Here is a 576,716-nt window from a genome sequence, read left to right as displayed (position 1 = left end):
CCCTATCCTGTGCAAGCTTCTTCATCTCCCAGTACTTACTCCAACCTACATCCTTCTGAATCTGCTTAGTGTATTCATCTCTTGATCTCCCTCTACGATTTTTACCCTCCACGCTGCCCTCCAATGCTAAATTTGTGATCCCTTGATGAATCAGAACATGCCCTACCAACCGATCCCTTCTTCTCGTCAAGTTGTGCCACAAACTCCTCCTCTCCCCAATCGTATTCAATACCTCCTCATTAGTTATGTGATCTACCCATCTAATCTTCAGCATTCTTCTGTAGCGCCACATTTAGAAAGCTTCTATTCTCTTCTTGTCCAAAGTAGTTATCGTCCATGTTTCACTTCCATACATGGCTACACTCCATACAAATACTTTCAGAAATGACTTCCTGACACTTAAATCTACACTCGATGTTAACAAATTTCTCTTATTCAGAAACGATTTCCTTGCCATTGCCAGTCTACATTTTATATCCTCTCTACTTCGACCATCATCAGTTATTTTGCTCTCCAAATAGCAAAACTCCTTTACTACTTTAAGTGTCTCATTTCCTAATCTAATTCTCTCAGCATCACCCGACTTAATTCGACTACATTCCATGATCCTCGTTTTGCTTTTGTCGATGCTCATCTTATAGCCTCCGTTCAAGACACTGTCCATTCTGTTCAACTGCTCTTCGAAGTCCTTTGCTGTCTCTGACAGAATTACAATGCTAATCCGTTACATCCGGTTCCCGACTCCCTGTGACCGCCACTGCAGCTACATGCGGTCTATTGCGACACAAGCAGCTGCAGCATGGACGTGTACAGCAGTTCTAAAAGATTCCACCCCGACAGTTTAAAAAATGTACTTTACCCAATCTGAGGCAGCGATGTTGTTGACTATACAACTCGAATTTCTTTCGCAAAATATAGATTTCTTCCTTTTATACGAGTTATTTCCGAAGGTGGAAGAAATCGGACCATACAAGCATTTTACATCACTAAGTATCGTTACTTGTTGTGGAAATCCTGTACAGGATTGTGCATAGGCTATATTCTCTCTAAGTATTCTCTCATCAGGTAGAAAAATATCTTTTCTTATTAGTCATGTCCTGCATCAAAGGACTAAAATATTAAACTAATTTTTGGCTGATGGAGTGCTAAGACCTACCACTCTCACACGACACCTATCACTTTCGTCCTCTCTCTTAAGGTAACAGCAAAGAGAAGTTGTAAACATGAGGTTTATGCTAAATATCACTTTATAAATTCGGTAATACATCTGATTTTATTATCTGGCCGGTGTGGCCGAGCGGTTCTAGGCGCTTCAGTCTGGAACCGCGGGACCACTACGGTCTCAGGTTCGAATCCTGCATGGATGTGTGTGATGTCCTTAGGTTAGTTAGGTTTAAGTCGTTCTAAGTTCTAGGGGACTGATGACCTCAGATGTTAAGTCCCATAGTGCTCAGAGCCATTTGAACGATCTGATTTTATTACGATGGCCATGTCTTCCTGTGTAGGTGAGTGATTCAAATATCGTGAAAAGATATCGCTACAACGAAAAAAAAAACGCCAGGTCAGGAATCATATCCGTGGTGCCCTCCACCCACCAGGCGGCATGTCACTGATACCAAATTGATAGGCTAATTAATTAAATTGATCATGAAAGTCACTCTGCATTTTTCTTTTCCAGTAGTCGGATTATACTCACCATGTATATGAAATGGGAATCCTTGGAGGGAACACGACGTTCATTTCAAGGAACACTGTAGAGAACCGACGTTTAAAACTGACCACAGAAGGATTCTACTGCCAACAACATATATTTCGCGTAAGGACTACGTTATTAAAAACCGATCACACTGGGTTACCATCACCCTGCATAAAAAGCGGTCTTGGTTCTACAGGCACCCACAAGAGTCGCTGACAGCGTTATATCTTATGGTAGAAATACTGTCTGCGATTTTGAATCAAGTCTTTCCATTCAAACAAATACCTGCATTGGATGCTATGGAAATGTCTTTTAATGATTGCAGCCAACAGTGAATCATACTCGTTCCACTCTTATATCTAGAAAGGAATCGCCTTTTTCGAACCTATCTGCTACAGTAAAATTCCGATGTGGTTTTCTAGGCAGCCCCACGCATCTTGTAACTGTTCCTCAGTGTCTGCCCCGCCCTCCCTGCAACTTTGTGCATGTGATCAGAACAGAGCAGACGTCAGAGAGCTCTCTGTCTCCCACCTTCTGCATCCCATGTAGAAATAGGTTGAGCTGAGTTAATGCGACAGGATCGTGTTTTGACCATTCGATGCAAATGGGAACATGTTGTAGTAGCTCCACCAACAGTGCAAGATGTGTAAGGGCAATGCCACATGAAGCTTTCTCCTGCAAACACTGCAGTTGTAGAAAAAGACGAAAAAAAAAAAAAGGTTCAAATGGCTCTGAGCACTATGGGACTTAACAGCTGTGGTCATCAGTCCCCTAGAACTTAGAACTACTTAAACCTAACTAACCTAAGGATATCACACACATCCATGCCCGAGGCAGGATTCGAACCTGGCGACCGTAGCAGTCCCGCGGTTCCGGACTGCGCGCCTAGAACCGCGAGACCACCGCGGCCGGCAGAAAAACACAGTGTGGGAACTGGAAGACGGACGAGGATTCTGCTACCGCAATGTGGTGCGTCTCCAAACTACAAACAGGTACTACAGTCCGAGATGCATCCATCAAGGTACATTCATGTCTGTCACCCAAACATTCTCTCTGTCATGGTTATTTTGTACCATCCCACACAGAATAAAAAACTACGAACTATAATAACTTCGCTAATGTCAGCCACTAGAGAACTCGATAAGATCTTACTGCGTCTCTGTCTCCTGACACATATATCGAAAACAGATACTGTCTGCGTGCTGGCATTGAGCATATGCGCTGACCTGCATTAAATATACAGATATGGATCCACTCAGTAATACCAAGCGAGGTGGCGCAGTGGTTAGACACTGGACTCGCATTCGGGAGGACGATGGTTCAATCCCGCGTCCGGCCATCCTGATTAGGGTTTTCCGTGATTTCCCTAAATCACTCCAGGCAAATGCCGGGATGGTTCCTCCGAAAGGGCACGGCCGACGTTCATTCCCATCTTTCCCTAATGCGATGAGACCGATGACCACGCTGTCTGGTCTCCTTCCCCAAAACAACAAACCAACCAACCAACCACTCAGTAATAGAAGTCGCCTGCACAGACCAGTGTAAATCGTCATCGTCTGTACTATAGGAGGACCATTTCCCGCAGACTATCAGTCGCAAGAGAGGCTCCCTGTTTTGTTGTTTGATACATTTTTTTTTCTATTGTGACACGTTCGAGCACCATAAGACACAGCTTTGTATTCCACCATACATTTTTTCTCCCCCTCGATTTCGCAATCTGTGTCAGGTTCTAAACTAGCATTAACACGATTCGATCCATTGGCCCTGACAGCAAGCTGGATATCGCACAGTGTAAATTATGCTGCTGTTCCCACAACTCAATTGCAGGATGATTTTATGTAAAAGTCTGTCACAACACATGGAAACTGGACGAGTTTTGAGGTATTGTGAAGCGTTTTCAGACAGCTGTAAGAAGGTGTCTGACAACCTCTACATTTAAACTCATCCTTCGCAGTGACGGGATAGCAGACGGTTCAGTGCTCCATTTCGATTGGTTCCTCATATTACACTCTGGTACCCGATTGCTGTTTCAGTCTAGCAAAGTCCGGAAAGTGTTGCCCCTCCGCCAAGACTCTTTCTCCATCTCAAACAAGCGACGTCAGTCAATCATTAAGTAGTAACCAGCATACCTGTGGATCGATTGGATTCAATAGACACCATTGATGTACTTTAATAAACATGACAGTTGATAGTGTGATCAATTTTAGCAATTTTGTCAGTTTTTTCATAATTTCAAAACCGAGTAATGACGTTGAAGCATGTTTTCCAGTTTCTGTATAACCGCTAAACCGCCCCTCCATTACTTTTCGAGTACCATATACTAGATTGCGAATGTAGATAGATGACTGTACAGCACATTCATTCATTGTTAATTCCTGAACATGTACACCAAAGTAAATAAGACAGCAATCTACATACTTTCTGGTACTTCGGCCATATTGCGTAATTTACGATTATGATTGCACATCTTTTCCTATGCAGAGCATTCTCGCATTCTTAGGATAATCGCCTATCAGAAGTAGACCGCTACATTCCATGTCTCATAAAGGAGCAGAGTGAGCCGAGTCTGTAATTGTTGTTCTGCACCAATCTTACTCACGACACTCATCCAAGTGCACAAGATCTCTTCAGACGCGCGCATGTCGAAGAGGCTAGCATCCCTTATCGGTGTGTAATAGATATGAAAGTGTTGTGATGGTATAACAGACGGTTATGAAGAAGAAATGAGTGGTTTATGCATGATGGAAATCCAGACGGACGTAGTTTGAGGTATTTTACATAAATCTACTGCGCTATCGATTTAGAAGTATTGTTCTAGTGTCTGAGGTCAGTACCAACAAGGTTTCAATAAGAGAGAACAGAAACAGATGCATTTTAAGGCTACATGGCTCTGCACTTAACCACCCTATAACTCTAGAACGGTGCAGCTTCCGAGCTACTAGTTGTGGGGAATGCAACACTGTTAATACTGAAATGTAAGAAACGTGTCTCCAGTGCATGACGTACATTCTCCATGTAAATATCTCTACGTTAAACTGTGGCGACAAACTGTAAAGTGATAAAACTGCTACCTTGCACACTACAGAAAACATCGTTTCTTTGTAACACAAACACTACATAAGTTTCCAGAGGTGTATGACTTGCCCTCTCTCCGATGATCCACCTGCATGCATTTAGGATAGGAGGAACACGAAAAGTATAGTGACAGTCGTTTCAAACCTGTATGAAACTGAAGAATCGATTTACGTCCAAGATGTGACAGAGAAATGGGGTACTTCGCGTACATCTTTGTTCGTCTAGAGTATTGTACTGAAGCAGGTTTTCCATCGATGGGCATGTTTCATCACACTTAGTGATGACTGTGGTTTGGAGAGGTTCGCTGTAACTATCACATATAGATAGTGCTCTAAGTCACACAAAGAACACACAACTGTATACGGGTCGATCGATGGTTATACCACACGACTGATGCACTCCGAGAGAACAACGGGAAGATTGGCTAAATACTTGATAAATGACCCGCAGCAACATCAACACCTCTCTCTCTCTCTCTCTCTCTCTCTCTCTCTCTCTCTCTCTACCGATCACTCCAACTACTTCCGATCCTCCTTTAACGCAGATCACGTGTTTCGAGGCAGATCGCTATCTCTTCCAGGAAAGCATCAAAGACAGCAATCTAATTACATGTATCACTATTACGTCAACAGACATACAACAGAATGTTGTCATATAGCAATCGTTGTTAGTAGACACCGAAAGGTTGTGACTGGCGGAGATTACAGAAAACACACTGTAAATACTGTTTGTGAGGGTTTAAAACACCTAAATAATCCTGCACAGGGTCAAACACACGATCCATTCTGTAGGTGTCTACTGCCGTCACCACAGCCGGTTATACAATACTCTTTAGCTAAGGACACTTTATAAAAATTTATAAGGCGATTGCCGATAACTTTGGGGTCACGCCTGCGCTTGTGATCCGACATATATAAATTATTACTCTCCATTTGGCAGTCATCCGCGTTCAACAATCTATTCCAACCGTCATATCGCTGTCGATGAAGAATGACTGTTTCCTTTGTTCCTGGAACATCTAATGTCAACGTTTTCTCGTAATCTTCTTGCTGTCACCTACTCGTTCCCATGTGCAAGAATTGTCCTGCACCAAACACAAGACATGTAAGTACTCCCCCAATATCTTCGCATTTTCCCTCTAGTTACACGTATTTTCCGTCATTTTCCGTAATTTTATCGATTTTATGTCATCAGGAAATCACCTCCACCACATATTCTACCTTCGGAAATAACTCGTATAAAAGGAAGAAAAAATGTTCAACGTGTGTGAAATCTTATGGGACTTAACTGCTAAAGTCATCAGTCCCTAAGATTACACACTACTTAACCTAAATTATCCCAAGGACAAACACACACACCCATGCCCGAGGGAGGACTCGAACCTCCGCCGGGATCAGCCTACCCTGCAGTTGACAGACAGCGCGCTTCGTGGTCGCGAGTTTGTATGATCATCAGGATTTTTTCTTCACCAAATACACTCCTGGAAATTGAAATAAGAACACCGTGAATTCATTGTCCCAGGAAGAGGAAACTTTATTGACACATTCCTGGGGTCAGATACATCACATGATCACACTGACAGAACCACAGGCACATAGACACAGGCAACAGAGCATGCACAATGTCGGCACTAGTACAGTGTATATCCACCTTTCGCAGCAATGCAGGCTGCTATTCTCCCATGGGGACGATCGTAGAGATGCTGGATGTAGTCCTGTGGAACGGCTTGCCATGCCATTTCCACCTGGCGCCTCAGTTGGACCAGCGTTCGTGCTGGACGTGCAGACCGCGTGAGACGACGCTTCATCCAGTCCCAAAAATGCTCAATGGGGGACAGATCCGGAGATCTTGCTGGCCAGGGTAGTTGACTTAAACCTTCTAGAGCACGTTGGGTGGCACGGGATACATGCGGACGTGCATTGTCCTGTTGGAACAGCAAGTTCCCTTGCCGGTCTAGGAATGGTAGAACGATGGGTTCGATGACGGTTTGGATGTACCGTGCACTATTCAGTGTCCCCTCGACGATCACCAGAGGTGTACGGCCAGTGTAGGAGATCGCTCCCCACACCATGATGCCGGGTGTTGGCCCTGTGTGCCTCGGTCGTATGTAGTCCTGATTGTGGCGCTCACCTGCACGGCGCCAAACACGCATACGACCATCATTGGCACTAAGGCAGAAGCGACTCTCATCGCTGAAGACGACACGTCTCCATTCGTCCCTCCATTCACGCCTGTCGCGACACCACTGGAAGCGGGCTGCACGATGTTGGGGCGTGAGCGGAAGACGGCCTAACGGTGTGCGGGACCGTAGCCCAGCTTCATGGAGACGGTTGCGAATGGTCCTCGCCGATACCCCAGGAGCAACAGTGTCCCTAATTTGCTGGGAAGTGGCGGTGCGGTCCCCTACGGCACTGCGTAGGATCCTACAGTCTTGGCGTGCATCCGTGCGTCGCTGCGGTCCGGTCCCAGGTCGACGGGCACGTGCACCTTCCGCCGACCACTGGTGACAACATCTATGTACTGTGGAGACATCACGCCCCACGTGTTGAGCAATTCGTCGGTACGTCCACCCGGCCTCCCGCATGCCCACTATACGCCCTCGCTCAAAGTCCGTCAGCTGCACATACGGTTCACGTCCACGCTGTCACGGCATGCTACCAGTGTTAATGACTGCGATGGCAAACTGGCTGACATTAACGCGGCGGTGCACAAATGCTGCGCAGCTAGTGCCATTCAACGGCCAACACCACGGTTTGTGGTGTGTCCGCTGTGCCGTGCTTGTGATCATTGCTTGTACAGCCCTCTCGCAGTGTCCGGAGCAAGTATGGTGGGTCTGACACACCGGTGTCAATGTGTTCTTTTTTCCATTTCCAGGAGTGTATGTTTAGTAGAAATGTTGTGGGTGCGTACAAGACCTCTGATATATTTAGCGCAACAGCTGTGTGTAGACGAAAATTTCATTACCTGATTGGTTACTGGTGCATGGTGCGGCCACTGACAGACAATCGCGACCTGCGCATACGGTAGTGCAAGCTGCACTGGATGCAGGATGGCGGACATGATAGAAAGATTTTTAACAGTGCAATTACGTGTGATGGGTGTTTCATGACTGTAATCTTTGTGCGATCAGAATGAAAAAGCATAGCAGTTGTTTAAATATTCCATATATAACTCCTTCTATCCCATAAATTGTTTAAATAAACAGTAGTCCATGAATTGTCTAAACTGTTTACGCAATATTCCATATACCACCATCGAAATCCCGCGGACCGCCAATTTCTTTACATAAATAAATAAACTATATTCTATACACAGTCTTGTATCACACAAATGGTTTAAATAAACAATATTCCAAACATTTTCTAAATTTTTTAAACAGTATTCCACACACTGCGATCGATTTCCCACCAAATCCTTTAAATAAATAAATAAACCGGATCGTCTAAATTATTTGAACAATATTCCATACACTGCAATCAATTTCTCTCCAAATGGACGAACAATTGAGTCTTTTTCCAGCCAGTTTTCGGAAGGGGGAGGGGAGAGGGAAAGTTGGGGGTTTTCCAAAGTGGGATGGGTTAATTAATTGATCTATTTAATTAATTAGTCAATCAAATTTATACCAAAAGTGTGCTTGTATTGGTGTGAGGAGTTCCTAGCGGGATGAGGACGAGGAGGCAGAAGGGGAGGGAGAGGTGGGGGGGAACAATAGATTAAGGACCAGTCAACTAAAAGGAAGGATTATCACCTGGGGGTCATAACCTGTCAATCAAAAGGATGGATTACCTCATGGAGTCTTAATCCTCTTGGCAGAACAATACGTTAAGGGCTTGTTAGTCCAAAGAGAACAATAGGTTTGCCCCTGAATGTATGCTTGCCACTGATGAAGGCAACGTGAACTAACTAAGCGCCCTGAAACATACTTTGTCCTGTTACTCTTGTGTGTATACTTGGTCAAGCTACTGTCACTGTGTAAACTCGAAAGACTTGTACAAGGCGAACGGTCTGCCTGATGGGAGACCCTAGCCACACGGCATTTCCACTGTGTAAACATTGCAACTTCCACAAGAAATAGTTCGGTCATGATCCATTTATGCGATCTGTCTGCTGTTCCTTTAGCAATCTCCTTCTGAGAAAGAGCCCAATAGCGTCCCACACTTGTGCCTACCATCGCATTATCGGTCACGTGCACCTGCAAATGACAATGCTCACCACCTAACACAGTATTCCATGCTCCCAGCGGGGAATTCTGTGGAAACATGTAGCGATATAACACCTCTGGCCAGGGACCATAGACCTCATGTCTGTGCTCTGGAGCAGAGTTTGGACCTCATTGCCATTTGGATGTGTCTCGTATTGTGTGTGATAAATAAATTATTATCATACCAAAATCATCTCTTACATCATTGGGAGAACAGTTCCTACCACACCACAGTCCACTCTTCCTATACATCAATAAAATAACAGTTCCAATTCGACATTCATTACTTGCTGAAACACACGCTATTTCCTCAACACTGTCTTAACAAGAACAATTTCTGAATGTTTTGTGAATGGAATTGATGCATACAGTAAACAGTCCCCTTTGTTGCTGGGTCTACCATTGTCTATCTCTAATTTCAGATTGAAAATGACTCTTACTGTGATGTTAACTTGAAATGTGACTGCAACTGACTTCATATAAAGCATTTGAAAGGTAAGTACAAACCGCAATTCCTCATAATCCAGTGCACATTGTAGCTCATTGTGGTCAACTCCCAAATATATCACATATTTACTCAAGAATAGGATTAGGCATGGTTTCCCTTCCAGCACTAAAAACAATTTCGATATGTTAACTCCATTTCGTATGCAGCAGTTTAAACCATAAAATGCACCAATTATCCAGTAACTATATTATCCATTGTACACCTGTCAAAACATGCACCATAATATTATCATAATAATTACAACCAATATTAAAAAGTGAACCAGTTCATTATCACCCTGCAATAAGGTAAAAAACAGCCAATATCTTAATCGAATACTGTCCTCAAAATCGAATGAAAAAGACTGCATAGTGGAGAAAAAAAGAAAATACCAAAACAGTCTTTTTTTTATTTTTTACATGAACAGTCAAAGTTTGATTGAGGGAGTAACTACAGAGATGGATATAGCTTTACTTCATTTACATGAAACATTAATATTAAGTTGACTGAATAGAATGACTTCTCCATCCAAAGAAGACACAGTGCCCACATTACTTCTACTAGTGTCAAGACACATGCATGCCATGCCACTGTCATGTCATGCATCATGTCATTTCACGTCACATCAGTGGACTATCTGTCTACACCCATACACCACCAGCTGTACCATGAATGTTGCAGTAGCTTCAGCTTACTGCATGAGCTACTCAGTATTGTGTAAGCACACTGGCTCCCAGCACCATGCATAACATTCATTGGCATCTGCTGCTGTTATGCCATTATGAAGACTTTTGCATCAATGGCAGGCTGCCTACTAGGTGAGAATGTGCGCCTGTCTCTACTCTAGCTTATCAGAATAATAAAAAGTTTTCCTGAATGCTGCCTATCGTACTGCAGCCACTATAACCCATGACAGATTCATGTAGTCTTTCTGACCCATCAAAACCACAACATCTAAGAGGAAAAGAAGAAAACGATGCTGAAGAACCATAACAACAGCTCCACCTACACTTGCCACTTGCTGTAGAGGTTACCACATCCTAGGCCTTTGCAACTAGTGTCAGAAATGGGATTGGTGGAGACATGACGATATCATCAATGTCATTGTGAGTAAGTAGTAGTATGAGTGTATGGTAACTGCTTGAGGCTTCCTGCTTGTGGCTTGTTCTTGGTATTGATTCTGTCCTACTTCCCTGTCGAAATACACCATAGTTAATGTGTTAGGAATTTGTGGCTGATGTTTGTTGGAAAAGTATATATGAGTGTAAGTAGTGATGAGGGTAAGTGTAATTTATAAATAAAATAGTGTTTTAAATTTAAGAGTCCCCTAGGTTCTAGTTAGTAATTATATGGTGTGACATCCAAAGAGTGCCTGAGTAATGCGTTGAGTTTTCCTCTTGATTTCCATTTCTGTGCCATACCCCTTCTGCTTCTATCAGTGATTCCTTTCTCTGGTAAGGTAGTTGGAAGCCATGATATAATGGTGGTAGAGCAAAAAATAGACCAATGTCACAACAGTATTTTGTAGTCTGGGTAATTTGTCTTCCCATCATACAATGCTGATTCAAAGCAGCGTCGTTGGGCACTGAGATACCACATGGATTTGAGATGGGTCATTGGTCATGATGTCATCATTACACTACTCTGGGTCTTCGAATTTCCATCGGATGATAGCAGAGAAACTACCTGTGATAACTATCGGAATCAATGTATTAATGCAGGACTTATAATGGGAGAGGTATTATGTTTTGGGGGACAATAATAAGGCGGAAGTGTTACGTGAGTAATAGAAGTTAAAATAAGGCTGCATAGAGTGAAGCTGGCCCAGTACTTTGGTTAAGTAAATATATCGCCAGTATTACAAAGGTTACAGAGCATGATATGCTGATTAGGTCTCTATGAGAAGAGAAACAAAGTTTTAAGATTTGAGATTTTTTTAACATTCAGTATTTTCTGTTATTTTCTTCCTGGTGAATTCTGGTACTTGCACTTTAAGTAGCAGATTTTATGACTTAGTGGCGAGATGTAATGGGTTAAGAGAATGATGTATAAAGAGGGCAATAGGACAAATGCATTGGTGAGAATGGGTGATATATTGATGAACCAGGAATAGATTTCAGGGGATTTCATGGAAATGAGCGAGTATGGAACTGTATTTTTTTATATAATTGTGGATAGTTCAACCAGGAGTATTGTCCCAGAATATCAAAACTCTATCTCTTTGAGATAAATTATCACTGTTATTGAATGGGCAAGTGAATGTTGTAGACTATGTTTTATGGTCTAGGTCTTTCTACATACTCAGTTATACAACACAGAGAGTATTGCATAAAGCAATGAGTGAATTACACAAAAGTGAAGCCAAGCATAGATGTGGACAAAAGTAACCGTTAGACTCACAGTATAGGAAGAAAGATCAGGTATCCTAGTGTCTGTTTGTCAGACTTGGGCAATTTTCAGAACCAACCAGTGACCAGAACTATAGACAGTCTTGTCGTTCCTAATTTTATCAGTGTGTCTGTTGTAGCTAGCTTTCACTGCACCAGCACCAGTTAAATGTACCATTGCGTTGAAATGGCGTACGTTCATGTCACACAAGTTGTATTATGGAAACAGCAAAATGCATTGAATCTAATATGGAGTCTCGAAAGTAGTGAGCAAGGAATGCTATGTGACCCATTTAGGATTTCAGCCAAAGGCCAACCACACACTGTGGCACATCCCCATTTCAGTCACTCGTCTTCAGGGTCCTTACAGATGCAGCTCACGGTATCTGCATTTCTCTAAACATCTTCCTGAGACCATTAATTTCGAGTTACACTATACATCACAGAATGGAATGGAATATTAAAATATATGACCATGCTCTTTAAATGGTGTCATTCATATAGACTGTCAGTGGAAAAAGATAGAATAGATAGACATTAAAGTTGGTGGACTGATGGTTGTGTCATCTGCTAAAGAAAGAAGTTAACGTATTCTTGTCTCGCTCACTCGTTTTATGGTAGTGTATTTTGTGGTTTTCTTATCATCTTAGTCTTCATTTAATTGGTTTCTTGTTTTTGTTACACGTCACGAAGTATTTCATGAGGATTTTACATTGACTGTTCTTCCATAAAATACGCCAGATAAGTGAAAGCAGAAAATGTTTACTGTTTTAGAGTATTTTGACGAGTAGAAAAACTATGCAGTTCTTAAACGTGGACATAATCAGACAGAATAAGTTCCACTGAAAAATCTTTTTCATCAGTGGAATATCAGTTCTATTGTAACACAAAAGTACAGCTACATTTACGTTATTTTATATTAAAAAGAAATAAAACAAAATATTACTGCCTTCTAAGCCTTCGTCCACACATTGGTGCCAAGATTGGCTCCAACATTGGCCAATATTTATGGGACAGCACTCACATTTGAGCCACCATCAGTTGAATTCATATAGGGCCAATGTAAACATGTCTGACACACAGGTTGCAGCTGGTGGAGCATGAATAATTATATTTTGTCATTCCAAAACAAAACAAGGAAGAAGCTGGTGGGCTACAACATTCACACATTCCAAAATAAATCAGTTTTACATGAGATATAATTTATCAGTTACAGTACTGGTACCACAATTAAAATTTCATCATCATGATTTGTAATTTTATACCTAATTTTTGTTGGGGGAATGACATACTTTACTTTTTAGGCCATTTGATACATGAACCCTCAGTACATTTTGACAAGCTTCGTCATATGTCAACAACAGATTCTGAGCTGCTTCTTCAAATGATTGAACCCAGAATAAAACAGAAAGATATGTTTTGCGGGGGGGCCCACACTAGAAAAAGTTTGTTAAGCAGTGATGCTTAGATTTCTTGCTATGGGAGACAGCTTCAAGAGCCTACATTTCCTTTTTAAAATGTCCATGTATGTGATATCACTGATAGTGCCTGAAGTTTGCAATGAGTATACGAAGCCTTGAAGTTAAGGTAATGTTCATTTTTTGAGTTATATTCAATTAGAGAGAGTTTCAAAGCATGTTAAGTTTCAAAAGCCTACAATTCGTTTATAAAATATCCTCTCATGTGATACCACTAACAGCACATGAAGTTTGTAAGGATAATATTTCATGCAATGTTAAATTCCATCACACAGTTTAAGGAAAATTTAAACTGCAGGGCTTAGATAAGTGGAAAATATTTATTAATTGAAAAAAGCAAACATTATTAGAAAATTCACACATTATGAATGTTTATTCCATCAAGTCTTTTGGTGCTATCATACCTTTTGATTGTTCAACTGAGGTCTTTGTGGCCGTTGTTGCACATATTGTATGTTGCATTACTGGTCCTCAACAGATTGATTGTGGTGCACTGTCACATACTGTTAACTTATCTTTTCTTTTCTTGCTTACAAAAAAATATCTGTTACATGCATTATTTCATCCCTCTCATCTTTATCGATTTTTAAAATTTTTTAACCAACTGTTGGCAATATAAATCTACTTTATTCGGTTCTTGCACCTTTTTTCTGACAAGCTTCTCAAAACGCAAAAATGCTAGCTGTGTCACTTCTCTTTTTGTTCCATCTCCACCAATCAATGGCATTTGTAAAGAACAGGCATTACTTGGAACCCTTTTCGCACTGTTTCACTATCTTCACTATTGACTTGATTTTCATTGAGATATGTCTGAAAGAAACACATGTTATTAATAAATGGAAACTATATCTCATAACTAATAATGTGAATCACAACCATTTTAACTACTGTAGTGAAAATACTAATTTCCTTTCAGTTGCCTGCAAGTGGTGAACATTGACTTCTTGTGGCACTTGTCAATTCTCACATTGTTTGAGAGGCTTTGGATGATATACATTTCAAAATACAGGCTCCTAGCATTATTAGATTAGAGTTCTTTTTAATTTTAAAAGTAGTTTGAGTATAAGAGTACTAGGTCTTTCCGACAGTGACTACAACTTTCTGGTTGCAGATATCAGTACCCATGGCCTGATGCATAATTGTGGAGTTTTCCATGACAGTTTGCTTTATCATGTGGTTGATGTCACATTTGCATTATCAGAAAGATTATGAAGCCTTACTTTGGACTACCACTTTCTAGTAATCAATAGAGAATATTTAAACAGGAGTTACCACATGCCACAGTTGTTCCTGAAAGTACATTTGCTACAATGACATCTGTTCTTAGAGTTTATTAAAAAACCAGTGAGTGTTTACCCAAAAAAACAACTTCAGCAACATTCACATGTGTAATGCAGCACAGCTTCTTAATGAGAAGTGGATCTTCATGTAGCATGTACGTACATGTCTGAAGTGCAGTACAACGTATTTTAAAGCAAAACCATACTTCCTACTACGACTGACTAACACACCAAGGAGGTTAACGCAAAATGCCAGAGGAATACTTGTAGAATTTGCAGCTCTCTTTTATTCAGCCAGATATTAAATACGAAAACACACAGAAACGCAAAAGAAACTGGTGTAGGCATTTATATTCAAGTATAGAGATATGTAAACAGGCTGCAGTCAACAACGCCTATATAAGATGACAACTGGTTGGCACAGTTGTCAGATCGGTTAATGCTGCTACAATACCAGGTTATCAAGATTTGAATGAATTTGAACGTGGTGTTATAGTCGGTGCACGGGTGATGGGAAACAGCATCTCCGAGGTAGTGATGAAGTGGGGATTTTCCCATATGACTATTTCACAAGTGTACTGTGAATCTCAGGAATCAAGTAAAACATCTAATCTCCGACATCATTGTAGCTGGAAAAAGACTGAAGAGAATCGTTCAAAGCCACAGAAGTGCAACCCTCCCGTAAATTGCTGCAGATTTAAATTCTGAGCCGGCAACAAGTGTCAGTGTGCGAACCATTCCGTGGGATATCATCAATATGGGCTTCCGGAGCTGCAGGATCACTCATGTACCCTTGACGACTACACTACACAAAGCTTTACACCTCGCCGGTGCCCATCAACACCGACATTGGACTGTTGATGAGTGGAAACATGTTGCCTCGGCAGACAAGTCTTGTTTCAAATTGTATCACATCAACACATTTCTATCGCATCGATACAATTCAAAGAAAACTTGAGTTTGATTTCAAACAAGTACCCAATTCCAACAATTGTAATTGGTGGTGACTTTAATTTACTCTCAATATGTTGCCGAAAATACGTGTTTCATTCCGGAGGTATACATAAAACATCATCCAGAACCGTGCTAAAGGCATTCTCCGAAAATTATTATGAGCAGTTAGTTCATGAGCAGACTCGAATAGTACACAGTTGTGAAAACAAACTTGACCTCTTAGCAACAAATAATCCTGAGTTAATAACGAACATCAAAACAGGTACAGGAATTAGGAACCCAGGGTTGTAATATTGAGATTGAATATTGTAACACCAAAATCCTCCAAAAATAATCGAAAATAAAACTATTAATAAAAGCAGATAAATATTGTCTTGACGCCTTCCTTAGAGAAAATCTCCGCTCCTTCCAGATTAACAAAATAAGTGTACACCAGATGTGACCTGAATTCAAAGAAATAGTATCGGCAGCAATTGAGAGATTTATACCAAATAAATTAACATACAATGGTGCAATCCTCCTTGGTACACAAAACGGGTCAGAACAATGTTGCAGAAACAACGAAACAAACATGACAAATGTAAACAGATGCAAAATCCTCAAGACTGGCTATCTTTTACAGAAGCTCAAAATTTAGCGTGGACTTCAGTGCGAGATGCTTATAACAGTTTCTACGACGAAACTTTGTATCGAAACCTGGTAGAAAATCCAAAACTGAAATTGAAGGTAGCAAAGCAAAGTTGAAATGTTTAACTGTGTTTTCAGATGTTCCTTTACAAAGGAAAGCCCAGTAGTATTGCCACAATTTAATCCTTGTACCACTGGAAAGATGAATGAAATAAGTATTAGTTTCAGAGGTGTTGGGAAAGGTTGAAAGCGCTAAAATTGAACAAAGCTCCAGGCTCCATTGGGATCCCTGTCAGATTCTATACTGAATTTGCAGCTGAGTTAGTGCTTCTTCTGACTATAAACTATCGTGCATCACTCGAACAAAAAGCAATGCCCAATTCTTGGAAAAAGGCACACGACACATCCGTATGAAAGAAGGGTAGTAGAAATGACCCACAAAACATCTGTCCAATTTCCCTGACATATATTTGTTATAGGATCTTACAATTAGAACATATTGTGAACTCAAACATGAGAGGTATCATGAAGAGAATGGCCTCCTCAGTGCCAATCAGCATGGATTTCGAAAACATCGATCAAGTGAAACCCAACTTGCACTTTTCTCACATGACATACTGAAAGCTTTTGATCAAGGAAACCAGATAGACACAATGTTTCTTGATTTCCAAAAGGCATTTGACTCAGTACTGCACCTATACTTATTGTTAAAAGTATACTCATATGGGGGTATCATGTGAAATTTGTGTCTGGATTGAGAACTTATTGGTATTGAGAACACAGCATGTTATCTTGGCTGGGGAGTCATCACCAAATGTTGAAGTAACTTCCAATGTACCCCAGGGAAGTGTGGGACCCTTGGTGTTCATATTGTATATTAATGGCCTTGCAACTATATTAATAGTAGAATCAATGTTTTTGGAGATGATGTAGTTATCTATAATGAAGTACAATCTGTGAGAAGCTGCAGAAATATTCAGTCAGACCTAGATAAGATTTCAACATGGTGCAGAGATTGCCAACTTGCTTTAAATGTTCTGAAATGTAAAATTTGGCACTTCACAAAACGAAAAAACGTAGTATCCTATGACTACAATATTGATGAGTCGCTGCTGGAATCGGTCAATGCATACAAATGCCGGGGTGTAACACTCTGTAATGATATGAACGGTAATGGTCACATAGGTTCACTCATAGGTAAAGTGGGTGGTAGAATACTGGGAAAATGTAATCCGTCTATGAAAGAAATTGTTTATAAGTCACTTGTGCTGTCAGTTCTAGAATATTGCTCAAGTGTGTGGGACCTGTATCAGATACGACTAACAGTGGATATCAAATGTATACAGATAAGGACAGCTCAAATGTTCACACATTTGTTTAATCCATAGCAGAGTGTCACAGAGATACCAAAGGAACTGAAGTGGCAGACGTAAAGTATCCCGAGAAGTCTATTAACAAAGTTTCAAGAACCATCTTTAAATGATTGCTCCAGGTATGTACTACGACCACCTGTGTATCACACACTGTGATCATGTGGATAAGGCTAGAATAATTACTGCATGCATAGAGGCATTCAATGTATCATTCTTCCCAGACTCCATACAGGAATGGAACAGGAAGAAACCCTAATAACTGTTACGATGGGACATCTCTCTGTCATGCACCTCATGGTGGTTTGCAGAGTATAGACGTAGATGTTGGTGAAATTAGGTACATAAATTAGATACAAATTTTCATGTGTGATAAGAATTATTCTCGTAATTTATGTGAGTTGAAAAGCACTGAGAACCTTTAAATTACATTATGGTAAAGCACATGGTGAAGTCATATTATTATAAAATTGTGTTAATTTTACTATTAATTATTGAATGTAATGGGAGAAGCGTAGGAAATTTGGCGCTTTTGGCGGGGAGAAAATAAAATGCATCAGAAAAATGGGAAAATGAAATGAATGACGAGAAATACGATTCTGTAACATGAAATCTGGACAAACTGACAAACTAATCTATCTAAAAGAAATCTACAAAGAATAACAAATACTGGAATCGATAACTAGAATTAACACATATAGGTAAATTATACTTACCGATTCCAACATTTCCATTATTCATGTGTAAATTGTTTGCAGGGATTGAAGGCACTGAACGTTCTGGCATTTCTACATTTGTAATAGCTCTCTAGAAGTATTGTGATGAAATAACAAAAAATGGAATAGGTAACTAGAATTGGTCTCCTATATATGCTATATATGTCAATTATAGGTACTGATTCCAACCTTAGTAACTTTTTTGCGGTAGTTTAGAGAACAATTACAAGGGCAGAAATTCTATTAGCCTACATTTTGGTGCACACACCTGCTGAAAAAATGATTGAATTAATGAACCATTGAATGGTTGGAATCGGTAACTGGAATTGACCTATATAGGAAATCAATTCTAGTTACCGATTCCATGTGTTCGATGGTTCATAATTTTGGACTTTTTGCAGTAAATATGTGAACTGTGTTTTTTTAGGATTTCTAGGTTTCTGATTGATCACAGAACTACTACGAAAAGTAGCGGATATTGCAGGTACAACTTCCAGATTGTTTTCTTTTTCACTGTAGTGTCGAGACTATTACGAAATGTTTAAATCCTGTAACGCTTTAGTGCGCACACTTGTTGTTAAATGGTCTAAATAATGCTTCTTGGAATGGTTGGAACTGGTAACTGGAATTAGCCTATGTTAGTTAATTCTAGTTACTAATTCCAATTTTAGTCATTTTTCTATAGATGTTCAGAGAGCAATCATGTTGTATTTTAGTACACACACCTGCCGTAAAAACGAGATAAATTATGAAACATGGAATGGTTGAAATCGGTAACTAGAATTGACCTATATATAGCTTAATTTTAGATATCTATTCCAATGTTTTAAGACCCTGTTCTTGCGGATTTTCGTTACTTGTCTACTAGTCCATTAGATTTAATAGTTATTATCAAAAATTATCCGTACTTCACAGTATAATGACATCATCATGCGCTATATTGTAATGGATTTAAAGGTTCTCTGTACTTTTCTTACTAGCATAAATTATGATAGTAATTTATTGCAGACATGTACACTTCTCTTTTTCTGCTCTCATTTTCGATATAATATGTGGCTAAGTAATTAACCACATGACTGTGGTTGTAATTTTATAGTATGCCACAATCGTTTGTTTACAAACGTGCTCAGCCGCCTGTATATAGCGTCTCTACCTTAGCTATGACATCATTGCTCAAAGCCGACGAGTGGATCGGTCTGTAGAATTGTCCCATGTGTCCTCGTCCGGTAAAGGACGTAAGTTGACATTAAAGACCCTCTTTTTCTTTTTAATTCAGCTACGGTACGATCCATACGTCTTTGCTGGACGCATCTGCAGTGGCATTGCGAGTTTTGTGGTTCCCCACAGTAGGATTCCACAAGTGTATTTCTTGCTACTAAAGTGCTAAACACTCAAGAACTTGCATCTTACTCCACTGTTCTTGAGACACTGTGATTTCTAAAGTCCAGCCTGGAAGTAAAAGCGACAAACCATCTCAGGTTGCTAAACGACATTCAGTCTTAGCGCCAACTTGTGGTCGACGTATCGATGTTTGGTCGAAATGCCGATAAGCAACAGAAATGTGCCATTGTTGGTTCCAATCACTGGTTCCAGACATGGACCATAGAGAATTATGGTCTATGATTCCAACGCTATTTCATAGATCGACACATGGCATCATTTCTGTCGACGGCAATGTTGGCCCCTGTGTGTGAACCCGCCCAAGTATGTGTATAAACATATTTTCCTCGGCAAATAACTCGTTAAACGATACTTTTCTAATTCTTTCATTTCTCAGAAATGTGAAAAATTTCCCATGAGGCCTTTCTCAAGAACATTCATCATTAATTTTACTCCCACTCTAAAGAAACGCTATCAGTGTTAGTTCTCAGATTGTGATACTGGATTCTGATCTTTCCTAGCACGGTTGTTATCCTATAATCTCACAAATACTACACTGTACTTTTAGTTTTATTTTCTTTTTTGCAGAATAGATACCCAGTACAATTGCTTAGTTATGTTCACGGAAAGAACTAATTATTAGGGATGCATTTGTTTTGTACATATGTAAATTTACAAACCGTTAATAAAGTTACCATACTTTACAGTAAGGTTCTGATATGCATTAATACCCTCGTGAATCGAGAAAATATTTAGAATTTACATGGTTTTCTTCATGAAAGTTGGGAAGTGAATTAAGTATTATGCTTTTTACTCTTTGGTCCGTCATATCTGTAAATTATGTCACACTAAAAGTCTTTGAGGCGTGAGCTCCTTGGAACGAAGCGAAGTGTTAGGCGTTAAAGTGCGCGCTCGTATTTTTTTTAAAATACGCCTTTGGCAAATTCTTGTGGTCTTGGCTGATTCATATTAGCGTAATATCAGCCATACTTTGTATTGAGTAAATAAGCTGTCTTACCTATACGTTGGGTTTGTTGTGGAGAAGCAAGTTTTAGTGAATTTCGTCCGGGTAGTGCTTTAGTAAAAATGTCAGAAGATAAAAAGGTAAGTCACATGTTAGTCTGTTTTTACGTAAACTGGTTGTAGTGTGTTTTGAATATAAACTTTTTTCTTTATTTAGGACGTGAAAGGCTCAGAGTCTGAGCATATAAACTTGAAAGTATTGGGTCAAGACAATGCTATTGTGCAATTTAAGATAAAGAAGCACACTCCTTTAAGAAAATTGATGAATGCATATTGTGATAGAGTGGTGAGTACCGAAACGTATGAACGTAATTCATTGTTATTTTGTGTAATTAATAACAGAGCCGTATCACTAAGAGCTATTCCAGTGGCTTTAAGATCTTCGGTGAGAATTACACTTACATGCATATCTGCTATAGTTTGTATATGTGTATCAAAGCAAGCTGATTAGCTTCCAAGTGTGATTGAAGGGTGTGGTTCCTGTAATTTTATCTGTCGATAAAATTTTCAATTTGCATTTGGACATAGCTATGCTGGTGGTGTAAAGCGTAGCACAAGCGATGTTGTCACACGAGTGATATTTTTATATTGATCATGGTTTCTCAATTTCTATTTGTACGGGCTTTATATATACTTGAAGCAATGATTTTTGTAATGTAAACATTGTCATGTGCAGAGTTCGTATTTGCGCTTTTATCGTGCTTTTTGGCTGCCAACCATACCGAAGATAGACGTCTTTTCTTTTACATCTTTGTCTTGCTTGTAGCTAAAGAATACTTTCATTTATAAATCACGAGAACTAATAATTTCTTAACATGTGGTTTTGTTTTGTGCTTTTGTTTGTGGGTACACTGGGTTTGTAAATAGGTACAGCTCTAAACAAGTAATAAGATAGACGGTGTATAAATATACAAGCTAAGGTCAAAAAGTACCTTTTCAACAGGCTTCTTGTCTATTAGTAATGTACAGTACTTAACAATATTATTTTCCAATAAAAGATACAATGTGGACCACCCGTGCATTTGTCTTGTTTAACTATTATATACAAACATAATATTAATCAATATATTAATATTATCACCACCTTTCAACCTGTGCGGGACATTGGGCTGTGCAACAGATCAGTATATGGCCACAATCGAGACTTCAGGGGGGGTCCAATTTCACACTGTAGCCCATTTTTCAACTTACTGTATTCTTAATATAGTTCTTTCATCATCACATGAGCTTGTACGATGAAAATAAAGATTTTGGTTCGGCGCAGCTTCCTTCACTGATCGGAGGTGAATGCGTGGCCTTTTATGTGGACAAAACAAATGCAAATCAAATGGGGAAAAACCAAGACTGAAGGATGCTCCAACACATCGTAATGCATATTATGAATAGTGTGTGTGCTCCGGAAGGTGACAGTGTGCTAAAGTGCTCTTACAATGTCTGTGTTCTATAATGTACTGCTGTTGGCAGTTTTATGTCGTAGCCAATTAAGTGATATATGGTTGCCTTTGAGGATACTCAGTTGTCTATGAATATGACAAATGTGGCTAATGTGGGTTGATTCTGTAACCAGAGCATAATCTCTTAGCTCAACTTGTCAGTCACTGACGGTACCATAATTCGTTGTGTGTTTGCAGTGTGAAAAGGACTAATATTACCTTCTACTAAAATGTGGAATCTCTAAAGTCTTTCTGCCATCACTTAAAAATAAATTCATCTCTCATTAAAAAAAAGTTGTCACAACGTTGTTCTTTGAGCTGCCAGACCATTCCTTTTTTCCCAAAAATTCAATATCTATAAATTGCTGGAAATCTGTATGTAATTGTGATAATCCAAACAGAATTTTGCCGCGTTTATCTCACACTTTTGTTTCAGCTCCCCACTTCAAAACTACTGTAGAAGAATCTGTTCTTGAGATCTGGTATGCAAAACACACATGCATATCTTGTAGTTTATCTAAAAAATCTTCTGTAAGAGGCTTTGGTAATGGTCTTCCACTGTAATTTTCTTTTCTGTAGTCTATACTGCATTATGCTTCCCATTTTTCTTTTTTACTGTTCATACCTGGCTAGCACATTCAAAAGAAAATGACTCACCTGTATTTGGTTGGCAAGGGTTTCTTCCACTCTCAGCCATAATCATCTGGATCTGTTATATTCTGGTTGTTCTTAACTCACAACAATCTTCATTCTGACATTGGTGGACTTCGTTGAAATGTTATGAGTCACTGTATCTCTGGTATTTTGCTGTTTAGTGACTAATGGAGCTTTTAATACCCAATTGTGTTTTGCTGTTCCACTGATACATATCAAATGAGCTTCACCTTCTGTATTCTTAATACAATCTAGACAGTACTTGTAAAATACCTGTTGTGGAGCAACAAAGTTTTTACCAAATCCTGTCAAGATCTGTGTCTCGCAATCTTGCACCATCCATTCTCTGGTAAAGTCATAATAAATTGTCTGCTGCAGTCCTTTAGTACCTTCAAATCTCATTTACATATTTGGACTGTTTTAAATTTACAATTGTTAATACTCTTCTTAGCTGCTTTTGGACTGTCGCCATTAGATGATTCTTGGCTTCAGATTAAATTTGGCCAAACTTGACTTGTACAACTGAAGCTCATTTCATTGCAATCACTTCACTTTTGGTGTTTTGATAGAAAATAGGAAAATATAAATGTTTAGCATCTCTGTTACTAAAGTTTCTGAAATTTTCATTGATTTAATTTCTTTTCAGCAATATCGTCACATTAAAAAGTACTAGTTTTGTGTGTGAATCATTTTTTTAAATCATCTATCACAGTTTGCATTCACAAGTTACCAGTTTCTGTGCAGCTGGAAGTCTGTCTCATTATCAGAAACCAAATGAGGTGGTGCAGTGGTTAACACACTGGCCTAACTTTTGGGAAGTCAGCAGTGCAAATCAGCCTCCACCTATCCAGATTTAGGTTTTCCATGATTTCCCCAAATGCTGGGATGGTTCCTTTAAAAGAGCACAGCAGATTTCATTCCGCGTCCATAACAAAAACAATTCAAACTTGTGTAATCTATAACGAACTTGTTGTCAGTAGAACATTGAACATAATCTTTGTTCTTCTTTTTCATCATAAGAAATTATTCTTGAAGAGACTTTGCTCCTTTCATCAAGATGGCAACTTGGGTATTCATGAAGAATTCTTATTGCAAATGATTTGTAGTGGAGCCTATGGTGTAGGACTCTCATTCTGAATAAAAGACTTCTTTAAATGCTGCTTCCCTCAAACCCCAAGGTCCAGTTTTTTAAACTGGATGTTTCTCATTGCCACTAAGGGCACAGTCAAAGAACACACAATGGCAGGAAAAATTTGCATTGATACTGTGAACATTGTGACAGTTCGGCTTCGCTTTGTTGTCTGTTTCAGAATATAAATGTGTGTTTCTCTTTCCCAGTAATTTATTGTATTATTGTTACCATTTTACATTTGTTCTTCACAGTCTGTGCCATAATTATTTTTCAATTGAAATTTGTCAGTGTTGAATAAATAACAACAAATTTGTCTTCATTCCATTTTCTGTCCCTCTGCAGCTGTTTACTCCCATCTTCACTTCTAAAAATGGCTCTTAAGTAAATGACTCCTTAGCTTCATGTTCACCCACTTTTAATTGAAAAGTACAGCTAGATAATCCTCTTGGGTGTTCCCAGTGTTTGGTCACTTGTGACTGTTTCAGATATTAACTTAGTTACAGATTTAATGGCTTTAATCAGCAGAGAGTTTATATTTTTATGTACTTTCCAATTTCGCCTAATATTGCCGTTTCTAAATAGTTATCTTCTTGTCTAGCTTGTCAGAAATAGCCAAAACAGGTGTGCTGTAATTGCTCAAGATTAATGCGTAGGTAAACGTGTAATTTTGCAAGTTCTGGCCTCGTGTTCCATGTTCAATCTTATTTTGAAAATTTTCTTTTTCTGTCACAACGTATAAAACTTCTCCTTGTGTCAAACCACTGTTAATCATTCTTTGAATGTGAATCAAGTATGTACACATCACTACATTGCTGCAGGCAAAATGGCACTCAGAAAAGTTTGTTATGCGTAAAGGGTCAAAACTGCATTGTCACTCGTTCAGTTCGTGCAAACAAAGCCTACAAAATTTGTAGGAAAAAGTGTTCTATCTTTGGCATAATCTACTTATCACCATTATTACAAATCCCTATTAAGTAAATGAAATGACAGTGCAACTCACATTATCTTCATGAGTGTAATTTCTCTGTATTATTATGCGTTATTCAGCTTCTCTGGTGCCTCTCATCTTGTCAGCAGGAAAACATCCAAATCGTTGATCTTAAACTGTAGTTAACTTTTTGTCAGTGTTTATTAATAAAACTAGTCTGGTGCATTGGAGTTATCTGCAAACTGAGGAGATGTGTGTGATATAATTATTAAATTACAACTGAAACAAGCAAACTACATAATTGAGAAATGATTTCAGCTACTATTGGGAAAATAACTTTTCATGAAGGGGCAAAAAATCATTTTCTGTTTGTCCAGCATTCTGTTTGTTATGTACATACTCAGTTGTGTTTATTTTATTTCCATTTCACTTTAAAGCCAGATGGATACACTGTTGTATTTAGTCTTCCATTACTGTCTTCCTCTTATTTGGCACAGTTCTGTATTATCCACATTTGCAACAGTTGTGTTATGTTTAATGGTGTGCCTGATAGCTAGTGGCATAGAAGGGTGGTTTTTTAAACACTTTCTCATGTATAGCACTGTTGGGAAACACTTCCCTTTTACAAAGGCCGTAAAGAAGACATGTCAAGTTGCAGACAGACACGATTAAAAGATAGTCATGTATAGCTTCCGGCCACATCCTTCATCAGTAAACACACGCGCACACACACACACACATGTGACCGACCGACCGCAAACTCCAGCATCTCGGGCCGAAATGCAACTATAAATGGAATGCAAGCAGCAATCTTGAGGGTTGGGGAAGGGGAAGGAATAGTAGTGTACTGGTGGGGAGAGAGATGAATGCTGTGTGGTGGAGTGTGCAGGGAGCAGACTGCCAACATGCATCATGTCAGGAGGTTGTGGGGGAGGGAGATGAGGAAAAAGGAGAGGAGCAGGGAAAGGCTGCATTGGCAGAGGGCTGCAAATAAACAGCGTGGGAGACAAGAATGAGAGGAGATGGTATTACAGAGGAGATGGAAACTGTTGAGTGGAGGGTGTGGGGACAGTATGTATATAGGTGTAGGTGCATTCCGGCCCGGTGTGTGTGTGTGTGTGTGTGTGTGTGTGTGTGTGTGTGCGCGCGCGCGCGCGCGCTTGTAATGAACTGTCCTTTTATTTTCTGGGAATGAATTACGTAAGCTAAAAGAATTCAAGCAATGTTCACAATGATTGTGGATTTTTTCCAGCCCATTGTCCCGTAATTGCAGCAGCCTATTGATTTCTACAGAATATACCTCAATGATGACATCTGCACTACCATTGTTAAAGTTGTTTGCATTTTCTGTAATGTGGTACTCTTACATGAAGTCCTTGTGTGGTGTTAAGAATTTAAGCTTTGATCTCCATGTATGTGACTTGTAATATTTATTATTCTTAACCTGCATTGATGCTTTTCTTGAATGTAACATTTTACATTCTAAATCTCAACATTTTAACATTCTGTTTCACAATAATTTTACAGGGGATTGCAATGGCTACAATGCGCTTCCGATTTGATGGGCAGCCAATCAATGAAACAGATACTCCTCTTTCATTGGAAATGGAGGAAGGTGATACCATAGAAGTGTATCAACAGCAAACAGGTGGAAGAGCATAGAAAGAAACTGTGTTTATTGAAATGGCTTTGTGTTATGCACCGAGAGAAGTGGAACTCGAGTGAATATGTGAAATACAAGCACACTTTTTCTATTAAATGTGACAACTTCAATAGTGAATGTAAGTGTTGGGTAATCATGTGAAGTATTCCTAAATATCACTTTGAATTTGGGGAGCCCATTTGTGATTGAGTGGAAGTAAAATTTGTTCTGTTGTTTTGGACTGCTAAACTTGTTTTTCTTGTGTTTTTTTTTTTTCATTTTTTTTTTTTTAATTCCTCAAAGTCTGCATTGTACTAGAAGAGAACTTAACAATTCCAATGGCCTTGCATTTTTCTGTTCATTCCAACAAGGAATTGAGTGTTCTCCAGTCTATATTTTGTTATGTAGAAGTGTTCAAACTAAGGATTCCACATTGTTTAAATGTACTTACATGATAATGGCATGAACATTTAAGGAATTAAAATATGCCATTAATAACTTTCTTAAAAGGAGTATTTATTAGCTTAGTGGCCAAACAGATATGTTGTGTGGGGCTCACATGTTTGGTCGTAGACCTTGTGGTACATTTTTTGTGGTTCTGATTCCACAAGAGGCGTAAAAGCAAGCACTCAACCTGTGGCTGTATGGTTTTCTTATGTGTCTAAAAGTTGTATGAAGTAATAGCTGTATACCTATCCTAAAATGTAAATAAATGTTTTTAATAACTTATGCATTTACTTATTTCAGAATGAAACTTACTGGAACATATTAGCATATTTTTGACGAATGAACGTTTTGTATGAAGACCAGCAATGTTAATACGTTTGGGTAATAAAATAGTATCTTTCGAGGAATACTATGTAATTTTTTAAGTAGCAGTAACTAACTTTAAACATAAGAAAGGCGTCACACCAGTGGGTAAAATAACTGTGTTTATAGTGCTTTGGAAACAGCGTTTAACATCATATAACCATAAGTTTTTCACAATCTGTTTGTTGTATATCGTTGGTGAAGAAACAGTACCACGTAAGTAGCAAAATAAGAATTTTACACAAGAGACAAAGAACTGTGTAAAATGCCTAATACATTTCACAGAGGCACCAAATTTGCATCGTAGCACTACAAGGAAATATTGGATCAAATAAAAATGTGAAACAAAAATAATACGCTTTAGAAAACTTTGCTACAACACATACACGGAATTCTCTCTTTTATGCCATGGTCTGTTACTTATGTGGTATTTGTCAGTCTCCCGGAACGACTTGACACATTGACGTTGGTATTTGGTGCTGAGAAAGCCAGTGAGAACACGTTTTGGAGCATTGATCATTTTTATTGAAAGACTTCATAGAAACGTTTTAAATAAATATACTGTTCAGGGCTGCACAAGGTGCATGCACCGGTGCATCGCAGAGTACAGAAGACTGCTGCCCTATGTTGACGATGGTGCAGACCCCCCCCCCTCCTCGGCTTTGAGCGACAGCGCTGCCTCTCACTTCCTTAGCTTGTGTCGCTCGCACCGCCTGTCTCGACCTGTTTCAAAGCTTTTACCATGTTGTCTTCGTCATTGCCAAATACTAATGTACACTAGGTGGAGAGCTTAGTCTGGTGTACCGGTACAAAAGAGATTTATATAATAACTGTAATGGTAACAATTTTAAATTTGGTTTCAACACAAATGTATCTTCCTATGTGCTCTTTATTTTATTTGCGATTATGCTACTAAGATCTGGAACAAGAGATTGGCTGACAGCAATTCTGAGAGAATTTTTTAAATTACAATTAGAAATACTCGCACGCAATCTAGTTTTCGTACAAGACAAAACAGAAAAAAACATTTCACATACACAAGTAGAACCAAACATAGAAATAATCTTCGCTTCTTCTCTGTGTAACTTGGGAAATTCTTGCTTCGGCAAATTCTGGTAGAATTGGAGCAAACCTTTTGTACTATAAAACACATCCTTTCGGTGAACATCACTTTTCAAATCAATTAGTTTGAAATGTAAATCTGAAGTCGCACATTCAATATCCATCGAAAAAGGTTTCACAAAAACATCAAGAATTGGCTGCAGGTAGGTAATTTCCCGAAACAATAACAAAGGCAATGTTAATAAATGAAAGTAATGTAAGCCGTTGTTTCGAAGTACTAAAATGCGATAGGTTTTAATAAACATGTATTGTGTACTATTGGTTTTAATGTAATGTTACTCTTGCATATGTTACACAATCTCCTTTATTTAGCTGTATGTCATATACTGGCACATTACCTGGAGTCGGTTGTTAAACGCATTTTCAAGGGATTGTAGCATCTCAACATATTTTTCAAAGCGCGCTCCTTCCTGCACAGGTGCTGTCAAACAAAAACATAGTATCGTTTTGATTAGAGCGGTTATAAAAATCAGGCTGTTTTAATAAAGGTACAATTTATATCTTGCTTACGTAGTTCAGGAAAGTGTTGTGTATTTTTCTCTGAAAGGTGGTTTTTGAGGAGCTTCAGTTTATACTGGAAAGTGTTTATTTTGCTGATCATATCGTTTCTTTTTGGATTTTCAGACTTAAATCGTTTAGAAGAGCCATAATGTCTGCTAAAAATCCTAAATCAGCTACCCAATCAGGGTCATGAAAAAGTGGCTCCGGGCGTCCTTTGCTCTCCAAAAACTGAGGCACAGTGTGGCGTAGTCGAAAAATTCGGGAAATCACTTTCCCTTTGCCCAGCCAGCGCACGTCAGCGTGGTAGGAATATCTGGATATTCCTCTTCAAAGGAAATCAAAAATTCTTTGAATTGATGATGAGTGAGTCCATGAGAATGAATGTAGTTCACAATACGCACCACTAGCTTCATCACATCTTGAAGGCCGATAACTTTCGCACAAAGAGCCTCTTGGTGCGCAAAACAATGAACGGAAGGTAAATTTGGCATGTTCAGTTTTTTCCGCAGTAGACCAATAAACCCTTTTGCTTTACCACACATTGCTGGTGCCCTGTCTGTGGTTACGGAAAACAGCTTTTCGCAACGGAGTCCTATTCCTTCAGCTGACATTTCAACAGCTGCTAAAATATCCGCCCCTGTAACAGTGTCCCTCAACGAAATCATATCCAGGAGTTCTTCCGTTACTTGTAGGTCGTCATCCACGCCACACAAAAATATTGCTAACTGAGTCGTGTCGTTAATATCCGTGGACTCAAGTGCGATGGAGAACGCTAGGAAGTTTTCAGTTTTGGCTGCCAGTTGTTAATGCAAATTCTTAGCAATGTCGTTGATTCTCTGATGTATTGTCATTCTGGAAAGTGGTATTTTGCTGTATGCGGGAGCTAATGTGGGATTCATTGTCTCTACTATGTCCAACATAATGTTTTTTATTAATGGCCTCCCAGCTCTTGCTAAACGTAGAGCAACTTTGTAACTAGCTCTGAGAGTTCTTTCGCAACACCCCTCATCTTCTTCACCCTAAAGTAGAGAAAAAACGACATGTTAGAAATAATTTATGCGAAAACGAAGACTAAGGTATCTAAACAAATGTTATTTCGTATCGCATGACCTTTAACCAAAATATACATGCTAAAGTACTTGCAACAAACCTCGTTTGTAGATACAGAATTCTCTTCTGCAAGAGTTTGCAACTTCCGTAATTCTTCCTCTCTGGCATCCCCTGTTATATCACTATACTTTTCTGAATGCAATTTACTGTAATGCCTTTCAATAGACGATTTTCTGACATGTAATTAGTGTACCGCAGATTAGACATTTGGCTTTATCGTCATAACGCCCAAAAAAGTAGGAGAGTTCCCATTGCGGCAATTTTCCCTTTTTTTGGAGCAGATGGTTCCATGATTCCGGTAATTATCTTGCGCTTACGTATTTCATTGTTGACTAAGCCGTCTGGCAGCGCATTCGGCAGCGCACAGCGTCGGCCTCACCTAGCAAGCCAAGTTGAGGCGAAGTATGCCGAGTTGAACCGATGCACTGTGGAGGCACTCACTGCACCTCACTTTGCACGCGTGTGGTTTTCCGTGTTTGTGCGGCCCTGACATAGTCTGATAATGTCTTCACATTTCTTCAAGAAAAGTCCTAAATGTCACTCAAAGCAGCAACAGAGAATTACACTACACTGATACTCATCACACAGTTACCTCCAGTAAAATTTTCATTCATAAGGAATATTGTCATAATAACTATGGCAACAGATTTAATTTGTTGTAAATGATCCAATTTCCATTTCAGTCTTTCCTTGTACAGTTTCGGGAAGCAAACTTCTCCAAGAATTTTCCTCGGACACCTTGGTAATTCTTGCCACATCTCGTTGAAAGAGCACTTGTTGTAAATAATACAATTTGGGCGGTACTGTATCGCCCTCAGATTGGTAACTGTAGGTTCATTTTTTGTACAGCTCTTCCAGGTCTAATTGAGTCGTACAGCCACAAACTTTTCTCTGAGTAGTTGATGAAAAAGGTAATAGACTTCATATAGCTGTGGCTTTTTTCTCGCTTCTTTAGATAGCATATTGGCTAGGAAGCGTAACTTCACGTCCTTTAAGCTTGCACTCAATAGAACTGTGAATTGAGTCACATTCCATCTGAGTATAGCCTTTCTCCAAAAACTTTTGTGTAACCAATACTCCAGTATCAATTGCTAATCTTAAAAGACCATTTGATAATATCACATTTCTGTTCTGATATGTGCAGCCGTCAGAATACAGAATGACTTGAACGGGATTTTCCTCAATTGTTCTGAATAGGGGGTCCACAATGCATGAGGCAAAACTTGATGCAACCAAATCACCATGCGTTTCATTGAACCAGTAACATACTGCATCACGACTTTTTAAATTATACATTGTAAAGTTATGAACAGCCAACTTTGTTTTATAATAAACTGCTCTTGCACTTAAAAATGAAGCTGCTTTGATGGCATTTAAGTGTCATTAGATGTTGCAGGAACAGTAACTGAGAAACCCATATACAAAATTAATTCTTCTTCAGTAAATGTAACTTCTGCGTTACAACTTTTGTCACCTGTTGTTCTGCATTTATGGGAGATCCTACAAGAAAGTGGATAGTCTAGAAATCTTTGGCAGAAATGGATAAAGCACAGAACGAGTGAAGTGGGGGCATTCTGATTTATAACACAATAAGACACTTGCGGTGCTACTAACACTCAAAGGTGAATAACAAAACAATTTTCTTACTGCTGACAGTCACTCTCAGGAACGATAAAGATTGTCATCTATATCGCTGTCCATTATCACGAATGAAGCTACAAGCATAGAAGCACTGTTAAGTAAGTAATAAGGCTGTAACAATGTGCTTTGGCCGCGCACGCTTTTTTATTTACGCAATATTGTTTACAGTATCCATAGATTGTTGATAGGCGGTATTTAATTCTCTACAGTTCTGTGGTATTGCCATCACACACACACACACACAAAATTTTCTGCAGACTCTTTATTAACTGAGTCAGAATTGTGTGAAGTTTGGGTCTGCTAAAACAAGATCATCCACTTAATTGTGAACGTTGTTCAAATAAGAACAGAGTCTTGTTTGAACAGGCGTCATTTCTAATCCACACTTCAAAACTACCAGGGTTCTAGTCATCAAAGAGACTGTGGAATTTAGAATGTGTGTCAACAACTTAGTAAGATATATAGGATTCATAGCAATGCATGGAAAGTGAGCACTTGACAATGTGAGGCTGGATAAAGGGAGTATGTTCCATATTATATATACACTCCTGGAAATGGAAAAAAGAACACATTGACACCGGTGTGTCAGACCCACCATACTTGCTCCGGACACTGCGAGAGGGCTGTACAAGCAATGATCACACGCACGGCACAGCGGACTCACCAGGAACCGCGGTGTTGGCCGTCAAATGGCGCTAGCTGCGCAGCATTTGTGCACCGCCGCCATCAGTGTCAGCCAGTTTGCCGTGGCATACGGAGCTCCATCGCAGTCTTTAACACTGGTAGCATGCCGCAACAGCGTGGACGTGAACCGTATGTGCAGTTGACGGACTTTGAGCGAGGGCGTATAGTGGGCATGCGGGAGGCCGGGTGGACGTACCGCCGAATTGCTCAACACGTGGGGCGTGAGGTCTCCACAGTACATAGATGTTGTCGCCAGTGGTCGGCGGAAGGTGCACGTGCCCGTCGACCTGGGACCGGACCGCAGCGACGCACGGATGCACGCCAAGACCATAGGATCTTACGCAGTGCCGTAGGGGACCGCACCGCCACTTCCCAGCAAATTAGGGACACTGTTGCTTCTGGGGTATCGGCGAGGACCATTCGCAACCGTCTCCATGAATCTGGGCTATGGTCCCACACACCGTTAGGCCGTCTTCCGCTCTCGCCCCAACATCGTGCAGCCCGCCTCCAGTGGTGTCGCGACAGGCGTGAATGGAGGGACAAATGGAGACGTGTCGTCTTCAGCAATGAGAGTCGCTTCTGCTTGGTGCTAATAATGGTCGTATGCGTGTTTGGCGCCGTGCAGGTGAGCGCCACAATCAGGACTGCATACGACCGAGGCACACAGGGCCAACACCCGGCATCATGGTGTGGGGAGCGATCTCCTACACTGGCCGTACACCTCTGGTGATCGTTGAGGGGACACTGAATAGTGCACGGTACATCCAAATCGTCATCGAACCCATCGTTCTACCATTCCTAGACCGGCAAGGGAACTTGCTGTTCCAACAGGACAATGCACGTTCGCATGTATCCCGTGCCACCCAACGTGCTCCAGAAGGTGTAAGTCAACTACCCTGGCCAGCAAGATCTCCGGATCTGTCCCCCACTGAGCATGTTTGGGACTGGATGAAGCGTCGTCTCACGCGGTCTGCACGTCCAGCACGAACGCTGGTCCAACTGAGGCACCAGGTGGAAATGGCATGGCAAGCCGTTCCACAGGACTACATCCAGCATCTCTAGATCGTCTTCATGGGAGAATAGCAGCCTGCATTGCTGTGAAAGGTGGATATACACTGTACTAGTGCCGACATTGTGCATGCTCTGTTGCCTGTGTCTATGTGCCTGTGGTTCTGTCAGTGTGATCATGTGATGTATCTGACCCCAGGAATGTGTCAATAAAGTTTCCCCTTCTTGGGACAATGAATTCACGGTGTTCTTATTTCAATTTCCAGGAGTGTATTATGGAAATATAGGTGCTGCAAGTGACAGTTCATTATTGACCCAAATTTAATCTGTTACATCCATGTGATTCCAACTACTTCAGTTCTGCAATGGTTAGTTGCTTCTGTGATAAATACAATGGTTGATGTTGAAAGCTTGAATTTTCATTGAGTGAGGTAAATGCACTTGGAACATTATATTAAATGGTTAACATCATTCTGCTTTAGAAATAAAAAATAATCTTTGAGTTGCTGCCCACACTGCTCTTATTTTCTTCAACTTATCATTTTTACTACTGAACACAATTATTGTAGGATCTTGAAACTAATAAAGAGGAGTGGCCTTTCGCTCAAGATTTCAGGGTTTTGTATCTGCTCATGGTTTAGTTATAAATGTCATACACTGTAAATGCAAAGTACTGTAGTATTTAATGTAGCAGTCTTCAAACTATTACACCTCATTAATTCTTATATGAATATCCTAATGGGCTAGAGGCTGGCATCATTAGCATGGAACAACAAAGAACTAAACTGTGAACTAAATGCATTACCTTTGAAGAGCTGTGTAGAAATTCCATCCCACACTCATGCTGCTAATGCTCTTCCTGTTACTTTGGCATGACTCTATCCTAAGTTTTCTAAAAGTTTATAAGCTCATTCATCAGGTGCTTTTTGCTGTTATTGACAAGTCATCGCTAGAAATGACACTGTAGTCATCATAAGTACAGTATTTTTTTGTTCCTTTGCTTTTCATAGACTAAATGATAGTTTTGCTCAAGGATAACTTACTAGAGAAGTCACTGTCAGTGTTTTGTGTATAACAAAAGCTGCGCTGGTTTCAGTTTCTTCACGGCTTTGTGTGTCTGATATTTTGATCATTGTAAATGATTTCCTTACAAAGTTTGCTTTTTGGATTTCATACAGTGGTTATTAGTAACTTTCTGTGACCTTAGGTTAGTGGTGGTGTGAATCAATGCATTCTTAAGGAAAAATATTTTTAACTCTTATAATATTCAAAAAAAGAAAAGATGTTATTTGTTCGTAATGCTTATAGCTTCTGATTTTGCTAAAAAAGCAAATTGCTTTCTGTGAATGAGCTGCTTAGTTTGCAGTCTGCTTAAGACAGAAAAACAAAAATAGATGCAACTCCTACTATATTTATGATGTTGAGCCTACAGTTGGTCCATTTTGCTGTTCATCATAAGCTGTTGTGCCTGTTAGCAGATTCGTGCCACCAATCCTGTTGAAGGTCAACAGCACCACAGTCTGTTATTTTCCTCTTATTTACTTCATCAAGCATTTTTGTTCTTCTTCTTATTCGTAATTGTTTTCCGTCCTTCCACTGTACCTTCTATAGTTGTTATAATTCCTTTCTTCTCACGGTGTATGTCTTACCTAGTGTTCTTTTTGTTAACCAAGTTTAGGGGAGTTTTTTTCTTGTGTTCTTGCAACCCTCCCCCCCCCCCCCCCCCCCCCCCCCTGTGTTAACATGTGTGTGAGTGAGAACAGCATTAACTGTTGTGGAACTGACTTCTGGTTGGTGCAATGATTTCCGAACAGCAAACAACTTTAAGTGATAGTATGTAACTTTGACCAACACTATCTAGAGTTAATATTTTATTTACAGTGTTGGTGTAAGATGTTTTAAATTTCCCAGTACATCTGTGTTGACGGGCTGCATTTGAGACTGGTGTGTGGTTGGAACTTTGTTGTTGCCTCTTAATCTGCTTATGCTGAGTCAGTGACAGGTTTTATGATACGGGTTCCATGGTTGTCCACCAGGAATAAAGCAGGCTTTTCTGCACTTGGCCTTATGTGAGCAATGTTATTGCAGTGGCCTTCAGTCCAAAGAATGGTTTGATGCATCTCTCCATGTTAGTCTGTCCTATGCACATGTATTCCGCTGTAAATAAATACTGCAAACAACATTGGTCTCCCTCTACAGATTTTACCCTCCACACTTCCATCCATTATCAAATTGATGATTCCTTGGTGGCTCAGGATGTGTCCAATCAACAAATCCTGTATTTTAGACAAGTTCTGCCATTAAAATTCTTTTCTCCCCAATTTGATTCAGCACCTCCTCATTAGTCACTTAACTACTCATTTAATCTTCAGCATTCTTTTTTTGTAAGATGGAGATTCTAAAACCAGATTTTAAATTATAAGACATTCTCAAGTGCGGAAGTGACTCAATCCATAACTTCTGTATGAACTACAGATCAAAACTGAATCAATTACAAAAAGGTATGAATTTGAGTTGGGACCTGGATAACCTGAAAGAACAAGAGGTTATTGAAAGTTTCAAAGAGAGCATTAGGCAAAATGGACTGAAACAGGAATGGAATAAAATACAATAGAAGCTGACAGGCTACCTTTGAGAGATGAAAAATTGAAGGCAGCACAGGGCCACATAGATAAAAAGACAAGGCCTAGTAGAAATCATTAGATATCCCAGGAAATATTTAATTTATTTGATGAAAGGAGAAAACATAAAAATGAAGCTAGCCAAAGGGGCACATAAGTCTAAAAATGAGATTGGCAGAAAATTCAAAATAGCAAAGCAGGAATGGCTGTAGAACAAATTCAAGGCTGTAGAAATACGTGTGACTAGGGGGAGGATAGATGCCACCTATAGGAAAATCAAATAGACCTTTGGAGAAGTGAGAAGCAGGTGTATTGTCCACATTTCACTTTTGTGCAGGACTACACCCAAACCATTAGAAAAATTTCCTAGCACTTAAATTTATATTCAGTTTTAACAAATTCTTCTTTTTTTAAAAAAAAAGTTCCCCAATAGAAAACTTGTCTACTACTTTTGGTTTTCCTTTTCCTAATCTAATATCCTCAGCATCGCCTGATTCAATTTGGCTGCAATCCACTGTCCTTATTTTACTGTTCTTGATATTCATCTTATCTATTTTAGAGATACTACTTATTCCTTACATCTGCAGAAAGAACTGCAATCCACCATCTAAAAACTGATGTGGTGGAGCATCGAATGACTCATATCCCTAGGAACACAAGACGGGTGAGTGAGCTGCAGAAATTTTCTGAGGATGTCTGCACGATCCAAGTTTTACACTGAAGAAAGTGGCCTGCTGCTACTGTCCTGCTATCTTCAAAATTGTATCTTTGTCTATCAGTGTTTGTGATATCTGCAAGCAGCTTGTGGTATTCAAGGAAATCCGCACCCAAGGTTGGCTCGTTGAAGTCAGACACACTGAAAGTCCACAGGAATGTGTGATGCAGTCTGCGATCTAAATTTTGTTGGTGTGTCGTACATTTTGACTGTCAAATGTTTTGGAGCCATGAGAGATAGTGCCTCTGCAGTTCTGTGACCACCTGCCATGGCTCGTGGGAATATGGAAAGGTCAGAAACCATATCTACAAGGTGTCTGACACTGCCAACGTGTTCCACCATGAAGAGATGCTTTCATGTGGCACTGCAGCCAGCTGTGTAACCTCAGTTGCAGCTGGAATTTGAGTGTGAGCAGGACATTCAGCACTATATTGTGTTGTTTTTGAAGAGGGCATGGCCATTTGGCAGCTGATCTGACATCTGCAGCATAATAACACTGGAGCAGCTAGTGGTGCATTGTCAGTTGCATGAAGCGGATTGACAGTAGCTGTATCGGTTCGTGGTATGGTGCTTGCTGCCCTCTGTCTGTGTGTGCACCAATTGGTCGACCTGCATGCTGAGAGCTATCACCTGGGCAGCTTAGTTCTGAACTAGCTGCAGCAGGTTGGCATCTGAGGTGGTGGTTGCGGGAGGTGTGTGCCACTGCGGAGGTAGGGGAATTGTCATAGGCTGCAGCAGCTGTGGTACAGGGCACCAGTGTCAGTGTGCTTTGCAACTGATCAGCCAAGGCGACAATGGCATCTGGCTGAATGTCTGTCTGAGTGGTTATCACTGCTTGGACTGTGCTGGGAGGCTGTGCACCCAGATAGCACACACTACATTTTTCACACGCTCAATGGTGATTACAGCATTGTTCATTCGTTGACAAGGAAATGTTTGCATACAAGGACATCAACACCAATCCTCTCACAGTTCCATGCCACGTGAGCCAAGGAGAATTCGTGATCACATGTGTAGCCTACAGATCACATTGGGGTCACCTGTGAAATGGGAACGTGTAGGATCACCACTTGCAAGTTAATGGTGCAGTGGGAAAGTTTATTGCTGCATCCATGCACTTTGCTTAAGATGTTGGACATGATGATGGTAATCGACAAAGAGCATGTCTGCACAGTGGTACATTTCATTGTGGCAAAGGAATACGCAGTCAATTGATAATATTTTCTAATAACGAAAGCCTGTGCTCTTGCAGTTGCGTGGCAGCTGTAACAGGCATTGCACAATAGATGTGCTTTGATCACTGTTCTTGTAGGGGGTGCACTGCTCACAGACTGAGCACATGGCCCAATCACATAACTGCAGGAAAAATTATGGATGTGTGAGCGGACGAAACCAATAACTGTCCTCCAACCTGTGGGACACCATGTATTTCGAGTTTGTGATGCAACAAGACAGATGAACAGATGGCATTGTCAAAAATATGCTGCATGTTGTGGGGAGCTCGACCCTTGTGGCCCATGGCAAGCAGAATCACTCATGGAGAAGTGTCTACACCATTCCATTGTTCACCTCACTCAGATCTGAGCTTTGTCTAGTCCATGCCCATACATGTCATACTGTTGCCAAAATTCGGCCTAACCGTAATTCTGTGGGCACACTGGCAGATGATGGGCACTGCTAGCCTCTGCTGACTTAATTATGGCTTATCCATTTCTCAGCGCAGCTGTCACAATGGTTATTTCCAGTTTCAGCATTTCAGACAGTCGCCTTCACACTTTCAACTATACTTTTTGCTAATATCTGTGTAATAAACATTGTTTGCAAGTTTGAGATTGAATTCTATTTCAGTTGCTTTACCATTTTTAGTCACAAGATTAAGTAAAAATTCCAAACATGATAACACATGTAGTTCTCAACATTCAGACCAAAAATGCAACTCCATTCTAAAACAGAGACAAGACTGTTGTGTTCCATTTCCAAACCAACTCTTGCCACTTCCATTTCCAAAACAAGACTTCCTTACTTGAAAGCTAATCAAAGACTGTAACTCTTTGGTGTGTAACAGCAACAATATATTTTACAGCATTGAGATCTCAATCTTTTTGAAAGTTTGTTTTCAACTTACTGTTTAGGGATTTCAACATTTTTCTATTACCAACGTAAGTTCGCCACTAATTTATGTGTTGTTATGAACTGTGATATCTGTGTTACCATACAGAATGGTTTTAGCTTAAATGATCCTTTAAAATCAACCAGCGGCATGTCACATAATTGTAAAAGTCAAAAAATGATTGGTTTCATTGATGAAAAATTGCTAAATATATTGAAATATTCAGGTTTTGTTTTATATAATCTGCAGTTCTTCATGTTTTCTGACAAAGAATATGTTTTTATGGTGGTGGTGGTGATTACATTGGTTAGTTGATTTTAACAGTAACAAGTTCAGTAGGCCTTATGCAGATGTTTATCAGAATGCAATCATTGTGGTTTAGTATAGAGATGGGCAATCTGCTACTGACCTGATTCAAAGAGCCAGGCCCTCCTAAGGAGTGGGTGATGCAGAAAAAATGGATGGTAGCTCATCTGATTTTAAAATGCATCTCTGGTGAGTGTAATGAGCAGGATAAAAATTCTCCAGTAGGTTGCTGCAGCGGTATTCGACATCACAGCCTTAAAAAGCGTTTCCCAAGCTACAAAAATAAAAGTGTTCTAGACCATGTGCAACATGTGGATCTGCATACCTTGTTGGTATGTGAAATTTTTGCTCATCCATGACAACAACAGAAGATAAAACAAGCTTATTATTATTATTATTATTATTATTATTATTATTATTATTATTATTATTGGCTGTCAGGCCGTACCCAATCAGCTACGGTATCTCAATAGTAATGCCAATTAAGACTAAACATCCAATAAGTGTGTGGAAAAGAAATTGATGCAGCTAAGAATCGAACCCAGGTCCCTTCCCTTTGCAATCCGCAGCACTGCTACCAAAGCTCACAACATGTTTGCTCTGTAGAATGATAGATTAATGAGAGAAAACTTACAGCATCATGTTTCTGCAATTCATTTGAAAAGAAAACCTCAGATTTCAGAAGCTCAATAAGCGTTTACATACTTTTGAGGGAGTTGTTACTTTTTATCCATTGACTTAGCACTGCAATCAAAATGTGTCAGCGACCATATAATCTGTGGTCTTCAGCTACCACATGGTAGGAGTGTCTTGCAAGGCTGCATTCCCCTCCCAATAACTGGCCTCTCCCACCACTCTCATCACTCGGACTGTAAGCTGTCCACTAGCTCACTGCTCCCCATCATTCTCAGGGGCCGGATTACAAGGTAGCTCACTGCTCCCCACCACTCTTACGGATAGGACTGCAATGTGGCTCACAGCTCCACACCACTCTCATCGATGAGATCACAGCAACTTGTGGTGTCACTTTTTTCTCTGCACTCTGGGCACATTCATACAGCTTACAACTCGCTTTCCTGACTGAAGACCTCGCCATCTGAGTTAAGCTTTTTATAAAAATAACAGTATGGATAACACATGATTATTTTAACACATATGATTGTCCATGCACACAGGTTGTCTCAGAAAGAGTGGTCAATATTCAGGGATATGACAGGAATGATCATTTGAAACAAACAACTAAATATGGGCATACATCCTATTCCAAAGTGTTTCTGAAATGGAACACATTTAAAGTTACTTTTGTACATTTTTTTTAATAACTCAAAATCTGCAGCCTGCAGGGAAAAATGTGTTGCGGCCCAAAATTAAACTATATTAAATTTCCTATAAGAACATCCTATTCATTCTTTCTTTAGGACTTATAGTTTGTGAGAATATAATAAAAATCTTGTGTGACATGCATGTCCTGAGATGTACATCTTTTGTAAACCAATTTGGGGTAGTTTCCTGACTTGATAACTCATGTGTCCTATATTGAATTACTTGACTTCATCTACATTACTGTGGTACATTGTAAACAATGACCATGTGCTGAACAATAAAGAAAATAAAAGACATTGTACATTAAATAAGTTCTGTTTCAGAAACCATTCAGAATAGAGCATATGTCCATATGAAGTTTTATTCTTCATATGATCGATCCTGTCACCCTTGAATATTGACCATTTATCCTGAGATGACCTTATGTTATGTTTAATTTTTTAATTATTCTTTTAACCTGAACAGATTAATGCCCTCGGGACCCCTGTCACATCAGACCACAGTTTTATATGTAATTACAGTACTTATTAAAATCACAGTTACTTTAAAAAATCATAATATTTTTAATATGATATGTCATCATCATCATCTTCTTCTTCTTCTTCTTCTTCTTCTTCTTCTATATTCTGACGTAACTGTCACAAGGAGTGTGACCAAAATATAACTTAAATGTTTCTTTGACACTACAATAGTGAAGCCTTAGTCACAGTACATAATTTTTTTCTTTTTAAAAAAATTGTTACACTACAGGTTTCAAAGAATTACATCATCATTTTCAAACGTAAAACATCAGTTGGAGAACATATCATGGGAGTGATGACAATACATCTTACAAAAATTACGAGAAATAATGAGAACAGGCAACTGAGGCAATAGTGACACAACCAAGTCACTACTAGCTATGCCCATGCTTGCCCAAATGTTCATTCCATGATCTAATGTAGAATTGATAAAAACTACACCAGCATAAAAATTGCCAAGAATTCTTGCAATGTATCCTGCTGTGACACAACTATTGTGTGGCTGATATAAATTCAAAAGTCTGAAAATTAAACACATATTTGTATATTTAATCATTGTCATGGTGCAAACTCCCATAACATAAACACATATAACAACCTCATCGTAAGTGTATCAAGCACAGAACGCTTCCATGTGGAATGCAGCACATAATTTTACTATGTTTTCTTCTTCTGTCTGCATGTATTAGGCAGTTGACTGTTATGCCCTCTTAGTTGAAACTGTTGATTTGATTCGATCTTCTGCTCTCTGGGTAATAATATCATCAAGAAGCTACTCTTCTTATCCATTGGATCTCTAGTGTTTGTATGCTGATGGGAACAAGTGCTTCTGCTGTGTTGTCCAGACAAGAGCTTCAAGGTTTTGGAAGCAGTAGTTATTGTGAGCAGTAGTGGGTCAACAATAAGCTTAATCATTTGGACTGTGATGCCATCCTGTATGGTAAATGCTGATCTGAAGGATTTTTTGACAGCGTTTTCACCTCAAGGAAGAAAGAATTTTTCATGACTACAATCATTTACCTCTGTGAAATAAACAGTAATTCTATGTTTCATTTGCGGTTCAATGATGGTTATTGCTAAAGTCAAGTACTAGTCTACTTCCTTGCAGGTTCTACTTGGTCTATACTTGTACTGATCACACAAACTTTTCCATAGAGCATCTGGTCTTTGTTTTAGATTAATGTATTGGCATACCTTAGTTATTGTTTCTCTTAGATTGATTGACTTTGTTTGCATTTTGCTGGTAATCAATTTTATTTTCAATGGAAGAGGTCGTTTGTAAGTCCAATATGCAGTGTTTCCAAGAGTCATGAATTGTTTTAGGTCTTCCGTTCACCAAGGTACAGGTTTCCAGTCTTTGGAAGAGTATATTTTTTGTATAATCAAGTTAATTTGGTAGTAAATGTGTAAAACTTGTCTTTCAAGTCAACGAGTGGCATGGAAGTCTTCCGCCAATTTATCTCTTGCATCTCCAATGCAAATTCAAGTACACTGATACAGTTTCTTCCCTGGATATTTTAGAGAGTAAGCCATGAATTTGATGATGTGAGCTGATTCAAGTTAAAAATTTCTTTTCTTGTGGATTTCGTGGCAAATATATGTATGCGAGTGTGACTTTAGGCTGCATAAAGGTAGGTGCAAGCTGGTTGTTTGGCTTCATTATTATTTGATGTGAGTAGCACAGCCAGTAATAAGTCAAAGCATTTGTGTGCCACCACTTTGCCTTTTCAACTCTCAGTTCTGTTGTACCTTAGGACAATGGAGTCTGTGTTTATGGAACTGGAGAGCATGCTTGGCTTGAGCCAGGTGTCCACATTCATTAGAAGAAAGGCATGGATGTCAACATTCTGAAATATATGGCAGAGTTCATTGAAATTAGTTGGAAGTGATGGTCAACTATGTTCTACAGTAACAGTACAGAGACACTTATAGAACCTGTGGCTGCATTATTAGAAAAGTTCATAGTCTTAACAGTTCATTTGAACTGCTTTTTTCCTTTATCTGCACAATTATCTATGCAATCTCTTGTTCACATGCTATGTAACCCAAGTTCGGATATCACATTGTTCAAATTTTTTATCTTTCAGCAGTGAATCCTTGCATATTTGTCTTTGCGACTTCCTTAATCACTTTGACTGTTTCAGACCTTTTTGTATATGATACAAATTTCATGTAGTGGCTCTAGATTTTGCACATCTTAATGTCTTACATCCTCACCTATAATTTCTGATTATAGAACCTACTGCATGTATATTTATTTTCACTTTAGCTTCTACAATTTAAAATGTCTATGTTAACAACAAATACTTCAATTTTTCCAGTATACTTTTCAGTGTTGCACAATAATATGTCAACCACATTTCCTTCGACTAAAAGAATTACAAGTGATGTACAGTACCATTTCACCAAAATGAGGGAAAAAAAAATGCCACTACTGTCAGCAGATAATATCCATGGCATCCGGCTCACCATCAACCTGAAGGGACATCTAAAATCAAAGCATCGCACAATACCTCTGGAGTGATGTGGGTCAGGAAGCTGATCAAGATCCCCATCAATCGATGCAGAAAATCAAGAAATAATTTCCCGTGAACTGTCCTCACTGACGTCTGCTTCTACCTTGGATGAAGGTATCCTTGAGAATGGCAAATTGGGCAGCATACTCTATTCAGCCCGTCAGGGTCATTAGGTTCTGGACTAAGTCCTGATTTGTTTCCATTTGTGATGCCCTTACCCCCAACAGCTTTTCATTTACAATTACCAATAAGTAAATGTTTTGATACTATAAAGCTGCTCACATTAAATAAAAGTGCGGCATTAGATGTGCAGCATTTAAAAATAATATGTAGAGAGTGTAATTGTTTCTCTGCATTTGAAAACACAGAATTTAAAAAAAAAAGTATATATGCTTTACCCAAAATTTTAATTTACCAAGTCGAAAAACTTGTCAAACTCTCTGATTCCTTGTTTGTATTGTGAGTACTTCGATAAAATAAAATATGATTTGGCCACTGAAAAGGCAGTGTGCCTTATATCTGATCTGTGGATGAGTATAAATAACTTCAGTTTCTGTTCTCTCATCCTTTTTGGCGTTTAGGTCCCTGCTTAAGGTTTGAACTTCACTTCAAAATTGCCTGTTTTTAGTGCGAGCCATTTGGGGAAGAACTCCCTCCCTAGCATCTACGGTGTGGATTCCTCTCCCCTCTCCTTCCCTTCCATACTGTATCCCTCTTCCACCCTGCTAGGTCACCAGCACATGTAACCAGTCGATTTGATGGGGCTGTTATGTATTCATATGCCTCAGCCCTCTGACAACACAGGGATCACACTACTGATACCGGAGCTATTCACCCCCCCCCCCCCCCCTTCCCCGATGTATGCCAAGGGGTGGTTGCTTGTTGCTTGTCTTCTTGAGCATCGGAACGCCCAGCAATGGCCGCCGTGCCAGACAGCCCTTGCTGTGGCTGGGTGACGCCCGTGGGGAGAGTCCCGGGTCAGAGTGACTGGTATCAGGCCAGATGATTTGTGCATGAAACGTATCAAGCTGCAAAAATCTGGTTGTTTTCAAATGGCTGCCTTTGATGCTTCGTATGACCCAGCAACCTTCCCTTCCCTGGACCAGGCCTGCTGTGTTGGGATGGAACACTTTCCCTGCTTCCTCATTTATACTAGGACGGATGGGGACACAGTCACTGACACAAAGCCATTGTTTTTTGTGGAAAATATTGAGGACAAATTTGATGAAGTGGAGTTGGGCTCCCTGTTGATCAAAGCTGCTTCTGCCACCCAATCCACAGCTCTTCGTGCCTGTGATGATCTTAGCAATGTTCCAGTGTCTATTACTCCTCACTAATCTCTGAATATGGTCTATGGAGTGATTTTTCATAGGGACCTCATTCTGCAAACTGAGGAGGAACTCCAGGTTAATTTGGAGTGGTGTGGCATTCATTTTATTCAATGTGTGCAGAAGGGTCGCAAAGACACGTGCATTGACACTGGTGCCTTCATTCTGGCTTTTGAGGGGGATACCCTCTGGGAGGAGGACAAGGTTATGTACTAGAGATGTGACTTGAAGCTGTACATCCCTCCACCTATGTGGTGCTTTCCATGCTTGTGTTTTGGGCTTATGTGTTCCCTCTGTACGGCAGACCCTTTGTATGGTGCCTGTGGACACCCACACCATGAGGGAAGCCCCTGTGTTGTGCCACCTGTGTGTGTGTCAATTGTGCTGACTGCCACTCCCCTCGCTCACTGGATTGCCTAGCTTACAAGAGAGAAAAGAAGATCCAAGAATACAATCGCTGGATCACCTGTCTTATGCTGAGGCTTTACCAAAAGTACGAGAGATTCCAGCCCCAGTGTCATCATCTTCAGCTTTTGCCTCAGTTACTTCATTTCCTCCTCCCACCTCTTCCTTACCCCAGCCTCGTCCCCCTCTCCCCACCCCTTTCCCTGCAGTTTTCATGACCCCACGCCTGGTACTGTTCCCCTTCCCCGGCTGAAGAAGTGGCCCCCTTCTTTGGCACCTGCCATTGATTGGGCTCCCTGCTGGGACCCCTCTGCCCAGCATCTCTCAGGTCAGAAGACTCCTACCACCACTTGTCCATGATTCGCACCTTATGTGCACCCCAAGGTCGCCCACTCTCTTTCAGTTCCAGATCTTACAGATGCCTGTACTCCCTCTGTGCCCTGCCCTCCACCACCTCTGAAAGAGAAGAAGAAGAAGAAGAAGAAGAAGAAGAAGAAGAAACATAAGTCCCAAGACAAGGACCCCCTGGTGCCCCAGAGGTGCCATCTCCCCCCTCACAGCCTGAGTCTGACATTTATGGATGTCACCCCGTCCTCATCAGTGACGGCTACTGACCGAGAGACATGACCTCTCGTCTTCTTTATGCCTAACCTGGACTCTCATCACATGATCGTCCAGTGCAATTGCAGTGGATACTAACATCACCTACCGGAAATGAAACATCTTGTCTCCTCGTATTCTGTGTTCTGCCTTGTTCTTCAAGAAACACATTTCCATGATGACCAATCTCCAACATTTCTTGGTTATCAGGCATTCTGTCAAAACTGTGCCAGCCCCAGGGTAGCATCTGGTGGAGTCTCCACTTTGGTTCACTCCGATGTCGTTAGTGACTGGATCTCCCTATGTACCAACCTCGAAGCAATAGTGGTTTGAGTGCAAATGACTCTGACAATCACCATTTGCAATGTCTACCTCCCTCCAGGTAGGTCACTTCCTTACGTTGCACTGTCTACCTTAATCCAAAGACTCCTGCCCCTATTTCTCCTCCTTGGGGACTTCAGTGCCCACCACCCACTATGGGGGAGTGTCACTTCAATGAGGAGGGGTCTTCTAATTGACCAACTTATTACTGACTCAATTTGTGTCTCCTCAATGATGATTCTTCTACGCACTTCAATGCTGCTCACGGCACCTTTACTACTATGGATCTCATGATCTCCTCCCCTGCCCTTGTGGCTTCCCTACATTGGTCATCCTATGATGACCTTTGTGACAGTGACCACTTTCCAGTGATTCTATCATTCCTGTATATGTCTGCTGTGCACGTCAACACCTCCCTCTCAAATTACATTGACACAGTCATGCAAGGCATCTCTGCCACTATTCTTCATGCTGTCCCCCAAACCACAGGTCCCCCTCACTGTCGACCCTTACTGTGGTGGATCAAGGATTTCACAGTCACTGTCCAGGACAACTGAAGGGCACTGCAGTGATTTAAATGACACCCTTCCAGGCCAACCTCCTCACTTTTAAGCATGTCTGTGCTAAGGCTCATTACCTTATTAAGCAGATTAAAAAGGAATGCTGGGAGTGCAGTATTTCCTCCTTGTGGACATATGCCTCTTCATCACAGGTTTGGTCCAAACTCTGTAGCCTTCTGGGCTACCAGCAACAGTCAACTGTCCAGGGTCTTAACCTCCAAGGTGCTGTGTGCACTGATTTGCAGAATACCCCGCAACACACTTTGCGACAGCATCGGTGTCCTCTTTCCATCCTGCTCCCTTTCTCCGGCAGAAACGCAGAGTTGAACAGATACTCCTCTGTTTCATCCCACACCATGCTGAGCCCTATAATGAACCCTTTGCTGAATGGGAATTCTTGCAGGCTCTTACCTCTTCATGAGACATGGCCCCAGGCCTGGATTCCATCCACAACCAGATTATCCAACACTTGGATATTCCCCAGAGGCTACATCTCCTCTGGGTCTTCAACCACATTTGGCACACGGTTGCTTTTCCATCACAGTGGCGAGACAGTATAGTTATCCCCTTCTTTAAGCCTGAGAAGAACACGTCTCTCAACAGCTACCTCCCAATTAGCGTGATGAGTGTACTTTGTGAACTGCTCAAGAGGATGGTTAGCTTCAGATTATGTTGGGTACTCAAATCTCGGGGCCTTTTCTCCCCGTATCAGTGTGGCTTCTTGGCAGGACTATCTCCAACTGACCATTTACTCAGATTGGAAGCAGCCATTCGATAGGCTTTTACTCACTAGCACCATGTCGCGGTCTTCTTAGTCCTACATAAGGCATACGACATGCCTTGGCACTATCGCATTTTAGTTACCCTCCATGACAGAGGCTTTCATGGTCCCCTTCCAATTTTTACCTGCATGTTTTTATCTAACCGGCTCTTCCGGTTTCAAGTTGGCACTTCACTCAGTGCCCCTCAGATTCAGGAGAATGGTATCCCACAGGGTTCTGTGCTAAGTGTCACACTCTTCCTCATTGCTATCAATGGGTTGGTGACCTCTGTTGGGCCTCTGGTTACTTCGGTGTTGTACACCGACAATTTTTGCATAAGTTGTAGCTCCCACTCAGTAACATCTGCTGACCACTGGCTCCAAGGCACCATCCGACAGGCCTCTTTGTGTGGGCCACCCCCATGGCTTCCAGTTTTCTCCCTCCAAAACGCGGGTCATGCATTTTTGTTGGCGACCCACAGTACTCCCCGATCCAGTTCTTTGATGTTGTAGCACAGTCCCATTTCTTGGGTCTCATTTTTGATAACAAGCTGTCATGACTGTCCCATATTCACCACCTTAAGACTACATGCATGCAGAAGCTTAATGCTCTCCGCCTTCTGGTCCACACATCTTGAGGTGCAGACCATACCACTGTTCTTTATCTTTATCATGGTCTGGTCTTGTCCAGACTAGATTATGGTAGTCAGGTTTATGGCTCAGGGGCTCCTTCCACATTGAAACTGCTTGATCCTGTTCACCATTGTGCGGCACATCTGGCCATTGGTGCCTTTTGCAGTAGTCCTATTGATAGTCTTCCCACAGAAGCAGGGATTCCCCTCCTCTACACATACGACCAGAGCCATCTCCTGGTTTCTTATGCAATTGCCATTTGCCAATTTACTGACCTTCCTGTGCTCTATGCTAATGAGGGATGTGTCCCCTATGACACCCACCCATGGGTGGTATTGCTGGTTGGCAAGCGTCTCACATCCTTCTGTCAGGATCTTTGTCTCGACTCACTGGAATGCACCCCATGTCTTTCCTCCCATAGCCCCCCTCCCCCATTAGGTGATGCCTAGACCACGGATTGGGACCAATCTATTCCAGGGTCCTAAGATCTCTGCCGCCCCTATGGTTTTCCGGCATCTTGTATGTGCCATCCTTGCAGAGTTCCAGGGTATCACCATCTTTTACACTGATGGTTCTAAGACAGTCGATAAGGTGGGATACGCTTTCACATCTCCTACTGGCTTAGAACACCATTTATTGCCAGGATCATGTAGTGTGTTCACAGAAGAGATTCTAGCCATTCACATAGTACTCCTTTTTGTTTCCCAGGCCTCCCTCCACAGTGGTTCAATTTGTTCAGACTCAATGAGCAGCCTGCAGGCTGTCGACCGTTTGCTACTCATGTTACCCTTTGGTTTCTGCTATTCATGACCTTCTCTCTGCTCTTGACCGTGCATCAAGCTCAGTTGTCTTTCTCTGGGTCCCAAGTCATGTGGACATTCCAGGGAATGAACTGGCTGAATGTTTGGCTAGAGAAGCAGATAGTTACCCCCCACTCCCCATTTCCTTTCATGATTCTAGCTGTGGATATGCGGATCTACGTCAAATCTCTCTTTGCCCAAAAATGGAATGGAATCTGGTGCACTACTGGTTATAGTAATAAACTCTGCACAGTCATGGAGTCTACTGCATTTTGGCACTCTTCCACTGTTTTATGTCGTCTACGCACTGGTTATACCAGGCTTACCCATTGTTTCCTCCTACATAACACCCACTCTCACAATGTGGTTGTGGAGCCAGGCTGACCGTGTCCCACATATTGGTGGAATGTACCCTTCTTTAGGCCCTTCATCCTAAGTATAGTCTTCCTGATTCCTTAAATTTAATATTAGTAGATGACTCATGGATGATTGAACAGGGCCTCAGTTCATCTGTGAAAGTGGTTTTTATTTCCAGATATGAGATTCTATTTTAATCTTGGAGCAGGGGCAGGATGGTTGTGGTTGGGACCTCTTTTCTGGTCTTCTCAGTCTGGGACCCCATGACCACTCCCCCCATGGAAAGACCGCCCCCTTTGTTCTCCAGTTTTTAGATTTGGTCTCACCTTTTATGTCTTTTACTGTGTATGTTTATGGAAAGACCACCCCCTTTGTTCTCCAGTTTTTAGATTTGGTCTCACCTTTTATTGTGTATGTTTGATCTTCATTATTTTATAATTTGTCTCTCCTGACTGGATCTGTCCACTTTTAGCGGACCTTCTTTCTTCTGTGACTAACTTCGAAATCGCAGGACTGATGACCTCGTCGTTTGGTCACATAACCCCTCTCAATCACATTTCTTAGAAGAGAAGAGGGAACTAAAGTCATACCTCTTATAGTGCTCACAATCAGAAGAAAGACGCACTGCAGAAAACATCTCAAACTGGGTAAAGTCTGTTATTGCCATATACAATATCGATCTTAAAATCACCTCCACAATAACACACAATGCATCAAATATGAAATTAACTGTCATGTTTCTCAAACTTCCACATATCCCACACTTTGCACATTGTCTAAACCTCCCTGTGCAACACACAACTCAGAAGTCCATACAGAAAACCGTTGACCAAGTCAAAAGAATTATTAAGGAGAGACCCTTTGCTTTAAGCAAACCTGAAATGCAAGAAAATTTTAAAAATGACTGATTGAAATTGCAACATGGTGTCCCAACCAGATGTAACTCTGCTTATGAAATGTTGCAAAGATCCAATAATTTCTTGCCTCGTTATTTTAGATGGAAACTCACTCACCTTAAACTTAGAAGATACAGACTGGGAGACAAGGCAACAGGCTGTACAGATTTTGAAAGTTTTCAGTGAGTTAACCAAAGAGGTGTCCTCAGAGAAAATAGTCTCACATTGAAAAATCTTGCCTAGTTTAATGGGATAGCAATTGAAATCTTTTAAAGACAAAAATAAAGAATGTCCTCAAGAAATAGAGTCATTGGTTTATAATTTTCGTAAAGGGTTATCTCCAGGAACGAATTGATTGGTCAGGCAACGTTACTGGACTTCCGATACAAACAGCTAGGATTTCCAGCTCACAAAATATTTCAGGAAGTCACTACGTAGAAACTGCAGCAATTGTTGAATTGGACAAAGATTTAGCAGAGGGATATTTGCCTAGAAAAAATGATCCCTTAAACTAGTGGGAAACAAGAAAATTGCAGTGGCCAACACTGTATCAATTGGTTCTAAAAGTGTTATATATCACAGCAACATTAGTGCCCTGTGAACGAATATTTTCAAAAGGAGCACAAATATCCGTTGAGAAGAGAAACAGACTCACATGGAGTAAAGTGGGTCAGATTTTACTTCTAATGACAATGTTAATTAATTTTTCCTTTTTGGATACATATATGGTAACACTGACTGTATATGATGACTGCAGATACACTTTAATTACAGGAAACTGTTAAAGAAAGTGTATGACCTTACTAAGAACTACCAACTAACATCCTTCATTGGCACCTTCCTTCAGAACAGAAGATTCCAAGTTTCATTACAGGGTAAGAGGAGTAGATGGCGAATGTGGAAGAACAGTCTCCCCCAAGGCAGTGTGCTTGCTCCAGCGCTGTAAAATATCTACACAAATGATCAGCCAAAGCAGTGAGTACTAGGCTCTTTCTTTGTGCCGATGTCACAGCAGTAGCTGTTTGGCGGCCAACCTTTACAGGAGTAACTGTCTCTAGCATTGGATGAACTCTCTGTACTTTGATGCCAACCATCTGAAGTCCAATACCAGTAAAACTCAAGTGAGTGCCTTCCACTTATGAAACAGGGAAGCGCAGTGTTGTAACTTCGACCAGGACGGCCTCGGGGTAGCAATTACAGAAAGCGTGGCGGGACCCGTGGAAGAGGACAGACACGACCAACGAAGGACAGAATGAATACAACAAGACCGAACAACAGAGTAACAAGGAAACAAACATGTCCACTCGTACACGAACCAGGAAGTAAGCAGTCTAGCGCAAAGTGAGGTGTAAACCGACGTAAGCGAGATTAGACTGGCTGAGCGAAAAGTCAGCACTTAAGTACGCTATCGGGGGCACCGCTATTGGCCGTTGTGACCACGTGTGGCGTCCTCACACTAAAAGCGGGCCAGGAGGCGCGCACCACCACAGCTTACAGCGCGATGGAGCAGAGACCGCTATGGGTCTTCGATGTCCATGACGTCTGGGGCCGATTCAAATTCCGCAGCGCGTGGTACCATATGCAGCCAAAGCTGGACGTCACATTGTGAGGCGAACAACTGAAACATTGCACAACACCAGTCTACCTAGGTGTTACACTGGACAGGTCTGTAAAGTACAGGCAGTGATGTCTAAATGTGAAACAGGAAGTTGTTGCTCATAATGGGATACTTAAGAAGCTGATTGGCAGTAGCTGGGGAGCCCACCCACACCTCCTAAGAACTTCTGCACTTGCACTTTGTGTGTCAGCTGTTGAGTATGCTGCTCCTGTGTGGAACACTTTAGCTCACACTAAGCAAGTCGATATTGCAGTCAACGATTCTGCAAGGATCATCTCAGGATGTTTGAAGCCAACGCCAGTGCACCACTGCTGCAAATAATGAGAGAACAAAGCAGGAGAATGACCACTGACATCCTCTGTAGGGTCATCAGGCAGCAAGATGTCGCCTTAAATCCCGCAAGAGCTTCATGGCTAGGACTGAGCCACTAGAGGGAGCACCAAGGGAAACTCATCTTGCAACATGTAAGAGCTGACTGCCCATAAACATATCACCAAAACAAGAACTAGCTCCTGGCGAAAACCTACAATACCCTGTATGGAGGTCCCTCAACCTTCCCTGATGCAAGACCAACCTGAAGAAAACGGGAATCCTTGAAGCGAGCACGGACACCTCTTGTGACTGCGGGGCTGAAAAAGATCCAAGCAACCTACTTGTATGCTCCATCCTGTACAACCAGTGCATAATACAAGATGTTTACGAAGGAAATGACTGAACTATAACAGCTGCTATTTTTTGGAAATGCTGACGACATGGAAATGAATGAATGTTATAATTTTTATATTGTATTTTTTCCAGTAAATATATCAAAATATAACAAGAATCAGTCTTCATTCTAAAAAACTTTTTTGCTTGATAAAGAATTTTTAAGATTTTCTTGTAATATTTATAATTATTTCAGGAAATGATATTTAAAACATTTATATCCCGAAATTAATAGGGACTTAACACAAAATTATTACTCCTCTTTATAAGTTCTTTAAAAATAGGACCAAACCAGATAAAAATATCGGTTTAGTGATCTGAATGAAAAAGGCAATGTGCCTCCCTTTTACTTACAGGTATTTTGTGAGTGAGTGATGTCATGAAAAGGAACTAGTTCATTCCAGTGAATGACCAGTTCTGATCCGATTTCTGATCCATCTCTAGAATGGTACATCAGTGGTAGTCATTTCAGCATTTTTAGGTAAAAGAGTATTGAAGTAACTGGAAACACAAGGAAAATCAGAAATTTCAGGATAGTAATTAAAAACTAGTGAATCAGGCAATGCTTTGTAATTGCTAAATATGTTTGGGAATTGGATATATGTCTTGACCTCCATCTCCCCCTCTATCTTTGTCCATCTCCTCCTCTTCCTTCTCTTTGCTTATCTCATCCTTCTCCCCCTCTCTCTGTCCATCACCTTCTTCCCCCTCTCAATGTCCACTCTCCACATCCGTCTCTGGCCACTTTTCTACCCCCCCATACTGACCTTTCAACCAAAGCCTTCTTCAGAAAAGAAAGAAAAACACACACACAATTGAACATACTGGCCACTATCTCTGGCACATTTTCTGAAGAAGGCTTTGGGTGAAAACTCAATGTGCAAGAGTCTTTTCATTGTGCCTGTTTGCAACTCACTGTGCCATATTTACAGTGAGCAGCAATCTATCTTTTTCATAATTGTTGAGATTGAGCCTTCTTTGTTGTTATAGCCAACGAAAACTTGATTGGGAATTGAAGTTGGGAACATAAATGGATAAATTGGTTGCAATCTATGGTTTATGGGGTATGAGAGACCTCTCATGCTGCTGGGTCTGTGAGGACAGTAGTTTCAATGACAGTACTTTGTATAAGAAATACAGGCAGCTTTGAGGAATGAAGTAGTAAAGGCAGCAGAGGATCAAGTAGGTAAAAAGACGAGGGCTAGTAGAAATCCTTCGGTAACAGAAGAAATATTGAATGTAATTGATGAAAGGAGAAAATATAAAAATGCAGTAAATGAAGCAGGCAAAAAGGAATACAAATGTCTCAAAATTGAGATCGACAGGAAGTGCAAAATGGCTAGGCGGGGATGGCTAGAGGACAGATGTAAGGATGTAGAGGCTTATCTCACTAGGAGTAAGACAGATACTGCCTACTGGAAAATTAAAGAGACCTTTGGAGAAAAGAGCTCAGATGGAAACCCAGTTCTAAACAAAGAAGCGAAAACAGAAAGGTGGAAGGAGTACATAGAGGGTCTATACAAGGGCGATGTACTTGAGGACAATATTATGGAAAGGGAAGAGGGTGTAGATGAAGATGAAATGGGAGATATGATACTGTGTGAAGAGTTTGACAGAGCACTGAAAGACCTGAGTCAAAACAAAGCTCCAGGAGTAGACAACATTCCATTAGAACTACTGACAGCCTTGGGAGAGCCAGTCCTGACAAAACTCTACCATCTGGTGTGCAAGATGTAGGAGACAGGCAAAATACCCTCAGACTTCAAGAAGAATATAATAATTCCACTCCCAAAGAAAGCAGGTGTTGACAGATGTGAAAATTACCGAACTATCAGTTTAATAAGTCACAGCTGCAAAATACTAACGCGAATTCTTTACAGACGAATGGAAAAACTAGTAGAAGCCGACCTCGGGGAAGATCAGTTTGGATTCTGTAGAAATGTTGCAACATGTGAGGCAATAGTGACCCTACGACTTATCGTAGAAGCTAGATTAAGGAAAGGCAAACATACTTTTCTAGCTTTTTTAGACTTAGAGAAAGCTTTTGACAATGTTGACTGGAATACTCTCTTTCAAATTCTGAAGGTGGCAGGGGTAAAATACAGGGAGCGAAAAGCTATTTACAATTTGTACAGAAACCAGATAACAGTTATAAGAGTCGAGGGACATGAAAGGGAAGCAGTGGTTGGGAAGGGAGTGAGACAGGGTTGTAACCTCTCCACGATGTTATTCAATCTCTATATTGAGCAAGCAATAAAGGAAACAAAAGAAAAATTCGGAGTAGGTATTAAAATCCATGGAGAAGATATAAAAATGTTGAGGTTCGCCGATGGCATTGTAATTCTGTCAGAGACAGCAAAGGATTTGGAAGAGTAGTTGAATGGAATGGACAGTGTCTTGAGAGGAGGATATAAGATGAACATCAACAAAAGCAAAACGAGAATAATGGAGAATAGTCGAATTAAGTCGGGTGATGCTGAGGGTATTAGATTAGGAAATAAGACACTTAAAGTAGTAAAGGAATTTTGCTATATGGGGAGCAAAATAACTGATGATGGTCAAAGTAGAGAGGATATAAAATGTAGACTAACAATGGCAAGGAAAGCATTTCTGAAGAAGAAAAATCTGTTAATATCGAGTATAAATTTAAATGTCAGGAAGTCGTTTCTGAAAGTATTTGTATGGAGTGTGGCCATGTACGGAAGTGAAACATGGACGATAAATAGTTTGGACAAGAAGAGAATGGAAGCTTTCGAAATGTGGTGCTACAGAAGAATGCTGAAGATTAGATGCGTAGATCACATAAGTAATGAGGAGGTATTAAACAGAATTGGGGAGAAGAGGAGTTTGTGGCACAACTTGACCAGAAGAAGGGCTGGTTGGTAGGACATGTTCTGAGGCATCAAGGGATCACCAATTTAGTATTGGAGGGCAGCGTGGAGAGTAAAAATCGTAGAGGAAGACCAAGAGATGAATACACTAAGCAGATTCAGAAGGATGTAGGTTGCAATAGGTACTAGGAGATGAAGAAGCTTGCACAGGATAGAGTAGCGTGGAGAGCTGTATTAAACCAGTCTCAGGACTGAGGACCACATCAACATACTTCGTATAGTTTTTATCTGTGAATAGGTAAGATTACAAAGTTTCCGACAATTCAAGTTCCATAGTAGTAATCTAATCATAGGCCGATAACTCATAAATACAACTTCCTCATTTTTCCATAAAACTGAGAGCAAGGAAGAAAACAAAACATCACATTGCTGTGTATACAATTTTTGTTTGAAAAAAATATACAAGGAGAAAGAATATAGATTGGGCAACAGCTTGTCTAATGGTTTACATACTCTCCTACAGCTGAAACAATGTGAGAAAGAAATAGAAATCACATATTTTCACAGCATAGTGCAGCATTTTCTATCTCTCAATTAGATGTAACGGGAAACCTATATGTTGTCATTTAGGAAAATATATAACCCACATCTGTCTAAATGTTTATTAGAGCGTTGAGTAAAAAGTTGAAGTGAATCAGTCAAGAACTTTTTGATATTGTTGCCAACAATATATCCCCTTCATAACTTATGCATGTAAGCAAAATACTGACATGAACTCTTTATGGAAGAATGGAAAAACTGGTATAGGCCAATCTTGTGGAAGATACGTTTGGATTCCAGAAAAAATGTAGGAACATGTGAGGCAGTACTGACTCTATGATTTATCTTAGAAGATAGGTTGAGCAAAGGCAAACCTATATTTGTACTATTTGTAGAATTAGAGAAAGCTTTTGACAATGTTGATTGGAATATTCCCTTTGAAATTCTGAAGATAGCAGGGGCAAAACAGAGGGATCAAAAGGCTATTTAAAACTTGTACAGAAACTGGCTGGCAGATATTTAGAGTCAAGGGGTATGAAAGGGAAGCAGTGGTTGAGAAGGGAGTGAGGCAGGGCTGTGGCCTATCCCTGATGTTTTACAATCTGTTCATTGAGAAAGCAGTAAAGGAAACCTAAAAAAAAAAAAAAAAAAAAAAAAAAAAAAAAAAAAAAAAAAAAAAATCTGCAGTAGGAATTGTAATCCAAAGAGAAGAAATCAAAATTTTGTGGTTTGCTGACTGCATTATAATCTGTCAGAGACAATAAAGGACTTGGAAGATAAGTTGAATAGAATGGACAGTGTCTTGAAAGGAGGATATGAGATGAATATCAACAAAAGCAAACAAGGACAATGGAATGTAGTTGAATTAAATCAGGTGATGCTGAGGTAATTAGATTACAAAACAAGATACTTAAAGAGTAAATGAGTTATGTTATTTGAGCAGCAGAATTATGATAATGGCCGAAGTAGAGAGGATATAAAATGTAAACTGACAGTGGCAAGAAAATATTTCTGAAGGAAAGAAATTTGTTAACATCAAATATAGATTTAAGTGTTAGGAAATCGTTTTTTAAAGTATTGGTATGGAGTGTAGCCTTGTATGGAAGTGTAAAATAGCCAGTCTACAGTTTAGACAAGAAAAGAATAGAAACTTTTGAAATGTGGTGTTACAGAACAATGTTGAGGATTAGGTGGGTAGATCACATAACTAATGACAAGGTACTGAATACAATTTCAGGAGAAAAGAAATGTGTGGCACAACTGGACTAAAAGAAGGGACTAGTTGATAGGACACATTCTGAGACATCAAGTGATCAGCAATTAAGTGTTAGAGAGAAGATTTGGAGTAAAAATTGTAGAGGGAGACAAAGAGATGAATTAGCCTATATCTGTTCAAATTTACATTAGTGTATCGTGTAAGAATTTGAAGTCAATTTTTTGAAAACATTTTGAGTGTTGTGCTAAAAAATTTCACCTTTATATATCACAGATGTATTTATGTACTATATACAGGGTGTTACAAAAAGGTACGGCCAAACTTTCAGGAAACATTCCTCACACACAAATAAAGAAAAGATGTTATGTGGACATGTGTCCGGAAACACTTAATTTCCATGTTAGAGCTCATTTTAGTTTTGTCCACTTACGCTCTATGGAGCACGTTATCATGGTTTCATATGGGATAATCTACCTGTGCTGCTAGAACATGTGCCTTTACAAGTATGACACAACATGTGTTTCATGCACAATGGAGCTCCTGCAAATTTCAGTCGAAGTGTTCGTACGCTTCTCAACAACAGATTTGGTGACTGATGGATTGGTAGAGGTGGACCAATTTCATGGCCTCCACGCTCTCCTGACCTCAACCCTCTTGACTTTCATTTATGAGGGCATTTGAAAGCTCTTGTCTACGCAACCCCAGTACCAAATGTAGAGACTCTTCGTGCTAGTATTGTGGACGGCTGTGATACAATATGCCGTTCTCCAGGGCTGCATCAGCACATCAGGGATTCCATGCGACGGAGGGTGGATGCATGTATCCTTGCTAATGGAGTACATTTTGAATATTTCCTGTAACAAAGTGTTTGCAGTGACGCTGGTACATTCTGTTGCTGTGCGTTTCCATTCCATGATTAATGTGATTTGAAGAAAAGTAATAAAATGAGCTCTAACATGGAAAGTAAGCGTTTCCAGACACATGTCCACAAAACATATTTTCTTTCTTTGTGTGTGAGGACTGTTTCCGGAAAGTTTGGCCGTACCTTTTCGTAACACCCTGTATACTATTCGCGTATAACGTATGTCCATCTGAATGTTAATTACAGTTGTGTGTAAAAATTTGAAGCAAGTCAGTCAAGAACTTTTAGAGATTTCTGGAAACAACATTTTCCCTTTATAAATTACACTTGTATTTATACATCATAACCACTAAAAAAATTACAGTCTTTGTCTCTCCAAAAGTCCATTACAGTATTGAGTAAAAATTAAGAAAAAACTGTGCAAGAACTTAGTGATTTTTGGTAAGAATGTTTTCCGTCTGTATAAGTCAAGAACTCCTTGAGTTTTTGGAAACAACTTTCCCCTGTACATATTACATACATATTTATACAGTATATACTAAAATAATATATAGTCTACATGTCTGAAATTTCATTAGAGAATTGTGTAAACAACTTGAAAAATCTTGGTCAAGAACTTTTCGAGATTTTTGGTAAGAATTGCATATTAGATATATATTTGTGTATTATACATATTAAAATATGTAGCCTATGTTGGTCCAATTGAAGTATCGAACAAAAATTTGAATTAACTAGGTAAAGTACATTCCCTTTTATATATTAAATATATATTTATATACCATACATACTGTGAAAATATGTAACCTGTGTCTATCCAAATATTCATTAGAGTAATGTGTAAAAATTTGAAATAAGTCAGTCAATAACTTCTTGAGATTTTTGATAACAACTTTCTCGTTCATATATTACATATGTATTTATATATTATACTTGTTAAAAATATGTAGCCTACATCCTTGCAAATGTTCGTTAGAGTATCATGTGAAAATTTGAAGGAATTGCTCCAGAAGTTTTTAAGATTTTTGGAAACAACATTTCCCCTTTCTGTATTACATATATAGTTGAATATTCCATGCATTAAAAAATATGTAGCCTATGTCCGTCAGACTGTTCATTACAATCTTGCGTAAAAATTCACAGCAAGTAAGTCAAGTTCTTTTCAAGATTATTGGTAACAACATTAAATGATCACATGTCTTCATACGGCAGTACTTGCAAACCTAGCAGTGTTCCACAACTGCAAAATATGCATGGCAATTGGATATGTCTCCTGATATCCTTCTCATCCTCCTCCTCTCTCTCTGACTCTCTCTTCCTTCCTGCTCTCTATGTAAATTCCCACACCCCTGTCTCTGTCCATTTCCTGTTCCTCCCTCTCAATGGCCTTGAGTCTTGTTTGTTATTATAGGCAACAAAACCTTGATTAATGTAAATGAGTAAATCCTGCTGCTGGACCTGTTAAGGATAGTACTTCACACAGTTTTAACCTGCAAGTGGGTAGGATTACAATGTGTTGGATGATTCAGATTCTGTAGTAGTATTCTAATCATAAGCCGCTAAACCATAATTTTAAGTTTACATATTCCTGTTAAAACTGAGTCCAAGGATGAGAACAAAATGGCACATAGTCATGTGTACAATTTTTGTTTAAAGTTATATATAATGAGAAAAAATACATATGGGAGAAATAATTTGTCTAATGTTTTACATGTGCTGCTGTCATAGTTAAAATTGACTGTAAGAGAAGAAAACAAAACAGTAAATCTTCGCAGAATAGCATTTTCTTTTTCGCATTCACTTTTAAGAGAATATCTGCACACATTGTTATTTAAAAATCACACACACACACACACACACACACACACACACATACACACACACACACACAGAGAGAGAGAGAGAGAGAGAGAGAGAGAGAGAGAGAGAGAGAGAGAGGTGCTGCAACACGACGTGGCATGGACTTGACTAATGTCAGAAGTAGTGTTGTAGGTACTGACATCATGAATAATCCTGCAGGGCTCTCCGTAATTTCATAAGGGTATGAAGGGGTGCAGATCTCTTCTGAACAGCACATTGTATGGCACCCCAGATATGCTCAATAATGTGCATGTCCTGGGAGTTTGGTGGTCAGCAGAAGTGTTTAAACTCTTAAGAGTGTTCCTTGAGCCACTCTGTAGCAATTCTGGACAAGTGGGGTGTCGCATTGTCTTGCTGGAATTGCTCAAGTCTGTTGGAATGCACAATGGACATGAGTGAATGCAGCTGATCAGACAGGATGCTTACATATGTGGCACCTTTCAGAGTCACATCTACAATTATCAGGGGTCCCATATCACTCCAACTGCACACACCCCACACCATTACAAAGCCTCCACTAGCTTGAACAGTCCCCTGCTGACATGCAGTGTCCCTTGATGCACGAGGTTGTCCCTGTATATTTACATGTCAATCAGCTCAATAAAATTTAAAATGAGACTCGTTTGACCAGGCAACATGTTTCCAGTCATCAACAGCCCAAAGTCAGTGTCGACAGGCCTAGGCGAGGCATAAGGCTGTGTGTCATGCAGTCGTCAAGGGTATACAAGTGGGCCTTCAAGCTCTGAAAGCCCATATTGATGATGATTATCGTTGAATGGTTCACACGCTGACACTTGTTGATGGCCCAGAATTGAAATCTACAGCAATTTGTAGAAGGATTGCACTTCTGTGACATTGAATGATTCTCTTAAGTCGTCATTGGTCCCGTGCTTGCAGAATCTTTTTCCAGTTGCAGAAATGTCAGACATTTGAAGTTTTACCAGGTTCCGGATTTTCACAGTACACTCATAAATGGTTGTATGGGAAACTCCCCACTTTTTCACTACCTCGGAGATGCTGTGTCCCATCGCTCACTTAAATCTTGATAACCTGACATTGTAGCAGCAGTATCTGATCTAAGAACTATGCGAGACACTTGTTGTCTTATATAGACACTGCAGACCGGCAGCACCATATTCTGTCTGTTTACAGATCTTTGTATTTGAATGTGCATGACTACATCAGTTTCTTTGACACTTCAGTGTATTTGTACCATCATAAGGGGAGCCAGCACCGAGATATGCAAGTGTCACCACCTGCTGGCGAATGTTTGCTGCTGAGCCTATGTCTCAGTCTCATGGTGCGGTCACTCCCTGCTGTACTTTGAAGCTGTTTGTATCACACCACTTCACAGCCTAGTTGACTTAGTTTGATTCCAGCCTCGAGTGGGTACTGATTTGGAACTGCTATATTGCTATGCCAACTTCACTATGTTTCAGACTTGTTAGTGCTTCATTCACTTAATGAACTCAGTCTATTGTGGGCTCATAGGAATGCACATTCATTTCCCTGTGGTTTGGTGTACCTACCAAAGTGAGTGACCAATTGTTTCTAGCTATGTCAAACTAGATAGAAACATTTTCCTATTATGTATATCTATATTTACGTATTATATATATTGAGAAATATGTTGCCTATGTCTGTGTGAATATTTATTAGAATATCATGTAAAAATTTCAAGTAAATTGGTATTTGAATTAAATTGGTCAAGAACTTTTTGAGATTTTTGCTAACAATGTGGCCTGTGTTCATCTGAACTTTTATTAGAGTATTTGCATAAAAATTTCAAACAAATTGGACAAGAAAATTTTCGAATTGTTTGGTAACAACATTAGATATCAAACTGTCTTTATGCCAGTCAGCATTTATTAGAATATTGTGTACAAATATGAACATTGGAAGGCATTGTCTGGCATTAAAATAAACACTATATAATGCATTTGGTGCAGACCAAGTGAAGAATTATTAGAATGTTCTTGACACATTTTAGATGTTATGTTGAGGTGGAGGGAACAAGTAGTACATTTGAATTGTTATTGTTGTCATAAGCAGCAGACTAGGGCAAGGGCCTACTTCTCACACAAACTGGACCTTCAGAGTCTGTGAATTTGTCAATCCAGCCATAGCTCCAAGTAGCCGTAGTATAATATTTGTTCCAGAACTGTTAATATTTTTCCAAACTTCTGTTAAGGATGTTTTAAATTAAGGCCTTTGCAAAATTGGATCTAGTCATCTTTCTTAACAGTTGTGATAACAGTCTTACTTCATGCAATAACTTATTTGTATTTCTATTAAATATCAAAGTTACAGATATTTTGATAGTCTTTAAGTGCCAATATCTTTCTTCGCCTGCTGCTGAATATTTTTCAATCCACCAGGCCATTCCATATTTTTTGTTGTGACAGTTGATATTTGAATGGATATGGCCTTTCTGGCAATACATCTTCTGATGGAGTTTGTTCAGGATATATTTCATTTTCTAGTATACTTCAACCTATCACCTCATGCAATTTTCCAACATGTATTTCTTGAGACACTAATGCTCAGATCTCATCTGCCTGAAGCAAGATTTAAATTGGAAGGTAATCAAAGGCCAGAGTGTCACATTGAAATGACCAGGAAGAGACAGAATTAAAAGATGCTGATGCTACTGGCAGCCATGGCAGAGCCTCACACCTAACCCCCTGTGCCTCGCCTTGCCTGACAGTGAAACACCCATCATTAATGTAGTGGTACACACCGTTATTTAACATACTAACTTTTCTCACTTCTTCCTGCTACACTGATGAAAGTTACTCATGGAAAAACCTGATTTTAATTAGCTGTGTAGGAAGAACGACTTGCTATCCATACTTTTTTTTTTAGATTTATGTGCAAGTATGAAGGGCAACATGTGAGCACAGTGAATCCACAAGACACAATGATGAGCAAGTGTCTTTACATGTGATGAAGAAGTCATTTACACATTGCAGTCACATTTTGGGTTTGCTGTGGACTCCAGAGAAGGAGACTGACGACAGTAGTCTAATCCCAGAAAAAATGAAGCTATATTATGTAATGTTACTTTCTTATTATCTGTCATTCAATGATTTATCATATCTATAGTGGCTATGAGCATATTGTCTATAAGAGATATGTTCACTTGATGTTATCATGGTTTATGATAAATGTTAAATGCAAGAGAGTTCTTTAAAAAGTGGCTACATGATTTTGTAACTATCTGCTAGAAAATACAAGCTCTCTCTCTCAGCTTTTGATCTACTGCAGTTGGACTGGACCACTGCATCTAGAATTGGCAAAATTGTGATTGTAAGAAGATAGTCGAGTTAAATGATATTATGAACAATGACAGGGGAACAGATCTCTTCAGAAAGGCACACATAAATCTGAGTGAACTGTACCACTTCACTAAGTGTGTAATAATCAGTGTGCTAATGGTGTTAAGCCTGGAACACTTATTTTTCCATGAGATGTAAAGAAAGGTTGCCTTGTTTTTCTGTCAGTAGTGAGCTACTTCACAACTATGGAGTTACTTTGTTTGTTGGTGCTATATTCATGTCAGTGATATCATATGTTTACTATGATACATGAGATGGTATTGTGAGTGGTACAAGTTGATTGGCAAGATATTTGCTGGGAGATGGGCAATTGTACCAGTGTCATGGTTGTGGTACAGCTTTTCAGATACCAGGATGAGGCAGCTACTGTTGCTTATGTGTTGATTCAATGTTGTTTTTTTGGCAGAGTAGAAAACTGTTTAAGTTATAAGACAGGTTTGTCCTTCAACCATTTCTCAATATGTGCATATGACAATGTAATGTTCCTCCTGTGTTGTCGTCAGGACGATGGAACCTGGCTGCAAACCCGTGAAAATCATCATTATTTGATACGCCGGGAAAATCCACGTTATCACATCAAGAACCTCTACAGGGAGGAGATGGTTATTCTTGTGAAGAAATTTTATAAATTACACAAGAAGAAAGGAAAATTGCTGAATGCACTGGTGTTCTTGTTGAGATGCAGGGATGAAGGTATCATTCCGAAATTTGCTAAAATTTCTTATTTTATTGATACTGACATGGCTAAAAAGATAATGAAACATGCTAGTTTTGCTTTAACACATGAGAGAATTCATTTCACATGTCAACAATTGGATTCAGTATCCAAATATTTGTATTTTTTACATTTGGAATTTTCTTCACGCCTCTCTCCTGGATCCTGGAATTGGTTCGACGAAGCCTCATGGGCCTATTCGGAGTCTACGCAGAAGAATACTGTGAAGAAACAATCTTCTAAATTTCATCGACTTCGCCAACAACCATCCACATCTGATGACATCAGTCGCCGCTGGACTGTTATTAATTTTACCGACAAGACATTGGACAAAGCCACTTTGCCGGTCTTGGAGAAAGGCTTGAATTTCATTCCCACGCCAAGACATTTGCCTACTGTCGATATTATTAGTGCTGTGGAGCAGCCATCGCCCATTTTCCCGAAGATCGGGCAGAAGAAATTAGACAGGAAGTGTCTCATCATCTTCGTCGAGCACCACCACCACGGAAAAACATTTCTTCTAGTGAAAGGAAGGTCATTCGGTCACTGAGGGAAGATAAGGATATTTTAGTTCTTCCTGCTGATAAAGGCAGTGCCACTGTTCTTCTTACTCATGAAGATTATCTGGCAAAAATGACTTGTTTGTTGGAGGATTCTTCATACCGAAAGCTACGGAGTGATCCTACCGATTGGATAAAGCAGAAGACCATCTCTCTTATTAAGAAGAGCTCTTTGCCTGAGGATATCATTAAAAAACTTCATCCAGGGGTGGTAGTACCACCCAGGTTGTGTGGTCTACCAAAGGTACATAAACCTGAGGCACCTCTTCATCCAATCGTTAGTAATCTGGGCACCCCTACTTATAATTTGGCTAAATATCTTGCTTCTGTTCTGAGCCCACATGTTAGGAAGTGTGAACACCACATATCCAACTCGTCTGATTTTATTCAACGCCTGACGTCTCTATGCCCTGGAACATCTGACCTTCTAGTGAGCTTTGATGATGTTTCACTTTCCACTCAGGTACCTTTGGAGGAGTCTTTATTGCTAATTGGTCAGCTCTTGGATGATAGGACTAGTGAGCTGTGCCACCATGTATTGACATTGACGTATTTTTTATTTAATGAAGCAATTTTTGAACAAACTGATGGTGTGGCTATGGGGAGTCCTCTTTCCTCTATTGTCACCAAACTCTTTATGGAAGATTTTGAGCACACGGCACTTAGGACATCTTCTCTTAAACCAACATGTTTTTTGAGATATGTGGATGATATTTTCATTGTTTGGCCACATGGAATGGAATCTCTTCATCGATTTTTAGATCATTTTAATTGCCTTCATCCATGAATCAAATTTATGATAGAAATTTAAAATGATGGCAAATTACATTTTTTTTGATGTCATAGTATATAAGAAAGAAAATGGGACTTTGGGCCACAGCGTATTCCAAAAACCTATGCATACGGACCGCTATGGTGGACATTCCCAGATCTGTTGCTTTTTTACCATTCGTGGGAAGTATTTCTTCAAAACTTTCAAGAATCCTCAGGAAATATGATATTAAAAGCGTCCTTATGCCTTTGGCCAAAACTAGATCCCTTCTTGGATCAGTTAAAGATGATTTGGGACCCAGGAAGCCTGGTGTATACAAGATTCCCTGTCACTGCGGCAAGGCCTACATCGGACAGACTATTCGTACAGTTCAAGATCGATGTGTGGAACATCAATGGCATACACATCTGCTCCAGCCGGAAAAATCAGCCGTTGCTGAACACTGTCTTAATGAAGGGCACAATATGTCATTCAAAGAGAGACAAATTATTGCCTCGGCTTCCCTTTATTGGGATTGAAAAAATCAATTGAAATACGTCTGTCTGATGATATTATTAATAGAGATAAAGGTTTTCCTTTAAGCAAGACGTGGCATCCTATTTTATCACAGATAAAACAACAACGGTCTGGTTTCCAACCGGCTGAATTTTAATTTTGTGATTCCTTGCTTTTGACAGTTTTCACCGCTGGCACCACTGCAATTCTTCGCCTTACAGAGGGCAGCTCTTCTGTAGCTCGTGCAAGCGAAACGGCCAGTACCCACGGTATAAAGGAGCTGCCGAATCTGAGGTCTCTTCAGTTCCAGCGTGATTGTGCACTCAATCTCATCTGAAGATGGCGGCCAGATGGTCTGCGGAAATATCGTGTTGTTGTCAGGACGATGGAGCCCGGCTGCAAACCTGTGAAAATCATCTGTGGTGCATATGCTTGTGCAATTACTGAGTAATTGTCTTGGTTTGCTTAATGCTGTGAGGAATGTTTGTGCATAAGGTGGTTAGTAATGTGCCAATATTGTTCACAGTCACCTCTATGTGATGAATGTGTAACACTTGTTGAAGGCAATACTAAATCCCAGCTGCAACTAAGGCATGCATGAGTTACACAAGCAAGGAAAGTAGCAGAGCATAGCTCTCATGGGGGGGGGGGGGGGGTGTCATATGTGGTTTTGCTTCAAATCCATTGCATATTGCAACTACAGCACATTTCTGTCATGGGGGCCATTGTGTCGCTCGTAAGGCCACACTGACATAAAACAGAAATAGCAAGTTTTGAGCACCAGCTACCCTCTGCTATTTGTGTAAAGGGGTACAGAAACAGCACAGCTTAGCTGAAACTTCCTGGCAGATTAAAACTGTGTGCCAGGACGAGACTCAAACTCAGGACCTTTACCTTTCGTGGGCAAGTGCTCTACCAACTGAGCTACCCAAGCACGACTCCCAGCTTTAATTCTGCCAGTACCTCATCTCCTACATTCAAACTTCACAGAAGCTCTCCTTCCAGGAGTGCTAGTTCTGCAATGTTCGCAGGAGAGCTTCTGTGAAGTTTGGGAGGTAGGGGGCGAGGGACTGGCAGAATTAAAGCTGTGAGGACGGGGCATGAGTCATGCTTGGGTAGCTCAGTTGGTAGAGCACTTTTCCGCGAAAGGCAAAGGTCCCGAGTTCGAGTCTCAGTCTGGCACACAGTTTTAATCTGCCAGGATGTTTCACACCAGCACACACACTGGTGTAGAGCCTAGCATTCTAGCACAGTAGCTAATTAATGGCCTAATTTGGCACAGCTACCTCCTCCAAAACCTTTCACATATTTTTCCATATCAGAGTCCCCACTCCATCACCTGAACCTCATACAAAGCTCATTTGAACATGTGAACATTCGTTCATAAGATCTAAAAGTGATTAATGACATTTCATCTTAAAATGATTCAATTATTGTTCAGTTAATAAATACTGTTGGTGGCAACTCTCCCAGTTAAAGTGAAGTGCTCAACCAACATGTTCAAACATGTGTTCACAACGGCAGTTCAAACAACTCCAAAATAAAATCTGAATATTTGTACCCTGAACAAAATTTAGAAGAAAAACAAATAAAATGAGAAATCTTAATAGTATTCTAATTAAGATGCTAGATAATGAAAAACAAGAGGCTAATCTAATACTGGAATGCTTTTGGGTCATTCATTTTCCAACCACATGAGTCAAAGAAAAGAACAAAAACTTTAGCCTAATATATGCAAGAAAGATGTGCTACTACTAATATGTCATTTGTCTGTGATGACTAGCAATGGAGATTGTTCATTCCCAGAAGTGTTTCACATGGCTTATTCAATGCAACCCAATAGACTTGTGTGCTATCATAAATTCTAATTCCAGCGAGTTTGCATGGGCACCGTGTGCATGGAATGGGCCGTTGTAAATGGAGATGAACTTATGGCATTTGCACTGGGCCTTGCTGGGTAGTTGGAAGGATTTGTGTAGGACTTTTTTTGCCCATGTGAAACTCTGTAACATGTGCCTTCTTATCGGCACACGACATCCTACTGAGTTCTGCTACATTTATTCTTTTGAGCATTAATTCAACAATAGTGTTGTGTTACTTTCTGTCCCTCAGTGGCAAATCCACTAACTTTCTAATGAGGTGGACGGGTTGCTTGTTCCTGACCACAATTAGAGGGGCAATGTGAGTTACACCATGTGGGGTATTATTTGGTACGTTCTGGAAGTCTGGAAGAAAGACATCTCAGAATGTGTGTTGGTTGGAGCAATATGCCCTACACAGGTTCCCAAGCTCTTTCATGATGAGCTCCAACAGGTTTGAGTTGGGGGATGGTGGGAGGATATGTGTACAGGCCTCACTCTGTGTATTCATAATGTTTACTTCCAGAGGTTAGAGCAAAACTGTGGACCATTGTCCGACATCATCTCATCAGAAAGTCCAACTTGTGACAGAAAGTTCCTTTTAAAGGCTTTTGATACTATTAATGCTGTTGCACATTTCAAGGAAGTTAAGGTAACAAATTTTGATGCTCATTCCAGAAGCATAAGTATGTAGCAAAATCCTCATTTCTTATGTGGCAATGTTCCCGTGAGGTTTGTTGTGGTGATGCTTAGATTTCTGGCAAGCCGATAGTACTCGTCTAACATGCCTCTCCATATTGTGAAGTACACGACGGTCCTCAGCTTGCGGAAGCACTTCCTGGCACCAAAGTGGCCATAGCCCAGGTGCATATGCAAAATGACTTTCTCTGCAAGTTGTTCAGGAAGACACAATGTCCAGGGTGCATTGTCACTACACTCACAGTGGAACAGTACACGTTTGCCAAAGGGGTAATATTGTCATATATTCGCCTCCCATTTGTCCTTGTATTTTAATTTGAGAGTGCCCATTTTAGTATCCTTGTCCTGTTGATTGCAGGTATTGCCTTTGATGTGTATGATTTGAAATGTGTACTCTTGTAGGAGCAGTACCCAACAGGTTAGGCACCTATTACTGAGTTTATAAGTTAACAGAAACTCAACAGCCTTGGAGTCTGTGTACACTTTTGTCCTTCTACCATATAAGAAGTAGCAGAATTTCTGGAACACCTAGACAACAGCGAATGCCTCTGACTTGATAGCTGAATAGTTTCTCTCACTTTTTGTAAGGACATAACTGCCAAAGGCAAATCATCTTTCAGGCCATGGTTCCATTTTCCATAAGTTGTTGGAACATCAAGGCACCTAAGCCTACGAAGGAGTTATCTGTCACTATGCAAAAATCCTCCTCTGGGTTAGGGTGCGACAGTATAGGTGCAGTAACTAACACAGATTTTAGTGCTAGAAATTGCTTTTCTGCTTCTTCATCCCACTGGCATGGTGTATTCTTTCCAGTGAGTTTACTGACTCTTGGGCTGCCGAAGGTTGTGGTATGTAGGAATTTTTGGTAAAAATAAAAAACCCCAAAGTATGTGTGTAATTGATGCTTAGTTGTGGATCGTGGAAATTGTGCTATTGCTGCTGTGTTCTCAGGATTAGGAGAAATTACCTCCTTAGTAATTATGTGGCCAAGGTGATGCCAAAGCATAATTTCTCGATGTTCACCGTAACCCTGTGATCCCTGAATGAATGGAGCAGTTCAAGTACACGTAGTTGTGTGCTTGTCCGATGTCCTTTCTGCAATTAAGAAGTCATCAAACATCTAAGTAACTTTTTCCTGGAGAAATTCACTGAGTGTCCCGTGTAATCTGAAAATAAAAGTGGTGGAGGGAATATTGAGGCTGAAGCAAAGTCATCAGAATTGACAGAACTTTCTGAATGCCAAAAGGGCAGTGTACTTCCTGCAATCCAGGTGAAGCTCATTTTGCCAGAAGCTGCTGCGGAGGTCAATTGACGTAAAGATTGAACTGCCATGAAAGTTCTGCAGCAGTTCCTCTAATCTCTCGGGCCTGTTAGTTTCAGTGAAGATAGTGACTTAGTGTAAGTCTAATATGAGCCTAAGGAATCTGCTGTTTTTCTCTACGGGCTTACTGGGATTTTTGTATGTTGGCCAGGTGGGTTCAATGATGCCATTATCAAAACATTCATTTTATTTCATTCACAACCCTGTCCTGGAATATATGAGGTACGAAATATGTAGCTACAAAGAATTCCTCATGAGGTTTGATCTGATTTTTTTTAAAAAAGTTTTTCATTGTGCCAGGTTTGGGCATGAATACCTCAGAATTATCCCTTAGGATATTATGTAACTGTCATACTCCTGTATATGTTTCATCCTTCTCTGTTATGACTTCTTGTATTGTTTTTGCTCAGTTGTCCTGATCCAGACAGCTGTCTTCATTTTGTTTGATCAGCTGTGATGTCTGATCTCATTTTTTTAAATTTATGTAGCTATTCATGGGTTAGTGCGTTTTGATGGGTTGTCAATGAGAGCTATATGGTCTCGCAGGAAATTCATCCCCAATATCATCTGAAGGGACCGACTGGGTACCATGAGAAAGTTAGGCAGAGAAACTGTAACCATGTTTGTAGGCACACTTCCATGGTCTTTCCTGCAATTGCACCTTTAATACAAGCTTTTTTCTTCACTAAGGTTGGACCAAGGCTTGTCCACATTCCACATACAGAATGCATTCTCTGATTTGTGAGTTATGTGGCTGCTGCTGCCAACAATGGCACGTAAAGAAAAATGGTTCAAATGGCTCTGAGCACTATGGGACTTAACATCTGTGGTCATCAGTCCCCTAGAACTTAGAACTACTTAAACCTGACTAACCTAAGGACATCACATACATCCATGCCTGAGGCAGGATTCGAACCTGCGACCGTAGCAGTCGCGCGGTTCCGGACTGAGCGCCTTAACCGCGAGACCACCGCGGCCGGCGGCACGTAAAGCTATTGACCATGCTGTTATGGAGATGACCAGATGTAGTTTAGCACTGCCCTCCTCATCCCTCTCAACTGTGGGCACATACCGTATGCCCTCATAGGATGAGATTAATGTTGTTTATTTGTCTGTAATTATGGATATTACGGGATGTTCTCGCACTCCTGTGGTGTCAGTTATGGTTGTTGCCATTGTTATGGGAACTTGAGGATGGGTCAGGGCCGTGCAATTCAACTCACTCATCATTTTGGTTTATGAAGTGCTGGTCATTTATTGCTGTTGTTAGATTGTTGAACTTGTCCCTGGTCCTGCCAATTAGTGTAGGTCCTGTCATCATTGTGACTATGGCAGTCATCGTAGCAATCCTTGTGTCTACTATTATTTTGGTAGTTACTGATTTGCTTATTTTGATTATCACATCATCCATTGTTCCCATGCAACTGACAAGTAGCTTATCTATTTGATCAGTTATTTTCATACTTGTTGTGATCTCTATGGCCATCATCACGACTTTGTGTAGTAGATGTCTGAAAGCATCTGTATTAGCATTCTACCGACTGACCAAGGCTTGCTGGTTCATACAAGGAAGTTTAGAGTAACAGATTATCACAATATACTCGTCTGAATATGGTGTATCAAGAAACTGATTTTTTTTCTCATTAAGCCTTTGAGCATTTTTACAGGTGTTTTGTACTGTGATGCCTCTAGGTCTGGACGCATGGTGATTTCATGTTTTACACAAGAGTGTTCTGCTCGGAACCAGTATATCGACCTGAATATTTCTATAGATGCCTTATAAGTATTACTCTGCAGCAAATCAAATTTTGTCAGCCACATTGCCATCCATGTGTGTATACAAGAATTCAACTTTTGTGTGCAATGGCCAAGATGCAGGAAACATGTTTTGAAATTGTAAGAAAAGGAAACAGTTAAAGCTATCCTTACGATGTCATTTATTGTGTAGCTACCAGTTTTGGCACTTCAATGCACCATCTTCAGGCCTTAGTTGATGCTGAAGAGATTATCACAATCCATATATATGATGCATCAGTGGCCAATAACGGGTTTACGCAGGCACCCTGTAACTGTGATGGTTGGGAGACAATTTCACAGTTACAGGTAGTCTGTGTAAACCAGTTGTTGGCAAATGATGCATCATATATATGGATTTTCATAATCTCTTCAGCACCAACTCAGGCCTGTAAGTGGTGCACTGAAGTACTGAAACTGGTAGCTACACAATAATTGACACCAAAAGGATAGCTGTAGTTGTTTCATTTTCTTACAATAGTGAACAGCTGTAGTTCCCTGGACTTCCAGGCACAAGGATGGACATACAAAAACATTCTGAAATTGTCTGTACCAGGCAATGGGATGAAGTGGACCATCTGCTTTGAATGTAGAAAATTTATGGATCGACAGATGATGTTTGAAGTCAAATGATAGGTCCACTGATATAGTAAGATATTGCATGGTTTGTCCAGATTGTGTTAGTTTAACAAGAAGGGTCAAAGTGTGCAAATCGAGACAACTCACGGGAACAATACTAGCACTAAAATTCATTGGTGTGGCCTCTCGTGTATTCCCAACATGAGGCAGTGAGGTCGCACTGGATGGTGGTTGTCCTGACATGTTTGTGTACTGCAGGTGGTAAGCAGGTTTTGGACAACAGGTAAACTGTTGTGCCATGGGAGCACATTGTTGAAATGTGCATTTCCATTTGTGATCACATGCTCAATGGCTTTGATCCTTTGATCAACTCAACTGTTTTGAATTTATCTGTATTTTCTTCCCAAAAAGCAATGAATTGTTCAGAAACTAATTCTAATTTTACATCAACTTTCTGTAGATGGGTGGCATTCTGGCCAAATATTTGTTTACCTGTGGTATACCCATTTGTACCTACCTGTGATACTTTTGTGACAGTCCAAACAGCATATTTTGCTCATTTGAGTGATATGATTGATGTTTTCTAAGCTACTGTACCATCTGATAGTGTTAAACGGGTTTACCTCTTGGCAGATATAGCCATTTGTTTGACTTCAGAGATGTCTTCATGGAGTGAATCTAACTTCGTAGTCACCACTGCATGGTTACCAACATTTTGCTGACACAATTCCTCATTAATCTTACTCAATTGAGCTCCAAGTTTTTCGTATGCCACTTTACATTTGGCTAAATCTGCTCTCCATTGCTGTTGTCATTTTTCATCTGCCATTTTATGTTCAGCTAATTCTGCTTCCCATTATTGTTCTTGTTTTTCTCCAACTTTTTCATAAATGCAATGAAGTTGTAACCCTCTGTGTTGAATCACTAATTAGGCAAGCATAGTAAGTTGACCCTTGACTCTGGTGCACTGTAAGCATGACAGGTGCTTTAGGAATGGATCAGGGCAAAATCTTGTGTGTAATTGTCAGCAACTGGATTTACGATTTGTGGCCAGTTATGATTATCACATGGGCTGTTGTGTTCTTAAATGTGTAGCCCAAGTCTGCAGAATCTCAAGACTGTGAATGACCTTCACAAGAAAGTGTGACCTCATCACTGTGAGTCATGCAGCTGACTGACTGTTCTGATAGTAGATTCATAGTCTGCAGTCTACATAACTCCTCATCCACAAATTCAATATTGTCACTTACGAATTCTTTGCTCCATCTGTCAAGTTTCTTCACAATATCTGGCAGATTTGTTTGATTCCCCTGTCTAAGGAGTCTAGCATGGCTCTGTGTCAACATTCAGAACTGGCTGGCATTGCCAGATGTGTGACACATAGCATTGGGACAGACTGTATTTCTTATGAAAACACATCAAAGGACCTAACCGTGTACTCTCACACCCAATACACCTTGGATATTAACAATGCCAAGCTGATGCAACGCATTTGTGCCAGAGAACTTTTTTCACTGATGTGACTCAGAAGCTACGAAGGTAATACCTGTTGAAAAGTAAATGAACCAGATTAGGAAATTCTTGCAAGCAGTTAAGGTAATGTGGGTCTTCACTCAGCTAGTTATGAGAAACTAAAGTAGTGAAAAATCAACAAATCGGAATATTTTGTTTTTGTATCAGAAGATCTCAGGATACAATTTTTAAAAACAGGATTACCATTTATGGGAAGCAACCTTTGAGTTCTCCTTTGCTACCAAGAGGTAACATGCAAACTTACTATTTAATGAACTTTGAATCCTATTAGGGGCACTTGATGACATATAACTATGCAATCCAGGATTCTGTTGAAGAATTGGATTGGGTGAGGTCACTTGCCTCTTAGGAAGTAGTTATGCTTGTAAATTATTAACATAAAGTCAATCGCACCAAAATTTGTGAGTTGGTCATAGGAAAGGGTTGGTATGTAGTCTGACATATCAGGAAAATTAATCAGATTTATTCTGTTTGACAATTTACATATAATAATGAATTGAACTAATGAGGTGCTGCCTCTTGAGCCTAGGCATATTAATATCTTACTAAAGAGAAAGCAGTATAACACAAATCTACAACTATAAAACCCAGCAATGCATATTAGCACTTTTCTTAACTGTGTGAGAGCATAAGATTCTAGGTCACATTCTTTCCATCAGAGTCTAATCACAGAAATAAATGTGAAAATGTGCTGTGACGCTTAATGGGTCAATGGATAGCCATCTAACTTCTATAAACTGCAAGGCTGATTGTGCTATGGCTGGAGCTGCATATACAACCTGTTCTGCTCAATGACAGGGTCCCAAGCCGGCTGTCCTCATCATACTGTTATGCAGATCAGGTGTGATGTCGCTGCAACTACTGCACCATGCATACACGAGACAGTTCTGTGATGTTATCTGGAGTTCCGGATAAGGTGTGCAACTACTCTGCAATTACTCCATATCAAGCAGTACAGAATGCTGCACCCTAATTGAACAGATACTGAAATGCGAGTGTCCCACTTCTACCAAAATATAGTGCAGCTTGTCGCTCCACTGATGTGGCTGTCTAATCGCAACATTTTAACCAATGAGCACCTCTCCCACCCAAATGCGGGTGCACGGGAAACACTGCTTACATTACATTGATCTGGTCAAACGTGGTCACCCTTGGGGATACTGCTCTTCCAAGAAAACTTTCCAGATGCTTCCTTGGTAGCAGCATCTAAACAGACACATTCTGCTCCTCTGTCACACACTAAAAAAATAGGGAGTGAGTGATTCACAGAGGTGCATTCCTTTCTGGCAATGTTACTTGTGACACTTTTGTGAGCCTAGCTTGACGTGGCTGAGGGGGAAACAGCATCTCCCTGCATTATTAATTTTGGGGAGAAGTTCTTCATGCCTCACAGCATTCTGTCAGAAAAGCCGCCTCCCTGTTGGGCAGCATCGATGCCCTGCTGCTGGAGACTGGCCTGGCGGGGCCAGCAACTCCTGGGGTGCTGCAGGTAGTAAACTTTAACCTTTGTGTTCACATACCGCTTGCTTCATGCCATTGGCTCCCCGAGTAAAACCCCACACAAAACTCTATCCACAAAATTATGTGCACTTAACGCAATGCAGTACATTCTCATTGCTCAGCCTTTAGACACCTCTGTTAGCACAGTGTGATGAACAGTCAATTTATCCACATCAATGCTGCTACATGTCATTACCATCCTAATTACTTATTCAAAAGTGCAAAGTGGCCATTGACGTAGGTCTTGCGCTCCCTGTGCATGGCCCATATAGGTTGCCACCTTGTAAGTGTTACAATTTCAATACCTCTTCTCTAGAACTTCATCTAGTGGTCTCATAACAGTTGCTGATGATATTGACAAATTGAGAGGCATTTTCTTAAATGAGGAACATCTTCCATTATGTGAAAAGGCTGCGTACTTCCTGCAATCTTCATCTAAATGCAGTTTCAGTAACTACTTGTTAGGTTGGGGCTCCTTAAGAGTTCCACTTCTGTATAATTTGTAAAAGACATTCCAAATTCTCTGGTTTCTCACATTGTGGCAAAATGATGCAGTTCACTGCATAAACATTAATAACAGTACACATAGTGCCATTCTTTTCTGCTATGGCATGAGCTGGATTAGAATATTCAGAATGTGAGAATTCAATTATCTGATTGTCCAACATCCTCTTAATTTCTTTGTTAATGTCTTCTCTTTTGGCCTAAGGCAAAATGGCTCATGATTCATGACTTTAATTTTACAAGCATATCCTTTGATCAAGCCAGGTGCTTTCAGTAACAGATCAACACAACATCTCAGTATTTCTATCAGTTCATTCAATTTACTTTCAGTCAAGTTCACTAACATTTTAATATTGTTTTGAATATTAGTCAGAGCATCTTCATCAGTATTATTCTCTACAGACCACTATCTCCACCTGAATTATTTGAAGCTGCAGTTTCCTCTTCTCCTTGAATGTGCATTAATCTCATGTTGGCACACAAAGCACTCCTATGGCCTCCACCCATGATTTCTTTGAACATCATTCCTTTCTCTCCATTATTCAATTTCATGCATACACAGACCTCTTAAAATCAATCTTATACTTCTGTCAACCAGTCAATTCTGAGAACTAAACCAACACAAAGAGATCCAAAAATCAATAGAGTCTGCGTGTATTCATCTTCTTGAATTCTGAACATTAACAGAGCCTGATCTTTGATGGGTTTATTTTGATTACCAACTGTGCTGACAATACATGGGCCATTATGTGGAAATGTTGAAAATGAAACCAAATTATTTAATTGCGAAAATAATTTTTTTGAAATAGCACTCATCTAAATTATTGAATTCACTAAGGCAGCCACGATTATTCCGCATATTTTTCCACTTTTAAAAAAGGCATTAAAATCTCATTATAAATCTCTTCTTCCCCTCTCCAAAGATCTTACATCACATTGGTGACACATTTGCACTGAGTAACCTTTGTAACAATACCTGGTCATAAGTTAGGTTTTAGTTTTTGGTGGCAACAATCACAGCGAAAAATTGGCTGTAAATATGTGTGGCCACAGCACTGTCTACATCCAATAATGTGACTGACACACAAATATTTTGTTTCAGAGTATTAACTTCCATAAACATCAGACACCCCCCCCCCCCCCCCACACACACACACACAGAATTAGTTATGGGCAGCCCATGTCTTTATTGCATAGTTCAGTCTCATTTACCAAGTATACACATACTGCACTTTCTAATTATACGACAACAGTCACTGTGCAATATAACGTAACCGACCTACATCAGTCTCAGGGAGATGAATGATAAGTGTGACATTTTTATATTAAAGTTAATCAGTAATCATTGTTTACTGTTGTACTTCACTGTCTGTCTTCTTATTTACAACAACAAATCAGCACACTGATTTGAACAACACAGGTTCCATGCTTGAAACTTCAGAACAGACTGACTCAAAAATGACTTCAGACCCAGAGCTTATATAGCTTTGCAAAAATGGCCACTAAAGTTTCAAACTGTTTGTTGAAAACCTGAATTTGATAATTTACAATTAGAATTTTACATCTCAAATTAATTTAATAGGACAGAAAAATTGGTTTTGATCTGAAATCCATGTTACAATAAGAGTTTTGACTGAAATAAGCCTCCTTGATGATGAAAACTGCAAAAAATAGCTAAATAAACAATTCCATACATAAAAGTTTTAATCATCCTGAACAGTACCACCGACTACCTTAAACAGCAATCGACGTTAACGTTATACCTCTGTGAAATATTCTTAAGTAGCTGTGACTGTGAGATAACCTAATGGAAATAGAACAATCAAACTGGGATTTGTTTCCAAAACACTCCAGCAAAGTATAACCAACTGTAAATGGTGGATCAAGAACAGACATTCTCCCAGCACAAGAGCAAGTTATAACATTACATATTAAAACAGGTTGCGAACCTAATTTGGCATTCTTGTGTCAGTGCTAAGGCTAACCTAACATTCCTTGACATGTACACACTACACTCTTTCCTTATAATTGTTCATACTACAACACTATAACCTAACCTTGCAGATAAATGTGCTACTAACAAACAAATGGCCAACAGGAACATATGCATGCCTTTCAACAACACATACCTTAAATGAACTAGGTGTAACACTTTACAAAAACAATAACTGACACACATGAAACTAGTAGCAATACTGAAAAGGGAAAAGCTTGAAATGATTCTGAATTTAAATCAGGGGGACTGCTAACAGTCATAATCTATAACTTCACTGCTTAGTACAGGGTCTCTATGCCTGTACATTAACCAATGTGCATTAGCATAGCTAACACAGTAAATAGTTCTTTCTGAAACCCAGTTTGATGCAACTAAACAGGATGAAAATCTAACTACACTGGCTCTCAAGGAGTCTTTGCATTGCTTCATTAAGTAACTAGCCTAGTACACGAGGACCTCTAAACTTTCTTGGTTTAAAGAACCATGCTCATTAAGAGAATTACACCAGTATGTAAGAGAAATGGTAAGTATTCTTATAATCAATTATCAATTAAGGAAAGCACAACAAACTATAACTCATTAAATAACAAATGTGCTTTCATAAGCAGACTCCTGACCAACTCAGAATTATAATTGGCTGTGTAACTGACAACATAACATTAAATTCAAGTTCAATCACTTTCTCATAATAAATTAGGCTACTCGAAATTAAATTCACTAGGATAGAATTACTGTCCAGGTTTGTGATCTGAGATGATCATGGGAGTTTTTAGGAACACCACGATTATTATTAAAATCAACCAAATTTCACAAATACCTGGTCCATTTACAGAGTACCAAATATACACAATGTAGTGGAAGTCTAGTGGGACTGGTAGAGCAATTAGCAGTGGCTATTAACCTAGTGGCAATGCAATCATAGCAGTACTTTTGGTCTCACCCTGTTACATATCATCCTGATGTCGAAATTATATTTTTATAGGGCCAAAAACCATGCCATGATAATGGTATCACCAAATGCAGCATCCGAGGCCCATAAATACTGCCCTTAAGCTCTTCTGGCCCCACAACTCCAGCAAAATGAGCCACAATGATCCGCTACTGCTAGTGAGGTGTTAAACAGGACACTGCTCAGCACAGACTCCTTACCCATCACAGAGGACGAGTTGTCACTTGCATGCCAACCACACCATTTGCACTCCACCAGGCTACTTGCTGGGCTTCCCTACATATTTTACATTCTACCCTAACTTCCCTTTAACTATGGACCAAGTAATTTACTGTACATTACATAACAATCATTTCAGTAGTTATCTAAATTCACAAGCATAATTTAAACAACATCGTTCAAAAGGTCAAATAACTGAAATATGTATACATAGGCAAAGGATTTCCATGACAGATACAACATTACACACAAGCAATACTACAAAAGGGCATAGAAATATCAATACAGATACAAAATAAGTTGAAAACAGGTGCTAAAACCTGGAAACTAATTAAGTGCACAGTTTCCTATCATATTATGGAAATTAGCTTCATGAATAGTTTAAGGATTTCTATGGGTTATTTTCCTGACTTCAGCAGTAACATAGTAATTACATCTGCCTGTGTACATGTCAACAGTGTGACTGCAATAGGAAACAATTACTGTTAGTTAATTTAACTGAACCTTAGCAAAACTAGTACATACATACATTAATCCTTGTTCCATAGATCATGAATACGACATTTCGTAATGATGTGGAATGTGTCACTTTAACATAAGTTTTCTTTACACAAAATAATTAATTAATTATTTTTTTCAGTTACTACTTCATATATAAGAGTTCATCTATTGAGTAGGAGGAGTTGTCATTCAGAAATTCTTTTACTTATCTTTTAAATGTTGGTTGGCTATCTGTCAGACTTTTAATAGTATTTGACAAATGACCAAAGATTTTTGTGGCAGCATAATTCACCCCTTTCTATGACAAAGTGAGATTTAATCCAGAACAGTGAATATCATCTTTTCTTCTAGTGTTGTAGCTATGCACTTCACTGTTATTTTTGGATTGGGATGGGTTATTAATGACAAATTTCATAAGTGAATATATGTATTGCGAAGGTACTGCCAATATTCCGAGTTCCTTAAATAAATGTCTGCAAGGTGATCTTTGGTGGGCTCCAGCTATTATTCTGATTACACGTGTTTGTGCAATGAATACTTTCTCTCTTCAACCTTCAGCATTCTTCCAGTTAAGTATGAATTAAACCATTTGTACACTGTCCCACTCATACCATAATAATTAAGCTTATTCAGAAGAATTTCAAGATTCACACAATCAAAAGCCTTTGAGAGATCACAAAATATCCCAATGGCTGAAGTTTGGTTATTCATTGCATTTAATATTTGATCAGTGAAAGCATATATAGCATTTTCTGTTGAAAAGTCTTTCTGAAAACCAAATTGACATTTTGTTAGTACTTCATTTTTACAAATATGTGGTGCTTCTCTTGAATACATTAGTTTTCCAAGAATTTTGGATAAAGCTGTCAGAAGTGAGATTGGGCGGTAGTTGTTGGCATCAGATCTATCCTCTTTTTTATGCAATGGTTTAACAATAGCATATTTCAGCCTATCTGGAAAAATTCCCTGTTTCAGTGAGCTACTATATATGTGGCTGAGAATCCTACTTATTTGTTGGTAACAAGCTTTTAGTACTCTGTTAGAAATACCATCAATTCCATGTGAGCTTTACTTTTGAGTGAATTTATTATTTTCCTAATTTCAGTAAGAGAGATGGGTTAAATTTCAATTTTATCAAATTGCTTAGGTACTGCCTCTTCCATATACTGCTTTGCATTTTCTAATGAATAGCTGGAACATATTTTCTCTACAACACTTAAAAAATGATTATTAAAAATGTTTTCTACTTCTGACTTCTTGTTAACAAACTTCTCATTGTGTTTGATAGAAATACAGTCTTCCTGTGCTCTCGGTTGCCTTGTTTCCCTTTTCACAATATTCCAAATTGTTTTAATTTTGTTATCAGATATGCTAATCTCAGACATAATGCACATACTTCTAGACCTTTTAAAAAATTTTCTTAATACAGTGCAGTAGTTTTTATAATGTTTTATTGTTTTGGGATCATTACTCCTCCTAGCTATAAGATACATTTCCCTTTTCTGTTTACGAGATATTTTTATCCCCTTAGTAAGCATGGCTTTTTACATGGTTTCTTACAATTATATTGCACTGTTTTCTTAGGGAAACTGTTTTCAAATATATTCACAAAGGTATCATCAAATAGGTTAAATTTTAAATTAGCATTATGCTCCCTGTACACCTCATCCCAATCTAACTGTTGCAAGCTTTCTCTAAAATTTTGAAGTGTTAAGTTGTTAATGGAACACACTATTTTGGGGGACTGTTTTGCACTACTGTATGGAGCTATATCATATACTGTAACTAGCTGTGCATCGTGATCAGACAGACCATTCTTAACAGGAAAAGTTTTTATCTGATTGAATTTATCTTGGTCTATGAAAATGTTATCTATCAGTGTGCTGCTTTCCTGTACCAACCGAGTAGGAAAATCAGTAACTGATGTCAGATTGAAAGAACCAAGTAAGACTTAAAGATCAAGCTTTCTATCTGACTCTTACAGAAAATCTATGTTGAAATCCCCACAAACAATAATTTGCTTTCCCTTGTACGACAGTTAGCACAACAAAGAATCCAAGTTTTTCAAAAATAGTTGAAAATTTCCCAATGGGACCTATACAAAGCTACAATTATAAAAGTGTCTTTATTTACTTTAAGCTAACAAGCACATGCTTCTATGTGTTGATCTACGCAAAATTTTTTAGTTTCCATGTGCTGAAAGCTTATATCCACCTACATTTACCATTTCCATACCTGTGACTATATGATGTTCAGACAGGCATAGTACATCTATTCCACCCTTAGTTTCTAAATCTTCTATACGAACAAGAAGCTCATCTACTTTATTTTTTAATACCCTGATAGTCTGATGCAATATATTAACATTATTTTTCACTGATCTTTTATGTGAATCTTGTGACATACTAACATTATTTTTCACTGTACTGTTATGAGAATCTTCTGATATTTTCACATCACTAGTTCCTGCCTGCCTGAACTTTTCATTAGACTTAATTTCAACCAATGTAGGATGATTGGATACTGATCTTAGCCTAAAAAAGTACTCCCATGAGTTTCAGTGCCACTGCCCCCCCCCCCCCCTCCCCCTAAAGATTTTGCTATCAGCCCAGCCAGTTTACCCTTCCCTTTCCTATTGAGACCCAGATACTTGCAATGGTCCAAATTAATTAAAAAATTATTGTAATTAATGTAATTTATCCAAATTGGGCCTGATCTTACACTCAGAATTTCAGTTGTATCTTACTGTTCATCTCTAACTAATACTAACGATAATTTAAAAAAAATCAAGGGAGCAAATAACAAAACAAAATGGGAATGGGTTCCAGCTTGCTTTGCTACATAATCCCCTCATTGAGCAGAGAGATGTTGAAAACAGCTAACTGGGAATTTCAATGACCAAAGACAAAGCTAGTTTCCCCTCGGGCACAATTATGCGTTTGAGAGAGTTGAACATTTCAAGTACCTGGGCTCGACAGTTACACATCTAAATGATACCTCCTATGAAATTAAGCAGAGATTAATACTAGCCAATAGAGCCTATTTTGCCTTAACAAGACTTCTATCCTCCAGGCTCCTGACTCGTATCACTAAATTAACTATCTATAAATCACTTATACAACCAGTGCATACATATGCCTCTGACGCCTGGGCATTAACAACTAAAGATATTGAAACACTGGATGCATTTGAAAGAAAGGTACTTACACGAATTATCGGCCCAATCTGTGAAAGAGGAAGATGGAGGAGGAGATACAACCATGAGTTGTGTATCATATACAAAGACCAACCCATCAGAAGGATAGTGAAATCATCCAGACTGCGGTGGGCGGGACACGTGGCTTGCATGAATGATACAAAAGTACCAAAAAGAATATTACAAGGAAAGCCAGGAGGGCAGACAGGTCGTGGTTGACCAAGAGCCAGATGGAGTAATTTAAGATTTTAGGAGGATGGATTATAGAAACTGGAGAGTATTGGCAAAGGACCGAGAAAAATGGAAGGAAATTGTAGAAGAGGCCAAGGCTCATCATGAGCTGTAGAGCCAAGAAAGAAGGAAGAAGAAGAAGAAGAAGAAGAAAAACAAAGCATGAAGAATATACATAAGCTTACAAAACGTATAATACATGTATAGAAAAACTTTTTTTACAAAAATACAACATACACATTAAATATTAATATGTCATATAAAAGATGAAACATTGCATCAGAAATTATGTGCCTTTAAAGAAATTACATGCCTTTGAAGAAATTTACATAGCGTTAAAAAAAAAAAAAAAAAAAAAAAAAAAAAAAAAAAAAAAAAAAAAAAAAAAAACACTATAATACATCTACGGAAGGAAAACCCTCTTTCAGTTAACTGCATATTTCATTTTACTCTTCATTAGAAAACTACCCAATTATACAATATTCAAGGAAGGATAGCTTCACTTCCAGTTTGCATTACACTCTATCACTTCACACCACCCCACCTTTCACACTACATAGCACTTAGCTCTACCAGTGAGTCCATACCTTTGTCAGATCCAAGTGGTAGTGGGTGTGGGTGGGGGTAATTTCTGTCCGTGTCCTTGGAGACGTTTCTTCTCTGCCACAATACACGAAAAACAAAATATTGCACTTTAGTACACTATTACAAGAAAATATGTTTTCATTCTTATAATAACCTATGACCATACCCAATATTAAACACATTTATATACACTCCTGGAAATTGAAATAAGAACACCGTGAATTCATTGTCCCAGGAAGAGGAAACTTTATTGACACATTCCTGGGGTCAGATACATCACATGATCACACTGACAGAACCACAGGCACATAGACAGAGGCAACAGAGCATGCACAATGTCGGCACTAGTACAGTGTATATCCACCTTTCGCAGCAATGCAGGCTGCTATTCTCCCATGGAGACGATCGTAGAGATGCTGGATGTAGTCCTGTGGAACGGCTTGCCATGCCATTTCCACCTGGCGCCTCAGTTGGACCAGCGTTCGTGCTGGACGTGCAGACCGCGTGAGACGACGCTTCATCCAGTCCCAAACATGCTCAATGGGGGACAGATCCGGAGATCTTGCTGGCCAGGGTAGTTGACTTACACCTTCTAGAGCACGTTGGGTGGCACGGGATACATGCGGACGTGCATAATCCTGTTGGAACAGCAAGTTCCCTTGCCGGTCTAGGAATGGTAGAACGATGGGTTCGATGACGGTTTGGATGTACCGTGCACTATTCAGTGTCCCCTCGACGATCACCAGAGGTGTACGGCCAGTGTAGGAGATCGCCCCCCCACACCATGATGCCGGGTGTTGGCCCTGTGTGCCTCGGTCGTATGCAGTCCTGATTGTGGCGCTCACCTGCACGGCGCCAAACACGCATACGACCATCATTGGCACCAAGGCAGAAGCGACTCTCATCGCTGAAGACGACACGTCTCCATTCGTCCCTCCATTCACGTCTGTCGCGACACCACTGGAGGCGGGCTGCACGATGTTGGGGCGTGAGCGGAAGACGGCCTAAGGGTGTGCGGGACCATAGCCCAGCTTCATGGAGACGGTTGCGAATGGTCCTCGCCGATACCCCAGAAGCAACAGTGTCCCTAATTTGCTGGGAAGTGGCGGTGTGGTCCCCTATGGCACTGCGTAGGATCCTACGGTCTTGGCGTGCATCCGTGCGTCGCTGCGGTCCGGTCCCAGGTCGACGGGCACGTGCACCTTCCGCCGACCACTGGTGACAACATCGATGTACTGTGGAGACCTCACGCCCCACGTGTTGAGCAATTCGGCGGTACGTCCACCCGGCCTCCCGCATGCCCACTATACGCCCTCGCTCAAAGTCCATCAACTGCACATACGGTTCACGTCCACGCTGTTGCGGCATGCTACCAGTGTTAAAGACTGCGATGGAGCTCCGTATGCCACGGCAAACTGGCTGACACTGACGGCGGCGGTGCACAAATGCTGCACAGCTAGCGCCATTCGACGGCCAACACCGCGGTTCCTGGTGTGTCCGCTGTGCCGTGCATGTGATCATTGCTTGTACAGCCCTCTCGCAGTGTCCGGACCAAGTATGGTGGGTCTGACACACCGGTGTCAATGTGTTCTTTTTTCCATTTCCAGGAGTGTACAATATATATTTCTCACAATGTTGAAATAGCTATTCCTCATCTGGCTATAGTAAGAAAATGGGATCTGTTCCACAGTAAGAAAAAAGAAAAATGGGATCTGGTATTCATTACTTTTCTCTTGGCCTTAAATCTATCTCAAACTAATTAATTTTGAAAATCAAGTCTCTCCATTTTATTTGTAAAATTGCTAAACGATACACCTCCAAATTACATTTTTTAAATTTGTCAAACCTGGGCTGTGAAACATTTCTGTTTATTCATTCCAACAGTATTAATTCAATTAATAGAATTTTATCCTTTCAAAACTTAATATGCTCACAAAGACACAAACATTACCCCTGGCAATAGATCAAGATGTGCAGCAGTACAAACTCATCATTCATTGTATTATCAAAAGGAATTAAATCCTGGTCATAACAACATTACCTAATTACTAATTAAATTAAACTATGAGGGTGTAAGGTGTTTCAAATCATTACATTACTTCACTCAAGTCTGAGTGCTAATTTCATCTTCAACCAGAAATTTATATCCTCATATAATGCTCAAAATGTCACCAAAAACGTGACCCTTGTCAAAATATGCACATTACTTTTGAACACTGTTATCAGTTAATTAGCAAAAATATTTTCTCCGATTCACTATCACTATCTTAAGGAAATCAATACCAACAAACACAAATAGAAGTTACCAATAGCAAGTAAAACCCTAATTTGCTGTAGTATATAACCAATATTTCATTAAAATATCGCTCTTTCAGTTAACCTTCCAATCACAGTGTCATGAATAGCACACAGTACCAAATGTTGCCTAGCTCAAAAAGATTTTCAGTGCAACCAAACCGTACATACCTGTATATAATTAGCATTACATTACTCATTCATGTCTATTAATCCTACCAAAAAGATAGACTCCCTAACATTAATATCCCAGCATCTTTTTCATTTAATTCTCATTGTTTTATTATTTCACTGATGCATCATTATATTCCAGTACTCCATTAACTAAGAAATAACACCAGCTTTACTTCTCGAATGCAAGAAATGAACTTACAGAACTACACTCCACAGTTAACAAATACTAATATTATATGCAAACTTCACTCTCATTACATAACAGACAAAACATCAACTGAAAAAATCATTACTTCATTCTATTCTCTAATACTACTTGAAATTCTGGCCACATCACTCTACACATATAAATCTTAGTTTCTCATTCCACACATTACTGTAGGCAACTGAATGTTAACTTTACTCCATTTTATTAAATACTAGAATGACTATATCATGAAATTTTCACACAGATGGACAGTTATTTCTAATACTAATTGCACGGAGCCCAGACATTTTTTTTTTTATGTTACCACAAATAATACCTAACCATTTTTCAAAATGTTCTCTCTTTACGTTACTTCTGCTGCTGCGCACCAACTCCTATGATTCCACACACCAGCTGATTACTTTCGATCTTAAATATGACTTTCAAATACTTGCACATTTTTCACATGTCCTGACACACCTTTCATTTTCCATTCTTCTTGCCTTTTGGCTGACAGAAATTTACTAATGATGAAATAAAATAATTTTCATGATCACTTTGTAAACAAAAATAAATATAGCAGCCCATCAATTTTACCAAAAGCATAGATGTCTTGCACAATGCCCTTGCTTCCATCCTCTTACAGCTCCATTACCTGTAATCACTAATCCAGCAAACTACTGTCACTGAAAAAGCCTTACTGAAATGTATTACTGTACAAAGAAACACAGAAAACTTGAAGCAAATTACTGATCCAATTGCAAGTTACAGACAGGATAGCAGAACAGGTTGAATGTCTCAGGAAACAGGAAGGATGATACAACCAGCTCAGGAAAGCATTATTGCCACATAATGAATTCAGTACAGAGCACTGTATCACCCACTTTGTGTGTCTCATTCTTGGCTCAAAACACACTCCACCCTTTTTGCAAAGGGAGTGTTGTCTTACCTTTCAAATATTTTAAACTGCAGTGTGTCAACTTTCAAACACCTAAGTGGTAGTACATCAATGGCGTTCTTTAAACCAAAAATTCTATTAGATTTCGTATAAGCCTAGTTTGTAAGCATTGTCATCAGCAATGGGAACGATTCTGAATGGACCATGGTACACATGCAGAAACTTCTTTATTTCATCATTTACCTTGCTCTACTTTTCATTGGTTTTAGCAAGAACTAGGTCACCCATCTTAAAACTAGGTGGATTCAACCACTGGTCACGTCTTCTATTTCTTCCCGATACTTTCTTTTTCATCATTTACTTAGCTAACTTTATCTTTTTGTTTTGTGCTATCTTTCTCACCTTTGGAAAATCCACCTCTTCTCTGATGATGATGTTAGGTTTTTTTTTAAACATAAGCTCGCACCGAGAATATCCTATTGATTCATTCCTCAGACTGTTTATGATGCTTTCAAAGTGTTGGATTATTCCCACACTCTAAAAATAGTCAGACTCTAATTTCTCAATTATGGTTGTTGTATTTGCCCTCTTGACTGGGTACAACTTCACATATTTGGAGAAGTGTCCAAAACTACTAAAATATGTCTACAACCTCTTGTAGATGCAGGTACTAAGCCCAGTAAATTGACTGCAATTAGCTCCCTTGGCTCACTACGAAGAACACAAGGCATCAAACCCTTATATGGCACCCCAGTTTTTTTTTCACTCTCTGACACTTGTCACACCTCTCCAGCTTCTGTTTTACCCTTCTACACAAGTTTTTAAATGTCACTGTCTCTTGTATCTTTGCTATTTCCCTAGTTCCACAATGTACATACCTCTCATGCAGCTACTCAATAAATTTGTTGATATTTTGGTTGTGAAAACACAACTCCAATCCTGAACATCAGGCAACGGGAGGCTGGCCGGTGTGATCTGCCTCAGTACACCCTGTGGTCCACGTACACAGCGCTGTCATGTTTCTTCTTTCTTCTCACCCCAGTGTCTACTTGCATATGTGCAGCAGTGCCGAATCTCCAATATTCAGTCTCTTGAAAAAGATGCACAACTACAGTATATATAGAGTTAAAATACACAGATAAATAAATACAGAATAGGTAAAGTTTACATTTCTTTGGTCCTGATAAATAGTAATATGAGTTTAAAAATATACTATCTACACAAGAAATTATTTCTTTCCATTTGATTTCATGTTATTGAAGAGATCTGGACATTGCCCAGTGCAAAAGTACAGCTTGAACTCAGTCAAAACTGTTTTTTTAATATATATATATAGCACATTGTTTTTCTACAAAAGCCAAAAGTTGATACGTTCACACGCATATTATAATGAATCCATAGGGTGAGGATGACCTTTTACAGTTCCTGGAATATCTGAATACCTTGTGCAAGTTAAATTTCTCATGGTCCTAATCCGAATCCCATACTACTTTATTTGCCATTGATCTCGTCCTAACCAAAGGCCAGCTATATACTTCTGTCCACACTAAGCCTACTAACAAGCATCAGTATTTACATTTTGACAAATGCCACCCCTTCTGTGGTGTCACCGCCAGACACCACACTTGCTAGGTGGTAGCCTTTAAATTGGCCGCGGTCCGGTAGTATACGTCGGACCCGCATGTCGCCACTATCAATGATTGCAGACCGAGCGCTGCCACACAGCAGGTCTAGAGAGACTTCTTAGCACTCGCCCCAGTTGTACAGCCGACTTTGCTAGTGATGGTTCACTGACTTCTACGCCCTCATTTGCTGAGATGATAGTTAGCATAGCCTTCAGTTACGTTATTTGCTACAACCTAGCAAGGCGCCATTATTAGTTACTATTGATATTATGAATCGTGTACCGTCAAGACCGACGTTCGTCATTAATGGATTAAAGTTAAGTATGCCACCAGCTAACTCCGTTTTTCTAAATTCTAATTCCCTTGTCATGTTCCAGACCTCACTCCAGCCTGCGTGAGCTAAAACACGTGCATTTCGGCCTACTTTAGTAACACGGTGTTGGCTCTCTTGCCAACCACAACACCTTCCATGTCAAATGTTCCCTCCCATACAGCCTTGGCATTTGATGCAAACTATTTGTTTGGATGAAGACTCTTTACAGCAATACACTATCATATTCACCTCAGCCTTCACTGGATGTAATTGTCCTACCAGCCTAGTTCACAAGCAGATCTTCTGGGCCATCACATCTAATCCTGGTACTGCTGATCCCTCCAAAAAACAACTTCAGAACAGACCACTGGTCACTCAGTATTATCATGGTCTGGAATGTATTAATCGACAAGGCCATGACTTCCTAAAATCATGCCCTGAAATGAGATCCATTCTGTATGAGATTTTGCCCACTACACATAGAACAGCTTTTTGTAACCCTCCCAGTCTTCACAATATTCTTGTCAGGCTTTATGCTCCTTCTGCACCCATCTCCTTACTATATGGATCCTATCCCTGAGACCGTACCTGCTGCAAGACTTGCTGTATGCAGCCTCCTACCACCACCTATTCCAGCCCCGTTACTGGCAAAACACATACTACCGAAGGGAGACCACACATCAAAAGACACATCATATACCAACTGTTATGTAAACACTGTTTGTTCTTTTACATTGGCGTGACTACCAACAGATTATTAGATCTACAATGTGACCTCACTGCCTGCTTCACCACATGTGCCATTTGGATTCTTCCCCCAGACACCAGTTTCTCAGCACTCCGCAGGTGGTAAATAGTGCTACAACATGTCCTTGGTTCTCATCAACCACTTGGCCTTAATTTATGTAATTTTTTCGCTCTCAGTCTCTATTGACAGCAACTACTCTTTTTTAGTTTTCTACCATCTTTCCACCCACCCCTGTTAGGTAGATTAAAACTGAAGAAACTGCAAAAAGGTGGGAATTTAAGGAGATGGGATCTGGACAAACTGATTAAGCCAGAGGTTGTACAGAGTTTCAGGGAGAGCATAAGGGAACAATTGTCACAAATGGGGGAAAGAACTACAGTAGAAGAAGAATGGGTAGCTCTGAGGGATGAAGTAGTGAAGGCAGCAGAGGATCAAGTAGGTAAAAAGACGAGGGTTAGTAGAAATCCTTGGATGACAGAAGAAATATTGAATTTAATTGATGAAAGGAGAAAATATAAAAATGCAATAAATGAAGCAGGCAAAAAGGAATACAAACGTCTCAAAAATGAGATCGACAGGAAGTGCAAAATGGCTAAGCAGGGATGGCTAGAGGACAAATGTAAGGATGTAGAGGCTTATCTCACTAGGGGTAAGATAGATACTGCCTACAGGAAAATTAAGGAGACCTTTGGAGATAAGAGAACCACTTGTATGAACATCAAGAGCTCAGACGGAAACCCAGTTCTAAGCAAAGAAGGGAAAGCAGAAAGTTGAAGGAGTATATAGAGGGTCTATACAAGGGCGATGTACTTGAGGACAATATTCTGAAAATGGAAGAGAATGTAGATGAAGACGAAAAGGGAGATACAATACTGCGTGAAGTGTTTGACAGAGCACTAAAAGACCTGTGTCGAAACAAGGCCCCGGGAGTAGACAACATTCCATTAGAACTACTGACGGCCTTGGGAGAGCCAGTCCTGACAAAACTCTACCATCTGGTGAGCAAGATGTATGAGACAGGCGAAATACCCTCAGACATAAAGAGGAATATAATAATTCCGATCCCAAAGAAGGCAGGTGTTGACAGATGTGAAAATTACCAATCATTTTAATAAGCCTCAGCTGCAAAATACTAACGTGAATTCTTTACAGACAAATGGAAAAAATAGTAGAAGCCAACCTTGGGGAAGATCAGTTTGGATTCCGTAGAAATATTGGAAAACGTGATGTAATACTGAACTTACGACTTATCATAGACGAAAGATTAAGGAAAGGTAAACCTATGTTTCTAGCATTTGTAGACTTAGAGAAAGCTTTTGACAATGTTGACTGGAATACTCTCTTTCAAATTCTAAAGGTGGCAGAGGTAAAATACAGGGAGCGAAAGGCTATTTACAATTTGTACAGAAACCAGATGGCAGTTATAAGAGTTGAGTGACATGAAAGGGAAGCAGCGATTGGGAAGGGAGTGAGACAGGGTTGTAGCCTCTCCCTGATGTTATCCAATCTGTATATTGAGCAAGCAGTAAAGGAAACAAAAGAAAAATTTGGAGTAGGAATTGAAATCCGTGGAGAAGAAATAAAAACTTTGAGGTTCGCTGATGACATTGTTATTCTGTCAGAGACAGCAAAGGACTTGGAAGAGCAGTTGAACGGAATGGATAGTGTCTTGAAAGGAGGATGTAAGATGAACACCAACAAAAGCAAGATGAGAATAATGGAATGTAGTCGAATTAAGTCGGGTGATGCTGAGGGAATTAGATTAGGAAATGACACACTTAAAGTAGTGTGGCCATGTATGGAAGTGAAACATGGACGATAAATAGTTTGGACAAGAAGAGTATAGAAGCTTTTGAAATGTGGTGCTACAGAAGAATGCTGAAGATTAGGTGATAGATCACATATGTAATGAGGAGGTATTGAATAGAATTGGGGAGAAGAGAAGTTTGTGGCACAACTTGACTAGAAGAAGTGACTGGTTGTTAGGACATGTTCTGAGGCATCAAGGAATCACAAATTTAGCATTGGAGGGCAGTGTGGAGGGAGACCAAGAGATGAATACACTAAGCAGATTCAGAAGGACGTAGGTTGCAGTAAGTACTGGGAGATGAAGAAGCTTGCACAGGATAGAGTAGCATGGAGAGCTGCATCAAACCAGTCTCAGGACTGAAGACCACCACAACAACAACAGCAACAACAGTTATGTAAAATGCACTTCGCTTTTCACTCTTACAGGGTGTCCAGAAAAGGAATCGCTGATTTCAAAATTAAATATCTCGAAAACAAAGATCGATAGAGGAATGCAGCAAATGATATGTTTATTGTGAAAGCTGTAAGAAGTTTATACAGCAGTTTGAATTAATAGTTACAAAAGCTGCTAACAGATGGCGCTGTACGCTGTACAGCTCATATCAGCATACATAAGTGAAATAATCGTATGAAAACAATCTTTGCAATCAATCACATCATAATGTTTTCAAAATGTTGACCATTGGCGTTACAGAGGTGGCACAAACAAAGATTGAAATTCGCCGTCACATTTCGTAGTGTCTCCACCGAAATGGATTCACATGCCACAGAGATCGCCGATTCAAGCTCGTCCAGTGTGGCGGGATGCTTCGGATAGACCATGTCTTTTTCTGTGCCCCACAAAAAAACATCACAGGGAGTCAAATCCGGCGAATATGGAGGCCAATCCATCCCTGCACCAGTAAATTTAGGATATTCCAAAGCAATGACTCGATTCCCGAAGTATTCCTCAAGAAAGTGAAACACTTGTTCGGTCTGATGTGGTCGGACTCCATCTTGCATAAACCATTCAGTACCTGGTTGATCCTGTAAAGCTTGCTGTGTGGCGACAAATTGTTCCAAAATTGCAACGTAACATGCACCAGTGACCGTTTCTCGACTGAAAAAAAAGGCCAATAGTGCTACTGCTGCATACTGCAGCCCACACAGTAACTTTACGAGAATACAGAGTTTCGCTTCACACCAATATGGCTTTCGGGAACCCCAAAATCGCCAGTTCTGCTTATTCATGTATCCATTCAGGTGGAAGTGTGCTTCTTCTGTAAACCAGATGCAGCTAACATCAAATCCTTCACTATCAATCATTGTGAGCATCTGATTAGCAAAGGCAGCCCTTTGTTGCACAGCTCATACGAGTATGGCCTGGTGCGTTTGAATTTTGAATGGAAACATGTGTAGGCTCTTTCTCAGTATTTCCTACATGCTCGAACACTTCAAACCAGTCTCAGATGTAATTCTACGGACGGATGACACTGGATTTCGCTGAATAATTCCATAAACTGTGGCGATATTTTCAGGCGTAACTGCGATTTGCTTGCGGCCAACATGCCCCACTACATCATCAGTTACGCTGCCTGTTCATTGAAATTTTGCGAAGAGCGTACAAATGGTTTTTGCATCGGGTCATTTTGGAACATTAAATCATGCTTGAAAAATTCGCCTTGTTGCCGTAGGACTCTCTTCTAACCTGTGGTACTCTAGCACCATAAAAACGCATCGTTCAATGGAGTATATGTTTTTAATCTCTTCCTTCGGTACGCTAAGCTCCTTTCACGTTTCAATAGTGGAACTGATCCCTCTGGGCTTCGGATCACTATTTATACTAGGCATTATGTATGGCGATTACAGCGCCATCTGTTAGCAGCTTTTGTAATTATTATTTCAAACTGCTGTATAAACTTCTTACAGCTTTCACAATAAACATACTGTTTACTGCATTCCTCTATCGATCTTTGTTTTCGAGATATTTAATTTTGAAATCAGGGAGTCCTTTTCTGAACGCCCTGTATTAACTCTGTCTAAGCAGTAATCTCTGTCTTGCATATTACCCAGTCTTTCACCTTTAAGCTCTCAGGTTTTCAAATCTCGTCCAATGCAGTCCCCAACAATCAGTCTTTCCTTCTCAATTTCTCATCTCGTCCAGTAAGTCTTCCATGACCTGCAGTTCTGGGTGACTTACCTGAAATTTACCCATTTTCTTAGATCTCTCCAGTCCTTTTCCTTCACCTCCTTTCCTTTCCCTTCAACTCTTCTGCCTGAAGGAGCCACTGGCCATGAAAGCTTGTCTAATTGTAACCTCCTTTTATGTGCATGTTTTGCCACAGCTTGGTGAATATGTATTTCAATCTATCCAATTAAATTATTTTCTTGAAAATTGATTGTTTTCATTGTTAACTTCCACATGTGGTCAGATATGGACTGACAATATCAACAGTTGTTATTTCAACAAGTTTGCTAGACAAAATAGACAGAAATTCACTCTTACTAGTTTTCTTGCTCGATTTTGCTTTCTGACAGATGACAATTGCTTAGTAATCAATGCACCTTTTGTTGCATATTTGGCTAGTAGAAAACTACGATACATTAATTTTACTTATGCGCTTCGTGATACATTAGTGTCCCCAGGCACAGTGTGTATACCACATAAGTTTTTCTACACTTTCAGACAGTATGCATATGGAATGAGATTTTCACCCTGCAGTGGAGTGTGCACTGATATGAAACTTCCTGGCAGATTAAAACTGTGTGCCGGACCGAGACTCGAAATTGGGACCTTTGCCTTTCACAGGCAAGTGCTCTACCATCTGAGCTACCCAAGCATGAATGGCAACCTGTCCTCACAGCTTCAATTCTGGCACTACCTCGTCTCCTACCTTCCAAACTTCACAGAAGCTCTTCAGCAAACCTTGCAGAACTAGCACTCCTGGAAGAAAGGACATTGCAGAGACATGGTTGAGCCACGTCCTGGAGGATGTTTCCAGAATGAGATTTTCACCCTGCAACGGAAGGTGCACTGATATGTAGGCAGGAGATGGGGTAATGGCAGAACTGAAGCTGTGAGGATGGGCTGTGAGTCGTGCTTGGGTAGCTCAGATGGTAGAGCACTTGCCTGCGGAAGGCAAAGGTCCCAAGTTCCGAGTCTTGCACACAGTTTTAAACTGCCAGGAAGTTTCAGTAGGCAAACACACCAAGAGTTAACGTTGGGATGCCTTCTGTAGAACAATATGTTTTGTGTACACTGTAATATTATTTCAAACTGCTTACATTATCCTGTTTTAGCTGTGTTCTAACCTACTGCCAATATGATTCTTGGCTTGTAGTTCTTTCAAGTTTCTACACATCTCAGTATAGTATTTTTGATAGTGTTTGCCTTTCATGAGTAAAATGCATTAGCCTGTTAGTTGTTCTAGAGTTCCGGCACTTTCGGTTAGATCTTGTGGCGATCTACGCAAGACGTCAGCTACAATGTTTTCTATAGTCCCTCCTATATGAATTACTTCAAATTCTACTAAAGACAATGTCCACACCCTAGGTGAGCAGGAAGTAGGCAGTCATTTTACATAATGGAGGATGTTATCAATTTAAGAAAATGACATTTGATTTGTCAATATCAGCAGCAGATTTTATGAAACCCCTAGATGAAGTTTTAGAGAATGTAATCGGCCTGTTAAATTGTTAAAAACTTAAGTCAGCCGGCCTTGTAATTTTGAAATGAGAGTTAGTATGAATGTTGCGTGATAAATATTTCGCGTGAAGTGCTGTTGCAACACAAAGGTCAATTGTGGAAACTAAGCCACTGAATATTAAAAGTAACGTTATTAACAAATATACCCGACTGACTACACAAAATAAGAGAGCACCTACATTCGGTGCCACTGGTTCAAAATAAGAATCCATACGGCAGGGGAAATGTGTCATAAGTATAGATATGTTGTTACACACTCAGTTGTATGCGGATATACAATCAGAATAGAGGCATGTTCATTAAGTACTATCATTCCCCTGTGGCCTGGGTAAAAAGGATTGTGGTTAAAGTGCATTTATTCACCTGAGAAAGAAAATAATCGGACTTCGTAATTAAATGAAAAGAAATATTGCAGGTTCTGAATTTTGTGGCAAATATGACCTAAATATTGAAATTGACATTGGAGGCCACGAAGGGAAAGAGATAAACACATTCACGTACTTCTACTGTTGATTAGCGCCATTGTGAAGACCGTCGCCTCCATGTAAAATCTCCTTACAAACTTAAAATAATAATGACCTTCTAGAGTTACAGGAGCTGGGATCCATGGTACTGGAAATGAGGAAATAGTATTGTTTCAGAAGTTGCTTTCATTATTTAGCAAAATTTCACTTGAATTTGATGAGGATTTCATTTACACATCTAATCACCAGGAGATGAGAACAACGAAAGGTAACTATTACTAAAAGTAGTAAATGAAGAGCGTAAATCGTCTTTTGTCCACCAGTGTTAAATACTTTTCCTATTAATCTTTGGTATGAGAGTCGAATAATTATCTATACATTTATCAATAAGAAAAAAATTATTAAGTTCCTTTATAAGAAGAATTATTTAAGTATGTGACACTCTACATAGACAATATTCTAATTAGTACCACTTTTTGGGTAGAACACTTAAAATTGTAAGTCAAGAGCCAGATGCGTTTAAAGGAGCTGACATAACAATCAATTTGGATAAATCAGAGTTTGCCAAGCTGCAAATTAAATTCCTAGTACACACAATTTCTGTGTGTGAAAGTAAACTCAATCCAACAAAAATTAAAGCAATAAGAATTTTTCCTACCCCAAAATGCCATAAACAACTTATGGTTTTATCATGTTCTGCAATTTCTACCATTATCATCTTCCTGGATGTTGTCCACCTTCACCTGTACATATGGAACTTATGAAGAAGGATTCTACTTGGAAGTGGAATTTAGGTCCATCAAGAAGAATTCAAATTAATCAAAAAAACAATTATGTGAGGCACTGATGCGTTATCATCCTGAAGAAAGCGAAACTTTCTATCTTGACACAGATTCCAGTGATTATGCCCTTCGTGGAGAATTGTATTGATTGACTGAAGTTAATGATGTCATTTGACATCGTACAGTGACATTCATGAGTCTTGCAGTTGCTAACTGGGAGAGAAAACACAAAGTAATGGAGTGAGAAACACTTGCACTGTTTTTACTTACTAGGAAGACATACTACCATTGTCACAGATCATACAGTAATTTCATTCTTACTAAAAAGCAAACTAATGGGTAACAGACTAACTCATTGGCCATTAGCACTTCAAGAATATGATTTTGAGACCCAACATATAGCAGAATGGCAAAATATTGTACCATATAGTCTTTCAAGATTACTAGAGGGAAATAAACCTGTCAGTATTGAGCATCCAAGGCAGAACAACATGAGGATTCATTTTATGAGAGTTGTAGAAGGTGGACATTTTGTACTGAAATTTCTACATAATATCATATGGGATCAGGAAGCAGTTGAAATTGTTAAGATAAAAGTATGAAGATATAAAATATGACTAAATGTAAAATATGAGAAGAGAGAAAATATGCAGATGGTGATGACAAAATACATCATTATTATTTAAAATGTGACGGTGTGTTCTATAGGAGAAGTAATATGAATTCATATAATTGGAGGCTTTGTATAGCCAAACACATTGTAGACAAAATGCTAACACATGTGGAAGTTGGCTACGCACAATTCAGACTGCCAAGTGCACGCTGAAGTTCCAAGACAGTGTCATTCTTGATAGCATGGTTCAGAAAGTCATATTGATATTGAAGTCTTGTGATCTATGTCACAAATCTGAGGCATCTACTGTTCAGCATAAAGGTTTTATGCACAATACTATACCTCAGAAATCTGGTGATATTCCAGTCCTTGACCTGCACAGTCTGTTGCCATGAGCTAAGGAAAACTCTACACAAATTCTTGTTGTTTTGAGCTCTATCCATTAAGATAAGCGACAGCAAAATAATAATAAAAACTCAAGTGGTGAGCACTTTGTAAATATAATCAAACCAGAGTGTATTTTGTCAGACAATGGTACTCAGTTACATTGAAATCTGTGGAAAAGTTTGATGTTGGATGGCGTAATTCACCACACATTGAAAACTCCTTACAGACCAACATTGAAACCACAGCATGAATAGGGCACTAGTGGGACACCTAGTGGGTCGAAGGGCTGGGAAACTTTCAAACGGTTTATCAGTAGTCTGTGTCATGACTCAACTGGTTACCACAATGTACTGTTCTTTTTGGTAAAAAAACAGACAATATTTTTGATGAATACATTAATTTTTATCGAAAGATGACCTAAAGCGAAAAGAATGACTTAAAACAGTGTTATATATGATGACAAAAAGGTCAGAAGAAAGAAAATCTCCATGACAAAAAGTAAAGCCAGTTATGAATAAAGCAGTTTACTGGATCCTCATCCAAACACATACTGAGTCAGTTCATATCAGTAAAGAAGATCATTCACTATTGTTGTTGTTGTTGTTGTTGTTGTTGTGGTCTTCAGTCCTGAGACTGGTTTAATGCAGCTCTCCATGCTACTCTATCTTGTGCAAGGTTCTTCATCTCCCAGTACCTACTGCAACCAACATCCTTCTGAATCTGCTTAGTGTATTCATCTCTTGGTCTCCCTCTACGATTTTTACCCTCCACGCTGCCCTCCAATACTAAATTGGTGATCCCTTGATGCCTCCGAACATGTCCTACTAACCGGTCCCTTCTTTTCGTCAAGTTGTGCCACATACTCCTCTTCTCCCCAATCCTATTCAATACTTCCTCATTAGTTATGTGATCTACCCATCTAATCTTCAGCATTCTTCTGTAGCACATTTCGAAAGCTTCTATACTCTTCTTGTCCAAACTATTTATCGCCCATGTTTCATTTCCATTCATGGCTACACTCCATACAAATACTTTCAGAAATGACTTCCTGACACTTAAATCTATACTCGATGTTAACAAATTTCTCTTCTTCAGAAACGCTTTCCTTGCCATTGCCAGTCTACATTTTATATCCTCTCTACTTCGACCATCATCAGTTATTTTGCTCCCCAAATAGCAAAACTCCTTTACTACGTTAAGTGTGTCATTTCCTAATCTAATTCCCTCAGCATCACCCAACTTAATTCGACTATATTGTTTTGCTATTGCTGATGTTCGTCTTATATCCCCCTTTCAAGACACTGTCCATTCCATTCAACTGCTCCTTCAAGTCCTTTGCTGTCTCTGATAGAATTACAATATCATCGGCGAACCTCAAAGTTTTTATTTCTTCTCCATGGATTTTAATACCTACTCAGAATTTTTCTTTTGTTTCCTTCACTGCTTGCTCAATATACAGATTGGATAACATCGGGGAGAGGCTACAACCCTTTCTCACTCCCTTCCCAACCACTGCTTCCCTTTCATGTCCCTCGACTCTTATAACTGCCATCTGGTGTCTGTACAAATTGTAAATAGCCTTTCACTCCCTGTATTTTACCCCTGCCACCTTTAGAATTTGAAAGAGAGTATTCCAGTCAACATTGTCAAAAGCTTTCTCTAAGTCTACAAATGCTAGAAACGTGGGTTTGCCCTTCCTTAATTTAGCTTCTAAGATACGTCGTAGGGTCAGTATTGCGTAACGTGTTCCAACATCTCTACGGAATCCAAACTGATCTTCCCCGAGGTCGGCTTCTACTAGTTTTTCCATTCGTCTGTAAAGAATTCGTGTTAGTATTTTGCAGCTGTGGCTTATTAAACTGATTGTTCGGTAGTTTTCACATCTGTCAACACCTGCTTTCTTTGGGATTGGAATTATTATATTCTTCTTGAAGTCTGAGGATATTTTGCCCGTTTTATACATCTTGCTCACCAGATGGTAGAGTTTTGTCAGGACTGGCTCTCCCAAAGCCGTCAGTAGTTCCAATGGAATGTTGTCTACTCCGGGGCCTTGTTTCGACTCAGGTCTTTCAGTGCTCTGTCAAACTCTTCACGCAGTATCCTATCTCCCATTTCATCTTCATCTACATCCTCTTCCATTTCCATAATATTGTCCTCAAGTACATCGCCCTTGTATAGACCCTCTATATACTCCTTCAACTTTCTGCTTTCCTTCTTTGCTTAGAACTGGGTTTCCGTCTGAGCTCTTGATGTTCATACAAGTGGTTCTCTTATCTCCAAAGGTCTCCTTAATTTTCCTGTAGGCAGTATCTATCTTACCCCTAGTGAGATAAGCCTCTACATCCTTACATTTGTCCTCTAGCCATCCCTGCTTAGCCATTTTGCACTTCCTGTCGATCTCATTTTTGAGACGTTTGTATTCCTTTTTGCCTGCTTCATTTATTGCATTTTTATATTTTCTCCTTTCATCAATTAAATTCAATATTTCTTCTGTCATCCAAGGATTTCTACTAACCCTCGTCTTTTTACCTACTTGATCCTCTGCTGCCTTCACTACTTCATCCCTCAAAGCTACCCATTCTTCTTCTACTGTATTTCTTTCCCCCATTCCTGTCAATTGTTCCTTTATGTTCTCCCTGAAACTCTGTACAACCTCTGGTTTAGTAGTTTATGCAGGTCCCATCTCCTTAAATTCCCACCTTTTTGCAGTTTCTTCAGTTTTAATCTACAGGTCATAACCAATAGATTGTGGTCAGAGTCCACATCTGCCCCTGGAAATGTCTTACATTTTAAAACGTGGTTCCTAAATCTCTGTCTTACCATTATATAATCTATCTGATACCTTTTAGTATTTCCAGGGTTCTTCCGTGCATACAACCTTCTTTCATGATTCTTAAACCAAGTGTGCAAATTTCTCGACCTCCGCTATCGGGTGGAGAAATGTAGGGTCCCCCTGAATAGGTCAGGCGTGCACTACACGCCGGAAGCGGCTACGAGGGTAGCGGAGTACGTGTGGAGTGCACATGGGGTTTTTTTAGGTTAGAGAATTCCCTCCCTAGGCCCGACAAGACGCCTCCTGAGACGCGGCAAGGCAGGAGCAGGCAAAATGCAACAAGGAATAACAATATTAATGTGCTAATAGTAAACTGCAGAAGCGTCTATAGAAAGGTCCCAGAACTGCTCTCATTAATAAACGGTCACAACGCCCATATAGTACTAGGAACAGAAAGTTGGCTGAAACCAGACGTAAACAGTAATGAAATCCTAAACTCTGATTGGAATGTATACCGCAGAGATAGGCTGGACAGTGAAGGGGGAGGCGTGTTTATAGCGATAAGAAGTGCAATAGTATCGAAGGAAATTGACGGAGATTCGAATTGTGAAATGATTTGGGTGAAGGTCACGGTTAAAGCAGGCTCAGACATGGTAATTGGATGTCTCTATAGGCCCCCGGGCTCAGCAGCTGTTGTGGCTCAGCACCTGAAGAATAATTTGGAAAATATTTCGAGTAGATTTCCCCACCATGTTATAGTTCTGGGTGGAGATTTTAATTTGCCGGATATAGACTGGGAGACTCAAACGTTCATAACGGGTGGCAGGGACAAAGAATCCAGTGAAATATTTTTAAGTGCTTTATCTGAAAACTACCTTGAGCAGTTAAACAGAAAACCGACTCGTGGCGATAATATATTAGACCTTCTGGTGACAAACAGACCCGAACTATTTGAATCAGTTAATGCAGAACAGGGAATCAGCGATCATAAAGCGGTTACTGCGTCGATGATTTCAGCCGTAAATAGAAATATTAAAAAAGGTAGGAAGATTTTTCTGTTTAGCAAAAGTGACAAAAAGCAGATTACAGAGTACCTGACGGCTCAACACAAAAGTTTTGTCTCAAGTGCAGATAGTGTTGAGGATCAGTGGACAAAGTTCAAAACCATGGTACAATATGCGTTAGATGAGTATGTGCCAAGCAAGATCGTAAGAGATGGAAAAGAGCCACCGTGGTACAACAACAGAGTTAGAAAACTGCTGCGGAAGCAAAGGGAACTTCACAGCAAACATAAACATAGCCAGAGCCTTGCAGACAAACAAAAATTACGCGAAGCGAAATGTAGTGTGAGGAGGGCTATGCGAGAGGCTTTCAATGAATTCGAAAGTAACGTTCTATGTACTGACTTGGCAGAAAATCCTAAGAAATTTTGGTCCTATGTCAAAGCGGTAGGTGGATCAAAACAAAATGTCCAGACACTCTGTGACCAAAATGGTACTGAAACAGAGGATGACAGACTAAAGGCCGAATTACTAAATGTCTTCTTCCAAAGCTGTTTCACAGAGGAAGACTGCACTGTGCTTCCTTCTCTAGATTGTCGCACAGTTGACAAAATGGTAGATATCGAAGTAGACGACAGAGGGATAGAGAAACAATTAAAATCGCTCAAAAGAGGAAAGGCCGCTGGTCCTGATGGGATACCAGTTCGATTTTACACAGAGTACGCGAAGGAACTTGCCCCCCTTCTTGCAGCGGTGTACCGTAGGTCTCTAGAAGAGCGAAGCGTTCCAAAGGATTGGAAAAGGGCACAGGTCATCCCCGTTCTCAAGAAGGGACGTCGAACAGATGTGCAGAACTATAGACCTATATCTCTAACGTCGATCAGTTGTAGAATTTTGGAACACGTATTATGTTCGAGTATAATGTCTTTTCTGGAGACTAGAAATCTACTCTGTAGGAATCAGCATGGGTTTCGAAAAAGACGATCGTGTGAAACCCAGCTCGCGCTATTCGTCCACGAGACTCAGAGGGCCTTAGACACGGGTTCACAGGTAGATGCCGTGTTTCTTGACTTCCGCAAGGCGTTTGACACAGTTCCCCATAGTCGTTTAATGAACAAAGTAAGAGCATACGGACTATCAGATCAATTGTGTGATTGGATTGAGGAGTTCCTAGATAACAGAACGCAGCACGTCATTCTCAATGGAGAGAAGTCTTCCGAAGTAAGAGTGATTTCAGGTGTGCCGCAGGGGAGTGTCATAGGACCGTTGCTATTCACAATATACATAAATGACCTGGTGGATGACATCGGAAGTTCACTGAGGCTTTTTGCAGATGATGCTGTGGTGTATCGAGAGGTTGCAACAATGGAAAATTGTACTGAAATGCAGGAGGATCTGCAGCGAATTGACGCATGGTGCACGGAATGGCAATTGAATCTCAATGTAGCGAAGTGTAATGTGATGCGAATACATAGAAAGATAGGTCCCTTATCATTTAGCTACAAAATAGCAGGTCAGCAACTGGAAGCAGTTAATTCCATAAATTATCTGGGAGTACGCATTAGGAGTGATTTAAAATGGAATGATCATATAAAGTTGATCGTCGGTAAAGCAGATGCCAGACTGAGATTCATTGGAAGAATCCTAAGGAAATGCAATCCGACAACAAAGGAAGTAGGTTACAGTACGCTTGTTCGCCCAATGCTTGAATACTGCTCAGCAGTGTGGGATCCGCACCAGGTAGGGTTGATAGAAGAGATAGAGAAGATCCAACGGAGAGCAGCGCGCTTCGTTACAGGATCATTCAGTAATTGCGAAAGCGTTACGGAGATGATAGATAAACTCCAGTGGAAGACTCTGCAGGAGAGACGCTCAGTAGCTCGGTACGGGCTTTTGTTGAAGTTTCGAGAACATACCTTCACCGAAGAGTCAAGCAGTATATTGCTCCCTCCTACGTATATCTCGCGAAGAGACCATGAGGACAAAATCAGAGAGATTAGAGCCCACACAGAAGCATACCGACAATCCTTCTTTCCACGTACAATACGAGACTGGAATAGAAGGGAGAACCGATAGAGGTACTCAGGGTACCCTCCGCCACACACCGTCAGGTGGCTTGCGGAGTACGGATGTAGATGTAGATGTAGATGTAGATTAAGTTGTGCTCTGTGCAAAATTCTACCAGGCGGCTTCCTCTTTCAATTCTTAGCCCCAAATCCATATCCACCTACTACGTTTCCTTCTCTCCCTTTTCCTACACTCGAATTCCAGTCACCTATGACTATTAAATTTTCATCTCCCTTCCACGCTCCGATCTGTAGAACGCCAGTTTTTTTCCTCCTGATAACGACATCCTCTTGAGTAGTCCCCGCCCGGAGATCCGAATGGTGGACTATTTTACCTCCGGAATATTTTACCCAAGAGGATGCCACACGTTTGTCTGGCCTCTCAACAGATACCCCTCCGTTGTGGTTGTACCTACGGTACGGCTATCTGTATCGCTGAGGCGCGCAAGCCTCCCCTCCAACGGCAAGGTCCATGGTTCATGGGGGGGGGGGGGGGGGCATTCACTATTATCATGAACTGTTTAAAAATGAGAAGACTGTTCGCTCTGTAGAAGTGGAGACGGTGAAATCTGGAAAATATCACAGTCTTCAGCATGCTGAAAACATAAAACCCTACCATCCTTAAAACATATTGCAAAAATGGGTGGAAAACAAACAGTTTTTCTGTAATGAACACGTGACTTACTGTAGACAGGAATAAACAGACAATAGTCAGTGGGTATTGGGAGCTTAAGTTAGTAGATAGTAGTTGTTAGCCACAGTGAGTTATAATTTTGTATCAAAGTATGAAGAGGATGTTTTTAAACAGTGTACCTTGCAACACGCTACAGCAAAACAAACACAGTAGTGCGCACACATTATATTTGTGAACTAAGTTGACACTTGGCCACTTGGCATGGTCACCCACCACAGCTACAGAACATAGTGTCAACCTATGCGAGTGAATGGGGGAAAAAGGGGGGGGGGGGGGGCACGGTTGGTTGTATGTTATAAAACCTAGTGCGGTATTTCAACTGCTGCTTGCGCACGATATGTTTCGCTGTGTCGGATCTGTCACTCACCTTTATATTAATTTGATTATGTATGGTTGCCTTTATGATTTGTTCTGTTGGTCCAGCTCCTCTGTCCCACCTTCGTGTATGCACTTTCTCTTATTATGAACTTTGATCATTTGCAGGGTGATGCTGAAATATGAGTTCATGATGACTACTTTGAGCTATGAAATAAACTTTGAACTTTTAAGTTTCACTTTTCTATATTTTAAATTCTTCCTTTAACATGACAGGTCCCCCTAATTACAACTCAAAAAGAGTCTAAACCTTCAATGCAGTATTATACATGTCACTCGTAGGCCATTCATCAAAGTTATATCGTTTTACATCAGAAAGTGATTCATTCGTTTTAGGCTCCCGTTGACATTTTCGGTGACCCTCATGCTCCAAGTCATCCATGACACTGCCAACTGCAAGTGTCAAAGCATACCTATATCTTTGTGCAGCAAGTGAGTGGCACTCATCCCCTGATGACTCGCCGTCACTCGTTAGTGTTCATGCACCCTCTGGCCAATTTTAATTTATGTTGTATCAACTAACACAATAATCTTTAGCTAGTACAAATATTAATAGTGGACCTGGGTATTTGATAAAATGCCCTGTTACACTACATATCCCAGCACTCAACCTAAAGATGTCATGCCAAAGTACCTGTTCATAGTTATCTATTTTATATGCTCAACATGTATTTCATTTGTGTGTCTCATTATTGACTCTTACCCATTTCATAATTAACTCCAAACAAACCATATTTTAAAAAAAGAAAACTAACCATATGTTGTTCATTCTGAGTATCATGCGTCATATTTAAGCCTCACACCATGTTGTGATTCATTTTCTTGTACAATGCTTAAAAACTTATTTCCTTGAAACTGCTTAAAAACTTGTTTCATTGAAACTGCTAACTTCTCAGTAGGTGGGTATAGTTTCTTGTCTTCGTATGTTACCTCATTTAAGAGACTGATTTGCTTTAACTTAGGTGAACCTTATGTCTTTACTTATATATTCTCTTATACCTATTTTTATTACAATTTGTAGTCTTAGAGGAATCATAGTTTGACTGTATGTCCTTTGTTCCGAGGACACAGCCATATTTCAAAAACTTCTGCATGAATACACACGGAGACATAAAAGGTCTTCATACACTGTAATTAAGAAAATTATCTATTTTAACTAGCTTGTAAACATCATCTTTGGTTTGATCAGTTGTCAATCCAGCCCTTTAAATCATTTCACTGCACAACTGCTGATCCCCTTCTGCGGGTAAACACTGCACAATCTTATTTTCAATCATGTGAAAGTGCTCCATACAAATCTCTTACCAATACATAGTATAGGCCATTTACATCTTGAATGTACCTTACCCTTGGCATAGTTCATTCCCTTTCATGGATTTGTATATCTACCCCTTTATTTCTACCGTCTCCTAAGCAGGTGCACTTCCCCTTTTATTTTGAAACAAATGTACGGGATCTCCTCAGCTTTTCTCCTATTTTTCTAATTACATCAGTTTGAAGACGTTCCTTCACTTGACCGTACCCAGAAGTCAACCTATTCTCTTCCTCATTTCATATTTGTTTCCTTATATTCTAATTATCTTCTTTTATTGAAAGCAACTCCACATATTTCAAATATTTTATATAATAATTTCCCATCCTATGTATTTAGTTGAAGCTCAAAGCTGTATCTCTACTTTGTAGTACCTAACATGGCTCACGCTTTTCATTATTTAACACTACTATTGACATTATTCAGTAATACATGTGTGAGCGTGTCACTTTGTGTTCACAACTAGTGTATGTTCTTCAGTCAACACGTCTGCTGCTCAAATGAATGACACTTCAGTCACCATGTTTTTAGCACATCTTCCATGCATATTCTGCTTCGCTCCTGTCTATTCCCCCAAAAATTTTTGATGTGCCTAAACCTATTGGCACTTAAATTACTTGTAGTTGTCAACATCTTAGGTGAAACAGGTGTAGTGTAATCTCAGCAATCCCGTGAAAACTGGTTAACGGTAAACAGAAATAAGAAGGGTTCCACAATGGAGACTATATAGCATGGAAAGAAGGAAAATAAGACCAGACCTTCTCAAGGAGAAGGAAAGGAAAAATAAGAATGGATTTGTTGAAATCAAAGAAAAGAAGACAGACCCTAAAGACAGATTCCCATCCTACCTACCACCACAAAATTTTCTGTACAAATTGTAAATAGCCTTTCGCTCCCTGTATTTTACCCCTGCCACCTTCATAATTTGAAAGAGAGTATTCCAGTCAACATTGTCAAAAGCTTTCTCTAAGTCTACAAATGCTAGAAATGTAGGTTTGCCTTTCCTTAATCTATTTTCTAAGATAAGTCGTAGGGTCAGTATTGCCTCACGTGTTCCAATATGTGTTTGTAAAAGTATAAACTGCGTAAAAATGTGATGACTACTTACCTGAAAAATTTTTAAGTTGGTTAAAATTGTGTTGGCTACAATCACATGTGACAATGAACTGACAAGGCAGTTTTACAGAACCATTGATGTGGTCTGCAAGAATTATTTCCAAATTTTCTTTGTTCTCTAAAGCATCAGCTGCCAGCAAGCAGGAACATACATGTACAGCATAACTAAACTGATATGTGAGTAGCTCCATCAGCTGGTGGAAATATATACAGAAGTAACACCAGCCTGCATACACAGAGCTGCTATGACAGCCACAACATTAGAGTGGTGAGGGCAGCAGGCCCTACAAAGCTTCGTCCTAGCAACTGAATTTCCTTGATGTGAATCATCACCAAAGACAAAAAAGAGGGATCATTAAAGCCTTGATGGACAGAGCTAAAAAATTTGCAAGCCAGTTTATTTATGAGATGAGTTGAATCACTTATGGTTGGCTTTCAAGAAAAATCATTACTCAAGTAAGGCGGTTGATCAAGTACTCTTTCCAAGAATAGAGAAAGACAAGACTAAAGAGGAGCAACAGCTGTCAACTGGAAAAATTTTCCTCCCATTTATCAACGAAATTGTGTTTCACACCAGGAAAGTGTTGAACATGTTTTGGGTGGAATCAATCTTTAGAACCACCAACAAGATGAAAGAATATGTAAGAGTGGCGGAAGATGTATGGTATCACTAGCAACTCCTGAAATGTCTTAAATTCCACACAGTCATGGACAAGTATACATTGGAAATACAAAATGAAGTGTTAAGACCTGCTTAGCTGAACATAAAAGGAACTTTTGTCTGGGACATACTGAAAAAGCAACAGTAGCAGAACATGTTTGCAATATGGAAACCATGTATTAAAATTGAGTGAAATGACTGTTTTAGTGAAGAAAATGCATTATCATGCATGCATGTATAGAGAGTCCATAGAGCTTCACAAAGAGCATAACTATTTTAATACAAAAGAAAAAGTTAGATAAAATATGGATGTCAACTTTTCACCAACAAATGACAATGAATTACTTTTAACTGGTAATGATGGTGCCAGCCAGAGATAATGCACATTAAGCATTATGTGGCAAATGGCAGTGTCTTCTACTCTGCTCTAAAAATATGAGGCATCACCCTCAAGCTATGGTTGCAGTTTCAGATGCAGCTGTCTGAATGCAGTTGCTGATGTCTCATACAGTCAGAGGTGAAATGTTGTGGAATAGTTTTATATATCAACTACAGCCCTTCAGCCTGGAAGTCTTCACTGAAATAAAATGCCTGTTAAATGAAACTAGAAAAAGTTGAAGGTTCTTAATCAGCTTACTGTGAAGTATATCTTTGGTTTAAACTCTTTTATGTAAGGATATACAGTGAAAAAGAAAACCAACAAAAATAATTTGCCAAGACTACTTTTGCATAGTATCTATTTATTACAGCACATAACAGCAGAAACATAAAAATATTTTTTTCAAAGTTTTCCAAAAATACCGTTATTGGTAAGTTATAAATAAAATCGAAATAGCAAATATATCAAAGTATTAAATGTATGAGAAACAATTTGCACTCTTATCTTTATAAAAAGCAATCTAATCATCTTTAACAATGTCTTTCAAGGTTGAGTTCAGAGCTCTGGTGAAATGTGAACCACACCAGTAACACCTCCCACAGTCATCACAAATAAGATATTCTTTTTCTCTCTGCAGAATTGGTTCAGGTATTATACCAATCTGAATAGCAGCACCTTTTTGTGTCTTGCACTCACTCATTATAATTCCATCCTGTACATTCTGTACTTTTGCTTCTGTGTAACATGGTGGTCTTATCAACTCAGTATACATGTCATCTTCACTTGAAAAGCCTTCAGAGTCAAAACCCACTTCTTCATCTTCATCTTCAGCTTCAGCCTCTTCAGGTACAGAGTACGAAAGGCGGCGATAATTTTCAGCCAATTGCTGCATTGTATTCCTAGTTACTTTAATAAACGTGTCTCCATTACAAATCTGCAAATATTATAAATACCAGTGTATTAATTAGTGGAAAGCCTATTATTCCAGTGGGGAAAATAGAACAACTTCAAGTAATAATATGTTATAATGGACAATTCTAATCAAAACAGCTACATTTTTTTGAAAACAATTCTCATGTTACTTTTATACAATTTTGTACCAAAGAGAAAAGATTCATTACAACAAAATATCATGTGGAAGTAAGATCAACAGCACCACATGTATAAGCCAATTAATTTCACACAATCACACTAAAGACTCTAGTGCTCATGTGTTTCAAAACTGTAAAAAAGTGAGAAGAAAGAAATATTTTAAGATACACACACTCATTCCTGCTTTTGATTTCCAAATTTTTAAATAAAAAAATGCAATAAAACACCTGCAGTCTTTCTTCACAACATGTTGCCCATATAATTACCTTTTGGAAAATGCTTCTAGAGGGAAGATAAGATGAATCCTTATAAAGGTTGTATGTACACAATTGTACAAAATGATGAAATTTTCAGAAAGTAATGGACACTGCTTCATAATTAGTAATGAAGTAGCTGTAACATATTTTAAATGTACGTTATATCACAGAAGCACCTTTATTTTCTGTTTAACTCACTTATTCACATGGAATTTATAAAAATAATGTTTTATGTGGTAATAAAACAGTTATTGTATGGGGACATGCTGGAAAGTAAATTCAGAGAATGTTTTGTGTGTAAACTCTTAATGCTTTTTAAATAAAATAAACTTTACTAATATTCCACATGTTTATTATTCAAGGCTATATATTTATTTCTGAACATAGTCACCTTGTAATGAAAACATTTCTCCCAATGAGACACCAGTATATTGCACTGCAGAATGTGTGACTTTGCTGACAGAGCCACAACCTCACCTCTGCTTGCATTACTTCATCACTGTGAGAGTGAGATTCTCAACAGTGTTCTTTAGGTTTTGGAAACAAATAAAAATCAGATGGAGCCACATCAGGACTCTATGTAGGATCATTAAGGACTGTGAACCCACAATGTAAGATTGTTGCAGCACCTATCTGTGATCTCGCATTGTCATGCTGAAGGAGATGGTGTTCAATGTGTGCATGTTGTTGATGTGGTCTTCAGTCCCGAGACTGGTTTGGTGCAGTTCTCCATGCTACCCTATCCTGTGCAAGCTTTTTCATCTCCCAGTACTTACTGCAACCTACATCCTTCTGAATCTGCTTAGTGTATTCATCTCTTGGTCTCCCTCTACGATTCTTACCCTCCATGCTGCCCTCAAATGCTAAATTTGTGATCCCCTGATGCCTCAGAACATGTCCTACCAACCAGTCCCTTCTTCTTGTCAAGTTGTGCCACAAACTCCTCTTCTCCCCAATTCTATTCAATACCTCCTCATTAGTTATGTGATCTACCCATCTAATCTTCAGCATTCTTCTGTAGCACAACATTTCGAAAGCTTCTGTTCTCTTCTTGTCCAAACTATTTATTGTCCATGTTACACTTCCATACATGGCTACACTCCATACAAATACATTCAGAAACGACTTCCTGAAACTAAAATCTATATTCAGTGTTAACAAATTTCTCTTCTTCAGAAACACTTTGCTTGCCATTGCCAGTCTACATTTTATATCTTCTCTACTTCGACCATCATCAGTTATTTTGCTCCCCAATTAGCAAAACTACTTTACTACTTTAAGTGTCTCATTTCCTAATCTAATTCCCTCAGCATCACCTGTGTGCATGAACTCTTCAAATTTGAAACTCTATTACAGCATGCTCTTTTTCACACACCAACACAGTTGTGTTAGGCACCAGCATGTTACACACAACAATTTGGAGCCCTTTAGTGGCAGAAGGTCGCAATCTTTGTCAACCAAATGGGAAAGTTGACTGAGTAATCTGCACGACATGTAATATCTCAACCAATATTGAGAACAGAATAAGAAATTCAAAAGCATTACTTTTCAGCAAGAAGCTCTTGTTGGAGTTCTGGAAGCTTATGACTAAGAATACAGAATTATAGGAGTAGTTTAGCCAGCTGTGCACATCTGCCTTTATGGCGCAATCAGATTCTAAGTACAAGTCACTTTTAATGACCTTAAGGCAGTCAAAGCTAACACAGCTGCCTTGCCTTGTGCCACTGCTAGTGCCATGCTCACAGTCATTTTCATTTCATGCTTTTTTGGACTACTCAATGAGAACGTAAACATATTTTTTGCAGACAGTCCGCGATATGGGTCAACCCTGCTCGTGGCCAAGCGTGTGTGTGTGTGTGTGTGTGTGTGTGTGTGTGTGTGTGTGTGTGAGGGTTAAAGTTGTACAGAAATGCACATACTTTTGTCAAATCGGTTGATGCTTTGAAAAATATGGAGAAGTTTGACACCATAACAAAGGGTTTAGCACAGTGGCATTCCAATAAAAGAGGCACAAGTTATTACTGTGACTAACTTTCTACCTTTGGGTAACGCTTGAGTGAAGATTTTGAGGCATTTGCAAGCAGAATAAGGGCTATCTCACGCAAAACTTACGCCCTTGGCCAGGATGTGACCAATCATGAAGTGCTTTTGCAGAAGGCATAAATGTGCGCGGTTGATGTTTTCATTCATAATATAAACCTGCAGATTCCTGGTGAAGTTAAACTGCCTTCCCCAACCTCTCTCAACAAAGTGATATATTTGGAATTGTTACGAGAAGAAACAAGGCAAGCAGCAACAAGCCATGCTATGTGTTTGCTAGCGATACCGTTTCAGAAGATGTAGGTCAGATGGCCGCACGCCCAATAAGTCCTTGGCTTTCTGGTGCCCTAACTGTCAGGGGTTGGACACTTATGAGTGTACTGCTCATGACAGTCAAATAGGCAAGCCTTCTTTTAATGACTGCTATGCTAAATGGCATATTGTTGTGATACTCTCCCACGTATTTCGCAATAATACCTTCGGACTTACATGACTTTTAAAGATGACTTTTATCCTAAGAAATGCACCTGCTACATTTCAAATATTTGTCAACTCCTTATCACAAGGTTCAAAACCCAAGACATGCTTGGTGCATTTAGATGACATTATCATATTTACTTGAAGCACTGAGAGGCACAATGAGTGATTAAGGAATGTGTTGGCGAGATTACAGAATGCCAACTTGAGCTAGAATTTGGATAAATGTTCTTTTGCAGAGTCACAAGTTCAGTACTTGGGACATCTTGTAAGCTCCATAGAAGTGGAGCCAGATCTGCGGCTGATGGCACCTGTGGACTGTTTACCTGCTCCTACTGCTGTAAAAGAGTTACAGTTTTCTAGGACCGGTGAACTATTATTGTCATTTTGTAAAAGGCTATGAGTTTCCACAAAGCTTTTAAAAGGCTACTGAAGAAGGGAGTACCCTTCGATTGGTCTGAAAACTGAAAAATTGCCATGCAATGAGTTCTTGTTTTGCAATGCCTCAGATTTTGCCTTACATGCATTTTATGCCAGGAACAATGTGGTGGAATTGGTTATGCTTCTCACTAGCTTATCAAAGCTGAAGTTGTCATAGCAAAACAGGAAACGAATTGTTAGCCTCAGTGTTTGGAGTTAATTATTTTAAATCTTATTTGTGTAGTGGAAAATTCACTTGGTAGCTGACCATACTGCTCTTTTATGGTTCTTGAATTTAAAAGCTCCCAGCCACTGTCTGATAGCTGGGTTTTGAAACTGATTGATTATGATTATGATGTACACTATAAACCAGCCAAACGTCATCAAAATGCAGATGTCTTGAGTAGAAATGTTTGTGTACTGTAGGTAAATGACGTACGTATCACATAGTTGAAGGAAGCACATCAAATGAAAACAGTATGCCACCCTTGCAGATTTTTTTATATGAATATGGTATATTATACCCCACAATCCCTCTCGGAACCTGAATGGTAATACCATCGCCTATACAAACTCTTGGAAGTCCTAATGCCATATTAAGGGACCAGAGAACATATTTGATGTCTGCATTATTTGTATACGTGTGCAAACTGTTTAGAATTAAAAAGTGGAGAACCACCCCCTTCCACCCCAAATCAATGGCTGCACTGAACAGATGGTCGACTTAAGTAATAGTCCATTTTGACATTTTAAGCCCTGTCAGGGGAACATTGTGCAACCCCTGCCTGCTACATCAGTAGAACTGCTGAGTTTAAAACTTGCATTGGTAGAAGAGTGCCAAAGATGATGGAGCCGGTGCCTCTGTCATGGCCCAGGTATGCCCTACGCTCCAAGCATCCCTATTCACTTTTCTGTTGTTTTCAGTCTCCTGCCTTTCTTTACTTGAGGATGGGCAATATGATGCCACCATATGTCTTGTTTACCCTCCCATGCAGCATCTGTTTACTTGTTGCACATTATTTGATTGTTTCCGCCTGTGTACATGCCTGCAGTTGTTATTTTTTGTCATATTTGTGGAGGAGGTGGTGAACACAGAGGCTACCTGTTTAATGAGAGCAAACAGTCCTTAGACCAACTGGAAGAAAATTATGGCAGTGAAGAGTCTTTAGCTTCACCAGCAATGAGTACAGAGTGTAAATCTAATTAACCTATATGCCAGGAAAGCCCCTTATTGCCACTAGTGTTGAATTATTTAAAGAAGTTTCTGCTCACTCTCCCAGGGTTCTAACAGTTTTGGCAATACTGAGTCGAATGTATGCACCAAAGGCCCATGGTTACTGGCATAAGAATTAGAGCCAGGGTGTGGGCACTTTCACTTCTGTCCAGTTTTTAGAGTTTATTACTGTAATAAATGTCATGCCAAAAATAAGCATCATCAACTGTCACTTAACAGGAAGTGTGTAAGGTTAATTAACCCACAAAAACATAAACCACTGACCTCTTGCTTACTGGTGAGGGAATCTGCCACGGCTCGCCTGACACCATTCATTGCCTGCACGTAAAAGTACAACTACCACCGTTCATTCCACAGTCCACTGTTCTTGCTTGTGGTCAAACCTCTATGTGGCCTTCCAGGTATTAACCACCAAAACAGTTCATCCTACTGGTCAGCTACTCCCTTCCTCATCTAAGCTGAGCAACAATCATAGTAATTTGCTGTAATCTCTCGTTAAATAAAAGTGGAGGAGAGGCATCCCTGCAGCAACTGAGCTTCTCACCCTGGAATCAGTTATAACCAGCCATCCAGCTGCACCATTGTAAAATGGCAATTCTCACCTGTAATCCCAATAACTGATTAACGTTATTCATTGTGTTTTTATGGAAGACTTTATGTCCCACTAACTGCTCAGACTCCAATTAGGGGGTTAAACCAGTGAACCACATTTTAGTAATTGTAAAGATTAGATTAGATTAGATTAGATTAATACTTGTTCCATAGATCATGAATACGACACTTCGTAATGATGTGGAACGTGTCAGGTTAATAAAAGATGTCTGTACAAGAAATTACATTACACAAAATATTGCATGACACTAATGATTAAGTTTTTTTTTTTTTTTTTTTTTTACTTACTTTATATCTAAAAATTCAGCCAATGAGTAGAAGGAGTTGTCATCTAGAAATTCTTTTAATTTATTTTTAAATGTTAGTTGGCTATCTGTCAGGCTTTTGATGCTGTTTGGTAGGTGCCCAAAGACTTTTGTGGCAGCATAATTTACCCCTTTCTGTGCCAAAGTCAGATTTAACCCTGCATAGTGAAGATCATCCTTTCTCCTGGTGTTATAGGTATGCACACTGCTATTACTTTTGAATTGGGTTGGATTATTATCAACAAATTTCATAAGGGAATATATATACTGTGAGGTTACTGTGAGGATCCCTAGATCCTTAAATAGATGTCTGCAGGATGACCGTGGGTGGGCTCCAGCAATTATTCTGATTACACGTTTTTGTGCAATGAATACTTTTCTACTCAACGATGAATTACCCCAGAATATGATGCCATACGAAAGCAGTGAATGAAAGTAGGCATAGTAAGCTAATTTACTGAGATTCTTATCACCAAAATTTGCAATAACCCTAATAGCATACGTAGCTGAACTCAGACGTTTCAGCAGACCATCAATGTGTTGCTTCCAGTTTAACCTCTCATCAATGGACACACCTAAAAATTTTGAAAATTCTACCTTAGCTACAGACTTCTGTTCAAATTCTATATTTATTACTGGAGTTTTGCCATTTACTGTACGGAACTGTATATACTGTGTTTTATCAAAATTTAAAGAGAGTCCGTTTGCTGAGAACCACTTAATAATTTTGTGAAAAACATCATTTACAATTACATCACTTAGTTCTTGGTTTTTGGATGTTATTACTATACTTGTATCATCAGCAAAAAGAACTAACTTTGCATCTTCATCAATGTGGAATGGTAAGTCATTAATGTATATCAAGAACAGTAAAGGACCTAAGACCGAACCCTGTGGGACCCCGTGCTTGATAGCACCCCAGTTTGAGGAATCAGCTGTTTTAACATTACACGAACCACTTATTTCAACTTTCTGCATTCTTCCAGTTAAGTATGAATTAAACCATTTGTGCACTGCCCCACTCAAACCATAATGATTTAGCTTATCTAAAAGAATTCCATGATTTACACAATCAAAGGCCTTTGAGAGATCACAAAAAATACCAATGGGTGATGTCCGGTTATTCAGAGCATTTAATATTTGATCAGTGAAAGCATATATAGCATTTTCTGTTGAAAAGCCTTTCTGAAAACCAAACTGACATTTTGTTAGTACTTTATTTTTACAAATATGGGAGGCTACTCTTGAATACATTACTTTCTCAAAAATTTTTGATAGAGCTGTCAGAAGAGAGATTGGGCGGTAGTTGTTGACATCCGACATATCCCCCTTTTTATGCAATGGTTTTACAATGGCATATTTCAGTCTATCAGGGAAAACACCCTGCTCCAAAGAGCTATTACATACGTGGCTGAGAATTCTACTTATCTGTGGGGAACAAGCTTTAAGTACTTTGCTGGAAATGCCATCAATTCCGTAAGAGCTTTTACTTTTCAGTGAGTTTATTATTTTACTGATTTCAGAGGGAGAGGTTGGTGGAATTACAGCTGTTTCAAACTGTGCAGGTATCGCCTCTTCTATTAATAGCCTTGCCTCTTCTAGTGAAGATCTAGATCCTATTTTCTCCACAACATTTAAAAAATGATTATTCAAAATATTTTCAATTTCTGATTGTTTGTTAGTGCACTTGTCATTCAATTTTATTGCACTAAAGTCTTCCTGTGCTCTTGGTTGCCCTGTTTCCCTTTCAATAATATTCCAAATTGCTTTAATTTTATTATCAGAGTTACTGATCTCAGACATGATACACATGCTTCTGGACTTTTTAATAACTTTTCTTAGTACCGCACAATAGTTTTTATGATATTGAACAATTTCGGGGTCAGTACTCCATCTTGCTGTTAGATACAGTTCTCTTTTGCGGTTGCAAGATATTCTTATTCCTTTAGTTAGCCAAGGTTTATTATATGTTTTCTTGGAATTATGTTTAACTATTTTCTTGGGAAAACAATTTTCAAATACCCTTAAAAATGTATTGTGAAATAAGTTATATTTCAAGTTTGCATCGGGTTCCTTATACACTTCATCCCAGTCTAGCTGCTGTAGGCTTTCCCTAAAGTTTGCAACATTTATATTGTTAATTGAACGCACTGCTTTGAAAGTCTGATTTATTATACTGCATGGAGCTATGTCATGTACTGTAACAAGCTGTGCACTATGATCTGAAAGACCATTCTCAACAGGATAAGCATTTATGTCCTTAAACTTATCTTGGTCTATAAAAAAGTTATCTATCAATGTACTGCTGTTCTTTGTTATCCGAGTAGGAAAATCAATGACGGAGCTCAAATTGAAAGAACTGAGTAATACTAAAAGGTCATTCTTCCTATTACACTCTTTCAGGGAATCAACATTGAAATCCCCACAAATGATAATTTGCTTCCCCCTGTCTGACAGATAGCACAACAAAGCATCCAAGTTTTCCAGAAATAGCTGGAAATTCCCTGAGGGGGACCTATACACTGTTACAATTATGAAAGTGCCATCCTTTAGTTTAAGTTCAGTGGCACATGCTTCCATATGTTGCTCTACACAAAATTTTTTAGTTTCTAAATTTTTTGCACTGTGGAAGCTTTTGACATATATGGCAACTCCTCCTCTCATCATATTATCTCTACTTACATGTGCAGCTAAGTTGTACCCATTGATGCTAACCTTTTGCATATCAGTGACAATGTGATGCTCAGACAGGCATAGTACATCTATTACATTCTCAGTTTCTATATCTTCTAAACAAAGCAGAAGCTCATCAATTTTATTGTTCAATCCCCCAATATTTTGATGAAATATACTAACATTTTTCATTTTACTTTTGCAACTATCTTGAACTTTTTTGACATCTTTAGTACTTGCATGGCTGAGTTTCCCACTGGACACTGATCTTACACTAAAAAAGAGTTTCCACCATGAGATGTAGTTCCTCCCCCCTTTAAATTTCCTGCTATCAGCCCAGCCAGTTTACCCTTCCCTTTCCTGTTGAGGTGTAGGCCATGTCTAGTATAGTCCCACCTACAGAGTGAATCAACACGAACCACACCAATGTGTGACCCCGCACCAGATCCAAGTAGCCGTTCCAACTCCAAATTAACTCTCCTGACAGAAGAGGTCAAATGAGGTCGGTCGTGGCGTTCCAGAACCGACACAAACCCAACACTGGTATGATTCGATGCCGATGCAATCTTTGCCAGGTCACACTCTATGCTGTACCCCGGATCTCTGTCAATACTGTTGCCCGGCCCACCCACAATAACCACGGTGTCTTCCTTAGTAAAACCTTTACATAGTGAACCTAAATCCTCTGTAACCTGCCCAAGTTCAGCACTAGGTTTGAAAAAACTTGTGACCTGGTAATCCAACCCTAATTCATCCTGCAGAAGTTGGCCCACACCCCTAGCATGCGAACTACCTAGCAACAAGACTTTCTTTCTCTTTGCAGACTTCCCTACATTCTTAATCAATTTGCTGCTGAAAGCTTGTTGAGCCCTGTGTACATCTACTTCTGTGAGAGGCTCATCAGTTTCTGACTGAGGCAACAGGTCAAACCTATTTTGTACATTAATAACAAAGCGGTCAGAAGAATTTCTTGGCCTGTTCCTCGTGCCTGTTGCCACTTCCCACCCCTGTTTACCCTTCTCCCCCCTTAACCTGCCCAGTTCTCGCCTAGCCTCATCTAACTCAGCCTGAAGGGCAGCAATTTTCCCCTCCTGTTCCACAATCTTCCTATCTCTACTGCATAGCCTACAGAACCACTGATGAGTCTCGCTCATTTTCCCAATTCCCACGCCACTACAGTCGCCCCAATGAAAAAAGTTACTACATCCATCACACCAGACCCCGGAGCTAACGATCCTACGGCACGTCAGGCACTTTACACTCATGGTACAAATCTATTTTAGTGACAGAAAGACAATTAAGTTACCGGAAAACAATGAAAATACGTGTACGAAAAATTAGGCCTACTCGCGACTATGTAAACAGTGGTTCAGAAGTTTTTTACTGGAAATTACTTAAGAGATGACGATACTCTACAGATATAAAGGGGCAGCAAACGTATTTAGCACACTAAACTATCAGTAAATGCACTTAAGATTGCGGTATGAAGTTTAATCTGAAAACTCAAAAGTTCGGCCTGGCCGCGATATGTAAACAAAATGAACTTTACGTGATTACTGTGAAAATACGCGAGTAAGACAAAAACCTTTAATGGTATGCTTGCAGAGCACTATAATTAACGTAATAAATTAGTTTAAAGTGTTAAAAAACAGTTTATTACTACTTAAATTACTTATCTTGTACAAGAGCTGTGACTCAGACGTCCGTGTAGCAGGCGCAGGGCACACACATTACAATTAGTATGGACCTGAGACACACAGCTGATCTCCGAGGACATTTGTCTGCCATTATCACAACTCTGTTTCTCACAAATGCAAGCGGTGGTACAAGTGGCCACTCGGAGCATTATAACATGACTGCCCTTAGTAAGATAACTGGATACGTGATTATTATACAAGAGCTGAAATAATTTGGTATAGTAATGCTAATATTACTTGAAAATTCTGAACACACACTATTCACATAAAGATATCCAAAGATATACATGGGAGAGACCATTATTACAGCAGAAATCAATAATTGATTACATAATTACCAAGCAACGGCCAAAAATGGTAGTTCAAGACCTTAGAGTCATGTGGGGAGACAACTGTGAGTCTGGTCACTACTTAGTTTTAGCGAAGTTGACATACCCATTTAGGAGAAAACAATCAACAACTGGACAAGTGGCTGACCATAGCTAACATGAAAAATTAGAGCAGGCAAGGTATAAGCTCTTTCTCCTGAAGCAGTTCAGCATCAAGGATTTATTTCAACATACATTAGAAAACGAATTAAAAGTAATTCCAGTATATGACAATCTTGAAGTAGAATATGAAAATATTAAAGCACTTAAAATTTTTTTCTAGAGGTACTAGGGACTGAAAGTAAAAGTCTAGGTAAACGGGATCATCCATGGATGTCCAATGACCTGAAAATGTTGATTAGGGAAAAGAAAAATCTCTTCAAAAAATGGTCATCAACTAAATCACTACACGACAGGCAAAACTACCAGATAACAAATTATGAATTAAGAAACAGAATTAAATTAGAAAAGAACAAGATGTGGGAACAGAAATGTATTGAAACTGACAGTCTAATAGGTGGATCAGAAACAACAGAAGTGTGGAGGACAATTACCAGTATGACGAAAATGCAAGTAAACAAAGCAGTAGACAACCCAATTCCCTTAAAGGAATGGAAAAAACATCACACAGACCTTTCAACTGAAGACAGGCCATATTACACAGAAGGGAACAAAGAGAAAATGGAAGTAACTGATCGAAATATAAACATTGCAATACAGGAAGTGAATTGTGCATTAATTAAAATGAAGAATGGCTTATCACCAGTCCAGGAAACATTCCTGTTGAATTACTGAAGGCTGGAGGAAGATATCTGAAGAAACAAATAACCTGCCTGATGAACAACTGTTGTAAAAAGATTGAAATTCCCTCAGAATGGAAAAAGTCATATATGGTTTCTATTTTCAAGCAAGACAATAGAAAAGACACAAACTGCTATAGAGACATTAGTATCAACTGTACAATGAACTGCTTATTTGGCAAGATAATGTTTGAAAAAATTAGACAAAATGTTGGTCACCATATTGGGGAAGACCAGAACAGGTTTAGGCAGAACAGATCATGTACAGATAAACTATTTATTTTACAACAATTAATGGTGAAATTTATAGTAGTATGGAAGGAGCTACACATTGCCTTTGTAGATTTCGCAAAGTCTTACAATAAAGTCCCTAAATCTAAGCAGTGGGAAGCTATGAAAGATATAGGTATGGATGGTCACCTTTTACAAATTATCATTGAAATGCATGGAAACAATGTGGGACAGATTAAACGAGGTTCAAAGTTATCAGTACCTATTAATGTCACTAAAGGTTTGCGACAAGGTTGCAGTATGTCACCAATCTTGTTCAATTTATATGTGGAAGTGGCTCTCTGAAATTGGAAGAACAGCTATAGAGGAATGGGAACCACTGTCAACAATGTAAAGATATATCCATTAAGTTTTCTGATGATCAAGCTAATATAGCACAAGATGATGATGACCTAGAGTTCATGATATGATGATTATATCAGGAATACAACAGGTGGGGACTACAAATGAGTCTAACAAGAACAGAGTATCTGGTGGTGAATAGTGATACTAAATTTGAAGTACACATCAATGACAAAGCAGTTATGAGACAGGTAGAGAAATTTACATATCTCGGGGCACATAATGAGAAAAATGGATTGCGCGATACAAAAGTAAAATACAGAATACAGCATAGCAGAAAAGTGTTCGGGTGTATGAATTCTTTTTGGTGGGATAAGAATATTTCCAACAGCACTAAGAAAAGAGTAGGTAAGATAATGGTTGAATCAGTGCAATGCTATGGATCACAACTGTGGATCTCAAAAGAAGACTAATAGCTGTGGAATTTGCGTAGGAGTGCCAGAATACCAAGAATTGAAAGGAAAACTAATGACGAAGTAAGAGCTAGAATGAAGGCAAATGATACAGTGACAGATAGCATTGAAAGAAAATCATTAAAATGATATGGCTATATGATGAGAATGCTAGATCATTGGTGGCCAAAGAAGGTTTATGAATGGAAATCACCCAGCAGACGTAAGTGCGGAAGACCATAATGTTCTTGGACAGACCACATAAATGGAGTAATGGAACATCGCAGCATTGACAAGGAAGGTGTGCTGGATAAAGAGGCTTGGCATAGGATAACAGGAATACAACAAGATGATGTTGTTAATCATTCTTTGTATTGATTAATACTGTAATACTAAATAAATGATAGCTGCTATTAATCAGGTGCAGTGAAACAAAGGGAAATCTATACGGACAATGTTTTAATAGGTCGGTATGCTACAATTTCGAAAGAAAATATTAAGTCATGGCATACAAATAATTTACTTAAATGACATTGGAAATTGCAAAAACACATGACTATCTTTGATGGATTAAACGTATTCCTGTATTGTACATTGGGCACATGTGAGCAAAAGTTGGAGAATAACTTACGTCTCCATTATTATTTTATTGACAGAGAGGGGAATAGTTATTCACCTTCATAGGCCAAAGAAAACAGTTTAGACCATGGTGAGATTCTAAAGCGTGGAAATGGAATAGATAGTACTCAACATCTGACCCAATAATACAATTTCTATCTCCGTAAGGGACATCCTTCACTCTTAAAACATTCCCGTTTCAGTAACTTATTTTCCTGGTTGTGCATCACTATACATTACCAGCTCTTCTGTAAACACCTGTGTGTCTCACTGGTTAATGATAATCCTATCACTTTGCACCATTTAAATGGCTGCTTTCCCACAGCAAACCCAGTTCTCCTGCTCTATTGGTATTCCACAGAGTGTCTCCTCTATAGTAAATCTTATAGCCTCCCCACTTACTAAGATATTCAGAAAGCGGATGATCTGTGTTCTCACTCAGATTACCTGTAGGAGATTTCCAGACTTCAAGGAGAAATTAAACGCTATGGAGAGAAGTAAATTTTTGACTTGTAGATGTTAAATAAATGAGGCCAATTCCAGAGAGGTTCTTTCTGCAAAGCCATGGGTAATTATTTGTTAAGACCACTCAAATTATCACTGTATGAGTCTGCTTTTCCATATTAGAGAATGCGACCAAGAAGGAACTTTTGCTGGCAGAACAGCTGACACATTCTCTGCCCATGGTCATTCAGCCCCACAGTGGTTGCCATCATGAAATAAGGAATGGCTTACAAGGAGAGGTCCCCAGCAGTGGGATTGGGTTTTTGAAACCATCTATGTGGTTATGTAGGTTAAGATCCCAGGAATCTCAGCCTGCAGCCATTTGACATGATGGGCCCCAATTTGTAATTGGCAAAAAATAAAAAAATAAAAAATAAATAAAAAATAATGGAATTTTGTACAGCAAATAGCCTGGTTTGTGATGTAATGGACAGTTTAGTAGTTTCACATGCAGGAGGTTGTGGGTTCAAATCTTGTCAGGTGCAGTAACTTTTTTTATGTTTAAATCTTTATCGAAATGACGTGTGATTATCATTTTTATTTAGTTAACTGATTTAAATGTAATTTTTTATTTCAGTTCCTTTGTCACATCATTTTCATCATAATATTAACTTCTTCATTTGCTCTCTTTTTTCTGCCTATTATCTTTTCTCCACTTGAAATCTTTGTTCATGTGTTTCTAATTAATTTTGGTTGAATTTCTTTTGTTCAATCACCCTGTTTTTTCATCCACATAACTGCACTCATTATATCTATTTCTCATTTTGTTTGAACTTCATTACACTTATAAACCCTTCTAAACCCTTCTTTCATTTAAATCTTCTTCAGCATTATTATATCCATAGTGCAATAGGTATTTAAGTTAAGTTTTAATATTTGTATGATGACGCCATGAAAAAAATTACAGATCAGGTAGCGAAAAATACATTTTTCACATCAGTGCACAGTCAATATAAATAGATTGTTTGGTCTTTTGTTTACTAACTGATAGACTGGAATTTTCAAATAACTGAATATTATAATAGAAAAAATGTAATTAAATTCATCTTCACAAAAATTCCGAATGGAAAGAAAATGATATAAAGACAAAATGAAACAAATGAAAACAGATCATATGGTGATTAAAATAATGTAACAAAGGAAGAGGAGAAAAAAACACAATTAAACCAATTAAATGAATAGAAATGGTGATCAAAGTTATTTCGACAAAGAATTGAAAATTACTACACCTGTTGAGATTCAAACCCACAACCTCTTGCTTGTGAAGCTATTATCCTATCCAGTACACCACAAAACCAAATTACGTAGTTCAAATTTTTCAATGTTACTGACCATCATCCAAAATTTGGAATTTTTTTTCAATGACTCACAAATGTGGGCTCACCAGGGTGAACGGCTGTAGGGCGCAATATATGGGATCTTCACCTACAGCACTGTATATTTGGTTTCAAAAAGTCGATCCCAGTACAAGGGACCTCTGCTTGTTAGACGCCCTTCATCTTCCAACTACAGCCAGCTGTCACCTCATCACTGAATGGAAACACACACACCAATATTGTGCATGGCACACATGGATGCCATCTGTCAAACCTGTGTCACTTTGGAACGAGGGGTTTCCTTGTCTTATTATCACAATGCATGAAGTTTCTTTCTCAATGGTTTTTCCTCTTTGGTCCCTTGAATAGCTCATCTCTCAAATGTTATGAGCACAAGCCAAAGGAGAGTCAAAGTGTGAGATATGAATTATTCAGAAACAAGATACATGTACTGCCAGTTCACCTTACCATACCAACAAAAAGAGTACCCATCCACCCTTTCACCTTGCATCTGCATCTACCACACAGGCATACAAAATTACACAGTTAGCTGTGTCAAGATTCTGTTAATACAATCCCACTTCTTAGACTGGCTTTCACAGCTGAGCTCTGTCAATAGCATCCGTTGGTTCTGTGTCAGGACTGTTTGGCAAAGTACACATATATGGTGTGCTAGTCACTATAGTGTAATCAACTGCACGCAGCCTGCTCATATGCAAAAAGAGAGTTTCAACAAAACTGTGGCCATGAGAGTCATTAGATGCCTACCCACGTTGACGGTGGCACCTGCTTTGCCATTTGTGTGTCATAAGGCCCACAGTTGGCTTAGTAGTACCTGTAAATGATTATCCCTGTGTGTTAAGAGTCCTTGAAGATCCAGCATACTTTCACCCGGCAACTTACTGGTAAACCAGATCATACGAATACATTCTCGGAATAGCAAGTAGGAGAGTCTCTGTGTGGTAACATCCTAAGAACATAGTTGGAAGTCATAACCTACTCACACCTAAGTATCAGGTTATATGAGCTATGCACTTTCAAAATTTTGAGGATTGTTGCAAGAACCATTGATGTCAGGATGGACAATTTCTTTGAAAATGGAGTAAGAGGGTGTCCAACATTGGCTGATTGTGTATTCCCACTAAAAATTGAAGAACCCATTTTCAGGCAGTTTTCATTTATCAGTAGCCTCCACCAACTCTACAGTCTTCCTAATCTGTAGTTCCTGCTATACTTGTGCCAATTACAAGCCATCACACTTTTTATAGAGAGACCTCAAATAAACTAGTTACTACAGACAGTATAGGCATCTGCAGGCTCATTCACCTAATCCCTTAATAGACCCAATCTCTCACAGCTTCAGTAGACAATAAACTCACACAGACATCATTGCACATTAATATTTCACTTCATTTGCTTCCACCACTTTTATCCAGTGTCAAGATGCTGAATGCCACATTTATGATAACTATGGCGACTGTACTCCCTCTGTACTTACAATCACCTATTTGTTTTACCTAAGTTAAATCTTCAAAAATGAGGAAGCAGTAGATTCTCCAATGAAACCTGCTCAATATGCTGTAACAGTTAAGTCAAGGCAGCCAACTGCTGGCACTGACTCACCAGATATAGTGTATCAGCTTGGATCCTGTACATCATCACTGTGGAGTGTGCAAGTCAGATGCTGTACCTGCATTTGGCAACACCACTGCCTCACGCAGCCCCACCTCTTTTTGCTACTATTCTGCTCTTCTGTGGCCTGGAAATAACTTAGTTTCTAGATCCTTCTTCAACACCACGTTAACTGTGAAAAGTACAACTTCTCTTCTTGCAGCACAGAAGACCTAAACACTTACGTCTAGTTATCATGTAATCAAACGCCTTATTGCTTACTTTCTTTTATCTTGCATTGTGCCACTGTAACCAAAAGGTGTGACTAAGGGATTTTCAGTTACCTGAGTTGCACAGATGTGGAGACTACTCATTGATGATAATTTACTCTTTATTGCCAACACATGTGTTTCATTTATATACACACAGGCTTAGGCCAGTTACATAATGGTGAATTTGTGGGAGGAGTCTCCACTTGGACTTCATCCACTGCATTTTTACACTATTCTGGGGAATAGCTTTCCACTGGTTTGAGTATCCCCTGGTACGAAAGGCCAACACCTCTCTCACACACTTATTTATCATTGCACGAGTACATTCTAAATGTTATGGGATCAGTGGAATATTATTTTTTGATGAAAACTCTGAAGAAATCACGTCTAGTGTCTGTGTTGCCTCTTGCCACATTGGTAAGCAACATCAGTTCACCTTGCTTGCCACACTGCTGTTGTGCATTTCCCTCACCATCAGCACTTGCCACTGTCTCCAGTTTATAGTGTAAGAACATGATGTGTTCCTTACCTATTATCTACCTCTGCCCTGCATCTGAACCATAAAGTAGCGACTGGTCTCACTTGCTCCTTCTCTGTGAATCCCTGTTTCCAATCTGGTTCCAAGCCATCATTCTTACACAGTGTGTAAGATTGACTGAGATGATATGGTTTGGAGGGAAAACCAAATATTCTAGCTCTATTCAAAAGGTCTCTTCAGATTTCCATGTAAAGCCCTTCGTAAGTTAAGCCATATTTTTGCAATTTCACTCACCCTAAAGTCTAAGACCAGACTAATCAGCAGTAGCCCTCACCTGAAGATAAATGCAGACACTAGTCTCATATTTCACTCCCTTCCTTACCACCTGAAAACTTGTCTACACTGAAAATGGCTCAGATCATCTACATCGATTCTGGATCCACAAGAAAAATAGGACTTATTCCAGTCGATTGTACTCTGTGCCTGTAATGTTAACCATTGTCAAAATGGTTCAAATGGCTCTGAGCACTATGGGACTTAACATCTTAGGTCATCAGTCTTCTAGAACTTAGAACTTCTTAAACCTAACAAACCTAAGGACATCACACACATCCATGCCTGAGGCAGGAATCGAACCTGCGACCGTAGCAGAAGTGCGGTTCCGGACTGAAGCGCCTGTAACCGCTTGGCTACCGCGGCCAGCCTAACCATTGTCATAGCCTGTTAGGATCACACACTCTTTCTTCTAACCTACTGGGTGTAACTCTGACCCACAGCTAGTATTGTTTAATGGTTCCCATTGTGATACAATCACAACCACATTTAGGATGTAGAAATGCCTGTTATATGATCTCATTGTAAGCTTACACTCGCCCCTGCTGTATTTACAGAATTACTTTCAAAGGCACATTCCCATGGCAATTGGTCGGTGTCGCTATCTATCAGATGACCATCTGTTGCAATCGTTTGACAAACACTGCATGCGTGTAAGGGGACAGATCATTATAGAGCACTGTACTGTGCATATCAATGACTGCCACCATTTAAGAAATATGTTGGTCTTAATGCTACATAACTCCGTTTCAGATACACTACCTCTAGTTTTTATTGCGGTGGCCATATGGCTCTCATATCAAAATGGCTAATGTACACGACTTAGTACGTTGCCTAAGAAAGCGATACTGGAGCCTCAGCCACCATGTCACTACAATCAGTGAAGGATAAGAAAATGCATTGACCCTCCCTTAAGTTTTATGTTTAATTGAAAGAATTACTTACATAAACTGTGGCGACAAAGGATGTGTAAGTTGAAGATTTGAGTACATAGTGAGTTGAGACAAGGTCAATGTGAATAGTATCGGCTTTTTGTGCGCTATTAATGCTTTTGGTTGAGCTATGTTAAAATGCCCCCCCCCCCCCCATGAACCATGGACCTTGCCGTTGGTGGGGAGGCTTGTGTGCCTCAGCGATACAGATGGCCGTACCGTCGATGCAACCACAACGGAGGGGTATCTGTTGAGAGGCCAGACAAACGTGTGGTTCCTGAAGAGGGGCAGCAGCCTTTTCAGTAGTTGCAGGGGCAACAGTCTGGATGATTGACTGATCTGGCCTTGCAACATTAACCAAAACGGCCTTGCTGTGCTGGTACTGCGAACGGCTGAAAGCAAGGGGACATGCAGCTTTACTGTATGATTAAATGATGATGGCATCCTCTTGGGTAAAATATTCCGGAGGTAAAATAGTCCCCCATTCAGATCTCCGGGCGGGGACTACTCAGGAGGATGTCGTTATCAGGAGAAAGAAAACTGGCGTTCTACGGATCGGAGCGTGGAATGTCAGATCCCTTAATCGGGTAGGTAGGTTAGAAAATTTAAAAAGGGAAATGGATAGGTTAAAGTTAGATATAGTGGGAATTAGTGAAGTTCGGTAGCAGGAGGAACAAGACTTCTGGTCAGGTGACTACAGGGTTATAAACACAAAATCAAATAGGGGTAATGCAGGAGTATGTTTAATAATGAATAGGAAAATAGGAATGCGGGTAAGCTACTACAAACAGCATAGTGAACGCATTATTGTGGCCAAGATAGATACGAAGCCCACACCTACTACAGTAGTACAAGTTTATATGCCAACTAGCTCTGCAGATGACGAAGAAATTGAAGAAATGTACGATGAAATAAAAGAAATTATTCAGATAGTGAAGGGAGACGAAAATTTAATAGTCATGGGTGACTGGAATTCGAGTGTAGGAAAAGGGAGAGAAGGAAACATAGTAGGTGAATATGGATTAGGGCTAAGAAATGAAAGAGGAAGCCGCCTAGTAGAATTTTGTACAGAGCACAACTTAATCATAGGTAACACTTGGTTTAAGAATCATGAAAGAAGGCTGTATACGTGGAAGAACCCTGGAGATACTAAAAGGTATCAGATAGATTATATAATGGTAAGACAGAGATTTAGGAACCAGGTTTTAAATTGTAAGACATTTCCAGGGGCAGATGTGGACTCTGACCACAATCTATTGGTTATGACCTGTAGATTAAAACTGAAGAAACTGCAAAAATGTGGGAAATTAAGGAGATGGGACCTGGATAAACTGAAAGAACCAGAGGTTGTACAGAGTTTCAGGGGGAGCATAAGGGAACAATTGACAGGAATAGGGGAAAGAAATACAGTAGAAGAAGAATGGGTAGCTTTGAGGGATGAAGTAGTGAAGGCAGCAGAGGATAAAGTAGGTAAAAAGACGAGGGCTGCTAGAAATCCTTGGGTAACAGAAGAAATATTGAATTTAATTGATGAAAGGAGAAAACATAAAAATGCAGTAAATGAAGCAGGCAAAAAGGAATACAAACGTCTCAAAAATGAGATCGACAGGAAGTGCAAAATGGCTAAACAGGGATGGCTAGAGGACAAATGTAAGGATGTAGAAGCTTATCTCACTAGGGGTAAGATAGATGCTGCCTACAGGAAAATTAAAGAGACCTTTGGAGAGAAGAGAACCACGTGTATGAATATCAAGAGCTCAGATGGCAACCCAGTTCTAAGCAAAGAAGGGAAGGCAGGAAGGTGGAAGGAGTATATAGAAGGTTTATACAAGGGTGATGTACTTGAGGACAATATTATGGAAATGGAAGAGGATGTAGATGAAGACGAAATGGGAGATACAATACTGCGTGAAGAGTTTGACAGAGCACTGAAAGACCTGAGCCAAAACAAGGCCCCCGGAGTAGACAACATTCCATTAGAACTACTGACGGCCTTGGGAGAGCCAGTCATGACAAAACTCTACCAGCTGGTGAGCAAGATGTACGAGACAGGCGAAATACCCTCAGACTTCAAGAAGAATATAATAATTCCAATCCCAAAGAAAGCAGGTGCTGACAGATGTGAAAATTACCGAACTATCAGTTTAATAAGTCACAGCTGCAAAATACTAACGCGAATTCTTTACAGACGAATGGAAAAACTGGTAGATGCGGACCTCGGGGAGGATCAGTTTGGATTCCGTCGAAATGTTGGAACACATGAGGCAATACTGACCTTACGACTTATCTTAGAAGAAAGATTAAGAAAAGGCAAACCTACGTTTCTAGCATTTGTAGACTTAGAGAAAGCTTTTGACAATGTTGACTGGAATACTCTTTTCCAAATTCTAAAGGTGACAGGGGTAAAATACAGGGAGCGAAAGGCTATTTACAATTTGTACAGAAACCAGATGGCAGTCATAAGAGTCGAGGGGCATGAAAGGGAAGCAGTGGTTGGGAAAGGAGTGAGACAGGGTTGTAGCCTCTCCCCGATGTTATTCAATCTGTATATTGAACAAGCAGTAGAGGAAACAAAAGAAAAATTTGGAGTAGGTATTAAAATTCATGGAGACGAAGTAAAAACTTTGAGGTTCGCCGATGACATTGTAATTCTGTCAGAGACGGCAAAGGACTTGGAAGAGCAGTTGAACGGAATGGACAGTGTCTTGAAAGGAGGATATAAGATGAACATCAACAAAAGCAAAACGAGGATAATGGAATGTAGTCAAATTAAATTGGGTGATGCTGAGGGAATTAGATTAGGAAATGAGACAGAGTAGTAAAGGAGTTTTGCTATTTAGGAAGTAAAATAACTGATGATGGTCGAAGTAGAGAGGATATAAAATGTAGACTGGCAATGGCAAGGAAAGCGTTTCTGAAGAAGAGAAATTTGTTAACATCGAATATAGATTTAAGTGTCAGGAAGTCATTTCTGAAAATATTTGTTTGGAGTGTAGCTATGTATGGAAGTGAAACATGGACGATAACTAGTTTGGACAAGAAGAGAATAGAAGCTTTCGAAATGTGGTGCTACAGAAGAATACTGAAGATAAGGTGGAAAGATCATGTAACTAATGAGGAGGTATTGAATGGGATTGGGGAGAAGAGAAGTTTGTGGCACAACTTGACGAGAAGAAGGGATCGGTTGGCAGGACATGTTTTGAGGCATCAAGGGATCACCAATTTAGTATTGGAGGGCAGTGTGGAGGGTAAAAATCGTAGAGGGAGACCGAGAGATGAGTACACTAAGCAGATTCAGAAGGATGTAGGTTGTAGTAGGTACTGGGAGATGAAGCAGCTTGCACAGGATAGAGTAGCATGGAGAGCTGCATCAAACCAGTCTCAGGACTGAAGACAACAACAACAACATGTTAAAATGGATCAGTACTGTGTTAAACTATACTTTACTGTTTAAACTCCAAAGAAGATTTCAATCAGTTACCACTTTTGTCAAAATAAGAAGTGGAAAGGGGAAGAATTGTGCACAGTCCACCCATTTGAAGGAAATAAGGACAAATTATTTTAATTTTTTTATTTTATAGTAAAGTTTTGTGCTTCAAGAGGCAACTGTCAAGACCATTCCCAGCCTGTCCTCCATCTCAACACATGATGTTGGGCTAAGCACACTTCCCACATTAAAGAACGATGACACAGGAATGCCTCGGCTACAGCATCAATAGCAATTCTCCACCAACAGGAGTAGGAAAGGATCACTTGGGCACTTGGATGCCAGCACCTAATACCCAAGGTGGAGAGACTTCTCTTTCTCGGTCTATAGCTTCCTCTCTGCTAACACATTCCTCTGTTGCTCCCTGGAACTTTGGTCATTGTGAGCACCTCCTAACAGATGGCAACTTCCCTAGATGCAACATCTGTACCCCTTTACTGTGAATAAACACTTTACAAAGTTATTTTCAGATTTTCACTGTCTTGTTTGTAAATGCAACATGACCTGAATGCGCACCTGCCTGTTCTATTCTGATCATTCCTGTACAACAGATTATCATCCCTGTGAAGACTTCCTTCTCTGTTCCCCAGATTTGAACTTTAGAAACCACTCCCTCTCAATTCTACATTAATTAAGGGAAACTCTCTTAGAACACAACTCAATTGTGGTGGTGGAGGCGGTGGTGGTGGCGGCGGCGGTGGTGGTGGTGGAGGGGGGGGACTGAAAGTTTTGTAACCATGTTTAAGGTTAGTTGGCAATTGGTAAGTGCTCTCGTTCACAAATTCTGGGTGAATATAGCTTCAGTAATTTGCGAACTGTTATATTACTTCAAGACATATGCATAGTTTTTTAACTGTAATACGTGGCTTACAGTATTAAGCCTCTTTATGAGCAGATTATGACAGAATTTAAAACTTTTAAATTTGGTCAACAATTAAACAAGAGTCTGAAAATCAAACTTTTTCTGCTCCTCGAAGCCATTAGACAGGCATCATGAACCATGTTACCAGTAATTTTGATCTTAGGTGCAACATAAAAGCTTCATATGGAATTATACAAATTTCTGTGTCACTTTTCTTGGTCTCGCAGAAGTTACAACTGACCCATGAAATGAAAAAGCAATCAAGTTTTAGAGAGCACCGCGATGAAAAAGATAGACTAATATATCTAGTACTTTCAGAAAAAAGCAAATTGAAGATTTCACAAATAAATCTTCAAAATTCATCTTTCTTTCACTTGCTCCGAGGGCTCAGTGAACTCCAACTTGAAGGAACTCTTGACTTCTTATGCTCCTCAGCTGTTTCTTCAATCACATGACGGTGCTAAATGATTTTTCAGCTATGCACATTGTTGGTGAAATTGTCACATAATTCAACAAGTGCCCCCTCAATGCTGGGAAAAAATGTAATTTTCAAAAGGATATCACATGATTTTTCCAATGCAATCCTTATTTCTTTATAGTGTATACCAGCTCCTGTCTAAAGATCTTAAATGCAATAAAACTCAAGTATCTCCTCCATAAATTTTATAAAATAATTATTTTTAAATGGACTGTTGTTATATTTATTTAAATGGGACTTCTACTGTGCCAGTCTCAAGCAATAGCTCACTATGACAAACATCAACATTTATTCATTCTTTTTAAGAGGATATTTTCCTCGTGTCAACCAAATTTACATATTTCATGTAATATGCATAAGAAAACAGAATTCCTCGTCACATATAAAAAAGGAGGTAGCATTTCATACAATAATTCCAACTGAATTCATGTCATTATTGCACTCTTATTTGCTAAGACAGGCATCTCGTTTGATGTAAACCTATGTAAGGATTAAAAATAACTGTCCTGCATTAATCAAGTGGAAGAGCCACAATAATGTGCAAAAATAAGTCATGTTTCTTGCAGTAGTTCTCAATATTTTGACGCCAGTTTTCATCACATATATTTTTTCCCTTAATGAATATGTCAACAAAATCCTCTTCTGATTTGATACTGTGCTTGTGAAATATCTTCAAATGTTTCTTTCTTATATGCTTGTGTACAGAAAATATGTCAAAAGCCACAGATTATACGCTGTCACTACTGTATCTAGACACAAAGAATATCTGTTTGATCTTGAGAACCACGATGTATGTAACAGATGATGATGCAGCATCGAACTTGAAGGATTATGAGTGTTTTTCTAGTTTCACCTCATTATCAATTGAAAGACTACAGTGAGCTCTCTTGATTGTAATGAAATTTTTAGAAAACTGTCTGTCTATTTTTCAGACCATCTTTCCCTCACAAACCCTGTGTGTGTGTGTGTGTGTGTGTGTGTGTGTGTGTGTGCGTGCAGTTTTCTTCCTTCTGAAAGTGCGTGCTCTAAAAGATTACATCACTCAATTTATTCAATCTCTCACATTTTTTCAGTGTGGTTGATAAACAGTGTGCTTTCAAGTGTTAACTGATTTTACACACTAAATTTCAATGAATGATCCAGTCTTATAACAGTACTGAGAGCGGTGTCATAAGATGTACTTCCTACCTGAACTCCATTCAGAGGTACTGTTGGTATCTCACCACCTTTTGTAGCCCAGTTCGATACTCTGCTATGCGCCTTGATCAGTTGTTTCTTTGGAGCCAGTACTGTAATTTATGGAATGTAAGTGTTAGCCCCTAAAAACAAATAAGCATCAAAATGCATAGCAGTGTGTCGAACTGGACTATAAATAATGGTGAGATACCAACAATACTTCATAGCCTGATTGGAGTCGCCGGCCGAAGTGGCCGAGCGGTTCTAGGCGCTACAGTCTGGACCCGCGCGACCGCTATGGTCGCAGGTTCAAATCCTGCCTCGGGCATGGATGTGTGTGATGTCCTTAGGTTTGTTAGGTTTAAGTAGTTCTAAGTTCTAGGGGACTGATGACCTTAGAAGTTAAGTCCCATAGTGCTCAGAGCCATTTGAACCATTTTTTGATTGGAGTCCGAGCAACAAGTACACATAGTAAAACAGCTTGCAGCACTTGAAGAGATGTACTGGGTCAGTAAGTGAAATGTACAGTAGAAAAACCGAATCAATAACTCAGCCGAACACCTGAAAGCACACCATTATCTGCTTCATCATTCCACTTGGGTTTCTTTATTGGGGTTCATTACTGAGGTCACTGCCCTCTACATTCAACTGATGGGGAAACACAATGAAAATATGCGGCATTTATAAATTTATATCTAATCCTTGTTTCTGAAACAGACCTGAGTTTGGTTCTCTTGCTTTTAAAAATTCTAAATTGGTTGAGTTCATATACATTTCTTTTTTGTTATCTCCACAGAGTTACAAAACATTCTGGAATCAGTTACTACTCCTTGTTGGCAATGGGATATAGAATATATTCTTGCTTCTTCATGGAAATATTTGAAGTGTCCTTTGGACCATTACTCACAAAGTCTCAAAACCATTTTCTTCAAAGTTAGTTTAAACTACACACAATATTTACAAAGTTCTCCTCTTTTAGAATGCAAACATTCCAACTGAGCTCTGCGTCTAACCAACTATTCTCAAACTGACAATTTTATCAAGTCTGGCTACAAGTTAAATAATAATAATAATAATAATAATAATAATAATAATAATAATCCCTCATACAAAAAATAATAATACACTTAAAAAGAGAAAGAACAAAGCCCTGGGGTTTGCACGAACAGTTCTTGGTTTAGTTACCATGCCAAATTCAGATAAAATTCCAAGCTTTCGATCAATGCCTCCACCATCATCATCAGGATCTAAAACTGTCTGCCGTGAACTCCTCTTATACCGGCAGGATGTCATGTGATAGGTTGCAATACATCCTGATTACAACATGGAAATGGCTGAGGTGGTGCCCTCTACGTCCACAGATTTTGTTTGTGCTGTATATGCAGTGTTACTTGCAGCACCCAGGCAGTGAACTGTGAGAAGTCTTCCTCTGTGCTTTTTATTTATTAAGTCCATTCTTCCTTTCATTGCTAAATGGATAGCCAGTGTATCTATTGAATTTGTTTTCAGGAAGTGTAATTACAACTGCTTTCTTGGCAACAATGTCCCAGTAGATCAATGTGTGAGCAAGTATTCTCGTTTGTTCAAACAAAAACTTGTACTTATTTAACAGGCTGTGCTCTGCCACTGCTGATTTATCTGAATACCTGTATTTAAGGTGCTGCTGATGCCCAATGCAGTGTCTGTATAGACTGGCCCATATAACTTTTCTCAAGGCTAACAATATCCTTTTCTTCTGTTTGGCTCAAAGACTGGTCTGATTCCATGCCTATGTAGGTCTTTACCTATTCTGCTAGTTGTTGCACAACAGAATGGAAGCTGTACAATTTGTTGTTCTCTTAGCTTGTTTGAAATGTGTCATGTCTTGGTTTCTCCGAAAGTGTTGATCTAGCATGATGAAAGGAATACCTATTGCTTCTGAACACTGTTGTCAGATGATTAATTTTGCAGCCAATGAGGTCCTTGTTTGAAATAGTTCTGGCTCTGTGTACTCAGGTGTTCAGCACACCTCTCTTCTGAGCTGGATGGTGAAAGCTACGCCCTTTGAGATACGGATCTGTATGTTTTGGTTTCCAGTACACAGAATGGCCGAATCATCCATCTGATTTCCATTTGACCGACACATCTAAGAAACGTATGTCCCATCCTCCTCCACTTCCACTGTTAATCTGATGTTAGAATGTATACCACTCAAATGGTCAAGAACTTCTGCCATGTGGCCAGATTAAAAATATGTTGTCAGCATATCTGAAGAAGCAGGATGCCCAGAAGGCAGCATTGTTCAATGCTGTGTTCTTCAGAATTCTCCATGTCAACATTAACTATGGCTGGTGATAGTGGAGAACCCATGACTGTGCCATCAGTCATTCCACCAAACAGGTAGTAAGTGGTTGTCAAAGAGTGACCAAATAATTTCATAATACCAGGGGGAAATGTTTTAATGTGTTTTCCACTGAATGCCTTAGTACACAGAGCCAGGGCTAATTTGGACAAGGACCACTTCACTTCTGAAATTAATCATCCGAAGATGGTGTCAGAAGCAATGGGTATTTTGTCCACATTACATCAAAACTGTAGAGGAAATCAAGATGCGACGCTACTCAAGCAAGTCAAGGAGACCAACAAATTGTGTGACATCTCCTCTATGGTGCAACAACTAGCAAAATAGAAACATTCTTAAACAGGCAACGAATCAGACCAGTTTTCCAGCCACTCAGAAAAATTAAAGGAATGTTGTGACCACTCAAGGATAACCTCACTCTGTGAGTGCCAGGAATTTATAACATTACTTGAGAGTGTGGCAGAAGATATGTGGGGCAGTCTACACAGGCTGTTGCCAATCGCTGTGTTGAGCATCAACATCATCTTAAAAACAGGTATTTGGATAAATCAGTGATGGCAGTGCTCTTCATCAAACTTCTATTTTTCTGCAGTTTTCTTACTAATTCTAGTAAAAACTTTTATAAATTCTCTGGTATCCTGGCCCAACGAGTTCCAAAGCCCACCAGAACGCATGGACCTTGACGACAGCTGCTAGGTGGAGCTCCTAATATTTGTGAATGCTGCTGTCACTGCTTCAGCATTAGGCACGAGTTAAACCCTCCTCCCCCCTCCCCCACCAGCCTACTGGAGCCTGCAGCCAAGCTACGAAGCTAGCAGAGCAAAGGCCCGGACCTCAGTCCTGTTCCAACTGCTCTCTCCTATCATTCATTGAATGCTGCATTGCTTGGTTCCTGATATTGATACGCCTAGGCTCTTGATTTAGTTACACTCTGGACTTGCCTTTCTGTTATTTGTCTTTGTTGGTTGTTTATCACTGTCATTGTCTTCTGTGGTTTTCAGCAACTGACCATCAACGCCCTTGGTTGGTCAGCCAGTGTCTCCTGGTCATGTCTGATTCCAGTTACTACATACTCATGCTACATAGTTTATATTCACAGCTATAGTTATGTACATAAATGAGCCCACACACAGCTGTGAATCACTAGCACACTTCAAAGAAGTATCTTAACACAGCCTGTAACAGACTTTAATAATTTCAGCAAGGAGAAATGACTGCACATGGATCACACAATAAAGCAACTAAAAATGGCTTCTCTCTTCAGAAATATTATCCCTTTTCAGATTCATCACATCCTAATAACACTGGGACAACAAGAGTGGATTGTTAGGTGAAAATTGAAAATAAGAAGCACATGCTAGATTCAACAGTTTGCACACAGCTGGAAGACTGACTGTCGCAAGTTGCATCAGGCCAGCCACGGCATTCTTTGTGTAAACTGAACGGCAACATCTACAATGGGCAGGAGCAAATATTCCCTACTTCACATGAGGGTACAGAGAGGTGCCAAATCATAGCAGGTGGTGTTACCCATTTCATACTTTGGTATTTTTCAGTTCAAATATCTTTTGACACACTGAAGATATTTAAAATCTAGTTTTGCTTGGCAGGGTTAGTCACAAAGGGTTCATAAAATACTGGCCAGTGAGATTTTGTAACCTTAATAGTTAATAACATACAAGCATCAACTTTTGTTTTAATTGGAACTTCCAGTTTTATTGTCTCTGGAGTACTAGAGCTCTTGCTTGGTAGTCATGCAGTTCATGTTCTGACAATCTCTCACAAATATGGAATTTGTGAAAACCAGGACCCTAGTTGTACATAGTCAAGGAGTCAATTTTATTTTAAGCACCATTTTTCAATTCAAAACTAAAGTGCCCAGAAGTCTGAGTACACCCCTGAACAAACTGCCTTACATTCTCACTAAAGCCACTAAGCCCAAATATGACCAACAGAGGTGCTGAGGTGTATCCCTTCTTTCTGTTCAGTAGATGTTTGTCCTCTGTGAGAATGAGGCATTGTACCTGATTTGAAGTGCTTGTGCTTGTCTGACAGGACAATGTTCAAAAAGTATTATTACATTACATGAGCGATATTCCTGTAAAACAGTTAACAGATTTCAGGAATTTTTTCCAAGAGATTTTCTTGCTGTCTCTTATGATCATCTTTGGAAGACTGCAAGATTTCCTGCTGATGGACAACATTTTGAACTTGCCCACAGCCCCACACCTCTGCATCTGCATCTGCATCTACAGCTACAGCTACAGCTATAATACACCAATCCCTGAATGCTGGTCAACGCTCTCCGCTCCACAAGACAGGTTGTCTATAAAGCTAAAAGGACTATCTCAGAATGGCTGCGCCAGTAGCTTGGTGAACCACACAGGAATTATGATCTACAATGCTGTAAGGCTATAAAGTATCCAGTTAATCCTGCAAAGCATTCATCTAGGTGGCGAACTTCCAGCACAACTCTTTCAAAAACGGGGAATCCATAATGGGAAGTTGACACTAGAGTGGAAATCATTACCAACTTCCCACTGAGCAGTATTCACAAGAGCAGGCATGCATAAGGAGAGATCAATGACCTATCAACCCTATTACAGCACTGAAGTGAGTCCCTTCCCCTCTGGTCAGTAGATGTATGTCCTCTATGAGGACGAGGCTTTTCACTCAAACTGAGGACTGGCGTTACAAGAACCTCATGGCTCATAATGTCAAGAAGAAATTTGGTATTATGAGACCTTTAAATCAACTCTGATTACCAGGCACATACATTACCACTATCAGAGCTGATGCCTTTAGAACCAGTCATTACAATGCACACTAGGCAAGTCAGATGGTCATGTCTCATGACAATAACATAAATACCCAGGAGTGTTTCACTGGTACTAAGTGAAGTTATTGAATAAAGCATTCAGTAATGTGGTATCCTAATTCCCATATAATGGGGTGGCATTTTCTTCTTGTTTTTATTCACAGATGTGCAAATTAGTATCATGTATTAAGGGTTTGAAGAACTTTGTTTTCTAATCACTCTATGAACTTTTATGCCAATAACAACCAACTGTATCAGTGGAAGGTATTAAAGTAGCCTTGCTACAATATGACCAACAGGTGCTGCCTTTTCACAGGAGCATGTGATGCATTGTCACTACCATCATGACATGAAAAAACTTTTAACCTAAGACCAGTACATTTTTCAATTATGCTCTTACAGACAATGTGATCAAAGTCATTTATGCGTGCCAAGGAAACAGTAAAATGGCATCACTGAAACAGAGTAAACAGTGCAACAAAATGTAATGTACCAAAGGTATATGTGTGACTGGGGTGAAGAAGTAGCAGGATTGCAAAACACACAAGCTGTGCAATTTGAAAAGTGCGATCTACTGCACAAACAGTTAGCACAATTGTCATGAAACAATGCTTAATCATGTTACAGGTTTGTGACCAGTAAGCGTTATTGCTTCATTATAAGTGTTCCACTTGTGTATGACTCGAGCGTCTCCCCTCCCCCTCTCACTGCACAAGCAAACACAAACCAGTGCTGCTATCCCCACATCACATCCTTCAGTGAGCTTGTATGCACTGTCTGCTTTGTACTACACCACCACTTATACTTTCTCATTGCACTTGTTCTCTCTCATTTGTGAATAGGTGAATCATGTGTTCACAGAAAAGAAATATTAGCTTGTTGAAATTAATTTTGTGAATAATCAAATCCACAAACAATAAAGGGGAAAACAATACCAAGGGAAAAGTGTAGTTCTCTACAAGGCAAATTTGAACATATAACTGTTTCAGACATCTGAAAACAAATTGTAGAGTAGAAATATATTAAAACTGGGGTTTTATGTTGTTTTTGCGGTGGGTTGGATGATGGATCACTGGGAAGCTTCCATTTCTCACAATAGTAAAATGTTTCATGAAGATAACTGTTTGATCAGTTGGTGGATCTGAATGACATACATAGGCCTAAACATCTACATGGATTAGTTTTATTTTAGTCTTATAGCTTCATTAATAATTTGACTTTACCAATGACAAGCTAAGGGCTTGAGGCTTGATGTCTTCACATAAATTCCATCTTTTGTCCTCATTGCATCTGCATTTTTCACACATATCTTTTCTCAGTCTACTTAGTTTTTCAGCACCCCCCCCCCCCCCCCCCACACCATCTATGATTCAATTGCAGACAATGCTGTGCTCCAGACATATGTTCTCAGAAATTTCTTCCTTAACTTAGGACTTACATTCAACACTAGAAGACTTCTTTTAGCCTGGGCGAGTCAGCTTCTTGTATCCTCCTCACTTCATTCTGCATGTATTATTTTGCTTTCAAGGCAGCAGAATTCCTTCACTTTGCATACAAACGTGCTCCCCAATTTTGATGTGAACTTTATCACTGATTTCATTTCATTTCCTTTGGTTTAACAATTGACGACATGGTAAAGCATTGCATTCACAACACCAAGATTAGGCATGTTTGTTCCTTTGTATGCAGCTACTATGTGGAAGAATCTTCTTAGCTGGGGTGTTAGAAAGGCAAAATCAGAAAGAGCTTGTCAGATCTCAGCTGGTGACCTGAATGAATTTTATCTACACCTGTAAACTCCCTTCAATGAAGAAATATGGCCCTTAAGAAATGCAAAACTAGATAACTAACCACAACACATCCCAATTAAAACACACAACAATAAATATAACAAGAAAAGCCATAATGAGAATCTCTTCTGAAGCAGCACCTGTCTGAACAGACATGCCATTTAGTTTTTCTCTTGTGAATTGAACATTTGGAAAAGAAGTATAGTCTGACCTATCCCTAAAATTGGACACCTACCATCACCTTGTGATAACTGACCAATGACAATATTACCTGTGGTTTCCTAAGCCATGGAATATAATGATCAAGATCGAAGTACTGAGCACTTGCACAACTTTAACTTATACAACAAATGTTAGTTTGGCTTTCGTAAACACTATACCACAAATTCGGTACTAATCACGGTAACTGATTATCTAAAATATGCCACCGACACCCCTTATGCCACAATACTGACACTAAAAAACTGCAGCAAAGCTTTTAATACTATCAACACTGACATTCTGCTCAGAAAAAAGTGACAGCTAAATTTCTTAGATAGTGAGCTGAAGTGGTTTTAAAGATAACTTGAAAAGCAGATAGCTATGCGTTGTCTGTCGGAATGAAATATAATTCTAGAAACATTCTCTCAAGACTGTCACAGGGGCAAGTTTGCTACCTTTGTATGACAGTAACATTTCATCAGTTCTGTCCTGTAAATATCATTTCTATGTCCAAGATGACCAGCTTTACTTAAGTGCCAGACCCAAAAATATTGCGATCATCTAGATGATTGTCTAGATGACTGTCTTCAGCAGTCACATGCGCAACAAACCTGGAGCTGAAACTTAGTGCAAAAAATCTGCAAGTACCATCAGAAACTAATATGCTCTGAATTCCATGAATAATTGCTGCCTATTGTATTTGGCAGTATTTTCAATACCGTACCAGATAACAGCTAAGAATGTGGGTGTAACTTCAGATGAGCATCCCAACTGGGCAGAGAATACTGTCAGAAGGCTTCTGCTTGCCCTATGCCCTCAAAAAAAATTTGGAACGTATTTCCACAGGATGTCAAATATAAACTCGTGCAATCACTCATTCCATGGAACCTCAACTACTGTGATGTAATTGGTACGACTAGTGAAAACATATGACAGTTTTACCCATGAATGCTTGTATGCATTACATCTGCAACATTCATCAATATAACCATATCCATGCTTCATATGAATAGTTAGGATGGTTGTGGCTAGATACATTACCTGGCCATTACACACTGTGTGTACTTCACCAGCTCCACAGTATCCTAGTACCTCATATCAGAGATGAACACCTTTCATGTCATCATATGTATCATAAAATAGGTCCCACTCATCTAGTATCCTAGCTGTGCCCATTCATGGAATAAAAATATCTGTGAACTCCTTCACTGTCGCAGCTGTCCGCCTATGGAACCAACTGCTCTGCATTTAGCAGACAATTCAATGCCCAGCTTCCAGTTATGCTTCTCTCTCTCCCAGTCAAACCACCTTGTTCTCCTGCTATATGGACGTCTGAGTCATAGCTCTTGTACAAGATAAGCAATTTAAGTAGTAGTAAACTGTTTTTAACACTTTAAACTAATTTATTGTGATAATTATAATGCTCTTCAAGCATACCATTAAAGGTTTTTGTCTTACTCGTGTATTTTCACAGTAATCACGTAAAGTTCGTTTTGTTTACATATCGTGGTCAGGCCGAACTTTTGAGCTTTCAGATTAAACTTCACACCACTATTTTAAGTGCATTTACTGATATTTTAGTGTGCTAAATACGTTTGCTGCCCCTTCATATCTGTAGAGTACCGTCTTCTCTTAAGTAATTTCCAGTAAAAAACTTCTGAACAACTGTTTACATAGTCGCGAGTAGGCCTAATTTTTCATACACGTATTTTCATTGTTTTCCAGTAACTTAATTCTCTGTCTGTCACTAAAATCGATTTGTACCACGAGTGTAAAGTGCCAAACGTGACGTAGAATTGTTAGCTCCGGGGTCTCGTGTGATGGATGTAGTAACTTTTTTCATTGGGGCGATTGTAGTGGCGTGGGAATTGGGAAAATGAGCAGGACTTATCAATGGTTCTGTAGGCTATGCAGTAGAGATAGAAAGATTGTGGAACAGGAGGGGAAAATTGCTGCCCTTCAGGCTGAGTTAGATGAGGCTAGGCGAGAACTGGGCAGGTTAAGGGGGGAGAAGGGTAAACAGGGGTGGGAAGTGGCAACAGTCATAAGGAACAGGCCAAGAAATTCTTCTGACAGCTTTGTTATTAATGTACAAAATAGGTTTGACCTGTTGCCTCTCACTGAAGTAGATGTAGACAGGGCTCAACAAGCTTTCAGCAGCAAATTGAGTAAGAATGTAGGGAAGTCTGCAAAGAGAAAGAAAGTCTTGTTGCTAGGCAGTTCGCATGCTAGGGGTGTGGGCCAACTTCTGCAGGATGAATTAGGGTCAGAATAGCAGGTCACAAGTTTTTTCAAACCTAGTGCTTGACTGGGGCAGGTTACAGAGGATTTAGGTTCACTATGTAGAGGCTTTATTAAGGAAGATACCATGGTTATTGTGGGTGGGCCGGGCAACAGTATTGACAGACTTCCGGGGTACAGCATAGAGTGTGACCTGGTAAAGATTGCATGAACATCGAGTCATACGGGTGTTGGGTGTATGTCGGTTCTGGAGCGCCACGACCGACCTCATTTGAGCTCTTCTGTCAGGAGAGTTAATTTGGAGTTGAACGGTTACTTGGATCTGGTGCAAGGTCACACATTGGTGTGGTTCCTGTTGATTCACTCTGTGGGTGGGACTATACTAGACATGGCCTACACCTCAACAAGAAAGGGAAGGGTAAACTGGCTGGGCTGATAGCAGGAAATTTAAAGGAGGGGGGGGGGGGGGGGGGGGGGGGGAACTACATCTCATGGTGGAAACTCTTTTTTAGTGTAAGATCAGTATCCAGTGGGAAACTCAGCCAGGTAAATACTTAAGATGTTAAAAAAGTTCAAGATACTCACAAAAGTAAAGTGAAAAATAATGTTACTATATTTCATCAAAATATTGGGGGATTGAAGAATAAAATTGATGAGCTTCTGCTTTGTTTAGAAGATATAGAAACTGAAAATGTAATACCGTATTTACTCGAATCTAAGCCGCACTTTTTTTCAAGTTTTTGTAATCCAAAAAACCGCCTGCGGCTTGGAATCGAGTGCAAAGTAAACGGAAGTTCTGTAAAATGTTGGTAGGTGCCGCCACAACTAACTTCTGCCATTGAATATATGTAGCGCTACACAGGCATGCTTTGCAGGCACAAAGATAAATACTGGTGCCAAAACCTCTGTGTCAGTAAATAAATTTTTTAAAAAAAGGTAGAAGACCAGATTTTTCTTCGTCCCGAGTTTCGACCACTGCATTTTCATACATTATCCAACGAAGTAAATACAAATTCCGTATTGTTCATCTTCGGATGTAGCAACCTTTCAATGTACTACGAAAATCCAACTGGCAAGACTGTTTGGGATGTAGGTCAATATGGCCAACGCTACGTTCTGAAATTTTTTCTACCTGTGACAAGAGATGGTTGCTAATAGGAACTTTTATGAATTGTGAACCACATGTAGTATTCTCTTCACCATAAGAATAATATGAATATAAACATTTTGCTACGTACTCTTTCGTGTTTGCTGCTATCTCATTTAAATCCTGTCTGCTAAATAAACCACGAAACTAGAGTGAGACAACAGCAAACGCGGAATAATATACATATCATGCCATGTTTATATTCGTATTATTCTAACGCCGAATAATGATACAGTCAGGAATGAAACACGACAACAGACTAGATTTTTAAATCTAAGAGGACTCTAATTTCTGTGCAGAATGTAATGTACTGAAGTGGCATCTGCAAAGATTTTCAAATGGGAAAAAATTTTCGCTAAACTCTCCTTCACAACATCTGTCATACGCAGTCTATTATTTAGTTCTTGTTGATCATTATCAAAGAAAGCAGCAGTGTAAGTAACAACAAATACCAGTCTCTTGCCATTGTTTCACTAATGAGACAATTCCCCGCTTTTTTTAAAAATTGGAAGCAGTGGTAGCGCGCACAAAAGCAAGCCATGCCACGAGCGGCGACAGCTCGTAAACACTCATTATCAGAATGCGACAAACAATGCATGACACAGTACAATAATGCATTTTCAGCTTAGACGTAAACACCTATAACAAAGAGAACGGCACTTATCAGATCAAAGAAAAATAAGCAATCAATTCAAACTAGACGAAGCACGTGAAAAAGGAAGGGTACCCGTATAAATACAGATGGAGCGCCTGATGCATAGCAATGGCTACCTGGTAAAGCTTAACTGCTAAGCTTACGACTCGAACCAAACTACTGTAGCTGTATCATCATTCATTCGACCTAAATTGTGTCTCATATTACAATGGACCAACTTTGTTTCGATTTGGAGGTGCGGCCTAAAACTTTTCTCTCCCCTTGAATTTCAAGTCTCAAAGTTCAGATGAGGCTTGGATTTCGAATTTTTTTTTTCCCTTGATTTCGAGTTTCATTTTTCAGGTGCGGCTTAGATTCGAGTAAATACGGTAGATGTACTATACCTGTCTGAGCATCACATTGTCACTGATATGCAAAAGGTTAGCATCGATGGGTACAAATTAGCTTCACATGTAAGTAGAGATAATATGATGAGAGAAGGAGTTGCCATATATGTCAAAAGCTTCCACAGCGTAAAAAATTTAGAAACTAAAAAATTTTGTGTAGAGCAACATATGGAAGCATGTGCCACTGAACTTAAACTAAATGATGACACTTTCATAATTGTAACAGTGTATAGGTCCCCTTCAGGGAACTTCCAGCTATTTCTAGAAAACTTGGATGCTTTGTTGTGCTATCTGTCAGACAGGGGGAAGCAAATTATCACTTGTGGGGATTTCAATGTTGATTCCCTGAAAGACTGTAATAGGAAAAATGACCTTGTAGTATTACTCAGTTCTTTCAATTTGAGCTTAGTCACTGATTTTCCTACTTGGATAACAAAGAACAGCAGTACATTGATAGAAAACTTTTTTATAGACCAAGATAAGTTTATGGACATAAATGCTTATCCTGTTGAGAATGGTCTTTCAGATCATGGTGCATAGCTAGTTACAGTACATGACATAGCTCCATGCAGTATATCAAATCAGACTTTCAAAGCAGTGCGTTCAATTAACAATATAAATATTGCAAACTTTAGGGAAAGCCTACAGCAGCTAGACTGGGATGAAGTGTATAAGGAACCCGATGCAAACTTGAAATATAACTTATTTCACGATACATTTTCAAGGGTATTTGAAAATTGTTTTCCCAAGAAAATAATTAAACATAATTCCAAGAAATGTATGAAAAAGCTTGGCTAACTAATGGAATAAGAATATCTTGCAACCGTAAAAGAGAACTGTATCTAACAGCAAGAGGGAGTACTGACCCCGAAATTGTTCAATATTATAAAAACTATTATGCAGTACTAAGAAAAGTTATTAAAAAGTCCAGAAGCATGTGTATCGTGTCCGAGATCAGTAACACTGATAATAAAATTAAAACAATTTGGAATATTATTGAAAGGGAAACAGGGAAACCAAGAGCACAGGAAGACTTTAGTGCCATAAAACTGAATTACAAGTGTACTAACAAACAATCAGAAATTGAAAATATTTTTAATAATCATTTTTTAAATGTTGTGGAAAAAATAGGATCTAGATCTTCACTAGAAGAGGCAAGGCTACTAATAGAAGAGGCCATACCCGTGCAGTTTGAAACAACTGTAATTCCGCCAACCTCTCCCTTTGAAATCAGTAAAATAATACACTCACTGAAAAATATAAGCTCTTATGGAATTGATGGCATTTCCAGCAAGGTACTTAAAGCTTGTTCCCCACAGATAAGTAGGATTCTCAGCCACATATGTAATAGCTCTTTGGAGCAGGGTGTTTTCCCCGACAGACTGAAATATGCCATTGTAAAACCATTGCATAAAAAGGGGGATACGTCGGATGTCAACATACCGCCCAATCTCTCTTCTGACAGCTCTATCAAAAATTTTTGAGAAGGAAATGTATTCAAGAGTAGCCTCCCATATTTGTAAAAATAACGTACTAACAAAATGTCAGTTTGGTTTTCAGAAAGGCTTTTCAACAGAAAATGCTATATACGCTTTCACTGATCAAATATTAAATGCTCTGAATAACTGGACGCCACCCATTGGTATTTTTTGTGATGTCTCAAAGGCCTTTGATTGTGTAAATCATGGAATTCTTTTAGATAAGCTGAATCATTGTGGTTTGAGGGGGGCAGTGCACAAATGGTTTAATTCATTCTTAACTGGAAGAATGCAGAAAGTTGAAATAAATGGTTCATGTAATGTTAAAACAACAGCTGATTCCTCAAACTGGGGGGGGAGGGGGGGGGGGCTATTACAGGGCCCACTAGGTTTGGTCTTAGGTCCTTTACTGTTCTTGATATACATTAATGACCTACCATTCCACTTTGATGAAGATGCAAAGTTAGTTCTTTTCGCTGATGATACAAGTATAGTAATAACATCCAAAAACCAAGAACTAAGTAATGTAATTGTAAAGGATGTTTTTCACACAATTACTCAGTGGTTCTCAGCAAACGGACTCTCTTTAAATTTCGATAAAATACAGTATATACAGTCCCGTACAGTAAATGGCGCATCTCCAGTAATAAATATAGACTTTGAACAGAAGTCTGTAGCTAAGGTAGAATTTTCAAAATTTTTAGGTGTGTCCATTGATGAGAGGTTAAACTGGAAGCAACACATTGATGGTCTGCTGAAATGTCTGAATTCAGCTACGTATCTGAGTTCAGCTACGTATGCTATTAGGGTTATTGCAAATTTTGGTAATAAGAATCTACGTAAATTAGCTTACTATGCCTACTTTCATTCACTGCTTTCATATGGCATCATATTCTGGGGTAATTCATCGTTGAGTAGAAAAGTATTCATTGCTTAAAAACGTGTAATCAGAATAATTGCTGGAGCCCACCCGTGTTCATCCTGCAGACATCAATTTAAGGATATAGGGATCCTCACAGTATATATATTCACTTATGAAATTTGTTGTTAATAATCCAACCCTGTTCCAAAGTAACAGCAGTGTACATAGCTATAACACCAGGAGAAATGATGATCTTCACTATGCAGAGTCAAATCTGACTTTGGCACAGAAAGGGGTAAATTATGCTGCCACAAAAGACTTTGGTCACCTACCAAACAGCACCAAAAGCCTGACAGATAGCCAACTAACATTTAAAAATAAATTAAAAGAATTTCTAGATGACAACTCCTTCTACTCATTGGCTGAATTTTTAGGTATAAATTAAGGGAGGAAAAAAGGACAACTTAAATACTAGTGTCATGCAATATTTTGTGTAATGTAACATCTTGTACAGACATCTTTTATTAACCTGACACGTTTCACATCATTACGAAGTGTCGTATTCATCATCTATGGAACAAGTATTAATCTAATCTAATCTTACCACTTTCCTTTTTTACCTCCCTTCCTCCACCCCTTTTTCTCATGCCTGTTGCTTTTAGCCCCCACAATTTAAAACACACCATACCATAATTTGTAATTATTGTGGTACTTATCAGGTACAAACATAATCTCTCTCTCTCTCTCTCTCTCTCTCTCTCTCTCTCTCTCTCTCTGTGTGTGTGTGTGTGTGTGTGTGTGTGTGTGTGTGTGTGTGTGTGTGTGTGTATTGGTGTGCATTTGTGTACTATTGTAATTTTTAATTTCATACACGTGCTTACTGTAATGTGCGGTGTAATATATGTAGAATACCTGCTTAAATGTAAGGGCCTGATGGTCATAGTCTTGTCACATTCAATAAATCAACAAATTAAAATATGTAAATTAAGAGAAAGACAAATTCAAATCTTATTAAAATATCTTTAGTGTAAAAGTGAAACAGTACATAAGAAGACTGCATTCCTGTCTTACATTCTTTTTAATCCACACCCTTCCACCTTGGCCTTATATTCTTATTGTGCCCTTTCGTGATTATTGTACATATTGCATATTATCAATGTTTTCCTAGAGCTTATTTCTATTTTTCTGAGAATTCCAAATATCTCACGCTATTTTAGGTTGTCAAATATTTTTTTCTCAGTCAATTAATCCTACAAAAGCTGTCAAACACACTGCTATCTGGTGTCTCTACCTTTCCTAATGTCAAACTGATATTTGTCTAACTTACTTCCTGGTTTGGAATGAAATTATATACATCAAAAATCTACTCGGCAAATGGTAGCAAGAGAAAACACACATAAAATTTCAGGAAATGTGTAAACTTTTGGAGCAGTGGCTCCTTCTTCTGCATAAGGTTGAAGGTAAAGGAAGAGAGGTGACAACTGTTGCTGCTTAATATGCTATACATTTAACACAATTCATGGTAAATATTAGACTGATTTTTCCACCTAAAAATGAAGTAAAAAAAAGAGTAAATTTCAAACATTGAAATCGCAACTAACAGCACAATAAAATATGTGCTAAGCCTATTGAGCGAAGTAAGACCCCAACTGAAGCTTCTTTTTGAGGAAGTTACAGAACTGCATTAAAGTGCAAACCTTTTTCTCATGGAGAATTCAACAAGGAAGTTTTCAAAGTAGTGTCAGATTTGCTGTTCATGAATTTCAAAAATAAAAGTGAAATTGAATGAGCTATTCATGGTTTACACCTGTTTGAAATACTGTGATGCTCCTTGTCAGATCAATGACTGAAGACATAAATGAACAACTACAGACTGATATTGTCCACAACGTTGCTTTTTCGCTACAGCTTGACGAGTCAACAGATATCACTGATACCCCTCAATTAATTTTTTTTGTTCAGATGGTCTTCGAAAATTTGTTGATGAAATAAGAACTGCAAAGTATGATTTCCTTAAAAGGAAAAACTCTTAGCCTTGTTATATTCACTGAATTCAAAGCGGATATTATCAGGATTAAGCTACCTTTGTACAAATTCGTGTCAGTGGCAACTGATGGGGCACCTGCAATGGCAGGCACTCGTAATGGTTTTATTGTTCTTTGTCACAAAGACAGATACTTTCCAGACTTCATTAGCTTCCACTGCATAATTCATCAACAAGTACTGGTTAGTAAGAGGCTAAACACAGAACATGTAATAGATATTTGTTTCAAGATTGCGAATTAGATAAAAGAAAATTTCCCCCAAGGCAGCTCTTTAAGCAGCAGTTTGATGAGAAGGAACAAGATTTGGCATTGCACACTGATATGAGGTGGCTGAGTTGAAGGAAGTTTTCACAAAAATTTCGAGATATATTGGAAGAAATAGCAAAATTTCTGGAAGAAAGAAGTGATCATTATCAGCAACTGTATGAGTTAGACTGGCAACGTGATTTAGCATTTTTAGCAAATTTTACCAGAAAACTAAGCACATTAAATCTGGAATTACAAGGCAAGAACAAACGAGTAGCAAAAATTATGAGTTCCATTGCAGCATTCTAAAGCAGACAGCGCCTGTGATAGTTGACATTGAGAAGAAAAAAGTTCAGCAATTTGTAAACATCAAGGATCATATGGAAAATCTTCCCTACTATTTCATTCCTGACAAGTACATGGCAGAAATTAAGGCAGTGGTATGAGACTTCAAAACTTGCTGTAGTGATCTGAAAGAAATTGAGAAGTTGATACAATTCAGTATTTATCCGTTCAATAATTCCATTCATTGTAGTGACACCTGTGACATGGCTAAACAATTTGCAGATACATTTCAGATGGACCATATGATACAGCAAAATGAAATTATTACTCTGCACTGCAGTTTATTTCTAAAAGCAAGGTCATCCTTTGGTCTAGATTTCTGGGCATTGGTATCCAGTGAGAAATACCGAAATTTGAAGAAATGTGGTGAAGCACTACTTTTGTTTTTTGGTTCGACATATTTATGTGAACCAACTTTTCCCTTCTTAAAACAAACAAAAAGTAAACACTGTTCTCGCTTGACATACTCCCATATATCAGATTCTTTAAGGTTGGCATTTTCCAACTACAAACCTGACTCAGTTGATCTATCGGAAGAAGTTCAGACACAGTGCTCACACTAATATGAATAAGTAGTTAGTAAGAATAAGTTTAAATTTTTGGTTTTCCTCTTGTTGTTGTTGTTGTTGTTGTTGTTGTTGTTGCGGTCTTCAGTCCTGAGACTGGTTTGATGCAGCTCTCCATGCTACTCCATCCTGTGCAAGCTGCTTCATCTCCCAGTACCTACTGCAACCTACATCCTTCTGAATCTGCTTAGTGTATTCATCTCTTGGTCTCCCTCTACAATTTTTACCCTCCACGCTGCCCTCCAATCCTAAATTTGTGATCCCTTGACGCCTCAAAACATGTCCCACCAACCGATCCCTTCTTCTCGTCAAGTTGTGCCACAAACTTCTCTTCTCCCCAATCCTATTCAATACCTCCTCATTAGTTACGTGATCTATCCACCTTATCTTCAGTATTCTTCTGTAGCACCACATTTCGAAAGCTTCTATTCTCTTCTTGTCCAAACTAGTTATCGTCCATGTTTCACTTCCATACATGGCTACACTCCAAACAAATACTTTCAGAAATGACTTCCTGATACATAAATCTATATTCGATGTTAACAATTTTCTCTTCTTCAGAAACGCTTTCCTTGCCATTGCCAGTCTACATTTTATATCCTCTCTACTTCGACCATCATCAGTTATTTTACTTCCTAAAAAGCAAAACTCCTGTACTACTTTAAGTGTCTCATTTCCTAATCTAATTCCCTCAGCATCACCCGATTTAATTTGACTGCATTCCATTATCCTTGTTTTGCTTTTGTTGATGTTCATCTTATATCCTCCTTTCAAGACACTATCCATTCCGTTCAACTGCTCTTCCAAGTCCTTTGCCGTCTCCGACAGAATTACAACGTCATCAGCGAACCTCAAAGTTTTTACTTCTTCTCCATGAATTTTAATACCTACTCCAAATTTTTCTTTTGTTTCCTTTGCTGCTTTTCCTCTTAATAAAATAAAAAAATACTACATAACTGTTTACTGAACTATACAGTTTCATTTAAAATTTCAAGAAATATGCGAGTGGTAGATCCCACAGGGTTTCATCAGGAAAAAGTAGATCATAGGTATAATCAAGTTGACCACAATTGCTCAACAGCATGACCTTGGTGCCTTTTCACCACAAAGGACATACAGATTCTTCCCCAGTTTCTCAGAACTTCGCAGGTGGGAACTGGTATTACATTTTCTTGGTTTTCGCCACCCACTTGGTCTTAATTTATGTTAATTTCTTCAATCTCAACATTTTTTCTCATGAACTATTGCTTTCTTTGCTCCTTTTTAGTTTTCAATATATTTATTTTCTAACTCCTGCCCTGTCTATTCCACCACCACCACCACCACCACCACTACTACTTTCCTCTCTTATTAACTCTTGCAATTTTTTTTCCATTAATTTCTGCCTTGCTCAGTACCATATCTTGCACATTTAAGCACTCATGTTTTCGAACCTTGTCCAGTGTAGTCTTCAACAGTCTATCTTTCATCCTCATCGCATGCAGTAAGTCTCTCCTGATCGGGGGTTCTGGGCAACTTGTCCATAACTCTCTGTATTTCCTAAACCTTGACAGTCCTTATGTCTTCAGTCATTGATCTGACATGGAGCATCACAGTATTTCAAACAGGTGTAAACCATGAATAGCTCATTCAATTTCACTTTTATTTTTGAATTTCATGAACAGCAAATCTGACACTACTTTGAAAACTTCCTTGTTGTATTCTCCACGAGAAAAAGGTTTGCACTTTAATGCAGTTCTGTATCTTCCTCAAAAAGAAGCTTCAGTTGCGGTCTTACTTCGCTCAATAGGCTTAGCATATATTTTATTGTGCTGTTAGTTGCGATTTCAATGTTTGAAATTTACACTTTTTTTTACTTCGTTGTTAGGTGGAAAAATCAGTCTGATATTTACCATGAATTGTGTTAAATGTATAGCATATTAAGCAGCAACAGTTGTCTTTCACCATAGTAAGGTAGTAGTCCAGTTCCCATTCTTGATGAAAGTGATAAGTTTTCTATTTCTTTGGAGCACATTTTTTGAGAAACTACAAAAATACAATTAAAATGTGGGTAACATAAGCTGTATAATAGTAATGGAATAGATATCCTACCACTAAATGTGCATTAAATTTATTTTCGTAATAATGGCAAAAAGTTAGTGAGGGAACATTGTTTCTAGGTTTTTATTTATTTACGCTTTTGGTCGAGTGGGACGAGTTCTGGCACCTGAGGGATTTCGGACAGTAAAGTTTATCTTCTTCCTCCCCCTGCATAGCGGCAAATTGCCATTAGCTGTCACCTCCGCGCACTGCTTATTTTAAATACAAGATTGTATTTCCCATGTTCCGTGACTTGTACGTGGGCTCAATTGTTTACCTACATAATTACCTGACAAGCAGTCTGATGACTGTTGAACGGTAATGAATTATTATGAAGTAGAAACTTTCTATTACTGTGGCCACTGGAAAACTATTGTAGCTGCAGTTGTCAACTAGACCAGTGATCTAGGGCTCTGTGACAAATGCTGTACAAAAGTGTTAAGTTTTTCATGTAAACTTATAAAATAATGGCAGTTTTCACAAAATTGTGTACTGTGTGGGGTGATTTCATTATACATACACCTTACTACTTCTGTAACAAACAGTGCAATCCAATAAAACTGTGAAAGTTCTGGTGAAAATAATCTCAAAACTGTCCAAAACCATACCATTTGACTAAGCAGATAGATAATTTTCTCGGTCTACTGAGTAAAATAATATCTAAATATTGTCTTACTTTATTTGAGGAACCTTCAGAAGCATTTCTTTTTTCATTTGAAGTTCATTCACAGTTTTTCTTCAACTACTTATACATAGTGTATGATGCACGATGCAGTCAAATCATGATTTACATCAGTACTTGTAGACATATTAACTTCACTAGCCCCTGTCATCAACCAAAGGACTGACACCAGTCTCACCCCCGTGTCCCACATGCTTCCTGCCTATTTCTATCATGTGCTGAAAACAACAGAAAGATACTGCGTGGAACGGAGGATAAATGGCATGATGGAATTGCAATTAAAAAACAATACAAGATAATGTGCACAGCAGTTATTGATTATGTTGCGCAGTGTGTTCTGTGTATTTTTTTGCATGTAACTATTATTATTAGGTATATTAAACTACACTTTTTTGCATTGCCACAATCGACTGGACTAACAGCTGCAACCAACCAGTCGATCACAATCGACTGATTGCTCACCCTGCTGTAGAGCATACTCAGGAACAGTGTGTGTTGCCACTGTACACAACTGTTTAAGCCCATTTTCGTACCCAATAACTTGATGGTAATCATAACAATTAGAAGACTAAATAGTGTTTACATACGTCTAGAACATGACGTGTCATTTCACAAATGGCTTTCCCTTTGACTGTTATATGTTTTGCCAGTTGTGGGGCTGGTAGGGTAGGAGGGTGCACAGGGCAAGTCTTACAGTGGGGACGGTCACAGGGATGGGAGCCATATGGCAGAAAAATGGCTGCAGAAGTAGTATAAGGCCTGACCAAGATACTGAGGAGATTTGGAGTGGGGATAGGGAAGGTGGGGGTGACAAAAAGCTATTCTAGGTGTAGTGAGCAAAATGTCAGACTGAATGGACCTCATTTCAGGGCATGATTTTAGGAAGTCATAGCCTTGACACAGTAGCTGATCAAGACTTTCAAGACTAACAATAAGATAATACAGAGTGTACTCCTAAGCTGGTTTTTGGAGGAAACAGCACCACCAGGATTGGTTATGACGGCCATGGGATCTGCTTTTGAACTAGGCTAGTGAAGTAATTACATGCAATGATAATGGTTGTAAAGTGTGCATTTAAACAAATATTTTTGCTTCAAATGCCAAGGCTGCATGGCAGAGACCATTTGAAATGAAAAGAATGGCAAGTGTCAAACTGTAAGTATTGTTGTTTGTGAGTGGCTGTAATGTAAACAAAAGTGTGTAGCTGGACCTCGGTGAGGATGAGCTCAACATCAAGGAAACTGAAATGGGATTCAAAATAGGACAGGGTGAAATTTAATTGGGAGAAAGAATTAGAGATTCCAAAAATTTTCAACAGCTCAACCTCACCATGAGTCCAAATGGCAAAGACATCATAAATGTATCTAAGCCAAACCACAGGCTGGAGGCTTATGGATTCCTAGAAAGCCCCCTCCAAGAGACCCATGGAGAAATTGGCGTTGGAACGAGGCATACTATAGTTGAATTCTTTTATCTTGGTGGCTCGTGCATGCCCGCCCAGATGCGGGAGATTGCTGTGTTGCCAGTTGCAAATGATGCACGTGACAAGAGAAGCAGCGCCATAGTATAGTATAGTTCGCAAACTTACGTGTAGGGGGGAGCGCACAGTTTATGAAGTAGAGCCACCACGGCCGCATTAAACCTTTTGCTGCTACAAAGATGTGCTCCTCGCATTCTGCGATGTACGTGATTTTGTCATCACTGCACTGCTCGCCTGTGCTGACACATGGTGTTCCGACTGCTTTGACATACATTGTCAGTTAGGCGCAATGTGCAAAAAATTTGTGTTTGTCACAACGGACAGAAAATACTTGCCAAAACATAGATCAGTTGACAAAGACATTGAATATGACGATGATGTCAAAGCAACAGAGCAAAGAATTGCGTCAATCAAGTAGCTCGGCAACGTACGAGTTGAAATTCTGCTCTAAATGATACATTTAATACTGTCGCAAAGAATATATTTCAATACGAATAGTAAAACAGCAACTGTGGAAGAGAAGATATACAAACAAAACAGATAACATGAATATTGTATGTGTGCCTTTTCATTGTTTATAACTGCTGTGAAAAGAAATATTGGAGGACAAAATTAGAAAAACCGAAAACTTATTATGATTATAATGAAGAGATAAAGAACGAGAAATTTCAAAAAAATTACATTCAAACGAATAAAATTCATGAAGTAAGACACTTTGATATTGTTTTTTAAATAAACAAAATGTTAAGCACCAAACAAGGTTTGAGCTCGGAAGCTTTCATTTAGCAGTCAAACACCTTAACCATTACGCTAACGCAGCTCGTAATACAAATACTCTCCAGGAGGACTAGAAAAGCTCAAACAAAATACCGATAAACACTGTTGGTATGACTATTAATGATTCGTGTTTTGTCGAACTACAATAAGAAATAAACAATTACCGCTGTTCTTTATTGCGAAAAAGCAGTTCATGAGAATGATACAAACACCTTTCCTTGCTATCGCCTGAATTAGGAGGCTTATTGCTTGTTCGGGTTAATTAATTAATAGAATATGAAGCAATTGGTATAAATAATGCTTTTCCCAAACTTTCAATAAAAGAAAGTCTGCTATCAAGACATTGCTTTTGTTCAATTACTTTATTTATGACTGAACGTTTCTAAAACTGAAGCCACTTGTCTGTACTCTGCACTGCAGTCGAGCTCCGGCAACGTCATTCTCTGTTCATTGGCTGACTAGGTTCGTTCTGCACATCTGTAGTCACAAAACACAAACTCGGCCGCCGTTGTAAATGACGTGCACTATAGTTCCCATGGCGTGTCCCCAATCTGTTTTTGTAACTGCCCCTCAAAGGTAAAGTAGTTTTGGAAGCATAAAGTTGATTAAGATGAGTGGGAAGAACATCGTAGGGATGGAATTAGGTGGGCACTGCTTGAAGTAACGTCCAGCAGCAGACAGACCATACATAGGGGGATGATGGTATATAGGGCAGTGGCATCAATGCTGACAAGCAAGGGGTGTGATGGAATAGGAATAGGCAAATATTTCAGACAATCTATAAAATTGTTGGTGTCTTAAGTATAGGAGGAGAGTCTTTATATTATAGGTTGCAGGTACTGATCAACTAAAGCAGATATATGTTCAGTGGGTGTGTTAAAGCCAGAAACTATGGGATGGCATGGTTTGTGGACCTTAGGAAGAAGTAAAAGGTGGGAGAGCATGGCTTGAGTGAGGCGTCTGAGCTTTTAAGGAACTTTTTATCAAAGGCATAGGATCTAGATGGCAGGTGCTGCACAGTAGTAGATCCCTTATCCACTAAGAGAATAATGATGGAATCGTCAGTTTTTAGGGAATGAAGATGGAATCATGGGTGGGACTTTTCAAGGCAGGGTTCAGTGTTAGGTTTGCTGTTGGGAAGGTTTTGGGACTGGGTAGCAATGTATTATTTCAGTTGGCATTATGTGTGACGGTACGTAGGTCCTGCACTAAAGTAGCATGATTAAATACAAATTTAAGACTTGGAGTAACATCCTGGATAATACAGGTAATTCAGGAAGGGAGAGTGCCTTGGTTGAGACGTTGAGAAAATTGTACTGTTGTGACTGTTTCTTATCATCATGAGTTACCACTGGTATGGGATGCAGTGACGAAGGCTAGAGTGTGTTAAGATAGTTTAGATAGTGCACAAGCTTGCTTTCAAATGAACTGAATATAATATGTGATGGGGTGGAAAAAAAGGAGGTTTTGATGGGTACTACAGATGGTAGGAGCAGAAAAAATGAAGCGGAGGTGGGGGGGGGGGGGGGGGGGGGGTGGATGAGGGAAAACAGGAACACAAGCAAGGAAAAGGATTGGCAAAACAGAAAAATTCACATGAAAATTCTGAGAACAGATCAGGCTTAACAACAGGCAATGACTGCAAGAATTTGTCTTGAAAAATGGACTATATGATACAAAAAAATTATGATGGGAAAAAACTTACAAAATAATTTGTGATTGATAAAGTTTGTGGAAAAGGCCTGAAAACAGACAAAGCTTAATATCGGAGCAAACAAACATGAAGTAATCAGAAAAAATGGAATCCACTGTGTTTGGGAAATAAAATATGTAGGAGAAGGCAGCAACAGTCTATCACTGCCGTTTGGCAAAAAGCTAAGGCGCAAAAATGTGAAAGAATTGCATGAAAGCAAGGTAAGTGATGAGGAGCAAATAAAAGAAAAGTACACTGGTGAAAGTTGATTGGGAGAAAACCCTGCAGTGTAGAGAAACCGTAAACAAAGAGTATATGAAAATTCATAAATAGCAATGGTTCTGACTAAGTGCATGGAAATCAATACTAGAAAAGATGTAGGGCAAGATGATGGTTAATGTAGTTGGTTCAAATAAAGAAATAAGTGAACTAGCAAAAAAGATTGAAAACAGACAAGTTTGAACACAACAGACAACAACAAGGATTGACAAGTGGATTACATAAGAAAGAATGAAGGCTACAAGAGCTCATACATTATTGAGAATAATCAGTTTCTTACTGAGATCACAGAAATTAACAAAAAATAAAGGCCGGGAGGGTGGCAAGAACGTAATACATGTTATAACGCCAGTTCCCACTTGCGGAGTTGGTAGAAACTGGTGTCTGGGAGGGAAGAATCCAGATGGCATGTGTGGCAATACAGCACCAAGTTCATGGTTCATGGCTGTCAAGTTTCTTTGGTCTCGGTAACTATTCCTTTCTTCATTTCATTTTAGTTTTCGATATCTTGTATTTTCTGACCTGTTGATTCCTCCCCCCCCCCCCCCCCCCCCCCCCCACCACCACCACCACTTAAGATGCATTAGCTGTCCACCTTTCCACTCTTAATAACTCTTGCTTGCACAATGTTTCATCAAATAATCTCTGTCTTAATCTCAGTCTGGCTTATTACTCTATCTTTCATCTTTAAGCTCACAGGTTTTAAAATCTCATCCAGTGCACTCTCCAACGATCAGTGTTTCCTTCTCACCCCAAACGTAAGTGTTCCCTGATCCAGGGTTTTTGGTGACTTTTCCATAATTCCCACCATTTCCTAAACCTTGCCAGTCGCTTTCCTACAAACCTTTTCCTACATTCTTCTTCCTTAGCCTTCAATCTTTCTGCCAGAAGAAGGGTACACTGGCTTGCACTTTCCATTAATTTTTTATGTGTGTTTACTTCTGCCCTTGCTTGCCGAGTAGATTTTTATTAATACAATTATATTACATTTTCAGAAATGGATTACTCTCATTGATTCATTCACACAAGCAAGCACACCTCACGCACACAAGATGCCAACTCCGGCAGTTCGGGCTGATTCTAGGCCAAGCTGCCAGAATTGGTGGTCATTGGTGCATGAGATGTGCTTGCTTGTGTGAATGAATGGTGTGTGTGTGTTTCTCTTTTTCTGGAAAGCTGAGGCCGAAAGCTTATATGTTTAGTGTCTTAATTGTGACTGTCTGCAACTTAGCATGTTATCTTTATGGTAAGTAGTAATCTGTGTTTTCCTACATTGTCAATATTCCTACCTGGAGTTTCCATTGTTTGATCTTGTATTATATCCTTTCTTGAAAAACCTGACCATCCCGTAAAAGTCTCTTACACTGCCTGCTATCCAATGTTGTTCTGCCAGTGTTATCTTGCAATCATAATCTAACAGATACTCAAATTTGTTTTCCAGTCTTGCGATATCATTCCTGTCCATAACTTTGATGCAGAAGCTGTTAAGCTGATTGTGTGATAGTTCTCACATCTGCCTGTCTTTGCCATTTTGGAATTGTTTGGATGGTAGACGTTCATTCAAAGGTATGTGTCCAGTCTCGTAGATGCTATACACTAACTTGAATATTTGTTTTGTTGTCACTTCCCCAGTGACTTCAGAAGTTCTGAAGGAATGTTATCTATCCCTCATGTGTTTTCCAGAGCTCTGTCACACAATAACTCTACTACTAGATCCCCTATGTCTTCAACATCAACACCCATTTCTTTTTAATTATGTCAGCATACAATTCGCCCAACATAATGCACCCTTCCACCAACCCGCTCTCTCCTATACGTTTAACAGTGGAATTCCTTTTGCACTCTTAATGTTAAGTGCTTGTCTTTTTATTTCACTAAGTGATTTAGACTGTCCTACCAGCTGCAGCTGTCCTTCTGACATTAATTTTCTTTTTCATTTCTTTACATTTATCCAGCAAGCATTTTGCTTTAGTTTCCTTGTGCTTTAAATCCTTTGTAGCTTGTTTTCCTGTACACCTTTATTTTCCTGGACATTTCTGTATTTTCCCTCCTTTATCTAAAGCTTCTTCACAGTTACCTTCTTTTTATTTACCGGGTGATCAAAAAATCTGTATAAATTTGAAAACTTAATAAACCACGGAATAATGTAGAGAGAGGAGTAAAAGTTGACACACATGCTTGGACTGACATGGGGTTTTACTAAAAATGTCCGACAGATGGCGCAACTGCTACCATGACGGGTGAGAGGTACGCCGATATGTTACAGAATCGCATCATCCCCAACCTGGCTGATAAACACCTGCTGGAATGTACGATGTTTATGCAGGATGGCGCTCCACCCCATATTGCTAGACGTGTGAAAGATCTCTTGCGTGCGTCGTTTGGTGATTACCCAGGGTATATTTGTCTGTCCAATTTGATTGCCCTTTTTAGAGGTGTCCATTCCTCTCCAGTTGAACTGTTTTCTGTGATATTTAGTACTCGCAGTATCTACAGCCTCCGAGAACTTCACACCCACAATTATTATCTGCTAGGAAAATCTAAATTCATGTACACCATCATTCTTGATTACTTCAATATCCCACTTCTTTATATGCTGATTTCTCCTGACAATTCTCTTTAGCATCAGACTCCTCTTTATCAAAACCAAATTGTAATTTGCGCCTATATCTGCTCTCGAGTACACTTACAAACCAATATTTAATTTTGAAATCTCTGTCTCACCATGATGTAATACATCTGGTACTTCCCTATGTCTCCATGCTTTTTCCACCTACATCTCCCTGTTCTTATAATTCCTGAACAGTATTTGTCCTATTATTAGCTGAAATTTACAGCAAAATTCTACTGTGTGAGTTTTAGATTCTTGGACTGACTCCCATGCCACATCTTTATCCTGTCAGGTGCATGTACAAATGATGGAAAATCATTCAACAAGAGCTACCAACACGAGTCTAGTGGTTTTTTCCTACTTATGTCTTACAGTCAAAGTGGTGCATAATGGCCTCTAGTGTACTCTTCATCATAGTCTAGCAACTGCTTGTTTGTTGCAGACAATCAGTAAAAGACATCTTCATGATATGTATCTCAGTGTTAAACTTTCAAACAAGAAATTTGTACAGTAGAATGCTGCCCAACAGTAATATCCCTTTTACCATTTTTCCATACATGAACAATATTACTTTTGTTGCTACTTGGGATGGAGCAACTAGTAGTATTATCTCTTAACATATCTGACAAAATGCATAATACTGAAAAATGTAAAATCTCTCTCTCTCTCTCTCTCTCTCTAACACACACACACACACACACACACACACACACAAGAAAGCACTGTGTAACACTTACTTTACACCTGCTAAAAACATCTTTCTTTGTAACTGTAACATTGAAGTACTCCAACACCTCTTTCAACTGTTTCTCTAAATTTCCTTCAGAAACAAGATAACAGTGACCCATAGGTAGATGCTGGCTCATCTGCAAAATGTTATTACAGAGTATAAAAGAATTTTTTTTTTTTTGTATTTTGATAAACTGCTAAATATGTTTGAAATTCTCTACATAATACCAAGCATCATTTACGAAAGAGCTTCTGGAAACCACATGATATTTAAATGGATAAAATTTGGAATAACAATTCCTTTCATTTAACTATGAAAATAATCAATTATTGATAATATAATATAAACAGATAGATAAAAATCTACTTACCAAGTGGTGGCAGGGGAACACACACACAAAAGGATTTAAATTTTTGCAAGTTTTCGGAGCCAGTGGGTCCTTCTTCTGGCAGAAGAGTTGAAGGGGAAGGAAGAGGGGTGAAGAAAAAGAACTGGAGAGGTTTAGGGACTGAGGGTACAGTTCAGATGTCAGAACTTTACTTTAGTATCTGACCTCTTCAGTCCTTTTTCTGCACCCCTATTCCTTCCTCTTCAACTCTTCTGCAAGAATAAGGACCCACTGGCTCTGAAAGCTTGCAAAAATTTAAATCCTTGTGTGTGTGTGTGTGTGTGTGTGTGTGTGTGTGTGTGTGTGTGTGTGTTCCCTTGTCACCCCTTGGTGAGTAGATGTTTATCTATTATTTTACACTAAATTCCTTGCATTTGGTTTTCAACTATTAAAACCAATATAACATCCACATGTAAGTGAAATGACAGGTTTCTAAACTGAATAAAAATAAGAAAGGAACTTACACTCAAATTGTAATACAAATAATGATTTCAATGCTGATTTTCTTGAAAAAATAAATGATTAAATTAAACTTTACTTGTCTGTATATGTTTTTTCCTCTAGTGATCACCATACGATCTTCATTCATAGCAATTCTGACACACTGATCATAGTTTTGACCAGCTTTGAGTATTACAGTATCTATTCCACACATACGGAGCTGTAGTCCTAATCCAGCAACCATCATATCACACACGATTCGCAAAGAACGTGCAGGAACTGGTTCCATAAATGGTGGTGGTCCCATTATCAGTGGTGATTCTGCCTGTAATAATAAATGTTTAATTGTAAACTTTGTATGTACAGCTAACCGAGTGATTATGGAATTCTGGTAAGATGGTTTACTCATATTTCATACTGTGTATATATGTTGTTTTACGTCCACATAAATTGGTACTACCTGATCGTAATTACTTGGACATAGAATGAGTCACTACATGCAGAAATGACAGCACATGGACCAGAGGGGGAGGGGAGGGGGGAGGTACCACAAATTCAGGAGGATAAAAGTTCATAATTTATTCAAAAATCAAGTATTGTGAAGGAGCTCATTCGAACAAAACACTTTTTTTGACATTAGAATATCCACGTAACAGGGTACAAGATATGGCTCGTAGAATAACCGAAAACATCCATCACGGCACCTACTTTACAGATATATATGGAAAATTATAGGGCATCATTTATTTTGGAAGGACAGTTTAATGTCTCAACGTTGGTACATACGTATTCCGAAGTTAATGGAGGATGAGATTGTGTGGCATGTTCTATGGGATATGTACACTTTATTCTAAAGAAATGTATAGCTCATATGAATAAGTTCAATTTTTTTTAAGAAGCTATGACAGAAGGTAGCATCTTTAATTAGGACTTGTGAAATCTGTCAGAAGGTAAAAGTAACACTCATGTTAAATACAAAATGTAGCCAATCATTCCTAAGGCATTACACGATCTTACAGCAGCAGATTTCTTTGGACCAATTCCGAAAGGAAAGGGAGGAGTGTCATGCATTTTTTTTCTCACATAGTGTTGGTCGAAGTATGTTAAACTATATCCTATTAAGAAAACAAATACACCAACCGTGATTCACTGCCTGCAACAATACTTTCTGGAGGCAGGAAAACCAAAATGGTTTCTCACCGATAATGGACCACAGTTCGCTAGTAAAGATTTTAAAGTATTTCTAGTTTAGGAAGATATCTGTCAAGTATTAATCTCCAACTATAATCCATCTTGTAACACATGTGAAAGGGTTATGAAAGAAATTGGAAAATGATGCCGCACCTACCGCTATGAAAAGCACACGTCACGGGCAACGAAAGTTACAGACTTTCAACTTATTTAAAATGAATTACCACATTTATCAACAGGATTAACATCTTTGGAAGTAATAGGTAAACCCTTTGTGGGAGAACCCTTTATTAAATGTTTTACTAGGCCGAAACAACCTCAGGGTGTATACGGGGACAAGGAAAAAAAAATTCCCGATTTTCTCCCGGATATCCTATTAGAAAATATGCTTTTTCCCGGGCGAAAATACACTTTTTCCGTGCTAATTGACAGTACGTTTTCTTAGATTTCCCCCCGGAACTGTAAAATTTACCAATCCTTTGAATGGTTAACGTTTTATACAATCGCGTAGAACTTTCCAGGAAAAGAAAGGAAAGACGGGGTAGAGAAGTTTTGGAAAGACCTTTGTTTTGCAGCAACATATTTTCGTATTACGAAAGTATAAATTCGAATTGCACCAAACACAGTGCATTAGCTTCCGGAGCGTTGAAACCGAGGTTGATATGTCCTTTTGTAAGCGAGTCACATCTCAAGCCACGAGATCTCACCAGCCGATAACAGCAGCTGTTCAGAGCATAGGACACGAGTTTTAGTCAGCCAATAGCAACATCACTTGTTACATAGTGTGAACACACAAGACGAAAAGTTAATGGTTTACATTAATGTATACAGTACCATATATCTACAAGAAAAGCTAAGCTTTCACATATAATATTGATCTTTTTTTGCATATGTTATACATTAAGATACATCACACAAATGTGCCAGTAAATTTAAAATTATGACATAAATGTCTCGTGGCTCAAAATTTTTTAAGTGGCTGGTCCTCAAACTGTTCAGTTTCAAACGCTCTGTTATTTAGATATCCATCTCACTTTCTGACACATAACATAATTCATCTTGGATAAAAAGAAATTTACTTCGAAAGTAATGCTTTTCTAACCACCGTTCGAAATACTATCTGGAGACTGTTAGAAATAGGTCCGATTTACCAGTTGCCAGAGAGCGCCAGAAAACACACATTATTGTGCGTGTGCAACTGCAGTGGAGTAGGAAGCCCACATGTTCGTGTGAATAAAGCACTAAGAGAGCTTAGATTACACCATAAAAGAAACAGGGCATCAGAGGATATTCCAAAGATCATCGGAATTTCGTAAACCATACTAAAATGCATAATTCAGGTTGAAGTGCAAATTGGCTTTTTCCAGATTCACAATGAAGCAGGTCCCATTTAATATTAAGCTTTTGAGTGTGGTTTTTGGGATGTAAATTGTATTATACGATCTCATTTTTGGTTCTTTATTATGGCATAATGCCATACATAGCAAAAGATGATAACGGGCACTTGAAATTCAGTGAACAGTTGGAACTAGCCAATACTGTAGAATGAAACACTTAGTTTCAAATAAAATGATCGCCTCAGCGGAAAGATTAATCAAGCCAAATTTCTTTAGCAAGCTTGCAAAAATAACTTTTTGTTCTGCTAGGCGATTAATGCTTGACTGCTAATAACTTGGAAATAAAATAAAATTAGAAAACTGAAATTAATAATATATTTTTGCCCTCCGTAATTATGTGAATGTATTTTAATTCACTTGATAGCTCACGGACATAGAAATCCGTTTTGTTTTCATTTGACGTGGGAGCTGTAAACGAAGGGAAACAGTGAAATCACTTAATGTAAACACGGGTCACGTGCAGATTAACCCCCTCCCCACTACAACTCAGACAACTCTGTGCAAGCGCGAATTTTTCTCGTTTGCATCTGGCTGCTTGCAGCTACTACCGATACAGCAACAGCCAAACTACAAGTAGCGCTGTAGTGGGAAGCGGGAGAAGGTACTGCTTATACACGAGTCAAACGTGCATGCGCAACAGACCGCTGGCAACTGCTCAAACGAACCTAATGTGAACAGTTGTGACGTCATGCTCATAGCAAGCAGTTCATTGTTACAAAGAATTACAGTCTGCACCCTAAGGCCTTTGACATATTTTTGCTATTTGCAGACGCTTGTGCGTGCACGGGGTTTCGTTGTAAATTGCACATTTCCTTTGCCACTAAAGTTTTACTTTTTTCCCTCTCGTTTATATTTTATTGCTGCAGTATCATTCTCCAGCAGCAGGATACAATAACGTTCTTTGCTAGAAAATCAATTCTGCAGTCAAAATTACAAAAATTTAACCAAAAGCTAAAACAATGAAAAATTTCCGGAATTCTGAAAAATTCCCGGTTTTCTCCCGGATGTCCCGGGTCGTATACACCCTGTACCTACTGTTGATTACTAACTTAATCAAACAACAGTTTCTAAGAACTTGGTTGAAAAGGCACAACAATGAGTAAGTCGACATAATAAGAAAGCTATCAAACCTCAATACAAGGTCGATGACCTAGTTTCGTAAAATAGCATCTTCAGAGCTCTGCCCTGAAGGAGACACACAAATTTTTCCAAAAGTATGAAGGACCTTATCGAATACAAGCAGTAATACATCCTAAAGCCTTACTTTTAGTAGATCCTATAACAGGATCAGAAAAAGGAAACTACAATGTAAAAGACGTTTTGTGTTAACAGGCGGAGTGACGACTGTTGGATCCCGAGTTGTTTTCATTGTTTCTTCTGTGCTATTTTTTCCTGCACCGAATTCCTTTTAAATCTTAAACTATCCTGTAATCTATTCTTGAATTCTTATACTATCCTATTACCCACATTTAGAGGAACATATCCGCGTGGAACTGTGATAACATCACCCTATGCCTGTCTTTGATTTGGTGTTACACTGGTTTATGTTGCAATATCTTTCACTCTAAAATCATTTCTCATTTCATCAGTAATTCCAGTCATCAAGCACAAGTCAGGTATGAGACATATAAGCTGTTCAGTTTCCTCTTGGTTCTGCATCCTTTCCTTTACTTGGCTGACAAGCAATGAATGCCCCAAGTCATTGATATCAAGGCCATACTGCTTCTTGTAGTAATAGCAATAACTGATTGCATCCCCACTGGTTGTCTCAAGTGTATCATGTGGGATTCTGTTCCACACTATCATCAACTCGATAAATTTTGTTGTTATATTGAGTCAGGACTGAAGCACTTATTATTGGTTTTATAATATGCTCATTAAAAGCAGTTGGATTCCGATTTGATATATCTGCAATTACGTCCAGAACAGTCTGTGTTCTCAGTGCTCGGTTGTTAGAAGATCGTGCCCGATAAGTATTTAAGTCACCTTCACGCTCCGCTCTAGTCAGCAGTGGTCTCGATTGTAATGCCTAGCCAGCCAGTCTTCCCTGCCATCAGCGGACAGTTAGGTCTTATTTTTGCCTAAGCTATTCTTTGAAAGTAATCTCTTATCCAGTTGGTCTATGTAAACCTGGGTGCAGATTAATAAGCTGCAAAGAATATCAGAGTAATAGAAAATGGGGTTGTATGTGAATCATTACACAATTGTGGTAACATGATACATAATTTTACCTTTATGAGATGTGATGTGTAGGGAAGGATTTATATTAGTTTTTGGAAGGGGTGGGTAGTGTAAGTACGAACATGGCTAACACAGAATACCCACCATACCTTCCAAATGAACGTTGCAAACAAGTGTGACGATTCTTCACCATTTGCCATTCAATAGGGTTTGCAAAGATTTTTTTTCGGGGACTTCAAAGTGAAGGTGAGAATGTCCGTTCTGTAGGAGATGTTTGACACCATACCTCTCCCGGCTTCTCACTCAAGTACTGGCGAAGTAGGGATCCTGGGGAAGGGGTATGGGAAGGGTTTCCTGTCTTTGTGGCTATCTTCATTATCTTCTTTGATCTTAGCAACCATTTCTACATTTTCCTTTCTCACTTCTCTTCTGAATATCCATCTATCTTTTCCTCTTTCCACATTCATATACTTCTTTCACTGAAGTCATCCTCATTTTCCGTGGTTTCCAATAACCTACAACTTATATTATACAAGTAGGCCGAAGAATCAGGCTACGCAAACACAGTGACACATATACACAAAAAATACAATTACACAAACAAGGATCTTAAACATCAAAAGGGGAGAACCTTCAAACGTTGTAGGAGAGGAAGATGCACACATTGTCATTTATTGTGACAGTTCCACATTGTACATACACACACTGTTGTTTATTGTGAAGGTTCTGCATTGCACACGTGTATAGGGGAAAATATGTATACTTATAAGAATTATGACGATTCAGTGTCATAAGCATAAGAACTGTAACGATTTCTTAGTATACATAAGAAGGAGGCATAAATAAGACAAAAGAACATAAGCCATAGGGAAATCAATATTGGTAATTAGTAAGGAATGTTAGTCTAACAAATATTCAGACGATTTGTAGGATAGTGGGACTCTTATAACCTAAGTAAACATATTATATATTGAATGGTGTATAGAGACATAGTATATACCAAGAACGTTAAGTTGGAATGTTGGGGAGAACCCCGGGGACTAAATGAAGTATCAAGAAGTGGAGTTGAGGTGTAAAACAGATTTGTAACATAACCAGAAGACATGTGATTATAGTGTACATAAAGATGTATACTACGGAAATGAACCATGAGGCCTACTCAAAGGATAAGGAGGGGCACACCCAGCATTTGTTGAATATAAGAAGGCAGGTAGGCAGACCTAAGAAAGGCTGACCTGTATTGTGTGGACAGGGGCACCATGAAGGGGATTAACCTGTACCATAAGAAAGTAGGAATCAAGAGAGGCGTATCTACCGAAACGGAAGGAGAGAGTGCACTCATAGGGTGAACCCATACGCAAGGTATAGGTACGGTTCCAGAAGGGGAAATGGACAGTATCGTGACAGAAGTCACACATTTTACAGGGATTATTCTGGTAAGTTTGAATTCTATATACCACTAGCATTATTATATTTTATGAGTGTCGGAAAGTCCTCAAGAATACAAACGACTATGAATAATGACACTAATCGGTACTGAGGAAAAATTGTACAAAAAAATTAGAATACAGGATGAGAATGTGGATACTAGGTACATTATTAATGTACATAATGGTTATGTATAAAATACCGTGTGTTCGATCTGAGGAGAGGGATATGTAGTGCTTTGAGAATTTACACATAAATTTTGGAATCACTCAACCTTCTGCTGCCTACAACAAGCGATATTTTAAAGATAAATGTGAGAGAAAGCCTATTACTGTGCAACACATGTCTGTGTGTGCAAGATTGACGTTTATCGAGCGAAGACAGGAGCTGCATCAGACGAGCGGCACCGACAAGTGTTTGCTGCCAGCGTCACGGAAACCGTGATGAAAAGCACAAAGAATAACTAAGTATTATACTTTGATGTGTTAATGAATGTGATTGTTGTAAAAAATGAACATTTGACTATAGACTTTTAACTTACTTCATATCTCAGCTCTGAACGAAGCAAGACACAGGGGACGTCTATATATTATTCGGTTGTTAAAACCAGGCAATTGTGATTAGGTTTAATTGTATCTAACGGATGTTGTCGTAGTTGACTTACAAGAATTTGTATGTTTATTAGAAACTTGTGGAGATGAAAATATACCTGAACAGAACTTAAAGTATGAGGTTACTGAGTTATTTCTAGTGAGAGAGAGTATCTGTTAGTTCCTTTAACCAGCATTAATTCTTCGGAGAAGAAGTTGAGGAGATTGACGCAGCTGCATATTCAGAGGAGAAGATCAGCTAAGCGTTTCAAATATATCAACTGTAATAAGGAAAGTGTGAAGTTCTTAATCTAGTTTTGCACCGCTTCTCTTGTCACCAAAACCATTAGAATGGACGTGTAGGTGCATAAATGAAGCACCCATAGTCAAGGTTTGAACGGACGGGACTGGTACAAACAGAAGAGGATGGTTTGATTTGCAACCCACGTAGTAACATTGAGAACACAGAGGATATTCAGGGACCGGATACAGCGGGCTGCTAGGTAATGCGCTTGGAAGGACCAAGAGTGTTTCCTATCAAGCATGAGACCAAGAATTTTGTTGTTTCAATGAACAGAACAGCAACAGAACCAAGATATAAAGATGCTCGTAGAAACCAATTTCGCTGCCAAAAAATTCATACAAACGTCAGAGGAAAAACAAAGGCAATCGTCGACACTGCACAAGTAAAGACGAGCGAGAAATTGCTGAAGATGCCGCTCGGAGACAGTTCTGTGGAGAACTGTAACAGATGACAAAAAATGTCAGCAAAAACGGAGCCGGAGATGCCCTACAGGAGACAGGCCATTACAGAGTTAATGACGATAGCAAAGAGGAAGATGCACAGGACAGAACCCTGAGGCACGCCGTTTTCCTGGATAAAGGTGTCTGACAAGGCAGAACACACATGCACCGTGAAAATTCTGTCTTTCTGAAGGGAACGGAGCACTGGTCACAGAAGCCCCACATGTAGTACAGAGGATACCAAATTGAAAAACACAGCCATAATCTGGGGTTTCCGCACAAAAGGATTTGTGACATGGGTGGACCCAGTGATGAGATGGTCAGTTGCAAAACACTGCACTCAAAATCCACACTGTGCAGTGGTTAGGAAATTGTGATGCAACGGTATGTATGAAAGAGAAAGTGCCTTGCCTACAAGAGAAAAGGGCTGCAACATCCGAATATGAACAGTGGAGGAAGGGGGAATCGAGATCATGACTGGGCTCCCGCATAGTAACGGCGGCATTGTTAACACTCACAATTCTGAGAAGAAAAGGGTATCATTAGAGCCGCCTCTGCTCGTTTCTGATGGAGGAAGGCAGGGTGATAATCGCAGGAGCTCGAAATATCTGCAAAATAGCAGCCCAAGGTGTTGGAGATAGTAATATGATCCACAATGACATTGTCTGCTAGTATCAGGCTGGAAATGACCACAGGAAGTTGGCCCACATGACGGAAGAGGGAGTGGAACTGTTAAAAGAACTCTTGAATGTAATCCAGCTAGCTTTTTTGCTATCCTGAAAAGCACAACGACACTGTGCACACTTCTTTTTTATAATGAATGCAGTTTGCCATCGTAGGATGAAAGTTAAAAACATAGAGAGCATGTCTCCATGCACGAATTTTGTTGTGGCATGCCTCATTCCACCAAGGGACCAGGACACACTGCGGTAAAGAGGAAGTGCGAGGAATGGAATGTACTGCGGCAGTAAGGTTAACGTTTGTAAGATATTGCACCTAGTCATTGTGACTGGGGAAATGTTGTCATCAAAGGTCACCAGGGAGGAGTAAAACCTCCTGTCAGCATGAGTAAGCTGCTATTTTGGTGTGTACATAGGTGGGGGTGGAAGGAAGCAAAAGGATAGCACACAGGAAATGGTCGCTCAAGTATGAGTCAGAGAAAACGGACCACTTGAGATGATGGGTACACTGGGCAGTATGAAAGGATAGGTCCATACGGGAATAGGTGTGCATGGATTCAAAGGAACATGGGTGCTCCTGTGTTAAGGCAGAGGAAGTTAAGCTCATAGAGAAGCTCTGACAAGACGCACCTTTCAGAAATGTTCAGGGAGAAACACAAATGTGATGGTGCATGTTAAAGTCATTAAGCAGCAGAAAGTGGTCGGACATCTGCCCAATAAGCTGGAGGAAGTCTGCGCTGGTGGCATTGGATGATGGAGGGATGTGAAAGGTACAATGGGGCAACACCATGTGAGGGACGAAAAAGCAAACTGCAGCACCTTGATGAAAGGTTGTGAGGATGATGGGCTGACTATGAGCGTCATCCCGTATGAGCAACATGACTCCCCCATGAATGGAATGCCGACCTCGGAGGTAAGGTCAAAACGGACCGGGACGAAATTCAAGAGCTCAAAGCAGTTGTGAGGATGAAATTTTGTCTCCCGATGGCAGAGAACAAGTGGAGCTGCAATTCTAAGAGTAGCTGTAAATTCTCTTTGTTGGATCAAAGGCCACATACCCTCCATTGGAGGAGAGTCCTGGTGTGTGTGTGTGTGTGTGTGTGTGTGTGTTTTGGGGCTTATGGGCACTCAACGTCGAGGTCTTCAGCGCCCTGACACACATTAAAAGAAACGAATATGGACAAACTTAGTAAAATGGAAGCATAACACAAAGAATGCAGGAAAAGAAGCTGTATAAGAAAATAAAACATAAGGAAAAAGAGAAAGGCGCATCAATGATGCCACAGGAAATTGTCACTGACTGGCCACTTACTTAAAATATGGGCGAGCCTGTCAACCTGCGAACAAAGTAAGACCCTCTCCCTAAAATCTTGGTAAAAACATTGGACAAGTAATAAAACTTTAAAACTTTAACCACATTTGTTTGAGTATGTCCTAAAAGAGATGGCAGATCCGTAGTCAAGTCAGCCGCGGCCCACTGGGCAGAAAATAGAACGCAATCTAATAAAATTTGGCGCACAGCGACCTGGATGCCACAAGCACCACACATTGGAGGGTCCTCTCGCCACAGCAGGAAGCCATGCGCATAGGACTGTGTCCTATCCGAAACTGAGCGAGAAGAACCTAGTCCTGCCTGTGGGGCTGGGAGGAAGTACACCACACGCAAGTTGTGGGCTTGACTAAACGGAGCTTATTGTCAGTCAGCCCTCATCCTCCCATTGACGCATGCATGACACGGGAGCTCAACAGTGAGGTGAGTGCATGCACAGGGATGGCACACTGAAAGACTTGTGGATCAAGACACACCTCCTTGGCTGTGAGATCTGCCCTTTCGGTCCCAGCAATGCCAAAGATCCCTGGAACCCAGCAGAGAGCCACCTCCTTCCCAAGTCGTTTTAGTTGGTGGAAGGCATCCTAGATGGTCTGGACTATTTTAACTGTGGGATATAAATGTTGCACTGAGTGAAGGGCACTTAGTGAGTCAAAGCAGACAAGAAATTTAGGACAGGAAGAACATCTCATCTGCTACAGTGCCTGCAAGATTGCAGACAATTCTGGATCAAAGACAGTAAACGCTTGAGGCAGTCGGACCTTGAGGACATGTTCTGGAAAGGCAACAGAGCAACCAATGGAATCCCCGTTTCAGCCTATCCATAAGAAACAGCCACATAGCCATGGTACTCAGATAAGATGGTAGAAAATCAGAAAATGTAGCATTAAAAACGGTGGAAGGAGTGCAATCTCTCTTGTATCACACCAAATCTAAAATCACTCTGGGCCTCTCCAGTAACCAGGATGGCAGGCGGTTAAAACCCTCGATTTGAGGCTGTACGGGCTCCACACCAAGGGACTCCAGCACATGTTGCACACAGATCACAGTCATGATGAGGAAAACATAAAGGGGTGTCACCTCGTTGGCTGCTGAATGCCAACTTTTGATGAATTGCTGCTACAGGGCACAGAGACAAGAGGCTCCTGCTCCATGAGATCTACAGGAATTTTGGAGCTATTCTGGTGTCAGCCTGTGCAGCAAAAAGGTTAGTGGTGCACAACGGCTACATGGAGGGTGGCCAGGCATGGGTATCATGTGGCAACACCATCGAAGAAGATCTTCAAGTCGGCGAAGGAGAAGACTGCCTGCCTTTGTTTGACTTCTTCAAGCCTTTCCGGTTAGCAGAGGAAGACTCAGATGTTGGGTGGCCAGAGGGACGTATTAAGTCTTCATGGCAGTATTACTTCTGTCCTTTCAGGCCTACCATTTATGTAGCTCGTGATCAGAGAGGTGCGTTTGGATTTTTGCTTCTGTCAGACCATCGAGCACCCTAGTGTAAATACCTCCACAAGAAGAATTCCTTGTTTGATGGGCCCTGACATGAACAGGATAGCCATGAAGGAGTGATGCTGCGAGCAGTTGTTGCTCTTGAGAATCAGAAGTAGTCTCCATAAGTAAAGTATCATTGCGTTAACGAGATCAGGGTTTCACAGTGCTAGCAATTGCATCAACGCCTTTCTGAATAATACAAAGATTTACCACTGCGAAGGATTGACTGTCTTCAATACAGGAAACCACGAGGAAACTTGGTGGAGCTGGGAAAGTCTCTGAATTGTTGGTCTCATTCCATTTACATTTTGTAGCCACTGACTGTAGATGATTGGCTCATTGTGAAAAAATCCCCAATACTGCCTGTGTCTCCAATGGCACACTCCTCCCAACTGCGGGCCCCCTTCAGAAGGGGGCGCACCTGCCTTAGGTGACTATTCACTTCTCCCAAACACAACAGAGGGCCCAACCGGCAACTTGGAAAGGCAGCAGCTCAGCCTATCACCACCCCTCTGGCCTGTACGTGCAAACAATACCTGTTGACCTGGGCCTGGGAATTACGCATTACCCAGTCACCTGTCAAGTGTCAAGTGTCAGACGTATGGACTGGCCTTCAGGGGCACACAAGGAGGAAGAAGAAAAAGAGGAACCTCGAACGCCGAAGCGGAGGAAGGATAGCAAAGGTGAATGGAGAAACAAAAAGCAACGAAAAACAGTGGCGAGACTGTTCTGATGTCACCCACTGAAAATGTGTAACACATTCTGAAAAACATCCCAGATATATTACCCAAGAAGGGGAAAAAGAACAGCAGGAGGAGATACATGCACGGAAGGGAAAAGATGCTGCAAAGGCTGGTGACCCGTGGTAGCCAAGCACGAACCCACCAAAGAGCGGTGAGCCACCTGGGCGAAGGGAGCACCAGTGGTGATGCCAAAGTGACAGCACCTGCTGACAGATGGCAACAAAGAGATCACTGGAGGGAATGGAAGTACTAGCAGCCTCAGACACATGGACTGCAGCCTTGGCAGCAGCATCAGTGGCATCATTTCTCATCAGAGTGATGTGACCAGTAGCCCACATAAAAATCATAGTGACTCCATTAAGAGTGAGCACTAAGAGATGGTCGGTGTACAGCACACACACAGGCAAATGACGCAACTAAAAAGTCTGTGTATTGCGTGGCCCGATATTGGGTGAAGAGCTCTGCTGTAAATACTGAGCAGTGTTGAAGAAGCCAGTACCAAAAATCATCAGTGCCAATGACGAAGGCACACCCAACACCATGGTCAGCCTGAGAGCCATCAGTGTACATTATTGCGAAGTTCTGTGTAAAGGTCAAGAAACTTCCAATAATAGAGTTAGGCTGTAGTAGAGTCCTCAGAAAGCAACTGAACGCCAAGGTGAATAGAGGTCAGCACACAAAGTCAAGGTGGTGAAGGATTCACACCCACCAGGATAGTGGTAGGTAGTGTGAAATTAAGCTGCCAGAGCAAAAGCCAAAAGCAAACTCCAAGAGGTAACAGAGGAGAGGGACTGGTCCCATACTGGCAATCAAAGGAGTCATTGAAGAAGGAAGCATAGGATGGCTGGCCAGGCACGGCAGACAAATGGCACGCATATTTGCTGAGGAGAAAATCATGTCGATATGACAGCAGTAGTTCGTCAGCTTCTGCATACAGACTCTCAACTGGCTAGTGTAAAAGATACCAGTGGCCAAATGGATGGCACAATGGTTGGTTGGTTTGTGGGATTGAAGGGAACAGACTACTAGGGCCATCAGTTGCTTTTTCCATGAACTTGAAACCCCCAAAAGAAGTAAAAACAAACAATGGAGATGACAAGAGACAACACAGACAGAGACCAGACAAAAGGGATTAAAATCACATCAAGTGTGACACAAACACTTAGATCAAGTGATAAAAAACCCCTGCACGAATAAAACTCAAAACTAAATCTGCCATTGCAATGTCATCTGATAAAAGTGCAGGAAGCATATCACGAAGTGCAAAAGTCTGCCCAAACGGAGTTAAAAGCGCGTAGTCCAACAAGATGTGGACCACAGTCAAAGCTGACCCACAGTGACAAAGGTGGGTCCTGTGCGTTATCCAGGTGTGGTCAATGCACAGCCGGCAGAGGACAACAGAGTCCTCGCGAGAGACCCGCAATGAGGAGTGCCACACACAAGTAGCCTCCTTGATGGCCTGAAATTTGTTGGGTGAAGGCGGGGGGCGCGCCATTCTTCACCCCAGGTGCGAAGTGCCTTCTGCCGCAAAACTGACCTGAGGTCACTTTCTGAAAGGCCAATCTCCAAGGCTGGTGCACCGACAGCCTGTTTGGCCAGCGTGTCCACACATTCATTTCTCAGGATGCAAACATGACCCGGGGTCCACACAAAGAACACAGAGCAGCCGCATCAGGCAAGAGTATGGAGGGACTCCTGGATAGCCATCACCAGATGAGAGCGAGGGAAACACTGGTCAATAGCTCGTAAACTGCTCAGGGAGTCATTGCAGATAACGAAGGACTCACCTTAGCAGGAGCAGATATACTCTAGGGCGCGAAAGACGGTGACCAGCTCGGCGGTGAAAACACTGCAGCCAGCCGGCAATGAGTGTTGTTCATAATGAGCATAACCGACATGACCAACAACAATTGAACAGTCGGTATAGACAATGTCAGAACCTTGAAATGCGGCAATGATTGAAAGAAAGCGCCATCAGAGGGTCTCAGGAGGGACTGAGTCCCTCGGGCCCTGCACCAAACTGAGCCAAAGGCACCGGCGGGGCACACACCATGGGGGTATACGCAGAGGGGCCCAGAAAAGAGGTGGAAGACGGAAAACCTCAAGCCCAGAGAGAAGAGCTCTGACGCGAACCGCGATCGTACACCCTGACCGGGTCCACTGTTTGGAAGATGGACGACCGACTGAGGGAACATGAGACGATAATTGGGATGCCTGTGCAAGCTACAAATGTGTGTAGCATAAGCAGCCAAAATCATAGGTGCCGGAACCACTATGTAGGGACACCTGCCTCCACAAGTATGCTGTTGACAGGGCTTGTCTGGAAAGCTTCAGTGGCGAGTTGAATCCCGCTGTGAAGGATGGGGTCCATCAACCGAAATGCGAAAGGGGATACCAAACCATAAGCCAGGCTCCCATAATCTAGACAGGACTGAATTAACACTTGGAACAGCCATAGAAGGGTAGACTGATTGGCACCCCTGCTGGTGTGACTCAAGCAATGAATATCATTTAGATGCCACCAGCACGTTTGTTTAAGCTGCCGAATATGAGGCAGCCAAGTCAACCGGGTGTCGAAAACCAGTCCCAAAAACCTATGCGTCTCCACCACAGGAAGAGGTTCGCTGTCAAGATAAAACCGTGGCTTAGGGTGAACAGTGCCGTCAAGATAAAGCCGTGGCTTAGGGTGAACAGTGCTGTCACTGGCCGAAATGCATAACGCAGGTCTTGGCATCCGAAAACTGGAAGCCATGCGCTACAGCCCAAGACTGCGCCTTTCGGATAGCGTCCTGCAGCTGCTGTTCAGCAGCGGGCAAAGGCCGTACGGGTGGCAGACTCCAGGCACATCAGATTATTGGCAGCAGAGTGGCCCTTACGGAACCCACCCTGAGATGGAGCCAGAAGGCCCTGAGACTCAAGTAGCCAACTCATCTTCCGGCTCACCATGCATTCGAGCAACTTGCAAAGAACGTTGGTGAGGCTAATGGGGCGGTAGCTGTCCACCTCCAGTGGGTTCTTGCCAGGTTTCAACATGGGGATTACGACGCTTTCCCACCATTGCAATGGGAACTCACCTTCAACCCAGATATGGTTGAAAAGGTCTATGAGGCGTCGCTGGCAGTCCACTGAGAGGTGTTTGAGCATTTGACAGTGGATGCCATCTGGCCCGGGAGCCGTATGAGGGCAAGTGGCTAGGGCACTTTGGAATTCCCACTCACTGAAAGGAGCAATGTACGATTCAAGGTGGTGCATGTGAAATGAAAGGCTCCAAAGTTCCAACCACTCTTTCAGGGAGTGGAAGGCCAGTGGGTAATTCACAGAAGCAGAACTCTGAGCAAAATCCTCTGCTAAGCGGGTTGTAATTTTGTCAGAGTCAGCACAGACTGCTCCATTCAGTGAAATGCACGGGTATGCTGATGGGGGTCTGATAGCGATAGTCACCTAATCTTGGCCCAAACCTGCAATGGAGAGGTAAAGAGGCCAATGGTGGAGACATACCTTTCCCAGCACTCCTGCTTGTGTTGGCGAATGAGGCAGTGGGCTCGCACACAGATCCATTTAAAAGTGATGACGTGTTCAAATGAGGGATGCCGCTTGTGACGCTGGAGTGCCCGCCTGCAATCTTTAATCGCCTCAGCAATCTCTGGCGACCTCCAAGGCTCAGTCCTCTGCCAAAGGGACCCAGAAGAACAGGGAATGGCAGATTCTGCAGCAGTAACGATCCCGGTGGTGACCGAGTGAACCACCGCATCAATGGTGTCACTGGAAAGAGGCTCAAATAGTGTCAATGGAAGTGAACAAGTCCCAGTCATCCTTATTCATAGTCCATCTGCAGGGGCGCCCAGAAGAGTGATGCTGTGGCAGTGACAGAAAGTGGTCACTACTGCACAAGTCGTCATGCGCACTCCTTTGGACAGATGGTAATAGGCTAAGGTTGCAGATTGAAAGGTTGATGGCTGAGTATGTGCCATGCACCACACTGAAAAGTGTGAAGGCACCATTATTTAAAAGAGAAAGGTTGAGCTGTGCCAACACTTGATCAATGATGCTGCCTCGCCCTGTTGCCACTGATCCACCCCACAGAGGGTTATGGGCGCTGAAGTCTCAGAACAGAAAAGGTGGTGGCAATTGACAGCCAGGACATGCTGCAGGACGTCACCATCTGGTGGAAAATAGTGACTGTAGACAGTAACAGTCCGAGGCATCCACACCCAAACAGCGACAGCCTCTAAAGGTGTTTGTAGAGGGACAGACTCACTGTAAAGGGATTGAAGGAAGTAGATGCAGACGCCACCAGATACCCTCTCATAAACTGCCTGGTTCCTATAACAACCCCGACAGATATGGAGGGTGAGGGTTTACATCGCCGGAAACCAAGCTTCCTGAAGAGCAATGCAGAGGAAAGGGTGCAGGCTGAGAAGTTGTCAGAGCTCAGAAAGATGGTGGAAAAAATTGCTGCAGTTCCATTGGAGGATGACATTGTCCATGGCTGAGAAAGGCGTGAAGGAAACGAGGAGGCAGATTATGCCACTGGGTCACTTGCTGCCACTGATTGAGTACCTGTGTGATTGACATCTATTGGGTCTGACAGTCTGGTGAGATCTAGGTCCTCAGCGGACACCAGAATCTCTACCTCACCCTCAGACACAGAGCTTGTAGGTTGCGGTGGGGTGGGTGCCACCACAAGTTCCTTCATCTTAGAGGTCTTCTTCTTGGAATTTTCTCACTGCTTCTTGGGTTTCACTGGCTAGGAGTGCTTCACCATTTCAGTCTCTGGGATGGAGGTGGATCGCGAAGCCCTACGACCAGCTGCTTGTGGGCACTTATGCCACTGCCGGGCATCATCCTTCCCACTTGTGGAAACCTGGGAAGGGAGGGACCCAAGGGACCCCTTGCAACCGAGAGGTGCCAAAGAAGGTGGACGCTTCTCTGGCTTAGAAGCGGGGACGGACATCCTTGATGGGTTGGAGGGGGTGGGGGGGGAGGTGGCTCCTGAGGTAGGTGGCACAGCAGGAGCAACAGGGTGGGTAGTGCCCCCCATGGGCAAGGGGGCATGTGGAGTTGTACGGCTCAGTGAGCTGACTGGAATTCACTGGACTAATGGGGCTATCATGGTTGTTGTAGCGGCGGCATATGAGGAAGTCATGCGCACAGGATGAAGTCAATCATATTTCCTCTTAGCCTCAGTATAGGTCAGTCGGTCCAGGGTCTTACATTCCATGATTTTCCACTCTTTCTGTAAGATCCTGCAGTCTGGTGAGCAAAGTGAATAAAGCTCTTCGCAGTTAACACAGATGGGTGGCAGGGAACAAGGAGTATTGGGATGTGATAGATGTCTGCAATCTCGACATGTGAGGCTGGAAGTACAACAGGAAGACATATGGCCAAACTTCCAGCACGTACAGCACCGCATCGAGGGAGGGATATAGGGCTTGACAACGCAGCGGTAGACCATCACCTTGACCTTCTCTGGTAGTGTGTCACCCTCGAAGGCCAAGATAAAGGCACCGGAAGCAATCTGATTATCCTTCGGACCCCGATGAATGCGCCGGACGAAATGAACACCTTGACGCTCTAAATTGGTGCACAGCTCGTCATCAGACTGCAAAAGGAGGTCCCTATGGAAAATAATACCCTGGACCATATTTAAACTGTTATGGGGTGTGGTGGTAACTGAAACATCCCCCTAACTTGTCACAAGCAAGTAACCTTCGTGACTGGGGGCAGAGAATGTTGTTTTTATTAATACTGACCCAGAGCACATTTCAGACAAGCCCTCCACCTTTCCTAACTTGTTCTCTAAATGTTCTGTGACGAATTAAGGCTTTGTTGACATGAAAAACTCCTTATCAGCTCTTGTAGAAGCTAGGAATCGGGGTGAACAAGTGTCACTCCCATCCTGAGCCTTACGCTCCTCCCACGGTGTGGCCAGTGCGGGAAACGATTTGGGATCGTACTTCTGAGCATTGAATTGAGCCCGAGAACGCTTAGAGACTGCTAGCGGCTGGCCACCAGCAAGAGATGATGAACCACGTTTCATTGCGGGTCATCTGCCCTGATGCCACCCACTCCAACGAAGGGCCCTCCCCACAGGCGCCACCCAACCTCAGCAAGGGCCACCTGGCAGGATGGCCATTGCTGGGAGTCCTGATGCCCCAGGGAGATAGGCATCTGCTCCTTGGCACACGTGGGGAGTTAATGGTGAAGGCATCAGAAGAGCGATCCCTGTATTGTCTGCAGACTACAACTATCAGGGTACATGGCGGCCCACCACAACGGACTGGCTACCATGCTGGATATTAAGTGCAAGGAAGTCCATGGTCGTAGTGTGTGTGTTTGAGGTTTACGGGCGCTAAACAGCATGGTCATCAGTGCCCAAGCACATAAAAACAGGAACACATGCACTGAAGGGACTAAGACGAACAACGATCAAGGAGAATGGCTAAAAGACGCAGACCTGACGCAGTTCCAAATCCCCACATACAGAGGCAAAACAAGAGGAGAAGGAACACACTAAAAAGGAAAGGAAACACAAGGAAAAGAAAACAGAAACCGAAGGGAAACAAGGAGGTAATCGTGACTGGCGGACCTCTTACCTAAAACCCGGGTGAGCCAGTCACCCAGCAGCACATTAAAACCCTCTCCCTAAAATCCGAGGCAACAGATTGGACAGGACACAAACCCGTAAGACCTTAACAACAGTCGCTGTGTCGTCTTGCAAAATAGAGGGCAAATCCGGTGGCAAAGAAACCACCGCTCTCTGGTCAGAGAATAAAGGACAGTCAAGTAAAATGTGGCGGACAGTAATCTGGACGCCACAAGCACTGCAGATTGGGGGGTCCTCCCACCGGAGTAAAAAACCATGCGTTAAGGGACTGTGCCCGATGCGGAGGCGAGTGAGGAGAACCTCATCCCGCCTGTATGACTGGTAGGACGTACGCCATGGTCGCGTAGTGGCCTTTACCAGACGCAGCTTATTGTCAAAAACTGCCAGCCACTCCTCTTCCCATTGATGCATAACACGAAAAAGCAAAAGGGAGGTTACAGCATGGAGGGGGAAGGCACATTCAAGAACATGAGGGAGGGAACATGCATCTTTGGCAGCCACATCCGCCAGTTCGTTTCCCCTAATACCCACGTGCCCCGACACCCAGCAGAAAGAAACCACCTTCCCCTGCAGTTGCAGGTGGAGTAGGACATCATGGATGTTCTGGACGACCGTATCTGCTGGGTACAAGTGTTGCATGGTCTGAAGGGCACTCAGGGAGTCAGAACAGATGAGGAACTTAAGACTGGGAACACATCTCATCTGCTCCAATGCCCGCAAGATTGCAAACAATTCAGCATCAAGGATGGTAAATGCCGCAGGAAGCCGTAACTTGATGACTCGATCAGGGAAAACAACAGCACAACCAAGAGTCCCCCTGTTTAGAGCCATCTGTGAATACAGGTACATGGTCCGGATGCTGGTTTAAAATATTGTAAAATAAGGAGGTAAAAACAAACGCTGGAGTGCAGTTCCTCCGGTTCTCCGACAAGTCTAGAAGGATGCTGGGCCTCTGGAGCAACCAGGGAGGTAGGCGAGTAAAACCTTGTTGTTGGGGGGCCACACGCTCCACACCAAGGGACTCATGCAAATGCTTGGCACGAATCCCAAATGGTCTCGTTGCCCTGGGACGACTGGAAAAAGAGACGTTCCATAGGCGGTCGGGCAAAGGTAGGGTACGCAGGGGAGGTAGGACAGGCAAGGAAATGACACACCCGTCGCACCATGAGGAGTTTCCGCTGGATGGCGAGCGGCGGTTCCCCTGCCTCAGCACACAGGCTGGGGATGGGACTGGTACGGAAGGCACCAGTGGCCAGCCTGATACCCTCATGGTGTACTGCATCAAGGATCTTCAGATACGAAGGCCTTGCTGACCCATACACGGTGCAAGCATAGTCAAGACGCGATCGGACGAAAGCCCTATAAAACTGCAGCAGACGCGCCCGATCTGCTCCCCAGGACTGATGGCTCAGACACTTCAAAATATTCTGTGCCTTCAGGTGAGGCAACCACGACAACTTGGAATTAAAAGTGAGGCCCAGGAACCTCACAGTGTCTCTAAAAGGAAGAACAGTGTCAGTCAGATGCAATTCAGGGGAGGTAAAAAGACGCCGAGAATGATTAAAATGAACACACACAGATTTGTCTGCAGAAAAGGTAAAACCTGTCTTTGTAGTCCATGCCTCTAAGTGCTTTATCGTAAGCTGCAACTGCCGACTAGCAGTGACCAGACTGGAGGAAGAACACAGTAAAATCGTCCACAAACAAGGAGCATTGGGCAGGACTCCGGATAGTGGACGTGATACTGTTAATAGCGACGGCAAAGAGGGTGACACTTAAAATGCTGCCCTGAGGAACACCATTCTCCTGCACGTACAAATCAGATAGCACATTACCAACCCGATACCGAAAGAGGCGGTGAGAAAGAAAGGACAGAATGAAGATGGGGAGACGGCCACGAAAGACCCACTCATGGAGTTGATTGAGGATAATGCGGCGCCAAGTAGTGTCATACGCCTTATTAATGTCAAAGAAGACCTCTAGGAAGGCCTGCTGGATGGCGGCCTCAAGCAGGGTCAAGTTGTCTATAGTGGAACGACATCTCCGAAAGCCACACTGAGAGGGGCTAAGGAGCTGCCTGGTCTTGAGCAGCCAAACCAGGCGCCGGTTGACCATGCATTCTGTCTTCCCAACACAGCTCGTCAAAGCAATACTGCGATAACTACTGGCATGCGTTCGGTCCTTCCCTGGTTTGAGGAGGGGAATCAAAATCGCCTCCCTCCACGAGTCAGGGTACGTGCCGGATAACCATATCATATTAAAACAGTTCAGGAGAACTTCCTTGGATGGCAGCAACAAGTGCCACAGCATGCTGCACTGGATTTGATCATGGCCACGCGCAGTATCATGAGCCACAGACAGTGCAGAATCCAGTTCCCACATTGTGAAGGGGCAGTTGTAGGGTTCAGAATTTAGAGACCGGAAGTCCAAGTGCGGTAGCGGCAGAAATCTGGATCACAGTTAATAGTGGCGGTAGAGTCCGCAAAATGCATGGACAATGTCTGGGCAATGTCTCTCGGCGCCGTGAGGAGACATCCCTGATGCAGCAATGCCATGACAGGTAGTTGGCTGAGTTTCCCGGAAATCCTCCTGATGGCTTCCCATACTTTGGTAGAACTAGTGGAGCGAGAGAGAGAGAGTTCAAGAACGATTGCCATGACCGTCGTTTGCTCTCTTTAATCACTCGCCGCACTTTGGCCCTTGCCACCCAAAAGGCCGCAAGATTGTCAGCTGAGGGACGGCACTTGAAGCGGCGCAGAGCTCCACGGCGGACTTGGATGGTTGAGCAGCACTCAGTGGTCCACCAGAGACAGAACGCCTCTTGGGATGACCGGATGACCGTGGGATTGACGATTCAGCAGCACGGGAGATCACGGCTGTAACATGGTCTACCCATTTGTGGACGCTGGCACGGTGTTCCAAAACAGCCAGTTGGCTGAAAAGTGCCCAGTCAGCTCTGCAGAGGTGCCACCGGGGCGGCACTGGTAATGCCACAGCCTCATCCAGGAGGCGAATCCAAAGGGGGAAGTGGTCACTAGAATCGAGGTCAGCAGCAGCCTCCCACAGAGAAGAATCCGCGAGTGCTGGAGAGCAAAAGGAAAGGTCAATAGCCGACGACGACCCGGAAGCAGTACAGAGTTGAGGATGCACAGTTCTTCAGACACCATGAGGCTTTCCAGAATGCGACCCCTGGGGCAAGTAGTCGGAGAGCCCCATAAGACATTATGAGCATTGAAGTCACCCAGAAGAAGAAATGGGCGGGGGAGTTGGCTAATAAGGTCTGTGAGAGCCTCAGAGTCCATTGCATCCTGAGGTGGTAAGTAAACTGAACAGACTGTGAGCCTCCGACCCACAAGAATGTCAACTGCAACTGCTTGCAAGTCGGTGACGAGAGGGAGCTCAGATGAGGGGTGCATGTCACGGACAAAAACCGCTACACCACCCTTTGCCCTTTCCCCCATCAGATCATCTTTCCGATATACGGTATAGCCCCGTAAAGAAGGAGCATCAGTGGCCCGAAAATGTGTCTCTTGGAGAGATAAGCACAGGGGGCACTCTCGTATAAGGAGTTGTAATTCAGCCACATGCGTCCTGAACCCATTCAGGTTCCACTGTAATATGGGAGCAGTGATCAGGGTGGCTGAACTTTCACCCTGCCTCTGTACTTTGGAGGAGAGCCCGTACTGGCCGGAGATTTATTCCTGGGGCGAGAAGATCGCCCCCGGTCGACATCAATGTCCATAAGCTCCGATGACGACCCACGGGAGACGTCAGACAGTACGATGGCCTCGTCATCGGACCGACGCTGACTAGTCTTCTCAGGTGGCAAAACCTTCACCTTCTGCGGCTTTGTCTTGGGGGGGCTTAGAATGCAGAGCCTTGTCAACAGTTGGAGCTTTACTCGCCTGGGCAGAAGGCACCATAGGAGGAGAAGCAGGAAGTACCCCAATGTCAGCAACCACGGCCTTGTCCGACGTAGCGGGGAGAGCTGCAGGTTGCAAAACAACCGCAGCAGCACAAGTGCACTGGCAAACGCAGGTATTAGTGCTAACACTAGCAACCTACGTTTGCGTAGCAACAGTGGCCATTTGTACCGTTTTTTTCAGAGCGGAAGCAAAAGATGTTGAAAACACAGGAGGTTGCATGGCCTTAAAGAGCTTCTTGGCCTCACCATAGGGGATGCGCTTAGATGTTTTAATCTCCTGTACCTTCCGTTCTTAGAGATAGATGGGGCAGATCCGGCTCCACACAGGGTGACTCCCAGAGCAATTCACGCACTTCACAGGCGATGAACAATCGGCTCCGTCATGGGCAGGCTGACCACATTTACCACAAGTGGCTATCCCATTGCACCCCAACGTAGTATGCCCAAAGCACTGACATTTAAAACAGCGCATTGGGTTGGGGAAATATGGCCGTACTGGCAAACGTAAGAACCCTGCTTTAACATGCTCTGGGAGTCTCGGGCAACTGAACGTGAGAATAAACGAGTCAGATTTGACGAGGTCCCCATCGACTCGTTTCAAAATATGCTGCACATCAACAATACCTTCGTCAGCCCACTCAGATTTTAACTCGTCTATGGGGATATCCACCAAGTCCCTACACGTCTCAACACCCTTACTATAATTCAAAGTGGAGTGGAGCTCGGTCTCGATAGCGTACTCTCCTAGACAGGTTGCTTTCTGAAGGGAAGCGACTTGACGGGAACTGGAAGTCTCAACTAACAGAGACCCATTGCGCAGTCGCTTCACAGATTTCAGTGTTCCTGCAATTCCCTCAAGACCCTTGTGGATGTAAAAGGGAGAAACCCTCTCAAAGCTACCCTCTTCCCTTTTAATAATTAAAAACACATTCTGATTATCAGCATGTGCTCCATTACTACAGTCTGTTAAATCTCTAGCAACACCAGGCGCTGGAGGACTCGCAGCGCGTAGCCGCTTTTTCGATGGGGTGTGTTTTCCTACCAGTGGCCCACCCAAGCCACTGTTAGGGAGAAATGTAGAGGTCGAAGGGTCCATTGCGGTCCCACGAGCAGCTAGGGAACTAAAGGTCCGCTTAGACAGAGCCCCGCGTGCCTGAGTAAGCCTTATACAACTGGAGTGCGGCAGGTGCCCCAGAGGTTGCCCGCTTGCGACTGTTCCACCCCAACAGCCATGCATCTTCTAGGTGCAGAGCACACCGAAAGATTGAGGGGTTTTTATAGAGGTTGGTCTTCCTAGCAATCCAGGCGATCAAGCCAAGATTACCATTCCCCGCAGCACACAACATTTCACCGCCACGCCGTACGGTGGTCGCTGAAGCATGTCCGGGGGTTACAGTGACAGGAGACTGGCGGCGCTAACCAGTCCCCAGCTCAGGACCTCGGGGCCGCCAAGCCCGTACTCAGCACGTGAATGCTGAGCCCCTGGGGGGGTCCATGGTCGTAGTCTCCGCAAAAAAACAACACTGCACAGTGCATGGTGGAAATCACACCCAGAAATGTATCCTCGCCCAAGAGATGGAGAACGAGCAGGATGGCAATGTGACAACGAGAAAGCTGAGGTCTTGATGCACAATGGACACAATGCACCATGTAAGGCGCCCTTCCCCAATTGTCTCGCTCTTCGGAAGAATTTGGAAATATGGAAGTCAAATCCGAGAGGGGACCATCACATATAGGCTGAAACGTATGAGACTCCTTTTAGTCGCCTCTTACGACAGGCATGAATACCACGGGCCTATTCAAACCCACGGAACACGGAAGGGGGGGGGGGGGGTGTCACAATGGTGGATAGTACTGAGACAACATAAGAGGTACAGGCAGGCAGATGCATAAATGAAAGACCCATATTCTAGTTTCGAACGGAGAAGGGACTGGTACAAATGATGGAGGGTGGTCCGATCCACTCCCCAGGAAGTACCACTGAGGACACACAGGACATTCAGGGACCACATACAGCAGGCGGCCAGATAAGACACGTGAGAGGACCCAGGAATTTTGTAGTATCAATGGCCGGGAGAGCAACAGGCCCAAGATGTTAAGATGGCAGGAGAAACCAACTCGCCGCCAGAAATTCATACAAACTGTTTTATCAGTGGAAAAACAAAAGCCATTGTCACCATGAACAAAGCCAGTGAGATATAGCTGAAGACACCGCTCAAGGAGACAAGTACATGGAGAGCTGCAATAGAACGCAAAATCATCAATTAAAAGTGAGCCGGAGATGCCCGGCGGGTGACAGACTGTTATAGAATTAATGGCGATAGCAAAGAGGATGATGCTTAGGACGGAACCCTGAAGTACACTGTTTTCCTGGATAAAGGTGTCCGACAAGGCAGAACCCACACGTACCTTGAAAACTGGGTCCTTTAAAAGTTTCTGAAGGAAATGTGGCATCCGACCACAGAAGCCCTACCTGTAGAGAGTACAGAGGATATTAGTTCTCCAGCAGGTGTCTTAGGCTTTCTCCAAATCGAAAAACATACAGGCTGGTATTTCTGCAGAAAACCATTCCTGACATGGGCTGACATAGTGATGAGATGGACAACTGCAGAACTCTGCGCTCAAAATCCACAATAAGCATGACAGAAGAGGGAGTGGAACTTTTAAAAGAACTTGTAAAGGTAATCCAGCTACCTTTTACGCTATCGCAAAGAACGCAACGGCAATCTGCACGCAACTGTTTATAATGAATGCAGTTTGCCACAATTGGACGTCAGTAAAAAAATGTGGAGAGCATATCTCCATGCGCAAATTGTGTCGCGGCACGCCTCAGTCCATCAAGGGACTAGGACATATTGCAGTGAAGAGGAAGTGAGAGGAATGGAATGTTCTGCGCGGGTAAGGAAAATGTTTGTAAGATATTCTACTTGGTCATCACAAATGAGGAAATATTGTTTGTCGGAGGATGCCAGGGAGTAGTCAAGCCTGCAGTCAGCCTTAGAAAGCTGCCATTTGGGTGTGCACATAGGTGGGGTAAGAGTCAGAAAAGGATAGCACACGGAAAAAGGTTTCTTGAGTACGTGTCAGAGAGAATGGACCACTCGAGGCAATGTGCAAGGTGGGCAGTGCAAAAGGAGAAGTCCAAATGGGAATAGGAGTGCGGGGAGCCTGAAAAGGACGTGGATGCTCCTGTGTAAAGCAGATGAGGTTAAACTGATTGAGATGGTCAGCAAAGAGGGCACCTTATGGACTGTTTATGGGAAAACCCCAAAGGAGATGCTGTGCACTAAAATCACCACACATTAGAAACAGTGAGGGTCTTGTCCAATAAGCTGGAGGAAATCTGCCCTGGCGACACCAAATGGTGGCGGAATGTAAATGGTACAAAGGGAAAAGGTCAAGTGAGAAAGGTAAACGGTGACTCTAAGAGCCTGAAGCTGCCTAGACAGGGATCTGGGTTCACTATAATGTCATCCTGGATGAGCAACATGACTCTCCCATGAGGTGGAATGCCGTCCTCGGGGTAAGGGGGGAGGTCAAAGTGAATCGGGAAGAAATGCAAAGGTGCAAAGTGGTCGTGAGGACACAATTTTGTTTCCTGGAGGCAGAGCACAAGCGGACACTGCCATTCCACATCCAGTTGTTAGTTCTCTTTGTTGGATTGGAGGCCGAGAACATTCCATTGGAGGAGAGACATGATGAGGAAAGGAGAGGAGGGAAATACGAAGGGGTGGCACCTTGGCAGCTGTTAACTACCAGCCTTCGAAGACTCACTGCTGCAGGGTGCAGAGGCTGGAGGATCCTACTCCACGGGATCTACAGAGGCATCGGCATTCTACTTCTGTCAGTGTGCGGCGTCTGGGGCACAAAAACGGTTGGTGGTGCACACCGCCAACACGGAGGTCAGCAAGGCGAATGTATAACGTGGCAACACCATTGAAGAGGATCTCCTGGTTGGCAAACAAGAAGACCCTTTGCCTTTACTCGATTTCTTGGAGCCTTTCCAGTTGGCAGAGGAAGACTCAGATGTTTGTTGGCTGTAGGGTCATAAGAAATCTTCCTTGTATGCTTTCTGGCCTGCCAGTTGTGTAGTAGGTGACTTCACCCAGTGAGGTGAAAATCTGACAGCTTGTTGCACAGCTGGAGGAGGAGACAGGATGCTACCATGACACTGAGCTAATTTACAACTGCGGTGGTGAATTTGAGGTTGGTGTCTGCGTGGCCATGTACATTGTGGAGCGAGATGAAGCTAGAACAGTACTGTAAGTGCCGAATGGTAGAACGCAAGGTTTCCGACTAGCCAAAAACTTCCGAGGTACGACACTTTTTCCTTCACCCGGATCTCCTGGATGGCCCACTCATCAAGATATGCAGGACACTCTCAAGAGGCGAAAGCATAGTAACTGCAGCAACTGATAAAGTGAGGAGCAGGCAGCGGACAATCAGACTCGTGAGCATCCCTACCATAGATTACATATTTGGCAGGCTGTCAACAGGACATCAGAATGGTTGTACGATGAAACTGGTGGCAGTGCATCGGGTTTGCAATGTACAGTCAGTCTGTTATAACTTCACAGCCTGCTTTATCTTTGATGGAAGCACTACTATAACAAAACTGAGAAGAAGAAAGTGTTTTTAAGGATGCATTACCTTTTTCATCAACCAATGGACTGCAATGACACCTGATCAGGAAATTGGATTTCTGCCTCTCTCAGACCATCGAGCAGCTTGGTGTAAATAACACCATGTGATGAATTCAGTGTTCAATGGGCCTTGACACGAACACGATAGCTGGGGAGCTCCATAAGTGAAGTGCCATTGTGTAAACAAGAGCAGACATCACAGGGCCAGCAATTGCATTAACAGCTTTCTCAATAATAAAAGGATTTACTATAGCAAAGGACTGACCATCTTCAGTAAGTGAAACCATGAGGAACTGTGGTGAAGGCTGGGAGGATCTTTGAAATGTAAGCCTCATTCCGTTTACATTCAGTAAAAGTTGACTGTGAAGAAGATGACTGGCTCAGTGTGAGAAAATCCCCCTTGATTGCAATGTATCCGATGGTGCGCTTCTTCCCCTCGGAGGGAGGCACACCTGCCTTAGGCGATTGCTCACACCTTAGGTCACACCTCCCGAACACCTACAGAGAGACCATTTGGCAATTTGGGAAGTTAACAGCTCACGCAATCACCCCTCCCTGGGCCTGGAAATTACACATGACAGTGTCACCTGTTATGTGTCAGACACATGGGCCGGCCTTCAGAAGTGCACAGGAAAGAAGAAGAAAAAGAGGAACCTCAAATGCCGATGTGGAGGAAGGGTAGGGGAAGGGGAACAAAGAAACAAAAAAGAATGAAAAACAATGGTTAGACTGTTCTAAAATCAGCTACTGAAAATGCAGAACATCCCAGACATGTTCTCTAAGGGAGAGGAGAAAAAATAGCAAGAAGATAGACGTGCAACACAGAAGAGAAAAGCTGCTGCAAAGGCTGGGGACCTGTGGTAGCCAAGCACAAACCTGCCACAGAGGGGCAGTAGGGGAGCACGTGTGCAGAGCGGGGTGGGGGACATGTGTCCTCAGCTTTCTTTTATACATCTGAAATACAACCAGACAAGAACAGGACACTGATGCTGTTGCAAAGTGGGTCACAAAATGATCGACAAGATATGACACATCGGTATGTACACCACTACGAAGCATGCACTCGGGATGTGCATAGATCTTTGGTAGCCCAACAAACTACAGAGCCCATACCTCATATGAAGAGGCATATGATCCCAAGGAGGAGAAGTAGCATTTCCCAGCATTTTTTCTCCTGTACTTAATTAGATAGTGAGCCTATAAATTGAGTGGGGAAAGGGGAGGGGTGGGGTGGTGCAGCAACGACAAAAACGAACATAGATTAGAAGCCCAATGGCATGGGACAATCTGGCATCTCCACATCACTGGAGTAGTCTCCTGTCAAGATTTATTCTTTTCGTCTTCAACTATTTTAGAGGGCAAGACTCTTCCGAGGGCTTATCCACTGTGTGGGTAGGAACAGAAGAGGAGTGGGCAGCCCCGGGACCCACAGTCTGCTGCACCTTCAGCTACTAGTTGGTTTTGGGATGCTAGGCTGTCGAATACTAGTGAGAGAGTTCCCTACAGGAAGCCTTCCCTACTGAGAGCCACGAGGAGGATCTTCCTCTGGCTGGATGCAGTGAGTCAAGGTCCCCGAATATGGTGCTGCATGAACCATACGATGGGATGGCCTATAACTCTGAGGGCTGATTTATTGGCATGACTACCAGATGTCAATGTTGAGGGTGAGGGCAGTGATAAGAAATCTGAAATGAGCAGGAATGTGTAAGAACTAAAAGTTAGATGCAGTTTATGAAGGAGGACAGATACCCCTTAGCAACGAGCCAGTAGACCCAGTCCAGGCCTTGAAGCCAAAGAAAGAATCCATGCCAAAATTATGTTTTGTACAAGTTGAATCAAGGGAAAATCGTTTGAAGTAGTGTTCCAAAAGAGTTTTCACTGTAGGAACTGATACAGGACACAATGTTATTGAAAGGAAAAATTTCAGTAAAGTAGCTCATCTGACAACACTGTTGTCCAAAATGCCATACATAAAGGTGACATGTCATTGTGTACAGGAGAATGTGCTGTGTATTAGCCGGGGTAGAACCTGTGTCAAATGGTAATTCCTCCTCAGTTAGGTAATAATCTTTGCTCATGTTCATGTTATGTCAAAAAAGTCTGAATATGAACAGTTGCATAGGCAGTGCTTTAATTGGCGCCATTGAAGTATATTTTGACTGTGACAATATTTACAGCCTTAGACAAAATTAGTCTGATGAACAAAGCTTATGTCACATAATGTGCTATCACTGAACCTACAGTCAGTAAGTTGGGCAATATTTATTATCTAGTTGAGATGTTAATAGATCACAGCTGATGAACTTCTGGCCACAACTGTGGGTAAGTTACTGCCAGCAGGTCCAAAACTGTCCTGGAACATCATTTCTAAGTCCTGCATGGCAGAGTAGCAGTGTTATGGTAATTTTATCTTTGGGTAGCCATTTCAGTAAAGGCAGAAGTATCTAGTAATTGGAATTAGTTTTCAGCTACATAAGCTCTGTGAATTCTGATGAGTGCCTCTTGTAGCTTTGCAAAACTGTTACAACTGTGTAGTCCAACCAGACTGGAAGACACAGGGCCTCAACAGTATATTAAGATTTTACCAGCCTATCTTGTTATTTATTATATGGTGTACCACTTCACACATGGGAGTGCCACATGTGAACAACAGCGTAAGATCTATGAGCAGATAAGGTTAACAGGTCCAGTATGTGCGGCTGGACTGTGAGTAAACTGCATAAGAAGTCAGTCTGTGTTGCCATGCACTCCTGTTAGGCCCCCATTTGCTGTGTCAAGCACTTTGTTCAACATAATGCTACAGGAGTGAGTTCTTGGCTTTAATATCCGCTCTACATAAATCAACATTTGAGTAAGTCAGGAATGATTGGTCTACAGAGTGTTAATTATGGCAGGTATTATTCTGATCAGCATCAAACATGCTAAATAAAGTAAATTCATAACAGGGAGGAAATAAAATGCCCCAAGGGCATGGAGGGAGTAAATACACATGCTACTCTGAAGACCTGCAATGGTAGTGGTAACAGTTGATACCACTGGAATGGGATACTTTTTCCAAGCTTCAAAATATTAAAGACCATCAGAAACCATAATTTCCTGGATTTGTGTTCTTTAATTTGGGTAACACACTTTAAGGACTGAGGAAGATCGTCAGCTATGCAACTGACCAGGAAAGGGGATAGCTCACATGGTCAATTTTCACATAATAGCCAGCCATAGTCTCTACAAACCAGGTTGTTCACACGCCAAGAAGACATACCCTAAACATTAGTGTTTTAAGTGCTGCATTGAGGATGGGAAATAAAGTTTCACATCACAATTGTAGAACAAGATTTTAACTTTCTCACGAAGAAAACTCCATCAGAAGCAAGGATGAGTGCTCCAGTGTCAGCCATGTTGTCTTGCAAGCATCAATATACGATGTCTGTTCATAAAATTCCGAAACATTTGTAATTTCGCACCAATGGTGTGTTGGAGCAAAATGCAGTTAGCATTCCTGCACACACCTGTGTTTAAGGCATGACTGCTGGAAGTTTCATTGTCGTATGTCTATTAGTTGTCGTTCAGCACTGGGTGTTGCACTGTTTGCGTATTTTGAGATGGCACAGTCAGAGGAGCAACGCATCTAAATTAAGTTTTGCATGAAAATAAAAAAAAAAAAACCTTTACAGAGACACTCCAAATGAAGAAAGAAGCCTATGGTGATGAGAGCTTATGCTGTATTCTTTATTATGAATGGTTCACACAATTTCAAAATGGCTGGACAGAAGTTAAAAATGACTGCCTTCAGGATGCCCTTCGATGTCTACAAACGGCTCTCATGTCAGGAACGTCAACTGAATTGTGCGCACCAATCTAAGACAGACTTACTGACTGACAGATTGCAGAAATACTGTAACATTTCGGTAGGATCATGTCATGAAATCCTGACACAATATCTTGGAATGTATCATACTGCCACTAAGTTCATCCCATGACTCATGAGTCAAAACCAGAAAGACCTCTGCCTCGCAATCTGTGAAGAGATTTTGGATCATGCAAATGAGAATGAGATGTTCCTCAAGGAAATCACAACTGGTGATGAGACATGGGTCTGCAGTTATGATATTGAGACCACGGTTCAGGACAAATGTCACAGCCATGTTGATCGCTTTCCTTGACTTTGAAGGATTAGTTCATCATGAATTCGCACATGGTGCTTTCGGGACGTGTTGTGAAGCCTGCGAGGAAATGTAAGAAGGAAATGGCCTGAAATGTGGCAAGACAATTCATGACTCTTGCTTCACAATAACACACCTGCACATTCATCCCTGTTGCTGCATGACTATTGTACAACAAATGAAATCACTGTGCTGCCTCATCCTCTGCACTCTATAGACCAGGCCCCTGCAGACTTCATTACTTTTAATAACTCAAAGGAGTATTGCTATTTTCTTAACATGACAGAAGGAGTGTCAGGTTTCTTCCTAGTCATTTACAGGAAGATTCTGCCTAATGGGGAATTCTGCACACTACTACCAAACCAGGATGACACAGCAGTACAGATGATTGCCAGTGATTCTTCATTCACAGAGATCTTCAGACAATTCCCAGAGATCACATGCCAGACTCCCACAACTAGCACCTGTGCAGCATTCAAAGCTGTGCATAGATTTTGACTACCTCTTATAGTGCCCCGGCAATTTTGGGGTAAATTCTAGAGACCTTCATATTTCCACTGTCTCGAACACGTGTTATTTTAGAGATGAGTGTGGTAAAGTAGAACTGTGTCTACTGCACCACAATTATGTGTGTGTGTGCGGGATGGAAGTGTATTGGATGGATGAGCGGTGCGGGCAGGTAGTTGCCAAGCCCGTCTAAGAAGTTACACATTCAGTTCAAGAAATAAATGCGCCGTACTCCGTGCGACGTCAAACATTATTGTGTGAACATTTGAATGTTGTTGAAAGAAGAGAAGAGACAATTACGTATTCATTCTTTCACTTACTTTCATAAGGTCCAGCCTGTTGTCTTGTTAAACTTGGAGTGATTTAAATACTGTATTTATGGAAAAAAGAAAGTGATAGTTTCTGATAGATCAGAACGTGTTGAGCTTAAGAAAAATGTTTTAGTTGTATGAAATGTGTGATGAAAATACAGTGAGATTGAGTTCAAAGTATTCTCGAGTGTACTGAAGTGAGTCTTCAGAGAAGAAGTTGTGCAGGACACCGCAGCCGGCTATCATGAAAAGAAGATCAGCAAAGCGACTCCAAGTAAGTTCAATAGCGAAGGGGGAATGTGGGTCTTGCACACCAGTACTACACTGCCATCCTTAATCACCGGAAACAGCCAAAACCTGGACCACCATTTCATGCTAGACTGTGCTGCTTGAGACCCCAAAAACTGAAGGTAGTGAAGCAAGAATTCTCATCCATGCTTGCACAAGAAATATGCTACCCACTGAGCAGTAATCGGGCATCTCCACTACATGTTACCCTAGAGAAGAATAATGGATGGTGTCCATGTAACAACTGCATGTAGCTCAATGCCAGAATCATTCCAGATTGATATCCAGTGCAGCATATTTTATGTTCAGTGACCACAGTAAGCATATCTTTTCAACATTGGACTTAGTTTGTGTGTTCTATCAGTTACCTGTGGCACGGGACAATGTTGCTAAGGCCACCATCCGAGAACTGTTCGGACTATTTGACTTTACCAGAATGCCTTTTGGACACTCTAATGCTGCACAAACATTTCAGTGAGTCATGAATGAAGTAACACGTGAGAGACTTCTGTTACGTGTATATCGAAGATGTTCTGGTCATGTCAGACGCAAGATGAGGAAACACCAGTCACACGGCATATCTTCACTTGTCTACGTGCACATGGCCTGCTCATCAACCCATTGAATTCCATCTTTGGAGCAGCTGAAGTACAGTTCCTAGACTATACTAGCTTCATCTACACCTAGACTCTGAAAACCACTTTGAGGTGCTTGACAGAGGGTATGTTGCATTGTACCAGTAATTGGGTCTCTTCCTGTTTCATTCACACATGGAGCACTAGAAATATGTTTAACTGAATGCCTCTGTGTGTGCAATAATTATTTTAATCTTATCCTCATAATCCCTATGTGAGTGATATGATGGGGGTTGTAGTATATTACTAGAGTAATCATTTAAAGCTGATTCTTGAAACATTGTTAATAGACATCCTTGGGATAGTTCACATCTACCTTCAAGAGTCTTTCAGTTCAGTTTCTCTGTGACACACTTCCACAAATTAAACAGACCTGTGGTCATTCATGCCGCCCTTGCTCACAAACAAGGCATACAATCACCACAAGAGAAACTAGAAGCTATACTTAATTTTTTGCAGCCTACAACAGTTAAAGAATTATGACAATTTCTTGGCATAACCAATGTTTACCATTGGTTTGTTAGCAATCATACCATCCTGGCTGCACCACTGAATAAATTCTTGCACTGTTGACCAAAGCTGAAGAACAAACTTCTGCGAAATAGTGAGGCTGAGTTGGCATTGGCCACCAAGCTGAAGTCTGTCCCTGCAGAAGCTATACTACTAGTGCACCCAGATCCGCAGGTGCCTCTAACCCTGATGGTCAACACCTCTTTCACTGCAGACAGTGCTGCATTACAACAGTAAATAGACAAGCACTGGCAGCCCTTAGCCTTCTCCCGTAAAATGTTATCACCATCTCAACAGAATTGGTCCCTCTATGATCACATACTGTATGTTGTCTATGCTACTCTTAAGAAATTCTGTCAACTGTTGCAGGAACAGATCACTCTCATCATAGGTACAAGCCACTAACATCGATTTCAGCTACCATCCTGAGAAAGAGTCACCATATCAGCTGCGACATCTCGACTATACCTGACAGTTCAATATCAATATTGTTCATGTTGAAGGAGAACTGAATGTGCCAGACAATGCTCTGTCTTTGATCAAAGCAATCACTGACACAGTTGATATTGAAGCTCTTGCCACAGCCCAACAACCAGATAGAGAGCTACAAGATTTGTTGGTGCGACCATCAGGCCTACATCTTCACTGTATTATGCTCTCACTGCCAACTGTGCTGCTGTATTGAGAAATTGACACAACTAAACTGTGACTATTTGTGACTACTGACTTTTGCCAATGGGCAACTGCCTCTTTACATAACATGATGCACCTTGGAGTACAAGCCACTATCAACATGGTGAAACACAGCTTTTGTCTGATGGCACATGGAGAAAGACTGCAAACAATATGTGTAACAATGTACAGCTTGTCAATGGAATAAAGTTAGCCAGCATGCTAGGTCACCACTTCGCACGTTTCTTCCTCCAAGTCACAGACTTCAACATGTCCATGCTGAGCTCGTAGGACTTCTCCCACATTGGAAGGATACACCTACTGTATTACAGCCATTAACTGTTTTACATGCTGGCCCGAGGTGTTGCCAATCGCCGATATTACCGTCAAAACAATCATGACTGTGTTCTTCTGGGGATGGTTCACCCATTTTGGTGCGTCTACTAATTACAACAGACCAGGGAAGACAATCTGAGTCATATCTGCTCAAAGCACTTATCATCCTACTGTGTCTGAAGCAGATTGGAATTACAGCTTGCGAACTGGCAGCGAATGGTTTCATTAAACACATTCACCCAAGACATTCAAAGCCTAAGTGACGGGTGCACCAACTACTATCACTGCCAACAGGCTCAAACCAGCTTTCTGCATGCCCTACGCTGGTACATACCCATCTACACACACCACAGACTGAACAAACACTCCAGCCGCTCCACCATCCATCACAGATCAGCAGCAACGGGTGACAGAGTCTACCTCTAATGTACTATCAGCAGTCTGTGTAGGACCCATTTTCTGATTCAACAGAAAATATTATTGACACTAAGGGGGTGCCTATATATCAATCAAATTTTATTAGCACTGGATGCCAAGATGAAAAGATAAGCATCTGCAACTTAGGCCAAAATTTTCTACGTGCAGATTTTAGGGTATTTGTGGGGGTAATTTCTCAACTGTGTCTTCCACAATTCTTTTTCTTACCACAGCTGGATAGAACATCTTTTAAGCTTTCAAAGCTATATTGTTTAATTTCTGGATCTTGTATATTGATGAGTAAGAATATCTATCAAAAGTAGGGAAAATGGATTACTGATAAACACAGAAATTAATACAATCTGAAGTTGTAAATCAAAAAATATGTAATTTTAGTGTGTTTTAATACATAAGATTTTCCTGTGGTTTAGGGAAAGTAACTTTGCTAATGTTGTTGTTGTTGTTGTTGTTGTTGTTGTTGTTGTGGTCTTCAGTCCTGAGACTGGTTGGATGCAGCTCTCCATGCTACTCTATCTAATGCAAGCTTCTTCATCTCCCAATACCTACTGCAACCTACATCCTTCTGAATCTGCTTAGTGTAATCATCTCTTGGTCTCCCTCTACGACTTTTAACCTCCACGCTGCCCTCCAATACTAAATTGGTGATCCCTTGATGCCTCAGAACATGTCCTGCCAACCGATTCCTTCTTCTGGTCAAGTTGTGCCACAAACTTCTCTTCTCCCCAATCCTATTCAATACTTCCTCATTAGTTATGTGATCTACCCATCTAATCTTCAGCATTCTTCTGCAGCACCACATTTCGATAGCCTCTATTCTCTTCTTGTCCAAACTATTTATTGTCCATGTTTCACTTCCATACATGGCTACACTCCATACAAATACTTTTAGAAACGACTTCCAGACACTTAAACCTATACTCGATGTTAACAAATTTCTCTTCTTCAGAAACACTTTCCTTGCCATTGCCAGTCTACATTTTATATCCTCTCTACTTCGAACATCATCAGTTATTTTGCTCCCCAAATAGCAAAAGTCCTTTACTACTTTAAGTGTCTCATTTCCTAATCTAATTCCCTCAGCATCACCCGACTTAATTCGAATACATTCCATTATCCTCGTTTTGCTTTTGCTGACGTTCATTTTATATCCTCCTTTCAAGACACTATCTATTCCGTTCAACTGCCCTTTGCTGTCTGACAGAATTACGATGTCATCGGCGAACCTCAAAGTTTTTATTTCTTCTCCATGGATTTTAATACCTACTCCGAATTTTTCTTTTGTTTCCTTCACTGCTTACTCAATATACAGATTGAATAACTTCGAGGAGAGACTACAACCATGTCTCACTCCCTTCCCAACAACTGCTTCCCTTTCATGTCCCTCGACTCTTATGACTGCCATCTGGTTTCCCTACAAATTGTAAATAGCCTTTCGCTCCCAGTATTTTACCCCTGACACCTTCAGAATTTGAAAGAGAGTATTCCAATTAACATTGTCAAAAGCTTTCTCTAAGTCTACAAATGCTAGAAACGTAGGTTTGCCCTTCCTTAATCTAGCTTCTAAGGTAAGTCGTAGTGACAGTATCGCCTCACGTGTTCCAACATTTCTACGGAATCCAAACTGATCTTCCCCGAGGTCGGCTTCTACTAGTTTTTCCATTCGTCTGTAGAGAATTCGCGTTAGTAATTTGCAGCTGTGACTTATTAAACTGATAGTTCAGTAATTTTCACATCTGTCAACACCTGCTTTCTTTGGGATTGGAATTATTATATTCTTCTTGAAGTCTGAGGGTATTTCGCCTGTCTCATACATCTTGCTCACCAGATGGTAGACTTTTGTCAGGACTGGCTCTCCCAAGGCCGTCAGTAGTTCCAATGGAATGTTGTCTACCCCAGTGGTCTTTTTTTGACTTAGGTCTTTCAGTGTTCTGTCAAATTCTTCACGCAGTATAATATCTCGCATTTCATCTTCATCTACATCCTCTTCCATTTCCATAATATTGTCCTCAAGTACATCGCCCTTGAATAGACCCTCTATATACTCCTTCCACCTTTCTGCTTTCCCTTCTTTGCTAATAAGAAGTGTTTTTACATTATTTTACAGTACGGAATATAAATATAATACAACTTCTGAAAATCCCCTTAGGATTATAAAATCCGGAAAATCGTTATGGGATGCTATGTTGCTCTAGAACTTTTTAACCCTACAAAGTATTGCCACTCAGTTTCCATCGGCATTATAAAGCAGCAATAGTTTTTTAAGGCTATATCCTCACAGCAGTGATACATTGCTGAATCACCACTTTATATTGTTGCTTTCATTACTGGCAATTTTCACAGTGTAAGTTTTCTATGCGGTGTAATCTATGGTGTTGACACTGTACAATCTTAGTGTTGAGTACTGACTGTTTAAATCGTCAATAATCATTGTTGCAGTTGAAGATAAGTACTAAAACAATATGTTTTACTAGCCTAATTTGTATATTTTATATACAAACAACACTGAATATTGTCTCAAGTCATCACCATTCTATTATGGCAAAAGGGAATGACAATCAGTCGAAATGTCACCAATTGACATGGAGCTTCTTCGGTGTAGGTCTGGGCTTGATTTTACTGAAGATGCCCAGATCTGTTCATATAAGAATACCATGTTGACAACAAAATTTCAGTTCCCGCAGAAAACTTGCTGCTACCCATTAGGAAAGAAAAACAAGTAACCAAGAAGGCTTGAACACCAGTAACGATTGCAATGTCTGATAGGTTTAAATTACTGACTAATGAAGTTTTTAAACCTGGTCAGAAAATTTTTACCAAATGTAGACATGAAGTGGCCCAAAAAGAATCATCCCACCACAATAAGCAAGAATCAGCATCCATTGAAGACATGGATGTTGTTGATGCTTGCTTTACTGCTAACACTTCACTTCATTATCATCAGTTGGAGAATCATCGTTGAAGTTTCAACAGATCACAAAAGGGTTTCAATGCGCTACATAAAATGCAAAGTTCTGAAAGCCCAAGGCAGTATTACAAAGGCAATTGCCACAGCTACTGGTGTGAGCCAATTAGTTATTGCTCAGATACAAACCGAAGAGTACCAAAAATGTAAAGGCACGAATATCTTAATTGAAGAACTTAAGATTAAGCTACAGACTGCAAGCAATTGCAGTAATGTTCAAATGTTGACCCTGATTCCAAATAGCAGGACTACAGAAAAAAATGGCTATAGAATTTTCTGTTTCAACTAAGATGGTGAAGAAGGCTAGGAAACTAAAGACAGTAGATGGGATTTTGGCAACAGCTGCAAACCACAAAGGAGAAAAAGCTCAATGATGGAGTAAAACAAAATGTCCTCCCTTAAAAAAAAATAAAAAAAGATTATGAGTTTACTTGTTTACGCCCAGGCAAAAAGGATTGTGTTGCAGTAAGAATAAATGGGCAAATAATCACAAGCAGAATTGCTTACTCCTTTGTAACAGTGAAGAAACGTTCATTGCTTATTTAAGTCATTTGGAAATCAACTGAGCTTCTCAAAATTTTGTGAGCTCAGGCCAAAATGGTGTTGTACAGTTGGTGCTGCTGGATCACATTCAGTATGTGTTTGGCTTCAGCAAGATCCATCCACGATGGCTACACGGATTTGATGAAAAAACTTTAAGCAGTTTGGAATCAAAAGATTGTGCAGATTGTCCAGGAAAAATGCAAACAGAGGCTTTTCATGAAGATGCTTTTAAGGGCTATGGCCCTGAAGAAACAATGGAATACAAGCAATGGGTCCATGTTGACAGAGACATGTCAGAGGATTGTTCAAGATTTCATGGAGGCATGGACTTCGAAAATTACTGGTTTAAGTAGCCATCACTGTGTCAGAACACTGAAGTTTATATCTTAAGCAGCTAAAAAGAAATCTTGCAGAAAATTAATGAATTATAACAATGGGTTTTGCTGAGAATTTTTCCTTTGTTGCTCAAGATGCTGTGCAAGGGTTCCATTGGGAGAATAGTCTGGCCACTTTTCATCCATCTGATGTCTATTTTGGTGGCAAATAATGTCAGAATATTAGCATTTGTGGGGTCAGTGACTGTTCTGTCATAATAACATTGCTGTCCATGCCTTTCAAATAAAGTTAACAGCATATTTAAAGACGAAGATTGAAAACAATGAGAACATTTATTACTTCAGTGATGATTCAGGTATCCAATATAAGAATTTCAAAAATTTCATCAATTTATGCCTGCACGAAAAGTATTTTGGCTTCACTGCTGAATGGAATTTTTTTGGAACAAGTCACAGTAAATTGCCTTGTGATGGGATTGTGGGGAACAGCAAAAGCACTTGCAGCCCTGTGATGATAGTGCTCCAGGTATAAAGTTTTTTGTGTACCAAAAGGAGAAACTGAAAATATTCACCCTGAGCAAGAAAAAAGGTTTTCCATGGGACATACATATCTGGAACGAGAGAGAACCAATTAATTGTAATCAGCATTCACAATTAATACCTTCAAAGTAGATGAAAAAATTCCAGCACATTCAATTATAAGTTTATAACCAGGACAGTATGTTGCTTCTATGTAGGGCAGTTTTCGGTGGGTTGGAAACATGTATGATATTTCACATGAACAACAAGGCACCTTCATCAGCTTTATGAACTCACACAGTTCTGCTTGTTCCTTCCACTGGCTGATTGCTAAAGACACCTGCTAGAGTCTGGAGCAACATATCTTCTTGACTTTAGATGCACCATCAATGGCATCACCAGGATGACAATACAGTTATCCACAATCTGTCATTGAGAAAATTGTAGACGCATTTAACCAAAAATGGAACGGACACACTATTATTTTTGTTATGCATATTTGCTGTGTTTTGTGCTCTAGTTGTTGTTATGGCACGTGTTAAATTATGGTTTGAAAATCACTTATAGCAGTGGTCAGTCAAACCTTGGCTCTCAGAATAGCGTGACAAATTTTTTAGCCACTTTAGAGGCTTTTATCTATATTTAGGTATGGCTAAATAACTGATTTTGGCCATGGTGTGATTCAGCATAAAATTTTGTTTGTCTATATTAAAGCAAAATACCAAATGTTTGCTAGAACTTTTAAAAAACCCTAGTAAACTTGGCACATTTGCACCTTCATATGTGATGCGAAGTTTAGTAGCTTCCCTTTAAAAGTCCCTAAAAATTTTGTGTCTCAAGATTCTGAATTGAAATTTGGAATGTAACCATTAAAGACCATATAGAACCTCCACAGCAAATTTCATTAGGTTTGGAGATGGGTGAATGGGGAGCCATGGTCCCCTTGACATGGAATGACCCTTGACACAAGAAATGGGAATAGAAAGTCACTTTCCAGAAACAATTGAAATATGTAGAGAACAGTCAACTTTTTATAATTTTTTAAGAAAGGGGAAAAGGAGCAAACTGTGCAGCCAATTCCATGTCCTCAAAGGAGATTAAAGACTATACTATCACTCTGGAGTAATCTCATGCAAAAAGTTATTGAGAGGAGTAGAAGTTCTCAAGAGTCTGAATAATGCCCGTTTTAAGGACATTGGGGAGATTAACACGATAAACACCAGAAATAATTTCAGATCCCAATAGTAAAGTTAGTATTATTTCTCAAGTCGGCTATAAAAAGAGCATACAAAATGGAAAAGACCATCATTTCCAGTAAAGAATATCCAGATTTTGGGCACATAATGTTGATATGGATGTAAGGTAGAGGAACAAACTGTTCTACAATTCAAGATGGGCTCTAAAAATTTTCGAAGAGCTGTTAGTAGTCCCAAATACATAACTATCCTTTCGGAATAGGCAGTATGCAAGAAAACCATCCAAAAAAAATGTATAAAATGAAGAATATAGAAAACAAAGATGGAAATGTTGGTAACCATCATACAAAAAAAAAAAAAAAAAAAAAAAAATCTGTGTGTGATATAAGCAGGAATATGTGTTATATTGTATGGAAGTGGGAACAGGCAATCAACTCCAATTCAAAAACCAGAACAGGCAGAACATGAAATGGATCTGAGGAATGGGTAGGAGGAGTAAGGCAGACAGAACCTGAAAATAGCCTGTGTAACCATGTTAAGTACGAGTTGTAGTAAATATGGTAACAGTAATATGAAAAACCAAATATACATAATCACTTCTGTTTACAAAAACTTGCTTATACAGGGTGACACAGAAAAACAGGAACATTTTCACAATCCAATAAAACCAGTAGTGATGAAGGAAAGGAATTGCAATTATATTAATTGAAACCTTACAACTTTTCCATTTATCATTGTTTAAAAATTACGTCCTTTAGATGGTGTCCTCCTACGAATACATTCATGAAATCTGCTGTTGAGATTCCTCATTGGCTGCAACAAACATCTCAGCTGGGATACTGTGAAATGCATCCTGAGTTCTCTGTTTTAACTCATCCAGGGTTCTTGGTTGAGTCGTGTAGACTTTACTCTTGACGTAGCCTTACAAGAAAACATCACAAATGGATAAATCCAGGGATCTAGGGTGCCAGGGAATGTTACCGAATCACGAGATCACACGGTTGCCAAACAATTCTCGCACATATGCCACTGACTGCTGTGCAGTGTGTGATGTCACTCTGTTCTGTTGAAACCAAGCTTCTTGAATGTTTGGAAAGTTGTTCATTGCAGGGGTAATGACAGTTTGTAACATCTCCACGTAACGATCAGCACTGACAGTTATTGTACTTCCCCATAATCCCATGTGATGAAACACCACATCGTACTGTCACTTTACTAGTGAGTAAAGGGCGCTCATGAATGTCACTAGGATTTGTGTTCGCCCAGTAATAGTAATTCTGTTTATTCACATAACCTGCGAGATGCAAATGTGCCTCAGCTGACCTCCACTTGTTTAGAAATTCATCGTTATTGTTTATTTTTGTTACCATTTGTTGACAGAATCCTAATCATAACCATAATCATTGCCCTTCAATTGTTGCACCATCTGCACTTTGTAAGGATGAAATTTTAAATCAAGATGAAGAATTCTGTGAACACACTTCCGGGACATTCCAACCCCTGCTGCTTGCTTACGAATTGAACGCCATGGACTCCGTAAGACACACTCGTGTACAAGATCAATGTTCGCTAGAGAATACACACTTCTTGGACATCCTGTTGGTTTCCTCTTGAGGGCAGATCCAGTCTCTTCAAAGTTATTCATCCAACACTTCATCGCGTGTTTCGACAGTACGGCATCATGACGTCCTAAATTATAAAAACGTCAAAACTCCCTCTGCGCCACTACCAAACTACCATTGTTTTCACACAACATTTTTATGGCTAACATACGCTGTTGTTCGTTCCACTGATTCATGATTACTGAAGTGGCGAACTGTTTACTCGCTAACTGTCACAAACCCACAGTGCTGCCACCTGCCCATAGCTGCCACTACTTATTTCAAGCATTCCCATAATTCTGTGTCACACTGTAAAATCACATCAATCAGATAGAGCACAGAAAACAAGCAGGGAATTTGTTACTGATAAGAGAATGAATAAGTAGCATTATCACTGTAAAACTCTTAACAACAGCACATTTATATCTTAATAATAATAATAATAATAATAATAATAATAATAATAATAAGAGAATGAAAGCGGATGGAGGACATGAAACTTATCAGAATTAAGAGCTTATTATGACATCATCATAATGTTTTATACATTTCAGTATTTCAAGTACATCAGGGTAATTTTTCAAACAATCTACACAATTTAAAACTGTCAACATCTACATCTGATAATGCACAATACAAACTTACAATTTCCTTTTGACTCTTCTTAGTAGATTTTGGGACCTTCTTAGGTGACTTCAACATTTGTATTATGCTGTTACATATTTCCAAGAATGGAATACCTTGTTCTGCACAACACTGTTCCATCACATCAAAAACTTCCAACAGGCAGTAAGCATCCAATGCTGACCATGCAACATGAGAGAAAAAATATATATAGACAACTAGCCCAAAAAAATAATACTTGTTACAGAAAACATAAAATTAAATGAATAGTGTTATATCCAAAGAAAAAGCAGGAAAAACCCATTGAAATTTGTACCTGCATATACTAGTTGTCCTCTACGCAGCGGCCTCTGCTCCCAGTTGGAAAACTGATCAGATTTGTCTAAAGGATGTCCTTTGCACAATTCCACTAACCGGGACAAACTCTCCCCACTTGTGTTTTCACTTCCTAGAAATACACCAAATTCTTGTTACCAAAGTATAAGGTCAATTATATCACATAGGAAATACACTGATTGTCCTACAGTGCTCTTTTGTTGCTACTCCATTCTGAACTTTAAATTGTTTACAAGAGATTAAAAACTAACAAAATTATGTTTATTTAATGAAGAATTTTTCTAAGAAACTCAAATATCTAAGTTTTAGGTTTCTTGAAGTACATCATGCCAATTTCTTTTGTCCTGAACTTTTCCCAGCAGACTTTCGAGGTTGGAACCCATTACTTCTTTGCCACCTCATCCTTTGCCACCCTCTTCACCTCGTGCGTTCTTCTCAACATTTACATTCTTAATATGTGCACAAAGTAGGTTTGTTTCAGTATCAGACCTTCACAGAGCAATCTGGTTTTATTTGCTGTAATACTGCCTTATACGTTTTCTTTGTAGTCCGTGGAACTCTAAAGAGTTTCCTTGAACACCACACTTCAAAAGTGACTAGCCCATGCCATTCAGCTTTCCTTATGATCAAAGTTTCACATTCATACATCACAGCTGGAAAAACCATAACCCTTACTATAAGGATCTTTGTTGTTGAAGTTATGTCTCCACTCCTTAAAGCATTGTCACAGTTGGACATTGTCTTCAGGTCAAGTAAGAAGCGCCTTTTGATTTTGTGGCACCACCAGCAGCAATCAGGGAGTTGAGATAACTGAATGTATAAACTATCTCCATTGGTTCACCTCCTATATACCATGGAATGGTAGGTTTAGTTCCCATTTTTTTTTTTTTTCACTTTCAGGATTAGACTAGCCTTTGCACTTGTTTCACTTTCAGTAAGAGGTTTCATTCTTTTAGCTCTTCTTCACTTTCTGCCATCAGTATGGTAACACTCGCATATCTAAGATTATTCCTATTATCCCAACTATTTTAATTTTGATTTCTTCTTCATGCAGGCTTGCCATATTCATTTCTGAATTTGACGCATTTAGTTGTTCTATATATGGTTTTCACCGAGGCTTCCTGGCCAAAGTATTTCCATATGAAATGACTGAGATGATCTATCTACAATACTGCACATTACTTGTGTGGGACTGCTGTATCCAAATCAAGGCACCAGCGGTGATGTCACATTGTGCCACAAATTTGGTGACATACAATATCAATTAAAGGTGTGTTCACTTGATGCCTTTCTTCTCTTCAACCTCGTGCACATGTTTACGCTTACATTTCCAACAACGCAACTACTCATGCATTTGTGCATGTGTTATTTCCTTGACATGCCGGCTGTGCCTGAAAGTGCTTTGCTTCCCAGCTTCAGAGGGAATCTGTTGCGCTGTTTGAAAGATGACAGGCAGCTGGGGCTCTTGTGTGTTTCCTTGTGTAGTATGTTGAGGTTATGTTTTAAAGCAATTATGTGCAATAATGTTGACTTCAAAGAAAGCACCTAGAAATTTTTAGATGACTATAGAGAAACAGAGGACATATAGAATGCTGCTCCTGAAGATTGTTTGAACAGAAACAGAAGACATATAGAATGCTGAAGATTGTTTGAACAGAAATTTGAGATGCTATCCCCCGAGTGTCAAGTATTAGGTAAAAAGTTTCTGACCATGTCATTGCAAATAATAAGATTTTCTCAAAGTAAGAAAAGTGAGACGAGGCCTTCAAAGTTATGAAAAGAGAATATGAAAACAGTAGGCAAATATACACATTATGGTGCCTTAATAGCACTACAATTGTGGAGCCTCATGTCAGAACAGAAGATGAGAGAGAGAGAGAGAGAGAGAGAGAGAGAGAGAGAGAGAGAGAGAGAGAGAGAGAGAGAGAGAGAGAGAGCAGCTGGTGCTCCTACTCGGAATTGAAAAGAACACTGAACAAGCATCCATTTTAGTGGATTCTGTGGTCTATTGGAATTACTAAATTTGTTGACTATGAGAATGTTAGCCTGTATATAATATCTTTTAATTGAAGTTGTGTATATAATTTTTCACAAACAAAATACAATCAACCATCACTGGCCGACAAGGAATCTCCCTTAAGTGTTTCTCAGTTTCAGGAATAATCACTGAAATTCTTTGTTTAGAAATACAAAATGTGTATACAAGGCACCAGTTGTGAGCTAATAAAATGTTATTGCCAACCTTAATCACTACAGTTTCCCAAGGAGAAAAATCTTACATCTCACTGCAACCACTTCCGGAAATTTGCAGACAAAACATTGCCATTACCTTGTATTTCTCGTACCTCTTGTTATTTAGTTACTGTTTTGCCCAGATTCACCTTGTGCATTTTTTCTGTTGCCTTTCATTACAATAAACACAGAACAAATTGACAAGCAAAGAAACGGATGCAAAGCAGACTGCTTGAACAATGATGCATTGTGCTGACATGAAAATACACATGCATACCTGCATTCTTTCTACTAATTTTTGTGCACACTTTTGTTCCCATGTGATAGAGATTGGTCATGTGAAAAGACACAATGTGTGGACCCATCTTGATGGTAACTTATGAAGGCCTTGGGCAAAATATTTTGGTAAACCATCTGTTAGATTCCACTGCACATAAAAATTTCTTAACACCCTTTTGGTGTGCTAATACTTAGTTACAGAGCACAGCAACATAATAATTCATAGATACAGCCTCATCTGACAGTTTCATTAGCAGATTATCTACTTGCATGCACGCATTGTTAGTGCTAAGAAATTATAAATGCAACATTATTTCTCGCCTGAAGGAATAACGATAAACATGATATAAAGATAAACACAGCAACAGCTCTCTCATTATTAAACTTGGGAGTGAAACTCTTCCAAGGAGAGATCCCCAGTGGTGGGACTGACTTTTTGAAATCATCTACACTGTTATGTAAATTAAGACCCCAGGTATCACACACTGAAGCAATTCTTCTGGTGGGCCCTCACTTGTAAGTAATTCATGCAAATAATTTCAGAATGTTGTGTGACACACTATAGCATGAAAAAATTTGCATCAAATAGTCTAGTTGTATGATGTGTTGCAGGAGGTTGTGGGTCCAAACCTCACCTTTTTATTTTTAATTCCTCCTCAAAATGACTGTTGATCATTTTTATTCAGTTAATTGATTTAAATGTAATTTTTTGTTTCCATTCCTTTGTCACATCATTTAAATCATAGTAACAACTTCTTCGTTTGCTCTCATTTTTCTCTCCATCATTCTTTTTCCACTCGAAATCTTTGTTCATGAGTTTTTAATTAATTGTATACATTAATTTCTATTTTATTTCTTTTCTTTTATCACCCTGTTTTTTCAACCACATTATTGCATACATTATATCTATTTTCATTTTGCTTTCGTTATTCTTATAAACCCTTATTTCATTTAAAAGTTCATTTGCATTATTTTGTCCACAGTGCAATAGGAATTTATGTTGTGTTTTAAATGTTTGTATGATGATTACCATGCAAAAAATTGCACATCTGATAACAAAAAATACATTTTTCACACCACTGCACAGTCAATATAAATAGATTGGTCTTTTGGTTTTTAAGTGACAGATTGGAATTTTCAAATAATTGAATGTTGTAATAGATAAATGTAATTAAATTCATATTCACAAAAATTCTGATTGAAAAAAGAAATATATAAAGAAAAAATGGAACAAACGGAAAATGTTCATACAGTGATTAAAATAATGAGACAAAGAAAAAGATATAAAAAATTACATTTAAACCAATTAACTTAATAATAGTAATGATCCAAGTCATTTCAATAAAGATTTACCTTTATAGGAGAACTTAATATACCTAACAAGATTTGAACCCACAACCTCTTGCATGTAAAGCTATTATGGGATTAAGACTGGATGATCTAGCAGTGAGATGCCCGAGTCAACCAATAATGTATGTGTGGGACTCTGTGAATATGCCTGCTCTCATCTTGGAAGATTAGCATATCCACAGTATTATCATCATGAAGATGTATAATAAAGAGCATCACTTGGTCACCAAGAATATTGAAAGAAACATCTTGGTTCAAGCAGTTCTTCAGGCTTTCCTGGCGATATGTTGACATGTTAAAGGACCGGGTCTTCTGCTGCTTGTTTGCACATGATATTTTAAGGACAGGACTCACTGTTTCTTCAGAAGCTCCATGAATTTGGCAGAAGATCCAATTATTCAACATCCTGGTACATGTTCACAATAATCAGAAGGAATGAGCCAAAGTTGTGGAATGAAAGCACCCCAAAAACCTTATAGAGCCACACCCTCCACCCTCCATCTTGAACTACACCTTCCACCCACTGCAATTTAAATGCAACATTGGATGCACCTACTTGCAACATTCACAAATAGGCAAAACCATGACTTGTCTGATCATACTACATCCTGTCCTGTTTCTGTGTTGCTTAGTTCCCTGAAGATGAGAAGCTTAATATGCCACTGTGAGTACTGGTCTTTTCTGAGGTACTCAACTCCAAATGTTCGTTGGTGTGCAGTTCCCCTTGAAATGTTTGGACAAAAAGTGGTTGTGATGGACCTGCAATCACAAACAACAGCAATTTCTGTTGGGCTTAAAGCTGAATGTCATAGACAAGAAGTGACACTCATCTCTCCATTCACTGTCAGATTGGATTCTTTTATGATGTCTCTTTTTACACCAAGATACGTGGCTGCGAATGAAACACCATTCCTTGTAGATATGATGGACATTGTGCATTGATACACTAACAAATCAGGAAACTTCATTCACAGTCTGCTCATAAGTATGTCCAAACATGATATCTCCCTTTTGTCATTGTGTCATGTCTCCACATTGGCCCAGTTTATTATGCTGATTTCATATAACCATCTGGCACATACATGCCACTTCACTGCCATAATTTACGACACCGGTGGAGGATCACATGAATAACTGCTACCGACTGCAGACAATCTACAGTGCTCCAAACTTAGCAGCATTTTTTTAGGTGGGTGGGTGGGGGGAGGGAGGGAGGGAGGGAGGGAGGGAGGGAGGGAGGGAGGGAGGGAGGGAGGGAGGGAGGGAGGGGTCTGAATAATTCTGTCCAGTGAGCTTACTTTTCCTGTTATAACATTTGATAGCTTGAAGTTTATCTGTACATCGAAATTTCACTTTCCTGGTTTCTCTCTTTGTCTGGAAAAGTATGGCCCTTCACTTACATGCATCTTTTCATATAGCTGTATGTGTAAGCAATAGAAAACAATGCTGGTAACTAGCAGATACTTCTTTTTTAATAGTGTCGGCACTTACCAACAAGTAAGTGTCACTGTTTGGTAAGTTGATTAATTTTTCCATAAATGTATTCCAAAACACACACACACACACACACACACACACACACACACACACACACACACACACAGTCTTTCTTGCTTTAGCATACATGGTTTTTGTATTTCTACCCAAAAGTGAAAGTCATCAGGAAATCATTAGGAAATGAAGTTGTTTAGTTTATTTCATTTTTTCTTCTCCTCCTCCTCCATTATTTTCACACCCTTCCAAACTATGTTCATTACAACATCACACATAAACTGTTCCACATGTTTTCATAGAGGAGGAAATGGAGTTCCGTATTTCAAAGATGTGGCATCCTTCCAATCATAGGTAAGATGGGAACATCTAACTGAAAATGTTTGTGAGAAACTAAGAATCTTACTAGTCATTGTGAGATAGAAACACTGATCTTTCCTAATAACCCTAAAGCCACATCACATGAAAAGTTAGGGTTCTTAGTGGAACAACCAGTGGAACAAATGATATATGAAAAGGATACAAACAAAAAGACTAGGTGAAAGATATTCAGATACTGGATAAATATGTGAATCAATTTTTTAACACAGCAGTGAAAAGACAATGTTTATGTTAAACCACAATATTCGAACTGTCACTGGACCTTGTCTCTACAGCACAACATAAAATTTGTTTATTACATTGATCTGAATTTTTCCGCAGTAGTACCCTCTGTCGTGTTACAAACTAGTTAATTTGCACTGTTTCTCACAACTGATAAAGATTATGATGGGATTTTGAACAAGGGAAAAGGAGGGGGGAAGGGGGGATAAAAGAGAGAGAGAGAGAGAGAGAGAGAGAGAGAGAGAGAGAGAGAGAGAGAGAGAGAGAGAAGCATATGTTGTCACTATCATGTTCCTTCCTCGCTTAAAACTGACTCCTGGTACACACTGGCACACATTTCAACAGGTACTATACGCAAGTACAAAGTCATACTCAAGAACAGCTTGATGCTACTCAATCCAAAGATCAATGAACATAACTGTACATAGTTGACGTACTTTATACTTCATATTACAGTGAGGATTCGTAAACCTGCCCTAGTGAAATATCTGCAAACAACACCAATTTCATGAAACTATAATTTTAGGTTATCTGTAATATGATTCTTGGAACTTGTGTTTATGTAAACTAAAATTACCAACATCAAGAAACACTTTAAGGAAGCAAGCAAAACTTCCAAAAGAATTTGTGGTGCACTTCCTGTGTACCAAGTTGATGCTTCCTCAAGGTAGGTGATTCCACAGGATGCGTAAAAACTCATGTCAATTGGAGCTGACGTGTGTTTAATAATTACACTTCACGCATGGCAATGTAAGTTTCACAAATCTGTAGTTTCATAAGTTTTGAGTATTAGTTTTGATGATACTTTGTGTTAGTCAAAATATTTTAAGCCATTGCAAATGATGGTTATGGACTTAAAACTCATACACATTTTTTGGGGTCAGAAGCTGGCCTCGAAAGTCATTTTTGTGCACTGAGTTACTGTACATTTCATGTTTTCTCATCAAGAAAGTCAAAAGTGTGACATTAACTAATCATTAAATCCTATGTACAGTAGAGATATTTCAGCACTTTGGCTTGCTGAGCACTTGAGGAACCATATCAAATAGCAACAACATGAAGTAAATGGCATGTCTACAACAAAATTTTACTATATACTTCCAGAAGAGTGAAGTTATGCAGTGGCACAGGTTTTTGTCACATGCTGAGAACAGTTTTTGGCAAAATCCGATAGCTTTAGTCTCCAATGGCCTCAATATTCTGGAGGTGCAAGCTAAAGATAGAAGGAAGATTATTAAGAAGACTAAGAATGTCTTACTACTCTGCGGTAGTCATTGAAGGAGATGGTTCAGAACTCTACAGATGATGATTATCATGTAACCAGTATTTGTAAGCTAAGTGCAAGCTTCAGTGATATCTCTAAAACAAATTTTCGCTCTGCAACAGAACCCTAATTATACACTTGTGGATGATATAAGGCATATTGCTTAGAATACTCCTCATACTGTTGTGAAGACTATGTCACTCTTTTCACAGTATGATAAGCTGTAGATGAAATAGTTTGTGGAATGTGTTAATTAAGTACTTCAAAAACTGCTAAGGAATGGGGGGTGATCATGCATTGGAGTAACTAATAAATTGTCCTACACTTTGTCACATCACACACAACAAGCTTTGCATCTGAATACTCCTGGAAAGAGGCTACTTTGACAAATAATTCCCAAAAGTATGCAGCCTGACCAAAAGGAGTATTTCATTTTTATCTGCATCTTTTAGTTGATCAAGGGTTCGTACATATTATAGTTTCTGTGGTCACGCATGTGATGAATAAATAACAATTCGGGCCTGTTAATCAGATCCGAATAACTTTGCTTTTGTTCTTCTAAGTTGACTACTTTTTCTTTGCAGCGCCTCCAGTGCAAGAGACTGAAAGAAAGCTGGAATCCTCCTCAGATCTATGTATGGAATAAAAAAATTTCTTCTTTCAATATATATCTATTAAAACTTTTTTGTACATCAACAGATAACTTCCTTCAGATGTGTATAATATAACTGTATTACAATCACTTGAATTACAGATGTGTTTTGTCATTAGACTGCACAACATGAATATATTTCGACAAATCAAAATGTCTCAGAATTAATGACAGAATGAGTCTTTTAAACCTTCTTTTGTTTTGTTTCTATGACATGACTATTGTTACTGTGAGTGCTATTCTTCCTCAGCCACAACACACCTGCAAGCAGCAACATCTAAGAGGTGGATATGTTAAACTCATCATCCCATTTTTTTTGATTTGTTGCACCCAAGTACCTCATATTACCTACACACAGACCATTAATAGACTATTCCTTCCACAATACACTGTCTGAAACATAACTTATAAATATCACGTTCATCTTTCACCACTTATATGGACAGAGTGCAACTCATAATTCTCCCAAAAATTCTGTGTTCCACATCACAAAGCATTATCCATCCCGCCCCAACTGTATCCAATTTATTCTGTACGTATTTTTTTGTGTAAGATTGTTCATAACAGAGAGCTGCAATTGACAAAAAATAAATAAATAATTTTAAAAAATACTGCAGCTTAGACAAAGCCGTGTATATTGAAAAATTACTCATTTAGTATTTTCTATGAACTTACTGAAAAATTACTATAGTGATAAACAGTTCTTTGAATCCTGAGCTACAATAATAGACCAGGAAACACAGATGCTGTATTACGGATAGTTTACAGGCCATTAACAAGAAATTTATTTAGTTTCATAAGGCAGAGAGATACATTTTTAAAAAGGTTATGCAGAATTAACTGGAGACTCATTATCTACGGATACTTTAATATTGATTTTCTGTTGGATAATACCAATTGAGGACACATTGACTTGTTGATATACAGCTTTTGATTATTTGCTAAAGCGAAACTTCTTGCGAGAATTGAAGGACATAGTGCAACAGCCTCTCAATTTGTTTGGCTCAATTATATCCTGTGATTTAGTTGTAAAGGTAGTAGTCAATGATTTATCAGATTATGATGGTCAAATGTCATCAGTAAAATATGATGACCACTTAGGTTCAGATCACAGAAAAAAAAGTACCAGATCAGAGTCATAATAAACAGCGTTTCTAGCTAATTCATAAGACAAGTTGCAGTCAAGAACTGGAACTACAGTACCATTAGTATTGTAAAATCCTCCTAACATAAAAAAAACCTGGTCACACACATAGTGTTCTTGTTGTTGTTGTTGCTGCTGCTGTGGTCTTCAGTCCTGAGACTGGTTTGATGCAGCTCTCCATGCCACTCTATCCTGTGCAAGCTTCTTCATCTCCCAGTACCTACTGAAACCTACATCCTTCTAAATCTGCTTAGTGTATTCATCTCTTGGTCTCCCTCTATGATTTTTACCCTACAATACTAAACTGGTGATCCCTTGATGCCTCAGAACATGTCCTACCAACCGATCCCTACTTCTAGTCAAGTTGTGCCACAAACTTCTCTTCTCCCCAATCCAATCCAATACTTCCTCATTAGTTATGTGATCTACCTATCTAATCTTCAGCATTCTTCTGTAGCACCACATTTCGAAAGCTTCTGTTCTCTTCTTGTCCAAACTATTTATCGTCCATGTTTCACTTCCATACATGGCTACACTCCAAACAATTACTTTCAAAAACGACATCCTGACACTTAAACCTATACTCAATGTTAACAAATTTCTCTTCTTTAGAAATGTTTTCCTTGCCATTGCCAGTCTACATTTTATATCCTCTCTACTTCGACCATCATCAGTTATTTTGCTCTCCAAATAGCAAAACTCCTTTACTACTTTAAGTGTCTCATGTCCTAATCTAATTCCCTCAGCATCACCCGACTTAATTCGGCTACATTCCATTATCCTCATTTTGTTTTTGTTGGTGTTCATCTTATATCCTCCTTTCAAGACACTATCCATTCCGTTCAACTGCTCTTCCAAGTCCTTTGCTGTCTCTGACAGAATTACGATGTCATTGGCGAACCTCAAAGTTTTTATTTCTTCTCCATGGATTTTAATACCTACTCTGAATTTTTCTTTTGTTTCCTTTATTGCTTGCTCAATATACAGATTGAATAACATCAGTGAGAGGCTACAACCCTGTCTCACTCCCTTCCCAACCACTGCTTCCCTTTCATGTCCCTCGATTCTTATGACTGCCATCTGGTTTCTGTACAAATTGTAAATAGGTTTTCACTTCCTGTATTTTACCCCTGCCATCTTCAGAATTTGAAAGAGTATTCTAGTCAACATTTTCAAAAGCTTTCTCTAAGTCTACAAATGCTAGAAATGTAGGTTTGCCTTTCCTTAATCTAGCTTCTAAGATACATCGTAGGGTCAGTATTGCCTCATATGTTCCGATATTTCTACGGAATCCAAACTGACCTTCCCCGAGGTCAGCTTCTACTAGTTTTTCCATTCGTCTGTAAAGAATTCGCTTAGTATTTTGCAGCCGTGACTTATTAAACTGATAGTTAGGTGTGATTCTTGAGTTTCTCCCGACGTATTTGATAATCAAAATATCCACGGGTGTACTGCCGGTCTATAGTGTCTAACGGGCACAATATTTCGGCGATCAAACATGTCGCCATCATCAGGTGAACTGACGGACTGAGCTCCTGTGAACGCGCCGGCACGGAGATCCGTACGCTATGGCTGCTCAGGGGGAACTGGGTTCGGTCGTGGCGGCGGCCGATTTAAATACCCTCCGCCCGCGGCGCGCTCCCTCCGCCGTCCGTGCTCCGCACCATGGTAGCGTTCTGGAACAGATTGCGACGGCGTCTGAGATGACGTCGGTGTGATGGCTCTGTCCGCCGTGGTTGTCACAACTATGCGTTTGCTCGATTTACTCTTGATTAACCCAATTGCTGGTTCCCAAGCCTTGCTAAGATTATAGCCACAGTCACAGTTTACGAGGTCGTCATTGGTGCGAATTTCGATGGCCTCTCTAACAACGCTGTCCCAGTATCTCGACGTCTGTACCAGAATCCTCGTGCGGTCATACTCCATAGCGTGATTTTCCGACAAACAATGTTCAGCGACCGCCGACTTGCTCTGATACATCAGTCGAGTGTGCCTCTGGTGTTCACTGCATCAATCCTCAACGGTACGCACCGTCTGACCAATATACGACTTGCCACATTGACACGGAATCTGGTACACGCCGGCTTTCCTCAAACCGAGGTCATCTTTGGGGCTCCCAACGAGTGCACGAGTTTTATTCGGAGGACAAAACACAGTTCCGACCCGGTGTTTCTTCATAATGCGGGCGATTTTCCCCGAGAGTGCGCCTGTGTATGGAATAAATGCAGTGCCTACCTCCTCCCTCGTGACTTCATCCATCTCAACAGGTTGTGATGCAGTGGTTGGGCGGAGGGCACGTTGGATCTGCCACTCTGAGTACCCATTTTTTCGAAATACCGTTCTCAGATGTTCCAATTCCTGGGGTAGACTCTCTGTGTCAGAGATAGTGCGCGCCCTATGTACTATAGTTTTAAGTACCCCATTCCTCTGTGAAGGGTGGTGGCAGCTGTCTGCATGCAAATACAGATCAGTGTGTGTTGTCTTTCTATACACCCCATGACCTAGGGTGCCGTCAGTCCTTCTCCTAACCAAGACGTCAAGGAAAGGTAATTTACCCTCCGTTTCAGTCTCCATAGTGAATTTGATTTGGGGTGTATGGAGTTTAGATGTGTAAGGAAGTCAAGGAGTTTATTCATACCATGTGGCCAGATGACGAATGTGTCATCCACGTAACGGAAAAAGCATATAGGTTTCCATTCGGATGACGACAGGGCTTCCTCCTCGAAGTTCTCCATGTACAAATTCGCTACCACCGGTGAGAGTGGGCTACCCATGGCGACTCCTTCCGTTTGTTCGTAGTATTCTCCATTGAAAAGAAAATATGTGGAAGTCAAGACATGCCTAAAAAGTTCAGTGGTATTGTCGTCAAACCTCTGACCAATCAACTCTAGCAACTCTCGCAGGGGTACCCTCGTAAACAAGGAAACGACGTCAAAACTCACCATGATACCTGATTCATCCAACCTGAAGCTATCAAGGCGTTTAACAAAATCCACGGAATTACGGATGTGATGAGGGCATTTACCCACATAAGGACTTAATATTCCCGTCAGGTATTTGGCCAACAAATATGTAGATGCCCTGATGTTGCTGACAATGGGGCGTAATGGTACCCCCTCTTTGTAAACCTTCGGGAGTCCATATAGTCTAGGCGGTACCGGACCTTGGGGGTAACAATTTCTTAGCGTCACCCTCCGGTAAATCTGCGTCCTTGACAAGAACCCTCGTCTTGTTCTCCACCTTCTTTTGTAGGGTCAACGCTGATCTTCCAGTAGGAATCGTCATTTAGCAGGCTCTGCATCTTATCAGTGTAGTCCTTATGGGAGACAACAACTGTAGCATTGCCTTTGTCAGCTGGTAAGACAACAATTTCAGAGCGTTCCCTCAGATCACGAATGGCCGCCCTCTCTTTACTGCTGATATTTGACTTCATCGGCTTGGATTTCGTCAACACACGACAAGTTTCACGACGTATTTCCTCGGCTGATTCTGGCGGAAGTCGAGCTGCAACCTGTTCAACAGCACTAACAATTTCTGCGACCGGAGTGAACTTGGGAGTGGGAGCGAAGTTGAAACCTTTCTGCAAAACCGAGACCGCATTATCACTCAACACCATGCCACTCAAATTGATGACAGTCTTGCACGGAACCTGAACCTTGTTTGTCGGAAAATCACGCTATGGAGTATGACCGCACGAGGATTCTGGTACAGACGTCGACATACTGGGACAGCGTTGTTAGAGAGGCCATCGAAATTCGCACCAATGACGACCTCGTAAACCTTGACCGTGGCTATAATCTTAGCAAGGCTTGGGAACCAGCGATTGGGTTAATCAAGAGTAAATCGAGCAAACGCATAGATGTGACGACCACGGCGGACAGAGCCATCACACCGACGTCATCTCAGACGCCGTCGCAATCTGTCCACCGCGCTACCATGGCAAGGGGCGCGGACGGTGGAGGGAGCGCACCGCGGGCAGAGGGTATTTAAATCGGCAGCCACCGCGACCGAACCCAGGTCCCCCTGAGCAGCCATAGCGTACGGATCTCCGTGCCGGCACGTTCACAGGAGCTCAGTCCGTCAGTTCACCTGATGATGGCGACATGTTTGATCGCCGAAATATTGTGCCCGTTGCACACTATAGACCGGCAGTACACCTGTGGATATTTTGATGATGGTTAGATAATTTTCACATCTGTCAATGCCTGCTTTCTTTGGGATTGGAATTATTATATTCTTCTTGAAGTCTGAGGGTATTTCGCCTGTCTCGTACATCTTACTCACCAGATGGTAGAGTTTTGTCAGGCCTGGATCTCCCAAGGCTGTCAGTAGTTCTAATGGAATGCTGTCTGCTCCAGGTTCTTTGTTTCGACTCAGATCTTTCAGTGCTCTGTCAAACTCTTCATGAAGTATCATATCTCCCATTTCATCTTCATCTACATTCTCTTCCATTTCCATAATATTGTCCTCAAGTACTTCACCCTTGTATAGACCCTCAATATACTCCTTCCACCTTTCTGCTTTCCCTTCTTTGCTTAGAACTGGGTTTCCATCTGAGCTCTTGATGTTCATATAAGTGGTTCTCTTTTCTCCAAAGGTCTCTCTAATTTTCCCGTAGGCAGTTATCTATCTTACCCCTAGTGAGGTAAGCCTCTAGATCCTTACATTTGTCCTCTAGCCATCCCTGCTTAGCCATTTTGCACTTCCTGTCGATCTCATTTTTGAGAAGTTTGTATTCCTTTTTACCTGCTTCATTTACTGCAATTTTATACTTTCTCTTTTCATCAATTGAATTCAATATTTCTTCTGTTACCGAAGGATTTCTACTAGCCCTCGTCTTTTTACCTACTTGATCCTCTGCTGCGTTCACTACTTCATCCCTCAAAGCTACCCATTCTTCTTCTGCTGTATTTCTTTCCCCCATTCTTGTCAATTGTTTCCTCATGCTCTCCCTGAAACTCTGTACAACCACTGGTTCTTTCAGTTTATCCAGGTCCCATCTCCTTAAATTCCTACCTTTTTGCAGTTTCTTCAGTTTTAATCTACAGTTCATAAACAATAGATTGTTGTTAGAGTCCACATCTGCCCCTGGAAATGTCTTACAATTTAAAACCTGGTTCCTAATTCTCTGTCTTACCATTATATAATATATCTGATTCCTTCTAGTATATCCAGCGTTCTTCCATGTATACAACCTCCTTTCATGATTCTGAAACCAAGTGTTAGCTATGATTAAGTTGTGCTCTGTGCAAAATTCTACCAGGCGGCTTCCTCTTTCATTTCTTAGTCCCAATCCATAATCACCTACTACATTTCCTTCTCTCCTTTTTCCTACTGACGAATTCCAGTCACCCATGACTATTAAATTTTCATCTCCCTTCACTATCTGAATAATTTCTTTTATTTCATCATACATTTCATCAATTTCTTTGTCATCTGCAGAGCTAGTTGGCACATAAACTTGTACTACTGTCGTAGGTGTGGGCTTCGTATCTATCTTGGCCACAATAATGCGTTCACTATGCTGTTTGTAGTAGCTTACCTGCATTCCTATTTTCCTATTCATTATTAAACCTACTCCTGCATTATCCCTATTTGATTTTGTTTTTATAACCCTGTAGTCACCTGACCAGAAGTCTTGTTCCTCCTGCCACCAAGCTTCACTAATTCCCACTATATCTAACTTTAACCTATCCATTTCCCTTTTTAAATTTTCTAGCCTACCTGCCCGATTAAGAGATCTGACATTCCACTCTCCAATCCGTAGAACGCCAGTTTTCTTTTTCCTGATAACGACATCCTCTTGAGTAGTCCTTGCCCGGAGATCCGAATGGGGGACTATTTTACCTCCGGAACGTTTTACCCAAGAGAACGCCATCACCCTTTAACCATACATACTGTATGGTGCAAAAATTATAGCTTTTATGCAGCTAATAGATTTTTTTTAAAATCAAGTAATCAAGTCTGTGGAGTACCAAGTATCCAAGATGTTCAATGATTACCTCTTCACTGTGGAAGCAAACACTGCGGCTACTAGCAGAAATCTATTTCAAATAGCTAAGGTGGGTACAATACTAATAACACTACCAAGTGGTAATTCTGACAGCTATTACTGCAATCTAGGAGCTGATGACTCACAATATATTTCCTGGGAGATTGTAATATGCTGCAGTAAAAGCCACCAATAACAATGGAGATAAGCAAATCACCTCAAACACCATTTTTATTTCTCTTTTTTCAGTATTCTCAAAAGTTTATAAAAATACTTTTTAGTTCACCTATTATAGAAGATTAGTCACAGAGAAGGCCTCATAAATGAAGTCTTGGGGGACCTAAACAAGAAAAATAATCCAGTTTATAATTCTGTGACATTGTCAAACCCTTTAGTTGTGTTCACCATGAAATTCTGTGTGATAAACTAAAATGTTACGAGTAGGGACCTGAAAATTTAGCTTTTTTTTTTTTTTTTTTTTTTTTTTTTTTTGCCGAAATTAATGTCTATTTTTAGGCAAAATTTGCATGTAATTTTTTGTTTATTTGTAAGGTTGTGATGCAACTTGTCTGAAGACAAAGCTTTAGTGTGTATAAATTGACAGTGAAAAAAAAAAAAAAAAAAAGTGGCGATTGGGGAGCTTTTTGACTGGAATATTCCCTTTTGTATATGCTTCAAAAGTTTTTTGCCCAAAATCTTCTTTCCTTGTTTTCCTCTTTTGGCTTCCTACAAATGGTTGTTTATTTTGAGAATCAGCAGTATTATCCCATTGCTGAACAGAGCGCTTCTCTGATTTTAGGTGTTTCTCGACATCATTTTTTTCCCCACCCAATTCAATAGCTACAAAATTGATGAAATATTGATTCCAACCAATGCTACAGGTAGAACTGACAAAGTTAATATTAACTATAGTAATAGCTATTTCCACATTAGAGGAAGACTTTCTACACTGTTGAAATACATTGACAGGTTTTGTTTGTATGTCACTAGAGTGCAAGCCACAAACTCTAAATTGGCAGTCTTTTGCAAGTGTAAATGAAAAAGAATTATGATTGCCAGAGCGAATGATCAGAGAGATCTCTACTGATGTTGTGGTCCAGAACTAGCCTTACCACACATTTAAAAATAATAAAGGAAAATGAACAATGCACAATACAAAGTCTTTGGTAATGGCTACCATGCACTCACTTGCATAGACTGGCAATGTCATAAATGAGGTACTTATCAACCGACATCTACCAATATCTAACGCAACCACAGTTCAAAACACCCACCACTTATAAAACTGCCATGTTAAAGTAACGGCATCCACTACATTTACATGGGTTTTCCAAAACCAAATATCACAAACCCATTTCCCAATTCTGCTTCTGATAGATTGAGTAAACATCAATTCTGGAAATGCAGTTATAGTTGTCAGATTTCAACTTGCACAATAAATTTTCACTGTCATGTAAAAGCACAATAATATTTGATACATAGGTTGTCAGGTTACATCTAGCTGCTATAAGTTTTGGTTAATGTGTAAAATGTTACTTTTGTGCTGTGAAGGAGAAATAGAAGTCTTAGACTGAGTGAAGTTGTCTATCTCTAAGAGAATCCACAACTGTGCTGATAAAAATTAGAAACCAGAACATCTGATTTCAAATGCAGTACTTGACTGATCTACCAAATTGATTCAGCCCTGAACATGTAAACAAAACAGCATAAAATGTTTTCCAAAATTTAGTTTTCATCTTCTGGAAGTTCTCTCTAATGTAAATGTAGCGATTATAGCAATTTTTGAACTTTAGCTAGCAGGTAAATTACATGTTTCTTTGTTCTATGATGCTAAGTCCCATGGCTGAGTCTTTTGCGTTATGTGGCACGTAAAGAGACCATTCAGTCACTCACAAACAATTGATGTAGCACCAGAGCATTGATCACAGTGATACATCATCGTGTTCATGCGCTTTGTTTCGCAAACACATCCTTATGCATATTATCTTTCCAAACAGGGCTGCGACAGATGATATGCAATGGCAGTAACCAGAAATTTGTTACATTTTCAATGTTTATACGAAGCAAATAAAGCTATTTCAAACTACCTCCAATCATATAGTTCATCTGGATACAATTTGCTCTGGAGTAGCATGTATTAGGTAATTTTGCATGTCTGCATTTTTGTATTTTGAGGCAGAATTTGCATTTGTTGCAAAATTCGAATTTTTAGGATCCCCAGTTACGACATTTCCCATATAGGTGGAGTCTTTCCTTCATTACAAAATGCACAGACACAGCATGTCACAGGAATAAAACTTAGCTCAGAATGTGGACACAAGATTTGTGAGATCACACGAAGATAAGTAGTCAGTCCCTACATCTCCATCTATTTCTAAATCTACATGATCCCTCAGCAGCTCATAAATTAGTCCCTAGAAGAACGTTCATCAAACCATCTTTGAGTTATTTTTCTACTGCTATCTGCTCTAACAGCGTGCAATAAATTGAACACCTAACTCTTTCTCTTACTTTAATATCATAATCACTTCCACCTGTGTCAGTGGGTGTCAACAAAATATTTTCACATTTCGACGAGAAAGCTGGTGATTAAAATTTAATGAGAAGATCCACAACAAAAAACATCTTTGCTTTAATGATTGCTGCCCCATTTCACGTATCATCTCTCATTTTGCAGTAATAAAAATGAGTTGTCTTTCTTTCAACTTTCTGATGACCTCTGTCAGTTCTACCTGCTGCGAACTCCACACCGCACAGCAATACTCCAGAAGAGAACAGACAAGTGTAGTGTAGGCAGTCTCTTTACTAGACCTGTCGCATTTTCAAAGTGTTCTGCCACCAAATCACAGTCTTTACTTCACTTTCACCCACAACATTATCTATGTGAATGTTCCAATTTATGTTGTTCCTAACCATAATCTCTAAGTATTTAGTTGAATTTGTAGCCTTTATAGCTGTGTGATTTATCATGTACCAGAAATTTAGCGGAGTCCTTTTATTACTCATCTGGATGACTTCACAGTTTTCATTATTTAGAGTCAGTTGCCACTTTCACACCATACAGATATCACAACTATCATTCTGCAAATTGTTTTGATTATCTGATGACTTCACAAGATGGTAAATGACAGGATCATCCACAAACAATGTAAGAGAGGTGCTCGGATTGTCTCCTAAATCATCTACATAGCTCAGGAATAGCAGAAGGCCTATAACACTTCCTTGGGGAATGCCAGAAACTACTTTTATTTTACTTGATAATTTTCTATCGATTACTATGAACTGTGACGGGAAACCATAAGTCCAACTGCACAACTGAGACAATACTCTGTAGACACACAATTCGATTAGAGGTTGTTTGTGAAGAACGACGTCAAAGACCTGAAAATCTAAAAATACTGTACTTTGTTCTTAACCTACATAAATGGTCTTACAATGGCTTTCAAGGACAGTTCAAAAACTGTTGTGTTGCTATTGACACAAGTGTAGTAATCAAGAGTGAAAACTTAACCTCAGCAAACACAGCTCTGATTACAGCTAAACAATCCCACAGTCAGTTAACAGCAAGGAGGAACATAAAAGGAGTCTTCCTGTAGGGTGTGCATCCATCTGATTTTGAGCACATCCGGGCATCCCCTGGTAATGGTACAACAGCTGGCAGCTGGCCAATACTTCCACACCAAAGGCATCAACCATTGAAATTGCAACCCAGTGTGTTTCAAAATTGCCCTAAATAGGGTCAGCTTTGCATACAGCATCTCTCAATATAGGCAGCTTAAGCTACCAGGAGGAGGATCTCTTTAAAAAATTGTGCCAATGCAGTGGCTGTGACGTACTCTATACACAGGTGACACATTGGTATCTTCAGGAAAGCCACCCCAAAATACTTGGAATAACTCTTGTCGCAGAATGACTTCACAGTCATTATGGCAGGGCCATTTCTGCAAGATGCAGCCTAGACAGTAACTCTACTGGAATCACTGCAAAAAACAATATTGAGGTCTAACAGTTGGATCACATGGTTTCAATTTATAAACCTCCTACAGAAACTTTCGTTTTTCAAGGAGTGCCTAGTTTCTGTAGCTAAGAGTGTTATAGGTGACTTGAATAGCAATAGTACCAGCTGGGGTTATAGTGAAAATGGAGTCACATTACCGAATTGGGCAGATTCTGCGTCTATGACACTTATACAAGATAGTAAGTTGCCACCATCTTTCAACAGGCCTCAATGGAACTGTGGACACAGTCCTGACCTTATACTTGCCAGCGACATCATCAAATAGCTGTGCATAAAGTCAGTACACTAGCCAATTCCTAAGTCTCAGTACATGCCAATCATGTGTCACATTCTGGGCTGTTTCGTTTTGCCACAGATGCAACTTTAAAAAAGCAAACTGGAATAAGTTTAAAATTCTCCTTGATCAAGTGGTAACACATATTAGCCCATACTCTGTGCAATATGACCACTTCGTAAGAGCAGTGAACAAAAGATCTAGAACGTTCATCCCTCGTGGACACTGAACTACGTATGTACAAGGAGTGTTCACAGAGATAGCATAGACCTCGATCACTGCTATACAGTGTTAGAGCAAGACCCATTTGATGAAGAAACAACATCTCGTGGATTGCATTTGCTTGAATCAATATTAGCCGCCAAGTTGGAGCAGTGGAACACGCTTATGGAAGAAACTGATTTCAGCAAAAACAGTCAGAAAGTCTAGAAACTTTTCAAAGGCCTCCATAATGGTCATGTGACCCTTCATGCAAACATAACAGCCAACGATACTGCCCATCAACTATTAATAAATGGGAAATCCTACAACCAAAATGCCACGCCAAAATCTAATAACATGTGTATTTCTGTTACCAACCTGCTTAGACCTTTTTGTTTGGAAGAGCTGCAGGGGGCTATTAGCGAGTGTAAAACAGGGAAGACTGCTGGGTTGGTCAATATTGGGAATGAGCAATTTAAACGTTTGTGTCCTGCAACATTAAAATGGATTTTAGATCTTTTCAATAAAAGCTTATACAATCTGGAAGAATATCTAAAATCTGGAGGAAAGCTCGTATCAGTGCTGTCATTTAAACTGGTAAAGAGAACAATGAACCTAAGGGTTATCATCTGATATCTACTCTTTGCCACCTGTACAAAATCCTGGAGAGAATTATTCTGAACTGCTTCATGGAAGCAAGCTCGTACCTCAACAAGCACATTTTCAATCTGGTAAAAGCTACCCTTCACAGATCACCGATCTAACTCGGTACTTCGACGACAGTTTTGTATCGTGTATGATCACCGAGTGGCCTTTGTTGACCTTTCTACCGTATACAACACTGTAAACTATAAAATACCCCTGAAAAAATTTTATGACATCAGTTATGACTCCATTTTACCAATCTTAATTGCCAACTTTCTTTGCAACAGGAGATTTTTTGTGGAGTTTCAAAGACAGTGCAGTATATGGAGGCTACAGAGAAATGGACTGCCTCAGGGCAGTGTTCTGAACCCTATGCTCAAATATATATTTGAATGACTAACCACCTCCACTACAGACCAAAAGTTTCCTGTATGTGGAAGATCTCATGTTCGCCACTCCAGGAAATGATTTCCATGATGATCAAATGGCTTTGAGCATTATGCGACTTAACTTCTGAGGTCATCAGTCGACTAGAACTTACAACTAATTAAACCTAACTAACCTAAAGACATCACACACATCCATGCCCGAGGCAGGATTCGAACCTGCGACCGTAGCAGTCGCGCAGTTCCAGACTGAAGTGCCTAGAACCGCTCGGCCACACCGGCCGGCCTTCCATGATGTCAAAAATAACTTGTTTGAAGCACTGGAAGAACTGGGACGGTTCTACAAGAATAACAGCTTAAGGCTTAATCCTACCAAAATGCAAGTGTGTGCTTTCCACTTAAAAAGCAGACAGGCCAACCACCAACTAATTATTTCATGGAATGGCACTCAACTCTACCACTAATTTTCCCCAAAATATCCTAGGATGACCTTAAACCACATCTTAACCTTTAAAATGCATTCCCGTAACACCAAAATGAAAGCATTTACAAGGAATAATATCATACAGAAACTAAGGGAATCTAAAGTGCACAAGCAGCCAATATCCGAACTTCTGATTTGATGTATTGGTATTCTGCAAGCAAATACGCAGTGTCTATCTGGCATAATTCCTGCCATGCTAGGTACGTGGACATTGCCATGAATGAGACATGTCACATCATTTACTGGATGCTTGAGACCAACTGAAGAGGAGAAGCTTCATGTATTAGATGGCATAGCTCCACCTGACACCAGACAACGAGCAGCTGCCCAAGGAGAATGACATAGAGCGTTAACCTCTGATACTCATCTGTTGTTAGGCCTGTCACCAGTACTGTCACATTTGAAGTCCATAAAAAGGTTTGTGTGTGTCCATATCAACAACAACCCATAGGGTACACGGGGGGAAAAGAGAGTAGACAATGATCCTCTAGGCTGGAGAAAACCTAAAGAAAAATTACCTGCTGGTCTTCAGGGAAGGAGGCAATGCTGCTGGTCATGATAGTAATGGAACTTTTGAAGACTGCAAAGATACCATTCTGGGTACCTAAGATACTTCAAGATGTTCCTCTAAAAATCCTTGTTTGGGAGAGAGTAACATTACGGAACCAGAATGTCTCGACAGATGGCAGTTGCATCTGACAGACAAACCCTTCCGGTGGCAGTCTGTGAGATATTCCTAGAAGCAACGTGAGAGCAGGACCTAAAGTTGTGTTTAGTGTTCTCACTGGTTACTGTCAGGGTGGTTAAGGATATCAGAAAAGTGAATAGCAGCATGCTGGACGATGGAAGTGTTCCAGATAACCTACAACAGAGTACGAGAGCGCTAGCTATCACAAAGCAAAAAAAGGGGTCCAATGAAAACATTCATATTTCTTTACGTACTACACGAATATGAAATAAAAAAGGGGGTTTCCAATTTTAAAAAAACGCCATTTATATCCGTTTGACCTCTGGCAGCTCCACCTAGCGGGCCAACCATAGTGCCATCTGGTTTCCCGCTTCAAGCTAGACGAGTTTAGTTCTTTGTAGTTTTTTCGTTTGATGCCTATTTCATGAGATATTTGGCCCGGTCACTATCAATGGACTATCCTGTATAAAGAGTGCGTATCAGGCTCTGAGAAATTGGAGGTAAGTTGATTTACACAAGAAATCTAAAAACCACCAGAATATGCATTTACATTAAAAATGGAATTTCATCCATGCCGAAGGTGAACTTCCATTCCAGGCACTTGGTGCCTGTCATTACAAAGCAGTGTGAGGAAGGGAGAAGGAATGAATTTGTACTAGCCTCAGCTTACCTTCAGCTTGTCCTTTGCAGGAAGTGAGGAAATTGGTAGACGGTTGCATGCGGCTGAATGAACAACTGCTGGTTGGCTGTGATCCCAGCGCCCACAACCTGGTGTGGAAAAATGTGATGCGAACAGTGGGAGTGAACACTACTTGACTATATATTGGACAGCAGTCTATAGATTTTGATTAGGAGTATTGAAATTACCACCAGGAGGAGAAGATGGGTAGAAGTAACCGACATACCTTTTCAGTGCCTCTTAATGGGTACTTAAATAAAAAAAATGGCATGTGGTGATGGAGCCATCATTATCTAAACCAACATACATTAAGGTTGTGGTTGAAGTGGGTGTTAAAAAGACCACAGTATAGTAACCATTAATACACAAAACTGATCCAAGTCACACACAAACAGGCCTTATACATAACCTCTGAATGCTAGGCCTCTCGGGATTCCACAAGAGACAGAATATTGGTGTGTGTGATACAACCACAAATACAACAAGAGATTCAGTCAGCACTCCTCCATACATATACAGATGCAGGCTGCCAGCATGCAGTATGGCTGAGACTGCCTCTAGCGGCCAGCCATTGCTGATTCAATTGGCTGGTGATATGTGTGCACATGTGCAGAGACCCACACTGTGAACACACACACACACACACACACACACACACACACACACACACACACACACAGAGACACAGACACACTCACTAGTAGCAAGATACAGCACATCTCTCTCTCGTGCAAAGTGGGCGCCCAGTTGACAGAGAAGACACTGGCAGCCCGACAAGAGACACAGCCATCAGTTCCAGAGCAGCGGTAGCTGGTGACAGGATGATGAGGCAGGATGATGCACTGGGCAGGCACTGGAGCATCAGAGGGAAATACGCAAGACAAGGGCATGCTTGAAAGCAGTTAGCCAGTGAGGTGCCCAACAACAATACCTGAGAGGAGGAGATGGGGCTGGAACTACTGGCGCCAATGGCTGAGGCAATGATGACAAGGGGCCAATGGATGCAGCCCAACTGGGACAGCAGGCTGCAGAATGGAGTGACGGACCCAAGGCCACAGAGAGACCAGCACCCGATGCTGGGAAGCTGGAACTCCAGGGTGCCGCACATGAAGAAGGCAGCCAATGCGATTGGGGCACCTTAACAAAAAATGGTTCAAATGGCTCTGAGCACTATGGGACTCAACTGCTGTGGTCATAAGTCCCCTAGAACTTAGAACTAATTAAACCTAACTAACTTAAGGACATCACACACATCCATGCCCGAGGCAGGATTCGAACCTGCGACCGCAGCAGTCTCACGGTTCCCGACTGCGCGCCTAGAACCGCGAGACCACCGCGGCCGGCGCACCTTAACATCATGCAACAATGGGTTCAAGGGGGAGGGCAGCGGGGCAGGCTGCGACGAAGGGGGCTGCACTCAAACTGATAGCTTCCATTGGCAAGTGGGGGCACAACTGACGACAGTGGCATGCCACCCGCCTGTCAGCCATACCAGGGTGTATATGCGGACAAGAAAAAAAAATTCCCAGATTTCCCGGTTAAAAACACACTTTCTCTTGGATGAAAAAACACTTTTTCCGTGATATTAAGTGAAAGTATATATTCCCTCAGAACTGTAGAACTTATCAATCCTTTGAATGGTTATGTTTTTATACACAGGCATAGAATTTCCCAGCACTTTAGAAAACGAAACTCAGGGAATAAAACTCCTTTTGGAAATAGTTTTGACATGCAGCAACATGTAAGCTGCATATTTCCATATTACTAAAGTATAAAATTGAATTCCACCAAACACTGCATATTACTTTCTGAACCATTGTAATCAAGATTGCGATGTGCTTTTGTAAGCCAGACATAGCTCATGCCACGTGATCCCACCAGCCGACGACAGTGGATATTCAGAGCACAGCACATGTGATGTAGTCAGCTAATAGCAACATCACTGTTATGTAGTGTGGATACACAAATAGGAAAAGTTAATGGTTTAAATTAATACACACAGTGTTGCTACAAGAAAGCAAAGCTTCCACATGTAATATTGGCCACTAAGGTTTGCAAGAGAAGCTAAGCTTTCATATATAATGCTGATACTTTTTGCGCATGTTACACTTTAAGATATCTCTCACAAATGTGCCAGTAAAATTTTTAGCCAAGTCCAGTTATTTGTCCTCAAAGTTTTCCCACAAATAAATTAGCTACTGAACAGGAGAGAGGACTTCCTGCAGCACTACATCAATTTGCTCATAACAACAACCTGAATGTCTGATCTTCTGAGCTCGAAATACTTCGAAACGGCTCGTCATCAAACGTTCTGTGATTTAAGAAATTCATCGTACATTTTTGCACGTAGTTCAATTTGTGTAAAAAGAAATTTACTTTGTAAGTAACGCTTTTCTAACCATTCGAATATTTTCCCGCGACCTGTTAGAAATAGGTTTGTTTCAGTAGTCATCAGAGAGCACCAGATAACAAGTGCTACCACACTTTGGCAGCTGCTATGACGCAGGAAGCCCATATGGTTCTTACATGTAAAACATTAAAAGATCTTACATTATGTCATAAAAGAAAAAGAACATCGGAATTTCATGAACACAAAAATGGCACATTTAAAGTGCATATTTGGAAGAGCACATTCGTATGTCCAGATTCCCAATGAAGTAGGCCTTGAAGTGATATTAAGCTTTTCGGTGTGGGTTTCAGGATATACATTTTCTTGAAGTACCACTACTGTATTAACTCATTTTTGATTCTTTATTATGGCATAATGTCATAAGTGCTAGAAGATGAAAATGTGCACTTGAAATGCAGCGAGCAGCTGAAATTACCCAATAGTTTCAAACAGACTGACTGCCTCAGCATAAAAGATTAACAAAAACCAAATTTCTTTAGCAAACCGAGAAAAATAACTTCATTGTTCTACAAGGCAATTAATGCATGGCTGTTAGCAGAGTGGAAATAAAATAAAATCTGAAACTAATAACTTACATTAGCCTTCCAGAATTATGTGAATGTATTTTAATTCACTTGATAGCTCCTGGCCACAGAAATCCATTGTTTTCATGTGACGTGAGAGCAGTAAGCGAAGAGGAAACAGCAAAATCACTATATGTAAACAAGGGTCACATGGAGACTACACCCTTCTCCACTGTAACTCAGACTGCTCTGCGCATCAGCCTCGGATCTACGATATTTCCTAACCCTACCTCCCTTGAGCATTTGAGATATGATGTCAAAAATTTAATTTTCAAAAATATGTTCATTTTGTAGTGCACATCTTTCTAAAGAGTATGATACATATGTTCAAGGAAATGTAAGACATGTTATTTGGTCTTAAGTGTGCCAGAGTGCAGTGCCACCCCTCTTTACACAACATTCTTCTATCAAAAGTCACTGTATTTCACTCCGTGGAATTGCAACGTTTATATTATGTACTGGATGCCATCAAACTATATTCAGGACAGTGGAAATTAAAATGTCCTGTGGTGCCTCTCCTGCTCCCAGTTGTCCGATTTGAAATCCTGCCTCCCCCCCCCCCCCCCCCCCCCAAAAGGAAAACACACCCTCGCACTTGATACTGGATGGGATTATTTGTAATCGGCAGAGCAAGAACTCTTCAGAAAACTTGCACTCATTATTGCCTGTTAGTTAATAACTTTGTTTTGGGTGACATAAAATTAAATATAGTATACATAAAACCACTAAAGACAAGAGACAAGCAATACAGAACACATTTCTTCAATCCTCATCTCCTAGCATTGTTTTCTCTCTAATCTAGCTACAGCTTTACATGGAATGCTTTCCTTTCTGCGACATAATCTATTACCTCATCGAAGTTCATCAGACGTTTTGCTACATGAAAAATCGAATTATTGTCGTCTAATACTGTGTAAGTTGTTAACACAAATAGTACCCAAGACTGGTGTGGTTTCTCGATCTGATTATGTCCATTTTGTCACTGTCTGCTAGATAAAACAAAATAGGCTTTTTTGTAGAAATTGTAACACACACTGTTTTGGCACAAATAGTCATTTTTATAACACGACTGAATGTAATTCATGAAGATCAACATAAAATGCCTATTAGGCCTACAAGCAAAAAGCTTTATGTTAGAAAATAGTTTCACATTTCATTCATGCACTCCAGTTTCTCGAGCATCAGATCGAAAAGTAGTAGTACGAGATTTTTGTATAAATTGGGAGTCATCATATTATTCTCCAATTTGTATGATGTCCCCATTGCTTCTCCTTACTAGTTTAGTGATCTGGCCAAAAATTTTCTGACAAAATTTCATTTTCCTGTTATTTCTGTTAGTCGTTTATTTCCAATCTGGTAGTCTGAATCTATAGAATTCCCTAGTAATTATAATAATGCTCATCGTTCACAAACCCAAACAACAATATAATCAGACAGCGATTGGCATTCACTCGTTCGGCTTTACTCCGCTCATTGTACAGCCCGGTCCCATTTCGCCCACAGGAAAGTTTATTTCTAGATGTGACGAGTAGTCCCCTCACAGAGACATCACATACACTATGCACGCATTCAAAAATCAACTCTTTATATATATATATAACGTCTGCTTGTGTCTGTGTATGTGCGGATGTGTGTGTGTGTGTGTGTGTGTGTGTGTGTGTGTGTGTGTGTGTGTACACCTGTCCTTTTTTTTCCCCTAAGGGAAGTCTTTCCGCTCCCGGGATTGGAATGACTCCTTACCCTCTCCCTTAAAACCCACATCCTTTCATTTTTCCCTCTCCTTCCCTCTTTCCTGACGAAGCAACTGCCAGTTGCGAAAGCTCGTAATTCTGTGTGTGTGTTTTGTTCATGTGCCTGTCTGCCGGCGCTTTCCCGCTTGGTAAGTCTTGGAATCTTTGCACATGAACAAAACACACACACAGAATTACGAGCTTTCGCAACTGGCAGTTGCTTCGTCAGGAAAGAGGGAAGGAGAGGGAAAAATGAAAGGATGTGGGTTTTAAGGGAGAGGGTAAGGAGTCATTCCAATCCCGGGAGCGGGAAGACTTCCCTTAGGGGAAAAAAAGGACAGGTGTACACTCGCACACACACACACACACACACACACACACACACACACACACACACACACACACACATATCCATTCGCACATACACAGACACAAGCAGATATATATATACCATGGGATCAAACTACTGATGTCATCGGTCCCTAAGCTTACACACTACTTAATCTAACTTAAATTAACTTACGCCAAGGTCAACACATACACCCATGCCCGAGGGATGATTTGAACCTCCGACAGGGGGGAGCCACGCGAACCGTGACAAGCCGCCTCAGATGGCACGGCTACCCCACGAGTTTTATGATTCATTCAGAAATCAACTTACAGAGTGTGTTCAAAAACCAACAGGGATGCGCATCAAAATCATATGAGTAATTGATATACCAACGTGTGCAGGATGCTAGGCCCCTGACACACACACACACACACACACACACACACACACACACACACACACACAGAGAGAGAGAGAGAGAGAGAGAGAGAGAGAGAGAGAGAGAGAGAGAGAGAGAGAGATCCAGGCCCGCTGCGCATGCACAAATCTGGCAGTGGCAGCTTGGGCATGGTAGTAAAATTTTTCCCGGTTGGATCTAGCTGCTTGCTGTGACTGCTTACACAGCCAACAGCCACATTTCTGTAGCCACAAACAGGAGAAGGTACTACTCCTAAGCCACACAACTGTGAATGCGCATCAGCCTCCTCGTAAATGAATCTAATGTAAACAGTTGTGATGTCATGCTCACTGGAGGCAATTTGTTGTTATGAAGCATTACATAGGCTTCCTAAAACCTTTGGCACATTCTGCTGTTGGCAAACCTTTGTACAACCATTGTGTTTTGTTATTGTGTATGGCACATTTCCTTTGCAATTTATGTTTTATTTTCTACACCCCCCCGCCACCGGTTCATGTTTTATTGTTGCATTATTATTCTGCAGTAGTGGGATACAGTAATAGCCTCTGTTAGAGTATTGATTCTTACCAGTCAAAATTACAAAAATTTAACTGAAAACGAAAACAACGAAAAATTCCCGGGTTTTTCCCAGTTTTCTTCCAGATTAAAAGATTCCCGTGTTTTTACCGGATCTCCCGGGTCATATACACCCTGCATACAGATGTTACAAAGACTGCATCCCTGGCAGCAGACAACAGTAGCCAGTATCCACTTGCGGTGGTAACCAAAACCTCGCACCCACACTGGTGCTCCTGGAACGAAGTGGCCGGACGAGCCTAACAGTGGCATATGTGGCACAGGCAGCAGAGGTTGGAGGAGCATGCATGGCTGCAGGCCATGAAGTATCTCAGCCTGTTTCTGCTCCCTCATAGGTGTGAACTGATAGGTGCTCAGAAAAAGGAGAAGGGTGTCATCTGGCAAAGAACCCACAGCAAACTTTTTCATTTGGGACTTGAACAAAAGCACTTGTTGTTCAACCTTGCCATTTCATTGAGGGTGGAATGGAGACGCAGTAACATAACAAACGTCATGGTGAACAAAACTGAAATGTGTGAGAAATGAACTGGGGCCAATTACCAGAAAATAAGGTACAAGGCAATCCCTCAATAGAAAACAAACCCTGAAAAATGTATGAATTGTGACCTAAACCAATGTCGACACATACCAGAGAATGTGAGAAAACCAGGAAAATGCATCCACAACCATGAGCCAATACGAATTCAAGAAGGGAACAGCAAAGTCTACATGAATGCGTTCCATGGCTGGCACGAAGTGGACCAGGAGGACAGGGACACCACGGGGGCTGTCTGTTGTTGGGCACATTGCTCACAAGCCGTGACAAAATGGACAATTTTGCCATCAATCTCTGGCTGAAAAACATGTTTTGTAACTAACAGTTTAGTGCACAAAACACCCCAGTGGCCCTGGTGGAGAAGGCGTAGAACCTCACACGGTAACATGACAGGAATGGCTACTCTGGGAGAAAGGTCTTGTGTGGAGAACAGCAAAACACCATCAAAAAACAGAGGTGCGGTATGGTAAGGAAAAACAGTTGGACAGGGAGTCCAAAGCACAACCCAGGTGTTTATCTGGCCAGCCCCGTTGAACAAATTGAACCACTAGGAGGAGAACCAGGTCGGCAGGAACAGCTATGCAGGAGCTCATAATTGGGAAATCCTCGACTGCGGCCTGCATTTCAATATCAAAATGGAAGCAAAGAAGCAATTCTTCATGATCAAAGTTGGAATAAGCACCCATAGAAAGGTAGGACAAGGCATCCGCATAGGCACATTTAGACATGGGTTGGAAATGGATTACACAATTGTGACACGACAAGAATAGTGTCCGGTTTTGTGATCAGCAGTTTTAAGGTGAAACTTGGCGCCACACATAAAAACATGTAATTTCTTGAGAGCATAGTCTAGGGTAAGAGCCACTTTTTTGAGCTGAGAGTAACGCTGCTGGATCTCCAACTCTTGAGAGATCTAGATGCCAAAACAGCAGGTCGTTCAGAGGCGTTGGCATATCGGTGCACTAAGACTGCACCGAGTCCATAGTATTAGGTGTCAGTCAACAAAACTATATGCAGTCCGGAAAGAACATAGCTAAATGTGGGGCTCTGAGTAGTTTGGCTTTCAACACTTGAGAAGTACGATCAAAATTCAGGCTCCAGGAAAAAGGTAAACTCTTGCACAAAAGGAATGCCAATTTGGGAGGGAGGGGGGGGGGAGGGGGGGGGCGGGAGGGCGGGCACAATGTGCCTGCCCCCAGCAGAAGTCTATGACAGTAGGCTATTTTCCCTAGGAAGGCATGAAGCTCCTTAATGGATGAGGGGCGAGGCATAGGTGTAACAGCGGAGGTGTGGTCTGACTGAGGGCAAACACCATCCCCCAAGACCTTGAACCCCAAATAAACAATAGAAGGCTGAACAACAGATTTCATGAGGTCACACCATAGGCATCTGTAAGACAGAAAACAAAGTGTGCAAATTTTTCACGTGATCGGTTGTAGAGAAGTTCTTGGTAACAATACATCCAGATAATTAATGCAGCTCAGGAGAGGCATAGTCAATTGCTCTAAAAACTGTTGGAAAATAACAGGGGCACTAGCCATACCAAGGAAGGCATAAATATTGATTAGAGACAAAAAGGAATATTCAAAACCAGAACCAGCTGATACACTTTGTCCACAGGAAACTGCCAATATGCTTCAGTTTCAGAGAAGTACTGGCTGATCTATATTTTGCCAACATTTCATCTTGGTCTGGGAGAGAACTCTTATCCGCAATTGACAGCAAATTGACAATATTACTGAAGTTGCCACAAGGGCAAAGTTTCCCCGACAACTTGCGAACTACAATCTGTTGAGACAATCATTCACTAGCCATAACAGGTTGCAGCACCCATAGAGATTGAAGTCTGCCCAATTCTGCTTTTACTTGATCTTTTAGGGCAACAGGAATCAGACCTGCATGACAAAAACAAGGCTGAAGTGTGCATTTCAAAGAAATATGAGCAGAAAGATTCATAACGTAACCTATACCTTCTAGAAACAAGTCTGGAAACTCCTCACATGGTGTTTTCAATTGAGAATATGGAACCTGATCAGACACAAGCTGAATTGTGTTGGTGAAAGAAAATCAAAATGCCTGAAATGCGTCCATCCCGAACAAGTTCTCAACACTGGCATTGGCAAACCAACAAAGATGTAATGGAACAAACAACTGGCTTCTAAGAGTCACATGCCGTAAACTGTCTGAACAGTGCAATGTTCTGTTTGTTATAACTAAACAGCTTTTATGTGACTGGTGTCAATGGCAGCGAGCCTAAACTCACATAGGTTTGAGAATTCAGTAATGTAACTGCAGCACTTGTGTCCACCTGCAACCAGATCACTTGGTGAATAACACTACTTGATAAATGACTTGGGAGAAGTCCCAATCATTGGAGTGACACACAGTTTATGTCCATATCCATATCCTGAACAACCTTCAGTGAACAACACATGGGAGCTGTGTGGCAAGCATTATAAAAAAGCCCGGGGCTTAGGACATGCCAAACATGCTGGTCAAAACAGAAAGGACAAGATAGGAACAGAGAATGCTGATGCTGTGAAGGTTGCAGCTGCTTGGCTCGGCCTAGTCAGCCCAGCACTCAGCCCACATGTTTACTGCCACCACAGCTACTTCCTTGTGCAAGCTGTCCATCGTACTAGTGGGCACACCTTGCAACAATACTGTCGCATCATTCCATGCTTCAATTTGGTCACCTGCCACCCAAGAAACTTCAAAAGATTGTGCTATTTGCAAAACCAATGCCAACTGGGGGGTTTTCACAGCTTTCTGACGCACTTCCTTGTATGGAGCTAAACAGATAATTGTGTTGAGCGATATAGAATCTGTATATGAATCACTATGGACATCAGTAATGAACTCCTGGATAATGCCATGAAGTTTGACTGACCAGGACCTGTATGACTGGTTTGGTTTCTTGCAGCATCAGTAGAATTCAATTCGCACCACTATGACATGCATTCATTTGTGATAGTAGGTGTACAATAAACTGCACATGTGATCAAAAGGAAGAGCTGCCAGTTCTTTTGAAGGGGCAAGCTGACGCAGTAATTGATAAATGTTGGGTGGAATCCATGAGAGGAAGAATGCTTTGCACAAATTCAAGTCTGTCAAATCGAAAGCTACAAAAATGCTGTCCGAGCCTTTTTTCATAAGCTTCGCAATCCTTGGTTGAACCATGATATGGAGAAAAAATGGGTTAAATGACTGATGGAACAGTACCTTATCTGCTAATGGAAGCTGACAATGGGGTCACAGCTGAAGTAAGCTGAATAATCAGGGAAGGTAGCACAGCATCCATAACGAATAAAGCTGATGAAACCACACTAAGACTGCACATGCAGAAACCGTTCTACACTTGTTGCCCATCGTATAGTAACCAAATAACACACAAAACTGATTCAAGACACACAAAAATGGCTTCATTGATAAGGTCTGAACATCAAGCCTCTCGGGACTCCACAAGAGACAGAACACAGTTGGGCGCAATACAACTTCAGTCAGCACTGCTCCACACATATACAGGCATAGGGTGCCAGTAGACGGCGTGGCAGAGACTGTGCCGTGCACACAATTCCTATCAGCAGCCTCTAATGGCCAATCTGCACTGGCACTCACACACACACACACACACACACACACACACACACACACTAGCAGTGGGACATAGCACGCGGCCAGGAAAACAGCCGAACTCATACATGAAAGGACTCAAGTCATAATTATCTGAACATAAAACTTCAATAAGAAATCCAGCAGTGTTAGAGAAAATGGCATTTGAAGTTATGTGTGCTATCCTGACTTCGTACTTAGGGATCTATCTAATCATCAAGCAGCTTACAAAAGAAATACACCTTTGTTGAATAATAATCCTGAATTGAAAAGTAAGCAGGTAAGAAGACTGTTCAACTTTGCAAGAAGGTAGGGACAATGGATAAAACACTGGAAGGTCCTTGCCAAATACAACTCTGTTATTAAAAAGTGAAACCATAATCCTGGAAGATATTCTGTGCGGAGGTAGAAAGTACAGCTGTCAGAGCCAGACTTCACAAAATTCTTACAAGGGCACTAATAAATCCAGGATGCACACTAAGGAAGGAGGACGGTGAGTATACAACAGCAGCACAAGATGCTGGATGTTGTCCTCAAGACTCAAGTTTCCTCAATGCGCTATGGAAGATGATACAAATCAAGATTCAGTCCCAGTGAGGTACTGATTCACAAGTAGCTGACACGAGAACTGGGAATCTGCTGAAAAATGTGTTGATTTCAAGAAAATCCTGTTGGTACTGGGAATGTTTCAACAGCCAGATCCAGATGGAATTTTTCCAGCTCTACTGCAACACGCAGGTGATAGATCATAGCCCGACTCACGAACGAGTGCAGTCTGCGAAGGTCATGGCACAGACAGGGATGCAGCATTACCAGTCCCAAATGACAGTTGTGGTACACGTGTAGAGGTACTTTGCACTTGAAGAAAGCATCTATCATTCAAATTATCCCTCTCGTTTGATTATGTAGAATTGGTTGCTTACCATCATTGTCAGTGACAACTATTAATAAACTGAATAAAAATTCACTGAATAACTCACTAAGAGGACATTTAATGCACGCACTGGCTACAAAGTTCACAGCACAGTGCTCAGAATACTACTGAATGCCTATTGGCTGTCAGAGAATGTTAGTGTTAAGTGCACAGAACAAACAAATTCGACCGCTTTGGTATGTGACTCTGACATTAATTTAATTGGACCCTAGGGTGTTTAGAGTCAGTCTAGCAGCAGGAGTCATTCCTAATGCTTGAAGAATAGTGAAGGTTGATTTTATTCCAAAGCCAGGGAGAAATGATCATACCAAGACTATTGATATGAGACCAGCCCCTCTGTCTTTTCTTTTGAAGGCATTAGAAAAACTGGTTAATGTGCACATTAGGGAAAAGAGGTTCCTTTACATGAAAACCAAAATGCATATCAATCAGGCAAGTCATGCTAAACAGTCCTTCACCGAGTTGTTGGAAATGTAGAAAAAGTATTTACTATTAAAAAAAGTCTTGATCACAATTTATTTAGTACGGTGACCGTTTCCGACCACTACTGTTGTCATCTTCAGACCAATGAGTAAGAACCTCCTCCTGCTAGAGAACTGAGTGATTGTCTACCAGGAGGAGGTTCTTACTCATTGGTCTAAAGATGATCACAGTAGTGGTCAAAACCGGTCACCATACTAAATAAATTGTGATCAAGACTGTTTTTAATAGTAAATACTTGTAACATATTGATCACTGTCACTCCCATAATGTATTCAAAAGTAATGTAGAAAAAGCTCTACACTTTCAGAAAATTGTTGTCTACATTTTCCTGCATATCAAGTGGGCTTTTAGTAATATGACCTTCGAATCCATGATCTGCTTCATGGATTCGAGCATGGCACCGAGACCATCATATATACGCGGAATACGACCATGTTGAACAGAAGAAAAGTAAAACAAACAATTATGGATATGAAAATGGTTATCAGCATCACCACAGGTGTCTGCAAGTCAATGTTTTGTCACCATATTGTGGAATGTAGTGCAGAATGAACCATTAAACAGTTAAGTTCTAGAGGTTACTTTTGCCAAAGATATTAAGACAATTTAAACATAGTAATACTTGGGAGCCATGACAACTAAAGAGAATTGTTCATTGTGCAACCATTCTGCAAATTGCTGCATATTTCAATGCTGTGACTTCAACAAGTGTCAGCATGTGAATCATTCAACTAAACATGATTGATATGGGCTTTCGGAGCCGAAGGCCAACTCTTGTACCTTGGTTACTGCACGACACAAAACTTTACACCTCACCTGGGCCCTTCAACACCAACATTGGACTGTTGATGACTGGAAACATGTTGTCCGGCTGAACAAGTCTTGTTTCAAATTATATTGAGCAGATGGATGTGTACAGATACGGAGACAACCTCATGAATCCATCGACCCCACATGTCAGTAGGAGACTGTTTAAGCTGGTGGAGGCTCTGTGATGGTGTGGGGCATGTACAGTTGGAGTGATGTGGGACCCCTGATAAGTCTAGATATGACTCCGACAGGTGACACTTACATACGCATCCTGTCTCTGATCACCTGCATCCATTCATGTCCTTTGTGTATTCTGATGGACTTGGGCAATTCTAGCAAGACAATGAGACACCCCACATGTCCAGAATTGCTACAGGGTGGCTCTGGAAACACTCTTCCGAGTTTAAACACATCCGCTGGTCACCAAACTCGACAGACATGTACATTATTGAGCATATCTGGGATGCCTTGCAGCTTGCTGTTCAGAAGAGATCTCCACCCCCTCGTACTCTTATGGATTTATGGACAGCCCTGCAGAATTCCCTCCTGTACTACATCAGACATTAGTCGAGTCCATGTCACATTGTGTTGTGACACTTCTGAGTGCTCAGGGGGGCCTACATGGTATTAGGCAGGTGTGCCAGATTCTTTAGCCCTTCAGTGTATTTGTTTATGCACCTTTTGTGTTGCATGCTCGCATATACTATGGCGCCAGACCTCTATACGCTATTTCCCCTTAATTATTCATATCTCCAGTGTTTACATCAGAGCATCCCATAGATAGGAGACCTTTATTGTTGTGCACTTGGTTGAGACCGTCTTTGTTACACAGTTTGTTACCTTGTGTGAAACCATGCACCATTTGTGGACTTGTGAAAAGTCTATGATCAGCGCACGTAGTTATTTCAACAGGGTGTGAGTAGTTCTGTATCGCAGCCAGTAAAGAGAACTTCCGACCGTCTCAATATCAGTGAAGGTGTAGTGAAGCGAATTTCAAGAGAATATAGAGGAACTTCGTGTCTTTGTTATCACAAAAAAAGGAGAGAGAGAGAGAGAGAGAGAGAGAGAGAGAGAGAGAGAGAGAGAGAGAGAGAGAGAGAGTTCTAGATGGAGACAGAAGTTTGTGCTGGATGAGTTTACACAGGGAGCCATAAGGAGGAGATTCCACATTATCTATATGAAGAAGGTGTTTTTAACACTAGCAGCCATGTTGGAAAAGTTGAAGACTGAGCTGGAAGATTCTCCTGATATGAGTGAAATAAGCTTGTGTGTCTTATTCAGAAGTTGGGCTTCAGATACAAAACATTCAACAAAAACCGTGTGCTGATGGAAAAAAACTAAACAGCAGGCAAAAGACACGAGTTCTTGCAGGAAATAGGATTACTGTGAAACATTGGATGGAACATTTATAACACTGATGAGAGTTGATGTGGTGCACATCAATCCAAAAAGTTTGGATGGCAGGAACAACAAATGCCTTATGCAATAGAAAACATATTTGATCATCATAGAGGAAGCATTCAAGGTTGGAATGTCTGGAAAGGAGGAGTTTACGTATCACCTGGTTCTGGAAAAAGGATTGTAATATGCCCCACTGGAAACGAAGATGGGTCCATACAATGTGTTGGTTTATGTTTTATTGTGTAAAGAGGAGGTGGAGATTATCATTCTGAGGTGAATACCAGACACTACGAAATATTACCAAGCAGATCTGTGATTATTTTAGATCAAGCTCCATGTCACATGATGATAAACCCAGTATCACAAAAGTAACTCATCTACAAAATGGAGAAAGGATTCCATTATTGAATGGATGGAAAGTAATAGTGTAAAGCTTCCACCTAATGCCACATTTACTACAGCTGGTCTACTGAAACAAGTGCAACAGCACTTCAGGTCACAAGCGTGCCTTTTGAAAAGTGTGTTGCATTCAGTGGACAAGGAAATTGAACTTCAACAGTTGCCAGTGGCATACTATGAATTCAACACTTTTGAACTTAATTGGATATTTTTCAAGAACAAGATTGCAAAGGAGAATAATTTGAAGCTAAATTGTACTTTAATAGAGTTGTACTGCTCCACTGTGGAAAGTGTTCCCCAGAGTTTCTGGAGTAATTCAGTGAATCATATACACAAACCTGAAAACAGTTATGCACAAGAAATCCACAGTCTTGACATAGCAACAGAACCATTGCTGATCCACATACAGAACTGCAATAGCAGCTGTGATATCTTGGTCAGAAGCAAAAGTGATAAAGGTGGGTTATATTTCAGTCAGGATTCTTTCCTGCAAAATTTATTTGAGATAGCTGAATTTCTATTCACGTTACAATGTACAATACATTTAACTGTTCATTTATTCAGAGCTGATTGTAGAGAGCATTCATTTGCGATTCATCAAATTATTGCCCTCTACTTGCAACAACTGAATGCGGCAGTGCTGTACTGAAAAGCAACAATGTAGCTGCCATTCTTCACTAGTTAATTAAATGCTTATCGCGCATTACGATTGTGGTGGCGCACTGATATGATAACTACAGTGCACCACAGCCTCACATTTATTGCAGCTACTAACACAATTACTTTACAAACTCTTAAATGAAAAATGGGAGGAGTATTCAAGAGTGACGACATACAGTGTAACCAACAAATGTTCAAGCTTTACATCCGTGCTTTCCACTGCACCAACTACAATGGTAAGCTCAATCGCAGAATCTTGCATTTGATATTACAGCAAAGAAATTACTAATCAGAAAACAATGAAAATTAACCTGCAAAGAGAAAAAGGTTGTATCTTTCAACTGTGCACATGAAATTTTCTCGTAACTGAAGTCTAACTTCTATGACTCCTCGAAGTTGGCACTTGCTAAAAAAAGGACTCAATAAAGCATGTTCTTCCTTAAACATTACCACATATAGTGCCTCCATTTCAACTACAATGTAACATTCCTACAGTAAATAAAAGCAGACATTTCCACAATACTGGCAAGGTACAACATATCGATGTTCATCATGTGATACAACCAGAATATAAGCTCATCAGCACCTTCTACACTCTCTCTGGCCATCATCTCCTTCCAGCCTCCCTCTGACCATCCCCACAGCCTACCCTCTCTCTATCCATCCACTCCTACCCCCATCTCACTAGCCATCCTCTGCTGCCACCTTTCTCTGTCCATCTCCTCCACTATCCATCTTGCAGCTGTACCCATTCACATGTGTAGCCCCTGCAAAGCCCTCTTTCACTGTTTGACCTGTAGGTCGGCCTGCACAGCAGGTCGATTGGCTGGCCAATACTACTCTTACACAACACATCTTTTGTACAGGGCAACCTATACAACAGTGGCTGAAGAAAATAAAAATAAATAAATAATTGCCTGTATCTCTGCCCCTATTGGAGCTAGGAGATTATAAAACCAATAGTGCTGGTACTTGTGAAGACTGCAGTTTGTGTACCAAATTTTGTTGAAATCAATCCTGGGATATGGGAGGAGGTCCCAGACATGCACACATAAGTAAATACATACTAACAGTCTACTTTTTATACATACATAAAAAAAAGTTTTGCGTCACCTCCATTCCCAGCGTTCCAGAATCTGTACATAAAATTGGAATAGAGACCAACCTAATCATTTCTGACCTTTTGATTGGTCATGAAAATCACACACTACATGTTGTACCACCATACAGTGAGACCTTCAGAGGTGGTGGTCCAGAATGCTGTACACACCAGTACCTCTAATACCCAGCATCAGGTCCACTTGCTATGATGCATGCCTGTATTTGTTGTGGCATAATATCCACAAGGTCATGAAGGCACTGCTGGTCTAGATTGTCCCACTCCTCAATGGCGATTCATTGTAGATCCCTCAGAGTGCTTGGTTAGTCACGTCGTCCATAAACAGTCATTTTCAAACTATACAGGGCATGATCGATAGAGTTCATGTCTGGAGAACATGCTGGCCACTCTAGTCGAGCGATGGTGTTATCCTGAAGGAAGTCATTCACAAGATGTACACAATGAGGGTGCAAATTGTTGTCCATGAAGAAGACTGCCTTGCCAATATGCTGCCGATATGTTTGCAATATCGGTTGGAGGATGGCATTCACATATCGTACAGCCGTTACAGTGCTTTCCGTTACCACCAGTGCCGAATGTCAGCCCCGCATAATGTCACCCCAAAACAGCAGGGAGCCTCCACCTTGCTGCACCCGCTGGACAGTATGTCTAAGGCATTCAGGCTGAATGGGCTGCGTCCAAACACGTCTCTGATGATTGTCTGGTTGAAGGCATATACAACACTCATCAGTGAAGAGAACATGATGCCAATACTGAGCGGCCCATTCAGCAATTTGTTGGGCCCATCTGTACCGCGCTGCATGGTACTGTGGTTGCAAAGATGGACCTCGTCATGGACTTCGGGAGTGAAGTTGCACATCATGCAGCCTACTGCGCACAGTTTGAGTCGTAACATGACATCCTGTGGCTGTAATAAAAGCATTATTCAACACGATGGCACTGGTGTCAAGGTTACTCCCAACCATAATCCTTAGGTAGTGGCCATCCATTGCAGCAGTAGGCCCTTGGGTGGCCTGAGCAAGGCATGTCATCGGTAGATCTTGTCTTTCTGTATCTCCTCTATGTCCAAACATCACCACTTTGGTTCACTCCAAGTTGCTTGGATATTTCCCTTGTTGAGTGTCCTTCCTGGCACAAAGTAACGATGCGGACATGATCGAACCGCGATATTCACCATTGAGGCATGGTTGAACTACAGATAATATGAGCCGTGTACCTTCTTCCTGATGGAATGACTGGAACTGATGGGCTGTCGGACCCGCTCCATCTAATAGTCGCTTCTCATGCATCATTGTTTACATTTTTGGTTGAGTTTAGTGACATCTCTGAACAATTAAAGGGACTATGTCTGTGATACAATATCCATAGTCAACGTCTTAGCTTCATGAGCTCTGGGAACTGGGGTGATGCAAACCTTTTTATGTGTGTGTGTACATCAGTTCTTGTCTACTAGAGCTCCACAACCGCTCCAGCTCTGCTCCTGCCTAGCACTCCGAGCAATGCAGTGAGTGGGGCTGAAGGATGAGGAGGAAGAGGACAATGAAGACCGTAGTCGGACAGTCATCTTGGCAGACACCAAGTAGTGTGCCAACAGTACTACTTGCTTTAAATTAGATTTATGTTCTGCTTTAGAAGTACTATGTCCAAAAAAGAAAAAGTGGAAAAGCCACTCCAATGAGTGGTGGTTTTCCTTGATGTTATTAGAAAATTATTTATTTAATTAATTATGCGAGTTGAGAAAAAGGGATAATGTATAAACAAAGAATATACATGATGTCCTAGCCTAGAGTATAATCTTTGTCCTCTTTGGTATGAAGATAAGAGAGAGATAGTATTCTCTTCCTTTTCCTTTGTGACCAACTCTGTATTCAGGTTCATGTTAAAGAATTAATATTTCATTCATTTGATTTCAGAAGATATATTAATATCGTTAAATGATAGTACATGTTATCATTTGTAAGATTAGCACTGTTTTTGTCAACTGTGTTCTGAATTGCTGAATCTGTCTTTTATTCTGTAACTTCTTGTTTAGCATTTACAAGCACAACGCACACACACACTTTTAACTTCATTGTGCAATGCACCATTTGCCATGTGGCCAACTGCCGAACGCTCCACAGCATCAGTGAAGCGTGTGACGGTGCGCGTAAATGCAAAAGAAGGAGATGTGAGGTACAGAATGAAAGACCGCTACCATGTTCAAAATGCAGCTGACACACAGCATTGAAGAAGATACAAACATATTATGCCCAATGAAGAAGGGTGAAAACCTGAACTGCATCTTAAATAAAATGTATATATAAAGTATCAGGGTAGTGTATTTCTTCAATTAACCAGAGTTCTTTATCTTGTAAAGTCACAAACTTTTTCCCTGGTATAAACTAACACACTGTAAATGACTATCATCAGAAGCTTACTCTCATAGTAATCTTTACTCACCACTGTATGGAAAAATAATAGTGTGTTTCTTCACCAATTGTTGCCAAACAAGTGACACATCCAATAACTCACAATGTTCTTCCAGGAAAGGGTACAAATGTGGCAACGAATTTTTAATCATAGCCATATCTCCCACATACGAGAATGCTGGAATGAAAATTATGTAAATGAAAGCATCTGAAATTCAATATTAACAATAAATGTATTACTTCATACATATGCACATATATCCGTATCTCCTTGTCACACCCAGCCACCCACCTTCCTGTCAGTGGCGAGCGCGCGCACACACACACACACACACACACACACACACACACACACACACACACGCACGCACGCACGCACAGACAGACAGAGAGACAGAGAGACAGACAGAGAGACAGAGAGACAGAGAGAGAGAGAGAGAGAGAGAGAGAGAGAGAGAGAGAGAGAGAGAGTAGAGTGCATTTGTTGTAATCTATTTGCAACAAGTCATTTCTTTTACACACAGGAATGGCATAACATCCTTCCAAGATATCTCCCACATTTCAGTGAGCAGAGGGAGCACTGACAATATAAACTCCCACAATATTTTTCATGTTGTTGTTGTTGTTGTTGTTGTTGTCTTCAGTCCTGAGACTGGTTTGATGTAGCTCTCCATGCTACTCTATCCTGTGCAAGCTTCTTTATCTCCCAGTACCTACTGCAACCTACATCCTTCTGAATCTGCTTAGTGTATTCATCTCTTGGTCTCCCTCTACAATTTTTACCCTCCACGCTGCCCTCCAATGCTAAACTTGTGATCACTTGACGCCTCAAAACATGTCCCACCAACCGATCACTACTTCTAGTCAAGTTGTGCCACAAACCTCTCTTCTCCCCAATCCTATTCAATACCTCCTCATTAGTTACGTGATCTATCCACCTTATCTTCAGCATTCTTCTGTAGCACCACATTTCGAAAGCTTCTATTCTCTTTTTGTCCAAACTAGTTATCGTCCATGTTTCACTTCCATACATGGCTACACTCCAAACAAATATTTTCAGAAATGACTTCCTGACACTTAAATCTATATTCGATGTTAACAAATTTCTCTTCTTCAGAAACGCTTTCCTTGCCATTGCCAGTCTACATTTTATATCCTCTCTACTTCGACCATCATCAGTTATTTTACTTCCTAAATAGCAAAACTCCTGTACTACTTTAAGTGCCTCATTTCCTAATCTAATTCCCTCAGCATCACCCGATTTAATTTGACTGCATTCCATTATCCTCGTTTTGCTTTTGATGATGTTCATCTTATATCCTCCTTTCAAGACAATATTCCGTTCAACTGCTCTTCCAAGTCCTTTGCCGTCTCTGACAGAATTACAATGTCATCAGCGAACCTCAAAGTTTTTACTTCGTCTCCATGAATTTTAATACCTACTCCAAATTTTTCTTTTGTTTCCTTTATTGCTTGCTCAATATACATCGGAGAGAGGCTACAACCCTGTCTTACTCCCTTCCCAACCACTACTTCCCTTTCATGTCCCTCGACTCTTATGACTGCCATCTGGTTTCTGTACAAATTGTAAATAGCCTTTCGTTCCCTGTATTTTACCCCTGCCACCTTCAGAATTTGAAAGAGAGTATTCCAGTCAACATTGTCAAAAGTTTTCTCTAAGTCTACAAATGCTAGAAACGTAGGTTTGCCTTTTCTTAATCTTTCTTCTAAGATAAGTCTTAAGGTCAGTATCGCCTCACGTGTTCCAACATTTCTACGGAATCCAAACTGATCTTCCCCGAGGTCAGCTTCTACTAGTTTTTCCATTCGTCTGTAGAGAATTCGGGTTAGTATTTTGCAGCTGTGACTTATTAAACTGATAGTTCTGTAATTTTCACATCTATCAACACCTGCTTTCTTTGGGACTGGAATTATTATATTCCTCTTTAAGACTGAGGGTATTTCGCCTGTCTCATACATCTTGCTCTTCGGCTGGTAGAATTTTGTCATGACTGGCTCTCCCAAGGCCGTCAGTAGTTCTAATGGAATGTTGTCTACTCCGGGGGCATTGTTTCGACTCAGGTCTTTCAGTGCTCTGTCAAACTCTTCACGCAGTATCTTATCTCCCATTTCGTCTTCATCTACATCCTCTTCCATTTCCATAATATTGTCCTCAAGTACATCGTCCTTGTATAAACCTTCTATATACTCTCTCCATCTTTCTGCCTTTCCTTCTTTGCTTAGAACTGGGTTGCCATCTGAGCTCTTGATTTTCATACACGTGGTTCTCTTCTCTCCAAAGGTCTCTTTAATTTTCCTGTAGGCAGTATCTATGTTACCCCTAGTGAGATAAGCTTCTACATCCTTACATTTGTCCACTAGCCATCCCTGCTTAGCCATTTTGCACTTCCTGTCGATCTCATTTTTGAGACGTTTGTATTCCTTTTTGCCTGCTTCATTTACTGCATTTTTATATTTTCTCCTTTCATCAATTAAATTCATTATTTCTTCTGTTACCCAAGGATTTCCAGCAGCCCTCGTCTTTTTACCTACTTTATCCTCTGCTGCCTTCACGACTTCATCCCCCAGAGCTACCCATTCTTCTTCTACTGTGTTTCTTTCCCCCATTCCCGTCAATTGTTCCCTTATGCTCTCCTTGAAACTCTGTACAACCTCTGGTTCTTTCAGCTTATTCAGATCCCATGTCCTTAAATTCCCACCTTTTTGCAGTTTCTTCAGTTTTAACCTACAGTTCATAACCAATAGATTGTGGTCAGAGTCCACATCTGCCCCTGGAAATGTCCTACAATTTAAAACCTGATTCCTAAATCTCCGCCTTACCATTATATAATCTATTTGATACCTTTTAGTATCTCCAGGATTCTTCCATGTATACAACCTTCTTTTATGATTATTGAGTCAAGAGTTAGCTATGATTAAGTTATGCTCTGTGCAAAATTCTACCAGGCGGCTTCCTCTTTCATTTCTTAGCCCCAATCCATAATCACCTACTACATTCCTTCTCTCCTTTTTCCTACTGACGAATTCCAGTCACCCATGACTATTAAATTTTCGTCTCCCTTCACTGCCTGAATAATTTCTTTTATTTCATCATACATTTCTTCAATTTCTTCGTCATCTGTAGAGCTAGTTGGCATATAAACTTTTACTACTGTAGTAGGTGTGGGCTTCGTATCTATCTTGGCCACAATAATGCGTTCACTATGCTGTTTGTAGTAGCTTACCCGCATTCCTATATTTTTGATATCCTACTAAATATGCTAGTTAGCTTTTACTTGACCGTTATTCAAACTTATCTCCCACACAATTTTTGCAGCAATTCACAGACAAGTCATTATGGAGCCAACCTGTTACAAGATGTGTGAAATCAGAATTTCCATTGAACTAATGTCTTATTTTGCAGAATTTATTTAATTTCTTATATACTTCTTGCTTTGACTTAGCTACTGATCTCCAGATACGTTAAAGATATTATTCTCAAGGATGAGTGCTGTTTTGGTGCACCTCATGTTCCTGAGTTAAGAGTTTGGTTGAAGCCAATTGTCCTGAATTTCATTAACGAGTATGCTTAAGTTATAACTGTTGGGCAGAAAAGTGGAACGTTGTGTATTTCAGAGAACAGGTACTTTAGCTTAACTATCCAAATCAAAAGGATTCTTTCCATAAAATTTAACCTCCAGGTGAGATACTTAAGGATGGAATCTGTTGAAACAAATCAGTCAACAAGAAACTTGGCTTCTATATGGTAGTTCTTTTCCCCTGGAACGAACTCTGACTGCACTATGCCCATAATATTGGGGGTGAAAAACAATGAGCATGACTTTGATATCTGATTTTGACTGATGCGCTTTTTAGTGTGAGGAGATTCATTGGTTTTCCATTGGAAACCCAGAATTTCCACGCCAGTGTCACACTCATAGACTGAAGTTTCATCTCAGGTGACAATTTTGGACACGGTCCAGAGCTGAGTTAAGACAATCCTTCAACTCCATGCAAACCACACTTTTTCATTGTTCAGAAGTTTGGACACAACAGATCTTGCACTCACTCAATCATCATTATTTTGTACAGCATGTGCAAAGTAGGATAGGACAAACAGACAACGCTTGCTTAACAGAATCATGATCATTAAGGGCATTTGTACTTGTTTGCTTGTACTGAAGAATCTCTCCCATTAGTCTCTTTTTAATCACGAAAAGTGATTCTTCTTCAAAGAATGGTAGTTCAGTTAAGCACCAATTCAGTTTATGTGCCAGATCATTACCATCATTTTTCAGTAGTTGTGAGGGTAAAAGTATGTTGAATTTTAAGTGATAAATAATTTCTTCAGCAAAACACTCTCTCATTCTGTCGTAACATAGGCCAGTGTTGGAATAAAAACAGTTCTTTTCCAGGTTTTCCCTGTGTCCTTGTCTGCCTTTATGACAAGGAACACTCTTATACACATCTAACTCTTCCATAACTGCCTTTGTCTCTTCAATAATACAAGCAAAGTGGCTATCACAGCATAAGCTCTCATGCCATCTTAACCTTGAGCATCGAATATAATTTTGCTTTTACCATTGCTAGGGTCTAGGGTTTTGTAAGATTTTGGTGACTGGATATGTTATGCTGTAATGTCACTCACAAGGAGACGGCATGACCGCTGGGTCGGGGATTTGTCCGAAATTTTGTGTAGTGAAAGAGGACCTCTTACACCTCACGTGGTTAAAATATTAGGTCGCACTACTTGGAAAATCCCGAGAAAAATCGATCCAAAGTTTCTTAGGGGCCTTATGAGTATAAAATGTTAGTTCATTGCCGAGCCACCGTCTGGCCTAGATGGCTGCCGGAATGATAGCTCAGTTTCAAGATGACGAAAATATGCCAACTTGGTCTGTAAAAGTCATACCTCAAAAAATTCACTTCTTTGGTGCAAACTTGCGATGTTTACTTTTAAAGGCAGGTTAAAAATTTCATAAAGTGCTTGCAAAATTGCAGTGCATTGTTACAGGAGAATTGTGAAATTAATTCCCGGGACGATTGTATAAAATTCCATTCTATAATTCACCGTCAATTATTGTCACCAATATTCTGAGACATGATTCAATATGACTGGTTTGCCTCAAAATTATCAGAAACTCAAAACATTTTTGTAAAAGGTAATGGGGCATGTTTTTATACAGATTTATTGCAAACGCCCTGTGATTGTTAAAAATCTGCTTTTATATGTACTGCTTTGTTTGTTTTTATGATAATTACCACTGTGGTTCTTATTTGTAATTATTATATGTATAAAAATTTTCAAATCAACTTTGTTATTCTGATTAAAAATCCAATGTTTGTCCTCGTATACTTTACGATAAAAATGGAAAACCCAGCGCCATGAATTGTGTTGTTGGACAAAAAGAAAATAATTTGTATTCAATAATGTAACTAATTTGTTAAAAATAATGTAGGTTTGGGAAACTTCCTGAATAATTGGTGGAAAAACAAAATAAAATGAAACAGAAGAAATAAAAAAAAGTTCTCGAGGAGGAATCGAACCCGAGACCTCTGGCGTAAGAGTCCGAGCCCTAACCATCTAGGGTAGATGGCAGCTAGGCAACAGCCTAACATTTTATACTCATAAGGCACCTAAGAAACATTGGATTGATTTTTCCCGGGATTTTCTGTGTAATGCGTCCTAATATTTTAAGCATGTCAGGTGTCAGGGATCATCTTTCACCACACAAAATTTCGGACAAATCCCCAACCCCACAGTCATGCCATTTCCTTTTCAGTGAGAACAGAGTGATGATAAACTCACAATTAGAGAGAGCTCAAAGGAGAATATTGGCTTTGGCAGACATTTTTCTACCTGTCCAACACTGCATTTCTTTAAGAATTTTGGAAACCATTCTGAGCACATAGCTATCTATGTGCCAGACAGAAACGTATAAAATATGATGATATGGATGCGCGTGTCACATAGGAAAGTTCAACTACTTGATAACTCGATTCAGTCGAATTTACTGACGAAAGAAATGAACGAATAGTGTGAACGCTGACTGGCGGTGGTGGCGTGGGTGGCCCTGCAAAGGGGGGGAGGGGGGGGGAACTCACGTGCCCCCCTCCCTCCCATATGTATCTTCTACTGGTGTGTGTGTGTGTGTGTGTGTGTGTGTGTGTGTGTGTGGTGTGTGGTGTGTGTGTAAATACAGTGTTCACAAATTTAGTCAATCACATTCTCCAACAACATGTCATTCTTTCCCAAGTAACACTGATACTTAAAAGTCAGTAAATATTTGTTACTAGCTAAGTCAATGTAAATTCACACTAGAATTAGACTTCAAGTACTATAATTTAATCATGCACATCACATAAACAAGTACCTTCTACTGCATTGTATTTATTGGTCCCGTTGTCTACAAAAAGCTACTCTCGCGTAAGGCACTACTCAAGCCAAGTTATAATTACACTTTTGAAAGTGATTTCTAGACATACTTATTTAACGTTACAATAATACACTTTAGACAAAGTATTTATTATGTAAAACACTTCATAAATTTAAATAATAGAATAAAAGCAGTGATGGTGCAAATAAGACTTTAAGGTTTTGACATCAGTAATAGCTTTGTATGTTTTCAGGAAGTTTGTTACAAAGTTTAACTCCCATGTGGCATGTATCTTTTTGGCACAGAGATGTGTTGATTTGGCTTGTATATAAATTTTGTTTTGTCTGGTAAAGTGATAATGTATATTACAGTTTTTTTGCAGTCTGCAGTCCTTACTTATTACATTTATTTTAAAGAATATAAGGGTTTCTGCAATATATACACATGGTAATGCACCAATACCAGATATCTTTAATATGTATGCAAGAGTCCTGGTTTGCATAAAAAAGTGTCTAATGGCTCATTTTTGTAGTTTGAAAGTGCTACTAGCTGTCAAAATAGTTCACAGGTGAACTGCCGGATGCTGGCATCCAATGGGCAAAATATTTCAGCAAACGGCCAGTTTGCCATCATCGGGTGCACTCATGAACTAATTGATTTGGGGGGAGGGGTGTTGTGCTTTTCTCTCCTCCACTGTGGATGTTGTTGGATCACTTAATAACTTCAAGCTTAAAGATACCAACATACTTGTGAGTTTCAATGTTGTTTCCTTTTTTTACCAGAGTGCATTTACAAGAATCCTTAGAACTTATGAGCCAGAAATTTGATGCAGAGACGACCCACATTTTTAAGCACGTCTTGACATCGACGTACTTTCTTTTCTCCGATACCTACTATGAGCAGACGGAAAGAGTAATCATGGGGAGTCCGCTTTCACCAACTGTTGCCAATATGTACACGGATTTATTTCATGGAGGAAGCCCTGAAATCAGCACAATGGAAACCTACATGTTTCTTCCAGTATGCATATGACACTCATTATACAACCACAAGGAACAGAGAAGCTTCCATAACATCTTAATTCCATACACCAGAACATCAAAGTCACCCTAAAACTTGAGGTGGATGGAGTACTCCCATTCTGGGTTAGAAGAAAAGCAGACAGCACTTTAGGCCCCAGTGTTTATTGGAAGAAGATGCACACCGACCTATACTTACATGCTGACAGCTGCCGCCACTCAATTTACAGGCATGGCACACTCAAAACATTGGTACATAGAATGAGCCCTATCTCTGACAATGACAGAGAACCTGAACATCTGAAGGTGGTTTTCTGGAAGAACGGCTACATGAAGTGGCATATTTGGAGAGCCTATGTCCCATACCCTCTGTACAACTTGCAGAACCAAAAGATAATTCTCAGGAGAACATGGCTATTGCATTTATTCCTTTTTGTGGCACATTATCCAGCACAACAGGACGAATTCTTTGGAAACACCTAGTGAATGCAGTTTTCCACCCATCAGCCAAAAAAAGGCCCTACTTGGTAGTGTGGAAGATGACTTTGGACTACAGAAATCCAAGGTATTTAGACACCCTGCCAATGTGGTAAGATTCACCTACGTCAAAAAGTGCATACTGTCAAAGATAATTACAGAGATCACCAACGCCATACCAGACTGCAGCAGCATAACAAGTTGGCGATCACACAACACTACCTGACAGAATTGCACGGAATGGACTACAACCACATCAAGTTTCTGACACAGATGTCCAAATTCTGGTACTGTGTCATTAAGGAATCTGCTGAGATTCAAGTAAGGGGACTGCTAATAAGACTTTAAATTTGAGGTAAGTTCCTGTGGGACCAAACTGCTGAGGTCATCCATCACTAGCCTTACACACTAGTTAATCTAACTTAAACTAACTTACGCTAAGGACAACACACACACCCATGCCCAAGGGAGGACTCGAACCTCTGACGGATGGAGCTGTGCGAACCGCATACGCGCAAACCGTGCAAGGCGCCCCCGGCCATGCGGCTACCCTGCGCGGTGAACTACTAATAAATTATTGTGACAGTGGGTACATACTTAGAAAGGCATGGGAGCCTGCTCTTGGAATGGTCAAGAAGAGGAATTAAATACTAGACAATGAATTGACTACAGGGGCAGGCGGAGGATCAGCAGAGGTGCCACTATCTTGCGCACCTGGGAGCGAACCTAGGACGGAACACTGAGCCAACAGGAGCACTGGCAGTGCCAGGCCCCCCTTCCTATCAGTCAGTTAGTTCATCAGTGCACTTGATGATGGCAAAGTGGTCATTTGCCGAAATATTTTTTTCATTGGACACCGACATCCAGCAGTTCACCCGTGAACTATTTCAACATGAAGTACGCTACGAGAAGCTGAAAAATCACATGCTATTAGCTGTTTTAGAGTTTCCCCAGAAAGGCGAGAATTTAAGTAAGCAAGATATGCATTCATTACTGTTTTCTCATTACAGCATGATTTTAGTGAGGAAAGAAGGTAATATGTCTTGTTCAGTTCTGCACTGGGATATTCAATATGCTTATTTCATTTTACATTGCTCTACAGCCAAAGTCCTAAGAATTTGGTTTCGGTAATGTTACCAACCAGTTCACCACTGACAGAGACCAAATGGGATGAACATGACCTTGTTTGGAGCATGGTTGAATTTTAGTGCACTGATTTCTTACTATTTATTACAAAGTGATTATTCTGTGGCCAGCGGATAAGTTGTTTTATGATAGTGTTTACTCATTACTGTAATTATTCACTGCTCTCTCCTGTTAAAATTGTGGAGTCATCTGCAAATATGATTGTTTTATGTGCATCCATATTTAAGCTGAAATAATTTATACATGGAAGAAACAGAAAGGGTCCCATTACTGATCCTTGGTGTACACCATATTTAATTTGTTTATAGTCTGATAAGTGTTCAGATACAGTTTTTAGGTGGATGTTTGTGCACTTGACGCACATTGTCTGATTGTGATGGTCCGGAAGGAACTGATCCAGTTGCTGGACAGACCTCTAATACCATATTTTTTCAAACTTTGACTGCATAATCTCATTTCAAGAGCTTTAGACAGGTCAATAAATACTCCTAGTGATTCATTTTTCATGTCCATCAGGCTTAATATGGAACTGATGCACTCACTCATAAACAGCAGTTGTCACTGATCTCTTATTTCTGAATCAATGTTGTTAAGTATATAAGATATTGTTTTTATTTGCAAATTTCAAAAGTCTGTCATAGAATAATTTTTTCTAATACTTTATAAATGCAGGAGGAAACTGCAATTGGTCTGTTATTTACATGATCTTTTTTGCCTTTTCTATATAATTTAACAACTTCACAACCACAATCAAGCCTTTTCCTTCACAGTTTCAATGCACTTCATGCTCTGTGTGCAGATTTCAATGCCGCTTGCGTATACCCAGTATATCACATTTGGAATATTGTGAACACAGTTTCCCTATTTTAAAGTTTGTTTTCCAAATTTCTTTATTTACACATGAACTGTAGATTAGATCATGCAAAATCAGCTTAATTCACAGAATATTGTTGATACAGATGCTATATTGTATAAACTGTTTCTCAAGGTTGTAAGAAATGGTCTCATCCTAATAAAAAGTTATAGCAAATGGGACACACCTCCACATTAGCCTTTCATCTCAAAGTAATATTATTGCTTTTTGAAGTTTTCAACAGCAATTAAGAAAGTCTTGAGTTTTGCACAAAGTTAAAACTGAGCAAATCACACAGACAACATTATAATGAAATACTTATAGCAAGAACTGAAAAAAGAAAGTATTACTTTACAAAACAAGCTGAATATAATCACTGCAGAATAAGTGCAATGTGTTAATACCAACTGCAGCAGGCAGATGCCTGTCAATACCTTTAAAACAAAAAAGACAATTCTAGCCTCAATTACTGTCCTAAGTAGACCAATATACACCAGAGTTCATTGTGATTTTGGAACTGTTACTTTCAATATACAAGTGCGTGCGCTCGCCCACGCCCACACGCACGCGCTCACACACACACACACACACACACACACACACACACACACACACACACACACACACACACACACACACACCTTACATACCTATGTAAACAGAAAAGTTTGTGCATAACATGTTTATGCTCTTACAGTTAAATTCAGTTACCCAATTTCATGATGCTTTCATCTGAAAAAAGGATTCTTCCAAGCTCTTCCCACAATTCCTTATAATGCAATCCAATCCTTACTACATCCAAAATATATACATTTTCGGAAGTAGCTATTTGCATCAGGGCCAATGTGAGCTGCTTTGTGCCAAAGCGGGGTTTCCATTCACAGTCAATTCCAATTCTATGCATATTCTGTAATCAGAGTTCATGATATATTATAACATTTAAGCCAACACAAGTTGTAGTTAATATAGAACATAAAATTTGCTTACATACAATGTCTGCTAACACTTTTAACAAATTTTGCTAATACCCAAGAAAATATTTTTGAACATATTTTGAGAAATCACACCAAATATGTAGATGTATAATGAGCCACAATCTAGTTACTATACTTTAAAAGAAATTACTGTGACAAAATGAAACAACACTGTTTACAGTACTAAACTATCTGCCATGGCAATTTAGTGAATAATTATTTTTACACCTTGAACTTCTGCCTTCCACTGGACCAAGATTTGAAAAAGTCTCTCAACTTGATTGCAGTGGATCAACAGTTAACTATAGATTGCATTCTTGTGGTGTTCAAGGTACCAAAAATGGCAAATGCCTTTGCAACCTCACAGGAAACAACTTCTAGAAATGTTCTGAGAAGTTTAATGAATGAATGTAGATGTGTGTGCCTCAAAGAATGATCTACTTTGAAGGAAGCTATTACTAGCTGAATAAATATGTGGCATTAATTTGGATTTTGTTGGACCAACTTTATTCACATGCAGTGGTAAACTGCTCATGTACTGCCACTAACAGGGGGAGCAAAGGGCAATTGGATTACTTTATTATTTTTTTTCCCTGTAAGCAAGCTAGTGCAAACAGCATAGTGAACGTATTATAGTGGCCAAGATAGACACGAAGCCCATGCCTATTACAGTAAAACAAGTTTATATGCCAACTAGCTCTGCAGATGACGAAGAAATTGTAGAAATGTATGATGAGATAAAAGAAATTTTTCAGGTAGTGAAGGGAGACGAAAATATAATAGTCATGGGTGACTGGAATTCGACAATAGGAAAAGGGAGAGAAGGAAACATAGTAGGTGAATATGGATTGGGGCTAAGAAATGAAAGAGGAAGCCGTCTGGTAGAATTTTGCACAGAGCATAACTTAATCATAGCTAACACTTGGTTCAAGAATCATAAAAGGAGGTTGTATACATGGTAGAATCTTGGAAATACTAAAATGTATCCGATAGATTGTATAATGGTGAGACAGAGATTTAGGAACCAGGTTTTAAATTGTAGGACATTTCCAGGGGCAGATGTGGACTCTGACCACAATCTATTGGTTACAAACTGTAGATTAAAACTGAAGAAATTAAAAAAAGGTGGGAATTTAAGGAGATGGTACATGGATAAACTGGAAAAACCAGAGGTTGTACAGAGTTTCAGGGAGAGCATAAGGGAACAAATGACAGGAATGGGGGAAAGAAATACAGTAGAAGACGAATGGGTAGCTCTGAGGGATGAAGTAGTGAAGGCAGCAGACCCACCTTCTACATGCTCCCCAAAATCCACAAACCCAACAATCCTGGATGCCCCATTGTAGCTGATCACTGAGCACCCAATGAAAGCATTTCAGCACTCATTGACCAACTCTTCCAACCAATTGCCCACAATTTAGCTTCCCACATCAGACACCAACCACTTACTTCACAGACTCTCCACCATTCCCACCCCTTCACCTCATGGATCGCTGCTTGTCACTGTTGACACCACCTCCTTATACACCAATATCCTTCACTCCAATGATCTTACCATTACTGAACACTACATTTCCCAACATCCTTCAGACATCAAACCCACTACCTCGCTCCTCACACACCTTACTAACTTTATCCTAACCCACAACTAATTCTCATCTGAAAGGAAGATGTATAAACAAAACTGTGGCACACCATGGGCACCTGCATGGCACCCTCCTATGCTAACCTTTTATATGGACCATATAGAGGAAACATTATAATCCTCACAAAACACCAAAGACCCAGTCTGGTTGAGGTTCACTGAAATCTTCATGATCTGCACCCAGGGCCAGGGCTAACACATTGTATCTTCGTTCTTTCACAACCTCAACATCTTCTCTCCCATCCTCTTCAAGTGGTCCTCCTCAACTCACTGTGTCACCTTCTGAAATGTTGTCCACCTCCCCTCTGATCCGCACCTCTGCCCACATTATACCTATCAATTGCCAATAATATCTGCATCTTGACAGCTGCCATCCCTTTCACATCAAAAAATCCCTCCCATATAGCCTGGCTACCCAGTATATCTGCAGTGACGAAAACTCCATTACTCACCATTACTCAGTAAGCTGAGGGCCTCACCAAGGCCTTCACAAACAGGCACTATCCCCCCCCCCCCCCCCCCCCTCATCCCCAGATATAGTCCACAAACAGATAAACAGATCTCAAGTGCCATTTCCCCCTCACAATCCCAATCCTCCCACCACCTCCAATAACCAGCCACAAGGGAGTGCCCCCTTCATCATCCAGTACCATCCTGGACTGGAAAAACTGAACCACGTCCTTTGCCAGGGCTTTGATTACCCATCCTTGTGCCCTGAAATGAGGGACGTCCTACCTTCTACCCATCCACCCTAAAGTGGTGTTCCATCACCCACACAACCTCCACAACATCCTAGTCCATCCCTACACCATTCCCAATCCCAACCCATTGCCACAAGAATCATAGCCCTGTGGAACACCCAGGTGCAAAACCTGTCCAATCCACCCACCCAGCACTTCCTATCTCAGTCCTGTCACAGGTTTATCCTACCTCATCAGGGGCCAGCCCACTTGTCAAAGCTGCCACGTCATTTACCAGCTCTGTTGCAATCACTGCACAGCTTTTTATATTGTTATGGCAACCAACCAGGTGTCCACCAAGATGAATGGCCACCACCAAACTGTGGTCAAGAATGAAGTACACCACACTGTGGCACAACAAGCAGCTGAACATAACACACTTGATTTCGGTGGCTGCTTCACTACCCTAGCCATATGGATCCTTCCCTCCACAACCAGCTTTTCTGAACTGTACAGATGGGAGCTATCTTTACCACATATCTTCCGCTCCCATAATTGTCCTGACCTCAACCTAAGGTAACACGGGAGTTATCTTTACCACATGTCCTCCGCTCCCATAAATATCCTGGCCTCAACCTAAGGTAACACACTGTCCCCACACCCTTGACCCAACAGTTTTCAACTCCTCTGTCCTTATCGTCTCCTCCCAATTCTTGTCTCCCACCCCGTATATTTGCAGCCCTCTGCCAACTCATCCACCCGTCTTTCCCCACTGCTCTCCTTTCTTGTATTTATTTTCCCCACCTCCCTGCCCCACAACCTCCCAACACTGCACCTGTAATCAGTCTAGTCCCTGCGCACTCCACCAGACTGTGTTTCTCTCCCCCCACCCATTCACTACTATCCCTTCCCCTTCTCCCACCTCCCTCTAGATTGCTGCTTGCATCCCACGTGATGTTGCATTCTGGCCTGAGATGCTGAAATTGGCAGTCGTGTGTGCGTGAAGTATGCTTGTTTGTGTTTGTGTATGAATGTTGTGAGTGTGTCTCTCTCTTTTCTGATGAAGGCTGTGGCCAAAAGCTATATGTGAGTGTCTTTTAATCACAACTGTCTACAGCTTGATGTGTCTTCTTTTCAGTAAGCAGCAATCTGTCTTTTCCTACATTGTTGATATTCCTATATGGAGTTGCCATTGTTTGTTTTAGTAGTAATGTTGTTTGGCTGTGGTGCCTTTGGGAATACATTCATGAAATATGTCCCTTTCATCTAGAAAAGGAAAGGAAAAGGGAAAGGGAAAGGGAAAGGGAAAGGGAAAGGGAAAGGGAAAGGGAAAGGGAAAGGGAAAGGGAAAGGGAAAGGGAAAGGGAAAGGGAAAGGGAAAGGGAAAGGGAAAGGGAAAGGGAAAGGGAAAGGGAAAGGAAAAGGAAAAGGAAAAGGAAAAGGAAAAGGAAAAGGAAAAGGAAAAGGAAAAGGAAAAGGAAAAGGAAAAGGAAAAGGAAAGATAAATTGTTTTCATTTTATCCTCCAATTATGCTTTCTTTAGTCATGTGATGAAGCAATCGTCTTTTGGCTCAACTGTTGTTAGGTTTCTGCATAATAATCAGAACATCATTCCCTTCTGCCTGTAACAATGTTTGGCAAAAGTGTTGCACTGGTGTAATGTTCTGTCATGTTTGCATCTGAAAATTTTCAAAGAGTATTTATGAACCAAGTACCCTTAGTTTCCATATGGATAGTGGTTTGTCAACTGATTCAAAACAGTGGATAGTAAACATACCTTGCAGGAGAATCCATTCTTAGCCTCTCTTCCCCCTGCAGGTAAGGCATTCTAGCAAGTTGCGAGTTCCTACAGTACAATCATACACCACTCAACAGGAGGAAAAAATTAACAATTTAAAAAACAATCTGTAGAGCTATAGATTGAGCGTTACAAAATTTCCTAAAATTCCACGATCACACACAAAGTAATGTGCTCAGAAAGTTCCCTTTCTGTTTAGTGCCACCAGCTGCTCTCATTTGTGCTTCAATTCCCATTAAGTTCTTCACTGCCACTAACTTTTTTTACTAGTCTCTACGCATTTTCTACTTATCCTTCTTCCTAATGGAGAAACCTCATCAGCCTTAAGAGTCTTCTTCTCTTCTTAGCTTCTTGAAGTCAGGAATGGCTGCATTTCATGTGGTCTATGTCGGACAAGCCTTTGTGACTCATGAGATTGTGGGGTCACAAGGCTTAGGCCTGTCCCACCCCTCATTAAATCGACCAAGACTTGCGCGAATAATTGTAAGAAGAGTTATTATTATTATTATTATTATTATTATTATTATTATTATTATTATTATTATTATTATTATTATGTTCTTTGAGTTTGTTTTTGAGTTTTCAGAAATACTGTGGGAAGAAAGTTTATTTATGTTGCAGATAACGTGGAAGATGTTGCCCAACAATCACCACAAAAGTTCGACGTAGTGGCAAGGAACAAAACGAATGCTGCAAACTACCGCGAGCCATGGAAGAGCCTGGGCCGCGAGGGTGTCGAGCTTCCTAGGTTGTTGTTGGACAACGTCAAAGGAAGAGATATTCTGTTTTCTCTTTGTAAACAGATCAATCAAGTGTTGAAAGGTTCATGTAAAACGTATAGGCGGGTGACACATTAGGGGGGACCCGATGCCTGTAATACATCCACAATTATTAAAAAGTTGTTAAACAGCAAAACCAATAGTTCATCATTTATATAGATAAAAAGTAGTAAAGATATAGGAAAGGAAGAGTTGCGGCGTCAGAACGAAAAGTGATACATCGCTCAGCAACAAAGGAGGACATAAACAGCAGGCGTTATGTGGTGAAAACCAATCAACTGATAAAATAGTAAGTCTGTAATTAAGCATAAAGCCACGTAACACTGCAAGATCCTGCTACATGACACGATTGCAACAATGTCAATGAAGAAACTGTTAATTGAAGACAATGATCAATACTTAGCACAAGTGAAATAGTTTTTGATAAGATTCAATGGCCACGCTTTGACTAGTGCAACAGGGTGAAAAAGCTAAAACTCTGAAAACTATTGATCACTATCCAGTAACTTCCCAAATACTCTCATCGAAATTCCAAGATGCAACCATTCTACAGGATACATAAAGCTCTAATGGTCCCTGTTTCAACTCTTAACTGCATCCTAAGTGTCAGCATATAAAAGGCTCTGGCCGAAACTGCAAAGGTATGACAGCCAGGAAGACACATCAAAATGAAACTCCTCAGCTTCCTTCTTAAGTCCGTTTCTTCAACCAGCACCTCTTCCAGCTAACTATTACCTCCCTGATCTAATACAAATCTACCACAAAATAATACCATCACATTCAGGGCAACATCACCCTTGACTTTAAAATTTGCAACCATCAATCAGGAATTGCTAACGGATGGAAGTGACACAGAATCTGCCAGAAGTGTCTGCAGGAACTCTCACAAGAGCTAATTCAAAATATTGTGAAAGGGTTTTGAACAAGGTTTCCCTTGCTCTTGTGGAGTGTCTGTATCCCTACAAACCTCATTAACAATAGAATTGTGGGTCCTCTAAAAGGTGAGGCAAAAAATTTTAGGCCATGTGGATTTTGATGTCCATGCACTTCTGCATGAAAACAACCTAGAAGAAATTTAAAAGTAAATGCTAATGTATTTGCTGCAAGACTAATAAACGTTTCAAAGACTTAACTACTGTTGTTGTTGTTGTTGTTGTGGTCTTCAGTCCTGAGACTGGTTTGATGCAGCTCTCCCTGCTATCCTATCCTGTGCAAACTCCTTCATCTCATAGTACCTACTGCAACCTAAATGCTTCTGAATCTGCTTAGTGTATTCATCTCTTGGTCTCCCTCTACTATTTTTACCCTTCACGCTGAACCTCCAATGCTAAATTTGTGACCCCATGGTGCCTCAGAACATGTCCTACCAACCGGTCCCTTCTTCTCGTCAAGTTGTGCCACAAACTCCTCTTCTCCCCAATTCTATTCAATACCTTCTCATTAGTTATGTAATCTACCCACCCAATCTTCAACATTCTTCTGTAGCACCACATTTCGAAAGCTTCTATTCTCTTCTTGTCCAAACTAGTTATTGTCCATGTTTCACTTCCATAAATGGCTACACTCCATACAAATACTTTCAGAAATGACTTCCTTACACTTAAATCTATACTCGAAGTTAACAAATTTCTCTTCTTCAGAAACGCTTTCCTTGCGATTGCCAGTCTACATTTTATATCCTCTGTACTTCGACCATGGTCAGTTACTTTGCTCCCCAAATAGCAAAACTCCTTTACTACTTTAAGTGTGTCATTTCCTAATCTAATTCCCTCAGTATTGCCCGACTTAATTCGACTAAATTCCATTATCCTCGTTTTGCTTCTGTTGATGTTCATCTTATACCTTCCTTTCAAGACACTGTCCATTCCGTTCCACTGCTCTTCCAAGTCCTTTCCTGTCTCTGATAGAATTACAATGTCATCGGCAAACCTCAAAGTTTTTATTTCTTCTCCATGGATTTTAATACCTACTTGCAATTATTCTTTTGTTTCCTTTATTGCTTGCTCAATATACAGATTGAATAACATCGGGGAGAGGCTGCAACCCTGTCTCACTCCCTTCCCAGCCACTGCTTCCCTTTCATGTCCCTGGACTCTTATAACTGCCATCTGGTTTCTGTACAAATTGTAAATAGCCTTTCGCTCCCTGTATTTTACCCCTGCCACCTTTAGAATTTGAAAGAGAGTATTCCAGTCAACATTGTCAAAAGCTTTCTCTAAGTCTACAAATGCTAGAAACGTAGGTTTGCCTTTCCTTAATCTTTATTCTAAGATCAGTCGTTAGGTCAGAATTGCCTCACGTGTTCCAGTATTTCTACGGAATCCAAACTGATCTTCCCCGAGGTCGGCTTCTACTAGCTTTTCCATTCGTCTGTAAAGAATTCCTGTTAGTATTTTATTAAACTGATAGTTCGGTAATTTTCACATCTGTCAACACCGGTTTTCTTTGGGATTGGAATTATTATATTCTTCTTGAAGTCTGAGGGTATTTCGCCTGTCTCATACATCTTGCTTACCAGATAGTAAACTTTTGTCAGGACTGGCTCTCCCAAGGCCGTCAGTAGTTCCAATGGAATGTTGTCTACTCCGGGGGCCTTGTTTCGACTGAGGTCTTTCAGTGCTCTGTCATACTCTTCATGCAGTATCGTATCTCCCATTTCATCTTCATTTACATTCTCTTCCATTTCCATAATATTGTCCTCAAGTACATCACCCTTGTATAGACCCTTTATATACTCCTTCCACCTTTCTGCTTTCCCTTCTTTGCTGGGAACTGGGTTTCCATCTGTGCTCTTGATATTCATACAAGTGGTTCTCTTTTCTCCAAAGGTCTCTTTAATTTTCCTGTAGGCAGTATCTATCTTACCCCTAGTGAGATAAGCCTCTACATCCTTACATTTGTCCTCTAGCCATCCCTGCTTAGCCATTTTGCACTTCCTGTCGATCTCATTTTCTAGACGTTTGTATTCCTTTTTTGCCTGCTTCATTTACTGCATTTTTATATTTTCTCCTTTCATCAATTAAATTCAACATTTCTTCTATTACCCAAGGATTTCTACTAGCCCTTGTCTTTTTACCTACTTGATCCTCTGCTGCCTCCACTAGTTCATCTCTCAGAGCTACTCATTCGTCTTCTACTGTATTTCTTTCCCCCATTCCTGTCAATTGTTCCCTTATGCTCTCCCTGAAACTCTGCACAACCTCTGGTTTGGTCAGTTTATCCAGGTCCCATCTCCTTAAATTTCCACCTTTTTTCAATTTCTTCAGTTTCAATCTACAGTTCCTAACCAATAGATTGTGGTCAGAGTCCACATCTGCCCCTGGAAATGTCCTACAATTTAAAACCTGGTTCCTAAATATCTGTCTTACCATTATATAATCTATCTAATACCTTTTAGTATCTCCAGGGTTCTTCCACATACACAACCTCCTTTCATGATTCTGAAACCAAGTGTTAGCTATGATTAAGTTGTGCTCTGTGCAAAATTCTACCAGACGGCTTCCTCTTTCATTTCTTAGCCCCAATCCATATTCACCTACTATGTTTGCTTCTCTCCCTTTTCCTAATGTTGAATTCCAGTCACCCATGACTATTAAATTTTCATCTCCCTTCACTACCTGAATAATTTCTTTTATCTCATCATATATTTCTTCAATTTTTTCATCATCTGCAGAGCTAGTTGGCATATAAACTTGTACTACTGTAGTAGGCGTGGCCTTCGTGTCTATCTTGGCCACAATAATGCGTTCACTATGCTGTTTGTAGTAGCTTACCCGCACACCTATCTTTTTATTCATTATTAAACCTAATCCTGCATTACCTCTATTCAATTTTGTATTTATAACCCTGTATTCATCTGACCAAAAGTCTTGTTCCTCCTGCCAGCGATCTAATTCCTACTATATCTAACTTAATCCTATCCATTTCCCTTTTTAAATTTTCTAATCTACCTGCTCAATTAAGGGATCTGACATTCCACGCTCCGATCCGTAGAACGCCAGTTTTCTTTCTCCTGATAACAACGTCCTCTTGAGTAGTCCCCGCCCGGAGATCCGAATGGGGGGACTATTTTACCTCCAGAATATTTTACCCAAGAGGACGCCATAATCATTTAAAAATACAGTAGCTGCATGCCCTCGTAAAAAATTACGGCTGTAGTTTCCCCTTGCTTTCTGCCATTCGCTGTACCAGCACAGCAAGGCCGTTTTGGTTATTGTTACAAGGCCAGATCAGTCAGTCATCCAGACTGTTGCCCCTGCAACTACTGAAAAGGCTGCAGCCCCTCTTCAGGAACCACATGTTTGTCTGGCCTCTCAACAGATACCCCTCCGTTGTGGTTGCACCTACGGTACGGCTATCTGTTTCGCTGAGGCACGCAAGCCGCCCCACCAACGGCAAGATCCATTGTTCATGGGGGGGGGGGGGGGGAGGAAGACTTAATTATGTACAGAATTTAAACAAACTGTGACTAAACTACTGTATGCAGAGAGATACTATTTAGAACCTACATGTCACTAAGAACATGAGTTTCACATGAAAGAACTCACAACAGCTCTGAGCATAATGAAGAGTAAGACCACTGCTAAATTTATTTGAAGTTATTCAAAACTGTAAGCCTACAGAAAAACAATGGCTCCTAACATTATTTGGCAAAATCATGTGAACTGCAAATCTTCTCAGAAACTTTCAGAAAGGTAATGGAATCACAGCTTTGGAACCAGGTACAAGAGGAACAGAGTCTGCTAGCTACTGGCCTCTCCCTTTAATTGGGATGGCACATAAATTACCAGGGAGGTTATTCTCAATAGCATCAAAGAAGCCATTAATAAAACAATCTTTGTTGCAAAGGGTGGTTTTGGGGGGGGGGGGGGGGGGGGGGAGAAAAAAAATTCTTCCATCAAGCTGACACAACAGTGATGGAACCTGGATTTCAGAGAGGCCTCAAATTGGTTGCAGCTTTTGTTGTTTTGAGAGCAGCTGGATCGTATGGAGAGAAGATCTGAGGCTCAAGTTTGTTGATGTAATTCCAAGTTTGAAGGTAGCACCTTTATTCAACAAACCACTCTCTGATCAATGTTTTTCAGTTTTTCTGAATGGAAAAGCCAGCAGATGGAAGATCCTGAACAATGGTCTGTTTCTAGGATGAGACTTTGCTCTATTCCATTTCATTTTTATGTCTAGAGCTCTCAAGTGGCTTTACTATATTGAATGAGTACTTTTATAAATGGTGATTCTAGCCAAACACAAGCAAACTGAGGTTGTAACATTGCACCAACATAATAAAGAGGCACAGTGTAAGCTAGAGTTACTATTTGATATGATCAAAGTTTCCCATAACTACTTCCCTAAATACCGATGTGTCATCTTCTCAGACAGACACTTTTATTTAAGCAGCACTGCATGAACCTGTAATAGAAGTTTGGATTAAGAGTAAATCTCCTCCACAAAATGACTGAAAACAATTGGGGAGCAAAGGCAAATGCTCTATGTAATGCTCCAATTTCATTTGTGTTTTCAAATGGCAAAGTGTAGTCCTGTATGAGAACATGGCACACATGCAAAAAAGATATGTCTGAATGAGCCTAAGGATGATTATTAGCACTGTAAAATCAATTTCCATTTATTTGTTACCTGGTTCGTGCAGTATTGCTTCTCGAGATCTCAAAGAAAAGCTGTCAAATCACAAATTCTTAAGAAGACACAATTTTTTTTTAAGAACGTAGTCAAACTGTGCATTCCAGAGACCACCAACTACACATATGAAGTCGTGAAAATCACTTAGGAGTGTTCTTCCAGTCGAAGACATTTTCAATGTCACCAAGAAATGGAAAGAACTAAATTCACCCCACCACATACACCTAATTTAAAATGTAGTGAACAAGTTTGCAGGGTCTGGTGTTCTCCATTGTGAAGGGCAGGACTCAATTCCATCCAAACAGGACAAGGGAGATTTGTCCACTCCTTAAAGAAGAAAGGTTAAAGTAAAAATTTATGTGACTGTTGTGCAGAGGAACAGACAACAAGAGAATATTTGGAGAACTGTCCCCTCCATGCATTCAAAGGTGATTAGCAAGACAGAGATGAAGTGGCGGTAAATGATGGTACCTGGCTGTCAAATTTAAACATCTAGATCAGCTGTGCACTTTTTCCGTGTGTTACATAATGCTAGATGATGATGATGATGATAATAATAATAATGTATAGTACCCTAACATAATTAATGCTTTGTTCCTTCAGTGTTCGTATTTTAGAAAGCACTGACATGTGATCATATGAGGTGTAGCTATAAAATAATGACACTGATGCTGTCACATAGTAAGTACGCATGCACAAAGATGAAAAACCATTAGCTGTGAAGCATGAAGCTATCTCAGTCAAATGACACATCTCTGGTGTCTGTAGACAAATCAGTATGTATAAAAGATGTTATTTTGTCTTGCCAGGAAAATGATAAGTGTAATAACAGAGCAACAAATTGTTGTGAAGTTTCATATGAAACATGGGAAACATGGGAAAACCACTACTAAAACCTATCTTTTACTAAAATAAGTGTACTGCAAAGACAGTTTATAATAAGTTTTTGAGTGATTCACACGTTCCCAAGAGGGCTGAGAAGATGCTGAGGACGATTCACGCCTGTAGAAGCCGACCTCGAGGAAGATCAGTTTGGATTCCGTAGAAATACTGGAACACGTGAGGCAATTCTGACCTAACGACTGATCTTAGAATAAAGATTAAGGAAAGGCAAACCTACGTTTCTAGCATTTGTAGACTTAGAGAAAGCTTTTGACAATGTTGACTGGAATACTCTCTTTCAAATTCGAAAGGTGGCAGGGGTAAAATACAGGAAGCGAAAGGCTATTTACAATTTGTACAGAAACCAGATGGCAGTTGTAAGAGTCGAGGGACATGAAAGGGAAGCAGTGGTTGGGAAGGGAGTGAGACAGGGTTGCAGCCTCTCCCCGATGTTATTCAATCTGTATATTGAGCAAGCAATAAAGGAAACAAAAGAAAAATTGCAAGTAGGTATTAAAATCCACGGAGAAGAAATAAAAACTTTGAGGTTCGCCGATGACATTGTAATTCTATCAGAGACAGCAAAGGACTTGGAAGAGCAGTTGAATGGAATGGACAGTGTCTTGAAAGGAGGATATAAGATGAACATCAACAAAAGCAAAATGAGAATAATGGAATTTAGTCAAATTAAGTCGGGCAATGCTGAGGGAATTAGATTAGGAAATGACACACTTAAAGTAGTAAAGGAGTTTTGCTATTTGGGGAGCAAAGTAACTGACCATGGTCGAAGTACAGAGGATATAAAATGTAGACTGGCAATCGCAAGGAAAGCGTTTCTGAAGAAGAGAAATTTGGTAACATCGAGTATAGATTTAAGTGTCAGGAAGTCGTTTCTGAAAGTATTTGTATGGAGTGTAGCCGTGTATGGAAGTGAAGCATGGACGATAAATAGTTTGGACAGGAAGAGAATAGAAGCTTTCGAAATGTGGTGCTACAGAAGAATGCTGAAGATTAGATGGGTAGATCACATAACTAATGAGGAAGTATTGAATAGGATTGGGGAGAAGAGAAGTTTGTGGCACAACTTGACGAGAAGAAGGGATCGGTTGGCAGGACATGTTCTGAGGCATCAAGGGATCACCAATTTAGTATTGGAGGGCAGCGTGGAGGGTAAAAATCATAGAGGGAGACCAAGAGATGAATACACTAAGCAATTCAGAAGGATGTAGGTTGCAGTAGGTACTGGGAGATGAAGCAGCTTGCAGAGGATGGGGTAGCATGGAGAGCTGCATCAAACCAGTCTCAGGACTGAAGACGATGACAACAACAAAAACGGCCTTCAACATCAAAAGCAAATGTAAGTATCGAAAAAGTAGGTAATGTGCTTCTCTCTGACCACTGGTTGAATATGTTGAATATTCGAATGATTGCTGAAACTGCAGGTATTTACAAAGAATGTGTTAAAGTAAATTTTTCATAACCAGTTTAACAGGAGAAAAGTGTGTGAGAAACTGGTGCCGAAAAATCTCACGACCAAACAAAAAGATGCTCGTGATATGTTTATACTGACAATAAGGATGCCATTGAAAGTGATCCCAATTTCATAGGAAGAGTGATAACATGTAATGAATCTTAGGTTTTCACATATGATCCAGGAACTAAGTGCCAATCCACGCATTGGAAGGGCTCAACTTCACCGAAAGGAGAATAATCTTGAATGAGCAAATCACAATTAAAAGCAATGACGATTGTTTTTTCGATATTTTTGAAACTGGATATCTTCACTGGGTTCCTGAAAGAAAAACTATTAATCAACATTACTACCTTTAAGTTCTTGCTCCACACGGTGTAAGGAGAGGGGGTAAAGAAAGAGATAAAGAAAGAAAGAAAGAGAAAGAGAAAGAGAAAGAGAGAGAGAGAGAGAGAGAGAGAGAGAGAGAGAAAGAGAAAGAGAAAGAGAAAGAGAAAGAGAAAGAGAAAGAGAGAGAGGGAGAGAGAGAGAGAGAGAGAGAGAGAGAGAGAGAGAGAGAGAGAGAGAGAGACTTGAATTGTGGGAGAATAAGTCATGGTTTCAGCATCAAGACAATGCACAGACTCATGCAGCATTGTCTGTTAAGAGGTTTCTCGCAAGGTGCAGCATCCCAGTATTCAAACACCCACTTTATGCATCAGATTTAGCACTGTTTGTGTCTTATCTGTTCCCAAGATCAAATCTGCATTACAAGGGATAAGATTTCAGTACACTGAAGCAATAAAAGAAAATGTGGCACACGGCATCAAGGAGCTCACAGGGGAAGACTTCCAGCACTGTTTCCATCAATGGAAATTTCAAACTTAGTGTTGTAGGGATAGGAGGGAAGTATATTGAGTCTCACGCTCAATAACTAAATAAACATGTTTTTGTGATAAAATGTTTTACAGCAATAGTTCTGTTACTTTATAGCCATACCTTGAATAATCATTAAACATATTCTACTGCCGCTATCCAGAATAATTCCCCCTTAACTAAAACAAAACATAAAACACTCTATTCAAGAGATGTCAGTGTCAACAAGATTTCACACATGAATGCAGCTGACATCATTTCATGAAGCTATGAACAATTACAATATGCTCATGACTACTATCAGATGCTCATGAACACTAACTAATATATGGCTCACATTAAAACATAACATTTCCAATGTTTATATTCTAAAGAAAAACAATAAATGAAGAAAGTGGGTAAACATTTTCTAAATTATTTGACTCACATGATTTTTCTTTACTGATTCAATAAAAAGTTGCAGCTTCTCATCAGAATCTACAAATATAATACTGTCAAATGGTAAAGCTAGTTGATGATACGTAATTAAACTGTTGTCCCAATTTTCTTCAGTTTCTTCAGATTTTTCACACTGAAGCCTGTAAAAATATGAAGACAAATTATGTAGGATGTACTAAAAGAACAATAGTTATTTGAGAGTATTAACAATAGAACTAAATCACACAAAATCCCTTACAGTGAATTTATTACTAGAAGTAACATTCATCTCATCATGGACAGTTGGCCTTACATCGTCCACGTTGGACCGGTATAAGGAACTGTGACTTTTTACGATAATAAAAGATGAAATAAAAATTATCTGCATCAGTCACTCTTTCTTTCATTCCACAACATATTTTGAGAGTTTACACTCTCATCTTCAGGTGGCACACTGATGTAATGTCACATTTGTGCTATATGCATGCAGTCAGTTGTTTGTTGTGGTTTCCTTTTCAATCTGTTCCAGTAATTTGTCTCACAGACATGAACCAATAACATAAAATATTCATCTTTAATTTGCTCGAGTGTTCGAGATCTGAACCAGATCGGACTAAAGGAAGACATTGAAGCAATTCAGAGGTGGGCTGCTTGATTTGTTGCTGGTAGGTTTGACCAAGTTTTACGGACTTGCTTCAGCCTCTCAAATAGGAATCCTTGACATGATGGAAACATTCTTTATTATGAATGCTGTTGAGAAAATTAGGGAACTGGCATTTGGAGGTGACTGCAAAATGATGCTACTGCTGCCAACATACACTGCACATAAGGACCACAAAGATAAGGTACAAGAAATTAGAGCTCATATGGAAGCATATAAACAGTCGCTTTTCCTATGCACTATTTGCAAGTGGAACAGAACAGGTAATGACTAGTAGTGGTATGGGTGCCCTCCATCACATGCTGTACAGTGGATTGCATGTAGATGTAGATGAAGTATGTTATTGATGTGTGTTCCATGAGACAAATCCAGTCAAAGATTTACATTTATGACAAACTATAGGGTTCTGTGCACTGGAACAGATTGTTTTTGATACTGGCTGCATCCAGCTAGCAAAAATTTAGCTTAATATCATTGTGCCACATGAAGATGAGAGTGCAAACTCTCTAAACACATTGTGAGGTGAGATACAAAAGAGTGTCCGACACAGTTTTATTTTAGCATTTATGAATAATTATGTAAAAATTGAAACAAGTCACCATTTAAATTATGATTTTTTTAAAAAAAAAGAAGATACCAAATAACAATCACAGGGTAAAATAGAATTTTCTTCCTGTCTTCTTAACTGCCTTGTCAAGTTTTTTTAAGCATGAAAAATAAGCAGTAAAAAGTAGGCTGCATTTCTCGCCTACCGTATTTACTCGAATCTAAGACGCACTTTTTTCTGGTTTTTGTAATCCAAAAAACCACCTGTGGCTTAGAATCGAGTGCAAAGTAAGTGGAAGTTCTGGAAAATGTTGGTAGGTGCCGCCACAAGTAACTTCTGCCGAGAAAAATATGTAGCGCTACACAGGCATGCTTTGCAGGCATAAAGATAAATACTGGCGCCAAAAACTCTGCGTCAGAAAAAAAAAAAAAAAAAAAAAAAAAAAAAAAAAAAAAAAAAAAAAAAAAAGTGGAAGATGAGCTTTCTTCTCCACCCCGAGTTTCGACCACTGCATTTTCATACATTATCCAACAACGTAAATACAAATTCCGTACTGTTCATCTTCGAATGTAGCAGCATTTCAGCGTACTACAAAAACCGGCCTGCAAGACTGTTTGGGATGTTTGTCAATATGGCTAAATCTACGTTCTGAATTTTTTCCTGCCTGTGAGAAGAGATGGTTGCTAATAGGAAATTTTATGAATTGTGAATCACATGCAGTTTCTCTTCACCATAAGAATAATACGAATATAAACATTTTGCCATGTATTCTTTGGTGTTTGCTGCTATCTCATTTAAATCCTGTCTGCCTAATAAACTACGAAACTAGTGTGAGACAACACCAAATGCGGAAGAATATACACATCATGTCATATTCGTATTATTCTTATGCCTGATAGTGATACAGTCAGAAATGAAGCACGGCAATTGACTAGATTTTTAGATCCAAGATGACTAATTTCTGTGCAGAATGTAATGTACAAAAGAGGCACCTGCAAAGATTTTCAAACAGAGAAAAATTTTAGCTCAACTCTCGTTCAGAACATCATCTATCACACGCAGTCTATTTTTTGGTTCTTGTTGATCATTATCAAAGGAAGCAGCAGTGTAAGTAACAACAAATAGCAGTATCTTGCCATTGTTTCGCTAATGAGACAATTCCTCTCTTTTTTTTAATTGTAAGCGGCGATAGGGTGCACACTAGCAAGCCATGCCGCGAGCGGCGACAGGTCATAAACACACATTGTCAGAATGCGACAAACAATGCATGACATAGTACAATAATGCATTTTCAGCTAGAGTGACGTAAACACCCATAACAAAGAGAACGGCATTTACCAGATCAAAGAAAAATAAGCAATCGATTCAAACCAGACGAACCATGTGGAAAAGGAAGGGAGCCCGTATAAATACAGACGGAGCGCTTGACGCATAGTAATGGCTACCTGGTAAAGCTTAACTGCTAAGCTTACAACTCGAACCAAACTACTGTAGCTGTATCGTCATTCATTCGACCTAAATTGTGTCTCATATTACAATGAACCAGCTTTGTTTTGATTTGATTTGGAGGTGCGGCCTTAAACTTTTCTCTTACCTTGAATTTCGAGTCTCAAATTTCAGGTGCGGTTTAGATTCGGGAAAATTTTTTTCCTTGATTTCGAGTCTCATTTTTCAGGTGCAGCTTAGATTTGAGTAAATACGGTACTTGGAAATGTTAAGAAAGACTGTGCCAAATCTTTGCATTGTGGAATCATTATAGATTTTTTTAACAAGAAATGTAAAAACATCTTTCAAAAGCAGAAGTCCAATTTAAAAATAAGAAAGAGTGCAATTTGACAAAAATTAGAATATATGTGGGCTTACAGTTACATAAGGATACTGATAAATAAATTTACAGCCCTTCGCTGCAAACAAATAATTCTCCAAAGAGACTGATAATGAGAAATGCTAGAGGTTTCAGGAGAAAGCAAGATCTTTCGCTAAACAAAGTGAATACAGTGATGTGCAGTGCACAACTATAGCTTTGGCATTTTCCTCCACCTACTTTCCTTATAAATCTTTATAAAATTGTTCTATTTTGCTATATTTGACCCATCTCATTTTTCCTATTAGCAATTTGTGCTTTCATTGGCCCATATGAATAGTGTTCATATATCTTCGTTTAACAATGCCTAATCACTTAACTCTACCTTTACTTAAAGATAATAAATTCCAGAAGTCTATGATCCAAAGATGTGTTAGTACAGCTAGAAGAGGAATTAAAGGAGTTTAAATGGAATCTAGTTTACTTATGAGAAATGAGGCAAAAAATGAAGGCTATGTACAGCAAAAAATCAAAACATTTGTTTGCTACACATAAACAGATGAGGTTAGAAATTAAGGTGTAAACTTTATTGGAAACAAGAAAATTAAAAACAATATTATACACAGGGTATTTATAAATGAATATTGGGGTTTTAAAGCTATATAATATCTATTATATTAAACTTACAGTTATAAATGATATGTCAAATGAAAGAACAATTCAAATAGTTTTACCAAGAACATTATAAATGTTCAATGTATACACCCTTTGTCACATGGCACACATCAAGTCTAGAGCAGAGTTCTTCCCAAACGTTGATAAGTTTGTCTTCAGTGATTGTAGCAAAAGCTGCTTCAATCCTGTCTCTTAATTCAGGGAGGTCTGCTAGTAGCGGAGGCACGTACACACGATCCTTGATGAAGCCCCAAAGGAAAAAAATTGCATGGAGTTAGGTCGAGTGAATATGGAGGCCACGCAAAGCAAGCCCTGTCATTGGGCCCCTTGCCACACCCAATCAGAAGGTGAATCATGCATGAGTGAGATATGTTTTGCCTTTGCCCTTTCCAGCACTTGGGTATGGACTTGATGTGTGCCCTGTGACAAATGGTGCTCACATTAACATTTATAAAATTCTTGATAAAACTGTTTGAGTTGCTCTTTCATCTGACATATCATTTATAACTGTAAGTTTAATATAATAAATATTATAAATCTTAAAACCCTGATACTTATTTATAAACACCCTGTATATAAAAGAAACCTCATACTCCATTTGAAAAACCAGATATATGGTCCGGTACCATCCATTACACTGCCTACACATGAGGTGGTATCAGTAGGCAATGACAGAGGCCCTAGAGGTGGTCACCATGGTCATGACAAAGCTAACAAAGGTGGCATCCGACTGCAACACACTGTGTCCTCAGACATTGCTGCAAGTATTGCTCCACTAATTAAGTCAACAGTTGCACCATTTACTACTTTAATTTCCATTTTTCCATAAAACTAGTATAGTACATTGTCAGGACCTATTTGGTGGATCACCATGATACCTAAAGATGGAGTCACTATACAAACAGTTAGAAATATTATCTGCCACGCTGCTCCCAAGTATCCAAAACTCTGGATCTTTAACTGTTACATTTACTCTGTTTCATTGTACTATCTTTAGGGCCCATCTAAATCAACACACATAATCTGGAAATCGCTATGAAGCGTATGGTGGAGGGTATTTGACATCAATTCACACATTGGGCTTTTAGTGATACATGCAAACACCCATTCTGCATTTCCAGGTCTTCCCTCTCGTTATTCATTCTTGAAGAGGTGCTCCAGATAAGGGTCACACACAATCAGAAGGTGAATCATGCATGAGTGTGATATGATGTGCCTTTGCCCTTTCCCAAATATTCAGGAAGTATTTGTAAGTACATTAAACTACTTAACGAAGCACATTTTACAAAATTTGACCTCTTCCTTTACTATTTCAAGGAAAATACTTCTCAAACATACCCTCCTTAATCCTGTACAATCAACGGACTTCTTTACAATACCACATTCGATATTCTAATTCACCCTTTTTATGATTCGCAACTGAACATAAAAATTTAAAAATATCTCTTGCAGAGTGTCGCTGATTATATGTCCGTAACCTGGAACATGCAGCTTGTGTAAACTATTGTTTATTTTATTTCCTATTTACTATGTTGAAAGACTTACTACTTTGGCAGAAAAGGTTTGATAGGGGAAGGAATGAAATTTAGCTAAGTTCAAAGAAGAGTTCTGACATTTACTACAGGTCAATGAGGAATAAGTCATGAAAAATCTTATTTATAATGGACAAACTAGGATTTGACAAGTTTGCTCATTTGTCACTTCTTTAATCACTCTCACTACAGATTAACACTTTATTTATGCATAAAACACTGTTGAAGTAACAGCAAAAAGTTTAAACAACTTTTTTTTTTACCTTAACTTCCTTTCCTGTGAATATATTCTTACATTTTCAGGCCATTTACTCTGTGGGATGTTATAATAGTTAGTCCAGTACAGAGCTTCTTCTGGATCGTTTGCTAAATTTACTAAAACAATAAGCTCTTCTTGTAAACGTACATCATCTTGTACTGCTTCTCGTACCATTTCTCGCCAGCTATCAGTACCTAAGTAGAAATTGTTATCCCAAGAATCACTGACCACATGAATAACTTTGAAATTAAAATGATATTCTTATAATTTAAAACTAAACAACATTTAATTTTTGAGTAAAATTGATTCAAACTGCTTCTTGAATGATTGTTACCCAAAGTCACTGATATTGATGATGAGAAATAGAAAAGCTGTTAAGAAGCAGCGTTCCCAAAATTTACACATTTCAAATCATTATAATTGTATCATCAATAACACAGACTGTATCATAGTTTTATTGCAAACTTTATCTAAACTATGCCAGTAACAGCTTGATAAATCATTCGTAAAATGCACAAAATAGAATCGAAAGCAAGTCACCTGAAAGTGTCTGGAACTAAACAGTTACAATGCAATAAATTAAACAGTTTTCTACCTCACTTACCATCAATTAATTTAATTTAAGAGTGTATTTCTGCAGTATTCTGCCTTTTATCAGGAGTCAGATTCTGCAGGAGGCACAAAATACTGTAACTCATTCAAGTTAATAGTAACAATAACCACACGCAAATTAATATTTTAGCAAGCATGTCCCCCACCCCATCCCCCCTTTCCTCACAAGTACACACACAGAGGAAGGGAGGGAGAAAGGCAGAATTTCTTATATGATGAGGTAACTGTGTGACAGAATCTGTGTACCCAGTCTATCTGCATCTAGAGTGAATCTATGCACAAGTGTGAGAACATTTTCTAAATTTTTGTGCAGCATGTAACTTATTAGATGTGTAGCGGCCCAGGGTGGTGGCCTCTACAATGGCTAGGTTGAGATGAGGTGGTTGATTGTCATCAATGTTGTCCGATGATTACTCAAAATACAGTCATCCCGTAGTAGCAATGCCACTCAAGTATGCTGACAGTGGTGAGGTGAGTGGTGCTCATGCAACTGGCACCCAGTGACCAGCTAGGCCAAAATGACAACATGCAACATATGTGGCAGACCGTCTATGGTCACAGTGCCACTCCACAGCTCACGGCACACGCGCCCCTGCAGACCAAGAAGCCTGCCACCATTATTTCACAGGAAGACAGCCCCAGTGGTGGTGTACATCACTATGAACAGAGGCATACAGCATCAGGTTGACTGCACAAATACAGGTGGTTAGGTGGCTACACAGCCTCAGTCAAGAGCCTCCAAGGCAAAGAAAGTCCAGCTGCAGCTAAAGTGAGCCCAGAATGGTCCACCAACTGGAAGGTGTAAAGCCCATGGGTGTGTATTTACAATTAGAGGTCAGCTCATCGGTAGTGGAGCCCAAAGCCTCGTAGTGAGGGCTTGCAAAATGCTGTCACCCCCATCACCAGGAGTGGACCTCGCCTGTTGGCAGTCTGAGATGCCTTTGGCTATAAATTATTGGTATTTATACAGCTTTGGCACCCACTTGTTGTGCCAAGGCACTGCTTCCAACCACATACACCAAAACAGGGCAGTAGCCAGAAGGGTGACAACTGGCCTGCTGTTGTCGAGGTCTGCACACCGTCTGCTGCATCTTTGGTAATGCGAGTGTTGGCTCCTGTCCTGCAATGTGGAAACTGGATGGTGCTATTGCTGCATTTGACGTATCAATGTTTTGGTCCACTCTGCACCTACTGACATCCGTGGTGCACTTGCGGCGCTTGTGGCAGCTCTGTTATTTTACTTAGTAATGCTGCAAAATAGTGACAGCACACTAGGTGTTCCACAGAGCCACTATATCTCATCAGTGGAGTATCTGACAATATAGTTTACTTCTAATATTTTCACCTTACACCTACAGTATTCACTGATGAAAGTAATCTTGAATTGGGCAGAAGTAGTAGTGATAATTATAGTAGCACTTAACTTTTCTCTCACAATTTTCCCTATAATTATTCACGAAAACTTTTGTTTCCTCAAAGCCATTTTATTGCCTTTAATAATCACTTGAATTAGCTTTAGGTCTTTGTTATGTATGTTTCCTCACTGTGACACACAACACCTCTTGCAGTGTCCATCACTGAAGTTGAATGAGCAACTCTCATTGTTGTCTTTAGATATTTTCTCTCTCTTCGATTAGTCCTACTTATTGAGTAATACTCTAGAATTGGTGCACTAGAGTTTTGTAAATCACCTTTTCTGGATGAATTACATTTCCTCATGATACTCCCAATGACTCTGTATCTGGCAGTCTTCCCTTAAAAATGGTACTAGGTGGCCATTCCACTTTCTATTACTCCAGACTCTTAATCCTACATATTTTATTGTTTTCAGTGTTTCCAATGATTGATTATCAATCATGTAATCAATCTATAATGGGTCTCACTAACTGTCTACACACATATTTTTTTATGTTTAGGATCAACTACCAAACTATCAGTTTGAAAACAATGCAGCTAAAATGAGAAATAGTTCAGCATCAGTGTGTTGGAGCAACAGGTAGGCACAAAAAGTGATTCGTAGGTCCTAATTACAGAAGAAGTACTGACAGCAAACAGACAATAATTGTTCAAATAAAAATGTTGTAACTAGGTATAATTACAACATAACCAGTAGACTGAACACAACTTTATTTCATGGAAGCATTAACAACTTGAACACAGTATTTTAGTAACATTCAGCAGGAACCAATTACATACACAAAAAGCTGTAGCAATACACAGAGAGAACTAAGGCTGAGCAATTCCTCCTGATCAAATACTGGGATCAGACTGGGTGGCAGGCAGGAAAAAGCATCAGCTTTTGCTTGTTGATTTGTAGGGCGGAAATGAATCTCATAGTTGTTATGTGAAAGGAAAAGGGCTCAATGCGGAAAGTGATGTGCTGCTTTATCTGGTAATGACGCAGAAGGACTCTGAGTAAGGAAACCAAAGATTTGTGATCAGTGGCCAGTGATTTGGCACCATAGAGAAAAACATGGAATTTTTTCACAGCAAAGACAATGGCCAAAGCTTCCCTCTCTATCTGAGAGCAACTAGTCTGAGCAGGAGCCACCATGATGTCTATGAGTCAGTACCGTCCCCAATTCGTACAGTGAACTGTTTGTCACAAGGATCAAGTGGAGACCTGGTTGGTACGTCACTAAGCAGGGTGCAGATCACAACATGGTCTCACGTTTCTCTATGATCTTAGGTCTGAAGATGGTTTGGAAATGAGCCAAAACTGGTAATCGGTAAAGAAAAATTGTGATCTTGATGTAGGATTTTTATACATATATGTGATAAATGATAGCTAATCACATTACTAGATGATCATTCAAAATCAAAGTAAAACAAAAGAAATATTGTTCAGTGCCAGAAATGATGAAGGTCATATATTAACAGACTTTTTGCGAAGAGGAGCAGTAAATGAGGGGTACTAGGAAAATGTTTGTCCATAACACATTGTATTGAAAGAAACAGATAGAGAATGCTCTTGATAAGGACAAAATATAAGTAGCAATGTAACTGACCATGTTTTATTAAACAGTAAGGAAATTTAGACTTACCTGTTGTAAATGGAAGTGAGGTCATTGTGAGGTTAAGAAGGAATACGATTTGGCTAGAACCCAAATATTTAGTGACAGCAGTATGAAATGGTTTTTGGGAATGTTTCTAGATATTCTTATGTGGAAATGTAGAAAAATCTCAAAACAGGACAAAGAATAGCATCCAAAGATGTTTGTGATGCTTTGTTATAACAATGTTTTGTCAAAGTTAGCAAACTTTCTCAAGTTTTTTTTTAGCATTAACACTTACCATGCGGCAGCCGTAATATTACGTCGCGGGCGGAAACGAAGAAAATGCGGCCGCCGTAATATTACGTCCCGCTGCATTTCACAATGTTTTAGTATTTCAAACGCATTTTTAGCGTTCCCGCTACAACCTGTAGGTCCTGTAATGCTTGTAGTTCATCATATTATCGCTAGACCGCAGCACCTAGTGTGGTAATGCGATATATCCGTATATATTTCCGAACGAATTTACGTGTGTTTTTCAATGGCGAGTGATGAGGATGCAAAACTTCGAAAAATGATTGAAGTTCTTGCTGAACCTACTGATGATGATTTTTCGGATTTCGATAGTGACAGTGATTACGAAATGCCGGAAAATAATGATAGTCCAGGTAAGTCTAACACCTTACTAAATTGATGCAGAACAAGACAGTTCATGTTGCAATTTGTTCTGTTACGTTCCGTATTATTTCAGACACAGATTTGTCGTCAGATGAAGGTGAGCCACCGCCTGTATTCCCCCCCACTCATCTCATCGAAAGAGGCCAAGATTGAGTGACATTTCACAGGATGACTGGACTATAGTGGATCAAACACCAAACATTTTGTTATTTACAGGGTCTCATGGTGTGCTAAATAATGTAGGACTCAGTCAGTCTAGTGAATATTTAGATTTTTTTCCTCATTTTATAAATGACAGGGTTATTTCAATTATGAAGGAACAAACAAACCTATATGCTAGACAGAAGCTGGTCACACAGAGCACAAAACAAATTAGGGCTCAATTCTAGATTCAAGCAGTGGAGCACGCTAACAATTGCTGAAACAAAGACGTTTCTGGCTATTATCCTCCACATGTCAATCAGTGAGAGGCCAAGTATGGCCAGTCACTGGTGTAGTGACCCAGTGGTTAGCTGCAATTTTTGCCCCAATATCATGCCACAGGACAGATTTCTGAATATTTTGTCTATGTTCCACATAAACGACAATCCAAAGCAAAAAAAGAAAGGTGAAGTACACTTTGATGCCCTTCATAAGGTCAGGCCTCTTCTGGATGATTTGGTAAGGAATTTCAAAGAAAGTTATCAGGCAGGTGAAGTGCTAACCGTTGATGAAGGTATGTGTCCTTTCAGAGGGCATGTAGGTTTCAAAGTTTATATGGCTAATAAGCCAAACAAATATGGCATAAAGCTATACATTCTTGGAGAACCCAAAACTGGGTACATATACAACTTTGAAGTTTACCACGGAAGGGACGATAAACTGGACAACAGTGCTTCTGCAGTGGTAAAGTGATTGCTCGGCTCACTCCAAGGTAAAGGCCACACTGTATATGTTGACAGATTTTACACCAGTGTTCAGCTAGCCGAAGAACTGGCTAGAGCCAATACTGGTCTTCTAGGGACAGTAATGCCAAACAGAAAAGGACTGCCAAGGCTCTCAAAGACGGTAAACTCAAAAAGGGTGAACAAATATTTTGCCGCAAGAACAATGTGCTAGTATTGCGATGGAAAGACAAGAGGGATGTGTGGATGATAAGTACCAGGCACACATCCTCAATGTTGCCTGTTGCTACAAGAGAAGGCAATGAGAAGTTGAAACCAGTGGCAGTGCTGGATTACAACAAACATAAAGCTGGTGTAGACCTTTTTGATCAGTGTCTTTCATATGGAGCACTTGATCATAAAACAGTGAAGTGGTCGAGAAAACTTGCCTTCCACTGTATAATTATGGCGGTTTCAAATGGTTGTATTTTGCACAATTGCATCCATGAGAAGAAACTGAGCACTCCTAAGTTTATACAGGAGGTCTGCACTGCGTTAGTGTTACAGAGAGGAGAGAGAATTGAGGATTCTCATGGACCTTCAATGATTGCTCGATTGTCGCAGAAACATTTTCCGAACCGTGTGGAAATGGCAGAAGGGAAAAAGAAAGCACAAAGACATTGTGTAGTGTGTAGTGGAAAACGAAAGAACATTACTGGGAAAGCTGGGACGAAAGATACTTCTTATGAGTGCGTGAGTGTAACGTAGGTTTGCGTGTCACCCCGTGCTTCAAGCTTTATCACACTGTGGTTCACTATGCAAAATAACTTATGTGTATGTAGCTATGCTTTATGTGCAAATGGTATAACAAATGTCTTTTCAGTGTCAAATGATCACTTTCCAAAATTTATATCTTCTTTAAATTGAATAAAGTAGTAAAAATAAATTTTTGACAAAAATTTATTTTCATAAAATCGAGGAGAAATCCGCATAACTTCTTGGAAACAGTATATGCCCCATACACATGACTGTTAACCCATGTAAAGTTGAACCTTAAAGTTTTAAACCATACCTGTAGCTTTTATTTATCTATAACTAAATGTCCTTTACAGCTATTTAAAATCTGTTGAAAATAGAAAAAATCAGCCAGCACACAGGTAGTGGCATGCAGTTAAGGGCTTAGCATGGTAAGTGTTAAAGTTGTTTTTAAACTGAAAACTTGCTATAATGGTGTGCATATGTGAAGGTCGAAGAGCAATGTGTTGTGCACTGAAAGAGATGGAGAATACTTTACAGTGGTTCCAGTGTGCTATCTTTTCCTATCTCTCAATGCCACACAATCATTTTTGTTTTTTCAATTAATAATTTTTTTTTCCTCTCTCTCTCCAACTGTTGCATAACTGACGACATCCGGGTCTGTGGTACACCAGGCTTTTAAACTTATAAAGTTTTGTTTATTTCAAAAGAAAATAAAATATGCATAACAATCTATCTTGACTTCTTTTTTATATTATCAAAACTAACCACAGGTGCATATCACACGCAAACATGAGAAAAACCAAAATACAATAACAAAAAAATTGTGGGTTTTAAACTAATCATCATCATCATCATTATCATTATTATCATTATTATTATTATTATTATTTCACTATCCTCATTATACTGAACCCTCAAAATATCGAATGAATTTTGTCTTCCCTACAGATTCGATAGATCGATGTTTGACTATATAGGACAGCTGACAACCATACTCGTGGTATATTTTCCTGCCAGGCCATAGAGTTTTGAAGATGTGAGAACACAGCTGAATTTTGGGAGTGATATGTTCACATGAGGCTCAACCCAGATCTGAGTGCCGCTAAATCTCAGTGCTCTGGATCTGTATAAACAGTATCCGTGCTGGTCCCATGCCATGAGGACCTTGTGTCAATCTATTCATTCAGCAGTAAGTTTGTCCTTGCCTCCAGCTACTATGGCTTATTAGCTAAAAGCTAAAATGTATAGCTGTCTTTTCATTGTGCCTGCCTGTGACTCATCGTCTCCTCTCTATGGTGAGTAGTACGCTATCCTTTTCATAATATTGTTGTTATTCCATCCTGGACTTTCCACTGCTGCATCACTGAATATATTTCATGTGTATTCACATGCCATGAGGAAATCCACTCTGACTAAATGCTGTTATTTGTTGGTACCAGTAGTTCAACGGAAGGAAAATGACAAGACGAAACAGCTGTGACCCTGCTGGAATAACCATCCCTGTATCATTGAGTGACTGTAGGTAACTGAGGACAAAACTACATCAGGATGCCCACATAATTACTCAAAGTGTGCTCTACTGCAAATATGAATCCAGCTGACAAATCAAATTCTCACTATATAGCGCAGATGCTGAGTCACAGGCAGGTACAACAAAAAGACTGTCAAACAGGTAAGCATTCGGCTAAAAAGGCCTTCATCAGAATTAGACAAATTACTTGTTTGGCAGTCTTTTTGTTGCGCCTATCTGTGACTCAGCTTCTCCGCTATATGGAAGCAGTAATCTATACTTTTCATAATGCTGCATTATTCCATACCAGATTTTCCATTGTCTAAATCCAACTGACACTGTACTCAAGCCCAAAGTTATTATCTATGGTAGTACCAAGAATTTATCATTATATTATGCTGCAAACAAACAAAATCGAACTACCTGCTAGACAAGTGTTATTCCCCCTCCCCGGTGGACTGTACAAGTAACGCCTACAAACAATTGCACTCTGGAGACTGAGTAGAACACCTGAGCATTAAAAACCACCATTTCAACTTTTAACTATCTTCTTATTAACACAGTCTTAGAAATTTTGCACTGACAGGGTGTAATGGCGTGAACAATGTCAGATAAGTGATCACAGTGAAATGCACTGATGTGCCATGTCCTCATGTGAGACAGTGTTCTTAGCACCCATCAGAGTTAGAAGGGGGCCTCATTGTGGATCTCCATTTGGTCATTGGTCAATGTCCAGATTTGTGGAGTATTTAGCTGTGACTATGGCCTGATGGTGGATTGCTTCGGAATGTGAGAGCAGGCATACTCATCATCAATGTTCCATTAGATCATATCTGACTACTACCAGGCAACATCAGTATATTGTGTGCAAAGCCCCTTTGCATCTGTACTTGCCACCTGCATCTATACTTGCCACCTGAGTACAAGTAATAGACTCCCTGGAACAGTCTGTGAAACCCCGCATCTTTGGCCGGAGATTTGCAGCAGCCGCACTACGACATTACCATCCCATGCAAAGGCACAGGCCCACAACATGTATGGCTGCCTAGAAGGAAGTCAATTTCCTTCATACGCTGAGGTGGATGTGCCCATAACTACCATTATTGTAGGAAACAGTTATTAAGGATGCAATGTGTGGTGTCACTCCGTACACATGCGAAGAATATAAGTTGCTATATGATCAGTTCTTTTAGTGTGATGCAGGCAGCAGAGGTAGCTGGAAAATGCCCATGAGGAGTAAAATATGCGAGTAGCCAAATTGTTCAGTAAGTGCCTTTTTAAAAAAATAACATCAGTCTATGTAGTAAAATGACTTCTCTCAATATATTCATAGTGGCTCTAGAATCACTTATACAATACACTTATTGACAAATAGCTGCACTATGAATGATGCCATGATCGGAAAGCAGAGACTGCTGATGAATGGCATCACACTGTGTTCAGCAATGAATCACAGTTCTGCACTACCCCAGATGATCACTCTCGGTTATTAAGTTGGTGATCTGGGGAAAGGTAACAATCCTTCAATGTTTTGGAGAGGTGTTACTTCTGGCATCATGGTGTGGAGAGCTATTACATGGCTGCTAGTGATTGGGTGAACTGCGGCACAACATTAGCCATGGATACCCCACATCCTCATGCCTTACCTCTCATGCGATGGTACCATGGTGTCATTTTTCAACAACACAATGCTCTTTCGCACGCTGCACATGTGCCTATGAACAATCCACATGATGCTGAGGTGCTCCTGTGGTCAGTAACATTCCCAGATCTGTCCCTGATAGATGTGTGAAACCAGCTCGGACTTTGATTCTGTCCCAATGCCAGTATAAAGGATATGGACCATTTACAACAATAGTTATGGGTCAGCTTGCCTCAGGAGATAACATCATGCACCATCTTAACCCACAAAGTTTCGTTTTGTTTCTTCCTTCCCTTCTAAAAGCCTCACTCCCCCCCCCCCCCCCCCCCCTCCCAACAACTGCAGTGTGCGTGCTATGGCAGCAAACTATACTGGCACTTATATTTCATTTGCATATCTGGGATTACGTGACTCAGAATGAAGCCAAAAATGGATTTAAAACAGATGTAAATAAAGTAAACAAACACAGGTGAGTGCAAAATCAGTTAGAATATAGTCTGTACATTTCGAACAACAAGCAGCATTGGTTCATCGAGCAACAAACCAGACAATGTCCCTGAAAGATCTCTAGGTAGATTCCACTACTGCTAAATTATTCTTGAATAAACAATTTGTTCTATGGACTATGAGTTTCCAATTTTCTGATTAAGTACTCCATTAGCACAACTAAATGTTCAATCCATTTTGAGTGCTCTGTTTCATGGTGCCCATTGTTATAAACTAAATTTTGGTAAAATGGCCCTCATTTTATCTGATGGAGATATCTGATAATGCCAATATCATATCAGCGCACACTCCGTTGCAGAGGGAAATTCTCATTCTGGAAATAAAATGTGTTGTGCATGATCGTTCACCTATAACAAGCATTGAGCAAATGGAAGACTTGATGTAAATAGCCTTTCCTTTTTGACAGTAACATGTCAGATAGCCTTTAGTCTTCTCTGGAGAAGTTGCAAGATGGTCGAATGTTTCATCAACGAATTTCCATGGAATTTCCAGGTTTCTTAAGTTTGAAAGTCCAAACTTCCTTGAGCCTGCTTTTGTTGTACATGAGAGCAAATTATACTTCACCAATTTTCAAAGCTGCAAATGACTTTTTATTAATTGCCACATCAATTTAATGTACTTCTATGCCTTTTCTTACATGACTCCACAACTGATTGTTTCCAAAAGATTTTAGAATTATTTGAAACAAAATTTCTCAGAAAATGTCTTTCCCCCAGTCTTTCTCAGAAGTTCTGAAGTTTTTCAAAATTCTATGAGATTTGTCAAACTTTTCCAATAAATTAAATTTTCCTGATAAATTTCCAATTTTCCATGTTTTTCAGACAAGTCACCACCATATGTTGGTGATAATTCATATCAATGACTGCAAGAGTTCACTTAAATTACGCAATTTAATTAATGTGACAACACTTAACCTTTCAGTATTTTATTGCTATTATCATTATTATTATTTTATTTACTTTTTGATTATGTGAGGAAGCAGTAGTATCAGGACAATGAGGACACTTTTCAGAAAGTGTAGAAATTCTAAGATAAAATGCAGACATTTGATGACACATACTGCAGGATATTATTAGTGCCCTGACAAAAACACTGGAAAACGAGTACAAGAATGCTAAAATCTTTAAATGCAGCCTGAAATATGTCTTGTTATCACCAATGGAAAATCTTGGATGGAACAACGATATGAAATACGACAGATTGCTACTAACATGAGTTCGGTTTAAGTGACCAGAGATGACAGGGCCAGGTGCATACGTGTTCGTTTCTAAACCTGAAGGATGCTGTCTGACAGCTTATTATAATTTTAAATGTAGTTTAAATGAGGCTGTCTATCACTCAGCACACCCTCTACTGTTATCTACTTTACACACACCCCTCTCCCCCTCTCCACTGCCTTCCGTCTAACCTCTCAACTGCACATAGCTACCCTACCCTCTTTCCATCTCATCCCTGCGCGCTCCCCAGTGGCATGTCACTGTCTGCCGCCCCTACCCTACTACTACTCGTCCTCCCCGCCCCAGCCTCCTACTTACCACCACCCAGTCACCACTCACTTCATGTACTGGTACTGCTCCTTGCAGTGTGGCCTCAGTTGCCTGAGACTGCAGCCACGTGTGTGTGTGTGTGTGTGTGTGTGTGTGTGTGTGTGTGTGTGTGGTGTTTGCATGAGAGTGTATGTGTGTGGTCGTCCTCTAATTTTGACAAAGGCCTTACTGGCCAAAAGCTGTATTTGTGACAGTCTTTTTGTTGTGCCTATCTGCAACTCAGCATCTCCGCTATATGGTGAGTAGTAATTTTTCCTTTTCACAATATCGTTACAAAATATTATTGCTTTTATCAGATAGGTAAATGCTAAACTGACTCAAGCTTCATTACTACAGGTGATAATTTCACAAGAAAAAGTGAAAGTATGTACAAGTACCTAACATTTGTGTCTGCAAATACTCACCTAAACTATTATCTTGATATCTTTTGTGAAGTAGGAACTGCAGTGCACCTTCATTTCTCCTCTGATTGAGATTTGGGCAAATTTCTTCCGGAAGATTGTACATTTTGACTAATCTCCCCACAAGTTTGCTAAGTGGTTTGTAATGAAACTTATCCAACTTAACATCTGGTACTTTTAATTTACTGAAACACAAGGATCATGTTTTTGAAGTCACTATTATTCTTGCAGAATATTGTATGAAACATTGTTACATCTAGTACAGGCTTACACTCACGATACTAAAATACTCTCAAGAAGTGATGCATAAAAATTAAAAACTAATGTTTCCACCAAAGATTTATTATTGCCATTTCACTTATTTCAATGTTTTCTTTGTTGTGGACATTATTCACACACATCTTCTGTTCAAACCCACAGTGCCCACCCACAATTGATTTATTTACCAAAGAATGCTGGAAAATACATACTACACATGCCACCTACATCACACACTAACTTTATTTTCAAAGAAAAACACAAGTACTTGACTATAGTCTGACACTACAGAATTAAAACCAGCAACAAGACCAATCGGAAAGAGTCTTGTTGTGAAACTGCAAAAAAACAGTGCTGAAGATTTTTTTTATGTAGCAGAATTCAGACATCTAAAAGAACAGTGATCGTGATTCTGATTGTAATCATGATCACCACCACCACCACCACCACCACCACCACCATAAATGTAAATAATGTCATAAGCACAAAAACGGTCCACAACAAATTTATTTCTGTTCACATCACACAAAATTGTTTACCAAAATCACGAGTGCTAATGTTATTAGCTGCTAAGAAATTAGTAACAGTATGCGATGTAGAGAAGAAATCATGCATTAACAACCCTAAGGAAGAACATCATTCACAATAAGTTTCTCTGGTCATCCCGCAATCCCCTTGAAAGTCCAATAGTCATCAACAAGCTATGTGCCATTACATAATGCAAATAACTAACTTTTTTTAACAAAAAGGGGTGTAATAATGAAGTATTGTAAGAAGATACAGAAATAACTATTTTCTTACAAAAATGTTGTCTCTTTTGTGGCCACTTGATGAATTGCCTGTTGGCTTTTGTCTCAGGATCTTTGATCGATATTTGTTTAAAGACTTTTTGACATTGGCCAGCATTAGTGGCTGGCACACTGGAGTCAATCACATGCTGAGAGACTGTATGAACATGTTGTGTCAACATTTGAGGGCATTTCTCTAGTCCTTACCGCCATGGTTTGCACCTTGTTGCCTTCAATGAATAATCGCTGCAACATGGGAATCCACGATCTATTTATCTTCAGGCTTTCTTCTTTCTAGTTAAAACAACTGACATGTTTGTGAATTCCTATAGCTTTCCTGAATAAACAGAAATGACAACTTTTCTCCACAGGGACAACCCACACATCAGCAAATTTTATCATTTAGTCGGTCTCAAACAGCACATTCTCCATCACAGCTGATTCTTCTCCCTCTCCCAACCTGAAAGATCATTTATGTCCAATGATCTCAGTATTGATGAATCATCTGGTCATTTCAACTCAGATGTACAGGATATATTCCTGACATTGTAAGCAGGTTCCTTCTATTGTTTGCCAATGTGATGCAGTCTCCGATCTTGTTCTAATATATATATATATTGTGGCTAAACATGCCTTGGTGCACGGCCAGCACATCTTGGCACAGTGTTACACCGTCCGAGTTATCTGGATACTTCCTACCAACACCAACCAATCCGAACTCCGGAGATGGGAACTCGCCCTTCAGTATATCCTCTCTTCTCGATATCCGCCAGGCCTCAACCTCCACTAATTTCAAGTTGCCGCCGCTCATACCTCACCTGTCTTTCAACAACTTCTTTGCATCTGTACTTCCGCCTCGACTGACATCTCTGCCCTTACTCTTTGCCTTTAAATATGTCTGCTTGTGTCTGTGTATGTGCGGATGGATGTGTGTGTGTGTGTGTGTGTGTGTGTGTGTGTGTGTGTGTGTGTGTGTACACCTGTCCTTTTTCTTCCCCCTAAGGGAAGTCTTTCCGCTCCCGGGATTGGAATGACTCCTTACCCTCTCCCTTAAAACCCACATCCTTTCGTCTTTCCCTCTCCTTCCTGAAGAAGCAACCATCGGTTGCGAAAGCTAGTAATTCTGTGTGTGTGTGTTTTGTTCAATGTGCCTGTCTGCCGGAGCTTTCCCGCTTGATAAGTCTTGGAATCTTTGTTTTTAATATATATATATACATTCCTGGAAATGGAAAAAAGAACACATTGACACCGGTGTGTCAGACCCACCATACTTGCTCCGGACACTGCGAGAGGGCTGTACAAGCAATGATCACATGCACGGCACAGCGGACACACCAGGAACCGCGGTGTTGGCCGTCGAATGGCGCTAGCTGCGCAGCATTTGTGCACCGCCGCCGTCAGTGTCAGCCAGTTTGCCGTGGCATACGGAGCTCCATTGCAGTCTAACACTGGTAGCATGCCGCGACAGCGTGGACGTGAACCATATGTGCAGTTGACGGACTTTGAGCGAGGGCGTATAGTGGGCATGCGGGAGGCCGGGTGGACGTACCGCCGAATTGCTCAACACGTGGGGCGTGAGGTCTCCACATTACATCGATGTTGTCGCCATTGGTCGGCGGAAGGTGCACGTGCCCGTCTACCTGGGACCGGACCGCAGGGACGCACGGATGCACGCCAAGAACATAGGATCCTACGCAGTGCCGTAGGGGACCGCACCGCCACTTCCCAGCAAATTAGGGACACTGTTGCTCCTGGGGTATCGGCGAGGACCATTCGCAACCGTCTCCATGAAGCTGGGCTACGGTCCCGCACACCGTTAGGCCGTCTTCCGCTCACGCCCCAACATCGTGCAGCCCGCCTCCAGTGGTGTCACGACAGGCGTGAATAGAGGGACGAATGGAGACGTGTCGTCTTCAGCGATGAGACTCGCTTCTGCCTTGGTGCCAATGATGGTCGTATGCGTGTTTGGCACCGTGCAGGTGAGCGCCACAATCAGGACTGCATACGACCGAGGCACACAGGGCCAACACCCGGCATCATGGTGTGGGGAGCGATCTCCTACGCTGGCCGTACACCTCTGGTGATCGTCGAGGGGACACTGAATAGTGCACGGTACATCCAAACCGTCATCAAACCCATCGTTCTACCATTCCAAGACCGGCAAGGGAACTTGCTGTTCCAACAGGACAATGAACGTCCGCACGTATCCCGTGCCACCCAACGTGCTCTAGAAGGTGTAAGTCAACTACCCTGGCCAGCAAGATCTCCGGATGTGTCCGCCATTGAGCATGTTTGGGACTGGATGAAGCGTCGTCTCACGTGGTCTGCACGTCCAGCACGAACGCTGGTCCAACTGAGGTGCCAGTTGGAAATGGCATGGCAAGCCATTCCACAGGACTACATCCAACATCTCTACGATCGTCTCCATGGGAGAATAGCAGCCTGCATTGCTGCGAAAGGTGGATATACACTGTACTAGTGCCGACATTGTGCATGCTCTGTTGCCTGTGTCTATGTGCCTGTGGTTCTGTCAGTGTGATCATGTGATGTATCTGACCCCAGGAATGTGTCAATAAAGTTTCCCCTTCCTGGGACAATGAATTCACGGTGTTCTTACTACAATTTCCAGGAGTGTATATATATATATATATAGGCACAATGAATGAAACACACAAACACACACACACACACACAGAATTTCGAGCTTTCGCAACCGGCGGCTGCTTCCTCAGGAAAGAGGGAAGGAAAAGTAAAGATGAATGTGGGTTTTAAGGGAGAGGGCAAGGAGCCATTGCAATCCCGGGAGCGGAAAGACTCACCTTAGGGGGGAAAAAAGGACAGGTATGCGCGCACACACACACACACACACACACACACACACACACACACACCAGCCTATAACAAATAAAGCACAATAACAAATAAAGCACTACTGTAGATAATGGAGAGGGAAATGGGGTCAGCTAAGGTCTGATAAAATCAAACTACATACCAACTATAATGGCACAAAATTCAACTTCACTTTTAATTAATCTCAAGGATTCAAATATTTTTACTTTTTTCAAAAGCAGCACAATAATTTGAGTTATCAGTATCAAAGACAAAATTTTAAATACCTACACAGCTATTGAATCCACTTCATTTCTGAGTGCTCTCTTTTCCAAGAGTTTGTCAAGGAATATTACTAATTTTTTCTGGTGTGGAACAGAACCTGATAAAAATTCTTCAGCAATTGACATTTTATCTTGAAGTGCTAGTGGAATAATGAAATCTTCTATTGCAAAATAATCATGCAATTTCAGAAGTGTTGCACTCTGGCAAGCCTGAAAATTTGAGGTTATTCAGTAAAAAAGTACAACTGTAAATCATATGAAGTTTGAAGATCCTGGGTAGTAATAAACAATGGAAAGGGTCATGATAACAACTCACCACATAATGGAGAAAGTGAGAGATTAGTAACAGAAACATGTTGACTCCGCTCACAAACTTTTATTCTTCTTCAGGACACATGCACATATACAACTCAATGTGTGCTCTGAAGGAGAATAAAAGTGATGAGCAGAGCTACCATGACATAGCTCTAGCTCATACTGCCTATCTATGGCATAATGCCTCCTCTGTATGGTTACCTCTTGTCTTTTCTCATTAGATTGTTAAAACTGGACACAATTTTTTCACCAATGTAGGAAGAAGACATACACTGTTTGTTAACATAATATATTCACTGAAAATAAAAATACTACAGTCTGTAAATGAATATGGATTACTATCAACAATTTTGCAACAGAGTTGCTGGAATGCACTTACTTCTGACAGAAAAATACTTAGTACTGTTGATACACACACATAAAAAGATACATACACTGCTCTAGCTTTCCGAACTCTTACTTCCTTGTCCAGTGTCAGGAAAGGGATGGGTTAGGAGAGGTTAAAAAGGAAGGGTAGTCCACTCAGATCCTAGGGTGAGAGGAACCCATCTGTTGTGATGAAGAAGGGAGACCAAGATTAAGGGGGAGGCCATAGAGAATAAGTCAGAGATGGTACACTAGTTAAAACTATGTTACCTTCACAGCACAGAAGTGATGACTACAAAGTATGAAGTAAAGGTGGATTAGAGCATAAGAAATTAATAATCCAATTAAGAACAAAGAAGGGAAACATTATTAAAAAAAGAGGTCACCCAGAACTGCAGGACAGGGCAGGCTTATCGGACAGGTAGAGAAGGTAAAGACTTCCTTCTTTTTCTATCCAGCAAGTATCCTGAGACCAAAAGTTGTGAGTGATTTTTCCAAACTCTCTCCATTTCCTAAATCTTGCCAGTCCTCTATCCTCATCCCTCTTCTTCCCCCTTCAGCCCTTCTCCACAAGAAGGAGCCACTGGCACTGAAAGCTTGCACATTTCCTTAACCTATAGACATGCTTGTTGTTCTGCTGCCACTTGGCGCAGAGATTTTTTTATCTATACAGTTCCTTTATGTTTTCAAAAATTAATTACAGTCTTTGTTTTGCCCTTCCCACAATATTTTCTACGAGATGGTTTCAATTGAAGCTGTTCACAGTTGTAATCCCTACATATTTAGTTGAACTGGCAACATTTAAATTTGTGTGGTTTATCTTGTAACCAAAATTTATTGGATTTTCTCATGTGGAGGACCTCCACTTTTTTTGTTTATGGTCAATTGTCACGTCTTGCGCCAGAAAGATAGTAAGTAAAGCAGTCATCAATCATAAAACCATTCTTTTCATAACACTCACATTCAATTTAAATCATTTTTCAAGACCTTTACCATTTCCAATAGGATTACTAAGTTACTGGCAAACCTCAAAGTTTTTCCAGAATGAGATTTTCACTCTGCAGCGGAGTGTGCGCTGATATGAAACTTCCTGGCAGATTAAAACTGTGTGCCCGACCGAGACTCGAACTCGGGACCTTTGCCTTTCGCGGGCAAGTGCTCTACCAACTGAGCTACCGAAGCACGACTCACGCCCGGTACTCACAGCTTTACTTCTGCCAGTACCTCGTCTCCTACCTTCCAAACTTTACAGAAGCTCTCCTGCGAGACATGCAGAAGTAAAGCTGTGAGTACCGGGCGTGAGTCGTGCTTCGGTAGCTCAGTTGGTAGAGCACTTGCCCGCGAAAGGCAAAGGTCCCGAGTTCGAGTCTCGGTCGGGCACACAGTTTTAATCTGCCAGGAAGTTTCATATCAGCGCACACTCCGCTGCAGAGTGAAAATCTCATTCTGGAAACATCCCCCAGGCTGTGGCTAAGCCATGTCTCCGCAATATCCTTTCTTTCAGGAGTGCTAGTTCTGCATGTCTCGCAGGAGAGCTTCTGTAAAGTTTGGAAGGTAGGAGACGAGGAACTGGCAGAAGTAAAGCTGTGAGTACCGGGCGTGAGTCGTGCTTCGGTAGCTCAGTTGGTAGAGCACTTGCCCGCGAAAGGCAAAGGTCCCGAGTTCGAGTCTCGGTCGGGCACACGCTCAAAGTTTTTATTTATTTTCCTTGAAATTTAATGCCCTATACACCAACTTCTCTCTGGTTCCTTTACTGCTTACTCAATGTAAAGATCAATACGGGGGATACACTACAACCCCATCTCCTTTCATGCCCCTTGACTCTCATAACTGCAGTGTGGTTTTTGTAAGAGTTGTAGATAACCATTTACTCAGTGTATTTTATCCAAGCTACTTTCTAAATTTTAAAGAGTGTATTCCTATCAACTCTGCCAAGAAACTTCTCAATCTACAAATGCAATAAACAAAGATTTGCCTTTCTGCAGTTTCACTTCTAAGTTAAGTCCTAGGGTCAGTGTCACATGTGTTCCTACTTTTTTTTCAGAATCCAAACTGATCTCCTACGAGGTCAGCTCCCTCCAGTCTTTCCATTCTTCTGTCATTAGTTCACATTTAAGTATTCGCAACTAAACTTATTACATTCATCATCCTGTAATATTAATGTCTATCAGCACCTGCTTCCTTTGGAGTTGGATTTATTTTATTATTGATACACCCATTTTCAGTAGACGTATTTATTTCTGTTTTAAGAGCTTGCAGATCTTGTGGTCTCATACTATACTGACTGCTCTGCAAAGCATATCTTAGTGTGTGTTTCGAGTTGTTATTCCTCGTAATATTTCGTGTATGTTGCTACCTCAGCAGCGTCACTGTGTGGCAATTTTCTCTCTTGCGGGGGTCTGTTAATACCTTCTAACTTAATCCTGAATGCTTTGTTTGTATTTTTTGAGATTTTATATAAGTTTTTTTAACACAGTACGATATGACTATGGTTGCACTTGTTGTGGGCATGTAAAAGGAGAACTGGCTGCTATGAAAGTTGGGCGGAGGTGATGAGACCTGCGACACCTTTGGTGCTGTTGGAATCGCCCTGTGACCTGGTTGTTGCTGCGTCTTCTGATAAGCAACATCTGACAGGTCCGCCCTCACTTGAGAGTGACTGGCAGACAGCGGTGGGTTCATGTGTCACTGAGCGGAAGGTGAAAGAGGAAACAGGCCACATGGCTGGCTTCTTACACCTTGGCAACATGTATGAGGTTCTACCTAGTGCTGATAATACATTACTTCTCAACCAGTATGGCATGCCTCTACTGTTTGGCCAGCAGACAATTTTCCTGCGCTGTCCAGACAAGTGCAGAAGACAGGTACACTTATCATTGGAAGCTCCAACGTAGGCCAGGTAATGGAGCCCCTAAAGGAAATACCAAGCAGGGTAGAAAGAACACTAGTGTGTACTCAGTATGCTTGCTGGGGATCTCATTCATGATGGGGAGGAGGCAGCCCTGAGTTGACTGGGTGCAATCAGCTACAAATAGTGGCACATGTCAGCACGAACAGCACATGCCGCTTAGGTTCTGAGGCCAGCCGTGGATCCTTTCAGGAGGTAGCCGATTTGGTAAAGGTAACTAATATCACAACCAGGATGCACACTACACTGACTATTTGTAGCATCATACCCATAATTGGTCAGAATCCTCTGGTTTGGAGGAGAGTGAAAGGTCTAAACCAGAGACTCGGATGACTCTGCAATTGTACTGGATGCAAATTTCTCAACCTCAGCTATCGAGTGCAGAGTTTTACGGTTCCTCTTAATAAGTAAGGTGTGTACTATAAGCAGGAACCAGCTACTAGGGTATTGGAGTATGTGTGATGTGTACATATGGGTTTTTTAGGTTTCAGAAACACCCTTTGGGATCAGACATGAATTGCCTGCCAAAATAGAAGTTACTTCAGCCACAAAGATCTCAGAGAATGCTCACTATAGCAGATCAGAGAGAAATAACGGTAATATGATATTAGTAAACTGCAGGAGCATCCAAGAAAAACTTCTAAGATTAGTATCAATTATTGAAGGTCATAATTCCCAGATAGAAGTAGGATCAGAAAGTTGGTTGAAACTGGTAGTGAACAGCAACAAAATCTCAAGTTCAGATTGGAATATTTATAGTAAGGATAGGCTAGTCATCACTGGTGGCAGCATATTTGTTGCAGTAAAGAACTCAATAATACTTAGTGAGGTTATCACAGATTCTGAATGTAAATTAATCTGGCTGAAGTTAAGCACCAAACAATGGTAAAAAAAAGGTAATCAAATGCTTTTATAGACCACCAGTGTCAGGAGCCATAGTGGTGGAGCTTCAGAGAGAACTTGCAGAATATCATTAATAATTTTCCTGATCATGTTGTTGTAACAGGGTTGACCAATTTGTCAGTCATGCTATTGAACAGTTTGAGAACTAATGTAAATGAAACATCTTAGACCACCTAGCAACAAACAGATCTGAACGTATCTAATCAGTTAATGTAAAGGAAGGCACCAGCAACTATGACTACAGGTTTTGCAGAGAATGTTAAGAAATGTAGGAAGATTTTTTTTTTAAGTAAGAGTGACCGGATACAAATTGTAGAGTATAAACAAAATCTGAATGAAGGAAAGATATGTGTAACGAGAACAATGAGAGAAGTGTTCAATCACTTAGAAAGTACATTTTTTTCAACTAATCTTAGTAAAAACACTAAGAGATTTTTGTCTTGTATAAAATCAGTAAGTGGTTCTAAATCCTCTATTCATTCACTCAGTGAACATACCAGCACCAAAATGGAAGATAACAGAGAGAAGGCCAAATTACTGAATACGGTCTCCCAAAATTGATTCACAGCAGAAGTTTATAACACAGTCCCTCCTTTCAATCACTGTACAAAAATAAAAATTGGAGATATTGAGATAACTGACCATCGAGTAGAAAAGCAACTCCAATCACTTAGTAATGGAGAGCCATCTGGACCAGATGAGATTCCTATAAGATTCAACTATGTGAAAGAACTTGTTCCCCTTCTAGCATCAGTTTATCATAAATCACTGGAACAATGAAGGGTACCAAATGACTGGAAAAAGTGCAGGTCATTCCTGTTTTCAAGAAGGGCAGTAGGACAGGCACACATAATTATAGGCCTATATCGTTGATGTCGATCTATTGTAGGATTATGGACCATGTTCTATGCTAAAGAATTATGACATTTTTTGGAGAATAAAAATCTCCTCTACAAAAGTCAACGTAGATTCAGCAAACAGAGATCTTTACAGACAGAGATCTGTGAAACTCAGCTAGCTTTCTTCCTCCCTGAGATCCATAGTCCTGTAGACAATGGCACCCAGATTGATGCCGTGTTCTTTGACTTCAGGAAGGCTTTTGACAACATTCCACAGTGCTTGCTCATATACTGGATCCGATTTGATACTAGATTCAAGATCTCCTTGCAGATAGAACTCAACATGTCACTCTTACCAGAACAAAATCAGTAGATGCAAAGGTAATTTCTGGAGTACCCCCAAGAAGTGTGATAGGGCCGATAATGTATAGTAATGATCTAGCAGACACATCAGCTCTTTAAGACTTTGTAAATGGTGTGGTTATCTATAAGAAAGTAGCAATGCCAGAAGACAGCACGAGTTTGAAGAATGGCCAGCACAAGATTGACAAACGGCACGTGTTCTGGCAGCTAAACCTGCTGAACACAAATAAATGTAATATATTGCAGGTACAAAGGAAAAGAAATCCACTACTGTACAACTACACCATTGATGATTATGGTATTTACCATAAATATATCTATGAAACCTATCCAGAGCAACCTTAAGTGAAATGACCACATAAACAAATAGTAGGAAATGCAGATCCCAGACAGCTTCATAGGAAGAATCTTAAGGAAATGTAACTCATCCACAAAGGAAGCAGCTTATGAGGTGTTTGTTTGACCAATTCTCAAGCGTTGTTCATGAAGATGGGAGCTTTACCAGGTAGGTCTGTTAGAAGATATAGAGAAGATCCAACAAAGAGGGATGCATTTCCTAGTGTAATCATTTAGTCGGCACAAGAGCGCTACAGAGATGCATAACAAACTCCAATGACACATGTTACAAGACAGATGTGCTGCATCATGGAGAGGTTTACTATTAAAATTTTAAGAGCACTTTCTCAGAAAAGTTAGAGAACATATAACTTCTTTTAACATAAATCTCAAAAAATGACCATAATAAGAGAATTCGAGAAATTAAACTAATACAGAGGGTTACTGAAAATACTTCTTCCCATGCACCACGGACCTTGCCGATGGTGGGGAGGCTTGCGTGCCTCAGCGAAACAGATAGCCGTACCGTAGGTACAACCACAACGGAAGGGTATCTGTTGAGAGGCCAGACAAACGTGTGGTTCTTGAAGAGGGGCAGCAGCCTTTTCAGTAGTTGCAAGGGCAACAGTCTGGATGATTGACTGATCTGGCCTTGTGACAATAACCAAAACGGCCTTGCTGTGCTGGTACTGCGGATGACTGAAAGCAAGGGGAAACTACGGCAGTAATTTTTCTCGAGGGCATGCAGCTTTACTGTGTAATTAAATGATGATGACGTCCTCTTGGGTAAAATATCCCGGAGATAAAATAGTCCCCCATTCGGATCTCCGGGCGGGGACTACTCAAGAGGATGTTGTTATCAGAAGAAAGAAAACTGGCGTTCTACGGATCGGAGCGTGGAATGTCAGATCCCTTAATCAGGAAGGTAGGTTAGAAAATTTAAAAAGGGAAATGGATAGATTAAAGTTAGATATAGTGGGAATTAGTGAAGTTCGGCGGCAGGAGGAACACGACTTTTGATCAGGTGAATAAATACAAAATCAAATAAAGGTAATGCAAGAGTAGGTTTAATAATGAATAGGAAAATAGGAATGCGGGTAAGCTAGTGCAAACAGCATAGTGAACGCATTATTGTGGCCAAGATAGACACGAAGCCCATGCCTATTACAGTAAAACAAGTTTATAATGACAACTAGCTCTGCAGATGATGAAGAAATTGAAGAAATGTATGATGAAATAAAAGAAATTATTCAGATAGTGAAGGGAGATGAAAATTTAATAGTCATGGGTGACTGGAATTCGAGTGTAGGAAAAAGGGAGAGAAGGAAACATAGTAGGTGAATATGGATTAAGGGTAAGAAATGAAAGAGGAAGCCGCCTAATAGAATTTTGCACAGAGCACAACTTAATCATAGCTAACACTTGGTTTCAGAATCATGAAAGAAGGTTGTATGCATGGAAGAACCCTGGAAATACTAAAAGATATCAGATAGATTGTATAATGGTAAGACAGAGAATTAGGAACCACGTTTTAAATTGAAGGACATTTCCAGGGGCAGATGTGGACTCTGACCACAATCTATTGGTAGATTGTAGATTAAAACTGAAGAAACTGCAAAAAGGTGAGAAATTAAGCAGATGGGACCTGGATAAACTGAAAGAACCAAAGGTTGTACAGAGTTTCAGGGAGAGCCTAAAAGAACAGTTGACAGAAATGGGGGAAAGAAATACAGTAGAAGAAGAATGGGTAGCTTTGAGGCATGAAGTAGTAAAGGCAGCAGAGGATCAAGTAGGTAAAAAGATGAGGGCTAGTAGAACTCCTTGGGTAACAGAAGAAATATTGAATTTAATTTATGAAAGGAGAAAATATAAAACTGCAGTAAATGAAGAAGGCAAAAAGGAATACAATCGTCTCAAAAATGAGATCGACAGGAAGTGCAAAATGGCTAAGCAGGGAAGGCTAGAGGACAAATGTAAGGATGTAGAGACTTATCTCACTAGGGGGTAAGATAGATACTGCCTACAGGAAAATTAAAGAGACCTTTGGAGATAAGAGAACCACTTGTACGAACATCAAGAGCTCAGATGGAAACCCAGTTCTAAGGAAAGAAGGGAAAGCAGAAAGGTGGAAGGAGTATATAGAGGGTCTATACAAGGGTGATGTACTTGAGGACAATATTATGGAAATGGAAGAGGATGTAGATGAAGATGAAATGGGAGATATGATACTGCGTGAAGAGTTTGACAGAGCACTGCAAGACCTCAGTCGAAAGAAGGCCCCCGGAGTAGACAACATTCCATTGGAACTACTGACAGCCTTGGGAGAGCCAGTCCTGACAAAAGTCTACCATCTGGTGAGCAAGATGTATGAAACAAGCAAAATACCCCCATACTTCAAGAAGAATATAATAATTCCAATCCCAAAGAAAGCAGGTGTTGACAGATGTGAAAATTACCAAACTATCAGTTTAATAAGCCACAGCTGCAAAATACTAATACGTATTCTTTACAGACGAATGGAAAAACTAGTAGAAGCCGACCTCGGGGAAGATCAGTTTGGATTCCGTAGAAACACTGGAACATTATTAGAAGAAAAATTAAGGAAAGGCAAACCTACGTTTCTAACATTTGTAGACTTAGAGAAAGCTTTTGATAATGTTGACTGGAATACACTCTTTCAAATTCTAAAGGTGGCAGGGGTAAAATACAAGGAGCGAAAGGCTATTTACAATTTGTACAGAAACCAGATGGCAGTCATAAGAGTCGAGGAACATGAAAGGGAAGCAGTGTTTGGGAAGGGAGTAAGACAGGGTTGTAGTCTCCCCCTGATGTTATCCAATCTGTATATTGAGCAAGCAGTAAAGGAAACAAAAGAAAAATTTTGAGTAGGTATTAAAATCCATGGAGAAGAAATGAAAACGTTGAGGTTCGCCGATGACATTGTAATTCTGTCAGAGACAGCAAAAGACTTTGGAAGAGAAACTGAATGGAATGGACAGTGTCTTCAAAGGAGGATATAAGATGAACATCAACAAAAGAAAAATACTTAGTACTGTTGATACACACACATAAAAAGATACATACACTGCTCTAGCTTTCCGAACTCTTACTTCCTTGTCCAGTGTCAGGAAAGGGATGGGTTAGGAGAGGTTAAAAAGGAAGGGTAGTCCACTCAGATCCTAGGGTGAGAGGAACCCATCTGTTGTGATGAAGAAGGGAGACCAAGATTAAGGGGGAGGCCATAGAGAATAAGTCAGAGATGGTACACTAGTTAAAACTATGTTACCTTCACAGCACAGAAGTGATGACTACAAAGTATGAAGTAAAGGTGGATTAGAGCATAAGAAATTAATAATCCAATTAAGAACAAAGAAGGGAAACATTATTAAAAAAAGAGGTCACCCAGAACTGCAGGACAGGGCAGGCTTATCGGACAGGTAGAGAAGGTAAAGACTTCCTTCTTTTTCTATCCAGCAAGTATCCTGAGACCAAAAGTTGTGAGTGATTTTTCCAAACTCTCTCCATTTCCTAAATCTTGCCAGTCCTCTATCCTCATCCCTCTTCTTCCCCCTTCAGCCCTTCTCCACAAGAAGGAGCCACTGGCACTGAAAGCTTGCACATTTCCTTAACCTATAGACATGCTTGTTGTTCTGCTGCCACTTGGCGCAGAGATTTTTTTATCTATACAGTTCCTTTATGTTTTCAAAAATTAATTACAGTCTTTGTTTTGCCCTTCCCACAATATTTTCTACGAGATGGTTTCAATTGAAGCTGTTCACAGTTGTAATCCCTACATATTTAGTTGAACTGGCAACATTTAAATTTGTGTGGTTTATCTTGTAACCAAAATTTATTGGATTTTCTCATGTGGAGGACCTCCACTTTTTTTGTTTATGGTCAATTGTCACGTCTTGTGCCAGAAAGATAGTAAGTAAAGCAGTCATCAATCATAAAACCATTCTTTTCATGACACTCACATTCAATTTAAATCATTTTTCAAGACCTTTACCATTTCCAATAGGATTACTAAGTTACTGGCAAACCTCAAAGTTTTTCCAGAATGAGATTTTCACTCTGCAGCGGAGTGTGCGCTGATATGAAACTTCCTGGCAGATTAAAACTGTGTGCCCGACCGAGACTCGAACTCGGGACCTTTGCCTTTCGCGGGCAAGTGCTCTACCAACTGAGCTACCGAAGCACGACTCACGCCCGGTACTCACAGCTTTACTTCTGCCAGTACCTCGTCTCCTACCTTCCAAACTTTACAGAAGCTCTCCTGCGAGACATGCAGAAGTAAAGCTGTGAGTACCGGGCGTGAGTCGTGCTTCGGTAGCTCAGTTGGTAGAGCACTTGCCCGCGAAAGGCAAAGGTCCCGAGTTCGAGTCTCGGTCGGGCACACAGTTTTAATCTGCCAGGAAGTTTCATATCAGCGCACACTCCGCTGCAGAGTGAAAATCTCATTCTGGAAACATCCCCCAGGCTGTGGCTAAGCCATGTCTCCGCAATATCCTTTCTTTCAGGAGTGCTAGTTCTGCATGTCTCGCAGGAGAGCTTCTGTAAAGTTTGGAAGGTAGGAGACGAGGAACTGGCAGAAGTAAAGCTGTGAGTACCGGGCGTGAGTCGTGCTTCGGTAGCTCAGTTGGTAGAGCACTTGCCCGCGAAAGGCAAAGGTCCCGAGTTCGAGTCTCGGTCGGGCACACGCTCAAAGTTTTTATTTATTTTCCTTGAAATTTAATGCCCTATACACCAACTTCTCTCTGGTTCCTTTACTGCTTACTCAATGTAAAGATCAATACGGGGGATACACTACAACCCCATCTCCTTTCATGCCCCTTGACTCTCATAACTGCAGTGTGGTTTTTGTAAGAGTTGTAGATAACCATTTACTCAGTGTATTTTATCCAAGCTACTTTCTAAATTTTAAAGAGTGTATTCCTATCAACTCTGCCAAGAAACTTCTCAATCTACAAATGCAATAAACAAAGATTTGCCTTTCTGCAGTTTCACTTCTAAGTTAAGTCCTAGGGTCAGTGTCACATGTGTTCCTACTTTTTTTTCAGAATCCAAACTGATCTCCTACGAGGTCAGCTCCCTCCAGTCTTTCCATTCTTCTGTCATTAGTTCACATTTAAGTATTCGCAACTAAACTTATTACATTCATCATCCTGTAATATTAATGTCTATCAGCACCTGCTTCCTTTGGAGTTGGATTTATTTTATTATTGATACACCCATTTTCAGTAGACGTATTTATTTCTGTTTTAAGAGCTTGCAGATCTTGTGGTCTCATACTATACTGACTGCTCTGCAAAGCATATCTTAGTGTGTGTTTCGAGTTGTTATTCCTCGTAATATTTCGTGTATGTTGCTACCTCAGCAGCGTCACTGTGTGGCAATTTTCTCTCTTGCGGGGGTCTGTTAATACCTTCTAACTTAATCCTGAATGCTTTGTTTGTATTTTTTGAGATTTTATATAAGTTTTTTTAACACAGTACGATATGACTATGGTTGCACTTGTTGTGGGCATGTAAAAGGAGAACTGGCTGCTATGAAAGTTGGGCGGAGGTGATGAGACCTGCGACACCTTTGGTGCTGTTGGAATCGCCCTGTGACCTGGTTGTTGCTGCGTCTTCTGATAAGCAACATCTGACAGGTCCGCCCTCACTTGAGAGTGACTGGCAGACAGCGGTGGGTTCATGTGTCACTGAGCGGAAGGTGAAAGAGGAAACAGGCCACATGGCTGGCTTCTTACACCTTGGCAACATGTATGAGGTTCTACCTAGTGCTGATAATACATTACTTCTCAACCAGTATGGCATGCCTCTACTGTTTGGCCAGCAGACAATTTTCCTGCGCTGTCCAGACAAGTGCAGAAGACAGGTACACTTATCATTGGAAGCTCCAACGTAGGCCAGGTAATGGAGCCCCTAAAGGAAATACCAAGCAGGGTAGAAAGAACACTAGTGTGTACTCAGTATGCTTGCTGGGGATCTCATTCATGATGGGGAGGAGGCAGCCCTGAGTTGACTGGGTGCAATCAGCTACAAATAGTGGCACATGTCAGCACGAACAGCACATGCCGCTTAGGTTCTGAGGCCAGCCGTGGATCCTTTCAGGAGGTAGCCGATTTGGTAAAGGTAACTAATATCACAACCAGGATGCACACTACACTGACTATTTGTAGCATCATACCCATAATTGGTCAGAATCCTCTGGTTTGGAGGAGAGTGAAAGGTCTAAACCAGAGACTCGGATGACTCTGCAATTGTACTGGATGCAAATTTCTCAACCTCAGCTATCGAGTGCAGAGTTTTACGGTTCCTCTTAATAAGTAAGGTGTGTACTATAAGCAGGAACCAGCTACTAGGGTATTGGAGTATGTGTGATGTGTACATATGGGTTTTTTAGGTTTCAGAAACACCCTTTGGGATCAGACATGAATTGCCTGCCAAAATAGAAGTTACTTCAGCCACAAAGATCTCAGAGAATGCTCACTATAGCAGATCAGAGAGAAATAACGGTAATATGATATTAGTAAACTGCAGGAGCATCCAAGAAAAACTTCTAAGATTAGTATCAATTATTGAAGGTCATAATTCCCAGATAGAAGTAGGATCAGAAAGTTGGTTGAAACTGGTAGTGAACAGCAACAAAATCTCAAGTTCAGATTGGAATATTTATAGTAAGGATAGGCTAGTCATCACTGGTGGCAGCATATTTGTTGCAGTAAAGAACTCAATAATACTTAGTGAGGTTATCACAGATTCTGAATGTAAATTAATCTGGCTGAAGTTAAGCACCAAACAATGGTAAAAAAAAGGTAATCAAATGCTTTTATAGACCACCAGTGTCAGGAGCCATAGTGGTGGAGCTTCAGAGAGAACTTGCAGAATATCATTAATAATTTTCCTGATCATGTTGTTGTAACAGGGTTGACCAATTTGTCAGTCATGCTATTGAACAGTTTGAGAACTAATGTAAATGAAACATCTTAGACCACCTAGCAACAAACAGATCTGAACGTATCTAATCAGTTAATGTAAAGGAAGGCACCAGCAACTATGACTACAGGTTTTGCAGAGAATGTTAAGAAATGTAGGAAGATTTTTTTTTTAAGTAAGAGTGACCGGATACAAATTGTAGAGTATAAACAAAATCTGAATGAAGGAAAGATATGTGTAACGAGAACAATGAGAGAAGTGTTCAATCACTTAGAAAGTACATTTTTTTCAACTAATCTTAGTAAAAACACTAAGAGATTTTTGTCTTGTATAAAATCAGTAAGTGGTTCTAAATCCTCTATTCATTCACTCAGTGAACATACCAGCACCAAAATGGAAGATAACAGAGAGAAGGCCAAATTACTGAATACGGTCTCCCAAAATTGATTCACAGCAGAAGTTTATAACACAGTCCCTCCTTTCAATCACTGTACAAAAATAAAAATTGGAGATATTGAGATAACTGACCATCGAGTAGAAAAGCAACTCCAATCACTTAGTAATGGAGAGCCATCTGGACCAGATGAGATTCCTATAAGATTCAACTATGTGAAAGAACTTGTTCCCCTTCTAGCATCAGTTTATCATAAATCACTGGAACAATGAAGGGTACCAAATGACTGGAAAAAGTGCAGGTCATTCCTGTTTTCAAGAAGGGCAGTAGGACAGGCACACATAATTATAGGCCTATATCGTTGATGTCGATCTATTGTAGGATTATGGACCATGTTCTATGCTAAAGAATTATGACATTTTTTGGAGAATAAAAATCTCCTCTACAAAAGTCAACGTAGATTCAGCAAACAGAGATCTTTACAGACAGAGATCTGTGAAACTCAGCTAGCTTTCTTCCTCCCTGAGATCCATAGTCCTGTAGACAATGGCACCCAGATTGATGCCGTGTTCTTTGACTTCAGGAAGGCTTTTGACAACATTCCACAGTGCTTGCTCATATACTGGATCCGATTTGATACTAGATTCAAGATCTCCTTGCAGATAGAACTCAACATGTCACTCTTACCAGAACAAAATCAGTAGATGCAAAGGTAATTTCTGGAGTACCCCCAAGAAGTGTGATAGGGCCGATAATGTATAGTAATGATCTAGCAGACACATCAGCTCTTTAAGACTTTGTAAATGGTGTGGTTATCTATAAGAAAGTAGCAATGCCAGAAGACAGCACGAGTTTGAAGAATGGCCAGCACAAGATTGACAAACGGCACGTGTTCTGGCAGCTAAACCTGCTGAACACAAATAAATGTAATATATTGCAGGTACAAAGGAAAAGAAATCCACTACTGTACAACTACACCATTGATGATTATGGTATTTACCATAAATATATCTATGAAACCTATCCAGAGCAACCTTAAGTGAAATGACCACATAAACAAATAGTAGGAAATGCAGATCCCAGACAGCTTCATAGGAAGAATCTTAAGGAAATGTAACTCATCCACAAAGGAAGCAGCTTATGAGGTGTTTGTTTGACCAATTCTCAAGCGTTGTTCATGAAGATGGGAGCTTTACCAGGTAGGTCTGTTAGAAGATATAGAGAAGATCCAACAAAGAGGGATGCATTTCCTAGTGTAATCATTTAGTCGGCACAAGAGCGCTACAGAGATGCATAACAAACTCCAATGACACATGTTACAAGACAGATGTGCTGCATCATGGAGAGGTTTACTATTAAAATTTTAAGAGCACTTTCTCAGAAAAGTTAGAGAACATATAACTTCTTTTAACATAAATCTCAAAAAATGACCATAATAAGAGAATTCGAGAAATTAAACTAATACAGAGGGTTACTGAAAATACTTCTTCCCATGCACCACGGACCTTGCCGATGGTGGGGAGGCTTGCGTGCCTCAGCGAAACAGATAGCCGTACCGTAGGTACAACCACAACGGAAGGGTATCTGTTGAGAGGCCAGACAAACGTGTGGTTCTTGAAGAGGGGCAGCAGCCTTTTCAGTAGTTGCAAGGGCAACAGTCTGGATGATTGACTGATCTGGCCTTGTGACAATAACCAAAACGGCCTTGCTGTGCTGGTACTGCGGATGACTGAAAGCAAGGGGAAACTACGGCAGTAATTTTTCTCGAGGGCATGCAGCTTTACTGTGTAATTAAATGATGATGACGTCCTCTTGGGTAAAATATCCCGGAGATAAAATAGTCCCCCATTCGGATCTCCGGGCGGGGACTACTCAAGAGGATGTTGTTATCAGAAGAAAGAAAACTGGCGTTCTACGGATCGGAGCGTGGAATGTCAGATCCCTTAATCAGGAAGGTAGGTTAGAAAATTTAAAAAGGGAAATGGATAGATTAAAGTTAGATATAGTGGGAATTAGTGAAGTTCGGCGGCAGGAGGAACACGACTTTTGATCAGGTGAATAAATACAAAATCAAATAAAGGTAATGCAAGAGTAGGTTTAATAATGAATAGGAAAATAGGAATGCGGGTAAGCTAGTGCAAACAGCATAGTGAACGCATTATTGTGGCCAAGATAGACACGAAGCCCATGCCTATTACAGTAAAACAAGTTTATAATGACAACTAGCTCTGCAGATGATGAAGAAATTGAAGAAATGTATGATGAAATAAAAGAAATTATTCAGATAGTGAAGGGAGATGAAAATTTAATAGTCATGGGTGACTGGAATTCGAGTGTAGGAAAAAGGGAGAGAAGGAAACATAGTAGGTGAATATGGATTAAGGGTAAGAAATGAAAGAGGAAGCCGCCTAATAGAATTTTGCACAGAGCACAACTTAATCATAGCTAACACTTGGTTTCAGAATCATGAAAGAAGGTTGTATGCATGGAAGAACCCTGGAAATACTAAAAGATATCAGATAGATTGTATAATGGTAAGACAGAGAATTAGGAACCACGTTTTAAATTGAAGGATATTTCCAGGGGCAGATGTGGACTCTGACCACAATCTATTGGTAGATTGTAGATTAAAACTGAAGAAACTGCAAAAAGGTGAGAAATTAAGCAGATGGGACCTGGATAAACTGAAAGAACCAAAGGTTGTACAGAGTTTCAGGGAGAGCCTAAAAGAACAGTTGACAGAAATGGGGGAAAGAAATACAGTAGAAGAAGAATGGGTAGCTTTGAGGCATGAAGTAGTAAAGGCAGCAGAGGATCAAGTAGGTAAAAAGATGAGGGCTAGTAGAACTCCTTGGGTAACAGAAGAAATATTGAATTTAATTTATGAAAGGAGAAAATATAAAACTGCAGTAAATGAAGAAGGCAAAAAGGAATACAATCGTCTCAAAAATGAGATCGACAGGAAGTGCAAAATGGCTAAGCAGGGAAGGCTAGAGGACAAATGTAAGGATGTAGAGACTTATCTCACTAGGGGGTAAGATAGATACTGCCTACAGGAAAATTAAAGAGACCTTTGGAGATAAGAGAACCACTTGTACGAACATCAAGAGCTCAGATGGAAACCCAGTTCTAAGGAAAGAAGGGAAAGCAGAAAGGTGGAAGGAGTATATAGAGGGTCTATACAAGGGTGATGTACTTGAGGACAATATTATGGAAATGGAAGAGGATGTAGATGAAGATGAAATGGGAGATATGATACTGCGTGAAGAGTTTGACAGAGCACTGCAAGACCTCAGTCGAAAGAAGGCCCCCGGAGTAGACAACATTCCATTGGAACTACTGACGGCCTTGGGAGAGCCAGTCCTGACAAAAGTCTACCATCTGGTGAGCAAGATGTATGAAACAAGCAAAATACCCCCATACTTCAAGAAGAATATAATAATTCCAATCCCAAAGAAAGCAGGTGTTGACAGATGTGAAAATTACCAAACTATCAGTTTAATAAGCCACAGCTGCAAAATACTAATACGTATTCTTTACAGACGAATGGAAAAACTAGTAGAAGCCGACCTCGGGGAAGATCAGTTTGGATTCCGTAGAAACACTGGAACATTATTAGAAGAAAAATTAAGGAAAGGCAAACCTACGTTTCTAACATTTGTAGACTTAGAGAAAGCTTTTGATAATGTTGACTGGAATACACTCTTTCAAATTCTAAAGGTGGCAGGGGTAAAATACAAGGAGCGAAAGGCTATTTACAATTTGTACAGAAACCAGATGGCAGTCATAAGAGTCGAGGAACATGAAAGGGAAGCAGTGTTTGGGAAGGGAGTAAGACAGGGTTGTAGTCTCCCCCTGATGTTATCCAATCTGTATATTGAGCAAGCAGTAAAGGAAACAAAAGAAAAATTTTGAGTAGGTATTAAAATCCATGGAGAAGAAATGAAAACGTTGAGGTTCGCCGATGACATTGTAATTCTGTCAGAGACAGCAAAAGACTTTGGAAGAGAAACTGAATGGAATGGACAGTGTCTTCAAAGGAGGATATAAGATGAACATCAACAAAAGAAAAACGAGGATAATGGAATGTAGTCAAATTAAGTCGGGTGATGCTGAGGGAATTAGATTAGGAAATGAGACACTTAAAGAAGTAAAGGAGTTTTGCTATTTGGGGAACAAAATAACTGATGATGGCCGAAGTAGAGCGGATATAAAATGTAGACTGGCAATGGCAAGGAAAGCGTTTCTGAAGAAGAGAAATTTGTTAACATCGAGTATAAATTTAAGTGTCAGGAAGTCATTTTTGAAAGTATTTGTATGGAGTGTAGCCATGTATGGAAGTGAAACATGGACGATAAATAGTTTGGACAGGAAGAGAATAGAGGCTTTCGAAATGTGGTGCTACAGAAGAATGCTGAAGATTAGATGGGTAGATCACATTACTAATGAGGAAGTATTGAATAGGATTGGGGAGAAGAGAAGTTTGTGGCACAACTTGACCAGAAGAAGGGATCGGTTGGTAGAACATGTTCTGAGGCATCAAGGGATCACTAATTTAGTATTGGAGGGCAACATGGAGGGTAAAAATCGTAGAGGGAGACCAAGAGATGTATACACTAAGCAGATTCAGAAGGATGTAGGTTGCAGTAGGTACTGGGAGATGAAGCTTGCACAGGATAGAGTAGCATGGAGAGCTGCATCAAACCAGTCTCAGGACTGAGGACAACAACAACATGCACCATTTGTGAATGGAACAGGATATGAGGATTAATTTAGTGGTACCAGATGTATCCTCCACCACAAACTGTTAGGTGGCTTATGGAGTATGATTTAGAAGCAGGTAGATTCCTCTGGTAGTCAGAGGTTATTTCATCCATCTCATATATTCCCCAAACCAAGTGGAATTATTTTGTCATTGTTGTTTTGTGCAAAGATCTCAGTACTTCTGAGGGAAGATCATCTACTTAAAGTGTGTAAGTGGGTACAATTGCAGTGTATTAGAGTATCAAAAGAAAAATGTAAAATTATGAGGACTGGCTGGTCACTACTTACTTTCAGGAGGCACAATTTCAACACTCCCAAATGCTATAACAAAAGCAGAAAAAACTATTCCTATCTTTCAGAACTGTTAGTTTCATTAACAAAGGCGAAAGAGGGTTATATTTGTAAGAGTTGTGTAGGAAGGGCAGGTCATTAAGACCCCAAGTTGAGAGGGAGCCACCTGTTGTTCAATGAGTAGAGACAAAAATGAAGAGGAGAGAAGAAAATTAAAGTTCGTACATCAAGCACTGCAGCAACTTCAATCCAGAGTTGATAGGACAGTGAGAAGTGAAAAAAGACCGAGGAGAAATGATAAATGGAATGAACAGTGAAATTAGGAACTATGAGGAAAACAGAAAAAAAGAAAGGAAAAGAAACAATAAAGAGAGAGGATAGGGAAAGACATAAGTAAAATTTACAATGGAAAGATGAAAATACATAAATAAGTAGGGTAGGGAGTTTGTTTGCGAAGGTTAATACTGGAAGGATGACTGAGTGTGAGTATTCTGGAGAGCAAGTTCCCACCTCACCATTCAGGAAAACTAATGCTGGGAGGGAGAATCCAAATAACCCATGTAGTGCAACATGCACACAGGATCCTTTGAATCTTTCACTAAAACATGCTCAGCAACTGGATATGGGGTGTCCCTTAGACAGGCAGCTCTTCTCTATGCTTCATGCAGTTGGTGAATTTAGTGGTAGTGATTCTTATATATACCCAAAAAATCCAGTTCACCCACATTTGTGAACAACATGTGTAATTTCGTCTGTTACTCTGCCTTTGATGATGTAGAATTTGCCAATGGTGCAGCTGGATTAAGTAGTAGTTGGTGGGTGCATTGGGCATGTTTCACAGCAGGAAAAATTGGAGAGGTAGGATTCTTCGGGTGTGGGTACTGGAGTTGGAACATCATACAGTCTGACGAGGATGTTATAGGTTGCAGGTGGGCAATGTAGCTTACAGTGTGTTGTATGGGGAAAAATATAAAGAGAGAGATAATCTCATTTTAGAGCTTGACTTGAGAAAACCATAGTCTTGGCAAAGTACTCTGATGAGACAATAGAAGTATCGGTGGCAATATTGTGTGATAAGAAGGGTGCTTCCGGATCCCCAACCGTTCCACAGAAATATTTTCTTTCAAACGGCTTAACATTTATTCCTACACTGAAATACAGACACACTGTCCTATTTAAAATTATCTTCTCATTCACCCACAACTTCAATCGGTTCATCGTTAAAGAAAAAAATACACAAGCACACCCCACTAACCTAGTAAATATATTCCTCTAAGAGGCAGGAATCAACAGAATTGAATGGCATGAAGTATTTGACTGCACAAGTTTCCATAAATATACTACTAATTTGTATTCAAGTCAAAGGAAGACATTTTGAAGACGTAATCGAAAGAAACTGTACCACTGTATTGGCAGTACCAGCATGAAACAAAGCAAATTTTTATACATGTTCACATAGGGTTTTCTGCTTGCTTCTATGTTTTCTATGTACATGACAGGGACACCTCTCAGACTAAAAATCGTTCTGTATACAATAGAAAAAATTTAAAAATACTAAGTTACCTCTTTGTACAGTCGTTTAGAAACCATTTTCATGATTTCATCATAAAAAATTTCACTATCTTGGGCCATTTCATATGTAGCATATACAAGTTCAACTAACTTGTGATTTCTTTGCATTTGCACAGCTAAAAATGCTTCAAATTTCAATTCCCTTGTTAAACAAGCATCCAGGTACTGCCTATGATTATCCAACCATACAGAAAATTCTTCCATTACTGAAAATAAAGCAATTAAGATTACATATGACAAAATAACAAAGTTTGTTGCTTATTGTTTAATGATTTCACATTAACATTAAAAAGGGCTTTCAAGAAAGATGTGATGAGTGAAAGCAATCTTGGGTATGGAGCTGGATTCAAGTGTCTTGTTGGCAGATGGTGGTACTGATTTGTCAGGATGGTGCCTATATACTGCAAATGTGGCATTGCCAGGTAAGGGGTTTTATTTCAGTCATATTGTACCACTGAGATGCGCACACATACCTCACTGGTACATGTATGCGCACCCTCACACACGCACGCACGCACGCACGCACGCACGCACGCACGCACGCACGCACGCACGCACACACCTGACTGCATTCCCAAGAACTGGTTTTGCACTTGCAACACTGCAAATACATGAGAATTTACATCAGTATGTGAGGAATGTAACAATAAAAAATCTGGATAGTGTGTTCTTCCAATGAGCCCCAAAGTGATCCTAGAAATAAACGAGATTCAAATATGCATCCTTTCCTTTGAATGTTTGAGACACTTCTCTCAATCTCAATGTCCTCAACTGACACCCTCAATGTTATCAACAGTTATTTTAAGTTCACTCTCACACCACAATAAGAAGAAGAAGAAGAAGAAGAAGAAACATTGTCATAAGTTCTTATTAAATGATGTAAATCATTCAAATTGCAAATGTGGTTGAAACAATTCTTCCTCTACATACGTATCTAAGAATGTTGTCATCTCCTTCACTCCCTCTTTACTAGTTAATTAATGAATCCCAAGCAATGGTAACATTTTTTCATCAAGATCCTGTGGATGGAGAGGTAAAAGCAGTCAGACACCCACACAAGGCTCTAGAATGCACACAGAGGTTATACTTTAGGCAAGAGTAATAAGCACTAGTGGATAAAAAAAGTTTACCAAAGGGGAACCCAGCATTAACGATAAACTATGTGTGGGAGTAAATAATCGACCAATTGGGTTTGATGTATGTTCCATGAAATTTCTGGTTATTCAATGCTCACATTTTTATATGTTGCTTTTTCTTTCCTAAACAGAAAGGTGTTATATGTAAAATTAGTGTTGTTATTTATATGTGGGTATTAATTTCATCTACATAACTGGTAACCACAACACAGAGTAGTTTCAGTCCTACAAGTATTTTACGCAACCCACGATATATGATTTTGTCATGGGAGGATGTGTATAAACTGTTAATGCCACGCAGCACCTCCAGAAAGAGGTAAAGTTTTGGAGCTCCTCACTGCAATCAATGAATGAAGAAAAACAAATAATTCCAACCTTGGATAAATTGCATTCCAACCTCCGATAAATTGCAATCATCTGTGTGATATACACCCGCTACGCCAGGTAGTGGCATCAAAATAGACTTAACAAGGTTATCATTGAAAGTAAAATCCTTTAGGTTATTAGGCCACATCATATTTCTTCTATATTATTGTCTGCAGAGGTGGCTTCCTGGATGCTGTTCGTATTGCTCGCATACTGCGGCTGCACATTCACTTCCTTGATGGTGGGGATTCACGAAACGAAGCCTATAGCCATCCTCTCTATTGATGATACATTCATTCTTACAGATTTCAACCACTTCTCAAACTTTTCTTCTATAAATGTTGGTTTCTTTAGCCAGAACACAAACATTATTGAAATCAATGTCAAGACCACAGTTCTCATCATGATCAAATACTAAATATTTCACACTTTGCCGGGTGTGTGGTGTTCATGTTCCTTGGTAGGTTCTTTAATAGTCCTCCTCACTTTACCTATATAAACTTTGCTGCAGCCACACATCATTTCATAGATGCCCACAGTGCGGAGGTAATCAGGTGCATCTGTTCTGCTTCAGAAAAAATCTATTTTTTATTAACTCAAGAAAAAGTCTTGTGTACCATTTTTTCCAGTAGCCCCAGAAAAAAAACAGTAGCTCAACAGAATGACAAGGCAGCTTTTCATTTTACTAGCATAATTAATATTTCATCTGAAGGCCCTGTCTGTGGACCACTCATTGTAGACACTGGCATCCACTGTCTTCTTTAACAAACAATTCCAATTCCAAGCTGTTGTGGCTGATATGAAAGGCATGTCAAGACAGAGTGTTGAGCATTGCTTGTGTCTGGGCGGGGTAACGGTGCGAAGTGGCATCTGAATACCTATTTATGTTATTAGCCTTTCTATACATGCCATTTTCTAGTGTTGCCAGATCTCTGATATACCAACTCACCTAGGAACGGGAGACCAACCTCACTCTCAGCCTCTAAGGTAAAGCCGATTTTACGATAACTGTCATTTAAGAAATTGTGGAGCCTGTGAAGCCCTTCTTTGCTGGGCAGCCCTCTAACAAATATGTCATCACCTAGCAGAGCCAACAGGAAGGCTATTTAAGCATTAATTAATCAAAGAACATGTTGAGGAACATGAATGCCACATAGAGTCAAAGCAAAGTGCGGAATCTGCAGTAGTGAAACAGCATGAGAACTGTGTGTGGCCTTGACTCTGATTTCAATACTGTACATGTGCTTGCAAAGGAAACCAATATCTGTAAAAGGAAAGTCCGAGAAGCAATTGGAGCTTCTAATAATGAACATAACTTCAATAGAGATTATGGCTATAGGCTTCCGGCTTCAATAGCTCCCCACATCAGCAAGTTAATACACAGCCGCGATTGCAAACAATAAAAACAACATCCAAGAAGCCACCTTTCTTGCTCTGTCCACTTCGTTTCTATCCAATGACGGTGGCCCACCAATGATAGCCAGAAGAATTTTAGCAAATAACCCCACTACTTCAGCATTAGCACAGAAAAATTCACTTACTATCCAATGATGATGTCCCACCAATGGTAGCTCTACAATTTTTATCCAATAGCCCCACTTCTCCAGAATGTTTTATACAAGAATGCAACACTGATCTTTGACAGTGTTCAGTCAGCCAAGGACACCAGATGTATAGAAGAAATAAGACGTGCTAACAACCCAGAAGGTTTACTTCAGTGACAATGGCCACGAAAGATTAAAGACTTACATAAGGTTATCATTGCCAGGGCTCTCATCTGTGTTGTGTCTGTATATCTCCGCCCCCAATGAACTAAAGACTTTCTGCCCACTGGCTTGCAGTTCTCCTGTGTCACAATTACGATTGTTGGCTCTGCCATTTACACTTGAACAAACTGAAATATCTATATAGTTCACCATTCCACTGAACATTTTTGTACACTAGCAGGTTACTGAAGACTGCAAACATTGTTTTGCACCCACATCACCAACAAGTATACCTTGCTCTCAGAACAACTTTACTTGCTCATTCCACTAAAGTACCTGATCAAAAACATCAACAACAACTGTACCATGAAAAATATGACGACAAAAACCCATCGGAGTTTTTGAGACATTTACATGCTACAGTTGACATTAGTGTGGTTTCTGATGATTTGTTATAACATATCTGGCAACAGCAGCTGCCTTCATGGGTACAGCTAACTCTGACAGTGCTTGAATGGCAGCTTTTACATACCATATAATAATATAAGGCTTTCTCCCTAATTTGTCATTCGAAATTATACTGAGCTGTCACATTTGCAGATTAAACTATTGCTGCTGAGGTCAACATTTTTACATTGTTTAATGGATGATCCCCTCCCATGAGCCATGGAACTTGCCATTGGGGAGGCTTGTGTGCCTCAGTGATACAGATAGCCATACCGTAGATGCAACCATAACAGAGGGTTATCTGTTGAGAGGCCAGAGAAATGGTCGCTCCTGAAGAAGGGCACCAGCCTTTCAGTAGTTGCAGGGGCAACAGTTTGGATGATTGATTGATCTGGCCTTGTAACACCAACCAAAACAGCCTTGCAGTGCTGGTACTGTGAACAGCTGAAAGCAAGGGGAAACTACAGACATAATTTTTCCCGCACGGGCATGCAGCTTTACTGTACAGTTAAATGATGATGGCATCCTCTTTCGTAAAATATTCCAGAGGTAAAAATAGTCCCCCATTCAGATTATCTCTGGGCAGGGACTACTCAGGAGGACGTCATTATCAGGCGAAACGAAACTGACGTTCTACGGAACGGAGTGTGGAACATCAGACCCCTTTATCGATTAGGTAAGTTAGAAAATTTAAAAAGTTAGATATAGTGTGAATTACTTAAGTTCAATGGCAGGAGGAACAGGACTTGTGGTCAAGTAAATACAGGGTGATAAATACAAAATCAAATAAAAGTAATGCAAGAGTATGTTGAATAATGAATGAAAAAATAGGAACATGGATAAGCTACTATGGACAGCACAGTGAATGCATTATTGTGGCCAAGATAGATACAAAGCCCACATCCACCACAGTAGTACAAGTTTATATGCCAAGAATCTCCGCAGATGACAAGGAGATTGGGCAAATGTATGATGAGACAAAAGAAATTAGTCAGATACTTAAGGGAGATGAAAATTTAATAGTCATGCAGGACTAAAATTCAACTGCAGGAAAAGGACAAGAAGGAAAAGTAGTGGGTGAATATGGACTGGGGGAAAGGAATGAAATAAGAAGCCGTCTGTAGAATTTTGCACAGAGCATAATTTGGTCATAGCTAACATTTAGTTTAAGAATCATGATAGAAGGTACTATACGTGGAAGAGTCCTGGAGATACTGGAAGGTTTCAGACAGATTATATAGTGGTAGTAAGGCATACATTTCCAGGGGGAAACGTGGATTCTGATCACAATTTTATGGTTACGAACTGCAGATTAAAACTGAAAAAACTACGAAGGGGCAAGAATTTAAGGAAATGGGACCTGGATAAACTGAAAGAATAGAGGCTGTAAAGTTTTAGAGAGAGCATTAGGGAACAACTGACAACGACAAGGGAAAGTAATACAGTAGACAAAGAATGGGTAGCTTTGATAGATGAAATAATGAAGGCAGAAGAGGAACATGTAGGTAAAAAGACAAGGGCTGAAGAAATCCTTACATACCCAAAAACGTATTGACTTTAATCAACGAAAGGACGAAATATAAAAATGCAATAAATGAAGCACGCGAAAGGGAATATAAATGTCTAGAAAATAAGACTGACAGAGAAAGTGCAAAATGGCTAAGCAGGAATGGTTAGAGGACAAATTTCAGGATACAGAAGCATATACCACTAGAGATAAAATAGATGCTGCCTACAGGAAAATCAGGGAGACTTCATGAGAAAAGAGAAGCAGCTGAATGAATATCAAGAGCTCAGATGGAAAACCAGTCCTAAGCAAAAAGGGAAAGCAGAAAGATGGAAGGAGCATGTAGACGGTTTATACAAAGGCGATGTACTTGAGGGCAATATCACGGAAATGGAATAGGACGTAGATGAAGATGAAATGCGAGATATTATACTGCGTGAAGAATTTGACAGAACACTGAAAGACCTAAGTCAAAAAAAGACCACTGGGGTAGACAACATTCCTTTAGAACTACTGATGGCCTTGGGAGAGCAAGCCATGACAAAACTCTACCATCTGGTGAGCAAGGTGAAATATTCTCAAACTTCAAGAAGAATATAATAATTCCAACCCCAAAGAAAGCAAGTGTCAACAGGTGTGAAAATTATCAAAAGATCATTTTAGTCATGGCAGCAAAATACTAACATAAATTCTTTAAAGAAGAATGGAAGAACTGGCAGAAGCCAACATTGGGAAAGAAATGTTGGAACACATGAGGCAATACTGACACTATGATTTCTCACAGAAGATAGGTTTTCTAGCATTTGTAGACTTAGAGAAAGCTTTTGATACTGTTGACTGGAATACTCCCTTTCAAATTTCTAACACTGGCAGGGGTAAAATACAACAAGGGAAAGGCTATTTACAATTTGTACAGAAACCAGATGGCAGTTATAAGTGCTGAGGGGCATGTACTGAATCATGATTGGGGTTTTTTACTTACATACTAATTCCTGTTGTTACATATGACCTGCACCCTAAAAGGTATTGCCATTCATGTTTCATTGTAGCTCAAGCACAGCACTATGGAATGGTTGGAGGGATAATAGTGACACCATATTGCCTGAGAAATTTAATCGTGGCAAGTGCGGGGAGGAAAGGTGTTGTACAGGCAGAAAATTTCGCCAGCTGTAAACCGTGGGAATCTACACTGCACACTTTGGCTTTTTATGAACATCCTTCACGTTTAAACTACAGTTTGCCTAAATCCATTTGTACTCAAAATCGAAATGACTTTAAAATTGGACAAATACTTGACAATAGCATACATTTATGCAGGAGATGTTAAAAGTCAAACAGATTGGGGCTAACAGCACTTAGTGCCTCATGCAACAATGTTGTCAATGCTCCTTGTGGGGTACAACAGGAACATTAGGGGGTGTCAGCTGCTGGTTCTACACAGCCAATGGGAGAGCAAGAGATATTGTAAATTCTCACATTAGTATAGAAGTGAAATTTACTATTTATTCGGAAGAAACAGCCATGTTCTCAAGTCCCACTGTAACCACATCCTCAGAAATAGCAATTTACTCGGAAGGAACAGCCAAACATTTGTGACAATGAAGATTTAAGTTTCACAGCTGTCCTGTTAGGATGATGATGATGATGATTTAAAACAGATACCAAAGATGACAGGCTACCTAAAACAAGGCACTGAATGTAAAAATTAATGTAAACCATTTCTTTTTGTTTGTTTCTCCTTGTATTAAGAAAATAATGACAACCAATAAATGGCAAAGTTTAAAATATGTTTAACGTAAACTTTTTACACAGATACCTTAGGTTATTAAAAGTTTGTGATCTTGATCGCTCAGAATATGTCAAAAATATGTTTTTCCCAAGGAAGCTCTTTAAAAGAAAGGTGGGATGTCTTCTATTCAGGGTCGTCTTATACTCAGGTAAATACACTAAGTTACAGCAAGTTGCTCATAAGATGCACGCAATGCTAGATTTGACTGCTGTGATGGGCATGGCATCAACAGCTGCCAACGTTCCAGGTGAATACAACTGACAACCACTGAGCTAACTAGAAGAGACAATGCCTTAATGTGCCATCATATCATGCTAGCATCACCAAGCATAGCCGAACTCCAAAGTCTACACACCACAGTTGACATGATGACAAAGCAGTTTCAGGCATTGGTTACAGACTGGCCCTACTAAAAGGTCACATCCACAATATTGTTCTGTTCCTCAGTCTCAAGGTCACAGCCACTTCCAAGTAAGCTCTACTCCACTTCCAAGTAAGCTCTACCATCATCTATTGGTATCATACATTTTTGAATGAAAAATGCACAAAGCTGTGTGACTAGCCAAAGATAAAGGCCAATCTGAATTAGATCACCACATCTATAGACAGTGGCATCATAAAAAGCACACAGCCTCACAAATGGTCACAGACAGCCACACAGTGGCAAATATGCCATCTACAACAGTACAGTGCCTGTTCAGGCAACTCAATCACTACTACCTCTGGTGTGCACAACAGTGTCACAACAGAAACATATTTCTGACAAAATTTCTAGTTTGTCTTTCTTGACTGATAGCAGTTCAGAGGTCAGCACACCCCCTGCCTGTGTCCAACATGTAACATCCAATGAGCCCCTACATTTAACGGCTGTAGAAAAACTATTATCTTCACTCGTGGCAGCAAAAATCCGACAACCTGTATAGGTTTTGTGTCCCATTTCAATTGGACTTTTACGGCTGCTGATACCACTTGGCCTGTCTTACGTGCTGATTTCCTTACACATTTCACATGTGCAGTGGACTTTTCACTGGAGTCACAGAGGCTGACACAACAGTGCACCATTGAGCACATAAAATCTTGGGCCCATCTGTTTCACAATGCAACCGCAGAACTGCACACGTCTTTGACTACACACATGAGGAAATGTTTTAATCCAGAGTTACACATTGTTCCAACAGTCTGTGGGCATTTCCAATGCATCTGGTCCATAAGAAGGATGGCTTGTGCCCTTTGTTCAGTGATTACCAATGACTGAATGCTGCCACTGTACCAGATAGGTATCCCATACCTTACATTGAGGAATTTAAATGAGCTTTGGCAAGTGCAAATGTTTTCACTGTTCTGGATTGCTGCAAGACTTATAATCTATTCTGGTAGCATCGAGTGATATACCAAAAACAGGAGTGGTTATGCAATTTGGTCTTTTTCAATTCTTGTTCAAGCCATTTGTTCCTGCTCAAAACTGGCAATGTTTCACTGATGAAGTTTTGTAAGGAGTCTCACTTTGTTTCCCATATTTGGACAATATGTTGGCATTCTCATCTAACTATATGAAGTATGACAGAGCCATAGCATTGTGTTAAACTGAAGATAAATGCTTCCCGGGCAAAAATGATTTAACTTATCTTGACCACAGCATCTCTGTTCATGGTATCTACCCACTACCAGAGAAGTTGTCTGCTTAATATGACCTTCTGAAGACAAACAATTACCAGCAATTGAGATGTCTTCAAGTCATGTTAAATTTTTTATCATCATCATCATCATCATCATCATCATCATCATCATCATCATCATCATCATCATCATCTTCCAGAGATCACTTCTATTCAAGCACCCGTAATGAATGCACTTTCCAGTCATAAGACCATGGGCAAACCAGTACTCAAGTGAACTCCAGAAATAGACAAAGCTTTTTTTTAATCTACAGACAAGCTTCACAGAAACATTGTTGCTTGCCCATGACGTACCACCTACACCACTGGCCACCATTGTAGTGCCTGCCAAAATGCAATTGGTGCCACTCTACATAAAAAAAATCAGCAATCACTCACAGCTGTTAAGTTTATTTTGTTTATTTATTTATTTATTTATTTATTTGGCCATGGCAGATGAAATGTAGTGCTTATGGTAGAGAGCTCCTGATGATATACGAGATTGGGAGACATTTTTGTCCTCAAATCGAAGTCCAGCCAGTAACAATCTATACAGACCCCACGCCAATCATGTCAGCCTTTCGAAATGCCAGTGATAAATGTCCCTCTCGACAATTCAGGCTCACTAAATTTATCAGTTAATTTACCAGTGACATACATCATATTAAAGGCACAGAAAAATAGTCAATGACTATTTTTCTTACATTAGAAGTTTGGTTAATGTTTCGAACTACAATGATCTGTCAGGAACTTTCAGTCAAAAAAAGATCAGTTAAAGAATTTGATAATAGCCAGTAATGCAAAGTGCTAAAACAGAATGCAGTCCTCCAATGTCTAAAATCTGAAAACAGATCTCAATCTCACTGCTAAATCCTACAGACAGAACGTCATAGGGTTCTATCCTGCAGCCCCCTGCTTTTCTCAATATGCCCGATGAACACAATATTAGCCACCACCTTAAAAGAGCACATCACTTGCTTTGGAGTGCTATAGATGTATAGAACTGGTACTACAAAGCTCCATCATCACCAACATAAGTCATAGCAGTGAAGTGGAGTGCATGTGCCTGTCAGTTTTACGTAATCAGTGCAGTGACATGTCTATAAGGCATACTACATACAGTCATTTAACATGGCTTAAAAACAATGGACATAGTATGGTACTAATTGTCGGGCACGGGAGAGCAGTGTAACATTTCTTGAATGACGATCTGTTTCAATCTAGAACTGCTGCTGTCGGAGAGCGCAGTCCCATCGCAGTTTCCAAGCGAACACCGGCCTGCATGCCATGGACATTTGGAGATTGCCACCTTACAAAAGACCATTGGTCTCAGAGATCCATAAAGATGCACATCTTCAATGGGTCAAACAGCACAGAAGGCAGACAGTAGCTGACTGGAGAAGTGATACGGTTATTGTAACATACTACAAAGAGCAAAATTTTGGAAAATTGTTCTTGTAATGAATATTCGACATAATTCAAGATTCAGGTATACTTCCTTGGATTTTCCATTATTTTTCTTCTAAAATCAGCACAGATCTATGATGTATCACTTCCATGCATTGACCTTAGCGCTTATCTCACACGAGACATCAAAATTCAAGAATGCTGTCAAACACTCACACTCATATTACTTCCCTTTCAAAAGATATTTGACAGTGTATGGTACTTTCAACTACAATAAAAAGTACAAACATCTTCACAAATATAATGTTGTCTCAAAGAATCTTTTACTGATTAGGGCCTTGTATTTATCCTTAATGCCATGTGCACAGTAAAAGCACAGGAAACATCAGGAAGTTAATAGCAAACACTTCTGGTGACACAGCTGAGTACAGGAAATTGCCTACTGTGGGAAAATTTAGAACAGCTTAGACAGAATATCAGTTTGGTGTAATAACTAGCATCTTGTTTTAAATGTGGATTAATGCAAGACAATGCACACAAATGGAAGGAAAGAGCAGTAGCTTTTGACAATAGCATTATTAATATGCCAATGGGAATGGTCACATCTATTCTTCAAGCAAGTGTAACATAGCAAAGTGAAGGGAAATGAAGTAGGGAGAAATCATGAGAGGCTGGAGCAGCTACTTATATTTACTGGAAGAATTCTGGAAAAGTGGAACACAGCAACAAAGATGACCATGTATAAGACACTTTTGCAACCTACTCTCACGCTATGTTCAAGTGTTAGAGACATTCATCATGTCAGATTAAGGATAGTGATTAAACAACTAAGAAGGTAGCCTGCTAGGTTTCTAGATATTCACAAAAGTCACTGTGACTATATTACAAAAATGCTCCGCAAATCTTGCTCAAGAATTTTTCCCCAAGTTGAAGGATTACATTACATCCATTGCATATCTTGCAGACACACCACAATGTTTTCTCCATATAATCTCTGGATAGTTGAAACTGTTGCTTTAAGTATCTTCTTTGCCACTGTGCTAACTCTGTGGTACACTACATCTGTTTTTTGTAGCTCAGACTGACAAAGTGACCTCACGGACTTGATTCCTTCAGTTATATTTTTTTTTCCCATGCAATTAGAAGGTCAGTGCCCAGACATTCATTTCCTAAAGCAGTACAACACATTCTCAAAAACATTTCCAGAAATTAGAATATTTCTGAGCATAGTTAGGCTAACTACAAAATATTTTGAGCTTAATATTAAGTTGCTGAATGCGGACTTCATAGTGTAAAAGCCTAGTAATCATAGTGTCGTTGGTTCAGATCTTGTTCATAACAATACTTTACTTTTATTTGAATCCAGTATTTATTAAAACTAAAATATGAATTAACAATATTGAGTCATTATTTATTAATAAAAATAACAGCTTTATATTTATAACTAATTACTGCATTCAAATGTGAGTATTCACAACATGTTAAAATTTTGTACAAAAAAAATAGAAAATGAAACACTTATTTTTTTAGGCTGAACAATGTCATTGATGTATTGTTGTTGTTGTGGTTTTCAGTCCAGAGACTGGTTTCATGCAGCTCTCCATGCTACCTTACCCTGTGCAAGATTCTTCATCTCCCAGTACTTACTGCAACCCACATCCTTCTGAATCTGCTTAGTGTATTCATCTCTTGGTCTCCCTCTCTGATTATTACCCTCCACGCTGAACCTCCAATGCTAAATTTGTGATCCCTTGATGCCTCAGAACATGTCCTACTAACTGGTCCCTTCTTTTTGTCAAGTTGTGCCACATACTACTCTTCTCCCCAATTCTATTCAACACTTAATCATTAGTAATGTGATCTACCCATCTAATCTTCAGCATTCTTCAGTAGCACCACATTTCGAAAGCTTCTATCCTCGTCTTGTCCAAACTATTTATCGTCCTGTTTCACTTCCACACATAGCTACATTCCATACAAATACTTTCAGAAACGACTTCCTGACACTTAAACCTATACCCGATGTTAACAAATTTCTCTTCTTCAGAAACGCTTTCCTTGCCATTGAAAGTCTACATTTTATATCTTCTCTACTTCGACCATCATCAGTTATTTTGCTCCCCAAATAGCAAAACTCCTCTACTACTTTAAGTGTCTCATTTCCTAATCTAATTCCCTCAGCATCACCCAACTTAATTCGACCACATTCCATTATACTCGTTTTGCTTCTGTTGATGTTCATCTTATATCCTCCTTTCAAGACAATATTCCGTTCAACTGCTCTTCCAAGTCCTTTGCTGTCTCTGACAGAATTACAATGTCATCGGCAAACCTCAGAGTTTTTATTTCTTCTCCATGGATTTTAATACCTACTCCAAATCTTTCTTTTGTTTTCTTTACTGCTTGCTCAATATACAGATTGAATAACATTGGGAAGAGGCTACAACCCTGTCTTACTCCCTTCCCAACTACTGCTTCCCTTTCATGCCCCTCGACTCTTATAACTGCCATCTGGTTCCTGTACAAATTGTGAATAGCCTTTCGCTCCCTGTATTTTACCCCCGCCACGTTTAGAATTTGAAAGAGAGTGTTCCAGTCAACATTATCAAAAGCATTCTCTAAGTCTACAAATGCTAGAAACGTAGGCTTGCCTTTCCTTAATCTTTCTTCTAAGATAAGTCATAGGGTCAGTATTGCCTCACGTGTTCCAACATTTCTATGTAATCCAAACTGGTCTTCCCCGAGGTCGGCTTCTACCAGGTGCAGCTGTGAAGGATCGAATCTCGCGTCATGCAATTTTTTTTTGTATATATATATATATATATATAAAGATTCCAAGACTTACCAAGCGGGAAAGCGCCGGCAGACAGGCACATGAACAAAACACACAAACACACACACAGAATTACGAGCTTTCGCAACTGGCAGTTGCTTCGTCAGGAAAGAGGGAAGGAGAGGGAAAAATGAAAGGATGTGGGTTTTAAGGGGGAGGGTAAGGAGTCATTCCAATCCCGGGAGCGGAAAGACTTCCCTTAGGGGAAAAAAAGGACAGGTGTACACTCGCACACACACACACACACACACATATCCATCCGCACATACACAGACACAAGCAGACATATTTAAAGGCAAAGAGTTAAGGGCAGAGATGTCAGTCGAGGCGGAAGTACAGAGGCAAAGAAGTTGTTGAAAGACAGGTGAGGTATGAGCGGCGGCTACTTGAAATTAGCGGAGGTTGAGGCCTGGCGGATATGGAGAAGAGAGGATATACTGAAGGGCGAGTTCCCATCTCCGGAGTTCGGATAGGTTGGTGTTGGTGGGAAGTATCCAGATAACTCGGACGGTGTAACACTGTGCCAAGATGTGGGTTTTAAGGGAGAGGGTAAGGAGTCATTCCAATCCCGGGAGCGGAAAGACTTCCCTTAGGGGAAAAAAAGGACAGGTGTACACTCGCGCAAACACACACACACACACACATATCCATCCGCACATACACAGACATATATATATATATATATATATATTTTACAAAAAACAATTACTAAAAAAAAAGTTGCGTGGCGTGAGATTCGATCCTTAGACTTTCGGATTACGAACCAGAGCGCTTACCGCTGCACCACAACGCTGTATAAAAGTACTAATCGTAGAGTTTTCACCGCAACGCTTTCTTTTAACTGTCGATTTTCTCGACAATGGCTGAGAGGTGCATCTTGGTGCTTTGCCACATTGCACCTCTAGCCATGAGCTTTTATTATGCGCAGTATGAATCGAATCTGAATTTCACAATCGGCGACCTCCCCTTGTGAGTGAAAGCTGCTAACTCTTCGGAAAAAGCTAATATTGCTAACAACAAACGATATTAAAGAAAATATATACTGTGAGGGCAATGTCAAAATTCCCAGACTATTGAATAGGGGTCGACAAGAGGTTTTCAAACTTACACTACACATAGCTTGAACATCCTGTTTTTGAGCCAAAAATACACTCTTTGAATCAGAAGAATTACCCCAAAAAATAATACCATATGACATAAGCGTATGAAAATATGCGAAGTAGGCTACTTTTCGTGTTGAAATGTCACTTATTTCAGATACTGTTCTAATGGTAAATAAAGCGGCATTTAGTTTCTGAACAAGATCCTGAACATGGGCTTTCCACAACAGCTTACTATCTATCCGAACGCCTAGGAACTTGAACTGTTCCGTCTCGCTTATAATATGCCCATTCTGTCTGATTAAAATATCAGTTCTTGTTGAATTGTGAGTTAGAAACTGTAAAAACTGAGTCTTACTGTGATTTAGCATCAAATTATTTTCCACAAGCCACGAACTTATTTCATGAACTACATTATTTGATAATGTTTCAATATTACACACAAGATCCTTCACTACCAAGCTGATGTCATCAGCAAACAGAAATATTTTTGAATCACCTGTAATACTGGAAGGCATTTCATTTATATAAATAAGAAACAGCAATGGCCCCAGCACCGACCCTTGGGGAACATCCCACTTAACAGTGCCCCATTGGGACTGAACATCACTACCACTCTCAATATTGCGGAGAATTACCTTCTGCTTTCTGTTCTTAAAGTAAGAGGCGAACCAATTGTAAGCTACTCCCCTTACTCCATAATGGTCCAACTTTTGCAGTAATATTTTGTGGTCAACACAGTCAAAAGCCTTCTTTAAATCAAAGAAAAACACCCAACGTTCGTAACCTTTTATTTAATCCGTCCAAAACCTCACAGAGAAAAGAGAATATAGCATTTTCAGTTGTTAAGCCATTTCTAAAACCAAACTGTACATTTGACAGCAATTTATGTGAATTTAAATGCTCCAGTAACCTTGTATATACAACCTTCTCGATAACTTTAGCAAACACCGATGGCATAAAAATAGGTCTATAATTGTCAATATTATCCCTGTCTCCCTTTTTATAAAGTGGCTTTACTACCGAGTATTTTAATCGGTCAGGAAATCGACCACTCCTAAAGGAAAAGTTACAGATATGGCTAAGTACTGGGCTAACATACATGGAACAATACTTCAGTATTCTGCTAGATACCACGTCATATCCATGAGAGTTCTTGGTCTTGAGTGATTTAATTATTAACTCAATCTCCCTCTTGTCAGTATCATGGAGGAGCATTTCAGGTAACTGTCTCTGAACACTTTTTTCTACGTGCGCTATATGATTCCCTGTTGGGACTAGGTTTCTATTTAGTTCACCTGCTATATTCAGAAAGTGATTATTAAATACTGTCCATATATGCGACTTATCAATAACACGGACATTCCCACTACGCACTGATTCTATATCCTCTACCTGTCTCTGCAGACCAGCCACTTCCTTTACGACTGACCATATGGTTTTAATTTTATCTTGAGACTTAGCTATTCTATCTGCATACCACATACTTTTTGCCTTCCTAATAACTTTTTTAAGCACCTTGTAATACTGTTTGTAATGGGCTGCTGCATTTAGATTGTGACTGTTTCTAACATTTTGATATAATTGCCACTTTGTTCTACAAGATATTCTTATCCCTCTAGTCTGCCACCCAGGCTGCCTGTTTGTGCTAGTGCCCTGTTTTGAATGTTCTAATGGAAAGCAACTTTCAAAGAGCATGAGAAAAGTCTTGAGAAAAGCATTATATTTATCGTCTACTGTATAAGCGCTATAAACATCTTGCCACTCTTGTTCCTTGATGAGGTTTATAAATGTCTCTACAGCAACTGAATCTGCTTTCCTAAACAGCTGATGACTATATTTAACACGTGATGCAGCACAAAAATCTTTTAGAGTTAAAATTTGTGCATCATGATCTGAAAGGCCATTCACCTTTTTGCTAACAGAATGCCCTTCTAGTAATGAGGAATGAACAAAAATATTGTCTATGGTTGTTCTACTGTTCCCTTGCACTCTTGTTGGAAAGAATACGGTTTGCATAAGATTATATTAATTAAGGAGTTCTACCAGCATCCTTTTCCTTGCACAATCACTTATACAATTAATATTGAAGTCACCACATATAACTAACTTTTTGTATTTCCTATAAAGTGAACCAAGAACCTCCTCTAGCTTTAGCAAAAATATTGTGAACTCTGAGTCTGGGGATCTATAAATAACAAAAGAAAGAAGTTTAGCTACACTAAATTAACCACACCTGCACAACATTCAAACACCTGCACTGAAAAGTGCAGTACTTTGAAACATCAATTAACTCAAATGGGATACCGTTTTCACATACATGGCTACTCCCCCACATCGCAAAGAGCTCCTAGAAAAGCTGCCAGCCAACCTGTATCCTGGTAAAGGAAGCCTCTGAATTATCTCCTTATTTAAGAAGTGTTCAGATATACCAATAATTTCAGAGTCAACATCTATAAGCAGTTCACTGACTTTATCTCTAATACCCTGTATATTTTGATGAAATATACTAATTCCCTCATTAATCAGATACCTAAGCTTTGTCGAAAGTGGTTTATTTGTTAGAGAGACTTCCCTTAAGCAGGAATACCTATCAGCTGACTTCAATCTAAAAAAGGTACAGCTCTAACACCCACAACTACCGGAATTTTCCCATGAGTGATCCCACCGCCCCCACCTATGCTGTCACCTCTGTCACCTATAAGCTTTGCCAACCTCCCCTCTCCATACCTGTTGAGGTGCAGGCCATGTCTAGTGAAACCCGTCCTGCTGACAGACTTCACCGACACCACTGAAATGTGACTCACACCTTCTGTCATCAGCACACTCCCAAGTCTCATGTTATTACGCCTGACGGCTGTATTAAGATGAGGCCGATCGTGACACTGAAACAGTTCCACGAAATGCACATTCGTGTTGCCAGTCTGAGTGGCTATCTTTTCCAGGTCACCATCTGTCATACTCCCCATCCCTATCAATACTATTACCACCCCCATCCACAATCACTACCTGGTCCTCTTTAGTAAAATCCCTACATAACCCCCCTACGTTAACAGTCACCTGAGCCAATCCTGCATTAGGCTTCACAATGCCGGTGACCTGGTACTCACTCCCCAAAACTTCCTGCAACTGCTGGTCTACACCTCTACCATGAGAACTACCTAACAGCAGAACCTTCTTCTTTCTCTTAGACTTTGCAACTGTCCTAGCCACCATAACTGCTGAGGTCTGCTGCATACTTCCTACATCTACAGCTGCTAGAGATTCCTCTCCACTAGACTCTGACAGTTGGTCATATCTATTCCGAACACCAATAGTAAAACTCTCTGAAAATCTCTTTCTCCTAGCAGATCTCTTGCCAACAGCCAGCTCCCATTCCCTAACTCCCTTCTCCCTCCTCATCCTACCTAACTGCTCCTGTGCGTTTTTCAACTGCACCTGAAGGACACAGATCTTATGCTCCTGCTCCTCTATCAACTTACTCTTGCTACATAACCTGTAGTTCCAGGAGAGGATCTCACCAGAATGCCCACTGGCTTCCCCACTGCATTCCCCCCAGTGAAAATACTTCTAACAAGTCTCACACCGCAATCCACTACTCACGAACCTACGGCAAAGCCCACACTTCTCACTCATGGTAAAGTTTTACAGTTATTGAAACAAGAAAACAACTTTATCTAAGTTCCGCTACTACAATAAGATGATGTTAAAAACTGACTACAATAATCACAAACTTGCTCTACAAGGGAAGTAACTACTATTATTGACAGTATTAATCAACAACAAATGAGAATATAACAAAATGCTAACACAGAAAGAAAATCAAACGTCTAATGACACAGTAACGAAACTGAAAGCAGTTCGCAAAAATTTCTTCTGAAGTTATTTCACCGGAAAACACTAAGAACACCGGTTGAAGACTACTAAAGTTCCTAAATAAACTATTATACACAAACAATTAAGTAGTACTTAGCTTTCAATGCGCCGCTACAGCTGCAACTGGTCAGCGCGGAATGTAAACACGAGTAAGAGGTTAAGTTACTCGATACGAAACACTCACAAATATCAGGTCACAACACAAGAAAGGCAGAAGTGAATGAAGAAACCACTAATAAGTCACTTATATAGTAAATATTATCACAAAAACCGTTAAAATATATATCTGAAACCTAAAAATATATAAAAACTTGGAGAGAGATCTCAAACGCAGTCACGCGCTTATGACATCACACAAAAGAGTGCATTTTCATATTTCCTCCTTTCATCAATTAAGTTCAATATTTCTTCTGCTAGCCAAGGAGTTCTACTAGCCCTTGTCTTTTTACCCGCTTGATCCTCTGCTGCTTTCATTACTTCATCCCTCATAGCTATCCATTCTTCTTCTACTGTACTATTTCTACTGTACTTCTTTCCCCCATTCCTGTCAGTTGTTCCCTTATGCTCTCCCTGAAACTCTGTACAACCACTGGTTCTTTCAGTTTATCCAGGTCCCATCTCCTTAAATTCCCACCTTTTTCCAATTTCTTCAGTTTTAATCTACAGTTCATAACCAACAGATTGTGGTCAGAGTCCACATCTGCCCCTGGAAATGTCTTACAATTTAAAACCTGGTTCCTAAATCTCTGTCTTATCATTATATAATCTATCTGATACCTTCTAGTATCTCCAGGATTCTTCCATATATACAATCTTCTTTCATGATTCTTGAACCAAGTGTGTTAGCTATGATTAAGTTATGCTCTGTGCAAAATTCTACCAGACGTCTTCCTCTTTCATTTCTTAGCCCCAATCCATATTCACCTACTACGTTTCCTTCTCTCCCTTTTCACCGATGACTATTAAATTTTTGTCTCCGTTCACTACCTGAATAATTTCTTTTATCTCATCATATATTTCTTCAATTTCTTCATCATCTGCAGATCTAGTTGGCATATAAACTTGTACTACTGTAGTAGGTGTGGCCTTCGTGTCTATCTTGGCCACAATAATGTGTTCACTATGCTGTTTGTAGTAGCTTACCCGCACTCCTATTTTTTTATTCATTATTAAACCTATCCTGCATTACCCCTATTTGATTTTGTGTTTATAACCCTGTATTGACCTGACCAAAAGTCTTGTTCCTCCTGCCACCGAACTTCACTAATTCCCACTAGATCTAACTTTAACCTATCCATTTCCCTTTTTAAATTTTCTAGTCTACCTGCCCGGTTAAGGGATCTGAGGTTCCACGCTCCGATCCATAGAATGCCAGTTTTCTTTCTCCTGATAACGACGTCCTCGTGAGTAGTCCCTGCCCGGATGTATAATTTTTCATTTAGCAACAAGGCACTCTGTTTGTCGAACAAATTTTAGTTCATCTTTATGCAAATAATAATTAAAAACAGAAAGGAGTTATTCTTATCAAAAAAAATATTGATTCAGTGTTATTTGAGAACCATTTAAATTTGTTAATAAGGACGAAATTTAAATAAAGTAACAAAATTGCTACCAACAAGATTCGAACTAACAACTTTACAATTAGTAGATTTCTAAGCTACGCACTCAGTTACCGGCAACTATATTAACAATCTCAAAAATTTTAGTGGTTAACCACAGTCTTAAATTTTCTATTTTCCAAAAGTAATGTTCAGAGAAGAAAACAAAGTTGTAAAAATATAACCTCTGTACAAGGTTTTCTTGTACTATATCAAGTTTAAAATCACTTTGGGGGTCTGAAGATGCTAAGTGGTTTCCATCCCTGGCTGTGTATTCCAAGGTCTGATATATCCAGATTCTTGAGACACTAAGTAGCATGTATCGCCAACTGCTCAAAGTTGGAGTAGGATGCCGCATTTAATGCCAATGACTGAGGCAATGCTAAGATTTTTAGGGCCTGTCGAGCCACAAGGAGGTGCTGCCAAATATAGTGTGGTAGTTGACAAATCTCTGCACACAGATTCTGAACTGGTATGGTCAAATAGGTTCCAATCGATATCTGAATGCCCTGGTGGTGAGCATCTGACATCTTGAGGTGAGAAATACAGACTGATCCATAAACCACTCTGCTATAATCTAACTGTATTCTGACAAACACCCTATAAAACTGCAAGGGGCAGGACCTGTCAGCTGCCCGCACCTTTCCGATGCGGCATTTAAAAATCAACAATTTGAAGCCCTCTCTTCACTACGGGTCAAAGAGTAAAATATTATCCCCCATTGTGAAATTTGGTTGGTTCAAATTTAATTGAACATACTTAGAATTGAAACATGTAGTCTTCTCTGGTGAGAATCCAAAATCAGTTTTATTAGCTAAAGCTTCCAGCTTCCTGACGGTTGTCTATTGTTGTCTCATTGTCATTGTAAGATAAAAAGAAGAGTAAAAGATTTCAAAATCAACCATGAACAAAGAGCATTTAACACACTTCCTGACTGCAAAGGAGATACCATTGATAGTGACTACAAACAACGTGGCACTGAGTACAATGTCTTGGAAGCCCAAATCTCCTGCATAGTAACCTGATAGTAATAGAAATAGTAATCTGACAAGGTATCAACAATGCAGTATCAAAAAACCAGTTCTCGAGGAAGGATTTGATATGAACAATCTTTCGCTACTATCGATTTATCACGAATGTAAAACTTTAATTGTAATTTGTAAAAACATAGCCAACAACAACAGCTGAAAGTTTTTCTAATTATGGTAAATCTATATAAGGAGTTCCTCGGAAACCATTTTAATCAGCCTGTGGAAGGGCATGACGTGAGCAAGATCTGTGCCCAAAAGTGATAGTACAAATTACAACTTGTACAATGTGCTGAGTGTCATCTAAACTTCTCATCCATGAGATCTTTCTGTAATTCAGTGACCATTTTTCAATGATTAACTGTGTACCTGTAATTACTTTTGTGAACTGTGTTAATCTTCAATACAGTTCACTTTGAAAGTAGGATGGGCCTGTGAACTGTGTTATTTCCAAATGATTTTTACTGTGCACATCGTTTTCATTTTGATATGACTACATTTATTTTAAAGGGCAGTGTAATTTGGGAACGAGTTCATGATCTACTTGCCACTTTTGGTTCACATCAGTGTTTAATTACTGCACTCAAACAATCATGATACAGGGCATCAACAGAGTTTAGTATGTGGCTTACCCTTTACCTGTGCATGAAATACAGTGAATGATACTTGATCTTGCCATTAGCAGTAGGTTATTTAATAGCACATTGTAGCTGAAGTGTTTTGGACTGTAAATCCGGTGTGGACATCATCATTTGAAATAGTCTACTTTCACCAGTAACTTTTCAGCAAGATTCGACAGAATCGCAATGACCGACGACAGACAAGTAAATAGGGTAATGTTACATGTGATGCTATTTCTGGGCAATGACTGCTCAACCCAGGCACAATTCAGGCTTACGAGAAATGTGGCATACTAATAGACAGGGGCTGCAACAGTAAGAAGTGAGAGACAGTGGACAGAGACATAGGAAATACATTTTCATGTGGCGTATAAATTAACTAAAATTGCATGTGGACAGTGAAGTGAACAGTGCACAGCCAATTTCTGTGAACAGTGGAAACCTCATTGTTTGAATGTGCATGCATGAACTGATGCCAAGATGGAGAAGAAAGCTTGATCAGCGAGAAGCCAGCACTACCTGACGTCATCAATGTCGACTTGCACTGTGGACAGTCACTGATCAATGTGCAACTGATGTCACATCCCAGAGCACATGAGCCAAATAATACAAGGCAGAGTGGACTTCAACAATGTGGTGTGACTGGGACCAATGCAGAGATTATGAGCTGCAGCAATTAGCAGACAACACAATGACAGCCACAACTGGCGTGGAGGTTCATTAAGGTAAACTGACATTTTAATTATTTATAAATCTGAGCAACATGAAAGTAAAAGACAGTTTTGGAAGTCAAGTTCAGGAAGTCTCAGTAAATGAGAATCTGCTGTCAAAAATACTGAAGTTAATGAGAGAGTTAGAATCAGATTTTAAGAACACGGTTACTAAGAGTGACATTAGAAGTTACATCAGAGAGTATTTTACAAATTTAAAATCAGAATTGAGCAACAGTATTAAAAGTATCAATAATTAGTTTCTGTGCAAAATTTTTTGATGGAGAGAACTGAAATGACAACAGAGCATTTTGATTCCAAATTAGAATATTATGGGAATGGTGGGTTGTTGAATTAAATTGTGATAGAAAGCAAATTTAATAAGAGAATGGAAGTTGATTATTCTCAGTCTGATGTAACTGAAGTAATACAAACATGTTTTTTTAATGATTATAATGAAATGATGTTTGACACAAAACAGGGAAATATTGTGGATACTGAGAAGATGGTGGTACATAATGAGAATGTTTATATAAATAATGGCACAATTAGTGATGTTGAAACAGAAGGTGAACTGATGTTAAGTGAAAATGTTGACAAAGTTGTTTTTGATGTTGTGGATCTGGGGATAGGGCACACAAATATGGACATACATACTGATACAAGTGGTGGTGGTGGTACTTTTACCTGGCTGCAGATGCAGTGCAAGTAAGTAATATTATGCAATATCTGGGGGCTGATCAGAAAGTAATTAATGTAAATATTGATGTTCTTGATGTGAAGAGGGAGGATGTACAGGTACTAAATGAAAGTATTGATGAAACTAATGACCTTGTTGGCAATTAATACAAAACTAAGGAGTAGTGATAAGGTAAATGAAATGCAATTAGTGAATGTCAGTGTAAGTAATGTTGTGTGGAAGTATGTGCTAATTAAGAGTAGAAAAGTCATCAAACGAACGAAATTTGTTCAAGTTATCAATGCTTGATATGCAGACGACATTAGAAATGGATAAAGAAGTGAACAGCTTGCAAAGATGGGAAAGTATGAAAGATTATTTTCTGAGTAAATTTGAATAAAATAATTTTCACCATCAGTGCGCAAAAAGTAAATTTCAGTACTTGTCTTTTGCACAAAATGTACAGGAAGCAACAAGTACTAATAAGAATCATGAATTAATTTTCAATGTAAAAACATTGAGAACAATTTTGAATGCATTCCCTGTCTACTGCCTCTCACTTCTTTATTGTCACAACCACTGTTTATTATTTTGTCACACGTTTCGTAAGCCCCAACACATTTGTGTTTGCTGGGCGTCAAATGTTCAAAGGACTGGTTGTGGTTTTCATTGGTTCAATAGATGTTCTGGAAAAATGATGGTCTGAAATAAGTAGTGCAATATCAGATGGAAGAGCAGAGGGTCCAACTGATTGTGAACCTACCAACAAATGGGTTCAATGCTCTATATCAAATTCACTATGAGGCAATAATGCTTACCCCAACTGGGTGTCTCATTTTTCCATTTTCCTGGGGCACTCAACCTCCTATTCTATACTGCCAGTTGTTTGTAAAGTTGATTGGTCGTTGCATTTGACTTGATTTTTAGTATAATAATATGTTTAAGTAAAATTTCTGCTGTGATATTATTTTGTATTTGGCTAGTGGTCGTAAGTAATGTAATTATAAGAGGATGGAAGCAAGGACAATATACAGCACATACACAGTATCTGGTGAAATTGATGAGGTGCTATATTTATTTCACTTTTGGAGATCACAATGAGAATAATTTTCTTCTTCTTCTTCGCAGATGAATCACTTCGGACCATGGGTAATCAACATTTGTTGGCCTTCCTTTTCGCCCAGTATTTCTTCATAAACAACCAATGGGCTAACTTTCGTTGCGTAGACCACGTATGTCGGTTAGTTTTTCTCTCTCCTTCCTCAAAACCCCGTGTGTTTGTGATTTTTCCGATTTCATTTCTATCGTGTAGATTTGGAGACCCTAAATCTCTCAGGTCTTTTTCTGTCTGTTTGTACCAGTTCGGTCTTGTACTTTTGTTCTTTAAAAATGTATGGATTTTGTGCATTAACCTGTTTGAGTCCATTCTTTCTAAATGCCCCATGAATTGGTTTCTTCTCATGTGCATTATGTCTGTTATTTTGGAAATATTTTTATATATTTCTGCATTGGGCTTTGGATAATGCATACCATCTTTAGTTCTTGGTCCTAGGATTTTCTTCATTATTTTACGTTCTTTCACTTCTAATTCCTCTTTTAGTGTTCTTTGTTGAAGGTTTAGTGTCTCAGATGCATAGAGAGCTTAGAGTTTAATTACTGTTGTGTAGTGTCGTATTTTGCAGTTCCACGAGAGACTTTTTGTTGTAAATGTTTTTTGTTAATTGAAACGCTGTCTCCATTTTCTGAACTCTTGATCTGACAGATTTCTTTTCATTACAATTTTCTGCAATCCATTCACCTAAATATTTAAATTCTTTTACTCAAGAGATGTAGTTATTACCAATTTTGAGATCAGAAGGTGCATCTTTGATGTCAGTCATAAATTTTGTTTTTTCAAATGAAATTTGTAATCCTATTTTTGCTGCCTGCTCTTGTAATAGTTCTAGCTGTTTCTGTGCATCGGTAATGCCTTGTGCGATCAGTGCCACGTCATCAGCAAATACTAAACAGTCTAATTCTATGCCCTTACGTCTTGGTCCAAGTGTGTGTGCTGGTGCACCTGCTTTTCTCCATTCTCTAACAACTTTTTCAAGGGCACAATTGAAGAGCATTGGGAACAGTACATCCCCTTGTCATACTCCTGTGTATTTAAAATTCTGTGCTCAATTCTCCCATAAATTTTACTTTGGATTTGGTCTCCGTGAGTGTTTCTTTTATTATGTTTGTTGTCTTTTGATCTAGTCCAAATTCTGCTAATACTTCAAAAAGGGATTCTCGGTCTATACTGTCATATGCTTTTTTAAAGTCGACAAACGTGATGACATAACTTTTGTTTGAAGTACTATGAAAATATTTCATTGAGTTTTTCAAGTTAAGGATTTGTTCTACACACGATTGACCTTTTCTGAATCCACCTTGGTATTCACCTAGTTTTGAATCCAGCTAAGGTTCTGCTCAGTTTAGTAGGTCTTTAGACAGAATTTTGTATGTTATTGACAGTAGAGAGATTCCATGATAGTTGTTGGGGTCTGTTGTACTTCCCTTTTTTTTTTTTTTTTAACAGAGGATGTATGATTGCTGTCTTCCAATCTGTGGTGATTTTTTCAGTTTTCCAGATTTCATGTATAATTTCTTTGAGTTTTGCAATAAGATTTTCTCCTGCATTTTTCCATAATTGTGCAATGATTTGGTCTTCTCATTATGCTTTGTTATTTTTCAGTGACAATTATCTCCTGTGACTGAATTATCTCCTGTAAACTTGGTGGCTTTGAGTCTGGGTTTTGCTGTGTGAGATGGAACTCAAATTTTTCTGCAGGCTTTTCACAATTCAGTAATTTAGAAAAGTATTTTGCAAGAATTTCACAGTTTTTGGTGTTGGTGTGGGCAATTTCCCCATGTTCATTTTTGAATTGGAGTGATGGAGGAGAGTACTTAGTTAATTTTTGTTTGAATACTCTTTAGAAATTTCGGGAATTGTTTTTCTTGAAATCATTTTCTATGTCTTGCAATTTTTTGTCTTCGTGTTGTTTACGGACTGTTCGTATTGCTTTTGTGACTGTTTTTCTGGTATCTTTGAGAGCTTCCAGGGTCTTTTGATTTTTGTTGCACAACCAATTTTGCCACGCCTGTTGTCTGAGATTTATCAGTTGGTCACACTCATCTGTCACCATGGGTGTTTACGTGTTCTTGTTTGTGGTGCTACAGTTTCAGCTGCTTTTAAAAGTCCTGCTTGCAGTTGTTGACAATTTTGTGGTTTTAAATTTTGTGTTTCTTTTGTAAATTGTTAATTACCATTTATCTTTTGTACATCATGTTTATGGTGTAGAGATTTCTTAGAGAATTTTCTTTTTTCTGGGATGTCATCTAGGGAGAATTTTGTTGGGTAATGATCATTTCAAAAATCATGTATAGTCACGGCCTCTGCACCGCTGTGATCTGATTATCGCGCTGTTAATGCGCAATATGAAAATGGCTGAGGCTGCTTTCTGTTCCGTAGTGAAACACGCTCAGAACACGATTGAAAAGTGCCGAGAAACACACATTCTTAATGTTTTTCATAAATTTACGGAGATAATCATCTTTGAAGTTTTCCCAGTGTTGTACACACTGCAGGTGATATGAACATGTAACACAGTTGGTAGCGTAATGGAATGTGGGCTAAATGCAGTAATTCATGCATTGTTTCAAATCTCCCCAGTGTCCTTTTGTTTTCTCGTTCAATTTCAAATACCTACATCTTGTACTTCTTTTTTTATGAATAATGCAAGTCTTGTTGTGTCTAATTACATATTGGACACAAAATTCCTGCTTCCATTTCAAATACAAATTCTTAATTATCGATATTTTATGAAAGGCTTTTCATAAAAGTTGTTTAATTAAGAAAACATAATTTAATTTTTAAGGCAAAAATGAAAAACCATACACTCTTTATTTGGATTATGTCCATCGTTTTATACCACAGAGAGAGACAGGTATCACAGAAACATGAAAAACAATCATTTTCACAGCATCGAGCACATCATACAAATGCTGCATTTGTACATTTACTACTGTACCACTACAATACGAACCCAACAGAACTGACCTGGAGCCAAGCTGGGGGGTTTGGCCCGAGAAGTAACAAGACTATTGAGCTGTCAGACGCACCGGAACCAACGCATGCAGCTTTTTCACTTGTCATTGGCTAATGCTGGCAGGATATAGAACGGCTCATCATAAAAGAAGAAGAGAAAATGCTGCCTGCACCTTGTTGACTTCATGGATTCTGTTGTTGACAGGCTCATTATCAACGTAGCAGGTGACACTTCCAGAACTGAAATGTATTACTCAGATTCGGATAAGGAAGGAGCTAAGAGATTACCAGACAAATGACTGTAAGTAATATCTGCAGTGACTTCAAAATTTAACTATATGGTGAAATCCTTCAATACTCTCTTAAGTTACATACAGCTTATGCAGAAAAATTACTCTGTGCTTAAGTCACGAATTTTCATCATTCTTTTTTTTTTAATTACAACAGAACATTAGCTAAAAATGATAAAGTATTGCAGTTATCGTCTAGTCATCCAAGGAACATATTGTGGGAGATTTGCAATGTATTATTTCATTCTGCTTAAAAATTAAGTGGCATTCGAAGCTGTATTGCTTCTCTACTCATCTTTTTACGTGTGAACTGCAGCTGGCCACGTCACTGCCAGCTAGCTGTACCAGCAGAGGGGCCTGTGCTGTCCAAGTTAAACACGCCGGTAGAGCTGCTGTTCCGTATTATTGTTAGGTCGATGTGCTCATAACACATAGCAAAAAACATACCCTTATTATCATACTTCACAGTACTGTAGACATCTTGGCTACAGTCTGACATGAAACAGAAATCCAATGAGGTTCCAGCAAATGCGGAAGAATACATAGTGCAATGTTTACATCAGATTTATTCTTATGATGAACGGATTATGGTAACAGTAACTCAAAAGTAACTTGAATATTCTGGCAAGAGTGGATAATTTGGTGACATTTTGGGAATTTCATGAGGATTTAGTTTTCTGGAAGGTAGTAATTAATATGAGTGAAGTAATGCAATGATTTGAAGCAATTTCCACCACCTTAATTTCAATTAATTGGTAATTATGCAATGGTATTGTGATCATGGTTTTGTTCTCTTTGGAAGACATAAAATATGGGTAAAATCTTGACTTTCAAATTCAATTATGTGAGACAATGATTTGAGTTAAAATACAGGAGTACACGGAAGAGATTCCATTCTTTTTAAATCATCTTAATGATTAAGTTTAGGTCTCAGTGGTCAGCAATTTCTTCGTTTTCCGAAATTCCTTCATTCCCTCTGATCTGGCTGCTCATTCTTCTACAGATATGACATACTACTTCTGTTGTGATGGTTTGAATGTCAGCCGTATGTATTTGTTCTTCAGAAGCAGTTTCTCTTCTCTGTGTTAAATTTGGTGTGTGGTGACTTTCAATTCACCCAGATCACTTTATAAGAATACTATTGTGACATTTCGTGACATATGCTGCATGTGTATATAATATTATGTAATGAATATATGTCAGAAAAATAAGAATTTTCTTGTAAGTTTAGCTGTGGTAATTGTCTGTATGCTGAGGTAAGAGGTTTTGTTTTTGTTTTCCATGTACAATGACTGAGTATAACGACTTCCCATGACACCACTAAAACTAGGATATGGGGGCAACCATTTGGACCTATAAAAGGCATGGACCCAATTTCAGCTAAGTGGAACAGTGGCAGGTTTGATTATATAAGAAGAAATCAGCGAAACAACTGGAAGATGGGAAATTCGTTTCATGAAATTAAGAAAGTGTTAGACTATCTTAATTGTTTTTATTTATTTATTTATTTTATTTTTTATTTTTATTTTTAGTCTCCATGCTATTTAACTTCTGATTTTCAGGAACAAACTTTTTATGTTGAAATATGTTTTTTTTCTACGGTATATGATTTTGTACTTTAGTATTTGAACAGCACGTAATTCTTTGTATTAGACATTTATGGCCAGTTTAGGCAATCAAAACAATTTTGAATCTGTATATGCGACTTTTTGTACAAATTTTGTGAGCTGCTGTTCAGACATTACACAGTCACACAGTCAACTATTTGGTAACTATCTGTCTATACAACCCAATGTTGGGGTGTGGAACAAAGCAGGTGGATTCTTTTCCACTGTTATTTTAGAAACTGCTAGTTACACATGGGTGGTTATTACAGTAACGGTTTTAAGTTTAGTTATTTTCTGCCACCTATAGTAGCCATAAAATAAACAAACATGAGCTAATGGAAGTGACTGCAGCTCTACTGCTTTTACATCACGCAAGGAATCAACTAAGAAAGAACACAAAAATTCAGGTTTTGTGAATGTGTGTTTTTTAATGGAATGCTTTTCAAAATTTAACTAGTGAACTGACACTGTGTTAGATAAATATCTGTCCCATGATTTTACCAGAACGTTGAAACAATTTTGAAAATCTCATACATGCAATTTGCCGGAGAACTGCTACATGTTGTTGTGGTCTTCAGTCCTGAGACCGGTTTGATGCATCTCTCCATGCTACTCTATCCTGTGCAAACTTCTTCATCTCCCAGTACTTACTGCAACTTACATCCTTCTGAATCTGCTTAGTGTATTCATCTCTTGGTCTCCCTCTACGATTTTTAACCTCCACGCTGCCCTCAAATACTAAATTGGTGATCCCTTGATGTCTCAGAACATGACCTACCAACCGGTCCCTCCTTGTCAAGTTGTGCCACAAACTCCTCTTCTCCCCAATTCTGTTAAATACCTCCTCATTAGTTATGTGATCTACCCATATAATCTTCAGCATTCTTCTGTAGCACCACATCTCAAAAGCTTCTATTCTCTTTTTGTCCAAACTATTTATCGTCCATGTTTCACTTCCATACATGGCTACACTCCATACAAATACTTTCAGAAATGACTTCCTGAAATTTAAATCTATACTCGATGTTAACAAATTTCTCTTCTTCAGAAACACATTTCTTGCCATTGCCTGCCTACATTTTATATCCTCTCTACTTCGACCATCATCAGTTATTTTGCTCCCCAAATAGCAAATCTCCTTTACTGCTTTAAGTGTCTCATTTACTAATCTAATTCCCTCAGCATCACCCGACTTAATTCGACTACATTCCATTATACTCATTTTGCTTTTGTTGATGTTCATCTTATATCCTCCTTTCAATACACTATCCATTCCATTCAACTGCTCTTCCAAGTCCTTTGCTGTCTCTGGCAGAATTACGATGTCATCGGCGAACCTCAAATTTTCTTTTGTTTCCTTTATTGCTTGCTCAATATACAGATTGAATAACATCGGGGAGAGGCTGCAACCCTGTCTCACTCCCTTCCCAACCACTGCTTCCCTTTCATGTCCCTCGACTCTTATAACTGCCATCTGGTTTCTGTACAAATTGTAAATAGCCTTTCGCTCCCTGTATTTTACCCCTGCCACCTTTTGAATTTGAGAGTATTCCAATCAACATTGTCAAAAGCTTTCTCTAAGTCTACAAATGCTAGAAACGTAGGCTTGCCTTTCCTTAATCTTTCTTCTAAGATAAGTCGTAGGGTCAGTATTGCCTCACGTGTTCCAATGTTTCTACATAATACAAACTGATCTTCCCCAAGATTGGCTTCTAATAGCCAGTAAAAATTTGAGAGTGTGTACCAGTTACAACCCAACTAGCAATCACACTTCAGTTTTTAACTACTGATGATCCATACAGAAGTTTAGCATACCTCTTTAAAGTTTACTATTCTATACATCTATTGTTACCACAAATATGTAATGCTTTGATTTGACTGCAAGATTTAATTACAGGAAGTTTGAAATAAGAATTTATTTCCTTTTTTTTATTCTCCAACACATACTACTGTTCACACTATCAATTCCTGCTTCAGGTATGTCTCAGGATTGTGAAACTCTTAACAAATTAAAAACCATATGGATGAAGAGCCACCTGTGCTTCCACTCTTCCTGTGAAACTTCTTTTACCTTGCATTTGGTATTGGTTCAGACACTTCAGAATTTTTTGTACGCTTCATAACGCTTGAATCCAAGCTCGTTGGCAACGCTTGCAAACTTTTTCTCCCCTCCCTCCAGTTTGTGATCTTAGTACACATTAATTTTGACATCCATTAGCTTTGATGTATGATATCGTATGTTATGGTTGGCATTGTTTACAATTTTTTCTTGTCAATAACAGATTATTTCAACTATGTATGTTACATTCCCCCACACGTAAATTGCAATTATAAAATTCATACTTCTCTTGTTTGCTCACTTCTCCACAGCTGTACACAACAAAGCCAGAACAATAACCATCTACAACATATGTGGCTACATGTATGAACACAAGCTTTGGAACAAAAGTGGAACAATACTGTTTTCACACAGATATGCAATTGCAGTGCTTTCGGTGAGAGAAGTAGGAAACAAAGGTGACACAGAGCGTAGCATACATACACACACACACACACACACACACACACACACATACACACACACACACACACACACACACACACGAGCATATACTCACAAAACAGAGAGAAATACTGCCCTGCAATACAGAATGTTCTCCACTCTTGGTGGACAACACTGGCAACCCATCGGCAATACATCAGCAATTACCTGAAGCATCAGCAATATTGCCCAGCCTTATTACAAAACTGCCATGTATTGCAGCCACCTTGCAGCAATGTTGACCGCTGTAAAATATGGCCCATTTAAACACCCCTTAGAACTTATTACACAACCGTCGGGAGACGTTCCCAATGAAAGACACGGCAGTCAATGCATTAAAAAATAAGTACAAAGATTCCAAACATATAATGCTGGTACTAACTAACATACAGAATGAAAGCAATCCGAATATAAAACAATACAAAAACTTCACTTAGAGAAGTGAAGGCATTTTGTAAGTTTTATTTAGGTATCCACCACAGTGTCTATGACAAACTATGACACTGCAGAAAGCACGTTGAACAAAATTCGTCATACCTGCCTCACTTTGCATACATTGTAAGGCACATTAGATCCTTCAATGAATGTGATTGCAGACAAACATCTGTTTTTCATACATCTGTTTTTCATACATTTAGGAATTACAGCTGAAAAAAAAGTATGGATACTTACAGATTGACCAGGTCACATTGAAGGGGGGGCAGGCGGGGGGGGGGGGGGGGGGGGGGGCTCCAAAGCCAGTCAGTTTTGAAGAAGGAAAGGAACTATCCTGGTGACTATACAACAGTGACACTGTCATGTGATAGGCCCCACTAACTTCTTTCACAAAAAGTGTCCAACTGAGATAAATACAATTTCTCTGCCAGTCTTGGTGATTACACATAATTAATTAATGGAAAATCTCATATAAAGATGTGAAACAATTACTAACAAAGAGATAGAGGGGCTGGCCAGTACTTACCTCAGCTCAGTACAGCCGATAGAAACACAAAAAACAACCGAAAATTTAAGCTCCTAGCTTTCGGTATAAATGTTCCTTCATCAGGGAGGAGAGAGGGGAAAGAAAGGGAAGAAGGGAAGAAGGGAAAGTGGATTTAGTTACTCACAACCCAGGTTATGAAGCAACAGGGAAAGGAAAACAGGGAAGGTAGCAAGGATGGAGGCATGGTTGTCAGAGGGAAGCCAAAGATATTCTACTGCAGGTACTGTGCCAGCTTCAAACCAAAGAGGATGCATACAGAAGTAAAGAGGTGTTTTATTCCTTCTTATGATTACTATTCTAACTTTAGTTATTTAATTTCCCTACCCACCAGTTACCCACTATGTACCCTAATCCTATACCACATTATTTACATTCATTCCGGAAACATGCATTTAAACAACCTCACTCCCATTTACTTTTCAGTCTTCTCTTCTTTCCCTTTCCTCTTTAGCCATTCATGCATCTTTCCATCCTACATCTTTATACTATACACCTCTTTACTTCTGTATGCATCCTCTTTGGTTTGAAGCTGGCACAGTACCTGCAGTAGAATATCTTTGGCTTCCCTCTGACAACCATGCCTCCATCCTTGCTACCTTCCCAGTTTTCGTTTCCCTGTTGCTTCATAACCTGCGTTGTGAGTAACTAAATCCACTTTCCCTTCTTCCCTTTCTTTCCCCTCTCTCCTCCCTGATGAAGGAACATTTATTCCGAAAGCTAGGAGCTTAAATTTTCGGTTGTTTTTTGTGTTTCTATCGGCTGTACTGAGCTGAGGTAAGTACTGGCCAGCCCCTCTATCTCTTTGTTAGTAATTGTTTCACATCTTTATATGAGATTTTCCATTAATTAGTTAGATCACCTATATGGTCCACATTCTTCATTGTTTTGTCCCTTTTGTTAGCTATCACTTACATCTGTCATCTAAACACTTTCTCTTCTTCAGTGTTTTATTTATATATATATATATATATATATATATATATATATATTCGTCACCAACTGTGCTAGTTTCATTTGCCTCCTATTGTCTTGTTCGGTTTATAGTCCACTTCTCTTTTTCTATTTATTGATTTTTCTATTTATTGATTTATTTGTTTAACATTCCATTATTTAACATTCCATAGTTTTCACGTTCGTTATTCGCTGTTTTCCAGCCAACAATCACTGCCAACAATCTCTTCCACACCTATCAGTATCATCCAATTCCGTCGATTTCGTGTTGCTGGTGATATTTTTGTGCCATTGCCTATCTTTCTCTGCCACAGGAAACATTTTTTGGAACATTTCTGCGCCACCCGCGAACCTTTTTGCGTCACGCGCTATCTTTTTTGCGTCACGCGCTATCTTTTTTTCGCTACTCGCTATCTTTTTTTCGCTACTCGCTATCTTTTTTTCGCTACTCGCTATCTCTGTTTTTGAGCAGCGTGTGTTCTCTTTCCCCTGATCTGGACATACTTGCTTGGTCTGGTCAACTTTTTCCGTATTTTTCTTATTCGGTGGTCTTTCTTTGGTATTTAACGTTACCAACACAATTTCTTTCTTTCTCGCCCTTCCTTCCGTGTTTTATTCCTTCTTATGATTACTATTCTAACTTTAGTTATTTAATTTCCCTACCCACCAATTACCGACTATGTACCCTAATCCTATACCACATTATTTACATTCATTCCGGAAACATGCATTTAAACAACCTCACTCCCATTTACTTTTCAGTCTTCTCCTCTTTCCCTTTCCTCTTTAGCCATTCATGCATCTTTCCATCCTACATCTTTATACTATACACCTCTTTACTTCTGTATGCATCCTCTTTGGTTTGAAGCTGGCACAGTACCTGCAGTAGAATATCTTTGGCTTCCCTCTGACAACCATGCCTCCATCCTTGCTACCTTCCCTGTTTTCCTTTCCCTGTTGCTTCATAACCTGGGTTGTGAGTAACTAAATCCACTTTCCCTTCTTCCCTTTCTTTCCCCTCTCTCCTCCCTGATGAAGGAACATTTATTCCGAAAGCTAGGAGCTTAAATTTTCGGTTTTTTTGTGTTTCTATCGGCTGTACTGAGCTGAGGTGATTACACATAATGACTGTCAATGCTTAGCTAGACACTGCTGTTAGGTGTGTCACACTTGTTATGTATTTTAATCCTGTCCACTCCTGTATATACAATGAGGTCATTAAATTTCATATGCAACAACCACCACCCACGTGCTGTCAACCGCTCTGGTAGAGGAATGAAACACTGTACCACAAGAACTTCTTAACAACTTTGAGGCCAGCAAGGGAGTATGTTGCAGAGCACGCACTACCGTCCATGGCGATCACACGCCTTATTAAGAACCATGTCCCACTGCTTGTATTGTCCAGAAGGCAAACACATATCACTAACAAGGGGAGGCCACGACGTTTGGAACGTGGATTTACTTCAAACTTCATACACCCTTAGTACCCCATTATGACAGCAATATGTGTAAGCAGTAGCGTGTACTTGTCAAGTGTTATTGAGAAATTCGCAAGATAATTTCAGTCATCAAATATATACCTGTGCATTGTCACTTTTACCATGAAGTGGCGGCAGCCAAGTGGTTAGCGTTCAAGCCCCATAATCACTGGATCGAGTACCGTTCGTCAGTTCCCCCCCCCCCCCCCCAACACACATTCTTTACTATTTATATTACAATTGATACAATGGGAAAAAGTTGTTGAACTGGTGAAAGAACACCCCAAATGGAGTCTCCGAACTCTCCAGATAGAAGGGTCTAGAAGTTTGACATGAAAAGATGAATTGAAGACATGGGAAGAAAACAGAAAATCTGGAGGATCAACGATCAATAAATATTCAATAATTGATTCGTGGACTTACGAATGTTTCGTGGAGTCTCGCCAAAATTATCAGCAAGTAAGCATTTTTATCACTCTACATCTAATTTTCTATATCTTCTACAACCTCATTAAAAGAAATAATTACATTAATAAAATGAAATTCTGATTTTAGTTTCCAGGTAACAACCAGAAACATACAGCAGTGGGCTTTGGCTGCTGCAGGCTAATTCTAATCTAAGGACTTCATCTTCAAAGCATCGTTTTCATAGATAAAAAAATTCAAACTACAGCACATAATTCGGCATAGGAAGATCACGCAGTATGTGAGTTTGAGGAAATTGTGTCTGCAGACGAAATGCTGGAAGCCGCGAGAAAGTTTCAATTACAGATGAGGGCAATCATCCCGAATTTTGGAAAAAAAAAAAGAAAAACAAATGTTATCAGTGCAGACCGGACAGGTTGCCAGTACCAGTCCACATACACCAGAACTCTCGCTGAAAGAAATTCGAAGACCCTGTTTGTCAGAAGATGCAATATGAATAAGGTGACACACTCATACATGGCACAATATACGATAACATTGTGTGGTGAATTATTGTCACACGTGTTTCTTTGTTTGCAAGAAGCCACGGGGAAGTCTGGACCAAAGCTTTAGAATACCGTTGAGAAATTAATGAAAGCTCTTCCGTATGTCATTGTAATGAGTTTGAAATCTGGGAAATTACCACACAATTATATTATTCATTTTTACCTAGCGTCATGTTTCCCTATGTAAAGAAAGGAAAATTCTTATTAATAATAGATTCTTCGGGGGGGGGGGGGGGGGTCAAACGAATCTGGGTTGTACGATAAAATTTTCACCGATGACGAAGAACATGGAACATGTACGGTTGAAGTCGTACCTCTGAAATGCACACCAGTATGCCAACCGCGCAATGTTTATTTCTACAGGCCAAGTGCATATTTCATTACGCATCTTCAAAATTGTTAGTATTTAATCTAAAAAGAATGAGAAATTGCTTCTCGTGAAGACGCTATAACATACCCTTGTTACTGCATGACCAAGTATCAGAGCCGATATTTAAGGAAATGCTGTGTTTCGCATGGTTTGCTTCCAAATTATTGGCTGAAAGAGGGGTTTTTGAAAATGTTAAAAAGGTTTCTTTTTCCATGGAAAACCTCAAAAGACCTTTTGTATGGGGAAACAAAGCATTTACTCAATGCAGGTGGTGCCGTTTAACTTTATGTTTTCCATGTTTTTGTGAAAAATATTCAACTTTTACTCCTAATGTCGAAAGAGATTAATTGTACATCTTTCAAAAGCTGTCTGTGCCTGTCAAAACTTGCAGGCAACACGTAATTTCGGGGTCCTTCCAGGTGTAAGGAATTTCTCAAATCACGGACAAGCATACATTTTCAGCATCACTTTACATGTTTGGTCATTTACTAGTTGATAGTTATGAATATTATATTATCTGTGATGATAAAAATTGGTAGACTGCCAAATAACATTGTAAAATTAATAAAAGTTCATCTGATTACACATATTTTCCCCATTGTATCAATTTTAATACAATAGTAAAGAGTATGTGTTGGGGAAAAAAAATAAAAAATAATAAAAACTAACGGAATTTAATCCAGCTATTACGGGGCTTGAACACTAACCACTTGGGTGCCGCCGCTTAATGGTAAAAAATGGAAATGCACAGGTATATATTTGATGACCGAAATTATCTTGTGAATTTCTCAATAACGCTTGAGAAGTACGCGCTACTGCTTTCACATTTTGTTGTCCCAATGGAGTACTACGAGTGTAGGAAGCTTGAAGTAAATCCACATTCCAAATGTCGTGGCCTCCCCTTGTAAGACTTCAGTGCAATTATTGTCTTTGAATATACTTGTCATTTCTGTTCGACTCATTGCGTATTTCTTACAGTTACCTTCTATACTATACAGAAGTGACAAAAGTCACCTGATAGCAATATGGATGGCAGTTATATCCTATACATGAGGTATAAAAGAGCAGTGCATCTGCAGAGATGTAATTTGAACCACAGATGGTTCATATGAAAGTGTCCGATATGATTATGGCTGCACGCTGGAGATTAAGAGATTCTGAAAGCGAAATGTATTTGAAGCTAGACACGATACATTTTATTTTGCAACTCATTAGGGAATTCAATATTCTGAGATCCACAGTGTCTAGAGTTTGCCAAGTATAGCAAAATTTCACGTATTACCTCTCACCATAGACAATGCAGTGGTCGATGGTCTCCACTTAACAACCAAGAGCAGTGGCATTTGCATTGAGTTGTCAGTGCTAACAGACACGCAACACAGAGTGAAATACTGCAGAAATCAATGTGGGAAGTATGTCAAATGAACCAGTTAGGACAGTGCGCCAAAATTTGGCATTAATGATCCACAGCAGCAGACAACTGACTATAGTGGCTTTGCAAACAGCACAAGATCGCCTGCAGTGTGTCTCTTGGGCTTGTGACTATATCAGCTTAACCCCACCTGACTAAAACTGTGGCCTGGTCAAGTGAGTCCAGAAAGGGCTGATGGTAGGGTTCAAGTGTGGCGCGGACCCCACAATGCCGTGGACCCAAGTTGTCAACAAGACACTGTGCAAGCTGATTTAATTCCATAACGGCGTGTGCTGTATTTATGTAGAATGGACTGGGTCCTCTGGTCTAATTAGGGACCATTTGCACCCATTCAGGACTTCATGTTCCTAAACAATGATGGAATTTTTACGGATGAAAATGCGACAATGTGCCATGTCATCGGGCATCAATTGTTTGTGACTTGTCTGAAGAACATTTTGGACAATTAAAGTGAATGATCTGGCCATCCAGATCATCTGACATGAGTCCCACTGAACACTTATGGGACATAATGGAAAGGACAATTTGTGCACAAACTCCTGCACAGGCAACACTTTCGCAATTATGGACAGCTATAGGGGCAGCATGGCTAAATATTTCTACATTGGACTTCCGACGACTTGTTGAGTCCATGAATGTCAAGTTGCAGCACTAACCTGGGCAAAAGGAGGTCCAACACTATATTAGAAGGTATCCCACGACATTTCTCACCTCGTCATGACAATGCAATATAATGCCTCTCATGAAATGCGCTGTATCAGTAAAAGGACTGGCCTTCCAGAAAGAAGAAGTTGCAGAATTCTAGCACGTATTACCATGTCCCAGCAGCAACACTAAAGAGATGCAAATGATTTAAATGATCTAAAGTAATGCACATTCCAACTGGATATGGTCTATCTGTAAACTGGTAAGCAAGCAGCCACCATTGTGAAAGAAAAGGCATTGCCCAGAAGAATGCTACAATTGCAGTACAGGGGTGACAATCAGTTTCCTGCCTAGCAGTGCAGTACAGTGCAGCAGGTGGTAATTTACTTATATTCTGTTCCGGTTTTAACTTCCAATAGTTGGATTAGTTCTTAATTGCTTTATTATGTAGTGTTACTGCATTTAGTGGAAAATGAGCACTCCTCACATGTCCCAAGTGATTTGAAAGGCATGGTGCAGAAAGGTTGGTCTAACTTTATGAAAAAGCCTGTAGTTGTTCCTGCACAGAGAGTGGGGGCTTGCTTCCTCACTCTTCAATTTGCAGTGAGACTCTACATAACATGATATAATATTAACATATCTTTTGTTAAATAATACAAAACCACATCAAAGCCCGCCTGGAAATCATGAGGAAAGGCACAACTTAGGCTCCACTATTTACAGCCTTCTTTATAGATAATAGCTCAGTCATTAAAACAAACATAACATTTTTAGTGTCAGATTTACTCACAAGTTGCATTCAAAATATATTCTAGCAGTATTGGAGATGACACAGTTCACTTACCTGTATATGCTAAAGAGTTAGTTTTAGCTTGGTAGAAATCTTCACTATTTAACATTATTTGAAGAGCTGTAATATAGGGGTTACCAGCAGCAGCAAAACAATTGTGCAGCATCTGTCTTACAGCATTACTCTTCTTCCCTAAAACAAAATCGTTTTTAACAACATAAAGTATTTGTATATTAACAACTGCATTAGAAAAGATACCAAACAAGCAAAGCGACATTTGATTCCATTGAAATCTCACTAAAAATTTTTAATTTAATTCTTAAGCTCCACATGTGAAATGAAAGTAAGTATTTATTTCACATACAATAATTTGTTTTAATGGTCTTCAAAATTAAGAACAACTCGGTAAACAAAAATTGGTTCAACTTTCACTGACTGCAAGCAAGTGAAATGGAGTATTTCATCATATTTAACAAGGAACATTGCCCCCACGTAATTAACAGAAGTTCCATTTGTCAAGACTATGTATGGGTAAATAAATAAATCAGATTAAGTGGACTGCTTTTTGCATAACAGATCTTGCAAATATGAATAATACTAAGTACTATGAAATTCCAAACAACAGAGGGAGGAAAAAAAGAATACAGAAGGAAACAAAGACTATATCTGATAATGACGTGATTACTGAAAAGATGCACCAGATAGCTATGTATAATTAAATACTCTTTATTCAGAATAGACTGTTTCGGCAGTTATCGTCATTGTCAAGTACATCTAGACTGATGTGACGTCCATATTACATCGTAAGTGAACTGTCTTATAACTGTCACTGTTGGGTAGTTCCATGAGTAATTGAAAGACTAATGGTGATAGTTTTTGCACAATAAGGATAGTAAAGACGAAGAATCACGATAAAAGACAAAAAATTTGTATTTTCTACATAAGCAAAGGAACACAAGTTACGTAATTTAATAGTTGAAGTTTCATTCATATAATGAGACTTATGTAAAAAAAAAAAAAAAACTTTCTGGTAATGGAATGACAATTCAGACATGCTATTGTTATCATTTATAATGCGACAATAATTCAGCTCATTCATTTCCTATAAAAATTCACAAAAATTATACTGTGAAGAGGGATAAATGGGAAACAAAGTGACATAGAAGATAAATGCATGACACTAATATTTTACTAACAAAATAAAATAAATGAATAAATAAAATTGCTGGTAACAGAATGTCACTTAATAGTAACGGAATGATACTTTCACTTGAAAATTACCAGTTTTATTCTGCACTGCCGATTGGGTAGGGAAAATGGTACTTATTCCTCCAATCTATAGTAGGTGCAGCTAGTTTCTCTATGATTTGGTCTTTTTCTACCCAACATTTATCTTCCTTTGAGGGAAATGTAAATATCTTTCGATTTGCGTCATTCTTTCTAAGAAATGAAACTTCATAACCGTCTTCAACATAAATCACCTGCCCCACAAAAAATCTTTACCTGTTTTTTACAGCATAGGAAACCAAAGCTGAATGATTGATCAGTTTCCTTTGGCAGAAGATCGCTTTTTGAAATTGTGTACAAACCTCTGGGAAGATAGTGAGTAATGCTGGTACTCAATAATATATGGAGCAATAGGTGTAACAGCATGGGTGCTTTTTGTCTGCTCCATTGGAACTATTCCCATCCACATTTGATCCAATTCCTCTGTATTCTTTGAAATTTGCAAGGCAGAGATAGAAAAAAATGTTTATGCCATGACATCTTTCATGTGCAGCTTTTGCAAAGTCCCCAGCACCAGATAGTATGTGTTTCCCAGCTTTGCAGATATTTCAGACTGTACTCTTTACAGATCCACCAATCCCATCGACAACACCTTTGCAGTGTCATGTGGCAAAGAAGTTCCATGAAATATTTATTCTATAGCATTCTCTGAAAAATGTCAAGTTGGCAAACAGGAACTGCTGCTTAAATTGACTGGCTGCACTATCACTTGTGAATGTGGCAGATTCTACCTCTGGGTTCATGGATATAATGTGCTCTACAATTTTACTTAGGAAAGCACGCACTGAATATTTATTACGATCAATTTCATCACTAACAACAGCACAAGAATATCCATCATTTTGTGAGTCCCAAACAAATTCTGTAAACAAAGTGAGTTGTTCTTTTGACCAATGGGCACTCTGGACTTCATTCTGTACCTGAACTGTATAATTTTCTGCAAAATTTACTTGCACCAAGATGATGTTCTTATTTGCAGAATTCTTTTTGTTTTCAAAACAATTTGATTGTTGTCTTTTAATAAATGTATGTTGTAATAATTGGGGTAGCATGTTTGAAAGAGCATCAAGACTGACCAACAGTACCATGAATCTCTTTCAGAGGGATTCACTGGTTCACTGTTTGACATTGGGTTCATTTGACCAGCTTCTTCATTAAGTTCTCATCCAAAGAACACTTAACTTCCAAAGATACATTTGCACACTTTTCACATTTCGCATCATGCAAACATCTTTCTCTTGATTTCAGACTGTTGTGCTAATGAAGTCAGAAAATGTGGTTCATTATCATATAATCTTTCATTCCAGGAGTTTGCCATGAAATGTTATCTCTAACATAAAAAAAATAGCAAAAGCTTCTTCTGTGCTTGGATTTAGGCGTTGAATCTGATTTTTCACCTGTTGTTCGCTTACTTAAACTCCATGAACAGCAACTAATTCCAACAGACCTTTCTTGGACTTCTAGGTAAACAAGTTGCCACACGTTTAACTGATTTGCTTAATGTAGCAGGTGATTTACATAGACTATTTGTGTAGGTGACACAAGCATCACTACCATTGCCTTCACTGCTGGCTCTAACTTTATTTCTGAATTTTCTTTGAGTTCCTCTTTTTCTCTTTGCTTCTTAAGTTGAGCAGGAGTTAAAAGGCTGAAAGTTTCCTTTCCCTGTCCTTCCCCTTAATATCATCACGTAATCCTATCTCCTTCAGTCATTTCTGGTATTCTCTCATTTTCTCAGCTGATGTGAGGGGCATGATAACAACTACAAAAATGAAATACCTTGTTTGAGAATTGTGGAAACACTGTAATTGTTAAAAATATAAAAAAATGTCTATTTAAAAACAACACAACAAAATATTGTTTATATTGAATATTCTTTCTCTGTAGTGAGACATATCTCTCATAAATCTGTTATTTCCATGCCTATTTTCAGGATTCTACAAAATTGCATTGACCCTGAAAAATAAATTTCACACTTTTTTCGGTATCGGATAACAGGAGATAGCAATAAAAAATAAATCAGCCTGGGGACTTTACTAATTAAATAAAATCAATATAAACTGTCGAAATGGGCTGACCTAAGATACTTGTAAAGTTTTTCATGTATATTCTGTTAATAAATTACTTTACAATGCATCATTGTAGTACTTTTGAAAACTAATTTCTTAGAGGGTCTAGAAGCTGAAATTTTAGACATGCTATAAGGCTATTTGTTCAGTCCCAGCACTTCTTAACATGAAAATGAAGCTTCAAAAAAGCGTTTCAGCTAACTGAAATGGTAATCAGAATTGTAATAAGAATATTTTTAATTTTTAAGGTTTGTGTCCATATCCATGTTCTCATGGAACAGCCCTGTTTTGACAAGATGATTCATTTTATCAAAACAGTGACATTTTTAAGACAGTTCACTAATGACATAATACGGAGAAGAAGAAAATGAAGAAGAAAAAAATTGCGTCACAGCCAATACTTTCATGTTTCACAGGGAATAACCTGGAACTCATCTGGTCAGAAACTGAGTACTGATTGTGGTAATCGATTGATCTGTAGAATACCACCTGTTCCACGTTAGGTGAGAAGGTGATTGGTAGGTTGAGAGTTGGCAAACCCAATGAATGTGAATGTAAAATAAAGTTGATCTATACTGCGGCTTAATGTTTACATTTGCACCATATGCAACACACTTTGCAGTATTTAATGCACTTTTCACTATAAAAGCTGACACTGCAAAGTAAATTCAGAAAATTTATATTACATAATTGACAAGTCTTTGATACATATTACATACATTTTTCAAACAAACTGTGACAAATGCAAGGGGGATTCAACACAAAACTTTCACCCACAAATCATTTACTTTGTAAGGGAGCTTAAAGCAACTAGTTATTAGATAATTTCAACAACAATGTGGCCCTCAAGTAAGTCATGCAAACTCAACAATATAAATACTCACATCGACGCCACATTTCGATTAGTTGTTTGATCCAAGCAGAAAGTGCATCATCTGGTTGATGAAAGCCTTGCGATTCATCATGGTACTGATGGAGGAGTGAGCTATCAATCCATCTCCCATCTCGTCTGCCGCCTCTTCCCCGTCCTCCATATGCCATTATGCTAATGAGCAGTTCTAATAGGAGACCAAATTGTAATTACAGAGATTGGAAATTGGTGCATTATTTTTTAAATAAGTGCATCCTTGTGCTTCAGAAAAAAAACTGAGCTTACCGTCTTGCAGATTTATGTTTTATACATATGACCAGGGAGAAAGACAAAGGAACCTGACAAGGTCATGGTGTACTGAAACAAAGAATGCTAGTGTTAGTAGATAATTCTATTTTGTACATCACTACAATTAATAAAAATCAGAACATATAGTAAAGATTAAATTCTGTGTGGAAGATTAAGATCGTTACACAAAAAACAACATACAAAAACATTCCATTTTTTATTCGGAATAACTAACTACATTCATGGCATGTAGTTGAAAACATAATTTCAGAGGCTTTTAAAACATGAACAAATACTTCAGACCAACAAAATAACAATGCTGACAGGAATATGAACACTACCCTGCAGAATATGAAATGTAGTAAGACTTTTGAGCCTATAGCTAATTCTACTGAGGTTCTAAAACATTGTTACACACAGAAAAAAAGTATTAACAGATACCTCAGGCATCTGTTTGAGTAGCAACTCTGAAATACCTGAAGAGACGACACAAACCTGGTCCATACCCATTCGCAAAAAAGAACACATGAAGAATGACAGATGTATCACCTTAAGATTGAGTGTATTTGTTTTTTAAATAAAGATTTGCCAGATACAGGCAAACTGAGGAACTTAGAAATTTCACTTCTCGCTCTGTTCACTTTCCTTTTAATATGGACAGTTTAATGATTAAAGGGAGCAAACTATGTGAGGTCATCAGTCCCTCCTACCTGGAACAACCAAGTCAAGAAAACTTCACACCAAAGAAGGAAATAGATAATGAAACCAGGAAATGAAAACTCCAAAGTCTAATGAAGATCAACAAAGTCTAAAGAAAGGAACAAGGAAGAAAGGCAAGCAAAGTGCCCCATCCAGGGAGCAGCCAGAGACTCCCCCCCCCCCCTCCACCCCCAGGGCAGAAAGTACGATGGACGACATACCTGGGCCACTGTTGCAGGAGGTGGAATTCTCTATCTGGAAATGGGAGATGGTAGTTTAGGTGCTCCAGGGCGCAGCACAGCAGATGTGTGACACATAAGTGATCAATTGTTGCTGGCACAACGGTAGAAGCCCTGCATCTGCTAGGAGACTGATCAGAGGGCTAGTCCAAAGGGCCTCAGCTGTCAGTCTTACCCCACAGAGGTATATCAGATCTAGCATCTGTAAAATCAAAGGTGATACCAAGAAGTGGGCAAAACTCCTGCAATCTAGGTAGAACTGGACCAATGCTGTGTACAGCTGCATCAAGAGTAGGGCGATCTGTGCCCCAGCTGGTGTTGCTAAGACATTGGACAGCATTGAGGTGTGGCCAACATGACCATTGATGGAGATGGGGAACCCATGTCAATCAGGCATTAAAGACCAGTCCTGCAAAATCCAATGAGAGTCCACCACGTCAAGGGATTGGCTGTCAAGATATAAATGCGTAACCTTTTTTTTTGTGCAAAATTGCTAGTCATAAGTGCCCATATTAATGGGAAAAAAAACAAGAAACAATTACTAACTAAAACCCTGAGGCAAAAAAGACAAACACAACTAAACAACTTTAAATAGGAACAGCTAAGGACAAGGATGCGCCTAGGGAATATTTCACAAAACATAGTTGCGATGGTGGAGGTCCCCTCAGGGGAGGGAGAGGGGGGGGGGGGGGGGGGGGGGGAGGATGCAATTTGCTTTGCCATGCAGCTACAACAAATAAAAAGTAAGACACGATCAACAGAAGACGTGTCATCTGCTGAAACATCTGTCGAAGTAGGCAGCATACATAAGATGTTAACATAAACATAAAAAAATGGGCACTGGATCAGAAGCTGGCACACAATGTAGGGTCAAGAGCAGTAGGCACAGAGTCACCAGTTAATATATGGCAGCGACTAAAACAACAATGTCGTATACACAACTGGGCTAAAATGACCTCCTCGTGACCTGTGGGCTGAGAGGAGGTCGACATGCTATTGGGAGAGGTATAATGTCGCGGAGTTTGTTTCCCTGGAGAGAAGACCACAGTGCACTCCAAAGTGATACTACATGCCGACAGACTGACACGAAGTTCATCCGTGGGAACAAAATGACTAGCAGTCCAAGGGAGGAGAGATGCAGCATCAGCAGCCTCATTCCCTGGCATGCTGATGTGACCAGGAATAAATACCACATTGCCTCCCCCCACAGTAAACAAGTAGAGGTATTCTTGGATCTATTGTACTAGAGAGTGGACTGAGTACAGCATGCAAAGACTCTGAAGACTACTGAGAGAATCTGAGCAATGAGCAGATGACACAATTTGCAAGCCCGTGTCACTGGATGTACCACACATCCTGACAGAGAGTGTAGAGCTCCATGGTATATATATATATATATATATATATATATATATATATATATATATATATATAGAGAGAGAGAGAGAGAGAGAGAGAGAGAGAGAGAGAAACTTCCACATTGGGAAAATATATTAAAAACAAAGATTCCAAGACTTACCAAGCGGGAAAGTGCCGATAGATAGGCACAATAAATAAAACACACACACAGAATTTCTAGCTTTCGCAACCGACGGTTGCTTCTTCAGGAAAGAGGGAAGGAGAGGGAAAGACGAAAGGATGTGGGTTTTAAGGGAGAGGGTAAGGAGTCATTCCAATCCCGGGAGCGGAAAGACTTACCTTAGGGGGAAAAAAGGACAGGTGTACACGCACGCACGCGCGCGACTGCACACGCACACGCACACGCACACGCACATACACAGACACAGACACAAGCAGACATTTGTAAAGACAAAGAGTTCGGGCAGAGATGTCAGTCGAGGCGGAAGTACAGAGGCAAAGAAGTTGTTGAAAGACAGGTGTGGTATGAGCAGCAGCAACTTGAAATTAGCGGAGGTTGAGGCCTGGCGGATATCGAGAAGAGAGGATATACTGAAGGGCGAGTTCCCATCTCCGGAGTTCGGATAGGTTGGTGTTGGTGGGAAGTATCCAGATAACCCGGACGGTGTAACACTGTGCCAAGATGTGCTGGCCGTGCACCAAGACATGTTTAGCCACAGGGTGATCCTCATTACCAACAAACACTGTCTGCCTGTGTCCATTCATGTGAATGGACAGTTTTTTGCTGGTCATTCCCACATAGAAAGCGTCACAGTGTAGGCAGGTCAGTTGGTAAATCACGTGGGTGCTTTCACACGTGGATCTTCCTTTGATCGTGTATACCTTCCGGGTTACAGGACTGGAGTAGGTGGTGGTGGGAGGGTGCATAGGACAGGTTTTACACCGGGGGCGGTTACAAAGGTAGGTGCCAGAGGGTAGGGAAGGTGGTTTGGGGATTTCATAGGGATGAACCAAGAGGTTACGAAGGTTAGGTGGATGGCGGAAAGACACTCTTGGTGGAGTGGGGAGGATTTCATGAACGAAGTCGTATCCCTGCTGGAGAGCCACATTCAGAATCTGATCCAGTCCCGGGAAGTATCCTGTCACAAGTGGGGCGCCTTTAGGGTTCTTCTGTGAGAGGTTCTGGGTTTGAGGGGATGAGGAAGTGGCTCTGGTTATTTGCTTCTGTACCAGGTCGGGAGGGTAGTTGCGGGATGCGAAAGCTGTTTTCAGGTTGTTGGTGTAATGGTTCAGGGATTCAGGACTGGAGCAGATTCGTTTGCCACGAAGGCCTAGGCTGTAGGGTAGTGACCGTTTGATATGGAATGGGTGGCAGCTGTCATAATGGAGGTACTGTTGCTTGTTGGTGGGTTTGATGTGGACGGATGTGTGAAGCTGGCCATTGGACAGTTGGAGGTCAACGTCAAGGAAAGCAGCATGGGATTTGGAGTAGGACCAGGTGAATCTGATGGAACCAAAGGAGTTGAGGTTGAAGAGGAAATTCAGGAGTTGTTCTTCACTGTGAGTTCAGATCATGAAGATGTCGTCAATAAATCTGTACCAAACTTTGGGTTGGCAGGCTTGGGTAACCAAGAAGGCTTCCTCTAAGCGACCCATAAATAGGTTGGCATATGAGGGGGCCGTCCTGGTACCCATGGCTGTTCCCTTTAATTGTTGGTATGTCTAGGAAGTAGGTAGAAGGTAGGAGATAGGAGTGTGAGGTGTCGGTGGGGTCAGGAGTTTGATGGAGTCAGGTGAAAGGTTTTGTAGGGGGCCTAAGGTTCTGAGGATTCCTTGAAGCTCCGCCTGGACGTCAGGAATGAGATTACCTTGGCAAACTTTGTATGTAGTGTTGTCTGAAAGCTGACGCAGTCCCTCAGCCACATACTCCCGACGATCAAGTACCACGGTCGGGGAACCCTTGTCAGCCGGAAGGATGATGATGGATCGGTCAGCTTTCAGATCACAGATAGCCTGGGCTTCGGCTGTGCTGATGTTGGGAGTAGGATTAAGGTTTTTCAAGAAAGATTGAGAGGCAAGGCTGAAAGTGAGAAATTCCTGGAAGGTTTGGAGAGGGTGATTTTGAGGAAGAGGAGGTGGGTCCCACTGTGATGGAGGACGGAACTGTTCCAGGCAGGGTTCAATTTGGATAGTGTCTTGGGGAGTTGGATCATGATTATTTTTCTTCATGGCAAAGTGATATTTCCAGCAGAGACTACGAGTGTAGGACAGTAAATCTTTGACAAGGGCAGTTTGGTTGAACCTGGGAGTGGGGCTGAAGGTGAGGCCTTTGGATAGGACAGAGGTTTCGGATTGGGAGAGATGTTTGGAGGAAAGGTTAACTACTAAATTGGGGTGTTGTGGTCCCACCGACACCTCACACTCCTACCTTCTACCTACTTCCTAAAATTCACAAACCCAAATATCCCGGCCGCCCCATTGTAGCTGGTTACCAAGCCCCCACAGAACGTATCTCTGCCTACGTAGATCAACACCTTCAACCCATTACATGCAGTCTCCCATCCTTTATCAAAGACACCAACCACTTTCTCGAACGCCTGGAATCCTTACCCAGTCTGTTACCCCCGGAAACCATCCTTGTAACCATTGATGCCACTTCCCTACACACAAATATCCCGCACGTCCAGGGCCTTGCTGCAATGGAGCACTTCCTTTCACGCCGATCACCTGCCACCCTACCTAAAACCTCTTTCCTTGTCACCTTAGCCAGCTTCATCCTGACCCACAACTTCTTCACTTTTGAAGGCCAGACATACCAACAATTAAAGGGAACAACCATGGGTACCAGGATGGCCCCCTCGTATGCCAACCTATTTATGGGTCGCTTAGAGGAAGCCTTCTTGGTTACCCAAGCCTGCCAACCCAAAGTTTGGTACAGATTTATTGACGACATCTTCATAATCTGGACTCACAGTGAAGAACAACTCCAGAATTTCCTCTCCAACCTCAACTCCTTTGGTTCCATCAGATTCACCTGGTCCTACTCCAAATCCCATGCCGGTTTCCTTGACGTTGACCTCCATCTGTCCAATGGCCAGCTTCACACATCCGTCCACATCAAACCCACCAACAAGCAACAGTTCATCCCTATGAAATCCCTAAACCACCTTCCCTACCCTCTGGCTCCTACCCTTGTAACCGCCCCCAGTGTAAAACCTGTCCTATGCACCCTCCCACCACCACCTACTCCAGTCCTGTAACCCAGAAGGTGTACACGATCAAAGGAAGATCCACGTGTGAAAGCACCCACGTGATTTACCAACTGACCTGCCTACACTGTGACGCTTTCTATGTGGAAATGACCAGCAACAAACTGTCCATTCACATGAATGGACACAGGCAGACAGTGTTTGTTGGTAATGAGGATCACCCTGTGGCTAAACATGCCTTGGTGCACGGCCAGCACATCTTGGCACAGTGTTACACCGTCCGGGTTATCTGGATACTTCCCACCAACACCAACCTATCCGAACTCCGGAGATGGGAACTCGCCCTTCAGTATATCCTCTCTTCTCGATATCCGCCAGGCCTCAACCTCTGCTAATTTCAAGTTGCCGCTGCTCATACCTCACCTGTCTTTCAACAACTTCTTTGCCTCTGTACTTCCGCCTCGACTGACATCTCTGCCCGAACTCTTTGCCTTTACAAATGTCTGCTTGTGTCTGTGTATGTGCGGATGGATGTGTGTGTGTGTGTGTGTGTGTGTGTGTGTGTGTGTGTGTGTGTGTGTGTGTGTGTGAGCGCGCGATCGCGCGCGATTGTACACCTGTCCTTTTTTCCCCCTAAGGGAAGTGTTTCCACTCCCGGGATTCGAATGACTCCTTACCCTCTCCCTTAAAACCCACATCCTTTCCTCTTTCCCTCTCCTTCCCTCTTTCCTGAAGAAGCAACCGTCGGTTGCGAAAGCTAGAAATTCTGTGTGTGTTTTATTTATTGTGCCTATCTACCGGCGCTTTCCCGCTTGTTAAGTCTTGGAATCTTTGTTTTTAATATATTTTTCCCATGTGGAAGTTTCTTTCTATTTTATATGTATCAACCACTGGTCAAGGAATCAATATTTAAAAGAATCATCGCCAAATGCAATGGCACACGCCACACCATGATTGGCCTTGGAACCATCGATGTAGACAATAGACAAAGACACTGTCGCTAAGCCGCATGTGAAGTGCGAGGCACTCACTGTGATACAGCAGGCCAGAAGTAGTGTCCTTAGGAACTGAATGGAATCCAAAATGAACACATACCTCAGCATAATGCCAGGGCAGTGAAGAGCTCGTACCCATGGAGAATATGGCAGGGAGGGTAAAGCAGAGCTGCAAAGCAGCGAACGAAAACTGATAGGACAATCCAAAGTCAGCAGCCTCAGCATAAAGATTCTCAATGGGACCAATATAGAAGGCACCAGTGGCTAAACATATCCCACAATGGTGGATGGTGTTAAGACAATGTAAGAAAGGCGGATTTGTGGATGAATATATGATACACCCTTAATCCAGTTTCAAACGGACAAGAGACCAGTAGGAACAAAAGACTGTCCAATCCGCTCCCCCAGAGATACTGCATAAAACAGGTAGAACTCTTTAGATGGAGCAAGTACAACGATCTGCCAGGTAAGAGATGTGGGAAGACCAACCGTTTCCTAACAAATATTAGTCTCATAAATTTCGTTGTGTCAATGAAGGGAAGAAGGAATGGGCCGAGATGTAGGGACGGGGGAAGAAACTCCCAGTGCTGCCCGAAGTTCATACAGACAGTCTTCTCAGCAGAAAAGTGGAAGCCATTGTTGATTCTCCACAAGCAAAAATGATCAAGACATCAAGGAAGATGCCACTCAAGTAGACAGGTTCGTTGCAAACTGCAATAGATCACGAAGTCATCAGGAAAAAGAGAGCCTCAGGTACCCGGTGGGAGAGGCTCCATAATAGGGTTTACGGCTATGGCAAATAATACAATGCCGAGTATAGAACCCCAAGGCACCCCATTCTCTAGAATAACAGTGACCAACACAGCCGAGCCCACACATACCTTAAAGACACAGTCTTTAAAAAATTCCCAGATAAAAAGGGGCATACAACCCCAGCAGGTCCACTCATACATAACATGGAGGATACCCATCCTCCAGAAGATGTCATATGCTTTCTCCAAAACAAAAAATACAGCCACAGTTTGGCTCTTCCATAAAATATTGTTCATATTACGAGTTGACAAGGAGACGAGATGATCAACTGCAGAGTGTTGCCTACAGAATCCACATTGAGCATCTGTGAGAAGATTCCGAGATTCGAGCCACTCCATCTGCCGACCATTAATCATATGTTCCACCATTTTGCAGATGTTACTGGTGAGGGCCGCTGGGCAGCAGCTGGAAGGAAGGTGTTTGTCCTTACCAGGTTTAGGTATGATAATGACAACGGCCTCACGCATGCGAATGGAAAACGTGCCATCTGTCCAAATGCATTGATATGTATCGAGGAGAAGGCATAGGCCCTGAAGTAGATAGGTGCTGCAACATCAGAATGTGAATGCCGCCCAGTCCTGGAATGAATAACTGGGACAAAGAGTGTGCATGTTTAAGCTCCCTCATAGTAAAAGCAGTATTGTAACCCCCATGATTCTGGGACGAGAAATATCATCCTTGCCTCCATCGCCTGTTTCAGAGGGAGGAAGGCAGAACGATTGTGGGTGAAACACTAAATGTCTGCAAAATATTGGCCCAAGGTGTTGGAGATATCAAGAGGGTCTAAATGTGGTTCCTGAAAGCCAACGGAGATTACCCCCAAACAACAGAAGAGGGAGTAAAACTGTTAACAGAACTTTGAACAGAAAGCAGACTAGCTTTTCTGCAGTCCTTGAAAATGCAGCAACACTGTGCACATTGCTGTTTATAATGCCAAGTCTCGCACAGCAAGGCAGTCACACAAAGCCTGTTGAAGCAAATTAGCAAATTTATTTGCTACGTAAAATTTTAGTGTCCTGCATCTGTATCCGTTATTCAATAGGCGAGTTTCCGGACAGCCGGAAATAGGGAATTGGCAAGCCAGGGCCCCATTCATGTCGTATCAGCCCGCGTTTGCATAGGCCAAGGCACAGAACAGGGCAAAGAATAATCCACGAGTAGAATCACAGACATAGCACTTCAGCTTATGCTAGTATGACAAAGAAAACAGATATGCAAAAACTAAAACGCAAACACAAGTTAGTCAAAAATGAGACAGCTAATGAAGAAATACTAACAGAACAGCCAATTGAAAACATGCAGCAAGATCTAACAGTCACTGACCAAAATGGAGAGCAACACTTAAATGTTACAGGCACCATTCAAGAGGACAATCAACATACATATAACATAGTTATTCAAGGTAACTAAGAACAGGGCTACACTATCCAAATGAAACTGAAGAAAAAAAGCTATTTAACAGACATCGAGTCTGACAACGAAGAGACAATTACAAAAAAAATTTACCGATCGTGAGCATGCAGTTCGCTTTTCAAATTTTGAAAAAGGTGAAACAACTAAGATATTGTGCACTAAATTAAAACAAGTAAATTTGGCACAAGAAATAACTGACATAAAATTCAGTCGAAATGGTAGTGTTATTCTTATCATTAAAAACCCAAATATTGAGGAACAAATAATCAAAAAACCAAAGGCAAATTTCCGACCAGAAATGAAAGTTGAAGCAATGAGACTCAATTATAATCCTAGGCTACAACAGCAAAGAAATTTCGGGAATTTTGTTCCAAGTTTGGGTGTTGTCGTAACAAAGGTTGACTTTGATGTTACAATCAATGACGTCGAAGAAGTTCTGAAGGAACTACATCTTAATTTTGTTAGGGTAGTTAGAATGAAATCCAAAGAAACAGGAAAGTAAATTGCAAAAATGTGCATGATTAAGTGTGATCAACATACAGTAGATCATCTTTTAAAAAATCATTTTAAGATGTTTTGTAAGGTACATACAGTGGAAACTTCAAAGCCAGTACAATGTGTAAAATGTTATAGCTTCGAACATTATACTAATAACTGCACAAAGCCACCAAAATGTGGCAAATGTTTAGGCCGACATTTTACAAGTATCTGCACAGCTAAAAACGCAAAACCAAAATGTCAGACATGTGGCGATGACCACCTAGCAACCGATGTTAGATGTCCTAAGAGACCAAAAGAGGTCGCATGGATTGACACAACTGCGAAAGTACATTGTACCAATACACCAATTACAAAGGAAGCTGACATTGATGATAAATATGTTCAAGTAGATGATATGCTTAGAGCAGTTACTACAGCTCTGATCAATATACTACCCGATAGGAAGAATAAAATAGAAACAGCCATTGGAGATGTAGTGAAGAAATTTTTCAACAGGAAGATTGCTATTACACAGAGCTTAAACTCCATGCATATCCACATAAACAATCTTCAGGACCGATTACGTACAATAGAAGAACCACCACAGCAATGGCCACCTTTAGAAAAGAATAGTCCGCAGAGAAATATACAAGTAGAAGAAATACCTTCTCCAAAAGTTAACAGTACTTAAACACAAATATTTTAAAGAGTAGAAACCATCTCTAATTTTGTAGATAGTATATAAAAATGGATCCCCGAGAAAATTATGTAATTGTTAGAGAAACTATTACTGCCTTTCTCAGTGTAAATGGTATACTATCGAAAATTAATTTAACAGAACATCTTATAGAGTCAGAAAATGTTAATGTGATTGGTATTGCAGAGACAAAGGCATCTGAGCATCCAATAAAGATCAACTATTTTATAGATCATAGATATGATACTAATACTAGTGAAAGGAATGTTAGTGGAGGAGTAGCAGTATTAAAAGCAAATATTTTCCAGCAGTTAGGATTGATTTGCCAGAAAATTTGCAAAATATACAAGCTGTGATATTGAAGACACAAACAAGAACTAAGAAATTTATCTTTTTAACAACAATATATATCCCTCCAAAGGACAGATTACCTATAGAATTTTTTGAATGTATGACAAATCTGGGCGCTTTTATCATTATGGGTGATCTAAATGCAAGCTCTAATACCTTTGGAGATTCCACAACAAATACAATTGGTAGAATACTAGAGTCAATCCTTACAAATTTTAATATTCGACGAGTCGACAATGATGAGCCCACTTTTATAAACCACAGAGGTACATGAGTACCCGATCATATTTCATATGGTAACAATATACATCGATATTTTACTGCTCACTGGATAGGCAAAAGTATTGCTAGTGATCATTTACCACTATTAGTAAGAACTACAATGTACCATTCTACTAAAAGTCAACAAAGTACTGAAGTAATATACGATTTAGAAAACATGGATCAAGAAAAATATCAAACATTGCTTGATAAAAATATACCAGAAGTGATCGATATAACAACAACTGAAGAATTAAACCAATATAATGATGCCATTGTAACAGCTATAAAACAAGTGGAATAGAAAGTGTTTCAGTAAAAAGAATAAAAGAGAATCTAGGAAGATACCTGAAAGTACTTTGGCAACTATAAAACAAAAACGTAGGATATATTGACAGATAAAAAGATTTCAGTCTGAAGAATTGAGAATAGAATGGAACAGATTGAATATGCTTGTTAAAAGACAATTGGCAAATTTTCATTCGCAAAGATGGTCAAAAACATGTGTATTGTTAAATCACAAACAATCAAACAAGTTCTGAAAGACTTTTAAATGTATTATAGGAGATAACATAAACCCTGAGCCTCCACTACAATACAATGGGAATGGAATATAACAACAGATAATCAAGAAAAAGCACAAATTTTTAGAGAAGTTTTAATAGAAACTCATAAAATACCTAAGGATCCACGTTTTAATAATTCACATAAACAAAAAATTGATGAAGAAATGTCAATGATGTTAACCTCCCCAGAAGTTTTAAATGAAGAGCAATTAGCAGTGATTCACGAAATTACAGAAGAAGAAATAGATAAAGCAATAAATAATGGCAAAAACACTTCTCCTGGAATGGATGGAATTAGCAGACTACATGTTAGAGTAGCACCAACGGGGAAAAAAAATTAGAATATTACACTGTTTGTACAACAATGTTTTAAAACTAAAATAAATACCGCAACAATGGAAAACAGCAAAAGTAATTATGCTACCAAAACCTGGAAAACCATCAAATAATCCAACATCCTATCGTCCTACAACACTTTTGTCAACTACAGGAAAATCTTTTGCGTCCATATTAAACAGACGATTGCATAAATTTGCAGAAGACCAAGACTTATACCTGACATACAAGCAGGCTTTAGGCAACAACATTCAACTATAGATCTGATTATCAGAATATGTACTAGCATTACTAAGACCTTAAATGTTACAGATTGTGCATCAGCCTTATATATGGATACAGAAAGAGCATTCGACAGTGTGGCGACTAGGATTATATTATAAGCTTAAGAACTTTGGTATCCCAATTCAATTTATGTAACTAATTAGCACTATTATTGACAATAGACCTACATATGTATCGATTAATAATAAACTCTCTACTCCGTTCATTCCAGAAGCTGGGGTGCCACAGGGTGCTATTCTTTAACCTTTGCTGTACACCTTACATACAGCTGATATTCTACTGCCTACTCATTGGAATGAAGGCTTGACACTTGATGCAGATGATACAGTTTATTGGTGTCATGGGAGAATGTCCGAAGAATTAAATAATACAAACACACAATACCTCACAAAATTAGAAAAGTGGCTCAGAACCTGGCACATTAAACCTAATGCGCACAAGAGTCAATTTGTGATATTCACACACAGAAATTTTACTACTAATAAATTACAAACACCAGATAAAGTAAAGTTAAAACTCTGGGGAGAAGAAATTTTACCAAAACCAAAAGCAAATTATTTAGATCTTATAACAGATAATATCCTAGTAAAGGCAAGGAGAAGAATCTGACTTCTAAAGTTAATTAGATAATGTATAACAGGAGCACGCAATAGTACATTAACTTATACTTATAAAACGTTTATAAGACCGTTTTGGAATATGGGGCACCAGTATGGATTGCAAGTAAACAGCACACAGAAAGAATTTTAAGTACGGAAAAAAGCATCTTACGAATTGCTATTAGGTCAAGTCTCTACATTACAAATCAAGATATATATAATTCAGTAAATATATTACCGCTACAGCACCGACTGATTGAGCTTGTCAGCAATATAGGAATGAATAGACTTCACTCTGATATGCTAACAACTAAAACACTGAAAGAAGAATTTATGCATTTCAATTTTCCATGCTACCAGAATAAATTTCCATCACATACTATAGCACAATGTATTAGGGAGACTAATGAAGAATTGGATAGGACAATTGAACTTGGACCTTCTAATAATATTAGCCATTTAGTTAATGAAAGCTGAAGTGCAATTGTCAGTCACAAAAAAAAAAAAAAAAAAAAAAAAAAAAAAAAAAAAAAAAATTAAAAAGTTAAGTGAGATTTTAGTCAAAAATACGAAATAAAGTAAAACATTATATAAGATACATTATCGCATGTGGGGTTTTAGAGGGGTTTTCCCTAACCGTAAGACGAATGCCGGAATATAACATTATTTCCACTCAGGAAGAAGAAGAAAAAGAGGAAGAAGTAGATTAAGTAAGAAAAATAAAGAATGTATTGACAGATAGAAATAGAAGACATAATTAGTTACTGAAGAATTATTGTTATTGAATTGGATAATTAATATTTTAAGTAAAAACAGGAAATATAAATTTTTCCCAAATAATATAAATAAATGGAGTCCCAACAGTATTAAAGAACCTATGGCTGAAAAGAGCTAAGCTCTAGATACAGCCCAACCTTGTAAGAGGGTACGGAAAAACGGATAAAGTTCGCCATCGTAAGATGGCCTTTAAAAAAGCAGAGATCTCATCTCCCTGTGCATATTGCATCACGGCATGCCTCAATCCACCAGGGGAAAGAGGTACATCGCTGCGAGGAAGAGGTGCAAGGTTTGGAATACTCCATGGCAGTGAGAATAGTGTTTGTAAGGTATACTCTATCTGCTCATCAATGCAGGAGAAATGGTGTTCATAAAAAGTGGCCATTGAGTAGAGCTGCTAGTCAGCTTCAGAAAGCTGCCAGCTGGTTAGACAAACAGATGGGATAGGCATCAGCAAACGAATGACACAGGAGAAATGGTCACTTGAGTGTTTGTCAGAGAGAACGGACCACTCAAGACAACAAGCAAACTGAGCAGTACAGATCATATGGTCCAAGAGGGAAAAGGGGTGGAATTGGGAAGATATGTGATGTATTCATGTTCAAACAGATTAGATTGAGCTGGCTGAAGATATAGGAGAGAGCCTCTGACAGGAGCATGGAGAGCCCCATAGGGGATGTTGGGCACTTAAGTCATCAAGCAGCAGAAAGGGGGGGAGGAAGTTGAACAATAAGTTGCAAAGAGCCAAAGACGAGGGTAAGAAGACATTTCCCAAGAGAGAAGGTGAAACTGGGGAGGAAAAAAGAGACAGCAATAGCTTGAAGCTCGGTGTGCAAGAAAATGGTGCAACTAAATATTTCATCTCAAATGAGCAACACGAATTACCCACAAGCTGAAGCAGAAAACAACTGGTATGTATAATCGCAAGAGGAGCTGTAACTCAACCCTACTGGATCTGATGCTGTTAATGTTCTGTTGGAGAATAATCACATCTGATGATAGACAGATGTGTCAAATAGCAGAGGAGTCACTATGATGGCTGCCGAGTGCCAGAATTCAAATGTGCACAATGATCAGGTTCAGAGGCTGGAGGATCCTGGCCATTAGTTTGACAGAGGGCGTCAGCATTTGCCTTCGGCTGGCCAGCAGACTGGTTGTTCATGGTGTGTCCCAGTGAAATGGAGGTCAGCCAAGTGATTGTATTGCATGGTAACACCGTGGAAGAAGAACACTGAGGCGGAGAAGGGGAAGATTGTATGCCTCTGACTGCTTAGAATCATGCCATTTGTCAGGTACATACCTATATGCTAGCTGGCTAGATGTGCGCAGAACGTCATCACGAGAGTACTCCTTTTTTAGATTTCTGTGCTTCTATTTGCGAGTCATACAATTTCACTGGCGCAGACGAAGGTTTCTTGGTAGGGCATGCATCTGTAGCAGGTGAAGATGAGAGTGTGACCTGGATGATTTCACAAGCATGGCACTAAACAAAGTTGCAAGTCTACACAGCCATGTGCTTCATAGGTCGGGGTGTAGTGAGAACTGTACTATAACTGACAGAGGGTGGTGTACAAGGTTTGCGGTTAGCCATCATTTTCCAAACAATGGGAGTGGAAACTTTTTCCTTCACCCGGATCTCCTGAACGGTTCTCTCACTAGATAGTCATGGGAAGAGGCAGCATGGTTAACCTTGCTGTTGATACAGTGAGGGGAAGGAGGCAGACACACCCTCATGAGCATCCCTGCCGCACATTACATATTTGGCTGCATTTTCACAAGATTCATGGGTGTGGTTGTAGCACTCACATTTAGAGCAATGCGTGGGATTTGAGATATGCAGTCCGACAGTAATAGCTTCGTAGCCAGCCGTAATTTTTGATGGAAGTACCACATGGTCAAATGTGAGGAATAGAGTGCAGGTTGGCACTAATTCTTTATCAACCCTTTTCATGACATGATGAACTGCAGTCACTCCCTGGTCAATGAGGCAGGCTGTTGTTTCAGCCTTGGTAAACCATCAAGCAGGTGAGTGGCTATGACATCACGGGAGGAATTCAGAGTGCGGTGTGGAGAAGTACTCAATTAAGCAGTTTCTTTGCTTGAAGACCACTATCCATCTCCAGAAGCAAGGTCTCATTATGCAACCAAGAGCAGGACTTCAAAAGACCAGGCAATGTCATCTACAGCCTTTTGAATAACAAGTGGGTTAAATGAAGTGAAATTGTGACCATCTTCCGTGCATGCCACCAGGAGGTATCGGGGTGCAGCCAAATCCCCCATGATTGCCAGCGCCTTTGATGGCGTGATCCTTCCTGCTGGAAGGACACCCTCATGGGGGGCTCACCTGCCTTAGGTCATTATCCACACCTCTTGGACTTCAGACAGAAGGACCAATCAGCATAGAAGAAGGTACCAGCTCAGGCACTCTGTATATTGCTCCCTGCAGTATGTTTTCAGCAATGCCTATCACGGACAAGCAAAAATAAATGCAAAAATCATCAGCAGACAAAAGGGTGGACACCATAGGCCCTGCAGCTCCCATCAGACCATCGACAGCCACTAAAAAGAGAGGGGCACTCAAAAGAGCACCCCGTGGAACCCCATTCTCTTGCAGATGGGAGGTGCTATAGGAGATAGCAACCCGTACCTGAGAAGTGCAACATGAAAGAAAGTGCCAGATAAAATTTAGGAGTGGGTGGGGTCGCGGAAGATCCACTCGTGTAAGGTGCCAAGGATGTATATGCACCATATAGTATCATCAATTTTATGCATATCAAAGAAGACTGCAACAAGGTGTTGATGCCATGCAAAAGCCATTTGGATAGTCGACTCCAGGTGGACTAAATTATCTACAATAGAGCAGCCTCAGTGAAAACCATCCTGCATCGAAGCCAAAAAGGTGTCCCAGGATTCAAGGATCCAATACAGCCTTCGACTCGCCATACATTCAAGTACATTGCAGAGGACATTGGTTAAACTGTTCGGACAGCAGCCCTTCTGAAGAGGCAGTTTACCCGATTTCAAAACTGGAATAACGACACTTTCTTGCCATTGAGAAGGCAACTTCCCCTCACTGCACAGATGGTTAAAAGTGGCAAGTATACGATGTTGGCTACTCACTGAAAAACATTTGGTTGTGGGCAAAGTCTGGTCCAGAAGCCATATCAGGGCAGAGAGCAAAGGTGCTGACAAAATCCCATTTGCTAAACATGGAATTATGAAGCTCCAGGCAGCAGGGAACAAAAGGTAAGGGGAGTTGTTCCAGACAGAGTTTGAGAAAACAGAACACGGGCAGACAGTGAACCACTGTTGAGGCCTTGGCAAAATGCCGAGCATAATGCTCAGCACCAGAGTCCAGGCTGGCAAGGGTAACACCATTCTGGCAAATTTCTGGGACACCTGTACGAGAACAGAGGCCAAAAATGTGCCTTACCTTTGCCCATACCTGCAACGAGTGAGTATGCGGCTCTATAGCAGCAACACACAGTTCCCAACAAATTTATTTCTAAACGGGACCAGGCACAAAGCCACTTAAAGGCCAGAAGGTGGTCCAGAGATAAATACCATCTGTAGAATTGAAGGGCATGGTAATAGACTAACAGCCACAGCAATTTCAGAGGTCTACCCAGTGACAGCCTTCTGTCGAGAACAACCCGAGGAAGAAGTAATCACTGAAGCAGCTGCCAAAAGGATGGCACCTGTCAAGTTTCACAAGGACTCATCAATGCCACTGTGCGGTGCAACAGCAGAAATGGCGACCAAAGAAAAGACATCCCTATCCACATTAGTAAAGGCCAACTTGGAAGGATATCCACATGAATGATGCTGATGAAAAGATAAGACAATCAGAAAATGACTGCTGTTGCACACATCGTCGTGAACTCCCCACTGAACAGAGGGGAGAAATCCAGGGCTACGGATGGAAAGAGTAATGGCCAAAAAAGTGCCATGTGCCACACTAAAGTGTGTGGGAGCTCCAGTGTTGAGGAGGCACAGATCGAGCACTGCTAGCACGTTTTCAACAATCCCGTTCTGGCGTTCTGGTCAGTGGTCGCAGCTCCACTCTACATGAAGTTACAGACATTAAAATCCCCAGCGAGAAAAGATAATGGGATAATTTGGATGCAAATGACAATTTTTTCATAATTGTTAATCTAATCCTCATACATATTCAATTCTAACATGTAGTCCACATTTAACAGGTGGTTATAATATGGTGCCCGTAAGTTCTGTTGGCCAAAGTGAGATTGTGATTTTGAAATAAATGTTCGTTTTCGTAACATTGCAGTAAATACATACAATTGTAGTTGAAAGGATGCAGTTGAGAAACCAGCTGTGATACTGTGAGAAACTATGGGTACATCACATATGCTTTAAACCCAATTTTAATATAATTAGTAATATATCACTAATAGTTTGTTAGTAAATAACATTTTATGAATGTTGAGTAATTTTGGTATAACTGCACTTTATGGTGGACAATGGTCTTAGTTTGCCTTTCCATGCAACATGCATATAAAGGACGTCACATATGACTCAAGTGATGTTGAGAAGGCCGGGGAAGTAGTAACAAAAGAGATGTCCGTGTCTGCTGCAGCTAAAGAGTTCAACATTCCATACAACACACTAAGGCAGTCTTCACTAGGCTTACTGGCAGAGGTAATGAAGCTACATGAATTAACTCAAAATCAGAAATAATAGGACCATGGGCTTCAGTGCATTACCAAAGTGGGTGTGGTAAGATAGTAAAGGAGCATAAAATTACAACACACACAAAAGTGAAACCAATACTAAGTGAAGTTTTTATCCAGGTGTAAGGGTGATGGCAATTACTGGATTTTCATAGAAATGGGTAACACAGAATGGATTAATTTAGGACAATAAGTTGGAAGATTTTTTTGCATCTGATATTTCAAATTTTCTTGAATAGTATTAAGTTTAATTATTTATCTTGTCAAGTAACCCACATTATTGATTTTGCATTAAACATTTTGGAAACTTAGACATTTGTACTGCAACATGGGTTTCAAGGATGCACTCTTAATTATCGTTACAGTAATTGTAGCATAAGACATTAAAGTATGTTTTACTTGATTAGTACACTTCATATCCCAGATCCCCCACCCGAGGGGTAAATTGGGTACAGTTAAAAGTTTGGGATATTATTATGACAAGGAAGGGTCATAGTACTTGATAATGCACCAGAATAATTCTAGAAAGTCTCACTGCTAACATATGACAATCTGACAGGAAAACTGTCATAGTAATACGTTGCATGCCCTTAAACTAAAAATGCTGTTTCTTTATAACCAAAACACCGCAACTGACCCTTTGAGTTTCAGTGCACACATTAGCCCACTATGATTGAAACGTTGATCTGAATAGACGGTATGGCATCAGCTCGAAGACTTTCTTCGGAACCATTCATACTCAGACTCAAAGATACGTTTTTGGTAAAACGTCATAAGTTAATTTCATACCAAGAATAGTAAAACGTACCAGATTGCTAATAGTAACATTTTAAAAGTTGTACAGGCTGTTGAAAACGATATTACTAACTGCATTTAGCTTAAAACTGCAGACGTGAATCAAACATGTTGGACTAGTCTCCATTTAGCGAGCTACTATGAAAAATGTTTACTGGTTTGATCTTTTCTTCTATTATTATAAATTATTAATAACATACTTTGAAAGCACATGAATACAGGCAATGGGCACCTTGTGAAATACGACCAACGGCACAGTTCATCCGGTTGTTGTCATACGATGATACTAAAGATGGAATTACATACTATGCTAATACATTACAAAACATGAATTGTGCTTAAGCCCTTGCTTCACGGTCGCTCACTGAATCAAAATTTGCGTGCAGTATTTCAGAACCTCGTAACAATTAAATTTCGACAACGATTTTATCCATAACATGCCCTTAACAATATGTGAAGCGTATTTAAAACTGTTCGACACAGGCTTTTTTCCGCTTTAAAAACAACAAAAAATGTCCAGCACTTCGGTAAATCCTAACAAATGAAATATTGGTTCCATATATCGCTGTTGCATGCACGACCAGACTTACAGGAAAGCTGTGCTATCAGAAACACTTGCACGTACTTGCCACTATTCATTGTACACTTTGTGTATTTTCACAACACGACTAACGAGTACGTACGTTTCCTTCCAATACTCACATAATCAAGTACTTTCGTTGTCACATCAAATCTGTTCCGAGCAGCGCTGCCACAAGCAAAGAAAACTTGCACATGCATACCACTGCCATTGTGCGACGGCAAGCATTTGACTGCTTTGACGTTTACTGACCGTAAATTAAAATCACGTGACCATTCTGTTTCTAAGCGCAATCCAGTGTTTGAAGGGAACTATAAAGTCTTGTCCGCCACTTTTCATGCAGAGTGCAGCCACCGGAGTCGTCTGCGGTATCACATCTCCATGAAATTGCCGTTCACGTACCTTAAACGGCTCACGCTAGCTTCGTTTTTTCTCAATAAACAGTAATCAGTGGCGCTTTCTGTGTACTCCGGCAGCAAAAAGGTTAGTTTTGGTTGAAATGTGGATAAACTTATCAATATACATAAAATTGCAAGCCAATTCAAAACATGTTCATCCCCCATGAACGTCACTAGTTGCTCGCAAACTGAGCGTAAATGAAAGCAATTTGGGCTAGCATCACCTGAAGATTATAACGTAAGCTTCTAAATGCGTTGCGGTTAGTTAAGGAAAACGGCTAGTGGCGAAGATATTTTGCATTTTTTCTTGTATTTTAAGTGTTCACTATGGACGGGAATATTTTTAAAAAATATACATGTCCAGCTTACTGACATTTCATTTTCACAGTATTTTATTGATATTCCCTTTTTGCCACGTGATCACCGACCTTTAAATAAAATAAACTTGATGTATAGTTGTCTCACAACTTTACATCTGCCTACAAAATATTTAAATTTACATAGGCCTAAATGATTTATTCTGCATCTGCAGTGAAGTTTGAGGAACAGTTTTATAAGCTGCATATAATGGGTTTCATTCCCAAATTAGCTGCTGTCATTACAGAATAAAAATGATCACTAGTTATAATTAAGGAACTTCTCAACAAATTCATTGAAGTGTTCTTGAGTGACTTAATTTTGTGAAGCGTTCTTGGGTGACTTAATTTTCTGTTGTTACCGACTCCGACATGCGACCGACTGGCGAGCCAGGAGAGGGACATCTATTGATGAGCCAAAAGAGACTTCAGTGCATTCTGAGCTATGAATCGTTTTTGTCACACTACGTTATCGTGTACCTCTTAAATATGTATATATGCAATTACACTCAATTTTTGGGAGATTCCCTATTATCCAGTAGGGAATACACCCATGTTGGTGACCTCCCCCCTGTCAAGTATGAAATGCGTCTTGCAATTTTTCGTAAGCACTGTATTACTGCGAATTAACAATACAGCCATCTGTTGTTCTGGATACAGCTCTATCCGCTCCACAGAACATAACACCTGGCAATAATGCATGTGATGTGTGCTGACAGTGCAATGTTGTGTGGACTTTGATCTGTGATTAAACACGAGTGTACCATGGTTATGAGACATAAGTTACTGCAACACAACTCAGACTACGCCTCGAAAATGGCAGGCAACAGACAACTTGTTACCAGACTTCAAAGTATAAAATACCACAAACTCACAGTAGTGAGTACAAAATCAGAAAGTGGAACCTATTTCAAACAGTGATATGATATGTGAGTCAACTGTGATGCCCTAGTCACGTAATGTGTCAAGACATCTGCCCATTTCACACATGCCTACACAACTGGTTGTATACTACAATGTACCAGGAGCCACATTTCTTACCGTCCCACGATCTCAGTAAGTTCCCTCATTGTCGGTATTTCATTGGCTAACCATAATTGCACCGAATCACATCCATTATCTATCTCACAGACAAAGCTCCCAACCAAAACTGCCTCTGTTCCCACCTGAACAGCCCATTTTATGGTCGATCACCTGCAGGGTGTGTATTTGTCTCACTAAGCATTTTAAATGGTTACATCTACATCTCTACATCTACGTCCATACTCCGCAAGCCAACTGACGGTGTGTGGCGGAGGGTACCCTGAGTACCTCTATCGGTTCTCCCTTCTATTCCAGTCTCGTATTGCTCGTGGAAAGAGGGATTGTCGGTATGCTTTTGTGTGGGCTCTAATCTCTCCGATTTTATCCTCATGGTCTCTTCGCGAGATATACGTAGGAGGGAGCAATATACTGCTTGACTCTTCGGTGAAGGTATGTTTTCGAAACTTTAACAAAAGCCCGTACCGAGCTACTGAGTGTCTCTCCTGCAGAGTCTTCCACTGGAGTTTATCTATCATCTCCGTAACGCTTTCGCGATTACTAAATGATCCTGTAACGAAGCGCCCTGCTCTCTGTTGGATCTTCTCTATCTCATCTATCAACCCTATCTGGTGTGGATCCCACACTGCTGAGCAGTATTCAAGCAGTGGGCGAACAAGCGTACTGTAACCTACTTCCGTTGTTTTTGGATTGCATTTCCTTAGGATTCTTCCAATGAATCTCAGTCTGGCATCTGCTTTACCGAAAATTAACTTTATATGATCATTCCATTTTAAATCACTCCTAATTCGTACTCCCAGAAAATTTATGAAATTAACTGCTTCCAGTTGCTGATCTCCTATTTTGTAGGTAAATGATAAGGGATGTATCTTTCTATGTATTCGCAGCACATTACACTTGTCTACATTGAGATTCAATTGCCATTCCCTGCATCATGTGTCAATTCGCTGCAGATCCTCCTGCATTTCAGTACAATTTTCCATTGTTACAACTTCTCAATACGCCACAGCATCATCTGCAAAAAGCCTCAGTGAACTTCCGATGTCATCCACCAGTTTATTTAAGTATATTGTGAATAGCAACGGTCCTATGACACTCCCCTGGGACACACCTGAAATCAGTCTCACTTCGGAAGACTTCTCTCCATTGAGAATGACATGCTGCGTTCTGTTATCTAGGAACACTTCAATCCAATCATACGATTGGTCTGATAGTCCATATGCTCTTACTTTGTTCATTACACGACTGTGGGGAACTGTATTGAATGCCTTGCAGAAGTCAAGAAACACGGCATCTATCTGTGAACCTGTGTCTATGGCCCTCTGAGTCTCGTGGACGAATAGCGCGAGCTGGGTTTCACACGACCGTCTTTTTCGAAACCCATGCTGATTCCTACAGAGTAGATTTCTAGTCTCCAGAAAAGTCATTATACTCGAACATAATATGTGTTCCAAAATTCTACAACTGATCGACGTTAGAGATATAGGTCTATAGTTCTGCACATCTGTTCGACGACCCTTCATGAAAACGGGGATGACCTGTGCCCTTTTCCAATCCTTTGGAACGCTACGCTCTTCTAGAGACCTACTGTACACCCCTGCATTAGGGGGGCAAGTTCCTTCGCGTACTCTGTGTAAAATCGAACTGGTATCCCATCAGGTCCAGCGGCCTTTCCTCTTTTGAGCGATTTTAATTGTTTCTCTATCCCTCTGTAGTCTATTTCGATATCTACCACTTTTTCATCTGTGCGACAATCTAGAGAAGGAACTATAGTGCAGTCTTCCTACGTGAAACAGCTTTGCAAAAAGACATTTAGTATTTCGGCCTTTAGTCTGTCATCCTCTATTTCAGTATCATTTTGGTCACAGAGTGTCTGAGCATTTTCTTTTGATCCACCTACCGCTTTGACATAGACCAAAATTTCTTAGGATTTTCTGCCAAGTCAGCACATGGAACTTTACTTTCGAATTCATTGAACGCCTCTCACATAGCCTTCCTCACACTATATTTCACTTCGCGTAATTTTTGTTTGTCTTCAAGGCTTTGGCTATGTTTAAGTTTGCTGTGAAGTTCCCTTTGCTTCCACAGCAGTTTTCTAACTCGCTTGTTGTACCATGGTGGCTCTTTTCCATCACTTACGATCTTGCTTGGCACATACTCATCTAACGCATATTGTACAATGGTTTTGAACTTTGTCCACTAATCCTCAACACTATCTGTACTTGAGACAAAACTTTTGTGTTGAGCCGTCAGGTACTCTGTAATCTGCTTTTTGTCACTTTTGCTAAACAGAAAAATCTTCCTACCTTTTTTAATATTTCTATTTACGGCAGAAATCTTCGATGCAGTAACCGCTTTATGATCGCTGATTCCCTGTTCTGCATTAACTGTTTCAAATAGTTCGAGTCTGTTTGTCACCAGAAGGTCTAATATGTTATCGCCACGAGTCGGTTCTCTGTTTAACTGCTCAAGGTAGTTTTCAGATAAAGCACTTAAAAAAATTTCACTGGATTCTTTGTCCCTGCCACCCGTTATAAACGTTTGAGTCTCCCAGTCTATATCTGGCAAATTAAAATCTCCACCCAGAACTATAGCATGGTTGGGAAATCTACTCGAAATATTTTCCAAATTTTCCTTCAGGTGCTCAGTCACAACAGCTGCTGAGCCAGGGGGCCTATAGAGACGTCCAATCACCATGTCTGAGCCTGCTTTAACTGTGACCTTCACCCAAATTATTTCATATTTCGGATCTCCGTCAATATTTCTTCGATACTATTGCACTTCTTATCGCTATAAACACGCCTCCCCCTTCGCTGCCCAGCCTGTCTCTGCGGTATACATTCCAACCTGAGTTTAGGATTTCATTACTGTTTGCATCTGGTTTCAGCCAACTTTCTGTCCCTAGTACTATATGGGCGTTGTGACCGTTTATTAATGAGAGCAGTTCTGGGACCTTTCTATAGACGCTCCTGCAGTTTACTATTAGCACATTAATAGTGTTATTCCCTGTTGCATTTTGCCTATTCCTACCTTGCCGCATCTCAGGAGGCGTCTTGTCGGGCCTAGGGAGGGAATTCTCTAACCTAAAAAAACCCCATGTGCACTCCACACGTACTCCGCTACCCTTGTAGCCGCTTCCAGCGTGTAGTGCACGCCTGACCTATTCAGGGGGACCCTACATTTCTCCACCCGATAGCGGAGGTCGAGAAATTTGCACCCCAGATCTCCGCAGAATCGTCTGAGCCTCTGGTTTAAGCCTTCCACTCGGCACCAAACCAGAGGACCGCGATCGGTTCTGGGAACGATACTACAGATAGTTAGCTGTGATTGCACCCCGCGAGCGTGGCTTTCCACCTTCACCAATTCCGCCAACCGCCTGAACGAACTGAGGATGACCTCTGAACCCAGACGGCAGGAGTCTTTGGTGCCGACATGAGCAACAATTTGCAGTCGGGTGCACCCAGTGCTCTCTATCGCCACCGGCAGGGCCTCCTCCACATCTCGGATGAGGCCCCCCCCCCCCCCCACGGCAAGCACACAGAGTGAACACTGGCCTTCTTTCCCGACCTTTCCGCTATTTTCCTAAGGGGCTCCATCACCCGCCTAACGTTGGAGCTCCCAATAACTAATAAACCCCTCCCCCCGTGTGTCTGCTCGGACCTTGCTGAAGGAGCGGCCACATGTCCACTGACAGGCAGAGCAGGCGATGCCACACGGCCAGCCTCCACATTGACCCTCCACCTCGTGCGCCACGAACGCTGCTGTACCCGCCATTCCCCTTGGAGAGAGGGTGGCCCATCCGCGCGCGGTACCCGCGAAGATGTCTCGACAGCAGGGACAGTGGGTGAAGCATGTAACACCTGGGGTGCACCATGCGACGCACCAGACTCCCCACTGCCACTACTCTCCGAGGCAGCAGCCTGAAGACGGCTGACCGCGGCCATCAACACGTTCAGCTGTTCGCGAACAGTGGCAAGCTCCTCCTGCGCCCGTACACAGCAGTCACACATCCTATCCATCCTAAGAAATCAATTTACTGTAGAGAGTTAATCAACTTTTAACTAGACTGCTAATTCACTAAAGGCGGCTGATTGTTGACTAAACTGTGGTTGCTAGCCACTTCTTGTAGAAAACAAGGAAAATAGCACTACCTGTCTCTGGACTGTATTGAAAACAAACACTAGCACTACTGGCACTATGGTTGACTAAAAGAACTCTCTCTGACTGTATTCAAAACAAGCACGAAATCTATGGAACACTATTACTAGCACTCGACAATTAAACCTCTCTAAAATAAAAACACATGGATGAAGAAGTGACAAGTAAGAAAAATACCGTTAATACTTAAATTAAGGTAGCTCGCTGCACAGCAGACGAGAAGCAGACGGCAGTTACACTCGATTCATCACCTTAATTTGTCATCTGGCAGACCAAGTTGAATTAATCAGTGATATCACTGAAGTGCCATCTACCCACAAGTGTGACACAGCCAAATCTGCACAACCGCAATGTCTTTGTCAGACATCCAAGTACCGATTAAAACAGGAAATCTATGACGATCTTTTGGAAGATAGAAAACCATCTCAGCTTTGACAATGACTCCAGTTTACTCTGAATGTTAATCTTGTGACAGATAAGGCACTTTTGGACGATTGCTTGTAATTCTCTTCAGTAGGCTACACTGGAAGCAATAAATAATTCTTTCATTCAACAAGTGCACCAGTGTACCGGTGAACAGGCTCACTACTTTGAGCACCTTTTAATGTTCTACTCCTGGGCAATGGTACAGGAGAGTAAAGGCAATTTTGTGTTATGTTTTTACTTGGTTTTCATTTGTTTTCTGACAACTGCTGCAAGCAGATGAGTTTGTGAGCCCGGGATCAAAGCCAATGTTGTGTCATGTAATTAATAACGTTGTATTTCAGTGAATCGTACATTGGGATACATATTTGAATAGGTCTTTAGGAGAGGAGATGAATTACCAAATAAAAAATACAGGGTGCCATCTAAAAATGACATACCGCTGTTCATATCATTGATAAAACAAAGCTACAGTGAAGGCAATCATGCCGATTGATGTCCCCGCTGACGGCCAAAGGACATTTACTTGAGAGACTTTGTTGTACTTTGCATATTGACAAACAGTTATTTAGGGTGGTCAAGATAAATGGGTCATCCTTGGAAACATTCTACAATGAAAGCATATGTTTTTTTAACACAAACTTATCTTTTTTTAAATGGACCTCCTATATTTTTTCATCAGCAATCCATAGCATGACAAAGCACATACACAATGGCGTTTATTGCATCGCAATATTCCCATTACATCCCGAGATATTAAGACGCGAAGTTGACGCTTGAAACACCCTACATGCGCTGCTAGCTCACGTCCTGAGGCTCAGGCGTGAAACCCATGCTGCCTGTAATTGCGATGTGATTGACATGCGTAATCACAGTTCCATACTTATCAAGAGGACCTGGTCTTCGAGTTATCCAAGGAAAACGTACAAGTGACCATCAAATGTTCCCTCATCTCCAGTGAGGAGTTCTAGTATGTTATTCATTGGACTCCTTCCTCCCACTGTACAAAAATTTGCAATTAAACGAATTATTTCCCATGTTCGACCTTTTTTGGTTTTTATTGACTGGGTTATTACACAATCATCTTAGTCATTTATTTCATGAACATTAATAAATTTATCTTGCCAGTGAGGCTATTGGAAGAAAAAGACTTTTGTAAATGTTTTGGAAAATCCAATTACATTTACAATTCGGTCTAAACTCAAACCTTACAAGCTGAGTAGTTTCATAGTGAGAAAGTCAGACAAGCAAAACGACTTAATTGTTAATTCTATGTAGTTAAAACTAACAAGATTTGGATGTAAAATTTACACAATTATAAATATTACAGTTTGTGAATGCACGACTGAGCCTATATGATCACTGCATTCTGTATCCCTACACAGTGTTACACCCAGGTATTTGTTAATCTATTCCATCTGTGACTTACTTATATTATAGTCACAGGACTCCACGTTTTTTCATTTTGTGAAGTTCACAGTTTTATATTTCTGAACATTGAAATCAAGCTGCCAATCTCTGCAGCACTTTGAAATCTTATCAGGAGCTGAAAAAATAATAACATAGATTCTTTAAGACAGTACTTCACTCTAGTTAACGGCTTCATCTACAAAAAGTCGGAGGTTATTATTAATATTGCCCTTAAGGTCTTGAGGTCATTAAAAACAGCATTAACAGCACATGGTACCAACACACCTCCCTGGAGCACATTCAGTGTTACTTCTACATCTGTCAATAGGTCTTCATACAAGACAACATGCTGCATCCTCCATAACAAAAAACCCCGAGTCTAGTTACAAATATCGCTTGAAACCCCATACAATCAATAATACGTGTAGATGAGGTACTGAATCAAAAGGGTTTCAGAAATCAAGAAATACTGTACCTACCTGACTGCCTTGATCCAAGGCTTTCAGTATGTCATGTGACAAAAGTACGAGCTGTGTTTCACATAATTTATGTTTTTGGATTCCATGGTGGTTGGCATGGAGGAGGTCATTCTGTTCATAAGCCCTGTTTCCTCAGTACACTGGTTTCCTACCATTAAAAATTAAGCGTGTAAAAATAAATTTCAATATTTACTTTGCATAATATTTACTGCTCATGCAGTGAACAGAACTGGATTTAAATTAACAATTATGAAAAACAGGCCATAACATTCAGCTCTGTAAAGTTAGTAAATTTGCTTACACAACAGTGAAATCCTCGTTGACTGGACCTAACAACAGTGTTGTACAATTGCATTGTGTAGTGCCGGCTGTGGTGGTCTAGTGGTTCTAGGCGCTCAGTCCGGAACCGCGCGACTGCTACGGTGGCAGGTTCAAATCCTGCCTCGGGCATGGACGTGTGGGATGTCCTTAGATTAGTTAGGTTTAAGTAGTTCAAAGTCCTAGGGGGCTGATGACCACAGATGTTAAGTCCCATAGTGCTCAGAGCCATTTGAACCATTTTGCACTGTGTAGTAACTGTGAATAATCATTTCGAGTGATACCAAACTATTTTGGAGTATTTGTGTCCTGAGTAGGCATATCCTTCCTCAGATAAGATACCAAGGCTTCAAGGGCTGCAGGACACATCCTTGTGGCGAGTGGTACACACCCTAGGAGGGATCTCACCCCTCCACTGGCGATTCAAGATGCTGGTGACGAATCTGTACATGGTTCCTATCACACATCTCAAAACTAACACATACATAAACTAGGGCGCTATGAAAGGAACAAAGCCTGGAAACACAGGTGGCCCTTGTGTCTGCTAGGGAATTGAGGGTACTCATTTTCAAGTCTCTATGATTTCAACCTAAAACACCCAAGCCATCGTTATCTCGCTAATAATCAGTTATTAATCAGTTGCCACTATGCCATATTGATCACTGCCTGGATAGTTAATGTCATACCCGGGGGTGCAATACAGCCAACTGATAACAGCTAGTTGAGATTCATGTGGGAACAAGAAGGCAACATTTCTGAGACAGAACTCTCACTGTGGATAACCTTCTTAACAGGACCATGTATACATCTGGTTTTGTCAGTCAGTTGATTGGGAGCTTCATTTCATTTCATTGCAGCTTCTAGCAGTACCTGGAGTTCATTAACATCTAATATTTCTTCCTGATAGGCTAAACACTGTCCACAACTACTAAAACATCGAACATTGTATCTATAGAACTGTAAATTTAATTCTTCTTTTTTGTAGTGTACATACCATACTACTGTATATTTATTTTTTCAAGACTGGTGTAGTTTTTAATATTTTTGGTTAAGGTCTCTTTGTGACACAACGACATTCTTTTAATGTTGGCACAAACGAACAGTTCGCATATCTTTAGGAAAAACAGAACTTTGTTGCTCAGGAATGTATTTTTACATGTCGAAATTGATGGTTCATTTGCTATTATCACTGTCACTTCATTTCATTTTGTTAACCAGCTGCCTTCCAGTGATTTGGGGATTTACAAAGTGATGTTACTTTTATCTATAAATTTCATAATTAATATATTATTTTGATGCTGGAAAGTTGATATGAAAATAGGCACAGGTTGATGGCATCTTATTAACTGTTGAATAAATTCGATAAAGATGTGATTGATATCTCCTATTGTTATTTCATCACATTCACAATAAGGACTGTCTCGGACATGTAATTGGTTAAGATGGGTAGGGACAGATCCATGATTACATATCATTCCGATTATGGAGTTTATAAAATTTTTGGTCCCTTAATTTTGTATAACCAAGGCATTGAAGGAATGTTCGACTGTATTTGACCATAATAATTCCCTTTAATGCACACCGAGGCTTGATATTATCATCCCATTTATAGGATCTCCATGAATATCTTTGTCAATTAAACATAAAATATACCTACTATATAGGTTTTTGTTAACAGTAATGAAATCTGTAGTTATGAACGTTTAGTAAAAATGTCATTCATGATTGTTAAAGACTATGACAAGGATATGTATAGAAAAAACCAACATGTAATCGCTGGCTGCTATTGTTTAATGTATGTAATCATGTGATAGGAACGTGACACTCTGTTCTGTTTGTTTTGCTCTCTCTTCCTATTGTCTGGTCGTTTTGTTCACTTGCTATTGATGTAGTGTACTCGATCTGAGTACCAGCGAATTACTGGGCTCAAGTCTGTTATTCTTTTATATTTGATTTATTCCGAAATAGAGACTTAGAAGTAAATACAGGTTAATGTATTTATTTTTGGAAATGTAATTCCCATTTGCGTCATTCTTGAGTTTTCATCGTTTTTAGTGCAAGCTGCTGTGGAGACTAATGTTTTCTTGTTGCCTGTTGCTACATTGAAAATTTTAATTTCCAGTAATTATTTATGAAATGGTGCAACATAAAGCACGAAGACAGTTCATCACTCCGCAGGAGTTCTGAGATCTGATCATCACAAATATTTTTCTACAAAAGGTACAGAACTGATGTAAGTGAAAAGTCCAGAATCGGTAACTGTTTGGCTCAAGGCTTAAAGTAGACTAATTAATTCTCAGTTTATGCTAGTGTAAAAGTGAAAGATGTTGAACCTTAACAACATTACTGATTTATAGACACAAGTCGCGGTGGCCAAGCAATTCTAGGTGCTTCAGTCCGGAACCGCGAGACTGCTACAGTCGCGGGTTCGAATCCTGCCTTAGGCATGGATGTGTGTGATGTCTTTAGGTTAGTTAGGTTTAATTAATTCTAAGTTCTAGGGGACTGATGACCTGAGATGTTAAGTCCCATAGTGCTCAGAGCCATTTGAACCATTTGATTTATAGATGATATTTTTCAGTACTGAAACTGTGTTTCTGTATGTCTAATTCATTCTTTATACGCACATAGATACAGAGGCTTAATGTTGCAAGATTGTTTTTCTTACATAGACAGACTAAATTATTTTTACTTGTAGCAGAATACATTTAATGACTTAAACTCCGATTACTGCCGATATATAAAGTACAGAGTACAAAATTGGGTAGTGTGGCGATACCTGTAAGACACCGCTAGCCCACGCCTCTCGCGGTGTGCGTTTAACCCCATTTAAATGACGCGCCAAGCGCGCGCCCAGCGACTGTACGATTAATCAAATAATCGGCGTGCTAATCACAGTTGAAATCTCTGGTCCAGAGGGACGTGAGGAGGCTGTGGTCCAGAGAGAGAGTAGAGTCAGTCGAGTCTTGTTCAGTCTTAAGAGTCAGTCGAGCTAGAAAGTGTCTTGTGAAACGATCATTCTGTGGATAATATTAGTGTGATGATTTCTTTTATATATGTTGTGTTGTCTTCTTCGATGAGTAAAAAAAAAAAAATATAGGTAAAATAAATTTTTGTGATGTCCATCAATAAGTTCATTCCAGTAAAAATAGAACCACTTCCCTTCACCTTTATTCACCCTTTTTTTCTTTCTTTCCTTTCAACAAATAAAAACAAAAAATTACCACCCTCCCCCTTTTTTTTTTTAATTCCGGACATCACACTGGCGACCGTGACAGGACGCCAATCTTCGGATTTTACTGGAATGAACTTAACAAGGGCAAATTAAAGTAAAATCATACGTGTAGTAATATTTATTGTCTTGTACATTGGCTAAAAAACTGTAATTTTCTCTTTCATGCCCAATATGAAAACGAGAGCTAACGTTGTTTCAAGATTAACAAGATTTCTGCAAGCTTCAACGCAGCGCGGTGGGTAGTGCAAAAGCATTTGTTCTGCTATGCCATTGTCCAGCGTGCGCCTCCCGCCTATGCTAACTTTTATTCCCATTTCCCATGCCTTTCCCTAAACAAGAATCATACCCTTTGTCAATGGAATTTCTATTATTGTAACATTGAAATTCAACAGTAAGATATGCAGAAGTCATTGTTATGAGTCAATCTTGTTTGTTACGTCATGTCACCACTTTCAGATTAGCTACGCGAATACGGTTACAACCACAATAAAAATTCAGACATTTTTGGAAATTCTATCAAGTAATAGTTATTACCGTCTAACTATTTAAATTTTATTTATCTTTTGTACTTTGCAAGCCATCGCCATTCTGGGTGTACTATTTGTATACTTCACGTTTGTTAATTATTGGCAAAAATGGAACAACAGCAACAGCAAACTGATAACGGTGATGCTACTGTATCATCAGCATCCCCTTTCCTAGGCTTTTCCAGCCCAGAATCTATGGAATTTACTGCAGGTGTATCACATCAAATTATACTAAGTAACGAAAGTAATTCATCAGGTGACACACCCAATAATCCTGACCCTATGGAAAACGATAGTAGACGTGTCCAACTAGGGATTTCCCACTCCGATCCTAATTTGCACAACTCTAGTGAAAGGAACAATGATCCAAACATTGATCCGAATCAGTACGGAATTTTAATACAACTTCTTACGCGAAGTATGGATAGCATCCTTAATGAAAGGTTTGATAAACTAGACACTAGATTTGATAAACAGGAGCAGAGTACAAAAGAATTAAACATCAAAATCGATCAATTGTCTTCTGAGGTAACATCTACTCTGGAAAAACAGGCTAACCAAATCTCAGAACTTAATTCAAAAACTACACAATTGACTGAAAGTTTCAACGAATTGTCATGTCGTGTAAACACTCACGAAAATTCCTTTGTTAAATATCAAACAGTGACAAATTCCGAAATGCAGTCATCTAAACCAAGTTGGATCAGGTCACGAACGCTCAGGCTCAGGTCAATGATCTAGTTCAGAATTTCGTGCAAAATCAAACCACCTCACAAAATAAAATTTCGATGGATATCGAAGGTATTACTCAACAAGTTAGCGTAGTATGCTTACAACAATTAGAAATGAAAGAAAAAATTTCCCATTTGGAGGAAAAAACAGAATCGCTTTCTTTAGAGTGTAACGCAAACATTGCAGAAAAATTAGTGCACGAATGTGGTATTTGCAACAAGCTCATTGAGCAAAGGGTAGAAACCGCTACAAAAGAGATTTTACACCAGGCCATGTCGCAGGTGCAAACCGAGACCAACACTTTAAAAAACCAAATTTCTCAGTTATTAACTCCCGATTCTAACGTAGTTACTGTTCCGCCTACAACCCCACTCACAACGAGTTCACCGCCTAATTTCACTGTGCAGTTTGTTCCACAGTCTAACAGCGAATCACTTGCGAGCGAAAAACATCAAACAGAGCCACTCTCAGTGATCGCACAAAACAGTAATTCTCAACCACCCTTGTGCCATGAAGTTTCACCAGGGAACAATAGTTCAGGCCCTATAGTGCCTGCCGGTATTGTTGACGGTAACATGATTAAACATGCCTATTTTCCAACGTTCAGTTCTGATGATACCCAAGCGGTGCACCCGATTGTTTTTATTAGGTCTTTTGACGGAATGTTTCCGCACAACTGGTCAGATGCGGAAAAGATTTTTTTTGTAAGTAATCTGTTGAGGGGGCGAGCATCCAGATGGGGAGCTGAAATAAAAAGGCAAAATTTAACTTTCAAGCAATTTGAAGAGGCTTTTCTGCAGGAATTCTGGTCAGAACATGAGCAAAAACAACTTCGCCGTGAAGTTCACAATCCCGAACCATACAACCCTCGTAAAGAAACTTTGCGTCAATATTTTGAAAGATACCTGGACAAAACACTTTATTGATCAAAACCGGCCGATCTTGCCGATGTGATTAACACCTTAAAAAGTCATTTACCCCTGCATTACCGGACACAATTAATTGGTGTTCCGGAAACTAACATCAAGAAATTTCTAGATTATTTGAATGAAGTAGACCTTGTGTTTAGAGGAGATTCAGGGAACACTCCACATATTTATAATGCTAATTCCAACTCTCGCCAAAACAATTGCCATAATTTCAATCAAAATAACAACAGCGGTAACATGTGGAATGCAAACCCGCTTCCTCAAAATCAGGGGCAAAAATCACAACAGCCCAACTTCACACGATATTCGCAGCAATCTTGCGATCCCCGATTCCAAAATTCCAACAATTACAACAGTTTTGGTAATGGTCAATTTTACCGAAAAAGTAATAGTAATGGCAACAGACGCAATGGTAGTTTCAACAACAATCAGTACTCCAGAGGCAACAACAACCGTAACCGAAACAACAACAACCAAAACAGACGTCAGGATGGAAGATACAACCCTGGTTATTTTGAGAGAAATTCGCCATATCAGCAGAATAATTCAAATTGTCAAAATTCTAGAGTCAGTTATCCACCCCCGCAGTGTGGAAACCCGAACTATACACCACACAACTACAATTATATGTTTCCGAATGCACGACACTTTGTACCAACAAACAATGCTAATAATCAGGACTGCGGTAATCAAACTCCACCGAATACCAAACATGTCCATGAACAAAGGATAAATATTATTGAGGTAAGTGATGACCAAAATGCGTCGCCTAATAACGCGGCGGAAAACATGAGCAGACCGGCGTAAGCGCCAAACCCCCGGTCGAGAACGTGAGCACGGGCGCAAATAATCTTGCAAATTGTTTTTTGAGATTCCAAGACAGACACACTATGGAACATGACCTTCTTGCCGAGAATAATAAGTCTAGTAATAACGACAAAGTAAAGGTAACGGTTTAGGCAACTGCTGTTTTATCGTTAGAGAAATCCATTGTAGAAGTGTTATTCGACACTGGAGCGTCAGCAAGCGTGATTTCTAGTTCCCTGTACTTGGATCTAGATAAAGGTTCTAAACTTCCGACGTTTCCAGTGCAGAACTGCCGAATCATCGGTGCCACTGGAAACAAATCAAAAAATGTCAAATTACAAGCTCTTCTAACTTTTGTTGTTTCCAACGTGCATGTTCGTTATCATTTCCTTGTTGTGGATAATTTAACAGTTCCATGTCTTTTCGGCATCGATTTCTTAAATCAGTATCGAGCAGTGATTGACTTAGGGAATGGTATCTGTCAATTGACGGTTGAAAAGCAAAGAATTTTGATACCTTTATCTAAAACAATTAATAACAACAATTCTTATCGGGACGTACGTCACTTGAAAGTACAATCTGTGCCCATCACTAATTTTTCTATGACAAACAATTGCAATTCTTCTTACAATGCTGATAGTAAAACTCTGTGGGAAAAGTGTGCCGAAGCCTACCATCTAACTGATTTGCAAAAACAGAATCTGTTTCACCTTCTTCAACAATTTTCAGTAGTCTTTCAAGATAAACCTGGTATCATACGTGGGTATGTGTACAAGATGGATGTCAAACCCCACCTAACATTTTGTCGTACACACTACAATATACCGTGGTCTAAAAAACCAGCGGTTATGCAGGAAATTAACAGAATGCTACGTTGGAAAATCATAGAAAATTCGCACTCGCCGTATTGCAACCCTTTGTTGTCAGTTTCGAAACCCGATGGAAGCGTGCGTCTTGTTCTCGATGCACGCGAAATCAACAAAATTATTATACCGGTAAATACTCGCCCTGTAAATCTGGACGAACAACTCCTGAAATTTCACAACGCCAAATTTCTGACTAATATCGACCTACGATCGTCCTACTACCAGGTTCTTCTACATCCTGAATCACGTAAATATACCGCATTTTTGTGCGAAGGACGATCATACCAATTCCGTGTTTTGCCATTCGGGTTACGAATAAGTGCAGGAATCTTTATCGAGGCGCTTGACGACGTCCTCGGGCCAGATTTACTTTCACAAATCACTCCCTATGTGGATGATTTAGTTGTGGCGACTGCCACCTGGGAAGAACATGTCGATCTTCTAAGACAAATTTTGATAAAATTCGCCGATGCAGGCGTGGCGATCAATTTGGAAAAATCAAGGTTCGCCCGACAACAGATTAAGTTCCTTGGCCACATCATCACGCCGGAAGGCATCAGGCCGGACTCTAAAAAGACTGAAGCAATTCGCAACTTTCCTGCACCCCGAACCAAAAAACAACTTAAAGCATTTTTGGGTCTTTCGTCATTTTTCAGAAAGTTCGTGACACAGCAAGCTCTTAACAGCCCACATCTTCTAAATCTTCTAAAGAAAAATTCCCTTTGGCGATGGACTACAGAATGTCAAGCCGATTTTGAAAAAATTAAACAATCATTAATCCACGCACCACTCCTCTGTCATCCGGACATGTCAAAAGACTTCTGCCTATCGACCGATGCGTCATCTTATGGACTTGGGGCCTTTTTGTTTCAACTGTCTGTTGAACATGATCGAACAATAGTAAAACCTATCAGTTTTGCCAGTCGCACCTTAACTGAATGCGAGAGATCGTATTCAGTTACGGAACGCGAGACCCTTGCAATTATTTGGTCTATGCGAAAATTTCAATATTTTCTCTGGGGAAAACATACACGCATCTATACAGACCACCAAGCTTTATCATTTTTACTGTCTTGCAAATTACTTCATTCCAGGCTCACTCGTTGGTGTTTATCGTTACAAGAATACGATTTCGAAATTATTTACATCTCCGGCGAAACCAATATTGTTGCGGACGCTCTTTCTCGTCTTCCGCACGATGCGAAAAATCTTTCAGATTTGCATGAGCAAACTTCCGACTTTCAGGTCATGTTAATGTATGACGAATCCTACAACCGCTACTATCACCGAATCTGCAGGGATTTTGCACAGTTACAAGATGCCGATCCTAGGTGGTCTACAGTAAAAACAAAATTATGTCAGAATTCAAATTCTAATCTTCAAAATTACTACAAGATCAACAATGGTGTACTGTTTCATCGTTTCCATCTCGTGTCAGAGCGTTGGTTGGTATGTTTACCGGAAGCTTATGTTGACGACTTCATTTTGTTCACCCACAAAACCTGGGGACATTATGGCATTAATAAATGTGCCGCCAAGATCCTACGCTTCTGCTATTTTCCTAACATGCGACGTAGAGTCCTGCAGGTCATTCGCAAATGTATCATTTGCCAGAAGGCAAAATATTTGAACAAACATGCATCAATTGAATTGCATCCCATTCTTCCAAAGCAACCGCTTGATTTGATTTCCGTAGACATTGGCGGACCCTATCCACAATCCCGCGGTGGTGCTAAATACATTTTGGCTATATTGGACGTTTTTACTAAGTATGTGAAATTGTACGCCTTGCGCACAGCCACTGTTGCGGCTATCATTCGACGCTTTTCGGCCGACTACCCAGCCCGCGTCGGAAAACCTGTCGCTGTCCTAACGGACAATGCATCGTACTTTACGAATGCAAAGTGCAAATCATTTCTGCAAGATTCCGATATTAAACATGTTCTTACTTCCCGATTTCACCCACAGGGTAACCCCGTTGAGCGAATTTTTAAAGAATTTAATCAATTTATGAGCATCCATTCTTCTACAAAACATTCCAAATGGATAGAATACCTCGCTCCGTTCGAGTACATTGTGAACAATTTGCCACATAGTTCAACCGGATTCTCACCTGCCGAGTTATTATCAGACGAACCAGAAAAAAACTCATGGTCAAGTCCCCTGCCTAAGTTGTCTTCGAACGATATTTCTTTGCAGGAAAAGGTAAGGCAAGCTGCCATTACCCTGGCACACACTGCGGAGCTCCGGAAGAAAAAATTTGATAAACGGGTCAGACCGACACGTGTGTTCGAAATTGATGATTTGGTATTGCTCACAACCCATCCCAAATCTACGAGGCTAAAACGTTTGCTTAAGAAATGGCAATTAGTTTACTCAGGTCCATACCGGATCGTCGATATTCCTCACCCTGGATGTTATTTATTAGCATACCCTACAACACAGAAAGTTAAAGGACTTTACGCCCACCACCACTTAAAGCAGTATGTAAAGTAAGAGAAAGAGAAAGGATGTGCTGGTTACAGCTAAAATGTTAGTGTTAATTGTTAGTCAATGCAAAGAATCATAACGCATTAAACTATGGCAAATCTACGTTAAACATTACATGCAATCCAAGAACTATTTAATCTATGTTATATTTACTATACTACGAATAATTTGACTACTAGCCAAGGACAACGAAGTTAGCGACCAAACTTACTCCTTAAACAGGCATTTTCTAGAACAGGAAACTATGTACAAGAAAAAAGATTTTATTATGTTAATAACTGTGATGAATTTGAGAGCCACCAGAATGCTATACTATACGCCAGCATGAGTGAATGATTGTGCTGAAATGAGTGTGAAAGAATGAATGTGAATTTTAGTTTATAAGGTAGTTTTTATGATGATGATGAGGATTTCGTTGTGTGTGAGCCAATGATGCCACCACGTAGTATTATTTGATGATTTGCGATTTATATTGAAGCTGTTCTATGAGAAGAAAAGTGAATATTAATTATATGAAGCTGTATGAATGAAAACGATACGTGTGTATGAATACTGATAGATGTTAATGAGAAATGATTCGCCGTGTAGGCAATAAAAAAGGAGAAAGAAAAACTTATTTGGTATGTGCCCTATTTAAAAATCCATTATCTCACGCTTGGCATAAAGAGTTTGTGTGCTCTTCATCATAACAAACGTAAATTTTGTACATAGGTCATTGTGGAGGAAAAATGTTTATCAGCCACAGCGAAATAAATAATCTGCTTACGTAGCGAATAAAAATTGCTGTCGTTATAGAATCTCATTCTTTACACAGGCTAATTGTGTAGTACCATGCATGCAGGCTGCCTTCGTAAGATTTGTATTCTACATTTACGAAGGTCGTGTTTAATGGTTACGAACTTATGAACTCACTAACATTAACACTATTTAAAAAAATGTTTTATCCTGTGAAGTAATTTAGGTGAAATCTAGCACTCATTACTTGATACTGTGAGGACATGGACATATGTATTTGTGTAAGTGGGATAGTATATAAGTTATGCAATTTTATGTCGTTCTGTCTGGACCAGAGTTAAGAAAATGCGACTCTCATAAAACAATTGCTAGGATACGAAGTCTCCCACTCTCTGCTCATGTTCTCGACCAGGAAACAAAAACTACACGACTACCGGTACGATGTACAATTCACGATTACAAGAAAACATACTTTAGTGTATGAGATTTTTCTTTCTCTTTCAGCAAAGTGGATAAGTTTTTGAAGATTTGTGTGTGAAGCAGTACGACGCAGCTGTCTTCGTGGACACAGCGATTTTCTTGTCTTTATGGAGACTAAAGCGCATTCATTTTCCTTTACCTACAGGAAATTCATATATTTATTTTACTACGTGATACTCACTAAAGTACACCTCTTATGGAAGGATCCTATAGTCATTTATTAGTACGTTTACTGACCGAATTTTTTTCAGGAATATAAACTACCGTGTCATTAAGCGCGTATTTACCTAAACATGACTGATTCAACGAGTGAATTAAACCATATACGGTACTCACATTGATTCTTGCAAAAATCTTTGACTGATTTACAGGAAGTGATTGACAATGATCATTGAATTTCTTTTTGCTTAAACAGCAATTCGGATCAACTTTAAAGGATGAAACTGAATACAACATGAATTGGCTTAAAGTCAGTGACACTTGCGCAATGGCAAAGTTTATGATGCATACGTTACGCAAACAGATACACTATTCGTCGCACACATGTGTGAAAACACTACTGTATTGATGAAGATTTTGTAAATATGAATATAACCCAATCCTTCTATCTTGATCCTACTCCCACCTCCTTGCCAACTGCTGGACGATGGATAGTGGGGTAGTGAGGTTTTTGCACTATTCTTTTGTATATTTTGTCCATTCATAATTTGCAGCACTTAGGGTCTCTCGTCGAGTTTTGCAGAATTCTTGATGGCAGATGCCATAGATTTCCATATTCTGTAAAGAAGGAGATAGTACTCCGTTAGTGCACATGCACAGCAAGAAATAGATGGCACAACCTGAATTTCGTGTACATAAATATGTCATGTCATGTCTAATTGTAAAATTTTGTAAATGTAAACAACTAGCAATCTCAATATAAATCTGAATTTTGTAAAGTTTCACAGGACACGACTAGCAAAACATGTCTAATTGTAAGTTTTTGAAGATGTAAACAACTAGTATTCTCTATATAAATATGAATTTTGGGAGAGTTTCACAGGTCACGACTAGCAAAGTATTTCAATGGCTATGTAGCAACTTAGCTACGAAGAAGTTCATTTGTATTATGTATATTGAATTTCATGTCTACAGTAGGTAATCATTTTATATATATGTACATGTCCATTTTTTCTATGTAATTTTGAACTTGCCTATTCAAAACTTAAATGTCCTCTTGTGAAGGCTACACACAAAACAGTCTTACTATGTGCACCTAATATAAAAGGAGAAAAGATGCAAAGTGTAATTTTGCTCAAAAGTGAAGTGTCTGTGAAAATGTGTTCTCAGAAGGAACAGGACGTCGAACCTCCCTTCTGAACAGTGTAAAAAAAATCAAATAGTGTTGATAAAGAGAAATCAACCAGTCAAGAGTAAAAATATGATAGAAAAGTGTTTTCCGTACAAAGTGATAAGTTTAATCTCAAATTCTACGATAAAGTGCAATGATGCGTATCACAGTGATCCCTACCTTGGAAAGTGCTTGGAAGTCTGCGTTGTACGGTCTTTGGATGCGGCTACCAGTACTGTCGCGTCCGTCGTAAGGGGTGGCGCCGCCAGACATGTCACCGCCTATTATACCTCAACAGCGGACCCGAGCGCGAGGCTGTACGCAGTGCCGCGGTGCGTGGTGGATGGACCACTTTATCAAAATTACTGCACTCGTGCACGCACAGCCACTCTTAAACACCAACAATACTGACATGAACTTTGTTGTCATCGACAACTTAAAACCAAATTGTATGACCTTTTGTGTTCTTTTGTCGTAAGCAGATTCATTACCTATTGTCCTGATGTGCAAACTGTAAAGTAAACAAAGTTGTGGTGTCGTGACTTTTACTGTGCTTCGCACGACGCACCACACTGAACTGAGGCAAAGCATAGTGCTCACTGGTCGACACAATAAGAACTGTGAATACAGGGTAGCAGCTATTGTTTTAATAACAGGACTGCCAACGGCGCAGGCATCTCTCTAAAAAAAAAATGAATCATCCATTGATCAATTTCAAAGTGGCTATTTTGTAATGTGCAACAATTTATGTATATTTACTTAAACTTTGTACTTTAGGCTATAATTCTTTATATATGTATGTACTTGTCATATGTTTGAAAATGTTGTATAATGCTGGTGCAAACACTGCACAACCTTGTTCGTCAACTCAAATCTGGTACTGCCGCGAAGTTTGAAAAACTTACGCACCAGTAGAGGGGGCCGTGTGGCGATACCTGTAAGACACCGCTAGCCCACGCCTCTCGCGGTGTGCGTTTAACCCCATTTAAATGACGCGCCAAGCGCGCTCCCAGCGGCTGTACGATTAATCAAATAATCGGCGTGCTAATCACAGTTGAAATCTCTGGTCCAGAGGGACGTGAGGAGGCTGTGGTCCAGAGAGAGAGTAGAGTCAGTCGAGTCTTGTTCAGTCTTAAGAGTCAGTCGAGCTAGAAAGTGTCTTGTGAAACGATCATTCTGTGGATAATATTAGTGTGATGATTTCTTTTATATGTGTTGTGTTGTCTTCTTCGATGAGTAAAAAAAAATATAGGTAAAATAAATTTTTGTGATGTCCATCAATAAGTTCATTCCAGTAAAAATAGAACCACTTCCCTTCACCTTTATTCACCCTTTTTTTCTTTCTTTCCTTTCAACAAATAAAAACAAAAAATTACCACCCTCCCCCTTTCTTTTTTAATTCCGGACATCACAGTAGATATTATATCTGTGGCCTATGTGTAATGCAAAAGTGTACTAACAAATATCCACAAATCACTTTCACATGATGAAATGTTAAACTTTCTGATCTTAAAGAGCGTACAGCCTTTAAAAATGTATAACATACACCACCTGCAAAATCATTTTGTGTGCATAACAGTAATAATTTCTCGTTTGAGAAGACATTAACTAACCAAGAAAATAGTAATATTTCCCAGTAACACACTACAAAAGTGGCGTCCATAAACTTTGGGGCCTGGACCATAATACATTTTTTGTTTAATAATTATGGCACACAATTACATATTGTTAGACAACCAATTATTTCTGTGTAGTAATTGTATTTGTATGAATTTGTTGCATGTTACACCTGAGAGGGAGATCATGTCTTATATGAGGAAAAAGTTAGCTCAAAACTTATGACTATATACCACAAACAAAAAGTTCAAGGGAAAGTTAAGGTTAGCTGTCAAGACAAAACTAACTGTGGATGCACTGCAGAATTATGGTAAGGGTAGTGACATATTTCTGTCAATAGCACTGCCCCCTTTACACATGTGTTTTTTCTGTGATATTTTCTGCATAGAGTTTTACTGCATTTTTGATTTGAGTATGTAGTGTGAAGACTTGCTGTGACTCGTGTGAGTAAATTGGTTAGGTCGTGAAAACAAGTAGAGCAGCGAGGCTAGCCAAGGCTTACCTGATATTGAAACTGTACCACCAACAGAGCAAGAAACTGAAATTTAGTATAATTTGTGGGTGGTGGTAATCGGCCATAATCCGAAATCGACAGAAAGCACTAGTGCTACTACACCTACAAAGCAGAGTGATCATAGGGAGACTGATAGATTATCGAATTTGTCTATAAGAGAGAGACCAAGAACGTGAACGGTTACAAATAGAAATGGGCAAACTCGTTCATCCTTGGGAACTAGTTCACTGGTGATCGCTCTTTCTTAGGAATCTTTCATTTTTACTCGTTCGCCGTTTATTTGTACATGGCATATGGTTCTGATGAAAAACTGAAAATTAGTAGCACAGGTGACGGAAGATGGTAGGCGCCAAGAGGGGGCAGTTGCCTCCCCTCTCGAATACAGAGTTTTTATCCATTTCACAATTCATACACACTTGTAGAAGCAATTTTTGTGATTCTGCAGAACGTCTCGTTTCGCCAACTGTTGCGTTACATACCTGATCGCAGTGAAATAGTGTAAGGTGGAGCACTAGAAGTCGGCCCCAAGTACTAGACTGCTCATTGTCGCCCACCAATCGTCATCTACTGTTTCGAAGTTGTTGTTTGCATTAGCTTATTTGTTATTTCTTTCCTGCCTAATTATTACATGTTTGTCTATTCCACTCATAGCGGTCAACAAATCATACATAATAAGCGAGCATTCTGTGCCACTGAAATAATATTCTAGAAGTTATTGTATTCTCTTTACAAAATGCGACACCAGACACTCGATTAACGAGTGTGGGCTTCATTCGGTTGTAAATCGGTCTGCCTTCCATAACAATGAATGTGCTGTTTTACTTTGTACAAAAAAAAGTACGGAAAATGGCCACTCGTATGTGCCACACTGACTTCATTTCATGTGTAATAACAAAAAAAAATTTTTTTTATAAATATGTCTTCTGCTGTTTATCGAAATAGTGAAGAAAGCGTATATGCGTTCTTTTACCTGAAAAGATATGTGTATTACATACCACGTAATTTTTTTGTTTTGTACGTAATTATAAAATACATTTTAATTACCGGTTGTGGACGCTGAAAAGAATACGAAATAACCAGAAGTCCATAGTTCAAAAAAGGTTTGAAACAGATCTAGCACTTTGAGGACTGAGCGCGAGTGTGGACGCTCAACCGGCTGGTACTGAGCGATTTCACAGCTTTTCTGAATTTTCTGCAGCAGATTCTATACCACAGAAAATAGATTGCTCTTTTGCATTTAAAAACTACTTCCATTCCCTTCTGAGTACTGCAAAGATATAACTTTTTACGTTAGTGACAAGGGTTGTATATTAATTGGAGAGTGTACTGTTTTCACAGTGAAAAAAAATTTTTTTCTAGGTTTTAGGACATCTAAGGGACATAGGATTGAAGTTGTTAGTTTTAAACGAATAACTGTTGAAATATGAACGTTTATTTTATTAATAATTACATTGACTTTTGTATGAAATATTTCGAAACATTTTGGAACACAAAGTCCTACGTCACAGGTTTCACTGGCCAGAAGAATATGGCAAATTGCAATGACCAGTTGGGTATGTTGTGATAACGATGTCAACAGCCTCATCTTCAGGTCTTCCTGACGGTTCACCATCCGAGGGGTCGTTTTCATCTATAGGAAAATTCGTAAAAATTATCTTTTTTCTGACCAGGAACCAAACCACAGATTTACGGAAAATTCGGACAAAAAATAGCTTACCATCACTAATATCAAAATCTGCAATTTCTTCATCTATTTCTGAACAACTATTGTTCAATAAAAACTCTATTTCTTCATCTCGCAAGGCCATGACGATAAATAAAGCGCAGAGCTATCAGCCGACAACGATCTAAAGTTTCGAACAGCCGCGCGCCTGTTGTAAGTCGAGCGTGAGCGCGGCAAAGCAAATGACTCAAAATATACTCCTGTACCACCTCCAACAGTGACATGTGCTGCCATCTACAGGGTGTCTCAGCTATCTTGTCCACCCAAAATAGCTCCGGAACAATAACAGCTATTGGAAATCGACTTTCACCGGTATCAATGTAGGGCTGGGGTCCATGAATGTACATATTTGGAAACAATCTAAAACGAAAGCATATGTGTTTTTTAACACAAACTTATGTTTTTTAAATGGATCTCCTATATTTTTTCTTCAGCAATCCATAGCATGACAAAGCACATACACAGCTGCGCAGCAGGATGGCAGCAGACCGTATTATTCGTTTCGGATCTCTTGATAAGTATGGAAGTGTGATTACGCATGTCAATCACATCGCGATTACGAGCAGCATGGGGTTCACGCCTGAGCCTCAGGACGTGCGCTAGCAGCGCATGTCGGGTGTTTCAAGCGTCAACTTCGCGTCTTAATATCTCGGGATGTAATGGGAAAATCGCGATGCAATCAACGCCATTGTGTATGTGCTTTGTCATCCTATGGATTGCTGAAGAAAAAATATAGGAGGTCCATTTAAAAAAACATAAGTTTGTGTTAAAAACACACGTGCTTTCGTTTTAGAATGTTTCCAGATATGTGCATTCATGGGCCCCAGCCCTACATTGATACCGGTGAAAGTCGTTTTCCAATTGCTGTTATTGTTCCAGAGATATTTTGGGTGGACAAGATAGCTGGGACACCCTGTATAATTTTTTCTTTGTACTAGGATAACCAGAGAGAACTTTTCAACCTACAGAATATGAAAGTCATGCGCTGGGAGTCGTTAACATCGCTGATAATCGGCCGACGTAGGGGCTACGTCGATCGTCTTTTGGGGGTACTGTCGGACCGACGTAGGAGCTACGTCGCTCGTCTCGGAAGTGCTAGAATGGGCGTGAGCAGCGAACGAAACGAACAACTCGATACTGACTGAACTAACTAGGAGCAGTTGGCAGTGAAACGAGTAGCCACTCGAAGAAGGACGAGACGAGTCCGGCCAAGGGAGACCGCGATCGAGACAGACGGGAACGGGGCTGAGGCTGCAGCGAGACTGGCCGATGTGCCGTTTCCCGTTCCCGGAAACTATAAGTAGAAAGCTGTGACAGAAGTGAACTATAAACACCATTTCTTAGAATTCGTTCCACGCTCCTATCGTTCATCTTGCTGAACCGTTCCTTTGGACCCATTAGTTCGCGAAAGACTCATCTCTAGTTACAAGCTGAAAGAGATGCAGAGCGAGATAATAAAGTATTACCAACTCTGAATGAATTAAATGAACATGATCGGTTACAAGATGAAAGGAAAAAAAGGCGCATGTTTACAAGTCGAAAAAAGCAAAAAACGTGATCGTTTACTGGAAGAACACGAAAATAAAATCCTTGAGGAAATTTAAGGAATTAGAGAAGCGTACAAAGATTTGCCATGCTTGTGCAAACTTTGTCTGCACAAGTAACTGCACTGTAGACTGAGCAATTAAAGGTAAAGGAGAATGTAGCAGAAATCAAATTTAGATATTGAAGCTAATGAAAGTGTATAACGTAAATATGAGGAAGAAGTTAAGTAATGCGATGATGGCTTTAGCCGAAGGTTGCAGGCTAAAGACTACGAAATACAGTAGTTGATCACGTATAAAGCCAGGTCAGTAATGCGATCCAACACATATCAGGTGAAAAAGTAGATAGCCACATTGTAAATGTGAGTTTTGGGAAGCCTGTGTCGGGTGACACATAGTTGAGAAACAAAATTAACGCAACAGTTTGGAAGCGGAATGCTCCAGAGTGTTTAGGCACAGATATTTGTGCCATGTATGATACTAGGCGGTATGCGTGCGTTCGTTTGGCATGCACAAATAGATATCGTGGCACATCCACTTCCTGAGCGAACGAAGAACACAAAACGTATTTAACTGACCATGTGGACAAATGCGTCAGAACACTTACAACCTCCAGTGTGGGCATGTAACAACATACCCGTCATTTGAACAGTTACGGTCACTGTCTGAAGCAACACACTTTGGTTGTGGGGGCAGTGCCTCCTGTGTTTGAATGGCACTGGAAGGAAGTCTGATAAAAAGGTCTCAATTTCAACCATTTATAGATGGCAAAACATCTGTACGTCCTGTAATTTTCATTCATAGTTTTAAAAATATCTTGCCCAAAACATGGAGCGAAAGGCAACGAATACATTCTACTTGATTTCACATCCAGTGAGGATCCGCATTGTGGGCAACACAATGTCTGAAAGTTGCAATATGCAAGAAATGTTTGGAAAGACATTCTTGGGCGAATGTTGGTCCAACGGGATTCAGACGCGTTTATGTTAATAGATGTATTGCCAGAGCTTCATAATCCTAGAAAATACTTTGAATGATATATCAGTAACACTCGCTATTGTCATGAGCCAATCTCCAATAGAGATGTTGTTTGATTGTTGAAAGCAAGCTGGCCGGAGTGGCAGTGCGGTTCTAGGCGCTACAGTCTGTAACCGAGCGACCGCTACGGTCGCAGATTCGAATCCTGCCTCGGGCATGGATGTGTGTTTTGTCCTTAGGTTAGTTAGGTTTAATTAGTTCTAAGTTCTAGTAAGTTCTAGGCGACTAATGACCTCAGAAGTTAAGTCGCATAGTGCTCAGAGGCTTTTTTTTTTTTTTTTTTTTTTTGAAGGCAAGACTGCCTCACCATATAAAGGAGAAATTGATAAGCAAGTCTGAGAGCGACACAGCACAGTTTATGTCCATGCTCGATTCTACAGACTTAATGCAAGAAGATTTAAAGCGTAGTAGCGAGCTCAATAATGGAAACTTGTCATCAGCTAAGTGTAACAATAGGAACCATTCGCCACATAACAACGGCAGTGCTAACCAAAAAAAATGGATATAGTAATAACGGCAATAACCAGAAGTTTAATAAGAAGAGGGGACATGAGGATAGGAGTGACCCAAGTCCAAATAACATTCCAAAATAGAAAAGTTCGATGTTAGGAAGTTATCTTGCTCCAGGTAGTAGTAATCGAGGACCTATGCAGAGTAATAGTCAGGCTTCAAACTTCAATAGTCAGGGTAGTGCAAATGGATTAAATCTGCACTCACCTCAGTGGAACAACAACAACAATCAAACTGTGAAAATTGTGGAAGAAGCAACTGTGAACTAACCTAGTACATCTGCTCAGATAAACTAGAATCGGCCTCAATTTTCTCTTTATTTTGGCTGTGTGGAACAGTGACATTCATATGTTAAGGTATAGGGACGGCTTTGACACACAACAAGAGTTATTAGGTGAACAACTATCCTCTCAAAAGACAGAAAAAGAATTAGTTCAAGCCACAGAGGAAGCTAATATCTGTGGAATATCTCTTAATATTATCATAGACACATGTGTGTCACCAAATGTGATGAGTGTGAAATTCTACAAAAGGTTGTCCCAAATCAAGAGTTACCAACTTTGTCAGTTAAGCACACCCATGTAATGGATGCTATCAATGCCCAGTCAGAGTTGATTAAATACCAGCTACAAGTTGTAATCGATGTGATAGAGGAATCTGTACAAAGTACCTTTCTTGTAGTCCAAGGACTCTCGGTGGCGTGCATACCCAGCTGTGAATTTCTCAGAGAGAGTGAGGCGAACATTGACCTCTCTCAAGGAGAGATCACTGTAATCAACAGAGGCAAAAGGCCGCAGACATTAGTGAGGACGAAAGAAAAGCAAGGCAGGTACTGTCAAAATGTTAAGATTGTATGTAGGGGACCTAGTGTATTGCGTATTTGCGACACTATGGAGCAGATTTCTACTACTCAGATGACAGAGAAAGCAAGGTGCCACAGACTGAGGAAGCCATTGAGTTAAAGAATCATAAATCAGAATAGCTATCCAATATCCAAAAAGATGATCTAAAACACCTTCTGCATAAAAGTGTTGATGTGTTTTCGGACAAACCTAGCATCATCAAATGGTATGAGTACCAAATTATAGTGGTGCCACACAATACATATTGCCATGCTAATTATTCAGTACTGTGGACCAAGAAAGAGGAGGTTAGCAAAGAAATCCGAAAGATGACTCAGTGGGGTATCATCAAACGTTCACTATCACCATACAGTAACCCTTTAGTTGCTGTGACAAAGGCTGGTCAAAACTTAGATTTAGTTCAGCATACCAAAGAGATAAAAAGATAATCGTGCCTCTAGTAGACTGGAGAGTTTAGAAGAACCAACACGGAACTTCTTTGATGTTAAATTCCTCTCCTCGATAGACTTAAAAAACCTTCACTGGCAAATATTATTGGCAAAAGAATCTAGGACTATACCACGTTTATATTTTGCAGACGAAGTTATCAATTTCGAGTTTCGGCCTTCAGACGAACGTAAGTGCCAGAGTCTTCATTACAGCACTCGATACAGTGCTTTCCCCAGAACTACCTGATAACGTGACAGTTTAAGTGGATGATCTGCTAATTCCGACATGCAGGTGGGAGGAATACTTTGAGATCCTACTGGTACTGTAAACGTTTGCAGAAGTGGGTGTGACAGCGAATCTTTAAAAATCAAAGTTCAGCTGACAACAGACGAAGTTTCTAAGACACCTAATTTTGTCTACAGGTATAGTAAGTACCTGATCCTAAGAAGGTAAAGAGATTGAGACATTTCTAAGACCTCGGACAAAGAAACAATTACAAGTGATCATTAGAATTGTGTTGTTCTTCTGAAGTTCTTTGTCAGGTCAGGTATTAAACTGTGAACCTATGTTGAATTTACTAAAGAAGAACGTACCATGGATATGGTCCAATGAATGCCAACATGCCTTTGTTGACATTAAACAAGTATTGTTGGGTGCTAACCTGTTACATCATCTGAATATGGCAAACGATTTTTTTTCACTACAGATGCATCATCATATGGCCAAGGATGTTGTCTCTTTCGATCTGAAGAAGTATATGGTCAAAAGGAACTAAGAATAATAAGCTCTGCTACTACAGTGTTGACAACTTGTGAATGGTCATACCTTGTTACTGAGCAAGAAGCTCTGGCAGGCGTGTGCACTGTTAGAAAGTTCCATTTCTATATTTACAGTAAACCAGTCAAAGTGTACACTGACCATCAAGCAGTGAGTTTCTTATTAAAGTTCAGGCTTCTTCAAGACAGATTGACATGTTGGATGTTAACCTTACAAAAGTACCAAATACACATTACGTATGTCAAAGGTAGCGATATCATCATAGTGGATGCTCTACCATGCTTGCTGTATGGCATGGACGAATTCACCAAACTGATTGAACAGTCAACTGCATATAAAGTGTTTTTGGTCAAGGACCAGACATACTGAAAACGGTTCTCTCAAATGTGTAAGAATGTGGCAGTATTAAAAAATGCAGATGCAACTTTTAGTGAAATAAAGACGACCTTGACACAAAATCCAGCGTGTTCCCTGAACCACATGTACAAGATAGAAAATTCAGTCTTGTATCGTAGAAGAGAAGCAGACATAGAGGTGTGGTGTGTCTGTTTACCAGAATCATGTTTAACAAACTATATCTAGCACATACAATTGACATGCGAGCACTTTAAGATAAATCAGTGTGTGGCCATAATAAAGAGGCATTGCTATGCCACTAACCTATAACGGGCAGTGTAAAAAATCATACGGACATGCAAGATATTCCAAATGGCAAAGCACATAATGTGTCAAATAAGAATGTTGCAACTCGTATTGGTCCGCATACCAGTGTGTTTACCAATATCTCGAGGAGAAGTGAAGAATATTTTAGCTGTCTCTAACACTTTCTCCAAGTATGTAAGCTGTATGGTTTAAAGACATCCACAGCTACAGTAATAATCCGTAAAATAGTACAGGACTGTATATCCAAGGCTGGAAAATCTTAGGCAGTAATATCAGACAGAGATGCCTACTTTGTTGTTGTTGTTGTTGTTGCGGTCTTCAGTCCAAAGACTGGTTTGATGCAGCTCTACATACTGCTCTATCCTGTGTAAGCCTCTTCATCTCTGAGTAACTAATGCAACCTACATCTTTCTGAATCCGCTTAGTGTATTCATCTCTTGGTGTCCCCCTACGATTTTTGCTCTCCACGCTTCCCTCCAGTACCAAATCGATGATGACTTGATGCCTCAAACTTGTGTGATCCCTTCTCCTAGTCAAGTTACGCCACAAATCCCTTTTCTCCCCAGCTCTATTCAGTACCTCCTCATTAGTTACGTAATCTACCCATCTAATCTTCAGCATTTTTCTGTAACACCACATTTTGAAAGCTTCTATTCTCCTCTTGACTAAATTATTTATCATCCATGTTTGCCATTCGTACATGGCCACAATCTAAACAAATACTTTCAGCAAAAGTTTTCTGACACTTAAACCTTTACTTGATGTTAACAAATTTCTCTTCTTCAGAAACGCTTTCCTTACCATAGCCAGTATACATTTGATATTTTCTCCACTTTGACCATCCTAAGCTATTTTGCTGCCCAAATAGCAAAACTCATCTGCTGCTTTAAGTGTCTCATTTCCTAATCTAATTTCCTCAGCATAATCTGATTTAATTCGACTACATTCCATTATCCTCATTTCGTTTTTGATGTTCACCTTATATCCTCCTTTCAAGATACTGTCCATTCCATCCAGGGACTTCTGCTGTCCCTGACAGTATTACAATGCCATTGGCAAACCTGAAGGTTTTTACTTCTTCCCCCTGGACTTTAATTCCTACTCCAAATTTTCCTTTGGTTTCTTTTACTGCTTGTTCAATGTACAGATTGAATAACATCGGGGGTAGGCTCCAAGATTGTCTCATTTCCTTCTCAACTATTGTCTTCCTCCCGTGCCCCTTGACACAGATAACTGCCTTCTGGTTTCTGTACGAACTATAAATAGCCATTCGCTCCCTGTATTTTACCCCTGCCACCTTCAGAATCTCAAAGAAATATTCCAGTCAACAAGCTTTCTGTAACTCCACAAATGCTAGAAACGTAGGTTTGCCTTTCATTAACCTATCTTCTAAGGTAACTCGTTGGGTCAGTATTACCTCGCATGTTCCTACATTTCTACAGAATCCAAACTGATCTTCCCCGAGGTCAGCTCCTACCGGTTTTCCATTTGTCTGTGAAGATTATGTGTTAGTATTTTGCAACCGTGACTTATTAAACTGATAGTTTCGTAATTTTAACACCCGTGAACACCTGATCTCTTTAGAATTCTAATTATTATATTCTTCTTGAAGTCTGAGGGTATTTTGCCTGTCTCATAACTCTTGCCCACCAGATGGAAGACTTTGCTCATGGCTTGCTCTTCTAAGGTCCTGTCAAACTAACTCAGCTTACTCTGGTCTGCACAGGTTGCAGAAAGTGGTAGATATGGCTTTCTCCGACTTCTGCTCAGTTCCGACTTAAATTTAAATGATCACATTCACAAAGTTGCAGAGATGGCAGGGCAGAGTCTGAGGATCAGTTACCAGATGAATAGGGATTATTTAAAACCACGATGGAATTTTACTGTAAAAAATAGGTTCGAAGAAGGTGACTCATTTCGAGATATGAGAGTGTCATGAATACGATTCACTAGTGGCTGTAATCAATAATAGACTTCTCCGTACGATCCAACGCAGTTATGTGGTTGAATGGAAAGACTTGATTAACGCAGGTATGTGGTTGAATGGAAGGACTTGATCCATATCGCAGACAGCATTTCTACCAGAGCACCTGTAGAACCAAGACCGATTGTGACAGTAACTTGGTCGTTGCAACCGCGTTTTTAACATCTGGCAGTTTGTAAGACGATTACGTTTCCATTTCTAAGACACAGAGGTATCACTCGCAAGACATGTCCACCCATCGCTGATTTTCGCTCAATATTTTTCGCATCGCCACTTTTTGGCGAAGTATTATACTTAATAGTAGGGGAAGCGTGATATATTCGCCTTGAACATCAGGCTTATAAAGTGTGTTTGTGTGTGTGTGTGTGTGTGTTCTGACGAGTGGAAAGAAAATGGGTATGTCCTGTCGTAAGGGAAGGTATGGATTTGACGTGGTATACTGTGATAGCCGCAAACGGAATGAAGAGTAGTTTTTACTTGGAAAATTATGCAAGTCATAAGAATGGTACAGATATTTCCATTTCTAGAGCCACAGTCGTCAGGAGGGGTATTTTCGATACTTCACTGATTTCTAATGTTGTCCGATTGAGGCTGCAATCGTAATATTTAATTGTAAGTACAGTGATCAAATATTTATGTGGCCTAGGACGATTTTGTCTGGGGGTGCGTGGCGGGCGGTATCGGTGGCCTGTGGCGGGAATTATTCATGTTTCTGGCTTGTGGCCAGAACCGTCAGAATGGAAAGCGTGATATATTCGCCTTGAACATCATTAGAAATATAGTTGACCTAACCGTGTCGCGCTCTAGATGGCTGAATAGCGAACTAATACTCAGTATGTGTTGGGCAGCCTTCGTGATAGTGTGTGTTCTCCGAGGAAATTTGAGAAGATTCAATATGGACGTGTGTTTGCGCTGGCTCATTATTCCCTCCCATGTAAATTGTCTGGTTGATTTCTTCTGCATATTTCCCGTCTTTCTTTGGTTGGGAGAACATCGATTGTGGTGTGTGTTGCGTGCATCCATCACGTGAAAGACAGATGTAAGACGTTTGACGTTTTTGCTGGTTCTCTAGGCATGAGAAACACCTGAATTGACCTTGTAAATTATAAGGATGATGCGGAATCTGTTATATCAATGACATCGTTATCCGAGAGTGGAATTATCAAGTTTCTCTATTTTGTTCGAGTTTTCATGGTAAGGTCTTCGCAGACAAAATAAGTTTCTCGTTCTCTGTGGTTTACAGCACGTTCCACCCCGCTGCACCTCGCTAATGTTTCGAGGTTCTAGAGAAATAATTTCCAGTCTATATCTTCGGAGTTATACCGTGCAAGCGATACTGCTATGCAAGAGACATTTCTATGTGCTCGATATCGAGAAGTACTGGGTAAATGGTATGATATTCTGGTAAACGATGTGAAAATACATATGTTTTTGTAATTTCAGATTCTGGAGGTGGGTGTAGAAAGCAAGCAAGCAGGTCGCGATCAGAAACAGTAACGCCTTTGTGGCAAGGGGAACCGACCCAGTCTTTGTACAACAGTTCAGAGAGTGACCTCAGTCCGCTGAAAGTGCTCTGGTCATCTGTTGGGCCAGTGCGTGTGCACGGGTAGATAACTCCTGACCATCGGCTGCTGTGGATGACCGCCCAACCTCACTGGAAATATCTAGTGCTGGGAAGAATATAGACAGTTCAAGTTCTTCTGCTATCTGTCTTCATAGTATGTGTACGACTGTCTGGTGGTCGATAGCTATATGCATGATGCAGAAGTGGTGATTTTGTATGGCGTAGGATCCGAATTGCATATTAACTACATCGATACGATATGTGGTGATATAGCCGGGTTGGAGATTGACTTCACTCTGAAAAGTTCTAGCTTTCCTCGACAGTAGCATAGCAGGGTAATTGAGAAAGAGTCTTTCCATATTTTATGATTTTTTGCAAGGTTTAACTGTCAGTGCAATATGGCGATCGGTACAAAATAGTGTGACGCCTACATGTAGTAAGCGTTGCTTCACGTAGTGGAGAATGGCAAAACAGAGGCAGCCAGCAATGAGGCGTTGTGAAGTAAGCGTGGCACAGATAGCCTTGCCGACAGTTGCAGTCTACCAACAAGCTGACGCAAGGACGCACACAGACCGAGCGCCGAGCGAAGCCTGGGGAGTGCTGAGTAAGGAGAAGTGAGGCCAGCACGCTAAGTTACGCTGCAATATACTGCGGGAGTAATAACAAGAAGCTACCACCGAGGGTATTAACCGCCCTCCTGCCGGATATAAATAGTGGAGCACAGGCAGCAACGGACAGAAGTTATTAGGAGGCAGTTCGGATCTGAGGATGGACGTGGTCCGTGTCCGAATGTTCAATCTTCGTAGGTGACGATTCCGGAAGTCTGTTCCAACTCGCAGGAGTCATCCGTTCGCCGCCAGATGTCAACTTCAGCTCTGGAGGTCGGCATGATGGCTGACTAACTACAGCGAGAACTTCCAGCAGGACCGGCTTCAGCGCGGTCTTGGTCGGTCACAGGCACTGCCAGGGACTGACGCCCGGACTTAACGGCAGCTGGCCCTACGGCGTGTGGTCCGTCCATGGCGGGACCTCCCGGACATCGCAACTGACGGCTTCACAGCCGGCGGTGCAGCAGGCGTCGGCAGCTGACCTCACGGCGACGCGGTTCTGTGGGCGTGCCCATACTGGAGGCGCGAGCGGCGAGTTCATCTCAACCACAGGGCATCCTGGCTTCAGCGGAGCACTGGTGGCGCGCGTTGTGCGTACTGTCGGAGAATCTGCACAGCAGCAGGCAGGCAGAGGGATCCGCAGGGCTGGGCAGCGACGACGATTGCGAAATTGTAAAGAAAGTTCAATAAATATTTGTAATACTCCACGCCTCCTCAGTCTTTGGCGCAGCCACTGTGTCTGCTGCTAACAAGTAGTGCAGAAGTCGTAACAAGTAGCAAACGGCCATAACAAGTGGTGTCAGGCGCACCCACACCATGACTGAGTAGCACCGTGCGGAGCAACCGACAAACACCGAATAGGGTGATTCCTGCAACTACCTTCTCTCTATGTTTTCTGTGTAGCTGGACATGTCAAGGGTAACAATAAGGGATGTGAGAGTGTCATTTGAAAGGCCTAGCAGTCCTGTAGACTTATCGCAGTTTCGTGGGAATGATAGTCACGTTATCTTAGTACCATCTAAATGTGTAGTGTGTGGATTAACAGGTCACGTCGCTCCTTGCGATAAATTTGTACCAAGCTCTTGTGATGTTTGTGGCTTCTATGGTCATGTAACGGGACAATGTGGTAAATTTAGATGGCTTGCCATTAGATGTGCCAGGAATTAACTTGCTTCTGGGTACCACAATTTCATTTTTGTGAGGTGAGGTATAACACACGGAAAATGCCAGAGACACGTGCAACCGGGACAAGTGACGCCATAGTCGCATTGAGAGAGCAAGTTAACAAACTGATTAAAGAAAATAAGTTGCAAAAGCAGCACATGCAGAGGATGGAGCAACTATTGTTGCAAAATACTCCATCAGGCTTGGGAAGCGATAGTGTAGAATGCAAGGGTACTGTCTTTTCCGGTGTGGCAGATTGTTCAGCAGCTAATTTGATACCTTCCTTCTCGGGTAAAACATCAGAGGATGTGAACGTTTTCCTTGGTGACGTACGTAGTACGGCTAGACTGTGTGGCTGGTCAGATGAAATGTGTTTGCAAATGGCGAGGTTACTGTTAGTAGGCGACCCAAAGACTTATGTGGCATACCATGAAGGGTTAAAGGATGCTTCTACGTTCACAGATTTGGCTGAGAGATTATTGCAAAGGTTTAGGAAACAAAACAGTGCCAGAATTTTTAGAGAAAATTCGGGAGGATCATGCCAAAAACGGGTGAAACGGTAGAAGAATTTTCAGACAGAATTAGATGAACGAATGCGCACATGTATGAATTAACGCAAGGTGCGAGTGCAAATGATGTTTTATTGAAAGAAGCAGAGAATAGAGCTTTAGACGCATTTTTGCGAGGGGTCTCGCCGGATTTTTCAAGCCGGATACAGATGGAAAATCCAAGTGACTTAGCAGCAGCATTGCGTGTAGCTACATATAGCGCCACTGAAAGTCGCAATGACAATAACATTTTTTTTGTCTTCCCAAGAGTGTTACCATTGTGGGAAGCAAGGTCATTTTAAGGGACAATGTAGGGAACCGCAGTGTTTCAATTGTCAGAAAATAGGGCATAAGGTACGACAGTGTAAAACAAAGAAGCGGGTTAATGACACAGCAGGTAAAAAACTGTTAAACGAAAAAGGGAGTGTTCCTGCCGTCGGGAGGAATTCACAGTAAAAAGAGGTATTCAGAGAGTGCACGAAGAGGCGGATTGAAGTTTGATGGTTTGGATAAAAGATAAGTGGCGAAGAGTTTTAGTGGATACTGGAGCGCATGTATTAGTTGTCAATGTGGACCTCGTGGGCAAGAAAGGATTGGAAGCTCCGAGATACAGATTGCACGCAGTAGGTGATAAAAAATTAGATGCACTAGGGACAGCACAGCTCAAGTTTAAGATAGGGAACGTGTGGTTCCGGGAGCAAATGGAGGTGTTGTCAACTGTGGGACAGGGATTTTCAGCGATATTTGGGTTTGGACTTTCTGATTAAACATCACGCCAAAATTGACCTTTCGCAACATACGCTGGAACTCGATGGGAACTTGTTCTCAATGGGTACAGCCGTTGCAAATGTTTCAGAGTCGCAAGGTGCACCGATAGCTACGGTGATACCAATTAAGCTGTATACAAGTGCATTAAAGGTGATTTCGTGTGACAAAGTACGAACAGGTACAGAGAAGTTGATCTGGGTACCGGTGGATGTCGATGTGCCACAGGAGAGGTTATTCTTGGTAGAGCCACTACCGAGTAATGAGGTTTTAGACGAAAAGCATTGCTTTATTCGTAGGAGTGTATCACGGGTAACGGACATAAACGGGCAGTTTATGGTTCCGGTGAGTTTAGATAACCTCAGGAGGGATGATGTCGATCTGCCGAAGGGATTAGTAATAGCCACAGTAGAGTTAATGGATGGAGAGGACATCGATAGTTCGAGGCTAGACTATGATGTAAAGCAAACCGCCAGCACGCCTGCACTTCGTGACAAGGTAAATCATTTGAGAGGAAATGACCGTTCGGGTATGGAAGCGTTATTACTAAAGTATAAAGCATTGTCTGAAGCACAGGGTACGTTACCTGCTATACCGATAACACAGCATCGTATTCCGACAGGGAATCACGCTCCGGTGTATCGTAAGCCATACAGACTACCGAAACAATTACAATCAGTAGTAGAGCAATTAATAGAGCAACAACTGGAAGATGGGATAATCCAGCACAGTAATAGTCCTTGGTCTAGTAGCGTGGTCCTAGTTCCGAAGAAGGCACCGGACGGGTCGAAAAAATTTCGCTTTTGTTCCGGTTACAGGCATTTGAATGAACAGACAGTGGCGGACGTATAGCCGATTTCGAATATCACAGAAACGTTAGACAACCTAGGGCAGTGTAAATTTTTCTCCACTATAGATTTGCGAAGCGGTTATCACCAGATTGAAGTATGTCCGGAGGACAGGTCACAAACAGTATTTACGACGCATTATGGTCACTTCAAGTATAAAAGAATGCCGTTTGGACTGAAAAATGCTCCAGCAACATTTCAGAGGTTGTTGGATGGAGTCCTTCGCGGGTTGAAACCGAAAAAATGCATGGTGCATCTGGATGACATTATAGTTTTTTCAAGAGATATAGAGCAGCATGTGGAACGGTTAGAGGAGGTGTTTAAAAGATTAGAGGCAGCAGCGCCAACATTAAGTTTGGACAAATGCCATTTTGCACAAGCACAAGTAAATTATCTCAGGCATGTTATCAGTCAGGAAGGGGTACAGACAGATCCTCGTCTCACTTCTGCTGTACGAGATTTTCCGGTTCCGCAAACGGTTAAACAACTGCAACCGTATATTGGCCTTGCGAGCTATTGTCGAAAATTCGTACAGGGGTTCGCAGAAACAGCGAGGCCACTTACTAAGTTGCTAAGGAAAGGTGTTACCTTCCAGTGTACGTCAGAGTGTGAGAAAGCATTTCAAGAGTTGAAACGGATACTGACATCAGATCTAGTTTTGAAGTTTCCAGACTTTTCGAAGAAGTTTATACTACAATGTGACACGTCTAATCACGCTCTTAGGGTTGTACCTGGGCAAGAAATTGATGGCAAAGAACATCCGATTGCGTTCCCTTCTCGTTAACTTAACAACGTGGAACAAAATTACTCCACGAAGGAGAAGGAATTGTTGGCGGTAATATACGGGATTTCGTACTTTCGATGTTATCTGTACGGTAGAAGGTTTAAGGTTGTGACGGATCATTCAGCTCTGAAATGGTTATTAGGTCTGAAAGACCCAAAGAGTAGGCTAGTGAGATGGGCGCTGAAACTCAGTGAGTTCGATTATGAGGTAACACACAAGCCAGGTGTGAAACATGCCAATGCTGACGCATTGAACAAGAAAGTGGCAGCATTACAAGTAATAGGGGTGACTGAAGATGAGTGGTAAAGGGCACAAGCCGTGGATAGTGATTACCAGTTGTTCAGAAAGCAACCGCAGTTCCTAGTACAGGACGGGTTACTTTGCAGGCCGACGAAATGCGGCCCGCGCGTCTTCATACAAGCAGCGTTAGATCTGAAGTTTTGCAACAGGCGCATGGCCATTTTCTGTTAGGTCATGGTGGGAGAAGAGCTACAGATAGGCGAATAGCAGAGAAGTTTTGGTGGAGGACACGACGTCAAGACGTGGACGAGTACGTCAGGAATTGTGTGCCATGCGCACAGCTTGCGGATTTGAGCCATCAATAGATTCAGCTTCAATGATTACCAGAGGCAGGCAGACCTTTCCAACAAATCGGAATCGATGTATTAGGTCCACTTAATAGGAGTGCAGCAGGGAATAAGTATGTGTTAACAGTGATTGGCCACTTTTCTAGGTATTTAGTCATGGTCGCATTACCAGATCAGGAAGCGACTACAATGGCACAAGCTTTAGTTAATAATTGGTTGCTCAGGTATGGGATACCTCAGTCCTTAATCTCAGATCAAGGTACTAATTTCACGTCTGATCTGATGAAGCAACTGTGTAAGCTACTGAAGGTAAGGAAACTACGTACTAGTCCATTCCATCCGCAAACAAGCGGACAAACGGAGAGAGTGTATCGCACGATTGTTAAGATGTTGAGTCACTATGTAAATAGTCAACAAACCGACAGGGATGTGTACTTGCAATTCGTAACCAGTGCACATATAGTAAGGTACATATGTCGACAGGATTGTCGCCGTATGGAGTGGTGTATGAGCAGAAGATTCCATCATCTTTTGACATGCTTCGTCCAAGCCTGGGAGCGGAGTGCGAGCACGTAAGGCAATTTGCGAAAACCATTAAGGAAGTATGGCAGAGAGTTAGACGAGCTAACATGAAAGCTTTGGAACGACAAGAACGGATGGGAGGTACAAAGAGGAAGTTGCCACAGTACAGAGTAGGCCAATGGGTGGAACTAGCAAATCCATATGTTCCAAAATAGAGAACCAAGAAGTTCACAAACACGTAATGGAAATGACATCACCTGTCAATGTAAAATTACAATTGCCTAGGGATGCCTACCAAGCAACGGTGGTTCACGTTAGTAGAGTTAAGCCATTTCAGGGGTAGTAGATCCGTGTAAATGTACTTCTCCTTCTGGCAGAAAGCGAAAAGAAGCGCCAGAAGTAGACAGTAAATCGGCTATTAAGTATAAGTTGCGTTCGAGGGATGTTTAGTTAGCAGTAATTATCATGTGTGTATTATTTTCGTGCACGGGCAGGTGAGTGTGACGTTGATGTCACCAGAAAAATTCAGATAGAGTCTGAAGCAGGCAGAGGGGGAGCTTCCAGAGGTGGTAGAGCACGTAGTGCCGATAACTGAAGCGAGTATGTCACTTTTGTATCATATGTCTAGGATTAAGGTAACAACGGATCTAGTTAAGATGTATAGAGAGATTAGATTTCCAGTAACTAGTGTGGGGAGACAGGTCAGATGGGAGCGCATGGAGAATGGCGTACAGTTCAGGACACAGGAGGTTTTATTAATTTCTAAGGAGGGCGATACCCATGCTACTATGTAGAGTTGAGTAGATGTCTAATGGAGTCAGTTTCCATTTGTCCATCACGGGTTGTTTTCATGGGCAAGGGGTCGTGTGAGAAACAGTTATTTAGGGCAGAAGCACAAGCTTCGGAGTGTCGGAGAATAATAGTGAAGCCAACGTCACATTTTCAGCAGGTTGGGAGGCACTGGTAGTAATCTGATTCGCTAAGGAGAGGATATCAGCCAAATGTTATGACAGTGGGAATTGCACAGCAACCACGGAGATGGAATTACGGGACAGTGGTTTGCTAATCAATGGGACATATTGTGAAATAGTAAGGGATCGTTTCAGCTTACCAGCGACAGTCATGGGAGTCACCAAGGTTACAGATACTCATCTGACGTTGTACTGGCCAGATGCATCATTCAGCATCGCTCCAGGAGAAAATTTGACGTATATTAACAACACATTGGATGGTACACTATTGCAAACGATAGATAAACTAGTAGATTTGGAGAAAGGTCAAATTTCAATGCAGCAATTATTAAGGCATGTGTAGGAGTATGATACCGGGCGGAAACGTAGCATAGTGACCATTGGTATTTCAACCAGTACTATTACCGTGTTGATTCTATTTATCGGTGTAGTATATGTCTTATTAAAACGGAGGATTCAGTATGTTAATGCAAGACCGCTCCATGAGATTCTTGTAGAATGCATTACCAGTAGGGCATGAGTCAGGGCAACCTGGATGTATATAGGGAAAAAGTGGAATATAGTATAGAACTAGAGTTAATGTGTAGGGTAAATTTAGGGACGAATTTAATTTTTAGGAGGAGGCAGTGTTGCAGCCACATGTAGTAAGCGTTGCTACACGCAGTGGAGAATGGCAAAACAGAGGCAGCCAGCGATCAAGGCGTTGCAAAGTAAGTGCGGCACAGATAGCCTTCCTGACAGTTGAAGTCTACCAACTGGCTGACGCAAGGATGCACACAGACCAAGCGCCGAGCGAAGCCTGGGAAGTGCTGAGTAAGGAGAAGAGAGGCCAGCACACTAAGTTATGCTGCAATATACTGCGGAAGTAATAACAAGAAGCTACCACCAAGGGTAAAAACCATCCTCCTGCCGGATATAAATAGTGGAGCGCAGGCAGCAATGGACAGAAGCCATTAGGAGGCAGTTCGGATCTGAGGATGGACGTACTCCATGTCCGAATGTTCAATCTTCGTAGGTGACGATTCCGGAAGTCTGTTCCAACTCGCAGGAGTCATCCGTTCGCCGCCAGATGTCAACTTCAGCTCTGGAGGTCGGCATGATGGCTGACTAACTACAGCGAGAACTTCCAGCAGGATCGCCTGCAGCGCGGTCTTGGTCACATTCGCCGCCGGGGACTGACGCCTGGACTTCACAGCTGCTGGCTCACGGCGTGTGGTCCGTCCATGACGGGACCTCGCGGACATCGCGATTGATGGTTCCCTGCCGCCGGTGCAGCAGGAATCGGCAGCTGACTTTACAGCGACGCGGTTCCGTGGGCGTGCCCATACTGGAGGCGCGAGCGGCGACGAGTTCATCCCAACCACAGGGCATCCTGGCTTCAGCGGAGCACTGGTGGCTCCTGTTGCGCGTACTGTCGGAGAATCTGCACAGCAGCAGCCAGGCAGAGGGATCCTGTACTGTGTACTAGGTCATTTGGACTCTGGACATCATTGTGAACACACTGGATGGAGCTACTGCCGATGACAACACAAACTGTTTAAATAAACAATACATGAAAAATACTTATGTCTGTCCTATCCACCAACCCAGCACAGGCTGAGTCGTTTTCCCGCCAATTCCAAGAAAGAGGTGGTGGTTGGATGTCATAGGTTAGTGGAGGTAGCCCAATTGAACTATTCTCCCACCAAAATTTTGACTTCCGCCATGACGTCATTGTGACGTTGCCACAGCTATCCCCGCCATCTTGGATCCAGCATCATGAATATATTTGGCAACAAAGCAATGAGGGGCCATGTCCTTGTTGCCTTACTACTAACGTGTGGATCCTGATGAGGGGCAGCAGCCTTTTCAGTAGTTGCAGGGGCAACAGTCTGGTTGATTGACTGTACTGGCCTTGTAACATCAACCAAAACAGCATTGCTGTGCTGGTACTATGAACAGCTGAAAGCAAGGGGAAACTACAGCCTTAAGGGTTTTTCTGAGGGCATGCAGCTTTACTGTATGGTAAAATGATGGTGGCATCCTCTTTTGTAAAATACTCTGGAGGTAAAATAATCCCCTATTCGCCAGCCGGAGTAGCCGAGCAGTTCTAGGCACTACAGTCTGGAACCGCGCGACCGCTACGGTCGCAGGTTCGAATCCTGCCTCGGGTGTGGATGTGTGTCATGTCCTTAGGTTAGTTAGGTTTAAGTAGTTCTACGTTCTAGGGGATTGATGACCTCAGTAGTTAAGTCCCATAGTCCTCAGAGCTATTTGAACTATTTGAATCCCCTATTCAGATCTTCAGGTGGCGACTACTCAGAAGGATGTCGTTATCAGGAGAAACGAAGCTGACGTTCTATGGATTGGAGCATGAAACATCAGATCCCTTTATCGATTAGGTAGGTCAGAATATTTTAAAAGGGAAATGGATAGGTTAAAGTTAGATATAGTGGGAATTACTGAAGTTCAGTGGCATGAGGAACAGAACTTCTGGTCAGGTGAGTAAAGGTTTATAAATACAAAATCAAATGGGGGTAATGCAGGAATAGCCCACCCGGTTGGCCGTGTAGTCTAATGCACTGCTTTCCGGGCAGGCATGAGCGCCGGTCCCAGGCACGAATCCGACCGGTGGACTTGTGTCGAGGTTCCGGTGAGCCAGCCAGTCCGTGGATGGTTTTTAGCCGGTTTTCCATCTGCCTCGGCAAATGCAGGCTGGTTCCACTTATTCCACCTCATCTACACTATGTCAACGATTGCTATGCAAACAAGTTCTCCATGTATGTGTATACCACCATTACTCTACCACACCAACATAGGGGTTACACTCGTCTGGTGTGAGACGTTCCCTTGGGGGGTCCACCGGGGTCCAAACCGCACAATAACCCTGGGTTCGGTGTGGGGCGGTGGAGGGGTGAAGTGGACTGCGATAGTACTTGTGGGGTTGCAGACCACAATAGAGGATTCAGTAGGTAAAAAGTAGAAATCCTTGGCTGACAGAAGAGATATTGAATTTCAAGAATTTTTTAATATAGTTCTTTAAGTTGTAAATGGTAGAAATAAGTCCCTTGTTAAGTCAATTCTTATAAATATTTTCCTTCTTGGCATGAATGTATTAATGCGCCATCAGCCCTGAGTAATTAAATATGTATTCATGATTTCAGAAGCTACACCTTGTAGTCAGAGTAAGACTTACCATAGAAAAGAAAGATTTCGTGGTTCTAGATGAAGCCTAACCGACTTGAACAGACTTATGCAAAAATACAATTTTCTTAATGTTTTCATTTCGTATTCATTTTTAATTCTTTATGTTTATGGTAGCTGAAGTGTATTAAGTTCAAATGCTACTTGAGCAAAGATAAATGTAGAGTCTATATGAAGTACAAATGGATATTTACTGTGCGTTTCACTTTTTAATCATGTAGCTTTGATGTGTACCATCAGTATATACAACTTCATGACGAAGTTTTATCTTTTCCATATTTGGAGGTATCCACTTTGACTTAGTTTCAAGATCACGTGGAATTTGTTCAGGGAACATACATTGGTGTCCTTAAAACATAACAGTTAAAATGTTAAATTTTCTAATTTCATTATTGTAAAGTCAAGCCAGTATCTGTGGTCAAGACTCACCACTCATGTGTTCAATGATTTGGCAACAGGGAAAGAAATAAGAAAACTTGTATGCCTTAAGTAACATACAGAACTGTAACTGATGTATGACAAGTTATGTATATGATGAGAATGTTCTTGAGACAAGAGAAACTGATGTCCATGTACAAAGGTATATAACCGTCCGTCATCTAGCAAGGACTTACATCACAAAGGGTGTTAGTGGCACTAAATGTGACATTTTCAGTATTGTAAAACAATGTGACAACGGGTATTTGGTGGAGAACAGAACAATGTTGGACCATATGATATCAAAGCAATCTGTATTCTCGCAAAACCAGACTGTGAAATGATATATCCATATACTAAAATAACTGTTAGGATTGTGAAAGTAGTGATATACTGCAAAAATGAAACGAGTGTGTGTGGAACTGCAGATATTTCTTTGCAGACAACAATAAGTATGCTCGTTAATGGCTGGTGAGACTCTCTAAATGGTGTATGAGTGCAATGCTTATGTTGGTAGTATGCATAGTACCAGCGAGCAGATGCCAGCAGTGACAATTACTGACTGCAAAAAAGATGTGTTTGTGGAAAGATGTGTATCAATGTAGCCCAAACTGCAGGGGCCTAACTTCATGAAAAATTCTTGCTGTATGTAATGTCAGTGAACAAAGCTTCGGAAATGCTCTTGAAGAAACAATGATGATATCACACATTCTTTCCATAGCATGTAACATCAGAAGCACGCAATGTCTAATCTCTTTTTCTTGAATTTGCATGATGGAGATGTACAGGCAGGTCAATTCCAGTCCCACCATACAAGACCACAACACATAGGTGGTAGCAGCTGAGCAGTTTTCTGACATGGTTCTGGGTTCAACCTACTGTTTCTACCAGGCGTTCCATCAGCTATACTCTGAGAACCATCACAATGTGCGATGCACACTACAACCATGGCATCGCCAGCAGCAGCATTCTGAGAAGATTATTAGAGTTTTTAAATTTTATAATGTTAGGCAAATATGAAATTGAAAGAAGACTACAAACATGTCATCTAAATCAGAAACATTTAATTGCATGGAAAAAGAACTTGAAAAAATACATATTTTTTGACACAGTATGTTAAATGTAAATAATGTTGAAGTTAAATGGTTAAATGAGTTGATGGATATTGAGAATAAAGGAGTTGAAGGACGATCAATGCCTGTCTTTTTTAGCCGTTTTTCTCAGAGCAACCTGCCCAAATGGGTGGATGTCAACATTTTCATGGCTTACGTATTTGGACCACCACTCCATAAAACAAAGACATTTTAAAGCTTCATAAACTCTTATAATATTGAGCAGCATAGTTAACCGAGATTAACAATTTACAGCCTGTAATAGGAATCATCAACAAACTTTCACACTAAATTTACTGATTTAACAATTAGCAGCCTGTAGTGGGGATAGTCAATAAACTGTACGGAGCAGGCACAAGTGTTTCGGAGCACACTGTTCAAAGGCTATTGCTGAACATGGAGCTCCACATCGCACGACCCCTATTTGATCTTGTGTTGATTCAACGACATCATCAGTTACGATTGCAATGGGCACAGGATCACTAAGTTTTCACCTTGGATCAATAGAAACATGTCGCCTACCGAATGATTCCATTTCTTGTTACACCACGCCAATGGCTGTGTTCTTACACATAGTCATCCAAGCGAATGGCTGCACGAGACATGCGCCACGGCACAGATTCAGGCCTGTGAGAGCAGAATTATGCCATGGGGTACACTGAGTTGGGCCTCCATGGAGTCTGTGCTGGTTATCGAAGGCACCATGACATCAGTGAACTAAGCGAACAATATAGCGGACCATGTTTGATGTCTCCTCCTACAGCGATTATACCTTCCAGCATGATAAATGTCCATGTTGCAAGGTCAGAATAATGCTACAATGGTTTGATGGGCGTTATAGCAATCTCACATTGGTGTGTTGGCCAGAAAATGTGCCTGATCTGTACCTACTGGACCACATATCGGGCCCCAGTTGTGTGTCTGTAAACTACAACCCCGTAAGTTGTTTGATCTCTGAGTAGAGATGTTGTGAAGATATTTCTGGAGTCTTGCGAAGGGCTTGTAGAATCCACACCAAGCATAGTCTCTGTTGTACTGTGTTTGAAATGTGAAAAAACATACTATTAAATAGCTGCTCACAATGTTTTGGCTCATTGGTGTATATCTGTATTAATGTTCAGTGTAAAGTGTTGACATTTCTAAAGCTTCAGCTAACAATGCATTCGTTGGCATGGAATGCATAGTTCCTAGGCAAGTTCTGATGCAGCTAAACTGGAGTTTTTGTAGTTTCCAAATTGATTTCCTGTTCTCTCTGGAGTAGAGCGTGCTGCCAGAGTCGATTTTAGATCTTATGAGACTCCAGTGTATTACTAATAGTCTGTGATGATCCACACCCCACAATATCCTAGCGGACGAGCACAACACGTTGAGACAAGTCTGGATCTTTTCTATGAGATATACAATATGCCCTGCCCATGAGAGACATGGTTCCATTATCTTTCCTAATTTGATATTCTTTTAGTTTGACTCCTCGGTGGAAAAATCTGGTTATTTAATCTCATGTGTGTTAGTCCTTGTGGAATCTTTCACCCTTTCTGGGTCCGCACCAGAATTAACAATAGACCTCTAAAGGGCTGAGATTTGTAAACTTTATGTATATATATATATATATATATATATATATATATATATATATATATATATATATCAACCAGGCTTCTAACTTGTCCATTGCTGCTCTCATTACTCTCCTCATTTCCTCAAGTCTGGTACCGGAAGTATATATACATATATCTTCAGCATCCTGGAGAATCTGTATAACTCTTGACGACTTGGTTCCCAAGTCTGCCATATAAACACTAAAGAGAATTGGGCTCAGTGTATATCCCTGTGGAAGGCCAAGAGTGGCATATCTTGGGCCTGCAGTTTCATTTTTTAAACTAAGAGGACACTTCTTCTGACGAAAGATTTGCATACCCACACAAGAAACTGTAGGGCAGTCCTATATCTAACATTTGTTGCCAAAATAAGGACACAATAGCATTACCATATACCCTTTCAATACCCACAAACATGGATGTAACATATTGTCTTTTGTCAAATGCTCTTTGTTTGGGCTCATAATGGCCATCTGGTGGCAGTCTGAAACTGGACAGTGATGCTGTCCAGTTTGGTTAGCCCCCTGTGTGAAATGTTGGAACTCTAAGGGTAGCCTGGCAACCACTCTGTGGCCGAGTTTCCACCGGCAGGTAAACATTTTTTTGTCCCACTGCTGCCACAGCTGCTGTGCTGGGAGCTATTCATACTGGTTCGAGACTCCGCCACTGCCGGAAGTCACATGTCGGACGTCTCAGAGGGCTACCACTCGTAACCACCTCATTGTTGATTGTTTAGTATAGCATGCGCAGTTGCCTAGATATTGTGCAGCGTACTGAGACGCAATAGTGTTTTTAATATCCAACCTTGTTACGTCTACTTATTTGTGTGATGGCGGAAACGATGGGAGATCATAGTCGCTCTGATCTATACATTTTCAACAAATGTACGTGGGAACGCGGTTCTAGGCGCGCAGTCCGGAACGGTGCGACTGCTACGGTCGCAGGTTCGAATCCTGCCTTGGGCATGGATGTGTGTGATGTCCTTAGGTTAGTTAGGTTTAAGTAGTTCTAAGTTCTAGGGGACTGATGACCACAGCAGTTGAGTCCCATAGTGCTCAGAGCCATTTTTTTTTGTACGTGGGAACCAGAGGCGCGTAAATTTTGGTCCCCCAGGCCAGATACAGTGACCACGAGACGGTGGATCGCAGCGTATGGTAATCGCGCGGAAGTGCGTTCGCGAGGATTTGCTTTCCGGATCTGAACTTGATAGCCACGCTGTACCTCAAGTGTTCGCAGCTTGTGAGCAACCACTGGTGTGTGCTCCTAGGTCTGTACGGGACTACGCAAATAACAGCCCTGGCTACAGTGTGAGTGCAGAACTTGCGACCGGCTATTGATCGCACGTGATCCCATCGAACGCGAACACGGGTCCGCACCAGCAATAGTTGTGACGTCGTCCACGGCCACGCTGCAGTTTTGGCGCCAACGGAAGCTGTGCCGCTCATCACATCTGCCAGTTGCTCCACGTGACCCCGCAGCCGCCAACTCCATGCTGCCTCAGTGCCGCCACAGCCTTGGTGAGTGTTACTGTTTGGCATCCTGTTTCTAACCTGCTCTTCCCTACCGTGGAACCAGTAGGAAGGTCTAGATTAGTCAAGCAGAGTGGTCTTGCAAAGGCCACTCTTTAACTCTTAAATACTTCAGTGAATGATGCAGAGACTCTTAACATTGAAACCTTAGATTAAAGGTTAAACAAATTGTCGCAAATCCAAGCGGATTTTGAATCTCTGCAGTGCCAACTCGAAATGGAGGATGAATTAAGTGATCACAGTGTTGATAGGGCGGATTTTGAAAAGTCATGTGAAATCATTGAATGTACTATGAAGCGTTTAATGAAGAGGCGCGCTCAAGAGTCTGAGCCTGCTCACGCGAATCCGTCAGGCAGCATTAGTAATCTGAAAATACCCTCCATCAATTTGCCAATCTTTGAAGGGGATTACCTCCAATGGTCTTCCTACAGAGATGTGTTCTCAAGACTAATAATAAATAATGACTTGCTTGACAATGTTCAGAAATGTCATTACTTAAATTCCACTTTACGAGGTGAAGCAAGGGACCTTTTAAAACTGGTCATGTCAGAAATTTGTCAATAGCTTGGGGATTTATCACATAAAGGTACGATATTCCTAAGATAGTCACAGCCAAACATACTAAGGCTTTGTCAAACGTACCTACCATCAGCCACGGTACGTCAACCGATTATTGGAAGTTGATCAACAATGTATGTAGCCATTTGAAAGCTTTAGAAGCTCTCAAACCCGATGTGCCACTTCATGAGTTTATCCTTTCTGAACAAATCTTGACTGATATGCATCCCACAGATCGTCAGGAGTGGGAGGTAAAAATGTCTGGGTCGACGTTCACCACATCAAGCTTTAGAATTGATCAAATTTAGGGACACTACACCTAAGGAACCGAGGAGTGACCTGAGCAGTGCTAATCAAGTGAAACGTCTAAGGAGAGCCCATCTAGCCAATGTTGATACTGAAGTGACTTGTAATTATTGTAATAAGCATCACACACTCACTGATTGCAAACGATTTATTGAATAAAGTGTCAGTGAGAGGCGCGATCATGTAACTATAAATAAGCTTTGTTTGTTGTGTTGCCGTAGTGGTCATTATGCGCGCAATTGCAAGCTTCCCGTTTGCAAGTTCTGCAAGAGAAGGCACAATGTCCTGCTCTACCAAGCCACTGATCCTAAACATGGTAACAACGGTGAAGATATAACTTAGTATGTAGCCTATTAAGCCATAAGTGCAAACACAAACACCCACTGCAGTGCATTGTTGGCAACAGCTGTCGTCAACATCAAGGATAGCCAAGGTAGGCAGCACTCTTGCAGGGTTTTGCTCGACAGTGCAAGTCAGCTATCATTTATATCTAAGGGCTTGGCAGATAAATTAAAACTGAAGCGTAACAAACAGTCATTTCCAGTAAATGGCATAAACAATGCCTTTGCAGCTTCAGTGTCACATACTTGTAATGTTGAATTGTCATCTAGGTTAAGTGATTTTCATGTTAAAACTAATTGTGCCATTGTAGATAGTCTTACTAGCAACCTACCAGCGAGCTATGTAAACAAAAGTTCCTGAAATATTCTGTATCATCTTCCACTTGCTGATCCGTAGTTCAACAGATCTTCCCCATAGACTTAATGTTTGGAGCAGAAGTCTTCTTTGACGTGTTATGTAATGAAAGGTTGGTGCAGCCGAATCGTCCATCACTGGTTGAGACAAAGTTTGGTTGAATTTTGGCTGGAAGAATACTGGCTACACCACACAACAAGCGTTCTTTCACTGTGACATTTTGCTTTGTCAGAGGTGATGATCTAGATACCAAATTGCAAAGGTTTTGGGAATTAAAAGAAGTGGATACGAAGGCATTGAGTAAACAGGACAAATTGTGTGGGGCTCACTTTCAGCGACACATAACAAGTAATGAAGGAGGGAGATTTGTAGTTCGATTGCCAGTGAAACCTGACTGCAAACCATTGGGTGAATCAAGACAGTAGGCCTCTCATAGGTTGGAGCATCTAGAGATGATATTTGAGCGGCAACCGAATTTGAAAGGGGGATATTCTGCATTCATGCGTGAATATGCTGAACCTGGGGCATATGGAGATTTGTAACTCTCCAGATGAGGTTGGTTCAAGGTTCTACCTCCCACATCACGCTGTTTTCAAAGAATGCAGCTCCACTACAAGGATGAGAGTAGTGTTTGATGGCTCTGCCGCCACTTCCACGGAAGTTTCTCTTAACGACATGTTGATGGTTGGTCCCACCGTCCAGCCAGACTTACTTTCCATTGTTTTAAGGTTTCGCTTCTTCAATGTGGCTTTGTCAGGTGACATAGCCAAAATATTCAGACAGGTGTCTACATCCTGAGGATAGAGGTTTCCAAAGAACTTTGTGACGTGAATCTCCATCGGATGCAGGAATACAGACTGTGTACAGTCACGTATGGAACCGCTCCTGCTGCCTTACTGGCTACAAGGTGTCTTCAGAAGCTAGCTCTGGGAAACCAGGGCAGGTTTCCAGTGGCAGCGCGAGCATTGATGTCGAGTTTCTACGTAGACGACTGCCTAGGAAGGCCTGCTACGGAAGCTGGCGCTCATCTACTGCAAACTCAGTTAACAGAGTTACTCGCATCAGGAGCATTTCCACTGAGGAAGTGGTGTTGGAACAGTCAACGGGTTATGGAAACCATTCCAGTGGAGGACAGAGAAACGTCCTTGCCATGCCACCTTACTGGGGAACCAACAAAAAAAAAAACCTTAGGATATACTGGCATCCTGATTCTGATATCTTCCAGTGTCAGGTGCAACTGAAGAGCCGTCAGCTGACTAACATTACAAAAAGTAATGTTTTGTCTTTTATAGCATCAACCTATGACCCACTGGGACTGCTAGGCCCAGCAGTAGTGAAATGTAAATTGTACATGCAGCATTGGTGGCAATCAAACCTTGACTGGGATGAAGCTCTTCCACCCAATTTAATTGAGGAATGGAATGATATTGCTGAGCAGTTGCCCTCTCTAACTGACATTGTAATTAGATGTAAGATTATTCCTAGTCCACATTATGTAGAATTAGAAATTCATGAATTCTGTGATGCTTCACAGTTAGCATATGGTGCATGTATATACACATGGTGTGTCTTTGTCAATGAAGATGTGTCAGTCTCATTGGTCACAGCAAAATCCAGGACTGCTCCCATAAAACAGCAGACATTGCCACACCTGGAATTATGTGGTGCTCAACTCCTAGGATGACTCATTCAGAGGGTAGCTAGCGCATTGGGTATCGTAGATGCTTGTGACATCCATCTGTGGACAGACTCGATGATTGTCCTCTGTTGGTTGCAGTGTGATCCTGGTCACTGAAAAATCTTTGTTGCCAACAGAGTCGCCGAGATACAAAACTGACTTCCGTTGCTAACTGGAGACACGTAAGGTCCGAGGACAACCCTGTAGACCACTTATCACGTGGCATAGATCCAAGTGCTTTAAGGTCACTTGCCCAATGGTGGTCTGGTCCATCGTGGCTACCTAGTCTTGACCTTGACTACACAGCCTTCATGCTCCAGAAATCGGAAGAAGTGCCAGACAGGAGGTGTACGCAAGTAGCCTTGGCATCAGTGATTGCACTTGATGATGAACTTCTTTGCAGGTATTCCTCCTTCAAAAGGACATTTAGGGTATTAGCTTATGTTCTGAGATTTGCCAGTAATGCTAGGCGTTTGCGAGTTAACAGAGCAACTGAGCCGCTTACCCCTCAAGGATCCCAAAGGGCTATTAATAAGACCTTTGGCATTGTGCAACTAGGCCCTTATGGTAACGAAATCTCTCTGTTGAAGGCCAGCTCACCTTTGCCACACAACGGCAAGCTGAAGAACCTACATTCTTTATTTGGTGCCTACAGCATAGTGCATGTGAGAGGGAGACTGATGAATGCCGACATACCTTATCACGAGCACCACCCAATCATTGTACTGCCTAAGCATCACCTGACTAGGCTTCTCATAAACTTTGAGCAAGAGCATCTGTCACATGCTGGATCCCAGCTCGTTTTGTCTCTGTTACGTCAGAGATTTTGGATCCCAAATGGACAAAACGCCGTCAAGGGAATCATCAGGAAACGCCTAAGGTGTTATAGATTCATGGCCAAGACAGAAGTTCAGTTAATAGGTCGGCTACCTGCTGCTAGAGTTGCTCACCCCCCAACATTGTGGATTGGATTATGCAGGTCCCATAATTGTAAAGCACAGTGGCTGACGAAGTAATGGCACCACCAAGGCTTACATTGCACTCTTCGTCTGTATGCCAACCAAGGCCATCCATTTAGAGGTAGTAAGTGACTTGGAAACCAACTCGTTCTTAGCAGCTTTGGAAAGCTTGATTTTCAGGTGGGGCAAGCCCTCTCACCTATACAGCTACAATGGCACTACATTTGTGGGAGCGTACAATGAGTTCAAACGGTTTTTCTCCAATAACAGCACTATTGAGGATGTGGTGAATTTCTCGACGTCAGAAGGGATTAGTTGGGAGCTCATTCCACCTCGTGCTCCTCACTTTGGCAGACTGTGGGAGACAGGAGTCAAATCAATGAAGTCGCACTTGAAACGTGTCATTGGTAACACGTCCTTAATGATTGATGAACTAACCACCATACTGAGTCAGATAGAAGCGTGCTTGAACTCAAGGCCGCTGTGTTCTCTCTCTGATGAACCTTATTCTCCTGCTGTACTCACTCCTGGTCACTTGCTAATTGGTTAACTTTGTACTTAACCTGAACCTTCCATTCTGGAAATCCCTGCCAACCGTTTGCACAGGTGGCAACTTAAACAGCAATTGTACCATTCATTCTGGAGGAAGTGGTCAATGGAGTACATGCACAACCTGCAACAGCGCACCAAATGCACTTCGGAGGCAGCCTGGCAACCACAGATCGGCGATCACGTGCTGATCAAGGAAGACAACTTACCGCCCTTGATGTGGAAGCTGGGTGTCATCAATGAGCTATTCCCTGCTATTTCTTGGTTGTTTTGCTTGAATTTTGTATGTCATTGTTTGTGATTTGGAAAATGAGTATCCTCATTTCTAGTGGGAGTCCCCTAGACTTAGAACTACTTAAACCTAACTAACCTAAGGACACCACACACATCCATATCCAAGGCAGGATTCGAACCTGCGACTGTAGCAGCCTCGTGGTTCCGGACTGAAGCCCCTAGAACCGCTCGGCCACAGCGGTCGGCTTTCATTAATGACCACAATGATAACAGGATATACAAAATTTCTGGTGTCAATGGTGAAAAGCCATACATGTTAGTCATGCAAACCATAAGTTTAAGAGAAACAAACAATACAGATAGGTGATAGGGAAATTCAGAGAACAACTGCTCTAATAAATCTCATTTTCCTAAATCCTGCAAAAACTGTAAATTATTCTCCCAGAGATCTGGAGATGTATGGTGAAATACTGCAAATGACTGGTGTACATAGGAAAGCAGGAAACCAATGCAGCGCGAAATACAAAACCGTTATAAGACCTATACTATATACTCAACATAGCACTGGTGATGGTATTGACATCCAGCATAAAAGATGTGAAGTTTTTTAAAAAACAGAAGAGTACAAAGTGCCTAACACATTTCTACCATAGAATTCACTGGGATGATCCTATTTACTCTGTAAAGATTTGGTGGCATTGCTTTGATTATTTGACCATACAGACCACAAAGACGAGGAGAAGGTCACATCTATGTGTCGAATCTTCAAATTTGGTGCTATTCAGGAACTGGAACTCTATGGGTGATCTGCTCTCCATTGACAGAAGAAGAAGTCATGTTAAAGTACTGTTGTGTCTGATTATGAAAATGTAAAGTTAGTTGTAACATGGAAGAGAAATAAATGAATTATTATGTCATAATCTGTGTGTACTTCATTTCTTTCTCACTTTGCCAGTACGTAACTTTCTCCACATCATGTCTGTTGTTCTCCTACCACAGGAGATATAATTTTAGACATGTTGGCTGTATGTCTTTGGAAGTGGACACGGTCATGTGCCACCTGCTCCCACAATGAAACACATGTAGCGTGATAGGCATAGTCCTATGCAACCATTACATATATTTCGTTATTCTCCATCTTAAACTTCACCTCCTTAATAGGACTCATGTACAGAACTAATGTCACTTGTCTCCTTCACAAACTTTGTATATACGAATAGGGCAGGTCATCTGTAAATAACAACAATAAAGACGTACGGCGACGAATTTTTTCGTTTATTCAATTCTTACAGATACAATTTGATTCTTTAGATACAGTATCGTTATTGAGATACAATTCTGTCCTTTTAAATACAGACACAGATGCATGTCAATGTTAGGTAACACAATTTGGTTCCTTCTATACATTGATTCATGAGTTACATTTCACAGATAAAATTTGTTTCGATGATACAATTTGACTATTCTAGAAAACAGATCCATTTCTTTGATACTTAGTGAAACAGCTACAATTCGGTTCATTTATACACAGACACATATGCACGTAGATGTTCACTGATAAAATTTTGTTCTTTCTACACATTGGTTCCTGAGATACCATTCACAGATTTGTTTCGTCTGATACAATTTAGTTCTTTTAGGAAATATATACATTTTTGATACTTTGCGAAACAGTTACAATTTATTTCTTTTAGAAAACACGTACTTTTATATTTTACAATGAGATAGAACAGTCAAACAGAGGTACATTTTTCCTGAAACTAGTACTATTACTACTAATAACTAGAGCCGACATTCCAAACGGTTTTGAGCAGCATGTCAATTTTTTAACGATACACACTGTATTGAAGGACAACACTAGCACTGGATTTATCCAGAATATCTGCAATTTCTACTCAACTGGATAAAAGAAATACTAAACAACTAATCAAACTGGGATGGCTAGTAGCAGGTGAAACTTAAAAGCTAGACTATTTGTGAGTGTACCTGGAACACATTTTTATATGACATGCTGTCAGACAGTTTATGAAAACAAAATACATTGCAGCCTTGTTTTCATACAGATTTTTTTATTTTTTTCCTTGGAAGTTGTTTATAGTTTTATCAGTTTTTTCTACATAGACACACCAAAATTATATACAAAGCGCACATAAAGTGCATGAAAATAGAAATGTTTACGTGGTGTGGTCTGCATGAAACAAACTATTTACACTATAGTACATACAGTATACAATCCACTACTATTCACTCACTATGATAAATGGGTGACACTATTCCACACACATTCATTCCTCTTCCACTCTGATTCACTCCCTACCATTCCCTCCACCCATGTCATGAAGTGACTAGTGTGAGTGTGGGCAGATTTCAACCCCATCCTCACAAATGACCTTCTTATTGTCATGAGGTGACAGGCCGATTTTAGAGTTCAGCATAGTCTACATCTAGTGCACTCATAAATGAATACTAGTCTGCTGCACTATGTGCCGCAGCTGTTGTGGAGCACCACGAACTCCACCATGCATGCACTGCAAGCAATCCTCAGTCATGAGGGCGGCCCTTGATGCAACATTATGCACACCCTTAGCCCATCATTGGGTGGCATCTCCCAAGGTGCGATGTGCATATGTTTTGGATCTTAAACTTACAAACTCCTCAATCGACAATCCATTCAGCTCGTCTTTCATTAGGCCAATAACCTTCTTGTTCTGTGGAGCAATAGTATAAGGATTATTGGCTGTTTATGACAATGTGGCGAATTCATCGCCGTGGTACCTAATTACTTCATGTGGGCTGTAGTTCTTCGTCCATTTGCTGAAACTATCTGTATCGAAATAAAGTAACTTTGGACTAGCAAAATGAGTTTTCGCGAGCTCGTAATAAAAGTGGCACACCTGGCCTTTGGATAGGTCTAGTACACACATTCTCACAGAGAGAGGTTTCACGAATTCTACTGTAAGTTTCGTCATCTCCACAGCGACAAAGTTCTTACAGAATATGGGGACTCGTTGGAAGTTTGGTCTGGCAAGCACTTCCCTAGACCATAACGCCCGTCCCATTCGGTTCTGATCAGAATATCTCACCGGTTTCTTAAATTCTCCATAGTTTTACCGAAAATAACATTATCCATTAATTTAAAAACATTCTTTTCAAAGTCACACTTCGTGCATGCCCTCTCTCTCACATCTTCAGATCAATAAACACCTTCCACCAGGGTTCCTGGCTGAGAGATAAAGCGTGCCTAATTCCAACCACATCTGTCCCTAACTGAAGACACTGCTGGAGGTTACAGTAATAAGTAACACACGTCTGCCTGTCTCCTAATGTTGTCATCAGCTTTGGGAACCTGCGCTCTGGACGTAACAGCACATCAGCATGTGTATCACACATACTAATAGGGTATGTGAGGTCTGCCTCCACATCAGATTCATCTGCCACCCCAGCGTTTTTAAATATTTCACCTAATCCTTTGAAATTAACTCAGGCACTTATTGAAACACGCCAGTAGGCAGCGAGTTTTGCATGTTGCGCCCATGTAAGTTATTCACATCCAAATACGTCATATAACTAGACTAATCAGATGCGTTCAACATCTTACCCATCTGCAGCTTATTTGCCTTGGCATAACTATGGACACAATGGCAGAGTCCCCCCACAGATCCCTCGTATAAAGAAAAGCATGGCCGCATCAGTCAGTAGTTCAATAGTTTTGTTTGTTGTCATGAGCACTACATCCCAAGACGACCCCGCTGCTGTGTAATAAAAAGCAGGGTCGAGTTTGATTGTGGTCATGCATACATTTCGGAATGTCTGGAAAACGACCACAAGCAAACATATGTCCATGTCCATGTACAGTTTTGTGTAATCGACTGAAGTTGAGATATTAAATTCCTACCAGACATTCACGAACATACACTGCATCCATTATGGCATCATGCTTGAAATTACTGGATAGTGCAAAGAGCAGGTCATTTGTGAGAACGGGTTGAAACTTACCCATACTCAAACTATTCACTTCATGATGGGTAGTCTTGTTTCGTCGAGTTTTGTCATACTATCCAGATGCTCGTATGGGGAATCCCCCTTCCTAATTACAAGTCAGAACTTTCCCTTGCGAGAAACACTGATTTGGTGACATGCATATCCTTCAGAGGTAGAGTTTCAACAAGTTTCTAGAGTGGTGCTTGCATGATACGTAGCGAGTCGAGGATGTGGGGCGCAATTCTGGGCGTCATTCGTTTGGAGAATGAAATATATTTATCAGCGCTCTCTGGGAGGATACTGACCTGATCATTCTTCATACCGAATTTAGCCAAATTCTCAGCAAGAACGTGAGTATTATACTCAGTGAAATTGTAGAACAAAACGGATATGTGTCGTGGCAATTGATACTTCAATTGACATGCATTGTGAGCTGCACTGCGAAATTTGCCCATAAGATGACAACGATCCTATGAGGTGTTTCCATTTTCCAATCTAACGGCAACCCACAAATGTAACAGTCAACTGTGCTGTTGTACAGATGAATATTATCCTGCAATTCGGTCATGGGATTGTTGGTGCTGTAAAGCTTATCAGCCTCCCCTAAAAGTTTATTGAGATTGGTGGCTGAGACTGGAATCAAAGTTACCTACCACCTGGGATGCCACTGCATACAGTACATGTTTTTCAGTTAAGATTGTATGTGAGGCTATAGGATCCCCTTGTCATCGGGCCTAAGGAGGGATGAGGCACTCAAAGACAGCATACACTACAAAGGGACTTCGCTCCTGGAGGAGCTGGTTCTTAAACTTTAAAAAATTGTTTTTCTCTGTCGACATTTCAACACCATCGAAGAACTATCTGTTGTATTCAAAGCTAATGACTTGCTTGACGAAAAGTTGGTGAGGCACCTGAGGCAAGTATGCTTTTTATGCTATGTTTATCCTGTTGGGAGGAAAGGAGCCAGTACAATCCTTGACCTAAACATAGTGATGATTTTTATTCCCACCTGAGATTAGCAGCATGTTAACATGCAGCTTGCACTGGCCTGTAAAAACGGATAAATGGAGGGTCCATCGACTTTGTGGCTGATTACACTGTTGTTGTCGTCATCACCATCTGATCTGTTCTTCTTCAAGTCAAAAACGTTAACCAAAAAACCCTAATTCTGCCTCTCAAATTTGGGTATGTCCTGAAGTTTGACAGGGAACTCTATACCATCAAAGTTATAATACCCATGAATATTATAATTTATGTTGCATTTTTAGGACGCTCCGGAGTTTGATTATAATTTCTTTCACAAGCTGGGCTTGACCATGTGAAACAGTTATTGCCTTTTTTTATTCAGGACATGAATATGTCCCTTCTTGTCAGTTATTCTTTCGGTAGCTTGACATAGCTAGACCCTCCATTTATTGGGTCATGGAAATGTTAGTCGATATCGACATGTAGAACAAGGCTGAGTGCTTTACCAGATACTTTACCAGCCATCTCTGAAAGCCAGTTCCTAATAGCATCTGAGATAAGGTAATGGAACCACTTAGTGATTAATGTGCTCTGATATATGACACTGTTTTGCCCCATATACAATACTTTTCTCTTCGAGAGCTCCTTCCACTTTGGAAGGCTGTAATATAGGGCAGCATAATAAGACGCTGCATTTCATGGAGGAAAGTCATGGATCATTCATGAGTTTGATGAGCTCTCTCTCCACAACAGGGCGACACACCAACAGGAAATACGTAACATTCTTGTGTCACCCTGCTGGACTCTTGATCCGTGTATCCAAGTGCATTCATTGAACATATCCTTGATCATTTTGCAGTCTATTTGTCACATGATGTTTTTTGGATGGGGGAGAGGGCTGATACTTGGCATATCACTATCTTTATTATTAATACTAGAACTAATTGAAGGCGATGGAGGTGGTGGTGGTGTAAGATGCTGGTGCAGAGCATTGGATCCCTGGTGGGGCCAGACCGAACAGCTAGGTCGCAGAGATGCTGACCATTGCAGCTCTGGCTGCGGGTTGCGACCCTACACTTTCTCTGGGTGGTGGCATCTGGGCCAGTCCATGATGGGTACAGCAAGCTTTTGTGTAGGTCGTGCATGCAATACTCGCACAGGGTCAGCGCAAAGATAGCCCACCACCACATACTGCCTGTTTACTAGCCGCTGTATGAAAGAGTACATTAATTAAGTACATAAATGAACCAACTGTAGAGGGAGCAAGAAAATTACATTGATTAGAATAACACAGATACTGCAAAGAGAGAAATCGTTGCTAATGCCATCATTTTGGTGCCAGGAAGCGATCATCTCCCCCAGACCCTCAGACGCTGCCTGAGCCCATTCAGATAGTGGCAGCTTGAACCTTGATTCATCATGGCTCTCAGGTAATCTCCACACCTCAGAGTCCGAAGCACCCTGCAGCAGCTTGTCAACTTTACTGAACTTGGAGGCTGTAGCAATGTACTGATTTGTTAGTTAAACACTTCCTCTCTACTATACTATAGACATATGTGGAATATATTTAAGCGCTACAGAATTTTTTTAATTTCTACTTACAAGACTGCTCAGGCATCTCATTCTCTGTTGCAGGCTGCTCCAGTACCTGTTGTTGCCAGTGAACAGTCTCTAGCTGCTGTTGTAGGAAGTCAATCACCTCTAGAATGGTTGCCGTAATAAGACGAAACATAATTTTTTAAATGTTGAAATATACTTAGAGAAAGATTACACAGCTTCTACAGATATATATATTTTTTCCTATTCTGACATGACTCTTGCTGCTGGATATTCTCTGCTAGAGGTTGTTCCACTGAATGTTGCTGTTGGTGTTGGTGTTTTACAGCCTCCAGCTGTTTCCAGGTGAAGCTGCATTCCTGGTATGCACTAAGTAACAACAACAAGCATGAAATAGAATTATGAACGCCAAGTCACCGCTATTACTACTACCACTACTGCTACAAGAACAAATTACACTACTATGATTAACTTTTATATACTTGCAAGGCAATCCTAGCAGTAAGTTTCCCATGGGAATATGGACCTCAACAGGAAGAGGTCAAAGATTCTGCCATGGTCCAGCCTCCTGCTCCCATCTCTCATCACACTCCAGAATAAATTTTTGGAGCAGTGTTGTAAAAAGGGAAAAGAAACGGAATTACTGACGAGAAATTCATGATAGAATTTAATATGAGGAATTTTTCCTATTTGTTGAAAGCAGGACATTACGATTTCTGCGCAGTGTAACACATGATGGATGAGGTGCCTCATTAGGACCATCAGGAAGAATGAATTCGGTGTTATTCTGTCACTCTATCTAGGTAAACACTTGTGCAGCCAAAGGCATCTCGCATGTGGAACAGGCTGAACCGGGTTGAGTGCTTGACACATCCAGTCATCATTCCACCTTGGACCTCTGTAGGGAACAGTTCACTGATATGTTGTGGTCGAATTTCTTAACGACAGTTCGAAAGCGTTTTTACATGCAATGAGTATTTGTACACTGCAGTATTTTCGGCTGTTTAAGCGTTGTGAGCGTGTTTGCAGAGTGTTATACATGCACTGTTTTGACTTTTTTACATGAAGTGAATGTGTCTGTACATCAATGTACTGCATTATTTTGTGAACATATCTGTAGGCAATGCAACGCATTATTTCGACAGTCTATAATTAATGAGCGTATTTACAGAGTGTTTTACTTGCATTATTTTGACAGTTTGCGAGTTCCAGAATGAGATTTTCACTCTGCAGCGGAGTGTGGGCTGATATGAAACTTCCTGGCAGATTAAAAGTGTGTGCCCGACCGAGACTCGAACTCGGGACCTTTGCCTTTCGCAGGCAAGTGCTCTGCCATCTGAGCCACCGAAGCACGACTCACGCCCGGTACTCACAGCTTTACTTCTGCCAGTATCCGTCTCCTACCTTCCAAACTTTACAGAAGCTCTCCTGCGAACCTTGCAGAACTAGCACTCCTGAGTTGTGCTTCGGTAGCTCAGATGGTAGAGCACTTGCCCGCGAAAGGCAAAGGTCCCGAGTTCGAGTCTCGGTCGGGCACACAGTTTTAATCTGCCAGGAAGTTTCATATCAGCGCACACTCCGCTGCAGAGTGAAAATCTCATTCTGGAAACATCCCCCAGGCTGTGGCTAAGCCATGTCTCCGCAATATCCTTTCTTTCAGGAGTGCTAGTTCTGCAAGGTTCGCAGGAGAGCTTCTGTAAAGTTTGGAAGGTAGGAGACGGATACTGGCAGAAGTAAAGCTGTGAGTACCGGGCGTGAGTCGTGCTTCAGTAGCTCAGATGGTAGAGCACTTGCCCGCGAAAGGCAAAGGTCCCGAGTTCGAGTCTCGGTCGGGCACACAGTTTTAATCTGCCAGGAAGTTTCAGTTTGCGAGTTGTTTGCGTGTCCGTACATTAGTGTACTGCATTATTTCGGTCATTTACGAGTAGTTTGCAGGTCAGCAGCTATGTATTGTGACCCTGAGCACATCCGGGCAAGTGTTTTGTATCAGCCTAATGAATAAACTATGTGAAGTCTATCCCTAAATAAACTGTTCCAAATACCTACTAAAAATAAATAAAGTGTACTCCTGACATCTTGGATATTCGGAAATCCAGCCGGATGATCACGTCGTTCTCGGACGATATTCAACAACGTGCCTTGCTGTCATCTTCAGATGCTACCTGAGACTGGTCCTTGGGTCGATCAAGTCCAGTATTTATGCCTGGAAGGAGCTGGGCGTTCCGTAATCGGTCCGCGCCGAGTCGAGAGTTCCGTCTGTGGTCCGCGCCCGTGAGACTCGGCTTCAATGGACCCCTCTAGTCGCGGATGTTCCGACTGCCGTCCGCGCCCGTTTTGGCCGTCCTCAACGGTTGTGGTCGTCATCTGAGCTGTGTTTGACCCAATCTGAGATGTGGAAATCATACACTCCTGGAAATGGAAAAAAGAACACATTGACACCGGTGTGTCAAACCCACCATACTTGCTCCGGACACTGCGAGAGTGCTGTACAAGCAATGATCACACGCACAGCACAGCGGACACACCAGGAACCGCGGTGTTGGCCGTCGAATGGCGATAGCTGCGCAGCATTTGTGCACCGCCGCCGTCAGTGTCAGCCAGTTTGCCGTGGCATACGGAGCTCCATCGCAGTCTTTAACACTGGTAGCATGCCGCGACAGCGTGGACGTGAACCATATGTGCAGTTGACGGACTTTGAGCTAGGGCGTATAGTGGGCATGCGGGAGGCCGGGTGGACGTACCGCCGAATTGCTCAACACGTGGGGCTTGAGGTCTCCACAGTACATCGATGTTGTCGCCAGTGGTCGGCGGAAGGTGCACGTGCCCGTCGACCTGGGACCGGACCGCAGCGACGCACGGATGCACGCCAAGACTGTAGGATCCTACGCAGTGCCGTAGGGGACCGCACCGCCACTTCCCAGCAAATTAGGGACACTGTTGCTCCTGGGGTATCGGCGAGGACCATTCGCAACCGTCTCCATGAAGCTAGGCTATGGTCCCGCACACCGTTAGGCCGTCTTCCGCTCACGCCCCAACATCGTGCAGCCCGCCTCCAGTGGTGTCGCGACAGGCGTGAATGGAGGGACGAAGGGAGACGTGTCGTCTTCAGCGATGAGAGTCGCTTCTCTCTTGGTGCCAATGATGGTCGTATGCGTGTTTGGCGCTGTGCAGGTGAGCGCCACAATCAGGACTGCATACGACCGAGGCACACAGGGCCAACACCCGGCATCATGGTGTGGGGAGCGATCTGCTACACTGGCCGTACACCTCTGGTGATCGTCGAGGGGACACTGAATAGTGCACGGTACATCCAAACCGTCATCGAACCCATCGTTCTACCATTCGTAGACCGGCGAGGGAACTTGCTGTTCCAACAGGACAATGCACGTCCACATGTATCCCGTGCCACCCAACGTGCTCTAGAAGGTGTAAGTCAACTACCCTGGCCAGCAAGATCTCCGGATCTGTCCCCCATTGAGCATGTTTGGGACTGGATGAAGCGTCGTCTCACGCGGTCTGCACGTCCAGCACGAACGCTGGTCCAACTGAGGCGCCAGGTGGAAATGGCATGGCAAGCCGTTCCACAGGACTACATCCAGCATCTCTACGATCTTCTCAATGGGAGAATAGCAGCCTGAATTGCTGTGAAAGGTGGATATACACTGTACTAGTGCCGACATTGTGCATGCTCTGTTGCCTGTGTCTATGTGCCTGTGGTTCTGTCAGTGTGATCATGTGATGTATCTGACCCCAGGAATGTGTCAATAAAGTTTCCCCTTCCTGGGACAATGAATTCACGGTGTTCTTATTTCAATTTCCAGGAGTGTAGTAACAGTCATGAGACAGAGTACCCAACATCTCAGATCGGGTCTGACACACCTCAGACGACGACCACAACCGTTGAGGATGGCCAAAACGGGCGCTGACGGCCGTCGGAACATTCGCGAATGGAGGGGTCCATTGAAGCCGAGTCTGGCGAGTATGGACCACGGATGGAACACTCGACTCGGCGCGGACCGATTACGTAACGTCGAGCTACTTCCAGGCATAAATGCTGGACTCGATCGACCCAAATGCATTATTTTCTGTGAATTTTACATGTAGTGAATGTGTCTGTCCATCCACGTATTGTACTATTTTGTGGACATCTCTGTAGGCTGTGCAATGCAATAATTTCGACTATTTATAATTAGTGTTTGCAGGGCATTTCATATGCGTTAATTTGACAGTTTAGGGGTATTTTATGTTTCTGTACATTTGTGTACTGCATTATTTCGTTAATTTACGAGGAGTTTACAGGTCTGTAGCCTACGTATTGTGACTTCAAGCACATTAGGGCGAGTATTTTGTAGCAGCACAATAAATAAAGTTTGTGAAATCCATCCCTAAATAAATTGTTCCAACTTACCACTGAAAATAAATAAAGTACACTTCTTCCTGGACCGCCATCTTGGGAGGGACGACTGCATCTGTGCTGGCGGTACTGTGTACTAGGTCACTTGAATGCTGGACCTCATGGTGAACAGAGTGGATTAAGCTCCTCCCTATGACAACTCAAATTGTTTAAATAAACAATATATGCACGATAAAAACTTAGATCCATCCTACTCACCAGCCCAGCACAGACTGGCTCCTTTCCTGTCAAATCCAAAGAAGAGGTATCCTAACTGACCTATTTTCCCATCATTTTTTTGGTGAGGGGCCGATAGAGGAGAGAGGAGGGGAGGAGATGGGTTAGGTTAGTGGAGGTAGACCAGTTGACATATTTTCCCATAAACATTTGAACTTTTCGCCATAACGTCATTGTGACATTGTCAACTCTATCGCCTCCCTCTCAGATCCGCCATCTTGAATACATCTGACAACAATGCTGAGTAGGGCCACACTGCTGTTTCCCTACTACTCACATATACTACAGTGTTCTTTTCTTATATAAAATATGCCTTTCTTTGGTGAGCTATTTTTTCTGCTCTCCATTCGTAAAACGATTGTTATAATAATTACTGTATAAGCATATTGACCTATGATGTATTCCAAGACTCATCAAGATTAGAAACAAATATTTGTAGCAGCTCTAAGACGCAATTAATGGTCTTGGGGAATATGTAACCAGCAAAGTCAACACATCGAACATACTATCATGGAATTTACGTTCCTGCTTCAGACTTTTTCGTCTAACCTGTAATCCATAAATTCATTGACCTTACTCGAAATATCCGGTTACTTTCCTTCCTTATAACGAATTTTCCATCGGACCAGTTGTCCCAAAGAACTACTTTTTTTATATTGGCTGTATCAGCCTTTATTTTGTTTCCATTGTGAGTGACAAAGCGCAAATATCCATAAAACATACTTTTATAACCTTTGGTTATATGTACCGTACACGCCAATAATCATGGCTCCTGACCTACAATACGTTAGTTATGAGTCAACAGTGGGTAATTCCAGCGGATCTACAGGTCTCAGATCCTTCGTTCATAGAGAACATATGCTACTACCTTCATCTCTTCACCTCATCTATTGCTGAACCCAACACCGTCCGGATTTCGTGGTCATTGTTGTGGCCTAATCCAAAGGGTTACAGACACTGCCAAGGCAATAGCTCCAAAAAGAACTGCCTCCTCTATGTCGAAAATGCTGTATAAACGTAAATTTAGACAAACAACAGCTCGAAAACTAACTGCAGCCTCCATGTGGAAAATGTTGTATAAAGGTAAGTTTATATGAACAATAGCCCCAAAACAACAACTCCCTCCATGTACAAAATGCTCTATGAAGTTAAATTTAGATAAACATATTTTTTTGCTAAAAATGTCATAACATAAAGCGAATAGTTCAGCTGTGAATTCAGGACAGTAATAAGATAACTCCAAGATAGTTAAATAAACAACAGTTACTTAATAAATTAACAATAACAAAAATAAAACCTATTACTTGATGATTCACGTGGTAGTGCAATCTAGTGCGCATGTGTGGTTTCTTTTCTCGCCACAACTCTCTCGCGTATGTAATGTAATTGTGCTACATGAACAGTCTGGAGTTCCAGACATGTAGTAAGCTTGGGTTGCTACTACATAGGTGGAAATTGTAGGCTTCGACATCCTCACACGGTTCAAGGCAGATACCACTGACGTGGACGCGGATGGGACAACTGACCTGACGAAAGAAAGCGCCGTCAGCACACGGGACAAGCTGGTTAACGTGCTTCGCGCTTTCAGCGCTCTCCTGCAGCCACTATTAGCTTTATTTGGATCGTAAGACATGCAGTTTCTTTACCAAAATGGACGCGCATACAGTAGCTGCGTTACCTCGGTTAGAGATTGTCAAAGAAGAGGGGAGAAAATAGCGAAGAAGATTCTAGACTCGTTGATGGCTTGAACAGCGAATTCCTGGTGTAAGGACTACATAATGCTGTACAACGATCTGAGATACGTACTAGTAAAAGTAGTTTGTGAACACAAATGAATTTTCATCCCATTTTGCCGTTTCAAATTGAATGTGTTTAAGTATAGGGTCTAATGTCAGTTTGCGCATGCATAATATCCATACACTCGATGTTACATTGATTACCAACACACTAAAATAAGTACTTCATCACATAGATTTCAAGATCGAGATTCATTTTGTAATTTCATTTGAATATAAGAGGAGAATTTTTTATAGCTGGTCACCATTAGCGAAAAAGATATTTACCGAGAAGATAGAACCATGAGCCAGTCCATAAACCCTGAGATGAGTACATATATTTTCCAGAATGTTTAGTAACAGCTAAAACTTCCAGTGTGTAACTAGTATTTACCTTTAGACACAGACTGGCAGTCATGTTAAGTTATCTTGGCGCTGTGGAAGCATTCTAGTGCTTGGCCTTTGAAACAAGAATTGCAGCAAATTCATTATTTATAGTAAATAACACTGACTTTTCGAATTAAATTTCTATTAAATGAATAAGAAAGCCACGAGAGGCTTATAGAAAACATTTTTTGGAGTGAGTGAACACAAACATACTACCTTTCTCATCATTATTCATGAGCCCACATCGCTATCAATTGCACTGCAGCTGCGACATAGCAACACATTTTCTGTACATGGCATACACTGCATACAGTCTGTGTCTAAATGTCATTATTTGATATTTAAAATGCAAACTTAACCAAAACGACACGCTTCTGATAGATTACTATTACGCCACAGCAATGAAGAAGGAAGTCACCTACTGATATGTAGTTTCCTGTCATTTTGTTATAACAAATCATATCTAAAACAAAGCGTTTTCGAAAGATATTCAATTTGTTGATGCTTTGAAACAGCTTATATTTATACCATGCACTCTACGAGAGAGGAAACCCAAAAAATATGATATTTAACGCCATACAGTACGACAACAGATAACTTCTCCTTCTGATATACAACGTTGTCATATTCCATTGGCCCAATTCCTCTCCATAAGGCAAAAACCAGATATGGCAGATTTTTTATTTCACGTTCTGGTGTGTAGCGGAACGTGGAAATCCACGTTGTGGTATGACCAGCTCCTCATCCATGTGCATTTTGGCCTCGTGTGAGAAAATGGCAAGGTACATTGCATAATGGGAGATGCTTGATTCACCTTGATAACACTTTCTTGTAATGTCACTATGATGTGAACATGTACAGTTTCGACCATCAGGTAGGCCTGTTGATTTTCGTAGTCATTTTGGGTCTGAGTGTGGTGAGCGTTCTGTGGAGCGGTCATCCATATGGTGAATATGGAGAGGAATCTCAAAAGTGCTTACTACAAAAACGCCTGTTTAACAGGCTTGGGTGCTGACAGTAGACACTATCAGAGATACTATTAATGTTGTTACCAATATTGCAAAATGGTGTCCAAGCCATTCCTGGGTCTCTCCACTCTGATTGCCATGTCATGCTGGTACAGCGTCCAGCTCAAAAAATGCATAGACATTAAATAATATTTCTAAAAATGAAGGTTTAACACGAAAACTTTGTGAGGACTACACATGAGGAAGACAAAATTTTTGTATAAGCTTGTTAGGTTATGTACTTTATTATGTTACGTTTTATTGGAGAATTTCACCAGGAAGTCACACAATTATTGTAAACAATAGCATGCAGGTATCCCGAAATTTGTTGAATAAACAAATATTTCCATGTCTCTTGATTCCTTCCATCAGAGATGATCATATTAATTCATTGTTTTTGCTAAGATAGATTCCAATATTTTTCCATATAATAAATGTAACTGAATTAGTCTAAGCAGTCTCATATGAACTCACAGGTTGTTATGATACATACTATTTGATGATACATAGTATTTGTCTGAGATATTCAAATGTGTGATACAGTGTACTATTTCATATCATACAAGTGAACATTTTTGTGGTAATTACTGTTTTAAGGTGAAAACAGATAATTTTAGTGTTAAAAGATTATTGGGAAAGGAAGTAACCAAGTGTCTCATTTAATAATTCGCCATTCTGGCGAACATAATTTTAAATAAATCAGAATAATATGTTTGCATACTTACAATGAACCAAACAACTGCTTAATTCATATTGTGTAAACATATGTATATTCATACATATTACATCTGGATAATTCAACGTAATCAAATAATAGTTGAAGATGTAAAGAAAGCAAGTGAGTTTGATGATGCTCCAATAATTATTGAGTAGAGGAGAGGGACGAAGTTAGTTTTATACTAGCTTATAGTTTATCATACCTGAGTATGATCATGGCACTTTTCATTTATAAGGAGTGGCAGATGAGACAGTATGAGATTTTCCACAGTTTTATCAGTAATAATTCTCATTAAAGTTCATGGACTGACTGGGAACTCCAGTACTGTAGCAGTATACAAATGGACAAGTCTGACGAATTTCACATTGGTGGGAAGTGCGATAATAACATCGTTTCGAGAATTATAATTATGTCTATTTGAAATCAATATTAATTTAGATTATGTTCTGTTACTGCTCTGTTTGTCTGTCTGAGGCATTCCTTTTGAGCTCAGAGCTACACCGGATGTAATCAGGCTGCACCTGACGTCATCACTAGTACAACTAAGAGACTCCGCACTGTTTACTATCCCAAGGAATATTGATAACCCAAACATCTGACAGATAATACTGTCAACTATATTGATGTTTTTGTCATGATATTATTCATTTGATGACCCAAACGTTTGACTCACTACAAGTCAGTCGCTCCATCAAAAGGGAAGATTAAATCTTGCATTTATCTTCGAGTTGTTGGACTACTTCTTTAGCAGAGTTGCTAATTTATGAATAACTAAAGAGTATCAGTCAGGAATCTGTCGACCTTTTCCGAATTCCGATGTGGACTCTTGCAGTCGCACTGTACCAGTTATCAGGGCTTTTTCCCATTCCATTGACATAAGGAGTGCAGGAAGAATGATTGTTTAAATGCCTCTGTCCATGTTGTAATTAATCTGATATTGTCCTCAAGACCCCTATGGGAGCGATATATAGGGAGTTATAGTATCTTCTTCGGTTCATCACGAAAAACCGGTTCTTGACCCTTTGTTAGTAGAGTGCCTTGGGATTGTTTCTGTCTAACATCAAGAGTCTGCCAGTTGAGTTCTTTCAGTATCTCTATTACACTCTCCCATGATAAAAAAAACCTGTGACCATTTGTACCGCCATTCTGAGTATATTGCCAGTATCGCCTGCTAATTGTAATTGGTACAGCTATAACACATTTCAACAACACTCCAGAACGGGTCACATGAGTGATCTGTAAGCAGTCTCCTTTGTAGACTGATTGTATTTCTGTAGGATTCTACTAGTAAATAGCCCACCACCTGCTTTAACCAAGACTAATTCCCATGTAATCGTTCCATTCATGTCCTTACTAAGTCTTACATCCAGGTATTTGTGCGAGACCACTGATTCCAAATGTGATTCACTGGTGTAATATTCATAGGACATTGTGTTTTTTCGTTTTGTAAAGTGCACAGTTTTACATTTCTGAACACTTAAAGCAAGTTTCCAGCCCTTGCATCAGTCAAAATCTTATCAAGGTCCAACTGAATGTTTGTGCAGCTTCGTTCAAACTTTACTTCATCACAGATAACTTATGAGGTTCCCATTAGTATTGTCCATAAGCTCATTAACATACAACACGAACAACGAGGGACCAAACACACTTCTCTGGGCACACCCAAAGACACTTCTAAGTCTGTCATTGACTCTCCATCCCAGATAACATGCTGCATCCTCCATACAAAGAAATCCCCAATACAGCAACAAATTTCTCTTGATACCCCATACAAACATACTTTTGGTAATAAGCGTATTTGTGGTACTGAGTCAAATGCTTTTTGGAAAGCCAGAAATACTGTTTCTACCCGACTGCCTTCATGTACGGTTTTCAAGATGTCATGTGAGAGAAGAGCGAGTTGGGTCTCACATTATTTATGTTTTATGAACCCATGTTGGTTAGCGTGGAGCATGTCGTTCTGTTCGAGATATCTCATTATGTTTGAGCTCAGAACATGTTCTAAGATTTTACAACTAAAGGTTGTCGAGGATATTGGACAATAGTTACGTGATTCACTTTTGCTATCCTTCTTGTAGATGGGTGTGCCCCACACTACTGGGGAAAGCTTTTTGTTCGAAAATATACAACAGTTAACAGTTAACTTTGGAGCTAACTCAGCCTTATTCGGGTATAGAATCTGACAGGGATTTCATTGGACCCTGAGGTTTATTCAGTTTTAACGGTTTCAACTGTATCTCAATGTCACATTTGGAAGAGAACATTTAAAAACAGAGTGTAACATTTCTGCTTTTGCTTTGCTACTCTCAGTTGCAGTTCCTGCATTATCCATGAGTGACAGGACACTAAGTTTGATGGAACTAACCTCCTTTACATACAACCAGAATTTATTTGGGCTTTGTGAAAGATATTCTGACGATTCTGCTACAGTTGTTAGTGAGAGCTTCACATATTGCTCACTTTACTGCCAAATGTGTTTCATTCAGTATCTCTCTTTCGATAGCCCCTTGCTTTGTTTTATACCTATCATGAAGTACTCTCTGTTTCTCTAGAAGTTTCTTTACAGTGTCTGTATACCATGGACAATCTATCCCATCGTGATCTGTTCTACTGAGTAAAAATCTGTCCTGTGTGTGATCAATTATATTTGAAACTTGAGCCATAGTTCCTCTAAATGCTCCTGTTCTGAGCTATTATTGAGATCTGACACTACAGCAGCTTTGTCTAGTTTGGTGAACATATAAATCTTTCTATTTGTTTTGGCTGCTCTTTGTACTTTGGTATTCCTTGTTGTTTACTGATACTAGTTTCGATATGGACTTCTTCAATGAGGTTAGGTCTGTTTATTTCCATTAGATCCAATATATTTCCATTACAACTGGTGGTGTTCCAAACTATGCCCAAAACTAATAAAACCATATCGGTTTATTTTTGGATGATTAGGCAGTTTACATACAAGTGAAATGAGGTTTTCTCCAAAGTTTTCATTTCACCAGGAAGTGATCCTGGTAGTCGATGGAAGAACTCTATTATAATTTTATGCCCACCTTTGTTACTGAGTCTTGCCCAAATAATTTCAAATGCAGCTTCAGTTTCTGTCTTGGTGGATCTGATTGTCTTGTCTATAGCAACAAATAAACCTTTCCATATCTCATTTCCCTATACTTTCGTTATCCACTTAAATATTCCACCAAGATCTCAATAGCGTCAAATCCAAGTTTTAACCCGCTTTCTATACCTAATATTATATGAGCTTCAGTGCTTTTAGGATCCCTTTAAAGTCTGGCACCTTCTTGCTAATGCTTCAGCCGATAATCACTTGGAATTTAGTACTCTCATCTGTGAGAGGCATTTCCTCAGACCTTAAACTGATAGTTCTGGGTTTCCTACACCAAACGTTATCTGGACTGAATGGAGAGTCGCGTAATCTAAAAAAAACACTTGTGTGCATCCCACACACTGGCAGATACTTGGTAGATGCCTCTAATGTTTAGTGCACAACTGATGCACTTAGTGGCATCGTGCAACACTTAATCCTATGGCACAAGTCTAGGAAGTTACAATGTAGCTTGTCACAGAATCTTCGGAGACACTGGTTTAGCTTTTTAACAACTTCTTCATCATATTTTTTTAAAAAATTTATTAGAGAAGAAAAATAGTTTTGTTTACGTTTTATGTTTATTTTTAACTTTTATGTTTAAAGTTTATGTTTATATTAATAATTATGTTTAATGTTTATCTTTACATTTACATTTACATTTATGTTTAATGTTTATGTTTATGTTTTTAAGAAATGATGTATTTTATTTCTAAACTTACCTTCGTTTGATATTCTAGACATATGTATTGTGAAAAAACCAAACTCATCATTCCAACATTTGTTACACATTTCTTTAAAATTTGAAACTTCAAATCGCCACCTACAAATTCATGGTAAATATGTTTTAAATTTGAATCATCTCATCTAAAAATATTTAAAAAAATTAAATTGTCTCTAACTAACTGTTTTGGTATTTTTGAATAAGTTTGAGCTAAATAAGAACAATCTATACTTTTGTGTCTGCCTCTAGTAAAATATTCTCTAACGATATTTTGATTTTTGAGAATGAAGTCATCAAATACAACTGAATTATCTTCACATTCATCTAAAGGAATAATTTCTTCATTATTTTCAATAAAACTACCAATTTGTTTATCAATTTTATCTTCAATTTTTTACATTGTTTTATAAATTCTTGATATTTGGTTGATCTAAACTTTTTGAATAAACATACAAATGTTTAGTTTTATTCCAATTCAACCATCCTGGACCTAAATATAATTACCAGTCATTAATGTTGTTTTTCCACATATACTTGGTACAATTATTGCACATGTAATAGAATTTGGTAAAAGTTTACCAACTTTGTTTCTTAACTTATTTTATGGAATTCTTGCTTTAGGTTCCGAATCTGTTTTGTTCACTTATTAATAATTTTTTTCGGTAGTAAATGAGTAGATTATTTCAACTTAGCAATAAGCCTTCAATACTTAGAAAAGTTTAATTCATCTAATACTAGATAGTTATACTAATGTTTCACTAGTGGATTTTTACTCAATTTTTTAACACCAAATGTTACAACAAAAAATAATAAACTTTATTGTGATGGAGAAACGATAGAAATTGCTGTAGGTCAATAAAGTTTTTAAAGTTCTTTAAAAATTATTTATTTGAAAAAAACAATATACACATTAAAGCAGATGGAATATTAAACCTAGTAACATTTGAAAGTGATGTAAAATTGTATATGGGTATAGAAGAAGTTTACTTGGTTTTAAAAATCAAGTTGTTTTACCTAATAAAAAAGTTGTAGCTAAAGATGTTCCTAAAAAATTCCTTTTGAATTAATAAATACAAGTTTTAATCTTGCTGATGGAATGTGTGTATAACATAATGATCATTTGCATAAAGAAACTAATATATTTGCTTCATTAAAACACAATGCAAAGTTTGGTATATCAATAATTTATGAACGAAAATATCGTGTAAATGTTCCTATTTTTTATACAATTCAAGATTTAGAAGTAACTATAACTGATGAAAATGATAATATAATGGACTTTAATGGTACTATGGTAACAGTTATTTCATTAATACCTTAATATGTTAATAATTTTTTTCTTAATAAATAACTAATTGCTAAAACAGTCATGAATACAATTGAAAGTTATCAGTTTTACTCATTCCCTGTGAATGAGAATATTCTTATTGGAAATTATGGAACAGTTTATCCAACTTATGACACAAAATCAAATAAAAAATAATTGGTAATTACATAGATAAATTGTTTGACTTTGTAACAATAAAGAAACGAAATAATATTTTATCTAGAACTGAGCATCCTTTTATTTCTTCATCTGTTTTACTTCATCTGTTACTGATAAAATAAGTTTAGAGAGACATATAATTAATACAGGAAAAGTAAATAGTAAAGAAATGAAGTACTTCATCCATTATAGTTACTTGGTGGATTTTTTAAAGATTATAAAGAAATTATGTAGAAAGGAATTATCACTGTAATTTTTACACGTAGTTCATCTTCTGTAGGCGTAGTTCTTCATTTGGATGATAAAAATGATGGTGGAATTGAAATAAAAGATACTCTTTCCTAAAGAAGGTTAAATTGTTATAGAATTTATGGAAATTAGTGTACCTCTTGTTAAATATGAACCAAACTACGAATTTGAACAACGTGAAAATATTCTTAGAAATCCGAAACTAAAAATTTTTTATGAATCAAACAAAGAAGTTGCTGGTTAATCTCATAAAAACTATTTTGAACTAGATATTACAATATTATATTATATTACTATAACTCTACAGAATTTGATATGCCATATTTTGTTTATGTTGTATTTCAGACAAATCGTAAAAATAATCAATTATTTGATTCATTATTTGATCTTGTTTAACTACAGAATATTTATTTAAAAAATGGTACAATTGAAGTTCTTCCTCAAGAAATTTGAAATATTAAACCACCAAAAATTTTTCTAAGAGCATATGATGCAGTTTTAGACTTTAAACTAATTACTTTACTAAAATGAGATATTTATATTAGTCCATTTAATTTTATAACTAATTATCAGATTTATGTAATCAATGTGACATGTAGAAAGCTTGTTGCAACTACAAAGAAAGCAACTATGAAATTTTCTGCAACTTTTAATGACAAAATTCCAAATGATACACTTGCTTATGTATTTAGGTATGGTAAAAAGGATCTTCCATCATGTGCACAACATAGATTACTTACTGAAAATTTGTAATTATTAATATTTGCTTCTATACAAATGAATGGGAAACTTAAAAAATTATGAAAGTGTTAACTTGATGCTTATATACATTTCTGAAACATCTTAAGAAAGATAGAAAAAATAAAAACTGAAAGTTTTAGTATCTTTCTTTTTATATGAGTTCTGATTTTATTCATTATATGTTTTCTGGATAGCTCTTTTAGTGTAGATTATGTCAGAACTTCGAATTTTTAAAATCGGTTAATGATATGATATAGAGTTGACAATGTAAAAAAGTACATTTGTTAACTAATACATTTTTTTAAATAATGTACTTTGTTAACTAATACATTTTTATTATTCTATTACGTTCACCTATGGGAAATGAATTTAAAATTATGATTTTTATAATATATTATTTTATTATATATATTATTATTAGGTAAAAGGGAAAGTAGGATGATTTTGTATGTTCTGGATAATTAGATCAATTTTATGAAAAATAAAAAATTGCGAGTGTTAACGAGTGAGCCAGCACATACAAAATCATCTTACTGTTTTGACATTGCTGTGTAATGTCCTTTCTGATTCGCTTATGTGGAAAGCTATTTTCAAATAATGATGTGAATTTATCAGGGAATAGATCAAATTTTATGTTAGGGTTTGCTTCATTGTAAATTTCATCCCAGATCATCTCTCATAAACTGCTCTTAAAAATATTGTATAATATTATTGAAACTGATTTCCACTGAGGAAATCCATACTGTAAGGCACTAAATTGTTTATCCTAACTAACTGTGTATCATGATCAGAAAGAACATTTGTTATGAGGTAAACAGTTATTTTCTTGCTTTCAGCTTCACCAAGGAAAATATTATCGATTAGAGTCCTACTGTCTTTATTCACACATGTTGTAAACTTAATTACTGAAATCAAATTGTAGGATCCAAATAAGGTTTCCAGATTATTTTTTAATCTTTAGGACATGTGCATTGAATTTACCATAGATGATTAACCACTTGCTGTTGTCTTATAGGTTGGACTCTCAGGAATCCAGATTCCTCATAAATAGTTCGAAATATTTCAGTGGGCATTATGTACAGTTGCAATTAAAAGTGAATTGTTTTTCAGTATTAATTCACAAGTGCCAATCACTACAAAATTTACTTGTCTCATATTTTATGAAGTTCTTAGTTGTCTCAGTATACTTGTTTGTCACAACTATTTCTTTTCCCATATAATTTTTATAGGTACGCTGCTAGAGTGTAATCTTTTACATGTAACGTATCTACCCCTCTGATTATGTGGTGGCCAGATAGGCACACTGTGTCTATGTTTTAGTGCTCTCTAAATTTTCCAAACAGACAACAGGCTCTTCTACCTTATTACCCAGTCGTCTAACATATTGATGAAATAACCTAATCATCCTTTTCTACACATTCTTAAGTGTTTTGTGGGGCTTGTCTGTATTTTTACTTCATTCAAAACAGGGTGCCTGCTGTAATATTCCAGTAACCATAAAACTCACACACACACACACCATTTACTATGATATAAGTTACGCAAGACACTGATCATTTATGAAAATATCTGGAAGCATCAGAAATTCTGCAAAAAATACGTTTCTATGTCATTATATAATAAAATCTGAGACTTCTTTGTTGTGGTCGAGGGTACTGTGGCCAATGTTTCTGGAAAGCACAGTTAGAAGGTATCCACACTGTCACATCATGACATGACACCATCTAGGTTTCTCGGGAACAAAACAACAACGTTCTGATAGATGACATCTTTGTCTATTGTTGATCATGTGACCTCCAAGCTCATTTCTTCCCAATACACAGCCATGATCTCATCCTCCATATTTCATTTCATTGTGCTTCCATTAATTCATGGTTTTCACAATTAATATCAGTTGTTATTCTACATATTTGTTATTCGTTCTTCATTAATTGTTACAGATAGATAACAATTGTACACAGCTATATGAGATGAGGTCACATGACCTGAACTTACTTGACGTGTTGTAACATGATGGACAGTGTGAATACATCCTCACACAACAGTGCCGTGATGTGACGTTGCAGTGACGTGACAGAATTGTAGTGGTTAGTGTGAATTAGTATTATGTTTACAGTTGACCATATAATACTGCACAATATATCCTGAAACCACAGTTTATGTTTACAATTGCCGGTTTAATACTACACAATATATCAGTCCAACTGAGCGAGTTTTGATAAAGTCAACGAGAAAAACGAGTTTAGATTTTACATCAAGTTTTTATATCAACGTTTTTGAAATCAATTTATATAATGCATGTGAGTTTACTTGAACACAAAGGAAATTCCGGGAGTAGAATTTTACACGTAATTATTAGTAAATAACTGTGCAAATTGCACAGATTTTGCCATTTAGCTGATTTTCGGTCCCATTTTAGACTATTATGCCAAAGATGAACACTGGCAGCATCAGCATATCTCACAAAACGATGTGAAAAATAGAGAACAACAAATGTACCTCTGCAAGGGACAGTTAATGCAGCTCATATTCCATGTAGATGTCACTTGTCGACATGTATTAATGCAATCAATTGTATTTGAACATAGACACATTCTTTGTGTCGTGAGTCCTGCGTCCATTCACCTTGCCAATAATCAAATTTTCTTGTGAATCGGTTGCCCATATTCCACGAAGGGAAGCTCCATGTCTAGTGAAGTCCCACTGCTTGCAGCCTGCTTTGCAAATTCATCTGCTTTTTCATTGTGCGAGATTCCACAGCGGGCTTTCACCCATACAAGTGCGATTTGCTTCTTTCTTCTTAGGTATTCGTAGTACAAGAAACAATAAACTTGGAGTAGTTGCTCATAGGCGGTATTTGATACTTTTGTACTAGACATCGCTTGTAGCACACTCTTAAAGTTTAATAATGTCTCAAAAAATGACTACTTCTGATTGATACAACATTGTACTGCCTTTAAAAATGCAACGTTCTCAGTCAGAGAGTTAAAGGTATTTGTTGGTAACTATTTTGTACTGTCTGTAGTTATGAACTGAATATGACGAATCCAGTTCTGTTTTCTTCTGCTGCCTTTGAATCATCTGTGTGCATGTGGATTACCCAGTTTCCTGTTTCCTCCATATGCTTTTCCAATGCTGTTATTGTGTCCAAAAAATTGTCTACCAATATGACTATCTCGTTCTCAGGGATTACATTTCATTCCAAACGATAGAGAGAACCTATCATTTGGAATAGAATGTGATAGCTGAGGATGAAATAGTCATATTGGTAGAAAAGTCATTCTATGTTTGAGGCAGTATCTCTCTATATAAGTGCCAAATCTTTACGTGTCGAAATGAAATTATATGACTTTTTGCCCTGATTTCTTGGAGGAGTTTATGGAACAGTCGTAGAATTCGGTGTTTTGAATGTTGTGAACATGATAACTTCTTTATTGTGAATCATTCCATGAGCATCTTTCTTCTTACACAAAGATTCATGTCTCATATTTCCATCAGTAATGCAACTGTTGATGTGGATTTTATAGCACTTAAGCTGGTACATATACAGCAATATTTAAATCTATCTAACTTTGCTAACAGCTTGCAGGTTGTGCAGTTGTAGAATATACATCCATAATCCAGTCTGGAACGAATGAGAAAGTAGAACAGGAATAACAGCTATGAAGAATATGCCCTCTCCCCACCTCCACCATGTTGTAGAAAAAGATTTATTAATATGAAGCACTTAAGCATTTGCTCGCTATCTTCATTTAAGGTAGTTATGTGCAATGCTCAAGTAAGCTAGAGTCATTCCTAAAAATCGAGTATGCGGCTTCACCTGTGTTATTATATCATCCACATGCATTAAACAATGTCTTGATATGCCATCCTTCCTTGTGACTACTGCAGATTTCTCAGGCATTATTATCAGACCATTTACATAGAGTAAATGTCTTAAGTTCTTTATCAATGAGGCATGTTTGTTTTTATATTTCTTTAGTATTGTGTGGGAACTAAACACACATACATGTAAGCTACAAACTGAATAAACATAAGTGACTGAGTTTGCACTCTTTCCACATCACAGGAATATATTGCATATAATAGTGGGCAGAGTACCAATCCTTGCGGTATACCATCGTATAAATTACACAGTCCCCTGAGTCCATTATGGTTTCTATCATACGGGATGTATCACAATTAATGATGAAAACACATACAGTTGAAAATATATGGCACTGGATCCAAAAAAATCCAGTAAACAAGTGCTCTGAAATGCATGCCAAAGAGCTATGAGCAATTCTTCATCTTCAATACAGTTAAGCAAATCTCTTGTACTGCAAGCTGTCTGCTTTGCATCCTTTGGGGGGTGGTAGGCTGGACCAAAACAAAAAAAATGTGCAAGTAATGTACGTACTTTAAGAGCAATGTACACACGTTCATTTTCGTCACTGTGAAACACATCTCTTCTATTGGAAAAATGCTCATAGCTTTTAAGATATGTACTTTAGAGCCATGTTTTACTAGACTATTTTTTCTTGTTTTGGTCGATACTGTTTCCTCCCAAAATATAGAAAACAAAGAGAGTCCAGCAGAAGAGGTTTGTCTCACCGTATTGAAGATGTAGAAGTGCTCTTAGCTCTTACAGGTACACACTCTAGTGCTTATGTTTAATAGGATTTATTTTGCTTCTTGCATCGTGTAGTTTCAACTGTATGTGTTTAGGACATTAATTATGATCTGTCCTGTTTACAGGTCCTTCACTGATTAATATCGACATTCATTCTACATATTGAGATCATGGTTCTTTCTGTAGTAAGTTAACTAGCAGGATACCTGTCTGAACATTAGCTTGGGGCTTTTGAAGTGTCCAAAAAGGTGGCTACTCTATATTTGTTGACACCAAAGACAGACAAAACTAATATATATATATATATATATATATATATATATATATATATATATATATATATATATATATATATATTTGTGTGTGTGTGTGTGTGTGGTGTCTGTTCTTTCACACACGTCCAAAAGAAGGAACCACACAAACACACATACACACACAGATGTACAGGGTGGTCCATCTGAAGTTTTGGATGAGGCCATCTCGAAAACTATAAATAGGGGGAAAATAGTCAGTAAGACAAGTTCATAAGCTCAAAGTGGGACATCAAATGTTACTACACTTGACCCCCAGCCCCTGCTCCCTTGGGTGGGATGGGGGGGGGCTACATTTTTATTGCAGATTCGGATTCTACATAAAAAATAATCAAGTTTTGTCTGAAACATTTTTTAAACCATTGACAAATGGTGCTGAAATCTAGAAAAATTAAAATTGGGGAAGAATCCGATTTATTTTAAATGATCCGAGAAGGACCCATCAAATCGATATAAAATGTGAACCAGTTCTTTCATTTTTTTACAACATGTATCCTACTCATCACAGTTTTTGAAGGAGAGAGGTGGAATGGTATTAAAATCTCATAAGGGCACTCTTCTCAATTGCATTACTCGCCCGACTGTGGCGCTATCGTGGCCAAACTGCGAATTATGGCTCAGTATAAAGGTTGGTGCTATGCTGTCAGACGTCACTACACTTTCAGATTGTGAACCGTAAACATCATCTGACGAAAGTAAATTATTCTTTAGCGATAGATGGCTCACTATCCTCCTACAGAGATTATTGATATGATGTTAATTTTAGGTGAATGCCATAACAATTACGCTGCAGATGCACAGTTGTATGTGGATCATTTCTCAAACAGTGGACATCCAAGCGAAAGCATTATTCGAAATTGCACTCAAATGGATACATGCACTGTCCACCTCATCATCGCGAATGCAATGAAAATGACTCTCATACACTTACAGTTCTCGTCTGTGTTCAGCTGGATCCCTAAATTAATGGCCGTGCAGTCCAGAGACAAGCCAGAAAACGGAAATAAACTGTTTTGAGGATTTTGAAGGCACATAAATATCATGCATATCATATCACACTGATACAATCATTGATGTGGAAAGATATGCAAATACGCTTGTATTTCTGCAAATGGGCCTTGGAAATAATAAGAGGTGTCAATGCTTTTTTAGATATGTTACGTTCACCAATGAAGCCTGATTCAAAAACAATGGCGAATTAAATCGTCATGACTGTCATTATTGGTCCCGTGTCAATCCACACTGGCACAGACCCGTTGACAAATAACACAAACGGTCGTTAATGGTCTGGAGTGGAATTTTAGGTGATACTTGATAGGACCGTATTTTTTTGGCTGAAATGTTAGTGGGGAATCTTATTTACAACTTCTCCACAACGAAAACTGTGGACAACTTTTGCAGACAATTGACTTTATGCATTGCAGCAAAAAAAAAAAAAGGTTCAAATGGCTCTGAGCACTATGAGACTTAACTTCTGAGGTCAATAGTCCCCTAGAACTTAGAACTACTTAAATCTAACTAATCTATGGATATCACACACATCCATGCCTGAGGCAGGATTCGAACCTGCGACTGTAGCGGTCGTGCGGTACCGGGCTGTAGGGCCTAGAACCGTATTGGAGCAAAGTGAGATAATTTTGAACAATTTCTTCGTGGCTAATTGCATTAATTATGCACCCAAAATTAGGAAAGGCAAGGGGACTCACACTAAAGAAGCACTCCATGGGAACATCATTCTACTATGCCCATGTCGTTGTTCCTGGGTAACGCTAAAAGTAGGATACTGTACATTTTGTACAAAAATAGCTTAATTTGGCCTAATGAAAGAATTGGTGCACAGTTTTTATCGATTTGGTGCATCACTTTTGATCATTCTAAATAAATCAGAGCTCTTCCCGAATTTTAATTTTTCTCGATTTCAGTGCCATCTGTCAATAGTTTAAAAAAATTGTTTCAGACAAAACTTGATTACTTTTTTATGGAGAATCTGAATCTGCAATAAAAATGGGCGTTTCCATTTAAGATTTAAAAGTAGCCCTTTGCCCTATTGCAGATGCATACCAGGCTCAAACACTTACGGAATCAGTTAAATACTGTGAGTAATGAGGATAGCGGGCAAGGGACATTATATTAGTAGTGTGTGGACAAGTTGAGAATTTGGGTGTGAGAGGAGATGTGCTTGGGTAGTCCATGCAACTGTAATGACCACTGTGTCTGGATGGATTAGTGGTCAGAGCAACTGCATAGTAAACAGGAAATCCATGTTCGAATCCCAGTTGGGCACAAATTTTCAACTTTCTCGTTGATTTGAATCAATGTCCACCAACTGACAACGTTTTTATTCCTTGGCACCATGATGCAGAAATCTTATAACCACCATTCCATTCGGTTTTTTATTACTTTTACATTGTTTTAGTAATGCTTGGTGGTACACAATGAGTATGTAAGATTTGTCTAACGTTAGGTCTTTTCCTTTATTGTATATAGAACTTATGATCTGTCTCTTACATTCTTGTACTGATTCTTGATGCATCCAGATTCCAGTATATATCTGCAGAAGTAGCTCTAATGCATTCATAGGCATATTTTTATCATAGTCTAAGTGATCTGAACCATTCCTGGGGCTGTGTTGGCGCTGTCTTTGAAGACTGATGTCAGTTTGTCGTTACTGAACAGTTTAGTTAGCATATATTGAGTTGCTAGTGTTCGCCTTTCCCTTCTGGGTGATTTGTTGCAAACACTTGGTTGAGTAATGAAGTTGCAGAATCCTTCTGTCCACTCATATGACTCTATGTGATTGGATGTATGGACAGAATTCCTGAATCTGTTGATCTTGTGCCACTTCTCTGACAGGTAAGTATTGTTGGTTCGACTGGTACAATATTTTATCCATGTTTATCAGTCTTGACTGATTTCAGTATCTTCTTGGTCCTAGCTGCTGCTTGTTTGTAGTGTCTCCTTTCCTAGGGGTTCTGCCGTTAAAATACAAAATAGAACATCTGATTGGATTCTGAATTTTGATGGAATAAGTTACGGATAAGGTGGACTTCGTATTACTGATTGAGATAGTGCTGTAATTTGATCGTGCATGGCAGACCGGGTCGGCAACACTACAAAATGCGACTGTACGGAAATAGCATAAGAAATTAGTTGAAATTTACCTTATAATTTTGTTAGAAACGTAGTATTAATTATAATATAGTCTTTGTGACTGTCTTCTTAATTTTCTTGTAGTATGACCTATTTTCATTGTTCTCCGCCTGTTGAAAATTTCTTTAAGTTGTCACTGTCAGGATTAATTTATAAATTTGACGATAAACATTTCGAATCACTATTGACATAACTTCGTTTCGTAATATAGTTTTAATTTCCACTTAAATGCATATTTAACACAGCGCCGAAAAATACACGTCTTTCGTATGAAGACAAGGGAGAGAGAGAGATTAATCAATTAGTTGTTACAAACAAACACCTATGCAAAAGTAAAAAAAAGAAGACAAAATTATCTATAAAAATCTGTCGCTGGCTCAGCGCTCTTCTAGATGAGCGATCGTAAATCATATCTTTTTATTGGCAGAGGCGCGGTAGCAAAGTACCGTTACAAGTTCTATAACTTTTTCTTATTAAGTTTAGTTATATACACTACTAGCTGTTAAAATTGCTACACCAGGAATAAATGCAGATGATAAATGGGTATTCATTGGACAAATATAATATACTAGAACTGACATGTATTTACATTTTCAAGCAATTTGGGTGCATAGATCCTGAGAAATCAATACCCGGAACAACCACCTCTGACTGTAATAATGGCCTTGATACGCTTGGGCATTAGGTCAAACAGAGCTTGGATGGCATGTACAGGTACAGGTACAGCTGCCCATACAGCTGCCCATACAGCTTCAACAGCCCTAACCGCCGTCTGCTTCACGTCTGCTGTGCAGCGAGCTACCTTAATTTAAGTATTAACTGTATTTTTCTTACTTGTCACTTCTTCTTCTGTGTGTTTTTGCTTTTAGGAAGCTTTAATAGTAGAGTGCTATTAAGTGTTCCATAGATCTCGTGTTTGTTTTGAATACAGTCAGAGAAAGTCCCTTTAGTCAGCCATAGTGCCAGTAGTGTCAGTGTCGCCCTAACCGCCGTCTGCTTCACGTCTGCTGTGCAGCGAGCTACCTTAATTTAAGTATTAACTGTATTTTTCTTACTTGTCACTTCTTCTTCTGCGTGTTTTTGCTTTTAGGAAGCTTTAATAGTCGAGTGCTATTAAGTGTTCCATAGATCTCGTGTTTGTTTTGAATACAGTCGGAGAGTCCCTTTAGTCAGCCATAGTGCTAGTAGTGCTAGTGTTTTTTTTAAATACAGTCCAGAGACAGGTAGTGCTATTTTCCTTGTTTTCTACAAGAAGTGGTTAGCAATCACAGTTTAGTCAATAATCAACCGCCTTTAGTGAATTAGCAGTCTAGTTAAAAGTTGATTAACACTCTATAGTAAATTGATTTCTTAGGATGGATAGGATGTGTGGCTGCTGTGTACGGACGCAGGAGGAGCTGGCCACTCTTCGCGAACAGCTGAGCGTTTTGATGGCCGTGGTCAGCCGTCTTCAGGCTGCTGCCTCGGAGTGTAGCGGCAGTGGGGAGTCTGGTGCGTCGCAAGGTACACCCCAGTGTTACATGCTTCACCCACTGTCCCTGCTGTCGAGACATCTTCGCGGGTACCGGGCGCGGTTGGGCCACCCTCTCCCCAAGGGGATTGGCGGGTTCAGCGGTGTTCGCGGCGCACGAGGCGGAGGGTCAATGTGGAGGCTGGCCGTGTGGCATCGCCCGCTCTGCCTGTGAGTGGACATGTGGCCGCTCCTTCAGCAAGGTCCGAGCAGGCACACGGGGCGAGGAGTATATTAATTATTGGGAGGCGGGTGATGGAGCCCCTTAGGGAAATAGCGTAAAGGTCGGGGAAGGCCAGTGTTCACTCTGTCTGCTTGCCGGGGGGTCTCATCCGAGATGTGGAGGAGGCAGTACCGGCGGCGATAGAGAGCACTGGGTGCACCCGACTGCAAATTGTTGCTCATGTCGGCATCAATGACTCCTGCCGTCTGGGTTCAGAGGTCATCCTCAGTTTGTACAGGCGGTTGGCGGAGTTGGTGAAGGCGGAAAGCCTCGCTCGCGGGGTGGAATCAGAGCTAACTATTTGTAGTATCGTTCTCAGAACCGATCGCGGTCCTCTGGTTTGGAGCCGAGTGGAAGGCTTAAACCAGAGGCTCAGACGATTCTGCGGAGAGCTGGGGTGCAAATTTCTCGACCTCCGCTATCGGGTGGAGAAATGTAGGGTCCCCCTGAATAGGTCAGGCGTGCACTACACGCCGGAAGCGGCTACGAGGGTAGCGGAGTACGTGTGGAGTGCATATGGGGTTTTTTTAGGTTAGAGAATTCCCTCCCTAGGCCCGACAAGACACCTCCTGAGACGCGGCTAGGCAGGAGTAGGCAAAATGCAACAAGGAATAACAATATTAATGTGCTAATAGTAAACTGCAGGAGCGTCTATAGAAAGGTCCCAGAACTGCTCTCATTAATAAACGGTCACAACGCCCATATAGTACTAGGAACAGAAAGTTGGCTGAAACCAGACGTAAACAGTAATGAAATCCTAAACTCGGATTGGAATGTATACCGCAGAGATAGGCTGGACAGTGAAGGGGGAGGCGTGTTTATAGCGATAAGAAGTGCAATAGTATCGAAGGAAATTGACGGAGATTCGAATTGTGAAATGATTTGTGTGAAGGTCACGGTTAAAGCAGGCTCAGACATGGTAATTGGATGTCTCTATAGGCCCCCGGGCTCAGCAGCTGTTGTGGCTCAGCACCTGAAGAATAATTTGGAAAATATTTCGAGTAGATTTCCCCACCATGTTATAGTTCTGGGTGGAGATTTTAATTTGCCGGATATAGACTGGGAGACTCAAACATTCATAACGGGTGGCAGGGGCAAAGAATCCAGTGAAATATTTTTAAGTGCTTTATCTGAAAACTACCTTGAGCAGTTAAACAGAAAACCGACTCGTGGCGATAACATATTAGACCTTCTGGTGACAAACAGACCCGAACTATTTGAATCAGTTAATGCAGAACAGGGAATCAGCGATCATAAAGCGGTTACTGCATCGATGATTTCAGCCGTAAATAGAAATATTAAAAAAGGCAGGAAGATTTTTCTGTTTAGCAAAAGTGACAGAAAGCAGATTACAGAGTATCTGACGGCTCAGCACAAAAGTTTTGTCTCAAGTGCAGATAGTGTTGAGGATCAGTGGACAAAGTTCAAAACCATGGTACAATATGCGTTAGATGAGTATGTGCCAAGCAAGATCGTAAGAGATGGGAAAGAGCCACCGTGGTACAACAACCGAGTTAGAAAACTGCTGCGGAAGCAAAGGGAACTTCACAGCAAACATAAACATAGCCAAAGCCTTGCAGACAAACAAAAATTACGCGAAGCGAAATGCAGTGTGAGGAGGGCTATGCGAGAGGCTTTCAATGAATTCGAAAGTAAAGTTCTATGTACTGACTTGGCAGAAAATCCTAAGAAATTTTGGTCCTATGTCAAAGCGGTAGGTGGATCAAAACAAAATGTCCAGACACTCTGTGACCAAAATGGTACTGAAACAGAGGATGACAGACTAAAGGCCGAATTACTAAATGTCTTCTTACAAAGCTGTTTCACAGAGGAAGACTGCACTGTGCTTCCTTCTCTAGATTGTCACACAATTGACAAAATGGTAGATATCGAAGTAGACGACAGAGAGATAGAGAAACAATGAAAATCGCTCAAAAGAGGAAAGGCCGCTGGTCCTGATGGTATACCAGTTCGATTTTACACAGAGTACGCGAAGGAACTTGCCCCCCTTCTTGCAGCGGTGTACCGTAGGTCCCTAGAAGATCGAAGCGTTCCAAAGGATTGGAAAAGGGCACAGGTCATCCCCGTTTTCAAGAAGGGACGTCGAACAGATGTGCAGAACTATAGACCTATATCTCTAACGTCGATCAGTTGTAGAATTTTGGAACATGTATTATGTTCGAGTATAATGTCTTTTCTGGAGACTAGAAATCTACTCTGTAGGAATCAGCATGGGTTTCGAAAAAGACGGTCGTGTGAAACCCAGCTCCACGAGACTCAGAGGGCCTTAGACACGAGTTCACAGGTAGATGCCGTGTTTCTTGACTTCCGCCAAGTTCCCCACAGTCGCTTAATGAACACAGTAAGAGCATATGGATTGTCAGAGCAATTGTGTGTTTGGATTGAGGAGCTCCTAGATAACAGAACGCAGCATGTCATCTCAATGGAGAGAAGTCTTCCGAAGTAAGAGTGATTTCAGGTGTGCCGCAGGGGAGTGTCATAGGACCGTTGCTATTCACAAAATACATAAATGACCTGGTGGATGACATCGGAAGTTCACTGAGGCTTTTTGCAGATGATGCTGTGGTGTATCGAGAGGTTGCAACAATGGAAAATTTTACTGAAATGCAGGAGGATCTGCAACGAATTGACGCATGGTGCACGGAATGGCAATTGAATCTCAATGTAGACAAGTGTAATGTGATGCGAATACATAGAAAGATAGGTCCCTTATCATTTATCTATGAAATAGTAGGTCAGCAACTGGAAGCAGTTAATTCCATAAATTATCTGGGAGTACTCACTAGGAGTGATTTAAAATGGAATGATCATATAAAGTTGATCGTCGGTAAAGCAGATGTCAGACTGAGATTCATTGGAAGAATCCTAAGGAAATGCAATCCGACAACAAAGGAAGTAGGTTACAGTACGCTTGTTCGCCCAATGCTTGAATACTGCTCAGCAGTGTGGGATCCGCACCAGGTAGGGTTGATAGAAGAGATAGAGAAGATCCAACGGAGAGCAGCGCGCTTCGTTACAGGATCATTTAGTAATTGCGAAAGCGTTACAGAGATGATACATAAACTCCAGTGGAAGACTCTGCAGGAGAGACGCTCAGTAGCTCGGTACGGGCTTTTGTTAAAGTTTCAAGAACATACCTTCACCGAAGAGTCAAGCAGTATATTGCTCCCTCCTACGTATATCTCGCGAAGAGACCATGAGGATAAAATCAGAGAGATCAGAGCCCACACAGAAGCATACCGACAATCCTTCTTTCCACGTACAATACGAGACTGGAATAGAAGGGAGAACCGATAGAGGTACTCAGGGTACCCTCCGCCACACACCGTCAGGTGGCTTGCGGAGTATGGATGTAGATGTAGATGTAGAATACCACAGTTCATCAAGAGTAGTGACTGGCGTATTGTGACAAGCCAGTTGCTCGGCCACCATTGACCAGACGTTTTCAATTGGTGAAAGATCTGGAAAATGTGCTGGCCAGGTCATCAGTCGAACATTTTCTGTGCCCAGAAAGACCCGTACAGGACCTACAACATGCGGCCGTGCATTATCCTGCTGAGATGTAGAGTTTCGCAGGGATCAAATGAAGGGAAGAGCCACAGATCGTAACACATCTGAAATGTAACGTCCATTGTTCAAAGTGCTGTCAATGCGAACAAGAGGTGACCGAGACGTGTAACCAATGGCACCCCATATCATCACGCCTGGTGATAGGCCAGTATGGCGATGACGAATACACGCTTCCAATGTGCGTTCACTGCGATGTTGCCAAACATGGATGCGATCATCATGATGCTCTAAACAGAACCCGGATTCATCGGAAAAAATGATGTTTTGTCATTCGTGTACACAGGTTTGTCGTTGAGTACACGATCTCAGGCGCTCCTGTCTGTGATGCAGTGTCAAGGATAACCACAGCTATGGTCTCCGAGCTGATAGTCCATGCTGCTGCAAACGTCGTCGAACTTTTTGCGCAGATGGTTGTTGTCTTGCGAACGTCCCCATCTGTTGACTCAGGGATCGAGACATGGCTGCACGATCCGTTACAGCCATGCGGATAAGATGTCATCTCTACTGCTGGGATCCAGCACGGCGTTCCGTATTACCCTCCTGAACCCACCGATTCCATATTCTGGTAACAGTCAATGGATTTCGACCAACGCGAGCAGCAGTGTCGCGATACGATAAACCGCAATCGCGATAGGCTACAATCCGACCTTTATCAAAGTCGGAAACGTGATGGTTCGCATTTCTCCTCCTTACCCGAGGCATCACAACTTCGTTTCACCAGGCAACGCTGGTCAACTGCTGTTTGTGTATGAGAAATCGGTTGGAAACTTTCCTCATGTCAGCACGTTGTAGGTGTCACCACGGGCGCCAACCTTGTGAGAATGCTCTGAAAAGCTAATCATTTGCATATCACAGCATCTTCTTCCTGTCGGTTAAATTTCGCGTCTGTAGCACATCATCTTCGTGGTACCTAATGCTTGCCTTCTGCTTATAGCAGTCGTTATTCCAATACTGACTGCCCAATCTTCTTGCTTTTGTTATCAACATGTAGATTGCCATGTAGCTGCCACCAGCCACAGCAGAACCCTACATTTGATGCTATGTGGTTGCCAGCAGCCACAATAGAGCCTAATGCCATTTGCCTGTCCATCCATCACTGAGTGTGCAGCACTCAATGTGTTGAAGGTTTTCTTTAGGATGAATTAATTTGTCGCACAATTTATATAGTTATGCAGCTGTATAAAAGCTCTGTGTGGGGATTGTTTTATTTTTTTCGTTGATTTTAACCTTATTTTAAGAATTTGAGGATATTTATACCAATACACTTTATCTAAGTAGATACACTTTTTCTAAGTAGATTTATTGGATATATATGTTTGCTTATTTTTCCCATATTATGTAAGCATATTTCCAGAGAAATGATCTGATGCCGAGGTAGAGCACCCCAAACTGTAATTTGGCTCATACACAGAGAAGCTTAGGTTATATCCACGGCAGTTGGCCTCATCTCTGGTCCATGGTTTAATGTTGCCAATCCATCATTGTATATGATCATATTGTAGTCATCAATACAAGGCATTATGTACTCCACTGCATGAAGAAGCGTTCAGACATGCAACAAAAGTATCACCACAGCTAGTGGCATATTAGAGTTGCGTTTGTGAACTCCCCACTTTTAGTGGCGCAACTTAAGAGATGCAAGCTTTGTCATACCATAAAAAGTTCCACTTGGTTGTACTTTGCCACGCCACATTCTTTCCCTCAATTCTCCCTGGTGGTAGTATTTCGAAACATGGGCATTCTGTCACAATTATTGTGGTGTAAATGCTGTTATACTCCACTTGATTTCAGTGTCTTTATTTTATTACTGAACAAAGTGAAAACAGTGGTCGGCACGCACACTTTCGCAGCTTCTGGAACTACAAGAAGAGCAGCTCATGTTTGATTTTCTGCAGGTGTGTTTGTGTGCGTGTGTGTGTTGGGGGGGGGGGCTATATTTGCAAACCAACGACATATTTCAAAATCTTAAATGATTTTTGGATGCATAAATAAATAATACATGGAACCCAAAAAGCGAGTTGTATTAATTTTGTGATTTGAGAGACCAAGCGTTGTATAAATTGTGAGTTATATGCAGACTCCTTAGTGTAATATGCCAGCTGTTAAATTAAAAATTAGTTATTCGAAATGCCTAAATCAACGAATACAATAAGATTCTAAAATCTTGGAAGAGTGTCGCGGCTGAGTATTACATTTACATGACAGCTGTTGGTTAGTTTGCCATTGTAGACAGCTTTTTCATATCTAAGTGTTATTTCTTTTATAATTACGTTTGTCGCCCCTGATTTATTATTGTGTGAAATTTTCAAGTCGAACATTTGAGTTTCGTTTTCCTTGTCACAGCTCCAATGCCATAACCTGCGCTGTAACATTCATAACCGTCCATATGGTTTCAATTGACACTGCATGGAAAGCTGTGTAGCTATGTAGAATTTGTGGCAGGTTGTGTGAATGGTTGCTCACGAAATCCACAAGCTTTTGCGCCATATTAGATGCGTGCATGAACGCAGCTTTATGATTCATATGGCACCCCATGCTGTATGGTAGGCACTGAAGTCACTGTAAATTAGGAATGGTTTTGGTATGTGCTGAAACATTGTGCTCAGATGTTGTTCAAAATCCATACAGTTTAGGGGTGATGTAGAGACGTAATGGAGATTCAGCAATTGTTAGTAATTACTTCTGCCACTGTTGCTTGAGTCGCGGAATAGTGGTGTGTCTCGCCCAGTGAAATGCCTGGCTGCACTGACGTTTCGGATTGAAATCTGACATCACGTGACCATGCCTACTCGGCTTCAGAGAACATTTGGCTCCACATGTTCTACCATTCGGAGAGAAGCTATTGGACATGTGCTACACTCACCTTCTCCCATATCGCTCCCTTGTTTTCTTTGTTATATTTTGTTTTGTTTCTGTTATTTTCTAAAGCGATAACTACATTTCAAATATCTATATAAGTGTATTTAAATTAATCCCCAATGTGCCACTAGTGTATGGTATGGTCTTGTATTAAATTTACGGAAAACCTTCAATAACATAATATATTTCTCAATATCTAATGCACAATGATAATTAATATGACCACATCCATTTCAGAAAATGTTGATTACTCTTTAATCTTGAGTGAACTTCAGCAACGAGGTCACACACATCTGTTACAGAAATAGCAATCACATGATTTCTTTGTGTCAGGCGAAAATTCTGAAGCAGAACTAAAATGTAATTACCATCATATTTTCCCCTTTAATAGCAGTCTGACTTTTCAGTATACTCGATAATTTTTAAGTGCGTACGGATAACTGAAGAATGAAAATAATTAAAAGTATACCAGTTTTAAAGCTACGAATATATAATCAGATTCCACTCGAGATAGAATCCCGCACCAGCTGCTCTGCTGTCATTACAGCGAGGCGTGGACAGCAGCTAGGCACGTAATACCGGTTTCCGGTCCAAACATCAACGCAAACAGGATTTTACTGACGCGAGACAGTGCCTTCGCGACAATAGTCGTGCGTGTCCATAACGTTGGGAGTAGAAGCCTGTGTATTCTGTACACGAACATCTTTGTTCACATAAACAAACAGTGAGCTTGATCTTACTGGGTAGCGGACGACGTAAACTGCGTTGAATGTTTTGATATATAGGAAATATGCGGCTATGAAACTGAAGCGAGAAGATGTGATTTTCTGTTGGAAAAGACTGACAATAGCATGCCACGAATAACTGTGAGGACGGATTTGTTTACTAAGCGGATAACAGGCGAGATAAAAGTTTCTTACATTTTAACAAGAAATACAAATTTCAGATTTTTGCTATATTTGTTGTTGGGCTGTGTCAGGTGGATTTTTTTTAAGTGCAGTCTGTAGGTAGTCTGTCTTAATACTGAACACCATATCAGGGTTGCTGTTTATTTATTTAGTTAAAGTACTTAATCTCTTTGAAATATATCTGTTTAGCTTGCATTTGTCATGAATCTCCCGCTTGGCGCGAAGTCCCAAGTGACTGGAAGAAAGTGCAGGCGACTCCTGAATATAAGAAGTTTAAAAGAATGGACATGCAAAATTACAGACCAATATCCTTAACATTAGTTTGCTACAGACTACTTAAACGTATTCTTAGTTCAAATATCATAAATTTTTGTTGGAGAGAAAAGCTTATGTCCACGAATCAGCACAGTTTTAGAAAGTATCGTTCAAGCAAAATTCAACTTGCCCATTCGTCAAATGATATACTGAAAATTATGGAGGAATGGCAACAGAAAGATTCCATAGCTCTAGATTTCCAAAAAGCATGTGACACAGTGCCCCAATTCAGACTTTTAACGAAGGTATACGCACGTGGAATATGTTCCCAGATATGCGAGTGGCTTGAAGACTTCTTAAGTAAAACAATACAGTAAGTTGCCCTCGACTGTGTGTGTTCCATCAGAGACCAGGGTATTGCCAGGTGTGCCCCAGGGAAGTGTGATAGGACCACTATCATTTTGTGTATACTTAAATGACCTGACTGACAGAGTGGGCAGCAATCTGCAATAGTTGTTTGCTGATGTGTGGTGTATGGGGTGGTGTTGAAGACAAGTGACTTTAGGATGATACAAGATGACTTAGACAAAATTTCTAGTTGGTGTGATGAATGGCAGCTAGATATAAATTTTGAAAAAAAAAAAAAAGTTAATGCTGGTAAGTGGGAAAAACAAACCAGTATTGTTCAGATGCAGCATTAGTATTGTGTTGCTTGTTACAGTCATGTTGTTTTAATATCTGGGTTTAAAAACATTACAAAGTGATATGAAATGGAACAAGCATGTGAGGATTGTGGAAGGGAAAGTGTGTGGTCAACTTAAGTTTATTCAGAGAATTTTGGTTAATTGTGGTTCACCTGTAAAGGAGACTGCATACAGGACACTGTATTGTGACCTATTCTTGGTTACTGCTGGAGTATTTGAGATCCACACCAGGTTGGGTTAATGGAAGGCATCAAAGCAATTCAGAAGTGGGCTTCTAGATTTGTTACCAGTAAGGGTTCAAACAACACACATGTATTAAGGAGATGCTTGGAGAACTCAAATGGGAATCCCTGCTGGGAAGACGATGTTATTTTCAAGGAACACTGTTGAGAAAAATTAGAGAACAGGCATTTGAAGCTGGCTTCAGAACAATTAACTGCCACCAACATACATTTCCGTTATGTACTTCACAGATATGAGAAATTATGGCTCATATGGAGGCATTGCTCTATTTACGAGTGGAACATGGAAGGAAATTATTGGTGGCTTGCAGATTATGTCTGCAGATGTAGATTTTAAACCCAAGACTACAATGCCACACCTTTCTCCAAGAAAAATCATTTGCAGTGAGTATGGGGACTGTCAGTGAATTTTGTTAGCAAACTGGATGAAACAAGACACAGCAATCAGTGTTACAGATTACTGAGAGACATTGAAGTTACGCCATGCAATACGGAACTACTGACTTGTATCGTGTTCATTCATGACAACACGTGACCACATACTGCACATGTAATAATGATGATGATGAAGTCCCATACTCCTTGACAGAGCGTAGGGGATGATGTGGGAGACCCACACTGCTGTACTGGCAAGGTCCTAGCGGAGGTGGTTTGCCATTGTCTTCCTCCGACCATAATGGAAATGAATGATGATGATGAAGATGAGACAACACCCAGTCATCTCGATGCAGGTGAAAATTCCTGACCCCGTCGGAAATCGAACCCGGGACCCTGTGCTCAGTAAGCGAGAACACTACCGCGAGACCACGAGCTGCGGACACATAATAATGATGATGATAAGGCCTTAGTCACACGACATTTACATTTTTATTTATTACGTAATAATGATGATGATAAATAAAAATGTAAATGTCGTGTGACTAAGGCCTCCCATCTGGTAGACCGTTCGCCGGGTGCAAGTCTTTTGATTTGACGCCACTTCAGCAACTTGCACATCGATGGGGGTGAAATGATGATGATTAGGACAATACAACACCCAGTCCTTGAGTGGAAAAAATCTCCAACCCAGCCAGGAGTCGAACCCGTGACCTTAGGATTGACATTCTGTCGTGCTGACCACTCAGCTACCGGGGACAGACATGATGGTGGTGATGATGATGCTTGATTAATTTTGTGGAAACAATTTTGTCATCCTCCCTTACAGTCTGGACTTTTCTCCACCCAACTTTCATTTCTTTTCTCATCTCAAGAAATTTCTTGCCAGTCAGCACATTTCAAGTGGTGATGAGATCAAGGTAAAGTCCAAAACAGGTTCACATTGCAGGCGATCAAATTCTGTGAAGAGAGTATGTTGCAAGTAGTGCCAAGATATGATACAAGCCTTAATTCCTTAGTTTGTGTGTGTGTGTGTGGGAGGGGGGGGGGGGGGGGGGGAGTATGCTGAAATATATTGCAAGGTGTGTAGATTTTTCTGTACTAAAATACACACGAAAATAAATTGCTAAAATACCTGAATGTTACTTATGTGTAAATTATAATCAACATATAAAACTACTACAAAATTTAATAATAATAATAATAATTTCACTTTATTATAATAATACTGACATGCTCCTATTCAGCACAAATATATCTAAAACTTGAAAAAGCTCTAGAGTGCAGTTGTACGATACCATATTAAGAATAATATAAACAAAATGTTTACAACATTTAATGTTTAAAGGTAACGTGAAAACTCGTTTAGATTTCTTTACAGACTTAGGTCATCAAGTGTTACTTTATTTTTGATTCTTTGAAATAATAATAATAATAATATGGCACTGCTTTTTCACTTGTCAGCTGCTTCCTGTACCTTTTTAGTGTCCTTAATTTTCTTCACTTCTTGTTCCCTAGTTTTCATAGAAATTTCCAACATTGCTTCTCTTCTCATCTTCACAATATTACTCATATCTGATATGAGCCAACTGAAAAATTTGAGTGATAATTACAGAGTGAGCCGTCTCCTCAAACACTTATCGTACAATCGGCATTCATTATTTTTCTCACATGTTTCTGCACTCTTTGTTCAAGATATTCCTAAGCAATGAGAATCCCCTTTCTATATCTGCATTGCCATGTGAATGCAAAGGTGCAGCCTTGACAATTGTATTACAATGGGTAATTCTCTTCTAAGAAAAACTTTTAACGGATCTCTCTTATGAAACAAACAATTGAAACTTGAATATTTATGAACACTTGTACAATCAAACATAATTTATTCATTGGTAATTGTGCCTTATGATAGTTTTAACAATATTCCTTTCCTTCAAAGAACTTGTCAGTTTGCTTCTGTACTCGGTATGAACTAAAAAAGTATATTTCAATGGCTGACCATTGTTTAATGTGTGTGTGTGTGAGAGAGAGAGAGAGAGAGAGAGAGAGAGAGAGAGCGCGCGTTAAGTGTGAGAGATTAAAAGAGGATACAAAGAATCATTGTATACTTGTGCTTGCTATAGCCGACTAAGCGAGTTTGAAAGGGGTCGTGGCCTTCCGAGTTGAGGGATGATCGTTTTGGAGAATTGTCACACAAGTTGGATGTGCTGCGTCAGTTGTGCAATAATGCTTGTATCAATGCTCACGTGAACATTCTCACTCTTGTAGACGATGTTCTGGCTGTACATGCAGCACTGACACCCTCTGGGATTGTCGTATTGTAATGGCAGTAGTGGCAGATCATACAGTTACTACAGCACAGATTAGAGGTCTTGTGAGCCCAGACATATCAACACAAACTGTTTGCGAACTGGTTATTGGCAGTGGGGCTACTGGTAAGCACACCTCTAGCCCATCTTCCACTCATGTTACGGGATCGATGTGCATGTCTCAATTGGTACCATCAGAGGTTCACTTGGAAGGTAGAATGGTTCACTGTGGTCTTCAGTGATGAAAGGAGATTCTGTGAGCAAGCAAGTGATGGTCTCTCACATGTACGGTGTAGACCTGGTGAGCACTGTCTTGTGTAGAGTGCATTCATCCAAGACATACTGGCCCCACTCCAGGCATTATGATCTGGGATGCGGTAAACTACAACTCTCATTCACCTTTGGTGTCTATGTATGGGGCGTTAACCAGCACTCAGCACATCCAGACTGTTGTTAGACCCGTTCTTCTGCCATTTTTGCAACAGGAAGGTGATGGGTTGTTCCAGCAGGATAATGCTCACCCACAAAGTGGCCATGTCATCAGGACACACAGTACATCCATAGACATAGGCTTTTGAATAGTGCCGTCTGCACTGATCTCTCTCTGTGACCTTCAGAGCCTCTGTGTGCTGTATACCATCCATTCCTTAGTGCAGTGGGTCCAGGAAACCTGCCACTTGCTTACTCTTGATGGAGCTGCTGTGATGTTTGTGTGAGTTCCTGGTCACGTCGGTCTGACAGGAAACGAGGCTGCCGACGCTGCTGCCAAGGGTGTAATCCTTGTACCTTCCGCTGCTAGTTCTTCCATTACCTCTGATGATCTCTATGTTGCTGTCTGTCAGCAGGCAGTGCCATTTTGGCATCACCACTGGTTCTCCCTTCATGGACTCAAGCTCCAGAGAATCAAACTTCTCCCAGTGGCTTGGATGACCTCCTCTCGACCCCTCTCACCATGAGGAAATCATTGTAGCTATGTTGCATATTGGACACTATCATTTTAGCCATCGCCATTTGTTATGAGGTTCTCCTCCACCGCTTTGTGCTCATTGTCCTCAACTTTAAACAGTTCGCCATTTCATGCTGGAATGCCTGTTTTTTAACTACTTACGTTCTCATTTATGTTTTCTGTTTTGAGTTATCAATTGTTTTAGTGAACAACACACAGGCTGTATATCATGTTTTACTGTTTGTCTGTCGAAGCAGTATGGTGAAGGATGGTTAATCTTTAGTTCAGTACCTCCATTTCTCTATGGTGTATTTTATGGACCTTACTTCAAATCCCTGTTTTTAGCTGTCTTTCCTTCCATCGATTGGACTTAACGTGTAGTCATTTTTAACTCTTCTTCTTCTCTTTTTTTTCCCCCCCTCCATGTTCTATGTCCACAGCTCGTGGTCTTGTGGCAGCATTCTCGCTTCCCGACACGGAGTCCCAGGTTCGATTCCCTGCGGGGGTAAGGATTTTCACCTGCCCCGAGATGACTGGGTGGTAGTGTTGTCGTCTTCATCATCATCATCATCATCATCATTCATCCCCATTATGGTCAGAGGAAGGCAACGGCAAACCACGTCCATTAGGACCTTGCCTAGTACGGTGGAGTGGGTCTCCCGCATCGTTCCTGTATGCTCTATCTATAAGCAAGGGACTTTATTTCCATTTCATGTTCTATGTTTCTGACATGGGTGCATATGACCCTAGTTGTTTTTTCACCTTATAACAAAACAAAGCCAACACTGCTCATGAAACTCGGTGTGCTCTGCAAGATGTGCAGCAATTTTCCTGGTCAGCAGAAACTCCAATTGAGCGTGTGTAGGATACGAGGAGACAAGAAGAGACTTGTGGGACTCGTCAGCCAACTCTTACGAACTACATGAACAGTCATGACATAACATATCCCAGGACAGTATTTGCTATCTGTATGACCGACTGGATGCCAGAGTTATTGCCTGCATTGCTGCTCTTGGCAGCTGCATCAGTACTAATATAGGTGTTTCAGTATGAGTCTGATACCTGGTGTCTCAGAACCGCTTGTATTATTGATCTGTAAATGTAATCATTTCATGTACTTCATATGCACTGTTGCAACACAAAATCTTGAGTGAATTGGAAACCTCTAAAAGTGTGCAGTAATTTTTATTTTCCGGCCTTCTGTTTTCATCTGAATTTTTTAACATTAGGTTATTTGACAATTACGACCTTTCTGATAGAAAGTTATCTTTTTGTGTGATTTAAGTATCTAGGTATTTTCATTTGTGAGATTTCTTGTTATTAGAATAAATGCGCACAAGTTGTGAATAGGTTGCATAAATTACAGTGCTTTCTGATATCACACGTTGTTCATTATTTACAGTTCTACCAGTGATTTTACTCTTTTTTTTTTTTTTTTTTTACAGCTAGCCACCTGGTAATGGTCACAGGGTTGCTGCCGGGGTCTTGCGTATTTTGTGGATTTATCCATGCACTGCTATTCAGGTGTCGGAGTTCTTGATTTGTGTTGATACAGGACCTGTTTGTCATGGCTTCTGTTGTATGAAAGTCCAGCCAAATTTCCCTTCTCTTCTTCTCTCTTTCATGTAGGAGTTTATTCAAGTTGTTGGTGGATGGGTGTTTCATATGCAGTTACTCTATGAAAAGAAGGGTTCCCTGGAGAGTTCGTTTACTAGTCTCACCTGTGTGTGTTTTGAAACACCTGAGGCGGCTTTCAAGAAGCGTGGTTTAACTGCTTTGAGACTCCTTAGGTCATTTAACTCTACTTTTCCCAAATGAGATCTATTCCATAAGTTGTGATGGGAACTATTTTTACGGCAAACAAAGCCATGGCTGTTTTTAGCGACAGTCTGGATATTGCCTTGATGTCAAACATAGATTTTGTGGAAATTTCTGACTTATATTGAGATGTTTCCAATGACTTCACATCACTTTATAACATTTCCACTATAGAGATCAGACATCACTCTCTTTTGCTCAAGATTATTACTTGGAGCCAATCCATCTGCTGCATAAATCATCATTTTATGAGCAACCAACTTTTTTCATATAACAGAAATCCTCCTTTTTTTTAAAACAAAGTCTTGGTGTAGAACTGGCTTTACAGACCAAAATTGAAAAATGCAAACTAAAAGAGACCGATCTGAAAAAACTGATTTTTAGTGACCATTATCCGTCCCTGCAAAATAGAGAGTTTTAAAGGTGTGAACTAATTGTATATGAGAGGAATCCCATCTCTGATTCATATCTCTCGATAAAGCTTACAGGTCAGTTTCAGTGAAACCTGCATTAACAACCTTTATGAAACACACTTTGATCCAACCTTTGCTCTTGTATAAAAGAGTGTATATGTCAGTGTTGAAACTTTCTTTGGACTTTATCAGTATTGCAAGAAATTTAGAATGAGATATGGATCACTGAAGGAGATGCTGTATCACTAGAACTAGAGGAATTTTCCTATTTTTAAACTGTTATCCTCAGCGAAAAAATTCTGGAGACAAAATAATCCTCCATTAAGATCTTCAGGTGGGTACTACACGGGAGGACGTTGTCATCATAAAACACAAATCTCGCATTCTACAGGATCAGCATGAATTGTTACATCACTCAATTGTGTAGGTAGTTTCAGAATTTATGAAAAGAAATGGATGTTTTGGAGTTTGATATAAGAGAATTTTGTGAAGGCAGGAAGAATAGAGTTGTTGGTCATCCAGGGGGTGAGTAAATAGTTATCAGTATAAAATCGAAAAGGGTAATGCGAGAGTAGGATTAATAATAATAAAAAAAAGAATGTGGGTGAACTAAATGAACATAATAAGTTCATTGTCATAGCCCATATAGATACAAAGCCATAATCTGCAACAATAGTAAAGTGTGTGTTGAATGAATTAAGGAGAGAGGTAGTTTTTGGAACAACTTATCTAAAAGAAGGGATCGGTTGACGGAAAATTGCTGAAACATTGAGGAATTTTCAGTTTGGTAATGGAGGGAAATGCAAAGAGCAAGAATTGTAAACAAATGCCAAGGCTTGACTAGAGTGAGCGGGTTCAGGTGGATGTATGTTGAGATAGATAGAGATGAAGAGGCTTGTACGGGATAGACAAGTATGGAGAGCTCCATCAGATATTTCTTCAGATTGAAGACCATGTAATAAAAACTACTGGGAAAATGATTGTGTGTAATGGCACATCTTTGTTTTGCTGATGATACTGCAATGTTTGCCTCTAGCACTGGTAATCTTCAACAATAAATGGACGAAGTTGAAATACTGTTGTAGAACAGAAACCTGTTGGATTAACACTAAAATAATTTGCAATCAACAAGATAAGTATTCAGATTAGCAATGAAGTCAGAGAACAAATTGTTGTGTTTCTGTATTTGTTGCAGAGAATGATTAGATGGATAGGGGAAAATAAACGGAAAAATTAAAAATGACCTGGGTGGCTTTGATAAACTAAATGTGGCTTAAAAAACTGTGCTTCCAATGTGTCTGAGAAGGAAAGTTTACAATTAATGTGAATCTTGAGTTCTGACACATGACAGTCTGACATGGACATTTAATGTGAAAATTGTTAAACAAACTGAATTCTAAATAACCTACTATGAGATGGATGTTGTGGATTACTGGCAGAGACAGGAACAAATGGATCAGAAAACTCACTGTAGCGTTACACATAATTTTGGCTCGTGAAGATGAAATGGAAGTTGGTGCGGCATAGTAGGTTGATGAAGGAAATTCTTTGCAGTGTTCCAAGAGGCAAAAAAAGGTTTACTGGAAGGCCCAGTGAAAGGTGGGCCAATGGCATTAGAAAACATGCAACAATGACAATAACAACAGTGACGCATATAGTTGAAGTCTTTAATGCTTAGAGAATGTAGAGTACTTTATACAGTAGCGAATGTCAAATGGTTGCTGCTGAGGATTCTGGATTAAAAATGCTATTTCACCAAATTCACTCTGGACTTAGTAACAAGTTGGGTGCTACAGCAACTGACAAACATACACAAAACCAAACATCTGACAGCAGCATTTACATTCCATGGTGTCACCAGGGGCAGTTGGCCACTACAGTTTTTGTTGTGAATATTGGTTCACAGTTTACCTAGCTCCCTGCACCAACATCTGTTCATACTGTTGCTCATGATGTCGTGTCCATACACGGGACACAATTGGTGATGTAACTCTGGTGGAGATTGCTTTTGAGTGTGCCAAAATTAGATAACTGCACGAATCCTGTGGTTAGCGGGAGACAGTATCAGAACAGCCATTTTATCCTAGCAGTATGTGGTATATACAGGTGTCACAAGACTGAAACTGCACTGCATTATTCCCACATATCTCCTCCCTATTCCTGCTCATGCACATATCTAGACGAGTTTGGAACTTACTTTCTGGATGCCTCTTATAATACATTATCCATGAAGCAACAAGCAATTTGGGCTTTGTTTCAAGGTTCTTCTGCTTAATGCAGAACCAGATAAATAAATAAACACAATTCTTAAAATATGGAGTAGTAATCATTCAGAAAAACACACACACACACACACACACACACACAAAAGTGTATTTCTCTCTCTCTCTCTCTCTCTCTCTCTCTCTCTCTCAAGAAATAGCAGACTTAAATTGTGTGTGTGTGTGTGTGTGTGTGTGTGTGTGTGTGAGAGAGAGAGAGAGAGAGAGAGAGAGAGAGAGAGATACAAGGTAGAATGTGGGTCAGGAATTTGTAGGTATATTTATAATGAGATTATTCACAATTTAACTGTGTTTATACATCAGTATTTTACGTTTACTGATTCTGTTTTATGTTATTTTCTAAGCACAGACAGTTTTTCCAAACAATAATGTCGGTTGACAGCTCTTGTAAGTTTGAAATACTAATTATTTGCACACTTATTTCAGGGTTGACCTCTCAGATAAACATGGATGTTTCTAAGGAAGCGGAACTGAGGCATTTAATTCGTAGGGAACAGCGTCGAAATCGAAGGAGACGAAGGAGAAATGAAGTTGGTTCGTGTGTAATTTGTCAAGAAAATGTACTAAGGAGTGTTAGCAGTGTTTTATCTTGTGGACACTACTTTCACACACACTGCATTTTTGCATGGATTAATGTAAGTTGTGTATTTCCATAAGTGTTTTATTATGTTGTATTAATTATAGAAATTTTACCATTTGTCCCCCTGCAAAAATTTTTGATCAGATTCTGAATTATGATGAATTTTAAAGTTAAGAATCATTATTTTTAGTGAATTATTTTATATTATATATAACTTTTCATTAAAAAATTTGAAATTGGGTTAGCTGATTACCTGGCATTGCCATTTACTTATTAATCCCAATCTTCTGTTTGACAAGAAAATAATTCAGATTTGCTCTGTGAAATCAAAACATTTTATTTACATTCTTGTAAGAGTGTTAGTGTAGTACACAAAATATAAACTCGAGCAAGTTTTAAGAGAGAGGAACATGGAGATCTGGGATCAACTCAACAGTTATTATAAGGGGTCGTGCTTAACCCCTCAAAAACTTGAGTCAGATCTGTTTCATTTTGCTGTAGAGATTCCACATCCTCTCCACACAAGTGCCCCCCCCCCCCTTTTCCCGCCCCAACAAACACACACACACACACACACACACACACACACACACACACACACACACACACACACACACACAGTGAGAGAGAGGAGGGACATAAAATTTCTAAGGCTAGAGATAGGAAGTGAGGATGGGAAGATTGGAATGTATGTAGGTACACATGCATTCAGTTTATATAACCCTTACATTTCATACAGTTGTCTAGTAGCAGATAGATATTTCTCCCAATAACAAATCTCTCTCATGTTTTTACTAATAATTACAACCAAGACTCATTTGTAAAGTACATCAGTAGACACGGATGTTGTCAATACATGTTTAATGTAACAGCCCTGCATGAAATTTTCAATTTTGAAATATTTTAACATGACGGAAACCTAACAGAGAAAGTGTGAAATCACTGTGAGGAGGTTCCTAAACACTTAGACTAATGTCGGACATTTTACACTGAGGTGTATATGGCAGTACCACAATGTGGTGACCTTTTTTTGTACCACGATGGAAAGTGTCGCTGTTGACATGTGTAAGCGCTTTCGTAATGTCTGTTGCAATAATATTTAGAGATCATGGGGGTACTTATGAATAACCCTGCACTTTTCCCAGTGTAAGACTGTTTTGATTTATTGAAGAAATTTAGCCAAGTAATATAAGATGTGTGCTGCCATATTAGCGTAATGAGACATTTTTTTAACATCTTCAAGTTATCGCCAAGATGGTTCATCTCCATCTTTTCCTCTCTTGTGTGCATACCTGGTGGGGCGAAATGGACTTCCAAAACACAGGTCCAGTTTTCGATCACACTATTGCTGTTGCATTTTGAACCCAATTGCATGCGAAAGGCATATTGCCAAGGCCATCTCAGGTCATTAGTTAGTGTAACCTGTGGGGATGTTCCTCTATGTTAACCGTCTGCTTAGAGTTACCTCAAGGTCAAACGTCATACTCTGATTATGAACTTCATTTGTTCAGAACTTCATTGCGTAGTTGTATTTTTAAAAGGTTATAACCCAGTCCTAGAATATGTAATTTTGTTGACTTACTTTGTTACATCACAATCTGCATTATGTTCTGTGGTGTGAGAGTTCTCTGTGATGATTTATTTTGTGATAAAATTATGAGACAAAGTTGCTGACTAGGACTTACCTTCAGGAGACAAAACATGTAGTTGTGTCGATAGACACACACACAAGTACACAATACTACTCTAATTTTTGGATAGATTTGCCCTTCTGGAGAGAAAAGTGAGGGACTGGCTAAGAAAGTTTAAGAAAGATTGAGGGGAGACAAATGTAAAGCGAGAGTTGTCAGAGAAAATAGGAGGCCAAAGATAATACATTGGTAAGTAGTCTGCCTGCTTCAGTCCAGAGGTGGCAGTGATAAGTAAAGATAGATTAAAAGAAATGAAATGAATAGTGGACTTAAGGACTGGGAACACTCAGAGAAAAACTGTCCACTGTGGCCCACTTGGTAACAGTTGCTCATGTGCTCGGTACCAGTTGCTCACATGCTCTAGCCTGGGTGCTTGCTACATTACATGGGGTATCTGCATCCTCTCGCCCAATTATAGTTCCCCTGAATTATGGAGAGGAGAATGCCCCAACATATCCTTATGTCCTGATATTCTCATGGATGTAACCTCAGCTAGCACATGTCCCCTTTTTTTCCAATATATACTTTGTACAGGGTGGAGAGAAGGAGTCTGACAGGGTCAGATCAAGGTAGGTGATGTTGAATAGAGCGAAATTTTCCTAATAACCATGGGCCAGAAATGCAGCCATAAAACCACAGCCAATTGGTGATGAGTGCGTAGAAGTGCGAACAATTAATCTAACTTTCCACAGCAAAAGAGTAGGCCTACTAATTTAATTACCTCAAGGTAATGGTTTCAGCTAAACAGTCAAAGCTAGGCAAACTTTTAATTCATATTGAAGAACAGTTGCGTTATTTACATATTGTGTGCAGTGTTTGCTGGATAATAAGAAGGTAATCCCAAAAGTCTCCTATTTTTTTATAAGTACATAGACCTGTTTATTTCTACAATGGTTTACATCAGTTAACAGCTTGAACATTTAGCTGTTTTTCGACATAATCACCATTTCTGTCAATGCATTTTTGTAGATGCTGTGGCAGTTTTTGTATGCCCATGTCATACCAGCTTGCCGCCATGCTGTTCAGAAAGTTATGAACCTCTTCTTTCACCTCATTGTCGGATCTGAATCTCTATCCAGCCAAATGTTCTTTTAACTTAGGGAATGGTCACTGGGTGCCAAGTCAGGACTGTAGGGTGGGTGGGTGTTTATGTTCCACTGAAACTGTTGCAGGAGAGCAACGGTTTGCCGAACGATGTGTGGGCGAGCTTTGTCATGAAGTATGTGTACGCCTTTGCTCAACATTCCTCTTCTCCAGTTCTGAATTGCTCATTTGAGTTTTTTCAGAGTCTCACGGTACCTGTCAGAAATCATCCAGGGTGATCCGCCGATCTTCATGCATGCTTTGCTCAACCTTCAACACTGTCTTCTCAGAAATTGACAGTCTCCCACTCGTGAATTTCAGTCTGACCAGCTGCAAACACTCTACACCACTTACGAACATTTTTGACATCCATGCACGACTCACCATACACTTCCATCAATTGGTGATGGATTTCAATCAGCGCAGTGCCCTTTGCGTTCAAAAACCGAATAACTGCGTGTAATTTGCACTTCGCGTTAACATCCAATGGGAGCTTCATTCTCAATGGCTGCCAAGCCAAGATTGAGTGCCTCGACGTGGCGTGCACATGTTTAAGCACTCTTCGTAACAGTGTGACCAACTGCAACACAGACAGAGTTCTGTACTTATAACAAAAATAGGAGACCTTACTTTTGGGATGACCCTCGTACTTTACTATTAGCTCAACAGCACTAAAAGTATCATAATGCCATTAATGTAAGGTAATAAGAAGAAGTGTAGTTAGAGATAACCCCACACCTAGAAACACCCAAAGAAGTTCTAGTTTGTCAGACAAAAGTTCCCCACTCTTGTCACTAACTGACTGTCATTTTATAACTGTAGCTCCACATTGGTGCCCTACTCTGCTTGGACATCATCCATTATTGCTTTCCTCTTTTTCCTGTCCAGTCCACACCTTCTCTATCTTCTTAATTGCTCGGTTTATTTCTTTTATCTTAATTTGTATTTCTCACTTTCATCATTTTTGGACTGAAGTGCTTACAGTATACTAACTTTGATCCTATGTTGTCACACCTCTGGTTTCATCTTTGTAACCCATGTTCCATTGTCCTTAACAGTTGAGTCCCTCTCATTGTTGGATCTGAGGCACCTGCCCTTCTTTTTTAATCTTCCCCAAAATGTACCTCTCCACTTCCCTCCCTTCTCTCCCGGCCTGTCCTTTCCTCTCCCTCCCCCTCCCTCTTCCCCTCCCCCTCCCTCCCCCTCCCGTCCCACTCCCCTTCCCCCTCCCACTCCCACTCCCCTTCCACCTCCCCCTCCCTCTCCCCCTCTCCCTCCCCCTCCCTCTTCAACCCCCTCCCTCTCCCCTCCTCCCTCTACCCTCCTCCCCCCCCTCCCTTCTTCTCCACTCTGAGGAAGGCACTAATAGTTGCGAAAGCTAGGAAAGTGAATATTTCATTGTCTTGCACTGATGTGCTGTATATCAAGTCTTATAATATCCTTTGTAGGCCTTGACAAGGTTCTGTTTTAAGTGGTGGCTGGAATACACCTTTTAGATTTTTCCTTAATGACCTTTCAGTTTCTGCTGATGTGTGAGAGGAACACTTTCTCAAATGTTTTTCTTCTTCTTCATCTCTCAGCCTAATGTTCAGTTTCAGCTATGATTGGTATACTCATTCCTGCGCAAAAAAGGTTGCTGTGTTGTTTCAGTGTATATTAGCTTTCTTGGTCAAAGACTTCAAAGCTACTGTGTAGGTACGAAGCTGTTACTTGGTGAATAAAGATGTAGGGTACAAATTAGTGTGTGTTGGCTTTCAGTAAATGTTGCAGCCAAATAAGTGTTGGGTCTTTGTCTATCCAATACATGAAGGAATTGGATGTGGTCATATTATTTATCACTCATTGTTAAGTGGATGATAAGATGCAGCTAGTTTAGCACCTGAAATCCATATAATCAAATTATGGAGATATTTGTTTTGGAAGAGCAGAAACACTTGGTGGCTGTTACCTCCAGCACCTTGGTTTGAACAGTACTATAAGCAGCTTGGCTACCCCTGGTGGTAACAATCAATTGCTTCATTGATTTGTGTGTAGTAATTGCTTTCTATAACATAAACTTAAGAAAATAATACTGTTTGGATTGGGGGGGGGGGGGGCGAGAGAGAGAGAGAGAGAGAGAGAGAGAGAGAGAGAGAGAGAGAGAGAGAGAGAGAGAGAGTGCACTACTCACTAAGTGCAGCTGTCATGGATGTGATTGAAATATAGAAAACATAGAGAAACATCAGTTATGCACTTAGTTAAAACCACATTTTCTCTCTAATTTTTCCTCACATTCATATTATCAGTGTTCTAGAACTGCCTCAAATAAATAAATGACAGGGCCAAAATAACTGAGGGTATTCTGGCTGGTTGACCACTTAAGAAAGTAGACCAACAACATCGATAATTCATTAGAGTATCTTCCACAAATCTGGGCTAAAATATTGGCCTGTCGGCATTAGAACTGGTAGATTGAAATAATAAAAACTTTCAAATGGTATTTACATGTAAGAAGGAAAGCATCTGTGTATGCTGACACTTAGCCTGCACAGTTCTCTCTTTTGTCCTCTGTGCTTGTTTGTGGCGGTCATTATCTCAGATTCCCAGCCTTCTCTGTTTATTGATGTCTCAATCAGTGTTAGCATGAGAATTTAACCACAGGAACTATTGAAAAGATAGGAACAAAACTACAAATGTCTGAATACTTGTTAGAATTAGACGGCAAACACACACATACACACACACAAATGCAACTCTCACACACGACTGCAGTCATGTGTATGTGAGTTACATTTGCACGTGTGTGTGTGTGTGTGTGTGTGTGTGTGTGTGTGTGTGTGTGTGTTTGCCATCTAATTCTGACGAAGGCCTCACTGGCCGAAAGCTATTATTTGTGACAGTTTTTTGTTGTGCCTATCTGTGACTCAGCATCTCCATTATATGGTGAGTGGCAACTTTCCATTTCACAGTATTGCTACATTACATCCTGGATTTTCCATTGTTTGAATACTTGTTACAAATCTAAAATGGACACCTGTTTAACGTTTCATTTAATTTGGCATGATGTTTAATTTTTAACTGTTTTGTGTATAACTACTTCAAATGTAAAACAGGTGTGTCTACTATCTGCAGAGCATTATTTTTTAATTTTTTTAACATGGTAATTCATCTCATAAACAAGCTCCAAAGGCAAAATACATGTGTTTCCAAATATTTTTATACTCAGGTGTGTGTGAATATAGAACACTAGCAAGTATTTAAGTCAGGATAACATGCACATTGAGTGCATACCACACTACTTGTAGTGACATTAAAAATGTTATCCCAACAAGTACAATCACATCTGTGAAGAAAAAGAACTACTAACTGATGCCTGTCTGTCTTGAAAAAATTAGTGACAATATCAGGTTTCAAAATCAATATGCTTTGAACGTGTACTGGTATGACATTTCATCTTATATTAAGTGACATTCATGAAATATTTTTGCGAAATCCTCCTTGTAGCCATCAATATATACAAGTGTTTCATCTAGTATAGTTCCTTCTTACTCACTCCAAATGAAATGACCAAGTTTTCTCATGTGATTTATTTGGCATTCCAGGCCTGCTGGGTTGCACATAAACTGCTCATTGTGAATAGAAGGCCACATCTTCATTTGTCTCAGCCTGTCGGCTCTGTTTGCAAGGTGACCAAGTGTACTCATGCCCTCAGACATTGAATGTCACAAACTGACCCTAGATAAGTGCCAATCAGCTATGTTGCACTGTGATAAGCACACCGATGATTCGAATCCCTGTCCGGCCATACCAATTTAGAGTTCCTTGATTTCTCTAAATCACTCCAGGCAAATGCCAGGATTGTCCCCTTGGAAAGAGCTTGGCCAATTTCTTTCCCCATCCTCCCATGATCCAAGCTTCTCGTCCATCTCTAATGACGTTGCTGTCGACGGGACATTAAACTCAAATTTCCTCCTCCTCCTCCTCCTCCTCCTCCTCCTCCCAGAAAAATGCCCCTTCACCAGATCTGTGGCAAAATGTCAGTTGCAAGTGAAAAAAATACCTAAATAAACAATGTTATGGGCTAGAATTAGCTATTTCTGGTCATCAGAATTCTTTGCTCATTACTGTTTTGTTACAGATGTGGTGATGGGGATATGATGATGAGGCTAATATGTAATGTATCGAGATTCATTGAAAAATAAATCTTGCAATCAAGTTAGAAAAGTTATGAATAGACATGTACAAAGTCACAAATTTGTTAAAACTATGTCCAAAATGATAGTTTTTCATCTTCTCAGGTGCAACTTTTAAAAAGTCTGTCAAAACATTATCTTCCTTAAACTAGCAAAGCTTTTGAGTTTAATATTAAGTGTGCTTCATAATTTCATGTTACTGGAAACTGCTGTGTGTTACGATGACACTGTATTGTCATGAAACACAATCTCTGTCACTGTCAATGTCACCCACAAATGACATGGACACTAACTTTGTTGCATCTGCTTGAATAAGCATGCAACATAACTGATGCACAGTCTGTGGAAGTATTATCCAGCCTTTGGTCTGTACTAGGCTGTAAACAGTACAGACTTTGCCCTGTGCTGTTTAAAACTTAATTTTCATAAAATTGTTCATTTCAGTTTCTGCTGTAGGTTCCATCATTCCTCCCTTGTTTGGCAATGTTCTTCTATATTGACATGAGCTGTGCTGCATGCAACATGTTACAGTGGTTAGTGTTGCTGGCAGGTATGCTGCAGGTCTTCAGTTTAAACCCCACCATCAGCAATTTGGTATTTAGTATTTATAATTGCCAGAAGGCTTTCAAAATTTTGTTTATTTGTAATGTTTGCACATTCTGGAATACTTGATGTGTCTATAAATAGAAACTTTTCTGCCCAGAACATCTGAAAAGAAGGACTTCGATCATATGATAAAAGAGGCAATGAAGAACAAACAAGAGAACACAGATCTGATAAAAGATGTAGAGTTTCAAGAGATCAATAACGCACTGAAAGGAGTGAAACCTGGCAAAGCAGCAGTAGTAGATGGAATCCTACCAGAATTCCTTAAAAATCTAGGACCAGCAGGAAGAAACTGGCTAGCAAAACTCTTCTCTCAGTGCATTAAGCAGAACAAACTACCTTCTATATGGAAAGAAGCCAAGGTAGTCGCTGTCCTGAAACCAGGGAAGACTGGAGAAAACCCCACACATTTCAGACCAATTTCTCTTTTATGCACTGTATATAAATTATTTGAGAGAATTCTGATGACCAGACTCTCCCTATATATAGAACCCTCCCTGCCAAAGGAGCAAGCAGGTTTTAGGTCTAAAAGAAATTGTTATGATCAAGTCCTTGCCCTCACAACCTTTATCGAAAAGGGTTATCAGGATAAGAAGAAAACTGCCGTTGTCCTTTTGGATCTAACCTCAGCATACGATACAGTGTGGAGGGATGGCCTACTTTATAAACTGATGGAAAAAACTCAGAGCAGCCAGACCTATAATCTTATGAAGAACATTCTAACTGGAAGGAAAATTAGAGTTACTCTTAATGGCAGAACCAGCAGATGCGTAGCGCTCAACAACGGACTCCCACAGGGCTCGGTACTGGCCCCCTTATTGTTTAACTTGTACACTGCGGATATCCTAGAAACAGCGTCCCGTAAGTTTATATATGCGGACGATATGGCAATAGCTTATCAAAGCAAATATTTTGAAACAATAGAGTGGAAATTGAACGAAGACCTAAACCTGCTGCACCTATACTACACCAAATGGCATCTCCAACCAAATCCAGACAAGACAGTAAGTGTAAACATGCATCTCAATAACAGAGCAGCCAAGAGAAAGCTGAACATCTGCATGAATAACCAGACCATTAGACATGAAGACAATCCTCGGTACCTTGGAGTGAAGCTCGACCGATCCCTAACGTACAGAGCCCATCTAGAGGACACAAAACAAAAACTGAAAACTAGAAATGCCATTCTAGCTAAACTCACCGGAACCACTTGGGGATGTGATGCAAATACCTTGAGAACTTCTGCCTTGGCACTGGTATACAGCGTGGCCGAGTATTGTGCACCTGTATGGGCCAGAAGTGTGCATGTATCAAAAATCGATATCCAGCTTAGAGAAACAATGAGAATAATATCGGGAGCACTTAAACCTACCCCTATAGATTGGCTACCCGTACTGTCCAACATAGCACCACCTGAAATCAGAAGAAATCAGCTGCTGTCAAGAGAATATAGCAAAATACTGGCAAATCCAAACCTACCCATACATCAGGACCTGACACCAAAAAACCGCCTGAGATCGAGGTCACCTCTATGGCAAATAGGTGAAGAGGTGTTTCCCTTCGACCCAGAAAATGAATGGAAAAGTTTATGGAGTAGAAGCGCAGTAAAGAACAAAAAACTAGTTACTGACCCAAGCATACAAATAGAGGGCTTTAAGCTTCCCAGAAGAGTGTGGACTACGCTGAACCGTGTGAGGACGGGTGTCGGAAGATGCAGGGAGATGATGACAACATGGGGCCTCGCGAACGACCCTCAGTGCGAATGTGGACTCAATCAATCAATGGCCCACTTGATCGAGTGTACTGTGCATGGTTTTAATGGTGAACTGGAGGATATACATAATCTCACGGACAATGCCATTGAATGGCTAAAAAAATAAGTCATATAGTATAAAATTTTGTATTTTGTATTATGTAATTAGGTAAAGCTGAACGTCTTATTTTTAATGCTGTAATGTTCAAATTTAATATTTCGCCTTGTAAATGCCGATCGAGTAAATAAAATAAAATGCCCAGGAGTTATGTTCTAGCTATACATGGGTGTTTGTAATAAACGTGCTGTCAGTGCTAATGTTGTACTTCATTGACAGTGATAGTTCCAGATTTGGACTCAGATGTGGTTATGATGTTACAATGGTGCAGACATATCACTGGTCAGGTCTAGACCAGCTGCTCACATAGCTGTCAGATTCAGAAAAAAAGTAAGTGAGGCAATCATCTGTGGAAGTGAAGTAATTCCTCCATGGACAACAGTCAAAGTGATGTCAGGAGATCTCATTGACATTGTAGTCAGTGGTAAAACTGTGATGCCAGTTATGTGTAGGAAAAGCCAAGCCAGTCCAGCAAGAGCAGCTTAATGCCATCGATAAAGAATCATATTCCATTTATACAGATAACACAGTGGAGGAGGGTGCTATCGAACTACCAATAGGATGTGACCTTGAGGAACAATGTTGCACTAGTTTTTGGACACTTTCAAATCCAGAGTGGACAAAAGACAATTCAAACAGTCCATGACAAAACACCGTATTGACGTTGGAGATTGTCCACCAATTAGTCAGCACTTGTATAGGGTGTCATCAGCTGAACACTGAATAATCAGAGAGAAAGTGAAGAAGGTACTGCAAGATGATGTCATTGAGCTTTCAGATAATCCTTGGTCCGTGAAAAAGAAGAATGGCTCATCACACTTTTTTTTTGCATGAGCTGCCAAAAAATAAACAAAATCACGAAAACAGATGTCTAACAATTTCTGCACATTGATTACATCCTAGACTGCTCAAAAGCAGCAAAGTATTTCTCAACTATGGTCATGCAGAGAGGCTACTGACTAATCGAGGTTGAAGAGGCTGGCTCGCCAAAGACTGCCTTCACAACTCCTGACTGTCTCTGAATTCAAACTTGTGCTGTTTTGACTATGTACACTCCAGCCAACATATGATGGACAACCCGTTCTGACATAAATGGATGATGTTGCTCTGTTATCTGGATGACACTATCATACTTCCAGAGGCATTTGAAGAACATCTAAGCCGTCTGTCAACTGTGTTCAGACTACAGGCCTCTGCCTGAATAAAAAAGAAGTGCCACTTTGCTACCGTAGAAATGAATATTGGGTTCCTGTAGTGAGTTGTGATGGAGTCTGTGCCGATCTGAAGAAAATAAGAGCAGTCACAGATTTTCTGCTTCATTTGCACATTTATTATGTGAGAAGTTTTCATGGAATGTGCTCATAGTACTGGTGATTTAGGTACAATGACATGTCCCCTGCAAGAACTGCAGAGAGACACCATATTTGTCCAGAAACGAGGTGCAAAATTGTACTATCTTGTCCATAAAGAGATGCTAATGTCTTCTCCAGTCATAGCAATGCACGACAAGAATGCCAAGTCAGAACTTCACACCAGCACCATTAGTCATGGGATAGGTGCAATTCTAGTACAAATACAGGAAGGAGCTTAAAAGGTGGTGGCTTATATTTTGAGAATTCAAAGTCAGGGAAGAACTACATTACAATTAACAAAGTGTGCCTTGCAGTTGTTTTGGCCATCAACAAGTTCTGGCCTATCTGTATGGAAATCATTTACCAATGAGACAGACCACCATTGTCTATTTCGGTTGACTGGTTAAATGGTACACCAGTGTGGATGAAATCTGTTGTGACTGCTTTAAAATACATTGCTGCTCAGTAGGGGGAAGATCCAGCATTGGTGAAAACTGCAAAAGCCTTGGAAGAGGAGGAACAGAACTGAGAATTTCAATTAATGAACAGAACATTGTGTAACAGGAACCATGGTCTGATGGGGGTAGAAATGGTTGCCCATCACACCATCTGATATATGGCCTACTACCCAGAAGGTTCTCCACAATGCTTCAATATCTGGTTGCCTGTGATTTGTGAAGACTCTGGACAGAATCAGATGCAGGTAACGTGCCAGGTCTCTATTAATCTGTTACATTCTGTGTGACCTTCCGTGAGGATTATCAGGAATGGAAGCACATACTGTAGTTATCACAGGGACATCTGGTACCAATTCTGCCTGCAGCACCACCATTCCACTTAACTGGAATCTACTTCTAGGGGAAGTGCCCAGACTTGATAAATAGGAATCATTGTTTATAGTCGACAATGACTGTCTCGCAGGCTCACTGTCACCAGCATGCTCACTGTCACCAAAGCTCTGCTGACTGGCAACGTACCAAAAATTATGAATTTCCTTGTAGAAGATGTCATCTAAAGCACAGAGTGCCCCGTGTGATGATCTCTGCTCATGGTAAAGTTTTCCAATTGAGACTAGTACCACTGGACAGTTTAACCTGGTCACCCCTATACAAATGACCTTGCAGAAGACTTTAGTAAGATGTTAAGATACACTCTCTGTACATAGATGTCCCACCAAGAGACTGGGATACAATACTGTCTGTTGTGATACTCGCATACAGCACAGCAAAGCAGAACACTAGAGACTTCACACAGTTCTTTCTGCTGAGTGGTCGCAAAACCAAAATGACAAAATGGATGCATTTTAACCATTTCAACTGGACGTACTCGAAATGACTAGTGAAACACTTCATGATCAGAACCAGAAAGACAGAGCACATAATTCCAAGCATTGGCCAATGAGATACAATCTTTGGGATACTTGGTATGAATTTTTATACGTGCTTGGCAAGTGGGACTACCAGAAAAGTTACTCAAGGCTACTTTGGCCATATTGTATTCGGTGTTGCTTGTTAGACATCACATAATAAATTAGGGATTATAACCATCAAAAAGAGTGTGCTCCCTGCCGCCGTCGAATAAGCAGCTGCAGCAGCAAGTCGTATACTCTTAGCTCACTTATTTGTTACATAGTTTAATTCTTAATTTCTTTGCATGTTTTTGGTACTTTTATTGTTTAATTCATAAATTTCGGGTGTATTATAGTATTTGAGAGTGTAGCATCGCATTTTAGTACCTGAATAGTGTAAAATTCCGTAGTTGTCTGTCTTCTGTTTTTGTTTTGAACGGCCAGTGTCGGTTGGTCACAGCCAGTGTGCTCCCTGCCGCCGTTGGATAAGCAGCTGCAGCAGCAAGTCGTATACTCTTAGCTCACTTATTTGTTACATAGTTTAATTCTTAATTTCTTTGCATGTTTTTGGTACTTTTATTGTTTAATTCATAAATTTCAGTCATATTATAGTATTTGAGACTGTAGCATCGCGTTTTTAGTACCTGAATAGTGTAAAATCACGTAGTCTCCTTCTGTGCCGGGCAGTGTGTCATCAGTGTGCAAGTAGCAGCATTACTGCATGTATTAGGCAATCTTGTATTTTAATGACCATTTAAATTTTGTGTCAAATTGTTTGTGCTCTCCGTAGATTAGTTCAGATGTTCTTTGCACAACAGTTTTTAGCATGGATAGGGATTGCAACTGCTGTGTTCGGATGCAGGCTGAGTTGGCATCCCTTTGCTCACAGCTTCAGGCAGTGTTGGCTTCGGTCACACAGCTTGAGGCTGTTGCCAATGGGCATCACTGTGGGGGTCCGGATGGGGGTTTGTCGGGGACAGCCAGCTCGTCCCATGCATCCCCCAATTGGACTACGACTGTGGCTGCCTGGGATACTGCCCACATTGAGGCTGATCCCTCACCTGTGGTGGAGTGGGAGGTTGTCTCGAGGTGTGGCAGGGGGTGAAAGACATTCCGGAGGGCTGAACGGAAGGCCTCTCCAGTTTGTCTGATGAACCGGTTTCGAGCTCTGTTTCAGGATGATACTGATCTTCGGCCAGAAATGGCTGCTTGTCCTGTTCCAGAGGTTGCCCCTCAGTCTGCAAGATCCGGGCAGTCGCAGAGGGTGGGCTTACTGGTAGTTGGGAGCTCCAATGTCAGGCGCGTAATGGGGCCCCTTAGGGATATGGCATCAAGAGAGGGGAAGAAAATCAATGTGCACTCCGTGTGCATACCGGGGGGAGTCATTCCAGATGTGGAAAGAGTCCTTCTGGATGCCATGAAGGGTACAGCGTGCACCCATCTGCAGTTGGTCGCTCATGTCGGCACCAATGATGTGTGTTGCTATGGATCGGAGAAAATCCTCTCTGGCTTCCGGCGGCTATCTGATTTGGTGAAGACTGCCAGACTCGCTAGCGGGATGAAAGCAGAGCTCACCATCTGCAGCATCATCGACAGGAGTGACTGCGGACCTTTGGTACAGAGCCGAGTGGAGGATCTGAATCAGAGGCTAAGACAGTTCTGCGACCGTGTGGGCTGCAGATTCCTCGACTTGCACCATAGGGTGGTGGGGTTTCAGGTTCCGCTGGATAGGTCAGGAGTCCACTACACGCAGCAAGCGGCTACACGGGTAGCAGGGGTTGTGTGGCGTGGACTGGGCGGTTTTTTAGGTTAGATGGCCTCGGGCAAGTACAGAAAGGGCAACAGCCTCAAAGGGTGCGGGGCAAAGTCAGGACATGCGGGGACCAAGCAGCAATCGGTATTGTGATTGTAAACTGTCGAAGCTGCATTGGTAAAGTACCGGAACTTCAAGCGCTGATAGAAAGCAATGAAGCTGAAATCGTTATAGATACAGAAAGCTGGCTGAAGCCAGAGATAAATTTTGCCGAAATTTTTACAAAGGCACAGACGGTGTTTAGAAAGGCGTGTTTGTCGCTGTTAGTAGTAGTTTATCCTGTAGTGAAGTAGAAGTGGATAGTTACTGTGAATTATTATGGGTGGAGGTTACACTCAACAACCGAGCTAGGTTAATAGTTATCTCCTTTTACCGACCTCCTGACTCAGCAGCATTAGTGGCAGAACAACTGAGAGAAAATTTGGAATACATTTCACATAAATTTTCTCGCATGTTATAGTCTTAGGTGGTGATTTCAGTTTACCAGATATAGACTGGGACACTCAGATGTTTAAGACGGATGGTAGGGACAGAGCATCGAGTGACATTATACTGAGTGCACTATCCAAAAATTACCTCGAGCACTTAAACAGAGAACCGACTCGTGGAGATAACATCTTGGACCTACTGATAACAAACAGACCCGAACTTTTCGACTCTGTAAGTGCAGAACAGGGAATCAGTGATCATAAGGCTGTTGCAGCATCCCTGAATATGGAATATAAAAAAAGGGAGGAAGGTATATCTGTTTAGCAAGAGTAATAGAAGGCAAATTTCAGACTACCTAACAGATCAAAACGAAAATTTCTGTTCCGACACTGACAATGTTGAATGTGTATGGAAAAAGTTCAAGGCAATTGTAAAATGCGTTTTAGACAGGTACGTGCTGAGTAAACTGTGAGGGGCGGGAAAAACCCACCGTGGTTCAACAACAAAGTTAGGAAGCTACTGCGAAAGCGAAGAGAGCTTCACTCCAAGTTTAAACGCAGCCAAAACCTCTCAGACAAACAGAAGCTAAGCAATGTCAAAGTTAGCATAAGGAGGGCTATGCGTGAAGCGATCAGTGAATTCGAAAGTAAAATTCTATGTACCGACTTGACAAAAAATCCTAGGAAGTTCTGGTCTTACGTTAAATCAGTAAGTAGCTTGAAACAGCATATCCAGACACTTCGGGATGATGATGGCATTGAAACAGAGGATGACACGCTTAAAGCTGAAATACTAAACTCCTTTTCCCAAAGCTGCTAAACAGAGGAAGACCGCACGGCAGTTCCTTCTCTAAATCCTCGCACAAACGAAAAAATGGCTGACATCAAAATAAGTGTCCAAGGAATAGAAAAGCAACTGGAATCACTCGACAGAGGAAAGTCCACTGGACCTGACGGGATACCAATTCGATTCTACACAGAGCACGCAAAAGAACTTGCCCCACTTCTAACAGCCGTGTACCGCAAGTCCCTAGAGGAACGGAAGGTTCCAAATGATTGGAAAAGAGCACAGGTAGTCCCAGTCTTCAAGAAGGGTTATTGAGCAGAAGCGCAAAACTGTAGACCTATATCTCTGACGTTGATCTGTTGTAGAATTTTAGAACATGTTTTTTGCTCGCCTATCATGTCGTTTTTGCAAACCCAGAATCTACTCTGTAGGAATCAACATGGATTCCGGAATCAGCGGTCGTGTGAGACCCAACTCGCTTTATTTGTTCATGAGACCCAGAAAATATTAGATACAGGCTCCCAGGTAGATGCTATTTTCCTTGGCTTCCGGAAGACATTCGATACTGTTCCGCACTGTCGCCTGATAAACAAAGTAAGAGCCTACAGAATATCAGACCAGCTGTGTGGCTGGATTGAAGAGCTTTTAGCAAAAAGAACACAGCATGTTGTTATCAATGGAGAGACGTCTACAGACGTTAAGGTAACCTCTGGCGTGCCACAGGGGAGTGTTATGGGACCATTGCTTTTCACAATATATATAAATGACCTAGTAGATAGTGTCGGAAGTTCCATGCAGCTTTTTGCGGATGATGCTGTAGTATACAGAGAAGTTGCAGCATTAGAAAATTGTAGCGAAATGCAGGAAGATCTGCAGTGGATAGGCACTTGGTGCAGCGAGTGGCAACTGACCCTTAACATAGACAAATGCAATGTATTGCGAATACATAGAAAGAAGGATCCTTTATTGTATGATTATATGATAGCGGAACAAACACTGGTAGCAGTTACATCTGTAAAATATCTGGGAGCATGCGTGCGGAATGATTTGAAGTAGAATGATCACATAAAATTAATTGTTGGTAAGGCAGGTACCAAGTTGAGATTCATTGGGAGAGTTCTTAGAAAATGTAGTCCATCAACAAAGGAGGTGGCTTACAAAACACTTGTTCGACCTATACTTGAGTATTGCTCATCAGTGTGGGATCCATACTAGATCGGGTTGACAGAGGAGATAGGGAAGATCCAAAGAAGAGCGGCACGCTTCGTTTGGTAACCGTGATAGCGCTACGAAGATGTTTAGCAAACTCAAGTGGCAGACTCTGAAAGAGAGGCGCTCTGCATCGCAGTGTAGCTGGCTCGCCAGGTTTCGAGAGGGTGCGTTTCTGGATGAGGTATCGAATATATTGCTTCCCCCTACTTATACCTCCCAAGGAGATCACGAATGTAAAATTAGAGTGATTCAAGCACGCACGGAGGCTTTCAGACAGTCGTTCTTCCCGCAAACCATACGCGACTGGAACAGAAAAGGGAGGTAATGACAGTTGCACGTAAAGTGCCCTCTGCCACACACCGTTGGGTGGCTTGTGGAGTATAAATGTAGATGTAGAAAGACAAAAGCGCAGACACATTATCTATGTCTTCTATATGAAGCCTCACTAGTTCTGAGGCACAGGTTACAATCAGGGCTTGAGACCCACCACGACAAGAATGCAAGAATCGACCGGTGCTGGACCATTTGCAAGATCTAGATCCAGGGTGCTGTAGTTAGTTCCAAAGACAACTTCTGTAATAGCGGGTGACTGTTTCTTCAGGAGAGGGAGCAATGTAGTGGGCTATGCTGCATGCAGTGTGGTGTAGTGGTTTGGGTTGCTGGTTGGCTGCTGCGGATCTCCAGTTCAAACCTGATAACCACCTATTATTTGTTATCTAGTACTTATCATTTCTGAAAGGTTTTGAGATTTCCTATGTTCGCAATATTCAGTGTTAGTATAAATAGCAGCATTCATTTTGTGGATGTTAGGTGATGTTTGTAATGAATATGCTTTTAGTGCTTAGTGTTGTACCAAGCTTTCATATTTGGGCTTAATTGTGTGCATGGTGTGACAATCATTTTGTACATTCAATTTTTTTGTGTTAAACATTCAGTTGTTTTGTGTTAAACATGTGCTTTATTCTCCCAGTAATACACTGAGGCAACGAAAGTCACGAGGTACTTCCTAATATCATGTCAGACTGCCTATTGTTTGGCATAATGCAGCAACTTGCTGTGGCATGGACTCAGCAAGTCATTGGAAGTGTCCTGCAGAAGCCTCCTAGCTGTCCATAATTGTGAAAGTGTTGCCGGTGCAGGATTTTGTGCACAAATTGACCTCTCAGTTATGTTCCAGAATGTCAGTTGATCTAAGTGCCCATATCATTCGCTTGAATTGTCCAGAATGTTCTTCAAACCAGTTGCGAACAGTTGTGGTCCGGTGACATGGTGCATTTCATCCATAAAAATTCTATTGTCATTTAGGAACATGAAGTCCGTGAACGGCAGCAAATTGTCTCCAAGTAGCTGACTATAACCATTTCCAGTCAGTGATAAGTTCAGTTGGACCAGAGGAGTAAGTCCATTCCATGTAAACAAAGCCCACAACATTATGGAGCCACCACCAGCTTTAAATTAGATTCAGTTTTCGTTCCACAGACCCAAAAATTGAGATGATTCTCGTGGATGTGGAACATGTCAGAAAATATAACATAAAACATTTGAATATAATACTTACTACCCTATCATTTGTCAGGAGATTGTCGAAATAGGTGAATACAATGCAGTAAACCAGAACAGCTAATGTTTACAGAAATAACATGCTGTCAGAATGAAACACTGTTAGGCACTATTAACAAATATATCATACACAAAATACGTAATCTTGACTGTTGTGTTCAAGTGCTGTCAGAACTGAAATCTAACAGATATTTTTATGTAATCTGGTGTAACAGTTTCTGTTAAGATATTCATACATGGAGTAGGAGGAGTTGCCTATCAAAAAGTCTCTCAAACTCTGTTTAAACCATACTTTATCTGAAACCAAGTTTTTTATGGCTGCTGGCAATTTATAGAAAATGTGTGTTCCTGAATATTGGACCCCTTTTCGGACCAAGGTAAGTGATTTTAGATCTTTATGTAGACTGTTCGTATTCCTAGTATTGATACTATGTATTGAGTCATTGGTTGGGAATAGAGACGTATTACTGGCAAAAAATTTCATTAAGGAATAAATATACTGAGAAGCAGTGGTTAGAATACAAAGTTTCTTGAACAAGTTTCTATATGATGTTCTGGAACTTACACCACAAGTGATTCCTATCACATCCTGTTGCACCTTAAAAACCTTTCCTCGGTTTGACGAATTGCCCCAGAATATGATCCCTTATGACATAATAGAATGAAAGTAAGCAAAGTATGTAAGGTTTTTATATTTATATCTCCTACATCTGACATCATTCTCATGGCAAATACAGACTTGTTTAGGTGCTTAAGCAATTCTGTGGTATGCTCTTCCCGATGGAATTTATTGTCGAGTTGTAATCCCATAACCTCCTAAATCTGCATGTCTTCATATGTTATACACATGCTGGAAGGAAATCTCTTAAAGGTTCTGAACTGCATACAGTGGGTCTTCTCAAAGTTGCATGAAGGTGAATTAGCTTTAAACCACTTATTAATGTCAGTGAAAATTTGATTAGCAGCTATTCTAAATCTTTACTTGACTTGCCACTTCTTGCAATGTTTGTATCATCTGCAAACAAAAAAAAACTTAGCATCTGGCAATGTAACAGATGAGAGGTCATTAGTGTACACAAGAAAAAGCAATCGACCCAAGATGGAACCTTGAAGAACACCACATGTAATTAATTTCCAGTCAGATGAAGACTGACTGCTTACTACACAGGTATTTCACGACGACGCCCTTTGTTTCCTGTTAGATAGATAAGACTCAAACCATTTCACAGCATTGCCAGTGACAGCATAATATTCTAATTTACTTAAGAGAATGCTGTGGTTCACCCGGTCAAAGGCTTTTGACAGGTCATAGAAAATGCCCGTAGCCTCTAATTTATTAACTACTGAATTAAGTGCATTCTCACTGTAAGTGTAAATAACTTTCTCTTTATCAGAACCCTTAAGAAATCCAAACTGTGACTTGGACAATATATTATTTGCAATCAGATGCATAAGGAGACGCTTGAACACAACCTTTCTAGATGTTTTGTGAGAAAGCAGGCAAAAGTGAAATTGGTTGATAGTTTGATGGTATCTCTTTATCCACCTTCTTGTAAAGGGTCTTAACTTCAGCATATTTTAGCCTGTTTGGAAATGTTTCACTGAAAAGAGATTGATTACACAGATAACTTAAGATACATCCACATGTACATCCATACTCTGCAAGCCACCTGACGGTGTGTGGCGGAGGGTACCTTTGATTAACCTTGTTGATATGTTATCATATCCACTGGAATACTTAGTGCCCTGTTGACAACTTGTATCTATGGCTTTGTGGAGTCTGTGCCAACTCTCAGGCCACGGTTTTGCAGTTATCTAAGATCCAACCAGTATGGTCATAAGCCCAGGAGAGGTGCTGCAGGCGATGTCATGCTGTGAACAAAGGTACCCGTGTAGGTTGTCTGCTGCCATAGCCCATTAGCACTAAATTTTGCCACACAGTCCTTAAAGACATATTTGTCATACATCCCACATTGATTTCTGTAGTTATTTGACACATTGTCTGTTAGTACTGACAACTCTACACAAACACAGCCACTCTCAGTCATTGAGTGAATGCTGCCAGCTGCTGCTTTGCCCCTGGTGAGAGGTAGTGCCTGAAATTTGTTATTCTCAGAACACTCTTGACATCATGAATCTCAGAGAATTCCCTAACAATTTCTGAAATGGAATGCCCCGTGCAGCTAGCTCAAACTACATTCCATGTTCAAAATCTGTTAATCCTCGTTGTGCAGCCGTAACAACATTGGAAACCATTTCACGTGAATCACTTGTTGCAAATGATGGCTCCACCAATGTGCTGTTCTTTTATACTTTGTATACATGACACTACTGCCATCTGTACATGTGCATATCACTGTCCTATGACTTTTGTCACTTCAGTGTGAAAGGAGTGGTGACTTACATGTGAAAGGGCATTGAATAGCTTCAGAGAAGTATTAGTGGTGTAGGAAACAAACATGATGATTAGTATTAATGACTATGCACTTCCTTTCACTTGCTACTTTTGTTGTCACAAAGCAATTAAAATTCTGCTGCAGTAGGCTATAAGTGATAAGATTGCAAGACATAGTTGTACCTATGTAGGAACCTTAGGATTCTGTTACTAGTTGATGTGTCAAATATTTATTTTGTTTGGATAGCACCAGTTTAAATTTCTTGTCTTGTAATGTGTTTCCACAGGCTAATACCTCTTGTCCAACATGCAGAGCACCAGTTGAATGTTACAATATATGAACATGAACAGTGATGTGGTCTTAAGATACTGGAGAAGAATATTTCTTTCTTTGTTGTGTATGTACCAGAGACAAATGTTACCTACTGTTAGCAAAAAAAAAAAAAAAAAAAAAAAAAAAAAAAAAAAAAAAAAAAACCACCCTTGTCTGTCTAGAACTCACTGTTACAAAAGGTGCTGCATTGGCATGCCAAATTTACTATAGCGGTAGTTCAGAATTCATATAAAATGATATAAACTCTGTCGTGTGTATGTTGATATATCAGCATTGTGTTGTATTGAACTAATTTTAAGATACATGTTGTGAAATATTGTTACTTTTGTGTTTCATACTCCTTTGTCTCACAAAAAGTGTCTGAAATGTGTTCTTGGTATAAAACAAGAAGACAGTTACAAGTACACAAATGTAAGGAGAATAGAGTCAAGAAGATGTATCAGTGGAGAATGTATGTAGAAAAAAAGATGTAAAAGAAAACAAATGTGGAATAAACTTTTTAAGTGTAGAGGGGTTCATTTCTGAGAGTGGATAAGATACAGTGTGTGTTGAAATTTTGTAAACCACCGATTTATCTATCAGGAAACAAAGGAAGTAAAAGCATCATTTTGCATCAAGAGAAGCAGAGACATATACAGGGCACTTTAGTATGTGAAAGAGCCGTAGTACTTCAGGTACAAAATTTTTAATGGCTTTTATTTTCAGTCTTACTACTGTTGTTCTGGGGGGGGACTCTTCAAAGAAAAATAGTTTAAGGTACCTGGATGGCATGAAGGCCCAAAAGATTGAATTTTTTTATTTGATGACATTCCATTATTCTTTCTGAGTCTAAAAACATACTTTTTTGTATAATACTCCATTATTTTGATGTTTAAATGCCTTTCTAAGGCAGATCCGGGTGTGAATGCCTAGCTGTCACACTACTGTCAAACATAAAGCTTTTCCCACAATGACTCATTATTTAATTTTGACACAGCTATTTCCATAGCAACTTATTTGTGCAATACCTTTGGAGAAAATATTGGTTGTACTATGAGCTAGGATTAATTGCAGTCAGTCTTTCTGTTGATGTAAATAGATTACATGAGGTAATGTGTGTGCGTGTGTGTGAATTTTTTCTTAACTTGTTGTGACTTTGTATTTCAACCATTTTACAGTGTGAATTGCCAAAAACTAAGAACTTTAATCTTTAATTTGCAGTTGTAAATTTTATGGTAATCAACACAAGCAAGTTGTTGGTAATTGCAAAAATGAAGACATTGTTATGCCTTGCGAAGTGAGGTTAGGCCTAAACGTTTGCCAGGAATTGCTTCAAAATGCAAGTTCATCCATCTTACCGAAATTGAACTCTGTGCTAATGTTGAAAATATTGAAAATAATTGTTATATTTTAATTAATAAGTGTGGGATTTTGGAATTACTTTTGTTTGTTGCTAAATGTAAGTACTGTAAGAGTGAAAAATCGATTATTATAGTGAGGACATAAGTAAGAGAAGAAACCTAGCCAGCAAAATTGTAGTGGCATGTCAAATGTGTAAAGTACCAAAATGTACATTGACATCTCCTGTAACATGCACAAAAGATAAGTGAATATTACCGAGCGAGGTGGCGCAGTGGTTAGCACACTGGACTCGCATTCGGGAGGATGACGGTTCAATCCCGTCTCCGGCCATCCTGATTTAGGTTTTTCATGATTTCCCTAAATCGCTTCAGGCAAATGCCGGGATGGTTCCTTTGAAAGGTCACGGCCGATTTCCTTCCCCATCCTTCCCTCACCCGAGCTTGCGCTCCGTCTCTAATGACCTCGTTGTCGACGGGACGTTAAACACTAATCTCCTCCTCCTCCATAAGTGAATATTAGCCTTGCTTATGCCATGAGATGTATTGGGAAGGGAAGAAAAGGAAAGCAGCCCGAATATCCTGTGCTTTGGTGGACCTCCTGCCTCCACCTGTCAAATTTGAGAGGTATTATAAATGTTACCGTAATCCCCTAACAGAACTTACTGAAGCATTTATGCAGAGGGCAGTGAAAGAAATTGTAGATATTTGTCAATATACTGATATTGTTGGTACAGTGGATGGTTCCGTCAGAAGAGAGGCCATACATTACTGAATGGAGTTGTCACACTTACCTGTAGATACAGGGAAGGTGCGGGACTATGAATGCCTGACAAAACACGACAAGATTGTGCCAGTAAAATAAATCAACAAAAATGTGGCAAAAACATTGAAGATTTCAGTGGTGGCATAGAAAGCAAGGGGAGAGTCTCTATTTTTAGTACAGTGAAACTCCACTTTTACACTTTTCAAGGGACTTCAAAAAATGTTGTAAAACGTGGGAAAATGTAAAATGTGGAAAATAGTGTTTTAAGCTGTAAAAGTTGTATATTTGGCACTTTATTTATGACATATGTACATAACAGGCATCAAAAGACTTTTCAGGGACTTGTTTATTATCTAATGAAGGTTCATTATCTTATAAAAACTGCTGATGTAACTGGAATTGATAACTGTCTGGGAAGTTGGAATGTTTGTCTGAATTTCATATGTCATAATCGATTTTTTGAAGACCTGCAGCTGTTATTATTTAAATAATGAGATAGTGCACTAGTGACTTATTTTTACGTGCTTAGCATGACGTGTTACGAGAAGTTTTTCTTGTTGTCAAGTGAAGATATGTAATAAGTACTTTGTATGGTGTTTGAATATGTGTTGTTCGGCATCTCTTCAGTGTCAACTAGCGCTCTAAGTGTCCATAAGCCGAAACACGTTAAATATGGTTCAACAAAGGTGTCACAATGATCACAACAGTCACAAAACTGCATTTGCGGAGTAGAGACAGTTTGTAAATGGTTGTGATTGGTCATGATATCTTCATTTGAATGAATCTACAGTGAAACCCCACTTTTACAGTTTTCAAAGGACTTAAAGGTGTAAAATGCGGGAAAATGTAAAACATGGAAAATAATGTTTTAAGCTGTAAAAGTTACATATAGGATACCCCTTTGGACTTCATGTATGATGTATGTACACAGTAAGCATCAAAAGATTTGTCAGGGACTTTTCACTATCTGATTTATTATCTAATAAAAACCGCTGATGTTACTGTAAATGATAACTGTCTGGGAAGTGGAAACATTTGACTTTATTTCGATCGGATTATAATCAATGTTTTTGGAAAGCCTGCAGCTGCCAACTGCACTTGAAAATGAGAGTAAATTCTCGAAACAAGTTTTGTTCAGAATGAAAAAAATACGTAGGGGCTGTGTTTACACTAAAAACATTTGAGCCACACAAAGTGAATGACAGTGTCAACTACTGCTCCATGTGCCCCATATGCCGGAACATGCTACATGTGGTTCGACAAAGGTGTCACGATGATCACAACAATCACGAAATTGCATTTCCACAGTAGAGACAGTTTGGAAATGGTTGTGATTGGTCATGATATCTTCATTCGAATGAACCTAGTTACACCTATGAGCCACAACGCCACATAGAGCTTAGCAGCGGCGGGAGATACAGCATGAATTGTGCCCTGTTGTCAAGAAACTTAACCACTTAATATTTGTAAATACTACTGGATGGCCAACATTATGCCAGCATCATATTTTCTCCACAAACATTTTTTTTTTTTTTTTTGTAATGCGTAAATCCCAGGAAAATTATAAATATGTTGATGCAAAGTCAGGTGTAAATTAACATTGTAGGCATAAGAAATTTGACAGAGCCGATAAAAAGTGTCGTCAGCAGCAGGAAAAGTTAATTCCAGGAATGTAAAAGTGGGGTTATACTGTATATCAATTGCTAGACATGATGTGAAATACACTCACCACCTCTGTGACGGCGATTATGCAGGCTTCAATAATGTTGTGGCTGCTAAACCGTATGGTGAAACTGAAATTAAAAATGAAATGTGGGGTGTGGAGGTAAGACTTAGGAAACTGTGCAAAGACATGAGAGGAAAAAAAAACCTCTGATGATAAAGCAACGGTAGACAAAGCAGACTCAACAAATTAGAAATAGAAAACCTCACAGAATATTATGGTATAGCCATCAGGAGGAACAGCACAAATGTCAGTGATACGAAAAAAGCAATTTGGGTAACTGTTTCACAGTGTGTCCACTGATGGTCATCCACAGCCTCTGCCCAAAAGGAAACATGTAATGTTGCAAATATAATAGGTATGAAGCAAATGGACAAAAACACACACATGCACACCCCATGCCACAAACTGTTATGGTAGAACATCTTTCAGATTCTAAATTCATAGAAAAATGTTTACATGGCAAAATACAGAATCCGAATGAAAGCGTCTATAGTCACATGGGGGAGTGCTTGCCAAAAACTTTTTTTGTTGGCATTTCAGCTTTTCAGATTGGTGTAATGGACACCATAACATGCTTTAATGATGGAGTAACAAGCAACTTAAAAACCATGAGGAGACTAGGCATCAAAACTGTGGAGATCATGAAAACTGCGCTGCTACAGGTGGACAGGCAACAAGTTGCTAAAGCTGAAAAAGCTACTGAAAGCAAGATAAGAGGTCATAATAATAAAGAAAAAAATTAAAGATTGTGAAAAAAACACTCAGAATTAGTTTGTATATGGAGCTGGAACGATTTGACATGTTATCAGTTAAAAGAAAATGACACGCAAATCTTAATTTCAGTTTTCTGTAATCAGTGTTTTTGCATACTTATGCCTCATTATCTCATCCAATATTAAAGCTACAAAATCAAAATTTTACATGAATAATAATACAGAGCTTGCCTATTCAGGGAGCCATAATATTCAACAATGTTTTAAATATTTTAAATTTGAGCATGTCATATTTTTTTAAATTATTGGGAGAACAAATTGACTTCTGAAAAACCTTTTTTTAAAAAAATACATAAAACAACAGATTGGTAAACATTCCTGTTGTACTGTCACAGCAAGTTAATAATTAAAAGAACAAAATTTGTTGTTATGTTTTATTTTGAATAGTGTGGAATTACAGTGGGGCTAACATCAAAATTACATCTAATTTAGTAACTAAGGTAATAATTAGTATTTGGTCCATTATGTATTCCACAGTTTTTTAATTTTTCCACATAGAGGTCACAATTACAATTATTTGGTTAAAGTTTGATTCCAGTATCTATCAGAGTTTTTGAGTTATTAAATTTCATAATATTAGTAAAACTACAGGCCATGACGACTGGGTCCCCTTAAGTTTTCCAGTAGAATTGTATAGTGGAAAAATGTTTTCTGATGTACAGTTAATTGATTCCCTTATCGTGTTCCATAAATCTCATAATGGAGAAAAAACACCTGAAATGTGGAACAAGCCAAGTAAACATTAATAGAAGTAATCGCTTCAGCAATATTGCTGTGTAATGTGCAAGTAGGGTCTAGAACCTGAAAATACCTTTTAATGCTATTATTTATTGAATAAGACTTTTGTTGTGGAAATTTGCATCCGCTACTGACGGACTTAATCCTAAAATTTAAGTTTAACAGAAAAATTTTAAAACATTTATAAGATCTGGTAGAATAATCCACAATTTTAAAATAGATAGTATATGACTAGATGATGTTTGCGAGGGTTCCTGTTGACTTTCTTGACTTTACCCTCTGCCACACACTGTCAGGTGGCTTGCGGAGTATGGATGTAGATGTAGATGTAGACTGTGAGATTGAGATTCATCAGTTAGAACCTTTCTCTGAAGTTAATTTTCCCTTGTACTAATAAATTATTATTGGAATAAGTATGGAGGAATACATTTATCAAAAACATCTTATAAATCAGGTAGAAAAATTTAGCCTGGTGTTCTGCAACTGTCCAGTTATGTGCTTGCTATCTGAAGTTTGATTAACAACAACTCTGGCTTCTGCTAAGTGTCTCACATCATCTCAGAAAAACTCTTTATTCTTGGGAACCCCATTGTCATGGAACTTCCACAGGAGGAACTTCATGGAGCTACACATGGTGCTGCAGACTGAGATGTATACTTGTGATGATGTAAGCAAATTGGGGGACAGTCTTGTGTCACTGCACAACTTTCCTGGAGCACCTGGAACATGCAAAAAAAATAGTGTACATCAAAAGCAGAATAATATTAAATATGTAACTAATTCATTCAAACAAATCCTGTGTGTCACTGAACATGATGTCTCAGTTACTTAAAACATAAAGGGTAGGCATTCTATGTATCCATTTCAGAATTGTAAAACAATTCTGTACCTTTCATCTGCCAGCCTTGTACCTGAGTAATCATGTCAGTGTTCATAACATAATTTTCTTATAGTAGTTGCTACAACAAAAGCTTGAAATTTAGTGCTGACATCAATACCAAGATGCTTTTAATAGTTTCCACAATGAAACATTGTCTCAAAATATGGTAAAAACCCAAAGAGATTCTCTCATATGTAAAGTACACCAATGGCAAAAAAACAGTCAACACCGTTACTGCGCAATAGCTATAGAAATGTTACAGATGATGGTGCCACTAAAGCAGAGTTACTAAATACAGTTTTCTGTAATTCCTTTATGAAAGAAGACAAAGTAAATATTCCAGAATTTGAAACCAGAACAGCTGTTAGCATGAGTGGCATAAAAGTATGTATCTTAGGTGTTGCGAAACAACTCAAATCACTTAAGAAAGACAAGTCTTCCGGTCCTCATGGTATACCAGTCAGATTCCTTTCAGAGTACGCAGATACAATAGCGCCTTTTTAGCAATCGTATACATCCGCTCACTTGATGAAAGGTCTATTCCTAATGACTGGAAAGTAGCACACCAATATTCAAGAAAGGAAATAGGAGTAACCCATTGAATTACAGACCCATATCACTGACCTCAATTTGCAGTAGGATTTTGCAGCATATACTGTACTCGAACATTATGAATCACCTTGAAGAAAGTTTCTTATTGATACATAACCAACATGGATTCAGAAAATATCATTCTTGTGCAACACAGCTAGCTCTTTATTCCCATTAAGTAATGAGTGCTATTGACAAGGACTCTCAGATTGATTCTATATTCCTAGATTTCCAGAAGGCTTTTGATACCGTTCCTTACAAGCGACTATTAATCAAATCGCTTGCATATGGAGTATCGTCTCAGTTGTGTGTCTGGATTCGTGATTTCCTCTCAGAGAAGTCACAGTTCGTAGTGATAGGTGGTAAATCACGGAGTAGAACAGAAGTGATATCTGGCATTCCGCAAGGTAGTGTGATAGGCCGTCTGCTGTTCCTGTTTACATAAATGATCTAAGTGATAATCTGAACAGTCCCCCTTAGATTGTTTGCAGATGACACTGTAATTTACTGTCTAGTAAAATCATCAGGTGATCAATTCCAATTAAAAAATGATCTAGAGAGAATTTCTGTATGGTGTGAAAAGTGGCAATTAGCACTACACAAGGAAAAGTGTGAGCTCATCCACATGGGTACTAAAAGAAATCCGAAAAATTTTGGGTATACGCTAAATTGCACAAATCTACGCTTTGTTGACAGAACACTTAGAAGATGTGACAAGCCCACTAAAGAGACAGAGATGCGACAAGCCCACTAAAGAGACAGCTTACATTACAATTGTCCGTTGTCTGCTGGAATACTGCTGCATGGTATGGGATCCTTGCCAGGTAGGATTGACGGAGGACATCGAAAAAGTGCAAAGAAGGGCAGCTCGTTTCATGTTATTGTGCAATAGTGGTGAGAGTGTCACTGATATGATACGTGAGTTAGGGTGGCAGTCACTGGAACAAAGGCGGATTTCTTTGCAGTGAGATCTATTTACTAAATTTCAATCACCAACTTCCTCTTCTGAATGTGAAAATATTTTGTTGACACCCCCCCTACATAGGGAGAAATGATTATCGTAATAAAACAAGAGAAATTAGAGCTCAAACGGAAAGATTTAGGTGTTCCTTTTTCCCCACGCGCCACTTGGAACGGTAGAGAAGTAGTATGAAAATGATTCGATGAACCCTCTGCCAGGCAGTTAAGTGTGAATTGCAGAGTAACAATGTAGATGTAGATGTAGATGAACCATCTGTTCTCTTACTTCACACTGAGTCTTAATACAATACAGATTCTGAAAGTGGAAATACTACATGCACAGTATACAAATCGTTCCTAAACTACAATCTCTGTTTTGTGCAGTCAGCAAGTCTATTTGAAGAATGTATTGCTGTAGTTATTACACAACATATATGAATGGCTGATAAAAGGTACCAAAATCACATTTTCATAGTTTTGAGGGAAAAAAAAAACTTATTTTCTCTTTTGTGCTGTTAAATGCTGCACTGGTAAAATTAAATATTAGAGTATATACATAGATCTACAGTTATGTCCATTTTTGATGCATTATACCTAATAGGAAATGAGAAACACATTATTTTACCATGCTGACTTAGGTCTCTCTTAACACTGTGTAAAATTTAAAGCATAGGTTTACTTGAAAACAATGCTGGTTTTTATTAAACAAAGAGTAATAGCTGTTTGCTCATATTACAGAGACAGTTCTTTAATAGCCAAAGAATATTATTACGTTACAAAGACATGTTTTTCTGAACTTTATTCATTATCATTGAGAGAAATATCAGCTGCTGGCCACTGTGAAAGTTGATCATAAAAGCTTTCATCTTTTTGTGCAATATACGGCATAATTTTTTTGAAGTCATCAATTTTGCTTTTTTTTTTAATAGGTATTTTTTCTCTTGGATAAGAATTTGTCTGCTTGTGTCTGTGTATGTGTGGATGGATATGTGTGTGTGCGAGTGTACACCTGTCCTTTTTTCCCCCTAAGGGATGTCTTTCCGCTCCGGGGATTGGAATGACTCCTTACCCTCTCCCTTAAAACCCACATCCTTTCGTCTTTCCCTCTCCTTCCCTCCTTCCTGAAGAAGCAACCATCGGTTGCGAAAGCTAGTAATTCTGTGTGTGTGTGTGCTTGTGTGTTTTGTTCATTGTGCCTGTCTACCAGCGCTTTCCCGCTTGGTAAGTCTTGGAATCTTTGTTAGTCTTTGAAAACCAGATGATCTTACATACTCACTTATTTTTATGGCACCTTTGTGTTCATGTGAGTATCCAAAATAAATATATTTGCAAATATGAAACTGCACCGCTTCATTTCTTGGAAGATATCTGGTTTCAAGAGAGACTGTTGATGTCTTCTAAGAAGTAGGCCACCAAGTAGAACACCTAATGATCATGTGTGTTTTGACTGGTGTATTTGCTCATGGATGATTTTTCTCAGCATTAGCTATAAGCTCACAAACTTCACATGGAGTGTAGATTTGGTCTCATTTCCTAATGGGACATTTTATTAGGCTGAACTTGTGGTCACATGGAATATAGGAGTGTCCATGTAATGGAAAAAACTGTTTACTCCTGCATGTATCGGTTAGAAAAAGACAAACTCCTGACAGTGTGTGATTCTTATTTTGCCCAGGACCATTATCGGAAAATAGGTGTAGCTCGGTAACTGTCTCGAGCACATGATGTTTAATGTAGTCCACACGGACACAGAAACTTCCTTTGTGGACCTGTCCTTCATGTTAGATGTAATAATGGGCTAAATCTGTATTTGTGTTGAAAATATAAAAAAACGTTCACTGCGAGTTAAATTTCTCGAACAGGGATCTTAGGTAAATTTACATTTTGCATATAGTCAGATACAAGGCCTAAAATTTTTCCATTTTCTTTACTCCTTTTAATTGTTTCATTAAAGGCAAATGTGAACTTTTTAACTTGCCTCATGTGCACCATTAATTCTGCAGTCGACTCCTTTTGCAGTATCATGTGAATGAGGATAACGTATGCACACCTTTTTCTCCTGGCAAAAGCAACAGGTGTCAATTTCAAGTTTTCCAAACTTGAGGTTAAAATCTCTGTGAAATATATATTAAAAAACTTGTACTTGTTTATACTAGGATATTTCACCATTTTCAACCCATACATTTTGTTGACAGACAGTTAAGATGACAAATATGTAAAGTTTATATCAGATATGTAGTGTGTTTTGTGCATAGGAGTGAGCTTATGTGTTCACATATCACCAAATATTTGTTAGGACCAATGTTTCTTGTACGAGGATGTCTGCCACGTTTGTCATGTGGTGATTTTCCTTACAGAAGTAACTATCAAATATGTTTAATTCACTTCTTTACTATCCCTTACTCTAAAACTGCTGGTTATCCCATCTAGTACAGTTTTCTTTACACTGTTTAAATAACTGTGAATACACAACATGTGGTGGGTCATCATTATTGATAATAGTACTCTAGGTCTAGGCATTTCACAAATAACTAAATGCTCCTTGCATTATCAGTATTCCTGTAGTAGTTTTTGGTAGAGTAATCCCAATTAATTCATTTAATGTGTCTGTGATAACTTCAGCTTCTACTTTCCGGACAACTGTTGACATCTGAGTATTAACATACTTATTTTACTTACAACTACTTTCACCTAGAAAACTATATAAACCCCACTAATTGCAGGGCCATATCGGGCCACACCAAAACTTAGGATTACACTCAGGAACTTGATATTGTAATAATGAACATGTCTCATAGTGAATGGTTGATATGACACCATTAATCTTATGGTCTCTCCAAGCCACAAGACCAGTATTGTCTCCAGGAATACTTTCCTTAACTCCCAATGCTAGATTGCTACCATATAGCTTCACTGATGCACCATTACTACACCTTTTAACTCACTCTATCATGGGTCAATCCTTACCTAGGGCTCACAGGTCTCTTAGACTCGAAATCCAACACTGTAACACTTCATCTGTCATCGCCCACTCTGAAAGCTACTGATTCCTTTCCCCATCAACCAAACTTCTGAAGTCCTCTATTTACATTTATATGTATATATTTGCAGCTTAAATTAGGCCAACTAATACCCATACCCCTCTTGTTCCTTGGACTAGTTTGAATGTTCTTTTGAATATTCCTTTACTTTAAATTTTAATATATTATTAAGGTTGACTTCTGACAAAAGGCCATTGCCTTTCTCCCTTCCCATGATGGGTCAGCTAATACTGCCATTTTTGGATTAGGCATTCTAATAGTTACAAAAGGTCATTCATATAAGTGATATAACTTACTTGTTTATAACTCACACCTTTGTGATTCGTAACTAAGACAACGTTGCTAACCTTATAAGCTACTGGAAGTCCCTTTTTCCATCTTTCTTTTCTCTCTCCTTCTGTAATTAATGCTTCTCTAATATTTGCTCCTGGTAGGGGCATATCATTCTCACCTTCTGCTGGCCACTTGATCTGTTTAAATGTGGATTCACCTTCAATTTGCTCCTCCGTTACTTCTTTCAGTGAAATCTGCATTACAGAATGTGGCAATTCATTCACCACCTGCTCAAAGTCTTTCCCCAAATCTACCCACTTAGAATGTTTATTAGCACAATATATTCTATGTAACCTACATGGTTCTTGGATAATTCTTTTGGCCAAGTTGACTTGTGGGTGCTATTTTGAAATCAACGTGTGATCCACGCTTTTCTAAGCTATAAATTCCTGGAACTGCTTAGCAGTAAGCTGAGTGCCATTTTTTGGTGATAAAGTCATAGAATTACCTACATTCTTAAAGTAATTGTTTCTTAGTTAGGAAATTAGAGCAAGTGTAGTTGGTCATTTCAAAGGATACGATGTCACTACTTTAGACTAAAATTCAAAGACGATGAAGATGTACACCAGACCTCTCCTCCCTCTAGGCTGGGTACCAAGGAAGTCCATAGCCACCAAATCCTGTAAAGCCACAAGAAAAATGGGATACAGTAAGGTGTTCACCTTCATAGTCTGTATTTTTCCCTTGTGGCAAATTTTGCAGGATTGTAGTATTTTCTTAACATGTTGTGATAAATTTCTAAAACTATAGTTCTTCCTCATATGTATGACACATTTCTTAGGTACAAACTGTATGTAACTTAGATTTAAATACCAAATTAGCAATGTAATATGTTAATTTGGAATGCGTAATAACCATGTCTTTGTTTTGCTTGTCTTGTGAAGTAATAGGCTCTTGTATACTTTCCATTTTATATTAGCTTCACTTGGGGTTTGCTCAGTAAAATCCCAACATTGTGCTAAGCTTATTTACTGTATTTGCCAATAACATCCCATTAAGTCAACAATACTTGTGTATTTCATGCCTATAAATCTAGTTAGTAATTCCTTAATGACAGGGGGTCTGACTCATTTGGGTTCAGTTATTCCACCCACTGTCCCTGTGTCAAGCATCTTTCATACTGATCCATCTGACTTGTTAGCTACAACTGAAGGACTATTGTAACAAGCACCAAATGGTTCAATAACATCCCATGTTAACATTTTGTTAACCTCCTGAATTACTAGGCTTTTTGCTGCCACTGGTATTGTATATGATGTATGAGGTAATATCTTTAACAGCTCCCAGTCATAGTGAAAGTATACTTACTGGTACATGCTTGTTTAGTAAATGTAACAAGCCTTTCTTTTCCTGTGATGTTAATCCTGTAGATTTACTTACATTAGTCTTCATGTCCCCTATAGTTGCTTCTTCAATACAATTCTATTCCATGTTACTGAAACCTTCAGTTAGCTGAGCTTAAGCAGTAAGTGTATATTAGAATTAAATGTGGTAACTTTATCGAAATACAGTTTCACAGTATTTTCTCCTGTAACATACGGAAATGTTACTATGCTATTGTGAAAGTCTAAGGCAACTTTATGGTCTGTCAGCCAATCAGTATCTAATATCATGGCTACATTCAGTCCTACCACCATGTGCATGGGATAGTAAAATATATATTCATTTAGCTTAAATGTTACTAGTAATTGTGACTGCACTGGTTTACCTATAGTTCCTGTAATGCCATTACTTTTTTTTCCAGTCACCAATAAACTGGCAAATGCATGAATCATCTGCTGTTCTGATTAGCAAGTGATAGACAATGGTATGGATCCTTATAGCTTAAGCTGGATGTATTTCTTGATAAATTGTTCTTTTTACCATAGCAACACCATTATCATGTCTTAATAAAAAGGAACTCAAATTTTGCAGCTTGTTATCATTCAGTGCAGGGGACCGAGCCTCACTCTGGCAGTTTACAAGTTTTCCACTTCTTTTCACTAATAATTTGGCTATTCACAGCTCTATAGGACTGATTTTATTATTTGGATTATGATTATTTCTCCATTTTCGCTTTGACTTGTTTAGGTAGTGGTAATCAGTGTTACCTATTGCATTTTTTGTTTCAGAATTCATGTCATTATTCATGACATTATTTTTTGTGCCATTACTCGTTGTGCTGTTATTGGAATGACTTTCCAGATCATCTGTTTATTCTAGATAGTCTAAAAATTATTTACTTTAACCCAGTCTTTAACTATCAACTTATCAAGCACCCTCCACAGCAGTCAACTTAAAATAACTTCCAACAAACATTCCTCGTGAGTCTGATTGTCCAGATCTTTTGCTTTACTTAATGGATGGTCTACAAAGTTTCAGTATTCTTTCCAATTATTATTGTTATATGGTTTAAACTGTAATAATTTCAGTCTCAGTTTCTTTTGTGCTCCTCCACTCCACTATTTTGATTTAAATTCTAATTCAGAGTCCTTCTAAGTGTTAAATTTGTCCAATTTTAACATGCCCCATTATGCAGTAGTTCCTGTAAGATGACTTACCACAAACCGGATTTCATTGTGATCTGTCCAACTTGTTGGTAATCTACTGAGAATTGCTTCTAACAGCAATATGGGATGTATGCCACTTAATGGTGTGTAAACTTTGGAAACTTATTACTTAGTACTTTACTCAGCATTAATGTTAAATGATCACGTACATAAACGTTAAGCTTACCTTTATTTGACTTTGTCACATTCTTTCTTTTCTTCTATGGAAGTACAGTCTGTACCAAATATACCACATTCATTATTTCCATGTGCACTGTGTATATTACTATGGGTAATATTACCACTAGTACTATTTGATGTGTCATATTGTGAGAATTATTCTAATCACATCATATTATCATAACATTCTAACCTTCGAATCCTTGGCTCCAGCCTATTAATCATCCGAGAAATTGCATCTCTGTCTCTGTATGTAATGTTATGTAAGCTTCTTTTAGTCTCCAGTAACACTTTCTCTAAAATGTCTGTACAGTTTATTAACTCTTTTTGTTTTGACATACTCAGTGGACATCATGTAACTTGGTTTCTAATCTGTTTTCCACAATTTCTGATCTCAAATCTATTTCTTCTACAAGTTTGAAAACAGCATCCAAACAATGTGGGAGTGCAGAAGCTGCTAAGTTCTAGTAAATGTACCTGTATTTTCAAGCAATTTCACACCATTGAAGATTACTGGCCGTGTTATTGCTTTTTGCAAAAAAATACTAATTACATGAATAATGAATGCATTCAGGAATTGTAGATAAGTGGTATTGATTTATATTACATTCAATTGATTGATAATTTGTCTTTCGCAGTATTTCTTACACATTTATTACATGAAGCTGTACTTACTTATAAAATATTTCACAAAATTGAACATGTTGGATCTTACACTTACACTAACATTCTAAAAGTCATGTGCAGTTGTTACAACACAGGACTGATTTGGTGAACCGTAGAATGTCTCAAAGGCCAGGTGGACCATGTTTAAATTTTGAGCCCAGCCCAGTGGAACTTAAATTGTAGGTTAAGGGGTTAATGAAAGTCATATTTGTTGTGGATAAATTCATAGTAAATGACTAATTAGTAATTATTGTAAATGAAGAATGTCTAGTGCTAATATGAAAAAGGTTATGTCTTGCTTGATAACTGTGCCCTGCCAATTACGAAGCATGAAATAAGAGTAATAATTTGTACAGGAAGTGCCACTAAAGAAAAATCAAATGGTTATCACCCATTGGATTAATTATTATTAGACTGCTGCAGATGCTGGTAGGCACAGATGCATACTCAGTATGCAGGTTTGCTTGAAGTTGTGAAGTTCTAATCCACTGAGCTCTTGTAACGATGGATGCTGCCAACCAATGTACTTGGTAGCAAGCCCAATTCACTCATTGTCACTGTAGAATACTTTGTAGACTGACACAATTGCTTTTACTTCGTGCACAAATAGTGCAAATGATGATAAAGTTTCATGAACACTGATAACAAACATCATGTTAACCTTCTCCCTTTAATAATTCGCAATACATTCTTGTAACGATCCAATATCAAGTGTAAAAGCTCTTGGTTCATCTAGCAAAATCTTGTGAATAGAGTTGGTAAAGATTTTTGTTTTATATTTTAATTAAAACATTGATATAACCACTTGAGAATAATCCTTCTGTCCTTTTTAGCAACATACATGACAATATCTGTCATTATATGCGATAAATGTATCAACTTAAATTTGACAGTTGCCAATAGTAATTTGCAGTAACAGGACTACTTTATTGTAACTGCTTGCAGCAATCAGATTCATCATGGAAGAATATCCATATATTTTATTCAGTTCACTGATATTATATAATGCAGCCAATGCTTACAAAGCTGCCACCATATCGTAGTATTGAGTCTCTTGTTTCTTGCAATAATTTGGCAATAACTCTATTACACCATCTCGCATCGAACTACTACTTTCATACCGCTTGTAGGCTTGAAATTCGAGGTCGCCACTTGCAAGGGTTCCCATAGACTTTCTTGACTGTGGCATTGAAATTTGTCAATTGGAACCTTGCTGTGAAGTTAATTTTCCTTTGTGATAATCAATTAGTTTTGAAAAAGTACAGAGGAAAAAGTACAGAGGAACGCATTTCTCACAAACAATGACTTGATTAATTGGGTTGCCAATTTTAACCTAGCCTTTTACAACTGTCTGATTATGTGCTCACTCTTCAAAGTCTGATTAACAATACCTCTGGTTTCTCAGAGAGGCTCTCCACTCTTGGGAAGTCCAATGATATGGAATTTCCCACAGGAGAAACTCCATGGTGCGCGCACTGTGATGCAGGCTCAGAGGCACATACTTGGGATGTTGCAAGATTATCAGGTAGTTGTCTCATGTCGCCATGCAACATTCATGGAGTGCCTCAAACATGAAAGAATGCGCAAACCAAACACGGAGTAGTATTAAATACATAACTAATTCATTCTAACAAATCTTATGTCACTGAGCACAATTACTCAGTTATTCAAAATGTCAAGAGTACAGTCATTCTACCTATCCATTACAAACTTATAAAACAAGTCTATGCTCTTAACAATATTTGTACAAGATGGGTATAAAGTACTTCCCCATTTTGTATTGCTAGGAGGGGAATATATTATAAGTAAAGCAGCTACTGTGAAAAAGGCATTGGCATTCTTCAAAGGCAATGGTCCAGTCTGACATGTTGAAATGTGCCCTGTAATTTTTTTTTTCTATAGAGGAAGAAAACACAAAAAGAAATACAGCATTAAAATTTTAGCTGCCAAGATGCACTAAAGTAAATTTTGAAAACTCCCAGATTCGTGCTTTCTCAGGCAGATGGAGGAGTGTACACCCCTACTGGAGCTATAGCAGACTGCGCACACACAACATGGCTTGTGCATAGCCTTGATTTTTGGTGCGTTGATAAACAGATAATGCAGCAAAAACAGATTGTAATTTATTAAGGGAATTTCAGTATCCATTGATAATCCCTGTGACAGTTGTCCACAGTAATGTCTCTCGAATTTGCAATTCATAAAATATCCATAATAATTATCAGTTGCTTTTGTGGTTTCAGTGCGAACAGTGGGGGCAAAACTGGATTATTATTCATTGTGTTTTCATCATAACTGCTTGAAGGAAAAAAAAGTACATTTCGAAAGACGATGTTGATTTTGATCCCATGACGACATATGAGAATGGTTTCAATGTCATCAAACAGCATAGTGGCATGGCCAGCATTGCCACAGGTTCAGGGAATTTCAAACATGTCAAAGAAATCGTGGAAATGTCAAGGAAATTTGAAGGGAAAAGAAGCTGAAAAAAACCTAATGAAATGATTTGTTTACTGCGATGTCACACGTTGTTACAGGCTGGTTCAACCGAGTGCTTTCACCACTTCCCTACTCTCTCATTACTATTGTTTCTTCCTTCCTACCATTCCCCTCAACTTGCAGTCAGTGCAGCCACCAGTTCTTGCCACTAGCCTATCAGCTGCCAACGAGAGGCAGGGAGACATGAGTGGTTTGTTTGGATCTGATTCTCAGAGATTGTAGGTGCAGCAGCCAGAGACAGCAGTCATGTGTGCATGAGTGAACATGTGAACATGTGTGTGCTCTTGTTTTCCGACAAAAACTGCGGTTGAAAATTTAGTGGTTAGAGTGTGATTGTCTTTCCTGTGTACCTGTTTGTGGCTCAAATCATCTTTACAGTGAATTGCTACCTATCCTCATTATTATCGATTTTCAGATTATTTGAACAAGTTATCTGTTGCATGGATTGCTACTTGTGGACTCATTTCATCAACATGCTGTCTGTAGCTCGAGAATAGCTGGCCATGCAAGTGGACTTTCACAATGGGCCAAAACTGTGTGGATGTCTGTAATGGGTCGGGCCTGCTAATCTGAAGCCATTCGGTTCCCACTAATGTGCAGGTCCTGCCTGTTGGATCTAGTCTCACCGATCTGACAGCATGCCGGATCTGTTTGTGGGTGGTGCAATGCACTGGATTTATGGACTCAGGACTGTGGTGCTCATCAGCAGGTCAGAGGCCAAGGACAATGGATTTCAAGAGTTGACTGTTTCACCACAAGTAGATTGTGCAGTGTGGTATTTTATACACTTTTATTTGTTCTAGTACATTTTGACATCTTAAAAAGTAGTTCATATGTTGAAAAGTATGGACGATAAGAAGAAGAAAATTGACAGTCAATGCCAGTTTGTACTCTATGTACTCATATTTATCTCAAAAGAAAAATTACACAATAACTGTAAAACAATAGATATAACACTGTGGGTAATAACTGATAATAACGAACATAGTAAAACAAACATTTTATTGGTAGTCACCTACAGTGCTAGTTCGTACAATTCGTCCCCACCTTAGACGCTTCTTTCAAGAGGCCTACTTTTTTCTGAGGTTATTTCTAAAATCAGTGGAGGTATTTTAAATCTGTCTTGCGACTCCTAGGAAATGCATATTTTTGTCACGAAATGTGTTTCGTTTTATTGAAATAAAATAACATCAGTGGTCTTCATGAAACACGTATACCATTTGGCTTGCTTTCTACATTTAAAAACAGTTCATTACAAAAGATGTCGATGTTAGTACTTAAGAATTTTGCTCACTCCAGGAAATGCCATCTGCTGGCAAGTTTTTTTAGTTTTTCCTCATTTGCATTATTGTTTCTTGTACCGCAGCTGCAAAGACAGATTGTCAACTTACACCTTAACTTAACTTCGAGATCTCAAAATATTTCACGAAAAATGCTGAAACTTCTCTGGAAATCAGGGAAACATTAGAGAATTGCTCTTTGGGAAACTTACGGCAACCCTGATAGCTACCAGAGTGACATTTGTATTTACCCTTTAATAGGGAATGTTCACAGCCAGAAGGCTCAGTGTGGTGCATATGTGTGAAGAAAATTATGGCCTTTTCAGAGAATTGACATACAAGTTGGATGGCTGTATCAGCTGTGCAATGACGCTGGCATCATAGACAAGTAGTCACGTGAACATTCTCACACCTATACACAAGGTTCTGGATGTCCACACAGCAGAGATGCCAGTCAGAATCGTATTGTAAGTGTGGCAGTGGCAGATTGTGTAGCTAACACAGCACAGATAAGAAGTCTTGTGAGCCCAAGTGTGTAAACACAGTCTATTATAAACCAGTTATTAGCAGTGGGACAATAGGCAATGTCATCTCTAGCCCATCTTCTACTCACACCACCAGTGTGCGTAGCTCAACTGGTGCAATAAGAGGTTGTTGATTGTTGTGGTCTTAAGTCCTGAGACTGGTTTGATGCAGCTCTCCATGCTACTCTATCTTGTGAAAGCTTCTTCATCTCCCAGTACCTACTGCAACCCACATCCTTCTGAATCTGCTTACTGTATTCATCTCTTGGTCTCCCTCTACGATTTTTACCCTCCACACTGCCCTCCAATACTAAATTGGTGATCCCTTGATGCCTCAGAACATGTCCTACCATCCGATCCCTTCTTCTGGTCAAGTTGTGCCACAAACTTCTCTTCTCTCCAATCCTATTCAATACTTCCTCATTAGTTATGTGATCTACCCATCTAATCTCCAGCATTCTTCTGTAGCACCACATTTCAAAAGCTTCTATTCTCTTATTGTCCAAACTAGTTATTGTCCATGTTTCACTTCCATACATGGCTACACTCCATACAAATACTTTCAGAAATGACTTCCTGACACTTAAATCAGTACTCGATGTTAACAAATTTCTCTTCTTCAGAAACGCTTTCCTTGCCATTGCCAGTCTACATTTTATATCCTCTCTACTTCGAACATCATCAGTTATTTTGCTCCCCAAATAGCAAAACTCCTTTACTACTTTAAGTGTCTCATTTCCTAATCTAATTCCCTCAGCATCACCAGACTTTATTCGACTACATTCCATTATCCTCGTTTTGCTTTTGTTGATGTTCATCTTATATCCTCCTTTCAAGACACTGTCCATTCCGTTCAACTGCTCTTCCAAGTCCTTTGCTGTCTCTGACAGAATTACGATGTCATCGGCGAACCTCAACATTTTTATTTCTTCTCCATGGATTTTAATACCTACTCCAAATTTTTCTTTTGTTTCCTCCACTGCTTGCTCAATATACAGATTGAATAACATCGGAGAGAGACTACAACCCTGTCTCACTCCCTTCCCAACCACTGCTTCCCTTTCATGTCCCTCGACTCTTATAACTGCCATCTGGTTTCTGTACCAATTGTAAATAGCCTTTCGCTCCCTGTATTTTACCCCTGCTACCTTCAGAATTTGAAAGAGAGTATTCCAATCAACATTGTCAAAAGCTTTCTCTAAGTCTACAAACGCTAGAAATGTAGGTTTGCCCTACCTTAATTTAGCTTCTAAGATAAGTCGTAGGGGCAGTATTGCCTCATGTGTTCCAACATTTCTACGGAATCCAAACTGATCTTCCCCGAGGTCGGCTTCTACTAGTTTTTCCATTCGTCCGCAAAGAATTCGCGTTAGTATTTTGCAGCTGTGACTTATTAAACTGGTAGTTCAGTAATTTTCAAGTCTGTCAACACCTGCTTTCTTTTGGATTGGAATTATTATATTCTTCTTGAAGTCTGAGGGTATTTAGCCTGTCTCATACATCTTGCTCACCAGATGGTAGAGTTTTGTCAGGACTGGCTCTCCCGAGGCCGTCAGTAGTTCCAGTGGAATGTTGTCTACTCCGGGGGCCCTGTTTCGACTCAGGTATTTCAGTGCTCTGTCAAACTCTACACGCAGTATCGTATCTCCCATTCCATCTTCATCTACATCCTCTTCCAATTCCATAATATTGTCCTCAAGTATATCGCCCTTGTATAGACCCTCTATATACTCCTTCCACCATTCTGCTTTATCTTATTTGCTTAGAACTGGGTTTCCATCCGAGCTCTTGATGTTCATACAAGTGGTTCTCTTATCTCCAAAGGCCTCTTTAATTTTTCTGTAGGCAGTATCTATCTTACCCCTAGTGAGATAAGCTTCTACATCCTTACATTTGTCCTCTAGCCATTCCTGCTTAGCCATTTTGCACTTCCTGTCGATCTCATTTTTGAGACGTCTGTATTCCTTTTTGCCTGCTTCATTTACTGCATTTTTATATTTTCTCCTTTCATCAATTAAATTCAATATTTCTTCTGTTACCCAAGGATTTCTACTAGCCTTCATCTTTTTACCAACTCGATCCTCTGCTGCCTTCACTACTTCATCCCCCAAAGCTACCCATTCTTCTTCTACTGCATTTCTTTCCCCCATTCCTGTCAATTGCTCCCTTATGCTCTCCCTGAAACTCTGTACAACCTCTGGTTCTTTTAGTTTATCCAGGTCCCATCTCCTTAATTTCCCACATTTTTGCAGTTTCTTCAGTTTTAATCTACAGGTCATAACCAATAGATTGTGGTCAGAGTCCACATCTGCCCCTGGAAATGTCTTACAATTTAAAACCTGGTTCCTAAATCTCTGTCTTACCATTATATAATCTATCTGATACCTTTTAGTATTTCCAGGGTTCTTCCACGTATACAGCCTTCTTTCATGATTCTTAAACCAAGTGTTACCTATGATTAAGTTGTGCTCTGTACAAAATTCTACTAGGCGGCTTCCTCTTTCATTTCTTAGCCCTAATCCATATTCACCTACTACGTTTCCTTCTCTCCCTTTTCCTACTACCAAATTCTGGTCACCCATGACTATTAAATTTTTGTCACCCTTCACTATCTGAATAATTTCTTTTATTTGATCATACATTTCTTCAATTTCTTCATCATCTGCAGAGCTAGTTGACATATAAACTTGTACTACTGTAGTAGGTGTGGGCTTCATATCTATCTTGGCCACAATAATGCGTTCACTATGCTGTTTGTAGTAGCTTACCCGCATTCCTATTTTCCTGTTCATTAAACCTACTCGTGCATTACCCCTTTTTAATTTTGTGTTTATAACCCTGTAGTCACCTGACCAAAAGTCTTGTTCGTCCTGCCACCACACTTCACTAATTCCCACTATATCTAACTTTAACCTATCCATTTCCATTTTTAAATTTTCTAACCTACCTGCCTGATTAAGGGATCTGACATTCCACGCTCTGATCCGAAGAACGCCAGTTTTCTTTCTCCTGGTAACGACATCCTCTTGAGTAGTGCCTGCCCGGAGGACCGAATGGGGGACTATTTTACCTCCGGAATATTTTACCCAAGAGGACGCCATCATCATTTAATCATACAGTAAAGCTGCATGCCCTCAGGAAAGATTACGGCCGTAGTTTCCCCTTGCTTTCAGCCGTTCGCAGTACCAGCACAGCAAGGCCGTTTTGGTTACTGTTGCAAGGCCAGATCAGTCAATCATCCAGACTGTTGCCCCTGCAACTACTGAAAAGGCTGCTGCCCCTCTTCAGGAACCACTTGTTTGTCTGGCCTCTCAACAGCCTCCCCACCAACGGCAAGGTCAATGGTTCATGGGGGGGATGGCAATAAGAGGATCACTTTGAAGATGGAAAGGTGCACCAGTGTCTTCAGTGATGAAAGCAGATTCTACCTGCATGCAAGTGATAGTTGCTTGCACACATGACGTAGATCTGGTGAGCGCTGTCTTGTAGAGTGCATTTGTTGAAGACACACTGGCCGCACTCCAGGCCTTATGGTCTGGGGTATGATAACTCTTGTTCACCTGGGGTGTTTCTGGAGGGGATGTTAACCAGTGCTCCGTATGTGCCAACTGATGTTAGACCTGTTTTTTTTTTTTTTTGACATTCTTGCAACGGGAAGATGTTGTGTTCCAACAGAATAATGCTCATCCATACATTGCCTGTGAAACAACGTTCTCTGCAAGATGTGCAGCAACTTCTCTGGCCAGCACAATCTCCGGACTTGTTCCCAATCGAAGATGTGTGGGACACAATGGAACAAGAAGTGATTCGTCAACTAACAGCTCTCAAGCAGGCATGGCATAACATCCTTCAGGACAGTATTCACCATTCGTATGTTCAACAGGATGCCAGAGTCGGCGCCTACATGGCCTCCTGTGGAGACTATACCGTGTACTAATATGGGTGTTTCGGTGGGGGTAAGATACGTGGTGTAGTGCTTTGAGAATTTCCGCGTAAATTCTAGAACCACTTGACCTTCCTGTGTCTTGAATCCATGATATTTTAAATAGAAGTGTGAGAGAGATGAATCCGACCTACTGTGCATTACATGTTTGTGTGTGCAGATCTAAAAACAGTCGTGAGCAAAATGTGGACGCAGCAGCCGAATAGCGTCCGACAAGTACCTGCTGTACGATCTGTAGAGTTTCATTGTAAGTGTAGAGAGGAGCCTGTGCTATTCTTTGCTGGTTTAGTGACTGTGATGATTGTTAAGAACAAATGAAGAAATGAGATTAGATTTTTAAGTAATTCATGTGATGGATTTGCTATAAGCAAGACATGTTCATATTTTCTGGTGGTTATTAAACCAAACCTGTTGTAAATGTATCTTAATAGAGTCAATGGATCCAGGGCTGGGTCCCAGGTTGTAGAGATACACTAGGCGGCCTGGTTCATATGAAATATGTTAATTTCATGCACAAAATACCTACGAAATAATGGTTGTTACTGGAAAAACCACGCTTGACAACAACCAATCCACAACCAATAATAGCAGGAACTATGGAGACTTCTGGAATTAACATATTTATAGACTCAGGGAGTGAGGTGTCACTCATTTCTAGTGTGTTCTTTAACCCATTACAGACTACGCATTACTTACCGCTGTTACCAGTATTGGAGTTTACATAGTTGATGTAACCTGAACACAAAGTAAGGTTGTGAAACGTGAAACCCAAGTGAACAGACACATTGGAAAAATCAGATTTTGTCAAAATATTAGTAGGAATGTTTTATTTGGCCTGGATTGGTTATTAGAATTTAACATCATATTGAATCATCATCATCATCATCTCCATCATCATCATCATTTAAGACTGATTATGCCTTTCAGCGTTCGAGGAAAATCTCTTTTGCTTTGGTAAAGGTGACAGTAAATGTTGGATACCGTTTGTAACCGATAATTACATACATACAACTGAATATCAATGTTTATGATTAACAGCTACAGCACAATTATCACCACAGATTGATAATGTAAATCATGTATCACATCGAGCTGACATACAAAACAAAGTAAATGAATCTCTAATATTAACCAGTGAACAAAAACTAGATTTATATAAAATTCTAATGGAATATGAAGTAGTATTTTCCGATCGTCCCGGTAATATCAGCGATTGCATATGTAAGTTTAAAATCAAAGATGACACTCCATTTTTCTGTTAGCCATATCCAATACCAGTAAGTCTGAAAGAAGCAGTTAAGGAGGAAACTGACAAAATGATTGACAACAATATAATGGAATGTAGTTCTAGCATCAAGAATAACCCTTTAGTAGTGGTAAAAAAGGTTACAGGTGTGTGTGGTTAGTGCTAGTACATTGAAGAAGCATATAGAGACAGAACGAGAGAGACCAATCCAAATTTGAAAAAGCAAAGTTTTTCAGCACTACCTCTCCCAACGCCCACCCGAAGATCTTCCAAAAACCTCGTTCCTTATCACACTTACCAACTTCATCCTCACCCATAATTACTTCACTTTTGAAGGCCAGACCTACAAACAAATCAAGGGAACTGCCATGGGAACCAGGATGGCTCCATCCTATGCCAACCTCTTCATGGGCCGCATGGAGGAGGCTTTCCTGAAGACCCAACAGCTGCTTCCCCTGGCCTGGTATAGGTTTATAGATGACATCTTTGTGGTCTGGACTCATGGTGAAGAAACACTCCTTAATTTCCTCCATAACCTCAACTCCTTTTCGAATCTGAATTTCACCTGGTCCATCTCCAAAACCCAAGCCACCTTCCTGGATGTTGACCTTCTTCTTGTTGAAGCTCACATCCACACCTCTGCCCATATCAAACCCACCAGCAAACAACAGTACCTTCACTTTGATAGCTGCCATCCATTCCACATCAAACGCTCCCTTTCCTACAGCCTAGGTATTCGTGGCAAACGTATCTGCTCCAGTGACGAATCCCTCAACAATTACACCAATAACCTGACCAGTGCTTTCCTCTCCCGCAACTATCTTGCAGACCTTGTCCACAAACAGATCTCCCGAGCAATACATTCCTCCCCGTCCAACAGCAATATTCCTACCCTCAGACCACACAGAAGCATCCCCCTTGTCACTCAATATTATCCTGGCCTCGAATACATCAATAAATTACTCCGCCAGGGATATGACTTTCTCAAGTCAACCCCTGAAATGAGATCATCCCTTGACAAAATTCTCCCCACACCACCCAGAGTTGCCTTTCGTCGTCCCCCTAACCTCCGTAACATCCTTGTTAAACCCTACAATATTCCCAGACTACCTTCTCTACCCAGCGGTTCCTACCCCTGTAACCGACCCCACTGCAAAATCTGCCCCATGCATCCCCGCACAGCCACCTACTCCAGCCCTGCTACTGGTAAAACATACACAATTCAAGGCAGGGCCATGTGTGAAACTACACATGTCATTTATCAGCTGACATGCCTGCACTGCACAGCCTTTTACGTTGGTATGACAACAACTAAACTGGCTGAGCGCATGAATGGACACAGACGAACTGTCCGCCTAGGAGATGTCCAATACCCAGTAGCGGAGCATGCCCTCCAGCATAATTCTAGGGACCTAGGAACCTGCTACACCGTATGTGCCATTTGGCTTCTCCCACCCAACACCAGTCCCTCTGAACTGCGGAGATGGGAACTTGCACTCCAGCACATCCTTTCATCCCGCTATCCCCCTGGACTGAACCTACGTTAAACAACCTCACTCCCATTTACTTTTCAGTCTTCTCCTCTTTTCCTTTCCTCTTTAGCCATTCATGCATCTTTTCATCCTACATCTTTATACTATACACCTCTTTACTTCTGTATGCATCCTCTTTGGTTTGAAGCTGGTGCAGTACCTACAGTAGAATATCTTTGGCTTCCCTCTGACAACCATGCCTCCATCCTTGCTACCCTCCCTGTTTTCCTTTCCCTGTTGCTTCATAACCTGGGTTGTGAGTAACTAAATCCACTTTCCCTTCTTCCCTTTCTTTCCCCTCTCTCCTCCCTGATGAAGGAACGTTTATTACGAAAGCTAGGAACTTAAATTTTCTGTTGTTTCTTGTGTTTCTTGTAGATAATAGAGTTAGTCATTGAAGCATATTTTTCTTAGTAAACTGAATGGAATATTATATTTGTGGAAAACATACTATTGTTACTATTTAAATGATTGTGATAATGGAATATTTAATTTTATACTTGGTACAGAATATTTTACACTTTTTATTAGATGTGATGTAGAGGGGAGAGTTTGTATCAATGTTAAAACGGGGTGGGTAGTGTAGGTAAAAACACGATTTACGCTAACAGATAAATCCTGACTAACACAAAACATACATCACACTTTTCAAATGACCCTTGCAAACAAGTGTGCCTGATTCTTCACCTCCATAGGGTTGCTAATATTTTATTCAGGGACCTCAAGGGTGAAGGTGGGAATGTCCATTCTGTAGGAGACGATTTAACACCATGCCTCCTCTGGCTTCTCACTCAAGTGCCGGTGTGGTAGGGACCTTGAGGAAGGGGGGTGGGAAGGGTTTCCTGTCTTTGGGGCTGACTTCTTTTTCTTCTTTGATCTTAGCAACCACATCCCCCCTTTTTACTTTCTTACTTCTTGTTTGAGGACCTATCTATTTTTCCCTCTTTCCATATTCATCTACTTCTATCATAGAAGTCCTTCCTAGTTTCCGTGCTTTCCAATAACCTACAACTTATCTTCAGAGAAGAAGGCTGAAGAATCAGACTACACGAAAACACTTCCACAGACACACAAAGTAATACGAATATACAAACAGTAAAGTTACAGATTAAAAGGATGTAAGAACTGCCAAGGATTGTAAGGGGAAAACATATGTCTACATCTGAAAAGATGCACACATTGTTTTTGAAGTGATAATTTTACATTGTTCCTTTTCCTTGGTCTTGTCTTGCATATACATACATGTACATAGAAGTGTATACATGTAAAGAAAGAATTGTAGCAATCAACTCATGTGCTGAGAGAGTTAGGTGCAGAAGAGCTTGTGGAATAATTATTAAACAGTGATAAGCAAGGTTGGAGCTAATCATGATAATCATTTAAGAAAAGTCAGGGTAGCAAACACACTGATTAAGTGATGAGTCATAGAGAAGTGGGACTTGATCATATTTGTAGACACAGTATCTATTAAGAGTTGATTAATACAGGTAGACATAGTATCTACCATGAGTTGAATAATATGTGTAGACACAGTATCTACTAAGATTATAGAAGTTGAAAAGTGGAAGAGGACTCTAGGGTATTAGAGGAGGTACTAAGAAGTGAGAGTGAAGTGTAAAATAGATTTTATTTTTACCAGGAAGTATTTAATTATAGTGTACATAAAGATGTATATGAGGGCAATGAACCATTAGGTCTACTCATAAATTTATTATTTATTTATCATATGGCAATACAGACACATAAGAAACAAACAGACAAATCACTAATATAACAAACGTTAATAATTGTAAACCAACATTACTAATATAACAAAGTTTACGGATTACAAACAAACATCAAGTCTATTAATATAATATATCGACTCTGGAGTTGCGAGCAGGAAGTCGTCAGGGCTCCCATTATAGGCTCTTCTGGAACACTCCTCAACAATGTGGCTGATGGTCTGACTTACTCCGCAGTCACACTGAGGGGATGGTATTTTACCCCATTTATACAGGGAGTAAGCACATCTGCCATGACAAGTTCTAATCCTATTAGAGTGGACCACATTTTGCGTGGTAGGTCAAAACCAGGTGGCTTTTGTGTGACGCAAGGCATGTTATGATTTTGCCATGCGTTCCATTTTTCCGACCATGCATTTGTGATACTGAAACCTTCTTGTACACAGTTCCTTGCTGTTCTTGTTGGCGGGTTCCTAGATCAAAGCCTATTAGTGTTTTCAGCCTCAATGTCTTGGTGGATTGGCAGGCTTTGATTTCCCATTTTGTTTTTGTATTCACGTACAAGAGCGCCAGTACGTCGCAGCTGTGGTCGCGGGATCTTTTTTTACATGTGGGCTGTTTAGCCAAATCGGAGCACAGCATTCGGCAGCCAAGAATACAACTGCTAAAGCAGAGGTGCAGAGAGTGGAAGCCACTGCTCCCCAGGTAGTACCACAGAGCTTTTGAATAATGTTGTTTCTTGTTTCTAATTTTTCGGCAGTCTTTGTTAGGTGCTCTTTAAAAGATAGTGTTCTGTCCAGCGTCATGCCCAAGTACTTTGGAGTTTTATTATGCCTGAGAACGGTGTTTTCAAATTGAATGTTGAGTTCCTTTCCAGCGAGTTTGTTGTTGAGATGGAAGCAACTAACCTCTGTTTTGAAGCATTTGGTTGAAGTCTCCACTTATGGAAATATTCACCCATTATATTCAGGTCTTTCGTTAGGATATCCTCAGATGCTTCAATTGTGCAGCATCTTGTAGCGAGGGCCCAATCGTCAGCATACCCGAACTTTCTTGATTGTGTTTCTGGCCGGTCTGCAATATAGAGGCTAAACAGCAGTGGTGCAAGCACTGATCCTTGTGGTAAGCCATTCTTTAGTTTTTTGATGGAGCTTTAGTCAGTGTCCATACTTATTTGGAACACCATATCATTGAGTATGCTGTCTATTAAGCGTGCTATAGATTTGCAAGGAATTACTCAAAGAATTTTGTACATGATGCCTTCTCTCCACACAGTGTCGTAAGCTGCTGAGAGGTCAATAAAGGCGACTGATGTTTTCAATTTTCTCTGGAATCCCACCTCAATGTAAGTAGTGAGTGACACAACTTCTCCCTGGCCGAAAGCCTGCCTGTTGAACTGGGATTGCCCTGAACAATTCTGGGCTAATTCTGTTACATATAAGCCTCTCTAGTAATTTGTAAATTACAGACAGCAGGGCAATTGGTCTGTAGCTTTTTGGGTTGTCCGCTGGCTTCCCAGGCTTTAGAATAGCTATTACCTTAGATTGTTTGAGTTCTTGAGGGATATTGCCAGTTTGCATTATGTTTGTGAAAAATTGAGCCAGCCATACTTTTGTATACTTGCTACAGTTTATTATGAATTCAGGCTGAACATTGTCGAAACCTGGTGCCTTTGCTGGTTTGACATCTTTCAGAGCTTTTTCTATGTCTTCGCTAGAGAAAGGGTGAGTGTGTTCAGTTTCTGTAGCTTCATGTTTTAAGATTTTGAGTTCTCGCTTCACTTGGATTGTATGAGTTTTATCCTTTGGTGTCCTAGATGTGTTAACTAGATGTGCAGCTATGGCATTTGGTCTTACAGCTGCTTTTTGTCATTTTGCTAGTGGGCTGCTACCTAGTTTTCTCAGCAGAGACCATGCTTGCCTGCTAGATGTTTGGAAATTGAGGCTTTCTACAGTTTCCGTCCACTTTTGTCTTCTTGCAGCATCCAAGCTGCGAAGCAGTTCATCTGCTATTTCCTGATCTCCGGATTTAAGGAAGCTCTTGTATAGTTCTTCGCTGGTTTGGGACCATTCAGGGATGTATTCTTTGCGGTACCCTCTTGGTTGTGCTTCTTGGCCGTGCTTATCATGGCACCAACAAATCTTTGGTAATTTTTGCTAGTAGGTGGTATCCATCCCAAACATTTGTCCAGATCTGTGGAGAATCCAGTCCAATTGGCTTTTTTAAAATTCCATCGTGGGCGAGGTACAGAGGTAATTAGGGGAATTTGAGTTCCTACCTCTATTATGATTGGACGGTGTTGACTGTGCGGAAAGTCGGACAGAACGCTTCGTGAGGCCATGAGACGGTCTCTGTTGTTGGACGAGACGAAACACAGGTCAGGGTTGTATTCCTGTCTCCAGGCAGCTGATCTAAACGTAAATCGATCCTTAGCATCGAATACATGGTATAAGTATTCGTCTTGTGCCAATTTTGCTAGTGCTTCTCCATTTGCATCATTGTCTTTATACTTCCACTGTTCATGATGACTATTGAAATCCCCAACATATGCAGCAGGATGTGGATGAGTTTGAAGAACGTGAATTGGCCAAGGTGTAGCAGGTGGCTTATAAATATTGGAGACGGTAATGAATGTCTTTGTTGGTGGATGTAGAAATTAGGAAAGCGTTTTCAATATCTTGTTTAACATATGTGGCTACTCCATAAGACCTATGATAGGTCGCTCCCAACAGTTCATAGCCTGGTATTTTGCCCCTTTTATTTAGTTGCTGCACTGTATCACAATGAGTTCCCTGTATAGCAACCAAGTCAATGTTGTCATTTTTTAATAGTTTTGATAGAAATTGGCACTTAGCATAGCTTATGCCTTCTATGTTTATGTGACAAATTCGAACCACGGGTCCGAGTTTCCTGGTCAGAGGGACCTGAGAAGGGCCATTTGGCCTGTCTAGTGACATAACTCTTACTGAAAGTTTCTTATAGTCAGGAGATCCTCAGTTTATCTGACTGCCAGTATGTGCTAGTTCATTTAGCATTACCCAGGGTGCACGTGTAGTGTTACACTATGGACGTGAACTAGCTTTACACCCCCCTACTCATAAAGGATAAGGGGGATGTACCTGGCATTTGCTAAGGATATAGGCCAGGTGTACCTACATAGAGATAGGACGACCTGTGGCCTGATGAATAGGGATGTTTTTATAAAGGGGCGTACCTACCAGAATGGAAGGAGGAGGAAGTGCACTCATAGGGTCAACCCATATGTAAGGTTTAGGTACTGATCCTAGGGGAAAAAGATAGTATTGCGGCAGAAGCCACTCATTTAACAGGAATTATTCTGGTTAGTTTGAATTCTATATACCACCAGCTTTATTATGTTTTATTTGAGTTTACAAGGGTTGAAAAGAACACTTTCATTTGTCCAGAGTTCCTGCAGACTACAAACTACTATAAATAATGATACTAGTACATACTAAGGAAAAAATAGCACAAGGAATTAGAATAAAGTACTCAAGTGTCATGGAACCTGGAATTTACGATTGGGGGAAAAAAATGGTCCTCACAATTTTTTAGATACTGAAAGAGCTAACTCCAACATTGATTGAAATATTTACGTTTTACAATTAAAATAAAATGAAAAAAGTAAGGAATAGCTAAATAATAAGAAAAAGGGTATTCACAGTTATTAAAAGAACAAGGTATACTGTTGAAATATGAATTGTTGTTATATGTGGTATAAATGTACATAATGATGGTGTATAGTGCTTCGAGAATTTCCGTGTAAATTCTTGAACCACTTGTTGGCCTTCCTCCATCTCGATCCCACTATATTTCAAATAGAAGTGTGAGAGAGACAAATCCAACGTAGAGAGTCTAATGTTTGATGACTTGGTTGACTCGCGCAAGTTCGAATATTTATATGAGAATTGGTGAATTTGTTTTTTGTGGAAGTTGAAATATACAATGACTAAACTAAAAGTATTCTTCCAGTACCAAATTATTTCAAGATTAGAGAGAGAGTCTGATAAATTCCCTTAAACAGCATCATTCATTGGAGAAGAAGTTGTTGGAGATTGACATGGCCATTTATCCAGAGAAGAAGATCGGCTGTGCATACCAAGTAAGTCAACCACTGGGAGAGAGGTGGGAAGTTTGCAAACCAGCTCCACATCGCTTCTTGTCATCTAAAGCGTTAGAATGGTACCTAAGAACTGCTTGTGCTATTGAGCTTTAAATGTAATCATTTCATATACTCAATGTGCACTGTTGCAGGAGTAAATCATGAGTAAATTGGAAACCCTTCAAAAGCTGTATTGACTTTTCCAGGCAGTGTATATGCTTGCTAATAGCATCTATCATGGTGTAGGTTCCAGGGTTTCACAGCATTGTGGAATCCAATTAATGTTCCAAAGGTGAAATATAAAGAACATTGTATGCAATCAAAATCATCTAATTCTCATGAAGACTTACCGTGGAAACATAAGCAGAAATTGTAAATAACTCAAGATTCCATGCTGAATGATGATCGTTGTGCCAGTAAGAATCCAGAACAAGAACACCTTCCTCCCCAAAGAAAACCTTCCAGTGATAGATTTCAGTGACAAAGAAGAGGCTGTGAACTTTTGTCAAAACAAATGAGGGAGAAACGCTTAAAGTTAGTGTGAAAAACAAGTTTTGTTTCTTAAAATCTGGATGTGAATTGTGTAAATGGAAATCAGGATTATGCAAAGTATGAAATACCCACCTAAATGAAATTTGCAAAAGTGTGAAAGGAAAACTGGTTGAAAGATTTAGATTTGCTAGAGAGAGAATGCACCATTACCAATGGCGATCAATAAGAGTGGGTCCCCTGAACTGCAAGCAGGATGAACTCTGCTGATTTTCATGCACCTTTTTAAGGACATTCAAGGAATGGTACAATTATGAAGTCACAAAAATACGAAATTTATTGAAAGAAAACATGTAAAGGAGATGTCATTAACAGGCAATACTATAGAGGAATTCATATCTGACATGAAGACTTAAGATACTGTTACACCAGCATCGGCTGTGTATAAAGCAGATGAGTCAGGTTTCGTGAAAGAACTGCATTCAAACAGCACTACCATTTTGGAGTGTAAAGAGACCTGAATCATTGTGCATTCGATGAATGCTGTACATATTCTTATACAATAATGCCAGTGACATGTAGGAGTAGATTACTGTTTCCACAGCCTTTTATCTGCTTCCAGGAACCTCATTACAAATTAAGACCAAAAATTAAAAAAAAATTACTGTTTCATTACAGAAATCTGGAAAAAATGGGGAAGATTAATATTCAAAATGTCTTCTTAAAAACTCCAGAAAATAATTCATTGCTTTAGTTGTACTCTTTGCCCTGGACGTAATAAGACCTCTATCATTCAGGACAATGGAAAGACTTGATATGACATGACACATTACATATTGACCTACTAACATGATTCACCCTCACAATAAAACTTTTCTCTTTCCTGAAAATGGAGAACATTTTTTGGGGGAAACCACTGTACAATATAACTTCCGATAGATCTTTGCCATTTCAGGTTTATCAGCAGAACTTGCATTACAACATAATATGATTAGGGTCAAGTATGCCTTGCACCCAGCACAATAAGCAGAACAGCTGGGGTTATTTCTTACACCATCTAAATACAGCCCAAATAAAACTATAGTCAAGACGGTGTAAGAAAATCCCTGACAACTTGCAGCACTGTTGCCAGCTTTCAACTGCAGGCATGAACAGTAGCCCTCTACAGAGCTGTCACTACTCTGAGATGTTGCCAAGGAGATATTTACAAAATCACGTTGCATTATTGGTAGTGGTAGGCTTGCTAGGCTGCCAAACCCAGCCCATTGCAACTCTCAAGGATCAACTTATGCTGACTCAACTATAGTGATTACTGTGAAGTGCTTGACTGCAATCATTGTTCTTTTATCAGGTATGCCGGTGTAAGGAAAATCAATGTTTTTGCCATTTGGCGGAAAGTTTGCTTGTGATCACTACAGGAAATAAACAAGGATCTGTTACATTGTTAGTGAAATACACATAACTCACAAATTTTCATAAGCACTGGGGTACAAGAATTGTTATAAAATTTTGTGTCTATAACAAATATTTAATTTCAACAAATTAAACTCCTGATCAGTAGAAGTAGTTTGCAGTGTAACACCAAGCAAATAAAAAAAAAAAAAAAGGAATTGTGTGTGTGTGCCCAAGTTTTTGTATTAAATGGCATTACACTCATTGCAACTGCATCTTCTGACTTACTGATTTATAAGTAGGCAATTGGTTATAAACAGGTCTTTGTGCATATTGCATGCACCTTGACAGTTAAAATTTTTTCATTCCTTTTTTTACCTCTGTATTCTTTGTGTACAAGAAATTTCAGAGTACATTTTGACATATTTGAGTAGACCATTTCCTTGTTAAATGAGCACAGAATTTAAGTTTTGTGCCAGAAAGACGGAACTTTATTTACTGTATAGAATCAAAACCAAAAATCATTAAAAATATAAAATGAAGTAGAGGAATTTGGAACATTATCAGACATGAAGCCAATGACCATGTTCCAGTGATCACACAAGTTCCTGTCAGATCACAGATGTTAAGTACTGTTGGACTCGGGCCTGTTGAGTGCTGTTGGCAAGCAGTGTGCATTCAGCCCTTGTGAGGCCAATTGAGGAGCTACTTTGTTAAGAAGTAGTGGTTCTGGTCATGAAAATTGACAATGGCTAGGAGAGCAGTAGAGCTGTGCAACTGAATGGCCTATCCATGTGGCCTACACTTGCCTATGGTGTGTGACAGACAGCTAATATGCTTTGCAAACACTGGCGAAAGTTGCTGAAGATTACCGTTACTAATTACAGCCATGTGAGCACAAGACTTGGGTGATATTTATATGAAACATTATTCATTTGTACAAATAAAAACACTTATTCGCCATCTGTAATAAAAATGTTAAGAATAATAGATAAATCTGAAATCCAATTGTATTTATAGCTCCAATTCTTTGTCATTTATTAAATGAATATACTCTTCATTTCTCTTAAATTAGTTTTCAGAACAATGTTTTCTGAAACTCTTCATAACAAACTTTGATTTACAGAGATTTACCATTGTTTACATTAAAGAAAATACATTCTACACACGTAATGCACCCCTGAATTTGTTACTAGTTAAGACTTCAATGTGTGACTTTCAGCTCATAATATTCTTCAGCAAAAATTGAGAAGTCATCACTTCTGCTTTAGTTTTTGGCAAATAATTCATTGTGATTCCACTTTAACTTCACTTCGCACCTCACATTCCAAATAAAGTCATCTTTTTACGTCATAATGTCATTCAAAACTTATGATCCAATTTAACTAACATTTCCTTGGCAATTATATGTCTGAAGTTTGTTGTAAGTCACCATTGGTCATGGACAGTAATGGATGGGAACTACTTGATTTTAAATCATGTGTAAAACTTTGCTACAATAATTGTAGTTGGTATAGAAAGATGACACTTTCACAATACACAAGCCGCACATGTGCTGCAATATTAAGAACTCTTTTATATATTTGAACTGTCTCTCTCCCAAAATTTTTAAACCCCAAAGCTGTATGTAATTGCAGAGACAAAAGTGGAATCAAAAAAATATTCCATATTCTAATGGTAAGCTCAAGAATTCCATAAGCAATTTAGGAGTCTTTGGATTAGAAGTCCGGTGATGTGAATCATTAGAAACCACCAAGTTCTTTCTTCGTTCACTCATTCTGTAGCACTGCAAACACAATTTGTGCAATTATATCAAAGAGACATGTCTGTCCTATAGTGTCAGCAATCAAAGAAAGGCATTTGAAGATGAAAGTTTTTGTCAGCTGCATTCTCAACATTGGCTGCTTACGTAAAGTTAATGCACCATGTTAGCAGTAGATTCTGTAGCACTGCAAACACAATTTATGCAATTATATGAAGGAGACACATCTGTCCTATAGTGTCAGCAATCAAAGAAAGGCATTTGAAGATGAAAGTTTTATCAGCTGCATTCTTAATGTTGGCTGCGTATGTAAAGTTATTGCAGCATGTTAGCAGTAGGAAGGGAAATGTATTGGCAAGTGCAGAGACAGGTGAAGGGGGCCGAGTCACTAGTATAGTAGTGCTGTAAGGCACTAGGCAGCCATCTGTGGCAGCCAATAAAAAAATTTCGTGCATTGTGACTCTTGTACTGGGCCACTGTGACAGCCAGTTGTGAGCAGGCTGACTGGTGGAGAATGTATGTGCCTGTCTTCAGAATCCGTGCACGTGCCAAAACAACCAGACCTACCTTGCATCCTGAAACATATTTCATGAGTTTTGATAACTTGTCGGAGTTGAGGAATTACCAGTTGTGGAGTGACTTACAATATGTCTTCAAATTTATAGCCATCTTTTTCTTTTGTCAGCTCCTCCTTCCATAAGGATTCATTAAATTTTCAGATATACCAAATGCATCTCCAGCAATGACGCATGACATCAGCACTCCCCTGTTTGATATGGGGCTTTTCTCCAATATTCATAAATTTCTACTAATGAGATTTTCATGAAAATTAATTGCATAAAAACAGATGAGTCAGTATATTTTCCATATGCTCCGATATCTAGGTAAGTGAACTTATAATATGCAGAGCATACAACAAGTAAAATGATGGAAAAATAATTTTTATAGTTATAATAAAATGTGTTTGTTATGATAAAAAAGCATATCATATTCCATGTCCATCTCGCTCAGCTGATTGGTCATGACTGACCATCAGCTAGCTGCCTAAATTGGCTGCTGAACATTGTGGCTGCCTAGTGCATTATAGCCCAGACTGCTGAGGTCATCCGCCTACAAGCATTTTTTACTTTTCATTTGCAATGCTGTAAATGAAGCAAAACTGTGTTCAACTCGAAGGACGGTTTCAGCACAGCAATAATTTACTGGGCATGGTGGTGTGCCGTTGATTTCTTCCCATCTCTGAACAGCCTTACACAGCCAGTTCTAGGGGGATTTATGTTTCAACACACACTCTGAAATACAGTGCAACTTGACTTGGCACTATTGTCATTGTTACACGTGAAAGAAGTGGCAAGATCAGAGAGAATCATAGGACCAATCGAGGATTGAACCCTAAGGCTAAGTTTTGTAGGCTGGAACAAGTCACTGAGCTACATTTCTGGACATACCATGAATAAGTTATTTATAAAAGAGAAACTGCATTGAGCCAAGGGAACAAATCTTAATTCTGTAAAAGAAGTAAACAAAGAAAATACAGTGGCATTATATGTTATTTATTTTACAGCCAACTTATCATCATCATCATCATCATTTAAGACTGATTATGCCTTTCAGCGTTCAGTCTGGAGCATAGCCCCCTTATAAAATTCCTCCATGATCCCCTATTCAGTGCTAACATTGGTGCCTCTTCTGATGTTAAACCTATTACTTCAAAATCATTCTTAACCGAATCCAGGTACCTTCTCCTTGGTCTACCCTGACTCCTCCTACCCTCTACTGCTGAACCCATGAGTCTCTTGGGTAACCTTGCTTCTCCCATGCATGTAACATGACCCCACCATCTAAGCCTGTTCATCCTGACTGCTACATCTATAGAGTTCATTCCCAGTTTTTCTTTTATTTCCTCCTTGTAGATACCCTCCTGCCATTGTTCCCATTTACTAGTACCTGCAATCATCCTATCTACATTCATATCCGTAACCTCAACCTTGTTGATAAGGTAATCTGAATCCACCCAACTTTCGCTCCCATACAACAAAGTTGGTCGAAAGATTGAACGGTGCACAGATAACTTAGTCTTGGTACTGACTTCCTTCTTGCAGAAGAGAGTAGATTGTAGCTGAGTGCTCACTGCGTTAGCTTTGCTACACCTCGCTTCCAGTTCTTTCACTATGTTGCCATCCTGTGAGAATATGCATCCTAAGTACTTGAAACTATCCACCTGTTCTAACTTTGTTCCACCGATTTGGCACCCAATCTGTTTATATTTCTTTCCCACTGACATTACTTTCGTTTTGGAGATGCTAATCTTCATACCATAGTCCTTACATTCCTGATCTAGCTCTGAAATATTACTTTGCAAACTTTCAATCGAATCTGCCATCTCAACTAAGTCATTTGCATATGCAAGACTGCTTATTATGTGTTCACATATCTTGATCTCACCCAGCCAGTCTATTGTTTTCAACATATGATCCATAAATAATATGAACAACAGTGGGGACAGGTTGCAGCCTTGTCTTACCCCTGAAACTACTCTGAACCAAGAACTCAATTTACCGTCAACTCCAACTGCTGCCTGACTATCCATGTAAAGACCTTTAATTGCTTGCAAAAGTTTGCCTCAAAATTCCATAATCTCGTAGAACAGACAATAACTTTCTCCTAGGAACCCAGTCATATGCCTTTTCTAGATCTATAAAGCATAGATACAGTTCCCTGTTCCACTCATAACTCTTCTCCATTATTTGCCGTAAGCTAAAGATCTGGTACTGACAACCTCTAAGAGGCCTAAACCCACACTGATTTTCATCCAATTGGTCCTCAACTAATACTCGCTCTTTCCTTTCAACAATACCTGTGAAGATTTTACCCACAACGCTGATTAAAGAGATACCTCTGTAGTTGTTACAATCTTTTCTGTTTCCATGTTTAAAGATTGGTGTGATTACTGCTTTTGTCCAGTCTGATGGAACCTGTCCCGACTCTCAGGCCATTTCAATTATCCTGTGTAGCCATTTAAGACCTGACGTTCCACTGTATTTGATGAGTTCCAACTTAATTTCATCCACCCCAGCTGCTTTATTGCAATGCCATCTATTGACCATTTTCTCCACTTCCTCAAATGTGATTTTATTTCCATCCTCATTCCTATCCCATTCTACCTCGAAATCTGAAACATTGCTTATCGTATTTTCACCTACATTGAGCAACTCTTCAAAATATTCCCTCCATCTGCCCAAGGCATCCACAGGATTCACCAGCAGTTTTCCTGACCTGTCCAAAATACTTGTCATTTTCTTCTCACCTCCCTTTCGAAGACTGCTAATTACACTCCAGAAGGGTTTTCCAGCAGCTTGACCCATAGTCTCCAACCTGTTTCCAAAGCCTTCCCAAGATTTCTTCTTGTATGCTGCAATTATCTGTTTGGCTTTGTTTCTTTCTTCAACATAACTTTCTCTGTCTACCTGAGTTCTAGTATGTAGCCATTTTTGATATGCCTTCTTTTTGCTTTTACAGGCTGCCTTGACTGTGTCATTCCACCAAGCTGTTTGCTTCATCCTACTTTTACACACTACTGTTCCAAGACATTATTTAGCCACTTCTAGTACTGTGTCCCTGTACCTTGTCAATTCCTTTTCCAATGACTGTAATTGACTACATTTAACTAACTGGTACCTTTCTGAGATCACTGTTATGTACTTGAGCTTGATTTCCTTATCCTGAAGTTTCTCCACGCTTATCCTCCTACATATGGACCTGACCTCCTGCACTTTCGGCCTCACAATCCCAATTTCACTGCAGATTAAATAATGATCAGTGTCATCAAAGAATCTCCTGAATACATGTGCGTCCCTCACAAACTTCCTGAATTCCTGATCTGTTATTATATAGTCAATGACAGATTTGGTTCCCCTGCCTTCCCAAGTATACCGGTGAATGTTCTTATTTTTAAAAAAGGAATTTTTGATTACTAAGCCCATACTGGCACAGAAATCCAAGAGTTGTTTCCTGTTCCTGTTGGCCTCCATATCCTCTCCAAATTTACCCATAACCTTTTCATACCCTTCTGTTCGATTTCCAATCGTGGCGTTAAAATCACCCATGAACAGAACACTGTCCTTGTCCTTTATTCTAACAACTGCATCACTGAGTGCCTCATAAAAACTAACCATCTTATCTTGATCTGTCCCTTCACAATGCGAATATACTGACACAATCCTAATTTTCTTGCTAGACACTGTCAAATCTATCCACATCAGTCGTTCGTTTACATACCTTATTGCAACTACTTTCCTGATGTAAATCCCTACACCCCATTGTGCTATTCCTGCTTTGACTCCTGACAGGTAGACCTTGTATTCTCCCACTTCCTCTTCTTTCTCACCCCTTACCCGAATGTCGCTAACAGCTAAAACGTCCAGCCCCATCTTACTTGCAGCCTCTGCCAGCTCTACCTTCTTCCCAGGGTAGCCCCCATTGATATTAATAGCTGCCCATCTCATTACCATTTGTTTGCTAAGTCGTATCTTAGGAGTCACTGGTTTGTCAGTTAGAGGTGGGACTCCGTCACCTCCAAAGGTCCGAGGCATTTTGCTCTGATTGTTGCCAGCATCATATTTAAAGTATTGGGGAAGCAGGTTGCTAGCCCTACTTGCCCCGAGTCCCATTGAGTTTCACCCCTAACGGTTGAGGGACAAATCAGTGGATTTGGTAGTCTTTGCCGTATGAGGACAAAGGTGACCACGACTCAGAATACGTCCGAGATGCCCAGCCTTATTCCAAAGTAACTGGTATCCTGACTGTTGGGACCACTTACTTTGCCACTCATACTTTGCCCGTGGTTCATGAGCTAGGACATGACTACAGGAACCCACACCATGACAGCTAACTTATTGGCAAATAAATCCATTTGAATGATCCACACCTCTTTTCACCACTAGATCTTATGCTTCCTTTCTGTTCATATTATCAAATATAGGAAGTTCTACACTAGTTCATTTGTTCGATATACTTGTGAAAGCTTATGATGTAGTTTAATTTTTTTGTTAATTATAAATGAAGTTGACACTTATGGTCTGTAATCACACTCTCAACATAAATCTCTTTAATATGTTCTGTTCATAATACATCTAAATGTTAGTGCGATTTTAGCAGCTGATGGAAAGCGAACCATAATTCATCGGATTTATTTGACGAAAATGTACAGTTTCACAGCTGAAATGATGACCTTCAGTAACATTCATTGTTCAATCATCACTTTAATATTTGTTATATTGTGGTAACACTTGGTGAAATTCAGGTATACAGCACACACTTTCACCATAGAAAACATGAAAAATCAATTGCTAAAAAGAAATTCCAAATGCATTTGAATGCTTGCCGGGTCCATTAATGCCGCTACATTGTGTCCAAGTTGTGCGCATGCGGGTGTTGCCATCACACTGCAAGAGAGCGCCGTTTGATACTGAGTGCGTGTTCATAGTGAATGATGTAGATGAGCACTACTCACACAGATGCAGTGCTCTAGAGTGGTGTTCTGACCACATGCCCTTCTATATCCACATCCAGTAATGCCTGTTGCCTGAGGATGACACGGCAGTTGGCTAGTACTGTTGGGCCTTCCGAGGCCTGTTTGGATATTAAACTCCCTGATGGCAATAACTGGGATAAGTGGTACTGCATTCAGATCATTGCTCACAAATTTTGATTTCTTCCCAATAGCAGGAAAGTCTGCTACGAAACATTGGCCATCAAAAATGATAGGTCGCTGCAGTAACTTTCTTCACTAGGATGGTGTTTCAATCACAGTATTAAAATCTTGTAACTTAACAGTGCTGTCTACTATTCACAGCTTATAACTATTTAACTAGCTTTTGGACAACCATTGACAAAAAAATCATCCCTACATACAACCTCTTAAATTACCAGGTTATCTATATCTTGATTCCATAGAGCATACATTATCAGCTTATCCCATTTTATAGTCAGGTTTTACTATTAAGTTCTTTCACCCCAATTTGATTCAGTACCTTTTCATTAATTTCTCAATGTAGCCAGCTAATTTGCAGCATTCTTCTGGAACACTGCTTTTCTAATGCTAATACCCATTTCTGATCTGTACTGTTTATCATTTCAAAAGTTCATCATTCACACTTCACTTTGGTATAAGGTCCCGACAAATACCTTGCTCCTTTATTCAACATTCTTTCAGTGTCATACTTTGCATCCCTCTTCGCCCTTCCGTCCTTGATGACTTTGATACTGGGCTAATTCTGTCCTGGAAATTTAAAGCTGTCTGAATGGGAATCATGGGTATGTCTACTGTTATTTGGTGTATATCACATTGTAATTGAAAAGTGGGCAACATACACAGCAATATTTAAGAGAAAGCTTGTTACTATTTTGAGGGGTCAAGTAAACCAGACCACAATTAGGAGAAAAATTTCCTGTGCACAGTTTAAAGGTACAACATACATCTGTTAGCAGGTGGATTTTTGTTATGTTATGATTAATAATTTTCTTGCTCTTTCAAATGCAAGATGCTTCCATTCAGCTTGCCGTTGTACCTATTGTGGTGTAGAAAATATGGGTGTAAACCATAACTTTTTTGTTTACATCCTATGTCATACTAATGAATACTCCTTTGTTTTTGTCAGTCATAAGTTTGCAAAGCAATTGCGTTTTTTAACTGGAATACATGTGAGGTTGTGATGGAGCATAGTTGTCATACCAGTATGCTGTCACTGTTGTGATTTGTGATAAGTGCCTAGTGACAGAGTATGTCCTGTTGTTGCAAGTAGGGGGAAATAAAACGGGAAATTGCATGTGAACGCTTTATACTAAAGCAGCTTTCAACAAATGCTCAGATTTAATAGTGACTGGTGTTTGTTCTATTTATATTATTATGTATGTGTGTGTCTGTATTTGTATATTTGCATTTATATGTTATGTTATGTAAATTTACGATGTCAATACTGCACTTGCACTGGTAAAGCCATACGATAAATAATAGTAAAACAAATGAACTGTTATATCTGTTACTTAAGTTCGCAATGGTAGTAATAAGTTGCCTTCCTTTGTTATGATTTCATCCATGTCTTAATTTTTTGTGTGTATACAAACATGTAGATAGTGGAACAATGTGTGGTTTTTATGTCCTTGTATTACTGAACAATCCAGCACAAAACGTAACAACCGGCAATGAGAAATTAAAGAACAACACTATGTACACACCTTTGTTTATAAATTTTCACTGAAATAGTGTGTGTGGGGAAAATTATCTGAATTAACTGCCAGCTGCTGCATGTTGGACAACAACAGTGAACATGAAGACAAATAAGCACAAGAAAATCAAAAGTGTTGTGGGTAATCCCAATGGCATTGCAGTGCCCAAGTTCACAAAACAAGTGCAATGTGGTGTGTGTATTTCTATTATGAAAAATAAGTTCATTGTGCACAGGACTTCAGACAACTTGCAAATGAACTACCTATTGAGTCTCATATTTGAGTATGCAGCTCTTATCATGGACCTAGCACATCCTTAAAAGCCATAGGACATGACTTTTGATGAAATAGTGAAAGACCATATAGAGCCCACACCTTCAGTGACTTGGGAGTGCCATAAGTTTCACACGAGAAACCAACATCTGGAAGAATCCATTCCACATTAGATATCAGTTGAAATCTGTGGCACAATAATGTGAGTTTAAAGATAATCTGCAAGGACCGCTACGAGACAGATTAGTATTTGGTTTAAGAAGTGAAACCAAAGGGGGGGAGGGGGGGACTGGAGATTGCAAACTGACATTCAATAAATGTCAAGATATTGCAGTGACTATGGAGACAACTGCAACTGATGTTGCAATGGTTGGTCCTGTATATAATCAGGCTTGTGGTGCAGAAGAGGAGGAAGTAGTATTAAAAATATCATGCTTAGAAAGCTGGGTGCCAAAAAAGGTGATCTAAATGAAGAAAATGTCAGTAAGTGTGAGGACTGTTACAGTGTTGTTGTGTGTTCCACTGTATAAAAGTGGTGTCATTGAACATATAGTTAATAATGATGCATGGGTTGTAGAGTTAGTTGTGGCTGGAAATAAAATTCCTTTTGAATTGCACACAGGTGCACATGCCACTTGTATGACATGTCAGAAGTGGTGCAAATATTTCCCAAAGACAAGTTGCGCAAAGTCAATAAAAAAAAATAATTATTCGGTATTATAACAAATGCATGAAAGGCTCTGTATATTTAGTTAATGTGGCTGTCGAAGTTGATGAAGAAAGCTTTTTATTGCCTCTATAAGTTGGGAAGCCATCACCCACTTCTACTGAACTGGGGCAATATTGTCGAAATACATCAAGTTAAACAATTAGTTTTCCACCCAGTAATAGATTGTGCAGAAAAAACTTGTGAAGACATATCCTGAGGTTTTCACAAAAAAAGCCAGGGACCTTAAAAGATGCCAATGGTACCCAAGTGCTAATAGAAATGGCTCAAACTGTGCCCTTCATGCCAAGTCAGTTCTCCTACTTCTTGTAGAAAATAAAATACAGATCATGGTTGTTGAAAAAACTCTTGTCAATTTGTCAGATGATGTGTTAGGGCACAATAGGTGTACCCCCATTGGCTTTGGCTATCATTCAGCAGGCCAAAGGCCAAACACTTAAAGTAAGAATTTGTGGGAATTTTGAGGTAACTGTGAACCCAAACCTTGTCATTCGTCAATACCCTTACCAAATTTAGATGAGATTTTTGCTAAACTAGGAGGAGGTGAGAAATTCAGCAAAATTTACTTAAATATTGCCTGTTTCCATCCCAAGATCTGCAAATCATTCTTACTCCTTGGGGATTTTATAAGTTTACTAAACTTGCTTTTGGAATTGCTTCTGCCCTAGCTATATGGCAAGAAAAAATGGGTAATATTCACCCTGGTCTTAAGAAAACATATTGCTGTCTTGATGTTACTGTCATCACAGGCTTCTCCCTGGCAGAGCATTGGTTCAATTTAGCTGTGTTAAAGGAATGGTATAAGAATGCAGGACTAACAGTGAATGTTGAGAAAAGTAAGCTTTTTTCAAAATGAGATGGAATATTGTGGTTAGATTATTGTTAAGATTGGATTTAATACTACTGATGGAAAAGTAGAAGCATGTAGAAAATCCCAAAGCCAACAACTTGAACTCAGATCTCGTCATTTTGTGGTATGGAGAAGTATTATGGAAATTTTTACCAAACTGGCAAACAATTCTAAGTCCTCTGCATTCATGTGCCAAAGCATCTGAAGAAGCTAAATGTATGTTACTGTCGCACAGTTTTGTGTTGTCATGACCCATCATTGCCACTAGATCTAGCTTGTGATGTTGCTGAGTCAGACATGGTTGCATGTATTTCCTGATGGACCTGAAAGACCTCTAATGTTTGCTAGTTTGCCCTGAAGCAAAGCAGAAGAAAATTATTGTATCTTGGATAAAGAAGCTAGATACATTGTATGGAGTGTAAAACAGTATGATTTAAGAGAATGTCACTTTACACTGATAACAGACCATAAACCACTCATCTATAGTTTGTCCCAAAGCTTCGCTGTCTTGTATTTGTGACTGTAAATAGCAAAGATGGGCTGAATCTATATCTCTGTATGATTATGACATTAAATATCATAAAACTAATGAAAACTGTAATGCTGACTGTTTATCAAGATTGCTATTACCTGGGCAGATTGAACCTAATGACGGTGCTGGTATGTAAATTTCCTCATGCTTGATAGTGCCCTTGTTACAGCTAAAGAAATTTCCAAAGAGGTAGCAAAGATAAAATACTATCTGTTGTGTTGAATTGTGTCATAAATAACCAATGGTCAGATAAGGTGCCAGACGTTCTTACAGACTATTCAAGGCATTGCAGTGAATACACAGTTGATCATAACTGTGTTGTCAGAGGGAGAGAGTTGTAATCCCAAGTAGCCTAAAACATTGGATTTTGAAAGAAACTCGGCCCGCTGGGAATCCCACCTGTTTATGGTTGTCTGGATTGAATAAAGAAATAGAACAAATCACAGTTGTTTGCAGTGGATGTTCTTGTGTCAATAGGGATCCAGCCAAGGCCCCTTACCACCTGTGGGAATGTGCTAGTATGCCATGGGAGAGGCTTCATATTGGTTTTGCGTAGTTTTTGAAGACCTTGTACCTAGTTGTAGTGGATGCCCACAGCAAGTGGCCAGAAGTGCTCAAAATGCCCTTCACCAACCTGTCTGCTCTAGTTGATGCATTAGTCCCTTTTGTTTGGAATAATTTTCTGGAATAATTTGCACCATACCAGATCTCATAAGCGCTGTTTAACTTTTCCAGTACGGCTACTAGTCTACTACTGTTGGAAATTCCTTTTACATGCTGACATCTTGGATTTTCCTTCTAATGACTCTTTGTAAACTCACCCAATGCAAACTTCTGTCATCTGCCAGTACTCGTTTTTCGTGATATACAACATGAAATTTCTCTTTATTCTCTGAAAATTCGATTCACTACACTTTCACATGCACAATTGCCCACACCCTGTTCTTTTCTGGGCCCCAAATGAAGCACATGGTCTGATCACCATGGAATTTTCACAATTCTGTAAATTATGTAAAGTTTCACATATATAAAATGCAGTCCTATCTTAGAAGATGTGACAAACCTACTAAAGAGACAGCCTACATTACATGTGTCCATCCTCTGATGGAATAATGCTGTGCAGTATGGGATCCTTACCAGGTAGGATTGACGGAGGACATCGAAAAAGTGCAATGAAGGGCAGCTCATTTCGTGTTATCGCACTATAGGGGCGAGAGTGTCACTGATATGATACGCAAGTTGGGGTGGCAGTTACTGAAATAAAGGTGGTTTTCTTTGTGGCGAGATATATTTACTAAATTTCAATCACCAACTTTCTTATCCAAATGTGTAAATATTTTGTTGACACCCACCTATGTAGGGAGAAATGATCATCATAATTAAATAACAGAAATCAGAGCTCGAACGGAAAGATTTAGGTGTTCCTTTTTCCCACGTGCCATTCGAGAGTGGAATGGTAGAGAAGTAGTATGAAAATGGTTTGATGAACCCTCTGCCAGGCACTTAAGTGTTAATTGCAGAGTAACCATGTAGATGTAGATGTATGTGAACACTGCAATAATGAACAACAAAATAGAAGTACTGTTCAGAAGTCTGGTAACATTTTATACGCAAGCACGCGACGAAGAGTCAAATAAACTAAACACATGATGATGGTGCTTTATGCAGAATTACTATAAACATAACCTGTGAAATGCAACAACACAGCTATCAATTTACACTTTTCTTATTTGTTCTAAGTATCATCATCAGGCAAATTGCGGCAGTCTACAAAAACAACTGGGAAGCAGTGCCTCCTTGTTAGGTCTGGGAGTTAGAATATGCCCGAGGTATTCCTGCCTGTCGTATGAGGTGACTAAACAGAGTTGCTCGCTTTTTGGCCTTATACATTATGGTCCCCTTTCACAGTTTGATCTCCACATTGTCCAAATTTTTACGCAGTGTGGGCTATTTGGAAGAGAACGGCTTATGTGATGCACCATATATCTCTCATGCATTAGGATATTGTGCATCTATTATTGTCATGAGACTGCTGCTCCACCCATACTCCAGCTATCTGGGCAAGAACACCTTGCAGGATGCATAATCTCCATCGATTGTCCGCTGTCCTGTTTTGCCCCCATGACAATAGAAGATTTCCATGCATGCAGTATCCAGCATGATAGCCAGTCTTTCATGTAGGGCCATTTTGTACCCTCTTGGTCGTAGCCCTGTGACAGCACAGGGATTGCACTGCCGATGCCTGAGCTGCAACCTCCCCACGTATGCCAAGGAGTGGATGCCTGTCTTGTTGGAGCATTGGGACTTCCGGCAACAGCCATCATGCCAGGTGTCCTTTGCTGTGGCTGGATGGCACCCATGGGGAGAGCCCCTGATCGGAGTGGGTGGGATCAGGGTGGATGCCCCGCAATGAAGTGGACAAAGTCCTCTTTTGCTGGGGACCAAATGGCCCCAGCAGTCAATAAGAAGGGGGAAAGATTGAATACAATGCTGCAACATATTCCCCCAAGTTGTTCGCCTCCCTGACTACACCATGGGAGGAACATAGGGCTACACAAAGAAGGCAGCCATATTCGACTCATTAATTAGTGTGCAGCAGAACTGATGGAGACTCCTTTCTGGCTGCCAAGCCACTCTTTTTTGTAGAACACCAGGAGGATAAGTTTGAGGAAGTGGCTGCACCATCCAAAATGCACAATGGGTCAATCCTGATTCAGGCAGCATCTCCAGCTCAGTCATGAGTGTTACTCACATTTGACAATCTGGGTAATATTCTTGTTGCAGTCAACCCCCATAAAAGCCTCAAAATAGTCCAGGGGGATTATTTTTCATCATGACCTCCTGTTGCAGTCTGACGATGAGCTACGTGCCAATTTAGAATGTAGGGTGGCATGTCTATAGGGGACCTAAAGACAATGGGGTTGCTACCAGTGCCTTCATCTTGGCCTTTGAGTGTGTTTTGTTACCTGAAAAGGTCAATGTGATGGTCTACTGATGTGATGTCAAACCATACATCTCTCACTCAATGCGGTGCTGCAAGTGCTGGAAATTTGAGCACATGTCTACCCAGTACCACTCTAGCACCACATGTCGAGACTGCGGATGTCCACTGCATCCGAATACTCCATGTGCCCCTCCTCCCACCTATGTCAACTGTGGAGAGCACAGTACTCCCAAAGGAGAGGAAAATTATGGAATACAAGATCCTGGACAGCTACACTGAAATATGAAAGGCTGCACCCCATTCAATTACTCTCATCTTGTGCTGCTGCCATGACATTGTGCCCCTCATTAGTAACAACACTCTCCTCATCTAAAACTTGCTCAGTGGGCCCTCAGGGCCATCCAGTTCCATCCCATCCCCTGGCCCCCTCCAACTTCCAGTACTCCCAAAACTTCTACTTTGGGGGTCCCTTCATGCCTTCCCAGACAACCGACAGTGTCATTCTCCATTGGAACTGCTGCATTTTTTCCTCCCATCTGGCTGAGTTATAACAAATTTTAAGCATTACAGTTGCTTTTTGTGTTGCCCTTCAGGAAACCTGGTTTTCCGCAATGCGGACCCCTGCCCATTGTGGCTATGGGGGGTACCTGTGGCTTTCAGGGTGAGGAGAACGCAGGAAATTACTATCTGTAACATCTACCTTCCTCCATATGGTGAACAGCTGCACTAATTTCCCAACTCCCCCCATCTTTTCTGCTTTTGGGTGGTTTTAATGCCCAAAACCCTTTGTGGGGTGGAACCAAGATTACTGGCCATCGTAAAGATATCGAGCATCTACTAAATTAACTCGACCTTCACCTCCTAAATACAGATGCCCCCACTCATTTCAGTGTGGCACATGTCACATACTTGGCCATTGATTTCTTTGTTTACAATCCTACCCTTCTCCCGTCTATCCACTGGAGAGCTCACGACAACTTCTGTGGTCGGGAATCTCCGTTGCATGGCAGCATTGATGAGGTGATCCAGACCATCACTACCACCATTATTGCCGCAGCTGTATTGGCAGTCCCTTGTTCCTCAGGTTGCCTCTGCAAAGCCTTGGTGTTTGCCAGAAATCACTGCACTCATCAGAAACAGTAGGTGGGCCCTCCAACATTACGCTGATTGTCCTGACACATCCCCTGGACCAGACCGCATCCATTCCCAAATAATTAAACATCTGTCAGCAAATTACCAGCGCCACCTCCTTGCCATCTTCAACAGCATCTGGAGTGATGGCATATTTCCTTCACATCATTCCAGTGCTAAAACCCGATAAAAACCCACTAGATGTGAATAGCTGTCGTCCTATCATCCTCACCAAAGTTCTGTGCAAGCTGGTCAAACAAATGGTAAGCTGGCAGTTTTCACCGAGGTCACTCCACTACTGACAACTTTGTCTACCTGTAGTCTGCCATCCAAACAACGTTTTCCTGGTGTCAGCGTGTTAGTGCCATCTTTTTTGACCTGACGAAAGCCTACAATACCACTTGGTGACATATCTTCATTACGTGCATGAGTGGGGTCGCGAGTCCTGCTCCTGACTTTTATATGGATTTTTTTGTCACTCCATACTTTCAGAGTTCGAGTCAGTGCTTCACACAGTTTGCCCCACATCCAAGAGAATGGGGTCCCACAGGGCTCTATACTCAGCGCCCCCACCCTTCCCCCCTTTTAATTGCCATTAATAGTCTTGCAGCTGCAGTGGGGTCATCTGTATGCACTTCTTATATGCTGATGATTTTTGCAGTTCCTTCGGCTCCTCTTCTATTGGTGTTGCTGTATTCCGACTGCATGGAGCCATATGAAAGGTGGTCATAGACCCTCACTCACGGCTCCAGTTTTCAGCTGTCAATACTTGCCGTCATGCACTTCTACACTGCTACAGCTGTACAAAGCCCTTGTGCAGTCCCATCTTGACTAAGGGAGCCTGGTGTATGGTTCAGCATCGCCCTCAGCGTTGCAGCTGATGGATCCTATACACCACTGTGGAGTTTGACTTGCGGTGGAAGCTGGGGTTCCTCCACTGCAGATCAGGTGACAAAACTGCATGTGAATTATACCGCCCACGTTCATAGTTCGCCTCACCATCCAATTGACCGTCTCCTTTTCCCTAAATGGTGATCCATCTCCCACAATGACGGCCCAGATCGGGGATTCCAATTGCAGTCCGTGTCCAGTTGTGCTTACTGAAATCGTCCAGTTGTGCTTACTGAAATCGAGACTTTACTTCTACCAACTTTCCTGAGGGTCCACTCCTGTATACCTCCACATTCCATGCCTCGGCCACAGCTTTGTCTGGATCTACTGCAAGGCCCTAAAGGCTCAGTTCCACCTGAGGCCATCTGCCAACGATTTTGCTCTATTCTTGATGAGTCCCAGGGCTCAGAAATAGTCCACACTGATGGCTCAATGGTCATACTGGTTTGGCTTACACTTATGTTGGACATAATGAACAGCTCTCCTTGCTGTTGGACATAATGAACAGCTCTCCTTGCTGGATGACTGCATTGTTTTCACTGCAGAATTGGTAGCTAGCTCTCACACTCTTTAGCATATCCACTCCTGTGCAGGTGAGTCCTTCACCATCTGCAGTGACTCTGTAAGCAGCTTGCAAGCTCTCAACCAGTGCTTCCTTCACCATCCTTTGGTAATGATTATCCAGGAGTCTCCTTGAGGTTTAGTGTCCTTCATTTGGACCCCAGGACATGTCAGGATCGCAAGCAACTAACTTGCTGTCAGACTAGCCAAACAGGCTACCAGGTAAACCAACTCTTGAGATCGGTCCACCAGAGTATGATCTCCGATCGGTCTCACACTGTAAAGTTTTCGGGATATGGGATACTGAATGGTGCACACTCTGGAGGCAATCCATGCAAGCCTCTTGCGGGGACTCCGCATTGGCCATACTTGATTAACTCATGGTCATCTCCTCCGTTGCGAGGTGTTGCTTCGGTTCCCACTTGACTGTCATGCACGTATTATTGGACTGCCCAATTTTAGCTGCCCGTCACACTGCCAATAGTGTTTGGAGACAATGCCTCAATGGCTGATATAGTTTTACATATTATTTGTGAGAGAGGTTTTTATCACACAATCTAATGGTAGGCGTTTGACCTTCTCCCCCAGGCTTCCACCTTTAACTCCTCACTCTGTCTTTGCTGTTTGTTTACCTTGATGTTCGTCTTCTCTCTATCTATATTCCTCTAGCCTTGTCTTTTAGACTGGAGATTTTAGTGTGTTTCAGAATGGCTGGCTCATCCTTGTTTCTTCTTGTGATCAGCCACCCCACTTTATCTACGATATTCTTTTAATACCTTCTACCACTTTTTTCCTTTCAGTGAATTTTCTCCCCTTTTGTCTTGCCTCTTTCATTTTCTCATTCAGTGTGTTTCCCAGTTAGTTTTGCGCCTTTTTTTACTTCCCAGACTCTTTTGGGAGATGGTTTTCTCCGTGACCTGTTTGAATGTGGAAAGACCCTGTAGTTTGGTCCCATTCTCTCTGAACCAACCAATCTGAAAGTAGTGAAAATCCTCTTGTAGTACAGAATGGTTATATGTACATACTGTGTAGAGGCTATTGTTAACATAAATAGGTTTCATTTCGGTGACTCTTTGAAGCTGACACTCTACAAAAAATATTAAATATTATCACGTATGTCACCTCTCTTCAACTACAATATTCATACACCAAATAAAAGGAGACACGTCTAAGATTCCAGCAAGGGACAAAACATCGATGTTTGTCTTAAGATGTTACTACAATGTAAGCTCAAATTTAGGTGTCAGTCATTATGAAATGTATATTACAAGCTATCTTTTTGTGTCATATAATGTATCTTCTTGGCAGATACCTGTGACTCTGCATTAGCTGCTTGTCTCTTGTTTGATTACACAGCTCTAACGATTCCAAAAATGTGACAATTTTGTAATTGAAAGCCGGATGTTCTACCATATTCCTTTTTTTCTTGCATCTGTCCTACTCCACTCACTCACTCCTAATGATCCTCGCTGTCTTTCTCTGACCACCTTATCAGGGACACAGTTAAAGAACAAAGGGGAGAGTGCCTCCATGGACTCCAGTTTTGATCTTCAAGCACTATGAAAGCCTACCTTACATGTTGTGTTGCTGAAGGTCTTCTTCCTCCAAAATTTGAAAATTTTTGGTGTCCACTGAATCTGAGACTTTCGTCAAGTCTACAAAGGTGATGTGAAATTCTTACTTACCTGTTTTTGATATGTGATTACATTTCAGATTTAAAATTTGTTCCTCACATGATCTGCCCTTTCCGAGTCCTCCTCGGCACTCAACAATTTCTGCTCATTTTACGCTAATACGAAAAAGTGTATCATGAAGGAATTACCCGATTGGGACGAAAATCAGTAGATGAGATGTACATTGAGGTGATAAAAGTCGTAGGATACCTCCTAATATTGTGTCGGACCCACTTTCGCCTGACTTAGTGCAGCAACTTGACGTGGCATGGACTGAAGTCGTTGGAAGTCCCCTGCAGAAATGTTGAGTCATGTTTCCTCTACAGCCATCCATAACTGCGAAAGTGTTGCCAGTGCAGGAGTTTGTGCACAAACTAACCTCTCAATTGTTGTTGTTGTTGTTGTTGTTGTCGTCTTCAGTCCTGAGACTGGTTTGATGCAGCTCTCCATGCTACTCTATCCTGTGCAAGCTGCTTCATCTCCCAGTACCTACTACAACCTACATCCTTCTGAATCTGCTTAGTGTACTCATCTCTCGGTCTCCCTCTACGATTTTTACCCTCCACACTGCCCTCCAATGCTAAATTTGTGATCCCTTGATGCTTCAAAACATGTCCTACCAACCGATCCCTTCTTCTAGTCAAGTTGTGCCACAAACTTCTCTTCTCCCCAATCCTATTCAATACCTCCTCATTAGTTACGTGATCTATCCACCTTATCTTCAGTATTCTTCTGTAGCACCACATTTTGAAAGCTTCTATTCTCTTCTTGTCCAAACTAGTTATGGTCCATTTTTCACTTCCATACATGGCTACACTCCAAACAAATATTTTCAGAAATGACTTCCTGACACTTAAATCTATATTCGATGTTAACAAATTTCTCTTCTTCATAAACGCTTTCCTTGCCATTGCCAGTCTACATTTTATATCCTCTCTACTTCGACCATCATCAGTTATTTTACTTCCTAAATAGCAAAACTCCTTTACTACTTTAAGTGTCTCATTTCCTAATCTAATTCCCTCAGCATCGCCCGATTTAATTTGACTACATTCCATTATCCTCGTTTTGCTTTTGTTGATGTTCATCTTATATCCTCCTTTCAAGACACTGTCCATTCCATTCAACTGCTCTTCCAAGTCCTTTGCCGTCTCTGACAGAATTACAATGTCATCGGCGAACCTCAAAGTTTTTACTTCGTCTCCATCAGTTTTAATACCTACTCCAAATTTTTCTTTTGTTTCCTTTACTGCTTGCTCAATATACAGATTGAATAACATCGGGGAGAGGCTACAACCCTGTCTCACTCCTTTCCCAACCACTGCTTCCCTTTCATGCCCCTCGACTCTTATGACTGCCATCTGGTTTCTGTACAAATTGTAAATAGCCTTTCGCTCCCTGTATTTTACCCCTGCCACCTTTAGAATTTGAAAAAGAGTATTCCAGTCAACATTGTCAAAAGCTTTCTCTAAGTCTACAAATGCTAGAAACGTAGGTTTGCCTTTTCTTAATCTTTCTCGTAAGATAAGTCGTAAGGTCAGTATTGCCACACGTGTTCCAACATTTCGACTGAATCCAAACTGATCCTCCCCGAGGTCCGCATCTACCACTTTTTCCATTCGTCTGTAAAGAATTCGCGTTAGTATTTTGCAGCTGTGACTTATTAAACTGATAGTTCGGTAATTTTCACATCTGTCAGCACCTGCTTTCTTTGGGATTGGAATTATTAAATTCTTCTTGAAGTCTGAGGGTATTTCGCCTGTCTCATACATCTTGCTCACCAGCTGGTAGAGTTTTGTCATGACTGGCTCTCCCAAGGCCGTCAGTAGTTCTAATGGAATGTTGTCTACTCCGGGAGCCTTGTTTCGACTCAGGTCTTTCAGTGCTCTGTCAAACTCTTCACGCAGTATCGTATCTCCCATTTCGTCTTCATCTACATCCTCTTCCATTTCCATAATATTGTCCTCAAGTACATCACCCTTGTATAAACCTTCTATATACTCCTTCCACCTTTCTGCCTTCCCTTCGTTGCTTAGGACTGGGTTTCCATCTGAGCTCTTGATATTCATGCAATTGGTTCTCTTTTCTCCAAAGGTCTCTTTAATTTTCTTGTAGGCAGTATCTATCTTACCCCTAATGAGATAAGCTTCTACATCCTTACATTTGTCCTCTAGCCATCCCTGTTTAGCCTTTTTGCACTTCCTGTCGATCTCATTTTTGAGACGTCTGTATTCCTTTTTGCCTGCTTCATTTACTGCATTTTTATATTTTCTCCTTTCATCAATTAAATTCAGTATTTCTTCTGTTACCCAAGGATTTCTAGCAGCCCTCGTCTTTTTACCTACTTTATCCTCTGCTGCCTTCACTACTTCATCCCTCAGAGCTACCCATTCTTCTTCTACTGTATTTCTTTCCCCTATTACTGTCAATTGTTCCCTTATGCTCTCCCTGAAACTCTGTACAACCTCTGGTTCTTTCAGTTTATCCAGGTCCCATCTCCTTAATTTCCCACATTTTTGCAGTTTCTTCAGTTTTAATCTACAGGTCATAACCAATAGATTGTGGTCAGAGTCCACATCTGCCCCTGGAAATGTCTTACAATTTAAAACCTGGTTCCTAAATCTCTGTCTTACCATTATATAATCTATCTGATACCTTTTAGTATCTCCAGGGTTCTTCCACGTATACAACCTTCTTTCATGATTCTTAAACCAAGTGTTACCTATGATTAAGTTGTGCTCTGTGCAAAATTCTACTAGGCGGCTTCCTCTTTCATTTCTTAGCCCCAATCCATATTCACCTACTATGTTTCCTTCTCTCCCTTTTCCTACACTCGAATTCCAGTCACCCATTACTATTAAATTTTCGTCTCCCTTCACTATCTGAATAATTTCTTTTATTTCATCGTACATTTCTTCAATTTCTTCGTCATCTGCAGAGCTAGTTGGCATATTAACTTGTACTACTGTAGTAGGTGTGGGCTTCGTATCTATCTTGGCCACAATAATGCGTTCACTATGCTGTTTGTAGTAGCTTACCCGAATTCCTATTTTCCTATTCATTATTAAACATACTCCTGCATTACCCCTATGTGATTTTGTGTTTTTAACCCTGTAGTCACCTGACCAGAAGTCTTGTTCCTCCTGCCACCGAACTTCACTAATTCCCACTATATCTAACTTTAACCTATCCATTTCCCTTTTTAAATTTTCTAACCTACCTGCCCGATTAAGGGATCTGACATTCCACGCTCCGATCCGTAGGACGCCAGTTTTCTTTCTCTTGATAACGACATCCTCTTGAGTAGTCCCCGCCCGGAGATCCGAATGGGGGACTATTTTAGCTCCGGAATATTTTACCCAAGAGGATGCCATCATCATTTAATCATACAGTAAAGCTGCATGTCCTCGGGAAAAATTACGGCTGTAGTTTCCCCTTGCTTTCAGCTATTCGCAGTACCAGCACAGCAAGGCCGTTTTGGTTAATGTTGCAAGGCCAGATCAGTCAATCATCCAGAGTGTTGCCCCTGCAACTACTGAAAAGGCTGCTGCCCCTCTTCAGGAACCACACGTTTGTCTGGCCTCTCAACAGATACCCCTCCGTTGTGATTGCACCTACGGTACGGCCATCTGTATCGCTGAGGCACGCAAGCCTCCCCACCAACGGCAAGGTCCATGGTTCATGGGGGGGGGGACCTCTCAATTATGTCCCATAAATACTCAATGATCTTCATTTCGGGCGATCTTGGTGGCCAGATTATTCACTCAATTTGACCAGAAACCAACGTGAATAATTGCGGCCAGTTGCTGACATGGCGCTTTGTCATTCACAAAACTTCCATCATTGTTTCGAAACATGAATGGCTGCAAATGGTCTCCAAGTAGCACAACATAATCATTTTCAGTCAACAATCAGGTCTGAGGACCTAGTCAGTTCCATGTAAACACGTCCATCACCTGCTTGCATATTGACAATTTGGGCCTACGACTTCATGGGGTCTGTGCCACATTTGAAACCTACCATCAACTCTTACCATATGAAATTGGGACTCATCTGACCAGGCGTGGTTTTCCAGTTGTGTAGGGTCCAACTGATGCCGTAACATGCTCATGAGAGGTACTTGAGATGATGTGCTGTCAGCAGGGCACTCTTGTCAGTCGTCGCTGGCTATCATAGTCCATTAATGCCAGATTTCGCCACACTGTCCCAATGGATACATCCATCACACGTCCCTCATTGGTTTCCATGATTATTTCACACAATGTTGCTTGTCTGTTAGCACTGACAACTCTACGCAAATGCCACTGGTCTTAGTTATTAAATGAAGGCTGTCGTCCAGTGCATTGCCTGTGGTGAGAGGTAATGCCTAGAATTTGGTATTATCAGCACTCTCTTGACATATGGATCTCGAAATATTGACTTCCCAAACAATTTCCGAAATGGAATATCCCTTGCATCTAGCTCCAACTATCATTCCGAGTCCAGAGTCTGTCAAGTCCTGCCATTTTACACTTTGTGTCTGCAATACTACTGCCGTCTGTATTTACGTATTGTTATCCCATGACTTGTCACCTCAATGTACATGTGCAGACAAAAAATGGTTGCAACTGAAGAAAAATTGGATGATTTATGCAAGAGAATGACCTTCACAAATTGAGCAAGTCAATAACGTGCTGGTTCACCCCTGACCATCATGCAAGCAGTTACTTGGTTTGGCATTGATTGATAGAGTTGTCAGATGTCCTCTTGAGGAATGTAATGCCAAATTATGTTCAACTGGCTCATTAGATCATTGAAATTCTGAGCTGCTTGGTTGTATCCCAGTTGGGGAGAGATCTGATGACCTTGCTGGCCAAGCAAGGCCATTATGGGCAGAGTTCTCCAAGCAGCATGTAATTTTGAAGATCTAACATGTCAGTTGAACAGAATTTAAAATGACATACCTCAGGGGGAAATCCAGCAACTTTACCAGCTGAGTAACTGCTTGCATAAGGGCCAGAAGTGGACGACTGCATTATTGACTTGCTCAATTTGTGAAATTCTTTCTCTTTCATGAAATACATTTGCAGTTGTGAATGTCGGGAGCCATCAGCCATATAATGGAATGACAACAATGAATATTTATGCCAGGGCAGGACTCGAACCCAGATTTACTGCTTATTACACGCATGCTTGTCAGAAGGAACATTGCATCATACTTCTGAACAACACAGGTACTGCTGTATCATGTCTCTCTTTCTCTTGAATAAATCACCCAATTTTTATAAAGTTGTAATCTTTTTTTTCTGTAGTTGTACATAACATCCACCAGTTTCTGTCCCATTTGGATAATTCCTTCATGGCGCATCATTTTTAAGAATCTGTCAGTTCAATGATAACTTTCTCTTTTAACATACTTCAGGAGTTCTACAATGATCCCACCATCCCAAGGAGATTTACTGTTCTTAAATATATTTATAATGTTCCTTATGTCTTCTACAATTTGGTAGTTCTGAGTTGTAATTTACTTCTTACTGATAATGTTGAACGTCTCAGTTTAGCAGATCTTCAGAGTACTTTGCGACAGCTGGTATTTTTCCATGTCACCATTTACTACCTTTCAACGCCAACTGACTCTCACTTACTGACACTGTTTCTCTTCCTGCAGTTGACCACATGTATCTCCTTTCCCCCCGGATAAACTGTTTCCTTTGCAGGATACACGTACACTATGTGATCAAAAGTATCTGGACACCTGGCTGAAAATGACTTTAAAGTTTGTGGCACCCTCTATCAGTAATGCTGGAAATCAATATTGTGTTGGCCCACCCTTAGCCTAGATGACAGTTTTCACTCTCACAGGCATACGTTCAATCAGGTTCTGGAAGTGTTTCTTGGGAAGTGGCAGCCCATTATTCATGGAGTGCTGCACTGAGGAGAGGTGTCGATGTTGGTTGGTGAGGCCAGGCATGAAGTCGGTTTTCCAAAACATGCCAAAGGTGTCCTATAGGATTCAGCTCAGGACTCTTTGCAGGCCAGTCCAGTACAGGGATGTTACTGTCATGTAACCATTCCGCCACAGGCAGTGCATTATGAACAAGTGCTTGATCGTGTTGAAAGATGCAGTCGCCATTCCCGAATTGCTCGTCAACAGTGAGAAGCAAGAAGGTGCTTAAAACATCAATGTAGGCCTGTGATGTGATATTGCCATGCAAAACAACAAAGGGTGCAAGCCCCCTCCATGAAAAACACGACCACACCGTAATAGTACCGCAACTGAATTTTACTGTTGGCATTTCACACTCTCGTAGAAGATGTTCACCTGACATTTGCCATACCCACACCCTGCCATCGGATCGCCACATTATGTATTGTGATTCGTCACTACACACAATGTTTTTCCACTGTTCAATCGTTTAATGTTTACACTACTTACATCAAGCAAGGTGGTGTTTGGCATAAACTGGCGTGATGTGTGGCTTATGAGCAGCCACTTGCCCAGGACATCCAAGTTTACTGACGTAGTACTTGCAGTGGATCCTAATGCAGTTTGGAATTACTGTGTGATGGTCTGGATAGATATCTGCCTATTACACATTACGACCCTCTTCAACTATTGGTGATCTCTGTCAGTCAACAGACGAGGTCGGCCTGTACGCTTTCGTGCAGTGTGTGTCCCTTCATGTTTACACTTCACTATCACATCTGAAACAGTGGGCCTAGGGATGTTCAGGAGTGTGGAAATCTCACGTACAGACATATGACACTAGTGACACCCAATCACCTGACCCTGTTTGAAGTCCGAGAGTTCCACAGAGCACCCCATTCCGCTCTCTCACAATGTCTAATGACTACCGAGGTCGCTGATATGGAGTAACTGGCAGCACAATGCAACTAACATGAAAAAAATGTGTTTCTGGGGATGCCTGGATACTTTTGATCACTTAGTGTATCTCAGAACTGTCATTTTGAATGCCCGCATGTCTGTATCACCATGTGATTACCCAAACAAACTATCCTAGAAAAGCATTGGGTGATATCCATGTTTTTGTTAAAGATGTTTAAATTGATAAGATATTTGTTTTTTTTTTTTTTTGAAAAGCTTTCCTTGCCATTGGCAGTATATCTTTAATTTCGCTGTTCACATAGGGACACATTTACTGCATTTAGTGCCTCATTTCCTAACCTGATTCCCTCAACATCCTCTGATTTTATTTGTCTGCACAACATTACCACTGTTTTAATTTACTGATTTCACCTTATAACCTCTTTTCAAGATGCTATGAATTGCATTCAACCTGCATCTGACTGTTACACTGCCAATGGAAGACCTTTCTCCTCACGGAACTTTAATCAACTTTCTGAATTGCTCTTTGGTGTTATTTACATTTTGTACATAACATTTCACTCCCTGTATTCAAAGTTTATTCAAAAGTTTTCCCCCTAAGCATACAAATGGTATCAATGTGGATCACGCTTAACCAAATTTTAACAAAACTTGTCAAGATCAATGGGTACACAGCAAATTGTGTAATTCCTTGGCTTATGAAAAGGTAATAAACTGGCCTGGCAACAGCACATAAATTAATGGAAAGTACAATGTCCCATTCAAATGAGGTCCCCACAAACATATAGTAATTCCTCCGAAATTGCACCGTGTAACTTTTGACGTGGCAACATCATTTGATGCAACAGGGTGTTTCTGTGCATCACAGGGGCTGGAGCTCAGTGTTTAGTGTCAGTGTATTGCTATTCTCTTGAAGGAGTTTCTTGTGAGACAACATTGGATTAATGGTTCCACCAAGGCATGTCAGCGAATTTTTATTGACCCCTTTGGTGACTAGCATATACCATCTAAGTGTTGCATACAAAAGTTGGTGAGCAAGATTGGTGGAACAGTGTCGAATCTTCAGAGTGGGGGATTGCTGCCCTTATTGGAAAAAAGTGACTGATGTGAAACAATTGCTGACCTCTCCTGCAATTCTGGTCAACGTTTTATCTCAGGAATGTGGGACGTCATTTTGCTGTTTATTGCTCAAGCCAGGAATATTGTGGTACAAATGGTTCAGTGATGAGGTGGAGTTCCACACCTTTGGCTATGTAAACTCTCAGAATACACGTTTGTTGTGTAACGAAAATCCACAAGCATTTGTCGAGAAATCCATACATTTACAAAAGATTGACATGTTCTGTGTAATGTCACATCGTCGGCTCAATTTTTTTCGAGTCTATTGTGACAAGTGAAGTTTGGATCAAAATGTTTCGGGAATTTGTGAACTAGTTGGACGATGAAGAACTTGCCCTCTGCTGATACCAACAGGATGGCACAATACACTACGTGTCTCGAGTGACAATGGCCGAGGTCTAATCATTTTTCCCCCGCAGAGTGATTCCAAAAAGACTGTGACCCCCAAGGTCACCTAATTTAAGACTACCTGACTTCATAATCTGGGGTGGCCTAAAAGGCGAGGTCTACACGAATAAGCCACACAACTTGGAAGATTTATGAGCGATCATGATATTTTAAATCTAGGCAGTAACTCCAGAGGTTCTAGCAGCAATTTTTGAGAACCTGCAGTGTTGTGTTCAACTGTGTTGACAAATTGAGGGCAGCCACTTCTAGCAACTTTTGTGATTCACCTTTACTTTCTCATGAACAAGGTATGGCAGTATGGCATGTCGATTTTTATGCGAAGCCTTTAACATATAACAAAAACAAGATGAAACTACGTCCAGATGACATGAGGTTGGGCGGCCACCCCTCAGTAGTAGATGTAAGATGTAGGCCGAGCAGACTGGTGAAACAGGGAAGACAAGAACCTGGGTGGAACTAACATCAGACTTTAATGCTGGTCAGAGTAAAAATGTGTGTGAACACACAGTACACCGAACACTCCTAATGATAGGTCTCCGCAGGTGACGGCCCATGCATGTGCCAATGTTAATACCACGACAGCGGCAACTATGACAAATGGGCATGTGACCAGTGGCACAGGACGTTGGCACAGTGGCAGAGTGCTGCATGGTCTGATGAATCCCAATATCTTCTTCATCATTCCAGTGGTAGGGTGCGAACCCGATGTCTTCCAGGGGAAAAGCTCCTTGACACCTATACTGTGGGGCATACATGGGTCCAGTGGAGCTAGCGAAATGCATCATGATGGCCAAGAAGCATCATACACTGGTCGCAGACCAAGTACACCCGTTCATGATGGTCATGTGGCATTTTTCACAAGGCCAGAAGTGAGATGGAATGGTTCGAGGAACACAGTGGCGAGTTCCAACTGATGTGCTGGCCCGGAACTCGCCAGATCAGAAACTGATCAAACACACCTAGGATGTGATTGAACATGACATCGATCAGAGCTCACTGGATCCCCTCCCCGGCATTTATGGGAATTAGGTGACTTCCGTGTGCAGATGTGGTGCCATCCAGTGAAGTACAAAGACCTCATTGCTCCCTTGCCACGATGCGTTGTCGCTGTTATCAATGCCAAAGGTGAACACACTGGCTAGTAGGTAGGTGGTCAAAGTTCTGGCTGATCAGTACATAAGAAAAAAAAAAATGTTCACATAAACCATCGCTTCCTATCTAGAATTCAGAGTGGAATCTTATTATGGCGCCCAAGTCTACCACTTTGCCAGTAAAGATCAGGCATGTATCATTAAACCTCCACTAATCAGAAACAAAACATTTACCAAACACTTGAACTCTGGATTGTAAACCTAGTTAAGATTCATTTTCATATTTAACATGTTTTTAAATACTGTAGTATACAGATGGGTGTTTTGAATCTGTAAAGGTCCATAAACAATTAATACGCAGCTGCAAATAGAAGTAGCTCTTTTTTAATAAGTAACTGCTTTCCTCCTCTAAAGCTGTCTACAATCCAAAGGTTTAACACATCACTTTACTAACCATGGCCCTACACATTTTCAACATTAAAGATTAAATGGCAAATTGTAGGACCAACTGGCAATTCATGAACCATAAAAGGTTACTAAGGAGCATGAGATAGGAAATTTGAATCCACCAATATTTAAGAAGAAAGTAAGAGTACCTTATTAGCAATTCTAATAATTTTTCAAAATGTTTGGACTCTTGCATACAATTTCTATTTAACACTGATGTTCTCTCTCTCTCTCTCTCTGTGTATGTATGTATGTATGTATGTATGTGTGTGTGTGTGTGTGTGTGTGTGGGGGGGGGGGGGGGGGGGGCGCGGCACGATTTTATTTTTTTATTTTTTTAAAATCAGTCACTTTCTTGTTAGCGTACTTTACAGAAGTTGCTTGCAACGGTGACTGCTTCTTTTGATTAATAACTTAACTCATTCCACATTCCAGAAGGTATTTACAGAGTGCAATGTGTGGAAAAAAAAAAAAAAAAAAAAAAAAAGAAACACCATCCGGCCCCCAAAGGCCCCAAACAATGGAAGAAAAACACTGTTACATCAAAGGAAGACAGGGCTAAAATTTACAACTCCTCTGAGGATACATCAATCCAAGGTGTTGAGTCATTTATTCATAACAATGTGAGGGCAGATAGTGCTGGACACTTACTATGAATGCAATTGGTGTGTCCTCGAGTCTTGCAACATTACACTTTTAATATCTTAAATTCAGACAAAGGCGCAGTTCAAGTGACATTTCAGAACAATGATATAGGTTAGAGAGAGAGAGAGAGAGAGAGCGAGCGCGAGCTGGTTATGGTTAGCCATCCGCCCTTTCAATGCAAGTATGAAGTCCTGTTCACACATGCAAACGCTAAGGATTAAGTTACGAGAAACACTCATATCTCCAGATCTGGCCTTTTACACAACTTGTGTGCTAGATGCAGACAATGTCTGCTTTAACTGAGAAATCCCTAAGGCATGACCCCACCGTTAGTTACCAGAAACAATGTTGTGTTGTTGCAAAGGCATCGTGGTCTATTGCTGGGAAGTAATGGTATTAAAAAGATGATTTACAGATGATATATAAATACTCATTACCTAGTTTCAAACTGTTTGAGTAATGGATGCTATGCATTGTTGCAAAATATGCATTTGAAGTCCTTAGTTTCAATTTTAGACAAATTATGAGGGTTTTAGATTAACTAAAAGTTATCTTTTTTGTACTAATGCAAACAAGGAATCTTTTATTTTTTCTTATCTGGTAGCAATATGTCATCTTAATAACCAGAGAGGAAGCCTTCAATAAAACTAATATGACAATTATTTTGAAATACAATTCAACTATCTTAGAATAAAATTACCAGTTCCATGTGACACATACAAATAGTAACTAAAACTTTGTTACTTTCTATACAGTTACAGCTGTTAGAGAATCTATCTCTAAATAGTGACTTACTTCCTAACAGTTTATAGCATTTTTACACACAAATGTCGGTAGAATTAACATTTTTTAAAAGTTTGTATGCCACATTTGTAAGGGAAAAAAAAGAAGAAATTAAGGAACACTGATGAGCAGCCCAATATAAATGTTGTTAACAAGTATCACATTATCAATTTAACACAAGTATCACATCAATTTAAATTCATGATATAAAACATGAATTTTATCACTCCACATGTCAAGGCACTTTGTTTCTCACGCAGGCGTCATGCATAAAGGACAGACTCGTCTCTGGAAGAAGGAAAAAAAGAAATAATATAGCATTAATTTCAAGGTGGAAAAAGAAACCTGCAGACAAAAACGTGACCCATGAACTGTTGAACTGTCACTGCATTTGAACAGAACATAAAAATAGTAAGGGTCGGTAAAGCTGAAACAGTAAGAAGTACTTATCCAAACAGAGAACAAACAGCGGTTAAACATTGCATACCTCTTTTTAGCAATTCTGAAATCACAGACTGTACTTAACATAACTGATTCTGAAACGTCTGCCTTGTGCCGTAAGATGCAATTTCTATTGTCACATCTCAGACCATCTTGTTTTGCAGAAGTGAATAACAGTCACAAAAACTGAGATTAAACATGTGAAATGGCAATGTATAGTTCACTAAAGAAATTTATGTACATATCCCTAAGGAGGATTTTGACTGTAATTTTAAACTTCAAAGGAAATTGTCATTTTCACAGAAAGGGATTTGGTGAAACTCTCACTCCAGTATCAATATAAAATCAATTTGGTTTTACTGTCTGGGTCACATTTCTTAACCTTGTGTCAGTCAGAAAATAGTTCAGCAGCATCATCATCTTTTCAACTATTAAAAGGCCTAGTTAAAGTTTTAATTATCACCTCAATGCAAAAAAAAAAAAAAAAAAAAAAAAAAAAAATGATTTGGTATGTATTTAATTTGTATGTACATGCCTACAAGTTCAGGTACACATCAAAATTTGTGCAAAATTATCTTAGTATGTCATTAATGGAGCTGAAACAATATGATTCATCACATTGACAAAGTGGATAATGATCTGTGCTGTGTTACTTGGACTCCTCTGCTGGCATACTATGTTACTGTGGGTTTCAATGTGTACCAGGCCAGCAGACATGTATCTACAAATAAACAAAAAAATTACAGGATTTTATTTATTTATTTTTTTAGATGATGCTTAAAACTTAATGAATACCCCAATATTTATTTGCAAACTCAAGTTTGGATTCTTATCCAGACATTTCCAATATGTCTTTGGAAGGAACAAACATTTCTCTGCTCTTCTTACAACACAATGAGCAATTTTTTTTTTTCTCCACGCACAAGAATTATGATAGATGTTTTAACCTGTACAATATTTAGTTTGTCTGGCATTTACACCAGTCTCAATAAATGAATATTACTAATGCCTGTAAGATGTCCCCCCTCCCCATGGAACCCTCTTTGCCCACAAATATACATTATTACAAGTGTTAGTTCACCATTTAAAAGTTGGTCATTGAGACAGAAAGTGAAATTTAAATGGACATAAACTTAAAAACTATTTTGATGGTATTAATTTACAGCTCCTAGCAACTGACCACTAAACTTTAGAAAAAGGGGATGGGTTTAGAGGAATCTGATGGCCAGTAATTTTGCAAGCCACATATCATGTCATCAATGAAAGTGTTTCATACAACCATAAGAGAATTTAAAAATCTATAAACTGAATTAGAAACAGATTACAATGCAAAATGGCTGTACTAAATATTGTGAATGCCCTGCAGATTGATGTGGTTGGTATCCTGAGAAGATTGTATTACATTTACATGCTGAGAAAACAGACATCTGTCAACCACAAAAATTCATAGGAACCATTTGTTCAGGTAAATTGATAATTTTGAAAAATATGAATGTACAACATACTGCTCAATGTTAAAGAAACCAGCATCCAGTTTTACCATTTAGTCATGCAATATTTTGATTCCAAGACAGCAAACCTCTTTTCCAGCTTTAGACACACATTTATGTTAAATAAAAAATAATAAAAAAACTATTCCGTATCAGTTAACAACCTGTAGTCACCACAACAGGCTTTGGAGAACATGAGCCTTCTGAAGGTAGAATGCTAAAGGCTGGTACACCACAACAATCAGTTTTTTATAACAGTACATGTTTAGAAAATAAAGCCTCCTAATTCTTTCTAATAATGGAATCTAAATTATAAGACATTGCTAACTGTTATGCAGTGTTAATATTAGTGCTTCCTCAACATTTCTTCACCTCCATGTGCAAGAACGTGAAGTAATTGGGGAATATCTCAAGTGGAGGACTTAAAGGGAGCATATGGTCAGAGCTCAGGATACACAAGTCCATGCTTGCATACAGTATGAACAGGAAACATCAGCACAAACAATTCACACTCTGATCCATACCAATCAAATACTGAAATGAAATGAATAAATAACTTTGCCAGACTGCTGTTAATTAGGGTGTGTAAGTTGCCTTATTTCATAAATATACCTGGACCAGGTAAGAAGAGCCAGCCAACGAAACTTTTTGAACATTATGATCAATGGTCACCAACAATGGCCCAGTTCTCACTGCAATTCTGTGACTTCTGCCAACAATGTTTGCACCTCACTTTTGTTTCATTCCATCTCAAGACCAATAGAAAGCTGGATGTATGGAGTAAGCTTTGAGCGAGTCATGCTGAAACAGTTGCACTTAGGGGGACAAGCCTTACATTAGTCTATTCTGAAATACAACATAGATGCTAAGTACACAGTCAGTCCAGTAGCATATTGGTTACCCTCTTGTCTGGATTGTTGATTTTGTTTGATGTCTAAGATGGCTTTTGCTAACTGCCCATGCCACACTATTGCTGGATGTAGACTGGTCACGGAGGATTACATACAGTTCACTGTATCACCATGGGCCCAAGCAGCAATCTGTATTAATATCATTAGCACCCACAGTGAAAGGGATTTTCCTCTAGCAAGATGCAGCTGACTCTGCTACCACTGAATTTTTATGTCATACCAGCTCTCTAAATCAACATCAAAGGCATTGCCAGACAAAGAGCACAACATATTACAGAAGTCCCACTGCTGAGGCTCATATTACCGCCACTGGTTTTGCCAAGAGAATTCAGCACCTACTCAGTATAGATGAATGTTCCCCATTCTCATTACATGGATAAGCATAACCAATTCAGTTCAGGCTTCCACTATCAAGTGACCAATATCCACAGTGTGCACATGAAAATTCGAGAACAAAGGGAACAAACACTGGAAGCTAAGCGGGCTATTATTTTCTTTTAGCTTAAAAACTACTCCAGGTGGATCTGTGAGCAGAGCACAAATCAAGAGGAGAGGAGGGGAGTGGAGGGGAGGGAGGTGTTCATGGATACGTCCTAACAAGAGGCTTCAGTAGGGCATGACGAAGTTCGCAAGAGACTGAAAGACTGAACGTGGACTGCTGTTGCGACTCTGTATCCAGGACTCCACTGAGTGGATTCGAATCTCTTCTTTAGATTTGTGTGATTTATTGTGAAACTGAAAGTTAAGATTTCATTTAGAACTTATGTGTGTGACCTCACACTTTATTATTTGGAGTTACTTGCCACTTTTCACACCATACAGATATCTTGTTTAAATCATTTTGCAATTGGCTTTTATCTACTCATGACTTTACTAGATGGTAAGTGATATCATCATCTGAAAACAATCTAAGAGAGCTGCTCAGATTGTCTCCTAAATCATTTATATAGATTAAGAACAGCAGAGGGCCTATAACATCCTTCGGCAATGACCGCTATCACTTATGTTTTTCACGGCGACTTTCTGTCAATTACTACAGACTGTGACTTTTTCTAACAGTAAACAACAAATTCAATAGAAAAATTCCAAAGGCACATGATCTGAAAAGAACCTGCTTTTGAGGATAAGTATCAAAAGCCTTCTGGGAATCTAGAAATATGGAATCAATTTGAGATGTCCTGTCAGTAGCACTACTTACTTCATGTGAATAAAGAGCTAGTTATGTCGCACACTACCAATACTTTCTGAATCCTTGTTGACTGTATGTCAACAGAGCATTCTCTTCCAGGTAATTCATTCAATGGATTACTCTTACTTCCTTTCTTGAGTATTGGTGCGGCCTGTATACTTCCTGGTCTTTAGCTACAGATCTTTTGCCGAGCGAGCAGTTGTATACGATTGCTAAGTGCGGAGCTCTTATATCTTGGCTATAATCTTTTGTATCCATAATTCATATTTATGGATGCAATCTTAAAACAATCTGTCCATTTATGGTGATACAATCCTAGTAATAATGCAAATTTTGTAATACTGTCAGTAATAAAAAGTAAAAATAAGCCTTCAGTCTCAAAAATTTTTATGTTTTATAAAATTACATGATGCACCTCAGAATTAGTAGGTCCATCCTCGGGTGCAAAACGTCTAATGCATAATTTATATTGGTTCTTGAGTGACGTGAGATGCATTTTCCAAACAGACAAGGAAGAACATTTATTTATCTTTTAATATCAGTATATGTTGGTTTATTCATTCTGACACCGCACATCAAGACACTCAAGGCACACATTTGTTTACACCAATTGCATTTCAGGACCTTCCACTTAGATAGCTTATCTTCACTGCGACTACTATGCTTTCCCAGGATCTTCCGTTGTCCACATTAGGGGACTGTGCCTGCTGCTACACAATCACAGAGAGATAAAGGAAAGGAAGAGAGAGTTACACATTTTGAAATAAATGTGTGCCTTGAGTGACATGGTGTGCGACAACAGAATGAATAAACCAACACATACCGATCACAAAAGACCAAAAATGTTATTCCTTGTGCATTCATAAAATGCATTTCATGTCACTCAAGTGCAAATGTAAATTATACATTAGACGATTTACATCTGAAGATGTAATCACAAGGTCCGAAATGCATCAAGTATTTAATCAAACTAAATTAATATGTGACAATTCACTCTCCTTTTTCAGGCATTTTCTAACCAATTTCCTCTTTTTAATTGTTAAAATCAGGTTGCCAACTGACAATAATCTTAGTGGTGTATGAGTTACTTTATCATATTTAAGCTTTGACAAACCAGTATTGTCACTAAACATTGAACGTATGCAAGTCACTATTAAGGGGACCTGCACACGTTCAATATTTGTTGACATTATTAGTTTGTCAGACCTTCAAGATATTGAAGAGACCTCACACTATCAATAACACTGAAAATAGCTGTCAGTTGACAATGCGATTTTACAAGGTTAAGATATCGAAGACTCAAAAGAAAGTGTGTGCTGCAGTCATATTAGCAAGCAACGAAGAACAATGAAAATGACGAAATGGGTCCGAGATTGGTTGAAAAAAGGAGTGACTGGCCACATGCTGATTTACTGACTGAAATCGGAACCACCGATCCAAAAAATTTCCATAAATTATTTTCCAATGAGATCTGCATTATTCAACAAGTTATTTGTGTTGACATGAGATAAAACACAGAAGCAAAATACGTTAATGACAGAGGCAGTCGCATTGGACAAGAGACAAGACCACCTACAATATATCAGACCACAACACAGACACCAAGATGATGAGAGTCTGAGGCCAAGTACATACAACAAAAAAATGTTCTGCATCACCTCGGTTCCGAGAGTTCCAGAACCTGTACAGAAAATTGAAATACAGATCTACAAACATTGTTTACGCCCTCTTTATTGCTCATGAAAACCTCACATTGCATGTTGTACTACCATACTGCGAGACCTTCAGAGGTAGTGGTCCAGATTGCTGTACACACCGGTACCTCTAATACCCAGTAGTACGTCCTCTTGGATTGATGCACGCATGTATTCGTCATGGGATACTGTCCACAAGTTCATCAAGGCATTGTTGGTCCAGATTGCCCCACTCCTCAAGAGCGATTTGGTGTAGGTCCCTCATAGTGGTTGGTGGGTGACATCATCCATAAACAGCACTTTTAAACCTATTGCAGGAATATTCGATAGGGTGCATGTCTGGAAAACATGCTGGCCACTCTAGTCGAGCAATGTCGTTATCCTGAAGGAAGTCATTCACAAGATCGTGCACGATGTGGGCGCGAATTGTCGTCCATGAAGACGACTGCCTCGCCAATATGCTGCCGATATGGTTGCACTATTGGTCGGATTATGGAATTAACGTATCGTTCAGCCGTTATGGAGCCTTCCATGACCACCAGCGGCGTATGTCGGCCCTACATAATGCCACACCAAAACAGCAGGCAACCTCCACCTTGCTCCACTCGCTGGACAATGTATCTAAGACATTCAGCCTGACCGGGTTGCCTCCAAACACGTCTCCCACGATTTTCGACGTTCACCAGTGAAGAGAACATGATGCCAATCCTGAGCGGTCCATTGGCATGTTGGGCCCATCTGTACCGCACTGTATTGTGTTGTTTGGAAAGATGGACGTCTGGAGTGAAGTTGCGCATCATGCACCCTATTGTGCACAGTTTGAGTCGTAACACGACATCCTGTGGCTGCACGAAAATCATTATTCAACAAGGTGATGTTGCTGTCAGGGTTCCTCTCAAACATAATCCATAGGCAGTGATCATCAAATGCAGTAGTAGCCCTTGGGCGGCTTGAGCGAACAATGTCATGAACAGTTCCTGTCGCTCTGTATTCCCTCCATGTCCAAACGACATCGCTTTGGTTCCCACCGAGACGCCTGGACATTTCCCATCTTGAGAGCCCTTCCTGGCACAAAGTAACAATGCGGACGCGATCGAACCGTGGTATTGACCGTCTAGGCATGGTTGAACTACAGACAACAAGAGTCGTGTACCTTCTTCCTGGTGGAATGATTGGATCTGATCGGCTGTCGGACCCCCTCCATCTAATAAGCGCTGCTCATGTATGGTTGTTCACATCTTTGGGTGGGTTTAGTGGCATTTCTGAACAGTCCAAGGGACTCCGTCTGTGATATAATATCCATAATCAATGTCTATTCTGGGAACTGGGGTGATGCAAATATCTTTTTGATGTGTATATTTCAGTGGTACCTTAATACGAATTATTTACAAACTTCATAAAAGGAAAGTAGATTCTAAATTGCATAATAAATGTCATATTGTTTTGTATTTTTCTACATTGCAACTGAAATAAAAAGTTGTACTAAAGTCACAAATTATGTAATAAGCACTATGACAAAGTAAAATTTCGATATGCAACTCAAAATCAAATCCAAACAGACTACTACACAACTTATGCAAATGACATATTTGGACACTAATAATAATTTGCAAAATAGAAGCTACATAGAAATATTAAGTGAAGGGTGCAGCTAAAGCTCAAACTTGTATTAAACAACATGCAGTTAATTCTAGTCACTAGCATTATGTAATATGGTAGGAGTGGTTTGATTTTGAGTACCTGTTGAATTTAGTTGCTGCTCAGTTTCCCCACTTTGCATTTTGTTATTTTTGCTGCAATGTCACCATGAGTTCCTCTTTATCGTTTTACTAGTGTTTCCTTTAAAACACACTTTTGATTCAAGATTTTTGTACAATTATTAACAAAAATATTTAAAAGCACTTTAATACTTTTCTTGATTATTGTGTGTAAAGGAATGCCACATTTGCACACATCGATGAGGTTACTAATGGCATTTTCACACAATTCAGTTGCTAAGGCAAGTATTGCATCTCTTTGATTTTCAAGTTTGACAAATTCTCATTCATATGCGCTGCTAATCAGAACTTGAAAAAGTTTATATATATCACAACACAAGGAAATCATTATAGAACAAGGATACTTTAATCCCCCATGATTCAGTTGGTTGAAATAGGAAAGGAGTTCTTTGGTTTCACACTGCAACAAAATTTCATCCTCTGTCTGTAACATTTCTTCACAGTTTGAACATTCTCCGCATTTTCTCAGCTTTTCAAGCACTATTTTGCTAGTGTAGCTATCAATACAAACCCCGACTTTCAAATCTACATCCTTCATGGGAATTTTTGCTAGTTCCTCTAGAGCAGGTTCTAATTTATCTAAGTTTTCATACGTTTGGTGTTAATTTACTTTTACTGCAAAATCATTTAAAGTAATTTCGCCATGTTTAATAGATCTGAGCTTTAGTAGACTTGCTACTTTGAGTTTCCTCTCAGATTCCAAGATTTGCACAAGTGAAACATTATATGTGCAGCCACTTAGCCTTCTATAAGCTCCAAATCTTGCTTCTAAGGCATCAGTGTGTAATTTTACTGTAAGAATGTAGGACCTGTCACATGTGTTAAAAATATATCTGCATAACTGAACTGTCATTGCAAGTATGTGGGAGAAAGCAGTATATGTTTCATTGGTTAGTTTTCCATGAGTTGGCAATGCATGACAGATGTCAATATATGTTTTCAAATATTCAAGAAACTGAAGTTTGGAGTCAGTAGGTCCAGTGATTGAGCTAGCATTATCATCTGATGTGTATTTGTCTTTCATGGGATGCTGCACATTAGAAACTAACCACCATTTAGCGATTAATTTAAGAAACTGAATACTGTCATCAGAAATCTCAATCCCCAGACTTTTTAAAATTTCTAGTGCTGCCACGGTTTTAGAATCAAAAACACTGAGAGCAAGGGTGACATTCTGTCTCTCAACAGAAGTTGGATATACTGCCTTTCTCACTAACTTTGGAGCAAGTTTGAACAGTTTATTTTTCTGAGGATGAAACAGGTTCTTCAAATATGAAAATTTTGCTTCACTGACATTATATTCACATGCAGCATTCCCTATTCACTGTGTAGAAAGGCATTGAGGAAAGCAAATGTATCCTCAATATTTGGCATTATGAATGATTCATTTTTTCCATTCGACTAGTTATTTCCGATACACTTATGCAAGTGTCAAACAGAAGAAAGAGAAATTTGGATGGAGCAATTGGATTTGTAATATAGGGCTGTAAAGTTCCACCACACATAAGCTGATACATTTTCCTATTACTGCTATGGTTATCTGTTACCAGGCAAATTGCATCATTTCCAAGCTCATACATGATCTTTAATATGTCAATTGTCATTTTCAGTAGTGTATCAGGATTAACATTTTTTACAGGAAAGAGAGCTATTACTTCTTTATAATCAGAATGTAAACATGATGCCATGAAAACCTCCATTGTATCTGCTGTTGTAGTTTCTGAAGTATTCCCAGCAACACCAAGTATCTTTCCTGCCTTGTAAGAGAATTTTGGGTTAACATAAACTTCATATAGCATCACTCAAATTACCATGTCATTTTCTTGAAGAAATTTATTTTTTTCCCTCAAAAAAGCTATCTGTGCTGGACCAATACAAGGTTTGTTTGGATCCATTTTGCATAGGAACTGCCTTAAATAGACAGGATGAGGTAATGTTAACACATTTATTTTTCTTGAGTGATTGTAGGCACCAGGAAATGAAAAGCAAATGGTTGCTGCCAATGTCCAAAGCTCAGGAGAATATCTACTTTGCTTTGTTATTGTTAGTTGTAACTGCTCCAAAAAATGTTTATTCTAGTGGCTATCTCTTCATCAAAATCAATACCAGCTTTCACTGCTTGTTTGAGAACATTGACTAAAATTATAATCTTGTCAATGGTACCAATAGAGCTACTGTGAAACCATTTAGGTGACTCCCCAGATTGTCAAATTTCGTCCATTTGTCACATTTCAAGTTCTCTTGCTCCCCAGACTGTAATATCCTATCAAGGTTTCTGTAGGCAAACACACATTTTTGTGAAACTCTTATACTTCAAAGGAACTTGGTATCTTGAAGGACACAGAAACTAATGGCACATCACTGACTGAATCATCCTTTAATTTAATATTAGGTATGTTGTAATCCTTTACTAAAAGTGTAAATGGATAAACATTCCTTTTCTGCACTTTGCTTTTAAAATGCTGGAATTCAGGTATGTTGTCATTTTCGCACCAATTACTGAAACTACATTCATCACGTTCCAATAGTTGTTGAACGCGATCTTCAGGATTCTTCCTTTCCTTAGGAACTGGTACTGTGTGAAAAGAACGTTGGAGTCTAGTGAAGCAGGGGATACAAACTGTCGGTTTTGACCAATGATGTCATACATTAGTCATAGATAGTAATGTCTTCACTTCGAGGCATAGATAATAAAACAGTTCTGTGTTCCAGGTAAGTGGTATCATTGTACATTAAAATAATTGAATGTGATTCTGAAAGTGATCACTTCGTATTGCTGAAAATAATCTTCATGTGATTTAACTAAATTAATTGGTTGTTTCTTATTCGTTCAGTACCTAATTTCGTTTGTAGTGATATTGAGGTAATTTGGACTATTAGTTTCTTATTGTAGAACAATTCTGGTGTCATATTTTCGTTTGGAGGAATGGATTTGTCTGTTGCAATGACCCTTGATGATTTACGACAAGCTGTGGGCGAAGACATGTTGACCACAACTAGTTTCTTGCAAATGTATTTTCTTATTGCTGAATACGTCCAATGTCTTGAGTGCTGCGAACATATGTACCTCACCAGTGTATGTCGTCGCCATACTTCATGACTTATTTGTATAGAGGTGCAGCAAAGATAGGTTGTGGCGATCCATTAGGAGCGGAACGTGGTTCGAGAAATCTAAGCTCACCCTGAGAGACATTATGAAAATCACTTGTTGTTGGTGTTTAAGGTATCCTATGTGGCTCTGTGTGCATGAATGTTGTGTGACTATGGTAGTAGACTGGTACTCTTTTTGTAGGGAAGTTTGTGGGGAATACACGAAACATAAGGGGCCGTTTGGGGGGCCGGGTGTTATGGTCGAAACTGACGAATCACATTTTGGCAAAAGGAAGTACAACAGGGGGCAACCCCTGGTGGGATTATGGGTTTGGCGCAGGGGAGCATGGGGGAGGTATGAATGTGTGTGTGTCTGTGTGTGTGTGTGTGTGTGTGTGTGTGTGTGTGTGTGTGTGTGTGTGTGTGTGTGTGTGTGTGTGTGTGTTATACGTTACAGAAATTTCTCAGTTGTCGACCTTCTTTCGTTTCCGAGATCTAGTATTGGAACAATATTTTCGAATCTGTACTTGCTATATTAAAGGCGAAATCTCCCACAGAACTAAAATTTGTATCCTATCTTTCACTTCACCTTTACACTGACACTATATATGTCAAATGGAGACCAAGAAACAAATGTTGCACATAGCTCAAGTACAGAATGGGATACTATTAGCGTCTAAGGTGACAAAAAAATAAAAATAAAAAAAATTACCCCACAGTGGAGTATGTGATACAAATTGTATATGTGTCGTCTTATTGCCTCTTTGCGTAGTTCAACTGAGGTACAGGTTACAAATATAACGTGCATCTATTTCCACCTTTTTGTTAGCAGTGTACATATACAGAGATCAACGGAAGTATGGTATAAAAATATTACATATGAAGCCCCCTCTGTCATGAATAGTACTGATATGTATGCAAGAATAGACTGTTAGTGATAGTGGAGAGAACGGCCATTGTGACCGAGTGGTTCTAGGTGCTTCAGCCCGGAACTGTGCCGCTGCTACGGTCGCAGGTTCGAATCCTGCTTCAGGCATGGATGTGTGTGATGTCCTTAGGTAGGTTAGGTTTAAGTAGTTCTAAGTCTAAGGGACTGTTGACCTCAGATGTTAAGTCCCATTAGTGCCTAGAGCCTTTTTTTATAGTGGAGATGAAATAAACAACACATCTACAATTTGTATCCTGTGTTCCATTTAAGGTTTACTGAAGCAGAGGATACATCATTCAAATAGACAACAGGACAGTAATGCTAGTGAAAACGAAGAAATCGATGAACGCTAAACTTGTATCCTGCACTGCACTTAAGCAATAGAGTTCGAATGAGCTTCGAGATACAGCTCATATATATGTGACATGATGTATTCTTTGCCACTAATATATTTCATTAATTTTTTCATTTTATTTTCCAGAAAAATAATAAGATACAAACTCGCGAGATCATTAACCTGAAAATACTACTGGCCTTTATAAATGTAAACTATAATTTTCGTCTCTTGCATTCCCATTTTTCTGAACATTCTTTTCAGCTCTTTCATCTGCTTCGCTAGACCTGAAGGTTGATTAGAAAATATAGTTGAAATTGCATCATTTGTTATTTTTGGTATTTTTCGTGGCACATGTATGGGTTCACTCTTTTCCATGGGAAAAATGTCTTCCCTAACCACAAACTTAGGTTCAAAATACTTAATGCATACCACAGTTTTATCGTTCACTTCAAAATTATTTCTATGAATTAGTTTAATTTATACTACTAGCCACTAAAATTGCTATACCACGAAGATGACGTGCTACAGACACGAAATTTAACCAACAGGAAGAAAATGTATTTATATGCAAATGATTAGCTTTTCAGGGCATTCATACAAGGTTGGCGCCGGTGGCGACACCTACAAGGTGCTGGAAAGTTTCCAACCGATTTCTCATACACAAACAGCAGTTGACCGGCGTTGCCTGGTGAAACGTTGTTGTGGTGCCTCGTGTAAGGAGGAGAAATGTGTACCATCACGTTTCCGACTTTGATAAAGGTCGGATTGTAGCCTTACGCGATTACGGTTTATCGTATCGCGACATTGCTGCTCGCGTTGGTCGAGATCCAATGAATGACTGTTAGCAGAATATGGAATCGGTGGGTTCAGGAGGGTAATGCGGAACGCAGAGCTGGATCCCAACAGCCTTGTATCACTAGCAGTCGAGATGACAGGCCTCTTATTTGAATGGCTGTAACGGGTCGTGCAGCCACGTCTCGATCCCTGAGTCAACAGATGGGGACGTTTGCAAGACAACAACCACCTGCACGAACAGTTCGACGACGTTTGGAGCAGCAATGACTGTCAGCTCAGAGACTGTGGCTGCGGGTACCCTTGACGCAGCATCACAGACAGGATTGCCTGCGATGGTGTACTCAACGACGAACTTGTGTACACAAATGACAAAACATCATTTTTTCCGATGAATCCGGGTTCTGTTTAGAGCATCATGATGATCGCATCTGTGTTTAGCGACATCGTGGTGAAACGCACATTGGAAGCGTGTATTCGTCATCGCCATACTGTCGTATCACCCGTCGTGATGTTTATGGGGTGCCATTGGTTACACGTCTCGGTCACCTCTTGTTTGCATTGACAGCACTTTGAACAGTGGACGTTACATTTCAGATGTGTTACGACCCGTGGCTCCACCCTTCATTCGATCCCTGCGAAACCCTAGTAATGACAATGCGTCAATACCCACCATCAGACGGTCAATATATTTACAGTTTGATAGTATTGTGGAACGTTTGAGCACCCCTTTAGGTCCTATAAAAAATAACCTCCTTGAATCTGTTATTGGAAACGCGTCGTGGAAGGTTTTGACGTTTCGTCCCCTTCCGTTGCGTGAAGTGTGAATAGACCTTAATTATTTTATTTATTTTCTCACATCGTTGTTTGACAAAGGCTTTTATACTAGGCTCAGTTTCATTTTCATGGTTTGAGCAAATTCTTGAATTTTGTATTTGACAATTTACACTTCTTTGGCTGTCAAAAAAAAGTTCCATACAGTTGAGTAGAGATGTCTCCAGAGCACCTTGTTTGAATACATTCAGTGGAGAGTTTATGTTTTGGAATGCTTTGAAAATTTTACAATCCCCGAGTTATGTGAAGCAATGTGACACAAATGGGAAAAGGAGTGTTACGACAATACAGAGAGTTAACATGCAGGGAATAGCGTTTGCTGTAATCGTGGCCACTGGCCTAGCAGCAGTTGCGTATTTTGCATCAGTACAGCGTCCTTTGACTCACGGTCCAGCTGACTCCAGTGATTATGAACCGAGAAATTCGTGGTCAGTAATTCCATTTTCGTCGTCATAAATTACAACTGCGTGTTTTGGAGTGAACAACTGTCATTCGTGTGCTTAGTTTCATTGTAATTGTACTACCATGTTAGACTGCAGTGTGAATCATGCGAAATGTATCAACAGTACAGAAAGTTTCTTGTTAATCTCATTCTTGCATATTGGACACACTTTCTGTGAGCTTTCAGCTATCAAGCCTCTTTCAAATGCATGATCTGTTTTTGCAAAAGGATTAGCAATAAAAGCAGATTACAAAAACTACTCCGAGGCATACCTGTCGTGTAGCTCCAGAAGTCTTGTTTGATCATGTTGGAATTCACTCAGACTACAGTCTTTCTTAAATTTACCAAAAAAAGTCCTGATAGCATTCTCTTTAGTCAAACAACAAACTGAGCTATTTGGTATATCAGCACCATCATTTAGATCACCTATCCTAAACTAATCTTAATTAGCCACCCATTTACAACAATTCTTTGAAGCTGTCTTGGGGAACAAAACAGATTCATTTTTATTGAAGACTTTACTATAAAGGTGGCAATAAACTGCTATGACCCACACATACGTTTCCCAACACAGTGACATAATACATCCATACACTAACAAGTGCACTCACTGCCTCAAAAATGGCTAATTACTTGGTTGTGATTAAAAAAGGAGCTCAAGCTACCACTTGTCTATACTAGATTTATACAAATTTACGAAAAAGTTCTACTTATTCAAGCAGTCATTCTCAGACACACTGTTTCTAGAATACTCAGAAACAACTGCTATATTTTGGTAGAATTGCTAACAAGTAACTTCTCACAGAGAACAATGAAAGGGTACTATTTATACATTGTTTGTTCAAAAATTAAAGCAGTCACAAAGTTGTTGCCAAATTTGGGCTCACATAGCACTAAAACAGTGAAACATATGGCCTCAAACTGTTAAATACAAAAAGTTGTGTGACCAATACAAATATTTCACATTAACAGTACTACTACTTTCAATTTCAAGCCATCTTGAAGTTTGGCCAAAAACGATATGTAACTCTTATGGCATTTTGCAGCCCTATACTAAAATCTACCTAAAATGTTGATTTAATTTTTTTTTCTTTATCTTGATCTCAACATCCGTTTAAAATTTCATTTACATTACAGATGGTTGGATAGTAATGATTCCTAAAACTGATCTATTTGCTGTCAAATATAAACAAATACTGATTGACACTGTACTGAATGCTCTTAATTTATGATCTCACCTCCTTGAACCATCCAATTGCACATTCCTCATGGAGCCAATGATCACATTGTAGTTCCTTTACTTTGGGGCCTGGTACAATTTTCTCAAGACATATTGGACAACTTGGATTTTTCTTCTTTTTCTTGCGCTGCTGTGCACCGCCAGTTGATTCCCTCTGGGGTGTCCTACATGAATATTGAAAGAACATAATGAAATATTTGTTCAACTGCTACAACGAGCAGTTTAAGCCTAGTAAAATATAGCACATTACTCCCCCCTCCCCCTCCACACACACACACACACACACACACACACACACACACACACACACACACACACACACACAAGCTAGAGAGAGAGAGAGAGAGAGAGAGAGAGAGAGAGAGAGAGAGAGTTGCACAGCAAAAACGAATTACTTTCATTTAATCACTGGGACAACTACTTAAGGCAGTGACAACTACTTAAGGCAGTATGTTTATTTAATCGTGACTGAACAGGCTGCGTGTGAGAATAAATTTTAATTCGGTACGACACTTGTACGGCTGTAAGTCAAATATATATTAAAGGTGGATGCTTCTGATTAAGTTTTAATGTATTGGCTGAACAGGTAAAATCATATTACATAAAAAAGTCAACAGTGAATGGATTGTCATAGGCCAAACTAATAGAAAACTTAGAGCTTACTTAAATTCCCGGAACCAAAGCGTAAATTTGAGGCAGCCATACTTTGACCTTTGGCAATTTTAATTCAGAAACTTCGCAGCTAACGATTTCTACGAATCAAACTACTCAGTAAGCCGTCAACTGTAAAGCAAATAAATCAAGAACTAAATCTGCGTCAAGTCAAAAACAATCATTCGCAAACTACTCAACCTCGTAACTACATTACTTACCATCCTGGTTCGAAATTTCCAATAGTTTCAAAAAACCCAAACTTATGGACGTAATAATGAAGCAGATTAGAATATCACTCGTTTCATTCAACAGAATAAACAAAAAATAAGACTAAGTAAGGGAAACTGTCCTGTCTGAAATCTGGCAAAGCAACTGTTATACATACAACACAGATTCTAACGTTTTACAAATTTTATTTCTATGGTTGAAACCAGGCAAACGATACATTTCGCATGATTCACACCACTGTCTAACATGGTAATACAATTACAATGAAACTAAGCACACGAATGACAGTTGTTCACTCCAAAACACACAGTTGTAATTCATGACAACGAAAATGGAATTACTGACCACGAATTTCTTGGTTCATAATCACTGAAGTCAGCTGGACCGTGAGTCAAAGGACGCTGTACTGATGCAAAATACGCAACTGCTGCTAGGCCAATGGCCACAATTACAGCAAACGCTATTCCCTGCATGTTAAGTCTTTGTATTGTCCTAACACTCCTTTTCCCAATCGTGTCACATTGCTTCACATAACTCGGGAATTATCAAATTTTCAAAGCATTCCAAAACATAAACTCCTCACTGAATGTATTCAAACAAAGTGGTCTGGAGATATCTCTACTCAACTGTATGGAACTTTTTTTTGACAGCCAAAGAAGTGTAAATTGTCAAATACAAAATTCAAGAATTTGCTCAAACGACGAAAATGAAACTGAGCCTAGTATAAAAGCCTTTGTCAAACAACGATGTGAGAAAATAAATAAAATAATTAAGGTCTATTCACACTTCACGCAACGGAAGGGGACGAAACGTCGAAACCTTCCACGACGCATTTCCAATGACAGATTCAAGGAGGTTATTTTTTATAGGACCTAAAGGGGTGCTCAAACGTTCCACAATACTATCAAACTGTAAATATATTGACCGTCTGATGGTGGGTATTGACGCATTGTCATTACTAGAAATACTGATGAGCTATATTGATGAACGCCGAAATATTCTGTGTTGTCAGTACATACTGAATGTGAGGTGAAATATGGCTGGTTTGACAATATTCTGCTGTCAGATGTTGACAGCGCTTCAGGAACGTTAGTGTAAACTGTTCATTTTTTAAAATTCGCCTCTTTGTATTTCATACCATAGATTCCACTTTCAAGGAGCCTCAACAGACAAGAATTGTAATAGGCTTATGCAAGGATAATCATAGCATATGCTAATACATGATGGTTAACGGAGGATTCTCTACCGCATTGTTTATTTCATTAACAGGAACGTACAGAATATATTTTGTTGCGTAGGAGTTTTGAAAAATGTTCGAAATTCGTAAAATACGTCGTATTCCTGCAATGATTAGTAAGATGTCTGCGAAATGCATGTCAGTGTCACAAAATTAAAGTAAAGCGTTAAAAAAATGTTGTACGCTAATTGCCTGAAAAGCTCTTTCCCAAGTAGATATAATTGCTTCACAAGTTTCTATAGAATTTTACTAATTGTGCTTCCTGATATTACAGAACTAAACTGCGAGCATTAGTATGGCCAATCCGTCGCCAGACATCTCGAAGTTACTCCTGATCTCTTGTTAGGACCACCTACAATAAATCAGACCTTACGGCAGATACCGATGGTTGTCAATATGGCGGCAATCGCGGGGGAAACGAACAAGCCGTGCATGTGATTCCGTAACTCGTGCGTGTGTGTGTTTGTGTGTGTGTTTGTTTGTTGTGTGTGTGTGTGTGTGTGTGTGTAACATTGTATACGTGATGTTCGAAAGATTATTAGCGAAAGCACTTATTACTACCGATTATTTATGGTATATGCTGTGAATGTCGTCACAAGTGCTACGCTAGTATTTATTTTCTTGATTCTCTGGTAAGATCGGAATAAATTAAAATGTAAACTGGTCTTGCGATGGGTCGTAGCTGTTGTGTACCAGGATGTAAATCCAAATACGGCATAACATACGATAATTCAACATTTAAGTTTCCAGAAGAAGCAGCATTATGGACAAGTACACC

The 576,716-nt window shown here is 40.1% G+C and overlaps 3 protein-coding genes and 1 long non-coding RNA gene across 11 annotated transcripts; 2 read left to right on the top strand and 2 right to left on the bottom strand.

Moving 5' to 3' along the window:
* Positions 1-20,347: 20,347 nt before the first annotated feature.
* Positions 20,348-27,192, top strand: LOC126363338 (small ubiquitin-related modifier 3). The gene is made up of 3 exons (XM_050007955.1): positions 20,348-20,755; positions 20,832-20,960; positions 26,349-27,192. The coding sequence occupies exons 1-3, from the start codon at positions 20,738-20,740 to the stop codon at positions 26,481-26,483; spliced, it is 282 nt and encodes a 93-aa protein (XP_049863912.1). The 5' UTR covers positions 20,348-20,737; the 3' UTR covers positions 26,484-27,192.
* Positions 27,193-107,770: 80,578 nt separating this feature from the next.
* Positions 107,771-373,533, bottom strand: LOC126363261 (exonuclease mut-7 homolog). 7 transcript variants are annotated; one of them, XM_050007953.1, is made up of 16 exons: positions 372,537-373,533; positions 353,737-353,808; positions 353,465-353,638; positions 349,279-349,416; positions 310,626-310,840; positions 290,650-290,852; positions 286,487-286,668; positions 274,976-275,165; positions 269,504-269,654; positions 255,070-255,265; positions 244,518-244,664; positions 203,695-203,826; positions 203,400-203,557; positions 160,889-161,116; positions 159,970-160,098; positions 107,771-108,377 (listed from the first exon to the last, which is right to left on the bottom strand). In XM_050007953.1, the coding sequence occupies exons 3-16, from the start codon at positions 353,619-353,621 to the stop codon at positions 107,964-107,966; spliced, it is 2,640 nt and encodes an 879-aa protein (XP_049863910.1). In that variant the 5' UTR covers positions 353,622-353,638; positions 353,737-353,808; positions 372,537-373,533; the 3' UTR covers positions 107,771-107,963. The 7 variants fall into 7 exon arrangements, with proteins under 7 accessions (XP_049863910.1, XP_049863909.1, XP_049863905.1 ...); XM_050007952.1 differs by having other exon boundaries at positions 373,137-373,260; XM_050007948.1 differs by having other exon boundaries at positions 373,007-373,182.
* Positions 373,534-464,629: 91,096 nt separating this feature from the next.
* LOC126363250 (uncharacterized) lies at positions 464,630-496,003 on the top strand. Its single transcript, XR_007566242.1, has 3 exons — positions 464,630-464,880; positions 474,690-474,898; positions 495,449-496,003. It is a non-coding gene; the product is annotated as an uncharacterized LOC126363250 (long non-coding RNA).
* Positions 496,004-500,172: 4,169 nt separating this feature from the next.
* LOC126363224 (E3 ubiquitin-protein ligase RNF181-like) lies at positions 500,173-576,272 on the bottom strand. 2 transcript variants are annotated; one of them, XM_050007946.1, is made up of 3 exons: positions 575,047-575,539; positions 573,818-573,983; positions 500,173-501,554 (listed from the first exon to the last, which is right to left on the bottom strand). In XM_050007946.1, exons 1-3 carry the CDS (start codon positions 575,172-575,174, stop codon positions 501,453-501,455), a joined length of 396 nt encoding a protein of 131 aa, XP_049863903.1. In that variant the 5' UTR covers positions 575,175-575,539; the 3' UTR covers positions 500,173-501,452. The 2 variants fall into 2 exon arrangements, with proteins under 2 accessions (XP_049863903.1, XP_049863904.1); XM_050007947.1 differs by lacking the exon at positions 500,173-501,554 and adding an exon at positions 558,419-558,941 and having other exon boundaries at positions 575,047-576,272.
* Positions 576,273-576,716: the final 444 nt, after the last annotated feature.

This window comes from Schistocerca gregaria, chromosome 1 (assembly GCF_023897955.1).
Source record: "Schistocerca gregaria isolate iqSchGreg1 chromosome 1, iqSchGreg1.2, whole genome shotgun sequence".
Lineage (NCBI taxonomy): Eukaryota > Metazoa > Arthropoda > Insecta > Orthoptera > Acrididae > Schistocerca > Schistocerca gregaria.
Note: the sequence above shows the minus strand (reverse complement) of the source record. Positions and strands in the feature narration are given on the sequence as shown.

What these genes read in the sequence shown, in the direction of transcription:
- LOC126363224 (XM_050007946.1), bottom strand. Translation starts at nt 575,174, where the DNA reads ATGCAGGGAATAGCGTTTGCTGTAATTGTGGCCATTGGCCTAGCAGCA. An exon ending in TATGAACCAAGAAATTCGTG is followed by an intron (nt 573,984 to 575,046) that starts GTCAGTAATTCC and finishes ATATTCATGTAG; the next exon opens with GACACCCCAGAGGGAATCAA. An exon ending in CAATTGGATGGTTCAAGGAG is followed by an intron (nt 501,555 to 573,817) that starts GTGAGATCATAA and finishes TGCATGTTCCAG; the next exon opens with GTGCTCCAGGAAAGTTGTGC.
- LOC126363261 (XM_050007953.1), bottom strand. Translation starts at nt 353,621, where the DNA reads ATGGCATATGGAGGACGGGGAAGAGGCGGCAGACGAGATGGGAGATGG. An exon ending in TAACTCTTTAGCATATACAG is followed by an intron (nt 310,841 to 349,278) that starts GTAAGTGAACTG and finishes CTTTATTTTCAG; the next exon opens with TAATGGAAGAATTTTCTGTA. An exon ending in GAAAAAACATATACAGACAA is followed by an intron (nt 160,099 to 160,888) that starts GTAAAGTTTAAT and finishes AACATTTTGCAG; the next exon opens with ATGAGCCAGCATCTACCTAT.
- LOC126363338 (XM_050007955.1), top strand. An exon ending in ATGCATATTGTGATAGAGTG is followed by an intron (nt 20,961 to 26,348) that starts GTGAGTACCGAA and finishes ATAATTTTACAG; the next exon opens with GGGATTGCAATGGCTACAAT.